At 36.0% G+C, this 520,710-nt stretch overlaps 33 protein-coding genes, 2 long non-coding RNA genes and 2 pseudogenes across 71 annotated transcripts; 13 read left to right on the top strand and 24 right to left on the bottom strand.

The window, feature by feature from the left end:
• Positions 1–24,526: 24,526 nt before the first annotated feature.
• Positions 24,527–32,594, bottom strand: Tre1 (Trapped in endoderm 1). 2 transcript variants are annotated; one of them, XM_076763173.1, is made up of 5 exons: positions 32,225–32,594; positions 30,149–30,399; positions 29,765–30,001; positions 28,418–28,664; positions 24,527–26,151 (listed from the first exon to the last, which is right to left on the bottom strand). In XM_076763173.1, the coding sequence occupies exons 3-5, from the start codon at positions 29,889–29,891 to the stop codon at positions 25,503–25,505; spliced, it is 1,023 nt and encodes a 340-aa protein (XP_076619288.1). In that variant the 5' UTR covers positions 29,892–30,001; positions 30,149–30,399; positions 32,225–32,594; the 3' UTR covers positions 24,527–25,502. The 2 variants fall into 2 exon arrangements, with proteins under 2 accessions (XP_076619288.1, XP_076619287.1); XM_076763172.1 differs by having other exon boundaries at positions 29,765–29,965; positions 32,225–32,593.
• A 5,946-nt stretch (positions 32,595–38,540) lies between these two features.
• Lanb1 (laminin subunit beta-1) lies at positions 38,541–52,658 on the bottom strand. 2 transcript variants are annotated; one of them, XM_076763443.1, is made up of 15 exons: positions 52,314–52,658; positions 50,428–50,557; positions 49,302–49,346; positions 48,758–48,844; positions 47,648–47,873; positions 47,259–47,555; positions 46,434–46,996; positions 46,127–46,306; positions 45,725–46,050; positions 45,158–45,568; positions 44,302–44,497; positions 43,771–44,217; positions 43,137–43,647; positions 41,983–43,066; positions 38,541–41,416 (listed from the first exon to the last, which is right to left on the bottom strand). In XM_076763443.1, the coding sequence occupies exons 2-15, from the start codon at positions 50,492–50,494 to the stop codon at positions 40,445–40,447; spliced, it is 5,412 nt and encodes a 1,803-aa protein (XP_076619558.1). In that variant the 5' UTR covers positions 50,495–50,557; positions 52,314–52,658; the 3' UTR covers positions 38,541–40,444. The 2 variants fall into 2 exon arrangements, with proteins under 2 accessions (XP_076619558.1, XP_076619559.1); XM_076763444.1 differs by lacking the exon at positions 48,758–48,844 and having other exon boundaries at positions 52,314–52,656.
• A 1,843-nt stretch (positions 52,659–54,501) lies between these two features.
• Positions 54,502–56,018, bottom strand: LOC143340903 (uncharacterized). Its single transcript, XM_076763299.1, has 3 exons — positions 55,466–56,018; positions 54,792–55,025; positions 54,502–54,666 (listed from the first exon to the last, which is right to left on the bottom strand). The coding sequence occupies exons 1-3, from the start codon at positions 55,619–55,621 to the stop codon at positions 54,532–54,534; spliced, it is 525 nt and encodes a 174-aa protein (XP_076619414.1). The 5' UTR covers positions 55,622–56,018; the 3' UTR covers positions 54,502–54,531.
• A 3,659-nt stretch (positions 56,019–59,677) lies between these two features.
• Srp9 (signal recognition particle 9) lies at positions 59,678–61,730 on the top strand. Its single transcript, XM_076763456.1, has 3 exons — positions 59,678–59,982; positions 60,367–60,435; positions 60,515–61,730. The coding sequence occupies exons 1-3, from the start codon at positions 59,911–59,913 to the stop codon at positions 60,608–60,610; spliced, it is 237 nt and encodes a 78-aa protein (XP_076619571.1). The 5' UTR covers positions 59,678–59,910; the 3' UTR covers positions 60,611–61,730.
• On the bottom strand, positions 60,711–162,964 carry LOC143340971 (band 4.1-like protein 4). Of its 2 annotated transcripts, XM_076763447.1 has the most exons (18): positions 162,954–162,964; positions 162,741–162,819; positions 162,542–162,613; positions 144,151–144,344; positions 99,041–99,145; positions 97,775–97,914; positions 82,058–82,155; positions 68,852–68,972; positions 68,679–68,766; positions 68,483–68,599; positions 67,145–67,657; positions 65,198–65,412; positions 63,818–63,893; positions 63,589–63,674; positions 63,198–63,353; positions 62,131–62,404; positions 61,330–61,436; positions 60,711–60,851 (listed from the first exon to the last, which is right to left on the bottom strand). In XM_076763447.1, exons 4-18 carry the CDS (start codon positions 144,262–144,264, stop codon positions 60,815–60,817), a joined length of 2,247 nt encoding a protein of 748 aa, XP_076619562.1. In that variant the 5' UTR covers positions 144,265–144,344; positions 162,542–162,613; positions 162,741–162,819; positions 162,954–162,964; the 3' UTR covers positions 60,711–60,814. The 2 variants fall into 2 exon arrangements, with proteins under 2 accessions (XP_076619562.1, XP_076619561.1); XM_076763446.1 differs by lacking the exons at positions 162,542–162,613; positions 162,741–162,819; positions 162,954–162,964 and adding an exon at positions 161,655–162,492.
• Positions 162,965–162,971: 7 nt separating this feature from the next.
• LOC143341358 (uncharacterized) lies at positions 162,972–165,077 on the bottom strand. Its single transcript, XR_013079585.1, has 3 exons — positions 165,019–165,077; positions 164,650–164,774; positions 162,972–163,032 (listed from the first exon to the last, which is right to left on the bottom strand). It is a non-coding gene; the product is annotated as an uncharacterized LOC143341358 (long non-coding RNA).
• A 1,273-nt stretch (positions 165,078–166,350) lies between these two features.
• LOC143341073 (uncharacterized) lies at positions 166,351–167,195 on the top strand. The gene is made up of 3 exons (XR_013079558.1): positions 166,351–166,743; positions 166,912–167,012; positions 167,091–167,195. It is a non-coding gene; the product is annotated as an uncharacterized LOC143341073 (long non-coding RNA).
• A 1,321-nt stretch (positions 167,196–168,516) lies between these two features.
• On the top strand, positions 168,517–222,627 carry LOC143341307 (uncharacterized). Of its 3 annotated transcripts, XM_076764150.1 has the most exons (13): positions 168,517–168,783; positions 169,877–169,956; positions 174,203–174,277; positions 212,195–212,362; positions 213,554–213,640; positions 213,969–214,275; positions 214,340–217,198; positions 217,441–217,544; positions 217,630–217,729; positions 220,656–220,737; positions 220,805–220,994; positions 221,297–221,392; positions 221,485–222,627. In XM_076764150.1, the coding sequence occupies exons 1-13, from the start codon at positions 168,681–168,683 to the stop codon at positions 221,635–221,637; spliced, it is 4,404 nt and encodes a 1,467-aa protein (XP_076620265.1). In that variant the 5' UTR covers positions 168,517–168,680; the 3' UTR covers positions 221,638–222,627. The 3 variants fall into 3 exon arrangements, with proteins under 3 accessions (XP_076620265.1, XP_076620267.1, XP_076620266.1); XM_076764152.1 differs by lacking the exons at positions 168,517–168,783; positions 169,877–169,956; positions 174,203–174,277 and adding an exon at positions 183,060–183,389; XM_076764151.1 differs by lacking the exons at positions 168,517–168,783; positions 169,877–169,956; positions 174,203–174,277 and adding an exon at positions 207,530–207,774.
• Positions 222,628–223,017: 390 nt separating this feature from the next.
• Positions 223,018–223,910, bottom strand: LOC143341309 (protein lethal(2)essential for life pseudogene; annotated as a pseudogene).
• A 2,734-nt stretch (positions 223,911–226,644) lies between these two features.
• Positions 226,645–228,798, bottom strand: LOC143341308 (protein lethal(2)essential for life). The gene has a single exon (XM_076764154.1). The coding sequence runs from the start codon at positions 227,658–227,660 to the stop codon at positions 226,992–226,994; it is 669 nt and encodes a 222-aa protein (XP_076620269.1). The 5' UTR covers positions 227,661–228,798; the 3' UTR covers positions 226,645–226,991.
• Positions 228,799–230,733: 1,935 nt separating this feature from the next.
• LOC143340807 (protein lethal(2)essential for life pseudogene) lies at positions 230,734–232,239 on the bottom strand (annotated as a pseudogene).
• Positions 232,240–234,438: 2,199 nt separating this feature from the next.
• Positions 234,439–240,533, top strand: LOC143341357 (uncharacterized). The gene is made up of 3 exons (XM_076764244.1): positions 234,439–234,875; positions 235,215–235,455; positions 239,575–240,533. The coding sequence occupies exons 1-3, from the start codon at positions 234,551–234,553 to the stop codon at positions 240,236–240,238; spliced, it is 1,230 nt and encodes a 409-aa protein (XP_076620359.1). The 5' UTR covers positions 234,439–234,550; the 3' UTR covers positions 240,239–240,533.
• On the bottom strand, positions 236,695–237,844 carry LOC143341315 (protein lethal(2)essential for life). Its single transcript, XM_076764166.1, has one exon. It carries the CDS (start codon positions 237,705–237,707, stop codon positions 237,117–237,119), a length of 591 nt encoding a protein of 196 aa, XP_076620281.1. The 5' UTR covers positions 237,708–237,844; the 3' UTR covers positions 236,695–237,116.
• Positions 240,534–240,741: 208 nt separating the features above from the next.
• On the bottom strand, positions 240,742–242,647 carry Crim (QVR superfamily protein crim). The gene is made up of 3 exons (XM_076764167.1): positions 242,467–242,647; positions 242,244–242,378; positions 240,742–242,153 (listed from the first exon to the last, which is right to left on the bottom strand). The coding sequence occupies exons 1-3, from the start codon at positions 242,522–242,524 to the stop codon at positions 241,876–241,878; spliced, it is 471 nt and encodes a 156-aa protein (XP_076620282.1). The 5' UTR covers positions 242,525–242,647; the 3' UTR covers positions 240,742–241,875.
• A 1,693-nt stretch (positions 242,648–244,340) lies between these two features.
• Positions 244,341–255,146, bottom strand: Ort (glycine receptor ora transientless). Of its 2 annotated transcripts, none has more exons than XM_076764163.1 (9): positions 254,723–255,146; positions 252,661–252,805; positions 252,059–252,141; positions 251,763–251,906; positions 251,457–251,539; positions 250,155–250,289; positions 249,305–249,405; positions 248,397–248,717; positions 244,341–247,537 (listed from the first exon to the last, which is right to left on the bottom strand). In XM_076764163.1, exons 1-9 carry the CDS (start codon positions 254,815–254,817, stop codon positions 247,352–247,354), a joined length of 1,293 nt encoding a protein of 430 aa, XP_076620278.1. In that variant the 5' UTR covers positions 254,818–255,146; the 3' UTR covers positions 244,341–247,351. The 2 variants fall into 2 exon arrangements, with proteins under 2 accessions (XP_076620278.1, XP_076620279.1); XM_076764164.1 differs by having other exon boundaries at positions 244,341–247,504.
• A 10,726-nt stretch (positions 255,147–265,872) lies between these two features.
• On the bottom strand, positions 265,873–301,462 carry LOC143340968 (uncharacterized). 9 transcript variants are annotated; one of them, XR_013079534.1, is made up of 13 exons: positions 299,028–299,371; positions 297,845–297,995; positions 297,614–297,772; positions 296,481–296,893; positions 295,908–296,385; positions 295,435–295,775; positions 294,960–295,168; positions 294,588–294,873; positions 294,263–294,402; positions 293,821–293,970; positions 289,459–292,797; positions 271,620–274,255; positions 265,873–271,374 (listed from the first exon to the last, which is right to left on the bottom strand). XR_013079534.1 is itself a non-coding variant. In XM_076763440.1 (12 exons), exons 2-12 carry the CDS (start codon positions 297,965–297,967, stop codon positions 274,101–274,103), a joined length of 5,793 nt encoding a protein of 1,930 aa, XP_076619555.1. In that variant the 5' UTR covers positions 297,968–297,995; positions 299,028–299,371; the 3' UTR covers positions 265,873–274,100. The 9 variants fall into 9 exon arrangements, 6 of the variants coding, with proteins under 6 accessions (XP_076619555.1, XP_076619554.1, XP_076619553.1 ...); XR_013079535.1 differs by having other exon boundaries at positions 265,873–271,235; XR_013079536.1 differs by having other exon boundaries at positions 265,873–270,264.
• A 12-nt stretch (positions 301,463–301,474) lies between these two features.
• Positions 301,475–304,559, top strand: LOC143340974 (uncharacterized). 2 transcript variants are annotated; one of them, XM_076763451.1, is made up of 11 exons: positions 301,475–301,592; positions 301,793–301,905; positions 302,006–302,111; positions 302,195–302,266; positions 302,428–302,528; positions 302,682–302,785; positions 303,121–303,362; positions 303,468–303,643; positions 303,731–303,869; positions 303,929–304,128; positions 304,213–304,559. In XM_076763451.1, exons 1-11 carry the CDS (start codon positions 301,575–301,577, stop codon positions 304,454–304,456), a joined length of 1,515 nt encoding a protein of 504 aa, XP_076619566.1. In that variant the 5' UTR covers positions 301,475–301,574; the 3' UTR covers positions 304,457–304,559. The 2 variants fall into 2 exon arrangements, with proteins under 2 accessions (XP_076619566.1, XP_076619565.1); XM_076763450.1 differs by lacking the exons at positions 301,475–301,592; positions 301,793–301,905 and having other exon boundaries at positions 301,977–302,111; positions 304,001–304,128.
• A 21-nt stretch (positions 304,560–304,580) lies between these two features.
• Positions 304,581–307,580, bottom strand: Rpl18 (ribosomal protein L18). The gene is made up of 4 exons (XM_076763453.1): positions 307,520–307,580; positions 307,295–307,381; positions 306,452–306,658; positions 304,581–304,986 (listed from the first exon to the last, which is right to left on the bottom strand). Exons 1-4 carry the CDS (start codon positions 307,520–307,522, stop codon positions 304,717–304,719), a joined length of 567 nt encoding a protein of 188 aa, XP_076619568.1. The 5' UTR covers positions 307,523–307,580; the 3' UTR covers positions 304,581–304,716.
• A 1,419-nt stretch (positions 307,581–308,999) lies between these two features.
• Positions 309,000–339,569, top strand: Sk2 (Sphingosine kinase 2). 2 transcript variants are annotated; one of them, XM_076763449.1, is made up of 8 exons: positions 309,000–309,636; positions 309,725–310,084; positions 326,885–327,236; positions 332,726–333,094; positions 333,738–333,988; positions 334,446–334,541; positions 336,095–336,234; positions 337,432–339,569. In XM_076763449.1, exons 1-8 carry the CDS (start codon positions 309,480–309,482, stop codon positions 337,618–337,620), a joined length of 1,914 nt encoding a protein of 637 aa, XP_076619564.1. In that variant the 5' UTR covers positions 309,000–309,479; the 3' UTR covers positions 337,621–339,569. The 2 variants fall into 2 exon arrangements, with proteins under 2 accessions (XP_076619564.1, XP_076619563.1); XM_076763448.1 differs by having other exon boundaries at positions 309,001–310,084.
• Positions 339,570–341,183: 1,614 nt separating this feature from the next.
• On the bottom strand, positions 341,184–345,265 carry LOC143340975 (ankyrin repeat domain-containing protein 54). Its single transcript, XM_076763452.1, has 3 exons — positions 344,827–345,265; positions 344,477–344,696; positions 341,184–343,939 (listed from the first exon to the last, which is right to left on the bottom strand). Exons 1-3 carry the CDS (start codon positions 344,981–344,983, stop codon positions 343,516–343,518), a joined length of 801 nt encoding a protein of 266 aa, XP_076619567.1. The 5' UTR covers positions 344,984–345,265; the 3' UTR covers positions 341,184–343,515.
• Positions 345,266–345,369: 104 nt separating this feature from the next.
• Mrpl52 (mitochondrial ribosomal protein L52) lies at positions 345,370–346,245 on the top strand. The gene is made up of 4 exons (XM_076763455.1): positions 345,370–345,536; positions 345,687–345,756; positions 345,829–345,961; positions 346,038–346,245. The coding sequence occupies exons 1-4, from the start codon at positions 345,488–345,490 to the stop codon at positions 346,179–346,181; spliced, it is 396 nt and encodes a 131-aa protein (XP_076619570.1). The 5' UTR covers positions 345,370–345,487; the 3' UTR covers positions 346,182–346,245.
• Mrpl13 (mitochondrial ribosomal protein L13) lies at positions 346,161–347,634 on the bottom strand. The gene is made up of 4 exons (XM_076763454.1): positions 347,487–347,634; positions 347,043–347,166; positions 346,662–346,816; positions 346,161–346,597 (listed from the first exon to the last, which is right to left on the bottom strand). Exons 1-4 carry the CDS (start codon positions 347,508–347,510, stop codon positions 346,364–346,366), a joined length of 537 nt encoding a protein of 178 aa, XP_076619569.1. The 5' UTR covers positions 347,511–347,634; the 3' UTR covers positions 346,161–346,363.
• Positions 347,635–352,234: 4,600 nt separating this feature from the next.
• On the bottom strand, positions 352,235–388,927 carry Rhogef2 (Rho guanine nucleotide exchange factor 2). 9 transcript variants are annotated; one of them, XM_076764461.1, is made up of 26 exons: positions 388,743–388,927; positions 387,679–387,728; positions 387,371–387,428; positions 380,905–381,146; positions 380,310–380,531; positions 379,308–379,553; positions 378,434–378,715; positions 378,267–378,356; positions 378,074–378,187; positions 377,900–377,998; positions 377,713–377,805; positions 377,449–377,642; positions 377,066–377,355; positions 376,778–376,957; positions 376,636–376,692; positions 367,327–367,462; positions 366,873–366,954; positions 366,583–366,635; positions 358,431–358,702; positions 356,466–357,794; positions 356,227–356,346; positions 355,886–356,062; positions 355,553–355,773; positions 355,149–355,296; positions 354,986–355,032; positions 352,235–354,799 (listed from the first exon to the last, which is right to left on the bottom strand). In XM_076764461.1, exons 1-26 carry the CDS (start codon positions 388,912–388,914, stop codon positions 354,701–354,703), a joined length of 5,073 nt encoding a protein of 1,690 aa, XP_076620576.1. In that variant the 5' UTR covers positions 388,915–388,927; the 3' UTR covers positions 352,235–354,700. The 9 variants fall into 9 exon arrangements, with proteins under 9 accessions (XP_076620576.1, XP_076620577.1, XP_076620578.1 ...); XM_076764462.1 differs by having other exon boundaries at positions 356,227–356,343; XM_076764463.1 differs by having other exon boundaries at positions 358,431–358,690.
• Positions 388,928–394,936: 6,009 nt separating this feature from the next.
• LOC143341356 (tectonic-3) lies at positions 394,937–398,820 on the bottom strand. The gene is made up of 9 exons (XM_076764243.1): positions 398,714–398,820; positions 398,316–398,487; positions 397,971–398,231; positions 397,711–397,887; positions 397,310–397,665; positions 396,873–397,106; positions 396,604–396,763; positions 396,321–396,517; positions 394,937–396,190 (listed from the first exon to the last, which is right to left on the bottom strand). The coding sequence occupies exons 1-9, from the start codon at positions 398,732–398,734 to the stop codon at positions 395,108–395,110; spliced, it is 2,661 nt and encodes an 886-aa protein (XP_076620358.1). The 5' UTR covers positions 398,735–398,820; the 3' UTR covers positions 394,937–395,107.
• A 176-nt stretch (positions 398,821–398,996) lies between these two features.
• LOC143341061 (trafficking protein particle complex subunit 13) lies at positions 398,997–401,464 on the top strand. The gene is made up of 10 exons (XM_076763599.1): positions 398,997–399,288; positions 399,401–399,569; positions 399,698–399,782; positions 399,998–400,125; positions 400,195–400,318; positions 400,440–400,536; positions 400,608–400,834; positions 400,908–401,008; positions 401,123–401,270; positions 401,335–401,464. The coding sequence occupies exons 1-10, from the start codon at positions 399,246–399,248 to the stop codon at positions 401,425–401,427; spliced, it is 1,215 nt and encodes a 404-aa protein (XP_076619714.1). The 5' UTR covers positions 398,997–399,245; the 3' UTR covers positions 401,428–401,464.
• Positions 401,264–403,686, bottom strand: LOC143341062 (GPN-loop GTPase 2). Of its 4 annotated transcripts, none has more exons than XM_076763601.1 (8): positions 403,509–403,686; positions 403,296–403,424; positions 403,107–403,214; positions 402,705–403,014; positions 402,414–402,619; positions 402,233–402,347; positions 401,957–402,152; positions 401,264–401,809 (listed from the first exon to the last, which is right to left on the bottom strand). In XM_076763601.1, exons 4-8 carry the CDS (start codon positions 402,823–402,825, stop codon positions 401,572–401,574), a joined length of 876 nt encoding a protein of 291 aa, XP_076619716.1. In that variant the 5' UTR covers positions 402,826–403,014; positions 403,107–403,214; positions 403,296–403,424; positions 403,509–403,686; the 3' UTR covers positions 401,264–401,571. The 4 variants fall into 4 exon arrangements, with proteins under 4 accessions (XP_076619716.1, XP_076619715.1, XP_076619717.1 ...); XM_076763600.1 differs by having other exon boundaries at positions 403,342–403,424; XM_076763602.1 differs by lacking the exon at positions 403,296–403,424.
• Positions 403,687–413,048: 9,362 nt separating this feature from the next.
• LOC143341087 (PAX3- and PAX7-binding protein 1) lies at positions 413,049–420,329 on the top strand. The gene is made up of 16 exons (XM_076763697.1): positions 413,049–413,445; positions 414,376–414,554; positions 415,290–415,449; positions 415,577–415,676; positions 415,794–415,951; positions 416,034–416,116; positions 416,253–416,452; positions 416,614–416,803; positions 417,996–418,119; positions 418,249–418,437; positions 418,571–418,770; positions 418,875–419,025; positions 419,120–419,315; positions 419,400–419,598; positions 419,680–419,798; positions 420,018–420,329. The coding sequence occupies exons 1-16, from the start codon at positions 413,259–413,261 to the stop codon at positions 420,067–420,069; spliced, it is 2,487 nt and encodes an 828-aa protein (XP_076619812.1). The 5' UTR covers positions 413,049–413,258; the 3' UTR covers positions 420,070–420,329.
• A 193-nt stretch (positions 420,330–420,522) lies between these two features.
• On the top strand, positions 420,523–427,765 carry LOC143341086 (vitellogenin-2). Of its 3 annotated transcripts, XM_076763695.1 has the most exons (22): positions 420,825–420,915; positions 421,280–421,515; positions 421,661–421,906; positions 422,044–422,202; positions 422,355–422,497; positions 422,623–422,770; positions 422,951–423,135; positions 423,223–423,542; positions 423,651–423,826; positions 423,895–424,112; positions 424,217–424,436; positions 424,517–424,718; positions 424,880–425,096; positions 425,168–425,325; positions 425,405–425,547; positions 425,616–425,749; positions 425,839–425,965; positions 426,037–426,219; positions 426,282–426,611; positions 426,729–426,984; positions 427,107–427,386; positions 427,454–427,765. In XM_076763695.1, the coding sequence occupies exons 1-22, from the start codon at positions 420,894–420,896 to the stop codon at positions 427,623–427,625; spliced, it is 4,275 nt and encodes a 1,424-aa protein (XP_076619810.1). In that variant the 5' UTR covers positions 420,825–420,893; the 3' UTR covers positions 427,626–427,765. The 3 variants fall into 3 exon arrangements, with proteins under 3 accessions (XP_076619811.1, XP_076619810.1, XP_076619809.1); XM_076763694.1 differs by lacking the exon at positions 420,825–420,915 and having other exon boundaries at positions 421,195–421,515; XM_076763696.1 differs by lacking the exon at positions 427,454–427,765 and having other exon boundaries at positions 420,523–421,515; positions 427,074–427,250.
• A 234-nt stretch (positions 427,766–427,999) lies between these two features.
• Positions 428,000–431,257, bottom strand: Mh (DNA-dependent metalloprotease SPRTN). 2 transcript variants are annotated; one of them, XM_076763698.1, is made up of 6 exons: positions 431,047–431,257; positions 430,636–430,833; positions 430,285–430,445; positions 430,088–430,196; positions 429,768–429,887; positions 428,006–429,690 (listed from the first exon to the last, which is right to left on the bottom strand). In XM_076763698.1, the coding sequence occupies exons 2-6, from the start codon at positions 430,735–430,737 to the stop codon at positions 428,119–428,121; spliced, it is 2,064 nt and encodes a 687-aa protein (XP_076619813.1). In that variant the 5' UTR covers positions 430,738–430,833; positions 431,047–431,257; the 3' UTR covers positions 428,006–428,118. The 2 variants fall into 2 exon arrangements, with proteins under 2 accessions (XP_076619814.1, XP_076619813.1); XM_076763699.1 differs by lacking the exons at positions 430,088–430,196; positions 430,636–430,833; positions 431,047–431,257 and having other exon boundaries at positions 428,000–429,690; positions 430,285–430,398.
• A 173-nt stretch (positions 431,258–431,430) lies between these two features.
• On the top strand, positions 431,431–435,336 carry Deltacop (coatomer subunit delta). Its single transcript, XM_076763712.1, has 8 exons — positions 431,431–431,541; positions 431,723–431,762; positions 432,410–432,633; positions 432,750–433,138; positions 433,208–433,378; positions 433,444–433,757; positions 433,845–434,161; positions 434,390–435,336. The coding sequence occupies exons 1-8, from the start codon at positions 431,539–431,541 to the stop codon at positions 434,477–434,479; spliced, it is 1,548 nt and encodes a 515-aa protein (XP_076619827.1). The 5' UTR covers positions 431,431–431,538; the 3' UTR covers positions 434,480–435,336.
• A 197-nt stretch (positions 435,337–435,533) lies between these two features.
• Positions 435,534–438,220, bottom strand: LOC143341095 (uncharacterized). Of its 3 annotated transcripts, none has more exons than XM_076763716.1 (7): positions 438,118–438,220; positions 437,237–437,263; positions 436,795–437,068; positions 436,601–436,733; positions 435,922–436,142; positions 435,712–435,859; positions 435,534–435,628 (listed from the first exon to the last, which is right to left on the bottom strand). In XM_076763716.1, the coding sequence occupies exons 3-7, from the start codon at positions 437,059–437,061 to the stop codon at positions 435,561–435,563; spliced, it is 837 nt and encodes a 278-aa protein (XP_076619831.1). In that variant the 5' UTR covers positions 437,062–437,068; positions 437,237–437,263; positions 438,118–438,220; the 3' UTR covers positions 435,534–435,560. The 3 variants fall into 3 exon arrangements, with proteins under 3 accessions (XP_076619831.1, XP_076619830.1, XP_076619832.1); XM_076763715.1 differs by lacking the exon at positions 438,118–438,220 and adding an exon at positions 437,599–437,657; XM_076763717.1 differs by lacking the exon at positions 438,118–438,220 and having other exon boundaries at positions 436,631–436,733; positions 437,237–437,381.
• Positions 437,671–440,162, top strand: Argrs-m (arginyl-tRNA synthetase, mitochondrial). The gene is made up of 5 exons (XM_076763700.1): positions 437,671–437,804; positions 438,146–439,304; positions 439,468–439,595; positions 439,686–439,909; positions 440,004–440,162. The coding sequence occupies exons 1-5, from the start codon at positions 437,769–437,771 to the stop codon at positions 440,152–440,154; spliced, it is 1,698 nt and encodes a 565-aa protein (XP_076619815.1). The 5' UTR covers positions 437,671–437,768; the 3' UTR covers positions 440,155–440,162.
• A 174-nt stretch (positions 440,163–440,336) lies between these two features.
• LOC143341097 (small ribosomal subunit protein uS9m) lies at positions 440,337–441,143 on the bottom strand. The gene is made up of 2 exons (XM_076763718.1): positions 440,981–441,143; positions 440,337–440,611 (listed from the first exon to the last, which is right to left on the bottom strand). The coding sequence occupies exons 1-2, from the start codon at positions 441,114–441,116 to the stop codon at positions 440,520–440,522; spliced, it is 228 nt and encodes a 75-aa protein (XP_076619833.1). The 5' UTR covers positions 441,117–441,143; the 3' UTR covers positions 440,337–440,519.
• Wtrw (ankyrin repeat domain 61 water witch) lies at positions 441,014–453,954 on the bottom strand. Its single transcript, XM_076763800.1, has 3 exons — positions 448,543–453,954; positions 441,959–445,067; positions 441,014–441,143 (listed from the first exon to the last, which is right to left on the bottom strand). The coding sequence occupies exons 1-2, from the start codon at positions 451,453–451,455 to the stop codon at positions 441,969–441,971; spliced, it is 6,012 nt and encodes a 2,003-aa protein (XP_076619915.1). The 5' UTR covers positions 451,456–453,954; the 3' UTR covers positions 441,014–441,143; positions 441,959–441,968.
• A 4,867-nt stretch (positions 453,955–458,821) lies between these two features.
• Positions 458,822–462,276, bottom strand: LOC143340845 (putative inactive tyrosine-protein kinase Wsck). Its single transcript, XM_076763197.1, has 4 exons — positions 461,773–462,276; positions 461,534–461,688; positions 459,498–461,236; positions 458,822–459,414 (listed from the first exon to the last, which is right to left on the bottom strand). Exons 1-4 carry the CDS (start codon positions 461,937–461,939, stop codon positions 459,346–459,348), a joined length of 2,130 nt encoding a protein of 709 aa, XP_076619312.1. The 5' UTR covers positions 461,940–462,276; the 3' UTR covers positions 458,822–459,345.
• A 747-nt stretch (positions 462,277–463,023) lies between these two features.
• LOC143341092 (serine/threonine-protein kinase VRK1) lies at positions 463,024–468,370 on the bottom strand. 3 transcript variants are annotated; one of them, XM_076763710.1, is made up of 11 exons: positions 468,212–468,370; positions 467,810–467,847; positions 467,165–467,335; positions 466,589–466,714; positions 466,324–466,520; positions 466,005–466,248; positions 465,743–465,937; positions 465,374–465,597; positions 465,007–465,275; positions 464,786–464,916; positions 463,024–464,690 (listed from the first exon to the last, which is right to left on the bottom strand). In XM_076763710.1, exons 3-11 carry the CDS (start codon positions 467,328–467,330, stop codon positions 464,623–464,625), a joined length of 1,620 nt encoding a protein of 539 aa, XP_076619825.1. In that variant the 5' UTR covers positions 467,331–467,335; positions 467,810–467,847; positions 468,212–468,370; the 3' UTR covers positions 463,024–464,622. The 3 variants fall into 3 exon arrangements, with proteins under 3 accessions (XP_076619825.1, XP_076619826.1, XP_076619824.1); XM_076763711.1 differs by having other exon boundaries at positions 467,810–467,844; XM_076763709.1 differs by lacking the exon at positions 467,810–467,847 and having other exon boundaries at positions 468,212–468,369.
• A 1,480-nt stretch (positions 468,371–469,850) lies between these two features.
• Positions 469,851–480,751, top strand: LOC143340990 (RNA-binding protein 25). 3 transcript variants are annotated; one of them, XM_076763481.1, is made up of 12 exons: positions 469,851–470,046; positions 471,083–471,225; positions 472,147–472,471; positions 472,550–472,744; positions 472,824–472,939; positions 477,100–477,311; positions 477,726–478,356; positions 478,605–479,022; positions 479,099–479,320; positions 479,390–479,565; positions 479,650–479,796; positions 479,870–480,751. In XM_076763481.1, the coding sequence occupies exons 2-12, from the start codon at positions 471,118–471,120 to the stop codon at positions 479,960–479,962; spliced, it is 2,643 nt and encodes an 880-aa protein (XP_076619596.1). In that variant the 5' UTR covers positions 469,851–470,046; positions 471,083–471,117; the 3' UTR covers positions 479,963–480,751. The 3 variants fall into 3 exon arrangements, with proteins under 3 accessions (XP_076619596.1, XP_076619594.1, XP_076619595.1); XM_076763479.1 differs by having other exon boundaries at positions 472,117–472,471; XM_076763480.1 differs by lacking the exon at positions 469,851–470,046 and adding an exon at positions 470,102–470,204 and having other exon boundaries at positions 472,117–472,471.
• Positions 480,752–520,710: the final 39,959 nt, after the last annotated feature.

Below are 520,710 nucleotides of genomic sequence, written 5' to 3'. Positions count from 1 at the left end.
AATAAATTTATTAATAGATTCTACTGTTATTCATAGATTACCTTTTTCTAGATTCCTTTAAGGAAGAGTAGTTTAAATATTTTTCTAAATTCAGTATTAAGGATACACTATGTCGATATCACGCCTGAACTACAATCTAAAATAATAACTACGTTATTGTCAATATTAATGAATTTAAACTTAGTAATCGTATCGACGAAATAAATGAAAATTGTCGATGTTAAAATCAAGTGCACTTATTTAATATAATTAACACTGTCGATTTGTTGAGTCCCGAGGAAAGTAAATAGAAATCGTGTGCAAAGGGTGAATAACGCGACGCCACGTGGCCGTTCTTCCGCTGAATTTACGATAATCCATTGTGTACCAGGCTTCGCGGCGTTTCGTAGCTTTAGTGGTAGCCGGTACTTCCGTCAAGCAATAAGGTATAGCGAGTTCCAAAGTACACGTTGTACCTCGTGGTTCTACGATGGCCGCGTTTATATACGAGAAACTATTCGCTCTGGAGCAGCCCGCGTAGAGACAAAGCACATCTCGGTTGCTCGTCGGCGATCGTATTAGAGATCGCGGCTGATCCAGCTACGAAAACCAGCTCACACGTGATAGAAAACAGTGCCTTACCAACGAAACGCATCCAAAAATTGCGCTATTCTCTCACGCTCGTCGAGAACCTCAACAATTCAAATCCTTGATCGCTAAAAAATTCTCAAAGGTATTCCTTTTTATATAGAAATACTCAAGTGCATGGATTTCTTTCGCTAGAAGTAAATTAAAATTCTCAAGGGTAGAAATTTCTTTGAATTAAACATTCTCAAGGGTACGAATCTCTTTTTTATGTAAAAATTCTCAAGAGTGTGATTTCTTCCCCCAAACAATTGTCAAGTGCACTTTGTTTCATCTAGAAATTCTCAAGGATATGAATTTCTTTCACTAGAAATAAATTAAAATTCTCAAGGATATAAATTTCTTTGAATTAAATATTCTCAAGAATATGAATTTCTTTTTCATGTAAGAATTCTCAAGAGTATGATTTATTCCCCCAAACAATTGTCAAGTGCACTTTGTTTCATCTAGAAATTCTCAAGGATATGAATATCTTTCTCACCCAAAAATTCTCAAAAATATAATTTCTTCCCCCCCTAAAATTATCAATTGCGTAAATTTATGTTGCCCAGAAATATCCAAGGATATGAATCTTTATTAAAAGTTCATTTTTCCCCACCAACAAAAAACGCAAATACACTTTGCAATAAATAATTTTTCCAATTCTATCGTCGCATATAAGTGAATAAAATAAAATTCTACCCAAAGGTGAGGGTTAAAAGTATCATAAAAAAGGTTTCACAAAGTGCTCATCGTGTCTTTAAAAATAGAAATGTTAAATAACGAAGCTATTGTGTCTGCATTCGACTCGATAATAATGTGATTGAAGAAAAAGAAAGAATTACAATGGCGGGGTAAACGCCATAGAAAACTTAAAATTTTTTTAAGCGTGATAATAGCTTCGTTATTGCGTTACAAACGACGTATTGTCACCGACGACAGCGACAGACAGGGAAAACGGTGTCTGAATTATTCTCAGAGACTAGATTAAAGGAATCGCAGGTAGCTGTTTGCGGTCGAACGAGCGCTTTTCTGTGCAGCTGCAGCTGCCTGGGTCCGAGATTTCGTCGAGATCGACGACTAAACAGTTCGAACGAATAGGAACGCGGAGAACAATGCCGATAACATAATTAATTAGGGCGCAATTGCACGAGATCTAATCCAGGGCGTGGCGATTACAAAATTCGAACAACGAATAAATAGATCGAACGTTAGACAATAGCGTGGACCAGCCAGATTTTTGGATACTATTTTTCAAACCTTTTACTCCGAGGAGACTGTGATGATATTACTGAAATGCAAAGACAGCGTTGGTCCGCGTGATACGCGTAATCAGTATGCCTTATTATCGTGTGCCGGCAAACGATCGTGAATATTGTTAAATCGTTGAAATCGTAGGGCTCGAGTATCGCGGAACGAATCTAATCGCGAGACAGAATTCTCTTAGTTACTCTTACCTGAAAGCAATACTCATTTTGTCGATGTGAGCTCGAAAGCTAGGAGGTAAAACACTCAGAAAACATACGTCCACAGGCTTTTTATAAACTTCTATTTAAAGTAAAATTTTAAAAAAAGAAAAAAAAAAGAAAATGACGGAATGGAACTAATTTGAAGTTTCGCGTAAATTATTTTACCCAATGTTTTGATGCACGCGTTCGAGACGCGTACGCGAGAGCAAAAATGATCTCAGTTCAAATTAGTACCATTTCCGGAACGAGTACAATTTAACAGAAAAAAAAAAATAAAGAAAAGACAAAAAAAAGAGAAGAATAACGGAAAACGTGCTTCCATTTCTCAGCGATTCGTTCGCCCCCTGAACTTGTACATAATTGCGAAACGGTAAGCGAACGCATTATTTATCCGACGGTGTTGTGACCGTCGTTAATTATTATGTTAATCAACGTTTAACGAGTTTATTTAATTAGGTTTAAGAGTTGATTCTTTCTTGATACGCGATCGGTCTTGACGCGCGAGACACTTTGTTACGAGATTTCTGAATTTGTACATCACACACACACACACCTGTTTCGACTGTTCACTGATGAGATTCAGTTGGCCGTACGAGTCGCGTACATCGAATCATATCGATAATAACAATAACGACGCACGTCGACGGTAATATACATGTAAGACCGGACACCACATATATACATATATTTTATTTGTATGCCGACGTTCTTGCTGTCAGGATTTGGAGCGAGATACTAACACGAAGCAAAGATAACAAAAAAAATTAAAAAAAAATACGTTGCAAAACCACCAAAAGGAGCATTTCATTCAGAACCATCTCTACCATTTACCTTCGTCCCTATTCTAGAGAAAACTTGTCGAATTAAAGGTACAATCTTATTAAAGAATAATGCGAAATTTGGAAAAAAATGATAAAACAAATTACGGAATATTAAACAGAATTATCTGAGATAACAACTGACTTGATAGAAGAAACAATGATCTTTCACATGTTTTGTTATTGAAAAAAATGTTATTCGTTGATGCATAGAAACAAAATTCATTAGGAAATTGTTGTAGTGTGACTTGGGTAGCTTTATGAAATAATCGAGACCCAAGTTTTATTCAAGAATAGAATTTTAAAACGATGATATTATATTTTATTTTAACAAATGAATCAGCAAATTATAACCTCTTATTTGAGATGTTTGGTCGTTAATTAAAACCTTGCCAATCGAAACAGATAAATTGTACAATTCAGGCAACTCCTTCCTATTACGTAATTTTATAAGGTTGCGTATTTTACTATGCAAATGTTTGACGCAGTGTAAACTCGCCTGGGCAAATTTTGTTTGAAATGAAAACATCGAACAACTATTTGAAATAACATTTCGATCCTTTACTACCTCCCACGTTGTTTGGAACTGACCAAAATATTGATTTATTTGAAATAATATTTGTTTAATATATTTCAAATGAACGGTTATTTCGAGTAAACTTGGAACAAGTTTCGAAATAACGATGTTTTTCTTTGCACAATGAATGAATGTTCATTCTCGCGTCTATGCTTTCGACGTTTACGAATGGAAAGTTAATGATTTTTCAATGAAACGCGTACCCTTTTTGCCTTACTTTGGGGCCAGTTATGTTTACTTATTTAGTTCTCTACGCAGATTTTTAACGGTACTCGAAGTCCTACTTATTTTTATAGCCAAATGTCGATGGCACAAAAGAAGCGAAAGCAATACAAGCTTGTGGGCGAGTGAAAGTCCTCGAATTATGCGAATCTAATCGACGATAAATTCGAGTGACTCATCTCGGTTAAATTTTCTACGGTTACGACGACGAGGCGTGATTCGCGTACGAATCAATTCGCTGAGGTATTTGTGTCCAATACCAGATGAAAACAAACGATACTGGCTAAAATCATACCAGCAATTATCAAAGAGAAAATACAGACTGTTTACCTCTAATTAAAATTTTTACAAACTTTCCTGAAAATGAAAATATCGCCAGCCTAGATTTACAGAAAGATTTGCGAAAGAAAAATTGCACAAAAAAAGAATAAAATAAGTAAATCAAATAAATAGGAGAAATACATTCCTGTAACTGCTTTTCTCGTAAAAAGTATTACGATATAAATCCTATAAATTAAAGAACAGCTTGTTAAACTAAATAAAATAAATCGTAGAAATAAGAAAAATATTTATGTCTATTATCGCTCGATCGCGAAACGAAATCAGTTCAATAAGAAACATTTTCCGTTAAATTTTCACGCTATAATTTATGTGTTTATATTACGTATAGGAACTGTATCGTTCTCGAATCAATTAAACTGTGAACACCGTACGTAAGAAGTTCGAAACAAGCGTGGTTTCTTTAGCGGAATTAAAATGAACAGAAACAAATATGGCAATAACGTGTCGCTTTAATGGCGGCACGGTCTAGCAATTTCAATTACACCGTTTTAATTGGCCCTTGGTACATCGGAGTAATTACGCTGATTAACGGGAAGACGCGGCGGCAACTGGAGCGCGAATTTTATACACTGGCAGGATTTATTGGCTAGCGGAAATTTTCGAAAGAAGCGCAAACAGGTAGCATTTACCAGTTGCACGGCTAAACGGATAAAACGAAACGAGTAAAATGTACGAATGTACCGTTGACAGACGCTAAACGAATATTCATAAATGAAATGCAGTTTCGTACGCGTTCGTTCGTTACAGCATCGCGAGGAAACAACCTCGAAAATTTACTCTACGGGACATCGCGAAATTATTTTACGAAAGAAACGATATTAAGATCGTTAGACGTACCGAGCAAATCTTTATTTAACGCTTTCTACCTCTCAATTCGGGTTATCTTCAGAAATGTGCAGAACGAGGTATTTAAGGCGAACCGTTCTGAGTAACTCATTAACTTTGGTGATACGCAAAAATACTTCAAACGAATGTTGGTTTCAAGGAGACCATAACCTGATGTCAGTTGCTTTTTTTTTGCGAACGGAGGCCTACGGAAGATACACGAAGGTCAACTTCTTTTTTCATCTTTTTTTAATGAGATTCACAGTTTTTTTTATTACGGAATACGATAGAGTAATTCATTCTGTGTATAAAAGTATTAAGATATACCTATGATAGAATTAATATTTTCTGAGATATGCGACTGTTAAGCTACTTGACCTTGATTGACCTTGGGGTAACCTTGAATCATAGTTAAACTCGTTGTTCGAATAGAATATTAAAATAATAATAGATATCAAGACTAAAAACATTATAAGTGTAGAATTAAAATGTGTTAATTGTGAATTTATGTCAATAAATATTTGTTAGACATGGCTGTTTTCTATGATAGGAATTGTAAGACATTCGATCATAAAATGTACGATATCTCTTTCATCGTTGCTCGTACAACGAAAGTCTATACAACAAAAGTTGTTGGAAATTATATTTGGAAATTTGTTTGTCCTATAGAAATTTTTGATAAAATCGATAGTAACAGAGATATTGACCCGACTCTTCCTGCTTTTAATATTCCGCACAAACAAGTAGTATCAAAGACCTGTTTACTCGCAATCTAGAAAATAAAACAAAAAACGTTGTATGCAGGATGAGCCAGTAGCAATCAGCCACTCGAATAACTTTTTTACTTTTGTTGATAGTAGAAGAAACCTTCGCATAAATCTTGCTTCTTTTCAAGGGTGACATAATCTGATGTCAGTGATATTTTTGTTGGTTCTGGTGTAAAGATGATGTAAAGACCGACTTCATGTTTCTAAATAGGATAATAATAATTTAAAAAACAAATTAACAGACTTTTCTTTGTTCCTGATACGTATCTGTTATTTATGAAAATGCTAAACGTTTTAAATATATTTTAAGGAAAATTAATAAACATTTTTTATATCCTCCTTAATAAAAGAAAAAGTAAATAAATAGAATTTTAGTTTTCTTCGTGTATTTTTAATTTTTGTTCTATTTCTGACTATGTAAGGTAAAAATTTATTATGGCACATTTATAGTTAAACATTGTACGTCGAAGTCGATCAAATCTCTGGCTCATACCTTCCACAAACGTACCAGTAAATAGAGTGGATACAACTTTATTGCGCCCGGTAATTAGCGGTAATTTAAAGCACACTCGAATAGCCGTATCTCTCGAAGCGGCAAGTAGAGACAGGCGTTCATAGTCGGACATAATCAAGATTGAACGGAGTATCGTGGAACGTAGAAAATGCAAAGGAAGTAAGATAAGGGTATATTTAAATACGCCAACGCCTACATTATATATAGGGTGAATCGTCCAAACGTGAACAACTATATGTGAATAAATAAAATTAAAAATCATACAAGAACACATGAAAAATACAAATATCTCTTTTAATTAAAAAAAGAAACTAAGACTTCTACATTCAAGGAATATTCAAGCTACCCAAAAGATGGCAAAAGGTACAAAAAACTGGAGAATATATGGTTAGATAAATTCCATGAAAAATTGACAGTATTTTCTTGCAAGAAAATGCTAACCTAATACGTACAGTTTAAATACAGTTTTTTTCTATAAATCTAAAACTGAGATTATACTTGGAACAAAGACTATATTAATGCAGAGTAGAGGTAAAATGAAATTTGTCTCGATGCTTAACCCCTTGCCATAAAATGACGAGTTTGACTCGTTATAAGTTCTTGATGTCAAGTTTCACAATCATGAGGCTACTCGCTCGTCATCGAAGTCTTGTGTATTAAAATCAACACATTATTATATTTACGAATTATTCATAAAACGAATGAGCGAATACGCCAAGGGGTTAAGTAACAGTTTGCTTAATTTTGGAACGGTAAACGTCGAAAAATGGATCGATCATCGTTCGACTCGAGCGTTCCAATTTGCAGAGGACCGTGCAATCGACGGGACAGCGAAGAGGAAGCCGCTCGTCTGGCAAACAAACGAAAACGAGATCGAGCAAAGGAGCAACGGCAACAACAAACAAGACCAAAAGAGTCGAACTCCGGAGGATGGCGAGAATCTTTCTGCCATAAAGATTCGTATCGCTCTGGAAACGTCGAGCTTCCCTCTTCTCTGTCCCGCGTACCGTTCCTCTTCCTCTTCGTCCTCGATCATCCCTGCGCGGAGCAAAGAGGGCGGGCACGAAGCCAGTGGGCGTCCCTTTTTCGAGATTTACGACGATTTAATCGTACAATTAATCTAACACCTTGTTGCAACAACACCTCGTACCGCGTATCTCCGTTACCTCCGACTCTCCACGATTTCCAGGGGGAAAAAAAGAGTCGACGCCGATGCTCCTCCAGGAAGGAAGGAACGAAAGAGGGAGCGGCAGATAGAGGAAGAACAAGAGGGAATGGTGGCCGGATGGATCGACAGTGGAGCCGGGCCTCTTCCCTTCGATCTATCGTGCTGAATCGCTGGCAGAAAAGGAGTACCGCGGCGTTAAAGAGGAGTAACTAACCAAAGTGATGGAGGGTAGGGTGCAAAAAGAGAAAGACAGGGAGATAAAGAGGGAGGAAGCTGTTTTATATTGCTGGTCGAACCAGTGGTGCGCAAAATTCATTTTTACTCCCTTGTTCCATTCATCGAGGAAAAATAACATTTCGTTTCTTAAAGGGGTTGGTCATTTTATAAAAGACAAATTCAAGATTTCCGTTTGATGCTTTGCACAATTAAAATACGTAAGTTTCGATAATATGTAAGAAAGTAGCCCCGAGAATTACATGATCCTTGCATCGCCGCAGTAGATCGAATCTGAAGAAACGAAAGAAATTATTAAACAATATGAAAGGTTCTAAACTGGCTATTAAATGTTCTAATATTTCTTGAAGTATTTTGTATCCGTCAACGAGCAAATTTTTCCACTTTTAATTCACTATTTAGAAGTGCTTGGAACATGTGGGGTTGCAGGAACAACCAGAATGGCGTCAGTTTGTAATACTTGAAATGTTTTCTAAATGGTCTTTTAGATACGTGTCACAAGTAAACCATTACAATTCAAATCGCCTAGTGACTTTACTCCAAATTTCATTTTAAAATCAATTATTTATTATAATAATTTAAATAGTTAACAAATCGAAAACTACGTATGTAACAAAGTATTTAAGGGTACAAATTTAAATTAAAATTGTCGACAACTATTTTCAAATAAATATACCCTATAGAGATGGAGTGGAAAAAGTTTCTCGAGTTATTTTCGAAACCGAAGAAGCAGTTCAAAAACTTATACGCATCATACAGAGGCCAATGATTGCGCATCACTGATCCATAGGTTAGTCCGTATTCTTATGATAGCGCGGGCACGAATAGTTACGTAGAACAAATGAATCCTCCAGTTATTTTATCGGGCCGCCATTGTTTTGCAATCTGAGAGCGGTCCCGTGGCCGACACTCTTAAGCAGATGTAATTTAAACGTGGATGCGTTTCGCTCGGGATCAGAAAAAATCGGTATCGTACCTGTTTTAACGCTCCTCGAGATAACAGTTCGATACCAAGCAACGTAAAAGTGATTGGGTAAAGATATCATTCGAACCATCGAGTACATCTTCCCCCCATTAAACCTATAATATATTTGTAGATATTGTTCCTCCTTTAATAAATGGAAATTTATCACTTTCCACGTCCATACATTTCCCTTTTCATTTTTCATTATTTCTTTGTACACATTATTTAACGAATTTGAAAACCTGATCATCCCAAACAAAGTTTTGTTTATTTTTTTTTTAAAAAACTCAGATGTGTCTCCCTAATGTTTCTAGTATATGTACTTCCTTTCCATTCGTAATATGTATTTTAAATAGTATCTGGATCAGAAACCAAAGATAAAACATATCGTTGGTATCAGTTTGTTTACAAACTATTGTTTACAATCATTTGGTCTGGCAGACTGTGTTACCTTGGTTTATATGCAATATAAATTTTTAGAACAGTTTTATTTGCTGAACCTCGCCCTTTCACCCTGCTCAGTATACTTCTTATATATAGTGCATCCATTAAATAAAATAAATAGGTGAACGTGTTGATTTATAGTCGTGTGTGCCTCTGGAAGTATTCATACAGAGAAATTACCTTCTCTCTCAATGATTTACTCATCAACGAACTTTAGAAACGACCCAAGAATTCGAAGGCGCCATTTTTTCTTGTGGGTTCATATTAACCCTCTATGGGCCCGTGTAACTTTGAAATCACATGCTAATACATCGACATTTTACCAAATAATTTTAGTTTTTTTCACAAGATGACTTCTCTTAGGTAACCAATAACAATATCGATGACGTTCGTCAGCACCATCAACCTGAAATATGAAAGTAATTACCTTGCAAGAGGGTTTATATAAAGGGTTAAGTCTCCTGTTTATTCCAACAAACCACAAACTATTGACAAACAAATTTACCTGCTAGGCTCATCGAAAACTAAGCTTCCCCCATTCACTCCACCAAACAACAATCATACTCATAAAAATCAAACGACAATCTTCAATTAAAAAGTTCTCATTACAGAACCCCTATACAAATACGAAAAATTAAATCGATCCCGTCTCTGTAATCAGCAGAAACGCTTCCCATTACAAAATCACAGATTACCATATCCCTTCTCAGCCCTTTAAAAATATTCAGAGGGGGCTGGTGCACCCGGAAGCATCCATCGACAGGACGTCGACAGCGAGCACCGTCGTCGAGGCCTGAATTCATCCATTAACGAGACTTCTTCTGAACAGGGTCGTCGTCAGCGTGGATTCGCGCGTAACGGGTTCGAACGGGCGCAAAATTCCAGGCACGTAGAAGCGTGGAACCCGTGGGCTGCACCTGCGCCCGTTTTGCACCTCCCGGAGAAGCCGCGAGGTAGAAGCCATCCGGCGTTGTTCCACCGCGATATAGAGACTGCTGGGTGCAGGGGACACCCCCGCAAACGAGCGGACCGCGCGTGCGTCCGTACGACCAAGGACAACAACATTCTCCGCAAAACTAATTGCCAGGTAAGTATATACGAGCGACGAGTCCGCTCGAGCGCGGCCGAACACGCGCCGATACACCTTCACGTGGACCGCGTGCACGTAGAACCGACGCCGCGAACGAGAGGAACGAGGACGAACAATGAGATGCTCATGCAGATAGCGAGGCGCGGGAGGGAAGCCGAGGGAAACGAGGAAAAACTCCCGCGGAGAGAGGAATTCGAGGAACAAAGAGGGAATATTGAACCGCGAACCGAGGAAAGACCGATTATAGATCGAGAGTTTGCCAGGGTTTATATCTCGGGGACAAACGCGATAAGAAGCGTGGAACGGTTGGGCATTTTCAACTGTTCGGGTGGAAAAGTTTAGCGAACTCTCAACGTGGGTGGCACGAGGTATAAAAAGAAAAAGATACGTAGGAATCTACTGTGCGTACGTGAGATGTTGGCTAGCGAGAGGAATGCGGGTCTGATTGGCGCGTGGATCCCCCCACTCTAGTGCAGAGTATGACTATTGGTCAAGACTATTGGCTCCTCCCACTGGTCAACTTCTCAAGAATGCACAGTACATACTCTGAGAAATGTGCTACTTTTAATTTGTTAGGATGTGATTATGATATCCTCAACAATTCTTTATTATATTAACAGTGAAGTGAAGTGAATAAACTCGAAGTCTAGAAACTGGACTGTGAAACAAATTAATAATTTCAGCTTCCTGTCCATTGAACATAATAATAAAATTGTGTACAGAATAATATGAAGAAAGCCTACATATAAAGTCGAAACGTATATGTAATATATATTATTATGCTAGGTGGGACTATCGTTGTTAGAATAATAAAGAAATACGTGCAAATGCAATGGAGGTTAAACGCAAGAAAGTAGTACGCATCGTAGCAACGAAATAAAGAAAAAAACATTTAAGAAAGGCGTCGAGCAAACCTGATTATAATACTAAAGCTTAGTTTATTTTTAGACGAAAAAAACAGGGAGACACTTTTCTATCTTCCTACTTCCATAATTATTGGACTTTCGTTCTTTACTATGTCAAGTGGTACCTGGATCAGAAATCGAAAACAACATTATCGATCAGTCGAAAACGTCAAATTTTTTTATTAATTCTTCGAAACACACCATAGTTATTCTTCGATTTTTTTTAGAAGATAATTATCAAACTGTAGAAACAGGGTTCGATGATATTAACAGAAAATAGAAAACATTTTCGTTGGTCGATTTCTTAAATAGCTTGAAATCTTCATTTCAAAGCACAGGTAATAATACAAAAATGTATCGATGAAGAATAATGCAAACATTGCCTCCAATATACTTCTTCAAAATCTTCAATAGTTTTATCAGAAGAGTTCTATTGAACAATCGCATTATAACTGTACTGTACGTAGAAAAAGTGTAATTCCCCAAAGAGAACAAACAAGTTGCAACCATTTATTCCGAATTACGAAAGCTCCATTCATCAAATATAGAAAAAAGTTTCCAAACCAAAAACCCTCGCAGTATTTAATTCGTGCACAAAGTATTCTCATAATTTTCTTCATCGTTTCGCTAAAAATGAATACTTCCACCTCGAAGAAACAGGAAACGGGAACCGAAGAAAGTCGAGACGAAGAAGCGCCTGTCGAGGTGTTAACGACGCGTAGAACACTGGCGGAACAGGAAACCCGTGGAACCGAACAATGCAAACTCCGAGCAAATTTCTCGAAGCGAAAGCAAAACGGACAGAGGAGGACGAGGAAAACGGAGCCTCGAGACGAGAGGCGAGGAGGCACGGAAAAATCGAGAGGGAAAGGTGGAAAGAAATGGAGTCAGGTAGGGAGACAAAGAAGAGAAGGCAGAAATGGCGAAGAGTAAAGAGAGAGGCGACCGTAGGTACCAGGTCTCTATGGCATAGAATTTATTGCGGGGACCATGGTTGGACCACGTTGAAGAAAGAGAGAGGTGCTCGTACGAGAGCGCATAATTTATGCTCTCATTATGCGACAACCAAGATTCATTACGGGCAACAAGCATTGTCGCGCCGATTCGGAGATCGATCGTGGCTCGGTAAGTAAATGCACGGAACGATGATCGGATACCCCGTGAGGGAGAAGAGGAGGAAATAAAAAAAAAAAAGTATATATGAACGCGGCTCGCTCTTATTACCGTCTCGAAAGGGAACGGAATATATTACGAGAATGAAGGACCCGACGATAAGTTGCAAACGGTGATTAAACGTCTCGCTATGGTTCTTTTGTCCCTTTCGCGGGCGTAATGATACGTTCGTGGCGCGCACCACCGTCGTCAGCGTATTAAAACGACGTTTTTCACTTCCCCGCGCATTCCTCGTGCGCGTGTCTGATTTATTTCTCGCGTCCCGGTTGTCCCCGTCGGCTGCGAAACAGAGATATTTAATTTATTCGACGTGGAAGTAAGAAGTATTCAATTATCGACTCGGCATTATTCCCCCGTGTTTTACGTTTTATCGCGATGGCCGTCCGTGACCTCGGAAATGCGGGTATTTTAATATCGCGTCGCGGACATTCCCGTAAATCGATTGTACGAACAGGCATTCGTGTTTAATCTGAGAAAGAGGGAGAAAAAAGAATCGTGAAATTACGCGCGTCCAATTTGTACATACGTTACCCAGTGGCGCGTTATCCCTTCGAATAGTGATTTTTATTATCGACTCGAGACTCCCTTGAACTTACAGCAACCAGAGAAACTCAACATCCGTTCGATGTTTTAACAAAAATTATTTTTATTCGATATTTACGTGTGTAATACAGGAGAATAAATATATATAAGTAACAATAGCAATAGAACTTTAAATCGTCATGGCCGCTATATTTGTTTCTCACTTGTTCACATTTATATTCAATAGCATTTTACAAGTCACTGTAGAGAGATACAAAATTGCTCAACAGATTGAAATTATTAAAATTCATCATCTAAATTCTTGTTATATAACATACTATTGTTATTTTATTTTATACAATTTTTCCGAAACAAAAAATAGCATCAAAATGATATGCTAAACTTTTAAAAATCTTAGAAGATGGTTTCACTATTCCTATTTAAACATTTATAATGAAATAATATCCTATTGCTATTATAAAAGAAAAAAGGCAGTCGTATTGTTAGAAAAATTGCACGATCCAGAATCTTTCTCAAGATTTAACGTCGAAATCGAACACGTATAAAATGGCGTAACGAATTCTGAGTAATCTTGGGTGTCCCGAACGTATGTAAATCGCCATTAACGCTGTCCTTCGACGATCATTTTTTCGTCGGTGTTTAATAATCACCTGAACGATCGAATTTGTTGCCGCGCCTTGGCAAATCGTTGTCCCACTTGTTGGCGTTTGTTATTAATCCTTTGATACCGTGATTGAGCAGGTTTCTCGATTGTAATGTCAACCGTAATTACGATTACGGTATCAAAAAATATTCATAAAGACATAAGCGTGCGTGATTATAGGATAGAATTTTAAACGGTGTAATGTATGTGCAGGTAGAGTAAAATATTCCAACGTTTTCAATGCCGGCAAAAATACGTAAAAACCGAATAAAAACAATTACTAAAACGAAATGATAGCACTCGTAATACTTTTCGTATTCTGTGAAATCTAAGTCCAGCGATGCTGCTGTACCCACGCGTTGAAATCACTACAAAATGCGTTCGTTTCAATGTCGTGTTCAGTGTTTTGTTATACCTAAGCCAACCACGTAATTGATTTTAATTTTTTGTTATTTAAATTATAGACCATTTTCTTGTAAATTTCAAATATTGAGACTTTGTAACTTCAAAATTTACAGAGGTAAACACTATCACTCTAATAACTATTCTTCTTAAAGAAGCCATGTATTGTTTGTTCATATCAAACAACACATTAATTATTTATTACCACTGCACATAAGCAACTTTTTTCACAGTTTATGTTGATTTAAATATTCAATTTGACTGCTCGATAAAACCAAAAAAATACTTAAGGCTACTATCTATCGAAGTATGTATAATTGTGATTGCATGGATAAAAACTGATGATTGAGCAATCGTTATCGGAATGCATTATCAGAGGATTCCAGTGATAATATTGCACGGTTGATAATTTTCCGTACAAGTTTATACTTTCAAGCACCGGTATTACCGATAATCGTTATCGTCGACGATTAGGTAGAACGGGGGTGTTAAGCGGAGTCGTTTATATTCATTCAAGATAGAAGGTAACCTCGCGTGTTTGATACCTGCCGATTGCAAAGCCATCCGAGACGATTAATCTCTTTCGTCTTTATCCGTCTCGCGATGCCGAGTATCTCATCTTTCCATCGAAAGAAGGTTAGTCCCTTCTCCGTTCGAAGATTCCCACTTATCGTCTTAACCCTTTAACCTCGCGGTTAATTCCCTCTTGTCGATACTGTAGGTTTACTTTCCCTGAACAGTCGCTCGATTTTGTCGATATCGTAGAAAAACTATTCAGCAAACATTCCAGAAATGTGCCATAAAATAACAGGATTCTAAATTCTACCAAAGAAGAAATACCTTCTTTACAAACATACGTAATAAGCGTGTTTATACTAATTTTACGAAACGTCAAATCAAAGGTAACATTAGAAACATTATACAAGAATTAATTTTTGAAAGATATGTACATTTAAAATCACTTATATTACTAACCTTACATAAATTCTTTTAGTTCCTTTCTTGTGATTTTCATTTGAAAAAAATAGTAATTTACAAATTATTTCATTGAGAGAAATATTTTTCTCTCAAAGAATTGTTCTTTAAGTTTCTGAATTTTCGGATATTTTATCATGGATTCTTTTAATGATAAAATTAAAATTTCACGAATATTTATAGTGCAAATAGCTTGGGAGGTAAAGTTTGTTTATTCTGTTTTCCCGAGCTTCCTTTTACACCTTATTACCTCGCCATAGACACGTTCACTGGTCTTTCTCCCTGCCCTTTCTAACAACCTTGTCCTGCAAGAATGTAATCGGTCCCAAGGATGCGGTGAGGCTGAAGAGGAAGAGGTCGATAGGTTAAAAAGGTTAAGAAAGATAGAACTAATTGCTCGGCAAGTAATATCTCATAGAAATACACACAGTGCGCCGACCGGAGACGAATAAAAATCGCGGATGCTCGTTTATCCAAAGCCGTTTAATTAAGCGCTCGGGAGGTATTAATTAATTCAATATCGTTTTTTGTCGTTTAGTCGGTGATTCTGTACACGTCACATTATCAATTACTCTCTACGATGTTCGTCGAACGGAATAAACATTCCTCGTTGCGTAATATTTTGCATCAAATCATGAGAAATGAAACTGGAAAAGTCGAAAGTAATTAACTAAATTTTTTTAGACGTATAAATACAGTTTAATCTCGTTGCATCGAATAATATTATTAAAAATATGGTCTCTGGTGAATGGTTTCTCAATCGAATGTTAGTTGATTTGTTCGATTGTTTGAAAATCAGTGAGGTGTTGCGCCGTTATCAGAAAAACCTACGCGTATCCTAACCCAGAACCATAGTTGGGAAAAAAAAGAAGTTAGCGTCTTATCGTCGAGCGAAATTTACGGTACGGTTTGTAGGTCGTGAAACCAGCTTTTACGCTAATTAGTTAAACCCCTGAATTAGAATTGTAGATTAAGCAGCTACCGGAATCGATACGCCGTTTTCAGAAGCGGCAATCGCATTACGCCCGATATTTACGATACTTTCAATGTATTTCGCGGCGTCTTACAATATATTACAAGATTTCGTAACAATATTCGACTACTCGACAGTCACGCACGAACGATTAATTTCACTCCGCTCTTCCAACCCTTCTTGACCCGATGGAAATACGATTATACACGATATTTTAAAGTCAATAAATTTCTGAGGACTAATATACGAGATTCCAGCAAAAAAAAAATATAATTTATCGCACCCAAAATATGCATCCATGCTCGAGACTTAATTTCAAATATAGGATGATGCATACTTTCGGATGTGCAGACGAAAAGATATCGTATAAATATAATGCTCAATACATTTTACTTAAAAAACATATGTTAAAAATTGATCAAAAACTGTAGAAATTCCAGGTCCGAGATTACAACGAATAAAAATCGAAATGTTATTCCTTAACGAACGTAACTGTAATAATTCTAAAATAAAATTCGATTCTCGTTAACTCTTTTCAGTGGTCGATTTCGTTTGTTTCGAATCTGGATCACATTGTTTTAGTCGTTAAATTGACACGAGTATGGAAAAACGATGAGACGATGCTCCACGCTTTGTTTGATATATCCTCGCGCGTAAACTACGATTCGCGAGGCAATTAGTTTTTGCTTTCTTATTCCATTTAACCTTTCGACCTCCTCTTCTTCGGCATCGCGGCATAGTTGCAGGAATGAGCTGAGACGAAAGGTCAGTACGCGCGCAACGGTGAACCTGTTTCGAGCGCAACAATGCTTAACTGCATTCTGCTTCACTTCGCTACGCTAATTAAACTAAGAAGCTTGAGAAAGTGGGAAAAATTACTACTATCGGCCATATTTAACTCCTCTGAATTTTTCTTCAATTATTATGGAACAGTAACTATGCAATTTATTTCCACTCGTGGAATTTATACGCGGTTGGTCTCAATCTTTTATAAGTTTAACAGTATTCTTAAATTTACAACTTAAAAAAATATGAATCAATTTTATCTCGTGTGTTTTATACTATATTTTAAATAATTCATTCTATACATACCAAAGAGGGCTTATTAAATTTAATGAACCTTTATTGTTAGGACTGTATATCGGCCATTTTATTTCTTTCAAGCACTTTAGAAGAAATTGCACACCCAGTGAGTAAATATAATACGAAATACATTCTTTTAGCTTCTGAATCTTATGTATTATACATCACAAAATTATTGCAAATTCTTGTACCATCGATAGAGAGGCATACGAGAAAATATTTAGAACGTAATGGTGGCACAAACACCTTAATTCATAACTCACGACGAAATACATAAGGAGTATCATAAACATCGGTGTTGTACGGCGCCATTCCCTAAAACAGCGTATCGATTCCAGTAGCTGGTGAATCTACAATTCTAATTCAGAGGCTTTACTAACTCGCGTTGAAGCTGGTTTCACGAATTACAAACCGTACCATAAATTTCACTTAACGATAACACAGCAACATTTTTTTCACATAGTCCTAAATTAAAAAATGCGTAGGCTTTTTCTAGTAACAACGAAACACGCCATTTGGGGGGATTTCAAACGACCATATAAATCGCAAAATTGAAATTCAATTTAAATTATGCGTCAAGCTGTTTCGAAAATCTTTACGAAATTTGTTTTTTGAGTAAACTGTAAAGAAAAATATGTACATACAAAATTAATACCGATGAACGAAAATAATTTTGTTAACGAAGATCAAGAAAAGTATTATTGTCTTTTATTTTATATATCAATATTAAATATAGTAGATAACAAGAGTATTGGGACAGTAGAGTAGAATGGGATTCATTGTTTAATGATTTAATTATTTATATACAAACTGTGCTAGATCTATTTCCTTTAAATAAATTTAATTTTTAAAAAGAAATCAAGTATATTAAATCCTGTCACTCGTAGTTTAAATTGGAAAAAAATTATAAACGATGATTTTAAATGCAGGTGACTTGAAGATACATCATTTTGAAGTGATTGAATGATATAAAAGACCACGCTAAGTAAGGGTTTATAACTTTAGAAATTTGTTAAACATCGAAACTACCTTCTAATTTGAAAAAATCGAAAACTAAGAAGTGGATATCAAGCAGATGTTTCGAAGATACGCCATTTTGAAGCGCGTATAATCGCATAAAAAATGATCGAGTGATATAAAAGACCACTCTAATGACACGTTTATAACTTTAGAGATTTGTCAAACATGGAAACTTACTTTTAATTTGACAAAATCAGAAATTAAGAGGTGGATATCGAGTACGTTGGAGTGAAACTTATTTATGCAACGTTTGATCGCGAACGTCGGCTCGTAAACTCTGGTTGACGGCTTGCGACATCGCGGAAAAGGTTCGAGATAGGAAGGGTGGAAGGTGCAAACCGCCGAGTACACCCGAGGTAACTTCTATCGCGGAAACTATCGGTCGTCGTCCACCAACGCCTGTAATCTAGGGCCGTAACCACTCGGTCGATGGGGGTGGAGGGATCCGGAGGGACAAAAAACCGGCAGAAAATGAAATACGGATTACAGTGGTTGGCCGAGCCATGATAATGACGGGTAATGACGACCTCGACCGGTACCCTCGCTACCACGGTGCCGTCCGGATCGGATTTTGGATTTTTTCGCGCCGCCCTCGCCTGCGTGCCATCTTCTTGTCGTCGATGGAGCGCAATTTATCGCGCAAAGTTACCCCTTTGCCTTACCAGCGCTACACTTTTCGTGTAAAGTTACCCCGCTGATGACAGCAGGAACTTGAACAACTTTGTATTTATCTAATTTTATTCAAACTTTATTATATAGCAAAACAAAGAGAAGAAGAAATACACAACATTGTTTTGAATTTTTTATAAAATACACCAGTGTGTCGAAAATTCCATCCAATCGATGATATCGTTGAAGCTGTAGTCAACACTGGCAGAGTACAAACTAGAATACGTTTCAATTCTTCGTCTACATAGTGCATACGTTTCATTCGTCTTTAGCTACGTTTCAAAATTGAATAGTCACGTTCGAGCCACCGATAGGTCTTGCGCTAGCAACAGTTATGCTTTCAATATCTACATATGAATAATGTAAAGGTGGGTATTCGAGTTCTAAAGATGCACGTGCAACTTCGAACGCTAGGAAACCAGCGATAGTCACACGAGCCATGCACGATTCAAAAGCGTGGTGGCCTGTTGAAAAATTGTCAGAGATCCTCTGAGAATATACAAAGGTTGACATGCTAGAAAGTTCGCTGGAAACAGAGGAACGATGACTATAACTCATATCGCTATTTAAGTTTCGCGTAGTGTGTGCACATAAACAGTAAGCGGTGTAAATGTATTTTCTTCTGTTGTTTAATCGTTCTTGATACCAGAAAAGTTCACGGATATCTTAAAGACGTCTCGTGCTCAGCCTCCGTGTCTCCTTCGTTCTTACAATAAACGACAATTTGTTACAGATGAAATCACATGGTAATTGCAGCTGCTTGTCCATCGTGTTTCCAAATACAGCAATGGCCTCAAGCTCGTAGCTAAACTCTAAATGTAGAACAGCGGATAGTCGTCGTGATCTACTTTCGTGGCAATAAAAAATTAAAAGTTGCACCAAAATGCTTTCAAATGTTTAAAATCAATTTTTAAATTGAATGAAGATCAATTTTTGTAATAGAGTATCGTTCATTTACACGTTCTAGAAAAGACTTTAGTTGGATTTAATGCACTTTTATTATTAGGACTATATGTTGGCCATTTTATTTCTTCTGAACCCTTTCAAAGAAATTGTACATCCACATAAAATAGGTTAGGTGCGAATTATAAATATGATACGAGCCACATTCTTTTAGCTACACTTCGGTATTTCAAATCAAATATGTTTAAGTTCTATCACAATAATATTCTTACAATTAATTTAGCAAAAACTTTGAGGGTGAAGGTCCATTTACACAGTTTAAAGAGGACTCTCGTTAAATTTAAGATTCTTTTAAGATTTTTCTGAGCCCTTTCGAAGAAATCATACGTCCACGATGTAAAATATGTTAGATCAAGTTATAAATACAATTTGGACCCCATCTTTTTAGCGTCCCTCCTACATTTTAAATCAAGTATGTATAAATTCTATTGCAATAATAATCTTGCAATTAATTTGACAAAAGCTTGAAGATGAAAGGTTCCCTAATAATAATAGGCTAACGTCCACAAGGTGTCGTGTTGCCGTTCCCCAACGTGTGCAGTTGGAATTGCAGGATTCTCGCGGCGAAACCGGCAACGGGCCGCTAAATTTTCTGCAAAACGTGGAAAAAGGGGGGCGGCCGATCTCCGATCGGTCGGTGTCGGAGGCGGCGCGAGGTGTCGAGAGACGGGGCACGACGTGCGAATGCGAACATAAATCCAAATTAGCGGCAACATAACGCAACCGTGCCTCTATCGGTGCTACGATTCAGAGGGTTTCTATCTCGCTGCTGTTCACGCCGTGGCGATCCGCGAATGACGGTAAATCGTAAGCCCGGATTATCGGGACGCTCGATCGGCCGAAGACGAACGCTCGTTTCGCGGATGCTGGCGTCGGCGTTCGCCAAGCGAGAAAACCGCCGCGATCTCGCCGTGTTTCTTTCGATTTCGCGAGATCCTTCCTGGTTCCCGACCGCCAGATACATATTACATTTTTTCCCCGCCCCCTCTGCGGTGATATCGCGGATCGAGGGAAGTTTCGGACCCCGAGCATGCACCAGCTCGAGGAGAAGATACTGCTACCGTTGATAAACGTTTCGATCGACTTCCGGTCAACGTTTCGTTGGAAAACTTCGAGGATCGGAGGATAGGTTCTTCGAAAGTATGAGATCGTTGGAGGGTTTCGAGTAAATGGCAAACGTAGGAGATAGGACGATAGAGGATCATCAGCCACTTCGAAGTGGAGTGAAATATACGACAGGAAATGCTAGATAAGAAAATCGAGAGAATGGAACAGGCTTCATAAAGTGGGAATATTAGCATAGTACCTGCGAGGGGATCGAAAGCATAGAACGGAAGTGAATAGGTAAAGCAACGTGTGAAAGTTTCGAGAAAGGGAAGAGATATTGGTTGAGTGAAACTGAGAAGAGTATGGAGGGTAATAATTAAATAAATCCAAGGACAGGTATTTTAAAGAAGCAAGTAACTGAAAATTGTATCGTCGTAGGTGCGCCATTGGAATGCAAAAGGTAAATGGTGGAGTTTAACCGCGACATCTAACAGAAGTACAGCGTACTCAATGCGCTTGCACTTCTAGTTTTCCAACAGACGGGAATTGCACGTGAATGCATACAGAAAGTTTAGACACAGACGAGGTATACGAGTAGACCTTTCACACAATGTATTTTTTCGGCCCATTTTTCTGGGACTCTAGAGCCCCATTACCATTTTCGTGTCACTCGCAACATTACCAACAGATTTAGAAATGAATTTCAATCCTTTCCCCATAGTCAACTCGTATGTATTTACGCACACGTTACAGTGAGTCTTCCTTTCTTGCTTTCGAAATAGCTGAAATCCGATTTGTGTCAACCTGCATACGGTTTTGAGTCTCAACTGCCCAGGCATTTTTATTTTCCAACCCATGTATACCTATTACACATAAACGAGGTAAAGAATAGACCTCTCGCTAGTGGGATGAACGCTATCGCTGTACCATGAGTGTTTTACATGAGATACACTCTTCCAAAGTGGAACAAAATGTTAAAAAGAACATCCATCAAATTGTAAGGGGATCCTCGTAAGAAGGCTCTAATCTTCGTAATGGTTTTAATGGGTCGATGAGCAATGACTAACTTATGGTCACTGGTGGTCAACAGTGAGGTTGACATCAAGGTCAGCGGTTCAGTGAAGATCCAGAAATGGTCAAGAGGTGGGATCAATCGAAATAGCGTTGTTCTCTAGACCAAGCGGTTCTTAACTCTTCACGTTGACACTGTCTCCCCACTCTTCGACTTCCCCACTCGAAGACTACCGCTGGACAAATTCTTCAGTACCCCTGGAGCATCCAGGGGAACCGGGTCTCGCGGGCCTAAGTCAGGCTATTCGTGGAGCGCTGACCTCTGGGGACCAGGACTGACCAGGACTGACCAGGGCTGACCACTACTGACCAGTGCTGACCAGTGGAGATTCGACTACTGACCACTGCTGACCAGTGCCGGACCGTGATGACCACTGGTAAGAACTATTTAAAATTGCTCTCCCCACTTCTATTTTGTCGTTTGATACCAATTGAACGTTATGGAATTGTCTGTCGCTTTTGCTAAATTACGAATTGTTTCCTATGTTACAGCTGGAACTTTGGTGCTGCTTCCTTGGTAATGGTAACTAATGCTCAACAAGTAGTAAGTTCACTTTACTTGTTTATGTTATTATCACAGAATTGGCCAGTTTATTTTATTTGTTTGGTCATAATTCAGTGTTGTTTGACTGTCTGGTTTTATCTGGTTATTATGTTTTCCTCCTCTATTTCTACTTCTGCCTTATTTTTTGAATTGATTGTGGCAAATCATATACCATTTTTGTTTGCATGTTATTTTATGAATTTTGTTAACCCATGTACAATTTTCTTTCCTTACTATTTTATGGATTTTAATGTCGCTAATTAGAATAAGGTTTTTATTCTTGTACTATTTCGCTTAGATATTTTGTTTAATTCTTGGGTATTTTCACTCTTTGATTTCATCATTGGATTTTCAATTCTGCGTTGGATTTTCGATCTTTGTTTCTGTTCGTCTTTGAAATTTGTATGGTTCTTCGGATAATTCTGGAATCATTTGCTATTTTACTTCGATATTATACTCTCGTTACGCAAGTATAGGTAGAATACTTTGTTTGTATCATGTGTAAATTTTGTACATTTCCTTAGGTAGGTCTAACATCGAGAATCTTATAGATATTTAATTCTTGGATATTTTCACTCTTTGATTTCATCGTTGGATTTTCAATTCTGCGTTGGATTTTCGATCTTTGTTTCTGTTCGTCTTTGAAATTTGTATGGTTCTTCGGATAATTCTGGAATCATTTACTATTTTACTTCGATATTATACTCTCGTTACGCAAGTATAGGTAGAATACTTTGTTCGTAACATGTGTAAATTTTGTACATTTCCTTAGGTAGGTCTAACATCGAGAATCTTATAGATTCTCACTCTTAGGTACGTCAACACGACAAATTATTCCATCACTTTGTCTAGTTTGCATGGTGTTTATTAAATTCCCTTTCGTATGTCACTAATATGGGTATCAATTTTAGTTTCAGATTATTCGCAGGGACATCGAAGTAAGACGCCACAACCGCCGAGGGACATTTAATTCTAAGTCGATTAGATTTAAGCTTCGTCGCGAATCTTAAAATTAACGTCGAAGATTTCTTTATTGTACATATTTTCGCATCGTACCAAGCAATTATTCAATAAGTAGCTTCTCGTTCTCTCGTTCCCTCGTTCCTAGCTTCGGTCACCGCTGTTTCATCGATTGAAACATGTGATCGGCCGTGTATCTGATCCGAAAGATCTAATCGCCTTCCCTTGGTAAGCTTGATTGAGGGAAAACGGCACTTCGCTGGAAGGTGTGGAGTTTCCGTATTCTGCGGAAACGCATACCTTCCAGCGGAAGTCGACACCGTCTCAGGTACTCTCTCTTTGTCAGACAGCCTAAGTCGGGTCCTTCGGGCTCCCGGCGGGTTGCGTTGGAGAAATGGAGACCTCGATTCGGAGTTGCAGTTCTCTGTTTTCTTGTTGAGATCGAGTTAGCAAGGGCAGTAGGTTCGATCCTCGGATCCGCTGCACGGTTCAGCGTCGCGTCGCGTCGCGTCGCGTCGCGTATCCCACGATTTAGCTTCATCCCTCTTTTTAACCATATAATTGCTTGGTACAACATCCAAGGAACTTTGTTTCCTTCTATCGTCCGAATTTTAGCTTCAACTTGACTAGACTTGAGCTTCGACGTTAATTTTAAGTCCCTATTGTATGCGTCTCCCAATATTGCCGAGTAATTATTTAACAAGTAGCTTCTCTCGACTCGTTCTCTCGTTTCTTGCTTCGGTCACCACTGTTTCGTCGAACGAAATATGTGATCGACCGTCCAGTTTGTCCGAAAGATCTAGTCGCCTGCCAATGATAGGTCGATTTCTAGAAATAGAAATCAATCTACCAAGGGCAGTGTCGATTCGATCCGAAGATCTGCTGCACGGTTCTGCATCGCGTCGCGTCGCGTCTCCCATAATTTAGCTTCATCCCTTTTTAAACGAAATAATTACTTGGCACGACTAAACTAGAAGATCGAAGGAACATTGCTTCCTTCTATCTCTCTAGTTTAGTAATCTAGTTTGTAAGAATGTAAAAGGGAGATCGATGGAACTTTGATTCCATCTATCTCCCTTCGGGTCTCCACTCGCAGCAACCTCCACGTGGTGAGACCTGGTAATCGGTGTTACCCACGATAAAAAAGCTTTTCTATCGTGGGTAACACCGAGCTAATGGCTGCGAATATAGAATTGTTTCTTGATATAATAAACGAATTTAGATTTATAGTTAGGCAGGTTATTTTTCGTTGGTAAAAGTAACCAATCGATTAAGATTATTTAAAAATTTCAAGATTATTGAAATACCTGAGGATGTACCTCATTGATAAGTACACCGCAAATCCTCTACTTCTTATTTTAAATTGTAATACAACATTTATTTAAAAAATAACTCGGCAAAAACGTATTTGCAACTCGAAATCAGTGTTATCAGACTGCGTATCGGGGGCTCCAGGAACTCCTCATCCCTCTTTCGCACACTATGCCCAATTGCATGTAGCAGTAGATGTAGCTTTAATAGACACACGACCTATAAAAGTGAAGAAACCTAGATAGAATCTTATTTATTTATCATAATTTATTTTCTATTATATATTTACATCGATCATATCTGCAAATTGTATTCTCTGTACACTTATTTGTCAGACAATTGATTATCCAAAGATCATTTCTGATCTTGATGGCCGTATACATGATTGGGTCATATATTGTTGATCTCTCCCTTTTCTTTTAATCTAACAAAACATCAACATAATGATAGCACGCGAAAGCTATTGCCTGCCGCTAGATCGAAAGTTTACACACTGTTTTACGACGCGAAACTGTTCAATTAAAAATTTTACATTCGAATATCATCTCTACATAGTTTAATGTAATTTCATTAACTCCCATACCTCGTCAGGCATAAATGTCAGAGATCTGCATACACTTCGCTATCTTCCAAAAGTTTAATTACAAACTAACTGATGGATTTGTTTGAATTAAAAATTGCAATTGACTTGTGTGAACTTAAATCAATAAACCAGCCGTCTTTGACTGGCAGAAATACGTAGAATGAAGTGTGGCACACGAGGATGCAAAGAATATTATTTCAAGGAACTGTGAGTGTAAAAAGACCATATTAAACGTACGATATAAGACTCGTAGATCCTCGTCAGCGGGAATAAATTCACAAAATCGATTAACCCATCGCATTTCGCAATAAAGTGTTTTGTACCAAAATACAATATTACGTCTAAGCCACGCGCCTAGTTTCCATACTGTTCGAAACACCATACAACAAGCCTGAACTGTACACCAAATATAAAATAGCTATGATGATAGCAAGATCGTGCACAATATGGCGTCTCGAAGTACCTCAAAATATTCACAATCACATTAATCTTGCGCGGTCGTAACAAAATGCTAAAGCACGGTGACATTATTGTTGTCATACCGTATTAATTCAATATTATCGATAGCGTAGAAGCTCGTTTAGATATTATAACAGCCTTTCAAGTCGCCTGCGGCGACGATACTTTGCTCGAGTGCGAATGGGTGGGTTTCGGTCCGATGGTCTGCGTTTTGCTAGAAATCGGGCATAAAATTTGCTTGTAGGCCTCTCTGTAGAGTTTATTGGTGCCAGCGTAGATAAAAGGATTGACCACGGACGAGGCCCACGCCAACACCGACCCTATCACGTGCAGAATCGGGATCTTCATCTTGTCGTCGGCCACGTTGGTCAGCATCAAAGGCATGAAGCACAATAGGAAACAGAGGAAGATGGTCAGCATCAGTCTGGTGACTCTGGAATCCTCTCTGCGTTGGAAGCCGCTGGATTTTCTCCTCAAAACGCCCGCGTGGGCCTCCAGGTTCTTCCTGCTCGTCCTAACGCGCCAGTAAATGCACAAATAGGAGACACTGATGACCACGCAGGGCACGATGAACCCCAACACGAAGAGGAACTTCTTGGGGCTGGCGCCATTTTTCTTCAGAATCGTGCACGAGAAGGTAGACGGTTCCAAACCCAAAGTTCCCCAAAAACCGAGCAACGGTGGCAACAATATGGAGAAGCTCAGCGTCCAAATGGCGATCAGCATCAGGATGATTCGTCGAGTAGTGTACAGTTGGGCGTATATCTCCGATCTTGAGATCAGTATGTATCTGAAAATTTATGTCAGACTCGATGAAACGTCGTTTTTTTCCTCTTCGAGCATTTGCAAGCCCAATGGCGAACACGAAGAGAATTATAAGGGACTTTTGCTTGTATTATTTGAATTTTAAACTTTGGGTTGTGATCACACGATTTTCATTTTTTTACTTAACTTTGTAACCATCTGTGATATAAAGAAATAGTTCCAAGTGACGAAAGAATGACACCGTCATTTAATTTAAAAAAGGAATTTGATTGGTTTCTGAGGAAACAGCTTGTGATTAATTTATTTGGATCACGCATCGTAGGAATATACAGGGTGTTCGGCCACCCCTGGGAAAAATTTTAATACAGGATTCTAGAGGCCAAAATAAGACGAAAATCAAGAATATCAATTTCTTGATTGAGGCTTCGTTAAAAAGTTATTAAAAAATTTCAAATCATTCTGAAAAAATTATGTTTGGCTGCGGGGGTCAATTATAAGCATTTTTGGTGAATAGACATACCTTCGAAATCCTACGCACTTTCGAGAAAAAAATTTGGATAGGTGCCCAAATTTTTCAACGAACAAAAAGTCTTTCAAATCGTCTTGGAAAAATTATTTTTAGTTGCAGGGGTCAATTATAAGCATTTTTGGTCAACAGACATACCCCCAAAATCCTACTCAGTTTCGAGAAAAAAATTCCTAAACAAAAATCTAATGTGAGGCCAGAAATGCTTCCCTGAAATTCCATGCAAATCTTTAAAACATCATAACTTCTGAACGGATTGGCCGATTTTAATGTTTAAAAAAGCAAACTACACGTATTTTGATGTAGAATATGTACAAATCACAAAAATATTCGAAAAGTTGGTCCCTGACCTCGCAAAATGAGAAAAACCCCATAAAAATGGTCCAATTTTCAAACAGCTATAACTCCTACAATAGTGAATATATTTCAATGAAACTTTTTTCTGAAGTAGAGCTTATGGGTACCTATAAAAAAGTACCAGACAACTTTTCTGTAGGGCGTCAAACAAAATTATTAAAAATCGAAAACGAGTTTTTAAAAAAAATCGACATCGTAGGTGCCTAAATTTTTCGGCGAAAAAAAAAATTTCAATTCGTTCTGGAAAAATTATTTTTGATTGCAGGGGTCAATAACAATCATTTTTGGTCAATAGACATACCTCCGAAATCCTACGCAGTTTCAAGAAAAAAATTCAGGAATGCAGTCAAATTTTTCAGCGAAATTAAAACATTTCAAATCGTTTTAAAAAAATTATTTTTATTTGCAGGAGTCGATTACAAGTATTTTTGGTGAATAGACATACCCCCGAAATCCTGCGCATTTTCGAGAAAAAAATTCAATACGGGCGGAACTTCAAACGTTAATAACTTTTTAACGAAGCCTCTATCAACAAATTACTATTCTTGATTTTCGTCTTATATTGGTCTCTAGAAGCTGCCATTAAAATTTTTCCCAGGGGTGGCCGAACACCCTGTATAGAGTTATGAATGAGAAATCAATCTTAAAATGCACGTCTCGAAACTCTATTAAGAAATGTAAATGAATTAAATGAATTTGGAAATGTCAATGGCCAATTTTATAGCATTTTATATGAACTAAATATTGACTTTAAATTGAAGATAGATGCGCTGTTGTATTTATCGAGCATACATTTGATACTATTGGGATGAGTATTAGCTGATCAAGTTCCACAGAGGAGTGCTGAGTTCGTGTAATTGATCGTACATTTCGTCAGCGTATTTGAAAGTAAACAAAGTTGCAAACAACGAATACGAATGACAGACTTCGTCGAAACTGCTGTCTCGTTTGACTGCCACACCTGTTGTTTCCTATTATTAGCGTCAAAGACATTTTACAACGTACCTAATAACACTAATACTCTTCAAAAATTTACAAGTATTATAGTTCACTTGACTTAATTATTTGAAAGAAACGATGCAAGCTCTGAGGAAGTCAACAATTTAAAAATTAAATCTGAAGACTATACAAAATTAATAAACATGATTTGAATCTCCGAAGATGGAAAATTTTAAAAGATTGCGAGTGATTGCAAGATTTAAACTTCGATTTAACCACTGACATCATTCAAAAATTGATAAATATTACAGTTCACCCACTTTAAATATTTGAAAGAAGCAAGTTCGAGGGCAGTCAACAATTTGATAATTAAAGCTGAAGACTCGAAGAAATTAATAGACATGATTTGGATCTCAGAGAATGGAAAGTTTTAAACGATCGTGTGTGACGATTGGTGTGAATTACGTACCGATTTATGGTGATCGCGACCATGCTCAGCAAAGACACAGCAACGTTTCCGTAGAAGAAGAGAGGGAATATTTTGCATAGAGTTTCGCCCAGCACCCACGCCTCGTGTAAATATCTGCTCGCGGTTAGCGGCATATTTACCGCGGAAAAAATCAAGTCGGAAATGCTGAGACTTATCACGAACGCAGTTGTTGCATGTCGTCTCAATCTTGTATATTTCAACAGCGCGATCACTGTCACTAAATTCCCTGCAATTTATAGAAACGACAGAAAAATTATAAGTACGCGTTGCTTTTCTCGAATACCACTCGTTGTTGAATATTAAAAACGAGCGACACGAACTTTGGATACTAAAAACGTCGAGAACGTATCGAACGAACTTTAAATCCTGAAATTATATACAATTAGATCTATTTAATTGAAAAGGATTGTTCGTTCGTGACTTTTTTTTTAACAAATAATTCGTTTATCTGTTGTTTCCAAACACTTTCTCGCGTAAAATTCAAAGTATGCGAGGAACTAGAACGAGACTGCGATTAAACATGCACAGGGAGTAACAGTAATTTAATGAAAATTTCGTAACTGTACGTGGAATGATCGCGTGCCTGTGCTCCGAAGGAAACCTAAGTGGTTGATTAAAAAAGAGGAGATTAATAATCCTAATTCCTGACACCCTCTCGCATAAATTAAAGACGTTAATCGCCATAACTCGTGAAATGGTACCCATAGGTCAACAAGAACTTAACACGACCGTAGAATTTAAACGTCTAATTAAGGATTCAACTATCATGTACGCGTGTATAATTCGTCTCGAAACGACCGAATCTTTGGGAAATATGCATCTCCTGCGTGTTTTATTTCGCACGCGATAAACGCGATTCTGCGAAAACAACTTTCTTGCATTCTAACTTTGATCGTTTACTCGCGTTTCCGTTCTGATTTAATTTCAAACTTAACTGAACACTTTCTAATTCGATTCTCGAAAGCAGATTAATTTAGATTTCCTGGAATAATATATTTAATGAATTAATCAAGGTAGTAATTCGTTTGAAATATCATTGTGTTCACTTTAATCCCATTTTCGTTCCAATCTAATAATTGCATTCAGACACGTCTTTGATTTTGTAATTTTGTAATTTAATAACTCGGTTCGAACTTATACTTTATCTTTAAAAGATCTTTAAGAATTAACACGAGTGAATTCTCTTTACGTTTATTCTCAGAGTAGGCAGTTCTTTATTTTTCTAGGCTGAATTTAATTTTTTGAGTTGCTCGAGACAAGATTGAATGAAAAAATAGGGAAAATGTTTGGAAAAAAATAATTATGTAAATAAAAGCAATATGTTACCCGCGACTCCAACGACGCAGAAAATAATCGCGCAAACAGCTGCTGTGATAGTCACTGGCCGAGGAAAGTGCTTCATACTCTCACCTTCCAATCCGAAAATTGTGCCATTTGTCACAGAACCATTCATTTTTTTATCGTGTTTATGCGCTCTTCCGTCGTGGTACGTTTCCAGAAAGTGAAATGCAAAACGGAGTAAATACACTTTCGGGAAAAAGAAAGAACGCCATTATGAAACACCTGCTTTCAATATCATCAACAGAGTAAAATATTACAATGAAACGAACTTTTTAACGATTTATTAAATGAAAATAGTAAGTTAGTAAATCATATAAGTATCATTAAGAAATTATTTCTGCATCCGTGACTGTACAATATTTTACTTACGTTCTTTCTTTGGTATCGGTCATCGTGTCCAATCGAGATCAGAACTTATTTGTAACTTCATTATCATCCTCGTTCTTAAGTCTTATTACACCAGGTACTGTTTAAACTTAATAATAAAACTGGCCTTCTTAGGGAATATTTTTCTCGTCGTACTTCAATCTTTGTATCGTAGTCACAACGGATTTATAGAGCTCATGTTTGTTTAAGCAACTTCCTACGAACCTCGTCAACTCCATGAAAAGTACCGATATCTGCAAGGAAACACAAGTCACTTAGAAATTAAACTCCAATATTTAGGCGACAACGTGTTCTTTATTTAATTTCCTTTTAAAATTAATAGTTTCCAGATCATCAAATAATTCATTCATACAAGATTCAATAAAGAATAAGTATCGAAGACTAGAAAATAAACTAAAACTAGAATGGAACTTTTAAAACTGACTACGTATAATAGTTTGAAATTTTGTACTTGTTTATGCATAATAAATAATTTATTGATGCAATGTTCGATAAAGAATAAGTTTTAAAAACTAGAAAATAAATTAAACTCGAATGGAACTTTTAAAACTGACTACGTATAATAGTTTGAAATTTTATATTTATTTAAACATAAATATAAAATAATAGACAAAGGATAATAGGAGTCAAAAGAATACCAAGAAAATAAATAACTACATAAATATGGTAAAGAATATTGTATATTACAAATATATTAACTATTTCTTTAATGATCTATTAATGAAGTATAGGTCGCAGATGCAAATGGTCGATTTACATGCTTTTGAATGGTTTGTTCGACGAGGCCCAAACGTTCGGCCCAATTAAATACGCAATTGCATCTTAGCGAGCCACTTGAATTCGCTCTTCTCGCATCTTCTTTTTGTTCGTTCGTTAGCGGCAGTTAGCTCCACTCGTGTCTTTCTCCGATTTTCTTGCCGACGATCCCGCGACGTCGAAAAAATGGAACTGGAATCCCTTTCCTCTGCACCGAAGAGGCCTTCTGACCCCTCCGAATCAAAGAAACCACCGGGAAGATGGGCCACGAACTTCTTGCGATAGCGGCGTCTGAGAACTATCTTCGTGACCTTCGACCTCCTATTATAGAAAGTAATTGATTTTCACTGCTTTCCTCGAAACTCATTTTTCTTCAGCGCCGTGGCCCTTCCTTCAGTCTCTCTCGAAACGTCTTAAAAACGTGAATTTTTGCAATATTCTTGTCGGAAGAAAAATTACACATTGACTCTTCCCTGTTAAAAAAGTTAATCAAAATGTTTGTAAATTTCGAACACATCTTGTCGACAATTATTGGTTCTGTTTCCTTTCAGATGATGAACTGTAACCTTTACACTTCTTCCAATGACTCTGAAAATATCACGATGCACGTGAACTTCTCGTATTATTGAAATTTATTAATTTTGACTTTTCCTGAATTGAATTTTTCCCGACAAGATGGTAGTTCGTGATTAAAATTTGTTTCGTCTTGGCGAGCAAGATAATTCGCTGTTTCTTCTTCTTCCTCGAATAAGAATGTTCCCTTTAAAGAAATCACCGAAGCCTTTGAACTTCTTGCGACAGCCGAGAAATATCGTGATCTCGGTGAACTTCGACCTCGTCTTATTGATATTAATTAATTTCCACCGCTTTCTCCGCGGTTTTCTGGATTTCTTCGTCTCCTCGAGGCGAAACGGATCCGCGCGGAACGTCCTGAAACCGCTGCGCTATTTTACCAACCGAATCCATAAATCAATTTCACTTATCGTTTCGATTGTTGACGCCGAACGCATTATCGTGTTTCTTATTTTCTTCCGTCCGCGAGCATTCGTCGAGCAGTCTCGTGCGGATTTCCACGCTGATCGAATAAATTTCCTATCGTCGTTGACAGCACGAAGTTTCGAAAAGACGTTTCACGATAACACTGACTCGATTCGAGCTAATTTGTCCAGTTTTCGTTTCACGAATCGTCGAATTTCCCATCGATAACAGTTCGTGGCGCCGCTTCTCCCAAATTTTTATTTCACTTTCTCTTGTATACACAAAAAATAAATGGAACTTCTACAATATATTTATTATAATTACCTTCGTCGAAGTTTCGATTCAACCGTTCGACGCGTCAAACTTCCTCAAACCCGTTCGAGAATAATTCCCTAAAGACTTCATCTCTTCTCCAGACTCTTCGAAGCAGACCGTCGATGATATTTCGATAAAGTAAATTTTACGGTATGCGAATAATTATTGTTTTTTCATTGATTTGTCTTTAAAAATGTTTCGTTTCGTATTATTCGCGATTTCTGTGGAGGAAGCACGCGCGCGAAGACGAGAGTCGCGAACTCTTTTCTACTAGCTTCCGCGACGAGCGCTCTTCTGGGACTGACGAACTCCGACGATCTTTAACTCCCCTTTTACAACGAGTACACGAGGCCTCCTTATCTGGCACTTGCACCGCTCCCGCGTTTGATCTGGTTTGCTCAAGCACCACTGCCGCCAAGGAATCGTAATTAATTAATCTCTTTGGGGATCATTGTTAGGCTGACGAGCATCGTTCGAGCGCAATCGAGCGAAATGATACTCTCTCCGTATCACGGCTTGGCCACAGTGAGAATTTTCACATCCTTTGATACTCCTTGGTAGCAGGCTTGAAACCAAAGGGAAGGCTACAAGGATCTACAGGACTCCATCCATTCAAGTAACTTTTTCCAAACGCTAAAATCAACTTTTGCTAAACGCTTGATTGAATTATTCTTGCTAATGTTTTTCAAATTGTTCTCTTCTGCAATTTTTTATTACTTTACTATGGTAGAAGGACCTAATTATTATCAATTATGACTTCATTGCATTGCTTTTATTATTCATTTATCAAAAACACAAGTTTTTTGTATCTGTTATTATTCGGACATTTTTATTTATAAATTCGATGGTTAAGGATGCATTGTGGGACTCAGTACTGGCCTAATTATTGACCACTGAGTAAAAATTGAATTCTAGAATCAATGAACAATATTTGATAATACTTTTATATCGTTTATAGAATCAGCGTATATATTTATTGAAAATCTTTAATTAATTATTATTATGGGTTATGTACTTTCATATTATGGTGGTAGCATTTGTGGATCGATATTTCTTCCCTTGATATTAATACTAATACGTTGACTGTCATGGTGGTCACCGGTGACCGGTACTATAAACTTGCAACTTGTTCCAAAAATTATTTTCTTATCGCTATTTCTTGACTCAATTTACCCAACTAATTTAATATTATTTGTAGCTTATATTAGAAACTGTACAACATTATACTTTTATAATAACAAATATTAGAAATTGAGAAATGGGTTTCGTGTGAAAATATAATTTCTTTTTTTCGCATGTCAGAGGTTCGTTCGAATAATTGAGAATCGTACTATACCTACAAGATGCATATTTAACATTGCAAAGTGTAATTTTATAAGAAGCTTCTAAAGTGTCTACTTTTTCGAAGAAATTAGAAAATTCTTCCGTAATCTAAACTATACCGTCGATGAACATCAAATACACACATCATAGCAGCTATTTAGATCAAATGTTCCACAGTTTGAACAACTTTCTTCATTATTTGTCGAACAAGGAGGGTATAATCGTAATATTGATACGACACTCAGAGAAAAGAGCACTGCCTGAGAACATATTCAAGTACAATCATTACACAAACTCGGAAAAACAATTTACTATCACATTATTACGTTCTCTAAAATTACATCAAATTACGTATTTAATAATCGTCATAAAAATAAATAATTTTAAAAGTCACGCTATGAGTTCACAATTTTAATCCATACGTAATTCAATTTAAAAAACACAACAGTTGCACAATTAATGCTACTTGTAATGCTAATTACACTTTTCACTCACCGCGAGAAATCGTATTGCACTAAGATCTTCAACCCTTCCAGAAATCACGACTTAGAATTCTCAATTTTCATCGATATATAAATTAAAAAAAAAATTGTAAGTTTTTTTTCGTGGAAGCACACGGGTAATCCTAAATAATCGTGCACGATGTCGACAGTTTCACCGTATATTTTTAGCGTGAATTGGTCATAGAATGCACTTTACGATTACTTTGTGGTCGCATTGACGGTTAGATGGTTCCGCGTGGCGCGCGTTTCTCAGACTGCCGGCTGTTCACGATGGTACGATCGGACCAATGCCGAAAATGGGCGATGGCCCGATGGTCGAAACACGATTGGCACGTGCTCGAATTAATACTGTCAACAGGACGAAATGGAGTAACGACAAATAGCAACGCGTTCGACCACTTCGTCCTTTCCACGGACCATTGATTTATCGATTAGTTTGGTCAATCGAACCCTTCCGCGACTATTGATTATCAATTTATGGTCACCGAAACATAACTTACCAAATGGAAAATTTATTTAAATTTGATTAAATTGTTTGGACGTAATTTTTATTGTTTAAATTATTCCACGTTCTGAAATTGATTGATTCCAATATTTACATATCACATTTCTATAAAAATTCGTATGATTTTCTTGTTTCAATGAAATGTGCCTGTATAGTATGGTAGAATGTATAGTACGTTACTTTTATTTCTTAATTTTTTTAAAATGCCTACACCTTGCATTAAATGGGGAATAAGAAATATTATGAAATCAGTAAAAATGTGTCACGTGTTTCATCGAATCTTCATTCTTTCATGCACATTTACTTTGGAATGAATTTGTACGCAATGAGTGTCGTTGCAGGGCGACTTTTTTCATAAATAATTTCAATGAAAGTTAACCCCCCCATTGGCGTTAAATTGTAAAGATGGCTGCAGAGGCGACTTGGAACCGCGTAGGCCAGCTGTCGGTAGACGGCACAAAGCCGGATCCTAACAATCGAAAGGAGCGGTCCCTCAAACAAAACTCACTCCCTGCACCCCCTTTCATCCCCTCGATACGTCTCACCTGGCTTTCCACCCTGCGATTAAAAGTAATCTCGAGAAAACGAGTCCTGGCCTCGCTCTACGGGATAAGAGACTTCTTTATTTACACTCGTTTTCACGGAAATAATCACGTATGTCTCTGCGTATTAATTTATTCGATAATTTCAATTATTTTTAATAACGATCTGAAAGAAAAATTCTCTTTCTCTCAACAAAGTAACGTAATGGTACTTCGATTGTCTACTTTGTTCGCGTTTAACTTTATTATTCCTAGCAAAATCCTGGAACGAAAAGTGTTTCGAAAACGGGGGTCTATTTTGCATAACCAACCCCGATTAGACCGGTTCGAGTAACCTGCCTGGAATGCACCGTGAGAAGAAGCATAATTCTTTTGGCCGTTTTCAGGACAACGGAGCCCAAACATAACCTGGGACGAATGGTTCGCGTAATCAGACTGTGCACACAGAGGACCTTTTACCTCGAACCCTCGCTATCGGTACGGCAATATTTCATCTTTGTGAGAAAGTATTCATCTCATTATCTACGCTGTCCCTACGAAAACAATATTCGATTTACATAGCACTCTACGACGTTGCAGGCCATTTTTGCCAATCATGTTTTAAAAACTAAGAAACACTCATAAACGTTCCTCTTGCTTACCCAGATATTAAATTGAAATTTAAGAAAATAATTTAATTTGAAAATTTGAATTTGTTGACCTTTTAAAATAATAGTAATTTATATTCAATGCCATTTGTGGCAAACTTTCGCGCTATTTTTCTGGCCAACGTCAATTTCAAGAAGTAAAATATTATAGCTTTCGTTATTTTTCTTGAACCAAATAAATACTTTAGATAATTTCTTTTTTACTATTGTTTTGAAACCAAAATTGTTACAAATTGATAATAGAATTAAATCAGACATTATTGAAATATTGGAATGTACGTTAGTGATTTACGATTACGATAATCATTGATCGGATTACATTTTGCTCCGCCGCTAACATAGTTCCCACGTGTTAATTTATTTGTTCGTAATTGTTTAGAACACCCACCGCAGCTATTGGCGATGAAACGATCGACAATGAAACCGAGACCGACGCACGCAATGTCGCGATAGAGAAAAGATGTTTGCTGTCACAGGGTTAATGAGCAATTTCCTTTATGGCGGCGATTGCACTTTTACATTTCAGCCGGAAAGGCCAGGAATCTGACCGCGCATAAAGTCGACTAATACGCGCCCATAGATAGCCATAATCTTCGTCCAATAAAAATGATCGTCTGCAATAAATCTCTGATGGCAGGTCAGACGACGATAAGGGCCGTGAATTATGCATTGAAAAACCATACTCTTTGTCGACGACCAACAACCACGAGGGTGAGACTCGAGCTTATCCCTTTCCATTCCAGAAAACAATTATCTGATTAGGAAATTTAATTATGGAACGTATATATTCACACGTACACAAAATCTTATAATTCCTAATTTATTAGGACCTTCTTCGATCTTAGAACTTTTCCTTCAAATACAGTTAAAATAGTTACTCCTACTAAAATCAAAAATATAAAAAATATATATGATAGTACCCTCGAAGTGGATACTTATATTCTTAATTTTATTTGTTTTGTATAGCAATAAATATTTTTATTTTACCCAGGTACATTTTTCAAATAATCCTTCTAGATAAAGAATGTCTATTGAATTTTTGACTCCTCGAATGCAAAAGACTAATCAAAGAACGAAGAGCTCTTGTACTGTTAGAGAAATGATATTTAATTATATTAACTCGTGTCCTTTTACATTTTCAGTAATAAAAACCTATTATTATTTTTACCTGTTCGAAATTGCAATTTATTTTCGAGCTTGAATTCCCTATTTTTTCCAAAATTTGGATCGTTCCAGAGTTTTATTTTTACGTAGCGTATCGTTGCACAGCTATTTCGTCGAATTTTTATTTCTAATGGTAATCTCGAGCGTTGGGCAACCACTGCTGCCTGTTCTGAATGAACTCATTATGCATAGACTCGCGAGCCCATACTCCATTTCGATTCAACAGTGCTATCTATTCACGAAATACTACGGCGTCTGAGCTGGAGTTCTAAAAGCCAAAAGGGCGACTTTAGGGAGAGGTACATGCATACGTCGAAATAATAAATAAAAGAATTCTATGTGCTGGAACAGGGATCTTCAACCCACGTTCCTCTATTCAAACTTCTATCAATTTTATTATTATATCATTAAACTCAATCTCCCTCAACATGTACCAGTTTAACAAATGCTCTTTTATCTCGTATTTAACTAAAAAAAAAAAACTAATGAAATTGTAATATTCAGAGCAACGAACACAATAGAGAATATCAATTTCGCTTGTGATTGAATTCAGTTTTAGAAGAACTTCTTCTCCGACGATCTTTTGAAATTTTTTTATTTAAATTTACCATAATTGTTTAGAGAGTAAAAATTAAAATAAATGTACTTCGAGTACGACTGTTCGAGAACAGGAAACTTTTACTTTTAGGTTTCAGAACGCATCTGGAGGTTACTTCGATCGTCGACCCTTTATAAAATTATTCAAGTAGCTCGTAGATTGATCTGTTGAAGATCTCTGTCGAATCTAGCCGTGGCTACTGATTCAGAAAGTTCAAACGCTGATGGACAGGACACGCTGTCAAGACGTTTGACGAGGGCAGAGACCGGAGGGGCGCACATGTAGATCGAAACCAGACTCTACGATAATAAACTATAAATACTATTTTTATAAAGAAGCGCGTTACAGACGGCGTTCCGACTGAAACAGAATTTACTACGACCGGAGAAGCTTCTTGTTTCATTGATAAAAGTCACCCCTGACGAAGTATTACACGACAAATGTTCCCACGCTACTAATTTATGACAGAATAATTAAATTTTTTCAAAGTTACAATTGCTACAGAAAAATGTTAAATACTACAATTTTGAAAAATAACATTAAAAACAATTTAAATATTTAAAATAAATGTTCTCTCTTTGATATTTGTAATTTTAGAATTTTAGATCCTTTTCAATTCTTGAAATTTGAAATTAAATTCCTTTTAAATTTTCTATTCCACGATGAAGTTTCTAATGACTGGAAAATTTTATCATGCACGCTTTTCATATTTCCGGTTTGTCCTTTTCGTCTTTTTACCAACGATAAAAAAGCAAGCTAAGGAAATACTGTTATCGTACTTAAACCTACAAAGTTTTACATTTATCCATTATCAAAATTTTATCGTTTCTACTTGGATAAGGACTTTCTTCGACGATGTTTTACGGAATACGAAGCGAGTTTAAATTTTTTGTCAAAGATTGATACCACAAACTATTATTATATTCTTCGTTATAGAATTCATTGAAATTTTTTCATTTCAAAATTTCGATTGTTTTATACATAGAGTTTTATCTTTTAATATTTCAATCTTGCTATTAATGAAGTATTTAAAACTGAATCGAATGGAATGATAAATTCTGATTGCCCGGATTATTAATTTTTCAATTTTATTTATTTCTCTAATATATAATTCTCTATCGTCGCATAAACGTAACTACTTATTAAATACAATTAAAAACTTTTGGTTTAATAATAGCGTTGTTCCATTTTTTGCCCGTGTAAGAGCGCATATTCGATAATGGCCACCGCTGACAATATCAATACGTCGATTATAACTAAAATATCGATCTATAAATATCTATAATCATTCTCCATTACAGAATTCTTTCTTATATATTTCCAACGCTTCTCTGAATCTCTTCGATTGTTAACTCCAGACTTTGTTCACCTTCAAAAACCGCATATTATTTCAAATTTTCAACATACATTACAATTCCCTCTGAAATTCTCCCATACTGAACACGAAATGTATGCACGTGCGTGCAATTGTTCATACGCGTATATATGTATTAAAAATATATGAAATTCATATTACAAAAGTTTTTATTTAAACGTAAACCTTCCATTTTCCGAAAACACGTACTTCGTTTATAATACGACGATCGTATAACACGATTATTATTTATTATTAAAAGAATATGTATTAAAAAAAAATGCAGTTTGGCGGAAAGACATATTGTATATTTACAGGCTATCGAAATTAGAAAATTCTATCTACCTCGCGTTAACTATTGCACAGTGTCTCGTATATATTATTTATAAATGAAACGTAAATATACCGTATAAGTACAGAAACTTATTTTGTAACGATCGAATCTATTGTGCGTGAAATGTTGATGTGGATGTCTTAACTCTGCGTTACAACTAGTTCAGTCATTTTTCTTTTCTTGAGTAATATTCGGCTTTTGCAGTGCTAAGTTGCAATGAAAATGATTCAGTTGCTATTTATTAATTTCCGAATCGTCGACTAGTGATCAAACTGCACTGTCAAGAACTTAAACGCCCGTTTGAAATAAATAATCATTAATAAAATAACGTTAGTAATCGTTCGAATTTTAATTCGTCGATTCACCGATTTAATCGACCGAAACGCTAATAAATAATCGCTGACACTGAAATCGATTACTAGTACCGAATTATTTCTGAGCACAATTCGTGACAAAAGTTCGACAAATTTTTAATAACAAGCCAGTTTAATAACGTGCTGTCTATTGAATCAAGCGACGCCCAGGACGCGGGATGGAATGGCATTTATGCTCTTATCAATTCGTTTTAAACACACATCTCTGACTCATCCGATCAATGATACTCTCTGCAAATTTCTCCCTGCCTTTTCGTGAGTGGTTCTCAAAGTAAGCATCGTTATCGCAAATTTATTTCTTGTCATGGCATAAAAAATATAAATACAAGTATGGCGATATTAAAAAAAATCTTGCATAGTTTTGGATCATTTTCACGCTGTAATAAATTCGGAAAAGAGAATTAAAAAATACGATCCGTTAAACTTTCGAAAATTTTTGTATAAATATATATATATATATATGTATTTGTTGTAGACATACGATATATGTCTCTAACGATTAAATGGCCCCTTCGTTTGCAATTATGGCACTGGAAAAGTAACTCCAAATTCGAAGCTAAATTCGCGATACGTTTGGTAGGGCTTTGCTCTCGTTTAAAAATTTATTTTATTCGTCTATACCCTACGTTTCATCTTCTCCGTAATTTGTATGGCGATATTCATACTTTCTCTTTAAAAAAAAACTGTTTATCGAAGCACCGACCTCGTTGATATTTTCAAAGGCGTTCGAGACCGACGCTTCGCGAAAGATTCGGATCCAAAGAGTATAAAAAATTTTACTTGTTAAAACAAAAGAATACGAAGGTTCGAAAAGAACATTCGTCGAACTTCGATTTCGTAAAGAGCAATCGAAAGTTTCGATCAACGTTTCATCATTACATGCCCTCAAGATGTGCACTGCCTGTACTGCTGAGCCTTCTGCTCGATCTCCTTGAGATGCTTCTCCATCTCGTCGGTCAACGTGTCGACCTCGATCATCAGATCGCTCAGCATCTTCTCGTTGTCCCTGTAGACGCTCTCCATGCCGTCTAGATCCTTCAGCTTCGTCGACGTGTCGGCTGTCAGCTTGGAGGCCCTCTGGAGGAACTCCTTCGCCCTCAATATATTACCCTTGCTCTTGTTCACCCTCAGATCCAGCGACTCGTCCACCCGTTTGTAATCCTCCCCGAGTTTCCTCGTCTTTACGTCGACGGCCTCTGCCTCCTCGCCCACGTTTCTAGCCTGATCACCGATCACCTCAGTGAGCGTGTAGTTGTTCTTCACGGACTGCGTCTGCAGCTGCCTCAAACGGGTCTCCAAACCATCGACGGTCTGCGTGGTGCTATTAGCTTGCATCTGCGCGCCTTTGGTCACCTCAGAGATCTCCTCCAGGTCCTTCTCCGACCTCTTCACGTCGCGTTCCGCCTGATTGATCGCCGCCTGCGCCAAACCCTGAGCTTTCTCAGCCTCGTTCAATAACACCACCACCTTGTTGGCCAGAGTCTGTTTCTCGATGGCGTCCTTCTTGGCCTCGTTCGCCTCCTCCTGCAGACTCGTGGCCAGAATAAGATCGTCCTTGGTGTCAGCGAGGATCTTCTCCGAATCGGTCAGAGAGCCCACGATGCTCTTTATGCGGCTCGCCAGGTCCTTGATCTCATCGGGCTTCAACTGAATGTTCTTGGTCAGCACCTCGTTCGCCAGGTCTCTGATCATCGCTGGCGTCGGTTGATCTTCTTCCAGCAAGTCTCGTATCCGTTTGTTCACGTCGGAGAGGTCCGTCGTCACCCTGTCGGACAGATTGCGCGTGTTCCTGGCGAAGTTGAAGGCGTTTTGGGCGTTCGACCTAGCCACCATCGCGTCTCGCTTCACTTGAATCATCTGAAGAAGAAAAGGATAGTAACAAGGATTTAGTTCTCAGTTTTGTGATGTAACTGGGTTAACCAATGCATTAGTAAATTGGTAAATTTAACCCTTAAGTGGACTCTCAATCTCAACTGAATTATTTTATTTAATGTTGATTTTTACCAAATTGATAAATGGAAATCAGCTTTCCTCCTTTCCTTTATTTGACATATATTATACAATATTAGTTTAAACTTGGAGAGAACCCCAGTTGCCCCAATAATCCACTTAAGGGTTAATGACCTTTGGAAGTTCTTTCTCATGATTTACAGTGGTTAACCCGGTTACGGTTAGAGATAGGTCTGGGTTAGAGTAGACTCGTCAATAAAATCCCCACAGACTTTTTGATAAAGATAAACCTAAAAGAAGCATTCAACCTGCCCCCTTCTATTATGTGTAAAATGTTAAGTATCATTACACATAATAACAGACCTGCATACTACTAGTAATTTCTTTTTAGATTTTCGTTCTAGATCAACTTTTTATCTTGAAAAGTATTGGTAATTTAAATCCGTAACTTCTAAAGAAGTCTAGGCACGTACGTTACGCAACAGCTGTTCAGCCTCTTCCTTGTGAGTCTTGATCTTATCCGCCTGTTTCTTGGCCACGTCCAAAGCTTGGCTGGCCTTCGTGAGAGCGCCAGCGTCACAGGACCATCCTCCGCAGAAACCGCAATCCGCTCCGCCGCAGACGCTGCTACAGTCCGTGACATTGTCCCCGCACATCTTGAGATTCAAGACCGGCATAATCTCGTCGAACGTCTTCAGTTTCCGGGCGATCGCGTCCAGGGACTCTTTGTTCTTGGCCCCTGCGTTCCTCATAGAGTCGAGATTCTTGGAAAGCAGAGTCTCCGTGTGCTTGCTGAACCTCTCCGCGTCCGCTAGCACGTTCCCGGTGTCGTTCGCCATTTTCTCCGCCTGCCTCGACTGCTCCGCCATTTGTTGCGTGACGTTCAGAGCGCCTTGCACGTTACCCTCCTGCAGCCTGGTCGCGTTTTCTTTGAGATCGGCGGCGGTCTGGTGCAGATTGTTCGTCCTGTTCTTGAGATTCTTCAGCGCCGCGTCGCCTAGGTTCACTCTCTGGCTGACGTTCTCCAGAAGACTGTTCGCTTCCTCCAGTTTCTTGCTAGACTTCGACACGTTCTTGTTCAACTCTATGGTCAGGTCGTTCAGCTCGTCCAGATCCTGGCTCCTGATGGAGGCGTTGCTGATCAACGCCCTCACCTGAACCAAAGACTCCTCCATGTCGTCGAATTCCTCGCTGTAGACGCCGGTGGTCCCCACCTTCTGGATCCTGGACGCCTCCTCGATCACGAGGTCCGTCTTGTTCTTCAGCTCCGTCAGCGTGACGTTCCAATTGTCGAAACACTCGCCGCAGGGTATGCACTGGGGCGCGTTCCCGTAGTAACCTCGGTAACACTTGTCACATTTCTCGCCCCCGATTCCTGTTCTGCAAACGCACATCCCGGATTCCCTGTCGCATTGTTGGCTGGACGAGCCGGACAGATCGCAGTCGCAAGCGTAACATTCGACGTTCGGGTTGCCCCAGTAGTTCGTCTGGCATTCGTTGCACTGCCTTCCGCCGAAACCGGATCTGCACTCGCAGGTGCCGTCGAACGGATTGCATCTGATTAAAAAAAGACCGTTGTCAGAGCTTGTAAACAAATTTCCGTAGCTATTGAGATTAAAATGCAAACCTATCGGAAACGCTTCCAACGGCGTCGCACTCGCAAGGGTCGCAACCTTGGCCGCTGGCGATCCTCCAATGGTTTTCCTCGCAGGAATCGCACAGTTGACCGATAACGTGAGGCAGACAAGGACACTGACCGGTTCGATGGTTGCAAGGACCACCAGCGTTGCTGTCGGTCCCCAGAGGATCGCAACCGCATACTTGGCAATCCTGTTCGAGCGCATTGCCGTAGAAACCAGCCTTGCAAATCTGACAATTCGCTCCGTCTGTGTTGTGTAGACATTGCAGGCAACGACCAGTATTGGGATCGCAGTTCCCAGGTCGACGGAGGTCTGTATTGTTGTTGCAATTGCAGGGTTCGCAGCTGCCGCCGGGAACCTCGGGATTCCCGAAGTAGTTCTCCGCGCAAGCTTCGCAACGGGGACCGGTGTAACCGTCGTAACACTCGCAGATCACGTCGTGGGTCATCGAGTCCAGGGAACAACTCTCGGCGTACGAATGGCCGGAATCCAAAGTTCCTGAGTTAGAAAAGATTTAGAAAAGAACTTTAAACGTTAATAACTTTTTATTTTTTTATATTTTTATTAATTTTCGTCTTATTTTGGGCTCTAGAATCTCCTGTTAAAATTTTTCCCATTTACCTGGACAAGGACAGGCTCTACAAGGTATGTCCACCCCGAGTCTAGGATCACCGTAGTACGTGTCGATGCATCGGTCGCAGTTGTGGCCGGTCGTATAATCGCGACAGTTGATGCACGCTCCGGTTTTCGAGTCGCAGCTTTCGGCGTGGCCGTTGCACTCGCACCGTTGACAATGCGGGAAATTCCAGAATCCAGGCTCACATTGGCCGCAAGTTCTCCCGTAGGTATTCGGTCGACACTTGCACCGACCGGTCTCCACGTCACAAAAATTGTCCAGAGCCCCTACGCCATCGCAGTCGCACGGAATGCAACCTTCCGGATCGAAACCGTAAGTTCCCGGCGCGCAGCGATCGCATCGTCTACCTACGACGTTCGGTTTGCAGGGACACGTGCCCCCATAGTTCTCGCAAAGCAAACTGTGAGATCCGGTTTCGTTGCACTCGCAAGCTGAAATCGAGCAACACGACGTATTTTTACCACCTTCTAACTGAAATCATTAACACGACTAAAGAAGATAGCACGGTTGCTTACAATGGGCGCCGTCGTACACGAAATAACCAATGCTATTCTGGTACTTTTTGCAGACCTCGGGAACGTTGGTCCACACGGTAGCGATGTCGTTGAAGAATTCACTGCAGTGATACGCTTCGTATTCTTGACGACGGAGTTCGCCGATACCGGACGACTTAAAGAATGGTATGTCGTCTATCCTCGGTCTTAAAACGATCTAAACCATCGACAGAAAAATTAAATGTATCAAATTATATCAAACTGTTCGTTGTTAATTCGCTATAAAATGTAACTTGTATCGAGTAAATGAGTGTTTAGGGAGTTTACCCCTGGGAAAAATTTTAATGGGAGATTCTAGAGGTCAAAATAACACGAAAATCAAGAATACTAATTTGTTGATGGAGGATTCGTTAAAAAGTTATTAACCTTTAAAGTTACGCTCGTAATGAATTTTTTCTGGAAAGTGGGTAGGATTTCGAGGGTATGTGTATTCATCAAATATTATTGTAATTGACCCCTGCAACCGAAAATAATTTTTTTAGAACGATTTGAAATTTTTTTTTTCGTCGAAAAATTTAGGCATCTATCCAAATTTTTTTCTCGAAAGTGCGTAGGATTTCGAAGGTATGTCTATTCACCAAAAATGCTTATAATTGATCCCCGCAACCAAACATAATTTTTTCAGAATGATTTGAAATTTTTTAATAACTTTTTAACGAAGCCTTATTTTTGCCTCTAGAATCCCCCATTAAAATTTTTCCCAGAGGTGACCGAACACCCTATATATGCAGGTGGAATGTCAATCGGGCGCTTGCGAGAGAAATGGTCCCTCAAGTATTACATACGATTCAATAAAAATGATTAGAATGTTTCTTACGGAGTCGACTAAAATGGAAGCCGAAGGTGTTTCCGTGTGGCCTTGGAATTTACGGAATTGCAACAGGAGATTGTATCGTTTCCCTGCTTCCAGGCAAATGGAGGGTTGCGCGACAACGCTCCTGGATCGTACTGGTAACTGTGCCCACAACGTGTCGTATTCCGGTCTCCAGTCGCCGCAAGGGCCGTCAGGATCCACTGGTTCGTCCCTCTCGATAACTATTTGAACGTTTTCCCAGACCCCAGGCTGAACGGGCTCGTAACGTATGATCACATCGTAAAATAAAGTTTTACGTATATCGTCGATCGTGAAATTCAGCACCGAACCCTCCAACGCCTTCATGAATCCTGTTCCGGTCCAAGTGCTGTTTCTGCCATCGCGGTATGGTTCTCTGATTACCACTTGGCAGTTCTGTCGAAGCACCAAATATATAAATATATAAACAATTGTGCAGGCTATGCATTTATTATTCGTCATTTCGAATTTAAGAAATAGTATACTAATCTCTTCCATTTTCATCGAAAACTAAGAAATAAATGAATATATTTTAAATAGAAAACTGATTACGTCTGTAGCCCTTGATAACTCGCCCTCGTAGATCAGGAAGTCCAGAGACCCGGTATAGTAACTCTGCTCGGGTTGATTGCAGGTTCTGCCGCTGATGTGGGGCCTGCAGCGACATTGGCCACTTATGACGTCGCAAGAATTCTCGTAAGAACCGCCTGGATCGCAGTCGCACGGCTTGCAACCGTCTGGATCCTCCGACAAGCCCCAATATTCCGGAATACATTGGTTGCAGTCGCGAGCAGTAACGTAACGTTTGCATGTGCACTCGCCAGTGACCATGTTGCATCCGCGATTGTCGACGGTGCCCAAGATATTGCAGGTACAAGCTAAGTGGATAGTAATCTCTTGCTATATATTTTTCTAACTGATTTTGCGATAAACTTTTACGCGGAACGCACAAACCTTGACAACCCTCCGGATTTTCTGGGTCAAAGTTCCAGTAGCCATTTTTGCAACGATCGCAGCGACGACCTTCCACGTTCGTTTTGCAGTGACAGCGACCAGACTCGTCTCCACTGAGGAGATCGGTTCTGGAGTCGCAGATCCCGTCGTCCAACGAGCCAGAGAGATCACAATCGCAGGCTACAAAGCAGAATAGTAAATAAAGTTAATATTAAAAACATAGCACGATAGCTTAGACAATCTTCGATTCCATTTTTATACAAAGTTCTAAACGAAGGAGAATGATATATGGAATCCTAGAACTCACGTAGGCAAGCCTCGAAGTGCGATATGTCCTTCGTGACGTCGTGATAATAAAACGGTTTGCATTGTTCGCAGTTCTGACCGCGAGTGTTGTGACGACAATCGTCGCAGACTCCGCCTGAGACTCTTCCTGATCTCTCGTAAACGGTTTCATCGAAGTGACACGAGGTGGAATGATTATTGCAGTTGCATGGCCTGCAAGCGTTCGTCTGTTTGCCAACGGCTGGCTTCCACGGTAGATCGTTATAGAAATCCTGACATTTCTCACAGTTGAGCCCCGTGGTGTTGTGGGTGCACTCGCACCTACCATGCACCATGTCCTCCTCGTTCTGGACACCAGGTAAAGGAAGACACTTGGAGGCGTGACCATAACAAGAGCACGATCCACGAATAACCATGTTCGAAATAGCGTAATAGTATTTCTCGCGAATTTCCGCTCGATCGTCGAGAAGATCGTCGCCCAAAGTGTGCAATCTGGTCATGTTGAGACGAAGATTCGTAATTTTCAACAGGTTTTGTACTTCCTTTGAATAGGGATTATCGATCTCCAAGTTTCGAGGCAGCACTCTGAAAATACGAAATTAATTTATGACGATGTTCTACAACTTTTTATTGAAATCTGCATAAGTTTGCATAAAGTATCAATTAATTCGCTGGCGTTGACGTTTTGGGGTCCATTGGATTGCGTAATTGCCGCCAGAGGGTTCCTCTCGCAAGCGCTCTTCGGCCATCTTCTTTTCTTTTTCGTCTCTCATGGGCAGGACCCCATAACGTTATCAACGTCCACGTGCTTGGGTTATGCGTTGTTTATGTTAGATGTTTTGCTTACCTGAAGATAACGTCACCTTCTGTCGATGGCGCCACGCCAGAGTATCGCGTCTCGCAGATAACGTCGGTGAGTCTCTGGGGTGGATTGATGGAGACGCCAGGGAAGTACTGGTCGCAATTATGGGCGAAGTATCGATACACTTTCCAGGTCTTTCCGAAATCGTAAGATCTCTCGATTAGCATCGCCGCGGGTCGGAACGTTTTGAAGCGGATGATGATGTGGGTGAAGTGAAACTCCGCTTCGAGATCGAAACGTATCGAGACGTTCTCGACGCCATTTTCCGCTTGCCACCAGCCCCTAAAGATAAAAATAATATAAATTGAACCACCATTTATTTAAATACAAATTAAAATTTGGTAGCAGTTAAAAATTGTTGATTTCTTTCTTACGTGCTGCCGATGTTCTCGATATTGTGTCGTTGTTTCGGTAACGATGCATCGCAGAAGAAGCACTTCTTTCGATCTTTCAGATGCGAAACGATGCAGTATCTTTCGGGACCGTGAAGGCCGCAAGTGGACGACGCTTCCAATCGATGTTTCCGACCGATCAACAGGTTCCCCGTTGCGGGATAACAGGAACTCTGCTCGCAGGGATGCTTCTTCTTCGCGTGCGAGCCTAGGAACAACGAAGACAGTCAGAGAAGTCGTGGTACTCGAGGAAGGATCGAGTTAGCTACGATATTTGGTTATCTCCGATCCCTTCAGCCAGTTCGAGTAACGTTACATCACCAGCTACGGAGGCAACATTTGTTATTCACACCGGTAAACAACGGTTAACAGAACTCCCAGAGACCGTGTGTTAGTCGTCCACGCGACACCACCTCAACCAAAATTACACAAGGCAAGGGAAACGAATTTCGCGTGTCTCGAATCGTCTTTGACCGTTTCGCCGCATTATTGTATTAAAAAGAGATCTTTGTTAACAATTATTATTCGAATTAATGGAAGTATAATCGTCACTACACACTTTGTACAAAGTCTTCGTCGTAACCACGATTTTTTAACACTTTGATGGGTAATTTTATCGCTGATAAAATCGCCGTAAATATCATTAGACAGCTTTCTATAGAAATTACAAATATAGAGATATAATGATAAGTGTACAAGATAAAACTAGAACCTGAACAAACGCGATAAGTTGAATAAATGGCGACTGGAGCAGTGAAGTCACGTACACATGACAGCGGCTGTGTCTCTTCTAGTCATCGTTCAATCAACAAGTGTAATATTAAAGATCGACAAATCATGTATTTCATCAATTTTTGCACTTTGTTCTTATTGTTAAAAGTTTGTCAAAAAATCGTGGCGACCATTGAAAAGAAACAGTCACAAAATTATTGACACGTCTAACTGTTGCTGAAAATTTGGTGACACGCCTGTATACCGTTCCTCGCGTAAAATAACGCGCGTAGCAGAAACAAAAAAAGAGAAAGATTAATTTTTGTATGCAACGTTATCATGCTGGTTTTAATTGTTCTGTGGAACCAGCGAGAATGCTACCTCTTGGACTAGGAACAGTCTGCCTTGGCCAATTATGGCGCTCTGCCGCCACCTCCGTGGGTGACATATCTCCTCTCTGGACCGATCCTATAACACCCCGTTTTTATCGCGGATGCTTAATCTAGTACTACGTATTCTTACGTCGATGTTTCAAAAGAAATTGTACCAGAATCTGTTCTTTCAAGGTTTCACACAGCCTTAAATATTTTCAGTCTTTGGGGATCAAAGTTTTTTAATTCACTTTCATTTTTTTTCTGTTATATCCAAAAAGGAAATACTTGTACCAGTTTCTCAAATTACCCTAGATACATGAGAGAATAAGCTTAAAAATTTGAAAACAATTGGTGCAATCTCGGAGTAATTATAAAGCATAATTTTCAGCACTGAAAACTTGTTTTATTCAGACGTACATTGTTTTGTAATACAATTGATATTAAATGTCTCAGTAACGTTGATTCTTTAAATATATATTTATAGGGTAAAATATTAATGACTGAATCACATGTTTTCTCTTTTTCGATTTAAATAAAGAAATACAACTCACCTCTGACAGGAAGTCTTTGTCTGGGATATTGCGGATCCGCAGCATCTAAGGAGAAAAGTAATGTCGTTAGCAGTGGACGAATTCCTGCTTTTTTCATCTGATTTGAAACCGTTTTGAAAAACTTAAAAGGGAACTGGATAGTATAATTTCTTGGAGAAAATTTTAAACGAATTTAGAATGTGTAGTTATCATGTAGCATTCTACTACCGGTAGAGTTTATCGCAAGGGACAACCGGATGTTTATGATGTAGCGTCTCTGGAAATTATTACAACAAATGAAAACCCTTGAATCGAAGAAAAACTACCAAAAAACCTCATTTTGTTCATTTACAATTGCTCATAATTCATCTTTATTACTTTATTATTCTTTGTTGCTCGTACATTCATAGTTGATCATTTATCAATATTACAAAATAATAAATTACCAACCTAAGTATTTTTTTTTTTTATAAACACTCATACATCTTTTAATAAACTTTTGTAATCTTACTTAATTCATGAATTTTTAATATGCCATTTAATGTCTTCATGCTTTAGATTTTTAGATCGAAATATATTCGAGTTCTGATTTACCATACAATATGCCGCTCTTCGACTGTTCATTTTTGTTTAAGTAAGAAATTTCACCGTGATTTATTAGTGAGTTTCGAATATGCCATTTAATATCTTCTGGTCTGCGTGTTTTAGATTTCTAGGGCGCTTAGATTTTGGAGACCGAAATAAACTTGAGAAGTTCCGAAGAAAGGCGGGTCGAGGGGTCGAATCGCTATCTAATCGTAATGGATAAAGTGTCTTCTCGTAAGAGCAATGAATGGAAAGCCCGTTGTGATCATGAATAGACGATTTCCAACCATGTATTTCGTTCTGAAAGTCGTTTACAATCGACGGAATCATTAACCAGGAAATTTCGTTTTCCTGCCAAAAAGAATTCTAGACGATCCGTGGTCGCGTAAAATTAATTTCCAAACCGATGCAAACATTTTCGTTGCGATCCATTTATAGTTAATCTTATCTGCAACTTCTTTCTCGTGTACAACAAAATTTTATTAACATCGTATAGATATACGTGATGTAATATATTCGATAAACAAAAAGAAAGGACCGCGCGTTGCTAAATATTACTTACTTGAAACAATAGTTAATACGAATAACAATACTGCAAGGATCGTCTGACAAGAATTTATTTGAGCCATTTTTTCTCCTTCCCTCGTTTAAACTTTGTCAACCGAGCCTAAGCCATGTGCGTTATGTTCCATCTGAAAGCAAAAAGAAAAAAAAATGACAACAGCCCGTAGATTTATTTTTTATGTATAAAAAATAATACAAAAACAACGTCACGCTTATTTATATTCGCGTAATTTTCTTTAACGATAACTCAACAAACTCTATATAGTCAACAGATAAACCTAACGCCAGGAAAGATTAGAAGTCTCTTTCCTTTCAATTCTGCTATATTTTTACTTTGCGCATATCGTATTTGTGTCATAGTCATAAAAGCAACCTAATCGTCTACCGACGCGATTGTTCGTTTCCTGAGCCCATCTGAATGAAGTCTCGAGTTTACGACTTCACTGGAAACTAAAGACCCTTCGATTCACTCTCGAATTATCAATTATTTCGTTACACGCGTTTAAAAATCTACCGTTAATAATTATAGTGATATTAGTGCTTGAAACATAAACTGGTGTCAAGTATTCTAATCTAACAAAAAATAAATGCATCGCTGATTAAGAAATGCACGAGGACATTCGAGATAAATATAAATAAAAACACGTTCTTTCATTTCGATCACTCCATTTTCGCGCTCAGTAAAATTCAGCAATTAACGAACTCTAATTTCGCAAATATTTATCGTCTACAGTTCAACGACCGTACAAAACCGGTGCTATTCGCGTATTCGGAACGTTAGATATTTATCAACAAATAGCTGGATCTTCGTTTTAAACAGATATTTGCGAGAAACTTCTGGAAAGCATAAATTTGATCGATAAAACTACCTAGAATGAATTTGTAATTATAGTTTTCGTTGATCTGAGTAAACATGACTTTTATTAAAGTTGAAAACATCTACTTGAATATAACTAAAAATTATTTTGTCGTAATATCATTAGTTACATCTTTATTCTTCATCGTAGAGAATTATTACGATAGAAAACTTTGATAAAGACATGCTTGTTTAGACTAACGAAGAACTCAATAAACAAACAATTGCTGGAATATAAATATATTTCTATAGAACGTGTTAAGATAAAAGAAATCCTCCTTTGTATAAGAATACTTCGTTTAATGGTACCTGTCTATAAATAAGTTAAAAAATTTCGCGCTATCTCGAATGCTAGATAATCAAATATTTGTTGTACCTTATCTTTTCAGCACACACAAACTCATATTTTCATGATCTGCTCGTAAATTTGTATATTTCTTTCTAAACGACAAAATAATGCTTTCTCTCAACCGCCATGACATAACTTAATAATCTTCGGCCAGAAGTTCAAATAATAAAAAATAATACAGAATGAAATATTTCATAAGGAACAAATAAAAATTTAACTGTTCGAACGAATGAATGTCGTGAATTAATTGCTATACGTTAGCTTTATATTCTAAGACTGGTACTTTTTACCGAAAAATTGTATTTCCGCTTGTGGAGCATGTGTTTATTTATACTACATTTTACACACAAAGATAAAAGTAAATTGTCTAATTTATAGGCTTTCCAAAATACACATGTTTATTCGCTTACTCTACAAAATTCTCATTTTTTATTTTAATTCATATACATAAATTATATTTTAAATTCTAATTCCTGTTGAACAAAGAGCGCGTAAAAAGTTTTTTATTTTCAATTCGTTACAATAATGCACCAGATAAGAGTCCATCTCGGCTAATACCATACCAAATCAGCCTTCGATCGCGCAGTTCTGCGTCTGAACGTCAAACATCGTGCAAACAAACGCACCGAGCAACGTGCATACAAAGAATACTAATAACAGCTCGCAAGAATCGTCTTACCTAACTCGGTGTATCTCCCAGGCACAGAGTGTCTAGTTTTCTCGAACGCTTCTGGCTCCGGAATCCGTCAGATCTCGGCGATCCACCACGACGGGGCGATCAACACTCGAAAAAACTGATCGATCGAACGATCCTACGGGCACGGTCGATCCCCGCGGACAACGATACACCGAAGCCGATCACTGGATCAAGAATGAACGAGAGCAACGCCGTGGACGCCTGGTGACGCGTCTCTCGCACCGTTTCTCTGTTAAGGAGAACCTCCGACAGCCACCAGTGCCGTACGTAGAATGAGGCTCCTTTCTCGATTGTCGGGACGAGGGTGGTGATACAGGTCGAGGGGAAACGGCGGGTGGCTCTAGAGAAAGAATGACAGACGCAGAGAGAGAGCGAGTAGGGGAACGATGCGGGGGCGTTACGCAGAAAAAAGGTTTTCGGTGGATTAGCCCCTTACAATTTCGTTGTTATACGCGTCCGTTCCTTTTTCGTTACTGTTAATTCACAGGCCTTTTCTGGAACAATTAATTTTATTGTTACTTATTTTGTTAGTAATCGTCTATATCGTATAAGTATACAGTAAATGAATAAATAATTTTATATCTTTTTAACTTGTATACATGTAAATAATAGATTTTCTTCTTTTTTAATTTTATAGGAACATACATTGGTTCTGATTGTTTTGTAATTTCTACATATTTGTTTTTTTATCCGTTGCATGAATTAAACGTGTAAGTTTACGAAAGTGTAAGCAGAGATGTAATTAGCATGGAGTCTGGAGTATCGTATTACGGATGCAGTACAATAAACCACTGTTCGCAAATGTTATACTTCGCGCGGTCTTCTATACGGCTCGATCGTCTTCGAGTACTGATACTGAAATATTTACTATCGTGCTGAAGAAAAATAGTTCAAAGTCAAAGAACAGAACCGAATTGAAATAATTCTCTTCTGAAGAAACATCCTGTATAAGTAATTATTATAGTATAATTTATGAAATTTACATTAATGAAATGTGTAACAAGCATACAGGAGAATGAGGAGGAGGAGGATATGGATCTATAAATATTAAATTAATTATAATCGATATGTAACAATAAGAATTGTTTATAATGTGAAGAATATTTAGAAATTAAAGGATCTTCCATGTGACGTTAACAGGCCATGCCAATGTACCATAATGTCCCTTGCGTCAACCGGTCGGCTGCTGTTCACACGTGCAGCACACTTGTATTCGTTTCCCTTCAGTTCTCTGCAGAATGGTTTATGGTAGGCATGCCAAACCATTGAGACTGGCCAGTACCTCGGTCGTTAACTATAATCGTAGGTCCTTCTATGGTGGCAATTCAACGCCATCGCTCGGGAAAGCACGTCTTGCCTTTTAAATCTGAAAATATGTTGCTCGAATAGTAAAATCTTTCATTACTTTCTTCATTATTAACACCCGTTCTAAATAAGAAATTGAAATTCATGAAATTTTCATAATTTTGATCAGTGAACCGAAATATCTATTTTATTATTTTATTATTTAGTTTTTATTTAAATGTCTTAGACTTTTAAATATTTTCCATCTGCTCTTTCGTTCCATAAATAGCAGCAAATTTATTTTATACGATAACGAAACAAAGAGAACACAGTACAGTGCCCTTAAAAACGAACAGGCAGTATTGAATTAGATCGCGTACGCGCGAAATGTGACGAGCGAATGTGATCATCGAAGAGGAAGGAAGAGAAGCGTGGGCGGCGTTATCACTATAGCGTATCCCGGTTATGATAGTAAAGTACCATCGCCTTTTCGTTCTCGCCTTTCCTCTTTTGCACGTCTACATTTTTCTTCTCTTTCAATCGAGGAGACAACATAACACCGCCGATTAACGCCATTAGAATCTCAGTAAATAACTCGTACATTTAATAACCAATTCTGGAGAAATTTTTCATTATCGCTATAGAATTCTGCGAAGAAATATACTTTGACTTGTTAAATGGTCAAAATAATCGTCTTCTCACTCATCTAGAGTAGATACAGCAATAACTACATAAATGTATTTGTTAATGACTTATACAATTACAGAACTACGAAGATTAGTTAATATTTTTTACTATGATTATTTTTATTTCAATATTACCATACAAAAAAAAAAACAATTTTTGGTCATATGTTGGTCTTGTACACAAAATAATGCCACAGAGGTACAGTGAGAAATATTATGTATTATTACAATTATACATTAGATTTATTAAGTAAATCTACATAAGCTTCTGCTATTAAATCTTCACTTTTTATATTAAACTTAGCCATTAAATCTTCAGCAATCTTCTCTCCAACTTCCAAATCCTGTTCATTTGTTAAAACTACCTGAAATAATAATACTAATGATACATCCCTATCGAATAGCCAATGTTGGAATTATTTAATTCATTCTAGGTACTGAGAAAGTTCTGTAACATGTTTAGTGATGGTTTTGTTGTTCTACTACAAACCTCTAACTCCATAAAATTTCCTAAACCTTCAACTTCATCGATATGAACACGAGTTTGATCAATCATATATAATTTCCTAGTCTTTTTTACAGTGCCTATGATACCATTTGATGCAGTTAAAATGTTTTTAATTCCAACACAGGCATCAGCATTCAAAACTGTCTTTTCATAAGTGCAAAGTTTTGGACCCAATGTATTGGATCTTATATAATAAAGTAATTCCCCTGAACCATCCTATATGGAAAAAAGACAGTTCCTGTATTATACGGCTAATGTCCATTCATATCTCAATTAGTAACTAATAACTGTTATCGAGCTATCACATTCTAATAGATTATTAATCAAACACCAACACTGCTTAAAACCTCTTATTCATAAGTTTAGTTCACCCACACATCTATTTTATTACCTTTGCAATTAACAAACAATATACATAATCTATATACCTATTCTTTAATAAAGATAACAAACCTGCTTTAAAATACGTCATACATACAGAAAACAGAAAAAATATATTAGATGAGACTAAAGTAACTAATAAATAGAAAATTCATTTCATTAGTCGCCTTTATATAATGGATTATTTAAAAGTGACATTATTATTTTATCAGAATTAAATTGTACGAAGTTGAAGAAAATTACTAATAATACTTTGAAATTAAAACAACTTTTACTTCGAATATGCGTAATTTTAATCTTCCTTCTTTTACTTTAAAAAATGTATCATGTTGTTTTATAATAATGCTATCTGCATTAGTTAATTGTTTTACTCGAGAAACTAAAAATTCTGGATCATCAATTTTTGCTTTTATCTCAATATTCCGCATCATTAAATGTTGATCTTAAGACGAAGCTTCCTAAAAATAACGACGAAGAAAAGGAAAGACTAAAATAACTATACAGTCAGGTTAGGATTTTAGGAACGCATTTTCGACCATTCTAAATTACACATTAGGAAATTCCTTTTAGAAATTTGTTTTTCTCCCTAGTATTCCTTCTCACTCCTACATTTCGAAGGAGAGAAGCAAGAAAGAAACGTGCGTTTTTAATGAACTTTTATCGTATTCATATTTAACGGTAATTTATTATAATTTTGTAAAAAATATGTGATATATGATGCCATCACACATGTCCAACAATGAGATTGATAAAAACTAGCATTCAATCGAAATTCTCCATTAGGAGATTAAAAGTCTGTTAGAAGAGTCACTCTACAATCAAACATTTGTAGTTTCGCTCCTGCAGTCTACGTGCAAATAATTTGTTGATTAATCTGAAGAATATAACTTTTTCTGTCTAGGGGGATAAGGAGGTGGGTTGGTGCCCATGAAGCACTGACCGCTCTGCTCGACGAGCGCGCAAAATAAAACCAGAGATGCCAGATTCAGCACCCGGTGCCCTACTCACACATGGAAGATCACGCGTACGTGAGCTCGTGGAGTTTCGGAAAGTCGACAAAGGCAAACTGACACATGTCCTCTTCCTCGATTATTCCGAAGACGCCCGAAGTAATTTCGGACCACCTCGTGGGAGTCGAGAGAGAAAGGCTCACATTTGCCTTCTCGCTCTTAACAACTGAAATCCGACCTCCCGTCTACGGCATACGATTTGGAATCTCGACTGCCCAGGTATTTTTACTTGCCTTTCCTAGAGTTCATTACTGAACTCTACAAATTACTCCTGGTTTCTATTTGCCTCAGATGACCTCTGATGACCAGTGCCGACAAAAGTACAGAACTCCCGACAACTTTTGACACCATACAGCGACTGTTACTGACTGCTCCTGATTACTGCTTGCCTCTGCTGGACTCTGCTGACCATCGCTTATATTTCTGACAACCTATAACGATTACTACTGACTTCTGCTAACCTCTGTTGGTCTTTGCTGATCTCTGTCAGTATGTGCTTGTCTCTGCTGAACTTTCCTGGCCTCTGTCGAACGCTACTGACCACTGCAGGTATTTCTGATAATGTATAACGATTAATATTTACTACTGCATGCCCCTACAAGTCTCTGCTTGCCTTTGCAGGTTTCTGCTTGCCTGTGCATGCCTTTGCTGGCCTCTGCTGAGCACTGCTGACCACCCCTGATGCTTCTGACATCATATAACAATTACTACATGCTACTGTTCGCCCCTGCTGATCTCTGCTTGCCACTGCATGCCTCTGCTCGTCTCTGATGACCGCTGCTGACCATCTCTGATGCTTCTGACAACATATAACGCATACTACTTGCTACTATTCGCCCCTGGTGATCTCTGCTTGTCACTGCTGGCCTCTGCTGACCACCGCTTATATTTCTGGCAACGTATAACGATTACTACGACTCCTGCCTTCCTCTGTTAACCTCTGCCAGCGTCCCCTGGCTTGAGCTGGCCTCTGCAGACCGCTGCTGACCACTGCTGACCACCGTTTATGTTTCTGGCAACGTACAACGATTACTACTGACAACTGCCACCCTCTGCTGACCTCTGCCAACATCTCTCGACGTCAGCTGACCATCGCTGACCACTGCTGACCGTTGCGGACAAATTGTGACACGATGTAATATAATATAATATGTTTATATGTATTAAAGTGTTGTATAATGTAAATCTATGGCAATAAATGATATAATTTCAAAGAATTCTATGTGTTCTCGTCACTTTTACCTTTCTTTTCTTCTCCCCATTATTCCCTTAGTTATAAGAAACCGTTTCTCTACTTAAAACTGGAATTCCAAAGTGCCCGGAGCGTTTTCTGAAATGCCGGTGGCCTTGACCTACTTTCGAAATTGGGTCAAGGCCATCCGCATTTTCAAAGCGCCCGGAATTTTTCTAAGATTCGAATGGCCTTGACCCACTTTCGAAATTGGGTCAAGGCCAAATCCGGATTTCCAAAATGTTCGAAATTTTTCTAAGATTCGATGGCCTTGACCTACTTTCGAAATTGGGTCAAGGCCATCCGGATTTCCAAAGCGCCCGGAATTTTTCTAAGATTCGAATGGCCTTGACCCAATTTCGAAAGTGGGTCAAGGCCATCCGGATTTCCAAGGCGCCCGGAATTTTTCTAAGATTCGAATGGCCTTGACCCACTTTCGAAATTGGGTCAAGGCCATCCGGATTTTCAAAGAGCCCGGAATTTTTCTAAGATTCGAATGGCCTTGACCCAATTTCGAAAGTGGGTCAAGGCCATCCGGATTTCCAAAGCGCCCGGAATTTATCTAAGATTCGAATGGCCTTGACCCACTTTCGAAATTGGGTCAAGGCCATCCGGATTTCCAAACCGCCCGGAACATTTCTAAAATGCTGGTGAACTTGCGAAGAAGGTGGTACGCATCTTATAGGTAGGAGAATGATTTGGAGAGGAAAAGGACGGTAAAAAATGATGAGAACACATAGAATACTTTGAAATTATATCATTTATTGTCATAGATTTACATTATACAAAACTTTAATACATATAAACATATTATATTGTATTACATCATGTCACAAGTTGTCAGCAACGGTCAGCAGTGGTCAGCGATGGTCAGCTGACGTCGGGAGATGTTGGCAGAGGCCAGCTTAGGTCGGGAGATGCTGGGAGAGGTCAGCAGAGGCTGGCAGTAGCCAGTAGTAATCGTTGTACGTTGCCAGAAATATAAGCGGTGGTCAGCAGTGGTCAGCAGTGGTCAGCAGCGGTCAGCAGAGGCCAACGGAGGCCAGCAGAGGCATGCAGAGGCAAGTGGAGTCCAGCAGGGGCAGGCAGTAGCAAGTTGTAATCGTTATACGTTGTCAAAAGTAACAGGAGTGGTCAGTAGCGGTTAGCAGAGTCCAGCGGAGGCAGGCAGAAGTCAGGAGTAATCGTTATACGTGGTCAGAAATATAAGCGGTGGTCAGCAGAGGCCAGCAGAGGCTGGGAGAGGCTAACAGTAGCCAGTCGTAATCGTTATACGTTGTCAGATGTAACAGGAGTGATCAGCAGCGGTCAGTAGAGGCCAGCAGAGGCTGGCAGACGTCAGTAGTAATCGTTATACGTGGTCAAAAATTCCAGGAGTGGTCAGCAGCGGTCAGCAGAGGCTAGTGGAAACCTGTTGATGGGAGGTCGGATATTAATTGCTCAATAGCGAGAAGGGAAGTGTGAGCCTTTCTCTCTCGACTCCCACGAGAAAGAGGGCATATGTCATTTTGTGTTTGTCGACCCTCCGAGGTTTTGCATAGATGTCAGATTCAGCACCCGGTGCCTTACTCACACATGGAAGATCACGCGTACGTGAGCTTGTAGTGTTTCGGAAAGTCGACAAAGGTAAACTGACTGCTCTTCTTCAACAGTCTCTCAGAGATGCCAGAAAGGCACCGAAGGTGCTCTCTCACACTATGCTAGATCACGCGTTCGTGAGCTCGTAGAGTTTCGGAGAGCCGACAAAGGCAAACTGACACATACTCTCTTTGTCGATTATTCTGAAGCTGCCCAAAGTAGTTTCGAACCGCCGCGTGAGAGTCGAGAGAGCCGCCCAAGTTTGCAGCGGAATAGTTCATTATTTTCAACAATAGATGGCGCTTATTTTCGACCTCGAACCCTCTGGTGCTAAAACGCCCAAGTTTGTCGTCGAATAGTTCGTTACCCTCAACGCTAGATGGCACTTATTTCTCGACCTCAGGCCCCCTGGTGCTAAAACGCCCAAGTTTGTCGTGGAATAGTTCGTATCATCCACGCTAGATGGATTTTTTGACAAACTTGGCCGTTTTAGCACCAGAGGTCCTGAGGTTGATAAATGAACGCCATCTAGCGTTGAAGGTAACGAACTATCCCACGACAAACTTGGGCGTTTTAGCACCAGAGGGTTCGAGGTCGAAAATAAGCGCCATCTATTGTTGAAAATAACAAACTATTTACAGTTTGCCTTTGTCAACTTTCCGAAACTGTACGAGCTTACGTACGCGTGATCTGGCATAGTGTGAGTAGTACACCCAGTGCTCAATCTGGCATCTCTGCTTCCCTACTGGTCTTTACTCCGAAATTGAAGATCAAACACGTTTTGTGTTGTGATAACTATTATCATTTTTACAATATGTCGAACTGAATTTGTTATTATTAATAGAAATATCGGTGTGGTGCATCATCTTCCACGTTGTGTATTCTTTTCTTAGTATTAGAAATGACATATTTAAGTTCGTGGGAAGAGTTCGAGAAAGGCGCCGAGAGGTTATATCTTCAAAATCCGATGAAGGTAAATTTTAATTAAATTCACGCATGTTGTTTTATATTTTTCATCTCTGTAGATTGAAAATCTTACGTATTTTTTAACAGTGGTGTTCGGAAAACATATTTCAGTCAGTAATTTAAAACAATTTCATAGGTTATGAAAGGTGAATGACATTGCGATATGACACGTCATTCATTCGGAGTTGAGACAAAATTTTATTTCGACAACTTTTCTAAACAACATTTAATTCTTAGTTAGGATAAAAGGTATTGAAAATTAGCATTGTGTGAGGTTTTATTTTAGCAATAGGCTACAGGTGTAATCTTAAACATTTACATCTGCACAGGCATTATATTTGTAAACAGTTTTACAATTGTTGGTTTATAATTTATTATTTTCTTCTTTCAGACTCGGTATACAATGAAATATTGCCATAATAAAGGTATTCTATGTCTTAAACTTACAGACAATCGAACAGTAAGTATATTAACCTTACGTAACTTACCTTATAATTTTTAGGCTTATTTAAATAATACAATTGTAACGTTTGTTGCAGTGCTTACAATACAAAACAGAGATAGCACAGGACTTAAAGAAGATGGAAAAGTTTATAGGAAACTTGATGAGGCACATGGCATCTAAAGAGAGCTAAGTAAAGGACTAGATAAGATTAGGGACACTCTTTTTAAGTAAGGAATAAAAGTGCTGCTCGTGTAATTCATTGTTTATGTTTCATTTCATAAGATTCAGTGACTGATGGGATTATAGATATTTAATTTGAATGAGGTATAAAAACTTCCTTAAATATACAATATGTGCATAAATGTCTATTTTTTATTTATTTAAAGCTTCATGCTCATTTTGGGTGGTACCGTTGCCTCCTTGTTAAAGTTCTGAAACAGTGCAAAACAGAGTGTATCGACACGCGATTAAACGTTTATCCGAAAATACAAGTTTGTCAAGAAATGAGAACGGAAGTGTAGTTTGTTGTAATTTATGTGAAAAATACTAGTACTATTCGGAAAGTGTAATTGTATTGTTTCAATGATAAGAAGAATACTCAATGGCATATACAGTAGTGCCCACATAACTGACCGCATTTTTGTCCACTTAAGTGTTATCGATATACGTATATGTGGTTTCGGGTGCCAGGTATTGTATGTCACTCGCACTTATCCTCTTTCCTTATCTCCGCCGAATTCTGAGAAGTAACCATGCCCACTTAAACAATCGCGGACACTTAAGTGGGCACTACTGTACTGTATTAGGTATTAATAAAGCGATACTTAATTGTTGCCCTTAAGTTTAATCAATTTCTTACTCGATATTATTACAAGAGAGAAGCACAAAGCAATGAAAAGAAGCACTTACGATATAATGGGCTGCAGAACAGCATCCAGAGTAGTATCAACAGGATGGTAGATTTCTTGGTTTGAAGACAGTTCATAGCGTACCTCTCCCCCTAATTGCAATTGCGTCTATACCAAACAAAACTATTTTACTAATATACTATGCAGAAGATTGTACGATACAACGGACTACATTCTAGGAACAGCATTTCGTTATATCGATCTTGCATTTATTACTTCTTAACGGGGAAAAATAATTTAACACCGAAGGATAACAAAAAATAACGTAACAAAATGCTGTAACTACCGGAGAAAGAAATAGTATACCTTAACCACATGTATTTGTAAAAAGCGTTTTAGTATTTCTAAAAGACTTCCACATTGTAAGTGCATCATTTAATAAAGACAATTTCATCTGGGATACATTGTTGTAAGAATCCTTTATTGCCATAAAAAAAAAACCCTACGTTACTTCCAAGGATAGGTCGCGCCCGTGTGTTCGTCGATTTTACCCAAACTTTTCCCGGTGATTCCACGTGTTTTCTTTCGCTTTGGAGTTACCAGAAAAATATTCGAATGGAATCTCTCTCGTACGACCTCTCCTTGTTAGTTGATCCTTCGTCGTCTTTTAAAAGCGAAAAGCTTGAACTACTTGAAGCAAAAGTGTTACCCATTACTCTCTGGTGGTACTGTTTTACTTTTTGCAAAAATGATCGTCCACCAAAGTCTCGTATGCGCGCAGAAAGTATCGAATCACGCTTGAAACCAAATTGACTGAACGGCTAAGTGACGTTGTAAAAGAGCAAGCGAAAAGAATACGTACTACTCGGGTAGGTTTAGCGCTGTCGGCAGAGCTTGAGCAGCAGCTTGAAAATTCCTGCGGTGTGCTTTCCCCGAGGCCACTGTCCACGTTACTGCCTATCAATATTCTGTTGTTTCGTGTATAATAAAAGTCCTTCCTCATATTGCACTCAGTCCTACTACCGTCGTAGTACTTTGTCTCGACTTGGCTTGGCCTCGTCGGCGGCAAATTATAACTTCCGTCGCGACAATGCTGTATCATTCTTCTGTTTCTTTTGCCAACGGATCCGATCGTTCTGAAAGTGAGTCCTTGACAGTCTTCGATATCACTCCAAACTTAACGATCATCCCAGATCGGGCACCATTCCGACATCGATGCATGTACATATATATATTTTAGTTTACCAAAACGAACAAATGCGGTTAATACATACTACGAGCTATGTTGCATTCCTTAGCGATACACATATCTTTTATTCGTAACGATATAACATTAATAATCACGCCAACAACTGTATCATCCGTCGATTAATTTCACGTACGCCAATATATTTAAAAGTTTACGGTATCCTAACGATACACCGAACACCTAAAGGGGGATTCGAGAGCGTTCGTGAGAATTTTAAACGATCTTTTTAACAACGACAATACACCAGTAATCTCGACACTCCCAAATACCGACATATGTTCGACGAGTACACGATGCAAAAAAAACACACAATACACAAAGAAAACTGTTCAACGAGACACACAACGAACAAATACTACAATTCCGAGGATGGTAATTCCACGGAACAACAACGCACTTCCATGGAGTAGCAGAAAGCGATCAGTAGGTGCCAGCCAGGACATAAATAAACAGGTGCGACAAGCTGTTAATCTCATCGATTTATTAAGGATCTGTCATGCTTCGAAATAAATAATAGGGGGCATGCTTATAGTAGATAATGTACATGCTCTGAATAAATAAAAAAAAAAAAAAAAAAACACATGCAAAGGGGATTTTAAACAATGACTACGGATCCCGTCTCATCCTCCAGTTGCGGAGGATGGTTGTGGATGTTGCAGGCCGCCTTGAGATCATCGTACCTAGGCAGGGACGACGAGTCTGCGTCATCCAATCGGGAATTGCTAGACTGTAGGGGACATTGCTGTACAGTTTGCGACTGAACCACCGTATATGGTATCTCTCGTCGTTGCTGCTCGCTCATTCCCGTTGTGTCGATTAATCCAAACTCCAAATGTCTGGAAAATTAACCGTTACCTTAATCCTTACGTTGCTATGCACGAGACATGATCTTTACAGGGACCGTGCCAAATAAATTCTTTTCAATTTGGTAATTAAATCATTTTTTATATCTTGGTCCCAATTTTTCCTCGATCGATCAGACAATGTTTAAATGTTTTTCTCTTTAAAACTAACTACAATTTTCTTATCAAGGTCTCGAGTCCTCAAAAGATATTGTTCAATGAAACGTACTTCCTAAGCTCGTCTGGCAGTGGTTGTTTCTGAGAAGGACTCCGGTGCCTGCTCCTATGCCTCCGTCTAGGTTCTGTGTGGCTCACCTATCACAGTATCGTATTCACTTTAATTACGTGTTACGAAAAAAAAAACAAGAAAAGAGTATAAAGCGAGGAAGATTTCTGAATGTGCCGGGAGTCCTTATAAAAATTGAATGCACGAAATCACGTTGTTTATTCGAACTTACGACAGCTCGTTGGACTCCTTCGCCCTTCCGCTTCTGCGCTTCCCTCCATTGCGGTTCGGAGTCCACCAATTCGTGTCTGAAAAGGTTTACGTACAAACGTAGTAACGAGCATTACGGTCTAGAGTGTAGTTTAATTCGGGGAACACCGGCGAGCATTATACGCGTCACAGTGATAAATTAGATTTGAATCGTACGCGTTTGTCAAGCCGTGATTACGGGACCGGTCCTCACGCATTCATTTTTCATTGAATAATGCGAAAGCATCATCAGGAGATTTCGTTGCCAGCGGTTGATACTTCCCGAGCGCGTCGTCATTAAAATAATTATCACCTTTACGCAGTTTATGTACCCTACCGTGAGAGTATAATGAGTACGAGGGCTTCTTTCCCGTCCTCACGGTCGATGAACCCAGCCAAGACATTCTAGCGAGTTGTTTCGTTTTCACATGACCGTCTAAGGAGCCTTTATTACTCCAATTAATTACCAATTAAGCCGGAACGCGCATCTAAGACGGTCAATCGACTTGATGCACGGCGGAAGATGCAACGAGGTCGATTAAATCGAATGGTATTGTTTAAACTCCCTCCGCGATGAGGATATATTTATTGTTTGGAAGAACAATGCCCCAAAATTACCACCACTGGTGCTCGTCGAGAGAGAAATAGTTTTAAATAATCGTGACAAACTCTAAATATCAGAGTACGATGAGTGTAACTTAATCATCGAATTAACGCATGTTATTTTCTAAGTAACAGCAATTTTGTGATTTCTCCGTTTTGCTAGATTTCCTACTTTCTGAATGATTTCCCGAATAATTGCTTCGGAAATAGACCGTTGTACAAAGAAACGAGGATTGAACATGTGAATCAGGCGATTGTTAAAACACTCCGACCTTTAGGCATACTTATTATAATTTTCCCATCACAGTTGCTATATATAATATTTCTATAAAGATTAATCAAAGTAGATCGTACAAGCAAAGTTTGATATATTTATTAAACGTTACATTTCATTCTTTGGGATTATTTTCAATATACAAGAGATTTAATTAACTTACATAATTAAATAGATAAAAAAAAGTAGCATATTCGTGTGAGAACAATCGATATAATAGAATATTCTTATTCATTTAATCATGTAGGTTAATTGAATTTTTTCTATAACAAAGAGAACCAGAACATCGAAACATTTAATAAATATATTAGACTCTGCTTCTATCGCTATGATCTTCTTGAATTAATTTTCCATCGCGTGTCAATTAAATGTTTCCCGATTTCTTACGATTTACAGATGCTATGAAAAATTTTATTTTTCCGACGAGTACCAAAAATGGTAATTGTTAAATATTGTCCTTTAAAGGATGATTATTGGTAACTGTACCTAGAAGACCGGGAACTTCTGTGCTTCCTGCGGTGCTTGCGGTGGCCTGACCTGGTGTCCGAGCCTCTCGAAAGCTCGGATTCGCAATCAGAGTGGCGACTATGTCTTCGATGACTATGACTATGACTTCTTCTACGATGACCACCGCGGCTGTGACTGTCCCCTGAACTTTGGCTCTCCACGGAGCTGCTCCTTCGCTGGAGCCTGCTTAAGAGCTAAAAATCGAACGAGTAATCACTTAACTATAACTATCTAATAAATATCAACAAAACCAAAGTATAGCCTCGCGATAAATATTATTACTAGGTCTACGCAAAAGTTTTCTTTCATATAGATCCTCCGAACCGACAATCATGTAAAATAACAATTTAGCTCAGTGGGTTACAAAATTTGCGTGACAATTAGCAGTTAATTGGACAACATAAGCATAGCATGAGAAAGATTCAGAAGGACGGAAGTCTAGTTTCACATATACTCTTCGAACGCAACGTTGTGTAGTGATTAACCCTAGGATGACTCGAGTCTGACTCTCGGGGTCGTTTAGGGTCCTTGGGAACTTAAATTTTATTAGCGTGCAATTAACTTATAGTGTCTCTAGAGCAACCGGATAAGATTAGTTAAAAATGCATCTTTACATCGTACAGTATTTTTATATAATATGCTAAATTTCTAAGATATATAGAATAATTAGAAGCAATGTTAAGGTAGCGAAGAAGCCAAAAGGACTAAAGTTAACGCAGACGAAGAAGAACTTTTTGCGAAAGGCCGTAACGCATGGTGGAGAGTAGTTGAATTACGACAATCCATGCACAAAAAATCATGGCTGGAATCCAGTTAACCGACTACGCAGACGGTTATGCGAAATATAACCAGATGGCGAACACCTGGTTTGGTCGAATGAGTATCCTGTTTAACTAATATCTGCAGCCCGGAGAAACTATAATTAATATGAGAAAGTAATTTCTACCGCGAAAGAAAATATCCTCGCGCGGCTCGAATGACTTAAAAGAAAATGTTAATAGAGTTTAAATGGGAAGTTAAAGTTTATGGGTAGATGATTGACTTGTTCAGAAGAGATAAACTGTTTCGTTCGAGATGTTTTACTCAATTTACAGTTTACTACGAACATTCAGATACTTTATCGGTACGCGAAAATTCGTATTAACAACCCTGGCGTGAAGAAGCTCGGATATAAAATACGAAGACCTGTGCAGAGTTCTAAATAAAATAGTATATCAACCCATTCACTGTCAGGTAAATTTAAAGCGTGGAATTTCACAAAATCTAACGATCCTCAATTATAGATATACAACTGAAATGGAATAAGAGATTCTGGAGGCCAAAATAAGACGAAAATCAAGAATACCAATCTCTTGATTGAAGCTTCGTTAAAAAGTTACTAACAAAATTATTAATAAAATTTGTCTCCCTACGCGAATTTTTTTCTCGAAAGTACGTAGCATTTCGGGGGTATGTCTGTTCACTAAAAATAATTGTAATGGACCCCCACAACTGAAAATAATTTTTTCAGAACGATTTGAAATTTTTTAATTTCATCGAAAAATTAAGAACTCGAATTTTTTTTTCGAAAGTGAGTAGAAATTCGGGGGTACGTGTAACGACCAAAAGTGATTGTAATTAACCCCCTTAGCTAAAAATAATTTTTTTTAGAACGATTTGAAATTTTTTTTTCCGTCGAAAAATTTTCCGTTTGATATGGAACTTTAAACGTCAATAACTTTTAAACGAAGTCTCAATCAACAAATTGGTATTCTTGATAATATTTTCGTTCATCCTTTCTAACGATTCCTAACTCGAATGGTTATAAAGTTATTCCGTGACCAATTGCAACCAATCTGAACTCGTAACGAAGAGTACGTAATTAACTGTGAATGGGTTAAATATATAGAGATGTATTCTAATTAATTAGAAGTTTGGGAAACGTACTGCCGGTGCCGTTCCCGCGGAGCGGACGGACCGAGGACTAGACGAAGTATAAAGGCCCCGCGGTTGGCTCTGGGTCCAAGGCGCGCTCCTGGTGCTCCTAGGGCTCGAGCTGTTCACCTGCCTCGCGTTCTGCGTGCTGCACAAAACGTTCCCGCTCGTTGGATTGTTGCACGGATTCGGATTCACGGCGGCAGGTGTTTCCACGAAAGGCCCAACCATTTCCTGGCCCTCCACCACACGTCGTTGCGCTCTACGGCTGGGAGTTCTCTGGAAAATCGGCGGCGGATTCCGTCTGATCACCGTGTGCTTCTCCGAGCCGGACGGAGGGCTGTACGACCGGAAACGAGAGTAAGGACTCAGAGGCGGCGGCCCGGTGGCCATCAGACGGAAGAACGCCTGGTGCTCCAGACAACATTTCCAGAGGTGTCTGCACGCTCCTTTCGACGGCGTCTCGAAACCGTGCGTCCTTTCCTCGGAGTTCTTCTCGCTGACCCTCAGCATGAAGTATCTACCCTGGAAAATAGCGTAAGAATATTTTAATATACGTTGCTTGCTATTAAGGAGGCATTTTTGGGTAATACATTCTCGAAAATTACGTCGAGGATTACCAGACTGCGAGTGTTTATGCATTTACGGGGAATTTTGATTCCCAAAAGACTACAGAATGCACTTAACGCTGGAACAATTATTGTGTATTTATTTGTACTCAAGATATTGTAACGATAGATAGTTGGAGAAATATACAGGGTATTCTGCCACCTCTGGGAAAAATTTTAATGGGGAATTCTAGAAGCTAAAATAAGACGAAAATCAAGAATAGCAATTTGTTGATTGAGGCTTCGTTAAATAGTTATTAACGTTTAAAGTTCCGCTTGTAGAACGGCGATCTGCCCACGCTGAATGAGAACCACTATTGCATGCACGCAGCTGTGCGCAGATTCCCGTTTTACAGACGGAACTTTAAACGTTAATAACTTTTTAACGAAGCCTCAATTAACAAATTAGTATTCTTGATTTTCGTCTTATTTTGGCCTCTAGAATCTCCCATTAAAATTTTTCCCAGGGTTGGCCGAACACCCTGTATAATGCAGTGGAAATAAATGTTTATTCATTACCATATAGAAAACTATCAAGAGTTTTGTAGCAATTTTTATTAGAAATTACGAATGAGTCAATTCGTTAGTTCTAGCGTGAATATGTCAAAATATAAGAAATACTTAAAGTAAGATACGAATTATTATTTTTAGGGGTCGAGGCAACTACGAAGCATCCATTTCATTAATTTTATTAATAAAAGTATGAATTTGTATAAAGGTCAGCAGTCTGATGATTACCTACCTTATAATAGATTTTGTTGATCCGAGGCCAGTAGTAATTTCCCACTTTGGTCTTGTTGCGCAACAATATTATCCCGCTGGGCGTCAAACCCAAAAAGTACTCCACGCTATCTTCGCCCTGCGAACCAAGATTACAGGGTTTTCACGAATTATCCGAAATAGATTCTTTTTTTTAAGTACGAAAAGTGGATAGTTACCAAGACAGGGTGCAAATCGACCCCATACATTTCGAGCCATTTCACCTTGTCCAGGTAATTCAGCTCCGCCGCGGAGGGTAATTGTCCTCTGAAAAGGGTGTCATTTGTTATTTTTTAAATTACTACGATCGATACGAATATAGACAACAAAATAGTTTGTACGAAATACTTACACGAGAGTTTTGTGAAGTTCCACTATGCGGTTCTCCAGTTCCGTAGTTTGATTGGCTAAGAATCGAAATTCAGTCACATAGCCCAAGGAATGCCGCCTTGGATCGTAATCCCCGAGTTCCGCTGGAAAAAATTACAAATTACGATAAATTTACATTAGAAAATTCATCGTTCCTATATTCTGCAATAATTATCCTGTTTAATGTTTTTCTATCGTTATTCGTTCCGTGTAGAAAATTCGTAATCGCATGCAAACTGTTTGTGCACGAAAGTTCTTGCAGTTACATATTCGTCAACACGGGGGTTACAAATTCTGTAAATTCAATTCGTAATGTAATTCACATCCTTTACACGCGGCGCGACGCGAGTAATCGTCGTTCTCCCCGTGTATAACATCTCCTTTTTATGAAGTTATGCGCGTATAAGGAATACATTCACAATTTATTCGCAACGTATTAAGTAAATCGTTCCATAACACGCATTCCGTCAGCCGGATGCTCGCACGCACGAAGCTACTCCCATCCTGCAATCTTCGAATACATAAGTCGCGCGTCCCTTTTTTGTGCAACTCCTTCTCCACGCCCCGCCCTTATTTACTATTACGTTGTTGCATAGGTTTTGTGCATCGATCCATTACCCTATACAAAGCAACAATCTCGATACACGCTGCAAAGAACGCATCGAGTCCTAACAAACGAAGAGTTTATCGGAAAAAGGAAGAAACTTCAAGTTTTTTCTCAGGATACAAAAATTTACTTTTTAATATAATGTCACAACTTCCTATGGTCTCGTATGGTGTAAAGGACTGAAATTAGTTAAATTACCTTGCAAAGTTATGCAGAAAAAAAACCTTTTTTTTTCTTAACCTAGGGTTAAACCTGTTGAGAAGTGCAAATTTAAAGAAAGTAAATATGCTGAGATATCTTCAGTAACTTTAAAATATACAGGGTGTTTGGCCACCCCTGACTTTAGTGCGAGATTCTAGAGGCCAAAATAAGACGAAAATCAAGAATACCAATTTATTGATGGAGGCTACGTTAAAAAGTTATTAACGTTTAAAGTTCCGACCGTACTGAATTTTTTTCTCGAAAATGAGCAGGATTTCTGTGGTATATCCATTCACCAAAAATGATTGTATTTGACCCCGGAAAACGAAAATTATTTTTCTAGAACGATTTGAGATTTTTTAATTTTGTCGAAAAATTTCACATCTTCTCGAATTTTTTTCTAGAAAGTGGGTAAGATTTCGGGGTTATGTCTATTGACCAAAAATGATTGTAATTGACCCCTGTAGCCAAAAATATTTTTTTTAGCACGATTTGAAATTTTTTTTTTTCGTCGAAAAATTTAGGCACCTACCCCCTGTCGATTTTTCTTAAAAATTCGTTTTTGATTTTTAATAATTTTGTTTGACGCCCTACAGAAAAGTTGTCTTGTACTTTCTTATAGGTACCCATGAGATCTACTTCAGAAAAAAGTTTCATTGAAATATATTCACTATTGTAGGAGTTATGGCTGTTTGAAAATTGGACCATTTTTATGGGGTTTTTCTCATTTTGCGAGGTCGTGGACCAACTTTTCGAATATTTTTGCGATTTGTACATATACTTCACCAAAATACGCGTAGTTTGCTTTTTTAAACATTAAAATCGGCCAATCCGTTCAGAAGTTATGATGTTTTAAAGATTTGCATGGAATTTCGGGGAACCATTTCAGGCCTCAGATTATATTTTCGGTAAGGAATTTTTTTCTCGAAACTGAGTAGGATTTCGGGGGTATATCTGTTGACCAAAAATGCTTACAATTGATCCCTGCAACTAAAAATAATTTTTCCAAGACGATTCGAAAGTCTTTTTTTTCACCTAAAATTTTCAGCACTTACTCGAATTTTTTTCTAGAAAGTGGGTAGGATTTTGACGGCATGTCTATTCACCAAAAATGAATGTAATCGGCCCCTGCAATCGAAAATAATTTTTCCAGAATGATTTGAAACTTTTTGAAATTTCAGGAGAATCGGAATGTCAAGGTCAGACATTATAGTTTCGGTAAAGAATTTTTTTCTCGAAAGTGCGTAGGATTTCGGGGGTATGTCTGTTGACCAAAAATGCTTGCAATTGACCCCCGAAACCAAAAATAATTTTTCCAGAATGATTTGAAATTTTCGAATTTAATTTTTTAATAACTTTTTAACGAAGCGTTTATCAAGAAATTGATATTATTGATTGTCGTCTTACTTTGGTCTCTAGAATCTCCTCTTAAAATTTTCCCTAGACCACCCTGTATATTCATATAGCTACTCCTGAGTCGAGTAGTGTGTTCTGAGCTTAGGTGACATCGTGTCCAAATAAATTCTGGTTTATAAGTCATATATTTTCAAAAATATGATATCAAACTTCGTAACAAATTAAAATATTATCTAAGGGATCAAACTTCCTACCAAAAATCCCTTTAAAAAAAAAGCTGAAAGGGTCCAAATAATGAACTACAAAGAGACGTAAAATCAAAGTCCCCAGCGGACAATTACTCGTATCTGATTCGCGTGGAAGATTTTCCGCCGATCGAGGCGGATATATTCTTTCACCCTGTCCCCGAGGTTTCCCTTCTATCGATGTCTCCCATCTCCCGTAGGGTGCACCGACGGAAATGCCCTCCAGAAATCATCCTAGTCGGTTAATTGAATCACCGACTTTGATGAATATCGACTCCGACCGGCGGCAGGGGCACTTTATTTTCTCGCTGGTTTCTCGTTCCCGTTTCGTCCACGGCAAGAAAGAACCCTACACCTTGTCGTCGCCGGCTTCTTGCATGTTCATTCGGTCGTGTAATTACGAGACCGCCGGTCGTAGACCGCGGACCGATCGGTCGCGCCGCGTTATGCACGAAACGCGCATAGTTATCGGTCCCGGGGGGCTCTCGCTTCGATGAAGTAGACGGAAAGGGATCGTTATGGATTGGAAAATGTCCACGTACGCGGGACCGGATCGTTCAAAGAACTGTCTAGAGTCGAAGAAAGGGTACGGCGGAATGTAACTCGATCGATAAATGCCAATCGATACGCGGTGCGTAATCGGAATCTCGATTCCTGTTTTAATGAGTCGTCATTCTGATTCTTGATTGATGGAGATTACGAACCCGACGCACGGTTAGACAAATCTAATTGAGCGATAAGTAATCTCGACAACGTAAGAATTCTGCGAATGCTCGGAGGGCCCGTAAATTTCTTCGAACGCATAAACATGTCGCAGGCAATCATAGTTTACGGTGTGCAACAAAAATAATAGGGCGATCCAGTTGATAGTACCACCGTAAATAATTTACGAATCGATCGTTGGACGTTAAATGTTTTTGTACAAATATTGCATTCTATTAAGGATAGTTTGTTCAAGAAATTACTAAGTAACTATATAACTTGATTTAAACCTTGCGTAACCGATCCCACTCAGCTATCGAATTTACTATCAAAGTCTCGTGTTTCAAGCACAATCTTGGCTATTATTAAGGGAAAATAGTTTCCTCGCGCAGGCAGCTATACCGATTAATTAATATTCGAGGAATGCGGTTTATATCGATCACTTCCGACATCGAATCGCGCCTAAGGCAGTTAGTTGCTCCGTTGAGCAAGCTTTATTGCCAAGTTTACCAGCAAACTTAGAAAAAAATGTCACTTTCTGTCAATTTTCAATCGATAGAAAATATTAAAAATAGTCTTCGTCGAATTTGAATATATCCGACGATATTACAGTGGCATAGTAATAGATCTCGTTGTAAAAACAAGTTACTGTCACGTACATATCGCAAACGTAAAACAGATACTGGATACATCTCCAGTGGTTCGAAGAACACGAAGAATGCACCGTAAATCATTTCGGTTCTCCAGTAAAAATGGAAGTTGTTCCCAAGATCCAAAGAGAACTTTGAAGTGAATAAATTGTAGCAATTATATCGGCAATTACACCAGCAAACTTAGAAAGAAACGTCAATTTCTGTCAATTTTACACCGAAATTGAATATTTTCAATCAGTAGAAAATATTAAAAATGGTCTCCGTCGAATTTGAATATATCCGACGATATTACAGTGGCATGGTAATAGATCTCGTTGTAAAAACAAGTTACTGCCACGTACATATCGCAAACGTAAAACAGATACTGGATACATCTCCAGTGGTTCGAAGAACACGAAGAATGCACCGTAAATCATTTCGGTTCTGCAGTAAAAATGGAAGTTGTTCCCAAGATTCGAAGAGAACTTTGAAGTGCATAAATCGTAGCAATTATATCGACGATAGGAGCTCGAAAACGTACGGTAATTTAAAATTTCGATTCTCAATGGGAATTCTAACGTGGAACCACCGGTACCACTCGTTCATAAACTTTGCCAGTGTATCGAGTAGCCATTCCTATATGCCGAGTGCGACAATACGGCATACAATTAAGGAACACCGGCGTAAGAATGACAGACAACGGGGCAACAATAAACGTGGAAAACAATGGATCTTCGAGATACGATTCCATTGTCCGCGAGTCAATGAAGCGTCCTCGAGTTACTTCCGCGCGCTTCCGGTAAAGTATAGGGCGAAAAGTCTCGAGGAATTATGAAACTAAATTAATTCGCGAAACGAAACAGCGCCCTAAAAATGAGGCCCCGACGGTGAAAGAGCCCCGGCAAGGAAATGCGCAGAAATAATGGGATCCGCTCGAGAGATTTCCGAGAAGAATGGCCAAAGGTGTTTTCGTCGCCGTTAGTAATGGCGTTGCGCTCAAAGCTTTCGGTGATATCTTGTTTGAGATCTCCGGGAAAGGCTGGACAACTGCTTTCACCGACGAGGGTCCATTTCCATTCGTAAAATAGAGCGTAGAAACTGGCCGTTCTACTTATTTCCGGGGATAACTTCAATATTTGCGAACGTCGGGGGCAAAGGGCTCGCGACTCGAAAGGAAAACGCGTTACCGTGCGATGGCGACATGTCCCGGAGACACTGAAATCATTCTCGTTTACCATTTGATTAATACTCGCCCGTTAAACCCTCTCATAGTGAAATTACTTTCCGTCTCCGAACAAGAATGCAATTACGCTCGCAGCCGTAACGAAACTTTTTCCTGTCGTAGAAAAATACAAGTCTCGCTGCTTTGCTCTGAAAGTCCAGAGAAATTATGCGCCATTTTTTTGTTTAAATTATAGTAACGTTAATGACTTGGATCACTTTTTCTCAATTTCTTGATTTTTGTCTGTTTTATTTAACAGCTTAGTTCTTGTTCGTTCGAAGTATATATTAGGTTGGCGGAAAAGATATCCATTATTTTCACGATTGTTTAATATGGTTCGGATCATGCGACTTGGGTCGAATATGTACCGTTTTGTTTGGCTAAGGCTTCGCAGATGGAAATTCGATTTATCAATTCGCGTGGCACCCAAGCATAGAGCTTCTTTTTGAATCCAGCTTTATGCAAATGGTTTAAAACAGTTTTATGGTCGATCTTTAGCCCCATCGATCTACTTCGATCATCTCCATGATTTTATCGACTTTTCGACGTTGGCTGTGACAGTATCGGAACATTTACAAGTTACACAAAAACATTGAAAAGTTACAGAACAGAATTCAGTGACAAGTTACAATAGAACAGAGAACAGTCACAGATGCATAGTATACAAGAGTGTAATAGAACAAAATTTATACAGATTAAATATCAAGAAATTTACGAACCATTTACATGTATAATTGTTAACACGTGTATATATATTTGTTAATAAATTTAAGGTGTTTGTAAATAGTTCTTGTACTTATCTATTTACTAAATAGCTCGACTTCACGAATCTTGTAGAAGCCAATAACATTTCCTAACGATATTTAGTCGAAGAGAAATGGCTCCGTCGTAAGATGCGATACAAAATAATTTTCCGAGTTCCCAAGAGTGTGGAATAAAATATTTATCGCCCGAACGTTTCCACGTACCGTTGTTCGGGGAACGCGCGTTGAATAATTTGAAAAAAGCGCACGTCACTGAAAAGAAAACGCAATATCGTACAGTTACGAGTTTCCCTTCCATTCCAATTTCTCGTTCAACGAGCATTATAACGACGCGTCTAAATATCGGTCAAGATCCCGATGCTTGTTTGCGTTTCCCACATCCCGCGAGCGGTTTATTCACGATATCCATTCGGACGTCGCTAAATTATGCGCGCGCTACGATCCACCGCGAAGCGCCTCGCAAGATCTATTATGCCCGGGAATAAAGATTTATATGCCTGAACCGTATCAGGAGAAAGAGCGTGACGCCGTGGATTCGTTTGCACGGCGACGGGGTTGGAAAAGAAACGCGAACAGGAAAGTCGAACACGCGAAATTATGTTGCTTAAGATGTTGCAATCCATCCTCCCGCGGTGATCTCATCCGCGGCGGACCGCACGCGCATTCAGCAAAGTTTATCTCCATTTCGCGAAGCAAAACGCGTGCCGTGTCCCTTTCTCCTGTCTCTCTCTCTCGTTTTTTCCACTTTCTCTCCATCTCTCTCTCTCTCTCTCTGTCTCTGCACCGCGTCCCGTTGTCAACGGTCTCCCGGACTGAACAAGAAGAAAGGGCATTCATTTCGTCTCTTTTGACGGCGATGAGACGCAAACACGACCGTATCTTTCTCTCCCCGCCCTTTCTCTATTTGCATGACTTTGAATCTCAGCAGCAGATAACTAACGCGTGGACCTGCAGCCTCCTTCCGCCCAGCTCGCGCGTCTTTCCCTCGTCGTTCGCCAAACCGTCGAACACGCGGACGACGCGTTCTCCAGATTTTTAACTATTAGATTCGTCCCATAAATTCCGTGGCGTTCGATATTTTGAAATCGATGAGAATAAAGTTTGTAATTTAATAGAAAACCGATAAAATTTGCCAGTTTGGAGAATTCATAGAAAAATAGATATTTTTTCAAAGCTCGAAGCTTGGAATCCATACATTGGCTTACGAAACAAAATATTCGTGCTTGAGTCTGATTGCACAAATATTTTGGTTTGCATATAACGAAACTGAACTTTGTAAGAAAGGATCTCCAGGCTTATTAGCTACATTTTAGTACAAAATTAAACAAGTTTTGCAACGAAGATACAACAGCTTTGCCAAACGAAAGGGAGTTGTCGAATGAGAAGAGTTTTACTGTTTTTCATAAAATTCCATTATATGTTTAAAATATTCCTTCAGGTTGTAGTACAAAACGAACGTATGGGAGGACCTAATATTAACCCCTGGACGTTCATAACCATAACCAGTACTTTGAAGATCAACATCAACTTCAATATGGCAATCGCCTGTGGATCGAAGATTACCTATTTTATTATAAATCGAAATCCCACCCACTGAGGGTTGTAGGGGGGTGGGTGTTCGCAGTCCCAAGGGGTAGGTAAATGGGCCCAAAGTACGGTGAAACTAATTAAGTATGGCTTAATGGCTTTAGGATATGTCAATTCCTTTTGTAAAATAAGGTACATTGCCAGATGACCAAATCAAGTAATATTGAATGATGTGTCCTATAATATAAATTGTTGGAATTCCCAACATATGTATGTTAATACGAAAAAGTAAAATTGTGAGTGAAACAAGTGCATGCTTAGAAAAATTTCCATCAAAGGAAACTCTAAATTTTTGTGTAGCAATATAGATAGAATTTGAATCGTTGAAGGTAAACCCTTGGATTTAAAGGTACAAGCGGAAAGTATAATACATAAACGCGAGGAGATTCTTTATCCCAGGTTGGTTACCTTCGTCGATTCCATCGGTGCTCCGAGGTATTTCGAAATAGAAATAACTGTCTGAAAGGGAGAAGAAGTCGAAAGTACCTTGGAAAAGTTTAACGCGTTACCGTGCATGCGAGCGTCTCTTTTCGCCGGTGAAATTGAAGTCACGTGCCGCGCAAAGCTTCCACGAATCTTTTTAAATCGCTTTTCTCTGATCGTACCTTTGTTGAAAACTTTAACCCTACTCGTAACGCTAGACTTTCCCCGGTACTCTTCCCTTCGGAGATCCGTTTTCTCTCTCACGGATGCACCAGGATCAAAGACACGAAAGTGTTATTACTTTTATGCGACTATCGACGTTAGATTTTCGCGATCAATAATGGAACTGAGATGTATATTAAAATCGAATCCCACCAAACCACAGAAACATCTCTAGTACAAAAATGAGTACTAAAAATTACCAACTTTTGTGAAATAATTAACGTACGCTGCAAGTTTATGCATTTAATTTCCAAGAAACTACATAATGCACTTAATATACAAATATATCAAAAATAACCCTCTAAAAAGCTTCTATTTCATTGCTCCACAAGTTTAAACTAATATTTTATAATATATGTCAACGTAATAATTTGAAAATTTATGTAATCCTCCATCGAGTCATTATTTTTTAAACCCTTTAAAGGAAAGTTGATTTCCATTTACCAATTTGAAAAATTAATTCAGTTGACATTGAGAGCCCATTTAAGTATAAATTTGCCTAAAGATCCACAGTCTACTTATACCTGTTGTTAATTGCGAATAACCCACGATAAGTTTCTTGAACGATCTACGATCTTGAAATATTATTTGGTTGCCCCTTGTGTATAATAATTTTAATATAAACGCATAGAAGCGTAAGAAAGTCTTTCAAGTCTATAATTAATGTATAATTGCTGGAGAACAGAGAACAAAATGTCACCGTGGACGTTTCCATTAGAAATTTCGATGGAACGGCGGGGTCGTTGGGCGCGCGTTCGCCAGGAAAGGCGACGAGAAAGAAATTATCGCGAAGTGTAATTTCGTCGTGACGGTTCGTAGAGAGCGTGGGCGCATAATGTGGCACCCAGCATGCAATTTTGTTTAGACTCCCTCGAGTCGGAAATAAGCGTACGCGAGCGTTAGGCGTTGCCCCGTGGAAACGTTCCAGGCGTAGCGGCGTTGTTTCGCCGCGGAGGAGGCGAAATAAAACGCGGCATTATCGCGATAAAGATGAACAAACAGCCCCGACGCGGCGCTCTGTGTTTTGTCTACATCGATGCACAGCCACGGGGCACTGTGGACTCGCCGATTCTCGCTGCGTAAAACCTTATCGGGCGTTACGACTTCGGCTCGTCGTAGACACGTGTATTCGCGGTAACGCGTCAGTCCGCTCGTTGAAAAACCGAGCAACTTTTAACGACCGCCGTGCAATGACCTTCCGTTCCGACGGATAGCAGCTGCGAGTTCCGGAGAAAATTTAAATCGTGACTTTTCTTCGCTCGTGCGGGCCGTGTCGAACTCGTTTTCAACATACGAACAATTTGCACTTTGCCACCACGCGCGTAATTCGTACGCTTTACCACGATCTTTTTAGTCGTACCAACGTTGGTTATTATGTTATTAGGAGTAAACGTATGTGTAAAATATGCTTTTCTTAATAATGACATTGTTTTTTTTTTATCTTAAAGACACCACTTCGAAGCTTCGTTTTCGAGAAAATCGAGTTTGGAAATGTACGTATAGACTAGCGTGAAGTGTCAAGTGTAAGTAGAAACAGTGAGTGATGAACAGACGCGTCAGCCAAATCGTATTCAATCGCACACAAAGCATTATGAAACAAATTCTACGTTTCCCACTTATTGTAAAAATTCTAAAAAAAATTTTAAACAAACGTTTTCTGTACTGTTAAAAAGAAAAAATTAAATGTAATTTTATTAATGGTATATTTAAACCACGTTAATAGTATCTTAAACGATGAAATAATTATCTTCAATCGATATACTATTAAAATATTGCATCAGAATGTATTATAAGGTATTTCACTATGTTCATTTGTATAAAACGTCACAGCATTGATGTACGTATTGGTTTTGCAAATGATAATTCGTCTCTTTCTATCTATTTAATGTATGTACTTGGCTGTATAATATGAACGTATACTTTCAACGTTGATACATAAAAGCATCTAGCGCAATGTAGTCGATATGAAAAGGTATAAAATTCTCGAGTGATACTCGGCTGCTGTGACAACCAGCGCTGTAGAGTCTCACTCGACACGGATCGCAAAAGGTTAAGGGACTGAGAGTGCGTGAGGAGACAAGAGGTGTAGTGACCCGATGCAACCTCCCGTCATAACTCTGGAAAGTTTATGAGAGAATGTAACAAAGTGGTAGAATCCAAATGACATGGTGGGGGTAGCTCTTCGACGTCCTTGAGTGGCCAATTTAATCGCGAAATTCCTTCAACGCCGACTCTGTTGCAGTTGCAACTGTTAAAAATTCTGAACAACCCACTTCCAGATACGTACTTTCTCAAAAATCAAATATCCAAATAGCAATACATTTTCTCTTTCTACATTTATAAAACACTTAAAAAATACCTCAAAATAGGCTAAAATTCAAACTGATTTGTATCGTCTCAACAAAACATTGTCGCATTATCGAATTTATTGCAATGTTGTTATAGAGCAAAGAGAATAACAAAATAAGAATAATACGGTGCAACGACTCATAGTTGCATACTTTTTTTATCCAAAAATTATATCATTAGGAAATTTAATTATAAAGAATTCACGCTGATGGCAGTTACCACCGTGTACATTTAAAATAAGTGAAAAAAACTAAATGCAACGTATGTGAAAGTGTCTCGAAAGAGGTTAAGGAGTCGCGAGAACCACTCGGGAACCAAGTCCTCTCGAAAAGAAATTCTACGTGTAGTTTAAACCGTGAAAGACTGTTGACATTTTTAAATATAGCCCGTACTGACAATTTTTCCTAGTAATTACTGTAAGTTGGCGATTCGTTAAATATAAATTCGCTGGATGCATAAATAGATCAGTATTGAAATACTCATTCCAGATATCTATTAAACCGGATGTATACATTAGTCTGAGTAATTGGTCGGTTCGAACTTCAAAGGAGCGCTTTGATTACTGTCTGGAAACGTTGTTCTTGAAGCTGATTTGCGTGGACAGATCAAAACGTAAATATTTGTGGGATAAATCTGCACGTAGCACTTGGTCGGATCTAATTTTAATTTTAAACAGTCGAATACGTTTGAATACGAACGTAAATGAATTACGTTTCTACTTTATTATAAATCACAGAGCTATCCGAACGTAGATCGTTGAATTACCGTGATATATTCAATATACAATTCTCTGAGTACGCGCCACTCGAAACAGATCATTGACACGAGCAAAATTAAAACGACCATGACATTGGCGTTACTCGTACCAGAGGAATCTCGTTATTAATTAATAGGTACTTATCGTCGATAATTATGCAGAACCAGTTTCGCGAGTTTCGTATAATTTTGTAAGTATTATACAACGCGATCCGGTCTATTTTTCGCGTAATGCGTTCGCCGAAGTGAAAACCAGAACGACTTCTTTGCATGCAGACGTTCAAGGACACTCACGGGCAAGAATTGTACCGGAAGACGCGAGCGCGAGCAAATTGTTGGCAGTGAAACAAAAGGAGTTACGGCTCATTTTCAGAATTGTAGTGGCGCGTTTAATGAGGGATGAGCACTCGGAGGTCATTTGAGGTTTATGCTCGCAATTGTCTCGCCGAGATTACTTGCTTAAGCGATTTTCCCTTACGCCGCGTCGCCGTATCTCCTATTTGCCCGTTCTTCTCACAGGCGCGACCGTTTCTTCCGATTCTCCTCTCCTTCCGGCTATTATTTCTTTTTCTCGCGGCAACATTCGCGGGACACGAGTCAGCACACATTTATTTTCAAAGCTTCCTTTACGAGAAAATCGAGTCATCAGCGATGGTGTAAAATTTTATACATTTTCAAAAATATGTGATTTTTTTTTGGTCCCTTCTCACTTTTCGTATCCAGGATTTTGCAAGATAAGTTTCGATACATCCACTGTAATGTTTGATAAATAAGAGCAAGCTTGCATCGTTGAAACAGAAAGTTATGGTCGCGGAGGATGAGTCATGCGATCGGGACGAGTATCTCCGGTGAAATATCTCTTCGAAATTTTTACCGTACTACTTTCGTACGCAGAATATTCTGAAGTCATTTACTTGGAAAAAATATACGTTATTAAGCACCAAATTATGGCCTTTTAAATACCTTGTCGACTCTTTGCTTTAAGGTTATGTATAGTAACGCAAACTAACAAAACAAATGAAGAAATTAAAAATAACAATCATTTATTTTCTCCGGAGAAAAAGGACAATTTTAATACGCCTTAAAATTCGAGTAGCCAGTTACATTCATTAAAATGAATTTTTAAAGTGCAAAAGGTTAAACAGGAAAAATAATTTTACCTACAAATCATAATTGCCAATTACACGTTCGCCTTCGGGCACTCATTATCGTAATTACCATGTTCTCAACGCCATTCGTGGCTGTTTTGGAGTTATCAAACCAGTATGTCGATTACTGGTCCAGTGATCTGAGAAAGCGCGTCGATTAACATACAGGAAACAGGGAAACGAAAGCGTAAGTATAATTCTAAAAAACAAAGAATTCATAAGACGACTGGTACAAGGATGACTTGTTCTAAGCCGGGCGATCGAGGCTTTAAATAATGTATGAGCTCGTTTAAGAAACGCCAACAACCTTAAAAGCAAAAAGCTATTGTGTATTCAATAACAACCGGGAAAGTAAAAAATTAATCCAAGCTTACAGACGGACGCTTTCGAGAACATTAGTATCGCCGTGTCTCGTCCTTCCGTGTCTAGCTTTCTTTGACCTTGAGATGATTAATATCGTCGGATTTAATTAAAGACACCTATTTTAATCATAACGTTCATTAGAAACAGTAATAATCTTCCCGTCAAGGTGGCTGAAGGAAGCTTCGTTGCGAAAAGAAATCGGGCGAACATTAACAGTCTGATTGATTGCGCCTCGCTACGTTCGTTTCCGTAGCACGGTGCACGATGCATTTGTTCAGAAAATTATACGTTTCCCATTCGAGCAACGCATAATGACGCAAGCTAGAATTTCTATCTTTGAAGAAATAATATAATTAAGTGATGCAATTTAAGCGCACCTGCATCCTTTCAACGAACGAAATACCGTAAATCATTCGCAGCTATTCGACGTCCATCTTGAAAGAGACAATGTGCATACACGATTATATTTCACGTTTAAAGAACAACTGTTTCCAAAATTATAGAAAACCTGCTACTTTTGTACTCCGAGTTTATTCACCTGTGTCATATTTTGTGTTGTTAATAAATGATTTATTCGACTACATTAAATATTATTTCGAATGAAATACTTACATTGAACGACGTAGGCCCCAAGTTCCGCGGCCAGGTCGAACGAGACAGGCAGTCTTCCTTGCAGAATGTCTTGTTTGACCTGCAGGAAAAACTGGTACCTGCGAAGCAGAAAAGTCACACTTTTAACCGGAAGCACAGTCTTCGAACGATACATTTCGCGCGGTTGGGTTAATGACGTGTGACAAGGACGTCATATAAGACGAGCAAAGGGAAACGACGAGGAAGGACAAAAAGGGAAAGAAGCGTAAGTCACGATGGGGTCAGCCTTGCGGGCTCGTCCTACCGCGAACTTCGGTTTTACCATCGTTGCCCTCGCGGTTTCTCTTCTTGTAAAGTCATCGTTAAAGGACTTGTCAGTTTTTTTTTTTCACCTCCTCTTCCTGCACCATCCGTTGCCAGCCTTTCTTTCCCGGTGTCATATTCCGTCTCTTTTCATCGCGGAACGTTCCCTCGCGTAAATTCCTTTTCGTTCGAACGCTTCTCCGCGCTTTTTCTTTCGTTTTCTGCCTGCCAATCTCTCCCGCCGTCTCTTTCTTTGCTCGTCCGCCACGCTCGCTTTCATTTTTCCTAGCAGTTACATCGCGTTCGTTCGCTTTTCCGTCCGCGGAACGCGATCAATCAGCGGCGAACCGGAGACAATACACTCTCGTCTTGGCTTCGAGATATTTCTTCGCGCGTTCGCGGAACGGAACTAGTTTTATTCCAGGTATGTCGACTTTGCGCGAACGTTCACACTTTTTAAGTTTGATATTATGTTAAATACGAATTTAATCCGAAGGACCTTTTATTCGATTTGGCGCGGTAACGAGAAAGTCATACCAGCGGTCTAACTCGTTATTTTAATGCATCTTGAAGTCTTACGACGTCGTTAACCCGGAACATGGTACTGAGTTATTACTAGGCGGCGGATTTTTGTGCAATTATAACAAATAGCAAAAAAAAACAGTGGAAAATACGCGCGAAACGGAGGGCGGTGCAAAGGTTTGGAAAAGGAATTTATTTTGAACAACCACTGTGGAATAGTAATGATAAACAGTAATAAAACAAGCAGTTAGTGTTAACTCTTCTTGCAATTTTGCAAATCAGTAAATTTGCACTTTTTTAAATACCATTGCTCGCCAGATACGATCGAGTTAAAAATCCAATGAAATATTGTCCGGGAATAAACGAAAAAATCTCTCGCCTGCAAAATGGCTTTCTCCCCTGACTTCCGGTGCTCGGTGTGCGTTTCAAAAATAAAATAAAAAAAAAAGTCTATCCACGCTCGAAGCATTCTCGGTCGCTTCCTTCCTCGCTCGGCGAGGTCTCTCTTCCTATTTCACTTTGCTGATACACGATCTCCAAACGCAGTTTATTAACGCATGAATAATTTCCCGACCGACCGTAAATTCACCGGCGTCGCGCGGCGGAATCCCCTCGAGGGACTTTTCCCCTTTTCGAATTCTGTTTCTTCGAAAGCCTTATCTCCTTTCTCCCTCCCCTGGCGGCCCGACGATGCAAGGATTACCCGCGAAATTCCTTTTAGGGTAATTCGGTAAGATTTACCGCCGTTCTCTCGTTTTTCCGAGCGTCTCGATGCCGCCCACGCGCCGGGAAACACACTCGCGCTTTGTCCTCCTCGCCACCCCCTCCGACACCAGAAGAAATTCGATATATTATCGTCGAATCATTAAAATCTCATTTGTTAAGCTCGTCTTTTCTTCCTTTTCCAGTCATCACCTTAATCAGCCCGCTTTCTTGTTCCCCCGTCTTCCTCGTATTCCTCCGTCGTTTAACCTCGTCCTTCTCCCCTCATTTTCTCTTTTTCTCCCCTCTTCCACCGTACGGTCTTGTTCTTCTCGTAAGCCTTCGTCTTGCTTTCTTTTACCGTGTTACATGATCGCGGAGTACCACTTATTAACGGGCCATCGACGGTATACAGTGTTCCAAAAGATGGCTTTTGGCACTCGTCAGGGGGGACAAAAAATGTGAATCAACATGCAAGGTTTTACGAAATATGGAACGGTGCAGAATCTCGATAAATAAGTAACAGATTGCACCTACGACCGTGGAAATTACTTTCTTTTCTTTCTTAACCCTTTATTTAACCCTCATTTTAACAAATAATTTTAGTTTCTTCGCAAGATGACGTATACGTCTTAATCATATAATATCTCTGAGATAATCAATAACAATATCGATGAAAGTGAATGCCTTACAAGTTTATATTAACCCTCGCCATATAGTCACCATCCTACATATTTGCATTACTATTTCATTCTAGAGACCCCTGTTACAATAGTTTCTTTTAGTTTCTGCTTAAATGTGTGTGTATATATAAAACAAAATAAATAAATAAAAGGTAAGAGATTTTTCCTCTTTTGTCCTTGTTAATTGGGGTTGTTCCCGAGATTATTTGTTTATTGAAAAAATCATCAAAGAAAAATAAAAGATTGTGTTTTCGAGAGGAATATTGAAACTATATTTCATACATTCATAAAGGCTAGTAATAAAAAATATACCAAAGTCTCATATTTTATGTAGTACCTCACCATGTGTTCCTTCCAATTTAAAAGTTAGTTTTATTTATTTTTTAAACAGATTTTCAATGTTCAAGAGGGGATGAGATACAAAAAATGTTAAATTCATTTTCTCCTTACATTTTTATATTACTGTAATTCCCATTGTAGCAGTCTTGCGATTCACGCGAGAAAAAGACTCGAGAATATGGAACTTTGGCGTAGTCGATATGTCTGTTCATTACTAACTACCTCCACTTGTGTCTGTGTTCTGCAACACTCCAGGTACGTTATTATCCATTTTTCGTCGATTTCGCCGTTCCCCGACTAGTTAGAACCAGTTTTCGCGTATAATGTCGTGCCAACGCTTGCGTCGATACAAACACCCAACACAAGTAGAAATAACGAGTAATGGACAGACACGTTAGACAAGGCATACTCAATCTCGCGCGAACCTAATGAATTCCCAACGTCAGCTATCTCAAAAGCAAAGGCTCTAACGAAAGAATATCATTCTACGTTCTCTATTCGTTTTCTGTCGCGGAATGACAGTTATCGGTACATTCCAGGTAACAGTTGATTTATCGTTAACTGGCAGACTTTACCAACATCGTCCTTTGAACGGGTTACGAAGGGATTGTCTACTCGGGTTTTTATCTCTTTCGATTCTTCTTCCTATCTCCATTTTCAAGTCCAGATAAAGACGTCCTCCGCGTTTCCTCGGTTCGTTCAGTTTCGTCCGGTTTCTTGCGCCGTTTTTATCGTCCCGGTGTGTCTCTCTTTCTCTCTCCCTATCTCTCTCTCCCGCGAACTCCGAAGGAATTGCTATCGCTGAAGCTGATCCCACTACGCTTCGCGTGCTGCCTCCATTTACATCGCGTTTCCAGCATTCCTCGTTTCCCCCGGGTTTTTGCGGTCTCGCGCAACTTATGCAAAGTAAATACCACTCGCGTGCGATACCAAAAGGAGGCGCAGCTTCAAAGTGTTTCGGAACGATGGTTAACGTACTTTTTACCCGTTCTTCCCGCTTTTTATTTCGCTCTCTCCGCGCTCTATGAACTTCACTCTCGTTTCTGGGTCCCTTCGTTACGCGTCGCGAACGCGTTAATCTTTCGTTTCGTTTTCGAGGCCAGTGAGCAGATTTTTTGTTCCCCAGCTACTTTACTACACGTGGTCCGCCACGTAATTGTTCTACGAAGTAACTCTTTGGTATTCTAGACGGAATTTAATTTTTGGACGACACCGAAATTTATAAGTTGGGTACTTTGGTACGAAGAGTAAAATGCAACAAATTTGCATCATCCTCTTTTGCTCTCAGCATTTTCTTCGACGCCCGAGGTCCTTTCGTTTTCATCGTTTTTCCCTTGGTTTCCCCAACTTTCAGACCCGTTCCTCCAGTTCGTTCGCGCGTAGAAGCGACACTTGCCGAGGCAACGATAACGCGACAATCGGAAGGAACGTACGCACGAACGAACGCAGAAACGAACAATTTCGACGCACTCGGAATTCTCAAGTGCTACCGGACAAGTCTGGAATTCCCTGGAATTTCGAGACTCGCGAGCAACGATCGCTCCCAAGCGAGCGCCGACGCCTCCCCCGAAAAATCCTCCGCGTTATGCTAAATTTCGCGACAACGGCGTGTTTTCGCGTACATAAAATTTGAAAATCGACGACCGTTTATCCCCGCCGAGAAAGATGCAGTTTTGTCCAACGCCTACCCCTCCCCCCACCCATCCGGGGTCATCGAAAATTTATTTAGGTGTTTTACAAAGCACGTATACTTCGCGTGAATTTTACTGCACGTTATTGTAAAATTTTTGGGAAGAACACCTGTGATTATTTTATCATTTTTGTAAGGACAGGTCAATTTGTCATTTTAATAAAAAATACCTTCAGAAATATTGTTAACAGAACCCATAAAAATCTTGAGTTTGTTAAAGGTTAATTCCTCACATTTACATATCACGTTTCATTCTACGAAGGACGACGCTTCGCTAATTTTCTTTTCTCTTATTCCAACTTCGAGACATCATAAATTTTGACGTATTTTGCGTTTAATATTAGTTTCATTATTAACGACTAACAATTTATCAACTTTATACGCCGCGCTCAACGGCAAGCTTGAAATTTTATAACCTTTTGCTACGCGAGGGGTTCGTAAACTCATTTTATCCGTATCGCGTTTCATCGTCGACTCGAAACACACTCGCGAGAGCAATCAGGGTTTTTTTTCGTTAGAGTTAAACGTACGCGCGATCTTCGATTTCTCAATTTACTTCTGACACTGAATTGCACTACTTGCGCTGGTCAAACTGACTTCTCGGTCCCCGGTATACGAGATAATAAACTGACGTTCAACGATTACATTTAAGAACCTTTGCGAAACCAGTTTGAATATTTATGCAATTTTAAATTATATTTCAGTCTGAATAAGTTCTCGATATAACGAAGTATTAAAAAAGCGGTTTCTTCGTCGGTACTAAATGTGTACGAAGATTCAAGTGCTGTGCAAACGCAACCCAAGGAGATGGTATAAACTTTATTAAAATTATAAATTCTGATATCGATCAGTTTAAACATTTCTTCTGTTTTTTGACAAATGTCATGGACATCGCTCCAGAAACATAAATCTTGCAATACTTCTTTTCTCGAGAATTTTCGAGAACCAAGACGCGATTTCTCGAACGAAACGCGACCGGAAGTCGGCGTAAGGACGAACGAAAAATTTTCACTGGTTCGAAAATAAAATTTCCCCGACTCTGGCGACGATCTCGAAGAAGGTTCGAATGCAAAAAAGCTCCTTCTCTCTCTCTCTGTCTGGTTTCGTATCGTATATCCTATATTCCGCGCGTTATGGGCGCGCTGCGGCGTGACGTGACGTATCTTTTTGCATTTGCACGACAGCAACGGCCGTGGAACCACGTGCAGGCAAAAGTGGAGAACCATCGGCGACAGCGCCTTATCCCTTGGTCCCCCTTTCGTCCGCGCCGACCCACGAACCACGGTTTTATGTCTCGCGATCCAGTCGTACTGTCTGCATCTCGTATCCTGTTATATTGTGCCGCGGAACAGCCGGGGATTTCTACCGCGTTAAGGGGGTATTCTCATCGGCAAGCGGGAAAACAAGGCGTTCTTCGAGAATTTCTCGCGAGAAAAATATGGCCACTAATAATCACAGACCTTCGTTGCTACCGAATTAATCGATGGCCAGAAGATCCTCGGTGCTCGATTAATTTCACGCTTTGAGTTTCACGAAAGAAACGCAAAATCTTAAAAAATAGGAAATTTTATTACACTCGAAGCATTCTTTGATTTAGAATCGGGAATGGAACACTAGTTAGTTGAAATGAAAATTAGTCGAACACATTAAGATTAACATATAGATTAAAATCTTAAAAAATTGTGAAACTAGGGAATTTTATTAGAATTTGTCGCGAGAAAAATATGGCCGCCAATAATCCCAGACCTTCGTTGCTCCTGAATTAATCGATGGCCAGAAGATCCTCTTTGCTTGATTAATTTCACGGTTTGAGTTTCACGAAAGAAACGCAAAATCTTAACAAATGGGAAATTTACTACACTCGAAGCATTCTTCGATTTAGAATCGGGAATGGAATACTAGTTCGAAAATTAGTCGAACACATTCTTTGCAAGCGAATCTACGGTCTGGCAAGATTCGTGTTTTCCAAAGACTGTGTTTATAATTCAAAGTAAAAGCTTAATTTTATTCATGCAAAATATGCATAGCTTGAGCAGAACCTTTCCTGTCAAAGCATTCGCTCTACACTCGTAAGTAGAAGGTTTTACTTCAACTTTCATTCATACCGCTAAGAGTATTTGCTTTGAATTTTTCAAAGATAAGGCTACGCTTATTTGTATTCATACGACCCGTAGACTAGTTCACTCGTAACGAGAAACCATTTTTTGGCGGCGCTGAATCCCTTCAAAGAAGTATTTTGCTTTCTTGTACAATGTTTTCAAAACAATAAAAGACGTAGAAAAGTTGCATAATTATAAAAGAAATCTATGCTTTTCATATTGTTATTCTTTTGTTAGCATGTCCGAATGAATGAAGCTACAGTCTGACCGAAAATGTAAAGAGCAGTATACAATCCCACCGATAAATGTTACACTCACTCATGTGCAACTATTTAAAAGAGTCGTACGAGTCGTTTTAACCAGATTCTATCAGATAAAGGTTGAAATATGGCCGTGGTCTGAACGTGAAACGCGTATATGTGGGACAATTCGCAGCATTATATCGAGCATGAATACTGTTATGTGTTGAGAAATTTACTGTCGAAGGTGTATCGTTGTCATCGATTTACCAACTCGGTTTTGTAGGTTGAAGTACTCGAATAACGGAAGTGGCTCTGGAGAACGATGCGGACGCGAGGAATTGATCTGAGATGATTTAGATGCAAATCGAGATCAAAGAAACAAAAAATAAAACACGCGAGAACAGAAGTGTGCGTCTGGCACGTTGTTGTCAAGAAAAAGATAAATTAAGACGAATTGCAATTAATTTAATTCATACAATTTTAATCTCTATCTTCCAACTTTGTTGCTAAATAGAAATAAAAATAGAGGATAAAACGGATGAAGAGCAAAAATAAAGGATGTTGATAAGTTGAAATCAGTCGCAGGGTAAACGCAAATAAAAGAGGAATTCGACAAGCTCCATTTCTCGAATATTAGATGATATTTATCGATTTTTGTTTACCTTACGCGTTTAGTAAAAAGTTACTATCGAATTCAATTACTTTCGCGCGTATGATGGTCCATCGAGTCGCGACGCTACTCCGCCAAGTTTCGCGTTATCAATTTCCATATCGCGTTACCAATTACGAGAGATTACACGGGCGAATATCGAAATACACCTAACTGTGCCGGGTATGTGCACTGCACGCGGGAATAAACAGGGTTCTGTATGTGTATCGCGTCGGTGGGAAGCTAGATACGATATTGCAACGTCAATGAAACGTCGTCGAGAGCCCCTGGAAGTCGGAGAAGAAGGAAGTTACGAGTCTTCTCGAGGCTCGTGGGCGGACATTAGTAACGATAGCCAAGACCACGGAGCCCCCTAACGTTCGCTACGCTACCGTGATGAAAAAAAGACCAACGAATGTGATTTCGCGAGCTTATGCGATCGTAAACAGACACGGAAATATTCTCAATTAAAATTGCACGCTGCCGTTGGTAGAAACAATAAAATCCAAACACGATGCACCGTGGCCATAAAATAAATACAATGTATTCTTCATTTTGTTCTGTAATGTTTCTCAATTTTAAGTTCATTTTGGATCACTAATTTCGTTAAGATAAATACGAGAGCACTCCTCGAGCTTAATTCGATCCTATTTTTAAAAAGTTAGCATCTACCAATATGTGAAATGAGAAAATATTCTTGCGAAAGAAATTAAACTAACACGATCGTTTGGATTCCTTTTTTTTTATTTTGGAAATCCAGAATTTAAATAACCAACATTTAAGACACGAAAGTGAAAAGTTCGAGAAATGGCCTGCCGAGAGGCCGTACAATGCTCTCTATAATTTTCATTTTTGGTAGATAATTGCATGCTCGAGCCTTAATTGCCACGGTTCACGCTAATCTATACCGGAGAGTCCAATCTTTGCTCGTCGGAAGCGCACGAGAGGTGTTTCCTTATGATCACAGGAAATCGATACTCTTGTCTGCTACACCAGACACGTTTATTAGACATTTTGCGAACCCCGCACAGTTTTCGAAAATTGGAGCCTCACGAATCCACTAACCGATTATTAGCACTCCCGATGGTTCAAGGAAGCTCTTTTAGACATCTCTCGACACTTATTAGGATTCATAAAAATTTCTATAAATTTCTATAACAGATGTAACTGTTCACGAATCACGTCGGAGGTTCATTAAATGTAAAGTTTGAAAAGATGGATAACCGAGTGCCCCGTGAGCTTTTTAAGAGAAACCAGTTGCATCTATCGAATGTGTGTCCTTTCTATTTGACAAGAAACAGTGGTGTTTTTGTAAATTCTAATACGGGATGAAGAATGAACACTTTAACGATTGTAAGAAAGCTTCTATCTCGTTCATAGAAAATTCTTATGAGAATTCGGAGTATATAGGGTGTTCGACCACCCCTGAGAAAAATTTTAATGGGGGATTCTAGAGATCAAAATAAGATGAAAATGAAGAATACCAATTTGTTGATGGAGGCTTCGTGAAAAAGTTATTAACAATTGAATTAAAAAATTTCAAATCGTTCTGGAAAAATTATTTTCGATTGCGGGGGTCAATTACAATCATTTTTGGTCATTAAACATATCCTCGAAATCCTACCCACTTTCGAGAAAAAAATTCGAGAAGGTGTGAAATTTTTCGATGGAAAAAAAAATTTCAAATCGTTCTAAAAAAATTATTTTCGGTTGCGCAGATCAATTACAATCATTTTTGGTTAATATGCATACCTTCGAAATCCTAACCATTTTCGAGAAAAAAATTCTTCACTGAAATTACATTGTTTGACCATAAATGTCACTTCAAAATTTCATGCGTATCTTTAAAACGTCATAAGTTCTGAACGGATTGGAGGATTTTAATGTTTAAAAAAGCAAACAACGCGTACTTTCATGGGCAATATGTAGAAATTCCGAAAATATTGAAAAAGTTGTTCCTTGACCCCGTAAAATTAGAAAAACCCCATAAAAATGGTCCAATTTTCAAACGGCTATAACTCCTACAATAGTGAATATATTTCAATGAAACTTTTTTCTAAAGTAGAGCTCATGGGTATCTACAAAAAAGTATTAGACAACTTTTCTGTAGGGCGTCAAACAAAATTACTAAAAATCGAAAACGAATTTTTAAGAAAAATCGACAGGAGGTAGGTGCCTAAATTTTTCGGCGAAAAAAAAAAATTTGAAATCTGTCTAAAAAAATTATTTTCGGTTCCGGGGGGCAATTGCAATCATTTTTGGTGAATAGATATACCCCCAAAATCCTACTCAGTTTCGAGAAAAAAATTCCTTACCGAAAATATAATTTCTGGCTAGAAATGTCTGCCCGAATTTTCATGCGAATCTTTAAAACGTCATAACTTCTGAACGGATTAGACAATTTTAATGTTTAAAAAAGCAAACTACGCGTATTTTGATGGAGAATATGTACAAATCGCAAAAATATTCGAAAAGTTGGTCCTTGACCCCGCAAAATGAGAAAAATCTCATAAAATTAGTCCAATTTTCAAACAGCCATAACTCCTACGATAGTGAATATATTTCAATGAAACTTTTTCCTGAAGTAGAGCCCATGGATACCTACGAAAAAGTATTAGACAACTTTTCCGTAGGGCGTCAAACAAAATTACTAAAAATGAAAAACGAATTTTTAAGAAAAATCGACCAGGGGTAGGTGCCTAAATTTTTCGGCGAAAAAAAAAAATTTCAAATCGTTCTAAAAAAATTATTTTCGGTTGCAGGGGTCAATTGCAATCATTTTCTGTGAATAGACATACCCCCGAAATCCTATCCAGTTTCGAGAAAAAAATTCATTACGAGCGTAACTTTAAAGGTTAATAACTTTTTAACGAAGCCTCCATCAATAAATTAGTATTCTTGATTTTTGTCTTATTTTGGCCTCAAGAATCTCTCATTACAATTTTTCCCAGGGTTGGCCGAACACCCTGTATAATTTGTTAGTTCTCCAGACTGGATTTTTACGCGCAGTGCCACCAATCTCGACGCTTTGCGTTTCGCGCCAAGCTCCGAGCATATTTAGCGAGATATAAAGCTAATTTGCTTTTATCTGGCGACCCGTTTTATTCCGGCTGCTATTACCGCGAGCACAGCCACGCTTCACTTTCCGCGAAAGCCAATAATAACGCGGGAATATGCGCATCTCATTACCGAGACGTTACATCGGCGTCGCTTTCGGTGCTTAGATCCGATATCCCGCGGTTCGTTCATTGTGCAATGGACTCGAAGCTGCAACCACGGGGCCCGACAACCGTCCGTCGATTGCTCATACTCAAGATAAAAGATGAACGCATTTGCATATAGATTGAGTTCGTCCGTTTCCCCGAGACGTCGTCGTTTTTTCTTTCTTGTTCCGGATGATGCGGCTCTACTACTGAATCAGCCGAACCTGACGCGGCCTCTCGACTCTACGTCGAGATCTTGGACCACGAGTGACAAATTTCGATGATCGACCTACGTCTATTAGACCAGCCCCCCAAGAAACAAAAACTAGACTTAAAAATGCCGAAGTAAACGGTTTATTGTACTTAGATGCAAATTTAACGCGTTCACTGTTTATTTCGTGTGTCTAAGGATGTTCATATTTTTTCAAATTTTAGCGTGTACTTATTATTTTAAACTATTCCAAATGACACTAACATTGTTCGAAAGTTTATTTGTATTAGGATTCATTTATAGCGAGCGTTTGAGGAAAAGGCGACCAACATGGCGGTCAATGTTTTGAATCTGTTTGTGAAAAATAACACACGTTAAATTTACATGTAAATACACTTATTAATAATGAAATATGTACTTCTAGTTGGTGCATTTTTTTTTAATCTCTGGGAACCGGCCTATGTGCCCGCGAGATAGATGAGTTTTTAATCTTTCCGGTGCTGAATTAATTAATGGCAGGAAGAGCCTCTGTGCTCATTTAATCTCACGCTTTATTTTTTGATAATTATACTCTCAAATATATGTAAATATTACGTGCGAAGGTAACAAAAGTTTACGGACTTGTTCGCGAAACTCTTTTTCGAGTAACTCCTCGACTCAGTTAATTTAAGAAATTTACTTACTTTATAGAAGCGAGTTACTATAAAGGTTTGAATTTATTTCAGATAAAATAAAAATTTTCAAGACTTCCTCTGTTTTGAATTAAAGTATATCTCAATAGGGGAAGCTGTTTCTGTGTATTTGAATTTACTAGACATTGTATGAAAATTTAATCAAATTCCATTGACACCCAATAGAATTGCAATGGTCTCTCGTGATAGTTGACTAAATTTATCCGTCATCTTCCGAGCGAAATTGCGTTATTCCCGATGCTTCGCGAAATGTTATCGGTCTTATCTGTTTCCTAGGAACGTAAATTCATTATGCTTATACGCAATGAAAACGCACAGGCGATCCTCTCGCCGTATAAAACCGCGCTGTCTCGTTTGATTGCTTCTTCGGTGGAAATATGCACGTGGAACCGAGTGCAATTTTGTTATTATATATTTGGATGCAAAGTGTCGCCTTCTCGCGGGGATACCGAAGTCGCGTATTCAGATTATGATAATCGCCGGCGAAAGATTTTTATTTTTATATTTTTTATTTTCTTCCTTCGAACTGGCTGCGTTACTGAATAAAATATTTCCAGATCGTTGATTCTAGGGTCTTGCGGCTTTAATAACAGTAATCCTAAGGGAAACCTGCTTTCTTAAACAACTTTTTTGTTTTACCAACGCCGCGGGTTCTTGTTAGAAGCACCACCTATTTCTAGCTTCCCGTCGCTCTATTTATAGAAAATTGCTAATGCGTTTATGGTCGTAAAAGATGCAAATGAGCGGTTAGAAATAGATTTCGAAAATATAGGTTCGCAAGAATATACCATTCTGTTAAATTCGTTGTTCTTAATTAATTAATTCCCGGTCCATATTCTGTTCTACTTTGATCTATTATATTATCATAATGTTGTCAAACTATGTTGGAACGGATCTAGAATCAGATTATATCCCAGTTTCTACATAATATTCTTATCTCACACAGGGTGTTCGACCAAAATAGAACGAAAATCAAGAATACCAATTTATTGAGGGAGGCTTCGTTAAAAAGTTATTAACGTTTGAAGTTACGCCCGTACTGAATTTTTTTCTCGAAAATGCGCAGGATTTCTGGGGTATATCTATTCACCAAAATTGATTTTAATTGATTCCTGCAGCCAAAAATATTTTTTTTAGTACGATATGAAATTTTTTTTTTCGTTGAAAAATTTCATACCTTCTCGAATTTTTTTCTCGAAAGTGGGTAGGATTTCGGGGGTATGTGTAATGATAAAAAATGATTGCAATCGGCCCCTGCAACCGAAAATAATTTTTTCAGAATGATTTGAATTTTTTTGGAATTTCAGGAAAATCGGAATGTCAGGGTCAGACATTGTAGTTTCGGTAAAGAATTTTTTTCTCGAAAGTGCGTAGGATTTCGAGGGTATGTGTAATGACCAAAAATGATTGTAATCGGCTCCTGCAACCGAAAATAATTTTTTCAGAACACCCTGTATAGTTTTTTTGTTTTAATAATTCTTATACGATGTATGTTATTAATTTTTTATACCGAAGAAGTCTTCCTCTTCTCCATAATAATTTAAATTCTTATGGGAGATATTTTGAGTAAATAATTCGCGCGATTAATCCTTCGTTTCATGTCGGCCCTTACAGGGCTTAGAGCGTTTCTGCCGCGAAAAATAAACGATCCACGGGGGCCGTGCCGATCACGCGGAAGCGGAACTTCAATATTTCAGATAGAACGAAGAGATATCTCTTCTCTGACTTTGCATGCAGCCGTCTGCCAAGGGAAGCGACGCCACGGATGATCGATACCGACGGTACAGTCGATAGTCTTGAAAAAATCGCGCTTTATCTTGCCAACTGAAAGTTAAAGGGAACTTGCACGGGCCGGGCAAAAAAATGGGCAATCGCCGAGGGCGAATGCAGGCATCGTAGGGGTTTGAGGAACTCCCTGGAGCGAACAAGGAATCAATCGAGCCGGTTTATCGGTGGCAGAACCCTCAATTTTTCCTCTAGGTTTCCATTAAAAGGACTGCCACGCACCGGCGCTCGTTTATACTCCATCGACCTCGACGATAAATCGAGACGACCTTTTGATATAAGTTGCTTAGCCGTCTGATAAGAAGTCGCGAAAAACGAGTAATTTGCTTGGGAACACGTAATCTCAATAAAACTCCGTCTACTTTTCTAAAATATTTTGCAAACAGAATTTAACAGGAAGGACCAATCTCTCCGACATAAGTCGAATATAATAAACAGAAAAATTGAATTATTTTTTTATAAAACTTATGAATATCTCGACTATTTGAATTAATGGAATCTAACAGGGAGGACCAATCGCTCTGATAGATACGAAATATCGAATATAATAAACAAAAGGACGAATAATAAAATGAATAATAAATTCATTTCTTTGTTTCTCCACAGTTAGAAACGAGTTTTAAAACGTTTCGAGATTACAAACAATTTTCTATCCGCTCCGATAAATCGATAGTCGATCCATTGAAGCATAGATTCGCGATAATGAACTGAATGAGGATGATATCGGTTGAATCTGAGACAGACGTCCGTGCAGTATTATGGCTTCTCCATAGAGGTTCAGAGACCCCTCTGACAGTTAACAATAGGATGCATTATGGCCCAGGTGCACCAGGGTCTGTGCACTACTCCACGGGATAGGAACTGAACTTAGCTGAATACAATGACAATTGTCACTTAATGAGGTTCAATTAGGTAATCAACGTTACGAATTTCATGCAACCGGTTATCGCTCGTCCATTACGCAATTGCTATCCCCGTTACTTTACTAAAACACTTCATAATTTCCCGGGAAAATGAATTAAAAAATTCGTTGTTGGATCTTTCGACCTTGAAATACAAATAATCTCTCAACGTTCGTTTAAATGCACGTTCGATACCCTCGTGAAACCCTCGCGTTTCCCAGCACCGTCGTCGGAAACAGCAATTTCGTTTCCCCTCGCAAAATTTCTCACAATAAATCCGTGGCAGCGATCGAGAAAAAAGATTACGGAAGAACGATGAACCGGGCGCGAGCTGCATCGCGAAAACAACGTTTTGTGTATCAAAAGAAGCGCGCTGACATTTCCGGAACGGGTGCAATGTCGAGGGGAAAGGAGCGTTTTAAATTCCCGTAACTTCGTCGTCGCGCTGGAACGGCGCTCGAGTGAAAAGATTTTGAAGCGTGCTTTGAGAATTTTAAGCCCAACTCATTAGGATAACGAGACAGGCATCCAGGGACCTGTGACACAACACTCATACACGCGCTCGCAAACGTGCCTGTTTCGTATTCACGGGGCAGAAGAACCGTGTCTTTCACGTGTCTGTGTACGAGAGACTCCCGGTAACGCGTACGGCTCCGTTATCGTTGTCGGGAACCGATCGAAAAGATTGCGAAACTTATTTCGTTCGTTAATTCGAAAGTCACCGGAGAACAATACGTAACGATATAATTTTCGTTGGCGCGAGACAGAAAATCCGATTTTCTCACTGGTCGTTATGCCGGGGAGGACGGAGAGGTACTGTTAGATTCTCGCAATAAAACTGATAGCGATCGCTGTCCACCGTTTGCATTGTTCCGCGCGCAATTAATCGTTTAGCGGATCGCGAAAGGCGAGAAATTGTAAAGGGAAACGTTAAGTGACTGGAGCGTCTTTTCACGGGGAAGAAATTACGATTTGTCCATAATTTTCCAGTGGGAAGCGTTTATCGAAACGGCTGAATGCAATTATTTTTTCGTAATTTGATGCTATAATAGTAATTTGACATATCAGGTATTTAACTTTAAGATTCTTTAATTACTTACGATAGTTGGTGGAAAGTTACGTATGAAATTAATGAGTTAAAATAATTCAAGTTTTGAAAGAAATTCTTTTTCAATGAAAGGGCAAATATGAATTTTTTAAACTTTTAAGTAATATTAAAACGATAAATAGATCGTTGAACTAGTAAATATTGTAGACATTATGATATAACTGGTGGAAAGTTATGTATAAAATAATTCAATTTTCGAAGAAAAATTCTTTTTCAATGGAAGAGTAAATATGAATCTGTTGAACTTGTGACTAATGTTGAAATCGCGAGTAGATCGTTGAACTATTAAATATTGTAAACATTCCAATACAGATATGGGAAAGAGGAGTTGACTAACGAAATTACTAAATTATTTTTTCAAGATTGATACATATTTATCATCTGTGGGAGTCGTGTAGTACTTGTTTAACAATCGAAAAATGAAGTTAATGTAAATTGTAGAAGCAAACCCTATTTATGGCACGAAATTTCGCACATTCCCGCTTATAGTGGAAACGACAAGCGTCATGGTGGGTAATTCTCTTGGAAACGGCTAAATTATTTGCAACTGCGTGCATCGGGTCGTGTTAGGAACTAGTTACGAGACAGGACAAATTCAATCTGCTCACCTCGTGATCTCTTCGATGAGTTTGCAAGGGTCGGCCGCGTAGAATTTCACACCGAAGTAGAGGGTGTGGACATCCGAGCTCGGGTCTCCTTTTTGGACTTTTAGCTGCTTTCCAATCTTCTTGCTCGGGTCGAGCCATTGCTAAAAAAGAATTCGAATAACTGTCGTGAATCGTTCCTAAATAATTAAACCTCCGGACGATCGAGCCCCGAGCCCTGAGACTGTTGATCAAGCGAACCGGAAATTGCAGGCAGCTCGACATTTCCCGTAGATAATAATCCTATCCTCTTATGACCCGGGGGCGATGCAATCGGCTCCCTTCGGGGCATCTTCGTGTGAATTTTTAATCGTAGAAATCTAATTAACGGTAAACTGCTCGAACTTGCCGTTCCATCGATCGCGAAACGTGAACTCGATGTGAAACGATTTACATCGAGTGGCACAATATATTATACCAGGGAGCACGCCATCTTTCTTACGTTTCAACTTCGATCGAACTACTACTCAAACGATTTCTAAAAATTTTATTAACGACGCTGTCTAATCTTATATGTACTTTGACAGAGTGTACCAAATTTTAAAACTATCTCATCATTAAGAAAATGGCGAATACGTTTTGTAAACAGCCCCAAGAGTCGATCGTATTCAAGCGCCAAACTGTGTGAAACACACCCCTGGGAAAAATTTTAATGGGAGATTCTAGAATACCAATTTGTTGATCGAGGCATCGTTAACAAGTTATTAACAAAATTATTAATAAAATTTGTCCACCTACACAAATTTTTCTCTCAAAAGTGCGTAGGATTTCGGAGGTATGTCTCTTCACCAAAAATGATTGTAATTGACCCTCGCAACCGAAAATAATTTTTCCAGAATGAGTTGAAACTTTTTGAAATTTCAGGAGAATCGGAATGTCAGGGTCAGACATTGTAGTGTTAAAGAATTTTTTTCTCGAAAGTGCGTAGGATTTCATGGGTATGTGTAATGACAGAAAATGATTATAATTAACCCCCCTAGTTAAAAATAATATTTTAGAACAATTTGAATTTTTTTTTTCTCGTCGAACAGCACCTACTTTTCAAGTAATTTCTAAAAATTTTATTAACGTCTCTGTCTAATTTTATACGTTTTTGACAACGGTTTCACGATAAGAAAATGACGAATTTTGTAAACAATCCCAAGAATCGATCGTTAAAGTTCGAGAATATGTTTTACGATCCAGGTTTGTTAATTAACCGTAAGATATTAATAGAAACGATGTACGTACCGTCTGATTCCCGTGATCCAGATAACGCAGCCCGAAGTAAGCAGTCTCCAATAAATTCAGGTGCCTGAACACTCTGTCCAGCAGCTCCTGGCCGAGGTTCGAGCTCTGTAAATGAAAAAAAAAAACGAACGTTTGACTTACTGCGTCGATACCGATGCCGTAGCGGCGACACGAATGAAATTACTTCCTGAACCGACCTACATTAGAATCATCGCGGAGGACTTTCGATCGGCGTTCGATCGAGCGTGTCGATGTAAATCGTGATGCGCACGCGTCATTGAGCACGTCGCAGGAACTGCATTAGAACGCGTTCGTTCGTCCGCGTTTCGCCGCCATCCATCGATATGATTCAGGGGTGCGTGACACGTTTCGTAACGGTACACGTGGCCGCGAACAGATTTCCATCTGGCGACTCGAGAACTCGCGTAATATGTCATTACGCACGGTGGACTTTTCCCTTTTTCGCGTGTATAATTATCCGCCCGGCAGTTAAAGAACGATTATATCGAGCGGCAGATTATTATGCGGATCCGTAGATCGGCGTTACACGAGTATCCTCCCCGAGTATCGCGATAACGCGTACTCGGTTCTTACGAGTCACGGAAAAAGAAGTGGATTGGAACGATCCTCTCCCGGCAATAAATTTCAGCTTCTCCTTGGTCGTTTTACAAAACGCGTGATGTTCCGCAATGAGTCATACCGCCGTGGAGATTCTACGTGCAACAATAAATTGAAAGAAATAACTTTTTTTTTATGGACCTTGGTTCTCGAGAATATCAATTCGCGAATCGCCATACGCGTTCCTACACGCAAAGCGCATATAAACGAGACTCGATAAATCGAACTCTAGTTGACCAGCCTTTTCAACAGCCATTTTCACGATAACGCGGAAAACTGTCGTTCGGCGTTTTTTATTTATTTATGGATAGTTGTATGATACATAAAATTGCAAGCAGTATTCGAAGCATCTAAGTAAAATTTTTGTTATAATAACTTTGTTTTGATATCTGTTAAGTGATAAATATAGTGTTCCTGAAAATTTACGAGGATGCACGAAGACTTGAAGCACCCAAGTAAAATTTGTATTAATTTTGTCTCGATATCTGTTCAATGATAGGTAAATATAGTGTTACTGAAAGTTTACAAAGATGTATGAAGAATTGAATGATTTCACAACTGTGATGAAACAAGTCAAAAGTAAATACCCAAAAAGTTATGGCTCCCTTTCTCAGCCAAACTACATAACTCATAAGTTTATACAATGTGCGCTGTATTTGGAAATTAGAACATACAGAAACGTGCCTTATAAGGCTGCTGATGTTTCGGACCGCCATATGGGGTCCTCTACAGAGCAACTTTTTTGACCACCTTAAATGTCTCACTTTTTGTCACCGTGTGGTTAAAACCAATCCAACGATCTATGGTACTATTATATCGCCCATGGGACCTCGAGCACAAAAGAACACAGAAACGCGTGCGATAAACTGGCAACTCGAGTAAAATACTAATGAGATCGGAACGTTACAAACTAGCGCAATTACGTCGTGATCGATAAGAGAACATACTTCGTTCCTTCGAAGAATTTAATCCTGGTTTCTTGACGTGCTGGAAGATAACAGTAATCGAACGCACAGCACCGGTAATTATTAATTGCTCGACTCGGAATTCGACGCTCGATCTTGCAACCACGTGCGTCCAGCTGCGCCCCAGGAGCGGCGACTTAGTCAAAACATTAGCATTCCAACTCCCAGAAGGCCACCAAGTAACAATAAAAAATATTCGTACGCCACACGATAATAAAAATTTGTTATAATATGTACCCTTCGATATTTTATAGTATCGATGGATCGGTGGGGTTCTCGCGATGAAAATGAGCCCAAACGCGATATAAATCGGTCAAGTTTCACTAGTAACGATTTTGATTGGACTCATTTTAATTTTCCTAATTATTCATAAATAAATAAATATTAATAGACTCTTCAACGATTATCTTTCATCTGCTATGGAAAATGGCTGTAGAATGATGTCCCCCTCGATTGCATCACTCATCGATGGGACCCACTGTCTAGAAACTCTGACCTTCAAAATAGCGAAGTATGAGAAAACCGATGGATACCATTAATCCTGCAAAGAACTATTCGCGACGAGTCGATGATCGGTTTCCTAGCTAGTGTGGCTTCGACCACGGGACATTCAGGCGGTGAATCGAGATTGAAATCGGCGGTTTCCGGTTCCCAGTGCTCCCCAGCGAGCCGTGACGCTCGTTTGTTTCCCTTCGCGATGCGTGTTTTCGTGCCCGATCGTTTGTTCCTTCGAGAATACGGGCCGCTTACGTTCCTCTACACGCGAATATACGAAGGAGGAAGAATATCCTCGAGTTTGCTCGTAATTAGCGTAGCCGCGTTACCGCCTCTCGTCCTTTACCCCCAACAGTCCCTTGTTTCGTCCTTACGTTTCTCCCTCTTGCACACGCGTGCCCTTTTTCCTCGTCCCCCTCGCTTCCACGCGGCGGTCTTCGCGGCTCCCTTTCCTCCTCGATCTCTCATTACGCACGGACCCTTTCCCGTGTGTACACAGCCCTGGAATTCGAGGATAATAATTGAGGCTGTTGCCGATGTCTCCGACGATCTTGCGGTGGCTCGACTTTGACAAGTTGCGCGCGACGTGTATCGATCGTTACGGTGCACCGCCCGGTTCTCCAGACGATTGTTAGTTTGTACGGAATAATACTCGTTGTGGACGAGGATCCCACGGAGGTTTATACACCCGTGAATAATTTTCTGGGAAATTGACTTCGTTTTACGGCACGGAATAATCTACGAGGCGGGGGTGGCGAGAAAACGTGGAAACTGGGATTCAGGCGCTGGAATTGTCTTCGTTGTTTAGTAATATAGCGAATTTTTTTAGGTATAACTCGTCGTATACGTTAGGTACACTACAGTATTCCGGTATAATCGCAGGTTTATGTAAAATTATGAACCGATCGAAGGGGTACAATATGCCTTCCATTTCTAAAGCACATGCAACCCTCTTATATGTCAACTGGGATCCAGTAATTAGCTCAGAAAGATAAAATGACGCTTTTTAATTTAAAAATATTATTAGTTGTGCTCCTATTCTTCTTAATGCTAGAACCACCAAAATGGCCCATTTATAATTTCAAATAGTAAAAAATTGAACATTTGTTTCCACTGCATTATATATTTCTCCAACTATTTATCGTTTTAATTTCTTTAGCATAACTAAATACACCATAATTGTTGGTAGTTCTAGCGTTAAATGCTTGTAGTTTTAATTTTATATTGTACAGGTTGGACCAGAGGTTTTCGACCCTCTCTTTTCACGGACTTCTTTTGGCAGTTTAATTGGGGCTCGTGGACCCTTCCTACGTTATGTTCCAAGGGGCAAAAACTTGCACAAATCGCTCTACGAGACCAGGATAAGCTTGCAAGGAAGATTAGAATTCTCCGAGACTCTGTACAAATTAAATAGAATAAGACACCGAGCACAATAATTATAATAAAGTGTCTGAAGGATCATTTACTTTAGAAGAAACTGGTTCATCGAACAATGAAGATATTAATGGATATCCTCGGCAGTTAGAACTGTTCGAAAATTACTGTTTCTATATTTTTAATCGATGACAATGTTGCCACTGTAATTTAAGCATATAAGCATGCATGATCTACGTTTAGCGAACATTGTACCCCGTCCATAAACTGCGTCCATTACCGAGTAAACAGTTTGGCGAAACATTTAATAAACAACTAGCCCGTAATAAATAATAATACAGCAAACACGAAGAAAATATTACCCCGCCGGAAGCTTCGTACCGACATAATTAACGAGTCCCTGTCAGGCATTGACGACGAGGCAAATAAATAATACGCCACCTTGAGGAATCAACGTTGTTCCGAAGTTCGGAAAATACCACCCTGCCAAGAATTCTGCCGCGACGTAATTGATGACGCGCGACCCTCCTCCCGGACATAATTTCAACTCTTCAAATTGGGAACATGATGTTTCTTCCGCGGTTACGACCGTGAAACCTTCGCGTGAAATTAAAATTCATATTAAGAAACCGTAATGATACATCAAGGTGTTGTTAAAAAATAAAAAAATACGCGGGAAACTCCCCCTTCGAAATTCTGAAACACGTTACGACCAATAAATCTTTTTCCAACTGCGTATTATTATAATAATAGCACAATGTCGTTGCACTTGCGTTGCTGCTTGATTAATAGCTTCTGCATTTCATAATGCGTTTCATTATTGCTGTTATTATATAAAAACTCTGCGCTGCTATATATTTACTGTAGACTTTGTAAGAACATTAAACCGATGTTAAGAGTATCGATTAACAAATAAGTGGATTAAATAGAGGGATTAGAGGAACTGGGGTAAGCTGTAGATCCAGGTTGAATCCCAATATACACTTGCACTTATTTTTTAAACGGATGTATATATTTGTGTTTGAGTGAATCAATTTTTTAATTCTGTTCAAATCAAACATCAAACTAAAACAAATTTTTGTATCGATGAAAATGAATCCTCATCAGAAGCAAGTAACATCGACGAGTATCAGACGAGACCAGTAACAGTTCCGATAGAGTAATCGCTAATCGATGTCGATATTTGACGAATTCATTAAGAAAAAAGGAACGTGATGATTTTCGATCCTAGGCCTTTCGTTTCACCGTGGTGGAGGCTCAGCGATATTCGAAGTAAGAGATCGACCCCAATATAAGAGAGTAGGCCCTTTGACCCTTCTTTTCCTGGTCCCAGAACGTTCTGGTATGTGGTTCGCGGCATCGCGAAAATTTATCGTGGGTGCCGCGAACCCATCCGCGGCTGGCATCTATTCCGCCTCGCTGCACCTGCACTTTTGCCGCGGTGACGAGGTGGTTTGCACCTTCCACGGATCGGGCCAGTTCTTCTTCGCGATCCCCCGCCAGGGACAGGTATAATGACATTGGAATCGGAGCAACGAACGAACGCGAAGTGCGGCGGCAATTTGTTGAACGAAGGGGGAGGGGAATCGCGTTTTCCGCGGCCGTCGTCGTTTCCCCGCGACGGAATGAATTTATTACGAAACGTCCGACGATTAAATTTTATTAGGAACGAGTTCATAACCGTTACAGTTACGGCGAAATGCGCGCTCGACGACGAAGATTATTTTATCGGGCAGCGAATCGCAACGTTCAATTTTCCACTCGCGGTTTCGTTTCGCTGAATCGCTCGATTTAATTCGAGACACGCGGCGCTCGAGGATATTTTATTTACCGAACGTTTCGTTTTTCGACTGAAACATTCTAATGTCCCTTCTTTTGCACGGTGAAAGCGTCATGCGTGAAACAAGAATTGTGTGAGAATCGATGCGAATTATGGTCGATGGAAATACAGATACCCCCACTTGTATTTGTTCGATGTATTGGATAAATTAATAATAGAACATGTGGTGCGTTGAAAACGTTTTCAACCTCCCTCTCTGTATGTAACGTGATTTAATTATGCTTTGTATAGATTTTTTGGTGCCATTTTTCTATACAAAATATTAAATCTTACTCCTAGGATAAGTAACTATTCTTAAAACTATCTTGTACGCGAGCTCTATGTTGAGCCATTAATTTAAATCGTAATTCTAGTTATAAGATAGCTGTTTGTATGTTTACGTTTATTGTACCCCTTTGTATATGTACAAACTATAGAAAATATGGGTTCTCGTTCAATCACCAACGTTAAATTGCATTGGTCGCGGTCAGTACTGGGATGGGTGATCGCTTGAGGGTGCATTGAATGGTTTTATATTTGTAAAAAAATTACTCAATGATAGAAGGTACTATTTGCCATTATTATATATTGTTTATATTATTATTATACATCTATACTTGTTAATATCAAAAATAAAGAAAACAATGACCGCTTGGGGAACATCCCCCCAGTCAAATTAATTATTAAATAGGTTTTTACATTAGTAAAAATGTTACTAAATAATAGAGAATATTGTATCTCTATCAGTTTTGCAATTAAAAAAAGATTAATTCGTAAATGAAAGTAACACAGTCTAAGAAGAAACATAAAAATAAAGAATTCAATAAAAGTTTAAGTTTCGTTTCACCTATAGCGAATCACGAATGCGAACAGTGTACAAAAGATAATTTGAAACGTAGCTGGCACGTTCGTTAAAGCATTTTATTTAATTATAACGGTAAACATGGACAGAGAGAGGTTAAAGAGTCCCGGTGCCTTCCGTTCTTAACGAGTTTAAACTTGGAAATATAGCAGCAAGACGTATTTGTAACCTGCGAGGGGAGAAGATGGCTATTAGCGAAAGGACAGCACAAAAATGGTCCAAGCGGTTCAAGAAAGGAAATGAATCGTTAGATGACGAACCGCGTTCAGGAGCGTCCATTTGTCATGGAAGATGAGAAAATAGTTGAATATGTGCGTTGAAACTCGCGGGGAAATAATGTTTGGATCTCGCTGAAGTATTCTAATGCGGTGGATCTCGAGCAAGAAAACGACTTCGCTCCGCTTGGTTTCCATAAAGTGTAATTGCAATTTATACTGAGATATATACAATTACACTGATTAATCGTACGCGATAACTTGCTCTCCCGGTTTGAAATTTTAACCCGCGATGAAAAATAGGTCTACAATAATATATAATGATCTTCCAGTTTCGATCCATTCAACATACCCTTATAGGTTCACGTTTTAAAATAGTCGAAGGGGATCATTTCTGGTACCAAAATATATAGAAATATTTACGTAATAAAACGTTCGAATTTAAAAGAAGAATTAATTCGTTGAAAATATCCCAAAGAACGGAACGTAAGTTCAGATCAAAGACAGAGATTGGACGATTGTTGATGCAGCGAGGTACGTAGTTCGCGAAGAGATAATAAATACCTTCCCTCTTCCACCGACTCTACATCACAATCGGGAGTAATTTCCTTCACAATACAGTGCCCTTCATGAATAGTACGAACGATTTTATTAAAGCGTTCCCTTATCTTTCGCCGCTCTCGTTGAATCTTCAGCAACGCGTACGAACACGATCCAGATGAAATATAGCGTTCGCAGGCCAGCCAAGTATATCGCGATGTTATCAGGCGAACGAGAAATAAAAACTCCGCGATCGAGACAATGTTATCATAGGAACAACCAAAAGAGAGACGTTCAAACCTCGATAAGTCGAAATGTAAAGGAAAAGAGAGGTGTCTCGCGTTTGCAGAAGCTCGCCAAGTAATTTCAACTTACGAAAAAACACCTTTTGCTCGCGCCAGCGTTAAGGGTTAAACAGGTTCGAAGTTATAGCGGCTGAACTGTACTTGGAAAAAAAGAAAACGAGCGGAAAAGAAACGTTCGACGGTCCCAAGGTTTACCGGCCCATCTCGACCGGTTGCTCTCGCGAGTCCTTTTAAATCACGAGTAATCTATGTGGCCGGGGATCGAAGAGCTTTTCGAAAACAGAAACCAGCTCGCGAACGAGGAACACGCCGGACAATGCCGTGGATCGCCTCTGAAAGCCAACCTGTTTGTCCCGGCTACGTGATCCGGGGAGCTCGCGTGGCTTCTGGATACATCGGATTTCGTGAATCGGCCGGTGTCTCTGTTGAATCGCAAACAGGGGAAACGGAAGGAGAGGACGGGGAGGGAGGGACTGCATTTTTCAGCGAGATTTATGCCACGCTGCTGGAAACCGCGCAGAAAAGCGGTGAAATCAAATCACGTTATTAAGCAAATTGCTACTTTGAACTTTCGAGACTCTGGGACTTCTAGCGACGGGGAAGTTTGTCTTTGATTGCTGTAGATAGCGACGAGACATATATTATATAAAGATTGTTCGTGAAAAATAATATTTTCTTAAGATTTTCTGTTGTACGATGTCAAAGATTAAAATTATTTTGTGAGTGAGAGATTTAATCATTGGTTTTTCGACTTAAAATAAGGTCGAACTGGACGTATGTTTACGTGAACTTTTTCTTATTGCTTTCACGTGTAGAATCTAGTCCTGAAGTATATGTAAAAATCCAAAAACGAAGTGTTAAATATCTTTGTAAATAACGACCATCGGCAAATATGTGTCTGGTTATTTAATCGCCAGAAAAAGTTTGAACAAAGTCTATAACGGAAGCGTTAACGCGCCGAGCATTGATCCCAGAGTTTTAATGACCGTCGAAACCGTGTAACGACGTAAGGATTCAGGAGCAGAGGGAACCGCGAGGAAACATTGGCAATCTGGCGATGTCTCCCGAAAAAGTGCCCTCGAAGAGCACCCGGAGCCCCCGACCTCCCTGTCCACTCCGGAGCAAAGCAAAGGTCCTAATCGGTGAATCGTAAGATCGAAGGGGTATCGCTTCAACGTCCGCAAGAAGAATCGAGCGTGGATCCAGCCGACTGTTCGATCCCTTTCCCGCTTCGTTCTCCGTCCCTCCTCGCGGCGGAGGAGTTCGTCCGGCCACTTCCAGGATGCATTGTTTTCACCTTTTTTTTTTCCATCCCTTCTTCCCTCAGCTTTCGAACGGCCAGCGGCTCGGTTTCGTGTATATACGACGGCGGTCTCGGTATCGCCGGATACGTACGTATACGTATAACAGAGCGAAGGTCTATGCCCTGATGCTCCCGGCCCGATGTTCGGGGTCGGGGGTACAGGAACACGCGGGAGGCAGCAGAGTAGGAGTCGCTGGAAGGGAGTAGTACGCCGTGGACGACTCGATAGAATCTGGTGGGGGTTATTCCAGGGGCCTTTTTTCACCTTTTGCTTACATAATGTATTCTCAAACGTACATACGGCTCTGGGTACTCTGCTACCAGCGAGACCCTTTACGTATGGCATCCGTATGGGCACTCCGGTTGGTGTTGGTACGTGCGTCCGCAGGTACGCGTCCACGTACGTGCCCGTCGACCGTCGCTGTGTAGGTGTACGTGTACGTTTGTACCAAACCGGGGGACACTCTTATCGTTGTCCACCTATACCTCCGTGTGGTCGTTGCACCGTGGCCGGCGTTGTCGTCGTCGTTGTACGCCCGCAAACGTGACGGAGGCGTGTCACATCGGAATACAAAAGGTATAATACCCACATACCGATGCCGCTAACTCGGACCTACCGGGGAATACCAATTTTCGAGGTACGAGCTGGTCACCGGGCGGCGCCGCGGGCTTACAGCCTGCTGGACACGGGATTTGCACGCGTTCGACGCACGTATGTGGAGCCACAGGTGAATATCACCCTTATAATTAACCCCTTAACTCCGGGGATATTCTTCACTGGTAACCTTTCGAAATATCCATTCCTTTCTTTTACGGTTTTTTCAAGAATTATATGTGCGATATCCTTGTGTAGCTACAGGTGAATATCACCCTTGTAATTAACCCTTTGAGGATATTCTTTACTGTTAACCTTTCAAAAGATTGGTTCCTTTTGTTACATTTTTTTGAAGAATTATATGTGCAGTGTCCTTGTAAAGCTATAGATGAATGTCACCCTTATAATTAACTCCCCTTAATTCCAGGGTATTCTTTACTGCGAACCTTTCAAACAATCTATTTGCATTTTTTACATTTTTTTAAAAGAATTGTATCGTGAATATCACCCTTATAATTAACCCCTTAACTTTTAAAAAATTGGTTCCCTTTCTAACATTTTTTTGAAGAATTATAAGTGCAAAATCTTTGTAGAGCCACAAGTGAATATCATACCTATAAATAACCCCTTAATTCGAGGACATTCTTCACTGTAAACCTTCCAGAAAATCGATTCCTTTTATTCACATTTTTCGTGAAGAATTATTACACATATGTGCAATATTCTCTCCCCAAATATTCATATTTTGTTAATCCAGGAAAATGATAGAAATACGAATGTAAACACATCTTTCTCAAAACTATACTATTGGCCATTCACGTTTCGATCGTACAAAGCATAGTCTTCTTCGGAATGAATCATAATAATACACAATACCAAAGAAATTAAAAATAATTCTGAGCATAAATATAAAGAAATAAACCCAAACAATATTAACTAGAATAATACGTATATCGATGGAATTCTTTTATAAAAAAAAAAATCTAAAATCTCTTAACGAAGTCGATATGAAAGTCGGTGTGACGCAAACGAATGATGATCGATGGGACGGACAAATGTGGACGAACATCCATAACACGGAACGCTACTCCTATTGATAATAGGTTAATTAAGCACAGTCTCTTCTACGGTTCCTCCCGTGTCGATTAATCACACTGTTTTAAACAATACCGATTGTTAGAGATTTTACTGTTTGAAATTATAAAAAAATTAAATTGTTTTAATCTAGAAAATAGTACTCGACTCAATTGTATTGTATTATGTTCGTTCGCTATTACTGTATCTTAACGTTGCACGAGCTTTTCAATCCCTTCTTTACAGAAATTTCGTTGCTCGGACCATCCGTGAATATCGCTATTTACCTTTTCAAGGCATTCAAATCTTTCCTCATTTAGACGATTCTGCTCAAATCTGAATGAATAGTAACCGTATATGGTGCTAAATAGTGTAAATCTAAAGGAAGATCTAGAATTTCCCAGTTTAACTCCTTAATAAACAATCTTAGGAATACGCAATTTCTTTTCTGGGTTTTTAAAGTGGGTATTTTATACTACTCTAATATACTAATGATGGAGGGCAACTGGGCAATTATCATGGGTGTATCATCTTCGTGTTATGCTTTTAATAATTCATCGTCTAAATGAAGAAAAGTCACCTTCTCCATACACTTTCCAACTGTACTTGACTACCTTGTATAACTGTAGTGCCTCTCCCAAACTCAGAAAATAGTACGCGTCGAAAATGCATTTTACTAAATGACAAAATGCATAAAATATAATTGGAAGTAGTAAAGTATCAGAATTAAACGAACTAGGATCGTTCCATAATTAGATGCTGCATATCGTTGCTAATAATTTTAAGAAAAATGTACTAAATACAATCACTGATGTTCAGAATTTTTGTCCCACTGTTTCTCTATCCTTTCCAATTTCTTTTTATGATACATTCAAAATAAAATAGATTCGATCCAACACCTGATCGCTCCTTTCTTCGAATTAATATTTCACCCGTTGGGAGGGGTTCAAAACGAAACAAATTTCAAGGATAAGCATCTCTAAATCCGTAAGCAGCGTTCGATCGACAAGCAACCCGTACAGAAGCGTTCGAAATCAATTAGTCGCGACGATCGATCACAATTAACACCCCGTAATCTTTCTTCCTCCACGGTGATCCCGCGAACCATAATCGACCAGACGAAATAAACACGGATCGGCTCGTTACGCGGGGAAAAATAAATTACAGCCTCGCGCGGCAGGAAAGGTAATCGTTAAGTAATTAAATAAATTAGTTAATTAAACGCACGCGAGAGGGAAACACGAGCGGTCGCGTATACTAATGCGCCTTTCGCTCGCCACGGCGAGGAGGTTTCGCGCGCGAGGACGATACCTCAAGTTGTTTGTCACTTTTTCCAAGCGTTTGCCGGTAAGCTTCGCCACGGCTTGGTTACGATCGACGAGCCGGAGTAACTTATCGCTGGAAAGAAGCAACGCTTCAGTAGTTCTCGGTACGCCGTGGTATCGCGTGTTCTCGCTGTGCTTCAGCGATTCCCTCGTCCAACCAGCCATTACCATTTTTCACGCGCAAATCTATGGATACATTAAACCCGATATTCCGCGAACCGCGCTAATTTGCTCCGAGCGCGTGCACGTTCGCGCCATAACGCGGGAGGACAGATCTTAAACGCGATCAAAACTCAAACGATTAATTTTCAATTCCTAATCGATGCCCACGACATCAGACCCATCGATATCGACGTCTCATTTGGTTTACAAAAACATTATGTAGACCATGTCATGGACACTATCCGAAATCTATACAAACAAAAATGTGCAATAATTGTTAATGATCTTATAATCGATGCAACGGTAAACCCAAAAGAAAAAAGAGAACGTAATTATGTAGTAAGAATAGTAATACGATATTCCAATGTTCTCCAAAATGGCGTCTAGGCATCATAGAGCATTTCACTGCTTAATAGTGGTACGAGCAATAGTTTGTTTCTTACGATCGAATTTTCAATGTTTCTTCTTAAATTAGACGTGCATACTCGCGCGAGCAAAAGACGGACGAAACGGCTCCGCTTAATTAATTTTACTTTCATTAGTGTTTTGCCTCAAGATAATTTGTTCCCCCTTTTTCATTAGTCATTTCTTCGTCTCTGGCTCTTTGAGGAGCAACATGATCTCCGTGGAAAAGCTTTCATAATGCACAAAGGGAAATGTACACTACTTACGATAGAGTCGTACAAAGTAAGGAGCTTATTTAACAAATCCTTGTTTGCGACTTCTTTTGAAGCTTCTCGGGTAAAAGTCCAGCGAAAACTTTTAAAGGTCTTTGTTTTCAGCATCTGGAGCCAACTCGAATATATCGGATGGTCAATAAGCAACGGAGGTTGCTGTACGAAGCTCATAATTGAATACTTTATAAACAGCAGGGGCCAGGAAAATCATGCATAATCTATTAGACACGGTAACGTCCCACGACAATACTTCCAAGGTCCTTTTACTGCAAGAACCCCAACGAGCTACCACTAGATTTTTCAGGATCTGAACTTACGCTACGAGACAATTTCTTGTTTAAGAAAATGGAGCCACATTTTGGGCAAAAAACATTTTCATTCAAAATTTTGTTTCAATGTCTAATTATATTAGTCTTCATTTTGAATAATTTTGTTATTTGGACTGTTATCTAAATGCAGGACTCTCTTAGCGGTGTGATCCGCGCTAGGATAGATAAAAATGGTTGCTCGTAGCAAGTAATAATCAATTTTGGCCACGTTTGGGGGTACCTTGTCCGACTGCGCGTAAATATGAAAGATTCATTCACCGCGGATCAAGCGGTTAACCGTATCCCGATTCACCCGTTCGTCGAGTCGTGTAAAAGAAAAAGGAAACAGGCATTCCTAGCGAAGGCATTTTCTATCACAGTCGGGCCCGTTGTCTATAAATAGTTCCATAGACGTCCCGTAGAATGCGTAGTCCATACTTAATATGCCCGTGGTACAAGAAGGTTTCGACGACCGCAAGGACAGTACTTCGTCAGGCCATTTGTCACTTTTTCTAAGCCGCGCCGCTAAGCTTGACGTGAAACGTCGTGTACCCTTACTATTTATGCTTCGTGGGATGGCCAGCGTCGGCGTACGAGGAGTCACTTAGGTGGAAGTAACGCTTCGATAGTTCTCGGTACCGCGTTATTATGTGTACGCGACGCGTCGGTAGTTCTTGTTTTCGCGACAGGCATTTCTGCCCGACCTGCGCGGGGCGTTTAGAGTCTTCACGGAGTAATCTTTAATGTATGGGAAACGCTGCGGATTCGTGGCACGAAAACGAAAAAAAAACCTCTGCTACACGTGTGTCCGATATGACCTCCTTTCCAAGTTACCAGCCATTATCGTGTTTCGTCGTTTCCGATCGACTGGCCCGAATCGTCGTTCACTTTCCAATGTATTACAAAAATAATTAACGAGACTTGACCATCAAATTTAGCAGATAGACGAATTATCTACATGTTTCTTTATATGGCCGAGTACTGTCCACATTGTGAGAAACTGTACACTCCTGGCGTATACTATGATGCATTTGCAAAAATTTGATTCATTATAAAGCTTAAAGAAAACTTTGGAACACTCATAAACCATATTTTGGGAGATGAAATCATCCCTCGAAAAAGACGCAGACTATTCTTTTTCTCAGAATACTAGTATTATAATGTTTCGAAATATGCTGTATTTCTAGGATCCTCAAATTCCCTTGTCAGCGATTTAAATTATTTTGAAGTAGTTTAATCTACTTGAAAAGAAAATGATTTAGTACGCAACATGAAAGCTTCCTCTGAGACGAACGCTTCTACCGATATTAATCGAGTCAACCATTATCGCGGAGTTATTGCAACGATGTTATAGTAGATCATTTGCAGAAATAAAAAATCCATGGTATGTTTTAATGGCGAGATTAAGGGGGGGAGACGGTAATCTGCTTATCATTGAGATGCTCGCGGGCGGAAATCAGGTCTTTATATTGGTGAGTGCTTCGAAAGATAGCCACCCGTCCCCCAACTTGGAATGTTGCTTCGAAAGATAGCATTCCATAAATAGCTATAAAACTTGATCCATACATTAAAATCAATGAAATTTCCTACGCTTTTTAACACAAAATAATAAAGTAATATTCCATCTACCAATAAATGTTATTTGTTAACAATTTACCTCACAGTTCGAAATACTTCGAGCACCTGTACAAGTTGTTCGGCCACCCCTGGGAAAAATTTTAATGGGAGATTCTAGAGGCCAAAATAAGACGAAAATCAAGAATACTAATTTGTTGATGGAGGCGTCGTTAAAAAGTTCCGCCTGTACTGAATTTTTTTCTAAAAAGTGGGTAGGATTTCGGGGGTAGGTCTATTCACCAAAAATTATTGTAATTGACCCCCACAACCGAAAATAATTTTTCCAGAATGATTTGAAATTTTTTAATTTTGCCGAAAAATTTCACACCTTCTTGAATTTTTTTCTCGAAAGTGAATAAGATTTCGGGGGTATGTGTAATGATCAAAACTGATTGTAATCCGCCCCTATAACCGAAAATAATTTTTTCAGAATGATTTGAAACTTTTTGAAATTTCAGGAGAATCGGAATGTCAGGATCAGACATTGTAGTTTCGGTAAAGAATTTTTTTCTCGAAAGTGCGTAAGATTTCGGGGGTATGTGTAATAACAAAAAATGATTGTAATTGATCCCTGCAACTGAAAATAATTTTTTTACAACGATTTGAAATTTTTTAATATTGTCGAAAAATTTGTTCAGCTTCCTGAATTTTTATCTCGAAAGCGCGTAGGATTTCAGGGGTATGTGTATTCACCAAAAATAATTGTAATTGATCCTCGCAACTAAAAATAATTTTTTCAAAATGATTTGGAATTCTTTAATTTAATTTTTTAATAACTCTTTAACAAAGCCTCAGTGAAGAAATTCATATTCTTGATTTTCGTCTTATTTTGGCCTCTAGAATCTCCCATGAAAATTTTCCCCAAAGGTGGCCGAATACCCTGTATAAAACCAGGGATTCAGCGTCGATGAAACATCCCTGGCACGAGGGTCTATTGAAAGAACGGGCACCTGGAACAACAAGATTTCAGCAACGGTGGCGATCAGGAATAAGGCTAGAGAGGCTTCGGGAACTTTCAGCACTATCTGCAACGAGCGCATCGGCTATTGTGCAACTTCGAAGGCTCGTAGCATTTCGGTAGGGGAGGGATCCGTTGGTAGAGGAAAGCTAATGGATGGAACGAAATGAGTAGCAGCGTCGGATCCCCGGGGCCGGGAAATCGAAACTCCCCGGGAAGAAAATTGTGCTCTTAGAAGGCAGTCGCAGCGCGACTAACTGAAGGCGAGCGAGCAACCGGGCGAACAACCAGCCAGCAACGACCATCCTCCGCACAAAAGATACGCGCGGCGCAGCATTTCACCTGCAACAGCCTCGCGCCACGGGCTTTCAACGGAAAATGCATCGTTCGCTGCACGAGAAGGAAGACCACGAGGCACCGGGGATGAGGTAAGGAATGGAAGAAAACAAACAACAACGCCGGGTCGCCCGCGATTCTCTACCGGCGACTCACCAGCTGCTCGATCCTTTTCTTTCACCTATTTTCTCTTCTTTCTTTCCACGGACGGCGATTTCCTTTTGCATACGATGCACCACTACCAACCGTGTCTCGCTCAGTTTCACGGGCATTGTGGTCAGCTGCACCGCGGACCGCAGCAATAACTATTGTCGCTCCGAGTAATTCGTTAACCGGTTGTCGTACGAGGAAAGCTGATCGGGATCGATACTTTAACGGGAGTTCGTTTTTTCGTTAGACGTTTCTTGTATCTTCGGTGTACGGTCCGTACAACGAGAGCGTGGATTTTTATCTCATGTAGACCAGAATGTCTTAATAGAGTGGTGTCCGGATATATGGCAACGAGTTTGTCCGCTTATATGATCGCGATCTGATACTGGTCGAGCCTCGATGTTATGTATAATCTCAATGATCGATAGTAGTCTATTCGACATTGTTATTTTGTGTTTGTCGTTGTGAATGATTTGTTTATATGAAATATTCTGTAGAGGGAAAGAAAGATCGTTTCTGCCAGGAGTAATTAACCGTATTGAGTCAGACGTTTTAGTCAGCCTCGTCCGATCTTGAAAGTCTGTGACTACTTGGAAGCAAAAATTGCTCGAAATAGTAGCAAAATGTTCTGAGAACATCCATTGCTTTACTAAATAACGTATGAGAAGTTTAAATAAAAAAAATGTAGGACCATCTAAATTAAATAATAGTTTTTCAAAGAAATTTTCTATTAAAACAGGTTCAAGTATACTAACAAAATTATAATTTAACTCTGTTAAAAAACCGATACAAATTCTCATTGAAACAAAAGGTATACATTGGAATAATATGCATATTCTGCATAATGGTTTATTATTATAAAATAATACCTGCTAGAAGCAAAAATATTATTTAAATTTCAAGAAGCCCTACGAATAATACAAGCGACAAAAGTAATGGAAATAATTCGAATTAATAATAAAAAAAAATGTTTTCAAGAAATTTACACTAAAATACTTTTTCTTACCCTTGTGACAAAATAATTCAATTCCTAATTTATGATTTAAATTTTAATATTGCAGAGTTGTAGAATACACAGAACTCTAAATGACCAAACAAAAACCTTCAAATTGGCTATTACACAGTAAGCAAACGCATGACAGTAAAAATCTTATTACTAATGGAAGTTATTTCGCTTATTGCAAGCTTCTTCAAACGAATGGAGCTATTCGCGAGTGCTTTGTGGATAAAGTAGAAGAAATACATGTGATATGGAAAAAGAAGCTGCAGGTTGGTTACAGAGAAGATGATTGAAAAGCATAGATAAGGTTGAGTTATAACGCAACGAAATGAAAAGGAATTCTTGATGTGTAAGAAAGCCTTTTCCCCCGTCTTCCGGCTCTTTGAAGTTACAGGAAGATATAAAACCTAATGGAAGTATCGTAGTAAAAAAGAAAAACGCTAAATGTAATGAAGGCTGCATAGGTAACGATCACGATTAATTCCACTTTGTTGATACACACCATTTTTTCCTTGTTATAACCATCAACGATTCTTTACGCAATATACCCCCAATTTGGATCAGAAAACCAGCTCTCTCGTATATATATAATAATCCTAGCATATTTAAAACCATCCCCATTATTTAACTTTGACTAGTTACCCCTGATGGACTCTATCTATCACTTGACGTTATATGTATACCATTTCTTACACTCTACACATACAGGGTGTTCAGCCACTCCTGGGAAAAACTTTAATGAGAGATTCTAGAGACCAGAATAAGACGAAAATCAAGAATATCAATTTCTTGACTGAGGCTTCGTTAAAAAGTTATTAAAAAATTAAATTAAAAAATTTTTCAAATCGTTCTAAAAAAATTATTTTCAGTTGCAGGGATTAATTACAATCATTTTTTGTCATTACACATACCCCCGAAATCTTACGCATTTTCGAAATAAAAATTCCTTACTGCAAATCTAATGTGAGGCCAGAAATGCTTCTCCGAAATTTCATGCGAATCTTTAAAACGTCATAACTTCTGAACGGATTGGACGATTTTAATGTTTAAAAAAGCAAACTACGCGTATTTTGGTGGAGAATATGTACAAATCGCAAAAATATTCAAAAAGTTGTTCCTTGACCACGTAAAATTAGAAAAACCCCATAAAAATGGTTCAATTTTCATACAGCCATAACTCCTACAATTGTGAATATATTTCAATGAAACTTTTTCTTGAAGTAGAGCCCATGGATACCTACGAAAAAGTATTAGACAACTTTTCTGTACGGCGTCAAACAAAATTATTAAAAATGAATAACACATTTTTAAGAAAAATCGTCAGGGGGTAGGTGCCTAAATTTTTCGACGAAAAAAAAAAATTTCAAATCGTTCTGAAAAAATTATTTTCGGTTGCGGGGGTCAATTACAATCATTTTTGGTGTATAGACATCCCCCGATATCCTGCGAATTTTCAAGAAAAAAAATTCAGTACAGACAGAACTTTAAAGGTTAATAACTTTTTAACGAAGCCTCCATCAACAAATTGGTATTCTTGATTTTCGTCCTATTTTGGCCTCTAGAATCTCCCATTACAATTTTTCCCAGGGGTGGTCGAACACTCTGTACATACTTAAATAATCTTAATACTTATAAAATTGTGAATAATGTTTCCTGTTTCTCCTAATGTCTCCTATCGTTACGAATGCTACAGAATAAGAAGTACCATTATTGTATCTATTTCTCGCGCTATAGTTTGAACCAAATAAAAAACCACAATGACTCCGAATACAAATGTCACTCGAACAAGCGAAACACAAGCATTGCAGCCACGAGAATCGAAAATTCCGTCTGATAGGAAACCCCCTGTGCGACAAAAGCGTTTCACCCGACATACATCGCAACATCGGCAAGTTTCGGTCACGCGAGTGAAACGGGAGGCAGATCGAGCCTCGGGGCGAAGAAAACTCCCGCGATCCTCCGTATTTTCCCCCAGCAACGACCACGAAGTCAGGCAACTTACCGCGATTAAAACGCGCAACCTAACATCGTCCATCGGGCTCGAGGACGACAGAGGGGATACATGATAAGCACTTAAAAGCGTGCTGCGTCACGGGGGCCTAGAAAAAGCGAAAGATCGAACGGAACGCGGCAAGAGTGGCAGAGACGGCGCAATAAAAGTGCAGAACGACCAACAGCGACGGAGAGAGAGGACGAGGAGGAAGCAGAAGACCAAGAAGAAGAAGAGGAAGGTCCACTTCCCTTCGCTGACTAGCCCGAGGCCGAATGGACTCGGGTATAGGTCCAGGAGGTAGGTAATCATCTTTAGGTTGCGTGCTCCGAACAACCTCTCTGTCTCGACCCATCCGTCTCTTTTTCTCCCGCACGACCGGTCACTCCGATCATTTCTTTCATTTTTTATACACAGTGCACGGCAAACCGTTTATTTAGGCATACCGCCCTCTCTTTCTGCTCTTCCCCCGACCGGTCTCTCTCGTACAGCGCTACTTTTCAGCCCCCGGGTAGGGTTTGTCGTGGGAATCGGAACACCGTAACACCGGATCGGCATCGGTCCGAATCCGGCCATTTCGCGGGAAGCCGCGGCGAAACGGACTGCAAAACGACGGGCCCCCGGGGCCCCGTGGGCACCAAACGCGATGATGGCGCGCCGCGCGGGCCTGACCCGGCCCCCGTCAGCGTCCGGAGAAGAAGACATTCATTATAGCGCCGGTAAACCGCTCGGGATAATTCTACCGCCGCGATAATTGACCTTACCTTACTGTTACAGTTCGTTCGGGATTACCGACAATAGCACCAGAAAAACCGCTGATCGTTGGGCTCCTTCTTCTTTGCACCGAGGAACCATCGAGAGAGAGAGAGAGGATCGGTCAAGATGGAAACAACGGATTGCAGGTTAACAGGCCATGACTATTATTACTGGATGTAATTGCACCCAGAGCTGACAATTAGGATCGCCATCGATCCGGCTCATTGTTTCGCGTCGATGAACGCGACTTGTGTACGTGCACTTGGCTGCTCATCGAACTCTCCGGGGTTTGGTATCTCTTCGTGTTTGGCTCGTACAATGTAAGGCCATTTTATTGGGTTGGATGAAAAGAAATTTTCGTTTTTTACCCAATAATTGACGATGTGCAATGTAATCAACTTCGTTTGAAACTCATAAAAAGTTAGGTCACGTGTATGGTGAAGATAAAATTATGCAAGGCTGTGGAAAAATAGTAAATAATATGGAAATAATGTTGTGACATAAGTATTTCATTATAATATAGGAGAATAATATTTCATCGAATAGTAATATTTCACAGTGTAGTATTTAGAATAATGGTATTCCAACTAATAGTATAAGAGGTTTTTATCCTTTAACTTTTTATAGTACCATGTGCTTTTATTTGCAAGAAATGTTTAGTACGTCTTATTTTCACTATTTTCTATATTTTAATCCGTATGTAACTAGTAAATAGTATCTCCTCGTGATTTAAACACTTAATGAAACAGTATTTCCAAATAATATTTACTTATGCTCATATTCCAATGTTTACTATTTTATATCAAATTATTTCAAATTTTCCCCAGCCCTGAAATTACGACAACGTCAGAATTGGTTTTTGAACATTTTGAAATTGATAAAACACTTCATCGACACAGTAAAAATATTCCAATATTTTTTGTAAGACAAATTAAAAAATTGTGATATTTGTTATATAAAATAAAGTTCGAGATTTTTTTACGTAGAAAGTAACGGTGAAATTTTTGGCAGAAGAGCCGAAAATATGCGGGAAAGTCCGACGTTGTGAAAACTACTTTTCGCGATTGTCATTTGGCACCTTTATGGAGCGGTGGTTTCAAAGGATCAAAGACCACAAGAGAACTATGACGAGTGACGCTGATAATACTTCAAGGTACGATTCTACTTTTCCTCTGCTTGGGTATTCGTTTTCATCTTGACGGCAATCTTTCATCCGACAGAACAAAAAGAACTATTCAAATGCACCATGTTCGCTTCATAGTGTCTCGCGTAGAAAGAATTTCCCTCTCGTCACCTGTTTATCAGACACAACGTGACTTTTACTATATTTTTTTTACATCTTGGAGAGTTTTAACTATAAACGATACTAAATTTCTTAACTCTGATAACTTCGATTGTCACACTTTCATAATTCAAGTTACATCCTAATAGATTAACTGTAGACAATTTTAATGTATTTATTTGTACCATAGAAATTAAAACGGTAGCTTCTCAAGAAAATGTACAATGCAATGGAAATAAATGTTTATTCGTTCTCTTATAGAAAATCACGGTTTTCCAAAAATCCAGTTCAGTATACGGTTTACAATTTTTATTAGAAATTACAAATAGGTCATTTCGACCACTTTAGCGTTAACACCACTGATATTGTAGACCAAAGTGAGATACACGAAGATGCTAGGAATATTATTACAAGGAATTATAAATGTAACCTCAACAAACGTAATAAGTTGAATGTATAATGAAATGGTGATCGATTCAGTAGATCACGCACACGTGACAGTGGCCAACGTCTGCTAGCTAGCAAAGTCACGTATACGTGACAGCGGCCGTCAAAGTGTTAAGAAATAATTAAAGTTTTGTTTGAATTTTTGATCTAAAAAAATGATAAAATCGAAGCAATACAAGAGAGTATTCACGATACATTGAATAGGCGAGCAATCTTAAACGTAGCCTCTAAATATTTTCTCCACGTCGAACGCAAGCGAGAAAGAGAATTTTCGTTAACGACGGAACTTCCTTCCAGCGAAGGCGGAAATAATAATCCGGAAACTTTTTAAAATACTCGAGTGGAAAGAGTTGTTCACTAAATTGCAGAGTTTACTTGAATGTGTTCTTTATTCATAACGAATCCGAATCTGAATAATCAATAAAGCGTGACTACAGAGGGGCGGTAGGGAAAGCTACGGACGAAAAGGAAAAGAAAACGAGACAACGAAAGGGGGTATTCTTCGAGCTTGTTATAAATATTATCCGAAGCGATTCGTGCAATGCCCTCGGTCCTTTAGCGGAAGAACCGGGAAAGCCCGAGGTAACAAAGCAGAAAATTTCAACCAGTTCTTCCCTTGTCTACCTTGCTGTTACTGTTTGCAAGCGGCACAGCCACGGCAAAACCTGATGCCGGACAATAGTCGTCAAGGAAAAAACAGATTACGCCTCTGGCGAATTATACAGAGTGTATTCTCAACGTCGAAGACTTGTTTGAAAATTCTAAAACAACGGGAACAATATTCGTACAAAGGTGTACCAAAATTCGACATTCTCCCCAAATTATATCGCGAAGCTATTATATATAATTGTACTAAATTTTGTATACACAATGCTCGATAGCTCCCTGTTACTTAAATGGAAGATCAACGAGTCGGTTGTACAAAGTATCAAAAAAAATTCCGTCCAGACGATTCTTGAAAGTAAAAAAAATTATCTAATTTTTCTGAAACCACTTCGAAACATTTGCATCCTGCTACGTAATTACACGCTACCTTTGTGTAAAAACGACTACAACTTGGAAACAAGGTCTAATAGGGCGTACGTTTACACGAATTCTTTTTATTGTTTCCGTGTCCCTGATTCATAGTGCCCCCGTTAATAAGTACGTTCTGTGTAATTGGCTGGAACGCAGGGGGGGCTCTAAAGATGGTACGAAACGAGAGATAAAAAAAAATGTCGAGAAACCGATCGTCTTTCGAAAGAATCCCTTTCAGAAACCTCCCTCGACCTTCTTTTCATCCGTTTCACCTCCAGAGGAACTGGCCGCGAAGTGGACGTAGCACGAGCTGTTCTAATCAGGTCTTGTTGAAGGCTTGCCTTCTACGGATGCCACAGCCTGGACGTAAATTGCGGGCAGATGTCCTAGGAGGTAATTGGACGAGAAGCCTTGGGAGGCTTGGAAATTGTTGTAACAAGCATACCAAATTTCTCGTTGCCAAACACATCTCGCGAGACCATGTTGCGTTTCCTTCGTGAAATATTCCCGTTTCCCAACGACCCAAAGTCTCGTTCCCTGCTTCAAATACTACTAGCAACAAAGCTAGAACCACGAATGCTGGTCAAATATTTCAAATGTCTTTCAATCTTTATAAAAATAAAGCTTTTTCTATAGAAAGATCCCTGAGTGATGTTCAAAATGTGTTTACACGATATTAGTTATTAATTTACGCGATACGAAACCCTAACTTACAGTGAAATCATCTTCAAAAATTTTGATACCTCGGTCATTGACAATTTTATTTTTTTTTATTCAATCGAATACTAATTGAAGCTGCATTTAATAATGAATTCAAGATGCGTTTGGTTTGAACAATAATAGAAATATTTTTAAATATAATTTTTTATAATAGCAAGATCAAATTAATTGATTTTTATATAAATGTGAAATATTTATATTAAATGTATATATTTTATGTATATTATTGAGAAAAAAATAAATTATAGATTAATATATATCTAATATATAATAAATATGTTATATTAAATACATAAATCTATTCAACAGAAAAATATCATTTACAAATGAATACAAATTGAAGCTGCATTTGATAATGAATTTAAGATGCGTTTGGTTTGAATAAAACTTGAATAATTGAATAATAGAAATTATTATCAACAGTTTCATATTAATAGTTTATGTAAGTATCAATGAAACGAAGCTTATTCGTTTCAGTAATTTTTTTTATACAAGCTAGATAATTCTACCTGGTTTTCCCAAATATGTAGCACAGTTTCTACTTACAACGAGTGCTAGAAAGTAAATATAACAACTATGCTTGAACAATCAAAACTACTGGAAAGAACCAAAGCAGACGTATCATGGAGTATTTGCAAAATATGTAGATCCTTGAAAATTCAGCAGAATAATTTAACAAGGGAATAATCTCGTGCAATGAATAAAATTTATACTGGCTACCTAAAAATATCGAGTGGGCAGTAAAATAGCTCGAAGAAATTTCTCTCGAGAAGTCTAAAAGACCCTTCAGAGTTAAGTATAACCTATCGACGAAATTACATTATAAAATATAATGAAGTTGTAGTAAAATGTTGTCGGTTACCCTGCGTCGCGCAATGTATTCTCTTAGAGAATTTATTTAAGCTCCTATCCGCCGTATGTGACATAAACCTAGATATACTGAGACAGGATTTGCGACCGGCTTTTCTTGCTTTCGCACAATGGCCTACCAATGTTATCCGCCGCGCAAAGAAATTTATATCTCGGATAAGAGTGAACCGAAACCGAAAGTAAATTGAATAGAAACGATAACGGTTAACTGTCCGCGACTCGCGTGCAAAGCTTACATCCTGTTTCCTTTTTCGCGCCATTCCTCGACTTTAAAAGAATCCGACTGTCAATATTCGCGGTGCAAACGAGCGAAAATTATACGATAAACTAACGCGTAGTTAACAAACACTGATCAAAAAAATAATATTATTATAAATGGATCGCAAAATGAGGACATACTTCTTCAAGCTTTTTTACTACCCTTACGCCGGTGAAAATTATTTTTGCAATTCGGAGTTAAAAATTAGCGATGGCAATTTCTGCATAAATTCGGGTGCACTTTTCGAACAGTTACGTAAATAAAAAAAATTTATACCCTCACTGCAGCGTATAACTTTTTCTGAATTTACCAAATTGCAAAATATGGAACTAAAAGTTTGGTACTAATTTTGGTGCACTTTTTGAGATAGAAAAATTGACAGAATATTTGTACCTTTGATACAAATTTATACAAAATACACGCTTTGTCTCTAAATAATTTCGAAGGTAACAAGTAAAAAAGAGCAACCGTGTCGATGGAATCGAGCGAGAAGAAGATGAAAATTCCTTTTCTTTCTTAATTGCCACAACAATAACGAAGACGCTGATAGTTTGTCCTACATTTATCGCCCGTATCATAATCCCAGGAATAATTCTCCATATTTATAGGAGATTGTAGGAGAATCTCGTGCGTAAACCGATTATTTTCCATAGGAATGGTCCGGGACTGGTGTTATCTGCGCGAGCATGAAAATCGCGAAACGGACGCCTCCGGTGTTGTTAATGCGAGTTGCTCGAACTTCTCGGTAAATAATATGCAAATAGCAGAAAAGCGAAACGTTGGACGGGGAATCGCAATCGCTTGAACGCGTATCGAAGGATATCTGGTTCTGCCGGAAAGGGTTACGTTTATCCAGTCGCATTATCTTGACGCATGGCCATTCTTCCAGGCTGTTCGGTTACGCAAGACTGGTTCTATGACCGGCGATATAAAACCGGGAAGATACTGGCCGTATACCGGTATATCGATGGCGAGAAATAGTGCCTATAAGTATCGTGGTTACTAACCGAACGACTCGACCGTTCCAAGCTCTAATAATCTGTGATATCGCGCTACCCTTTTCTCAGCCCCCTTCGATATCTCTTCCTTTTGCTCTCCGGATTCTTCTTGTTCTTCGTCTCCGGGCGCGGAATCGCGGCGTTCCAGGCGCACCACGCGAACAGAAACCGACCGGTCGTCGACGTCGCCGATAATTGAAATTGATGAAATCACGGTGACGCTCAAAGGCACGGGACTTCGTAATAAGTCTCCGCTGAACTCTATTAATAATCGATGGTACCGTCGTCGCGCGACAAGGGAAGATGAAGATAAAGCCAGGACGCGTCCGTCGCTTTTTTCACCATTCATCGAACAGTGGGTTGCTGTTTCAGCGAATAGGTTCGCGAATCGATCGAAAAATCGAAACTGATCGCTCGATCTTCTCTATCGACAGACATTGCGGTCTCGACGATGAATTTCTGAAAATATTTGCCTCGATTTTCGAGCCTGTGTCGATACTGAACGTATCGGTGCCAGTCATCTGCTTATACTCTGCAAACGTTTTATTATGACTTGTTTTTTACACAGTGTCGCGTTTGTCAAGTCTTATCAATTTCAATGTCTGCCCTGAGGTAGTTTCTTTATGTATTAATGTAGGAATTGTACAAGTGGTTTAATAAATTCTTGACATCTCTGATAGATGTTCTATCACGCTGGAATTATTAACGTTTTCTAGTGAAGCAAGTTTAATCGTTGAATAGGAAACGCAAATGCAGTGATTTAGCTGCCGATTATCCGACTATAAGTTCAAGCTCCACCTTTCTTGAAAGTAAACACGAACGGAAGTAGCAACGGCTAGCAAGATTGTGTGAACCAAGCAGACTGTAACTAATTAAATATACGCGTACATAACGAATACTCAGATTTTCAGCTTGTATACTGCAAATAATGTGAATACGAAACAAAGAAAATCACCGAAATTCAAGCAATATATTTGTACAATTTTCATTAAATAAAATTTAGAAATAGGGGAGAATAGCAATTATAAAATGAAAATACTATGATATATAAGTAACCACTACGAACTGTGAATAAATACCCAGAATTAAATATGCAAAAAAAAATAAATACACTACTACAGTTGTTAACGTATTTGTACAATTTTCTTTAAATAAAATTTAGAAACAGGGGAGAATAACAATTATAAAATGAAAATACTAAGACATATAAGTAACCACTACGAACTGTGAATAAATAGAACAGAAAAACGAACAGAATTAAATATGTAAAAAAAAAAAAAATGAATACACTACTATAGTTGTTAAATTTCGATGGCCAACGAATTAAGACGAATAAATATTTAATTTGTCCATACATTGTAGCACAGAAAATGTCCCGTGGCCCGTAAAGAAGCAATAAATCTACTATCTGCGTAATATCTAATTGGTAAACCACGCGAAAGCACACGAGCGACAATGGAGGTCACCGCGAACCTTCGTGAGTGTAAAAACTACATGCACTACGTGACACGCTTATCAACGAAACAAAGATCGGCCGAGGAAACGTCAATCAATCTTTTTTCGCGCTGAAACCGTAGATTGCTGAACGAACGATTCTCTTTTTCGACGAATGCTTGAGCACATCGTTATACAGGTTGAATCGCCTAACTCGACTGCCTTAAATTACTCATAAACTCTTTGTTGTACGAAAACAAGTTATAACAAACGTCGCGTGGTATTTAAGAAAAACGTACGCTACGCTAATTACTTTTTATTTTTATCTTTTACCGTGATACGAAGATCGCATTCCAAGTGACTTTTAATAAAAAAAAAATTAATTATTATACGTCCCCTTCGATACCACACGACTTTCGTTTCAAACGTTTTTCCCATACAACAGTTTATAAGTAATTTAAGAAGTCGAGTGACTCACCCTGGCAGACAAAGGGTCGCTCATCGGACGGACCAATAATCGCGTTACACTCGAAATATTCGCCCCCCTCGAAAAAATGCCATACCGATCCCCTTGAAAAAGGAAAATAAAAACGGTAACTCGATTTCCCGAATATCTCTCAATCGAGTAATTCGACTTTAAACTTCGTCCGGCATGTATAATATAATAGTCTGGGACGACAAAGGGGTAACGAGGAAATTTTTAATGACTTCTCGTGGGACAAATTCGTTGGAAAACAGTGAATTTAATATAGTGAAAGAGGAGGGGGGGGGGGGGACGAGAACACTGAACGACGGGGAAGGTGGTGAGAGTCGAGGGGGACGGGGTTGGGACGCAGATTGAAAGGGAGACGAGAGCGAGCGATCTACGGTATAATTAGACTGGTTTCAATTTCACCGTAGAGAGAAACTTTTATCGGGATCGTCGCTCCAGACGTCACCCGGAAACAGGAAAAGGATGGACGAAAATCGCTTCCAAAGTTCGTCGGAGCGCCGTCGCGATTCCTGGCAAACGACATTTCTATTGTCCCTGATTCGCGCTTCGTATCCCTCGGCTGGGGCAACTCGCGTCGTCGCTCCAACTTCCGTTTCTGCTGAAACACGATTCCTCGATGACTTTCGACCGTGAGGATTAACGCAACCGAATTGGACGCGAATCGCGACTGATTAAATTATGCCGATGAAAGTCTACGACGAACTTCCGCCTCCCAAACTAAACAGTCGAAACCTTATCCGAAATCGACCATATCACCCTCCAGCGAATTTGCATTAAATTCGCGATCGTCCTTTTGTCAATTTATCGCTTGGAGCAATTCCCTGAATTAATTGTAACCAGCAGAGTACGGATCTCTATGCAAATTTATATTCTTATTAATAGAACTAATGAAATGGAAGCTTTGTTGTTTCTTATATTTTTGCGTGTTAAATCCATTCTATAGTTTTTTGATCGAAATTAAAGTAATGTAAAGTAAAGTGAAAACAGACAGCTTCGAGTTGGATACTCGAGAGACGTTTAAGCCGAATTTTAAACAGAAACGAGCAAATACCTGGTCTCTCGTTGTCTCGAAGCGTTCATACTACTTCGATACTTGCGCACGGGACGTGCAATTATCGTCGTAAACTTCCCTGAACGTTTTAAGCGTTCCGGGTGGCCGTTTTCCGACATTTAAAACAGAATGTAATTTTTGCTCTCTTCGCTCGGGCGTGTTTTCGTAACGAGGTCCGTCAAAATGCTACTATTAAATTATCGATAACTTTCGAACGCGCCTTTGATAAATTTCCAACGTCGTAGGAATTTTAACAAGCAGCTCGAACGCAAAACTAACGAAAAAATTACCAACTTTATCAAATGGACTGCGAGCTGAACGTCGTTTTTCAGCCGCGGATGAAATTTTCTCGATAAACGTGCCTAGGCGGTGGATCCAAAACGTACAAAAATAATTTCTGCAAAGTATGATCTCGATTGGATAACGGGAAACGTCCTCTTCTGGCTTCCAAGTTATGTTATACTATATACCTGTAGCTACGTATGCGCGGCTGCGTTGCTATTTCAAATAATACAACAAAATTATCCGACTACCCAGTGGCGTAGGTAGTTTGCGTCGCTCGGGGCGGTCCTTTAATTTACCATCGACTCCTCTCCGAGAATACTACACAATGTATAGGGAACATTCTTGAACGGAAAGAGAAAATAAAAGAAAAGTAACGAAATTGGGATGCCGTGTTTACTTCTGAAAGGAAGGAATTTACTATGATATTTTGCAAAGCTACTTTTCTCGCAAGATTTCTCAAGTGGAGGACCTTTGGAACTTAATACACGAGATTATATTTTTGAATAATTTTCTTCCTTATCGATACTTACTAATTGAAATATAAAATATTTCTTGAAATGTTCAGGGAAGAGAACGTGCCTTTTCAATGTTGTTCTCAACTATTATATTTTTGTTTTTAATCTATTGATATATAGACGATCCTTTAATAACCCTTAGGAAGTAGAGCACATTCTGTTCCAATAGCTTTAGCAACCGTTTTGCCCAAGGCTACCTAATCATGCTCGATCATGCATGCAGCCCCCACTTCGGTTTCCAAGAGTTAATATAATAAAATCGAATTCTATTATCTAAACATCCATTGTTATTCTTGGAAGAAATCAACTATTTTAATTAGTTATTCATTTATTGGTTATTATTGACTGCTAAACTGTACTTTAAGTATATTTTTTGTACTATTTTAAGTCTACCATTTATCTTTATCTCTTGACGTCTTCCAAAAAGTTCAGAAATTTTATGGAGACAATCGTACAACCACAAATCATTCTGTGAGGTCACGCAAAAAATAATATCGACCATTCATGACTGAAAACTACCCTAACACGTCCAGTCTCGGAATAAACAATTGCAAAAGACTGCCCACATACCGATAGATTAAACAGATATATGTAAACTATTTTTTCATTGGAACCATTCAAAAGAAGGGGAGTTGCGACAATTATTTTATTACGTATATTATACGATCATTGACTTAAAAAGCGTCACAAAATCCTATAATGGAATTAGCCAAATATTTTTACTCGTCGTCCGTAAATAAAATTCGCAGAGGGTGGCTGAGGGTGAAGAGATGACAATCGACAAACGGTGCAAATAACGCAGGCGTTTGTTCGACGGTGGTTCCCGTTTATTCCGACGCGTTTGAAGATCGACCGAGAACTTGATTTTCTTCGCTCGCAGCAACTGTTTGCGGAAACTCCGTAAATTAGTGTAAACAATGCCACGAAACAGGGAGCCCGGCATAGACTGTTCCTGGTACTTCGCCTGCAAACTTCGCTTTCCATAATTTGCCGTTATCTCGTTGCGAAAACGTCGACTGTGCTCGAACGACGTCCGCGCAGTTCACAACAGTAGTAATTAGACGACGCTTTGTATGTAAAACTCTCGATGAATGCACAACCCCTCTTAGAAGAACGTTAGAAAATCGTCAAGATTTCAATCTCGAAAGGAACAAGTTGCACTGTATTTTCTTGGAGGGTCTTTTATTTATCAAAACGATTTTATAATAAAAACTTTCGCGATCTCGCCAGGGGTAATTTAAAAAATTTGTGTACCATGTAGTGGAGATAGAAAAAATTACGTTGAATCTAATAAAACAAACGTGTCGATTAAATAACGTGTAATGTTTAACCGATTGCTGTACAATGAGAAGTCTAAGTGATTATAAGTTGTTGATGTCAAGTTTCACAGTCATAAGGCTACTCACTCGACATCAAGTATTCATAAAACAAATCTATTCTCTTCCGTGGCCATTCCTTTTACGAACAAAAAACAAAATTAAACGGTATAGGTTCGACAAATTATTTGAAATTAAATCGTACGTCGTTCGATAGAAAAATTTTCTTACCCCTGATCTACAGATAATGCTCCAACACTTTTCACTGGGTAAGAGATTCGAAGATACCAAAAAACAGTATTGTTTGTCAAGCTTTGTAGCGACGTTGTAATGGCTCTGTCGAAAAAGTAGATGATCTAATATCGTTAAAATGACCGATTTAAAAAATCTCTGACGAGGAATGAAATCCGAGTCGCGGCGTTTCCGTGGAAACGTCCAACTGTTCGCGGGATTGGCAAATTACAATGTCAAAGGGTAGAACGGTTCCCTTTTGAAAGCTTAACTACGAAAACGCCGGACGAGACACCGCGTTATAATTTAAACGGATTAACAATATTTTGTTTCCCAGCGGGTCTCGTTCTCCGGCGCTGGTCATCCCGTGCCCGGAGGCTGTGTCGGTGGTGGGTTATGGGTGGCGGTGCACGAATAAGGGGCGTACGTACCCGGTGCACCTTCCGCCTGGTCTGTTATTAGGCGATATACCAAAATTGGTGGGCCACTTCCCCACGGGGCAACTCCCCCATCCACCCTGCACACTAATTCACGCGGCTTTTAACTTCGTCTTCTTTCTCGTTCGTTCGTTCCTGGCGTTCCTCGTTCCAGGACCCATTCCGGGCGTATCCACCACGGAACAACCACGGTGGAATCCTTCAGCGAGCGCGTGTGCATCCGTGCGTGCGCCACAACCCGAGCGACCAGTCCACCGCCAAACATTAAGAACGAGGAAATTATTGCCTAGAGAGGGAATCGCCGTCTACGGGGGCCCGTACCGATTAACGGCGACCGTGAAAAGTTTCGGAATGTTCCACGAAGGAGACCCCTCGGAATGCCTCCCCTCGGGCTGTTAGAATGAAACGTTCCACCGATCCCCCGATTCGAAAGGGTAATCTTGTCTTTTGTAACAGCGAATTTTTCGAGGATAAAGTCCGCGCCTGGGCACGAAACTCCCGGAGTAATAGGGCAGAGAGACGGTTTTCGTGCGTCGTTTTGCTTTTCTTTATTTCGTCTCTTGAGGGTGAAACGATTCTCGAAGGAGCTAATGACGGGATATCCCACCGAAGGAATTTCGATCGATCGGGAAAATGTCGGGAGCAGCGTTTTAACACTTTGCGCTGACATTTCGCGTCTTTCTAAATTACTTTAGGAGGGACAATTTGGCAAATTGAATTTACACTTTATTGCAAGGATGTACGATTACGGTACTCTTTCGATCGTTTCGAGGGTTTCCAGTAGAGGGTTGAAAAGTAAGATCATTTAAGAAAGTGATCGTGTCTTTTTAGCCTTATTAATTCCATTGCTATGGTGTGCTATTGACTATATTAAAAAATACAAACTGTAAAATGTAAATAACGCGTAAGAACCGTACGCGGATACCGGATAAATACGGCTAATGTATTCGCGAGTTATAATTTATACGATTCGTTGGAACTTTGCTCTTGGGTGGGAAATACGACTAATTTGAGCGATACGGGGGATAAATACGTTATATTATGCGTTACATCGAGTTTCATGAATATTTCATTACTCGCGTGTAACTGCGTTCGCTGGCTACTCCGAACGTAAAGTATATGTATAAGTGAACATCCATTGTTCTTCTTATACCGCTTCACGAGGATATTATTATTTATTTTCTCACATTCCCTTGCTAATATCACGGACGCTTATTAACCTTAAAGGGCAATAACATCTAGCGTCGCGTGATAATAAATAATACGTCCTGGTTGAAATTAGGCGTTTAAAAATAGCGCGATTGTCACTAATAAGCTTTTCATTATAGTCTTTTACGAAGAAAAACTACAGCTAAATTTTTACCCTTGCCTCATACTGCAAAACAACGAATTCAAGTACAGCGTATCTTATAAAAGTAAGTCTGGGAATGAGTCTCATAAAAATTATATACAAGAAAGAAAAAGGAGAAGAAACAAGATCTCAGTCTTTGGAAGACAAAGATTCTGACGAACGACGAAACGATCGTTTTGCTTGCAATTAACCCCTTGTCGTACAATGACGAGTTTGACTCGTTATAAGTTATATACTCACTTGTTATCAAGTCTTATATATTAAAATTAACACATTTTTACATTTACGAGGTATTCATAACACAAATCTACTCTTCTTCGTGGTCATTCCTTGTACGAACAAATTTAAACAAAATTAAACAGTGTACGTTTGACAAATTATTTGAAATTAAATCGTACGTCAAGGGTCTAATAAAGCCTGTGCTGATATTCTTTAAAACTTTGAGCAATAGACGTTAGAGCAAACAAGTTTGCCCGTTTGAAAGTAATTTCAGATTAAGATCGCAGAAGGTGCCTTTTGATTGATACCTTTCGACTGCCAGTAACGAAGATTTCTGATTACGTAACGGTGCAATCAATTTGGCAAAAACCTTAAGCGTCCCGGAACTCCGGCTGTTCGCGATTCCCGACATCCTCCCCTTGGTCTCTGCATTAGTAAAGTCGCGTCTTTTCCGCCTCGCGTGAGACAGCGCGCGAAACGAATTTCATTCCGCTAATGTACCGTTCCCTGTTCCCGCGATCGTTCGTTCGTTCCCGGTATCATCGAAATGATCATCATCGATCCGCTATTTCCCCAAGTCGCTCGCACGATCGCTTATCGCCGCGGCGGTAATCATCGGGACGCCATTAAAATATTTCCCCGTCCGCGAACAAAAGTAATCGACCGCGAAACGCGTCTGGTCTCATCCGGTCGTGCCGCATTACGCAACATTTTAAATATCCGCGGGAACGGTAGAAGAAGAGGAGTACGGAGGCCCCGGAGGCGGCATCGCCGAGGGAACGTAGCGGCCGCCGCGTTTTGCTTTCCTCCCCTCGTTAACTCGGCCCAGGAATCGCGCCGCGAGTTCAATGAAACCGAGCGTCCGTGGTCGCGCTTCGCGGACGACAAATGGAAACGTTCCAGTTTGATTATCGCGCCGCGTAGATCGCTAATTCGTTACTACGCGATCGCGTTCCTAATTGACTGCAAAAAGTCACTGCGATTTTCGTCATTAACCGTCGAGCAATCGTTGGCAATTTCAGGTACCTGTCTTTTGAAGTAAAAGAATATTTGCAAGGTAATTTTCACTGATATCAACAACTTCTTCCCATCTTGATGGCAAAGAAATACTTTTCATATTAGAAAACGCGCAAGAAGTATTATAAAATGCGTTCTTTTCGAGATATTTAAATATAAGATAGCCAGACGAACGCTCTCTGTAGAGAAATTTAAAATAGTCTTGAATTCTGCTGTAGATCGAGTCAGACGCGTGGATCCCAGCCGCCATGACAGTTTGGTCCGCGTTACGCGTCAGCGTTGATGGCTCAATTTTGTTAGAACGATGTATTATAATGATTTCAAACAGCACACTCCCTACGGTTTCACGAGTATTTAAGAATATTCTATTTACAGACGGTGATAAACATTAATCTGTAGTCATATTGCAACGCGAGTAGATTGCATGTGGCGCCAATACCGCGAGTTTTAAAAACTCTGTCCATCGTTAACGACTCGCGCGACAGTCGAAGCGTTAAATAATAAATAATCCAATCGAATATCGGGAATAATAAGCGCGTGGTTTCCGTTTCTTTGGTTTCAGCCAAACGGATCCTAGAAATAATCAAGCTACGCGGATCGCAGGGCGCCGACGATCCACCGCAAGAAAGGACGACTCTGTAATAGATAGCGAACGCGGCCCTGGGCCCCGGAGCGCTCGTAATTGGAATTAATTAGAGGCATTTCGCGATCCGCGGTCTGCGGAACCTTTAGCCGGGCGATCGGAATCCTTCCCCAACGAGCTCGTTGAATATCGATCTTCCAGCAAACAATTTAACGCGGCCCGATGCCTGCGCGATACCAAACGCGGTCCGTGTCCCTCGTGCACGAGCTGGGGGAAACCATCGCGACAACAAAGCATCACTTAAACACGGGATTTCCAACCAGCCAGTCCCTTCTGCGGGCTGATTCTACAAACTGGGACAAACTGTAGTTCTTTTTTAATCTAGTAAAGGGGTTCTTTAAACCCACATACCTGCGAAACTGCAAACGAAGGCTAATTTGCGAATGAATTACAAATTTTTATTTGTTATTTACGATACAAATTTGCTCGACTCGATCTGCAAATACGAATGGATATTATATACCGATCATGTAATTTTCTTTTCTAGTACAACGGTGCAAGTGCAATATGCACTTGTTCTTTAAATCGAGACATGAACTCTTCCTCCTTATCAGTCTGCATATACAATTAAAAATCTCATAATTACAAGATATTTCATATTTTGTACTAGAAATATACGGTTCTTATAAATATAATTTTACTTGCTGGTATAAGATTTTAACGATCTTTTGTAGGATTCTTATTATAATAGAATACATATTTCTCATGAATATGTGAAATATTTATTCCATATAATTAATTAGACTTGCATACCTAGCGATGTACTAAGAATACAAGCATCTAATAATAAAATAAAACTATTAATACATATTCCCACGATAAAATTCCTTCATCGTTCATTCCTTTTACCAGATTCGACTTCTCATCGACACGACCTTTTGAAATACGCGTATAAATTTTTCTACATCCAGAGAAGTATCGATGATCACCCGTGACCTTACGCCCTGAACATCGCGCAAAAAGCAGTTAATTAACTTCGGACTTTATACGATGTGTATCTCCCGCGTAACGAAAAACGGACAGTCAGAAGTCAGTCTTTAGGCAAGTGAATGATGAAGCGCGTAGGCAGACACATTTCTTTTTTTCTTTTCTCCTAATTGCGTCGTAATGCTCAGCGGCGGAATATACTACTTCCGGCTCGTGAGCAACACTTTGTTCTAACCACATCCGCGGCTGCATTAGCAGCGCGCCCCGTCTTTCTCGTTCAGTCGTTAACGAACACAGCCATATAAAATCCTCGATTAGCATTGATCGATTGCACGAACGTTCGTTTGTGTTTTAATCGTGTTGTTCGTTTACGATATAACCCACGAGCTTTGAAGAATGTCGATGCAACCACGTTAAATTACTGGATATCAATTTCAGGGATGATGCGGCTGTACGCGGCGTGAGGAATGGGCAATTAGTCGACATTAATGACGACAAATTTCAATTCATGTTTTATTAAAGGTATGACGTTTATAAAATACCGCTCTTCGCGCAAAACGTCCAACATCCTAATGACACACTTTCCCACTGTAACGTTGATACCACTGGATGGATACCCGCGGTGACTGATCAATGATTTATTTTGTCGAAAGAACCGATTAATAAACGTTCCCATTATCTACGGTATTCAACGAGTGTCAGAAACTTTAAGACGTAATTCTATAATGATTATTAATGAGAAAATGGATAATTTATCGACACTCTTAATAATAATTTTATTCGCGAATAACTCGTATAAATTTCAAATTGATACGTAACCTTTTACGTACGTTGTTTCGTTCGTAGATTAGCGATGATGTTCGTACCAGCAAATCTAACCTCTTATTCGTTATCGGGGAATAAAATTCTCCCCAACTCTGACCGTGTACTCTGTATTTGGAAGACCACGCGATCGCCACGAGAGTATTAAACTTTGTTGTTTCGCTCATAGATCAACGATGAATTTCTCGAACCGATACTCAAAAGCTACCAGGCAAATCTAATCTTTTATACGTTATTGGGAAATAAAATTCTCCCCAACTCTGACCGTGTACTCTGTATTTGGAAGACCACGCGATCGCCACGAGAGTATTAAACTTTGTTGTTTCGTTCGTAGATCAGCGATGAATTTCTCGAACCGATACTCAAAAGCTACCAGGCAAATCTAATCTCTTATTCGTTATTGAGGAATAAAATTTTCCCCAACTCTGACCGTGTACTCTCTATTTGGAAGACCACGCGATCGCCACGAGAGTATCGAACTTTCGCAAGCGAGCCCGAAGTAACAGATAAATCTCGACGGTCGAGTACCCGGGCTGTTATTACAAATTGTTCAGACAGCGATCACGAGCCGTTGAGTGATGCCTAATACCCTACTTCGCAATGTTTCCAGTTTTAATGGTACATTCACGACATCTAGTTAAAGGGAGTCGCCAGCGCGGGATAATTTACAAGCTACGAAGTTCCTTAGGCAAACCGACTGATAGACAGGTCTAGCTAGGATGAATAATAGGGTATTTACGCGTGTAAAGTGTCCCGGACTTAATGACCTCGGATGTATGGTCGTGCAGGAGCCGTGAGCTACACCGTGTTTTACATTTCACGAAGGATGTGCTCCGGAGATCGGAATTAAGGTCGATTCGCGTTTAACGACGCGACAACTATCGACGATGACAGTACCGACGAAAACCTGTTCCGGACACATTAAGCGAAAACGCTAAACAGCCGGGAAACCAACGAGGATCAGCGTTAACGTAACAGCGTTGTAACTTGTTACTCTTATGGGACTTTTAATTCGAGTAGACGTTACAGCTTCGAAAGTGACACGAAAAAGTAGACTTTAAAGAGACTTTTTTTTACCTTATTTCCCGGCGCATAAACAAATTGAGACCTGGCGCTGTTCGTTCGATGCGGTGAAAAATGTAATCTGATTGATGATTACCGCGTAATTAAGTCGGTGATTAATGGGTACGACTACCGAGTGGTCCGGTAATAACGATTAATGAGTTACACAAATAATTAAAGCAGATAGAATCAGGAGATATGATTATCAAATTCATCACGGAATGGGTACGTTTTTTTATATTACGATCCAAGCAATAAATCAACGATTGGAAAATGGAGAACAGCTGACGGAATCTTTCATCCAACTATTACTAATTACTGTCTTGTCCGTGTCTGTTAAATTTCTATGAAACCAGACGGTTCTTAAATTTAATTCACAACTTCACAGTATTTCGAAACCAGAACGTCGCGTCGTAATGCTCTCGAGAACGATTATTCAAAAGTTTCACGCAAAAGAAGAATTATTATTATTATTCATTTATTAACGGGATTAAACCCTTTAGTACAAAGATTTATTTATAATCATTTTTGGTGAATACACATACCCCAGAAATCCTACTCATTTTCGAGAAAAGAATTTGAGTAGGTACTGAAATTTTTATACGAAATTAAAAAATTTCAAATCATAATAAAAAAATTATATTTAGTTACAGAGGTTAATTACAAGCATTTTTGGTGAATAGACATACCCCCGAATTCCTACCCACTTTCGAGAAAAAAATTCGAGTAGGTACTGAAATTTTTATACGAAATTAAAAAATTTCAAATCATACTAAAAAAATTATATTTTGTTTCAGGGGTCAATTACAAGCATTTTTGGTGAATAGACATATCCTCGAAATCCTACACACTTTCGAGAAAAAAATTCTTTACCAAAAATCTAATATAGGGCCAACAATGCTTCCCTGAAATTTCATGCGAATTTTTAAAATGTCATAACTCTTGAACGGATTGGCCGATTTTGAAGTTTAAAAAAGCAAACTACGCGTATTTTGGTGGAGAATATGTACAAATCGCAAAAATATTCGAAAAGTTGGTCCTTGACCTCGCAAAATGAGAAAAACCCCATAAAAATGGTCCAATTATCATTCAGCCATAACTCCTACAATTGTGAATATATTTATATGAAACTTTTTCCTGAAGTAGAGCCCATGGATACCTACGAAAAAGTATTAGACAACTTTTCTGTACGGCGTCAAACAAAATTATTAAAAATGAATAACGCATTTTTAAGAAAAATCGTCAGGGGGTAGGTGCCTAAATTTTTCGACGAAAAAAAAAATTTCAAATCGTTCTGAAAAAATTATTTTCGGTTGCGGGGGTCAATTACAATCATTTTTGGTGAATAGACATACCTCCGAAATCCTGCGCATTTTCAAGAAAAAAATTCAGTACGGGCGGAACTTTAAACGTTAATAACTTTTTAACGAAGCCTCCATCAACAAATTGGTATTCTTGATTTTCGTCTTATTTTGGCCACTAAAATCTCCCATTAACATTTTTCCCAGGGTTAGCCGATCACCCTATACATGCAATGAAAATTTGAAGTGTCGGAATACCTTAGAAATCTCATTAATATGTATTATAAGTAGAAGAGGTCCCGAATGTGAACCTTGTGGAACACCAGGTGTAACATTAATTTCTCTTGAGTAGTTATTGAATGAGAATTCTCGAGTTTTGAACGAAGAGAAATGTGTGTGGCGATTCTTCCTCAGCGTCAATCGGTAGCAATCTAGTAGTCGGCTCTAATTTCCGATCAAAACGAGCCGCGAATGTTTTGCGTGAACGTAATAATAGACGAGACGAGAAACGCGATCGGATGACTATGAAACGATTCGAAAAGATTCCGTACCGCGTAAGTTGGCAGGCTGGCTACCATCGCGTGATACCATCGTCGAAAATATGCCGGTAGCAAGAACCATCTCCAATGGTTTACGAGGAAACGCGGGTGAAAGGGTGTCCTTTTGAATGTAAATCGACCGGCATATATCTGATATAGATTGGAGCATATGAATGAGTTTCGCAAGAGCAATATCTTCGGGCAACGAAGCCTACCTCTTATTATTGGGGTAAACCTTTGTTCCGTTACGTGCAGCAATATCTACGTCGTATTATACCCTGGTGGGCTCTAAATCATCCGAAGGACAAATAACGATTCAGCTTTCGATTCTGTAACGGCGAGCATCGTTGCAAAAGGCGCAACTCGCCTTTTATCGTGCGAAAAAGTCACGGGGATATTTCCCGATATTATTCTTGCCCTAAAATTAACCTTCGAACGCGATTTAGGAAAGCCATCTCCAGAATTAAACTTCTTTGTTAATTTTATCGTACTATTTTCCTAACGCGCGCTCCTCTGGCGAGACAATCAACTCGATAACAGTGAACGGAGTACGAGTCGAACGGAAACGATGCCAAGTAGTAAAAATAATCCCTCGAATGGAGTTTCCCTCGTTCGTGCGGTGTCTTTTTCCTCCGCGCTCGTGTTTTCACTTCCTGAACGACCCTCGTGAAACGCGTTCCCTTTTGCGTCGCGAGCACGCAGCAGACTCCTTTATCTCGCGATGCACTCGTATCCAGATTCGAAATCAATGTCAGACACGAAATTTCCCGCCACGCGGAACCGAACGAGCCGCGTCGTTAATTTGAATTACAAAAACCCACCCCCCGCAAAGGGACACTTGTTCCGCGGGATTGACCATGAATATTTATCCGGGAATCGGGAAATAAACGGTTGAAAAAAGAAAAAAATGGCACTTGCGTCCCGGATTCAGGAACGCAGACATCAATGAATTCGAAATCGTTCGATAACAGACGTCCGCCGCCGCGATCTTGACTGCAATTAAGCCGCGTCTCGATGCGTCGTTAAATCATAAACGTTCGTCGGCCAGTTTACCCGAAGGATTTCGCCTCTCCCACGCGCCAAACGGCCGTTAATTTGCCACCGAATAAAACAGCCCGACGGCCCCGTTCGAGCTTCGCTCTCGATCGATCGGCACTGTTCGCCCGAGCGGTTTCTACACGAAAGAAAGAACGGCCCTAACTGCCCACCGGGCTTTCATTTAATGCCCACGTCGGTGGGCAATTACGATCGGTAATTTCAGATTTTCTGTAGCTCCAGACGCCCGGTGGTTGCCGACAACACGAACGCGGTTGCGATCCTTCCTCGACACTGATCGCCGCTCTGCGACGATAATCTTGCTTGCCAAGAATCTCAGTCGTAATCGAATCCATCCAATTCCTTTCGAAAATGTTTAGGTAGAGTAAAATTTACTAAAATTACAGAAACATTTATTTCAATCGTTGTTAACTCTTTGAAAAGTCTATAAACGTAGATTATGGACGTGCAATAAAATAATTGATTGAAAGAATTATATTTAAAAGCTGAGTTTGCATATAGTGGACGATGGTGGAAGTGGCTCTTCAAACTGTGCTGTTCATTGGGATAATGTGGGAAAAGCAAATCGAAAATGAAGAATGAAATTTTCTCATTCGAGAATTCCCTCTCTCAAAAAATCGACTTTAAAAATCCTGCATGGCTACAATAGAGCATACCTGAACGTCAGCGTAAGTAGAAACAGCGAATAGTGGACAGCCACGCCAGAGTACACCCGCCACACTTTAAAATTCAATTATCTCGAAACCGAAGCTTCGAACGAGCAAATTTAATTCTTCATTTTCAGCTTGTTTTTTCACGCAGGATGTAGGTGTTTCGTTAAAAGAAAATAAATATTTCGCCAACGAACGGATAAAAACGAATAAACGTTGGGAATAAATTGCGATACGTTTGGTTTTATGAGTTTGCTGTTATTCGAATAAATTTTTGCGCATTTACGACTCGGCATAATATGGAAATGTTATTTACATTAAATATGTCGTGGAATGGATCGAGGGCCATTAATGCAGGCGCGCGCCACGCACGATCGAGCCGGGTCCGAAACGTTTTTAGCGCGTCGCGACGTCGATGCACGCAACAAGCGACGCGTTCTTGCCCCCGGACCCGTTATAGTAGGTCGCGACATTAAATTTCGGACGATGATTTGTGCGCGAAATTGGCTGCGGTGCGGGCGTGTTTCGCGCGCGATCGCGTCGCGACGATGAAATATGTAATCCGTAAAGGGAAGTGTTTTATGGCCGAATCGTGGCCCACTCGCGTCCGAGAACCCGTACAAGTTTTTGCAATAGTTGGAACTCCCCGTCGTTTGGCTTTGAAACCTATACCCTTCGAGGGCTGATACCGAACGTTTCTTTCTTTTATTTCGAACTTCGAGTGGTCTACACCGACGGTTCTCAAACATTTTGTAATTCGAAGCTCTTCTATCGATATTCATCATGACAAAATTTTAAATTTCGAGATATTCTACATTTGGGATTGCCACCTCTTTTTTTAAGAAGACCTAAAAAATTATTTGATACGTTTTAAGGAATTAAATTCTACATGGTGTTCAGCCACCTCTGGGAAAAGTTTTAATGGGAGATTCTAGAGGCCAAAATAAGACGAAAATGAAGAATATCAATTTCTTGATTGAGGCTTCGTTAAAATGTTATTAACAAAATTAAATTAAAAAATATGAAATCGTTCTAAAAAAATTATTTTTAACTAGGGGGGTTAATTGCAATTATTTTTTGTCATTACACATACCCACGAAATTCTACGCACTTTCGAGAAAAAAATTCTTTACCAAAACTACGATGTCTGACCCTGACATTCCAATTCTCCTGAAATTTCAAAAAATTTCAAATCATTCTGGAAAAATTATTTTTGATTACGGGGGTTAATTACAATCATTTTTGGTGAATACACATACCCCCGAAATCCTACGTACTTTCGAGAAAAAAATTCTTTATCAAAAATATACTGTGTGGCCGGAAATGTTTCTATAATTTTTTAACGAAGCCTCAATCAAGAAATTTATTTTGGCCTCTAGAACACCCTGTATATAAGAGAGTTAAGCTCTAGTATAATGCAACAAAAATTCAATGAAATTCTAGTTTGTATTTTTAATAATTTAATTCGCATATGGAATTTCTGAAAAAGGGGGTACTGTGAGTACAAAAATAGCTTTGGCCTCTGCAAAGCTGCTGGAAATTTCAGATTTCACTTTGAAAAACCCATGTGTATGCAATCGTCAGTGTAATTATTAGTTTACTAACTTTGGAGCTTTGCTCGAGACTTTTCTAAAAGGACTTCCTTCTACGTTTGAACTTTTATAAACTGCGACGCAACGGATGTAACTACGCTTGTGTTAAAAACTAGAATTTTGATTTACAGCCCAATGCCATCACCGGTGCTTCGTTAACCGGTAATTTTCTAGTTTTTCTTCGCGTTTTTCATATTCGCGTGTTTTATGAGTGCACAACTGGCGAGACCAATAGGGACCGGTACAGTAATTCCTCTCGTAAAAATAAATAGACAAAAACGCGGAATAACATTTTTTTCTGTTTTGAAAATATTGGAGGTTTTAATGGGTTGGAATGCCGCTGAAAATTTTCAATGGAAACGTATCTGTGCAACAGTTTCATTGATACTAGTAATTCAAACCGAAATAAGCAAGATGAGAGATACAGAAAAATAATAATCTGTAGCAAATTTTACAATAGTATAGAATTATACATAGAAAGTAAATAAAGTTTGCAAACCAATCATCATGTCACGAATAAAATAAACTGTTGATTTATGGGACAAATTTGAACTTTTTCTAGGAGCACTACGTACATACTTTTATTAAATATTTCAACATATTTTACGAACCGTCCTGTATAATTTAAAGAATTGGGTTTACGGCGTCTCGAACGAGCCTCAATTATATGTATTGTGTAATAATATAGTTAGCGCGTTTTTTACATTAATTATAAACGTGTTTTATTTTTAAATACAGCGTTCTTTATGGGGACCAATGAATAAGAGTGAGCGGTAGACGATTTTCAGTGCAGGCGACTGTTTTTAATTATACGTTATTCTCGCGGTATGCTATTATTAAAGCGAACTTGCTGATACACGCCACGTTAACAATCACCACAATATTAAATTAAATTGACGCGCGACGAGGGGAAACAGAAGGCTTTTACCGGCGCGCAATGGCGCTCTATTTCAATTATTTCCTTCAAACATCGAGAACGCGTGAATTTTCAAACAATTTTCACGATATAGTTGGCGTTTCTTCCGAAACAATTTTCATTTGCGCATTACGTCGTTCCACAAAAATAAAGAATTTCGTTAACGAGGCTATCAAACATTTCGACTGAAATATTTTGACAACGGATATTTCTAGCAGATAGACAATTACGAAGACAAGAATATAATATCCGCAGGCGAAAGCAATTAACAGTATGCTCATTACGCGACGCGTCTGCTCGAAATTACATCGTGAACTGATAATTATTCTGAAATAGACGAGCATAGGTCACTTTTGGTAATGGAAATTTTAAGCGCTGCATAAGGCAAGCTCGCGAAAATGATCTACCATTCTTGCAAAATCTATTGTACGTTACCACGTGTACGCAACTATGAAATAAAAAACATACAAGGTTTAAAATTCCTTCTTCTCTTAGCTTTCAACAAACCATTCGATCATTATATTGCAAACATATAGAGAACAAATCTATAATTATTAAGAAATAAAGTTAATTCTTTTTTCTTCGGGAATTTAAAATGAGGCTCGGATACTAAAATCAGTAGCACAGCTTAATTTTATGGATCTTTACCTTTGAAGACTTAATATTAAATTGGTAATGGAGATTTTAAGTGCTGCATAAGGTAAGCTCGCGAAAATGATCTACCATTCTTGCGAAATCTATTGTACGTTACCACGTGTACGCAACTATGAAATAAAAAACACGCAAAGTTTAAAATTCATTCTTCTCTTAGCGTTTAACGAACTATTCGATCATAACATTGCAAACATATAGAAATCTATAATTATTAAGAAATAAAGTTAATTCTTTTTCATTCGGGAATTTAAAATGAGGCTCGGATACTAAAATCAGTAGCACAGCTTAATTTTATGGACCTTTACGCTTGAAGACTTAATATCGAATAAAATCGTGTTCAACAATTTTGTTTTTTATAGGAAGAGTTTGGCCAGAGTGGATAAATAACTCGGAGGAATTGTTATCCGCCATAAAATGATTGTTAAGAATATACACGAAGGTACGCGCTCGCGACACGAGTTCGCCCACATTCCCTACCCACCTTTTAAATCCTTGATTTCTATTGCCAGAAAAGGCCTAAGCGTGGGCGTACGAAATTTCTGCCGGCTGTTACTAGGTCGCGCGCAAGAAGACGAAATCAATTTCACGTAAGGATATCTTTACAACGTTGTTCCAACCGTGGCGTAACAACGAAACGGAAAACGTTTACCACCATAAGCAGATTTACGGGAATTTATACTTTTGAAAGCGAAAGCTCGATAAAAGTCAAACAAGTTACAGTACAAATCGATAGAATTCCTTCGACACGAAAATAATGCAGAATAACCTGACTAATTTACTAGGGAAAATATAATTCCATTTTATGGAAGTATAAAAATTCTCAGAGATACGTAAACTTTATATGGTATGTACGATACACTGTACTGAGTAAAAAAGCTTTAGTAAACATATGTCGAAAGGTCAACCATTTCTGAGATATAAATATTTTTGTTTGCTAGTATCATGATTGACCTGCTTATTTCAACTTCTTGGTGAATACCTTAGTTTACCTTGAAATTAGCTTAGTACTTGGATGATATGCCTTTGACAGAAAGATTATCGATGTGGTACATGCATGATGGGACACCTCATTTTGTGCGTAATCTGAGAGACCATTTAAACATGATGTTCGGTCAAAGGTGGATTGGACGTGAACTAGTTGCATGGCCTTCTCGATCCCTCGATTTAAACCCTTTGGATTTCTTTTTGTGAGAATATTTAAAATATTCTCAGTGTATTCCTCGCGAATAAATGACTTAGAATTACGTAACCGAATCCACCATGCTTGTCAAACAATTCGACAGAAATGTGGAATTTTTGAGAGAATTCGCGACTCTATAAAAAGAGATGTCAAGCTTGTGTAGAAATGGAAGGTGGACACATGGAAAATCTTCCGTAAACATCGGAAATTCAGTAGTAAGTAAATTATGATAGTAACAAAGAAAAATGTTTATATCTCAGAAACGGTTGATCTTTCGACCTATATTTACTAAAGCTTTTCTATTCAGTATAATTATCCTATATACCTTATAAATATTGGTTTTTTTTTAACAACCTGTATGGTTAACGAGCTGAAAACTTACCAAGACATCTTGCAACAGCTCATGCTCGTCGAGAAGTATCACCTTGCAGTGAAGAAGACGGGGCCTGCGGCTTCCGGCCGGCCTAAGTCCAGGACACAGCCACTCTACCACCATCTCTTCCTTCGACAGCCCTCGTTTCCCTTGTGATTCCTTCCTAGTTTTACTCGTTCATCCGCCCATCGATTTCGGTTATCCTGAAACACGAGGAACGGCGTTGTAACCCGATCGAAATCGCCAAACGTGCAAACCTGTACACACTTATACGCAAACACGTTCTAAATTCGCTGTCGAGAGACTAAATGGCTTGCAATGTTTGCCCCTAAACGTATTCGTAGAATTCGGTTTCAATTTTTCGTGGTAATAAAAAAAATGTTCCTCAGTTTGACAAAGAAATAATATTAGGTTGGGAAAAAAGAAATCCATTATTTTCACGTTTATTTCAAGACTTTATTTAACATGCTTCGGATTGTCCAACTTGGGTCAAAAACCGTTTTGTTTTATAATTTGTTTTCGTTCCGTTTGGCTAAGACTACACACATGGAAATTCGATCCATCAATTCGTGTGGCACCCAAGCATCGAGCTTCTGTTTTGCGGTCGATCATTTCCATGATTTTATCGACGTTGGCTGTGACAGTATCGGGACTATAAACACCATTCACAATTTCAGCCTTCTGGCTTGCAGTTTCGCCTTCATCAAAGCAAAATTGTAAAATTATCTTTTTGTTAACTTCCATGTAACTCACAATTGAATAGACTAACCAAAAAATTGTAAAAGAATTTTTGTTTTAGTATGGAATGCCACTTTTCCAACGACCACAAGTCTCAATTTATTTGGCCAATACTTTACAAGATATACAATCACTACAACCACTTAAGTGAAAAATAATGGATTTCTTTTTCCCCAACCTAATATTTTCGCCAGTTTCCGAGGAAACCGGTTATGAAAGATTCGAGGAACGCGATTATATTTTTATTAAACAACCACGTTGCATTAGAGGAGCTTTCAAGCGTAGTTTTAGCTTTTGCCAAGGAAACAAATGTCGATTCCAGCGTCGTTTTCTAAATGGCTTCTTTCATAAAAGTTTAACAAGCGAGATAAGCTGTCGACAGAAATCCATTGTACCACGGACGATTAATTCGCGGAGTGAATGGAACGCAACGAAAAAAATCTCCCGACGTTCCTGGAACGCGGGGGTTCTCAATGGTCATAGGTTTAACGAAACTAATTAAAACTGTCCCGCACAATGACCGAGCAAATGACCGAATTAACCAATGCCATTCAGCGGAAATTACGCGTCCATACAACGACGGAATAATGAAACGGTAACGAATTGCGAAACGAGACGCGCTTCGACCCTCCTACCACCCACCCATCTTTCGATCGTCTAACGATTCCGACCATGACACGCCGGGTCGAAAAGAAAACCGGCTCGTTAATCAGTCAGCAGGAGGATACCGCTTGATCTGATCGTTAATCAGACGGATATCTATCGTGTCTTCCACGAGATTCGCCAACGGGGCACGCTTGTGCGACTAATAGAGTCGACTCTGTGCAAGAAGAAGAACAAGAAAACAAGGGATGGGGGGAGAAAAGAGGGACACGAAACGAAGGTGAATTATCTAGATCTCGTCGACGACAGTCGACGAAGACGCGTATAAGACTAGGACGATTGGCTTCGGCAGCGCAATTGATTTCGTGATTTATGATATCTTGGTCTAGCCGACCGGATCGACCGTTCTTACGAAAGTCGCTTTTTAATCGTCGCCGTACGAAGTCCAGAAATAATAATTGACGTTCCAATCTATATTCGTCGTGTGCGTAACTTCTTTCTCGATAATTTTCTTCGATCGTTTACGAGGAGAGAACTTATAATGAAAAGAACTCTCCGTCAATCGGGATTTTAATTTTCCAAATTTAATTGAAATTTGTATTCCTCGTTTACGAGCAAAATTTTCCCAACTCCGGAATGCACTGCACTTTTATGCGTTTATGTTCAAAAGATAGCAGAAAAAGAACATATGAAATTGTAAGTATCCTTGGAGTAAAACTCGAAGGATACGGAAAGCGAAGCAAGCTAGTATAATATACGATAAGCAAAGTCAAAGATATACAGGGTATTCGGCCACCACTGGGAAAAATTTTAATGGGAGATTCTAGAGGCCAAAATAAGACGAAAATCAAGAATATCAATTTCTTGACAGGTTTCGTTAAAAAGTTGTAATAAATTAAACTAAAAAGCTTCAGATCATTCTGAAAAAATTATTTTCAGTTGTGGGGGTCAATTACAAACATTTTTGGTGAATAGACACACCCCCAAAATCCTACTCAGTTTCAAGAAAAAAATTAGAGTAGGTGGATAAAGTCGATAAAATTAAAAAATTTCAAATCGTTCTAAAAAAATTATTTTTAACTAGAGGGGTTAATTACGATTATTTTTGGTCATTACGCATACCCGCGAAATCCTAAGCACTTTCGAGAGAAAAATTCTTTACCGAAACTACGATGTCTGACCCTGACATTCCGATTCCCCTGAAATTTCAAAAAATTTCAAATCATTCTGGAAAAATTATTTTTGATTACGGGGGTTAATTACAATCTTTTTTGTTGAATAGACATACCCCAAAAATCCTGCGCGTTTTCGAGAAAAAAATTCAATACAGGCGGAACTTTAAACGTTAATAACTTCGTAACGAAGCCTTCATCAACAAATTGGTATTCTTGATTTTCGTCTTATTTTGGCCACTAGAATCTGCCATTATAAGCTCTATGTAATAAGGTAAGTACAAAGTAATATAAATGTAAATTTGCAAATTGACGGTCTTAACTTGTCGTAATAAAATGTATCAAAAACTCTAAAAAGTGTATGGATGGAGAAATAAAATATATGTATTTATATAATAGTGTCCTTTATCGGAGCAGTTATAAATTATCCTGTGGAAAATGATCCGAAGATACAAAGAAAACACGCGAGAACCGCTTCCTGTCTATTAAGTTGTATGCACACGCTAGACCCGATTACCCGCGTAAATTTATACCGTACGCCAGCACCGAAATATCTCGGTCCATCGACGCGTTTATTCTGAGCGTATTCGAGCAAATTTATGCACGCCCCGTTCCCCATATAATTACCGTACTATGAACATTATTTACATAACGAGTTTAAGTAGCAAACACAATCGACACCGTAGAATCTGCGCGAGGCGTTCGCTTAATTTCCCGCCGAAGACACGATCGAATAAACGAGGAGAGCAAAACACGGTCTGGTTACGCGCACGTAACGGGAATAAACGCGCCGCAATCGTCACGACATTCGAACGCTTAGGCTTGTTACATTTAACGAAACGAACGTGCAACCGACACGGTCGGAAATCCTGAAAAGCTGACCAAAAGGATCGTATGTAACTTCGAGCCTCCGCGTGTTAAACGTGAATTTCATTTGACTTTGCAAAGTACGAAACGTCATTTTTGAATTATTCGATTTGTTTCGAATCATTTTTCTTCCTGACATTGCTGGCGAAACGTGCACGATCGAAAGAAATAGCGTCGATGCTTAGAATCGAGACACTCGGTTACTTCCGCCATTATTTAACCTTCTATTCTTAGAATTAAAGAGTTGCACGAGACACTTAATTCCGCCAACTTTCTTAATCCTTTCCCCGTGTGTCTACCGTTGAAACAAAAAGTATCAACTGTTGTCACTTTCTGGTAATGAGTTAATTATTGAAATATTTTTTAGACAATAAAATAGAATACTTGAACTTGTAATAGCCTGTCAGAACCGTTGGATGGCATTTCATTGACGATAACAAGGACACTGTCGATTACAACGCGAGTTCCTGTACATTTTACTATTGCAGATACTGGTTGCACGCCCATTACCCACATCAATGGATAGAACGTAGAAACAACGCTCCTGTAAAATGGCCTCCTCGATCACCGGATATTATACCATTAGACTATAATTTCTAGGGTGCAGCGAAGCAATCAGTCTACAGAAACGCTTTCGAAAATCGGGATGAATTGTGGAATTCCGTGGTAGCTGCAGGTAACAATATTACTCAGCATATGCTAGTAGAGAACACGAAAGGCGCTTTAAAAGCAATTGCAAGTAAATTAACACGAACAAAGAAAGGAATAATTTGGTCGAATTTCCAGCCACTGAAATGCAACTTTAAGGTATGTATGACGATAAAAGCATCGAAAAGATATACATAAAAGATGAACGTCCAGGCAGACGTTATACCGACATTATATACTCTTTTTAAACGATGTTCAGAGTCGAATATCTCAAACATTAACCGCAAGCCGTGCAACGTCCGTCGAAGAAAATGTGCACGAACGACTCAAGAAAATGACCACACACTTTGCAGAAAATTTTTACGAGCACCGATCCTAACGAGTATTTAATTTCGACGCGACTGCCTTCTTTTTATCGCCTCGGGAAAATCGAGGATCGTTCGAGAAGAAATCGAAATCGATGTACTGTTTCTTCCGGGGGAAAAGGAATGCCTAACTACCTTAATTGGTGGAAATGCGGAAGGAATGCTTAACGCCTCGAATGGTAGCGTTTAATTTGAGGAGGATGAAAAGCGTTCTAATCAACCCTAACTAAAGTACTCGTATGCAAACAAAGAATGAATTTTTTTTAAGAGAAACACCTTTCATCGATCTTGTATGTTACAGAACACTAAAACACGTACGCTATAAATGAAAAAAATTTGTTTCTTATGAATCTGTTGTTTTTGAAACTAGAACAAGTCCATTTCATCGTACATTGAAATATTTCGAAATTTTTATGTGAATAAATTAGAAACAAAATTTGTCAACGGTCGTGCTCGATCGATCATCAACGTTAAGGATGGGTGATTTGGAAAAACACTCACGTATTGTCGATTTGTGTTACTTTACATTACTATTTATATTACCATACTTCTGTATTGGTTTTGTAATTGGACATTACTCGCCAAAAGAAAAAAGATTGCTTCGTAAATAGAAGTACCACAGTGTGATAAATAAAATTTGGTAAAGAATCCCTGAAGAACAAGTTTCAGTGTACGAATATAAAATATAAGTAAATTGGTAGTATTTAAAAAAAAGTTGAGCGTGTGCCCCCGCTGTAAATTGTTGGAGAGTACTTGGAGGTATTTTGATCAGCTTTTTAGGATGTCCAGCCACTGTGACGGCCGATTACAGAGCGTAACGGGAATAAACGATCGTCGATCGTCACGGCAGTCGACCCGTTCGGGCTTGTTACATTTAACGAAACGAACAGGCCAATCGACGAGGGTACGCGCGGTAAGGAAAACGAAAGGCAGCGCGAATCGCCGTCGAGAGGATGCGATGATTTTTACGATCCGTGCATCCGGACAGGTTTCGCGTCGTTTTGGACGATTTGCTAATCGGCCGCGTGCGCGCGGTCACAAATTTATTTCCAACGCCTCGAGCCACCGTCGAACGCTTCCTGCTGTCGGCTAAAAAATCGTAAACAGCTCCTCCGCTGGCCGTGGTATTACCGTTAGCTCATAGTTCCGACGTAACATCTCGAATACGATTGCCTCGGCTGTTCGACGTACGCTCGTCCGTGGTAACGTACGTGCGCGTGCACGATCGTAGCTGCCACTTAAAATGCCTTCATCGGGACCTGCTGGCATGCATCTCGCCAGCCAGCGGGAAAAACTGATTAAAGAAGAACCGCTTCTCCACGGGTAATCGATATGTAGGTATTAGAAGTTGAATAGCGAGCTGATGCGAAGAAGCGCGTGTCTCCGTGTCCTCGGGCAGTGGTCGCCAACCGATCGTTCGCGATCCAAACCGATCACGCGCACCAATAAATTCAATTCCCCGGTATACCGACACGCAAACGTGACCAAATTAATTAAATCGCCTCTCGCTTGACAAAATTGCTCCCCGTTTCGCGTACATTGTAATAAATATTAAACGATTTTATCCTTCAACGACGAAACAGAGATCTTTCGTTCGAGAAAATTCTGTTGGAATGTTTGTTAAGTACCGATTTGATGCAATCTTAAGTTACAGTTTTAATAATCTACAAAATGCTAAAAGTGTCTTTGATGTCACGGACAAGATTCTTACTCGGCGAAATAATGAAACGTGAAAGGACTAATAAATCTATTTCGTTTGCAATCGTGAACTTTAATATTGAAAATGTATCCCATCCGTGTTGAACGATGCTTTGAAGAAAATGGACCATTCTTGGGAATAGAACTGTTGGTCCTTTAAAGCGATCTTACGTTCAAGTGTGTTGTTACGGGAACTGTATCTCCTAAAAGCAACATTTACCCTCTTGTCTCTAAAGATAAATATCCCATCCTGGTTCGTGTTGTCCTACGTGTAAAGGCATTCTTCTGCTCTACCCACCCGCGTGAGTCATCATTTTCAACTGCGAAAATGGCGAAACACGACTGTAGAAGCGGACTTACAAAAGGCCATGACTATTGCATCGAGACGAAACTCTCAAACTATGCGAGTAATCACCAAATTCCAGTAAGATTATACATGGAAACTTCTCGTTAAATAAGTTTCTTTTAAATACTTTATAAAACATTTTTTTTCGTTTCAAAGGAATACCTTTCTTTGTTGTTATGTGTCACGAAGATTGCAACAAGTACCTCACCGAAAATGTTTACATTTATAGAATAGTTACTTGTTCGACTCCTTAAAGTTGATAATCACTGCTCTAGAGCCTAGAAGCACGGACTTGAAAGGTTCGCGTTCGGAAGTTGATTTCAATGAGTAGACGAAGTGACAGATGTTTGAAAGAAGGAACTTCGCGCAGCATGTCAGCTGTCTAATTTGAAACAGAAAAGTTACGTTCGAGTAAAGTTAAGTTTTCGTTATTTAATAACAACGATGATTACAGTTTAACCATCAGTTAAAGATTAAATCAGTGGTTTGAGAATACAATTTCATACATTGTTTCCTCCTTGAAAACGATAGTCAAACTCTTACTCTTTCATTAAAACTACATCTAACAAGCAATCAAACACATTTCAACAGTATGCGTTGCATATGCACGTTGATTCGTATCATTCCTTCATTTTTCTTATGTTAAAATAGATGTTCAAGTGTCTGTGTCGAGCAACGAAACCAAACGCGGTGAGCTTGGTTCGGAAAAGGCATAAGCGATGTAAAAGCTAATTAGGAATGATGCACAACACACGAGTTATTACTGAGATATCAAACGCTCCGTAGAAATCAAGGCATTTCTAATCTAAATTCAAAACGGTCAATTATGTCTAAACATAATAACATACACATAACATAATAAACAGACTTGTAAATAACAGACACACCTGCTTAAAATTTAGTCAAAAGAGGCAGTTGAAAAACTGGATGTATCACTTCATAATTTCGAAACAGTAATATTTTTGGCATAAGATATAATATTACCGGATCTAAGACAAATCTAAGAGTCCTATCCATCAAACTAATCAACTATCGACTAATTGGAGACTGTTTAAACGATTAATAGCGTCAGGTTCAAGGAACGATGCGCTAGATCTGCCAGATCTCTTTGTTTCAAAACGATTCCTCGTTAGTAGACTGAAGATCCTTATACAAATTTTTATTAATAGAATCAATGAAATGGAAGCTTTCTAGATGGTTGTCTCAACCCTTAAAAATAACAATTCGTATCTTACTGTAACTAATTCTTATATTTTCACATATAAGTAGTAGTTTCTTGAGAATTAAAATTTCCCATAAATGCATAAACATCCGCAGTCTACTTATTATGCAAGAAACAGTTACTATCAATATACTGTGGACTTTCAACTCTTTGGGGCACATTATCTTTTCAGATAATAAAGTAGACCTATGTTGCATAGAAATTTTGTTACGTTTTAAATTAAACAAAGTTGGTATATTTTTATTAATAAAGGTATCACATAATGTAAAAACATAAAAAAATAGTAACAGTTCAATTAAATTCGCAATAAACCTTCAGCTTGCAACAATCGATGAACCTGTATTGGCATGTTGAACGTTGCCAACAGAAGTGAATACAATTTGTAACATTTGTTGAAGATATTACCAATTACTTTACGTAAATAAGACGAAATATAAACCTATGCGTATGCAACTATTGCAATATTTCGAGGTGGTACTAAAAATGTCCCACCATGAATTACAATGCATCAAAAAGATGGGACACTTTTAATCCCAGCGTGCCCCAAAGAGTTAAACCGACATGGAAGCTTTTAAATGGGGGGGAGGGGGGGAAGAGGGTCGAAAGAAATGTAAGATAATACGCGAACAATCCCTAACGTATCGAAAATTTAAAAACTCGTACAAGTAGGAAAACGAAGAGAAATCTTGAATCGACAAGGAGCGTTCGAAGGGCCCAAAAGGTTCTCCATCCCTGTAAGCAAAGGCCAGGCACCATAGTCGCCGGTAAATTGTAAATTATTATTACTACTCCATTATCACATAATGTAAAAACATAAAATAAGTGGGACACTTTTAATCCCAGCGTGCCCCAAAGAGTTAAACCGATATGAAAGCTTCTAAATGGGGGGGGGGGGGGAGAGAGGGTGGAAAGAAATATAAAATAATACGTGAACAATCCCTAACGTATCGAAAATCTAAAAAATCTTACAAATAGAAAAACGAGGAGAAATCTTGAACCGACAAGGAGCGTTCGAAAGGCCCAAAAGGTTCTCCATCCCTGTAAGCAAAGGCCAGGCACCATAGTCGCCGGTAAATTGTAAATTATTATTGCGGCTCGATTATTTCCACGGTACGGTATCGCGTTTCGCACTATCACGGGCTATTTATAACGCGTCGCTATTTGTGTACCGGCCGCGGTGATACACGGTCGAACGGAGGACTGATTAAAAAGCGAAGGTAGCAAACGCGTGCGCGCTCGCGAGAGAGGACTCAAGGGTGTACTGATAAATGCACCGGTATATAGGCGAGAGTAAATCATCGAGGGGGCTTCTTTTCCGTGGGGCCCGGTTCGTTGCAATTTAAATATTTAAACTCATTAGCCGGCGCAAAATTACGGAGCGCCGCGAGGCGGACGCATTCGCGGATGGCGCACGGGCGACCGAGGCTTATTTCAATCGGCCGCGATCCGCGATTGAATATTCGCCTCCGTTGGCCTCTTCATTTTACAATGTTCGAGCGTTTCGACTAGAAGCCGAAGCCGGTAGGAGGGCTTTTCCCCCCCATCGGAGCCGGACTCAAATAAAAATCGCGTATAAACGTTGGCCGCCGCGTCGCGCAATATATCAACCCTGAAAAGAATGTCCCTACGCTCGACGAATCGCTAAGAAAATTAATGGCTCGTGCTTTGCATTCCCGAGAGAAGCTTTGAATACCGAAGGTATTCGAGTAGCCTTCCAGGTTCTGGCAGCGAACGAGTCGCCAGGCGGCTTCTGGTGCTCCTCAATGTCTCCTCACGGGTTCGCCACGATCGTCGCGGGTTTTGTGAACGTGTTCACGTTTTATTCATTAGCCGACGCGCTCGCCGCTGTCACCGGGGCCCTGATGAATTATTTTATTCGTTTGCACGCGGTACGTGTACGCGACTGGATATCGAATCCCAATCAGAGACGGACTTGGCCGAGACTTTGGTCTCCATCCGGAGAGAAATAAATCGTTGCCCGCTTTCTCAAACGCCTCGCGAAACGGCCACGTTTCCCCACCCGATCGTACAACGGAATCGAAATTTCACGCGGTTACCACGAGAATCGAATATACAGTGGCGGACATATACAGTGACTCACGTCCACCACATTCGCTTTCTTGATTTTGGCCGAAATATGCATTATGTGAACATGAGATTATTATAATTGACGTAATAATGTTTCATCTCTATTGTTATTTGCTTCCATATAAAAAGAAACTCAAATATTAGCAAATACATGAAGCAAAATGAATATATGTAATGACATCTATGAAATTTGACTCGCACTAATGATCGTCCATCTATAGTATTCGGGGATTCCCCTAACATATATGTGTTCAACAGTTTTTCACATTTTTTCGTTTAGTAAACATCAGATGAGCATAGTTTTATCGCACTATTTCATTAATTTATCGATTTGGAAAAATATATCGATAATATATTGTTCGTAAGTATATGGTCCGTAAGACGAAATGCAAGAAAGACTCTAATTATTGTTACCTTGTTTAAAATTTAAGTTAATTAATGTATTTTTTAAATGAAAAAGTACATTCAGAAAACGTAGTACTAATTTATACCTTTCCTATGTTTTATTACTAACAACAGAATCTACCCTTAACAAGTGTTCGTGAATTGCAAAACTATCGACCAACATTTTTATTCTGAATACCCAATCTCTTGATGCACAGACGCTTGAAACGATCGGTTACATATTAAAAGGTATACAAAGGATCCAAAGTTAATATAACCGTACATTTTTCACCGCCTCTCATCCCCTCGTCCCACCTTTAATAAAGGGTTAATGGAAGGAATTCTTCTTTTTCGAGCCGATGAAGCCATCAATGGCTCTTGGAACTCTCGAGCAATTTGAAATCGCGTGCCAGAAAGTTTGCGTTACGAGGAACGGAAGAAGTGGAAATCTGATGACGTCGCGACGGCTAATGAGTATGCAGGATGTGATAAGACTTCTCATTCCAGCTCCATTAACGTTTCGCGAATCGCCGATGCAACGCGTGCACCGAGATACCCCCGTTTCGTCGAGAATTTCGATCGTTTTTGCACTCGATTTTTAATTTCCAAACTTGCCTACACGGAGCTGCTTTCACTTTGAGGGGAAGAAGCGCAAGGTATGATTAAATTTCAATACTTTGCGACTCATGGCTCTTTGGAACAGTCGCTGATCTACGCCTTCGAGGCATTGACCCGTTAAGACGTTAATTTATTGAACCGGAATTTTTTTCCATTCATCTTTTAACGACTGTAACAGCTTGCCTTTCTTGCCGTGCTTTATGTTTCTGATACCAGTTCCTAGTTCCTCCGATACGTGGTTCAATGGGATTTAGGTCAGCTGATTGAGCTGGCAACGATAAAAGTTCTGCGTGTCTAGCACGTAACCAGTTTTACCACTTTTGCGGTATGTTTCGGGTCAATGTCGCGTTGAAAAACTTAATTACGTAGAGTATTTTTTTTTTAGTATTTAAAAACATATTTTTACTAAGCACTGAAGATCTAAGTTATCTAAAAATTCGGTACAATAGTTTACTCACGATGTTTACTGAAATTCCTCAAAGTACATAATTTGGAAAGTGCACGATCTAGATACATCTTGTTGTAGATGAAATAAAACCAAGTATTCTAATTTTGTAGTAACAGAAAACGAACGCAGAGCCAATTTGTTAAATAGATAGATCAACAAAAGATCACGACAAATGTATCCCGATTCAGAAAATACTGCATTTGAATAAACTACAAGCATAGTAGTATCGTAACAGACAATTATCGAAACGAACGGTAGCGACAATGTTAATTAAACGATGTTCCCGATACGCTAAACACTCGCCATAACTGTATTTCTTTCGCATAAAATAGCACCAATTTTTCTAACAATTTACGACCACGAGATAAGCACAGCTCGTGATTTGTTCTCTGTTCAATGCCAGCGTGATCACCCACGACCATCAGTTATTAGCCCGAGGCAATCGTTACTGGTGGATTCTTTTACACTTCTTTATCCTACCCGCGAAGCGTCTACAGTTATGATACTCAGCCTGAAATAGTAAGAGAACGTCAAAATAAAATTTATGCCACTTTGCGTTCCCTTCGGATTTATTTCAACTCTAAAAATACCGATACGCCGCTGTTATTGGCCGCTCGAACGATAAAACGAGCAAAAGTAAAATGCTTTCGTACAAGACAAAATTGTTAATAACTTTGTCAGGAATTTTGTTCGACACTGATTCGAAATGAGAGATACACGCGGATGGGCAAATATTTGTGAACGACAATCCATCAGGTTCTGAGATTTATTCGATCTGAAATAATTCGAGTCCACTCGTGTATCCATTTTTTACTTCAAGTACAAGCATACACATATCTTCGTAACAAATATATTGTCAATTATAGTGTATATATTTGTAAATGTTTATTCGTTCCCTCGTAGAAAGCTACTGTAAATTTTCAAAAATCTACTCGAGTGAATTTTTTACAATTTTTATTAGAAATTACGAACGGGCCATTTTGGCCATTTCTAAAGTTACAAATCTCTATTCGTCGAAATGAGAGATACACGCGGATGGGCAAATATTTGCGAGCGACAGTCTACCAGGTTGCGAGATTTATTCGATCCAAAATAATTCGAGTCCACTCGTGTATCCATTTTTTACTTCAAATACAAACATACACATATCTTCGTAACAAATATATCGAGAACTATGGTGTATTCATTTGTAAATGTTTATTCGTTCCCTCCTAGAAAGATACTGTAAATTTTCAAAAATCTACTCGAATGAATTTCTTATAATTTTTATTAGAAATTACGAACGGGCCATTTTGGCCATTTCTAGAGTTAAAAATCTCTAGGACGAAGAAGCAATATTCGTAACGAAATAACGCGTTTCTTCGAACGATCGTCGACAGCACGAACAAACCGGCAGAAGAAGCTGCTTCTTCGGATTACCATTCTTTTGTCTGACTTATCCCAACGGCTATAGAAAAATCATGGTCACGTGTCCGTCGTCTATCGTTTTCTCGTAGTCACAGGCGTAATTGTTTCCCGTCACGTACAGATACGTTTTCAAGGGATAGTCACCCGTCGCTGGCCGCCGGCAGAAGGTCAAGAGTCCAAGTACGCCTTTTGTCCTCGTGTCGTTTTAAAAATGTCTGTTCAATGTGCCGAACTGACGAGTGCCATTGAACTCGAAGCGAGCGCTCGCTGGCCTGATGCATCCGTGGAACAGGTTTCAAATCCAGAATCCCTGAATCTGTCTCGGGTTAATAGAAACTGACGGAGCTTAGCTTATTGCCATGGTTAAACCATATCGCGGAATTAATTGCAGAGAAGTCTGCCTTTACCGATTAGCGTGTCCATTTCCTATTCGACCGTGACTTGAAACGACCCGTACACCCGAACAAAGTTCCCAATTCGACGAACAGTTCGCTCCGAGCGTTCCTACAACGAACAGCGATCGTTATCGTTAACGTGCGACTACACCGATCGCATCGTCGGAATCGTTAAGGAGCCTCACGCCTTCGAAAATACTAAAAAAGTCGTTTTTCCTTCTCTCTACTTTATATTAACGTGAAGTCTTTGAAACGTGTTCTGGAAATGTTACGTCGAGATCTTAAAAATGATCGTCACTGACAAAAATTTAATAGTAATAATGGGAGATTCTAGAGGCCAAAATAAGACGAAAATCAAGAATATCAATTTCTTGACTGAGGCTTCGTTAAAAAGGTATTAAAAAATTTTAAATCATACTAAAAAAATTATATTTAGTTACAGAGGTCAACTACAAACATTTTTGGTGAATAGACATACCCCCAAAATCCTACCCACTTTCGAGAAAAAAATTCGAGGTGTGAAATTTTTAGACGAAATTAAAAAATTTCAAATCATACTAAAAAAATTATATTTAGTTACAGGGGTCAATTACAAGCATTTTTGTTGAATAGACATATCCTCGAAATCCTACGCATTTTCGAGAAAAAAATTCTGTAAGGTCAAAACTTTAAACGTTAATAACTTTTTAATAAAGCCTCCATCAACAAATTGATATTCTTGATTTTCGTCTTATTTTGGCTTCTAGAATCTGCCATTAAAATTTTTCCTAGGGATGGCCGAACACCCTGTATATTTATAAAATAATAAAAGGGCTGTGATTTATTTTTATTGAGAAATAAATAGTTTAAAATTTCAATTACCAATACCATACTTTTCAACACTCTTCGAACTGTTTCGTTAGATTTTTGGATAAAAACAATTAATTCTAGAAGCACTTGTACAATACTGGAATTATTAAACTAATAATTGTTAACCTAATATGTTATATTGGCTTCGAATATCGAGAGTTCACTGTTACGAAAGTTGTATATCTTGGAAAATATTCTGTTCGTGGAAGGACCAGTTCAACGACCTATAATTCAAGGTCATTCAAGGCCAATCAAGGTGAAATATATTAGAAGCTGCATATATCGGAAAATATTAATTTTACTATAGTTGCACCTTAATACTTTTGCACTCAGGATTAATTGCTTCATCGAAATCTGCTATAAAGCATTGATAATACCGTTTAAAGAAAAAAACAAATTGATATTATGTTCTCTTCGAAAGCAAACAAGATTTGTTTCCAGCATTTTTTTCTACCACCAAAAGTAAACGAGTTATTCAAGTGGTCTGTCCGAAGTACCTCACCCTGTATACTACCGTGTCGAAGGACATAAAAATAAAGTTATACGATGGTGTGCATAATTCAAGCAATTGTGGTCAACCGAACCAAGACAAACCAGAGAAATTCTTGTTCCGAACGATTTGTGGTTATCGTGTGAATTATAATTTTTAAAAAATAAACAGAATCGCGGAATTACCGCCTTTCGAGACAAACAAATTCGACTGCTAACAAATTTACGTCTGTAACATTGTCTGTTGTTTGAATTTTTACAATCCATTTATCAACACATATTCTACATACTAACTTCAAAGAAATATTTTTTTTCTTACGGTGTATTTTAATTCACATCTATAATACTATATTAGTTGTAAGATATTAATAATTTTTTCTAAAGAGAGTCATTTTCAAAAAAGTATACCGATTCACCAAGACGACGTTTTGCGTACTAATTTAAGTAGCAAAAAAAATATTTATTTTTTCGAATTTGTACATTAATATAGTCGAGTACCGGGACTTTGATGACTTGTCCTTTAAAACTGTAGAAGATATTGCGTTGTACCCTATTTATATTTTTGTACAGATAGAAACTGATACCCAGAGCTTTCTGCTATCGATCAAAGCCACGATTGTGAGAAAACTGTGTCGATAATTGGAGGACATTTACCTCGCCTTATTTTTCAGTCTCCCTGTCGTAACCCGAAAAACGAAAACAACCTCGAACAACCGATACGATTAACCAGCCGCGAAGCTGCAATTTCCCCGTGTAAATATCAACGACGGTTATGGTGTCCTCGATTCCCTCTCTCGGTCGCTTTTACCTTCGGAATCTGCGGTTACGATAAGGAGGGCCGTCCATCGACGCGTTCGTATGCAGATTCGCCACTGGCGATAACCAACGTTACGATAAAGATTCGAACTTGACCAACATCACCGCGCCAATACATCGTTTTCTCAAAATTTACGCCAAACCAAACTCCGATACCACGTACAGATAGTACAGCCTTATAAATTGGAACCTTGAATACATTTCTAATTACTAAATTTACTATATTGGTTATAAAAAAATTAATTTTTAGGATTATAGAGATATTCGACGAATTGGCTATTCACTCTAATATGTATTGAGTGACAAATTTTATTTTGTTTTTTTTTCTGGAGAGACTGGTATACATTCAAATACGAGGGGATCAATCTTAGAAAAGTCCTTAGAAAATTCAAGACCTGGCCCTCGTAGTATCGAAAATGATTTGTTTTTAGTAAGCATCATGACTCACTAGACAACTCTCAAAGTTTCAGTTATATCCACCACATGGTTCCATTTTTATTGTCGATCGAAGCAAGGTACTTCCTTTTGCGTCAAGACAAAATCATGGGATTAAAGTTCGAATTATTACAACGTCCACCTTATTCACTGGATTTGGCCCCCAGTGACTTTTTCTTTATTTACAAACTTAAAAAAATGGCTCAACGGACAACGGTACACGTCGACGAGGAGATCACCGTCCAATCAGATGCTTATTTTGAAGATCTTCCGAAATCTTACTTTCTAGATGGCTTAAAAAAGTTGGAGAAACACTTGGAAAAGTGTATAGAGCTAAAAGGAGATTATGTTGCAAAATAACAAAAAAAACCTACCTAAAATAATTTGTTTTTCTATCTTTTTCTAAGGACTTATTAAACGATCCTCGTAATTCAGCGTAATTCCATCTTTCTAGCTTTTTACCAGAACAAACAATTGCACTTTGATTTAGAAGATCTCGCAGGAAAACCATGAAATATTAGCTACAATATTGAATTGAAGTACAGGTAACCCTCCTACAACACGGTAAGAAAATTTCGAAAACCTTCGTAAAACACTGGATAACATGATTTTTGCTTGACATATTTAAAAACTAAATTACCTTAAAATAGTGACGCGAAGGAATAATGAGCTATAGTGTCTTTACATGAAAATATATAAACAAATTATAATTTACTAAATTAAGCATTAAATTAAAATAATATTTTTTGTTTTGTGTTTTACATACATTTATATTTTTCACAAAAATTAAGTTGCTTATGTAGAATTTAAAAAAAATATTTGTTTTCAATAAGTTTTCGGAACGTAACTCCCCTTTTTATACTGGCTCTGAGTCTCATATAACACGATTTCACACAACACGGCATTTTCTAGGAACCTATCTACCGTGTTATAGGGTTACCTGTACTTGTAACAGTAAAAATAAAATGAAATATCTTCTAAAGATTGCGATAACTCTATACCCTGTATCTTTCAAGCACAGAATGGTCCAAGGAATCGATTTATTATTAATAAAGCACCTTTACAGAAGCTGTCCCTATCGTTCCTATCGCGCGAAAGAAGCAAGAAACGATCGATAATTTCTAGAAAATAGTTTGTCCGGTCAATTACCAGCAAAACGACCCGCGTATTCCGAAGTCAGAGGGCATCGAAGGCAACGTTCCGACGACATCGTCCAATTAGTTCGAGTTTACGCGTGCTGGAGCTTTCGCTGTAAACGAGCGACTACCTTTTGGGCTTCTTTGATTTTTCTCTGTCCGGTTTCGTCTATCTCGCGTCCCCAGCGAGCGTCGCGACGGAAAAGACGCGACCGACCGCTTACTTTACTCGCGCATACAACTTATCCGAGGAAAGAAGCGCGCTGTACAGCTCCGTAATTGGTGCTCGCGGCTAATAGCCCATTGTCTGCCATAAAGAAGCGGGAAAAATGTTTCATTTATCCGTGACGTTTTCAGAGCCACCATCGGTAGAAAACACGACGTCGACGACGCGTTTCGGAATACAATACGAGTCCTCGCTCCCGTCCCACATTAAGCATTCGTCGATCGACTTTTAAGGGGGCATCAAATTATACTCGACGATAAATTTTTCCCCGTTTGCGCCGCGCGTCTATCCGCGCCGAGACAAAGAGACACCGTGAGCCAATAAAATGAAGAATAATATCGCCTTCGTGAATAAAACAATTCTCCTCGGTATCGTCTTCGATAGAGACCGAGACTCGAGAATCGGGAAACCGTATCGAACGCTTGAAAAGAAGAGACACAGAGGTAAATAAAAAGAAACATCGAGCTACGAAGATTGCCCCCGAACGGTGTTCCATCGAGACAAAAACGTTCAAAAAGTGTCTAAGTTCAGGGGCATTCCAACGGAGCTTCGTACGTACGCACCTTGACCGCGAAACTCAGATCGCAGATCGAAGGCACGCTGTCCCCGCGTTGATCGATGCAGCCGGTCCCGCTGGAAGGGTCATCACACTTCCGGTGTCGGGGCTGCGAAGGGATCCCACAGAAATTCTTCGTTTTCCAACGAACGCGCGCACCAGAGTCACGGGGTACGAAAGGATTCGAAACGCGGGTAGAGCGAGGACCGATCAAGGTCCGCTTCCGTTTCTCACTGAACGCGCGTGAACCAGCGACGGTCGGCGCGTTGCTGGTGCGCGCACTGTGACATGTCAGGTGGCGATTTTCGTCTGTCGGGCGAACGCGCGACGGCCACGGTTAACCGAACAGCGACTTGAACCGACCGCGCAGGAAGGAAGTCGGATCGTCGATCGATGACACCGGTTGGATTAGACACCGTGGAACGTGTCAGGAGCAGCCAGAGAGAGAAAGAGAGAGATAGAGAGAGGAGGATCCAACCGCGGCGAGCGGGAGGCACACGCTCGCGGAGATCAGGGCAGTGGCTTGGCTCGGATCAGACTGAGCCGAGTCAACCGAAGGATCCAAGATATGCCTTTACCTTGCGCGCCTTCCTTTCCTTCACCTTTCCTTCGCCGCGCGCGCCCTCTCCCTTCCGCCTACCAACGTACCCCGCTCGCTCGCTCTGTTAATCGTGATAGCGCGGACAGTGACGTACCCAGACCAGGGCCTTCGCGCTCTCGAGCGTGCCACGGCGAAATTGCGCCGCGTCACGCGACCCGAGCCGCCGAAACATTTTCGACGCGATCCTCGTCTCGCTCGACTCGTTGCGATTAGCCAGCCCCGACAATTTTTTACTACATTTCTCCGCGAATTTCTACGGCACGTTTTGCCCGAGAAGCTTTCGCTAGTCTTACCGTGATCTGCTACTTTCCGATACAAAGGTTTCCGGACTCACGTGCGAGAATCTTCGACTGCTAATAGCAATTCTGTAAACGAAAATAATAAAACACGTTATTAAGAAAGGTGATCAAAATTCAAATTCTAAATTCTAAATGGTTGCAGAAACCCTTTTACTAATTTATTATTATTAGTGATTGATTTGTAGGTACATACTGTTCGATCCATTGTAGATCACTCAAAACTGCATCCTTGATAACATGGGTCAAGATTAAGGTTACCGAAACTTTCTGCCCTATAATAAATAATTACAATTATTAATTAAAAAGGTATATGAATAAAAATTCAAATTCTAAACAGGAGCCCTATTAATGGTTGCAGAAACCCTTCTACTAGTTTATTATTAGTGATTGATTTGTAGATACATACTGTTCGATCCGTTGTAGATCACTCAAAACGGTGTCCTTGATAACACGGATCAAGATTAAGGTCACCGAAACTTTCTGCCCTATAATAAATAATTACATTCATAATAATATTTATATTTAAATATATGGTCAAAACTAAAATCAACGGTTACATGTATAAAGATAAATATCCTTGAATTTTAATATCAGAAATGTAGAAAGAAGGAAGAAGTATTATATGTGTAACGTAACCATAATTTTACCGAAGCATCTAGACAAATTTTTGGTCTGCTACAATGAGAAAAAGAACGATGGAAAGAAATATTTTTCTCAGCTAAACAGAATGATTTAAAAGATAACTTTAAATTTTAACTTTCTACCCTATAATAAATAATTACATTAATAATAATATTTATATTTAAATATATGTGATCTAAACTAAAATCAACAGTTACATGTATAAAGATAAATATCCCTGAATTTCAATGTCAGAAATGCAGAAAGAAGGAAGAAGTATTATATGTGTAACGTAACCATAATTTTACCGAAGCATCTAGACAAATTTTTGGTCTACTAAAATGGGAAAAAAGGTTTCATTTATTTTCGTCGAAGCAACGGTGAAGAGAAATATTTTTCTCGGCTAGACAGAATGATTTAAAAGATAACTTTAAATTTTCATCAGCTTCGCGAACTCGCCGAGAATATGCCTCCCTTACCCCGGTTGAATCTTTTGCATGATAAGTGACGAGTGTCAACTAGATCACGATCACGATGACATTGATAAAGAAGAGTTCCTCGTCGAGAAAAGAAACCTTCAAAGTTTTATTACACTTGCTGCTACGCGAGATGAAACAAAGGTGTGGAAGGAAGGGACTCTTGAACTCTAGCAATTTATTCGAAAGTATTATCACGGAGACTTCAAATATCATAGTACTGCAGTGAATTTTTCTCATGGTTGCTCTAATCTTACTAACTATGGAGAATATTTTTCTAGACTAAAACTAATAAAGAATTACTTAAGATCCATTATGAACACCTTACGGTTCAGAAACCTTACTGTTTATTATTAACAGACAAAATAAAGGGGCTGTAACTGCTACTTTTATGTGAAAAATAACCCAAGGAATCGAATTATGTAAGAACAATTCCATACTTAGCAATTCTATCAAAAATACATACAAGTGATACAAAAATATAGAACACAGTGCATATCATTTAAATGTGCATTATACAATTAATAAAGAATTACTTAAGATCCATTATGAACACTTTACAATTCAGAAACCTTACTGTCTATTATTAACAGACAAAATAAAGGGGCTGTAACTGCTACCTTTACGTGAAAAATAACCCAAGGAATCGAATTATGTAAGAACAATTCCATACTTAGCAATCCTATCAAAAATACATAGAAGTGATACAAAAACATAGAACACAGTGCATATCATTTAAATGTGCATTATATAATTTTTGTCTACCCCCAAGCGCTCCAAAGATGCAACACTTTGTATTTAAAAGTATGAATATTAAAAAATAAATCTAAAAATTAATTCAACGCAAAGTGTTCACCTTTTCATACTGCTAATTAATAAAGGGGGATGAAGAGGTTAAATCGAATCGCGCGCCTTTTTAACAGCGAATAGCCCAAAGTAGCGATACGGCACTGCGCGTAAGCACAGCATAGCAAAGCGTCTGTCCCTCTTTCAACCGCTACTCACCTTCCTCCGTTGAGGACTTCGGCCTCGTGCCCACCATTCTTCCTAATACTTTGGTACACGCCACGGAGAAAGAAGCCTCGTAAAAACGTGCTGTCCCATAATGTCCATGCAATCAACTTGACTTCCTAAAAATAAAGGGAACGCGCGACAGGATTAAAAGAAGAATAAAGGAATTCCTTCTGAATCGTCATTCGCTGAACGCACGAAGCCACTTTTCTGAATGATACGGCTGCCGGGGGCCCGTCTCAAAGGGGTTTTTATTCCCGAATTACAAGTCACGGGAGAGAGGATAGGGAAACCGAGCAATTTATTTCCGACGAGAAAAGAAGTAAATTGACACGAGAGTGTCCTATTTAAAACAGGTGTTACTGGTGTGCATTTCGGCGAATAATCGTGATGCATTTAAACGGCACCGACGATCTTTTACGCTCCTACCAATTCAGGATTTTAAAAGAGAACTTTTATCAAAATGTCCCCGCGTGTTTGCTCATATTGCGTGCGAAATGTTTTTCTAAACGAACAAGTAGGTAGATAGATGAGTATTATTGATTGTAAAGAACGTCTTTTGTTCGTATAACCTTAACGAAAATGTTATTGCGATTGTAACATGCGAAATTTGTATACCGAGATACATGAAAAAGTACCAACAGATCTCAAAAAAAAACCTAGCATCAAAAACTCTTTTAGGTTATATACAATAAATAAATAAAGGTTTTACTTACCGTTCGCTTCCTATGTTCCACGCTGGAATAGATAATTCGTGGACATTTATCGCGCGGGAACTGTTATGAGCAATCGTATGGCGCCAAAACTCTACTGAAAGATGTAACACAGTGCCCTCTTTAAATTTATTGGGCAATTAGAAACGACTATGTTGATCATCGAGTCTGAAAGAAAGACAAACGAAAACAATATTACGTTAGATAAAACAATAAAATCCCAAGGAATCTAGTACTTTTTTATGTAGCATTGACGAACAATGCTCGATTAAATCTATTTACTTTGCAAAGGTTACTGGATGCTTTTGTTTCTTCGTGCAACGTATCTAGTTTTGTAAAACTATGCAGTATTTATATCGTCCTATTGTCGCGAAGCATAAGAGGTTACTGACGACTGTCAATGTAAGGATTAGTTTTACCGATTGTTTATTTTAAACATGGCGTGGGAGGACGATCCTCTAATGATCCCCAGAGCCTCCTCACAGCGCCTGAGGGAGGTCACCGTGTAGTTTTTCGTCGGTAAAAGTCCGACACTACCCTGTGCCACCCCCAAACCCGAGTACTTATAAGCATTTTCCAAAAATAAAAGAAAAACCTAAAGTAAATGACTCATTTACTGCCACCTATCCAATTACTGTCACCCTAAACTGTTTTACTTGAAATATCGAATAAACCTTACAAAGCTGTACACAAAATATGTAACATTAATTTTTTCCATCATTTATTTTGTATGAAATGATAAGAAATTTGAAATCGACTAGGAAAATAAACATGATACCCTTACTGACGAAAGAATACTAAAGAAAATGCTATTATTATAGTAGTTGAGTTATAAACATAATAAAATATGGTTTTCTTATTTTAACATTATAGAAAATAATAACAATCGTAATACAACGATTGGCCACAAAGAATTACTGTCATTATAGTAGTTGTTTAAAGAAACAAAACTGTATGCTATTCTGTCACCCATGTTGTAACTGTGTGCACCTAACCTAACTTTTCATTTGTATATTACATGCACGATATTTGTAGTATTATAATATATAGTATGTATGTTTTCATTGATACTAACATGCAACACAAAAATGTCGTCAAACTTCATCGATACATGAATTTGATTTTTGGTTAAGAGGATAGCAATTTGATCTTCCAGCTTGTCAATGTTTGGTCAGCTGACAGTAATTGAAATGTCAATAACGCGATCAAACGCATTCGACGGGTGACAGTAATAGTTTCCAAAGTATTCTTCTTGAATTATCGATAATAGTGTCAATAATTTCGAAAGTTACGTCTCGAAATTTTTACAGGAAATTGACGACAAATCAAACTTTCAATAACAAAAGGATAAAAGTCAATAGACTGGATCATACAAGTAGGAATTAGAAATATTTTTATATTATGGTCCTTGTTCAAAATTAACAAAAATCAGTTCCTTCTACATTTAGTTGCTCGAATAGTAAGACTTTTGGCTTGAATCGCAAGGTCTTATGCAGTGTCACAGGCCCTGCTAATTTATTAATAACTTTTCATTTATTTCTAGCATCTGGATGGCTAATCAAAAGCATTAAACCAAGCAAATGAAAAGTATGCTATGCTGCAAAAGAATTACTGGACTCAAAGGATGATAAACCAAGTATCATTGTAAGGAATGCTAAAGCATAATATTAACGGTTCATTATCAGTTTTATTTCTGTATTAACATATTTTTGTTAAATTTAGGGAATGTATATGATAGCAATTATAAAATACTAATTGTTTTTTATTGTAACTAATTGGAAAATAAGGTCGAAAAGGAGAGGGAAAACAGAGAGGAACAACATAGTGGCAGAAGGCTCTTTGTGCATTGTGTATCTCAAATATTTGAATAAACAAGTAAATGAGTAATAAATAAACGTATATTCTACATTATATGAAAAGTCTTCGATTTATTCAACCTTGTTAACGAAAACACTATTTCTACGATTTTAATATCTCTTAATAGATTCCAAAAATAAATTTTATGTCCAATACTATACAGGGTGTTCGGCCACCCCTGGGAAAAATTTTAATGGGAGATTCTAGAGGCCAAAATAAGACGAAAATCAAGAATACCAATTTGTTGATGGAGGCTTCATTAAAAAGTTATTAACAATTAAATTCAACAATTTCAAATTGTTCTGGAAAAATTATTTTCAATTGCGGGAGTCAATTACAATCATTTTTGGTCATTATACATACCTTCGAAATCCTACCCACTTTCGAGAAAAAAATTCGAGTAGGTACTGAAATTTTTAGACGAAATTAAAAAATTTCAAATCATTACTAAAAAAATTATATTTAGTTACAGGGGTCAATTACAATCATTTTTGGTCATTACACATACCCCCGAAATCCCAGGCACTTTCGAGAAAAAAATTCCTTACCGAAAATCTAATTAGGCGCCAAAATTTTTCGACGAAAAAAAAAAATTTTATATCGCTCTGGAAAAATTATTTTCGTTTGCGGGGGTCAATTACAATCATTTTTGGTGAATAGACATAACCCTGAAATCTTGCGCATTTTCGAGAAAAAAATTCAGTATGGGCGGAACTTTAAACGTTAATAACTTTTTAACGAAGCCTCCATCAACAAATTGGTATTCTTGATTTTCGTCTTAGTTTGGCCTCTAGAATCCTTCATTAAAATTTTTTCCAGGTGTGGTCGAACACCCTGTATAAGTTAAATACACAGAAGAAATAAAGATTCCAATTACCGTTTACAATTTTGCATCATGTGCTGTAAGCTATAACGGATGATGCATTTCATGATTCGCATATTTTCGTGCACGATCAGGTTTAAATTAACGTACTTCTCTAATAGAGTATATATGTACATATTAAATTTAGTTATATTTAATAATGCTGCCCTCTTCCAACCTATCAGATAATTAGAATCGTCTCTGTTGGTAATAAAATTTTTCCAATAAATTAATGTCCTATATAATTGTATAGCAGTCGAGTTTTAAAAAAACACATGGAGAAGCGATACGTTGCAAATATCATTGAAAATAATACAAGATTTAACCACTTTGCTACCATATCCATTCCGTTATGCAAAGCAGGAAAATTCCAAGAAATCTAGTAATTTTTTTCATGACGGTGTCAACCATGCTGGACTAAACTTGTGTGTATTTTGCGAAGGTTACTACGTGTTCTTGTTACTTCATGTTTTGATAGTTTTATGCCGTTGACGTGTGTAGTTTTGTCAGAATATGCAGTGTTTATAACGTCCAGAAAGAGTGTTCAAATACATTTTCCAAAATACCTATAACGACGAGTGTCGACGTGTAAAATGGCGTGGTTCGGTGACGGACTACCTAGCTTGTCGAATTTAAAAGGACAGTTAAAAAATTTTACGGAGGAAGTTTTAACTGAGTGCATTGTAGAAGAAATAGGTGTGTACTATTTCCTCTGAATTATAATATAATCAACGGGAATCGTTATTTGTTGTTCCGGAACGTGGTACACTCCAGTCGAACTAGACCTACTGGAAAAAGTTCCCAACTCGAATTTCATTGCATAATGTCGTCGAAAACAATTTTAAAGAAAAAAAAAACAATACCTCCAAATCTGTTCGTCGTGGAATGAAGATCGTTGTTTTCAAAATTCGTAACAAATAAGTACAATCGAATGGCCCTTGCCCGGTTACGATACGATGTAAAATAATAAAGTTATTTCAATTTTTTGCAAAATTGAAAATGTTGTCTTTCTTTAAAAAATCATAGTGTCACCAAATCCAAAAAATAAGTCTTACCAACCGTTTGATATCGTAAAGTAAGTATTTGAGAATATAAAAAAAATTTAATCAATGCCATTGTCATGCTTCTAAGACCACAACTTTTATTGTTTACAAAAATCGTCACGCTTTGAAAGATCATTTTTCTTAGAACACAAGCGAGATATTGAATTGACACTTGGCAAATGTGTTTACTGTCAGAAGGCCAATATTTCACCCAATTTTCAAGGTTTAATGTCAATTTTTTTAGAAGTTATTAACGATTTTCAAATTTTCATATGTTAAAGACTTTTATTTTTCCCCAACTTAACTATCGATCCAATAATAACGTAACGAATCTCACTTCATAGATCATTTCAATAAGTATAACTGGCTATTTTTATATTTTATGTAGGATCGCTAATTTTCGAGATATAAAGGATTTTACGAAAGAAAGTATCAATTTTGCCACTTGACGTTACTGTTATCACGTTGAAGTGGATCGATGACTTATATCATTTATGATAATCTTTTCGACAATATTATGCAATCAAATTTGAGATAGGAGGTTTTTTCCAATTTTACATATTTCCGTGTCTGCTGTGGCTGATCTGGCAGGTTACTGGCGACTGTCAATATAAGGATCTGCTGTACCGATTGCGTTCGCGGTAAAAATGGCGGGAAATTTAAGACGCGCGTATATAAACTTCGTAACTATGCTTTCGTTGCTTAAATAATTTCTTAATAACTCTTCGTTTATTTGTTGTAAATAGATGCACGGTCTAAAGCATTAAACGAAGCGAACGAGAAGTGTGTCGAACTGCAAGAGTTACTGAACTCGAAAGACGCTGAAGTAAGTATAATATTAATTCTTAAACGCAGTATTAATAGTTTATTAATATTACATTTTATCTGTATTGACTTTTTTTTATTAAAAACATCGATACAGAAATAATTGATAAAATATCGAAATTATTGTTTCTTATTATAGCACATTTAGTGTAAAATTACATTACACAGTTTCGATTACATATATCTTTTAGCCTGTAACAGCTACTCTGTAATATGGATCTAACTTTATTACAAATTCTTGACACCAACGCAGATGTCGATTACTTTGATAAGGACACAGTAACCCAACGGTTAGAAATTATTTTAACAGATGTTGCTTTCCATAATAAACGGGTTTGAGTGTAATGTAAACACGTTTAACTTATCTCTCGTGACACCAACCCCGAATCCTTTCAACCCTCAGCAAGGAGCGATAGGAGGCTATCCTTCGATGCACGAAACATCGGTCGTCAGTTTCGTAAAACGTAACTGTATCATTTTCGATATATCGTTCACCTTATCGTTTCGCTATAAATTTAATAAAAAAAGAAAGTATCGACAAAGTTTCCAGGCCAAGAAACCACCATATTTAATTTTATACAGTCGTTCCATCCTTTATTAAAACATCGTTTAAAAAATGCTTCGAGTATTTTGTTTTGTCCCCGATCGGCGTATTTCTTTCATAAAATATTACTCGTCGGAACGACCTTCGAATGTGCAATCGTTCCACCGTGCAAAAATAGTTCTAGTGGTGGGGCTGGGGAGGTGGGAGGGTGGGTCATTGAAGTCTGCACGGTCACGTCGTTCCGGTTTGTTATCGCGGACAATTTGTGGAAGCATAAGAGACCAAAAGCGTGCACCACGTTTGTTCGTGCTTTTGTGGTTAACCTCAGGACCATGCACCTCCGTTGTTCTAGGAACCGATAGATAGCGATATCAAAGCCTTTGGTCTACATTAACAATGCTTATGTGCCCGGCCCTGTCTCCCTTAGAAACGCATATAACGTTACAGTGTTAATGCACTCGATCCTCATTGACTTTTACCGAAGGAAGGTGTGCCCGTTGAAACCATGAGCATTCGTAAATTGATCGAGGGATTACATCGAAACTGTTTCAAACAGTCTGGAATTTATGCAGCGAAATAGATTACTGTTGAACCTGTACCTTACGAACGTAGGTTCAAACTTCTTGAATATACCGCTTCACGAGACGTGCTTGTATTTTTATTAAAATAAATTATAACTTCGTGCAATATTTAGTAGTAGTATTTCTTAGTAAAAACTAAAACATAGAGGCCCTTCGAAATAATTAAAAAACTGTGACTGTAGAAACAAACATGGAAGTACCAACACCACGATTTTGGTTAATAAATTGAACGAATATGATCAGTTTGTGTAGTATAACTTTCAACACATTAATTAACTTATGAGTGTTATACAGGGTGTTCGGCCAACCCTGGGAAAAATTTTAATGAGAGATTCTAGAGGCCAAAATAAGACGAAAATCAAGAATACTAATTTGTTGATGGAGGCTTCGTTAAAAAGTTATTAACGTTTAAAGCTCCGCCCGTAACTGAATTTTTTTGTAGAAAGTGGGTAGGATTTCGGGGGTAGGTCCATTCACCAAAAATTATTGTAATTGATCCCTCCAACAGAAAATAATTTTTCCAGAACGATTTGAAATTTTTTAAATTTGTCGAAAAATTTCAAATTTTCTCGAATTTTTTTCTCGAAAATGCATAGGATTTGGAAGGTATATTTAATGACCAAAAATGATTGTAATTGACCCCTACAACCAAAAATAATTTTTCTAGAACGATTTGAAATTTGTTTTTTTCGCCGAAAAATTTCAGCACCTACCCTGTCGATTTTTCTTAAGAATTCGTTTTTTATTTTTAGTAATTTTGTTTGACGCCCTACAGAAAAGTTGTCTAATACTTTTCTGCAGGTACCCATGAGCTCTACTTCAGAAGAAAGTTTCATTGAAATATATTCACAATTGTAGAAGTTATGGCTGTTTGAAAATTGGACCATTTTTATTGGGTTTTTCTCAGTTTACGGGGTCAAGGATCAACTTTTCAAATATTTTTATCATTTATACATATTCTCGATTAAAATACGCGTCGTTTGCATTTTGAAACTTCAAAATCGGCCAATCCGTTCAGGAGTTATGAGATTTTAAACATTCACATGAAATTTCAGGGAAGCATTGTTGGCCCCATATTAGATTCTTGGTAAAGATTTTTTTTTCTCGAAAGTGCGTAGGATTTCGAGGGTATGTCTATTGACCAAAAATGCTTGTAATTGACCCCTGTAACTAAAAATAATTTTTTCAGAATGATTTGAAATTTTTTAATTTAATTTTTAATAACGTTTTAACGAAGCTTCAATCAAGAAATAGATATTCTTGATTTTCGTTTTATTTTGGCCTCTAAAATCTCCCATTAAAATTTTTCCCAGGAGTGGCCGAACACCCTGTATAATATAAAATTATATTTGCAACATAACGACACGTATGTATGTACCTATCCTAGCAGTCCAGTCAAATAAAGTCGATCAAAGTTTGAAGTATCCGCTAATTGTGTTATCAAGTTGCACAAATTGTAATATCGTTTTCCAATATTAACGTTCAATATCCACGCCCGTGTTCCGGGAATATAAATCACGGGTATAGTAAAAACGCCTTCGATCAGATACAGATAATCACGATCACGTGTATCTGGGATATTCCACTAATTTTGAAATATATTTGTTGTTTTCGAGTGCTCGAATATTCTTTAGTACCCGGGTTACGAAATAATTCAAAATTTATTTCGAACAATAATGGAATCAATGCATAGTAATTCACTCGATCGAACAGTTAAACTTTTATTTCTTGTATCGCGAAATATTCCGTTCTATAATTCTTTTTTTTCAACGTGTAAAGGATAAACGGTCGTTTATCTCGTATTCGTTACTCGAAAATGTGCGGATAAGAATTTTGTCACCTGATCGAAACGTGCCGTGGCGTCCGTGCTTTCGCGAGCTCCGAAAGGGATAAAATATCAGAAACTATCGGGCGTAGATTTAAAACGATTCGAATCGTTTCGCTTTCATTGCTTCCAGCGGCTGTGTAAGATGATGTGGTATAGGTGGTATAACGTTTAGGGAAGGGGACGGGCGGTTATCGCAGCGCAAACCTGAGATAAGAAAGGCAAACAGAAACGCGCATCGTACGGTCCCTATGCCCACAGCGTACCACCGGACTTCCTTCTGATTATGGTTACCAATATTTAAGTCCGTAGCATGATTACTGCGATCCCCGTGTCAACGTGCTTTTTTCGGTTTTTTTTTCCTTTTTTTTTTCTTTCTTCTTCGCCTTACGAGATACCGATTTTTCGTAGCTGTTTCAACACGATCGCCGAGTTCCAGGAATTTTACCAACTCCACCTAACTGCCGAACTCGGTTTAAAATCGAACTTTCCGCTCCTCCATCAACGCGACGACTCGTCTGCGATGGGATTTCATTTTTTTAATTAACTGTTTCCCCAAAGCAGAGGATGTTTTACGATATTAAGGGGTGCAAAAGAAAATTTTTTTAAATTAAGTTTGGAATTACATAGTTTTTTATTTTGTTGCATATCGTATAATTAGAAAATTTAATTACGAAGAGATTATATACTGAGTGATTCTACAAACTGGGACAGTTGTAGATCATTTGTAAGCGAAGATAAAAAAGATTTATGCAGGAAAAAGTTGAATGCCCCGTGCGTAGCCATCTTTGAGTATTTGTAATTTTCTTTGTCCTATTATTTACATAATATAGCGTAATATGTACGAGTAAAGAAATTCAGGTTATCGAAATCAACATAAACAACTTAATTCTAAATTAATTAGAAGAAACCACTGGCTTGCTAATTTAATGTGCTTTCAAAAAGACTTGAAAAGTTGCAACGAAAATACCAGTTATAGTAGACAGAAAATATGCAGTACAGACAATTCGAGTGATAATTCTGAATGGGATTGTACGATGTTCTAATTGGCTCCCATTTTCTACTTGAGCAATTGACTGGAGAATCTTTCTTAACGTTCTTAGCAAATGATTTATTGATTTTCTTGGAAGATATACTCTTGTTCATTTAACAAAACGGATCTAGCACAGAATGTACAACTAACAAATTAATTAAACGAAATCTATCTCCAAGTTCCTTGACCTTCCATGACACCAAACTTTAAACCATTAGATTTTTATGCAAAACTGTAATATCATTAACGAATTTTATTTAATAGATTTCGCTTCTGCGGCGACATATCTGCGAGCTTCAAAAAACTGTTGCTGAACTCAACGAGAAACCAAAGGACTCGGTAAGTTATTTCGACAATTTAATTTTATATCGACAATGTTCGACGAGCAAAATAAAAACCACTGTAAAAGTACAAGTAGCGTGAAAGATACCTGTTTTTTTTTTTTATCCTACGCTATATATTTTGTGGTCGGACAGTGGTCGAAATTTATCTATGTTCATGACTCATAAATCAACAGTATCACGTTTTCGGGTTAATGAGGAAAAGTGGCACACGATAAGACACAGTACCGCTATTCGAGGATTAGAAAAGTTAATTTACAATAAATTTTAGAAACAATTTAAAAATTATTATTACCAAGTCACTAAAAATTAATACCCATTAAATTGGTTTCCTCTAAAAGTAATCGATGGATTATAGAAACGTCTCAACGTTTATTTTACACCGTCTGTTCTCCGCATAATGACGAATATAAATACTCATGTTTTTATAATGTTACAGGAAAATTATTCGTAGCTGAAACGTAAAGTCTCATCAAGCATACGCATACGCGAAAGTTTCTTTTAATTATTTTCATGTTTGGTAACAATTTATTGCAGGTGTAAAATATGTGTTTGATCAAGAACGGATAACTCGAATGATTTCAATCGACTCGTAATTAATACCGTAACGATGCTCGATGTAAAAGAATCGTGTATTCGTAACTCTTCTCCCAATGTAATTAACCGTTCACAATTAGTTCACTTTCGTACCCTGCACAATGCATGTGCTGAGTAGCAGCTGATGAGGCAGATACAAATCTGCTAAACACTTTCTCCCCCTTGTGTCTCCTTCATGACGTTCTAATATTTCCACTGTGTATTGTCAATAATGTACTACTAATATACACCACATTGCCAAGAGATGCGTAAAACTTTGAGAGACAAACAATTCCTCTAAAATAATAGATTAAAATATTTCACAATGGCTAACTTAACTTTAAAAGAATTCTTTTTAATTCATAGATCAACAAAAGAAAATTAATAAAATCGACCCTTCCCCTAAAATTCCAAATCCTTTTCCATGCGCAGCTTCCAAACTTTCTATGTATTTAAGGGTCCTTAACACTTTGACTGCCACGTCACCCATATATGGGTGACAGAATTTTTAACAGTGGAACTAACACAATTAATTCTCAGATTAAAATGTTAAAGAAAATAAATTTTAAGGAGGTTACAAAGGTAACTACTACGACAACTTTTAAGTTGTGTAGTTTACGATTGTCTAAAACCAAAGTTTTGGTCTCGTAAATAATTTTAGGATTTTAGACTGGTAATTAACGTGTTAAAACGCATAAAATAATTATTCGTCTTACTTAATTTTCAATCAAATACAAATTCTCAGATTCCTGTTCCATTGTTTTCGTGCCTCGGTTGAAAATGTTGGTGCCACGATAGTTCCTTGCTAGTAACATTCATTGTTTCCTCGGCGCGGCGTTCCTCAAAACATTGTGCAGGAATAAAAATGGCGTCGCAACGGCGCACCGATTTCACGTGGTTTTCGCGCGACTGTTACGCCGCGCGTACGTTTCATTCCGAGTTCACGGCGAATGGGGGTTCCCTGAACTTTATGGCGACCACGTATGCAGAAACAGCGAGCGCAACGCGTCGCGCACGCTTCGCAAAGGCGAGAAAAAAGAAAAGATCCAACAATAAGCGCGCCTTAAGAATCGGTTGCGGTTGCACGATCCATAAACCATGTACCCTCGCTCGCCGCACAACTTTTACTCCGTTAACATTCGAAAGACGATAACTCATTGTTAGGTCATCGCAATAATAATCCACGATCGAGTGTCATTAAATTGCTTGCCGCGCCGCGTTATTAAGTTTCGAAAGTGACGCAAGCGTTTATACACAAATAGCGACTGCAGTCTGAATGAAGAGCAGCTTTACTAGCTACTGTTTTCTCGACAGTTTAGAATCATCCAACGTCTCTTTGGACCGTCTTAAATGTCGAAACTCCGAGCTCCCTATAGCTTTCTGCGATTAAAGAGTAATCGAGAATACGGATAGTATGTATTCAGGTTTCTCCGTAACAATGTACACAAATGGAACGTGATGGATGTTAGACGCTGTTCATACAAAACGAACCCAATATCGGTACATTAAATTCATATTATTTCGATTAGAATCTTGTTGGTGTGCAAACTTGAGCATAATATTGTTCTATGCCAACGCTGTCGCGTAATTACGCAGGATGAAGAGGTAATTCATATGATATCGTGCGACTACCAGCGAATAATACAGAAATTGTTTCGATCGAGTTTGCAAGAGCTCTGTATACAGGGTGTACAGCCACTCTTGGGTAGAAATTTTAATAGGAGATTTTAGAGGCCAAAATATGACGAAAATCAAAAATATCAATTTTTTGATTTGAAAAAAAATTTCAAATCGTTCTGGAAAAATTATTTTTAGCTGTGGGGGTCAATTACAATCATTTTTGGTCAATACACATACCCCCGAATTCCTACTCACTTTCGAGAAAAAAATTCGAGTAGGTAGACAAAATCGACAAAATTAAAAAATTTCAAATCGTTCTGGAAAAATTATTTTCAATTGTAGACGTCAATTAGAATCATTTTTGGTCAATATACCTACCTCCGAATTCCTACTCACTTTCGAGAAAAAAATTGGAGTAGATGGACAAATCGCCGTTCTACAGGCAGGATTTTAAGTATTAATAACTTTTTAACGAAGTCACCATCAACAAATTGATATTCTTGATTTTCGTCTTATTTTGGCCTCCAGAATCGCCCATTAAAATTTTTCCCAGGGATGGCCGAACACTCTGTATAAATAGAAGATAATCTAAAAGTTCATTTGTGGATCGGAGTCGTATAAAAAGTGTGTATGAGTTCCCGTGCGAATCGACAGTATCGATGGAAAAAAAAAATAGTTGAAAAGGCCGGGTCGACGTTGCATCGTGTGCCATGATAGAAACTACGTTCGCTAAGAATGCGAGATAAGCCGATAACCAAAGCCTCGCACTTTAGTTCATATCTTGGGCTAACAAAGGATCGGTCCAACCTCCCATCACCGTCATCGTGAGTACTGTTAGAGGAGGAACCTCCCTTTTGCCTTTTCCTCGCTTCTCGCTACACCGGAACACTCGATTATCCAAACTAACAGAGAGACACGTTTCCAAGTGTATAATTTACGAATCGATAATATTCACTTGGTACCGTTTCCCATCGCTAATCACATTCCCCTTAGCGCCATCGGTTTAATTGTCCCCAACGTTCAAAAATGTTCCCATAAATAATTCAGCAGTTACGAGAAAGTCACGGATGCAGTCTCCGGAATATTTTCATTTATTAAACGCGGACCTTTATGCAAATGAGACTAGCAAAAGGTGCTTAGGAAGTAGCAAACAGTTCTGGGTGACAATGGTCGATGTCGTACTTTTTTCGAACAGCTGCACACTGTCTCTATCTAAGCTGCAAGCTGGATCTATTGAACGCGAGACGACTAATTGCTTGGAGAATTAACAAGTATCTGAATATAAGTAACAAGTTGATAAATTGTATTACGCCGTGAGAATAGGATCAATGTTCCTAAAGATTTCTAACAAGACTATATCTTTTTCTTTCGCTGTCATTTTCCCCCTATTAATAATGAAACCTACACGGCATTATCGTGGCTTTATAAAAGAAGGAAAAATTCAATTTTGAACATTTTTACCTGTACCAAATTGTACATAAGTCCGTTACGATATCATAGTTTGAACGAGAGCATTTTTCCAAAGTCTTCGTCAATATCGTGGATTTATGAACGAAAGGATTCTGCTTGGAACATTTTCACGATCGAAGAACCGTACCAGGTCGCACGTAAGCCTGTTACGACATCGTAGCTTGAACGAAAGTATTTTTCTAACGCGAGAACGTACTAACGTTTGGATAACGAGGGTTCTACAGTAATTTCAGAATTCGTTTCGGCGCTGGCTCGAATTAAAACACACCTTGTGTCTCGCGGCACGGAACACGTGTCGCTTCGACACGGCTGATCAGAAGACATTGTGCTATTCACGGGGCTTTGCACCGGATGTAGTCGGTGACCTCCAACACCTCGGCTTTTAATAACTAATCAGGTGCTGGGACTCGGTGCCGTTTCCACCGGCGATCGTGGAAACGAACACGAGCAAGATAAAAATTCGTCGTAATGACTCATCCCCTCGTCGCCGATGGCCACCGCCTAAGTGGCGTCGTTTTCAATTTCGAGTCCTTGAAGTTGATCGCTGTTAATGCATCGAAAATTACCTAACGCGACGCTTATCGCCCACCACTTGGAAATTGACCGCGATTCTACGAGAAAATTCGAAACGCGTCGAGCAACGCAATTTTTTCGCGAATTCCTCTTCGCCTCGAATGTTTATTTCTTTCTATATCGATCCGTGATCGTTAATACGGTCGCCGTTTTAATTTGTTGACCGTGATATACTTTATCGCGATCAAATATTAACTCAATAAGTGCACGTTAATTGCTACTCTACAATCTCATTTAATCTTACACTTAGACCCACCTCGACTTAACCTCGACCCACAATGCTTTTGCAAAATAGAACCGCGGACTGTGCTGCTGGTCGTGAAAAAAAGAGTTATGTTCGACGGAAAACAGAATTATTGATTTATACGTCCCCATGAAAGATTTAGTTTCGTATCGTAGATATGGTCCCCACCTGCTTCGGCGAAAGTAAATCTGATGTGATTATCGTTACAAAAGAGCGAAACCGCGATTACGAAAAATAATTTTAGACATAATTTTTTTGTTGTATTAGATATTTTTGCCTTGTATCGCATATTATGGGATCGCAAACAATTTAAAAGACGTACATGCGTTATTGAACGTGTTGTTACCGATAATTTCTAATTATAACAATTTTGTTTTTTCCGGTTGCTTCGCCGAAAGTAATTTCCATAAATTTTTATTACTAGAGTCGGTAATTGTTCCGCGGATACAGTTACGCGCTCCTAAAAATGTAGAACGCATCATTGCACGTTGTTCAGAAATTAATAACAAACTCTCTTTAATCGATGATAATTTATTCGTAGAAACTTTTATCGCCGCGACGCGACGCACCGAACCCATCGATTTGATTTAACTGGCGCGTGTAATTATTAATCTTTCGTTTTCGACGATAACGCATCGAAATACGATAGGCTGAATATCAGGGGTGCTTAGTAGCCAGGGGTGATAGTGACTATGACTACCCTCCGCGAATGGCTATAAATGTAGGTCGATCGAGCTTCCACTCTGCGTACGTGTCTGCTGTCACACTGATCGTCTGACAATTTTGCCGAAAGGTCAGTACATAAATATTATTTCAATTCGGTAATGTTAAACCTACTTCTGCACTGTCTCGTTAAACCAACCGTTTCATTAACATCTCGATCGTTGTCGCGTTGTCTTTCCGTAACCTGCAGCTAGAAACCTCCACGATAATACTTCATCTTCCGTAACACATTCTATCTTAGAACCAATCTTTTAAACGACTAATATAATATAAAGTAAACCAGTATTGGAGATATACGTTTTGGAGCAAAACATTTTTAAATATATTTTCGTAATTATCTTTGAATATTTGAAAAGTGAAATGCGAGAAAGTTGCATTTCTTGAGTCGACTAATGAGAACATGTACGAGGATACAAATTGTTAATTACTCCTAATAACTCCTATTAAGTCTAAAGTTTCAGACGCTATAACGACCTAAACAGTTTTCATTCGCAATTAGTGCAACTCTCTTTGAGTTTGATAAGGAGAACGGGGCAACAGTGAACAAATCTACGATACGGACTTAATTAATTACTTCAACCCTCTGCTGCACGAATATTATTTCTCGAAAAATATAACGCGAAACTACGATAATATCTCGCATCTTTCGCGAGCCATTTGGCGCTATTTTGATTGCTGGAACGACAGCGGAAAAGGCATATTCTACCAATTAGGAGTCACCAATGTCGTTCCACTAACCGGAAGACTTGACGCCTTGGGACAGATTCAATGCCTCCGTGTATACATTATGGTAACGTAAAATACGACGCTGCTCGAGGTAATTCGAGTGTGCACGTTTCTGCGACTGTTGTCTGTTCGAGTTAATTCGAGTGTGCTCGTTAAGGGGTTAAAGAAAATGTTCGAAGCGTCCCCTTTGTGCTTCAACGGACGCCACTGTACGCTATATTACCGAGCTAACTCGAAAATAGCAGGTGTTCTTCGAATGGCCACAAATCCATTTTCCGCCCCTTATCGAGAATCGTGCACGTTGTTCGTTCTCATTGAACGGAATTTTTAAATCCGCATAAACTTGATAAGATAAATTTCGACAAGTCCAGGCACAGAGGATCATTTCTTCCGTAAATATTAATCACCGGAAACATTCGAGCCAGTGGATCCTTATTTTCATCGTAAATTCACCGGATGCTAATTGATTGAAGTCTCTCTGTTCTCTGCTCGCTAGCGCGCGGCTTGCAATCAACGCAGACAAACGTTTAACGAGAACCGTCTAGGCACAAAAATCACGGGATCGACCGTCGACATCGCCGAATACCGTTTATTGCGAATGGCGCGCCAGGTTGGTTTCCGGTCCACTCGTCGAACACAGCCTCCTTCCGTCGAAACGATTCCTCGTAGGTGAGCTCCGGGGCCCACGAAAAATAGGAAGACGGGTCAGAGAAGAACCAGAAGGGGGCGATCCTGCGATTACCATAATGTCACCGGTAATGTGCTTTTTCCACTCTGGTTTCCTTCAGCTGCGCCCGCAGCGCGCGTTCGCATGGGGGCCGATAAAAATGTCCTGTCGTTAACAGCGACGCGTTGTACATTCGTACGGAAACATGTCCCAACGGAAAAGGCAGCAGCTAGCCTAATTACATTATTCATGACCGTGTCTGTGGTGTTCCTCGTCCGAACGACGTGTTTTGCTCGAGAGACGTTGCTCGAAATGAATCTGTACCGCTCCGGAAATTTTCGATTCTGAGTCCTGCTAATTCGATACGTGCAATTATATTGGGCGGTGAACTTGGACCGCGTAAAACTGGAGGGAAGTCCAAATGGAGGGTTTCTTTTTTTAAGGAAGCTTTGTGATTGTAATTGAATGCACAGTGATTATCGGGAATAAAGACGCTTGTAGCAGCGAGTAAAGAATAGAACGGTTCAGGAACCATTAGCGAACAAAATAGGCGTATGTCAGCGTCGGAAATTACAGTAGAAGGGAGCAAGGCCACGACAATTTTCCACGTTTAGAAAATACCACAAAATTTGTTTATATTACAGTGTGGAAAAATAGAAATATTCAAAAAGTCGATGATAGCCCAGTGAAAAATAATTATAATATTCTTATCTTCACCGGTATCAATCCTAGTGCGATTATGATGGTGGTCACCGAGTCAGTTTACCGCGAGATTTGAATAGTAAGTGTGACACAGCAGTTTGAGGTCCGCACGTTAGCAGTATGGTCGTTAAGCGATCTGATGCGTAGTTCGCGATAGTTACTTTCTGTGTACAGAATTATTAGATCCATTCCGTACATAACTCGGTTTATGTACAGGAGGAACGCTCAAACTTTGGATCAGTATTTCCTGATCTCTGACGCCAACGTTAACTGAATTTACAGTCACCAACAATCTTTTAGTTTTCCTTTAAGTCATCCGTTAAGATCTCGGTGCAATCTCGAATTTCATCGAGCAACGTTTGAAAATCAAACATCCCCGATCGAGAACAAGTACAAGTCGGTTGCAGTTCGTTGGCCAACAAATCTCCCATTCAATTTTAATAAATATCCAACTGTAGCTGCTATTAGAGTTTCGTAGGAGAGCTTAGGGATCCTTTGAGAGATATGTTAGTTTTCCGTTATTTGCAACAAACTCGACAACTATGACCCGTTAAGATCTCGGTGCAATCTCGAATTTCATCGAGCAACGTTTGAAAATCAAACATCCCCGATCGAGAACAAGTACAAGTCGGTTGCAGTTCGTTGGCCAACAAATTTCCCATTCAATTTTAATAAATATCCAACTGTAGCTGCTATTAGAGTTTCGTAGAAGAGCTTAGGGATCCTTTGAGGGATATGTTAGTTTTCCGTTATTTGCAACAAACTCGACAACTATGACCCGTTAAGATCTCGGTGCAATCTCGAATTTCATCGAGCAACGTTTGAAAATCAAACATCCCCGATCGAGAACAAGTACAAGTCGGTTGCAGTTCGTTGGCCAACAAATTTCCCATTCAATTTTAATAAATATCCAACTGTAGCTGCTATTAGAGTTTCGTAGGAGAGCTTAGGGATCCTTTGAGGGATATTTCATACGTTACAACCAAATGGGACGTGCCATTCCACGGGTTATTGCGTATGCGAGTCTCCGCGACCGTCGTGCACAGAGGTTCGCGATGCGCGGCTCTCGAGGCCCTCCTGTACCCATCGACCATTACTCGGATGCACTTGCGTTTGTCATCGGTAACCCAGCCAATAGAACATCGTGCAACGTGCTCTGTACGCGCGGCCAAATATCCTGCTGAATGCATTAACTCGTCGGGTGTCCGTGCATGCGCATCCATCGTTCGAAAACGGAGTTACCCGAATGTGGCGAGTGCTCCAAAGTTTGCCAGCGCGCGCACGTGTGTGACCGTGCGTTTTGTACACTATGTTCTCTCTCTCTTTCTTGCCGTTGCGCGGTTTTCATTTACACACGACCGCCTGTCGTGCACCGCTCCGCCCGGTGTCCGTGCCACCAGTCCCACACAAACGCGAACGCACACGCACGGGCAGGAAATCTACCTACTTATAGAATATCTACGCGGAGCAACGTGCATACGTATCTTTGATATCTGCGTTCGTTCGACCGGTGTGCGAGCCGTTTGTGTGTCAGCGGTAGAACGTGGTCTCTTGGTGCGTGCGTGTGCCTTCCTCTCCTCGGGGGAGGGTTGCTAGGTGGTAGGAGGTGGAGTTGCCGCGAACGCACAGTCGCTTCTCGACGGTCGGACGGTGAACGTGGCCCCCGGGCGTCCAGCACGCGAACGACCGCCTGTTCCTTCTGGGCGCAACCACCGTAGGGTGTTCTCTAAGGTTTCTTGTGTTTTCCCGACGAGGATCCTCTCGGAGGAACCTGCACTGGCCGATAGGAACCAAATATCGCGAGCACAAGTAAGAGAATTCACTTTTACGCTATTCGTGCGCGCCTCCTTGGGCCTCGAGTCCCTTTTCCGAAACCATCGTTTGAATTAAATTCCCGCTTTAGAGAGCGCGTTAGTCAAATTATGATCGTTCGATTACTCGAGAGAATCATATAGAGATTGCCGCTAGTTTCTTTTTGGGAACCATCGTTTGAATAAAATACATCAGAATTAAATTATAACGCGATCGACGAGGAGAATAGTGTTTTAATATCTATAAAGATGGCCGCTAGTTTCTTTATTCTCGAGTCCCTTTTCCGACCCCATCGATTGAATAAAATGCATCAGAATCAAATTATGACGCGATCCTTCCTCGAAGCATGTAATTACTCGATCGACCAAGACTTTAGTCTCTAGATTCCTGTATTAGCGATCGTTTGAATCTAATTCCCGCTTCGACATCGATAAATTTTAATACGATCGTTGGACGAAAAAGATTTCGAGTCGTGACGCATCTATTTGACGACGGATTTGCAACTAATGCGTGGATTAGCGCTGTCCCGTGCGCCATCGAACGTGCACGCACGTAGGAAACAGAGATATCTGATAGGCGATACTGTTTGCGCCTATTACAGAACGAATCGAAACACATCGACGATTATCGCGGTCGTGTAATATTTGTAATGTTCGACGAGCTTCGAATTACAATGTCGTTGATATCGGGGCGATACACAGGATAGAAACGTTGTCTACGGCCGGAGCGATAATAAATTCTCCAATTTGAGACTCGAGGGACATTTAGACGCAGCCGAACGCGCCGCGATGTTAATAATTATTCCTCCGCTGTTCGAAACTAAGTTATCCCGATAATATAAATTAACTGCATAGGAAACTTCGTCACAGTCCACGGGGGAGCGCAACAAGTTCCCGGCGGGACATTAGTTAGCGTAGCGCCATTCAAATTGGAAAATATTGTATTAGGCCATTTCGCGAGTCTTTGCGCACTTAATTGCTCGAACTTTTGTCCTAATGTAAGCATACGCAGCCCTATTAGTTCGGAGCATTCGACGTCCATTATGCACGATCCTCCACCAATGGAAATAAACACCATCGAAATGCTTGCTATTTTTCACTTGAAAATAAACACACGGAAAATTCGTATTGCGTATAAATGTCCCAATTATTATAATACGAGAAGATACAACATTTCATGGATTATAATCTTTGATTCTTTTAACTAATTCATTTTATATTTAAATTATTATAGAACAAGACGTCCCATAACAAGAAACAATAATAACTGTCTTTTAACATTCGTTCGTAAAGTGAAAACAAAAGTGTTTATAAATTAAAGTGCATAGTTTACTAAAAATAGAGAACGAGCTCTTAATAATCATATTAAATAAATTACACGCATCGACGATCGAGTCAGTGTTTTAAATAACAACCTAGATACATCGAAGTTGACAAGTGAACAAGTTTCTAAAAGTGACCTACCTCTGTGCGCATCGATATTAATTTTCACGCGAAACAATCGACTCGGTCGAATTTAAATACGCAAAGACTTACGAAGACGACCCGATACAAAATGGTCGCCGGAGCTAATTGCGACTCCTCGAGATCCCCGCTTCGATTTAAACTATCGCGGCGAATTTGAAATTTTTACGGTCGAATCGAACGTTTTTAAAGGCGATTTCGAGCCGGGAACACGGTCGTTGGAATTTTGCGGAGAAAAAGAGAGTCGTTCGTGGAACGAGAACCGCGGCCTGAAAGGACACGCTGCGGAGCGACGAAGTTATTTACACGAATGCAAATTGTCTCCTGTCCCCAGCAGAGACATTTTTCACGGGACTCATTGTCGGGCTCGCGCGATGGACATTCTGAAAATCGCTCTCGCAGACGATTCGCGGGCCATTTGTCGCGTTAAACGACGATCCTCGACGAGAATGGCACCGGTGGAACGGCTCTACGCAATCTCCGCGCGGAGACGTGACGCACACACAGCGTTGCACAGGGCAAACATTACGAACGGGATTAACATTCCCAGTGTACACACAGTCCCGCGAAATGATTTTCCGTAAACGCGTTTCGAAACGCGAAACGTTTGCCCGGGAAAAACAGAAAGATTCGAGCGCACGCGTCCGAGCGACGACGGACCCGCGTCGTTTTCGAGTCCGTTAACCCTCGGAAGGACGAGCTTGTGATTTATGCAGTAGGCGAGAGGCTCGTTTTGTCCCTTGGCGAAAACTTGGTTCTATGCAGTGAATATTTGTAATACTTAGGTACAATTGGTACACGAGCTAAATATTATTTTTACCTCGATGACGTTAAAATTGACCGTAGATCCACGATCAATAAAAAAATACGGACCTAGATTGGGATAAAATCGTTAATCTTAGAACCAAAAGTTGGCTAGGATTGATACTAAATTGGTGCATTATATCTGCGCAAATCAGGAGTTTCAACATTGAGAAACACTCGTCTAAGTAATATTTAAGAACGTTATTCTGAAGAATATTGCATAGAAAGATTCATAAGCTTCGTTAGACTGTTGAAAAAGAGCCGTAGAAAAAACAGATTAAGAACCACCCGTTTTGTTAAATTTATGTTTTTATAAGCTACGAATAGGTCTTGAGAGTTTCTTTATGCTATATGTATAAATATCGTATCAAATTTACAATTGTTTCTTCAGCACGTGGATTCGCAAATTGACTAACAAGAAGGGAGAATACGCGAACAGCAAATAATTATGATAAATTTCAATAGGAGCAACACAGTTGTAGTAATTCGTAATTACAGTCATGAATATACTGTTACTCGAAATTAAACATAATCTTATACATTACAAACAGTTATTTATATACGATAGGAGCGATCAGATGATTCGTTAATTATACTGTAATTATTATATCGAATATATGCACTCATTGGCTATTAATATAGACCATATTTATTATTATTGACGATACGAAGGCATGATCTGGAATTTTTTTTTTTAATAATTCGTTGGTTAATAGTTTGAAGAATTTTTCTTATATCCTTTACAGAATTTCAAAACTCTATAACTTTGCACTGTAGAACTAAATTTTTTAATTAAATCTCAGAACTCGAGCCCTAATATAAGATAATTTTTAAAGGATGATCGGAAGAACAACAACAAGTTTTTTAAAATTACATAGAGATACACAATAAGAGTAACTTTAAAAAAAAGAATACAAAAATAAATACAATAAATTAAAATAAAAATTAGAAAAGAGTTTGAAAGTTCTAAGAACATGTACAAGATGTTCGACCACCCCTAGGAAAAATTTTAATCGGAAATTCTAGAGGCCAAAATATGACGAAAATCAAAGATACTAATTTGTTGATTGAGGCTTTGTTAAAAAGTTATAGAAACATTTTCGGCTACACAGTATATTTTCGGTAAAGAATTTTTTTTCTCGAAAGTGGGTAGGATTTCGAGGGTATGTCTATTCACAAAAAATGCTTGCAATAAACCCCTGTAACTAAATATAATTTTTTTAGTATGATTTGAAATTTTTTAATTTAATTTTTTAATAACTTTGTAACGAAGCCTCAATCAACAAATTGATATTCTTGATTTTCGTCTAATTTTAGCCTCTAGAATTTCAAGGGTGGTCGAACACCCTGTTTAATATGTATAATAGTACTAGAATAAATGAATAGAATTATTAATTTCATTTTTAAGTTAAAGAAAGCAAAAAGAAACGTCGTCTCTTTTATTAATAACAGAAATACTCTGACAGATATCGTTATAATTCTAGCACGTACCGCAAGTGGACGGATATGGTTTCCACGAGCGATTAAAATTCCAAACTGGAAGTTTCGTTAGTCTTCGCGATATCGTTTCCATAAACTCGGGGCAAACCCGTGTTTATCAATCCGTTTTTGTTTGTTTGGCGAGTATGCCAGATGCCACGAAAGTTTGGTAAGCGTTTCTTTCCGTTTATACGTCCTTGTAAAAGATGGAAGACGAAATGAAACGATGTACAGCGTTTCGTAATATGTGGAGATAACTTCAGGGCGAAATTCACCACGGAAAATTAATGAAAAAAGTTCGTACGAACATCTGTTCCATCTGACCCCGTTTTCAGGTTACTGCCTTATTTATGTTCTAACAATATCCTCGTCCTATTGTTCATTCAAGGCAACAGCTGCAATTTGATACATGCACGGGAATTATTTCTAACAATTTAATAGCGCCTTTCATCCTGTCTGCGAGATTAACAAGAGCACATCATTGAATTATTTATCTTTTTTTATATAATTGCGAGAGTTATTGGATCAAGTTCTATAGATACTATAAGTGTAGGACAAAGATGAGTCTTCCCCAAAATTTATGCATTAATTTTGTGTATTAAATTCACTGTCGAAAGCAAGCTTGCATTCTGAAATACCGAATACTCTAAAATACTACAGATCCTTGAGAATTACCGCAGCAAGTAAATATTATCCAGAGAAACCGAAAAGTCTAGAAAGGAAAAAAACTAGCGCGCATTTGTTCCACGATAAAATGTAACCGCGCTATCGACAGATAATAAACGAAGGACGAAGTTACTTACGATTACTTAACAAACGCGTCAAACGATTAGCCGCATTGGTATTCACGACGTTCGTTAACGTCATTTTCGTTGTAAAAGTCACCGTGATAAAATTCGCGTTGCAACCTTATCTGACCACAGCAATGCCCAAGCGCGCCGATAACTCGAAATTTTTGCATTCTTCGTTGCAACGCAGACTATTCGCCTTCGAGATTCGAACTATCGATCTATGAAAACAAACTTTAGATTATCGAGGCATCGTACTAATGTCTTCTTACTCATTGACATACGATTTCTTCAGTTCCACGTTTTTCAAACTAACGATATTTCTTGACATTCAAAAACGCCAAAAAGTAGTCAATAATCAAGGGAGATATAAACATGTAATGTCGAATAATATTCTCTCGCTAAAACGTTTGACCCGCTGCTGCCAAGATTTTTCCTTTTCCGTACAATACACTTAGCATTTCGTTGCACGAATGAAATGAAACTGATCCATACTCGAATTCTGTCGCGATAAGAAAAGTCGAAGGAGGAAAATTTTATTCTCGCGCGCGAATAGGTACTTTTATGGAGCATAATCGCGCCGAGCTCGTTCGAGAAACTGTGACCAACGATCGCGTATCTTTCGATCGATAGATTAGCGCGCCGGTCAATTTATCGAAAGTTTGTATAGGCATAACGTTATTTTGATCGAAACGATACAGCCGGGGCTTTTTATCGCGCGACACCTGTAGCAGTTCTTTGTTATCGCTCGCAATAAAAAAAGGGAATGGAAAATTCATAGTTGCCGGACGAGGAAGTCGATGGAAACGTCGCGATTCCACCTTAAATCTCGCCGCGAAAGCAAAACGATCTCGAATTGTGCCGTGATTCACGAACGAATCGCGATTCTTGCTCCTTGAGCAGAACAGAAGGGTACTAATTATAGACGACGCCAGTTGCACGGAACACTCGTGCGTTACTTGTAACTAATTAAATCGATCCTTGTACTTCAACCTTACGGTCAGTATGGTTCTGAATCCTTGGCAGTATGCAGTTTTAACGCGACGCGTTTCAAACATATTTTACGAAATGGTAAAACGAGTAATTAACGAATACTTTTCTCGATATCCGGGAACGTGATATTTATTGATCTTTGTCGAGCAATTCTCGTCTCGAAGACAACATAAAGGCAACCTAGATTTCGTGTTAATATTGAGCTCCCTGATCGATACTATTACCGAGCAGATGTTTTTTTAACAAATAGAAACGCTTTCGGAGAAACGTTTATCAATCCATCTGCGCGATAGTTTCCAAAATTATGATATTTATCTATCATTCGTCGGGAAAATCCACAAGGTTTGTGGAACTGTGTACGTTATTAGAACCGTAGATAAGCGAACAAAGTTCTGCGTTGCTATTGACGACGCTGATTAAAACGTTTCCTGTCAAAAGTTACTAGTTGCGTCGAGTCGAAGAAAGATACGAGTTTCTGTTAAAGATACGCGTCTCGGACAATTTCATCTTGGAAAAGTAAAAATATTTGCAAAGGCGTAATCAAGGTTGCTGTTCGCAGACCTAGTTACTCAATAAGAGTTTCCAGTTCCAGGCGTTCACTTTTTATTCCTTATTGGAAAAGCCTTCGAAATCTATAAACTCATTTACTTCGATCACGTTGATCCGGCGTGAAATAATTTTTAATTTATGCAACCATACAACAACGTTTCCCAATATTTTTAGAGCTGTGCAATATTCTTTTACCTATAAATAAGTGAGATTTATTTTATGTTTTTAAAAAAATATTTCAACGATACAAATGCAATCTTCTTCGATAGAAATGTCTGAGATCTATAGACTTTCTTTATCCGCATTGCTCTGGCTCAGGTTTGTTTGATCTGACATCATACTCGTTTACTTAAGACAGAAATTTTACCAAGGAACCGTGTTCCGACAGATTATAACTTCATGAAACTATGACTCGACAGTTTTCAAAAATTTGTCTCAACATTCCGGTGCTCTTTTATCGATAGACGAGCAAAAATCGACTGTAAACAGAAGAAATCGTCGCGCGTGACAGAACGGAGCAAGATTGTTGACAAAACTGGGCGTTACTAGTCAAAAACAATTGTAAAATTAAGTTAACTCTCTGAAACTGTTCTATCAAGGAATCTTCGATCTTCGAAAGTGATTGAACAAGTTCTGATCAAATGTATTTCCAAACTGAGTAACGGACGACCGTTGTTTCTGAATGAAAGCGAGTTTCAGGCTATATTGCATTAGAAAGAAATACAAAATACAGGTATCCGCGAACGTGCAAGTGTAATCAAGGTCTCCGTCCAGCGATCCAGTTGCGCAATAGATACATCACGTAATTGTCGTGCCACGCCATCGTCGTTGCGGACCGTGGCAACGTAACGACGATTCAGGATTCTCAGATTTGGAGTAACGATAGGTAAGAGCAGGATTCAGCGTTATCTTTTCTGTTCTTTAATTCAAGAAGCCACGATGCAACGACGTGTCCCGGGCTTTACATAAGCAACCGGTGATGCTCCGTTAAAAGATGCGCGCAAAGTTCAGACGGTACACGACGAGCAAAAAGTCGGAGCAAAGAAATCTCTGGGCCCTCTAGAGATTTGCAACAATCTCGACAACGATGGATAAAAAATACCCGATATCGTGAAACGGATTTAAACAAAGCATTGTGCAATAGCGAGTCGTTAAAAATATTGTTGCACCTTCTAGGAAACTAGCGGGCGAACAAATGTGACAAAGAAATCACGATGGTTGAATCGTATTTTGATAAATGAAAATTAATTTCAGTAGGGCTAGAAACGGAGCAAAGGAAATTTATAGAACGCTTTAACGTTCCATCTCGAGAGATTTCAAAGGCGATTCGATCGACAGAATTTAGTTAATTGAAGATTTTCACCGAAACATGTGTAACGCTCGAGGAAAGCAAATGTACACACGGGGAACGTGTTCTGCGGTTTTCGACGTCCGTTAGGTGCCGGGAACGCAGGGGAGAAACTTAGGCGTGAATTGAAACGTACAACATGTGGAATGCTGTAAACGCGAGTAAATTAACACTGGAGATATTTTCACTGAAAAAAAGAAGCGGAAAAAGATTGTTCCATTATTTGTTTCGAGGTGCTGACGACTGTTCCATCAACGTCGACCCGGCTTAATGAGAAGTGGCGGGATGCATGATTTTTCAGTTGTTTTTATACCTTCGGACAACGCTAATGTGCCATTATGCGCACGTAATCTCGAGGAAGGATCAAACGAGTCGTACATTTAACAGCAATGTAGAACAAAGGGCAGAACGACCGATTAAAACGTAAAATTTGGAGTAAACGCGACCGTATCTAAAACGATCGTACGCGAACGTTGAAAACTAAAAGCGTTTAAGTTTGTTTCATCTTGATAAAAATAGAAACAAGTTATCTGTTATTTCCTATGAAACAATTTGTTTTCGATAATTGTAGAAACTATAAATGTTACTTATCGTTAACGCGGCTTAAAATTATCCACGACCATCAATGAATACATACAAGAATAAGCAAAATACTAATCCGGGGAATAATCTTAGATAAGGAGTAAAAGATAAGATAAGTTTACTCCTCGAACAATGATGAGAGTGCTAATTATAAAATAAAGTGGTATCATTTTGAATATGTTAAAATCTGACCCGGAACAACTGTTAAATCGAATAAACATAAAACTTGGCAGCTTCTAAAATAAATACCTCCGATTGTTTATGTAGAAAAAATTGCTCGAACCACTCTAAAAAAAAGAAATTAACAATCAAAAGAGGAAGATTTCACAGGAAAAAAAAATTGGCAATGCTTCGTTTACTTTTTCGACGATAATAGATTCTTCCACGACGATTACGCGTCTTCTTCGCTGCGTGGAACGAACGACGCGCGTTCAAAACCCCGGGCGCATAAGAAATTACAATTAGCCGTTTGTTCGGACCGGCGAATTAATTGGATCGATCGTAGCCAACGGGGAGAACCAGGAATTCCTCGTCGACGTGGAAATTGCCAGCGTCGGAAATCGGAACGGCGAAATGTTGCGGCAATTATTTCAGATTTTCCGGGGCGCGGCGAGCGAGCGGATCGTTAACGCGACGGTGGCTGAAAAGTTGAAACCGACACCCGACAAGACTATCGAGAAACGCGCCGTTGTTTGATCAACGGGTGCATTAAACTTTCGTTTTCACGGGAATCCGGGCGACCGGGGGACTCAACGCGGAAACATTTGTCCCGGCAATCGCGAATCAAATCGTACTAGGCAGTCACGTTACAATTTCACGGTAGCGAAACAGAGAATGAAATTACCAGTGCACCACGAACCGCAATGCGGCCTCATCTGCACGGGGCGCTCGTGTGCGAGACATTTTTACCGCCTACGTTCCATAATGCGCGGCCTGATTCCTGGCAAAAGGTAAACATCGATCGATTGCTACTGTGCATCCGCGAAAAGCTGACTAGTGAGAGGAATGCGGTTCCGATTGGTTCAGAGTTTCGCCAGCCCGCGGTCCCATTGGACGAAACGACGAAAGTGGGGGGGATGGGCGGAGCAAGCGAAGTTCCACTAGCCAACTTCTGGCGAACGCGCGATACATAATAGATACAGGAGAAAGTATCGCAGCCAGCATATATTTTGACAACGGTGGGTTGTCTGTTTGCCTTTAATTTACAAATTGGACGAATCGCAATCGCGTTGGACTAATAAATAGAACGTTTTCTGTGACTTGGACATCATCATGGAAACACTGGATTTAATAACGAAAGATAACAGAGGTGTAAATTACACGGTAGCAATCATGGTACTGTTGTTGTACTCGACCAAATTAAACTGCAGTTGTTCACACTCGAGCACACGGTAGTATGTAGTCTCTGATCGGATGAGGAACACTATAGTGACAATTCGAGAGGTATGACAGGGTACACCGATCGTGATCTTGCAATAATTTTTATTAAGATTTCTTACTATACTTCTTTGGCTGGTACCAAACAAATTTTCAGTTCCGCATAATTTTACATTCTAACGAATGTTAAAGTACTATCCAATGACTTGTACATTGTCCACCGATAGTTTCGTGCTGATACATTATACATATTGATATTACGTAAAAACGGTCTGTCACGTGATTGTAACATACAATTACCAACTTCTTACTCACGATACTTCAGAAATATTGTCTGTAACCTTGTCTTACGTGTATTGAAATTGAAATAAATAAAAAAAAAAAACAAAACTCTCGTGCGGCAGAGGGTTGCTTTAAAGATTCTGTAAGAAACTCGAAGTTTACGATCGTTCAAAGGGATTTTGTAATAAATTAGAATTTCCAGGGGATTTTGTAAGACGAAAGCGAGGACGTCGACGAAATAATTCGCATGAAAGTCTGCGGAGTTGTAGGATAAGATTTTTCCCGGGAGTTCCCGTTAACGACTTTTGCTTTTCCATAACTAGATTCTCACGTTAGAAAGTTTTCAAACTGCAACTAAAACTTTCCCGAAGTTTAAAAGTTTTCGACGGTAAATACGAGTCCCGGACGTTCGTAACGTTCCGCGTGCACGCAAACAATCGTTCACGCTGTTAAGAGCGGCCGGGGAAAACGCATTATTTTCCAATAATGAGGACGATTGCAAAGCTCGTCAGCAACGGGTGACACATATTCGCGTATGCACATTTATTAGCGTATGCGGTTACGCGATCTACGATACATCGCTATCTAAGCGGTACGAAAAAATAAAAATTCACTCGCAGGCGATAATCGTTATCTGCGAAACCTTTAGATATATTCTAGAATTTTCGGCCTTGAAAAGTGTTATTCATTCTGTACACAAGAGTGCATGAAATCGATAATACTAACGTCGAAACTGCCGGCGTTTACGTTAAACATCGAGTACACCTTGACGATGATTAATGTTTAAGGCCCTCGGAGAGTTTGCGTATTTCATTATAGGACTCTATCGATCGCATTGAATTCTTTATTTCCGTCGTTTTAAATATTAAACTGCTAGTGTCAGCCGTCAAAGGAGGGCTGTATTCACGACAAAGAATATCTTACTAATGGTAATAAAAAAAGAAAAGAAAAAACCATAGAAAAATCTGTCTCGAAGAACATATTTCTCTTGTGAAATTATCTTTCATTATTCTTCCGATACTTATCGAATCATAAATTAGCTGTAATGAATTAATTCACAGCTTTTATCTTTCAAATTTTCACCCTCTGTAATTTCTCACGAATTAGGTAATAACTTGTTATTATTCGTTATTAAATAAACCTGACGTATTAATTGAATCCAATAAATTAATTTTTTTTTCTCTTTCGTTGTGTTCGGACTATAAAGAAAACGCCCAAACAAACGCAACGCACATTTCGTTTCCAACACGAATCTCATTACGAGATTTCAACCAATTTCAGACCGTGTTTAATTACACGTCATCGCGACGACGTAATAATGAGTTTATTCCCTTCCCGCAAGGTGCAACGGCAAATCCACCGTGCAGGTTGGCAACTTCAGGTACAACTCAATTGTAATGCCGACCCTTTGCAAAGGAGCTGATCGAGGATATTGCACGATAGACTTTAAAATACTCGACGATGTTAAAATAGCTGCTCAAGATCGACTCGTTAACCAGATGGCTCTAATTAATATTATCACCTCTATTGGAATTAAAAATTATTAGCTATAATCGAACCCTCGAATCGATAATCACTATGACTATTTTAAAACGTGTTAATTATATCGCTCGAAAGTATTTCAGATCGTACGTTGTAAAAATATAGAACTATTTTCGGACCACGCGAACAAAAATAAAGCTTACAGGTTTAAAGTCTATCCAAACGTCACGAGTCTTCGATGGTAATATAAATACTATTAATTATTAATGTACTCGTAATCAATAGCATACGCGGAATATTACGTCGTCCTTAGAACCATTTGGAAACATGCACGTAATCGAATAGAGAATATTGAATAGTTACTCTGAAAATATAACACGATCAGTTGATCTGACCACTGCTAATAATAATTTTAAATTCGTCGATTGCAGAAGGAATAATTATTAAGAGACCAGGAGAACGTTGGTGTTGTATTCAATTAGCTGATACAAGATGAAATGCGCTAGTGTAGCACGATGAATTAAACATTTTTCGGTTTTGTTTTTTTGTAATTGTATCTTTGACGAAACAAATTGGTTTCTGGTTTTATTTTTTTTTAATGATTATGCCTTTATATTACGTACTCGACTCAAAATTATTACGACTAAAAATTCAAAACTACCATTAAATATTATATTTTCGATTCGATATTGTAACCTATCTATCTAGTTTTTAATTATTATTCCCAACATTGCACTCTCTGAGAACGAATACAGATTTTGTATTGGAAATTCGAGAAATAGGATGGTATTTTTTAAACAGAAAACTAGTGTCAATTTTTTCGTTTGTTAGCAACAATCGCTGCTTCTAACGCCAATATTTCCAGTCTGTACTTTCACAGCGTCACCTTGTACCATTTACTTTTCCATTCATAGGAAGAGTGCTTGACTTTTTTTGGCACAGTGACGTAGACCAAAGATCAAGAGCAACCGGTGAGACGTTCGTAACAGTAATGCAAGTCATGAAACGGCTGTTGCATCGATAACGTGCATTCAGATGCATTTTTTTTTTTTTCATTCGCGGGAAGTTGAGAAACCTACTATTCTTCAATTTACGAGTAGAGTGTAGCACGACAGACATTACGAAAGTGAAAATGCCGTTTTTATTTCGCGATTATGCATTCATCGCGTTCGAAATAAACAAGCATTACATTTTATACAGATAAATATGTGCATAGAAATAAAACGGGTAAAATTTCTGTTTAGAGCACGGGGATTAATATTCAAGTCGGTCGTCCGTGAATTTTTATGAGAAATTCGATCGCCGAGCAGCAATTATTTATAAGACACGCTGATGGAAATGCTGTCAAGGATAGTCGAAGACCTATTTTTGCGTTACATATTAATTTGTCTTGAATAACGCTTAGAATTATGTATTCAAGCATTTGTTAAAAATAGTCCAACCATTCTTATCGCGAGATAACTCTGTTTTTAGTACTTCGAATTTTAATGCTATTGTTGAATCGAAATCCAAAAGCGTGTACCGAACCAAACAAAACCACTTAAAATAGAAAATATTAAACGATTTGAAATGTTTTTGAGAAAGCAACGAGCACGAATTGTAAAAAACTGTAGTTTAGCGTATTTTATCGTATTGGAAAACTAAAAAACGATATTTCGTATGCAATATTCTAATATCTATAAATCATTTATAAAGGAATCAAAGTTTTTGCGAAGTGAATAACGTAAGCAAGTTAAAGCGTATATTCACAAAAAAAAAAAAAATAGAATATGAAACTAAATTGGTTTTGCGTTGAATTTTTTTCGCAAAAGTAACAAGCAATGTTACGCAAATATTCAGTCTCGGTATAAACAGTTAAATATGAAAGTTATGTAATTATTTATTCATCGCAAATGAAATTACGCACGAATAAGGATAAGAAAATTAACAATTTCAATAATAATGTGTTTCTTCTTTTGTTCGATAATTCTCAAATGATTGAAACTAATAAACCTATTTTGAGAGCTCGAAAGAGGCGAACTATTGTCAAAAATAAAATCTTCCCTAATTAGAATTTTACCTCGGTACAAATAATTCACATTTTTATTACCCGAAATGTACTAACAATAATACCGAAATGTTTGACGTAGGTGCTCTCGTTCTCGTCGAGTACCATTTTGTTGCCTTTTATCGAGTCCGACCGAACCTCGGTGTGAATTTCCATGGCATCCTGTTCATTGTTTAAGGTTTTAAGAATTCCATGAAATGGAAGCAAAGTTTCGTTAAGGTCTTTCACACATGCCAGTGTGTATTTTCGGCGGTATTATTTGCCCAGGAATTACGAAAGAAGAAGGGACACTCGCCACGAGACGAGAGGAGATCGCTTTCCGGTATCTCCGGGGCTCGTGCAGGCAACTCGTCAGAGTTTCAGGTTGTCCGGGCGTCTTTTTAAACATCTATGCAACGCTACGCGATATGTGATATTTTTCCGTTCACTTTACGTGACGTGGAACACAATTCCCCCTGTCGAATCAGTAGTACGCTCTCGGAAAGTATGGAATCTTTTTTTCTCGATTTCTGGATGCGTCACCGAGCCACTTTGTCAAGTGAAAATCGAATTGCAACGAACGACGCTGAAACTCATCCAACGATAGTTCAAAATACCGACCATTTGACGTTGCTATCATACATTTTCAAACTACCGTTCGATATTTGTTATTGAAACGTAATATTTTTCATTGAAAAATAATCTTAAAGTTCACGCGCGCCACAGTGTACCAGATCTGAAGAAGTTGACCTTTCAAATATGGGGGAAAAAAGGAATATACAAGAAACTGTATACGCAGTGGCTGTCGAAGATCACACAATAACAAGCCAGGAAACGATTGTCCTTTGGACAAATAATTTAAACAATTAGAGAATTAGCGAGACTGTAATTACGCGCGTAGTAGGAAACGATGAAACTAATAAAAAGCTGTTGCTCGACACGACACTACGCGGGCATCGAAGTTCCCAATTTAGTTTGGAGCGTCCACGAATGGCGGCTAGTTTATCAATCCGAAAGCTCGGTTTTATCGTAGCGGAAGCGATTTTCACTCTTGGATTTCGCGAATAGAGCATAGAGGAGTCAGGGGACGGGGGACGATTAGTCAGCAAAGCGACAAGTGTGTTTGCGACGAGACTCGTCGTTCCCATCGTCGCATTTTTCCTGTTCTTCGTTTTCTACCACCTCCGGTCTTTCCGAGTAGTCGACCAGTGTCTTCGTTCCCTTCTCGCGATACCGGAGGATATTACCGACGAGGACAGAAAAGGTACACCGTGTCTCGTGTTAGATACTCAGAAGTTAACATTCAGCGCGTTCCTGCTGAAGATAAGGGAATAGGACTCGCGAGCGCAAGATTCGACGACGCCTCAGCGAGCTCTGTTAATGCGTGAATTTAATTTCAACCCATTGAATCCGCGACGCTCGTCGTTCGCGCCTGTTGATGAGATTTAACCGTGCACCTTCTAGAAAATTCCGAGAGAGAAGGAATCGGAAGGATTTGAAGCTGTAAGAGGACAGAATCAGCCCAACGTTTGCTCTATTTCCTTTTGTATATTCTAATTGGAAAAAAGAATGTATTAGAGTAATGACTATGCACAGTGATCTCAGCCTCGCTAGAGTTAAATTGAAACTTACTGTACAAGATTTCTCTTTGAAAAGATATGCTGAGTAATACGAGAAACATTTTCCTTTAAGCAAACCGGAAAAACACGTGGATTCTTTAGCATTCTGTTTTCCACGTTATAACGGACCTAATTTGGTAATTTCTTGATCCTTATATGTCGACTCCTGCCTAACATATTATATTTCCGCGCTTACGTGGCTCGTTTGTCTCACAACGATTATTATTATCGCATTAATGTTATCTCAACGCGAACTGAAGAGAATATTCTTAACATTTAATTCTTCTATAATAATTCGTTCGATTATATAATTTATGGAGAACGTACTCGCGTACAAATCGGCGCCGACTTAATTTCGAAAGATCAATTTCATGGCTAGCTAGCTCCGTACGAATGGTATGAAATATAATTGACAGCGCTAGTAATTAAGGAATAATATCCTTGTGTTTTCCGTCGCGTACATAATTCTCCTTGACCCGTTTACCTGGTGACGGTTGTTAACGAACGTTTAATAATTCTCGAAAAGATAAACAATACAACTACGCTAAAAAATTTAACACATTAAAATTCGTCCACCTTGTACGTAATGGCCACCGTTCGGGTTACGTCATCGGCATCGCGCGACATTATTACGGCCGTGCCGGTACAAGTACAATATACCTGTCAAGGTGTTACAGCTGTCCATGTCCAACTGGAACACTGTGTAGATGCACACGCACACGACAACCACGGGTGCTAAGTTTGTTTCATAACATTGCAAAACATGATAATTGGCGAAATGGCTGCATCGCTGTGTCCTCGGAAATTAGTCCTGCAGGGATCGCCGAGAATTCTCACTTTCATTCAGAACGTTTAACAATTTTATCACAGTCACCGGGACAAATAATAATAACGCGAGGTTTTCCGAAACTACGAGCTAATCGTACCGTTTCCCAATTCTTTTATTTTATTCGAAAGTTAACACGCTGACTGTTTAGATTTATCTCTGACCATTGTTCAAAGGATATTTAAAAGGAATATTAGTAAATATTTGCGTTAATTCGTTTCATTCCCGTTATCGTACGAGTACAAACGAGCTTTTATCGGTATGAAAGTGGCAACCCGCATCGCACGCGTATAAATTCTTTTCGTTTCGCAATGTGTTTCACGCGTATCCTTTCAATTTCGATTTCACGGTCCTGTATTAATACTTAAACTGTGCGGTCGTCTCCGAAATAGACAAAACACTTTCCGCGAGCCCACGCCGGTAAAGCGTATTTTTACATAAATTTATATTCAGGTTAAGGATAATATCTGCAATTTTCACAAAGTTACTACTCCCGGTTTGAATAATGCATCAAATACTCAAACTTTCTATTCTCTTTCGTCATATCCCCGCGATGCAAAAGAAAATTTTTCACGAACCCGGAATAGTAAATATCCGAGTATTCGTGAAATTAGAGTTGCCTGGTCTGCCTGCGTAAACTTTGAATTAACTTCCTCTTGCTTACCCTCTTATTGCACTTTACGCCCGTAATCTTATCAATGATTTAACTCTTCTCGGTTTAGTTAAATTTGTATGAACTCACGTATTCGTTCCAGAAGCATTAATTTCCAACTGAGGTCTCTATAAACAAGCATACGTTCAAAGGCCAAAAATTTAAACTCTAACGTAGAATAGTTTCCAATTCAATTTCTGCCATTCGATTGCTTTTTTCGATCCATTTATATTTTTTAGAGAATAGTGAGTTTAAGAAATTGCACGAAATGTACTCTTCGTTACAAAGTAGCGAGACAAATTTTTGTATGCTTAAATTGATACTATTTTTTTTATTTCTTTTTATACAGGGTGTTCGGCCACCCCTGGGAAAAATTTTAATAGAGGATTCTAGAGGCCAAAATAAGACGAAAATCAAAAAGTTATTAACAATTAAATTCAAAAATTTCAAATCGTTCTGGAAAAATTATTTTCGGTTGCGGAGATCAATTACAATCATTTTTGGTGAATACACATACTTCCGAAATTCTACCCCCTTTCGAGAAAAAAATTCGAGTAAGTGCTGAAAGTTTTGGGTGAAAAAAAAGACTTTCGAATCGTCTTGGAAAAATTATGTTTAGTTGCAGGGGTTAATTGCAAGCATTTTTGGTCAACAGACATACCCCCGAAATCCTACTCAGTTTCGAGAAAAAAATTCCTTACCGAAAATACCATTTCTGGCCAGAAATGTCTGCCCGAATTTTCATGCGAATCTTTAAAACGTCATAACTTCTGAACGGATGGGACGATTTTAATGTTTAAAAAAGCAAACTACGCGTATTTTGATGGAGAATATGTACAAATCGCAAAAATATTCGAAAAATTGGTCCTTGACCCCGCAAAATGAGAAAACCCTCATAGAAATGGTCCAATTTTCAAACAGCCATAACTCCTACAATAGTGAATATATTTCAATGAAACTTTTTTCTGAAGTGGAGCTCATGAGTACCTACAAAAAAGGATTACACAACTTTTCTGTAGGGCGTCAAATAAAATTACTAAAAATCAAAATCTAATTTTTAAGAGAAATCGACAGGGGGTAGGTGCCTAAATTTTTCGACGAAAAAAAAAAATTTCAAATCGTTCTGAAAAAAATATTGTTAGCTGTGGGGGTCAATTACAATCATTTTTGGTGAATAGACATACCCTCGAAATCTTGCGCGTTTTCGAGAAAAAAATTCAGTACGGTCGGAACTTTAAACGTTAATAACTGTTTAACAAAGCCTTCATCAACAAATTGATATTCTTGATTTTCGTCTTATTTTGGTCTCTAGAATCCCCCATTAAAATTTTTCCCAGGGGTGGCCGAACACCCTGTATATTATAAAAAGCCTTTGATTTTGAGATTTGCGGATAATGGTCTATGAGATGTTGCTTTAAATTCTAATACAAAATTCGGCACGAACTCATGGGAAGACTTACGTATGTATAGATTAGACAAGTTACACAGTAGGGGAGTTTACTCATGAATTATTGAAATGATTCAGGCCGTTGCGTGTCAAGGCTTTGATAAGTTTTAATAGACGTCTATTCTGCAGAGTGACTTTATTAATGCTATGAACGAGATCGTCAGAAAATGTTGAAAATCAGAAGTATATTTGTGATAAGTATTACGACATTACGAAACAAACAAAAGAGTCTGTTATTAGATGTATGAAATACATCATAATTGAAGCGTTGTTCAGTAAATAATAAAAAATCAGAAAAATAATATTTTATAGAGTTGTTGAGAAACAAATGTTGCATGAAGATTACTAACTATTGCGAGTTGATATTTGAGGGTAGTAATTGCAGAATAACTAGAAAAATATATCTCAGACGAATCGTTAAAAATTTATGTAAAATAAGTTGCAACTCTGGTATATGGTAAGAGAGGACGAAAAGGATATTTTGTAACTTTAGAAATCTCTTTCCTATCAATATTCAAAGTTTTGAACAGCAGTGTAGCCCCTTGGAGCTGGTTGGAAACAAAAAAAGGGGGGTTTTTACAGTTTGCGCGAGGACGTGCTCACCGCCAGATAGAAATATCCGAGGTGCACTCGAGACTGCAGCTAATATTTGCAGTGTGAACAATGCACCGAGTGCCTGAATGCTCGAACGTTCGTTATTCCTGATACCTGGAGTGACGTATCTAGGTGGAGGGAATGGAGAACCTTTGGTTGCCCGCTTCTTATCGTGACCTCCTTCGTTGCTTGTCCGACCGTTCGTTGGCAATTCCCTTTCTTTTTTTTCTTTTTTTATTTGACACAATTGTCAACGACAAAGTGTCGCACCATTTAACGCTCGCGCTCGAACCTCTAAGCTAAACGGGAAATCCAAGACTGTGTACCGTTCCTACGAAATTAAAGTTTAACCCTCCACGCTCCTGCTTGTCGAGTTTTCATCGATGTTTAATCAACGTATATATTCGTGAATCTTATTTAAATGCAAACAAAACACGTTTGTTCGAATTAATTTAGATCGAACAAACTGAAACAGGAAGACTAAATAATATTTCTTTCGTTCAAATTCCTGATCAAATCGTTAAATAATTAATAGAAAACATACTGTATAAATCTGCCCTAATTTAATTTCTAAGGATCGATTGTATAACTTGCTAGTTTCGTACGAACGGTATGAAATATAATTGACAGCACCAGCAATTAAGGAACAACTTCTTCGCATTCTACATTGTATATATAAATCCTTGACACGTTTACTCCCTGCCAATTATTGGCAAACATTTAATAAATCTTAAACGATAACAAATTTACGCTCGTAAATTCTTTTCTAGTTAATCCATCATGTCTAACCATCCGCGCATATAACCGAATTAATGTAATTAACATTCGCGTAACGTCAATCTTACGCTCGAGACGATTGCCCTTCGACATTAATCAATGAATGCAATTTCTAACCCCGACCTGCCTTTTACTCCAATCACGCCAAGCAACGGATAATCATTAATGGATTGCATGATTTGATTTTCAATCAATTTCGTATATAAATAGTGAGTTTCAGAAACGACAAACATTTCTATACGGACAACGTTGAGCTCATAAAATCGAAATTTTTCGAAAAATGCAAAATCGATCGTGTAGATTTAGAATTTAGCAATTTCTATCCCCGACCTGCCTTTTATTCTAATCACGCCAAGCAACGGATAATCATCATTAATGGATTTCATGATTTGATTTTCAATCAATTTCGTATATAAATAGTGAGTTTCAGAAACGACAAACATTTCGACGCGGACAACGTTGAGCTCGTAAAACCGAAATGTTTCGAAAAATGCAAAATCGATCGTGTGGATTTAGACGTTGAATTTATGAAATTGAAACGTTTCGATCGAGACAACGTTTATTGTCTCGATTTATCGAACTTCGATAAGTGCAACCTTTGAAAATCGCATTAAAGACGACGTTGAACTGGCGAAATTGAAATGCTTCGATAAAAGCGACAGTAAAGCCGCGAAGTCGGAAGATTTCAATAGAAACAACTGGTGAGGTAGACAGGGGGCTGTAAATTAAAATCATGCGGGAAATGAAACGAGGTTCACGGGGGTTACGCATATTGAAACGCGCGACGTTGAAACGGCCATTTTAGAAAGGTAGACGCGCTGGGGACGGCCATTCGAGGAATCGAACTATGATCTCTGACAGCTCGCGATTTTTATTTGTCAACCAGGTGAGGAATAGTCCGTGACGTAACAGAGCCAGTGTAAACCAGCGACGCACGTAGCTCGTCGGTTTGGTAGACGAACGAAAACAAAATTTGACTAATTCACTAATTTATAACAAATACTATTAATGCATAGCCTTCTACACTTCCTCTACTTACGTCTGACTCATCATAAAATAGAATTACTAAATAAGACGTCTTTTGTATGAAAATTGAACGATCGAAACTCGCGTGAATTTTAATGGTTATTATTTTGTATCAGCGACTCCCGGGCAGCGCAAGTTTTTATTGCAATTAAAATTAGTAGCCACAAACTCTGTATACCACGTTGCCCTTTGCGTGTCTGCTGTTAATTAAAAAATATTTTTATACGGAATTTAATGTTGTAATTACGCGAAGTACGCAACGCTTAATTTAAGCATCGTTTAACCCCGCATAATCGTGCATTTAGAAAGTAATATCAGGATACATCACCGTGCATGATAAATATAATAAGTTTCTAACTCCCACTCGTTCTGTGCGTACTTACATCGAAGTTTCCATAATTGTCGATCCTTATCTACTCTCAGTTGTCGGGGTGTAATATCGAAACGAATTTCATACGTGCAGGCGCTATAGAGTTCCGTATGATTGAAACAAAGCACGTGGACACGTACAGACGGTGTAATAGAAGTTTTATTACAGTCTGTGTTGACATAGCTCGCGTTGGAATATCGAGTAGCATCTGCGTGCTTTTGACGTCAGTTCAGTCTCCTCGGGACATCGTGTTACTGCTCGACTTAAGAACCTGGAAATGAAAATATTGCATGAAAATCTAATCGACAGGATTAACTTTCGTCCATCCGCCACCTGGAGCTTTCGTTCTTATTTCCATAATATCATTGTTAAATTAAACAGACGCAACGGACTTCTGTTAAATTGAGACGTATCAGAATCTTTCCATAATCAATTTGATCTTTGTATCAGAATTTATTCGAATACAAGCTTATTTATATTGCAAATGGACGAAGCAAACTTTATTCTTAAACCTTATCCTATCTCATAACTAACTTTCGTTCTGTACCATGTTTCCATATCTGGAGCTTGCAAACAACTGACTCCATTTTAGTTGTATTTACATCTACTGCTATCACAACTCGGAACGAGTAACTGCGTACTAGGCAAACTAATCGTATAGAAAGACATAGTCCAAAAGTAAACAAATTGTATATTTCCATAGAGACACGTACGAAAATACATTAGAGCTACTGAATTAGCGAAAACAATTATTCTATTATTATCTGAATTCCTAGAAATCCTATTGGTCTCCGTGCTACCAAAATATTACAGATGCAAATACGATATTAAAGTATTCTCATAGGATAGTTGCATGTTGAGATTAGGATAAACTACATTTACACTACTATTGATAAGAGCTTCCTTTCCCACAGTTGCTATCAGTACCGTATTACCTGTAGCGTACAATTCCAACGTGTCGCTTCGATAACATGGCAGGCAATCGTCTTCTTGTTGCGCTTGGATGTTCTGTAAACGGCCAGAAAACATGGGGCCTTCGTAAATACTGTTAGGAGACGAGATGATGGCACACTACCTGCGAACTAAACGACACGAGAGGCAAAGGGAATGGTAATCCCCTCTACTTCTTAGGCTCTTGGTTATTATCGGGTAAGTCGATCAGGAACCAAGACCCTAAACAAGCTGAGAACGAAGGTCGAGCCAAGAACCTAAACATTGGAGCGTACGAATGATCCCCTTTGCCCCTTACGTCGTTTAGCTTGTCCATAGTATGCCAACATCTCATCTTTTAATACCATTTATCATTCCCCTGTATTCGTGAGAAAAATAAAATTATGTATGTTTTCCTCTTCAAAGAATCAAAAACAGGTAATTGATTTTAATAACTAGAATATTATTCCAACACAAAAATTTTCATAGGAGATTCTAGAGGCCAAAATATGACGAAAATCATGGATACTAATTTGTTGATTGAGGCTTCGTTAAAAAGTTATAGAAACATTTCCGGCCACACAGTATATTTTCGGTAAAGAATTTTTTTCTCGAAAGTGCGTACGATTTCAGGGGTATGTCTATTCACCAAAAATGATTGTAATTGACTCCTATAACTAAATATAATTTTTTTAGTACGATTTGAAATTTTTTAATTTCGTCTAAAAATTTCACATTTTCTCGAATTTTTTTCTCGAAAGTGAATAGGATTTCGAGGATATGTCTATTCACCAAAAATGATTGCAATTGATTCCCGCAACTAAAAATAATTTTTTCATGAATGATTTGAAATTTTTTAATTTAATTTTTTAATAACTTTTTAACGAAGTCTCCATGAACAAATTAGTATTCTTGATTTTTGTCTTATTTTGGCCTTTAGAATCTCCCATTAAAATTTTTCCCAGGGGTGGCCGAACACCCTGTATAATTCCTCGCGTATGCGTATAAACTCTAAAACTTCATTTCTTCCACGAGTATGCTACTTTGCTAGCATTTAAAAATTTAACACCAGCGTGCATTGTTACAGCGAGTTATCTTGGCAACTAAGCAGAATACATTGTCGACTAAACAAAAATGTTTGGATCAAAACGATGCTTGTGCGAAATATCCAACACAAACTTCGTCGAACTGCGAATTTGCTAAGTTCTTGCAACGTAACTTCCCTTCTTTGTATCTTAAATTAATTGTCTGTACCTGTTACGTTCGATATTATCGAAAAACTCAGCTTTTAATAACGAGTTAATATTAGAATATTTCGAATATGACAAGTAATTAGGGAATCGAAGGCAGCTCGTAGTATAAATATCACCTAACATCACCTATTATAATGGTGGTCGAATGACTCATCGCCAGGTTTGAAGTTTTGACATCATTTATCTACCGTGATACTATCACTAGCACTTTGAAACCTCCAAGTATATCTACGATCCGTATAAGACAAGGTTTCATTTTGCACGTTGGATACTTCTATATACACCCTTCCTTTTAAATATTTTTATGACCATAATACGCGACAGAAACGTATTTATTACGATAACTCGATACTCTTACAAAGAAAACAATTAATTGAAATATTTATACGCTCATTTTAAACTGAAATCTGAAAGCTCGATAATTCATTATCTCGAACGGAGATTTTCAGTGCATACAATATTTATTTAATTCGAATCGTAATCAGTTTGCAGATAATTAAATCGATCCTTTGCAGTTCAATTTTCGTTTCACGCCAAGGAAATCGAATTAATCCGAATTTCCACATTTCTTTAAATATTATTTCATAATCAATTTCTTTCTTATTCCTGTATCTAATTATTATATTACATTTTTCCTAAATTATAATAACGAAGACTTCTAGTATATAGGTTTAAGTAATATAAGTAGTTCGCGACGACTAATTGCACGTGCCTATCTCTGTTGATAAAGATAATTATATATTATATTTCTTCCGATAAAAATAAAAGAACCTCACATTGTTTGCTTCGCGAATAATTGGACCTTGTCGTTGAGACGTATTCTGTGTCACTATTAACCTAATTAAGTTAGTTCTTGGCTATTTTTGTTGCGTCGCTTTATTTCTACCGTTACCGGTGTCCTTATAAACATATGCATCTATAAATCTACATCACTATAGCTATACATTCTCGACCTGCATCAAAGACTGTCACGACATAGTGTCCATTTTTTTACTTCTTCGTAATATACAGAGTAAACAGATACCGGTTACCTTAGCACAACGATGAAAAACAAAGAAGTACTGTTATCGTTATTGCGTTCAATGTGTGCACAGTTTGCTGGAATCGAAAAATTATTACTCCCTTCTGCAACGATGAAACGAGAAACGCGGTTTCAAGTGTCGCGTAGACCAGCATTTTTCTCATAGTTCTTCGCGCGCATTTTACGACGAACCAACGAACGCGCGATACGATCCTCGTTTCGTTTACTCGAAAATTTATGGTCACCGTAGACAAATTTCAACGCGAGTTAAATCCGAATGTTCGTCGAACTTAATTCAAGTTTACCGTCGTCTATTAAAATTCAATCGTTTCATTGATTTTTTCTTTTACGATTATTTATCAACCGACGTTCCGCCATCCTGGCCCTTCATTTAATCTCTTTGGTCGCAGATTTTTTTCACACCGTACTCGTTCCGATCTGTTCTAGTCGATTTGACTCGATTGCAAACCGCTTAATGAAAACACGACGCAGAGCTTGAACAATGGTCGCGAGTCAATCAAATCGCAATCTCGATCACTGATACTCTTTCTGTGTACGTTGTAATTTCACGTGTAAAGCGTAGCAAGTGTCACGAGATCGTATCAGGATAACACATTCATTTTCTTCGCCTTCATTTCTGCAGCGATACACGCGAACGTTTTTAATGAATCGTGCACAACGTCTTTTCGCAACGGTAAGGTTTTTAAAGTTACACGAACGCTTCCGTATAATAAATTCAACCATCTAGGTGTCGTTTATCGATGCTTGGAAATTTATTCTTTGGGTGCAAAATAATACAATTTTATCGTACGTTGAAATACTCTGGCTCTTTTACTTTGTTACCATGATAAAAAAATGAGGATTAATCATCTGGTTCAGAAAGAACCGAAAGGACAAATCGTAGATCGATGTTGAGCCTCTTTCGCAGGACTATTACGTAAATTTCTTTTGCTATCGAAAGACCCTGAAATACCGAACATTTTATTATTTTACCATGATAAAAAAATGGGGATTAATCATCTGGTTCAGAAAAAATCAAAAGGACAAATCGTAGATCGATGTTGAGCCTCTTTTACAGGACTATTGCGTTTCTTTTGCTTTCGAAAGACCCTGGGATCCCGAACATTCCTTGTATCAGTCCTAAGACATCGAATACTCAAGGTGAAGTAAATGTATAAGCAGGCCCGTAATAGAGGAAAGAAGGAAACTTTAGTCGCGCGTCCGTATGCAAGTCAAACGATGCATTATTCCTTGACCTGACCTAACGGAGGCCCCTTTCATATTCATTAGAATTGTGCCCCTCCCCACCCCTCTCACCTTTCTTTGGACCACGAAAGCCGCCATGGCAGTGCGACTCGAACGAACTCTTTTTCTCGATCTCCGTGTTTGCGCGTCGTTTCGATATTGTTCCTCTCTTTTTCCGGATTTCTGATCAATTATCGAAAAAGCGAATCTCGAGAACGACGGGCAGCCGCCCGGAATTCATTCGTAACTAAAAATAATCGACTCCGGAAATCCTCCATTTTATATTCGATTCGATTGCTTAATTTGAAGATGCGATCTCGTAAGTTGTAATTATAGTTTACGAGTAAAGAGAGCAATTATGTACCAAAAAAATTGTTGAAATAAGTGTAGAATGTGGTACAGAGATATCTGAAATATGCAATTGAGATTGTAAAATATGTGGCGCGTACAATGGCGCGCAAGAGATTCCGGATAATTATACTACAGAGAGAGAATTATCCCTTGGTAATGAACTAAATATTTCTGTTAAATACTTCCGTCTTCTAGCTCATTATATTCTGTTCTGCTCCATTATGCTTTGTTTCCATGTTATTAAAAATTCATCTCTATATTCTGGAAACTTTAGACGACGCCACTGTATGTCTACATACACACTATATTTACCGATGTATTTTTATATACCAGAGATATATTATCTTTCAGTTCGATTAAGATTGAAAAAAATAGTTTCTCTAAACAGCAGGTATTTGTAAAAATCAATTTATAATCTTTATACAATTCTTAATTAATTAAAAAACACCATTTGTCAATGTAAATTTAAAAACATGTTTAGAATGTAACATTCGATTTTACTTTTTCTTTTTTATTATAAAAGCTAAACGCAAAGATATTTATAATAAAAGGAAATGTGTTTAAAAATGGCTCGCTCCATTTTACATGGTCTCACCAAATCTGGTGAACGCGGAGCCAAAAGGACTCTATCTCGACCAGGATCGATTCAAGGAAGTCGAATGCATACGGATGTGCATCGATTAGCATTTCGATAGTGCGCATCGATCGTCTCGAAAACTTTCCTGTATCGGTCGCATATCTGAAAGACTCGAGCGGAAAGAAAGAATCGAACGAAAGATGCATCGAGAAATTGACTCACTTTCAAAGTGGCATGATGAAAAACAACGAAAAATATATTTTATTCGCGTATACGTTTAACGTTATTTTTACAAAAAGAAGAAAAAAAATTTCGTAAGCTTTTCTGAAGATTTTAATCAGTTGCATAGAAAATAATTGAAATTTCAAAATCGAGTATTCGCTGAAACCTGTTGAAATCCTTTTAGAAAATTGTAAAGTTATTTTACGATGAACGACTTTATAATAGACTTTACAATAGATGACGTTAAATCAATTATCGTAGGTTGTAGATTTTAGAAACTTTTAAAAATAGTTCTGAACATTTCTTCCCCGAGATCAGTGATACGGTATATGGAATTTGAGTATGCATTAAGGAATGCACCTTTGTCAGAACACAGCCGTAAGTTTGGCGCGGCTTTTCACATTATGCAGGTCAAAAGGGAAACCTATGCTGTGAATTGACTTTTAGATGAAAGAACTTTGGACAACGTAAAACACGGTCGAAAGGTGAATCTCCCCTGGTGGTGGAGAACTTATGGTAGATTAAAAACCGTTTTGTAGTCTTTTGTCAGGGCAATACGTGACCACAATAACAGCTCATTGAATAATTTGTATAGAATTATGGTAATGCATGGCGAAGGACTTTAGAATCGATTGACGGACGGAAAGCTATTTCTCTATTGACTTCGGCACAATGCCTTTCCACGTTTTTGAAACAAATTCTTTTTCGAATGACTTTAACTTCGTATTTTTTAACACTGACCTGTTCGACGAGTTACGTTCATTAATATTTCATTCGTGCAGTATCGTAATCGAGAGGATCACTTTTTCGTGCTGACCCAGTAAATGAATGCACAATTTAAAATTACGAATTTTCTGCTGTTCCGTAAAAAACATTTTCTTACTATTAACACTTATTAGAAAAGCTTGAAAATACATGCAAATTTGTTTATTTACTATAAGAAACTTGAAACGTAAAATATTCCAATGTTTTTGTACGCACAATCTCGTTTAACTTGCCACACGTAGCCTTTGGCATGAAATATTAATAACGACAAACAAATACATACGTAAAACGCTGGAAAATATTTATCATGCAATCGGGGAAAAAAACGAATTAAACATCGTGAAATAAAAGTAACTCTTATTAATTCTTTACCTTATGGAGGAAGTGTAAATCATACGAAGGAAAAAGATCATAAAACTTATTATAATAAAGTCCTTGATCTAACATCCACAGCTTCATTGCAAGGAAAATCAACGGAGCCATTTAGAGTCATAGAAACGTGTAGCGGAACTTAATAACACCTTCCTGTCTGTCTCTACAAAAACTTATATTTGCAATATCGACGCAGTCTTATTTTTTAAAATTGACTTCACTCTGGAAAGTGCAATTTTTGTACGTTAACAACGCGTTAAATAGAAATGTCCTTCGATAAATAGCAGACTATTATGTGTTCGCTCGTTTAATACTCCCACTCCTACGATCGTCATTTCCCAGCCGCGTTCGTTCGACCGTCACGATTTTAATGTTCGATTTTATACAAATTCGAGCCAACGACTCGTCGTAATCTAGCCAAGCTTGCGTTTCAATGCAGATTCAATTTACCCCTGGATTCGACGCGCGCGTATCGCATTGAATTGAGTTGTCCCGGCTCGGCTCGTTGCAATTCGAGCGTCCTTTGCGCGGATGAAAAGAAAAAAAGAAAAAAAAATGAAACAACAGAAAAGTACGCATGAAACACGTGAGAGAGTCCGCGGGTTGCATAATCCAGGTAATTCCTATGAAATGACGAGGCTTTTATAAGGTCTCGCTGCACCGTAAAATCTTGACATCCTTTCCATCGAGCGCGAGCAATTTGAAAACCGAATACCGGCGCGCAGCGTGCCTTCGGTATGTATTCTTTCTCTTCCTCGAAGACTTGCGACCATTTGTAATTTGGATTGCATAAGTGTGTCTCTCCCCACCTGTCGTCCTTTTTTTTTTTTCCTTTTTGCGCGCTCGCGACCGAACACCGCCATGCTAGGTGCATTGCTCACAACGCGGGGCTCTTATGTAAACGTGCATAACAATACTAAGTTACTAATCATACGGTCGCTTGCTGGTCGCATCCTGCTTTGGCTCGCCTCGGAAGAACGACAACGTGGCACAATTCGCGTATACGTTCAAAGACAAACCGCTACCGGATCGATGTCGGCTGCGTTTAGTCGCGAGATCGTTCGCGAGTTCCTGTTAAAAAGATGCTGCTAACAATGGTCGATAAGATACGTCGACGGCTGCGGAATAAATTGCGATTTATATCGGCGATTTCGCCAAGATATCGACCGACTGCAGTGGGAACGAGCCTAACAAGATATAATGCACAACGCACTCTTAACAGGTCGACCCTCAAATTGTCCATGAAAACGGAACTCTGTTTTTAGACAATTGGATATTAGCATACCCACTGTTCGTCGTAGAACAAAAGCTTTAAAAAGAATTCTGCAGTTTAGAGAAGCTATAATTGTTGAAGTTGAAAACATATCAATTATCTCACCGTGTAATCAGCTGTTTCGAAAATCGTCTCACTGCTACGAAAGGTCTTCTTCTTCGTCGCCAACTTCCATGTTTCCTTTGGTACCTTGCAAAAAGAAAAATGAACCATTAGTGATCGATTTTATAAAAGTTATGGAAACGTAAAATCTACATTTTCATTAAAATTGCCAGTCGATGGTTTCCTACGATTATTTTTTTGTTGCAGAACGACACTCACCAAGACGACGATGGCGAAGTATTTTTTTGGGACCCGCTATCCTCGAAAAATCGAAACTCGAAGAATCAGAACCACGAGCGACAACTGCAAGAACAGTTGGCGCAAGCCACCATGAAGATACGCGACTTAGAAACCGAATTAAAATGTTTTCAAAAGGTGAGATAAAATTTCAAAATTTTAATTCGCTTCGATAGAAAAGTTTAATGTGAAATCGTTTCTAAACGTTCCAACCGTTGTCGAGCCTGAGAAATTCATTTCTTGAAACACTTTCGAATTCAGACTTTCAAAAATTTGAACGAACGTGAAATTGCACAATTGTACTTTGTTTACACCACGTTTCGCGCATGTATGTCAGTATAAATAAAAAAGTTTTAGAACGTTAACCGCTAATGAGTAGGAAGTAACTGAAATTGTTCTTCGATACTACCGTACACATGTTCCGATAATTCTATTACAGTAATTCGAAAGTTTATTTATTCATTTGAGAAGCAAATAATACTGACCAAACGATACGATAATTAACAGAATATTTACAATTAATTGAATAACAAGTAACGAACACGACACATCGAGTTGACATTCTTAATAGAATTATTCGCTTGGTGTTCTATAAAATGTTGCACATATTTATTCTATATAGTCATATTTAACATAATTATGTAATATATCAACGTAGTCGATTCTCTTGCAAACTGCAATGTACATTGAACATTTCTAATGCCCCGTTCAGTAAGATAAACGAACAACTGGTACAATATACAAGAGGCTATAACTTAGGAACAAGGACAGATAAGACAAATGTTTACATAGTCGTTTTTCCTTATCATTTTTGTGCTTTGAATTCGCCCCTGAAACGACGCCCACATATTATAGAACACCCTGTGTATTAAACTGTATGGGCCATAATTTTGTTGGTTACAGTTAAATAAACGTCGTTCAAAAATCATTAACGCTAGGTTTCCTGACAATTTCACGTAGCATTTTCGTTGCTACGCCTGCCTAATAATCGCATTGTTTCCTCTGACCCACTAAACATAAAGGACTTAATCACTGTCGCAATTGTTTCGCGATAATTGCGTTTAATTTTAACTGCCCGCCGTCGACCGTTTCACGCACACATACACGTGAGGACACATGTCATTACACGTTATCTTTAATCAATCGTATCACTGCCATTTCATTGATCGAAATAGACACGTACGTACGCAACGTGATGAACCTGTAACCACAATTTCTCTAAACCGAGCAACGATCGGTGTAAAATGAATTTCCATTACAACGAATCTGTAAAATAAAATTTTTACGAAGGTTTCTTATTAGCTATCGGTTAATAATTCTTCGTTAAAGGACGAGCCCACCGAAGGACATCAGAAAGTAGAATTCTTGAGGGCCAAGCAGGACATGGTGAATCGAATAATACAAATGGAAGAGAAGGTACAATAATGCTTTCTCCATAAGAAAAGAAAATGCAATTGAAGAACTTATTTACGGAACGAATAAAAGTCCAAGTAATCCGAGAAAATCACAATTTTCTTTCAATTATTTCAACTTTTAAATAGTGAAATAAGATGTTTCGATTCTATCGTTTAAATTTTCAAACGTGCCTATTAAATATTTTTATTTTGTAATGGAAATCAATCTGTTCGAGTAACTGGAATTTCGAAACGCTCGAGACATTTACTTTAAGTCGTTCTTGGAAATCAGCTCTTCGGTTAGGCTTGTTGCAAATAATGTACAAAAACACTATTCGATATCTGATTAGAACCGAGAGGCGGAAAGGAACACGAAACGCATGCAATTGGATGAAATGGCCTTGATCAACGATTTCCGTACTGTGCTATCCAAATTAAATTCCCTCGAGAAGCTAGACCTGGTCCGGAACGCGTTGAAAGCATTGGAAACCGAAAACGAGAAGTACGGCGACCTCCACAAGCGACACGATGGCTTTATCGAGGCTTCGAACAACAGAGAATCGGAATTATACAAGAAAATCGATGAGCTACAGGAAGAAAATAAAAGACTGTTCTCGAGCGTCGAGCAATTGGATCAGCAGCACGAGGAGTCGATAGGTAAGTCCGTAAAGTTGTTTGCAAGTATCTTGCAGACTCGTTAACCGTTGGTTTAAACTTCTAGAAAAGCTACTGTCTCTGAAGGAGGAGATCGAGAAAAAGCACCAGTGCCTTCAGAACGCGTACGAGCAGCTTTACGTGGACTACAACCAGGCTCAGGATAAGGTCGTCCAGTTGGAAGATAGGCTTACGAACACCGTGAAACGTGTCCAGGTCGAGACAGTGTCTCTTCCTGTGCAAACTGCACGCGTGGAGATCGAGGACAGACTCGTTCAAACGGACATTCCTGAAACGAACGAAGAGAAGAACGATATAACCGATATCGGCGAGCTGACCGTGAGAGTACAGGATATTTTGAAAAACACTTTTGTAGAAACGGAGCCCGGTGTGTCGATCTTCGAGACTGTCGCGAAGCAATACGTCGACGCGAAATGGAAGAGGGACGTTTTGGAGAAAACGGCGATGGAGCTGAACCGAAAACTGAAGGAGGCCGTGGAGGCGAAAGACTATTTGCAAGACGCGTGCTACGATATGCAGATACACAACGACTCGCTATTACTGGAGATTCAGGATTTAAAATTAAATTTACCGTCCATACCGGAGGCGAGCGAGGAACGCGTCGCCTGGCTGGAATCGGAAACTGAATCATTGCACGAGCAGGTGAAGCGGCTTCAAACGAAGAACACCGCGCTAAGGAGAGAAAATGCAAAGCTGGGTGGAGGCGGTATGAACGAAATACGATTAGAGAATCAAGGGCATCCAGGAACTGGGTCTAAAAATAGAAAGCTAACTAGATTAGAAGACATCCCAGAAGGTGTCGAGGAGACCGACAGCGCGGTGGAGAATCTGAATAACAGGTTGCACACAACGTTGGATGAGAATGACGAATTACGAAGGAAGATCGATGTGCTGGAGAATACGGAGAAAGAAACGCAAGAGCAGCTTCGAATGTCGTTGGAGAAGTGTAAAGGTTTGGACGAGAACATCGAGTTCATCGAGGAACTGAAACTCGAACTCGAAAACGTGAAACGGGAACTAAAGACGTCGATATCCAATAAGAAACAATTGGAAAATAATTTGGCGCTTTTACAGGAAACGAAAGATGGAATCCACAAGGAGAACGAAGAATTGTATCAGAAAATCAAACAGCTGGAGATGGGAGCCTCGAGGTGGTCTGAAATAAATTTGGAAAAGGAAAATAACGTGTTACAGGAGCTGCAAGAACAGCTCGGCAGAGTCAGTCGCGAGAAAGACGATTTGGAATATGATATATTGAATATGCGAAAAGAATTAGACGAGGCGTTTAATCAGATAGATACGAAGGAAAGTCATATAACGAAATTAAATCAAGATAATGAAAATTTAATGAAGGAAAAGAATTCGTTGTTGGAGCAATTAACTGCTATTCAGGATGAGTCCAATGATAAAATAGACTTGGTAAATACAGAGAAATCTTTGCTTGAACAAGAACAGATAGAATTGAAAGAAATAGAAGCAAACAAGGAGAAAGAATTAAATGAACTCAAGGAACAATTACGCGAATCGGAGGGAAGGTACACAAAATTAGAGAACGAGTTTTCGTCTGTAAATGTGAAAGCTGAGCAACTTCGGTTGCAGAATGAAAATCTTCAAAATGAAGTCATAAAACAGGAAGAACTTAAGAATGAATTGGATCGTACAAAATCAACTATTGAAAGGCTAAATTCTATAGAGAACGATTATAGTAAATTAGTAAAAGAAGTGGAAACATTACGTGAGAAGGAGAAAGCACTAATAGCTTTACAGGAACATTTCACAAAATTAATGGAGGAAAATAAAAATTTAATTAGTCTAAACGAATCGACTCAAGATGAGCTTATGCAAATGCAGAACAGGGAACTGGTAAATCATCCAAACGAAAATAACTGTGATAATGAAAAACAACAGATTATAGACCTATTAGAAGAAAAGACGCGAGAAAACGATGCCTTGAAAATTAATAACGACAAACTAATGGCGGAAATCATAGAATCGCAAAAGAAATTACAAAATATCATTGAGAGTAACAAAGAATCGACCGATATGGCGAAGCAAACGATAGAAAGCTTATCCCATCTTATCAGTAAGAAGGATGAAGAAATTGATAGTTTAAAAGCAACGCTGGACCTTGCCAAAAATAATACGGAAATGTCAGATAATTTCGCGACTATAAAGAACGAAAGGGACGAACTCGTCAAACTTGTTACTGTCAAGCACAACGAAAGCTTACAGTATCATGGTGAAATTCAAAGGTTGACGCATCTATTGACCGAGCAAGCGTCGAAAATCCAAAATTTGGTATCAGAGAAAGAAAAAGATTTATCTCAATTGACGGAAACGAACGCGGAACTTTTGTGGGCAAAGAACGAATTACAGGTAGCTCAACAGCGTTTGAAACACACCGAAAATAGCATCGCCAATGAAACTTGCGGAATCGTCGAACATTCCAAGCAAATAGCAGAAATTGCGCTCCTTAACGAAAAGTGTGATGCGTTGGAGGCAAGTCTAATACAGGAGCAATCTAATAACAGGATGCTGCAGCATCAGTTTAGCGAAAGCCAAAATAAAGAGGCGAATGCTGCAAAAGAATTGGAAAGGCTACGAACGCATTTGGTTGAAATAGAGTCCACTTACACGGAAGAAGCTCTGATCGCCGAAGAGACACGGAACGAATTAGAAGCAAAATTGCTGCAAGCTGAAGAGAAAGTAAAATCTAGTTCTACCGCGTATACGTCAGCTAATATTAGAGCGAATCAACAAGTGGAAACTTTGCAACAGCAAATAACACTGATAATTCAACAAAGAGATGAAATACAAAACAAGTTGTCCACTGCTGAAGATACAATATTATCGCAAGCTGCATCTCTAACTAATCTGCAGTTCGTTTTAGAACAGTTTCAACGAGGTAAATATACAGGGTGTTCGGCCACCCCTGGGAAAAATTTTAATGGGAGATTCTAGAGGCGAAAATAAGACGGAAATCAAGAATATCAATTTGTTGATTGAGGCTTCGTTAAAAAGTAGAATGATTCTTCTGTATACATATTTGCAAATTTTATCGTTTCGATTGCTTCATCGGAATCAAGCTATATATTTTAGACTTATTGTAAATAATTAAACTTATAATGTACATGACTCTTATTTCAGATAAGGAAAGAGACATAAAAGCAGCAATGGAAAGACTTCAAGCTAAGCTAAACGATTCGTATAAGAAACAAGAAGAGCTAGTCAATGATGCTACCAATCTGAAGGTAGATTTACATACTTGTTCATAAATATATAAATATTAAATTACATAAGAAATAATTCTACATTATATTTCATATCTATTTACAGGAGCAATTAGCTGAAGCTAAAGAATGCTTACAAGCGGCATCCAGATTAAGCGAACAACTTGATAAAAAGACAGAACGAATCGAGCAACTGAACCAAGAAGGTACCCGATTTAATAATTATTATAGAATTTTATTTTTGCCTGCATCTTGCTCCTTTTTACCTTTCGCATGATTAGCATTTTTTCGCAATTAAAACATTTCGTAAATCATTATATTTTACCAAAAACAACGTCATAGAGTCTTAATATGTTTATGAAATAAATCAATACTTTTTAATTCACAAACAATTGTTATACAGGTTTTACATGTTTGAATACGTTATATTAGGTCATTTGCGAGAACTTTTGCTAAACGTAAGTAAATAATATGTCTATGTGCTTATTTGGTGTGGTTATATATATATATACATATATATTCGGGGTTTGTGTGTTATTTTTAATGCGACTTATACCATATATAAAGTTAAAAAAGCCAATAAGCCAGAAATATTTAAAATAATTTAACTTCTCAGCTAGATTGCTTAATTATTGAACTTTACAACGTAAATTGCTGAATGACAATAGATATTGAATGCTATCATGTTGAGAATAATTCACTATTTTACTGTATTACAATTTTTGTTGCACATGCACTTATTATTTTTATATTTTATAATACAATTAAATTTTCCTTGTAAGTGAATTATTCTTACGTGAAAAATATTTTTTAAGAAAATTCTTAAAAACATTTATATTTTATTCAATTTGATCATGTAAAGCGTATTGTATTTAGACTAAATTAAAAACACTTTGTGATCTTTTGTAATCATTGGTGAATATATTAACCCTCTATTGCATAGTGTAGCCGATCAGGAACACAAAAAAAATAATTCCCGTAAAATTCGTAGAGAGAATTTTTAGAAAATTTTTTCTACGAATTTTATAGGATTCACGCATATTTTCTGTAGGTTCAGCTGCTTATTGTTTAATTCGAACGGCAATTACTTTATGCATATATAAACAGCCAAAAAGTAATTTCTTTTTCAAAAGATAAAATAAAATTCATGCAATAGTGGGTTATCTTGTATGTATAATCACACAAACATTGCATCATTACTATTACTGGTATGGTGTTATGAATAATGCAAGAAAATGTAGATATTAATATTAATTATTCCTAAAAATACTGCTAATTCCTTTTTATGTATAAAGTAGGAAAGCACATTCAATTAAATGATGGAAAAGAATCTGGTGCTGTAATAGCTTGCTATGAATCAACATGCCAAATATCACACACTCTAATTATAATTTATCCACTGGTGAAATGGTTGAATCCCATTCTATAATTACTAGTTTGAGTGTGATCTGTGACTAATCTGCAAAAGCAAACATATAGAAACTCCGGTTACGTAGTCAAATATCAGCTGGTAATTCTGGGATTTTTGACAATAGCTCAGGATTCTTGCTGGTATCCGGCTACGAACTGGATCGTCGCCTTAGCACACTAAATCACATCTTCGTTGGCTCATGCATTGCCACTGGTGCTGGTACTATCTTTTTTCATATTTCTACATAAAAATTCTTGATCTTTTAAGTAAAGTACTATTAAAAGATAAGAAATAAACAAAAAACTTAACTGTATATATTTCTATATCTATGTAAGATTACTTTTTTCCAATTTGATATATCATAACTTTTTATTCGTATCATTATAAACATTGTCACTAATTCTTTTTATACTTCTTTTGCACTTGATGATTTGATTGATCTTGCAATTTATGCAATTGAGTTATTGGTGCACATACAATCTAAGAACAATATGGTAGGTAATATCATGACCAGTCCTTGAAACAAAATACTAATTACAATGAGTTGCAACATTACTATACCCTATAGTTAAACTATTAAATTATTTGTATGATCGCATGTGTACTCAATTGTATAATCACTTTAATTGTATCTACATCATGTGACTTATAAGTTTGTTATTCAGGTATAAAAGAGCTATGTATTTATATCATTTTTGCTATGGGTACTATAATATTGTGAATATAATAATTTTACTATTAAGTTTGTTAAGCATTTCACTAATAAAACAAGATTTTTAATTCAATATATATATATTAGGATAACACATAACACATTCTATAAGGAAAAGAAATATATAAAACCATACATACATAGAATTTGGTAACGCTAGCGTGGGTAATCTCATGCGGTAACTGTGAGCGTGAAAATTGTAAAAGCTCATATTACCTCGTGGGGTTTCCCACCCGTTGCCATTATCCTACAAGGATGAAAGCATGTAATTAAAAACTTTCATTTTGCTATCTACAATATAATGTATACTTTTATTTTATTTTATTCTATTTTGTATAACTAATTTTTAATTTATTTTATTTTTGTACCAATCTACTATCAAATTTAAAATGACCACTTCTTTTATTTTGCGTATCTAATGTCATATTTTATATAAATGAAAGTATTTTATGCTTTATTATATTTGACAAAAATTATTTTAATAGATGAAATAAAATATTATCTTGTTATGAAATTATAATAAAGCAACTATTGTATTCCAATGTAATGGTTTATATGATTATAACATACTAATTGTATTGTTATATTGTAACATACTAAAGTACTTATTACTATATTAATATAGCTTTCTTACTTCTAGTGGCATGTGTGAAAATTAGTTTGCTAGTATGGCATGATAAATGAAGAATGCAGCATGAGCAATCAAGACATGGGTGTGAGTATTACATCAGGTACTGGTGTGATATTCAGACAACCAGTACTTGTGTTATACTTACGCTCATGTCTTTTCAACCTTCGAGTCTGCCAACTTTACAACGCTGGAATGCACATGTACAAAAATGAAACATACAAAATACTAAACTTCCTTAAATAGTTAATAATTCTACTTAAATTCCATTTGCAAGCCCATTATCAAATTGACAATGTTATAAAACTTATCCTCTTACGATATTCATTATTCTTTGTATTTATAACTGTGTTTCTTATATCTTTTATTATTTATTTATAGTGGACCGATTGACGAATCTTGTAAATACTGCTGATCACAGAATAGAAGAAGCAAAACAAAGCGAAGAGGGACAAATCGATAAGTTAGTCGCCTTTTAATTCCATTATAGAAAATTGGCAGTAATTGTGAAAAAGCGTTTAATTTTTCAGAACTCTCGTTAAAAATCTTTTCTTGAGTTACCTGTTGTCATCGGCAGCGGACAAATCTTCGGTGCTCAGAGTATTCTCTACCATTTTGGAGTTCAGTGATGTAGAAAAAGAAAAAGTTGGTTTGAGCAACGCGACAACGCAAAATAGTTGGTTCTCGCGTTTAAGTAGCGGGTCTACCGTAGTTAATAAGGTAAACAAATTTTTATTGATAACTCGTTTTTCCTGGACCGTTTACTATATAATTAAATACATCTGACTCAAAAAGAATTCGTGAAATCACTGTCCGTTAAACACGTTCGCGAATTTTAAACCGAATGCAGTAGCATTCGAGATATCGAATTGATAGCATTATGGCGCGGAGTCGATATTATCTCGATACTGTTAATTTTTTTTTTTAAATTTAAATTGTAAATATTTTATACTTCTTACATATCTTATAAACATATTCTTTTTTTGTCACTATATTATTATATATATAATTGTATTTTTCAGGATCAAGATACATCTCTATCAGCCGCGTTCGTAAGATTCCTAGAAAGCGAATCAAAACCTAAACCGCAATTACCTGCACTACCAATTCAAACATCGGTAAGAATATTCGTGTCATATACATATATGCATATATTTTACAAAATCCTATGTTCTAATATTTATTTTTTTTTTCATTCATCTATATGCAGCCTTTACCAAGACCTGGCCACAGTAGACAACATTCAACATCATCAACCCAATCTACTTTACTGCTTTCTAATGTAAATCTTCCAACATTCCCGGACTTTGTTCCAGCCAGAAATACGGGTTCTATTTTAAAAGAAGTGCTGAAGGATAGCTGATATTAAAACTTCCAATATAATTTGTGCTTTGTAAATCTCCAGACTATAATGAAAAGGAACGTTTAAAGAATAATTTAAATACCGAATTTTATTGAATGAGAACGTAAAAACACGGTTGCAAAATAAAACCAAGCACGTTGTGTTTCTCTAGAAAAAAAAAAATATAATATATACCGACAAATTATTGGCAGTAACAATTGTTCCCAAAATTATAATGACACGTTATTTTTTTAAAATTGAATTTTGTGTATAAGACGGTAACCTGAATTCTTTCAAAAATCTTATTTTAATATGTTGTGATGATTACAATACAAATATTTAATCTTTATTTAAAAACTCAATTTTTCTTGCTGACAATAATCTTGTAATATAGTAGTCTTCGTATAAAATTTCTGTCAATTTGAAAAATAATCTACAACTATACCGGTTTAATCAGAAAGATTAACATCAAATATGTTACCTAAAATTACAACGAATGAAATAGTAAATATGTGGGGTCCATCGCTTTCCATACTCGCTTTTCCTCTCGCAAGCACTCGATCGACTCCCAATATTCCGGCGTCTAAGACAGGGTCTGCTAGAACTAGGATGCCTTACCGACGAGTCCGCTAGCAGACCCGGGACAAAACGCTTCCCTACCCTTTCTTTTCCATCTCTTTGACAGGACCCCCCCCCCCCCTCCAAAATAACGTGTATTTACAGTATTAAATATTTGTATCTATATTTTGTGCTACACATTCAAGTATCTTTCAGTTTACTTATGAAATTAAAATGTCACAGATTTAATATAATCTAACTTTAAATTTATACACAGTAAAATGCAGGCTCTATTTATATTCTTGTAGTCTTAAATGTTATAATACTCTGTAAGGTAACATTGTTAAGCTAGGTCTTTTAGTTTTGCATCAAATGTATATAAAATAAATAATGTAACTGAAAATAGACACGAAATGGTGGGCTAGCAATAAATATGTAACAAATTTACAATTACATGCTGTAAGTGCTTCCATTGTATAAACTATAATTTTTCATGTGAATTTCAAATACATGCAGTCTTTTCACCTATAAATTTATAAATTTATGGATACGGACATTCACTAAAATATATAATATTTAATAATATAATGTATAAATACAGGTCTCTTACTGTAAAATTTTGCTTTCTTTTTATAGAATTTCCATTAAGGTGACAATCTTTGTTATATGTACATAACATTACTAAAAATTACTAAATATCATAGCTCTCGATATTTGTTCTCTAAACTTATTTTTGGACAAAATTTAACAGTTTCGAATCAAAAAATTACAATTCCTACATATATGTTTTAAACCTGGTACACATTACCTAAGGGAAAGATGAGGAGTGTAATTAAGTCAACATTTAAATTTATGAGTTTTATTTAAAACAAAATTCTTAAACTACAATTTACAAAAATCAAAATATGACATATTGATAAAAGGATTTGGAAAGTACATGAGTATGGAAACAGGAACACGAAATATAATAGAGTATAAATTTTGCATTTTTGTAGTCTATTTTTCTTCCTCCTTCTTCTCTTCTTTCTTCTCCTCCAGAGATTCCTTCAATGCTGGCTTGCCGGTCTTTTCAATAGAGATAACTCTCTCGCCTTCAACTTGTGGTTTTTCTTTTCTAGGTGCACTAATACTAAGTACACCGTCGGACGATAAACTAGACGATACCTGATCAATATCGCATTGTTCAGGAATCAAATATTTCCTGACAAATTGTCGCGAAATCCACCCATGTTCGTCTTGCTTTTCTTCGTGTTTACCCTCGACGATAACACATTTGTCGACGACCTTGACGTTAATTTCGTCCGGTTTGAATTGCTGAACATCCAAGACCACCTGGAATTTATCTTTATCTGCCTTGACGGTGGATGTGCCTCCGCCCTCGCCTTTTCGCAGGAGTTCGCCCCAAGGTCTGTAGTATCTCAACGGATCTCTCATCATTAATCTTCTATCCGCTTGTCTAGGCACCATATATTGATCGAGAATGTTCGCGTTCAGCAATTGTTCAGGGTATAATCCCAAACCAAAATTCTGGTCAAAAAGACGATGCGGCCGGTCTAAATCTTCCCACCAGTCAGAGAACAGCAGTGGAATCAAAGCCATTTTTTCACTGAATTACTTGATATACTTTTACGTTAAACAACGGATTCCTTGCGAATCTCTTATAAATAATTTGCTTTCAGCACTTGTACTTCAGATGTTTCTCTCACGATCGTTTTCGGTATACTGTTGCTACGCATCGCAGCTCGCCTATTTATACCGGCACCAGTTGGCGATAGGTAGTGTCCAGAACGTTCTGTCTTACGTACGTTTATTTTCGAGAATATTCACAATTTTATTAATCACGAATTATTTTTAGCATATAAACCATTTTAAAATTGTTATTAACGTAAATATTCGTATAATAAACGAGTATTTATATTATAAATATGCGATTGAACGAAATTTCTTACTACGCAAACGCAATGTACTCGGCGTATTAATATCGTACATTGCCGAAAATGATTACTTTTATTTACAATGACACATACTTTATTTTGAGATATAGTTTTGTACTGAAAAGAGATCATTTATTATTCTTATTTTTTTTTTAAGTAAAGAAATATTGACATTATTTATTTGTCGGCATTTCGTATTTCACTTTTCAAATTACAATTTATCGAATTATATCGTTTCACAAACATATTTTTAAAGATACCCAATAATATTATTTCCTATTTTGTCTTGGATTAACATTTATTGCGTTAACAAAAAGAAAGTCAAATTTAATGTAACCAATATCTTGTATTTCTGAAGGTAACCTAATCTGTAGCATCATTGTAAAAAACGCGATATATATTCTGGAAATTTAGTACATACGTGCGTATGTATACATATGTCAGAATAGTATGTAAGTACGTCATTGGGTGTGGTTCGATTCAAATTTCCAGTGATTATACGCTTCTAAAATCACATATCTATGCACTAATTAATTAAATGGACAATCGTGTTTCAATCTATTATTATATATATATAGAAATACAAATACAATCTTAAGCTTTCATTATCTTCAAAATTAAAAGAGCAATTTTTTTATTACTCGTTTATCTTATCATTAAAACATCGAGACTGATATGTTATTATAAGAATATTCTCGAATAGCCGACTAACAATATTACTGTTCTGTTTTGACTTTTAATTATTAATTATTGTACATTATGAAAAATAATTTCGTAATTATTTATTATTGTGGCATACGTACATTAGTGTTACGTCAATGTATGTACAATTGTAGAAAATTGTTTGTTGTTAGCGTTTATCTATTAATAGTCTATGATTTTGCAGCACTTCCACAAAATTCTACACTTTTCTATATTGTTCCATTGAGCAGAATGAATCATGAGAAGTATCTTTTTATAATAGTAACGTAATATTTGGAAAGATCAAATTCTATGAATTCATTTGAATATAAATATATAATTTGTTGAAAATAAATCATCGTTAGTAATTGTTTATTAATAGGCCAATGATTTGACAGCGTTTCGGGAAAATTCTACACTTCTCTGCATTATTCCAATGAGTAAAATAAATCAATAGGTGGATCTTTTTATAATAATAACGTAATATATAAAAAGTTCAAATTATGAGAATATTCGAAAAAGAATTATTAAAAAAAAAAGTTACTAGACATTCAATATAAAAATAAACGTTTTTAAATCGTTTCAAGTTGTACAGTGAACAGTGTAACTTGTAAATTTAAAAACAAGCATGAAGATAAAATAACTATGGAATTGATTTTATTCAAAATAATTGAAATACTTCATAAATATATAAATATATATTTATAAATTTTCAAAAATTTATATAGTACTTTGTTATTTAATACTGTTAAAAGTATACATTGACAAATATATGGAAATTATATATTAAATAATTGTGCAGTTAAAATTTCAAAATACTCGTACGATCTTGAAATAATAGATATATTTTCTTGGCATACGACGTAGAAATATTCGTGACCTTAGTCACATCCAACGGACGGTTATCCGTTACCTCTCAAGACGCACATATGTACATATTTATGTGTATGTACATTCTACGTATTTTATTACGTTCTCAAACAAAAGGTAGTGCTACAATAAAACAGCAGATATGACCAACATGTTTTTGTTTCCATTAGGTTTCACGGATTCAGTCTAATTAATATAAATAATATAATACTATTGTTATCTACTTTTACGTAATCGTGTGTTAACGAAAAATTACGTTTTGTTCTATATTTTTGTCAATTCTAAATATACATTACAATTTATTGAAATCATAAATTAAATTAGCCAATCATGTACATATATAGTCTATTCCAGTTAATATCTACTTTACTTTAACCTTGCCAGACGAAAACAGTATTTCAGCAGTATTGATTTGCCATTTCCCAAGCCAAACAACTTCACTTCAAATAAAACCTGTTTCACAAAGATCGATAACTGGCAAAAATTTACATATCTTGAGTTAGTAATATTAATGAAACACGTTTATGTTATGAATGTCTGTCCAAAGGTACAACTTTGTTCACTATTACATTAATCTACTCTATCTAGATAATTTCTATTTTTACACCACAGTGTAAAATCGATCTTTCTGGGGGCTTCTAAGCTGCCAACTTACTCATGTTGGCTGCAAGCCCACATACTGAATTTATGTTTATCCTACAAGTCATTGCACTCGCGATAATTCTAGATATGCCTATTTACAGTTTGAAGTATTTTTAACAAGATAACAAAATTTATTAATTTCTAGTTTTACTTTATTCTACGATTAAAAAATGTTTTAAAACATATACTAACATCGTGTTAATAAAAGGCGCGAATTAGAAATTTTCCATTTAATTTTAGCAAATTAAATATTCGTCGAGTAATATAATCATAGCAGACTATTTAAAAATTAATTTTTGTAGGAAAAAGAAGAGATACATGAATAGTAAATACATTGTTTGAATCAGAAAAACAATTTATTTCTTATAGAATGAATTATACAAAATTCTATGACATTTGTACTTTTATGCAATACGAAACACTATCTATCATAAATAATATATTGCATATTTTACATCGATTATACGTATTACATTATAACAAATAATTTTAAAAAGAACAAATTTGAAAAAGCAATTAGGAACATGTTTTACACGTCTAAGGATAAGTTATAATGTTCTAGGTTATGTTGTAAGTATTAATAAATGTTATTAGAACATTTATAATGCTGTAATCTGTGTTTACAGTATAAAAAAGAATGAAACAGTAGTAATAAAAAATGAAATTAATGACGAGGATGATAGATACAATTTATGCATTTTTAGGAGTTCCCTTTCGCCCGCGCTGATGTTGTGATTGTGGCTGCTGTTGTATTCGTTGAGGTTGTTGTTCCTTTTGCGGTTCTGGCGTGCCATTAACTTTATCATCGCAATTAGGCAAAGCAGGTTTTCCAGTATATTGTATCTTTAGTACTCTTTCATTTGATTCGGTCCTTGACGGACTTTTTCTGGGCACAGTGATGGACAAGATACCATCAGACGACAAATGTGATTCTACTTGATCGATATCACACTGCGATGGTACAATGTATTTTCTGAGAAACTTTCTCGAAATCCAGCCTTGATCATCCTGTCTTTCTTCATGTTCTGCTTGAACAACAACGTTATGGTCTACCACTTTAACATTAACCTCTTCCGGTGTGAAATGTGACACATCTAAAGTAACTTCGAACTTATCCTTGTCAGGCTTTACAGTGGATACACCTCGTTTATTTTTAAGCGTATTCTTTGAAAATGGATGATAGCGACGATTTCTAGTGAGTTTATGAGGTCGATAGAGCAGAAGTTCGGAAGTATATGGTTCCGAATCGTACAACAAATCACTTAGATTTATCGTTGAGCCAAAATCCTGATCCCAAAGATGATGAGGCCGATCTAAACGTTCCCACCAATCGGAATACAATATCGGTAATAGCGACATTGCGTAATTACTTTAACAATTAAAGTGCCCTGTTTGATAATAGGTTACTAAACGTTTACTTTCAAAATTAATGTTATGTAAAATTTATTAATCGCTGATTTATTCGCAGCTGAACCGTTCTATCGTTCTCACGTGAATCAGCCGTTGGCTACCACGCAGTTCTCTTTATACGTATTCGTTGCGCATGAGACAACGTAGTGGGGGCAATAGCACCGTGTATTCGAGAAGAGTCTGGAAAACGCGAAAGCTGTCCTTGAATACAGCTGTCTTTTTCGTATCGACGAGCGCTTCTTTGCGCAGGCTCGTACAATACCACGTAACACAGACTCTGGCTATATTGCATGATGTCACTGCTGCGAGAACTGTTATTAAACATTGAAAACAGGTTTCCCAACGACTGGTGGTCATGGAACGTCTAGAGCACGTCTAGGTCTAAACTTAATCACGCATAGCTATCTACATATCAAATGAAATGTAGTTTGAAGATACGCTAATTTTTCAGTAGTTGACATTGTGATAATAGTAACACACTATTTAAAAAAAAGAACTATTTATTTAATATTAACATTTCAATGTTCGTACATATCTGTAGTCAGCTTAAAAATAAAAAATTAATTGTTAACATTTTGCTCAATACATACGGTTACATATTGACTTCATATTCATTTGGAATGAAGAATATCTACAGATTAGATATTGTTAAACTGACACACAAACATACATGTTACACATTTTTTATGGTAATCGATTTATTAATTACATAAAATGTATTGAGGGATGAACAAATAAAACTATGCATAGGTAATGCAATATTATACAAATATTCTTAAATAGAGAATGATTCAGTCAGTATTAACGTCGAATTAAATTCGACAAATAAAAATACCATAGGTATCAAAGAAAATAAACATCTTAAAGGTGCATTCGAATATAAATAAAATGCATAAATGTAGCTATATTGTAATTTACCGATTTACCGACGACAACGAAAGATACTAACGTGTTCGTCTTGAGATTTCGAAATTGGAATTGGCTTTGTTGGTAAGATTACTTATTATGGAAGTTACTTCTTCACTTCCTTCTGTTTCTTTGAAACAGTTCAGCGAAGCTGATAAGAAAACACCAGTACAGTTAATGCGACTGCCCTCAACAGACTGATATACTTCCCAACATGACCGCAGTATTTAAAGGAAGGCGCTTGAATCGAATATGGCTGCAGATTCAGAAAATTTTCAGGCAGGCGCAAAACGAAAGTTCTTGAACCATTGAGAAATGAGAATGCGTTTTCATTACGCTACAATAAATTTTCTCGCGAGCATTATACAATTTGACATTTGCTGTAGACATTCGTCAGTGTTCCAGATAACTCTAGTGAAAGATAATTTAGAGTAATTTAGAGTAACTTTACGAATGGATATACTTATACAACACGAAATATTACAAGAATATTGGTGGAATGTTGCAAACATTTCTGCAATGTATAAGAAAACCGAGATTAAATAATTAAAATATTAAAAGTCGTGACCATTACTCACACTTTACCTACAGGGTGTTCGGCCACCCCTGAGAAAAATTAAAATGGGAGATTCTAAAGGCCAAAATAAGACGAAAATCAAGAATACCAATTTGTTCATGGAGGCTTCGTTAAAAAGTTATTAAAAAATTAAATTAAAAAATTTCAAATCATTCATGAAAAAATTATTTTTAGTTGCGGGAATCAATTGCAATCATTTTTGATGAATAGACATATTCTCGAAATCCTACCCACTTTCGAGAAAAAAATTCGAGAAGATGTGAAATTTTTAGACGAAATTAAAAAATTTCAAATCGTACTAAAAAAATTATATTTAGTTACAGGGGTCAATTACAAGCATTTTTGGTGAATAGACATACCCCCGAAATTCTACGCACTTTCGAGAAAAAAATTCGAGAAGATGTGAAATTTTTAGACGAAATTAAAAAATTTCAAATCGTACTAAAAAAATTATATTTAGTTATAGGGGTCAATTACAAGCATTTTTGGTGAATAGACATATCCTCGAAATCCTACGCACTTTCGAGAAAAAAATTCTTTACCAAAAATCTAATATGAGGCCAGAAATGCTTCCCTGAAATTTCATGCGAATCTTTAAAATGTCATAACTCCTGAACGGATTGGACGATTTTAATGTTTAAAAAAGCAAACAACGCGTATTTTGATGGACAATATGTAGAAATTCCAAAAATATTCGAAAAGTTGATCCTTGACCCCGTAAACTGAGAAAAACCCAATAAAAATGGTCTAATTTTCAAACAACCATAACTCCTGTAGTAGTGAATATATTTCAATGAAACTTTTTTCTGAAGTGGAGCTCATGAGTACCTACAAAAAAGTATTACACAACTTTTCTGTAGGGCGTCAAATAAAATTACTAAAAATCAAAATCTAATTTTTAAGAGAAATCGACAGGGGGTAGGTGCCTAAATTTTTCGGCGAAAAAAACAAATTTCAAATCGTTCTAGAAAAATTATTTTTAGCTGCGGGGGTCAATTACAATCATTTTTCGTGAATAGACATACCCCCGAAATTCTGCCCACTTTCGAGAAAAAAATTCAAATAGGTAGTGAAATTTTTCGACGGAAAAAAAAAATTTCAAATTGTTTTGGAAAAATTATTTTCGGTTCCTGGAGCCGATTACAATCATTTTTGGTAAATAGACATATCCCCGAAATCCTAAGCACTTTCGAGAAAAAAATTCAAATAGGTGCCGAAATCTTTCGGCGAAATTAAAAAATTTCAAATCATTCAAAAAAAATTATTTTTGGTTGCAAGGGTCAATTATAATCATTTTTGGTCATTAGACATACCCTCGAAATTCTACCCACTTTCGAAAAAAAAATTCTTTACTGAAAATATACTGCGTGGCCGGACATGTTTCTATAACTTTTTAACGAAGCCTCAATCAACAAATTAGAATCCTTGATTTTCGTCTTATTTTGGCCTCTAGAATCTCTCATTAAAATTTTTCCCAGGTACGGCGGAACACCCTGTATGTGAATATGAATAACGTTCGGTCATGGAATAGAAGTACAATTATGTTAATGAAAATATTGATGTTTTATCTGCCGGAGTTATGCTCGAACAATTCAGTTATGTATTATACTATTAAGTTAAATATAAACCACGTAATCATATAGCACATATAATAATAGTACAAGATAACATTATCACAAAGGTACTGTTGTTCAAGTTAAACTATAGCGAAAAAGTGATTCATTAGTTGCATTTATACTTTTAAGCATTATAGAAAATATAAATGGAACAAAAAATTTGCATCATCTATACAAAATTTCCTATCTACTTACAACTAGACATTGGCGCAGGACAGAGGAAGAATTACATTTGGTTAATTTAGTCTTTTTATTAAAAGTCGTAAAAAAAAAACACACTAACGCTTCATTATTAGACTTGACAAGCGTTTCACATCATACATATAAAACATAAAAATTCTTAATGTGTAACAAAAATAACAAGATATAAATTATAATGGAAATATGGAAGATTAAGTCTTATTTCTCAGGTGTCTGTTGATCTGTGGCTTCTGTCGTTTCTTCACGGTTACTGGATTCCTGGGAGGTGGTGGTCGGATTTGCAGCGTTAGAAGAGGTTGTTGATGATTCCGTGGTGTCCATGCGAATAGCAGGTTTACCCGTTTGCACGATCTTGATTGTTCGTTCATTTGCTTTTTCTTCGGATGGTTTCAACGGAGCTGTGATCGTCAAAATTCCATCGGACGAGATGTTCGATGACAGCTGGTCTGTGATCGCTTCTTCGGGTAGCAAATATCTTCTCGAAAACTGTCTCGAGATCAGGCCGTGTTCGTCTCTCTTCTCTTCGTGCTTCGCCTCCACCACGACGAATTTACCAACAAGTTTCACGGATATTTCATCCGGTTTAAATTGTTGCACATCGAGAATCACCTTAAAAGTGTCTTTATCCGCCGTGACAGACGCAGTACCAGTATCGCCATATTGCATCATATCGGACAATTGTTTGTAGTACAAGTTAAGGGCTGATCTGCTCACTGGGTAGAATCTGTCTATCGTACTAGGAAACATCACTTGGCCAGGGTGAAGGCCCAATCCAAAATTTTGATCCATGATACGGTGCGGATGATCCATTTCCGCCCACCAAGCGGAGAGTAACAACGGTAACATTGGCGACATTTTGCGGTTCACTTGAGATTCGATGGTGTACGAAATTTTGCTCGACAGCTAGATATACGTTTCCTTTCTTTTCTTGTACTCGAAAATTTCACTCGTGTGCTTGGGTATGAAATACTCGGTTAATACGCACTTCTTCGATGCCTTCGATGTCTGAAATGTAACTGGAGTTTCGCTCTCCGCGCCGGGTATTTATGTGGAACGGCTTCAAAGTGGTAGTACGTCGACTGTATAGTGTAGACTTTCGAGAAGTTTCTGGGCTATGAACGAAAATAAAGCCGACGTGTTTGTCTCATTGGTTGATAACTAATCGAACGTACTTCGATAACTAATTAACGTGTTTGTTTTTTCTTGATGTATCTTGCGCAAAATTCCGACCAATTGCAAAGCGAGCGAATTGTTTACCTTTTCACGCTTTTCTCGCAGCATGTTAGATTACTCGCTGTAGAGCAAGATTTCGTACACTATCGTTGTCTTCTTTTTATGATGAAATGTTCGTCTTCATTTTAAATTTTAACTGCAATGTTTATTTGACGTTTTTCATTTAACTTGAAAACGTATCAACTATGATTTCTTTATTTACTATCATTCTTCGTTTCACTTTGAAATTGTTAATGTTTTTCCGGCTTAAATTGACGTGTATATTTTTCTGACGTTCAGAATCGAAAATATGTTGTTTTATGTATTTTTGGTAAGCGTATCATGACGTAAATTTAATATTTCAATTGACATTCTAAAACAATCTTTTTAGAAACGTGGAAAATGTTGCAATTAAGTTTCTATTTTGAAAAATTACTTTGTACGATATAACAAATTACAGGGTTTTTAACAAAAGTAGTTATTATACCATGCCACTACTTATCATTAGTCTAAATTAGTACTAATGCATTTTAAAAGCCCTCTAAAAATAATAAACAATATCACCGTATATTTATAATTGAAAATTTGAATTATAAGACATATGTAATATGTTTCTTATAACTTTCGAGTACTTTCGATTTTTTGCAACCTATTGCATCAACCTATTGCTTCTAGAAATATTTCGATAATTCTAGATACTCTTCGGAACACGTCAGAATATTCTTTATCTCGCGTCTGCGCCTAATTGATCATTATTAAAATGAATCCCTCACATATACATTACTTATCATACAAATGCTTATACGTGGCCGTATCACTTTCACCGTGATTTTTTTATAATTCTAGTGAAATACTAAAACCAGAGCCTCAGGCCTCGAAGATGCAAACTGTAACGTTTATGAAACGTCGACAAATTGTTGAACCTTAACAAAAACCTTGGATGACCTTGGATTAACCTTGGATAAATTATACCTTAATTAGCAAGGCAGACTGTTAAATGTTTAAATATTCTGTAATCGTAAAAAATTAACTTATATATAATAACCTTGAGATATCAATAATATAATAAAAACTGTTTAATATAAACTGTCCACGTAAATGTACAAAACAATTTTTACCAGTGTAACATATTTCTGGTGATGAGCTATAATTAGTGATAAGTTTATTTTCTTTGGCGTCCGTCTGCGAATATCGTTTTAATGATAATTATGTGGAGCTTATTTACGGACAACGTGTTGTTTCATTTTAAACTGGTAGGCAGATATATATTACGTGTAAATTTCACAATGAAACACCAGTTTTTATTAGTATACATTCTATATCTCGATAACTCAAGTATGTATACATATATTGTTCTCAAAATGAGAACAATCACATTTTTACACGATATATTACACAAAGGACTGCTAATGATTACAGATGTATACTAAGGTTAGAGAGAGGAAAAGAATATTGAAGAATGAATTGAATCCCATGCTCAAGACACTTTTGAGTAATTGTTACGCGACGTTAGGCTAGGACGTGATTTCACGTACACGCCACATCAATATGTGTTGTATATGTACGTGTACGAAATAGTAGCAAACGTATCCCTAACGTTTTGAAGTATAAACTGGTAAAATTTTAACGAGATGTTAAAGTATTATTTATTAAATGATTATTAAATGTGCTATAATAAGCATAAGGAAAGTGTGATACAACAATGTCGATACTGTCGTCTAATCGTAATACTATATAAAATACTGCTAACGCGATGTCATTGGAGTATATCTAATGACCAAGTGATGCAATTTCATTGAATCTTTTAGTAAGATAAGGTATAATTGATTCATTAATTCCTAAAGAACCTATCTTACGCAATAGATATAGACATTATACATTGCAGTGTGTATAATTTGAATGTATCCTTAACGTAATCATCGTTTCATTGAAGGTATTTAAAATAAAATACAATAGTATCGTATCAATTGAATTCAAACTTTAAATTATATGACTTATATTGCTGTTAATTGCAGCCTATAATTTAAGGAATTTAAGATGCCAAATTTTGCACAATAATTACATTTTTATCCAAGGTTTTATTAAAAAGTTCTAGAAAATAATCAAAGAATCATCGAGAATCTTCGTGAAATGTTCGACCGGCACTCGAACCTTCTGCGCATCTATAAGTAACTATGGTCATGGTTATGTAGATATATATAAGACTGCGCAGAAAGCGTCTCCCATCAGTATAGAACAGACGAGCGAGACGTTTGCATCGTTGACGCGCTATTAGCAAAGTTAACAAATTTTCGCGAACTTGTATTAACATAAACAAAAACTAAAAAATGAGATCACGAATGACAGTGATTCCAAAATTATTTTCTCATTGGTGGGAGACATTAGAGCGACCACACCGGTTGATTGATCAACATTTCGGTAGATCGCTACGACCGGATCAACTTTTTTCCTCAGTTTTTGACAGACCATTATTCAAAAGATTTCCGTACAGTTATTACCAACCATGGATGGAAGAATACATGAAAGAAGATGAAAGTGGTATGTCCATAGTGAAAAATAACAAAGATAAATTTCACATAGCGCTTGATGTGAAACAGTTTAAACCTGAGGAAATAAACGTAAAAGTCGTTGACGATTACATTGTTGTCGAGGGTAAGTATCATATTTGTCAAGAAAAACATATGTAATAAGCTCGATTGAAAAAAACATAGAGTTGTATCGCAACTACGTTTCTCATATGACGCCATATTATGATTCTCGAGACGCTTTCACTTTTAACGATCATTAATTCTTATAATAACACAAATTACTTGAATATTAATCATTTTTAACCATTTACAATATATAAAAGTATTGGAAACAACAAAAACAATATTCTTTCGACGAAAATTTATTTTTCTTTAAACTGGGAAAATGTTAATTTTACACTCTACCGTATCGAATGCTTCACGTGTTGCAGTTTAATTTATTGATAAATAATAATTTTTGCAGGAAAACATGAAGAAAAGGAAGATGACCATGGAATCATCTCCAGACATTTTGTCAGAAAATATTTAGTACCCGAACAATGCGACCCTGAAAAAACGACGAGTACTCTGACACCAGACGGCGTTTTAACGGTAACAGCACCAAGGAGACCAGAATCGATCGAAAACAAAAAAGAAAGAGTAATTCAAATTGAACACGTAGAAAACCAAGAGGCAGAAGGCGAACCTTGCAAAATAAAACAGAGGCAATAGAAAAATCCTCTGTATTTCTTAAAATATTTAGTGTTTTCATCGTTTTCATATCGTTCATTCTATTTCATAGAATACATACATATGCATGTAAATATTTATACTTTGTTCATATATTGCAAAAATATTTGTAACCAAACCTTTATTAAATAAAATAATTATAAAAACCGTATGTTTTCTTGTGTATTACCTTTTTTTAATTTTATTCGATTATTTCGTATATACAATGCTTTTCTTTTCAATTGAACTGCTATTCCGTTAAGGTTATGTTCCGTTTTATGATTTTTGTTCACATAATTAAAATTAACCATAGGTGACACTTTTTTACTTGTACAGAATATCAAAATCATTAGAAATGAACGGTTAATGCAAATTGTTTTGTATGCATCTGTATGACAAAATAAAAGTATACACATGTATAACTGTAACGAATGATTGTATGGATTATTGAACATTTTATGTATCAGGACGGACAAAATTTTACAAGTCACCTTGGATTTGCAAATATTACAATATCACTTTGTATAAATATCCAACAATTTTGAAATAATTCATAGGATTTGCTGGAAATGGTCTTAACCCTTTGCACTTGATATAATTTTATAGTAAACATAATGCTAGCTCGAAGTAATAGATATAACAATGAAAATCAGCGATGTATGTTCTCAAAATTTATTTTGTTCTATCTTATATTAGTTTGTATTACATTTATAAGAAATTTTTAATGTCTTTTGAATGCAAAGGATTAAAGAAACGTACATAACCTACATGATTCTTAATACGTTGACTGCCTTGGATATTTGTTCAAATTATTTTACAGCATTTCGAATAATAATCACATTATTTACAATTTGACAAGTGTTAAGGTTCTTTCATTGTAAATGATTTTACAACACGATACGAGTTCAAAATGTCGGTTATCAGTGACCACCATGGAGAGTCACGTATTAAGCTATCGGTCTATATGATTACGAAGTTTATGTAAGAAATTAGTCATGCAATACTGCGACTTTTATTTAAAGAAATAATTATTGTGCAATTTAATGTTTAAATAATTTGAAAATCTGCAGTAGTTATTGCTACTTTTGGAAAAGTCCCAGTGTGCTAAAGGTATGATTATAAATGGTTAATGGCAAAATAAAATAAGAAATAAATACTTAATAACATCAAAAATCAAAAAAATTTGTATCTTATAGTTACAAAAAGCATTCAGGATACAATTCAATGAAAGGTAATTAACTACATATGCGTATAGTTTATTTACTTATTTATACATTCTTTAAAATAAAAAAAAGTACACAAGTCTTAAATACTGGCAGATAGTGAGCGTACACATATTCACAATTTTATTGAAATAAATGCATAAAATAAAAACACTACCATTTAGTTTTACGATCTATCATCTATCGCTCCCCTCCTTCTCCTACCCTTTATGTTACAAGCATAAAATTAATGATGACTATACTCCGCTTGACACACGAATGTGTTTACTTAAGGTTCATGGTTTTAACATAAAGGGGATGACTTGCAATCTTCAAGCCTAAATTCGATAGATTTTGATAATGAGAAATGCTGACAGGAAATGAACACTAACAATGAACAGTAATTATATTTATATAGGAATAGAATGAATGGTAGAAATATTCATGGAACTTCTTCATTTCTTTTCTTCTTCCTCCATGTTTTGTGTCTGCTGCTGTTGCTTCGCCGGCTTTGCCTGCCGAAGCGCCGGTTTACGTGTGTGCTCGATTTTAATTACTCTCTCATTTTCTATTTTTGGCTGATCCTTCCTCGGAGCAATGATAGTAAGTACACCATCAGAGGATAGCTTCGATGAAACTTGATCAATGTCGCATTGTTCAGGAATCGTATATTTCCTAACAAATTTACGCGAGATCCAGCCATGTTCATCGCGTTTCTCTTCGTGATTTGCCGTAACGACGACAAAATTGTCAACGACTTTGACGTCAATTTCCTCTGGCTCGAACTGCTGGACATCAAGCACAACCTGGAACTTGTCTTTGTCCGCCTGGACGGTCGAAGCTCCTGCTTCACTTGTGCGAAGCCAATCAGCCCATGGTCTGTAGTACGAAGAAGGTTTTCTTCGTGGTTGCACGTATAATTCCAGCCGGTTTGGCGCTAACAATTGTTCAGGGTGAAGACCCAAACCAAAATTCTGATCCATAAGACGATGCGGACGATCCAGATCCTCCCACCAGTCAGAGAACAGCAACGGTCCCAAAGACATTTTGCAGTTATTTAATTTGATAACGTTATCGAGATATTAACACAATTTTGCTTGATAACGCACTGAAGCTTTGCACGAATTCACGATGTTCACTGCTCTGTTGCTATGGCAAACTATCGCCGCCCGGCGTCTACCGGCTGCTTTTATACGTGGTTCGCGCATGTCACGACGTTTCTCGAGGCTTCTAGAACCGAGCGATTATTGAGTGGATTTTGTATGTAGATGTACGTATATGTACAGGTACCCTAAACGCAACTAACACATCGAAATTTGTAAATTTACAAAAATTGTATATTTTGACAAGCAGTTTCAGGATATTTATTGCAAAAATTTATTTGTATTTGTAAAATTTTACATTTTTCAATGTATCCTCCTGTACTGTTAGTATTGTTTTGTCGAAATTTTGGCCTTTTATTGACTTTCTGAAATTTTCGCTAAATATTTTTCTTTCAGTAATGTTAGAAAGACTGACATTACTTTCTATGATTCTATGATTTTCATAATTTGTGAAATTACAATTGTGATTGTAAAAGCTTGATTTGCAGTAACTAACCTTTATTCTATTCTTTATTATCAAAAATAAGTTTAGTACCACCAATAAAATACTTAATAAAAATATTAAAATTAAATATTGTTAGATATTTCATTTTTGTATTGTGTAAAAATAAAAATATATATGCAATAATTAATACACAATATCTATTACAACATTTCATACAAACTGATATACGTATAATAAAATTATCGACGAATTTTCTAGTATGGAAAGTATGGCAAATGTTATTATGAAATATAACAAGGTCGACCATTTTATATACATACATAAAAAAATATCGTATAATTGCTAGGTTAAGTGGTTTACGACAACACAAATGTTTTTTGGCAGGACCTACATACATATGATATATGTTGACACATATTGTATGTATTCATTCTCTTTGTAATACGTTTTTAATCAATTCTATTTCGAACATATAAAAGAAACCATAATTTGTGTTTTAATAACATATAGTGTTTACATTATTGTATATATAATTTTACTTAAAAAAACGACTATGAACAATTTAAAAGCTATTCTTTTTTAGTTTAATCGTTTGCATGCTTTTATTTTTAAACATTAATTGTTGAAATGTATATTTTCTGTACTGAAATCTTTGAAGTATGCATATAATGTACTTACATACATACGTTTCCAGCAAATTCTGCATAACGAAATTTCTAGCACTGTATCTGTTTTGTTTAATCTTTGAAAGCTTTAGAAAACATACAGAATTACAAAACTTCTTTTTCGAGAAAGAATATTTTTCATTTATCAAAACAAAATAATTTTAAGAAAGTGGATTAAAGGTTAAATTAACTTTGTTCAGAAAGGGCGCGAAATTCGAGTCGTATGATTCCTTGCAACTATACATGCCATTGTTTAGTCATTGATCCGAAAAAACATGTTTGAAAGCACTTTTTATGTAATATTTACACTGAAGTCAAACATTGTGAATTCTAAATATTCGAAATTGCTTACTAGTTACTTTTAGTATTTACTGTTTCTCGAAAGTTCGATTCCTGGATAGTTCTAGACGCCTGTTCGATCACTAGTACCCCCTCTACATTCTCGAGGCGTGATGAATATATATACTTTGCAAAGCGGCCATTGCAGATAAATTCAAAGAAGCAGTTGACGAAAGCGTTCGTTAGCGTGAAACTTTTGCCGCGTTTAAAGTGCAAAACTATAATAGTATTTGAGAAATTAAGAAGAAAGCAAAAGTTCCAGGAGAGAGAGAGAAAGATAGAGAAAAAATTCGAACATTTTAAGCAAGTTCGTCATACACCTATTTTAACAGAAGCTACATTTTGACGCCGACGGTTGAACAAGTACAAGAAGAACGATGTCTCTGCTACCTATGTTATTCTCCAGTTGGTGGGAGGATTTGCAAAGGCCTCATCATCTCTTTGATCAAAATTTTGGATTGTCTTTGAGACCCGAGGATTTACCGTCTTCCGCATTGACACCTTACGAAAATGATATTTTGATTCTCAAACCTCGTCGTCGTGGTTTTCAAAGATACCATCCCTATGATAGAAGCCTAAATCGTAGATCCAATGGAACATCTACGCTCGAAGCTGATAAGGATAAATTCCAAGTAACTTTGGATGTTCAACAGTTTGCTCCAGAAGAAGTAACTGTAAAAGTCTCGGGGAAAAATGTAATTGTTGAAGGCAAGCACGAAGAGAAACAGGATGAGCATGGTTGGATCTCGAGGCAATTTGTACGAAAGTACCACATACCAGAACAATGTGACATTGATCAATTAGAATCAAAATTATCTTCTGATGGAGTCTTAACCATCACATCTCCAAGGAAACAACTTGAATCAGATGCAAAGAATGAAAGAATCATTAAAATTCAAGCTACAGGACAGCCTGCTTTAAGAGATGACTCAAAACCAATAGAAAAACAAAAAGAAGAAAAGCAAGTACAAAGGAATCTTACACCACAAAGAGGACAACAAGAGAAGACTGTGAAAGCAGCTTAAGACTTACTTAAATTAAATAAGTGTCTCCTTTCTTTTTACAGTATTCTATCATTTTATTTTTCATTGATATAATTACCACTTTTCATTTTATATTGATACAAGGAATAGTTAAATACATTATTCCTATGTCATTCACATTGTTCCTTTATAATTATAAGCTTAAAAATAATGCTTTAAGTATTATAAAAGTATGTACTTTACTGTTTTAAGGGAACTGCTTTTTTTTGTACTATGTCATACTCAATAAGATTAGTTTGTCCTATAATTTTGTGTAATAAATAATGTTTTTGTATAATTGTCTGTACTTCATTTCTCATCCATTTCCTTCATATATAAATTGTATTTATTTTGAAACCTCAAAGAAATGAAGGGGAAGGGAGGATTGAATTCATTCGTAAGAGAATCTTGAAGATATGTTATTTTTAAACGAAATAAAACGTATATATAATAAATTTTCTACAAGATGGAACTGGGCAAATTAGGGTATAAATAATCTGAACAAATTGCAAAAGACAATCGTTTATAAACATTCATATAACAAATTGCAATTACAAATTTTTAATAAAAAATATAAAAGTTAACGTTTAGCATTTAGTATAAATTTAAAAAATCATTTTATTTGTCGAACAATGGACGGCAGTTCGGTATGTTAGGTTATTTACCAATTGTTTAAGTAAAATAATACAAAGTAGGTAGAAATTGTTACTGCAATTCATCATGTAACTATGGTCGTAATGTTTGGCAATAATGTTTTTGTCTACTCTATATAAACAATACATTACACATACATATATAGGGTTAGGTATTTAGAACAGTCTATTTCAAATGCCCCAACCTATATTAATATGTAGTAGACTCAAATATTTTAATAGAGTTTATGACATTATTTGTTAATGTAAAAATAGCAATATTTTATATTTATAATTAGATCTTCTGGACGGAATATATATTTTATACAGTCATATAGAATCTAGTGTTATTTGATCTTAATATTTTTTAAATATTCTTTTTGGTACTTAAATATCAAGAGTGTATGGGATTCTGAAAATATCCTGGCTTTTCGAAGATATTCGGGAGGCAGATCCAAAGAATTCACGAAAATTTGAAATAATGGATTTTATACTTGTTACTTCCTCGATCTATTATTTTCATAACACATTTTATAATTTAGAAAATTTGTAATAATTTTTTTGAGGATTCTACGGATTCTCGAATATCATCGAGAATTGTAAGCATTTTCGAGATTTCGTTTCGATCTCGAGAAAATTTCCTGATCTAGAATTTTCGGTAACCTAGACACCTCTGTTAAATACTGTTTCTATGAAATGATCATATTACACTCAGATTACAAATTATGAAAAAGCATATTATTATTAGTTTTATTGTAATTTTTATGAAAATTTTATTAGTATTCTATATTTATTTTTTGTCTTGTATTTTTTATTCAAAGTGCTTATTTACACTATATACAAGTGTAACAAATATTAAGAGAAAAAGTAGAATCAGAAGTACCACTTCAATTCCATTGTGCTTCAGTTATAGATAATTAATGAAACTGAATTTGATAAAAATGTAAACCTGAGTTAACTAAGAATATGAACATTTCAAAGATCATATTATGATGTTCTGTGAATTTTTTAAATAGTAATTTGTATTGCAATACCTATGAGCAATAATAAAGCTGAAACAGTTATAGTAGTAGAACTGTTACATCTATGATCAAAGTAACAAAAACACCATGTTACTTCGTCATAATAATCTCTATGAACATCTAATTGTGGAATGGAATTATTTACGTAATGTCCTAATCGAATATCCTTAGTAGCAGGTCTACAACCCTCATATCTATCAGCTGGAATGTCTGTTCTAAAACTACGAACAGAGCTCAAACACTCTCTTGTTATGATAGTCTCAGCTGAAAAATATTTAGTAATGTAGTTGTATCAACTACCAAGGTATATGTACTGTTATTTAATATTTAAATATACTATAACATGACATATACCTCCTTTTCTTTCAATTATTTTTACACACTTGTCATCATATTCTGGACAAGTTTCACCCCAATACCATAACCAATTTAAAGGTGTGCCACACCCAGGATGATTACTGTTACATCTGTAACAGTATAAGCTTTCTCCTGCAAATATGATACACGTTACGATGTAAACATGTAAACTAATATTAACCACACCCTTTTGTACAATGTTAACTTAAATGTTGTTTACCTTTGGCAATAAGTAAACTTAAGAAGAAAACAATAAAAATTGATTTATTCATTCTCATTTACGAAAATAATAGTATTTTTCAATTTATTTAACACTAAATTAGGTTGATAAGTATATTACTGTAACAACAAAATAATTCTATACACTTTCCGTATCATGTGAATGACGCAAACCCGCGAAACCAAATATTCATGTAGGTACGTAGTGTAGGTACTTTTACATGGTATTGGTATATTCTGTTTATTTACAGCATATAGTGACCCTGTAGTATACAGTAATAACCAGAGGCGACACATCGCTGTTTTTGTAATAAAACGGTGGACAAATTATTGTTTTAGAATATGGGCAGTAAGGCAGAGTGTAGACGGGATTTAGAATAGACCTATCATTTAATGGGATTTTATTCCTTTATGTTTCAATTCGCATTCTGTAATTTTGAAAACATTTCTTGTCTATTTGTATTACGCAGAAGACAATATTATAGAACATAATTTAAGTCCTATAGGGAATGAAACACTCATGCAATGTTACTAAGCAGCAATATAGTTACCATTCTCGTGGTCCTCAGCGTTCGTCTTTTCTCTAGTTAAATAATATCTTGTGAGAATAGTAAAACAATAGAAAAGAAAGTTCTGACTTTTTAAGTTACATTAACATAAATAATAATCACTTGTAGTTCCTTTTATAGTTACAAAAATTTCTGTAATTCTACACTAGTATGCGCTACAGTGTGACTTCAGCCATTTTGTTACTGGACGTATCTAGGTAGCTGTTCGTGCTGCCATCTAACATTTAAATAGCACGTCTCGGAAGTCGAAGTCCTAAAATTTAAAAATTTATATTTCAAAAACAAAATTCCGCATTGTTGAATGGTTTCTAAACAATGGCAGTGATTTGATTATAACGATAAAAACAAGGGGAGAAAATATTCAGATGGACGAACAAATATAATAAACACAAGGACAATAGAATTATCATCAATTTAATATGTAGTCGATGATGTTTTTGTTATTAAATACAATGTAATGTACAATGTTGTGCTTGAAAATGATTTCTTCTAATAAAGAACCGACAATAATGTAACCTTTTATATTCGCTAATTTATCTTATAATTTCTTTTATTTTCAATTAAATTGCTTGAATAATTTCATTTTAATGCGCGCGCGTTTATCATTAGTGTAGTTTTTACATAAAATTAGCGACGATTGATTTATCCGAGGATTAAATGGGCCTCTATTCTATAATAGATTTTCTCACCTTTGGCTAAAATTTTATTTTACTTCAAATCCGAAAGCAATAATATTAACGTTCTCAATTGTTATTTGAAAGTGATGCAATTGATCATTAATAAGTAGCCACAAAAATTAATGTTACGTTAGGAAAAGTACGATCATCGTATTGAACAGCCTGTTTCAAAACAACGATATTAATTCTTTCTTGCATTAACAATAATCAATCGGTTACGAAGGAAGGGCAGTTCAATATGTATTTTTCAATACTTCAAACGAAAGGAACAATTTCGAAGCGTCAGTAAGATATTAAGAGAATCCAATAGGGGAACTATAAATCCAGTTTTTACAAATTACTTTAATAGTAAACAGGAATATCATTGACTTTTTGATTTATAAGTATGAAACGAATAAAATATTTTTCGAACGTAACGAATACGACAAGGAAATTAAAGATAGCGCATTGGACATAGTCAAACTGTAGGATGGGGGTATTGGGTTGGCCAATAAATAATCTTGGATTTCTGTAGTAAGATATGAGAAGTGTTTGTACTTCAAATTTTTATTTTTGAAACACAAATCAAAGAGAAAAGATCAAGAATTTTTTAACAAAATACAGAAAAGTATACTTGTTTTTCTTGGATTAAAAAAAAAAATGGCTACTTTCTCTTACTGGAAAATTTCAAGATTACTTTTTGGCCAACCCAGTGTGATCTTCGATCGTAACCGATTGAAAGCTTCCTTTCTCCGATCGCGCTGAAATCCCTGCTCGAATTATGATACATAAATACACACATACACGTACATAAAACGACGTAAGTTTGATGTACAATCGCAGAACGTTAAATGGCATTCGACTCGTCGAGTTCGACAATCGCATTGTCTTACCCTTTCCTGTTTCCTTCAATCGTTCGATCGATCGTTCGCACATTGTTTCACTTTAAGTGTAGGGCAGGGGTGCCCATTTACACGCCACCCGTTAACTCTTTGAGGCGCGCGTTTTAGCGAGAGATAAAAGGCGACGGAAATGCGTCCCGATGTCAGCGGGCGACATCGGGTTTAAAAACGGCACGCTAAATAGTGCAGTCAAACAGGAACACGATTTTTAACAAGTGTCACACCTTTCAAAGTGTCTTTACAATATTCAACTAACAAACCCACAGATTTATAAGACTAACGTATTCGTTTTTTCAGATTACAACAACTTCGATATCTCGATGAATACTTTAACAAAATGAACTATTCGAATCTGGCATTTATCACCGATGACTTTCAATATTTCCAGAATATCGAAATGCTTTTATCGATGAGCGAATGAAATTTTATTGCTCCCTCTTATCGCTTAGGATAGAGAACAAAATAAAGTCAAAAGAATTTTATGGTGCCACGAAACGATGAAAGTGTTACCCTACTCGTAGATAAATGGCAACCGTAGTGTCTCTAAGCAATCTTTCTATTCATTTTTTTTTATCATACCTCACGGTACGTTGATTCTTTGGTTTTTTAAATTTAGAAGCGTCTGTCTTCGTTTAAAAATTTCAATCTTGTTCGCCCCCAAATGAACGACGAAGCTGGATTATTTAATTTCGATTTAAAAATACTATTTTTCTACACGCAGATAGGTGTGATTACTTACAGCAAAATGGCGACCGTAGGATCTGTTTGCTATATTTTCGAATGTAACAGTGAAGGTTTGGAACTAATGACACATGGTATATACACATTACTGGTCACATATCTGACACTATCTTTATAAATTTTAAATTCAAAATTTAGAAAATATACTAATGCTTGTCTTGATTATTAACATGACTGTCATGGTGGTCACCGGTGACCGGCATTTCAACTTGTTTTGCCAAGGAATCGTCCCTGTATGCATATGTGGCCAGTAATATACACATTCAGCTATGTTCTACGATCCAAAAATTCTGTTTCAAGCCCCAAATAGAATAGATTCACGAAAATGTTTCACAAGAACATGAAACTGAATTTAGGAACGAACGAGGACACCCCCGCAGTAGGGAAAAGAAAGTGAAAAACAAATAATATTATAGTCTTCTAGTTCTCTAAACGAAACGAGTGACTATTGCTGCTATTAGCTGTACACGTTAAACGAATCGTTTAATTCGAGCCCTTTGCTTCGAGCTTCTTCGATATATTCTCTACATTTTTCTGTGCTCTTTCGACGCACCATTTCTTTTTTTTTTTTACTTTTTTTGGCGCGACTACGTTATACGCAGTCTACGCTCTTTCTTTAACGATTAACATTTCGATAAAATTTCACGTTCGTGCTCGAAATCGTCACTACAAAAATCTGCAGGTTTAAAATTTCAAATCGTAACAAACTTAATCGATAACGTGACGTATACGTAATACGTGTACATATTATATATATATTTTTTTTGGTTTTAATTCTGACGACGAACGCGTTTTATCGTCCATTTCGTTCGACGTATTGCTTTGGCATTTAAAAGAGATTTCATACGTCTTAAATGTTTTCCTTTTGCATGTTCGAAAGTTCGATATCGACATTTTTAATGTATATTTCTTCACTTGGATTGATAATCAAAGGAATTTAATTTTTAAATAAACACTTGGTAACTCGTTTCAATTCACTTCGTCGATTAGTAATTACTTCGCCAATTTATAGCTTGCAAACAATAATACTGCAAGTAGTATACTGTTGCAAACAAATTTCTGAATGGGAATGCGATAAAAAATTTTAAATAGTTTGATAGTAAAATGTTTTAAAATATTTTTCATGTAATTTCTTGCGAACGAAACAATCGGTTTTAAATTACTGGTTGATAGGATTAAACCAGGTGATCAGACGTTTCGATACTCCACTTGTCATGCTTCAATAGTGACACAAACTTTTAATATAGTCGTATAACTTTGATTACTCATCCAGCTACATCAATCGGAATTAATTGCTCCTGTCTGGGTTTCTTCTTTCGGAAACAAGAGGGTTCAATCACAATTATAATACACGACTAACAATCTTATTAAGTACTTTGTTCTTTTTAAGCTTTGCAATCTGATAAACGAACTTGAAATTTGAAAATAAGGTTGAAAATAATGGCACAATCGAGGAGAAATTTACACTTTCAGGGAAAACAAAAAATCACGTCTTCTTCTGATGCAACAAGACTCTTAAAAATCGAGAGAATATAATTTGCACTATTTTACTTTTTCACACTGTACATACGTGTACTATATTAAACTCAAAAATGTAGTCTACGGAGACTCGGTATACAATTTATAATTTTACAAGTGTTCACCAAAAAATATTATCAAAGTTTTCCCAAATTGCTGTGGTAAACTAATTATATCATGACCAGATATCGATTCCACAATAAAAATTACTCCCCTTTGCGCCAAAATTTGTCACCCATCCTGTGTATATGATCTTCAATATTCCACGAGTTACGATGGTCTGAAAAAACAATTTCATTGATCAAAATCATACGAATCGACGATCCAAGAGACACCGTATCTTATTTCCACGTGTCGAAAATGGCTTTCGTGTTTTTTTCTTGTTAATGTCTCTCCCGTGTTTCGTTTTTTTTCTTTCTTCGAGCTCGCTGAGAGAGAAATGGAGATAAAGATAGAGAGAGAGAGAGTAAAGGGAGACGCGTTCAGTTTCCAACGGCTCCTTAAATGTACTCGGCAAACATTATCCAATAAGTTACGTTTAATACGGCGAATAGGAAAGGGAAGAAGACCCGCGAGACTCGATCGATGTTCAGGGCGCGCATCCGCGCCCTTTGGGCCGGTGTTGGGCCTGGCGGAGGGCCTGCTGGCGATTTCTGCGATCGGCCGGACAACAACATTGCGTTTTCCTGCGTGACAACGATCACAACTTGAACCGTCGCTGTGCAGACATCGCTTCTGTGCCTCGGAGATTCGGAGAGATCAACGCGTGGGAGAAACGATCGAACTATCGAATCGCCGCGACAACCACTCTGGGATTCTTTCATCAAACTAAAACACCGCCCATAATCTTTGGTAAAACCATCTACGTGAAAGCAAATGGGTCGTACCAATAATAATCAATTTTAAAAAGATTTACGTTCAGGCTAATTATTACCTTCTACATTTTATTGTGTTAGAAGTGTATTTTAAGCGATTCAGTTTCGGTTTTCAGATTGTTATCCGTTAAAAATTACTACTGATAAGATACTTATTCGTCATGTATCGTTTTTCGAAGAGGAATTATAGTCTATAGAAACAGTAAAGAATATTTGTGAGATATATGGAGAAGATTCTGAAAATTCTGATTTAGAAATTTTCGTTTAGAAGATGTACCATATTCTGGGCGACCAAAAGCAATAGACGGAAATAATTTGCAAGCTCACACTTGCTATAACTCGTCAAATTTCATCGAGGTATTCGAAAGATTCAATCTTGACTCCAAGTAAAATTGCAAATAAGAATGTTTTCTCTCAGGGTCTTATAAATTAATAATAACACATTCAAGACACAAGATACGAGTAAAAATAGCTGCATCACGCGTGAATCGACTGAAATGAAGTATAAAAACCTGAACTGCAAAGGGTTAAGATCGAAACTCACTCGAATGAGCACGATTTGGACAACAAATCGAAATGGTGGAATCGAAGCAATGGCGAAAACCGTCGTTCTCTTGACTCCGAGGCACAGAAGCTGTCTGAGATGCTTGGATCTTCATCCAGGCGTTACCTTAGTGGCGATGTCGAAGATTTTGTCGAGCTTCGCGGCGGTGTCCGTGCCGCTGGAGGATGGCGGCGGCGGCGGAGGCGTCGGTTTCGCGGCTGGCGCGTCCGAATCGCCGAGCACGATGTTCACCAGACAGTATTCCATCAACGCCATGAACACGAAGATCGTGCATACCGACATGAACGCGTCCACCGCCTTCAGGTACGAAACCGGAGGCAGGGACGCTTGACTCTTCGCGTGCTGCGTCGAGAGGGTCAGCAAGGAAGTCACGCCCAATGTCACTCTGGCTGGAGCCGCTTCCGGTTTTATCCAGAACGAGACCCACTACGCACGATGCAACACATTCCGTATTCAGGTAAACTTAGTAAAATAAAAGTAACAATTTAGGTAAACAGGAAGATAGAGAATCAAAGAAATAGAAAATTTTGACAAATACAGTGGTGGAAAAACGTACCAGTGGGTTTTTTGTTAACGAGAAATAATAATATTTTACTGTAGTTTTAATAGTGTCGTTAATCTACAATCAAATAAAATAAATAGTATTACTACAAAGGTGGCACTGCCTTTCATTTTTTAATAGTAAGTTTGAAAAGGAGTGCTGAAGTACCTTAGGTCAGGTGTTTAAGAAGTTCACTATGAAATAGTTCTATAACAAAATTGATATTAAATAAGAATGACAAGTTATTAAAAAAAAAATGAATAGAATTAACTACTTAGCTGGTTGCTAGTAAAAATAATATTATTAAGGACGAATCTGACGAGTGCTCCTAGATCGAGTTTTGCTGGAACAGAGGTTTCTAATGGATCATTATAAACCACGACAAATAAGGGAATATTGTATTAACAAATTACGAGGATACTTTTAAAAAGTATCTGTACGTAAAGAGCAAAGGTTAAGCTCTCAAACTCACCGACATGATGACGATCAGACAAGTAGGAACGTAAGTGTGAAACAAGTAATAGCCGAGCCTACGTTTCAGGACGAAGACTACCTCGAGGCAAGTGAAATTACCTAAACAATAAGAAAAGTTGCATAGCAAATGTGGCTCATTAAGAAAACCTGAATATTAGTCTACAGAATAATAATTTCATTTTAAAACTTTACCAAACTGGGGGGCTCAATAATTCAGTCAATTTTCATCCGATTTATTCAAAATTTTGTAGGGTCATTCCTAACACAATTCTCTTCAGTTGCATGCACGGAATTTTCGATCGAATAATTAGTTCCTACGTAGCGTTAAAAGAAATACTGACTTTTTCACAGGTATTTGGGATCTTCTCTTCAAAGTTCCACCATGTTATAATAAATTATTATTGTTCTAAATCTCTACGTACAACCGAAGTTACAACAAATTGGAGGCCTCTCATGCCGGTTCCTATCAATATTTTTATACGAAATTCTTGCAAGAAGTAGTTGAAGAAATGTACTTTCGAAAGAATTAAACATTCGTTAGAAAAAGTTTCAAAACCCCCCAAAAATTCGTGAGAATTGATTTTATTTTCATCAGTCACAGTGGTTTCTCCCCTTAATTTCAATATTTAGACCCGCACAATTTCTACTGCGATTGACTGTACGTCGAACACCGCCATTGTCTTTGCAATATTGTTTCTTTAAGAGCGATCGTTCGCGCGGGAAACGCGACTCGAGCGATTTTTCGGGACGATTTCGTTCCGTCAATCGTTAATTAGGTCGAAGGAAAGGCTCTCGACGGGTTCGCGGAACAAAAAGCGCCTGTCGGGAATAGAAAAACCGTCACTCACCGGTAGAATAGACCTGCGTGCAATCGGCCGTGTAATTCTTAACCAGTTGCAACTGCGGCAGCTCGATGTTCTCGTCGACGACGAGTGGCACGTCGGGATCCCACTGGAAGATCATTTCATCCGTGGTGTGCGACACTGTTGACCGAGTTGTTTTGTCCTTGTCAAATCGTACACGGGATTCGTAGCGCAATTGCTAAAAGATAGTTCTTCACCGATCGGTCCTACCACGAGATACATCGCGCGAAACGCTGGTCGCTCGAAACCAAGAAACCCTTAACGATTCCCTTTCAACCGGGACAATGTTACTTAGCCAGCGGAAGTCAGCCAGGAACACCGTTTTCGCGTTTTCAACGAGACAATCGCGCTTTCGAAGCGTCCGGAACTTAAAGTCTGGCTCAGTCCAGTAATTTGTTCGTGCTTACTATCAAACTTCGCGTATAGAAAAGTGTCCTGATCAGTCGAGCTTTTAGAAGCACTAAACTTGTCGAAAATATTGTTACTGGAAAATGGAGAAGTAAAAGAAAGTCTGAACCAGCCTTTACAGCAACTGATGAGAGAGAGTTGCCAAAATTCGTGGTACAAGTGGGATTAGGTACATAGCATGGCTCAAGATAAACGAAAATCAAAAACAACAAAGTTTTTTTTACTGTTCATACTTACTAATAAATGTAATGAACGAAATTGATGAATTAAACGTTTTCGTTTTAATCAGATTTGGTTTACTTGTTCAGTTTATTGTAATGGAAATATTGTTCGAAATAAAGTTCTATTTTATGCTTAAAATGAATATCAATATTCTAAAATGACTTTCATGAACACATGGAATAAAATAAAAAAGAAGAATAACACTGCACTATATTTTAATAAATATAATTGTTTCTCTTTATTTAAAATGTTTCTAGCATCTGTCAATGTTTTATTTATATTTTCGTGATTCGATTTTTTTGTTCTAGGTGATCTAATAAGGTGTAAACGTAGAATAATGGTTTTAGAAGTAGAAAAGTCAGCGCATAGTCAGACGGTTGCAGCGACTGGCCTGGCGCGTCTGACTATATCTCGATATTTCTACTTGCATCGATGTCCAAGTTTCACGCGTATTATTCATTTCCTATCTTATTTTTTCACGTAAAATCGAACTAATTAAGCAACTCTCCCACATGTAAAATCGTACCCCCTGACAATAAGTGGAAATAGAAAATAAAAAACCAGGAAACAAATCGTCGCGTTAATTTATATTTAGTTAAACGCGAGCAAAGAAGTTTGAGGTTTTGAAAAGTATTTCGTTGGAAAAGGAATACTCACAGCTTTCCATTTGCAGCTTGCATTCCTGCGTGTCGTGGGGGTAGATCAGGAAATTCATGGCGCAGGAAAGTTTTAGTGTTAATCTGAAACAACGATGCTCTTTTGTCACGTAAAATTAGAGTCATAGAGATTTCGTGTAAGAAACTATTTCGGGAAATAATTTGAAAGATATTATAAAACACAATTGAGTGAGGAATATTTAAAAGAACATCAAGCAAAGAATTTGGAAGAAAAATGAATACAGAAAAATAGTGGAAAGTGATTGTTAATTATATTTAGTGATTGGAAAGGCATTTCGACTCTTACTTGACCATGTACAGAATAGTCTTGTCTTTGTACAGCCACAGATAGTGATTAGGAATGGTCATTGTCTGGAACGTAACGGATTTGGCGTTCTTGAAGAACGAATCCGGCCTCCACATGTTCTTCAACCAGTCCACTTCTAGTAATCTTAAATTATACAAATTAAAACGATACTCCACTCTACTGTCGCGACAGAAACTCCTCGTTCGTGCATTTCTCAGATTTAATCTGTTAGTTCATTATTTGTTAAATAATACATTAATCCATTTTATAAAATAATATTTTTATAAATCACATACCTATATTCAGACGTCATATTTTCTGGTAGTCGCAGCCTGTTATCTTTCCAGGTTTGAGCGAAAAATATATCGGCTGCATAAGTCTAGAAAAGTGAATCACGATAATCAATAATTCCATGTTTATCGGTTATTTGATTAAATCTACAATATCCTCGTTAAATCAGATTCTATACATTCATCATCGAAATATTTTTCCCAACATACGAAGTACAGAAAAATCCAAAGACGTTAATATTACGATAAAAACATTCGTATAATAGAGATCCCACTGTACTTCTAAATTCGACCTCAAAAAATGTTTTTATCGTAATATTAACGTCTTTGGATTTTTCTGTACTTCGTATGTTGGGAAAAATATTTCGATGATGAATGTGTAGAATCTGATTTAACGAGGATATCATTTATTTGATCATTTAATTATTCAAATAGATATTTGGCAGCTTTGGAGACCCGAGAAGAAATTCTTGTAAACTGTACAATTATTATTTTAAAGCCACAATGGCGTAGAGTAGTCAATTCCTCGAACATCCTCGATTAAGTCAGATAATTTAGATCGTAATGTACTTGAAAATTGGAAGTTTAATTTTTATTATACACGGTACCATTGAATTCTCGTCGATGGAGTCGAGACCCATAACGGTGACGTGAAAATAGACTACAGTAGCTTGTCCATCTTTCTTGGGCGGTCGCATTTTATCATAAAGTTTCGGGTCCTCTGGCAATAGATCGTAGAACTCCAAGCTCCTCCTGAAATTGCAAATCTCGCGCTGAATTTTAACTTTAATAATCAAATGAAATATACGTCGATCGTTGGAACAGCTTAAAACCATTTATTAAATCTTCGCATATTATAAAAATCAATTTAAACACGTGATCATAATAATTGACAAATTTATCAGTACATTGTGTTTTCAATGTTTGCATATATTTGTAATTTAGTCGACCCTAAGATGGATCTTCTTCAAGTATATAAATAATCTAAAATAAATAAACCACATTATAAACAGAAATTAAAACGAAACCCATTAACTGAATATTAATTTTCACAACCAAATATATTTAATCCATTTCGTCGTTTCTGGCTATTTCCTTTTTTTAATACATTTAACAATCAATTGTACCGCAAACAAAATTATAAATACTTAGATTTAATAAATATCCCTAAACTGTTCTGACGGTCAATAAATCTTTCATTCAATTATCGATTGGAACAAATCATTGTTATTAGCTTCATTAATCGTTTATTTATTCATTCTTGTATTTTTCACGATCAACTAAACGATGAATTGTAAAATATAAAAAGGATTTAATCTTCGAAAAAAAAAGGTTTTTTTCCGTGTCAACTGTCCCTCGGAAAGCGTTCTGCGAGCACTTCATCTCCCGTTTCAATATCTCTCTTTCGCGGAAGAAGAACAACGCCGTGGTTTCACTGCGCGGTTTCATTGTTCGCGAACACATCGCGCACGAGTCACACACAACCCAGAGAGTCACGATTTAAATCACAAAAACCCGGAACCGCTTTTCGACACACCGTCGCGTCCGTTTCTTACACTTCGTTGATTTTTCTTTCAACACATTAGCACGGATGCCTCGTTTCACGCGCGTAACCGCAACTTATTACTTTCGCGCGAGAAATCTCGAATCGAAACCGTTTTCATTAATTGGCCTACACTTTCGAGCACCACACGCAACGCGCACTGCACTTTGGAACCATACTTTGCACGAACATTCACGAATCTCGACAAATAATGGTCGATTTAATTTGAAACTCTCGTTGAAATTCTTATTTGAGTAGAAACGAAGGCACGAGAAGCTTGAAATTGATTGAAATTTTGGATGGAAATTAAAATTACGAAGGAGAATTAAATTAAATTGCTATGTGCATCTTGAGATGTCTGTTTTGGGCGTTTGAAGCAGGAATTTATTGGAAAAAAACATAGGAATGGTACGAGAAGCTTGAAATTGGTTAAAATTGTATGTGAAAATTAGAAAGATTAATTTAAATTGCCGTATGTATCTTGAGATGTCTGTTTTTGTGATTAAAAATGGGCTTCTTCTTGAAAAGGTTTCAAGAATTCAAGATGAAATCTTGTCGAAGAAATTCTACATTAAATTGTTGCAGCAACAGCAAACGTGATGGAGCAAATAGCAGAAAAATACTACTTAATAAGAGACAGTATTATTATCCATACTTAAAATTTTCTGCAAATAAATAATTTCAGGAAACATAGATACTTTCCAAGCTCCTCGTACGTAAAGAAATTTGCTACTGCTAAAAACTAGCAACAAATCAGAAATACTCAATCTTGCAAGTAAACTAAAATAAAGAATAGTAAAATCTATTAAGGTGCATTTGAGGTACAAAAATAGTACATTTAAGGTACTATTAAGGTACAAGAGGACTGACATTTTAGTGCAGTTTCGTGGTAAAAGAGAGGCCCAAGTTCAAAGACTCTTCAAAGGAAAGTTACATCGAAAAACTATTTGCAAATAAAATGAAAAACAGAACCATACGGCCCTAAAGATATAAACGGGGGTAAAAGTTCCATTCGTCGAAGCACGACACAGGATAAACCGTAGATCCAAAGAAGAGGAGCTCGTTGGCGCGCCAAGATGGCCGACGTGTCGGCTACCAAGGCGCAAAGAGGCCATCGCGATTCTTACTGGGCGTCCGCGGCGCGTCCGAGCAGAAGAAGAAGCACAACCGAGGAAAGGATTGCGGAAACCATGCCGCCTCCATGTGCCTCGTCCATCGACATCCTTCGTCGGTTCCTCCTCAGCGCATCTTCCTCGTACCAGAAGCGGAAGGGAACCGAGAAGCAGCGAGAAACGGAAGTGATGCGCGTAGGATGGCAAAAAAACGGAGAAGTTAAAGGATGGAAATGAAAAATAATTCGGAGTCCTTCGACGACGAGAGACGCGGGGCTCTGGCTGTCGGCCCCTTTAGCCTTTTCTCTCCCCCTGATACGTTTTATTCCCCGATTCGCGAGGACGTGCAACCGTCGACTGACTTCTTCAAACGACTTTGCCGAAGCTGCAGAATCCTCATCGTCGGCCGTAGAGAGGCAGAGGTGGAGGTGGCTCGTTGGTAGCGGTGGTGGTGGCGACTGAGGTGGTGGACCAGCATCGATATACCTCGCTGCCACCCCGCTTCTTCCTCTTAACTCGATACAGAGGGAAGAAGAATGGGAAGGAGGGGCAACTCACGCTCGTGACGTACACGAAGACAGGTTGGAAAGGGTCGAGAGTATCGCGGAGGACCGCCGTGGAAAAAGAAGTGGTGGTAATCCCTCTGGGGTTTCGTACCGTCGCGATGCCGCCACGACACGAATTTACCCCAATGCGGCATGTCCGCGGGCATCCTCCGCTGATGCCGTAATCGCGCACTTCGAACACACACGCCCCGGCGCTAATTGCGACGATGAATGCTAAAGGAAGAATAACGCAGGGAACGAGGGACGCGTCGTGGCTCCACGGGATCGCTGGTGACGTCTTCGTTCGAAGTTCTTGCGAACGCCACCGGTTCGATGGATCGCCAATCTACGACAATTTGGACGAAAGTCAGTTTTGGGGATTCACAGAATTTAATTTTGAATATTGGAAGAGGCTTGCAACTGTAGGAAAGAAATTTCTAAATTGATCTTTGTGAAGCCTAATGATCGCGATACTTGTTCAAAGTACATTAGAGTTCCGGTTATTAGTACATTCCGGATAACGGGAATATTTATCTCGACTATTATTTGGTAAATGTTATGGATTATATTTCACACAAACAAAGAAGTCAAAGCAGTGACATCGATACTAAGCAGTTGACGAATAAAGCGTAGGAATTTTATATATTTTATTTTTTAGTAATTGGTCGTATTATTACATTGTCCATGGTTGTGATTATTAAAAGTCAAAAAAGAATTTTTAAGAAAAATCGACCGCAGGTCGGTAGAGAAATTTTTCGACGAAAAAAAAAATTTCAAATCATTTTAAAAAAATTATTTTTAGCTAGGGGGGTTAATTACTATCATTTTTGGTGAATAGACATACCCCCGAAATCCTACGCACTTTCGAGAAAAAAATTCCTGACCGAAAATATAATGTCTGACCAGACGTTGATTCGTTCCCCTGAAATTTCATGCATATGTTTAAAACAGCATAACTCCTGAGCAGATTGGAGGATTTTAATGTTTGAAAAGGCAAACTAAGCGTATTTTGATGGAGAATATGTGGAAACTCCAAAAATATTGTAAAAGTTGCTCCTTAACCCCGTAAAGTGAGAAAAACCCCATAAAAATGGTCCAATTTTCAAAGAGCCATAACTGCTACAATAATAAACGTATCTCGTTGAAATTTAATAGGGAAGTAGAGCTTATAGATATCTACAAAAAAGTATTACACAACTTTTCTATAGAGCGTCAAACAAAATTACTAAAAATGAAAAACGAATTTTTAAGAAAAATTGACAGGGGGTAGGTGCCGAAATTTTTCGGCGAAATTGAAAAATTTCAAATCATTCTGAAAAAATTATTTCTGGTTCCGGGGGTCAATTGCAATCATTTTTGGTGAATACACATACCCCCTAAATGCTACGCACTTTCGAGACAAAAATTCTTTTCCAAAAATGTAATTTGTGGCCAGAAATGTTTCTGTAATTTAATTTTCTGTCTCACTTCCTGTTGTGTTAATTTTTCATTTATTTCGATATTGCATTCTCTATACAAAAATAAAGATGCCTACAGAAAATATAAAAATACGTGTCCTTTTACAGCCACATGAAGACTAACGTGTTTATGAGGAAGCATGAACGAAGGGATAGCACAAATTAATTCAAATCGTTTTCAAAAAAGTAATGAAATGCAAAAAGGTTCAATCATCGGTGTCTAACATACCCAAATTTAATTTTTTCAAAATTGAATCAAGCTTAAAAAATTGTTTCTTTCTCTGAATCGACGAGACTTTAACGATCAAGCAACGCAAGAATTTAATTTATTTCTGAATTTAAAGTTCTAAAATCTAGAGACAGTGGGATTATTCGAAAGTGGGGGCCACCGTACCCTTTTCCACCTAACACTTTTTCCACTACACTTTAAATCCGAATTATTATTTTCCACTCGTAAGAAACCCGATTAAAGTATCGGGCGGAGTAGCTGAATTGTTTCTATCGCCAGAGACTCATCATTAGAATTCCGTGGCCACGAAGACATGTCTACTCGTTACGATCCTCAACGGGGGCGCACGTAACGAGTAACGAAGAACAGAATATCAAGGCGAGCTATTTTTCGTTCCTTTGATCTTTCCGCGACTGAACACGTCAGGAGAAGACCTGGATATGTAATTAATTCGCGTGTCACCTAAGGTCTTTCGAGAAAATAAAAAGAATACGATAGTTCGCGACTGTGTCAAAATTGGGTTGCGTGGCTATTCAGTCGCTTTGATGTAATCAACGAAAACTGTAGCTTGTTCGGGGCTGAATTTATTTGCATTTATTATAGATTTATGTAAGAACACCGGTGATAATATATTCAAGTATTGTGCTAAGCGGAGGGTAAGTGAACGACGCCAATGAAAGTAATTTGTGATAAAAAAGAAAATAAAACGTTCGATTCTGTTCGATTCTAGAAGCCATTTTGTAAAATCTTATTTTATTTATTCAATGGTGGTCTTTACATTTGTGATTATAAATAACAGGGTCAAGTCTGGATGAATTTTCAGTGAAAAAACCTCGTCAATTAATTATATTTAGTTAGGGACACCTAAATAAAATATAATTAATAACGTGTTGCTTTCTCTTCTCTCACGAATTACTTCTTCCTAATAACGTGGTGTCGACTGTATTAATAAACAACACTCCATTAGAATAGAAGATCCCCAAATGTGTTCCCACAGGTCAACAGCCATTTTCTATTCGCTCCTGTATTATAAACCGTGTTATTCGAGGCACCCTCGAAGAAAAAATCCACCACGTCCATCTTTCACCGAAATTCTCAAAACTCGAAACAGAAATATATAATTCCAATATTAATTTTTCAACCCCCTTCCGTTTACCAGGACTCTTTCTCCCATTTGGTGGAGTCCTGAACCCTGAACCCTGAACCCTGTTTTCACCCTGTATACCTAGTTTTACCCCCATCTTTGGGGTGCTTCTGACAAAATTTCGTGCAACACAATAGGGGCAATGAAAAGGGATTCGAAACACGAGCGGTGGTGTGCATCGTTTGGTATTTACGCCCTTCGGTGTCAATAGCTGCGCAATCATCGAACGTCAGGATGGCAAAACAGAGAAAACGGGGGATGATTACCGCAGGATGACGAGGGAGGGCGAGGGGGGGAGGAAACGTCACCGATGACGAGGAAGAGGAAGCGAAAGAAGCGAGAAGAAGAAAGGGTCCTGCGGGTCTCTCTTCTCCTCTGGCTCTCGCCTCCCTTCTCGAGGGTGACTCTCAGAGACGTTAACTACCGTGCTATTTGAAGACATCGTCGTCGACCGACGGGACACGCCGCTCGATATATCGATCCTCGAAAATTGTGCCGCGAATAGAATGCTACGTGTCGCGGCGCTCGTGCATCTCGTCGAGTGGCCGCTCTTCGAGAGGGTATACATATATGCACGCATGGGCGCGCGCGCCAATCACACACACAGACACACGCACGAGACACACGTAGATGACAACGGTTCCCCAAATTGCATACACGTGCACACGAACACGAGGAAAAGCGTTCGAGAGTGTGCCCACACAACGGACACTACGAGCTAAGAGGATGCTTTCCGACATCGTCCAACAATGGCGCTATTAGGCGCGAAGGAATCTATTTAAAATAATAATTATCGGTTAATTGGTTCGGGGTGTAATTTGGTTGGTTCCTTCGGGGCAGGGGGAAAAATTAAATCGTTTGTTTCGACGTTTCGGGCTCGAGTCGAGGGCCTTCTTCAGGGACAAAAGAGGTTTCTTACTTTGGAGAAGTTATCGTCGACGAGATATAGCTAATTCGGGTTTGTGGAATGTTGCGTGGAGTTGAGGATAGTTAAAGTTAATTGGGGGAATGGAAGGTAATTTTCAAACTGACAGAGTTAATGATCGATACAAAGATTCGATAGTAATGTGCAAAGAGATCGTTTGGAAGCGTTAAACTATTGGTACGAATGAAAGGAACTTTGTTTATAGGATTAAGAAACATAGTAGTAACGATTATGAAAGCAGAGATAGTTTGTCAGAAGATATAAGAAGACTACAAATAATAAAATTCCTCTAAGTGAACCTGGGTTTATTTGTAAAAAATTGAGAGATTTTAAGGACTCGAAAATCCCACCCCTAGAGATGGACCATGAAAAGTTTGGATATTTTATAAATTTTCAAGCTAAAATTTTTAATTTGTTTAATTAACTTAATCACGCTATTAAATTTTACTTTTTGGTAGTCGAAATACGTAACAAACATTGTCATTAAAATGGTGTCACCGATAAATGCCATTATCAGTCGAAGAAAACTGGAACCAATGTTCCACTTCGAAGCCTCGCTTCTTCACTACACGGCGCGTGAAAAAGAAGTCTCCGGGCATTCTCATTAGTAGCGTCATAATTAATAATATTAGTGTCCTCGAACAACTTGATATTTCACGTAGAATATTTGTTCGAAAGGAGATATAATAATAATTTTAGAGAAATATGTATAAGTAGAATGACGCAATCTAGAACTTCAAATGTGGATCAAAGAAAAATTCCACATTAAATGGGTTTTCCACTACAGTAGTGCAAACTATAAAATGAACCAATTAATCATGAAGACACGAAGCTATGTGTGATATATAATTTTTTTTGCAGTGAACATCCCCCAAAGTTTGAAACCAATTTACTTGCAATTTATTCAAAATTATAGCTACAAACATTGATTAATAAGACTTGCAAAAGGGTTAATGTTGAGTGTTAAAAACGACAATTTCGATAACGAAAGACCAGAAAATTAATTACACTGGAGTCGATACTGACTTTGTGCAATTTAAAACGTTTTTGCAGTTCCAATAAAAATCTTTCTAAATAAGTACTTTGATTTTCAAAGTTGAAAATAGTACACGAGACAAAGTTTGAGACAATTTTTCTACAACCGTTAATTACATTTTAAACGCTCCTCAGGGAGAAGTTACGAGGTTAATGTAATAATACTTTCTCAGGGTGAATGTATTTACTTTTACCTTGACCTCGTGACATTACCTTGAGAATGATAAGAACGAATTCCTTTTCCCTTCACTGATTCTAAGTCGTAGTATCGACCAGTCTCTTTGAAAAGCACGTTTCCACAATGCCTTTCTAATTGTCAAGTACTGGATGCGATATGGCAACACATTGGCGTAGACGTCACGTGAGGATTCCGACGACAGAAAAATCATCAAGAAAATGATAAATAATATCCGTATCTATTCAATATTGCTCACGTTACTAATCTTTTTATTTACGACATTACTATAAGTTATTTTATTCTTAAGCAGACTGCAATTTTCTGCCATAATACTTGCTCTTTTCATTTTAAACTCTTCGATGGAAGTGGGTGCAAGTCGAGGGTAGTTCCAGCGTTACCTAGCCTTGAAATCTCCAATTTAAAATATTTATTCGTTATTTATAGATAAGATTTGACTAGCTCTGTTACGGGTGAAATGTTTAACAGTTTGTTTCGAGGGAACGCGAGCAACCGATAGGGGTGGTTCGATGGCGTCCGAATAGACAACCGAATATTATCCAAAGAGCCGTGATAGGCACTTCTCACTTCTGGAAATACCGCAGACATCATCCTCGCGTGGGGGCTCGTGGTAACGAACCATCGAGAGCAGCTTCTTTTTACCTCGACAATCAGGTCATTGGGCCTGCAACACCACTGGGAATAGCAGAATGCCGTGAACCACTCGAACCGCTCCTTCAGCAATCCATTTCTCGGCTCTTTCCTTTCTAGCGGCAGCCAGCCGCAGTATCGACGTCAGTACTACGAAAAATGACGTCACGAGACGCATCGAAATATATCAGATCATCCTTGTAAGCATGTAACGCGAAATTCTTACACTTTTCGTCGATCTAACCATCCAATTACGAATAATCCGTACGCCATTTTGTTTTATTTCCACAAAGTCGTCCGGCTGCTTCGTCCTCTTGTTATAAAAATCCCTTTCCTTTGCTCGTGGATGACCACACTTCTCTTCAAATTACTAAGTCTTCATTGGTATTTTTTTATTTTAACAAATGTAAACACTGTTCTCAGATGTCCTCGACATTTGTTCAAATTACAATATGAAAGGTGTAATATGAAATATTCCTGGTAACTCGTATTTTACAGCATTTTTAAGTTGTTCACAATTTTTCAAATATTAGGGCTCATCCAGTAGTAAACAATAAGTTCAAAGTACCACCATGACGTCCAACGTGTTAATTCTTTTCAAATTTTGAGGGGTTCTTTGAGAATTTTCTTAGAGAATTTTAAACAATAAGTTCAAAGTACCACCATGGCGTCCAACGTGTTAATTATTTTCAAATTTGTATTGTATTGATTGTAAATCTTTCTTTGTTTACATCTTCTCGAAGAACAGTTATACTTGCATCCAATATCCTGTGTCCAAACTTTCTGCCCTAATTTTTTAGTTCTCGAAAACGATAAGAAAAAACTTTAAACGCAAATAATTAAATCGAGTTACTCGATGTCGTTTTTCACAATCTGTTGCGTTAGTTTTGTACCCCGTTTTGACGCGAACGATTTTAAAATTGTTAATTCTCATTTTCTGCCTCAGCGGACAATTGTGCTGTAGATTGTCACCTTTTTTTTCGTACTGGGTTAAGGTCCCAGATAACAAAAAGAAATTATCGCGACAAGATCATCGTATTATCGAATTTAAAGATCTATATTTGACGCGCTGGAGGGGGGAAGGAGCGCGGGGAGGAACGTTTAAAAAATCGAACTCGTCTCAAGTGCCCGGAGTGTTGTCAGCTTCTCTTCGATCACCAGCAACGAAGCATTTACGTCAAAGACTCTGTGACGTCACTCGACCACCAAGAATCTCTGTTAATCGTTAAATATTACCAAGTTTTTGTTTTTAAGGGGACGTTCGTTCACGAAATTAAAAATTACCACAAACAACACCATTCTATGCGTTAGAATGTTAAACCTGCCCTTCGAATCTGCACTTTTGACGTCCTTGCTTGCTATTTTTACTAGTTTTGTGATTATCGAGTTGCTACCATAGATGATCCAAATCTAAAATCGAAGCATTTGACATTAGTAAAATCAAGGAATTTAATATTTTTCATATTTTTAAAATCACTCAACCGAATTATCGAAATAATATTTCGTTCTCCTGCGTCACGGTTTAAGAAGCGCGTATCTAACGTCATAAAAATTAACGAAGGCCCACTTTGGCACGACGATCCAAAATTAATTCTTCTCGGTCCGTGTACGCCATTAACTATCAATTAAGCAGCCGGAAAAGCACTTCAATTATCAATTAGAATCCCAGTCGGCGCTGAAGGGGTGCATAATTAAAAGAAAGAAGAGTCACGAACGTCAAAACAGAATGAATTGCATAAGAGATCAATATGTCGAGCTCGCAACACGATGCTTCGCTCATTGAGTGCCCCGCGGTCTCTATTTATAGGACAAGACACATTTTATATTTCAAAAGATAATAGACACGACGGCATTATTGCTGAAAGAAGTCACGTTATAATTAGAAACGACGTCAGAACGTCAAAACTGTTACCGCCTCTCAAACGTATCGCGATAAAAAGTATTCAAACAAACCGTCGACGTAGAACTTTTCTTCAAACTTAACCTACCCTTAAACAATCACCAACCCATTCTCGAATCCACCTACGAAGATTATTCGACATTCCCGTTAAACTATAGTAATGAATAATTTAGGGTGATACTTCTCAAACTTTGAGTTTTCCGATTAGATTTTGATGAAAAATTATTGGCCCCTATTTTTTTTAAACGAAGAACGTGTGACTGTGACTGTTTGATGATACTTTTGGTTTGACGCGAATTGCGTAGATTTGAGTTGTCTGAGATATGGTTTCAATGAAATGGTAACTCAATGATCAGAAAATGTAATTTGACCTCCTCAAACCATCTCAAACCATCTCAACAATTCTCGTTAAACTATAGTAATGAATAATTCAGGGTGATACTTCTCAAACTTCGAGTTTTCTGATTAGATCTTGGTGAAAAATTATTAGCCCTTATTTTTTTTTTAACGATTAACGTGTGAATGTGACTGTTTGATGATGTTACTTTTGGTTTGACTCGAATTGCGTGGATTTGAGTTGTCTGAGGTGTGGTTTCAATGAAATGGTGACTCAATGATCAGAAAATGTAATTTGACCACTTCAAACCACCTCAAACCATCTCAACAATTCTCGTTAATCTATAATATAGATTCTCAAACTTCGAGTTTTCTGATTAAACTTTGATATCAAATTATTAGCTATTTTTTTCTAACGAAGAACGTGTGACTCTGACTGTTTGACGCGAATTGCGTGGATTTGAGTTGTCTGAGATGTGGTTTCAATAAAATGATAATTCAATGATCGATCAGAAAATGTAACTTGACCAATTCAAACCATCTCAAACCATCTCAAACGTGATTTAACCAATATTATAATTCGCGCGTAATGGCATCGAATGTTATATCGCGATAGAAAACCGTTTCAACCCTTCGATCGTCTTTTAGTTTCCTAGTATTACTGTCAAACGTGGTTCGGTGACGAAACCGATCGATGGGGGATGGCAATCTGGCGATCAATCTCGCGGCGTGGCCAAACGAAATTAGGGAAAACGGCCGGTGGAAGATCCTGTGGGAAGGGTGGTATGTACACGATGACACACGCCGCGGTGGTGTTTTTGCGAACGTCAGCTGAGGTACTCCTGGGCCGAGGCACGTCGAGAAGTACGGGCTGGCGTGGAGGGACACGGCTACCGACTTAGCTTGCCGTGTAGAAGCGTTTCGAGGTAGCTGGAGACGATGCACGATAAGCACGCCCGTTCCTCTTTCTTCTGACCTCACGCCGTTTTCATCCCCGTTGCGGCCCGACCGAGCCAAACCCCACCCCCCACCGGCCGCCTGCCTATTATTTTCGACCGATTGCCAATTGTCGTGCAACTGCCGACGTAGGTGCTACTCCTCGACGAATTCCGGTTCGTCGCGACCGGGAAACAGGACCCTTGGAACCGTCGCCAGGATCGTCATTCGACCTTGTGATTTTCGACTCTGACATACACCCTTTTCTCTTTCTTTTTTTTTAAATTCGTCGTTGCATCGATATCGCTGGTGTTCGTTCTACGTTGTGTGAGTTTCGCGAACGATATTATCAATTTGGAGTACAGTAGTCCTCCGTACGCTTAGAGCATACGGAAATGGCGACGAAGAATATTCTATCAGGTTGTGTTAAGTTTTATGACGTTAGAAGTTCAATAAAATACTTGTTATTTTGTCAAATTTAGGAGTATTAGGGTTCATCTATTGTAAGTGTTTTAACCACAGCAGTAAATGTGTTAACTGATCTTAAACATTTCCCGGAGCGTTCATATTAGAATGATTCTCTGACGCAAGAACGGATATCGTGTCGAAGAAATTGTAAAAAATTATGTAACGATTAAACGCCTCTTTTCTTCGGTTAAAATTATACCAAAACAGGTTTCGTTCGCTGTTTTCTTTGCATGTTGTATTTTTTGGAATCTCGTTAACCTTATATTTTCGTTTTTTAATATATGAAGCCACTCCTCTGTACAATGTAGAAAATGAGTTATAAAATATACAGTAATTGTATAAAATCAACATTCTTATTGCTGTAGAATGCCAAGAAGCTAAAACATAGCTTACCTCCTCTTCGTCCTACATTTATCGAATGAAGAACAAACGATTATATAATTTTAATTTCCGTATTTAATTAAATTATAATTGAATAGTCTTCCATTGTGATTCAAACGATACAAAATGCATAGATTCGAAAGTATTGAAATATACAGGTTACATATACATATGAAACGAGCAACGCAAGATTGGAAATATTTACGAAATTAATAAAAACAGATTTGATGAAAAGAAAGATCGATTCCACGATCGAACAAATAGTCTCTACTCACCGATGACGCGCAAGATCACCCCGTTACCTCGAGATTTCGAGGTCGATCACGTCCTCGTCCCAGAAATCCAGGGATGAGGATGCACTCTCCGTTTATTCCCCGGAAAATGGCATACTCGGCTACTTGAATTAATTATTTCGTTGCGTCAAACATTTGACATTTTTTTAACACAGTAACTACTAACCGACGCGTTTACGTTCCACATTACGAAGACGGTTTAAACAATTACTCGCCTAATTAATCCTTTCCGTAAAGGGTCCGTCAAAGTATCGTGCAAAATAATCTCTGTGTCATTTGAAGCTTGCACCATAATGGAAATATAAAATGGTGTGCAATTTTGCATTAAATCTTGAAACGTAAGGGGATACTGAAAAAGAAATAAAGGTAATTTATTCGTATGAAATCAAGAAATAAAAAACATATTAAAATTATTTTATCTTCGATCAATTTTATGATATGAAATTGTACGATAAATGGTTCTTGGTTTGCAAAGCAATTTTGAAGAAACATCAAATTCGAAAAGTAATATTGACAATTCGATTAATATATATCAATTTTCAGAAAAAATTAACTAACAAAACCTGTGGAGATTTCAGCAAAAATAACAACGATTAGATATGTATTTTAACTGATTTATGTTCGAGGATGAACGAGTTTACCAAATCGGGTGAAACCTGAAAAAGTGAGAGGAAACGAACAGACAATAAATTCAAGCACACAACAACCCTGTTCAGCCTTAAGATTTTATAAAACAATCATTTGCGCGCAATACAATCAGTTCGTTTAATTAAACTCATCGCAAATTCGACACCCTTAAAATTTAGAACGAAACCAAATACAATGCTTCCAGATTTGATCATCCGTATGTGCTCTTACAATTATTAAATTATACGTAAACAATGAAAATTGCCCCCGTACAAATAGTATCGTGTTTGATTAAACTGCTTCTGTATTTTAGAACGAAATTACGAATGGTTGTCGGAGTTGTCGCTCAAATTCTGCTCCTCCATCGCTCGTTATTTTTTTCATTTTTTTTTTTTTTTTCTTTATAACAATATCAAGCGATTTCAGTTTGCAAACGTTGAAAGCTGGACATCTCCACAAACATCGAGCGTGATTGTGTCTTACGCATTGTACTGTTACAAAATATACACAATCCTTCCAGACGCTGTACACGATATTGTTTTTGACGATCATTAGTCGAAGAAAAATTTTCTTACGACACGAATCGGTTGAATTAAAATTTTTTTGTTAATTCCAGGGTGTAATTAGGGTCTGAAAGGATTAATAGGTAAACCATGAAATACAGCAATAGTGCTAATAAATGAGTATGATACAAAGAAATGCGTGTAACGTCTTCGATGATCGTTCCCGACCACATAAACTGAAAAATTAACTGTACAAACGGAAACCCCGTACTTTTTTCAGCACTTTTTCACTCTGCTAATTTGTTTATCGTGTATCCAATATCGAACAGAGTAAATTTTAATTGGGATCCAGAGTTATTTCGGTTTTGATTCTTATCGTTTGCGCACTTTATTGTTTTTCGTTTAACCCATTTGCATAGCAAATGTTGAACAGTGGTGAGAAGAAATCGCTAAAACATTAAGTTCGTAACGTTTTTCAAAATGCTCGTACTTGGATTCGATAAAAATAAATTTCAGGATATATTTTATACTTTTTCGTATTATGCAAATGGGTTAAGAACGCTGTCGATCGTTATTCGATACAACGAAAGGCAACATTTGTGGGTAACGAGAAGGCTCAAATTACGCTCGATACCGTTTCGTAATGATTAACTTCGAAGCATTTTTTAATGTTGTTAGTATGAATCCACTTTCTGGCAACGCAAAAATTTATATTAGTTACTTTATTTTCGTACAGAGTGGACTGAATATCATGATACACTTTGACAAGAGGATGACGCTTCGCGTTATAAAATAAATCAAAATGGCGGAATACAATTTATTGCGTCATCTAGATGAACCAACTTTGAAAATAAAAACGCAAAACTTGAACTGTGATTAAGAACGAATGTTGTCAAAGCATTATAAAACTTTCGTAGCAATGGGAATTTTCAACTGGATAAATTAGGAGCTACATAATAGTCACTCTATATAATTCTAAGTAGAATTAACGTAACATTAAGCAATCATTGTAGTAACACTTTGTGAATATAAACGTATGAATTAATACAAATTACATAGTATAAATGTCTTTAAAATATACGTTACTTAAACTATACGTATACGAAAAGAAAGTAATTTATTTATTTCAACACATTTCTTTTTAAAGTAATCGACCTATCCTCCTCAGTTGTGCCCACAATTTTCAGTCCAGAAGAATTTTACGAACCCTCCAGTAAGTTTCTGTAAAACGAAACTGTTGCAATTTTTAGCACCTTTTTGTGGGGGTGTCGGGATAAAGAAACGAGAAAGGTGTTAGACCAAAAATAACATTCGTTCCATCCGCGCCATCTTGTACGTGAAACGCAATCGATCGATCAGAATAATAACAAATGTCGAGCAATTATTCGCAGATAATTTTACTGCAAAAAGAAAATTTCGTAACGTTCCTGATTCTCTTTTACCCCAACATAATTGTATCGCATAGAACACGCATTTATACCGAAGTCAAAAGAGTAATCAACAATTTAAAGATCGACCCTTTACGCTTGTACGTACCTTAACTCTAAAACAGAAAAATTCATATTACGACATTGATAACATTCGAAATAATTATTACGAAGTAAAATCAAAATAATATGGTTCCTCGAGATTATTAGGAATCTCCGCCATATTGGAAAGTATCGTTTGATTTCGATCCAACAAATTCGACGCTATCTTTCAAATCTAAAAGGCATCGTTCGATATATAGTTTCTGGTCGATATATTTCATGGAATAGGAAATGCCAAGCGCAAAGGATCCAAAATGGTGGCGCGTAATCAGTCACGGAATACTCTGAGCGGGAACTTATCTGAGAAACGTTTGTATAAGACTCCTTAAAGTTTCTACGATAATTAGGTATAGACTTCGATCGATTTTCGACAGCATGTTTATGCGATCTGGATTAATACACGCCTCGCGATATAATAAAGTAATTATCCATAAGATGATTATCGTGTGACTAATGTGCATCGCGTATCGGAGCTTGCGAACTCGCTTTATCCCTATAAAAATGAATCCTTAACGGTGACGTTAGAAAATAAAAGGTAGAAAAATATATGCATACACCGCTTTACCGTTTCTCTGATCCTGCGCCGCGTGGAGATCCAACGGAAATCTTCTCGATCACGCACGCTTGGCCACACGGATACAACTCGTACAGTAAAATTCATCGAAACCGTGGTAAAAGGGGAATGCGAATTTAAAATCTCTACAAACGCTTTCTTTTTTTTTTTTTTTATAATATTCTACGCGATCCTCTTTAATCTTCAAATTTCCATCCTTCTATGCTCCTTCTCCACGTAGCACTGGCCTCGATGCAAGATGGACTCCCGATTATCTGTTTTTTTAGACTCTACGTTCTGTTTGTACTTTACGTTATCTACTATTCCTAATAATTGAACCGTCCTTGGTAATATTGCTCTCAAATATTCATAAATAAAAAAAAAAATACAAAAATTGATTGAAAACGTTAATTCCGTTTACACTGATAGTAGAAGCTCTTAGGCGCTTCACTAACGTTACTGTGCACTTCCGAGAATGCTTTAGTACTAGATCAGTACTCTGATGCAAGATACAATGGTACAAAATACTTTAATATCGATACAACATCCTAGTATCTATAGAATGATTATTATTCGTTGGAAGAAATATAATGAAGCAACTTAATTTGTCACTATAGTTCGATTCAAGCAAATTGAGACTTCAAGGTCACCGAGGTAACCTAACCTCGTGTCAGAGTTGGACAAAATTTTATTCGAACGAATACTTTTAAAACTATTAATGTTTAGGAATTCCAAGGTTGTAGATAATAAATTTCTTCGTAAATCTCAGATGTTCACTATATCTCTTCCATGCTCAGACCTTTGACACTAAAACCACAACCAAGCGTTAAAATTCTTAATCGAAAGAACACTACTCATACCTGGAACGGCTCAAACAGCACAAACATGAAAAACTACGATTTGTATTACACGAAGAGAATCGAAACGATCCCACGATTTAATTCGTCCATCAAAGCGGATAACGCGGAGTCTATCGTATTAAAACATTGCACAGATTCTTCCCAAACGGAGAGCACCACTTTCGTTCGCGATTCTCAGGTAATAACGTCTACGCAGCTACGTTCGAATAAAAAATTTCGCTCGTTAATTGGCCCGATCGAGCGCTGCTCACCCGCAAACAGTCGACGGTTCGCGTCTCTACGACTCCCAAGCGAAAATTAAACAAATTCGTATTAACATTTTCGGAGCCAGCACTCGAAGGTCACGCGCAATTTAGTACTTCGTGCTACTTTTGCTTTCTCGAGTCCGGAAGACGCAGATCGCGAGCACGATTACTGAATTTTCTTTTTCTACTACTTACGACTCTGGAAATAAGCTGCCGCCGGAGAACGCCCACGTCGACCAATCGAGTCTCCGGCCCAGGTAAATTTGCGCAGCTACGTCCTTAGTTCAGGGAGGCCATCTTTAAATTTCCACCTTACCCCGACACTTCAATTGTCCTTGTTCTGCGTCGATAGTCATTCGAACGATTCTACTCCGACGATCAGAATGTTCAACTGAGTCCCGAAGGAGTGGGGAGAAGCCAGCGTGACGTAGAGGGCCTGGTACCGCGTTGGAGTAGTGGGAGAAGCAACGGGCCAATAGAAACAGCTACGTCGTGGTCCCCGCGTTACGGAGCCTTCCCCCACTCCTCGACAATGGGACTTTTTCTGGCTACACTGATCGACTGCTTGATACTGAATGGGTACAGGTGCGAATTTCTGGCCTCCCTGGTTCCTACCCTGTGTACACCTGCGCATGAACGTACACGAGATTATGTCACTTTTCGTCGTCCTCGTTTTCGTACAATTGATTTCGTCCTTTTGGGATCTGGGGGACTCGAGCGCCTCGTCGAGATTAACTCTGGAGCAGGGATTATGGCTTCGTAAACCTTAAAGAAATACAAAAACGCAAGTATGAACTCTATACAAAAATACCGATACATCTATTTACCATTTTTTATATTTTATGTACGATTCTCGAGATTTGTTTTAAACGGAGACCTAAAACCAGGACTATTTTCTCATTTGTAATCTCTATTTTTATGATATATTAAGTCCCTGCTCTGAGGAAATCTGACGCGCCTCACGTCGGATTAAAATCAAGATGGCCGCCCAGAATTACTGGCTGGGTAATATAAAACAGGAGAAATAGGAATAGTAAGTGTAAGAGTAGCAAGAATGGAACTAGTAAAATTAGGCAAATTTTTATTCAAATAACTATTCAACTTTTGAAAAGGATTGTTCTGATAATGTTCAACCACGACTGGAAGTATTACGCATAGAAATAGGAACAAAGTTAGGCATTATTCGAATTGTTTCGAATAAATTTTCAGTCAGATGCTTACAAAACGTTTATTCTTGATATTTATCCGTTAACTGATTAAAATTTTGCCCAACTCCGAATAGAAACGGTAGGATAAAGTAGTATGAGCGAGAATAGAGAAACTGGGAGTAGAAAGGGAGTGACTTTGAGCGGCCAGTTGAGTTCGATCCGACTGTATTCGCCCTAATAGCACGTTTCCAAGTGTTACCCGTGCATTCTCGATGCACATGTTCTCGCTATCGTGTATTTGGCTCGATTGTACAAAAGTGTGGTCACAAAAGGACCGAGGAATCGGCACACAGAGAAAGACTCGTCGATCTTTCGCCCTCGTGGCGTCTCGTACCACGCATTCTCCGCGATCTATCGCACAGCAACTCGTTTCATTCGTATAAACTGATTTCCCTCGTACAAACGTGCGACTGCGCTTTGCCCTTTTCGTTTCTCTTTATTATAAAACGTCATGATTTCCTTCCTCAGACACAGGAAATTGGTCGTCAAACTGATACGAGAGGCAGTCATTAAGCGAGTCCTTTCCTTCTTTGTTAGAAAATCATCGATTAGAATCGAAATATACGTGTTACGTTAGAAAGCGAATATATTTAAATAAAGGAAAAATAAACCGTGTTAAGATTTATACAGAACGTTGCGAAAGTATTCGAATGCTCGAAGTGAAAATCTGTAACAAACAAAATACGTAAGGTGCTTTGAAATTATGAAAATTGTTTCACAACTGTCAGATATTGGTAAAAAAAAAAGTTTGAAGAAATTTTATAACTCCTGCAATACTCGGATTAATAATACGTTCTTCTGACCAAACTGTATCTGAATTTAGCGAATAGAGAAAAGTATTTCGAAATTTTCGACAAGATTTCGAATGCTTTCGCGACACGCTGTACGTAGAAGTTTTTAGCGTAGACTTACGTGAAAGATTTTCGGTGGAAAATATTTATACGAATGCGATCCCGTACACTGCGTGCGGCAAACGCACATTGGCGTCCGACGAACCTGGCAAATTTGTTATAACGGTAGGTGCTCCGCACGCGGCGTATGGCCAATGTCCTTAGTGCCACAGAAGTAAAACTTGTTTATAAAAAAGAGGTGTTATGACTGCAACTCGTACTATGGCATGAAATTAGAATCAAACAATAATCATAGTACTAATTGTCTTCCTCGTATAAAGACCAAGATAAAAAAAAAGAAGAAAGAAGAAATGCATCGATTAAAAGATTAAAGAACGTTAAGCTTCGTAATAAGCAGCAAGTCTCGCTATAGTAATATAACAATCGAAATCTCGCGCTTACGCTTAAAGAGTATAAAATGCAATTTTTTTTTTTTTTTTACCATGGAAGTAGAATATTTTACATTCGTCACTCGGTGATTACCAAAAAACTACGTAAATACGAAGATACGATTAAAAACGATCGGTTATCATGCGTAATTACCCTTACAATATAAAATTTTCCAAAAAGGAAAGAAAAATATTCAGCAATCTTATCACCTCGCGTGTAGGTATTCTAGTACAGCGTACCATTTGAGACAGAAAGATAGTTCAATGCCACTGACTTTGTACAATCCCAAAGCGTCGCGACGCCACGTCGTAACATCCGTCGCCGTTAGAGAAAAAACTGGAAAAATCATTCGACCGTGTTCTCCCTATGCTCCATTTACCGGGATTACCGTACAAGAATAGAACATGTTGCACATAGAAAAGTTCAATTGCGTTAAAAAAAGTTAAATTACAAAGATAGTAACTTCTCTTTTTCGATCTTTCGAACGTCCCATTACGCTCTTATTCGAACGTCCTCTAGAATCAAATTCGTTTCGACACTTTAAAGAAATCAGTAGACTCGCTAAATCAGTACAAAATTTATATCAAAATTTCTGGAATAAGTTCTTTCCGTGTTTCGTAAATAAAAATCGATCCACCCACACCGTCCCCTAATATGTTTCTTTCGTTAATAACTTTTAACGCTGATCGTTTTTAAAAGTTACGACTATAAATTACAGCCAGCAAAATTGACAGAATGTCAGACGTTATGTTTCTTAGGAAGCTTTGCAAACACTAAACGAACGAACATTAAATGTCTGGATTAGGATCCTTTATTCTAACAAGGGACTTATAACGAAACATTAAACTTTGTTTACGTATGCATACGTATTGATGAGATTGCACATTATTAAAGTATTCCAGAAAATATTGCTCAGTTTACTTCCTGCCATTTTTAAATTCACAACTCATTTGAAAGCTTGTTTTTGTGTTGGTTATAAAAATATATATTGCATTTTCATTGTTCGTTTCGTTCATTCTTAAAATAAGTTGCGATAATATCAAAATTTTGGTGCTTTTCCACTATTATTAGAATCAAAACTATAACTCTGTGGTTAAAACTATTATTCATCTATATTTTTGAACAGGAGATGATTTAACAATGTTGACGACGTAGAAAATCAAAGTTTTTCATATTCTCACGCACTTTTAAGGTGCAACAAAGTAATCAAGAAGAACAGCTTGCAGTTTTAAGAAAGATTAGCTTGGAAAAAGGAGAGAAACAATACTGTATTGTCAAAATTGTAATGTTGAACTATTATTATTGAATTATTGAAATAATTGTTGAAACTTTCATTGAAATAAACCCTGTCTTTACTCGTTTTATCCTGGAATGATATAGTCAATTAATTCGTGGGACACTTAATGGGTTAATAAATTAATATTTTCTGGAACACACCGACGCGTATACACTTTAAGATGTCACGTAAACATCGTCGTATTGACTTAGTTTTCGATATTTTTTCGGCTTCACATACGATATGGATCATTCAGCCGAAAAACGACCGATAAATAATTTCGATTTTAAGTCCCTCGATTCAATTCAACTTCCCTTAAAAGTTACGGCTCCCGAAATCGAAAAGAACTTATTCCGACGACGTAATATTTTCACAGCAGTCGGTCAACACCGTACAAATCCTTACTAGAAAAAAAGAGAAAAAAAAGAGAAGAGAAAATTTAGTAAGTAAACATTACTTTCTCCTAACCGTAAGGCAATCGTTCGTGAAACGGAACCTGGAACAAATAACAGCTTTTCTATCCGACGCTAACGACAGAAACAGTCTTCCAAAACAGAAAATATAATTTCCAAGCGTTTTCGTCGTCTATCCCCATCCGGAAAAATGTTTTTGTCATCTTGCGTTCCCCGTCGTGATCCCCATCGAAATGGTCGAGATAAAAAAGAATTTTCTCGTGAGAAACAAGCTCAGGAAATGGCACAGTGATTTCTCGCGAGTCCTTTGCCGATTGAGCATCAAGTCGGAATTGCGTGCAGCGGCACAGAGCCTGGCGGGTGTCCTGATTTACCTGAGACAGCGCAGCCATTTTGGTAACAGGGCCGCGCATCTCAAGTAATCTCAAATGGAGCCGCTACTATCACCAGGAAAAACCATCATGTTTTCAGCACCATATGAGGGCGTCGGTGAGCTTCTTGCGTCGAGAGAAGCCCTGCTCGCCGAGCTAAAGCTACTGGAACTCAGATCCTCGTAACTGGCGACCGATTGACTGCCACCTGCAACAAACAAAACGATTTTTACGTCTTTACGTCACGCGTGGTTGTCAAACTTCTGTAGGTAGTCTGGTCTAAAAATCGCAAACTCACACTTTTCCATTGAATATCGATTTAAACAAAATTACTATTACTGTTACTATTTATTGTTAATATTGTGTCGGAATATGTGGAAAAAATAGCTGTTTCAAGGGATTTTATTGACAGAAATCTGAGACTTTACTAGGCAATAACAATGAAAGTTCTTAACACTAAACCTACCACGACCGGGTTTGACCGGTTTTTTGTAAAAAACTGAACAAAATTTGGCGTCAAATTTTGGTTAGGTTCCTATGTAAATAGGAAATATATAGCAAAGATGAAAGTAGAGAATCTTCAGTTTCCACTGTCTAACAACGCGTATTAAAAATTGTTAAACTTTAGACGCGTGCAGTTCCGAAACTACTAGTGTTTTATTAATAATTAAGCCACTGTTAGCAGCGGCAAGGCCTCCCCTTTAAAGTGGTTTTTGGTTTTTGTCGATCCGACTTTTCGTTTCGGAGATATCGCAATTTTAATGAAAGCGTAATTTCTTTAAAATTCCGCTATGGCTCTTCCCGTGTTAAAACAGCCTACTAACGCGTATTGAAATTACTAAAACTTTAATTACGTGCAGTTTCGAAACTACTAGTGTTTTATTAATTATTAAACCACTGTTAGCAGCGGCAAGGCCTCCCCTTTAAAGTGGTTTTTGGTTTTTGACGATCCGACTTTCCGTTTCGGAGATATCGCAATTTATGTAAAAGGTAATTTTTTCAATTCGACTATCTCTGTCTTCGTCTAGCCGAGTCGGACCTCCTTGTCGCACGTGCGTGGTGCTGACCTACCCCGCGTACGTGACTCTCGTGACCCAGTTTCGAGCGTAGTATTTCCAAGAATTTACTACGCACTGTTTACTACTGTCACGCGCGCGTGATGAATGAACTCGCGCGAACGCAACAAAAACGTAAACAAACTTCAGACCCTCGTATCTCCGTAACTAGCCACCGCATCGACTTGAAACTAAAATCGCTATATCTCCGGAACTAATTGAGCTATCGACTCGTACAAACGCTCATTTTAAAGGGCATTTCATCCTCTATCCAATGGCTATACCTGTTACTATAATTTTTGCTATCTTCTATGTTTATTTTCACATTTACTTTGACGCTACATACCCAAAGAAGTTTTAGCAATTCCTATTGATCATAAGACTGTTTTATGCGATAAAAATGGATTATAAATTGTTTATTTAATTAAAAATGAATTTAAATTTGTATACAGGACGTTAGCGTAATTACTGTGCCATTTTTTCAGAATTAACTACAGTATCGACTTCAAACAAAATTCGTTTTCATGGATGCTTTTATCTTCTATTCAATGAAAATTAAAGAATTTCTACGTGGTTTGTAAATTTTCTGTATGAAGTTAAAGTATTAAATATGCACGTTTAGAGTAAAATTATTAAATATTTTTATGTAGACTTTTAAAATGCACACTTTAAGGAAAAATATGCGTAAAAGTGAAAGATATTTTACGAATGAATTTCAAAACAACTTTCTATACATATAATGCTAAAATTAGAAGTACGTCAGGAATGAGTATATACGAAGTGTCGGTAGGTTTAGTGTTAATATGCAAAGTTAATTCTAGGTCATACGCACTGTAGAGAATCATACGTATTTTAAACGCGTACAAAGTTTCAATCGATGAACTACGTCTTGAGAACAAGTATGTCAATATGTAAATCGGCTAATTTAATAACAAAATGTCGATTGTTTTCCGAAGTTTTAAACCAGATTACCCGGTCAATTACTGCCAACGCTGAGGAATAATTTGAAATAGATTCGATAGAAACTATAATTTCGAATCGTTGGTCGGTAACTTGTAATAATAAAATAAAATGTTACTCTATTGTTTCCTGAAACCAACGATATACACACAGAATAATAATAATGGGGCACAAGATTGCAGATGGAAGATGCTTTAGCACTAAGCCCGCAGCTTTTGGCGTAATTCAATATCGCAAGAGCCAATCGATTGGTTAACATTTACAAACTAGAATAAATAACTTAATACAATACAGAACAGTTAATACATTGTTTCAATAATTTGTTAATGTACGAAGCGACAAATGCAGAAGCATCGTGGTGTCAAACAGTTAATATATTTTAATGCGTTTGAAAAAAAATAAAATTGTTTTTCTTCTATGTACTACAGATAACGAATTTCGTGGATTCAGTTCATGAAAGTGATTACAGACAAGGAATTCGTAATTAAAACTGTAATAAAGCTGCTTTCATTTTACGATTTATTTTCCACGGCTTCGCTAATATTTGTATTTCACTGTTTGTTAACAGATTTTTACTCGCTAGAATTAAAATTGTACCTCGGCTTCGAATGTATCACGATTACTGTAAACTGTTTTGTACATACATTGTCTTCAATAACCAGTACAATAACACAAGCAATGACGCTATCGAGTGACGATGCTAGATAAATGATATGAATTTATTTGATCCTCGAATTTTCCAATAACTATCGACTTGTTACTGAAATTCGTGCATCGTCACACAAAAGTTAAGCGATGATATGTAATTACGCCGAAATGTAATTGCGTGGTAAAACGTGTACTTAAAATGGCAGATACTCGTGTGTGAACGCTTTCGAGAGAACCAGAAAGAAATTGAATCGCAGAAGTCGTAAAGTTTACAGAAAAATAACCAAACTTCCACCGTGTGGCTCTGTTTTTTTTTTCTTTTCGCATCTTCTTTGATTCTCTTATAAACTTTTTAATATCAGATTACTGCTCCCCGTGAATATAGATTCTGCGTGTCGTGTAACTTAGATATACTTCTCTTTTTCACAATTATTGTTAGAAATAATTACATACATATACATATATGTCGTGCAATTTACATTACATTCCAGGCATTCGACTCGCTTGAACCGGCTATGAACAGCAATTAGAAGGTAACGTAAAATTTCGTAATTCTATTCGTATTCTTCATTCGCATTCTCGCATACGATCCGTGCATTTCAAACGATCAATGAGAAACACAAAATTCCGATAGATGCGTTAAAAATATCGCTACAATTCAACAGCCAGATTCGCTTACGATATTAACGTGTCGCCTAAATACACAATTTACAAGTTCGAATATTTCTTCGATTTACCTAAATAACTAGAGAAAACTTGGTACAATCAAATGTACAATTTACGAGCGGGAATCGATAATTACCTAACGAATTATCAAACTTTGTGTTCGTTTATAATAGCGTTACAGAATCACAGGATGCCAAAGATAGGATGAAATATTAATCACTGCCTCTTAGAATTTATTTTTGTGCGCTATTGTATCCAAAAATAACTTTAAGCGAGATCGATTCTATAGAAGATAGATCTTAAAATAAGCTTGTGATAATTATTACTCGTTTCGAGTCGTAATTCTAGGCGTTGCGTAATCGTATCGTGCTTTGACAATGATTAATGTCTCATTCTGCTTATCTGTCGTCACGGAAAACTTTCCACGATTTACGATTTCCCTGACGCAAAATATACATATGTTCATAACGCGAATTTACAAATTCCTAAACATTTACGATCGCGTTAGCCTCTCGACTGTTGTTCACAAAATATTCTCGATCGTTTTATTCGTATTCGAAAAGAAAAACAGTGGTTCCGTCGATTGAACGACGCACACGTGATCGTAATGCAAGAACATGGCGCGTAAGCGTGTTATAATACTTCGTTCGAAGCTGTTTTAACCTTCCAACAACCGGGAGGGGGGAATTATTACGACTCGTACCTCGATCATCCTTGAACGATGAACTAATAGTGTCATTAATTTTGCTGGATGGCAGTTAATATTATAGCACGTTTCCTGTCAGCCACCTTCTAAAATCAGCGAAAACGGTCGCTGGAATTTACCACTCGACGCAAGATATTACAATATGTACGCACACACAGAATATAATTGTACGCCGCGTATCCGCATAATAAACAAAACTACGTGGGAACAGTACTTCGCTAAAACAATTGCTAAATGACGGTATATCGTTATTTGTAGATTGTCGAGGTAATCACATTTCGGGACAAACGGAGCACTGCCTCTATTCTTGCGATCGAATCTTGAAACTGGTCGAACTCAAAGTTTTTATAACATCAACACCATCTGAATGGAAACTAGACATTGTAAAGTTTGTACAAACAAAATAGTGAAGAGAATTGGCGAAATTTTTTTACATTAACCCCTAGAAAAAGTTTTAATGGGAGATTCTAAAGGTTCAGGAGATTCAAGAGATTCTACAAAATTTCAAATCAATTCGAAAAAATTATTTTTAGTTGCAGGGGTCAATTACAATCATTTTTGGTCAATAGACACACCCCCGAAATCCTATCCAGTTTCGAGAAAAAAATTCAGTAAGTGGACAAATTTGTCGACAAAATTAAAAAATTTCAAATCGTTCTAAAAAAATTATTTTTAACTAGGGGGGTTAATTACAATTCTTTTTTGTCGTTACACATACCCACGAATTCCTACGCACTTTCGAGAAAAAAATTCATTACCGAAATTACGATGTCTGACTCTGACATTGCAATTCTCCTGAAATTTCAAAAAGTTTCAAATCATTCTGGAAAAATTATTTTCGGTCGCAGGGGTCAATTACAATCATTTTTGGTCATTAGACATACCCTCGAAATTCTACCCGCTTTCGAAAAAAAAATTCTTTACTGAAAATATACTGCGTGGCCGGAAATGTTTCTATAACTTTTTAATGAAGCCCCAAACAACAAATTAGTATTCTTGATTTTCGTCCTATTTTGGCCTCTAGAATCTCCCATTAAAATTTTTCCCATGTGTGGCCGAACACCCTGTATAAATAGTGGTGGGAAAGTTGCAAGTATGCGTAACGCAGAATCGTGCAAGAAGCGAGGCAGTACTGCGTAAGGGTGAGCGGGTCTGGGGGAGTTTTAACCCTTTCAAACAGAATGTACTGTTATACTATATTTAATTTAGCTTTCTCTTTGCGATCCTAATTGAACAACCAACCGGGAATTTATTTTATCTCGTGATTGAAAGGTGTAGAGAATCTAACTGAAAGTGGCAGTTGAAGATACCAAGTTTCTTATGAATTCGTGTGTGGTTGAAAGGGTTAGATTGGGCGGAAATTGAGCGGGATACAACAGCCAGTCGAGAAAAGAGTGAGAACTGTTGCTTCTCTTCCCTAAAAAAGAGGCACGACTGATCCGGTCAACAGAATACTGAGAAAGGTAAACATCGAAACAGCTTTCACGAGACAAGCAATGATTGGAGAAGTACTCACCTTCTCCAAGGATCCACATCCGCGGCTATCCTCATCGGGAGTCTATAAGACACCCTGCTCATGCGGAAAGATACACTGGAGAAACTGAGCACACGCTTCAAAGGACATCGGAGGCTCATCGTGTTAGGCTATACAGAAAGCTTCGAAAGGGTTGGCCAAAACTTTGGTTACAAACGAAATAATGTGAGGTTACATTCACAATAAAGAACGAAGATTAAGATTAATATTGCTACATTGCCCACGAAAATTATTATCGTCTTTCTCCCCATACGAATTACACAACAACATTTCACAATTTCTTTTTAATTAAATCTCTGAAAGTTTAGAAGTTTCTCGAGGCGTACAGTAGCGCCTCGATTATTGCACGAGAGTCTCCCTCGTCGTATGGCGTTGACGAGTGGAGGGGGAAATAATACATTTTCTACGGAGTTTCAGACACACATTGATTATCGAATATTAAACTTTGTTTCGTACGAAAGATATTTTTGACCAACTCTTTCGAAACGCCTGATAACCAAACACCAAAAGAGGAATATAAGATTCCATTCGACGAAATTAAAGCGACAGGACAAAAGTATGCTTTCCCACAAAGTACTGGGGCACAGCAGACATTGAAACACCCTATAATTACTCTCCATTTCTCGTTTAAAATACTGATTGATGATTCGTATTACGAGCATGGGTGCTTTGAATAGAAGAACACGAAGCTCTACCAGTCGGATGAAACTCAATTGGTCGCTCAAGGCCACTTTTGTCCTTTTGCTTCGACACAGTTTTAAGAGAAAAGGTGGTCAAGAACGAATCGTCGATGGTCATTAATGGCCAATTGATTTTGCAACCCCGAAGGTACACGCTTCTCTAAACAGTATTATCAGTAAAAGCCTCGAATGCTTTATCCAGGTACTGTCCGACTCGAAGTTTCGTATCACCCACGCACTCCTAACAAATATATTACACACACAGATATCATGTAAAATACACGAGGTCAGGCTGTCTACCATGCACACGATTCTCACCAGTATTTAGACGATTAAATCGCTAAGAGAGCTACATTATTTTTTTTTTTTTTTTCATTTTTTAAACCTTTTTATAGAAGATCGACGAAGAATACATAAATGGTAAGAAGACGAATTCTTACGACAGACAACTACCCGAAACATTCGATCGTGGATTCGTTATAAAAATTGCGAACGACTATCGCAACGTTAGACTGTAGGTTTCTTTATTTCGAAAATATTTATTCTCTTCCTACAAGCATTGTCTTGTCTGCTATATATCCTATGCACAAGAATCGCGCGTTATCTATCGGGGAATACGATGTGTATTTTTTTTTTTGTTCTTTTTTTTTAAGTACTAATTAATTCTGTAATTCGTCGGTTATCGTATGAACCCATGCGTAGAGTATTTTTTTAATGCATTCGAGGTCGTCTCGATGCAGTCTTTGTAAGAGTTTCTAGCCCTTTCGTCCGCTACGAAGGATTTTGTGATATCGAGTTTTGCGTGAATCGAAGAAGAAAGAACGAAACGGACAGCAACAGCTATACATTGTTATCCAAGCGATTCGAGATCTAGCAAAATCCTTGTAATGGGAAATGAGAATATTCTGGTGTACAGGATAAGAACCAGTTTCAAAATCTATGTGTTTTCTATATCAACGAATGCCCTCCGTGACACTGCATTTGCTACGTCGAGAAAAACATTATAAATTAAATTAATTATTTTCCCTGTGCCAAAAGATCAACCTGGCAATGAATATATTTCAGTGTTTCTCCGTCACGAATTCTTGGACAAATTTTTATATCATTCGTGACACTTTTCATTTACGATTAATTGTTAAACGAACGTCGAAGGAGAAATGCACTGTAAAATAATCAGGCATACGTTTATAAATAAAATAAAATACGAAAAGAGCAGTAACATTCTGTTTATAAAATAGATCTTTTGATTTATAATATATTTAAGTAACCATATACAATAATTTGTCTAGTTTCCATGTACAATCGATTCTGTTATCAAGTCGTCAAATTGCATTACACATACACAAAGCAACGATCTATAGGATATACATCGACTACTGAGATCTTGCGTAACAAGTGCTTAAACGCAAACTTGAATTAATTCCATCTTACATTACACACAATTGAGAACATGATTTCTGTTATACGTGTCTATAGAATAAAATGTTCGAAATAAATTACTGTTAAATCGTTATCGAAGTAACAAATACAATAATGCACTCCTTCCAACAAGCTACGAGTGTACAAATAAAAAAAAAAACTGCCAAGAAAAATAAAGAAACAGTTTTTATTTCAACATTTCGATAGAACAAGCTTATCGAATAGATTCGCCAGAATTTTTAAGATTTTCACTCAGAATCTGTTGCATTTATCATTCATCTTATTTACGCTAACAATTTTCTTTTATGTTTCTTAACATTGAACACTATTTAAAAATTCTTTGAATCACGTGAATTCGTATAAAATAATCTCTTTCTTTTAATACAACTATAATCTTCTGTATGCATATTTTATCTATGTATTTAAGAACATAAATTATTATTAAAATATATACAAGGCGTGGCAAAAATTTCACGATCGAAATGTAAACTTAATATTAGTTACGAAGACATTGAAAAGCACAAGCAATTAAATTAATTAATTGAAACTCCACACACGAGAAGCATTACAGTTCTGTAAGTATAGTCACGTTCGGGAAATACTATAAAATATAGTGATCTTTGATCGGATACAAATGTATCTATTATGTTATTATTTTTATACGATTCTTCTGTTGTAATACTCGCAATGAAATAATGCATCAATCTCAAACTATCGTAGAAATAAATCCGAGTCAACTTGAAGTGTTTATGAACATAAAAATACTGATTATCTGAATTGAAAGTCTAATTGTATCGTAGCAATAAGTACCTTTGATCTTCAAATTAATGTTAAAACAATACTTATTCGCACGTCAGCAACGGTATACTATTAACGTTCGACGATAAAAAAGAAACTACTTACATTAGGAAAACAAATATTTTACTCCGTACAAAGTAAATATACTTTGAAAGTTAAAATCCTGTTAATTACAAACTATTATTTTTTTGTTTAATACCATTACGGTAATTTGTCATTCCCCTTTGATGGAATTAATTCGTCATCGAAGTGAAAATCTTAAAAATTCAGACGTAACTCGAAGATCCCCCATTGTTGCCTAAAATTATTCTAAAATATATACTACGTATTCGGAACGAAACAAAATCAACGAGAATTTAATCGAAAAGAGAGACCGTAGAAAATAATGCGGAAGAAACAATAATAACGGAAAATATAAATTAAAAGCAATAATTTCAATACTCGCTTTAATGCATACGGAACTATCCAATAGTAATTGCAATAGTTTCGTTAAAATTCTTTCGACGCAACTGCACGCTATTGACAGTTCCACGTCGAATAATCTAATGTCAGAAAATTTGATTCGTTTCGTTATTCGTCACTATCACCCGAGATAATATGAATTCTCTCAATAAAAACGAAACCAGTCGTGTCGGCACTAACGACAATAAATAGCATTGCCGTAGAAAAATTCGAATTTTCGAACCGAAAAGGTCTGCTGGGGGGCCATGGTTCGAACATCGAATACCCTCTTTCTTGGGGGAATCGTTTCAGCGTGTTAAAATTGTCATTTGAACTCCGTTCGAAGTGTCTATAGGAAACTACGTTTCACACCTCCTATTATTTGGTTAGAGTTTCGGCTTAAAAAAATAACGATCACTCGAGACCGTTTTCCTCGACGTAGCAGCGATACAGCGAATTTTACGAACATAATCACAGCGCTCGTTTCGAGGACGAAAGTGACGGTGAAAAGCTTTGTACTAAAATCTCACGCTAAATCGTCGAAAAAAGACCTCTTCTCGCTTCACCGAAAAGATCTCGTCGTTCCATTTGTACTAGCAACAAACTCTAACGAGTTGGATCGTGTATACAGTATACACGTGTAAACGAGCAAACGAACGTGTTCTGCTCGAATACAGTGATTTCTCTATTTAAACCGCGGGAGATTCGTATCGACGGGCGATCGAACGTGTTGATCAATGATTTCCGGTCGTTCTGTTCGCGAAGAAATAAATAGATCGCAACGATTACAAACTAAGGTAAGAAAGAAACGTACGGGATAAATTGGACTAAACAGGAGTCGAAGGATTTTCGTCCAAGCTTCTATCGATCGTCTCGCGAAAATCTCGTCCTACGCGGAAGCATTAAATAAGTAGAAATTATATGGATGCTTCGCGACAATAAAACTGTACAGCGTCTAAATCGTCTAGATCAATGTTTCTCAAACTTTACATTCGAGAACTTGTGTTCCAAACCTATTTTATATTTATTTCAGATATTTTTATTATAGTGCACAAAATCAAATATAGAAAATAACTCGCAGGATCTCGTGATTCAATGGTATTTCATTATAAATTCTTTCGTTGAATAGTTTCAAAAAATTCTACGTACTTGTAGGTGAAAATATCTCACTAAAAATAAAGTATCTAATAAAATTTGCTATTTTCCACTAATAGTATTTAATAATGAATTCTTTCATTGATAATTTCAAAAAATTCTACCTACTTGTAGGTGAAAATATCTCACTAAAAATAAAGAATCTAATAAAATTTGCTATTTTTTTTACTCCTTTTAACAAAAGCAAAAAATGAATATATTGAAAGTTTAACTTGTATTACTCAGAATGAAAGTTTTGAAGAAAACTCTGAGAAACACTGGTCTAGATTTCTTTTCTGAGGAACCACGTTATTATAACCAACGTGTTTGAAAAGCTAAGCGGATAACTCTGCGGTACAAGGTGTTCCATGGAATATTCAACTATTATATCGTATATTACATATTCGTATCGATGAAACCGTAGCCCGACCGTTCATCGTTAATCGTCTTTGGTTTTTTCTTTTACAAATAGTCGAACAATCGTTAACAAGTATTTTCTTTTGTAGAAACCGAAAGTTAGGTCGATTATGTACACAGGGTGGTAGTTGGTGGTACACCCGGGAAGGGGATGATTTTTTTAGATGATTCTAAAGTAGTCGAAGACGAATATTAAATTTTCCCTTTTTCTTGCTCATCGGTTCCCAGAGAAATATCTTTAAAAATTGTTGAATGCACCTATTGTAGGTAAACTTTCGATTATTTAAAGTAATATCATGCTCGTAAAAATAGCTGAACATGTTTTTGTGCACCGAAGACTATCCATCGAGGACTATCGTCGTGAAAGAAAATAAAAATCGTCGAATTTTGTGAGCTAGTACACCCGACAGACTCTTAAATAAATTTATCTAAGAAACGAAAGCTCTGGCGATGAAATTAATATCGTCGACTCATTTAAAAACGTGGGAATACCTTTCGATTTACTTTGTACGCAGAGTGTTATAGTTCCTAAAAATATCTTACGTCCGTGAAGAACTTCTTTTATCGAGGAAATTTGGAATTTCTGAACACATTCAGCGGAGAAGAATTCGTAAGCTCGGAGCTTGGCTCGGAAGCTTAGAGCCAGAGGAATCTAACACGCGTCTAAGGGCTAAAATTCGAGCGAATCGAAACTAAATAGTATATCGAACGAGCTAAAAATTTTTAAACAGCGTCCAGAAGAGACAGGTACCTGGTCGAGTGCGAAAAATTAAAAAATTATCTAGTACATCGAAACGAGATCTCGCTGTAACGTGGTCGGAGCAAAAACTTGGCCGCTCAAGGCCGTTCCCCCAAATCAGTCGATCATAAATCGATATCGAACACGCTCCCAAGTACGTATTAATTTTTTCGTTCCGCGAAAAATATTCCTTAAGAGATAGAGAGCGTCACGAATCCTCGAAAGTAATATAATACTCGTCGAACGTTATAAAATTATTTTTTGGAATACTTATATATCCCAAAATAAATAACTACTCGAACATCGAGTGTTTGAACCTGCAGAGCTCTCGAATGTTTCTGTAAAAATTTCCCTGGTTACCTTTACGAACGATTGATAATTAGTTCCCGACCAGTCATATCGAAGAAGGTTGAGAGAAGACGAAAAACAGAATATGGTGGGGGTAGATATGGTGGGGATGGCACACCAGTGGCCTTGAGCGGCCAATGAATTCTGTTCGGACTACGGTACATCCCGATCCCGCTCTAAATCGTGTCCTTGCTCACATACAATGCAAGAAAATGCTCTTTACGCATATCAATGTTACATAGCACACGTCCAATTATCATATGCATTACGAATTCATATGATCGAAGATTACGATAAATATATATGCGGTGAATTGTCACCACTTTTACCTGATTTGCATCACAAATCAACTAAAATCCTTTGGATTTAAAACAGTTACCCATGTAAGACACTTAATCGCTATTTCGTGATACTCCCCTAAACGCAAATACGCGATCACGGTGTAATCTCGATACACCTTATTCACTTTTTTTTTTTTATCCCCCCCAATCGTGGCGATATCGATAAAATTCGCACTAACTAGTTGTTTTTGTTTTTCTCTTGGTATAAGAAAAAGGATCTACGAAACCTACTGGCGACCGGTTTTCACGGTCAACGACAATTATGAACAAGTTCAAACATTCACGAAGAAGAAACACGTTTTTTTCTTTTTTTCTTTTTTTGTTTGCTGCGCGTGCCTGGCTACGTTTTGCAAAAGTATATCGTTTACTCTCGACTAACAACGTTAACGCTAAGCCTCGCGGGTGAATAGAACTAACAAAGCTCGATCGTGATTATTCATTTTCCAACTGCGTCCGCTAAAAATGCCCGGGAGAACTCGGAACGGGGCTGACGAATGTTTCCGTTCGTTTACACACAGTGTGATCCTAGAATGACGACCCGAGAATTCTTTTAATGAATTTCTAACCCGTTCGAAATTTTACAGATGGCTTTCATGGAAAGCATTTCGGTGTCTTTGGTGGCATACAAAAGAGGCGAACGACTCCGATCGGACTGTTCGTACGGCAGAGGCGTTTGTTTGTGCAAAAACCGAAACAATAACTCGCGAACAGGAACGGCTAGTTTTTCGTTAAAATACATCTAAAATACTGAACGTATTCAGTGCTTTAAACGAGCTACGAACGACCTTACGTATTATATTCTGTGTAAATAATAATTTTGTATTCGCGTATGCTGTCGAATCTTACAAATTTAATTAACACGTAGACAGCCATACCAATTTTTCAAATTATAACTAATAGAGATATTCAATAATTCAATGGAGTACTTTGGTAGCATTCCTAATGTAGATAAAATTATTTTAAAATTTACAAGTATTCAGGCCCATTCATTGTATAGTAGTCAACGTGTTAAAGAATTCCTTATTTAATTAATCACAAGTACTTATGTTCAATTTCGTTATCGAATAAAAAATACATAGTCTGAGGCCAAGTGTATACAGGGTGTTCGGCCAACCCTGGAAAAAATTTTAATGGGAGACTCTAGAGGCTAAAATAAGACGAAAATCAAGAATATCAATTTGTTGATTGAGGCTTCGTTAAAAAGTTATTAAAAAATTAAATTACAAAATTTTAAATCAATTTGAAAAAATTATTTTCGATTGCAGGGGTCAATTACAATCATTTTTGTTCATTAGACATATCCTCGAATTCCTAACCATTTTCGAGAAAAAAATTCTTTACTGAAAATATACTGCGTGGCTGGAAATGTTGCCCGAAAATTTCATGCGAATCTTTAAAATGTCATAACTTCTGAACGGATTGGACGATTTTAATGTTTCAAACGGCAAACAACGCGTATTTTGATGAAGAATGTGTAGAAAATCTAAAAATATTCGAAAAGTTGTTCCACAAGCCCATAAAGTGAGAAAACCCCCATAAAGATGGCCCAATCTTCATACGTCATTAACTTCTACAATAGTGAACGTATCTCATTGAAATTTAGTATGGAAGTAGAGCTCATGGATACCTACAAAAAAGTGCTAAACAAAATTTTCGTAAGACGTCAAACAAATTTATTAAAAATGAAAAACGAATTTTTAAGAAAAATCGACAAGGGGTAAATGCCTAAATTTTTAGCAAATTAGTATCCTTGATTTTCGTCTTATTTTTGTCTCTAGAATCTCCCATTAAAATTTTCCCCAGGGGTGGCCGAACACTCTGTACGAAACTAATGTATCCTCTTCAAATTTTATGTACAAATAAAGAAATTAAAATGGATGTACCCAATTATTTAGAAATTGATTTCTATCTTGATTTCAACGTACCTGTATAAATGATTTTTTAAAACGCTTTCCCTTCTAAAAATATCTACAAATTTCGCTTATCAAAAGCCATAATCCAACCTCGCAGATAGTTGCATAATACCTGTGTATTCTGTATTCGACGACGAACACAAACAAAGGTATTCTAGTGTTGCACAGCCACCAAACGCGAACGTGCAAATACTTTTAAGCGCTCGATTGCAAACAGAATATAAATTAGCAAGGTATTCGTGATTCGCTACACTCGTTGAGACACATTTTTGCCCATCCCTGCTCGCTACCGTATTCTAGTAGAAACGAAAGGCAGTCGAATAAGGTTTGAATCGCCAATTGTCAGTGTCGTATAAACGATCTATCGTGTTCGTTATCGGATTCGTCGACCGGTAACGGTAAAGCTAAAACACTTTTCGTATGCACCGCACGGATAACAGTAGATTCGATTTACTCGACGATGTAAGGCAGTCGAAACAGAAATCGCTATGATAATTCTTCGAACCACAGACGGAGTTTTTCTTTTTATTATATAGAAGTTTCGTTTCGAAAAATTCTACGTGACAATTCTTTTTTCTTTTTTTTTTTTTTGTTCCTTTTTAATCTTTTTTTTTTGCGTTCGATCGAACGTCGACGGACGCACGTCCGAGGGTACAGCCTTGCCCTTAGAATATCTTAGAACATTTTCGTCCGAGCGTCTTGTGCGGTATCTTTTCGAATCGTTTTCTAACGTGTAATAATACTGTAACAGTTTCTTCTCTTTTTACGGTGCGGTAAAACGCGGCGACTTTGCCCGATTCACCAAGGTTTCTTTCATACTAGAGCGTCGAACACTGGTTGCAGCAAAATTACAAATTGAACATTGATGGACTGTATAAAGAAATGTAGACGTTCCAGCAAAGAAATTGAAATAGCTTGGTACTTGGACTAACGATTGAAATTAGTTGAAGACGAGAAGAAGGCAATGTCGCAACGTTTCACGGTCGATCTATCGAATGTCGTTTTAGAAAATATTCTGAGGACGCTCGTCGCTCGTTTTGAGCGCGCAAAATGTTCGTATGTTTCTAAGATACATCTTACATTTAAAAACGACCGGAACAGAGAGGTCAGAGGGTCGAGAACGCAGAGATTCTCGGTCCGCGTTCTCGCTAATCGGCTCCCGCGACTTGCATCAGGAGAATGTAAAGGGCAAGGCTGGCCCCGGGCACATCCATGCAATCCTCTACTCATCTGCGTTTCTTTTTCTTCGATCTGTTGCCTTTCTTGGAGGTGGCGCAGACCGAGGCGGTCGCGCCAACGGCGGCGTTTCTGTCGATCGCCGCTTGTACCGAGTAATCTCCATCCGTATCCGCGTACACCACGTTAGCGTTTAACTCGTCCGAGGAACTCGAACGTTCGGGCACGACCTCGTGCTCGGAGTCGCTCCTCTTCCCGGGATCTCTTTCAGGCTCTGACGAGTCCTCCTTCAGGAACCCTAGATCCACGGGGAGCTGTTCGATCTTTGACACGCCATCGTCATCGGATTCTTTCTCGTCGCTCGAACGTTTCACGGAGCTTTTAAATTGCGAGCTCGATAGCTTCAGAAAACTGGAATTCCCCTCAGCGAATTCACCTTCCGGATCCTCCGTGACTTTGACACTCGACTCCTTCGCCTCGCGATCTGCGGCTGGCTCTTCCACGCGCAACGATTCCTTTCCCTCGAGTTCCGGAGCACTTTTCTTGACGATCGAACTCCAAGACCACTCTCGATCACCGAGAAACTCTGTCTCCACTTCCTCCGTGTCCACCATCACGGGTAACACGGTCAGACTCGGCTGTTCCTCGACCTCAGGCGGTTGGATGACGAACTCTTTCGCGTCCATTTCCGTGACAGCAGCCTCCAACTCGTCGATCATCGTCGATTGCAACGAAGATTTCTTTTCGTCAAGAGCGTCAGACTCTTCCGCGATCGACTCGAAATCGGACTCTTTCTTAGATTCCTGTTCGCCAGAGTTCTTCTTCCTCACGATGGAGCTCCACGAAACGCCCATTGCACGAGCCGCGAGCTCTTCAGAATCCAATTCAGCGACAGCCTCTCGAAGCTTGTCGATGCCAGAGTTCTTCTTCCTCACGGTGGAGCTCAACGAAGCGCCCATTGCACGAGCCGCGAGCTCTTCAGAGTCCAATTCAGCAGCAGCCTCTCGAAGCTTGTCGATGCCAGAGTTCTTCTTCCTCACGATGGAGCTCAACGAAACGCCCATTGCACGAGCCGCGAGCTCTTCAGAGTCCAATTCAGCGACAGCCTCTCGAAGCTTGTCAATGCCAGAGTTCTTCTTCCTCACGATGGAGCTCAACGAAGCGCCCATTGCACGAGCCGCGAGCTCTTCAGAGTCCAATTCAGCGACAGCCTCCCGAAGCTTGTCGATCATCGTCGACTGGAACGAAGATTTCTTTTCGTCAAGAGCGTCAGACTCTTCCGCGATCGACTCGAAATCGGACTCTTTCTTAGATTCCTGTTCGCCAGAGTTCTTCTTCCTCGCGATGGAGCTCAACGAAACGCCCATTGCACGAGCCACGAGCTCTTCGGAGTCCAATTCAGCGACAGCCTCTCGAAGCTTGTCGATCATCGTTGGGGATTGAAACGAGGATTCGTGCTTTCGACGAAGCTTCCTCTCTTCGTTCCGTTCCTCTGCGATCGTCTCGACGTCGTCCTTTTTCTCCTCATCGTCCGTTTTCCTCACGACCAAGCTCCAGGACACTTCAGTTGCGTCGACGGGAACCTCTCCAGGGTCCAATTCGACGACTGGATTCTTCTTCGACAAAGAATCCTGGGACTTCTTCTTCCTTGGATCCGACTTCTCCAGGCTAGATTTAGCAACGTCCGTAGATTCGATCGTTTCCTCGATCTCGACGAGTTTATCGTCGTCTTTTGGAATTTCTCGCTCCACGGAGATGCTCTTCTTCTTGACGATGGCGCTCCAAGAGATCTCAGTTGCTGGTTTTTGGGTGCTCGATTCCTTCGAGGACTCTTCGACAGTTTTCGAGGATTCAGACGAATGATCAGTTTGAGGATTGTTATCGACGTATGATTTTTTATTTTTCCGAGATTTCTTGGTGCGAGTTCCACTAACTTCCGGTCCAGACAGAATCTTACACTCAGGAGTTGATACTGTATCAGTCAACACTTCCATCTCAGCCTTTTGCATCGCGTCGATGTCGATGATCTCGATCGTGCCTGGAGATCGTTTGGAGGGGACGTTGGATGGCGACGTCTTCGTTTGGCGAGATTTGATCTTCTTCAAGGGACTGACAGTCTCGACGATCACCGTTTCTTTGGTGCATTCCTCCAGGTCCTCTTTCTTCTCCACGCTCTTGGTCTTCCAGCTCTCCTTGATGATCACGGTGACGTCAGCAGCGGAGGAGTCGCTCTCGATCACCACGATGTCCTTCGTTTTCTTGCCTTTGGACTTCGTCGTCTGTTCCGTGGGAGTCTCCTGGGACTTTCTTTCGCAATCGTCTTTCAGAATCACGGGGCAGACGTCAGAGATCTGCACGTGCTCCAAATCATCGTCTGAGAGCGTACGTTTGCTAGCAGAGGAGTCGTAACCACTACCTTTGTCAGCTTCCAGCTGAAGATCCTCTTTGGACTTCTTGTCAGGTGTTTCGACCAACTCAGAAGTGTGTATATACTCCAGATCATCATCGGATATCGTGTTTTTGCTGTTCTTTCTTTGCATAACGGGAGAACCAGTGCATTTCTCGACGTCGATGCACTCAGCCTGCTGCAACTGAGTGATCTCGGACCTCTGTATGTGCTCGATGTCCTCGTCGGACTGTACCAACGTACCCTCTTTACTGCAACAAGGCGTCTCGATCATGTGATACTCGATAGAGCTGAAATCGTCCACGGATTCCAACGTTGGCGACTTGCATTTCTCAACGTCCGCGGACTTCGATTCCTCCGTCTTCTCAGCGCCCTCGACGACGTATCCCAATTCCACGATCGGATCCTCCAGCTTCCCAGAACATTTACCTTCGCTCTCGACCGCTGGTTTCGCGTATCTGCTATCCTGAGTCGCGGAAGACTTTGATTTGCTTTTCGACTTCGTCGCTGTCTCCTTCGAAGACTCCGCTTTGCTCTTCGCCTCTTCCACCTTCTTCTTGCAATTGTTCTTGGACTCCTCCCTGGTATCCTCGATGACGATACTGTCCTCGTGTTCCTTCAGTACGTACCTCTTCATCGGAGCCTTAGATTCCCGCTTTCCAGAATTACCACCAGCTCCGTTCTTCCCCGACTTCTTCGACGGTTTTTCTTTCTCCGGCTCGGAAGCTTTCTTGTTCTCCGACTTGCAATGCGCGGGAGCGTTCCTCCGTCCGTGTGCAGGCTTGTTCTCCATCAGTACGACGCTGTCGTCGCTGCAATTCACCACGTACTGAGCCTCTGGCAGAGCTATCTCGTGCGATTTCTCGCCTCGTTTGTCGAGTCTCTTGCCCCAGGTGGTCTCTTTGGCTTGCGTCATCGGGCTGCTCGGTATCTCGCCCTGTTCCACGCACAGGCTCAGGCTGGTGGGCATGTCGCGGAACGCCTCCTCCTTCTCGAAGTCGATGGAACAGCTGCCCGGGTTCGCGAGCGGCGCGATCTCCACGCAGAGCAGCTTCTTCTGTTTCACCTCGCAGATGTTCTCGTCGGGCACGCTGTCGATCGCGGGCTCGCTGGCTGAACGCATTTCCGCGCAGATCTCGGTGAGGTCGCGCAACGTTTGGCTCTCCGGCTCGAAATCGCCCAGAGACGCTGGACCCTCCTCAGCGCACACGCTTCTAGGTGGCTCCGGCACGTGGCACTCCTCCGCGGAATCGAACTCCTGACCGGAGTTAACGTCCTCCTCGTCGGCGGATACGGTAATCACGGTGCCAAGAGGGTTGACGACTTTAGTTACCGGTTGACCCACCCTCTCAAATACCGATCGCCTCCCTAGTAACAGAAAAAGCCGTTGGCAGGTATCAATATCGAATTACAATCTCCCTCGTTTATTTTTTGGTCTTTGCGAGATAACAGTTTGCTCGCCTGAGGTGTGTGAAATGATTACGACGGAGCAACGACTGATCTACCGGGTTCAACGCTGTACAAAAGTGAGGGGGTACGTGAAATTGGAAGATCAAGAATACGGTGAAAGAAATTAAACGACGACCTCTAAAAACAAGTAACTTATGACGAGTTTCTTCACACTGCACACCACAAAGACACAAATTTCATCGCAATCGTTTTCGGGGCCCATTTGAATGGTACGAGAAAAGAACGAATTACCCCGTCGAAACTCAGAAATGACAAAAAAAATACTCTTACGGGGGTTAGTAGACTCTCGTTTTACCTTGACTCGAAGAGTAGATGTTGATAAAAGAAAAAGTACATTGCTGTTAGTAATTAGAATGCCATTAAGGGCGGACGGGGGGAACGGAGATACCTGCCTCTGGCCAGTTCTGTATCCACGCAAACTTACAATCTAACAATCATCCGTCACCAAATGCAGAAAGCAGAAGCACCGCGTCTGTGTCTGGGCGCGTGCTTGTGAAAGTTTTATTCTAACGAGCTTCGCTAAATAAAGAATCTTGGATGTCGCCATATGTTTCCAACAGGAGTATGACCACGATCGGAATTTTTGCATTCAGCAACTGTCGTGATATCGATCGTATGTTGCTTTCTTGAACAATGTAAATGGTACTGATCGTCGACCGAAAGAAACATCTTGGTAAAATTATTTTCGTTTCTATCGTCTTTTAAACTTTACTGCGTTTGACTCGTAAGAATTGCAATCTTGAAAGATGTATCGAAGCTATACGATCCGGGTATTCGAAAGTATAAATTGTACTGTCTTGATTCATCGGTACCAATTACTTTAAACGTGTAAGAAATATCGACAAAAGGAATATGTCGGGATATTCGAAAATTTGCTGTTTCAAAGCAAAGCACCACACGTTTCATTGAATGATTACTTACCTGGGGCACGGTGAGGCGCAATAGACGTCTCCAGCATCGCTTCGGCAAGGTCTTCTCTCAGTTGATTCTCGCCGTTACCAACACCCGTGTTTTCGCTATCTAAGGAATCACCATAAGCTTCCATGAATCTTGGGGACTGCTCGTAACTGCCTGGAAAATATGTCGTTCGTATTGGTACATATTATCTAAAATGATGAATGAATTTAAGCATGGAAACGACAAAGTATTGTGCCTGCAAATCGGGCGATACAAGTTCCAAAACAAAATACATTGCACATTGACTTTAATCTTACCAAACAGTACACGTATCTAGATTTAATTTGGTATATTGTTCGCGAGCCTAATAAAATTAATTCTAACCTTAGCACAGATTTTCAAGGTACTTGTACGCCTCTAGTTACTTACGTAGGAAATTCTGCGTATGACTTATTTGTAAACTTACTTCCTGATCCATCGATAACGACAGGTACCAATGCCCTAGATGCAGCACGCGGCATATTGACAGGATTTGATCTCGCGGGTCGAGACACGCCAGTAACTCCGATTTCAATAGCCTCAGTTTCGACGAGATTCACTGGACCTCTAACGATAATAAACGTCTGTTAATATAGAAATATATAACAGTAATTTCACATGCTGCAAAGAGCTATAAAGAACGCCACCAAGTGATATTTGTTATGCGAGAGAAATCCGTCTTTTCCAAAAATTCTAGGGGCATTCTCTCCAACTCTCCAGTACAGCGTGAAACATTTTAAAAAAAAACTAACCCGCTGGTCGCATTATACGTTTTGAAGACAAATTGAGGTCCCATCCAAAGCCGTCTATGTGGACCAGCGTGTGTTACAATTTCTACTTGACTTAACCAACGATCCTCCGCTAAATCAACGTCTTGCATGTCTTTATGTATAGTGACAACACTCAGCAAAGGGCTAGACATTGGCAAAGGTGACAATATCTCGAAGGAATTCGGGCATCTTAAAAGAGGCCATTGGCCTTTAGCTTCGACTTCTAATTCAAGCATCGTGTCGTCGCACACTTTTTCTTTTGGTACGCCTGTAATGTATTATTCGCTAATGAAACTCGAGAAATACTAAAGTGCACGCTTTCAACGAGACTTTCCAAACGTATGTCTTATTCACCTGAAACTGGTTTCGGTTCTAAATCGTATTGTATCATATTCCCGTGACATGCCATAATAAATAGAGAATCGACTGCCCTCTTCACAACTTTGGCGGTGGATTCTCTTTGTGCATACATCCAAGCCCTTGGGGGTGCGAAGCAAGCACATATTTTTAATGGTAAAATTCCGATATCGTCGGAGTGCAATCGTTGTCTCTGCTGTGGCCTACTGCACAACATAAAGAACGAAGGTTCAAAAGATCTTATTCAAAAAAAAATAAGAAACGAAATACCTCTTTTCTTTCTACGAATTTACAAACGATAAAATGAATCCATAGAGGGAAAAGGGGATAATTCGTTGTTTTGGAATAATATCTTTTACAAAATACAGTGATGGTTTAGATATTGCCAGGCCCATGAACTGAGAGCAACCGGCCAATTTCTAAAGCACCACTGTATAAAAATTAATATACGTGTTATGTAAAGATGAATTACCTTTGTTGAGCTTGACTGTTTACGTAATTTAACGAATATGGTTGTCGTATCTGCGCTAAAGGGTGTAGAACAGTTGGATGAGGATACGGAGGAAGTCTTGGATTAGAATACGAATATATTGACAAAGGCAACTCTGTATGAGATACAGGAGAATGGGATCTGGTGCTGTCATCCATTAAACCTGCACTTCTATGAAATCTTGAAAGTCTATTTACAACATGAGGTGTGGAATGAGTTCGCACTCCTACCGGTCCACCGTACGGTGCGACCGGAAACACGTGAGTAGTACCCCGTACAGTCGATATTGCCGCCCAACGAGTATCGCTCGAAAATACCATATCCTGTCGTGACAGAGAAGCATGAAACACATACCACATTAGAATATGAAAATAACAAAACATTAAAAATGATGATGATTGATGGTTCACAGAAATATTTTCCACTAATTTATTTAAAAATAAAAAAACAAATACCTGCACTTTCGCAGTGGTATCTCCACGATGTAAAATATACAAATGATGCACTGCTGCCAAAGCGGGCCCTCCTGGATGCGGCTGAATTCTAAATACATGAAAATCATGCCCCCGTTTGTCAGCGGTCATTAGCAACGCGCCGCTTAAATCAAAAGTCATGGCAACGATTGCATCACTATGGGCAGTAAAATGAGCAATTACAGTTTCTATATTTGCATCATCTAATTCTTTCTCCTCTTTAGCTGCTTGGAGATCTAATATCGTAACCACGCCTGGTTGGGTCGCATCACTGCTCGTATTATTGATGACCATGGGCGTCACCAAGTTTCCGGTCAAACTTGACGCAACGGTCTCTCCCAAGCCACGTAAACCTTTCCCCAAAGATTTTGCAGCATAAAGAACAGTCGCAGTGTAACTTTGAACTCCCTCCCCCTCGCAACCACCGCTGCTTCTTTTCGCTGGTAATAATTTCTTTTCACTGGAAGTAATATAAAATTATTTATTACAGACGCGATCGTCTAAAGATCAAGTAATTTAATATCCGAGAATTCATCATAGAAACAAGATCCTCACCTGTAAGCAAGCCACCTTGTCCCTAATGCGACAGGATTTGGATTTGCAACTGGACTGGCATAGCAGGTAGTAACTGTTAACACATCTTCCAATGTTCGAGCATCAAACACCGCGATTTTTTCAGTGAATGTCACTACTATGGATCGCTTATTTGCCAAAATGTCGCAAACAGGATTTTTGAACTTTATGCTTTTAGCTTGTTCCCCAGTTTTTAGCGAAATGAAACTAATGTTGCAAAACTGTGGTCCAGGTCCAGCTGAATCACATACTGCTACCATCGGCCGTTTCAAATCAAACAGATCGACATGATCATCGTCAGTCTTTGGATTTGGTAAAATTCTCAGAGTGCGTACCACTTCTTGCCGCCATGATAACACTTCAGTTGCTTCTCCCGTTGCTGCTATCAGCCATACCTATATTCGGTAAAATGTATTATATGTCAGTTTTTATTGACCTCCTTCCGCGAAAAACTGATGTTGTAGGAGGCCGTGATGCGGGAAAGAAAGGACCTATACGCGAGATCAGTATCTGCAAGACTATTTGTACACGCATAAGAGCGTGTAGAGAGACCTGAGCGTGTAGTGATGACCTGAAACCGACGTAACAAAGACGTCGTCAGATCACCACCGGGCCACCGATAGTTAAGGTGAGGGCCCAGCCATCCTAGCAAAGCAGTTAGGGACAATGGCAATGTGCTATGATTCTTGGCCCTCATATATATCCTTCGTTAAAAAGATTCTAAGTATCATATTATTATCATTACTAGCCATATATGTCCCCTTATTTTAATAATGAATGAGCCTGTTTACGTATTGCAGCTGTTAGATAAAATAAGATTTATCTATATGTACAGAACAATATAGCTTTAAAATTTGTACTACTACAAAAACAATGTTCTATAATTAGAAATCATGCAAGTTTATACAAATCCCTTGCACTTAATTTGTAATCAAATTAAACATTTGAATTGAATCATGCATATAAAACTTTATTCTTGGAATATTTCAAGTAATGGAAATCATGGCCATTTCTTTATCATTGTATTACTTTTTCATGGCATTTTGGCATGTGTGTCCTTTTACCATCCAATACCTCTATTACATACAGAAAAGCCAAACAAAGAAAAAACAAACCTGAACTCCAGTTGTATAACCAAGCACCAGTAATAGAGGTGGTGTATTAGAGCCTTCATTGTAGTCTGGATATAAGGCAGGATCATTAATGTCTGCATACTCAAATCTTGCCCATGATATAGACTCTTTGTTATCTGAATTTAGTGTGCCAGCATAAGCCTGTACATAAACAAGATAATAAATATCTCTTAATAAAAAGTGAGGAGAAGGATGATGCCCAAATGTACCAACCTGTGGGACAATATCATTAATAATCCCTGCAACACTATCTACAATTGTTCTGTCCACGATTGGTTGAGGTGTTACGACTTGAGCTCCTTTATGCACACCACGCCTTGGAGAGTCTGCAGACATTTTTTCTTCCCAAACTGAATGTGTTTACCTGCAAATAAATATTACATCTGTTATATTTATGTAAAGTATTACAATTGTATTATAAATTTATTACAAACAATATATTATCAAAGATTATAGGTATGTAATTATAATTTGAATGCAATAGAAGAAAGTTACGATTTTAATATAAATATTTAAAAACAATACTACAACATGTCTACATATTTGACATAATTAATATATCATTGATTTAAAAAATTTGCAAGATATTGTTTCTATAGTTTTCTTAAAGAAATAATTTTAAATAAATAACATGATATTTCCAATGTTAATAAAAAATTATTCCACAATAGTATTATCAACGCTAATGATAAATAAAATAATTTATTATTAATTATGTGTAATTTCGTAAACGAATATTAATTTGAACAAACAAAATTTTTATTAATTAATAAACAAATTGTTTTAAACGCGATAGCATAAAAGAAATTGTTTATTGCGCGTTAAGGATTTATTTTATTGTATTCGGATTAAATACATACAGTTTATAGACTTCTATTAATAACAATATCATGCATAGTCAATAAGAATCGTACGAAATGGAAATCACTAATCAACAAAATAAAAAGCTGCTACAAAAGCATTACCATTCGTGCTCGGAAATGTACAAAACATTATCTGTACACGGATAATGAATAAATGAGTGACAGGAAAGTAGTGGGAGAATCTATTTTGCCTGTTAAAGAATATTACACAATCCAGTACAGCTGTTCGTCGTGTACGCTCAGGGACGATTTATAAAAGGCAAACGCAAATGTCAAAACAACGACGAAGAGAAAGTCCGAATGTTTATCGGTCCGAAAAAAAAGTATACAAATACATGTCAGATTCCAGAACAAAAAATTCATACACTGGCGTTAGAAGGGCGACCCTGACATTAAGTCGAACAAAGGGGTAGAAGGTAGTTTAGTCACAACAAAACAATCGCTTCACACGACGTCGTTATTACTTGTTTTACGGAAAAATGTCTGCACTTCGATCGTTTTCGAATGAACGGAAAACAGAATCTTGGATTTACCTCGCCATAAAACTGTATTTTCATACTGGGAAGCTCGCCATCTCTGAAACGACCTTCTACTGCGTCATTCTGCGAGTGACTGACACAACACAACCAGGAAACGATAGTGATGTCACCCCGCCCGCGAAACGTCAATCTTTTTGTTCGAAATATGAAGCGCGTCGGTAAGATTCTTGGTCGGAGCGATGCTCGTCGGGTTCGTTGTGTGTTTCGACGCGTTGATGAGAAAATTGAAAAAAGACACCCGTTAAAACGTATCGCGTATCATAACTTCAGCAACGGTCTGTTCCGTTGAAAATACGAAAACAATAATCAGCTGATTCAGATAAGGAAATGGTGGGAAAGGAGGGGATAGCAAGAGAAAAGCGAACACGAACCCTTGGTATTCATGAGATCTAAAATTTATCTAGATGGCATAATCAACGTTAAAATTACGTTAACTAAATTCCATGTTTGGGGAAAAGAAAGGAATAAGAAGAGAAAACATTTTTGTTTCATTAGATCTGCCAATGAAGTCATTAATAAGGCTTATCTAGCAATCTTTATCTTAGACACGAAGATATTTAAATGCGAAAGGATTCTACTATCCAAGAAATTTCATGCTCTTGAGATTTATTAGCGACATTTCTCTAATTTACCACTAGAGGGCTTCGAATAGTGACTAGTTCTCGCAAGTTTTGAATAATGGATTCCTTTCACAACCAAATGTCCCTATACTTAAAGAAGAATTTGTTAGGTAAGCGTTACTGTTGTAATAATGGATATTAAAAGGGTTATGAATGTTAGACAATTGTTTAATTATAATTAAACAGAGTTAATAAGGCTCTTATAATAAATTAATGAAGCTATAACGTTTCTTATAATATTAGTATATTAATATTAGGTTATCTTTTAACCTCGAATGCCTAATATGCTACTACAATATTACAATATTTAAAATTTTAATACACTCGACACATGTTATGGTTTTGATTAAATATTACATAATAGAATAAGGTTTAACAATGTCATTAAAGAGGAACACAACACGAAAATCTAGAATTATAACCAGTAAAGCAAGAATTAGGAAAGTAGTAGCACCAAGTGGCACTAATCAATATTATATTTTTATCCCCAAATGTGATCGTAAGAAATGACTCATCTGATAGTAGCTCCATCTACAAATACACAATTATTTAAATCGAATCACTATATACAATAAGAATTATTTTTTATCCTATAAATAAATGTAAATCCTACGTTTTCAACAAAAATTTATTGGCATTGAGTGTACAATACAATAGATGACAATAAACATTTCGAAAACAATATCTTCTCATAGTTTAGAAATCTTTCTACGTTTTCTTAATATCTCAAACAATATAGTCTGAAATGTTACACAAATGTTTCTGAAACTTGCACAGAGGCGTATGTAATGTTAATTAAAAGAAATTTTAATTACGTCAGAGGTAAGAAGGGGAAGCTAATCGGCGTCACCCGTACCTCGACAGCAGGTCAGCCTAATGACGTGTATATTTGGCTTAGTAGTTGTGTTTTAGGAATGAATAAAAATAAATAGATGCGTGTCTGTGGCAAAACGGTCATCGGCCAAGAGGTGATACCGTTTATGATTACTGTCGATGCAAGAAAATCGGTATTAAATATTCAGGCGAATAAACTCGACGTAGACTATTCGTCTGATAAACATTTTTATTAAAATTATTTTCAATCTCTATACAATAGACACTATGCACTAACACTGCAGCAACAGCTAAAAAACATTTCATAAAATATTTTGAATCCTACACAACAGTATTTCTGCAATACTTTGAACTGTATGGAGTTGAAAGTCTTATTTAAAATTGAAATTAATGCAAATACTCTGTATACCTGAGTAAATATTATCGATACTTTGCACTTGGTACTCCACGCACGGGAGCATCGACACTTTTTTCTCTAAGTCGAAATAAATGGCAATTATTAATCAAAATAATTAAACGAAGATTTAATTAGACTTGATCGTGCTATAGATCCATCATCCAAACAAAGAAAAATGAAATTATGTACTTCCTACCTATCTCATAATCGATTTAATACGAACCACGATTAAATTTATGTCTTTTCACTGGAACCACGTAATTTAAGGGGGACATCACGTAACCATTCATGCAGCTCGATAAATCGTGCTGCCTTGTAAAGCACAGTACCAGTACAAGCTACTGTAATTACGCGAAATTCGGCGTAAGATTAATGTTTCATGTCGGAAGCAATGCATAGGAAATTCTTATCGTGGTATCCTCGATCCTCTGGTTCGGTATAATTACCTGTGCGTGTATTTGTGCAGCCCGAGCTCGACTTAATCGGTGGAGTTTGCGTGTCCTCCATGTCACCGATGTCCCCGTACAGTAAGTCGAAAGACATGGTCCCCCCGACTTAGAAATACACGGCTTCTACAGTCTTTCGCTACATTTCGCGCAAGATAGATCAAAAGGATTGCGATACAAACTCTATTCCACTGAAAAAAAAATAAAATAGTTGGATTAAAAGTAAACTCAACATTCTTTAAAAATGATGCGTCGAAAGAGGGTACCTAAATATTCGTAATTTTATCAGGGCCTGTCCGCGCTGTTATTCAAATATGCAAAGAAAATTTTGTTCATCCGAACATTCTTTTCTCATAGCTTTTGTAAACAAAAATTTTACGATGCAATAATAAAATTATTAATAAGATTTTTATATTTTAATTTTTTATAACAAAAAAGAAAGTTATTAATCGTTTCGTACAGGGCGGTTTAAAGTCTTCGCGAAAAATGGCAAAGAAAGCAGTACCGGCGGCACTGCAGACTGAAATTTCTAACAACGACGAGTGGGAGAAGCTTCTCAAAAAGACTGGTTTAATAGGAAAGTATATAAATTATGTAAACGTCTTATTATAAAAGATAAATATTATTTTTAAATAATGTATATATGTGTACATACATTTTTAATTAATCTTTTCCAGTGGTCGATGTCTATTCAGAATGGAGTGGACCATGTACAGGAATGGTAAGCATCTTAAAGAAAATCAAAATGGAGATCGGAGGAGACGCGTTAAGTTACGCCACGGTAATTTCTGCTTTTATTGTATAATAAATTCACCTACGGAATGCGTAAATATTATAAGTGTTAATTAAATTATATGAATTTAGGCAAAGTGCGATAAAATCACAGATTTAGAACGTTTTCAAGGGAAAAGTGAACCAACATGGATGTTCATTCACGTAAGTAAATCAAATAAAAACTATCGAGCGAATACAAAAAATGCCCATATTTTCTGTATTTACTGTGTATTAAAATTGTTTTTAAAATGTCATATTTTAATTATGCATTAAACTCATATTATTAGTTCACTGAATTAGAATAAGTTACTACTTTTATTTAGAATGGCCGAATGGTGAATCTTATGTTCGGCGCGCAATGCCCACAATTGTTGCAAATGTTAACAACAGAATTACACCGAGTACAAAATGGCGAAGAACACGAGTACGTAAAATATGCATAAGAAAGAAAAAAATAACAGAACGGAAAGAAAAGTAGTTTCAGAGAAAAATGATTTTACTTTATCAAAAATTATTGTATGGTAGAAAACTTGTACATATGTAGTTGTTAATCCCTTAACTTTCTACAAATGTATAGGTTTTGTATAGATGTATCTGAAAGAAGTCCGGAAGAAATAACGCAATTAAAAATCATCGAAGAATCTAGAATAGCTAAAGAAGCGGCAAAAAAGGCTCGAAAAGGTTTTGCATACAACGTACTATAGAGATGTTTGACTCATATTAGCACATAAATTCATATATCCATCATATTGCACAACTTTAAGATACGGTTGATAAGCACTTCGTTATTTCATAATACGATTTTCTTATTTTATCCCAATCTCTATAGATTTACACAGATAAAAACAAAACGTTTTATATATGTATAGCAAAATTTCACAATGTTTCGTCGCACTCGCTTTGTCGAAGTAGTAAATCCTACGTATTGATTTAACGCGTAGAAATTTTAATGAATAAAAAAATATAATAAATACTTTCACCGTAATACTTATTTGTTTGACATTAATTTAATGCAGAAGCTGAGGCTATAGCACGATATGAAGCGGAAATGTTGCACCTGACCACTTCATTGAACAACGAAAATTGTCTTTTACTTTACCCATGGATTTTCAAAGATGAAGAAGGTCATAAAAGAGATAAAAAATCGAGCCCACCGTACGTAGAATTAGTTGAAGAAATTTTACCAGGGAATTTCATTGTCGAACAAGAAATACGGAAACGACTTAATGAGGATATTCTCACCACACTCTTCAATGAAGTAACATTAATCAAATATTATAAAATGCTAATATCTTTAGAGATGATTAAGGATCGAATTCTTATTTGAAAATTTAAAACGTTTCAAGTGAATTTATCATTACAGTCCGATTACGTATTGCCAGCGAGTTTTAAACAACACCTTTTGGATGGTAAATGTATGTTCATGAGATTGAAAGTGAACGAAGAAAAACCCGATGTTGATATCCATAAGTACTTGTTGAGTCTTTTATTTGGAGAACCGGAACTTCCTGACGCGGAAAAGTCTCTCAGTGAAGAATGGTGCGTAAAATTACAAATTAGAAATTTTGCATTTTACTATGTTTCTTTTAAATATAATGCAAGTTAGTCAAATTTTATTTTTCTTAGTTTTGCTGGACGTCATCGGCCTGCCTACGTAACACCCGAAAACGAAGTTTTTCCTGTTACGTGGTCACCCCCGAACTCTAGAAACAAGGCAATTGTTTTTCGCACGATTTTCCCCGTACACACACACAAGACATATCCGGTAAGTGTGTTATACTTTAAAGTACCTAGGACTACCATTTCAACTTTTTTAATTTATAGTATGAAGATAAAACTGCAAAATTGCCTATAGTAGTGTTTAAATATGATTACACGAAGAAAAACGATTTAAAGGTTGTTTTAGAAGAATTTGAGGACGAAATAATTAATTTCGGTATTTTTGAATCCGATAAACCACCGGAAGCAAAAATCATAGCGAAGAGTATTGACGAGTTCGAATTAAACACGCGAGAAAGAACGGGGTATATATACAATAACATATATCTGGTCAATACTAGTCGATTCCTTTATGAAAGATTAAAATGTAACATAACTCACGTTGACAGGTACGAAACATTTGTATGCGTTGTAAAAAAGGTAGGATGTGAAACATTTTTAGGATTTGCCGGTATCGGGCCATATCATGTAAGTGAAAATCCAGAAAAAGGTATAGAGGAATCGAACTTATATTTTCCGGATGTTACTGCTTCAGAAGAAACGCAATCAGATGATGAGGAAAAGCCGAAAGAGATAATAGAAAATCCTGATGAAAGCCAAAATGCGGCAACATCAACAACAAATACAAACTAGTACCTCAATTCGTTTCCAACCTATAACATAAAATTATTTTAAAGAAATTGCTGCAACTTTTAATTTTATATTAATAAATATACAATTAATTACCAAAAATGAAGGAATTAATAACGTGTAAAAATGTTACGAAGCCAACATTTATTTTCCAACCGCCTCGACTTTCTATATAAAAGAATGTGGAGATAGACAAAAAATGCCTAGATTTCGTAAGTTAACATAAGGCTATGGTACAATAAATGATGGCAAATAAACAAAATTTATTTCTTATAACCACAGCTTCGCCTGCGGCCTCTTGCTCTCTCAAACTTTCGACCCTTAGACCGTACTAATGGTTTTGTGTGAGAATGTGGTACACCAGGTGCAGGTCCAAAGTGTTTCACGGCTTCACGGGCATTACGACGACCTTGCATTAAGACTGTTCGTTTTCCAGTTGGCGCACATAATGCTAACTGATCGAATGTGATCAGCTTACCTCCAGCTTTCAAGATACGAGCCCTAGCTTTTTCAGTAACGCGTAAAGCACAGACCTGTAATATAAAATCGATAAATGAAATAAATGCATTGACTATTCTTGAGCCAGTACAATTATCTGATTAACGGCTGTTCTTCCAAATGACGATGGACCGCTTGCGGCCCGGAACGAGAGCGACACTATATAGGGTGTTCGGCCACTCCTGGGAAAAATTTTAATAGAGGATTCTAGAGGGCAAAATAAGACAAAAATCAAGAATACCAATTTGTTGATGGAGGCTTCGTTAAAAAGTTATTAACAATTAAATTCAAAAATTTCAAATCGTTCTGGAAAAATTATTTTCGGTTGCGGGAATCAATTACAATCATTTTTGGTGAATACACATACTTCCGAAATCCTACCCAGTTTTGAGAAAAAAATTCCTTACCGAAAGTACAATTTCTGGCCAGAAATGTCGGCCCGAATTTTTATGGGAATCTTTAAAACGTCATAACTTCTGAACGGATTGGTCGATTTTAATGTTTAAAAAAGCAAACTACGCGTATTTTGATGGGGAATATATATAAGTCGCAAAAATATTTGAAAAGTTGGTCCTTGACCCCGCAAAATGAGAAAAACCCCATAAAAATGCTCCAATTTTCAAACGTCCATATCTCCTACAATAGTGAATATATTTCAATGAAACTTTTTTCTGAAGTAGAGCTCATGGGTACCTACAAAAAAGTATTAGACAACTTTTCTGTAGGGCGTCAAACAAAATTACTAAAAATGAAAAAGGAATTTTTAAGAAAAATCGACAGGGGGTAGGTGCCTAAATTTTTCGGCGAAAATGAAAAGTTTCGAATCGTTCTGAAAAAATTATTTTCGGTTGCGGGGGTCAATTACAATCATTTTTGGTCAATAGACATACCCCCGAAATCCTACTCAGTTTCGAGAAAAAAATTCGAGAAGGCGTGAAATTTTTCGACGGAAAAAAAAAAATTTCAAATCGTTTTGGAAAAATTATTTTCGGTTGCGGGAGTCAATTACAATCATTTTTGGTCAATAGACATACCCCCGAAATCTTGCGCATTTTTGAGAAAAAAATTTGGTACGGTCGGAACTTTAAACGTTAATAACTGTTTAACGAAGCCTTCATCAACAAATTGGTATTCTTGATTTTCGTCTTATTTTGGCCTCTAGAATCCCCCATTAAAATGTTTCCCAGGGGTGGCCGAACACCCTGTATATTTAAGTTTAATTAGGATAGTATATTACAAACTAACATTTTCTGGTCAATAAAACTAAAATTTTACATTTAGTACTCATTTACCCTCCCTCTTCAACCCTCTAAATTTCATGTCGATCGGCCGCGGGTACCATTCGGAAGAATATCCCGATTAATTAATAGCAAACATAGAATTAGTAAACTATGTAAATTATTATTATCAGTTTAAATGAGAAAATTAAAAGATAAATGTACAAATATAAATGCTACAAAATTATTTGTTAAAACAATATGCTGTGGATAGTTTATTTACCGTAAGCTTTGGAACCTCAAAAATCCTCGAGTCATCTGTTACTGTGCCAACAATTACTGCAATAGCATTTTCTCTTCCAGGTTTCTTCATAAATCTGACAACACGTGCAAGAGATATTGGAGGACGATGTATCTTGCTCATAAAAAGTCTCTTGAGGATAATCTTATTAAACTTAGCATTTGTACGTCTAGCCAGGAAACGGTAAAGCTACAATAAAAACATGAAGCACACACTTGTATAAGATAGTTTAGAATAAAATAATGTTGATAAATGTTTGCATTGAAATATTAATAAACTGTCCATAACATTATAAGAAGTAAATGATTATAAATCAATTCATGTTGCAACTACAGATGTTGCCATGATATAATCTGTAAGTTGACTGTAATTTCATTTTACACAATATGTTCTAATACATCATTTCAAATACAAAAATTTAAATGTCTATTAGTTAAACAAAATTATCTTATAAGCATTAATATTGAATGCAAACTTCTATCAATTTTGTATTGCATTGTGTCAACTGGAATAAGATCTTTAGCCTACTGCTACAAGACTGAATAGTAAAGTTGACCAAATTTCCTTTAGCGAATGTTCAAATTGGATTAGTCCATGAAAGAACTAACACAGAGTGCAGTTCGCAAAATAAATTTATAAGTATCACGTGTATATAATACTAACAATACGATGATATATCAACAAAAACATAGACTACAAGTACTGTGTTAATTAGATTCTAACAAAGTTCACGTCAAACAAACTATATAATATAATTATTAACGAATTAAATAAATTATATTCATCTTAAAAACAGAAATTGAAAATACACGTGGATGTACTCACTTTGACGAGGAGTCGCAAATAGACATCTTGCGATTTAGGTTCTGTACGCCGAACCTTCCTATCGTGTTTGTGGTTAATATCGATACCCTACAAACGAAATAATTATCATTAACTCTCTTTAACACCTCTGAAACCTTATTAAAATCTCCACTCATTGCGATCGGCATAGATGAATCAATTGTCTATTGATTTTATAAATACAACAAATCCACCGCATCGCCTTACCATTTCGATAAACCGGAAAAGAAGCGGACGATCTCGTTCTCGAAGTCGATAGGGATTCGTGAAAACGGATGTTTAAGAGGGCGTTGTTTACTGTGTTGTAAAGTTGCCGTCGAAAAAATACTAAGTCGAAAAATTAATTATAAACTATAAACTGAATACATATATTTTCTACAATTCTTATTAGGAATGTCGATATACATAATAAAGAAAAGATTCATTCAAATAAAAATAATTTTAACTATTTACCTGTTGCTCTTCAGAACCAGAATTGCCAAGCTAAAGAAGAAAAAACTCTATACAAATTTATATAGTAAGAAATATTTGTTTTGTAAAATATTATTTTCCAGTAGTATTTTTACATAATACATCGCAAAAAAAGGGATGTTATAATTCATTGTAAACAATTTATTACAAAAAAGTATTTTTTTCGCTCGTGATACTCGATAGTAATTAAAATGTAACTTGTCATTATTTCATGTTATCAAATTGTATAAACAAATTAAATTGATATAGGATAATGATAATTAATATTATAACCTCTTTTGATTTCGTTTTCAGACTATTCAAATGTTTAAAATTATTTTTGTAAAAAAAAGTAGTGAAACAGAAAATGTTCGATTTTATGTATACGCGACATTTACAATAATTTTTAAACAACCTTGCCTTTAGTGTTTATGTAATATTGTTTTAATTATTATATTAAACGGTTTTTCTTAATTGGAAAAATCAATAACACGGAGATAATAACAATATATCTTTAAAGCTTTGAAATAACAATCAATGAAATGTGTAATTCTTTCATTAAGAAACAAATTATTGTTCATTTACATTTACAATATATAATTTCATGTTATTAATATGTACTATTAACTATGCAATCGAATTCTTAAACATTTTGTAATCATTTTTACGCTAAAAATGTAACATACTACATACACTTTTCGTTGTAAAAAGAATTACAAAATATTCAAGAATAATACTCGAGTTTTTGGAGGGAAAGTGTCTGACAGCCATAGAAAAACAGAATAAGTCAACATATTTAACTTTGATCGAAATTATACATATATAGTTTAATATGTCTATACAGGGTGTTTCATGTTTGAATAGTCAAACTTTGTCAGTATAATTCATAGGTCTAAACAGCATAAAAATTATATATAAACATAGGTCTACCTACATTTTTTGGTTATTTAGTTCTATAAAACATACTGACAAAATTTGGCTCCTAAAACTTGGAACACCCTGTTTATAAAAATAATTCACACGAAATTCCTAATTTGCGCAATGCAGTTTGTTGGAATTATCTAAAAGAAATATTTTTATTTATGATGAAGTACATCTTTTTAACGAGAGATAGCGTTAAGGGTACTTCAACATAGCATTTGAAACGAACTTGTGAGAATTATCTGTAATTTGTGGCCCCCTGGTGACGAGCTCCGTAAGTGCCGGCAGTAATTGGTCCTTCAGGTTTCATATAGACAGTATATGCCGTAGACTTCAGTGTGTTCGAGGCAGTTCAATGCTCGAATGCGCGTAAGTACGGGAGTAGCCGAGGTAATGGTGAGATAATTTTTTTTCAATCGCAATTCGGGATCGCACATTCTCGTGACTACGAATATTCAATTGAAAGAAAAACTTGAACAGTGTTGCACGAGCAGGATACAGAAACCGTCCATTCGTAAAATACTTTAACCAGACAATGTTGTAAAAGCGTTGCCCGAGAAATGCACGTGTTTTGATAGATTCATAAAGGTACAAAGAAAATCCATCACAGTACATTTCAGAAAATGCTTAACGAAACAAAGGAACGTGTAAACGAAAATTGAATTGTTAAGTGACCGACGTTGATACTCTTTCTTAATGGAATCTTTTGAAACGACAACATCCCGCAAAGACCAGACGAGGAAATCTATCAGTGGAATGAGATGTCTGTGCATCGCGTGCCTTAAAGATCACGATAATGGCCTGTCCATGGTACGAATATCAGTGTGATTTATGTTTCTTATCGAATGAAAGACGGTCATCAGCGTGTCATGGAGGACGGTGGTCAAGTGCATTCTGGCATTCTTCTCGAGGAAACCTTTTATGTCACGTCCAAGAAAAACACCTACTACAAGGTAAGGTTGACGGAGAAGAACCTCAGCTTAGAGAAAGACAATAGCGAAACGACGAAGGTTGAAACGATCGTTCTGAACGACATAATAGGATGCAGATGTATGCGTTCGAAACGTAAAAGCGCGGGAAGCTGTGTCTGTGGGCCAGGCACCTCGAGATCGCAGGTGAAGCTCGTCGAGTCCGTGGAAGCTTTTCAGTGCTACGATGAATTCGATACGTCGGCCTATCTTTATATTTATGCATACACTCTACGGAAGGCGCGCATGAAAGGCGTCAAGAGACGCGTGAGAACGACGGTCACTCTACGATTTCTCAGCTTTGACAAGTACGAGGATAATCTACGAGAGGCTAGCAGGTGGCGATTAGCCATCAAATGTCTCATTGCTGGCGTGCCCGTGCCTAAAAGTTTTATGAGCCCTACTCACGAGAACCTTGAATCATTGATCAATGGTAAGTCGAAGTTTTTAATGTTACGCGAGTCGCATAATAATTTCGTAAATTGCTCGACGATTCCTCCTTCTGATAATTAGATACTTGACGGAGATAATTTAGATGATAATCTTAAATAATCGATGCTTGGTATTGTGGAATAATAATACGAGACAAAAGTTTGATGCAATCGAAATATCTGTGATATTCCTGTGAAAATAAACATGATATTGCATAAATACGAAGGTATAGAAATATTTTTTTTTATTTTATCGAAAGATTCGTAAGTTTTGATAGGAAGAATTTAAGTTGCAAAAATATAATTAATTTTATAATATTAATAATAATACGAAACAAAAGTTAAATGCATAGTGTCTAATGCAATCGAAATATTTGTGGTTTTATTGTGAAAATAAATATTATATTGCATAAATATGAAGGTATTCAAATAGTTTTTTATTTTATCAAAAGATTCGTAAGTTTTGATGGGAAGAATTTAAGTTGCAAAAATTTAATTAATGTTATAATATTAATTGCATACATTTGAACAATTTTAATTTATAATTATATTTTATAAACAAACAAGAAACATTTAATCCAAATGGTTAGGTGAATTTCCATTAAAATTGTAACACACAGTTACATTGCTATCTACCTTGATATGTAAATAGAGGGTGAAATATACATTAGGATGTGAAATACTTTCTATTAGATACTTTGCATATGCAGGCCAGGTGCCAACATATCTTTGCTTGGATAAATTTAAATAAGTGTATACAGTATGCCTGTGTTTAATACAACAAGTGTCTCTCAGGCACAATGTTTTTCTTTTTCATTGAATACTAATGTAATAAGTTAAATTCAAATAAAACAATGCATAAAATCATGCATTGAATTAATTTCAGAAGCTATGTTATCTACATATTTTAATTCTTTCTTGTGTTCTTTAAATAAATACTTTATGCAATATTTGATTTCATCGATGGACTAAGACAAATTGTATAATTATATAGATGCTACTAAATAATGGATTCCATAATCCAGTTTTATACTCAGAAGAAAACACAGGAAAAAATTGCAATGTACTTTAAATAATCTTGATATTATATTCAAGAGTAATGATTGTATAATACATGCAATAAAATTGCAGGAAGAGTTGGCCATGACATTGTGCATAATTTTCTCAATGATTTATGGGAATATTAAAACATAATTAAAATATACATACAGAGTGTTCAGCCACCCTTGGGAAAAATTGTAATGGGAGATTCTAGAGGCCAAAATAAGACGAAAATTAAGAATACTAATTTGTTGACTGAGGCTTCATTAAAAACTTATTAAAAAATTTCAAATCATTCTGGAAAAATTATTTTCGGTTGCGGGGGTCAATTACAAGCATTTTTGGTGAATAGACATACCCCCGAAATTCTTCCCAGTTTCGAGAAAAAAATTCGAGAAGGTGTGAAATTTTTCGGTAAAATTAAAAAATTTCAAATCGTTCTAGAAAAATTGTTTTCGGTTGCAGAGGTCAATTACAATCACTTTTGGTGAATAGACATACCTCAAAATCCTGCGCATTTTCGAGAAAAAAAATTCAGTATGAACGGAACTTTAAATGTTAATAACTTTTTAACGAAGCCTCCATCAACAAATTAGTATTCTTGATTTTAGTCTTATTTTGGCCTCTAGAATCTCCCATTAAAATTTTTCCCAGGGGTGGCTGAACACCCTGTATATGACCATTTTTGTGTTCAAATTATTTGTAAAATTTGTTGGGGTACTGAATGATACTTTTAAAAAAATGATTACTATAAAAAGTTGCAATGATATTACACATAAAGAAAAATAATATACTTTGTTTAAACTCTAACTCGTAATTTTCCGTTGCTTTTCTGTTCGACGTCGATAAGAATTTGTCCATTATCATATTTTTACTTGGAAAATATTCAGGGTCGTCAGAGACCGTTGTATATTCATGAATTTCAATGAACAAAATTCAGTTTTATGAATTACTTTACATTTTTAAACATCCAACAGAAAATACATATTTTCTGAAAATATTGAAAATGACCGAAAAAAATGTGTAAAAAAGAATTGATTTATTCAAACAGCATGAAAAACAGCATTTTTGAAAAGTATGCGTGTTTGAAGAAATTTTAATTTAAATAGGTATGGAATATTTTTTCATGTTTGGTATTTTATGCATTCTACAGATGCATGGTTCGTTAATTATTTGGTGTAGCATAAATCTAAATTGGGCCAGCCTCTATTGGAACGAACTTTTTTTCCAATCGAGTTCCTTTTTTTATTAGCGCGTTTTCTGCAGCGTAACATCCGCGTTCGAGAGAAGCAGAAAAATCATTATTCACCGGTAGCAGAATTCTTGTGAAATTTATGTGCATTCGCTTCCTGCTTCAGACTTTTTGAACATTATTTTTTTTCCTCTTTATTTAGTAACAAATTTATACCACGTATTTCTTATTTCCCATTATAGTCAGAAAACGTTATCTTCGTACTTGAGCCATTCTTTCGTGAAATCTCGAGAATTATTATAAGATTTTCTGTTCAATATAATTTATATTTAACAGTATACAATTCGATCGAAATAGAGCCGAATCGTCGACAGAGTAATACAACCTAAAAAATATAAATTTTCCAGACAATCACTGTGGACATTTTCTCCTTGCTAAATTGTACACAAGCATTGCGTAACTTGTTCAAATAGAATCCGGTTATGCACGTTTCCTGCTTCAAGCTTGTGAATTGCATATCCACGAGAAAGTCGCTAAAATCCTAAAGTTAAAGAATCTTTAGAATCTTAACTTGTTCTTAATAACTCAAAAGAAACTTCTTGTATTTTTACAATTAGTCGCAAACGAGCGATACTTATCGTTGAACAAAGCATTTATTCAACACGAATGGTGGTGTGATTTTTTCAGTTTGCAAAGAGTACTTATATCCACAAGCCTGGAAGCGAGAGCTCTTTACAATTAAAAACGTCGCTGCTTGTGATTTTTCACTCGCGAATACAAAAATATAGGTATTTAAACGTTTCATTAGCTCTATACAGGTTGTTCAGCCATCTCTGGGGAAAATTTTAATGGGAGATTCTAGAGACCAAAATAAGACGAAAAGCAAGAATACCAATTTGTCGATGGAGACTTTGTTAAAAAGTTATTAACGTTTAAAGTTCCGCTTGTAGAACGGCGATCTGCGAACAGTAGAGCTTCTCATGCTGAATGAGAATCACTATCACGCGCACGCAGCTGTTTGTAGATCACCGTTCTACAGGCGGAACTTTAAACATTAATAACTTTTTAACAAAGTCTCCATCAACAAATTGGCATTCTTCATTTTCGTCTCATTTTGGCCTCCAGAATCTCCCATTAAAATTTTTTCCAGATGTGGTCGAACACCCTGTATAAGAGATGCTTTAGGATTAAAATTTTACATAACTACTGCAATAATTAAATGTATCGTTTCAATCTCTGAGAGAGAGGAATGTGTAGCCGTAGGAACAAAACGCGTTTCATGTGTTATTAAGTTTTCATCTGATATAATCACTATTTGTAATGCAAAATTATAGTTTGGCGATAATTCCTATGTCCGTGATACGATATTAGATTAGATCACTTTTTATCACGCCTTTAATAACAACAAACCTTTCCTGGCAAATTATTCCTGCTTTTCTGTTTATGATTAATTAATGGCAAAAGTTTTTAGAGGTACTTAGAGAAGAAAAACTATTTTACATAATTCTATATTTTGCATTTTATTTTTATGAGGTTGTATGATAAATGTGTTCGATTCTCTGTAAGAATATTAAATACTGCCAATTTTATGTAGAACTTACTTGATAAACTTACGTGTAATTTTGATCTATGATCTTCTGCCATTTTAATAATAGTTTAAATATTTTTTTACAATTGAACTCATTACTTTGTTAAAAAATCCAGATACATATATGTAATTTATTTCACAATTCGTTAATCTTGATCTTTGCAATTGCGTGATTGGACGCGATATCTGATTTCTTTGTTTAATACTGCAAGAAATTGCGAAATATTTCGACTTTCCGTGACTGGATACGAAGAAATTTTATTTGTCACAATATTTATTGCTTGGGTTCGTTAATTGCTAATATCGTGATAATGCCTGTTCTTTCATTTTTATTGCAACATAGAACATTTATTTTAAATTTAAATATTTATCAAATATTTGTATTACTTCGAACTATATGACTATTTTTATGCTGATTCAATATGATTGGCATTGAAACATGCTAAACATTTTTCTCTTCGTATTGTTCTAAAAATTATTATACAAGTAGAAAGTCGAAATAAAACATTGAAAAATTGAATTTCAAACATAGAACTATCAAGCATATTCTTACTTGTTTGATCGTATTATCGATGTATTTATTAACGTTAAAAAAAATATACGCGGGTTTTGTTCGTTGATTTCAAAAGTTTAGATTCTAGAAGTAGATAAAATGAAACATATTTCATTGTGTAACTTGATATTTATCCTCTTATCTCTTTCTCAGTTACGGTGTTGTCTGAACTATTTAAAATAATTACAATTTAGGGATAATTACACCTGCGTTTCTCATGCACCATTATGGCAACAATGGTATTATTTTTTGATGCGTGACGTAGCCATTTTCAATTGTATAACACGACCAACGAATCGTATAATCATAGCTGCTGTAATGCAGTTCAATACTGACGATTATTTTTTGTATACTTTCCAGAAGATTTAAAATCTAGAAAAATATCTAAGTTTTTGCAATCTAGTAACCACAATAAAAAATCACAATGATCTTTTAGTTTTGAACGATTATTAAGCAGGACTTATTAATCTGTCTTAAGATCTTCATTACTCGGTATTTCGAAGGTAACCGATTCCAAGATTTCGTTGCATCGGTGCCAAATCTTTGTCTCTTTAATAACACCGACAACCTGTGGCATAGTGGGAATGATGTGACTCATAAAGCGTTTCCTTTGTCGTCGAAATAGTTAGAAAATAATGTCTCGTATGTCGTATTACCATTGTCTATTATCTAATAAACAGTCCTTTAATAAGGTAGAAAACTACGTTTAATTGGTTGGAATACGTTTCCAATGCTTCTAATTATTTTCTGCCAAGCATTTTTTCCGAAGAAGCGCCCATCTATTTACGAAGGAGTTATGTAATGAGGAAATAAAATAATTCCATAGAAAAATGTGCAGTTTATTTCAGTCAATGGCTGTAGTAATATTAACATCTACGATCGATGCTAATTAAGTTCTCAGAAAAGTATAATTAATGCAATATAAAAACTATATTAGTAGGAAGTGTGTCAGAGGAAAAACCATGCGTCTGCGTACATGAAACTGTACTGGTTCAGTCAGATATGAGAATGAATAATAAAATTACCTATTTATTGTAAAAATATTTTTCTGATTTGTAGGATGTCTTAATAATTTTTGATATATGTATATTCTTCAATTATTTCGAACAGTATATTAATATTTTGTACTTAATATCGCAAAAGTATTTTATACTACTACCAAACAAAAAAACTAGTGTCTAAACATTGAATATTTCTGTTAAAAGGTATGCCATTTTATTAATTTTTATTTCATGGTGGTTTTAGTCTATCAGACTAATGGTTTATTTTTTTTCTAATTATATTTTGAATTAAGAAAAACAATAATTTTCCACTTACGTAATACTCTGTAGAACAATAATATTTAACCGAAGAAGAACTTGAATGTATTAGCTAAATCTAGTTTGACGTCAGCTTTGATGTTTGGTACGATAAAAAGAACTAAATATGGAAATCGATACGTGCAAATCCGCTCTTTATAAAAAAAAATAATCGAACGTAGTCGATGATTTGTAAAATTCTAATGAAGACGGTTTAGTTTTCCACGTGTCAGTTTAGAAGGAAATAAAACATTTTTATCATGCATGCAATCTATTTAAAATAATTTGAGTTCATGATAGTTCACTTTTGCAGTAATTTTATTCGGTAGTAGCTTAACATATTTTTTTATTACTGTACAATAGTAGTAGTATCTAATTATATCTGTATGTAACTATAGAAATAAAACAATAATACACTGCCAAAAATAATTGAGGATTGAGATTTGTCAACAATTTTTGAGACTGATAAGGTATCAAAATAATCCATATTGTTCGTTTTCTTTTTAATTTATAATCATCGACGTTTTCCACTTGATCTTTAACTGGTCTAAAATGAGTTTGCAATACCTGAAGTTTTGCAAAGGTCATTTTGCCATTATATCCCGAGAACTCCCACGTATGCAAATGAAACGAAAGGGAATCGATTTTACCATACAGAAAATGTTTACGTTGGCCTTGTTATTGAGACTATTAACATTCTCACACAGTGAGTAACATACGTGTTCGAACGGTAGTGTAGACAAAGCTTCAGTGAATAAAAGTCGTGCAATACATTTTGAACTGATAATGGTTCGTTCTTTATATAAATATTTTTTGTATAATATATTTAAACACAAATTAACACACTTTGTGTTATGAATTCAAGTGTTTTTTTTTATAATTTACGAAACATATGTTTCAAAATAAAAATATTATTTTACATTCTCCCAGCTGCAATCTATTGTGTTATATTAAAGTTGGACTTTTATTTTTGAGTAACGAATAAAATTGTTAAATTCATTCCTAAATTAAAACCTGTAAATAGATTTTTTAAACCAATATCCAGGCAAAACTAACTTACGAATGAATCTAACATTTTCATTCGTTATTCGTAAATAAAATTTGCCCAACTCTGTATCGTACCACCTCTCAGCTACAATATACTGTATTATATTAAATTTGGACAAATTTTATTTTTGAGTAACGAATAAAATTGTTAAATTCATTCGTAAGTTGGAACCCGTAAATAAATATCCAGGCAAAACTAGCTTACGAATGAATCTAACATTTTTATTCGTTATTCGAAAATAAAATTTGCTCAACTCCGTATCGTAACAGTGTTAAACTACTTGTAATGTTTTTCTAGTGGTCTTTGTGGGCGTTTTTCACTCGCTTAGTAGAATATGTTGCTATAGCAGCGAACTTGTTAAACGTGTAACGCGATGACTATGAATATAAATCGCATTCATTGCGTTCTTTTTTATTATTCAGATCCAAAGTCTAAAAATATTTATTTGCTCTTACGAATGCCAGGTTCAATGTCAGATTCTGACCAGGCACGATTAAAAGCCTCGCGATAAAGATTAATCGGCGAATTCAATATTTGTTTCGACTGGAATCACGATTTCATTTCAAATCGCATTAATTCAGTACCAATAAGCAATAATTTTATCGCCTGAACAGCTTATCGCAGAAACGAGACGAACTAAAATATTTAAACGCGTTAAACAAAGTTTCGCGTAAGTTTCGTAAATGTGTAACGAAGTTACAACACAGCTAAAAATAAGCGTATCTTTTTATAGTTGCGTTAGGATGTTTAAACGATGCATGTTAATGAAACAATTCATTGACACGCAGACTTTGGTCGAACGAATAAAAAAGGTTAAACGGCGTTGTAAGCTATGTATTTTGTTGCGTTATACAGGGTGAGTCGATAAGAACTATTATCTAATATAACCCGTTGCCTATCAGTTGTATCTCACATGATGTTATTTAATTTTTTTTATATTTCGTATTTTCTCAGACATTAACGTGATATTTTCAGCTGTGAACATTGCTTTTTCGAAGAATATACACAAGCAAATATTTTAATTAAATATGGAACATAGATTATTCAGAAGTTTGCCAATTATAACGTTTGAATTTATATTTATTGTTACTGTTAGAGCATATTAATGTATCTTGCATTCTTTGTAGCTGTGGTTGAAGCAATTACCTCTTGTGTACCAAGTACACACGTCTCACAATGTTTATGTATCAATAATGAATATCCTCTTTCCACAAGAACTGCAAAACATACATCTTAATGATTTCATTATTTACCTCTGACTCACACCTAATTAGTTTTCGAACATCTACCTTTTGTCAGATCTACTTCTGTAATCACTTCGATACAACAAAGTTCAAACATTTTTCCATACAACATTAACGAGTCATTTTAAGCAATAATTTGTGGAGATGTCTCCTATGCTCACCACCAGAGGGATCGCGCTCTCACAAGCGCTCGACCGACTTCCTAATATCCTAGTCATCTAAAACAGGGCCTGCTAGAAAGTCTTACTGATCAGTCCTCTCGAAACCTTTGCCCCAAAAATAAAGAACTTAAGAAAAAGTGAACTTCGTCAAGTTCTTATTGGCTCACCTTGTACGTTACACATGATCACTTTCTCATCCAGCGTGATCAATTCTCAGCATTAACATATCGAATAATCTTTCGGTCGGTAATTTACGAACACAAGCAATACCAGTGTATCATTTAATCTTTCGTGTCGGATATTGGGTTGCAACGTGTGAAATATGTACGAGCAGATACGACAGTTCGCGTGTACGGATGAAGATATCATTTACTAGCAGCGTTTCGCTTTTAGTAGACGGGAACAAACGTACCGATCTCGTGAGAACTTTAGGTAACGAAGGTGATCGTAGTATCCTTGGGTGTAGGATGTCAACAGTTCAAGGTTCACCCGAAATAATCTCTTTTGGACGCTAAAATCTCTAACTCGTTCATAATTCAGTCCGTACAAGTATCTCGGAACTCTGTAGCCTACCATAGATATAGGATGGTTTGTTTAAAATTAGACAAATTGCTCGATGAAAATTCATATTCGATGAATTAAATTTACATTTATTGCGCTTGGTATAACAATCTCTGCGATCCTTGTAGCTTCATAAGTACGTTGTTGCACGCGAAACAGCTGATAACTAAAAAGTGTTACCAGATGGCGTTTATCCTTTTAGTACAAAATTGCAAATCAGTGTATTAACACTAATTGATGTAATCACCATACAACATTTACAAACATTAGAGATTAAATACTCGAGAACGTTGTAACGAGTCTACGAGTCTTGCAGAGATTATTTAATACAACGATGAATATGAATTATTTACCGTGTGCTATTTTCGTTTGTTCGATGCCCCTAATAGAAGGCTGAATGCTTTTGATATCAATATTCGATCAGGAATGGATGTTATCGGCAATATTTGGCCATACTTTCGCGATCAATACTGCATGCATCTGTTAAACGTGTACCCAGAAAAGTTTTACATTGAAACTTCTGTAAGGAAACGAACTTTACGCGAGTCACAATCATCGCGGATGCTGAATTTTTAAATATAAAAGTCCTGTCGACGGAAATTTGCACTCTTCGTCCGCGAGTACAACTTTTGAAACAAGAATGAGAGCGATTTAGAAGGATTACGTAATTTTTAGAGAATGTAAATAAAGATCTGGGTCGATGAGGATTCGTTAAAAAGATGTTGTATTCGATGGAAGATACGTCTCAAACGAACCATTTTCTGACGAGTTGTTGTTCAAGTTTTAACCAATTAGACGCGAGATGATTCCTCCAATTTGTCTCACGTTACTGAAAACCATGACAAATATTTTTCTACGCCAATTCGAGATGTGAATTAGACTGGAAGAGTTAAATGGCAAAGGATCGAAAATAAGCTGGAGTCGTGGAGGAACGTTCAAGGAAATGGCTACTTCAACCCTTTCAATGCCACGAACGTTTGCAAGCGTTTCATCGATCACTTCCTGCGATGAACACTCATAGGCGTTGGACAAACATGATTAATAAATACAGTTGCTCATAACAATCTGTCCACCCCGTAGTAGGACATACTTTATTCTTATTCACTTTAATGTAACCCTTAATTAATATAGTTAGTATTTTAGAACATTTTTGTTTACAAACTTGTAAAGATTCATGATTGTCAGGGTAGAACGTTTCACAAATATTTCATTATACAGGGTGTTCAGCCCCTGGGGAAAATTGTAATGGAAGATTCTAGAGGCCAAAATAGGACGAAAGTCAAGAATACCAATTTGATGATGGAGGCTTCGTTAAAAAGTTATTAACGTTTAAAGTTCCACCTGCACCGAATTTTTTTCTAGAAAGTGGGTAGAATTTCGGGGGTAGGGCTATTCACCAAAAATTATTGTAATTGACCCCTGTAACCGAAAATAATTTTTTTAGAACGATTTGAAATTTTTTAATTTTGTCGAATAATTTCACACCTTCTCGAATTTTTTTCTAGAAAGTGGGTAGGATTTCGAGGGTATGTCTAATGACCAAAAATGATTGTAATTGACCCCTGCAGAAGAAAATATTTTTTCCAGACGATTTGAAATTTTTTTTTTGACGCCGAAAAATTTAGGCACCTACCCCCTGTCGATTTTTCTTACAAATTCATTTTTCATTTTTAGTATTTTTGTTTGACGCCCTACAGAAAAGTTGTCTAATACTTTTTTGTAGGTACCCATGAGCTCTACTTCAGAAAAAAGTTTCATTGAAATATATTCACAATTGTAGGAGTTATGGCTGTTTGAAAATTGGATCATTTTTATGGGGTTTTTCTCATTTTGCGGGGTCAAGGACCAACTTTTCGAATATTTTTGCGACTTATATATATTCTCCATCAAAATACGCGTAGTTTGCTTTTTTAAACATTAAAATCGTCCAATCCGTTCAGAAGTTATGACGTTTTAAAGATACGCATGAAAATTCTGGCAGACATTTCTGGCCAGAAATTATATTTTCGGTAAGGAATTTTTTTCTCGAAACTGAGTAGGATTTCGGGGGTATGTGTAATGACCAAAAATGATTGTAATTGACTCCCGCAACCGAAAATAATTTTTCTAAAACGATTTGAAATTTTTTTTTTCCGTCGAAAAATTTCACACCTTCTCGAATTTTTTTCTAGAAAGTGGGTAGGATTTCGAGGGTATGTCTAATAACCAAAAATGATTGTAATCGACCTCTGCAACCAAAAATAATTTTTTCAGAATGATTTGAAATTTTCTAATTTAATTTTTTAATAACTTTTTAACGAAGCCTCGGTCAAGAAATTGATATTCTTGATTTTCGTTTTATTTTGGCCCCTAGAATCTCCCATTGAAATTTTTCCCAGGTGTAGCCGAACATCCTGTATACTCGGTTTGAACGCGTGTGAATAAATTTGAAGAACACTGAATGAATATTGAAATAGGATGTAGAATCGGAGTGTAGCTACAAGTGCTTGGTATCGATTAACTAAACTTTGAGGGTTACCGAACCGCTCCTTCGGTTTGGACGCGATTGAAATAACAAGAACTGCAACCAAGGATTGATTAGTTAAGGTGGCGCGAAGTTTACTCAATAGATGAGATTTGCATACGCCACTCCATACTGAGAGACGTGTCTACATGGAAATATTAATAACATTTTATCTAGTCCACGTTGGACTTCCAAACAGTGATCGTGTTTTCGAGAATTCTTAAACAGAACGAACATTTCTATTTGATTAGATTTGTTGACGTTGTCACAACAAAATCACAGAAACAATCGTATTAGATGAGCATGGAAAAGAGATAAAGAAATGATTAAGCGATTAAAATTATCTTCTAACTTAAAATCACTTAAAAAGTTAAGATTAAATGTTTTCCTCGAAGCGACCTTTTAAAACATAAACTATCGATGCGATTTCGTGATGAATATTCCAAAAATACAGGCATTTGTTTTACTTTACGTTGATGTCGGTCTTACGTAAAAAAATGCATTTTTAAATTTGAAATTGTTTTACCCGTTGCCTGATAAATATTTATTTCCTTAGTTGACGATTAAAAGACATTAGAGTCATGATTATAATGTATAATGCTTTTTAAAATTCTCGAGATTCCAAACAATTTTTTTCGTAAATGGAATGTTACGACAATTTGTAAAAAATAATCGATAGTCCATATATCTTTTACTCCAAAAAAATTTGTACTGAAAAAACACATTCGACGGTTCGAAACGTATGTTACGAAAGTCGAGAAAATAATAGCTATTTGGCAATAACAGTGCTCGTTCAAAAATAAAAACCCTCTATTTCAAATTTTTATATAACAAAATGTTTTCAACTTCGTCTCACTCGGTTTTATTTTCTATAAATTAATGAGTTTTTTTTTATCCAGTTAAAATTTTTGTGATATTATAAGATGCACACAGCAGAGAACGAAGGAAACAAATATGGCGTCAGGAAGGCACGCGTAGGCATGATAAATCGTGCATGTACGAACAGACTTGGAAGGTTGACGCTTGGTGTGTGGATGTGGGAAACGGTAATCCAAGAACGGTCCGTGTCATAATAATTAGAACACCGGCAAGAAACGACCGGGACAAAGAGTTAACGAGGGACGCACAGCGGAGGAAGCTAACGAACAAAACTGCGATGAATAAAGTTTCTGGTCGTTTAAACCAGTGGTTCTTATCTTTCATTTTCCACGAACTCTTTGTGACACTTTAATAGAGCTCATGAACCCTTTCTATGCAATATTCCTCGGACTAACGTTCTTATATATTAGGTAAATCTTGATTTCACCGTATCGTTCCAAAACTTCCATGTGCATTGATACATCATTGCAATTATCGAACTATCGATGAGTGCAGACTTATCATTACCGGTTCGTGTATCTTATGACGCAAGAATCGTTGTTAGATCCTTTCGTATCTTATCGACTAGCCTTCTGTTATTATAGCCGGAAAGAAAGATTAGTCGTGGAAGAAATTGCGAGCCGTATTGGATCGAACATACAGTGACTCTGCAGGAATCGATCAGATATAACGCGACTCTATACAGGGTGTTCGGCCAATCCTCAGAAAAATTCTAATGGGAGATTCTAGAGGCCAAAATAAGATGAAAATCAAAAATATCAATTTCTTGATTGAGGCTTCGTTAGAAAGTTATTAAAAATTGAATTAAAAAATTTCAAATCGTTCTGGAAAAATTATTTTCGATTACAGGGGTCAATTACAATCATATTTGGTCATTAGACATATCCTCGAAATCCTACCCACTTACGAGAAAAAAATTCGAGAAGGTGTGAAATTTTTCGACAAAATTAAAAAATATCAAATCATTCTAAAAAAATTATTTTAGGTTGCAGGGGTCAATTACAATCATTTTTGGTCAATAGACATACCCCCGAAATCCTACCCAGTTTCGAGAAAAAAATTCAGTACGAACGGAACTTTAAACGTTAATAACTTTTTAACGAAGCCTCCATCAACAAATTGGTATTCTTGATGTTCGTCCTATTTTGTCGTCTAGAATCTCCCATTAAAATTTTTCCTAGGGGTGGCCGAACACCCTGTATAGGGTGACCCGTGTAACTGAAAAAAGATGTATCTCTAAACCGGGTAGAGATATTAATTTTTTCGTGAATAACTTTGTGCATCACCATGGAATACGAGCAACGAGAGAATAGATATATTTATTTTGTTTGCTATTTTGACGCGTTGAACTCCATTTTGGTACCTCTAACAGTATCAAATTAAAAAAAAATAATACAAATTTTACTTCAGAACCTCGTGATTTTTCCACTCGACATTAAAACAGTAGTTCGTACATAACTTAAACTTGACCAGCATCCTCGCGATTAATCGAATACGTTAAAATTTAATGGAAACGCCCGAGATCGTGTTCCTAAATCATCTCCGTAACGTACGTTTATAGCCATACGTGGTTTCCATCTGAATGAATCCGGGGCCAGATTCCCGGGCTGAATGAAACTTTTATTTACGACCTTATTAACGATATCGATACGAATCGAATGACGTACCCGGAGCGTACGTAAGTCGCGAGACAGAAGAACAATTGGGTCGCAAGTGTCTCGTCTCAGCGTCGCCCGAAAGTGTTTCGACATTTTTCTAAAGTATCGGCTACGTGGCCGGGGGCCAAATTAATCTGGAAATGACCTACATAAAATTGCTGATTACGTCGCGTTACTCGTTACATCCTCAGCATCGCGGCCATGTGAACGTTTTAGGCAAGAACTCGATTTATTGGGCCCCAGATTCGACAATTTCGAGTTTAATCGTTAAAAAAAAAAAATTCAATATCGGCTCCTCAGAGTCTGACACAACGTTTAACGTGTTGATCTTCGTGAAATCAGTGAAATGGGAATGCGCGATAATTAGCTGAGAAATGTGGTAGGTCAATGACGCAAGACGCATGATTTCTGCCCATTGTGTGCAAGATTTACGAGGGGGGTAAGGTCGGAAGAGTATTAAAATTAATGTGCGTCTCCACCAGAACACCAACATTGAACCCAACATCCGCGCCAATAAACCGTGCCATAGATCTCTTGTAGGAGTAAAGGTCCGTTTTAACGCGACGTAAAGTCACGACTTTTATCATCGTGAAAATTTAAATGTCGTCTTGTCACGACATTCCAATTGCAGATGTCGTTTATTCTATTACTTTGTATACGAATAATTTCTTTCGAAACGTTAAGAGCCACTAAAATCGCGTGTCTGCTTATCAATTGCATTATAAGAGATTTTTTAATGTCACGTAAAAACGGACTCTTGCTCCTGTATTACTTCGACACAGTTCGTTGAATCACTTTCGTATCGCGCTGGAGCTTTTGTTCTACAACCTTTTTACTTTTCGTTCCTGAAAGGTCTTTGAAAAAAATATCTACATTGTTTCCCAATAAGAGCGACGGGAACTTTGAATCGAAATAAAATGAAAGCTACAAAAGCTACAAAAGCTACTCTTCTGGCGCTCGATGTTTTATTTTAACGTATGTTCATTCGAGTGATCGAGAAAATAATAGACTACTGCATACTGTGTCGAATCGATGAAATAAATGAAAATTTAGCCAACATCCTCTGCCCACTAGAATTTCCACGGATAACCGTCTTTAAAAACTGCGTTCGAAAAGCGAAAACGAACTTAGAATACACAGTCACGTAATCAGCGAGTATAAATCAAAGTAATGTACGTTAATGTAGGCAGTAATCATCATTTTGTATTGCCGACGCTGGAAATAGCTACCTTCGTGTCGCATATATGGGTATCGAAAGGCAATCAACGACGCAGAGAAGATGAACGATTATCAAACGATTGAGTAAGATTTTTCCTTAGATTTTCATCGAGACTTCGTTCTCAGTCTCGCTTTATCTGTACTTTCACTGGTTACGTTTAACGACTCATGACTGCAACGTTTACGTAAATCCAACCGGAGCCTGTACAAATTGTTCAATGGAAAACAGTTTTGCTCGAAAGTTACGACTTTCCTCGTTGCAATTCCGGCAACCTATTTTCTCTTATGAATCCAGTCGGCATTTGCACGGACCAGGAAATTGGTCTTATATCATACAAATTGAAACGAAAGTGAACATTTTTTACAATTGATCGACCGTATACGAAATGCAAATGAGTTTTGAGCGTCGAAATAAAATCGCGAATCAGCGATCGAGATATTCTATTGTAAAACGCGTAGTTTTAGGTCTTTCTATGGTCGATTTTTCCGTGGAACGTTTTGGTTCGAACATTACAAAGTGGTACTAGCTATTTGCGCCGACGTTTTCCGAGTATCGAGACACAAACTATTGCGTCGGATATCCGGTGTTACCCAGAATTCACGAGATGGACGTGCAATACATTTAACTGAGTGTAACCCATTTCCACAAGAATCTCCTTGACATACAATCTTTTACAAGTTTCAAGCTACATTTTCAGCTGTGCAGCACGTTGCAATCGTATACACGGTGCAAAAGTATAAAAATTGCCATTTTTAACAAAGTTAATAAGTAAGAATCGTTGTTAAACATTTATTTTATGCTTTTTATTTAACGATTTCATTCTCAAAATGGAAAGGAAAGCAAAAGGTACTTAAACAAAGTATACGAGACTGTTTCACGACACAACCTGTGCGATAGGTTTCACGTTAGCGCTGAAAATAAACTATAAAGGGAGTATAAAGGCTTGAAATCAGAAACTTTCGAGTATTTATTTCGAGTGTTCGGTAGTACAGCAATGCTCAGAGTCATTTTTAATTAGATAAATGAACCTGATCAGGATGTTCCGCCACCCCTGGAAAAAATTTTAATGGGAGTTTCTAGAAGCCAAAATAAGATGAAAATTAAGAATATCAATTTCTTGATTGAGGCTTCCTTTAAAAGTTATTAAAAAATTTCAAATCGTTCTAAAAAAATTATTTTAGGTTGCAGGGATCAATTACAATAATTTTTGGTCAATAGACATACCCCCGAAATCCTACGCGCTTTCGAGAAAAAAATTCCTTACCGAAAATATACATATACTGTGTGGTTAGAAATGTTTCCCCGAAATTTCATGCGTATGTTTAAAAAGTCATAATTTCTGGACGAATTGGAGGATTTTAGTGATTCAAAATTTAAACAATGCGTCTTATTTTGGCCTCTAGAATCTCCCATTAAAATTTTTCATGGTGAGTAGCTGAACACCCTGTATATAACTGACAGAAATTCTGACAATAAAACAACACAAATTCTCAAGTCGAAATGTCGAAGGAAATAAATTTGAATAAGATTCACGAATTTCAGCGAGCTCGCGAATACAAGTACCAAGAAAAATATTAAGTTACTGTAGTTTACAATTACTTTGGCGGTCGACGTGTTGTAAGGAAAACAAAAGAGACGATTCGGTCTCCATAATCAGACGCGTCCGAGAGGGATACTGCGGAGAAATCTCCGCAAGGGATTTGGTGCAGCGACTGCGGCGCCGGGGTTCTAAAGATTAAACACGCCCGTTGCATTACGTGTCACGTAATCGTCGAGAGATTCTCAAGTAGCAACGAACCGTCCGAGGCATCCGAGGCGACTTCCCACTTTCACACGTGTCTTTTAAAACTGTTCCAGCTTGCCCTAGCGAGCAGCGAAAGCTCCTTGTCTTGCTCAATCCGAAGTCGGGGCCCGGAAGGGGCCGTGAAACGTTCCAGAAGAGGATCCATCCGATTCTGTCGGAAGCGGAGAGGCCTTACGAGGTGCACATCACCAAGTGTCCCAATTACGCTCGCGAGTTCGTGCGTACGAGGGACATTTATCAATGGAGTGGGCTGTTGATGGTCGGGGGCGACGGTATCGTGTTCGAGGTAGTGAATGGCCTTTTCCAAAGGCCCGATTGGGAAAAGGCCCTCAGGGAATTGCCCCTCGGCGTGATACCGTGCGGCTCCGGGAACGGGTTGGCGAAATCCATCGCGTACGCCAAACAGTAAGTTCTTCTTTTTATGGTTCAATCCAAATCAACGATTTATACCGCGTCTTGGCTCACGGTAGTCCCGAGGAAGTCGTTACTTTACTCTTTAACTGTTCTGTTCAACTTATCCGCGCTCGAATTCGCGATCGTAAAACTCGAACAACTAGCTCCGCGGTTTACATTATTTAATTCGCGTTCACTGCCACGCCAAAAACCCTCAAATTGTCCGCGAAAACGATACATTATTTTCACAGAGAATCGAAATTATTTTTACAGCCTCGTTATAGTTCGAGAGCATCTAGATTTTTTTTTTCTTTGACGTCCAATCTTGGGGAATTAATTTTTTTAACTCGTCCATACGTGTTTATTTGCTTCTTTTGCGAGGGGTGTATATAACCCTTTGCATTATGAATTTATATTTTTTAGGCTACGAGTGATTTTTCTTTATTTTGTTGAGAATATAATCTATTAGCTATAGAATTTGCGTTAACAAAGTCTCGAATTACGAATAGAAAAAGACAGCTGCGTTCGAAAATATTGACCCTCCCCCGTTTGTATCAAAGTCTAAAGAATATTGGTTCGTTGTGCCGAATACCATCGCAGTGCAAAAGGTTAATTACTCAAATGCGCGCAACAAAACATCGTTTAAGACTCATCAATATTGTCAATTCATCATATAGATTGGTATAAATTTCGTGATTGGTAACTCATTGCGATCTACACGCGTGGCTTCGTTCCAAATCATTCGTTCGTCGCTTGTTTCAATTTTACACGACGGGTAACGTTACGATGCGGTCTGGAATCAAATCTGAAGAACGATTACATACCATGAATTAAACACAGTGAAACATTGTCTAAACAGCGTTGAGTCTAATATTTAATTATCTAAACAGCATTTCCTTCGTGAATTTTGTACCTATATACAATTATACAACAATGGTGAAATGTACTCAATACTTTCTCACAATGCTACATGTTTTAGAAATTTAGACGACAATGATCTAAGAAAATAGACGAGAATAACGTGAAATCGTCGAATAAATTACTAGAAGTTGTAATAAAAATGTAGAAGTCGATGTCGAAGGAAATAATTCACATGTTTTTACATACTTCTGAAAATACCTATTCCATCTTTTTTTTTTAATAATGTTCTATACTTCACGGCCTTCCTGCTAGCGATAATGTAATTACTCGATTATCTTAGTGTCCTCCAATTATCCCGGAAGTTCTAGCGCACACGCAAAATAGTTTTCGCGTGAGCGTTCCCCAGCACTTAAATTTCATTGTATACCTACGATACGTCGGATAACTGCACGCGTTGTAAATTTTCCAGTCAACAAACTCACAGTTTGTCGGCGACTAGTTCAACAACAGTGTGCCCGCGCCGTCATTTCATATTCCTAACGAGTTACCGCTAACTCGGTCGACCGCCACAAACAGACGATAAATCGACCCAATCGACCTAATAGCAAAGCTGTCCGATTAGTCGAAATTCGAGCCAAGCCAAGCTCGCTTTATCGACATCGACGCCGAGCACTCTCGATCGTTCGAGTTAATATTTCGAGTAACTTGATTGTCCGTTCCATTTCTTTAACTCTTTTTATCTGAAATCGTTAGTATATTATTTCCACCTGGACTGCTCGAATACTTCAACCGTTTCTAGTAAAACTATTCACGTAAAGAATTACATTACTCGACCATTAGACAAATTTACTCGGGGCTTTGTCACTTTTATTTCTTCAATATAAATTCGTTCGTATTTTTAAGGAATTTCGAAACTATTGAAACTATTTATTTTTTTACGATGGAACTTGCATCGTTACGACTCAAAACTACAATATACAGAATGTAATAGATGATATTAAGTCAAGCATGTATGAAATATATTAATTTACTTTACATTTATTCGTAAATATGAATATTTTTCTTCTATTATTTTTTATACGTACTTTGCAAATCTTCGATATCGACGCGAGTTAAATTATTCGTGATTACGTATGTACGTTTGTGTAAATATAGCGGTAGGAGACAACAGGAAGGCTCATAATTCCATCTCCTATCCACTCCTAATATTCCTCATCACCATTAATTTGTCGATGAAGGCGTAACAAGCACGCACATGAGCATGGGTACGCGCTGTAAAAATCAAAGCGTCGAACAACGCTAAAAACACTTGTACATTTCCATGCACTTCGACGGCATTATGCAATTATTTCAAACAACAATCACATTTACGCGTTGTTTCTGCAAAATATATACGATCTTTTATACAGGGCGTTTACAAATAGATATCAGAAACTTTAGGGAGTAATTCTGCAGCTATGACGGACATTGGAACAACAATCAACGTTTTAGAAGTATAATAAATTATAAATAAAAGTTTTCGATCATCGAAATAGATCGCGAAAAATTTTGATTACTCATTCAGACTGTTCGTCGTAACATATCGAACCGAGATTATCGTTTTCTGCGAGTTAAGATGTTTTCGATTAGTCGGCTTCAAATTGCTGTGAAACTTCCGCGTTCGTAACCGTATTCACAAGCATCCATTACTCATGTACATTCAAATAATCATATGTATTTTCCGCTTGTTGGCTGCCTTCCGTTTATCTCGTAAAGTCACGAAAAATTTCGCTGTTTTAAAAAGTTTCGCAATAAAAATAGCAGCTCCATAAAATATACATAACCACCCCGAAAAGAGTATAGTTTTTATCCCGATAGTTTCTTGAGGCTATAAAACGTACATCGATGTTGCATTTTATTTCACGAAATTATGTAACAGTATTTACTCCAACATTGGTCACTGCACAATTTTACTTATCGAAGTATATTTATTTATTCATTATTATTAGTGCTGATAAATGATTTGATTCAACCTGACAATTCTCGATGATTCTGACCAACCTTAAATTGTTCGTACGAGTCATAGGCTTGTGTACAAGATAATAAATTATCACAATACGTGTGTATTTTTAAGACAAAACTTGATGTTAGCTTTTTGTTCAAGGCTTAAATTTTCAAACTGCGAACAAATATTACTTTCATTTTTAGTACCATTATTTGACTTCTAATGATCTGTACGTCATAAAATTTGGACAGCTATAATTCTTATTTAAATGGATATAGCAAACAATGAATGAAAGATAAACAACCCTATATCCGTTCCTCGTTTAACGGAAGTTGAAGTTAAATTATAGAATAAAATTGTATTTCTCAACGAGTAGGTAATAAATAAATAATTATGCCATTAATATGTTGTACAATATAAGTACAAGTTGCCATTTTTATTATCGTAAGTCATTACAGCATATCTAATCTTGCAAATACGAGTGTATTAAATTTAGATAGATAACAAAAACAATTATCCTTTCAATATTGTTTGGAACGTTACATGGGTGCATCTTGATTTCGAGTATAATTTATCATATCAAACAAGTTTATTACGAGATTGAACGTAGCAAAACAATCCTAAGCTTAATTATCTATAATCTCTAGAAAGGCATTAAAATCAAGTACGTATGCACTCAATTTGTACACACTATGTATCTCGCGTAAATAGAATACACATAAGTAGACAAAACGAATGTGAAAAGGAAAGATGAATTAACATATGCTCTATGCATTTAAAAAATTTCATTATTTTCTAAATTTTCGTGTGATTTTGTGTTATACTATTTGCTCCGTTCAGTGAGTATCAAAAGACAAATAAAGATTTAGAGATTGAATATTTCTCTTCCGTAGAAATTGTTTCTATTTGTAAAGAATTTTCTAGCCGGATCGAGGGCGATAAAATGGGGTAGGATTTAGGAAATTGTGTTTCGAAGCGTGGTACAGGTTCGATGATACAGGGACGTAGGATGACACAGTGTTTGGATAACATCGGAGGTTTGGGAATGCAAATACCTGCCTCGAGGAATAAATATATGTCAGCGTAACCCCCGAAGGAGATGCAGCATTTTGATCCTCAAGAGCTGTTTTCTCAAAATGCTAAACTCCGTAACAAATTTTACGAATTGTAACACCAGTTTAAACTTGACCAGTCGATCCACTCATTATTTTATTGCAACGCACAACACTGACAACACAACACTACGTAGCACGAGTTTTTCGTGTATACTTTTTTTCAGAACTGAGCAAAATGTGATTGGACTATATTTGCCATAATACTATCTAATTATTGTGTGTAATGGAATATGGTTGCACGTAATTTTATCGTGGCAAATGTAGTATCACGTTTTGCCAAATTCTGGCGTCTTTGAACTTTAACACGACCGATCCGTCCTCGCTAGCGTTTGGTGTACTACTAGTTTGTGGAATGCGTGTTGCCCGTTCATTTCGCGATCGGTGATCAGCTACCTGCTAACGAGGGTACATGCCCCTGTTTGATGACTTTGAAAACGATAATACTCGAACGGTCGTTAATCCCGACCGTGCGCCACGAAAGTATTCCAACGTTTGCTATTCAAACTTCGAGCAATAAAAATATGCATGATAGATTCGAGTATAAAGATTATACGGTGGACAAAATTTGTATATAAGAACACTTTTTTTATGTCGAGAGATTCGATAAATTCAAGCTTTATTTCTCTTTGTAAATTCTTGGTGATTTAAAAAATAAAGAGAAGTTAACTAGAAACTTTACGGTACAGCCACTTGATCTCGAATTTATATAAATTGATCGTTATAACTAGAAACGGTTCGTGGAATTTTAATTGTTCACACATCAATCGACTATAATTTGTTTCTTCTTTATATAACATTACATCATACTGTAACTTGTTTCCTTGATTCTTGTTGTAACGTTCAATCTCTCATCGTGTTACTGTCGAAATGAATTCTAGTAAGAACGAAGACAGATACTGCTTTAAAGTTCCACTAAAATTACCGAAACTATTATTCTTGGTAACATTAAAATATAAACAGTACTAATCTATAAGTCTATTTAAAAGTGTCTTAAAGTACGTAATTGATTCTAGGTTTGAAACTTCAAAATAAGAGCAGGGACTAATTACAAACGATTAACACGATCGTACTCCTAGAATTAAAATTCTGGAGACGTAGTGCGATAAAAACTATGCCTTCTGATCGTTAATTAATTAAGAAATAGCTAACCTACATCAGGCTGCAGCGCGTAATGAACTCCAATGGGAATCGACCAGACGAGATCGCAAATTTTATAACGAAGCGATCTTGAATATACGTGTCAACATCTAACTTATCTTGTCTGTCTGTAAAAAGTATGAAATTCTATCTCGAAAACTTAAAATTCCATCTAAAAATTAATTGTTTGTATCACGCAACATCATCTTTTGAAAAATAAAGTTCAAAGCAAATTCGAAGAGTGATACTTTCTGTATCGAAATAATTAAAATAGGTTCGCGATGGCCTCCAAAATTTAAAAATTGTTCTTTGAGGATGAAATGGTCCCGCAAATTTTCTTTCTAATTTTTATAATATTTAGAAGGTATTTAAGTATTATAGAGACCAACGAATTGTTGTTTCAGGGAGCCGTACGATTACAACCCTCTTTTGGTCAGCGCCCTGTCCGTGGTGAAGTCCAAGAAAGCGCAAATGGACTTGGTGCGCGTTGAGACCAGGAACCAAATTCTATTTTCGTTTCTGTCTGTTGGCTGGGGATTACTCGCTGACATTGATATTGAAAGCGAACGTTTGCGTGCCATCGGTGGCCAAAGGTTCACCGTATGGAGCGTCGCGCGTCTCATAGGGTTAAGAACATACAAAGGCAAAGTGTCGTATTTGCCCTGCGATAGAGTACCGTCCGTTGAAAATTTAGGCAATGGCAAGACCTATAACGAATACACCAAGGAGACACAAATATCGCACTCCAGGAGCTACGGGGACGACTTGGACCGGTAAATTCTGCGTTACTCCGAGTACCGTGTCGTGCAAGAGTTTCCAACAATTATATTTTTAGTCATCCTGTGAAAAGAGAGAATCTACATTAATTCTATACAATTCAAAATTCATTTTAGTCTTCCCTATCCGAAGCAAATCTAGAAATGCAATTGCTCGAAATTGTCTGCACTTCACTATAGCTATAATGTATTTTTTGTTAATTGTTGTATGCGTAAAGACTGTACAAAAGCGATGGTCATCTATCGTTTCCATCTTAAACGAGCAAAAGTTATATTATAGCTATAAATAATATTTAATGAGAAACGTGAAGTAATAGTAAGCGAAGCTAAACGCATGAAGATAACGTATATACTTTAGCAAATGAGACTTATCTAAATCTACATTCAATGGAAGGCCATCTACGTTTATACAGGCTTTACACATTTCATATTTTTTTACCTATTTAATAATGTATTTATAGATCTATGTTTACATAACACCTTCGTCCAACGTTTAATAGCAACGCGTATTTAAACAAAAAAAAATCACTAGATACAAAAATTTTGTTATTGGAACGTAGATAAAACGCTTATAATTACAGGTTATTTGAAAACAAGCGCTATGGAAAGACGTGTAATTATAGTTATATTTTCTGTTTAGATGTAGCAAGATTAGCGAATCGAAAAGTTTCCACGACGCACTCGACGGGGACGCTGCCATTTTGGATGCATCTTTCGATGGCTGTGAAGATAGCGAAATCATAAGTGAAAGTATTACTCTAGAAACAGAAACGGAGAGAAGACACAGGCTAGATAGCTTTTATTCAGCGACCTCCGCGAGGTCGACTTACTATAGTACGGGTTCAATTTCTAGTTACCATAGCGTCGACGAGCCCGATAACGGGGAAGTTGGTAAGTTTCTAGCTTACGTAGTAAAAATTTCTTATCTCGATGAACTGATTCAGTTCTTTTCATAGATTCAATTCAACGTTGCAAACAAACGTATCTGGCGTTATGACTTATCTGTTTTAAAAGCATTGTTTACATAACTCCCGTGTATGACTAATAAGTAGTAATTACCGACACGCTATTGTTGACCTTGGTTTCAATTCATCGGGATAGCGAAACTAGAGCATAATATTATCCATTAAACGCCAAAATTTATTTTGCTAAATATACTTTCATTGGTAAATTCGCGTCTTACACTACATGCGCGTTCAAATATGCTTCTGCTTATAAAAATATTGGATTTATTACTATAGACTAGTGAGATCAGTATGATTAAGGCGTAAAACTACAAAATTTTAAATAACGTTAAGATTATTACTATTTCTTATGTGCTTAAGATAATAATCCATATATGATTCAGATGCAGAAAACAACGTTAACCAAATTATGTATGGTCCGTCGTCGAGGTTGCCTGCTTTGACCACAGATTTATCAAGTTCCTGGACACAAATTCAGGGTAAGAAACAGATTATATAATAAACACTACACGACTCAAAATAAGTAAAGAATCCACAACTCGAATGGTTTAAATTACATGTACAAAATACTGCTCTGATAGAGGACGTGGCTCTCGCGTATATCTAATAGGTCATATATGGTCCGTACCATAAAAAGGTTTGGCCACTACTGACACGTGCATTGCAATACAGGTGTTCAGAATGTTGACCTTAAGCGTCGATGCATGCTCTAAAGTGATTCGATACGAACAGCACTGCACATTGTTTGTCTCGCGAAATCTTGCACGATCAGGAAACCTTTAAGCATACAAATGCCTTGCTTATCTGATACTTTGACGACATTTATCATAAATGACACTTATATCAACTATCTCGGTTTCCACACAACGTATTATAAAGGCCTGAATAATTTTATAAAACCGTACTTTGATCAGTATAGACTAGTATTGAATATATCAGAATCTATACAGATAAATTGTACTAAATGTCTGAACTCATTTTGACCTAAATGCTAATTTGTATTTTGCTACCTCGTCGAAGGACACATATGTACTCTTATTTTGCGATTTATCTGTACAATAAATCAACGGCTATTTATCAAGTATCTTCGAAATAAACATAGTTATATAATCTATACGTATGAAATCAAAATTATAATTGTAAACATTTGAGAAAACCGGCAATAGCTACTGAAACAGCCGTTGTAATCACATAACGAATTACTTACTACAGGATAGATAAGAAAGTCTCACATACACACACGCACACGCATATACGTGATCGAATAGAAAGAATGTCTTTATCGAGATCAATACTCCATAGGAACTAGAACTCTTACGTCGCGATGATCACTTGGTACGAATGCTAACGAGACTGCTGTAGAAACAAGGAAGGGAAACAGGAGAAAAGATACCGTTAGGTGTATCACAGGGAAATAGAAGGGAGAGGGATTGGTCACTAGTGGGAGAAAACTCGTCTTATTCGTTAATTTCGACAGGTATTAAAGTGGGAAGGTTGAACAACATGACAGGAACATGAAAAATCAAGGGCCCGTTGCCTCTTTAATTCTTATATCGAGTTGGACTTAACATAAAATTTGTTAACTAGTATTATATTTATCTTCTCTTAATATTATGATTCTCTTCTAAACAAGTACATTGTATATACTTATGTATTAAGTTTATCTGTCCACGACAGTGGATGTGATATCACGGCTATATTTGTTTCATGCTAAAAACCGTGCAAACGACAAGGACAAACACTATTGCAAGTAACTTTGCTTACCATGACCTGTATTTAAACATGATATACAGGCTGTAAGAAAAGTTAGCATACATAACACTTTCAATATTTGAATACTATATAATTTGAGATATATATAGTTACTTTTATGATATTTATTACGCACAGAAAGTGCATTTTATAACAATTCTTTGAAAAATTATAGTTTACAAAATTTATTGTACATTAATAGAAATAATATTTTAGTCTATAATTTGATATGTTTGCCCGATCTAAAGAATGAAACGAATATTGATATTTTGAATTTCAGGAGAGTTTGTGATGGTCCACGCGGCATATCAGTCACATTTGGGCCAGGATTATTTCTTCGCGCCTCGTGCCAAATTGGCGGATGGTCTTATTTGGCTCATAATAGTTAAAGCCGGAATCACTCGAGCCAGTTTACTCCAGGTAAATAGCCCATTTAAAAACAATATTTCCGACTCTTGAATTTATTATCAACGAAAACGTGATGTTAAATGTATACAGGGTGGTCGGCCACCCCTGAGAAAAATTTTAATGGGAGATTCTAGAGGCCAAAATAAGACGAAAATCAAGAATATCAATTTCTTGACTGAGGCTTCGTTAAAAAGTTATTAAAAAATTAAATTAAATTTTAAATCAGTCTGAAAAAATTATTTTAGGTTGCAGAGGTCAGTTACAATCATTTTTGGTCATTAGACATATCTTCGAAATCCTAACCATTTTCGAGAAAAAAATTCCTTATCGAAAATAATTTCAGGCCAGAAATGTCTGTCCGAATTTTCATGCGAATCTTTAAAACGTCATAACTTCTGAACGGATTGGACGATTTTAATGTTTAAAAAAGCAAACTACGCGTATTTTGGTGGAGAATATGTAGAAATTCTAACAATATTGAAAAAGGTATTCCTTGACACCGTAAAGTGAGAAAAACCCCCTAAAACTTGTCCAATTTTCAAACAGCCATAACTCCTGCAGTAGTGAATATATTTCAATGAAACTTTTTTCTGAAGTAGAACTCATGGATACCTACAAAAAAGTATTAAACAACTTTTCTGTACAGCGCCAACCAAATTTATTAAAAATGAAAAACGAATTTTTAAGAAAAATCGACAGGGGGTAGGTGCCAATTTTTCGGCGTCAAAAAAAAAATTTCAAATCGTTCTAGAAAAAATATTTTCGTCTGCAGGGGTCAATTACAATCATTTTTGGTCATTAGACATATCCCCGAAATCCTACCCACTTTCTAGAAAAAAATTCGGTACGGGCGGAACTTTAAACGTTACTAACTTTTTAACAAAGCCTCCATCAACAAATTAGTATTCTTGATTTTCGTCTTATTTTGGCCTCTAGAATCTCTCGTTAAAATTTTTTCCAGAGGTGACCGAACAGCCTGTATAATTATTCCACGAAATTCTTTAAAAACCAAAAAAAATATGTAATAGTAGTGACGTAAACAATTTCATTATTGGCGTAGATACTGTAAAAAGTTCGAGTTAGTTTCAATAATACTATGAATATTATGACTGATAACGCTATATGGTTTAGCTAGATCACGTTAGAAGTAAAGAGATTTGTTGTAGCCATAATTACAGTATCTTAAAGATTATTTATTGTGCCTGTTAGTTCCTGTTGGGTTTAAGTAGTGGTACACATCTGACACGTTCTGGCATCGACATGATACCCGTAAAGGCATTTCGAATAGAACCGGAGGAAGGCGTAAATGGTCACATAACTGTGGATGGAGAAAGAGTAGACTATGGACCCTTACAAGCCGAGATATATCCGTCTTTAGCATCAGTAATGTCTCCCTGATACAAATGGCAGTCAACTTTGTAAAGAACTAGCAATGGAATCAAATGGTACAATCCTAGAAGTTCAATTATATGGTAGCAGCATGGTCCAGGCGACAATACTGTATTAATACATTAATGTACATTCGGTGTTGGTACTTTAGTCCAAAATCGTGATAGGTGTATATTTATAGACTGTGAAATTTGAAAAATACCATTCCATACGATGTATTCGAGTATCTTTTATTTAACGAAGTCGAGAGCGTAACATAGTTTGTATAAACTCAATTGTTATTTCATAGAGTTTTAATATTTATATAATATTGTTCAATAGTGCTCGTTAACTAGTGATTTTCAATTACATTCGTTAGCCTAAGATGTACGTTTTGGACAGTTTCCTGTATAACGCACAATAGTCTATCTTTAAATATTCCACAGGCTTCGTGCTAGTTAGCAAGTACTATTGTTAAGCTTATAGCAAAGGCTCGAATTGTATATTTTCCTTCCTGTTATTTACCAAAAAGAAACCTTGGAATTTGTCAAGTTAATAATAAATTTTTTATTCATTTTTTGGTGCATTGTATTTCTGAAACAATTTTATAGTGTTAATATGTTGTCGCTTCCAATATTAGCACATCGCAAGGACTAAAATGTATAACTCGGAAACATTTAACTTTATACAAATATTCTGATTTTGTAGCTCGAATGCGTTTTATCGACCAGTGGATTGTATTTGTCGTGTACGTCGCGACAACGTTAGAATTGTTGGCTCACGATGAAGTATAAATTGCTGGTTGTAAAATAGTTTATTTGTGAAGCGTGTTGGTCTAGTCCACGGCGAGGACCTTTACAATAAACTGGTTCGGATTTGTACAATATTCTCGTTCGGATTTTTACAATATTCTGTACGTATCGGTGCTCAAAGTAAACTGAATGATCTCCTTATGATGCAGGGAGTGGTGGGCAATCGATAAAATGGACATGTCCTCTCATTGGTTGAAGGTATGACTAATTTCTGGTATTGACTTGATAGGGTTCTCTTTGGCCCGAACACTTGGGCCTACCCTAAATCTTATATTGCGTCGCGACGGGACGCTCGAGGGTTTGCGACGCAACAGTATTGTTACACTTGGTCTAATGTCAGAGATACAGTATTGATTTCACAGCAATAGCGCTCAAATTTTATACATTGGTCGAAGCGCATTTAAGTACTATTAAAACGGCAGTCTTTCCGTACAAGTTAGAGTTTACTAGCTTCTCGTCTTATGCTCATATTTGAAGTATTTTTTCAGAATACCGCGAACTACTTTATCTGATATAAGAACATATCAAGTTTGTTAAAGTAGTATGCGAAACGTTAAAGATGTCATACCTAATCATAAGCGCATGGTTATTACCTTGAAGAAAATTTTGTAAATAAAAGAACGATTAAACACAAAACACTGTTTGATATTGTATTACAGAAATATAGAAATAATATTATAGTAAGATAATTGCAAAGTTATCTTATATTGTTATTGAATTGCGCTTTCATATTGAGAGGAAGAACTTGTGAAGTAAACTCGTCGGTGTTCTTTTCTTGACAAATACTTTTAATAAAGAATCGATAAATTTTCGTTCAATATGTGCATATGTAATAATTATAATTTGTACAAATTAGATTGTTTATAGTTACGGCGTTGTAAATCTGTGCCAAGGGATATATGTATGTAAAGATTATTATGTATTACTAAGATGATTTTCTAATTTTTATTTCTTTCATGCCAAATCTTATATTTATACCTACCTTAAATATCTCAAGCACCGTCATATATGCTCGTATATTTTTTACATTTGAAAGATTATAGTTTTAACAAGTTACAGAATCCAATTACGTATATTTATGGTTTTAATTTGTATGCAGTACATCATAAATCGAAGTGTTTTATACAAATCTATTTGTAAATAAGTACTGGTTTTTTTTTTTAAACACACGAAAATTGCAATAATATCATTAATAAGAATTGTAAAAAAAAAAATATTCGGGCAGCCCTATTTATTGTTCTCAAACAATCACAGAAAGTGCAACTAATAAGTCTTCTTTAATACTTGTAAAGAAAGCTAAGTTGAATTATTCATAAGGAAGTATTGTACATTCAATCTGTATACGAGTTTATGTGATATGTATTTAATTTACGGCACTGTAGAATTATTTAATTAAAAAAAATGTTTAATGGCACACTTGTTTAAAAAATACTATAGTGCCGCTTAATGTGAAACTTATTTATCATCCTTGGAATCCAAATGTACATACATATATAGCATAAACTTTTATTATTCTGCTCTTTTCAGCAGAAATAACTGTTAATGTTTTTGAGAACAATTCTTCCGTTAATGTTGACTTTAATAAAACTTATTTAGAATGATACTGATTATAGATGATAATAAATTTGTTTACGTAAAGAGATTATTATTCCGTAATATTAGGGTGCCCTAGAAAATATTGCGCAATTTTAATCGCTTTATATATCCTGTTATTTTGAAACCGTCTATCAAAATAAAATATATGTATTAATACATTGTTGAAAAGCTCTTTTTGTGCTGATTACAAAAATATATATTCCATTTGTTAGCATTTTCATTGTTTGTTTTATTTGTTTTTAGAATTAGTTGAAAAAATTAAATTTGCGATACTTATGTTATTATTGGAAACAAATAAAGTATAATTTAGCCAGTCTATAGTCCTGACTATATTCCGTTCGTCTACAATTTATTTTGAGTTAGGGTATATTTTTTGAGCAAGAAGAATGGAGTTACATTCTGAACTATAGCAGGTAACTATTCTCATACTCCCCCCTCTCCCTAGTGAGGTATCAAAAGTAAGTAGATCATGTATAATAATACTACAAATAAATAAATATACAGTACTACATTAAAAGAATAAAAACTACAATTGTTTGTTTTATTAAAATAAAATAAAGTATAAATCGTGATGGTCATAATAAATAATGTTTTTAGTTCGAATGTTTCGACGTTGCATTTTAGGTAAATAAATTTAAACTATTCTGATAATAACCTAAAATGCAAGTTCAAAAACGTTTCGATTACAAACATACTGTATATCTTATGAAAATTATGATTTATTTTATATTGAAGTTAGATTGATAAATGCAAACAAAAGTTTCTGAACCAGTAATGGAATTGACAAATTTGTCATGTCTGGGGAAAAAGCACAATTATTTTTGTCGCATTTTCCACTTGTTATCTAACAAATAAAAAGTGTTTATAAATAGAAATTTACTTTATCAAGTCAACTCACTGTTCTCTATTTATAATTCAATCTTGATATTATAAATAGAGACGAACTTCGATTATTTGTAACAAGATAATAACAAAATATTAAAAAGCTTGTTGAATAGCATAAATTTGTCAAAAAGACTTGATAATCAATGGCAATATATTTGTTACATTACTATATTTTACATTATTATATGTTTTCTACAACTGTATTTTATCATACATTTCGAATTAGAATAGTTTATTGTATATTACATCTTATAAATAAACAACAGAGGTCTATAGAAAGAAATAGACGAACAAAAAAGATTAAGAAACACTGCCATATGATTTAATAAAATAAAGTTTTGGAAATCGCAATATTTTCTGAGATATCCTAAAATACCCTAATTGTAAATTGCATTTATGTTAATTTCGTACCTGGCAATTGCTCAGAAAAATATAGATAGTAAACTACTGTTTACATAACGAAAGATATTACCGTGTATCTATATAAAAATAAATGAAAATAACAAAAAACATTTACACTTTATTCGTAAGAATTGTTGTCTCTGTAAAAATGTATTACGTATACATATATGTATTACATGTGAGTTCGTATGAAACAAAATATATTTTCTTTCAGATTATGCAATTACTGCTAACAGAGCAAAACTTACGTAAAGAATGTATAAATTAATTACACGTAGTATTTACTGGTGTAATTAATTTATGTTTTAATTAGGCGTCTTTAATGGGGTACATTATCCATATATGTATAAACCATATGATAATGAATGGATACCGTTATTAAACTGTACGAAGGTATTAAAAATAACGCGTTCTTCAATTATGTAATTATATAGCAAAAAATCGTAATTTATTTAATTGATCTTTCATTCGTAAGTGTACATCAAAACATTCAATCGATTCAAACTTATTTTCTTTAATATAATACATGCCCAATCACATTGGCTCATACATATTTGAAACGTTACACTGGTTTACACGGGTTTCATACCTATCAAACATAGAACAATAAAAAAATTGTACCATTTACATATTTAAGTTTAATTTTATTCGTTTAATTCCCTTTGGGAATTAAGTATTCCGCAAATAACCATGCAAATCTCTGGTAATGTCTGGTACTATACTCTGATAGATTATACTTTCCTTCATTTTGAAATTATGTTTAACATACTATACAGTAAATGACAAGTTTTACGAAGTAAACGTCGGCTGTTTTAACTTTATATTTCAAATAGGATTCGTCATTCAGACAGAATAAAACGTACAATGCTCGTAAGTTATTTAACTGTTTATCGTTTATCATATAATATTAAAGTTGCACTTGTAAACAAAGCGGAAAAGAGTATATACGATAACGCAAAAATGGTATCTAATAAAAAATTGTTGAATTATCAAAATAAATCTGCGCGCAATAAAATCTATATAAACTTTAATAGCAGTGTTAATATAAAATTTACTTCTACTACAGTTTCTAAGTTACTTTGTTCGATGGTAATAATCGCATTTTGAATTAAGGACTAAAAATATAAACTCCATTTCTCACTTTTTCTCGAATCTAGAGTGTTCGAATCATCTTCAGTTCGAAAATTGTTCGCAAAAAATAACAGTATAAAAAAATTAAAAAAATTAAAATAATAAAATTGCAAATGTATATCATTGCAATAGAAATAGGTTAATACAAACTGTTCACCTTTTTTCAAAACTTTCAAAATTTATAAAAATAATCGTAAGTAGCGATTTGCTGTTATACGTATCCGTGAACTAAAAAATTTATTTTTTTATTTTGTAAAATTTATTTTTGTCTTTTTTTTTTATCATACTACTTGTACAAAAGATGATGTTAGTTTAAATAAATTCACTTGCAATACCATTATTCTGTGTAGCGTAATTTACGATCGTATTCTAAAATGACACATTACAGTTCGTTTAAATTCCAAAAAATTAAAGAAATTTTTAATTATATATTATCTTGTTTTAAAAATTACTATGATGGGATTCTTATATTCGGAAAGAACTGTACTTTTTCTTATACCCAGTTAAGAACAATGACTGTCAAAAAAATACAGAGAATAACGTTCTTTAGAGGCCGTACAAACTTGTAATTCTTTTTTATAAATATACTGTATGTAGTATTTAAGGCTTACTGTTATTCTAAAATTGAGCTGATTTCTTAAATCGTCGGGATATTATGTTTAAACGTGTCTTTCAAAATTAAAGACGCCTAATTAAAATTATCTTGGACACTCGTGCCAGGCCATATGAAGAAAATATAATATTTAAGTTCAGAAATAAAGAAAATGATCCAAATCGAAATAATAAAGGCTATAAATGACTCCCGATAAAATTGAAGTTATTCCTAGATTCTCGATTCTCGATACCTCAACGTATCGATTATAACATACGCATAACTGACTTCCCTACGTTTCTAATATTTTGTACATTAAAACTTTTAACATTACCTCACGTGCAAATATAAGTTAAACGAAAATCTTCCTTGCAACGCATTAAATAACTAAAACAAAGAACTTATTAAAGTATAGTAAGAAACTTAATATATGCTGTTGATCTCTTCTTCAATTCCGTGTTCTGATTTAATTTGTCAATAAAACTGACAATCTGTTAATGTAATTGATTAACTCTTTATACTAAGGGCATCTAAATTGGCGAGCAAATCTTTGACATCATCCTGGACCTGATCAGATGTGTTAGACAGGGATAAACGCGAATAAAAACTACTCAGGCATTCTACTTTTTCGTGGGCATCTTTCTGCTTTTGCAAATACGCTAATAACATATTAACTATGTTATGGATTTCTTCTTTGACCCTAAGCATATCCTCCTCCTTACAATGTTGTAATAATTTTAATTCCGTTTGCGCTAATTGTAATGGACTATAGCCATGGGTTAATATATCCGCCCCTGCTTTTACAAGCAATGTAACCATCGATATTTGACACGCTACAGCTGCAAAGTGTAATGGAGTATTGCCTAAGTAATCGTGCTGATTGGGATCTGCACCATATTCTAATAATAACTTAGCCATTTCTGTGTAACCCCTGTAAAAAAAAAAATCCGTATCCGGTACACGTTTATATTTACATATACAGGGTGTTCGGCCATTCCTGGGAAAAATTTTAATGAGAGATTCTGGAGGCCAAAACAAGACGAAAATCAAGAATACCAATTTGTTGATTGAGGCTTCGTTAAAAAGATATTAACGTTTAAAGTTCCGCCTGTAGAACGGCAATCTGCAAACAGCTGCGTGCGCATGACAGTGGTTCTCATTCAGCATGAGAAACTCTACTTACTGACGTATCGACAGTCTTACAGTTTTGTGAGTGAGAACCACTATCACGCGTACGCAGCTGTTCGTAGATTGCCGTTCCACAAGCTGAATTTTAAACGTTAATAACTTTTTAACGAAGCTTCAATCAACAAATTCGTATTCTTGATTTTCGTCTTATTTTGGCCTCTAGAATCTCCCATTAAAATTTTTTCCATCAGTGGCCGAACACCCTGTATATAAATTACACAAATTGCAAATTTAATCGAAAGAGAGAAATTTCATTTCGTTTAAATTTTGTCAAATTCACCTGCAGGAAACAACGTGTAGAGCAGTTCTTCCTTTTTCATCGTGATTGTTAGGTGATACACCACTACATAAAAGCCTTCTCATCATACTAGTATTATTTGTGGCTGCTGCTAGTCGCATTTTATGCTCTAGGAAAGGATCTCTGATATTAGTGCAAGTGACATAATGACGACTTCTGAACGATGCACAAAATGATTTCATTTTTCTGTGGTACATAGATCCTTGAAAAAAACATAAATCATTATAAACTTTAAATAATAACTGGTATAACATTATATAAATTACGCATATTGCATAAGGATGAAATCGGTGAACGTAAACCAAGAGGCCCAAATTCAATATGGAAAGTACCTGATTCGTTTTCGTGTACTTTTTTCTGGGTGCTGTTTGTAGTCGCAACAGTCGAACTGACATTGTCAATTTGGTTTGACGATAGATTTTCATACTGAACGATCGAACTATCGTTTGAATCGTTACCCGTTTCAACGCCGGAGTCCACGGACGTCATTTTAAATTCAACGTTTTAGAAATACACAACGTTCCACCTTCTAAATTCGACATGCACTACGTGCATCCATACCACGACAGTCCGTACGAAAATAATAACAGATTTGAAGTTGGTCGCTGACCAGAGAATAACGAAGTTTCTTGAACTTTCTACCAGAGGGATGAAAAGTGTAACCGATCCGAGTAATGCCAACGCTTCTGCAACTAAATGTTCCTATATCTGTAACACAAATGCTACACTACGCGGATTATACCTCGTTCAATGATAAAAAATTATTTAACCCTTTAACGATCTAATCAATTTACGAAATGAGACAAAAATAATGCCACAAAGTTGAGTAATGAAAGGTTGATTTCATTGCTCAAGTGTTCCGTCCACTGGAATGTATAATACGCATATCTATGTCGTGATGCGTATTTTATGATTGTAGTATTTGCAGAGACGATATTATAAATGTACTATTCGATTACTTTAAATATTCATTAAATATTTTAATCAAATGAAATGTCGTTAACTAGGATATTGATGATGTTGCGTGCTTCTCGTTGTACAAGTTAGTAAATAAAAAATCATTGAATTCATACCTGTTTTACAATATTTTGAATCAGAAATGTAGAGTATTTTCATTTGTTTATAATATGAAATGTGTTTAGATTTGAAATACATGAATAGACAATACAATTACAATTCTTCTTATTTGCAGATTTGGCTACTACAGTTGGTGAATTTCATACATCTTCTATAACATATTTAAATCAAGTTTGGAGGAAAAAGTAAGATTATACTTTACGGAAATGTGCAATTTTATATGTATACAAAAATTTAAGGTTATGAAATGATTGTAGGAAGGGATTATTGGCCAATCCTAATGTTCGTGGTCCATTGACTGATTTACCAGATTATTCATTCAAAGATAATAGACCTGTACCATATGGCTCAAACCAATTAATACGTATTAAAAGGCACCAAGAATATGCGGTACATTTTCCAATTAAATAATCATCTTTCGTTTTTAAAAGATGATAGTAATATTAACAAATTACCTTATTTGCAGAGGAGAGTCATACAACTAGTTGGTGAAATTGATCATGCGGTAGAAAAACATGCTAGATTAGAAAGAGAGGAAAATGAAAGAAAACAAAAGATTCTAGAAAGTAAATTGAAACAAAAAGGACAATTATTAGTAGATAGTGAATAATGTTTTTTAATCAATATGGTATATCTGTATTTACATGTAAATAATAAAATGTATTGAATAACAATGCTATGTTGCTTATTACTCTTCTGAAAATGGATTTGCTGCTTGTAATATTCGTATGAAAAAAAAAGTGATACTTTTAAAATGCTTAATTAGTTTACATATTTAATCATTATATCATTTTATTTCAGCACGTGATCGATTGGATAGTGTAGTAGACGCGGGAAGTTATCTTTTTCTATTTCTGGAATATGATCCAATCTGACTGGAACAGGTCGTAAATGCCTGATTTGGTTAGTAACGTTTTCTAACATTTCTTCGGGTATATTTTCATCAGGAAAAATGTGCAATCTTTGCATAGTATAACGCCGTTGTAAATTTCCATCCATTGACGAATAAACTGCTTTCTTCACGATCTATGCATGTACATAAATATATTAATTGTATTGTTATTACAAGAAACTTAAAAGTATCATTTACCATTGTTGGATCTATGCTATGTAATTCCCAAGCAAGTGTCCAACTTTGACCTCCGTGGTAGCCAGTATGATGAAAATATACACGTTTTTGCCATTCATCCCCAGCTAATGCAATTTCTTTGCTATTTATTACTATAACATGGTCACCGCAATCATCTATACAGAAATAACTAAATTAAATATAATCATATTAATAATACAAATGTATTATAATGTTTATAAAATACATTTTAACTTAAGGTATATTAATAATGATACATTTTATTTTTACAAATACTAGAACTTTTATATATTAGTTACTCATAACTTTTATAAGGATAATATTTTTAAATATAAGTAAATGTTATGATAATTATACATTTATATAATTAATTATACTTACTCAGTGGATGATATATGGGTTTATATAAACCCATGAGGTAATGTTTTATCAAAGGTGCACTTTTATAAGGATCTTGCCATTTTGCGTCATAAATATGCCACATGCGTGTAAATGTAGCCCATTGCTAAAAATAAAATATGCAATTAAGAATATTAATGACATATACAGGACTTTTTCTAAATGTTCAATATATCGTTTCCAAACTAATTCAATAAATCAATATAAATATTACTTGTAAATATAACATTTACAGTATAAGTAACGAAAATGTTTTTCATATATACATTGTAATCATGTTCAAACAAGAGTTATTGAAAAAGATAGATCATTAAACTCGATAAAATATATGTGTAGTAAATAAAGAGGAACCATTGGTATGGAATAAATATAAACTGTAAAATATCATAATAACAAATGATTTAAAATTACATAATCGAATCTAACCTGTGCTCTACGAAGAAGAGACATAATGACCTATATTAAAACATTAATTTCAATGCGAAAGTAACAGTGCAAAAGATTTTAAATAATGCTAGCGATTATATTATTAAGGTTAAGTTCTGAAGTTGTATATGGTTAGGCAATCATTGATATTAGTTTACTAGCTGGCCGCTAGATGACACTTATTTTCGACCTCAAACCCTCTGGTGTTAAAACGCCCAAGTTTGTCGTGGAATAGTTCGTTACCATCAACGCTAGATGGCTCTTATTTTTCGACCTCAAACCCTCTGGTGCTAAAACGCCCAAGTTTGTCGTGGAATAGTTCGTTACCATCAACGCTAGATGGCGCTTATTTACCGACCTCAGGCCCTCTGGTGCTAAAACGCCCAAGTTTGTCGTGGAATAGTTTGTCTCGTCTACGCTAGATGGATATCTCGACAAGCTTGGGCGTTTTAACACCAGAGGGTTTGAGGTCGAGAAATAGGCGCCATCTAGCGTTGATGGTAACGAACTATTCCGTGACAAATTTGGGCGTTTTGCCATCTGAATTTCCAAAGTGCCCGGAATATTTCAAACATGCAGGCGGCCTTGCGAAGAGGTGGCATGTATCTTATAGCTAAGGGAATAATGGGGAGAGGAAAAGAAAGGTAAAAATGATGAGAACACATAGAATTCTTTGAAATTATATCATTTATTGCCATAAATTTACATTATACAAAGTTTTAATATATATATGCATATATCATGTCAGTAGTTGTCAACGAAGATCAGCAGTGGTCAGCAGAAATCATCAGAGGCCAGCAGAGACCAGCAGAGGCCAACGGAGGCTGGCAGAAGTCAGTAGTAGTCGTTATACCGCAGACAAGGAGTAGACCTTTCACCTAATGTATTTTTTCGGCCCGTTTCTCTGGGGCTCTAGAGGGGCTCTAGAAATGAACACAAGAGAAAGTGAGATAGAAAATGAAATTACAGAAATTTTATTAATCGATTAATTTCATTGGAGTAATTAATCGATTAAGATTATTTAAAAATTTCAAGATTATTAAAATACCTAAGGATGTATCTCATTAATACGTACACCGCAACTCACATGTATTTACGCACACACTACAGCTGCTGCCCATCAATACTAATTCAGTGAATAGTTTCTCATCTGACGAGGACGCTAAAATCGTATCCGAATTTTTCGCTCGGTATGACAATTGTTCGAACTGATCTACAAAAAGACACGTATTGATAAAAATTAAGGAATAGAAAATGAGTAATACTACAGATACGGAGGTTATACATATGTGTCTTGAGAAATCTAAAAATATACCCCTCCAATTACGCACACCAAGCCACAGCCATATGTGCATGAGCTTAGGTGCTTTGGACAGCTTCGGGAATTCAAGAAAGAAGGCGAATGTGAGTCTTTCTTTTTTGCTTTCGAAACAGTTGAAATTCGATTTGTGTCAACCTGCATACGATTTTGAGTCTCAACTGCCCATGCATTTTTATTTTCTAACCCATGTATACCTATTACATATAAACGAGGTAAAGAATAGGCCTATCACTAGTGGGATGAACGCTATCGCTGTACCACGAGTGTTTTATAACATGAGATACACTCTTTCAAAGTGGAACAAAATGTTAAAAAGATCATGCATCAAATTGTAAGGGGATCCTCGTAAGAAGACTTTAATCTTCGTAATAGTTTTAATGGGTCGATGATCAACAATAACTAGCTTATGGTCACTGGTGGTCAACAGTGAGGTTGACATCAAGCTCAGCGGTCCAGTTAAGATCCAGAAATGGTCAAGAGATGGGACTAATCGAAATAGTATTGTTCTTTAGACCAAGCGGTTCTTAACTCTTGACGTTGACACTGTCTCCCCACTCTTCGACTTCCCCACTCGAAGACTACCGCTGGACAAATTCTTCAGTACCCCTGGAGCATCCAGGGGAACCGGGTCTCGCGGGCCTAAGTCAGGCCATTCGTGGAGCGCTGACCACTGGGGGGACCAGGAGTGATCAGGACTGACCAGGACTGACCAGGACTGACTAGAACTGACCAGAACTGACCACTACTGACCAGTGCAGATTCGACTACTGACCACTACTGACCATTACTGACCAGTGCCGGACGGTGATGACCAACGGTAAGAACTGTTTAAAAATTCTCTCCCCTCTTCTATTCTATCATTTGATACCAATTTCTCTTCAATAAACTGATTTTGCCTTGCTTGTCTAACTGATGTTGCTATAATGTGAATATTTTCTTATTTTACAGTTGGCCCAGTGGTAACCATCCTATGTGGTAACTATCCTATCCTACTGACAACAAGTAGTAAGTCTACTCCACCTACTATTTTATTATTTTCATTTGTTTATTTATCTATCTGATTTTATTTGGTTATTATGAATGTTCCTTTTCTCTGTTTCTACTTTTATCTTATTTTTCGAATTTATGTGATTGCTTTGATATGTATAATATTGCAGGGTGTAATAATGTAATATTGTTTTTAATCATATACTATATTTGTTTCTATAGAATTTCATGAATTTCTATTTTTACGTTCTTGCTCGAATTCTCGTAATGATCTGCGGAGGTACTTTGTTAGATTCTTCCATTTCGTTTGATTGTTTGGGGTTGATACAACTTGATGTCTCAATCCAAATTTCTTTCATTATTGTATTTATTATTTTGATTCTTCCATTTCGTTTGATTGTTTGGGGTTGATTCAATCTGGTGTCTCGATCCAAGTTTCTTCCATTATTAATATAATTATTGATAATTAATTATTGATATAATTCTATATTTGTTTCGATGACACTGATTAATATAAGATTTTTATTTTTATGTTTCAACTTAAATTCTTGTAACATTTTGTTTAATTTCTTTCCATATCTCACTAATATAAATATTAGTTTTGATTTCAGTCTTTTAGATTAATCGCAAGGACATCGAGGGAGTACGCCACAACCGCCGGGGGACTTCTAATTCCAAGTTGATTAGTCTTAAGCTTCGTCGCGAATCTTAAAATTAACGTCGAAGATTTCTTTATTGTACATATTTTCGCGTTTTACCAAGCAATTATTCAATAAGTAGCTTCTCGTTTTTTCGTTCTCTCGTTCCTAGCTTCGGTCACCGCTGTTTCATCGATTGAAACATGTGATCGGCCGTGTATCTGGTCCGAAAGATCTAATCGCCTTCCCTTGGTAAGCTTGATTGAGGGAAAACGGCACTTCGCTGGAAGGTATGGAGTTTCCGTATTCTGCGGAAACGCATACCTTCCAGCGGAAGTCGACACCGTTTCAGGTACTCTCTCTTTGTCAGACAGCCTAAGTCGGGTCCTTCGGGCTCCCGGCGGGTTGCGTTGGAGAAATGGAGACCTCGATTCGGAGTTGCAGTTCTCTGTTTTCTTGTTGAGATCGAGTTAGCAAGGGCAGTAGGTTCGATCCTCGGATCCGCTGCACGGTACAGCATCGCGTCGCGTATCCCACGATTTAGCTTCATCCCTCTTTTTAACCACATAATTGCTTGGTACAACTAAATCAAGGAACTTTGTTTCCTTCTATCGTCCGAATTTTAGCTTCAACTTGACTAGACTTGAGCTTCGACGTTAATTTTAAGTCCCTATTGTATGCGTCTCCCAATGTTGCCAAGTAATTATTTAACAAGTAGCTTCTCTCGACTCGTTCTCTCGTTTCTTGCTTCGGTCACCGCTGTTTTGTCGAACGAAACATGTGATCGGCCGTCCAGTTTGTCCGAAAGATCTAGTCACCTGCCAATGATAGATCGATTTCTAGAAATAGAAATCAATCTACCAAGGGTAGTGTTGATTCGATCCGAAGATCTGCTGCACGGTTCAGCATCGCGTCGCGTCGCGTCTCCAATAATTTAGCTTCATCCCTTTTTAAACAAAATAATTACTTGGCATGACTAATCTAGTTTCTAAGGATGTGAAAGGGAGATCGATGGAACTTGGATTCCATCTATCTCTCTTTGGGTCTCCACTCGCAGCAACCTCCTCGTGGTGAGACCTGGGTAATATTATTTAGAGTTTAATTAATAATCGTATCGCTCTTAGCTGGGTAATGCAATTATTAATTAAAAACTAAATAATATTAGCGAATTGGCTGCGATCCGCCTTGCATAGGTTATCATAAATATACATATATAGCAACCGAGGGGTCGATCGAGCGCTTGTGAGAGCGCGACCCCTTTGGTGGCGAGCATGGGAGGCGACGCCACAAGCAATTAATAAAATTTTATGTGAAATGTATAGACTACTATAGTCCCTTGCTAATTTTTATTTGAATACATAGTGCGAAAATGAAATGAAACTGTTATTTTGTTCTTATATTTTAAAAATTATACGATATATTTCTATGTAATTTTATAGAGATAACATTGGATGATGATGGTGCAATATATTTAAAAAAATGCTGAATATGTTATGTATATTCTTAAAATTGCTGAACAGTTAAATTTTATAATGTAATATAATTTTCGAACATGCTAAATTTGTTTGTTAACGCTGGTCGAACGTGAGGTGCAAAGTGTCAGTTATCTAAAATAAAATAAAAAAGTTATATGCGTAATAACAATTTAAATATTTTAAGATTCTTGTATCATCATACTTCTGCAGGTATACAATTAAGATAATAGACATCAAAAACTCTGCAATTTGTAACAAAGTTAAATACGTTAGAATCTGATTATACAGGTATACTTAAAAAGAGCGCTAAAAAAAATTACAGGGTAATTTACAATTTAATAAGTATTTTAATGCAATAATATAATAATAATAATTATTATTATAATTAATAATATCAACTAATAATGTTATTAAATATTTTATACATGTACATAGTAATGTATTTATAATAATTCGTATTTTATCATTAAGGAATTATTAGTGTTTAAAAGTAGCAAAGATTTTATGTAAACAGGTAAGTCTTTTTTGCACTATCAGTCCTTTGTTACAAAGAGTAGTAGATTTCTTTATTCCAACTGTGTGTTTAAAGTGGAGATTTAACAAAACAGCATTGGCATTAATTAAACAGCAATAGAATATTTCTTACATTATATTGTTTGTATGTACGATTATAAATATTTGTATTCTTGCAAATATTACTTGTGAGAGTATCTTATATTGGCTATTGGTTTTATTATCTATGAATATTGATAATTTTTAAGTTACCAGGCATGTTCAGGATTCGATAATATAGAAATTTTCGTTTCATTTACTTGCGTTTCTATTTATATATTCCATTATACTCGAAAAAAGGAACTTCATTGTTCATGTAGGCAAGTATAGCACCAAGAGGCAAATATTTCTCAGAGCAAATGCCGTTTGTAAAAAATATGCAACAGATTGTAGGATGAAAATAAATTTATTTCTTTACGCAGTTTAATTTATAAACTTCGTTAGAATATTTTTTATTCCAGTTTTCTTTAAACTTTATATAACATTAAAATATTGTTACTGACTATACCTGCGAAACTTAGATTTGACCAATGTGACGTATATTCATATTTTTGTTTTTGCAATCAATCAAATTTTATAAATTGAATAAAGAAATATTAAACGGACCAATAAAAATATTAACTAATACGGTATATTAATTAGTGCAAAATATTAATGCAATGTATCGATTATACAAGTTTCAAATTATTTATCTGTATTCATACTTTAAAAACTAACCATGTTTCTGTAATAAAAATGATTAAATTTGTATATTATAAATTCTCATCTTTTTTAATTGATTTTCATTGAATAGATCACTGATTTGAGTTATTTTATATCGATTGTAATTTCTGAGTTAATAATAGTATTTAACGAAGACGATAGAAATAGTGTTTACAAACAGTATTTAATTTAACAATAATAAAAAAGAACAACTTAAATAAGATGGACTACTAGAATTGATTCTTATATTTCTCATTCTTCCATTTTATGTCAGTTCTGTTTAACGTAAACTTATAATAATGAAGAAATAACGTAAGAAGTATATTATACTAGATTCAAAAATACAAAAGACTGTACTGAGATTTTCTTTCTTTTTTAAAATTATTTTAAATAATTTGGAAACCAATCGACATTTGCCGCCTCTGGATTTAATATCCTGAACATTCGGTTACTGGATTGACGAAAGTATACATGATAAACGCACTAAAAGCGCATTACGTAATAATACTGCGTTGAAAATTGTTACTTTGCAGTATTTACGCGCAAAGCATATTTTTACAAAAAAAAAAAAAAAAAATAAAGCTTAAACTTTATATAGTATTAATATAACGTGCTTTGCATTTTTTTTTTAACAACTGTTGAGTGTCGAGACATTTCGCGGTTATGTTCTCTGTATAAATGCAATTTATGTTTCACAATTGTCGAACCATTATAGTGACAACACAGTTGGTTCCGAATACACGATGTACCGTGGTAAATCACAAAATGTATATTTCTTTAGATGAACAACTAAATCGTTCTAAACGCGTTATGACGTATTATTCGTGTAAATGTTTTTGTATAAAATGAGCTAACAATTAAATGTTCCGAAGTAACATGTAGAGCATTGACCACATTTTCCTGAAAACATCTCAAGGAAAGAATGTAGGCATACAAATTGATGTTATGTATAAAATAATATGTTATAGAAATCGATGTCGTTCGAGACACGGTGTAACAACTTCTATACAATAGGTACCGTTAGAGCAGTATAGCAGTATAAATTCTAAAACAATGCATAACGAGGAAAACTCTCTTTAGGCAGTGAGAAGGTCCTCGCTCAAATTGCTAATATAGAGGGATTAGAGTCTTCGATGGATTTAGCAATCTATTTGGGGATTCCTTTCAACTCTCCAAAGAAGACACCTCTTGCCTATCACTTCAGAACATCTGCATTGCTATACTATTCTTTATCTAAAATTTATGTATAATTTTTAGTTATTGACGTGATATGACGGCACGAAACGTTACGTCAGGTAAATCCAGTTACATAAAATCTTTGGCAAAGGCATGATTAATCATTGACCCATGATTCTGTAAATATATATATATAATATTATTGTATTCCATAAACAGCTACTCGCCATTTGTCGTGTTTTTTTTTCTTTTTTTTTCTTTTTTTTTTTACATAATTTTGATTCTTCCAGTATGAGCATTCGGAAACGATCTTGCTCGTGAAATGCACCAGGTCGACATTTAATATAACACATTAGTGTCGTGTCAACCGACACTATCCCCCATTACTTCCGTTTCTGTCTCGTGTTTTGTGTGTTCTGATTCTTCGTGCATTTCGGATTCACCGTGTGCATCTAAAAATTCCTGTCACCATAAAAACAAAATTGAATCTATAATGTGAAATACAGAAAAAGGTAAAAATATGTTTATTGACAAAAAGAGATTATAATTAAACTGCCGGCGATAGAAGAAAGATATATATATAAACAGTTCAGAAATTAGAAACCACAGATTAAACCGATAACATATTAATTAAATAGGGTTTCTTACATCTCGAGTGGGATCGTCAATACTGCTTTCCTTATTTAAAGTGTCATCTGCGAACGAAAAAGAAGTTAACTTAGTACTATTTTCGTTCATCGAATAATGTACAAAGTATGCAACGAATATTATCAACCTACGTTCTGAAAAATTGAAAAAATGGGGAACTAACCGGGTTCCGTTTGCGTTTCGCTTGATGTGCATGTTTCAGAGAATTCACGACGTTGTATATCTGCATCAAGAGCGTGGAGACGTTCTCTGCTCCTACGTAATTCTTTTCTTAACCTTTCCCGCTCCTCTTCTCTCTCTTTTATAATTTCCTATCATTCATAAAATAGTTTTTGGTAAAACTTGGTAAAAATTGAGCATTGATTATATAATTATAAGAGATGAAATAAACAAACGACGGAAACGATTTAAATTGAATAAAAATGTTTAGACCACAAATATACATTATTTTAAATTAACAATTAAAATAATTTTAATTAAAAATATTCCTTTACTGAAGCGATACGATGCAGGTAGATAAAGAAACAGCGGTGCAAAAAATATATTTTTTTGGTAAACAATCCTCACCAGTAATTGTGATAATTGAGATGTTAGAGAGTGACACACTGGCTGCAGGTTTGCGACCGGCACCGTTGGCTGCTGAGGATGAGGATGTATTCGCGGCGATGGACAACCAGTCGCCTCGCAGCTTGGTGTCGTTGTTAACGCCGATGTTCCACGCGATGCAAGAACAGTTTCCGTTTCGCTTACATTTAACGCGGAATTTAGCATCCCTACTAATTGATTCGCTGAACATATACAACAATGTATCGTGTTGAAAATAGTTGTGACAAAACATATTTCAAATCACCATGTAATACTTAATCTTCTATGATAATTTAGAGTACAAAACAATAATACCTTGACTAATAGCAGCGAGTATAAGTTCAGCAGGTTCTTTTTCTATGCTCGATGGCTCCGACGCCATATCTGCTACATGTTCGAAATCTTCTTTTGGGATATTCAAGATATCTGCTACCAACGATTGTTTTTCTACCAAAGCTTGCTTAATTATTTCATCCTTTCTCCTTAGACACTCTGAAAATTAACGCGAAATAAATATAATTACGAAAATCATTCTTTACTGTGAATTCTGATATTTTTTCTGTAAATAATAACACAATGGTTAAAGTAGGATCGAAGCGTTACGAAACTTTCTTCTAGAAATATGTGCTGCATTGTACAATAAATGAGTAATATACCTATGGGTGTAAGTACCGGTTCCGCAATATGTACAGGTGGTACTTCTACGTGAACTTCAAGCGGATCTATTAATGATACTTGTGTACAAGTAACCATTCGTAGCGGTTCTCCTATACCTGCTACAGAAACATTACGTAAATAAATTTTGAATTTCGTGAAAAAGAGCATCGAATTAATTTGCATACCTAATATATTTTAATTTAAATAATTATCGTGTAACGTAGTAAAATAGTAAAACCTGTTGAAGAGGATTCAGATGGATGCTGTTGCTGCGGTTGTTGTTGCGGTTGTTGCTGCTGTTGCGGTTGTTGCTGCTTCGTTTGCTCAGTCGTTGAAGGATCAGACACTGGAGTATTAGTTGTTTCTCCCTCTTGTTCTACGTTAGTGTCTTGCACAGGATCCTTCGGTTCCAATTCTGGTTCTTGTTCCTGATCCGTTTTATCGGGAATATTATCCTGTTCCATTAAGGAAGGATCTTCGATCGTAGGTCCAGGTTCTTCCGGCAGTGTAGTGGGTGGAGTAGGTTTTCTACCTTGTTTATCACGAGCCTTGTACGCTTCAGCCGCCTCGGATATATGTTTACACCATAGTTTACGCTCCGCGGGCGAGGCTGCCACTAAATCGTAAATCTGTGCTCCGTTCTGCGACGTGTTGACAAGGTAAAGGGAGTTCTTGTCTACGGCGTTGTGCCTGACGAGAACGGTAGACACCTTGACGATAGGGCTTAACACGGAATTCGCTTGATTCGTGTTGATGAACTTTAGCAGGTACTTTTCATCTTGTCGATGCAATAGGAATATCGTGTCGTCGAGCAGTACGACGTGCAAATCGACGGGCTTTGCTCGATTTTGCTCGGTTCTGCGCCATTGTAACGGGCCCTCGTAAATCAATTTACGCTTCGTGATGTCCAGATTCTTGAATTCCTGAACGGTCGGATGGTCGAACTTGTCGAAAGCAGATCTATCGATGGTACGCTGGATCTCTGTGAGCCTCTGATAATCATCGGCCTCGCGCACCGCCTGGTCGACGCGATTCAGGATTTCCTTGCTTCGATCGAGGCTACGCAGAACCGCGCTTCTCTCTTTCTCGTTACTCTCTGGCGTGTACTTGGCCAAATTCTCGAACAGCAGGGGATATTTGGTCAGTCTGAACATTCCCGTCAGTATATGATCGTTGAGCTGTAGCCTCCGACAGAGGGGTTTCGATTCAATGTTGTTCAAGAAGGAATTCAATTTCGGATCTTTACGGCGAAGATCTCGCAGCGCCTCGAGAGCTATCTGCTGTTTCGCGCAGTAAATCGACGCTGCCCGCTCGAAAGCCTCCCCATTGTCGCCGTCGAACATGTCCAAAAGCAGGTCACCGACGTCGCCTATGCAAGGATTCTCCTTTTTCTTTCTTTTCATTGCTTGATTGAAGCGCGAATGAATCATTACCATTTCGTCTAAATTGGAAAACAGTAATTGTATTTGGTCTAATGGAAGTACTTGAGATTCCAGAAGTGGCTTGTGGAAGACATGCGACAGAACGTTCAACGCCCGTACATGTGATCGCTCGGTGTGAAATAGTTCTGGAAAAAAAAAAGAAAATACAAATTAATTTCGTTGGCATTTCGGTTTTGTTAGAAGTACGTGGTAAAACATTTAGACGAAATAGACGACTTTTATTTTTATTCACAGTTGATACAACCGAACCTTTTCTACAGCATTTAACAGCTGGAGAAAACGGATTTTATACGACAATTTTCAAGGGAAAAGAAGCTACGAAGAAGAACCACTACAACGATGTCCCATGACAGGTTTACATCCTCGTTAAGTTCTTCTATGCGTTTCCTGGGACCGTGAAGATATTTTGTGTTTTGTATTTTGGATTCCAGCCAAGTAAACTATTGCGTCTGATATACACATGCGATAGTCAATTGAAAAAGCTAGCAGAATAGGTATAAAATGTACACGGATCTTAGACTATGATTGAAAGCCTACGGAATTAGGATTTCTAGAGTACAATGTCGAGTTCGATAACTGTGGTGAAGTAGAATTATTGCGTCTGATATACACATACGGTGGTCAATTGAACAAACTAGCAGAATAGGTATAAAATGTACACGGATCTTAGACTATGATTGAAAGCTTGCGAAATTAGGGATTTCCAGAGATTCTATAGTACAATGTCGAGTTCGATGACTGTGGTGAAGGTGAACACCAACCATTAATGACTTCCTGTCGCTTTTTCTCGGCATTACTGAGACGCGCGAGTAGATCCTCGGCGACTCCTTGACTCCAGTCCGGTGGATCCGGCTCGACGTCAACATCGCTGTCCCACGAAGCCGATGTGTTCGTCGCCGAGGTAGAGGGGTGCACCTGCTCCAGGCTGGTACTTGGACTGTCCAGACTTCTCGTCGACAAGCTGCTGTTCGACGAACTGCCCGCGGAGTTTCCGGGAAACGTCCCGGAATGTTCGCAGTCACTGAAACCAGCCCTATAGTCAATTGTTAGCGAATTATGCGTTCTACGTTTAAGGTATACCGGCCAGATCAGCCACTTGAAACCTTTTCAACGCTTCTAACTGCATTCCCGACACGGTTAACGCGATATTCATAATGTCATTGTTGATTAAATTATGATTGTAACAGCCTTACTCAAACTGCCCTCCAAGCTTTTGAAACACTCGCACTCGTTATCAATATACTTTAGGTAAAAAATGATATATCAATATAATTAAATATAAGAATACATATCTCTTGCATAAGTAGCAAGAATTGTTTGTTGCTGGCAGAACTTTTAGAGACATTGTTCATTTTTAATTACTAAAAATTGTATTTTCTAAGGGTTGTAAAACTACTTAAGAAATTGCACGTGATTTCGAATGAATGGTGACTAAAAGAAAACAAAAGACAATAGGGGAAACGTTAATATTGGGGTTTTTAGGGTATGGTGATTGTGTACCTCTCGGATCTCGTACGGCGTTCATTAACACCGAGTTTTTCGTGATTGGAGACGTCGTTCGGGACTTCGGGGAGTCGTTCTTCGATGTTCGAGCACCCTGGCAAGATATCGTTGGACTGATCGAAGGGAGAAGACGGTTCCGTGCACGATATTGGACTAGTTAGGTTTTCGTTGCCGCGAGAATTGGGTCGAGGGCGGACGCGTCGAGAACCACGTTGTCTCATCTCTTATATCTCCTTAGCCCTAAAGGGCTTCCGCGATGGGATAAAGTTGACTAGCATGAGCTGCCTCTACTGCAAACGCGATATCTACCGTCATAACGAGAATACCTGCGCTGAATCTCTTTGTTCATCCTCGAGGTCGCTCGTTATTCGATCGTGTCACGAAAATTTCGTTCATCCATTTCGTTAACGCGTTCACTGTCCGGTCTCTCAGCGGCGTATCTAATAGCGTAGTGATATGACCCATATACGGGCCACAGACAGTGAACATGTTGAAGTTTTATGGGAAGAGAATATCGTATTAAAATGATTTTTCGAAATTCATATCAGATTGACAGGCCTGATCTACCGTTTTTAACCCTTATTTTAATAACTGTGTCTAGTAATAAGATTGAAGGATTCAATTACAATGCAAAACAAAATTATTAACGATACTTGTTATGTGTTCGTAATGTAATCAATAAAAGAAATTCTTTTCCAAATATTAACGCTGCTCCGTTTAATATGGCTTCTTTTGTGTTCGTTTTTTATACGTAACTTTGTTCCAAGAATTTTTCTGGTAATTTCTAAGCAAGCTATCCGAAGCTTGCTTAGAAAATTAAAAGAATTATGCCCGTTTAAAGGTCACGTGTTCTTTTCGCGTTAAAAGTCGGCTAGCAGTGCATTGACATTTTGGCTGACTTGTCGCTGTTATTATACCATTACACGCACCCCTTTACGATGATACAACGCGACCGGTAAAAGGGCGACAAAATCTTACAAAAATTTTACTGTTGTAACTTTTATACAAGACGATCGAAGCACAAAAAATTAAATGTAACGCAAACTAACAAAGATACACAGTCACGAGGGTGAGATTACTTTGTAAATACTTTAACAAGATTGTTGACGTACACTTGAGTATTACAATTCAAGAGATTCGATCATAGTTTTAAGAATTTCAGTGGTGCATCGAAAAAGGAAAATATTTGTACATTGTACTTGGATTTTTTTCATTATATTGTCGTCACAATTTAACAGAATCGGTGTCACTCCTGTATCAACCGATTATTATTCACTTTAGCAAGTGCTTTTTTATCCCTCATTCAGATTTCTTATCAGAAACAATTCATAACAATTTTCTGCTAATATATTAAATCGTAATCGTCAGTTAAAATTCATTTTTACATGGTATTTTACAGTCGTCGATCCCTCCCCATCGTTTCGCGTTCTACTTTCGTTTCTACAGCGTAACGATTGGGAAAATTTCAACTGGATTTCCAGGCTTTTCATTTACCCGGAGTAATCGAATAGTGGCTGGCAAGGTGTACCGAGTATAAACGAGAACTTAATCGACGTCGATCAAGCTAAGCCTTATCGAAGCCGCTCCTTCATCACTTTAATCAACCCCCTAGATATAGAAGCGACATCGAGTGCGGGTGATACGCAGCCTTGTGCATATAGTCGTACGTAGGCATCAATGGCATCTGTATTCTTCCGAAGAGTAAAATCGACGTAGCTTTCAGTCTCGTACGCTGACACCTCCTTTAACAAACGTTTGCTCAATGAATGTTTCTAGTAACAGGTGCAAAAAGAATTGACGTTTTCGTCAACCAGAAACATTTTGTCTGCATTAATCACGTTTGGTTCACCATCGCTTTCTCAACCCACGGACTCAACTAATTACTATCAACCTTCGATTGGTGACGCGTGTCTAAGACGACTGTATATTTTATGGCACATAGTAATTGGTCACGGTTTAGAAAAATATATAAAACATCTATAATATATACTCTCTATACAAATTCATATTTTTATTAATAGAATCAATGAAATGGGAACTTTGTGAAGAGTTGTACCCCTAAATATAATAACTCTTAATTGCTTATATTTTTGCATATTAATTTATAGTTTGTTTTAGAATTAAAATTTCCCATAAATGCATGAACATCTACAGTTTCGTAATATAAGTCCAATAAATTTTTGAAATCGATTTTCTGGAAGACTTTTTTCTATATAAAGTACAACAATTGACCTAATATTTACATGTAACTGGTAATTAGGAGTCTAAGAAAATCGGAGAACGTCGATCGTACGTATCTACAAAATCATATCCAATCTTAACTTGGAATATTTGGAATTCTACGAGTAACCCAAGGGTCTGGAATCGAATTACGAAATTGTTGGAAACTCGTGTGCAAAATCGGGGTCCGCGTTAAGGAGTCTGCAAGAAGCTGAGCCTACGGGCGATGTATTGATTCGAAAGTATCGATTGCTTCAAAAATAAAGGCCAAGACATGTATCTCTGGCCTGATATCACTTTGGCCCCCGTTTACAGGCGTGCACACATACTATGACCGGATCGATAGAAACGGATCACTTTCTTTTTCCTCCCCATTATACGCGCATCGATCTTTTTTAAAACCAGATGCATTAGCCAGCCAATTTACGCGAATCGTACTAATAGCCGTGAGATATTAACGAAAATCTGTAAAAAGAGCTCTTAACATTACAAATAAATCCTCTGCTATTTGGTCAGCTGTGGGTGTGATTCTGAAATATCATATTTCCTTTGTGCGTTACAATACTGAACGGAAAATCTAGAATTATATTAAATGTTTCGCGAAATAATACTGATATTAAGTTAACTAATACCGACAACAGTTTCTTTTTATAATGTCGAGTTTACAATAAAAAACTTTCCTTTTCCTTGCTATTTACACCATCGATCTTTTTAAAAGCGGATACATTAGCGAAACGCACTAATAACAGCGAGATATTAACGGAGCTGTACTAAAAATATCCGCACGATTAAGAAATAAATCCTCTACTGCGTTGCATTATAATTCGAATCCTTCGGAGTCGTAAATCTTTTTTACGAACGTCACCTTTTTACTGAAAACATTCGATGAAAATGCAGAATTACGTTAAGTGCCTCCAGTGATATTTTCAGAAAATTAACGGATACTTCGTAGTGAAAGTTTTCGTAATGAAAGTGTGGAAAATAATGTTTCGAACAGCACAATGTTTGTTGTATACATTTTCTAATTGCTGTCAATTGATTTTAATTACGTCGGAGGTGACCCGTATATACCGCGTTGCTCTTCGCAGAAACCTATCCTGCCATTATATGGAACGCGTTTCTTCCGAGTTAATTTTCAATGAACTAATTGTTCTCGAATCGATCCTATGTGTCACTGGGACAACTACCTCGCGAGGCTTTCGTTTAACAATTTTTCTACGAATATCAAACGAATGATCAATCGTTTAATAAAAAGATATCGATTAAATATATAATTATTCCAGCGTTTGGTTAATCAAGTATTACGACGAAGAACGATAAAGAAAACAAGAGAACGCAGCGATAAAAAAGAGAGAGGTATTGTACCGCTGTTTACGGAAGAGAAAGCCATAAAAAAGTAATTAACCATAATGTACTTCGCTTAAATTACGATCCAGAATGTGTCGTCTGCATGTTGTATCGAATAACCATAAAAAGTTCTTTCTCAATTTATCGTTTAAACGATATTCGCGACAATTTCATACCATGAAATTATATTGAAAATACTGATTCATGAAACTAGAATTTTAATTAAATCAGACAGTGTTTATACTTGTGTAACGTTTACATACAAAATTGAGCGTATACTAATTATACCAGTGCTTTTCAGTAAAACTTTAATCGTATTTATTTGTTTTAATGTTAGAAAATAATATCAATTTTGATCACTTCTGCCTCGAAATGATTTATATTCTTATTTTCGATGCACGCCATGTTTCAATTATTTCGTAAAATTTACGTCATCTTATTAATTACAAACCTGCTGTATTTTTAAAACGCAAACGAATCTATTTAGTTCGATAGGAACGATATCACGAATTACTGTTTGTTTCGTTCTATCCAGAAATAAACGCACGACAATGACGAAGACACCACCACCACGGGTTATTTATTTATCGAACCCCAACTCAAAGGCACGATGTAGTTTCATGCTCCATCAAGTAAAAGTGAACTTTGTAGTTGCTGGACGAGGTCAATAATCCCATGTATCTTTTTTTTTCGAAAAGAATCCGAATGCACAAACGATTTTTACGACACTCGAAAAAGTCAACGGCCAATAAGCACCGGCGTTCAATTTTTAGGTAACACCCATTTCAACCCTTCACAGTAAACCATTGTCGCGACGCTAACTGGTTTCACACGCGAATTCACGAACTCGTTGATGAACTACTCGTTGGTATATCCTCTGTTACGGATATTCTAAAAAAACACATTTCGAGGTCACGATGAGAAATTTAAAGAGTAAAACGATCACCCAAAGTACGCCACGGAAAATAAAAATCGAACGTTTCAACAGGTGAAATCAAGCAAGTACATTTTTGTGTAATTGTTTACGATGAGCGTGAAAAACTCTAAAAACTAAAATTTTTTAGTATAAATACTGATTTTTAGATTATCTGGAAAATATCGTTTTATTGTATTTTCTTTTAAAGCAACGTAGATGCAACCTATATTTTTATGACGTCGATAATTTGATAACTCGACGTCGACATCCTTATAGTTTTTTCAATGTTACTTCTACAACGTATGATCGAGTAGTATTACGATGACGTTTGACGCACATAGGGTTGGCTAGTACTGACTGCGACTTGTAATCTTTTTAATTTTGACAAGTAGATTTATCGATCCGAATGCTGCCTTCGAAATAGACCTCGTGTTCGTTTATAAATATCAAAAAGGTTCTACGCTTTTCATCTCGTATTACTAAACGTTCCCAGAAAGAATCATTTAAATTGCGTTTAAGCAAATTAAAACGCAACGAGGTGGATTGTCATCATGTAATCAAGTAGATTTGGTTAAAACTTGCGATATCCAGATGTCTGGTTCAGACTTCTCGAGTTATCTTGTATTTTGGCATACGTAATTACATCCAACGGATCGTTAAGATTATATCTAGATTCAGATATTTCAAATATCCGAATTATCGTTCTCTTCGTATATTCCAAGCGTCTAACACGAATTTATCAAACCCACGTTCCGCGTATAGACATCGCTCTACATATTTTCCCAAATCGCATATTCCGAAAATAAATGTTATTTCTGAATTCGACATTCCGTACACTTCCTTTTCAACGATACGATAAATACGCGATCGGCTCGCACAAAAGCCGACTTTAGAATGGGATTGATGGGCACGCTGATTTTCGAGCGTTTCGAACATTTATTACCGACGTGCGAAAGCATTAAAGTCACCACTTCTAAAATGACACGAACATTCCGGTCGACTCGATACCTTCATCTATCATCGCGACACATATTTCCTTTCCTATAAAATCGCCGTTTTTACCACTCATCGTCAATTAGCTCCGATTCCCCGTTGAAACGCTCTGTCATGTGCTGAACACCCGTCACGATCGTTCAACGATCCTACGGAGGGTGTGATACGATCGAGTTCGATCCATAGATAGAAATCAAACAGTTCTACTCTTTTAATTTTGATAATCTTGCAATGTCAAAGAAATTATGAAAAAAATAATCTTACGATGTTAAAGATATTATGAGAAAATTACATAAGTTTACTAAAGGTTGCTCGTCATAGCGAATGTCACTTCTCCCAAGTATGTGTTTGAGATCCGTTCGATCGAAAGACCGCGCGTACAAAAGGTGTTGCACGTTTCAAAGGTGAGTCCGCGAGGGGATGGATTGATCGATATCCCAACGAGTCGAGATCGTCTTCGATGGACGATAAGAACGACGGGCACGTACAAAGACGCCAGACAAGAGGAAATCGAGTCGCGTGACAGCCGATCGAGATTTCAAACATTTAGGGGAAACGGAACGGGCGGACGCGTGGGTGTTTCGTACTGTCGAAGCGGCGCAATAGCCATCCGCGGAATTGAACGTTTAACGTCAGACTGAAGGCCTTCTGGCTGGCAAACACACCTTCGCCAGAGGAACAGAACGAGTCGAGTCTGCGCCGTTTGCACGTGGACGCGGATCTAGAGCGTCAAGAAACGAAAAGTCGCTGGGAAGAAGAAGCGGAGGACTCTGCCAAAAATCTATACACGGTGTGCCTGAAAAATTCCAGGGCCGGATAAAACCCGGGAATAAACAGTCTGATTGATTCTGGAATCGAAACAGAACCGCGGAACCGCCGGAGCGTCGATTCCGTGTACAAATAAAACAACGAAAGGCGCTGAAGAATTTTGTTATTCTAGACAGTCTTAGAAACCTGTAGTGTTTCACTGGTCGGCTGAATTGACTTTACTTTGGCTGTAACTGATATAGGAGTAAACGATATTTCTAAAAAATTAACGAATCTTTATAGTTGCAGTGCCTTGCGAGTGAAGTTTTAAAACATCTGAATTTACGAAGCTTTTACAGGCTTTGCAAGCTGAAACAATCAATTGTAACGCCTGATTTAAAGTTCGTTTTCATATGTGGCTCTAGAATCGTTTAGAATTTAGACACATTTCGTGTTTATTCGTTCCAGTCAGCCGCAGAAATGCGAAAAGCCAATGGTGATTCAAGGTTGCTGAAATGCAACGTACACGTGCAATCTCTGTGATGTTTTAAACTGCAAAAACTCACGAACCATCGTTAGTAGATTTCTTCAAATCGATTTGATTCTATCGAAAAAAAAAAATTTAATTTAATACAGAATTTTAGAATTAGTATTAATATTCTATTATAATTTCGAGTATCAGAAGTCTCTGCACAATGACCCGTATCGCTTTAGAGAAGAATTCTCGTTCGTTGCGCTACATAAACATCCGTTCGAAATTCAATTTCACTCGAAATCCAAATTCGTTCGAAATAGCGGCGATCTTCGTAACGTTTCTATTTTGGCAATTATACAATTGCGTAAGAAAGTAACAGTGACAGTTTGACGGAACGGTTGGAATACTTTGATAAATGATTCGTTCCCCGTATCGATATAAGAGTGCGAGTGTTCTGTTAAAAAAAAAATTTATCCAGCTCTTCGGAATAAATTACGAGCTTTCGAAGAGCATACGTGTCGATATTAACCCAAACAGCGTATCCGAACGTACCACGAAACTTACTAAAGAGTAAACATTTAATATAAACTGTTTAAACCGCATTTAAGTCAAGTATATAATTTTTAGTTTATCCATTTGACAATTCTATATAGGAACACGCTTGTTGGATGAGTTACTATTGCGATTGAAAACGTACGAAAATATTACTCACTTTGTTTTGGAGAGATTTGGATCGCTGGTCTTCCTCTTTTCTCGTAACTGTCGCTGCAATGAAAACAGTTACAGCGATACTTAGAAACACGTAATGGTCTAAGATTCTAAATTAAATCGTTATTAAGCCGAAAATTCGTTTCGTCGGAATTACCGTGAAAATAATTTTCGCTAAACTTGACTGACACGCGCTTTATATTTTACGATTTCGACTGGTCGATCGAGTAAACTATTTTTACGCGATGGAATAATTTAACAAAAATAGTCGCGATAGGAATACTGGACTCTCACCTTGTGATGTATCCGTTCCTTGTAACTTTCAGACCTGTTTATGTTTGACGTCTTTGGCTTACTGGAAATATTTTGCTGCACCCTAAGTAACCGTAATTAATTAAGCGTAAATTAATATCTATAACAGAAACGAGCTAAGCGACTGCGTTTAAACGTAAAAAGCGAAGAAAATGAAAAGCTATAACGCTAAGTACATTTACAAAGCAAAAAGTAATATAAATTGTGTGGCACAGGACTTTGCAAATCTAAATGAATATATAAATGGAATATAACGATAAAATTGTGCAATTCTCTTGTAAAATTCTAACGACGATCAAAGAATTTGATAAAATTAATCAACTATTTGTGCCTGTATTATTATTATTTTTCTGTTAAAGAAATACTGATACCGAGGCAGTTAAAAATAAAGAAACAAAATTGGTTTAGCGACGTCGTGCCAATGCGAAAAACATACATTTCAGAAATATCTTCTCGCGAGGAAGGATTCTCCATGCTATAGGCGTGATCGGAGGCTCCGCTGTAAACGGAAATGCGTCCTCTTTCGCTACTACTACGCGCGTTTCCGGCTACGCCGCCCCCGCGAAGTTCTCCTGAAAAACACAAAACAAACGAATGCATTCATTAATTGTTTCCATACCCGCGTCACTCTAATACTCATTCGAGTAATTAGCTAGTACACGCTCGAGTTGGCCACTATTTCGATGAAATTTTTACGTAGATTATCGTGTATTATGAGAGTCGTTTATTTATGTTTATACAGGATGAAAAACTGTATCTTTCGAACGATCGAAGATCAGTAAAGACATTGTGAGACAAAATTAAAGAATATCGAACGGGGTGCATAATGTAGAAATAAAATTGCACATTTTTTCTTATCCCCAAACATTTCTACAATGGAGGCTTCGTAGTTCCACGAGACACCCCGAATATTTAGTATATAATATTATATTTTACAGTTGCTGCAGCGTGATACTAAAATTGATCCGTATGCACAAATCGAATGCCACTTTCAGTCAGGGAATAGAAGAATCTAACAGGAAAAACAATAATAGCGCAATAGAGTCTGTGACATAGCGCAGTTAAATTATTTTTATTCGCACCGATGCACTACAAAAAGGCCATCGCAGATACGTTTTAAGCGAAGCCATCGATTTTCAATACTATACAGGGTGTCGATACTATACAGCGTGTAGAAAAAAAATATTTTATTCTACGTTTTTCATTTGTCTTTACACATAGGATCGCTTCCCTCGTATATGGGTTTCGAAATGAAGTATTGAATCGACCAAAAAGTAATATCAGAATCTTAAGCGAGAAACAACGTATTAAACATTTTGATTCGCGATCTTTTGCCATCCCAAAGGGAATCTCGTAGTTCTTAGACTAGATTAAAATCTCAATTACGAAATATTGTGAACCGTGTTTGAATCGTTCTTTTTCTGTTAAAAATACGGGTCAAATATTTTTGGTTGCTCCGCCAATGTGCCAAATTTCATCAAAATCGGCGACTGACACTTTGGTATGTTCCCTTGTCAATAAAAGACTTAACAGCTGACGTCTCACAAAACGAAAACAAAGTAGGATAATATAAAATGTGAAATTACCTATTTAAGGAATGCAACTGCGGTAGAGATTAAAGAATGAGACAGTAAATGAGTTAGGGGTAAAAGATGAAATCACCAAAGGAATTTGGCATGTTTTGCAGTTCTTGTAGAAAGAGGATATTTAATATTGAAACATAAACATGGCGAGGCATATACTTGGCATGCAACAGTCAAGGAACGACACCGAGTGATTCGTGATATGAAAATGCGATACACTTACTCCCGGTACTGATTTATTCTTAGCAAATTGTTCCTCGAAACTCTCCTTTCGTTTTAGAATTTGTATCGAAGTACGAACTCAATTACCAATTTTAGGCGATCGAAAAGCAACTCGAAAGGTACAAAGAAGCTTTTACGACTTATTAAATTGATGTTTAAACGTACGAACATGAGATTTTATGGAATGCACGTGACTCCACGCTACGAAAATTGAAAACTTCCGTCGAAACGTTTCCTATGGCAAAACCGAAAATAAAAATAAGACTTGAAATAGATATCCGCTTTTATCTCACCTTATCATTATCATGGTTGACTTTCGAACCTATGTTAATAAATTATATTCGTTCTATCTATTCTTGTTGGTGCCATGCATAGCTAATCTTTAGAAACGCGCAAAATTTATAAATTACACATACAGAGTTTCGTTCGGTATCTTTGAAATAACGAGAGTCCAATGAATATTTCAATTTAACTTGTCTATTTAATGCGCACGAGCATCGAATTAACACGAACCACGGTGTCTGGCATTTCTCCAAGTATCCAGTCTTATGTGGAGGCTTATCAGGTAAGGAATGTGGCTCAGGGTAAAAGCAGATCGTGAGAGTGTGTGCGGATAGGGTTGCTACATTAATCTTCTGCTAAACAAACATTCAAATCAGACTCGATTTATTACGTCAATATCGTTTTAAATCAATAACGACGTATGAATCAAACGAAATTAATAAAGGTCCTATTTTCGTCCAAAAAGTGCGAATAAGTACGGCTTAATCGATGTATTCGTATCTAAAAATATTTTGTTGGTATCTTTTATGTCCAAATAAATTAATTTTTGTTTCATCGGTTAGTGTAACGTTTAAACAAAAACACTCGTTACAACTACTGTATGCTCTAACAATTTCCAAACGTTTCTGTGTACTTGCTAGAGGCTCTCCCATGCAAGCATTCCTTTTCAGAGTTCGACGAACTGTCTCCATTAATATTTGTTTCTCGATTCGTGAACGAAATTTGGCACACGTGTCTTGGAATTTACTTTAACTCGTTACGAATCGTTCATCTGTTTACGATTATATTTATTTTCATTGTTTTTATATCAAATTATCTATTATTTCTTGTTAAGCAATTCTTCGTATAAAATCAAACTAATACTATAGAATAATATTTGTCTGCGTGATCTCTCGTTACGGATAAAGAAACTTTGAAAGTCTATGAGTTATGCATGCACTTGATTAATTATGAATTTAACAACTTCGAACATAACAGTTTAAGTAGCGTTTCAAACGATTTCTTAAATAAAATTAAGCTTACGTCGAAATCTGTTAGAGATTTACAATTAATCAACACAGTTCTTTTTCCTTTACATTATTAATTGTTTTTAACGATGAAGTATCACCTTATTTTTTATAAACCCCACAACTATACTGATTGCTATAAAATAAGATTCGTGAATTTGCTGGAAAACAATGCGTCAGCATTTTCTCGACTAGGGACTGCTTTAAATGACTGAATAAATAAATCCAATGAAGTTTCCTACCACCTAAAAATACCATAAAAAAAAAAATGTTGGCGCTTTTGAACCCCGTAAGCAGACAGATAGTTATAGATCAGCAGGGGTAGGTATGCTGAGGGGGTGCTGCGAAGGAAAAGCTTAAGTCTCGTGTATTTTTAGATGGGGCGACGTAGGCGCGTGTCGCAGAGGCCGGAAACCGTTTTGTGGGCCCCTCCTTCCCGGTTTCTTCTTCGTTGTTGTTGCCGTCTGTGCTCGTACAAGATTTCTCTTATTTTCCTTACTCCCATTCCGAGACATACTTGGCGGATACTTTCGGCAACGACAACGATCGTTCGTCAAATACGATCGACTAATAGTAGAACTTCGAATCGCTACAATTCTTATTGAGCATTGCAACCGGGGCTTGAAAGCTGTCCCAATATAGACTTAAGTCTTGAAATTTAAGTTATGGAGAACTATAAAATATCCTATAAATTCAAAACTCACTACTATCGACAAATCATAACACAGTGGTTCTTAACTTCTAATAAACTTACAACAATAATCTTATTGACACGCTGAATATTATTAATTTAATAAATTTTAAAATGGGAGTAAAACAGTTGTTACTCCCCAGTGACAATAGATTCTACGATTTTTCTATTTTGCTAAAAATATCCATGCCCAAACATTGTCCTTTAAAGCTTCTCGCAATATTCCAGAGTTCATCTTTAAATACTCGAGTATTTGAACTCTACGTACATGATTACAAGAGTTATTCCTGTAGTACACAGGTCCAGGAAACTTACATCGCTTCGGGGGGGAGCATTCGAAGATACAGAAAAGGTAAATTTAAATTTAAATACTTTTTAACATTCTACAATCTATATTTAAATGCGCGAATATCCTCCTCCTATGGATTTAATCCTTCTCGATCTGAAATTTAGTGACTATTTATAGCCAGATTTTTTATAAACAGTTTTCAACAGATTTTAACGATGTAAACACATTGGGTAAGATCATTGCGTGTCTTCGTAACTGTAAAATATATCTACGAATTCTATTATACATAACAAAGTGATTGACTCTAAAATATCGTTCTCTAGATACGTATGTTATCACCGGGAGTTCATCCTTGACTAGCTTTGTATCTTCGACAGAATTTATATTAGACAGAACATATTGCGTATTCAATTTTAACGTTAAGAACCACTGGTTTAGATTACAAGAGTTATCTATGCATTGTACCCAATACAAGATCAAGAAGCTTGTGTTTCTCTTGGAGAAGAGAACTGACAGTAATGATGTAGATATACTCGTATGGAGTTCGACTTCGTCTACGTAGTTGCCTAGGATTTCTAGTGAATTCTGGTCTAATCTTGTCTAGACACGCAGTATTTGTATAGTCGCAAGGTTGTGCGTGTATGAAACATGGAAGTAACATAGAACGACGCGCAGAACATCGTCTATAAGCGAAGAGATGTTGTTCGTTCGACTTTATAGGTGTACGAAAATTTATGAACACGTCTGGTAAACGCGCGGCAAGAAATATCCGTCGGGCGGCTTGTTAAAACTTCTCCGGATCTCATTCCGAACTTCTGTAGCGTCGAGACTTCTCTTCGTACGTGAGACATATTCGTTCTCGAAAGTTTTGGTCTCCTCGAATCATTGGTATACACATTTAGGTACGTTCAGTTATACAAAACTAGTACAGTTATCGGATAAGTAACATAAAACTCTCGGTAATTGAAATTTGTAAGAGAACAAATAATGCAGTCGAACTCGGTTATGACGAGCACGGATGTAGTGAGATCATCGCTATGACGAGCAAAAAAACCACAATGTGTTTCAATCCACAGTATTTTATACAATTTTACGAATATCAAAGTGATATCTTTAAAATATAATAAGAACTCTGAATTGTGTGTTAATATTGTAGTTTATACGAGCATATCGATACAAATAATATTTAGTTAAGAGGATTATTCTTTTGTTCTTCGAACGCATCTTTTTATCGTGTTACTGGGAATTAAAAAAGATAGGCATAATTAACTCCGTACTAATATAGAGAGTAATAGCAATAACTTGTACACTTTGTCGATGCCCTCGTGCTCGTTATAACGGAGTTTGATTGTATTAAGAAACGTAAATTATCTCACTGTTTACGTAGAAATTATTCCGCTGGAGTTAATCGCCCAAATATGTAAGCTTTTCCTTGCAAAATCGGTTTACAGTTTCCTTTTATAATTATTTACATCGTTTCGCGTTTAATTATAAGTGAATCGAGTACGGTTGGAACGAACCTGACTCTTTCTCTAGGGCAATGATCTTCTTCACGACGGTGTCGTAAAACTCGTTCAAAGAATCGGTTTCATCGTAGAAAGCACTGTCGTTTAAATTCTCACAACACGGCGACACCTTCAGATGATCCAAACCGACGATCGAGGCTGTCTCTATGATGACGCGCGGTTCGCGCGTTTTCCTCACAGCGGCGAACGTTTCCCATACTTTTCCGGCGATCGAGCCTTTACTCATGTGAGGCACGGTCCTCTGTTTGATCGTCTTCAGCTTCGTTTTCTTCGCGACCTTGTCTTTGCTAACTTTCTCAAGCACCACTGTCGAACCTATTCCGATCGATATATCTTTTCTAGCTTCCGACCATTCAAAGTCCCACTGGAAATTCGAAGAACCTCCGACTCTTACCAAATTTTCTATTAATTACACCGAAGCAAAATATCGTTAAGCTACAATTAAATCAGCGATTATCTATGATAACAAACTATGCAAAAAGAGCAAATATAAATCGGTCTTAACGACTCTCGATCTATATTTACTTTCACGTAAACGATGAACGTCACATTATGTGGATTACACGATTATTAAAACATCGAGAGCAACGCAACGAAGAGAAAATAATATATCGGAGCTACTTCGTTCCAACTGGACTGTGTAGTTGTTCGCTCGATCTTTACCGTCGCCCTTCAGCTTCCGATTGAATCTGTTCCTGCATCTCTCCGACGAAAGCCTGAAGCTAGCAAAGCTAGCGATCAGGGGCGAGGGGTTGGTGGTCGTTGGGTAAGGGTTGCAGTCCGGTTCCCCCTCCAAGGGATCGCGCAACTGTTGCACCTCGACCATGTGCACGCCTCGTAGTTCCACGCCGTCGAGAAAATAATCGTGGCGGTTTCTCTACTTCTCGCGACAACAACCGAGCTGACACTAATTTTCCTCGAAGCCGCGCTCGCTTCTTTTCCGCGGAGACTGCCGTTGGTTTCCGGTTATACCCCACCAGATCGCTCCCCCGCTCGTTTTACAACCACGTTTACGTCTGTGTACGCGTCTCTATCTCTCTATGCGTGTGCACGTATCTACAGGGTGTGCACGATCCCGATCTTCGAAACCCTCGGGGGACATCCAGGGGCAATCTTCGCGTTCGAGATATTGATGTTCTCAGGGTCGCTCTTAACCCTCTCTTGCGCCAATTTTATTTCAACTTTCGAACAGGAAATCATTTTTCGTTTTTTTACAGAAATTTTAGTACGTTCTTCGTCTTTACTATCTATTACAAAGAAAAGTATGCAATATCATACACAGGGTAGTTTATAAAATCCATAGAAAATAAATTTACTAAATCAATTCTACTTTGATAAATATTTACGGCAATTCTATATACATAGAAATTTTTAATTTGAAACAATATAGTACAATAGTCCCTAATTTATACAGGGTGTTCGGCCATACCTGGGAAAAATTTTAATGAGGGATTCTAGAGGCCAAAATAAGACGAAAATCAAGAATACCAATTTGTTGATGAAGGCTTCGTTAAAAAATTATTAACAATTAAATTAAAAAATTGCAAATCGTTTTGGAAAAATTATTTTCGGCTGTGGGGGTCAATTACAATCACTTTTGGTCATTACACATACCTCCGAAATCCTATCCACTTTCGAGAAAAAAAATCGAGAAAGTACTGAAATTTTTAGACGAAATTAAAAAATTTCAAATCATACTAAAAAAATTATTTTCGGTTGCGGGGGTCAATTACAATCATTTTTGGTCATTACACATACCCCCGTAATACTACGCATTTTCGAGAAAAAAATTCCTTACCGAAAATATAATTTCTGGCCAGAAATGTCAGCCCAAAGTTTCATGCGAATCTTTAAAACGTCATAACTCCTGAACGGATTGGACGATTTTAATGTTTAAAAAAGCAATCAATGCGTATTTTAGTGAGGAATATGTAGAAATTGTAAAAATATTGGAAAAGTTGCTCCTTGACCCCGTAAAATGAGAAAAACCCTATAAAAGTGGTCCAATTTTCAAACGGCCATAACTCCTACAATAGTGAACGTATCTCATCGAAATTTTTTTCTGAAGTAGAGCTCATGGATACCTACAAAAAAGTACTAAACAACTTTTCTGTAGGGCGTCAAATGGAATTACTAAAAATCAAAAACGAATTTTTAAGAAAAATCGACAGGGGGTAGGTGCCTAAATTTTTCGACGAAAAAAAAATTTTTTAAATCGTTCTAAAAAAATTATTTTCAGTTGTGGGGGTCAATTACAATAATTTTTGGTGAATAGACCTACCCCCGAAATCCTACCCACTTTCTAGAAAAAAATTCAGTACGGGCGGAAATTTAAACGTTAATAACTTTTCAACGAAGCCTGCATCAACAAATTGGTATTCTTGATTTTCGTCTTATTTTGGCCTCTAAAATCCCCCATTAAAATTTTTCCCAGGGGTGGCCGAACATTAAAGCAGTTTAAGAACAATATTCACAGAATTCTAATGAAATGTTTGAAAATATCTATTGTATTCCTAAAAGATGTCTTTTAATTACTGTTCCTTTCTTCCAGAATTATACAAAATATTCCACTGCAAAGGAACAAAATTTATTTGATGAAAAATTATTACCACACCCTGTGTATGAATACATATATGCAGTACTAAAGTTCTAGGCCTCTTTTCGCGATTTCCTCTCCTCTTGCTCGCTTGCTTCCTTCCTTCCTTCCTTTCTCTCCTCTATATTTTAATAGGAAGCGTAGCACACAATCAACACAATACGTTTTGCACAACTTCTTTATCAGGAAGTATGATTATTATAACAGCATTGCTCGATAAAATCCACCTACACGCTGTTCTGAATTTCAGCGTGAACAATCGATTGCACTGTATCTTAATACTGACTTTTTTAAAATTTTCAACCGCAATCAATTGTTTAAAAATTATGAAACACGAAAATATACGCCAAAAATAAATATAGTATATGTAATATTCTAGAAATTATTCTGTTTTTAATTTATTCTTCGTTATTATTTTCTTCGTGAATACGTGTATGTTTTCAAAGATCTACGTGCTCCCACGAAAAAGCTTTATCGAGGCGGCACATTATCAGTTCAAAAGAATGAAAAGAGGATGTCGATAAAGAACCATTCAACACCGTGGCAAACAATCTCTCTATGAGAGACTGTCATGGAATATTTTTCACAACCTTAGACAATGATTTTGCCACCGACGCGCACTTTTAAGTATGTATTTCACGAGAAAATAAATTTCACCGATGATTTATAATGAATACAAACGCTGCTAATGAGACGAAAACTCTGAATAATGGCTGACGTGACCCACGTTCATCAAGAAACGCCTCGTTCGAGATGAAGACAGTACTCTTCGCGATAACGGATAACATTAACAAAAAACAAAGAACAAACGTATGTAAGTGTAAGCTTTTAAGATAATGCAACGCATAATTAAAATTTGCAGATTGACAACAATGTAGTTATAATTCAAAAATTACACTTAATTATTTTGCCAATTAATTAATAATTTAATTTTCTCAGTACCGAATAAAGTAACTTGCTAGACAGTTTTGTTACATCTGTCGTGACATTGTAACGAACTTGTGTCTGATGTCAGAATACTTAATAACGACTAAATGCAATAAAGTAAAAGTATTGGGGTTGGTTGTATGTGCACCGTACATAAAATGTAACTTTTATTCTTAGCATTGTGGTGAAATTAATGGCACTTGAGTTATCTTGCTGCTTGAATTGTGAACTGATTAATGTGCATAAGCGTATTGTTATCGCAAATAAAAAATAAAAAAAAGGAAAGTTGTTTGTTGCCTTCCAATCGTACTAAGTAATAGATTCGCCCGTTACCATGAAGATTAGAAATCGTAAGTCGTAAAACTGTCATAGAAAAATGTAGATGTCCTATTGTATTTCACAATATGCGAAATGTCAAGGTTTATTGATATGTATAAAATATAACTGTTGCAAAACAAATTAATTCATGCAATATTAGGGAGTATTAAAACGGCATCAACCACGCATTGTATCATACCAATATCATATTGTAGAAGAAAAGACAAATATCTAATAACTTTTACTTGAAATATTATTATAAATTTTATTCGATTGAATGATTTAACGTAAGTAATAGACTTACCATTTTCTCCATCAGTCAATGCACCAGCATCTTCTTCACTCTTTTTCAGTTTATCAACTGTAACATTGAGAAATTTTACATTAAGTAATTATTGATTTATTTCCAGATTTTATGATGTCATTGAAATATTCATATTACTTACCATGAAGCATATGATTCTGAGAATGATGATGATGATGCGACGACGGAGGTTTCCTTTCAGGAATAATGCGTTCCATGAGTTTGCTTATACGTTCGTTCACCCTTTCCTTCTTAACCAATGGTCCTAGACAATTTTCTTCTACTACGCGAACACATTGACGATGTACACTTAGAGAACAATCTATAATTAAAAATATATCGAGTTTTCATTAAATTTTAACCATAATTTTCATCTAAAATTTATTGTGTAAAAAATGTATAAATAATGTGTGAAGATAATTTTACGTACCATTACATAAATATCCTTGAGGTCCAATTCCACCGATGATAAGTTGACAATGATTGCAGTAAGTAATAGTAAAGTACTGATGAGCTACAAAATGATGACCTCTGATTGTCATTTTTCTTGCCTTTCCTGTAAGCAAGCGCGCTTTAATATTCGATTTATCTTTTGCAACAAAGGTAGGTACTCGGTCAAGTGATACTGGTCGGACTTGGAAAATTTTTGTCAATATTGTTGCCAGACCCGCTGCTGTTGTAAATTGTCGCAAATCTACGTGTTCTTTTTCTATATCTTCTCTGAAACATTTCATAAATAAATAATAATGTAATATCACGCACAAACATCAAAGAACAAACATCTACTATATGAATCTAAATTAACAATCTTACAGATAAGGCTCCATCTTGGGTAAGAGGTATGTTTCTATAATTTTTGTTTCTCGTGCCTTATCAGATGCACTTTCATCCAATTGAGCATCGCTTGGACCAAATAACATCCCCAATCCGGCCGTTCTTTTTTGTTGAAAGTCTGCAAGTTGCTCGTTCAGTTCTTCTTTCGCGCGCGTACGTGCTTTTAAGAAGATCTGTCGAAAGCATAACATTTTACAGAACTATACCAAGCGATTATTAGTGTAGGTACAATGGAATACATACTTTTCGCAGAATCTCTTCTTTATCAGATTCTTTTAAAAGAACATCGTCTATTTCATGTGCTACATTTTCGTCTACATTATGCAGACGGAGAGGCTGAATAAAGAAGTTTATATTAAATACATTAATATAAATTGCAAAAATACATTACTTGAATTGTAAAAAATGTATAATTTTTTTAACTACTTACTGCACCAGGTACTAAAAAACTAGAATGAATTTCATATGCCCACTTCCTCATTTCCTTTGCATTGCCTTCTTTGTACAGATCCGTTACTAAATAGAACAACTACAATAATATGAATACTTTTAGATAATGAAAGTCACAATCGATACTGCAAAAAAGCATTAACATAGTACTCACCAGACTGGAGGGATCACTGTTTGATAAAACATAATTAATAAATACAGCAAGATGTGCGTGATGTCCCCATAATCGAGATAAAGATTTAAATGGGCCGTGATCTTCTAGTTGCCCCTAAAATAGTATTTAATCATAATTGAATAATGACATAAATTATTTTATTGTAAATAAAAATATGCTGTCAAAAACTTACAACTTCTTGGTCACTCATATCATCATCTTCCATTGACATGATTGGTTGTTGTAATGTTGGTAATCCAGGAATGCTTTCGTTTAAAATAGCCTGTGAAACAAAAAAAAATACTTGCTTAATAACTATCACGTACAATTCGAAAAATTTAGCTTTAAAAAAAGACTTACATCGTTTATAGTAGAATTAGCGGTATCGTTTCCTGGACTAGCGATTGGATATGGTGGAGGTGGAGTTCCCGGTGGAGTGATATGAGGTAATTCATCTATATCAATGTCACTATGCCTCACGTGTCTAGGAGGAGAAAGATCATTCATTGATTCTGACGCTATTAAACGTCTACTAGCTTCTGACGGAGAAATGGTTGTAGTTCCTAGTTGTTCTGGACTGGATTTCGTTCGTTGGTGTTTATTTAGTGAATTTGAAGAGCCCAAATTTGCACCCTGTGAAAGCTATAAGAAAGTTCAATAATAATTAAAAGATTATCGATAACGGTAGGGTTAAGTATAGAAAATAAAAACATTAAACAATTAATTATGTAAAACTGTAATAAAATACATAATATGCATGTAACCACTAAATCGATCTTACAAAATAAACAATGCAATCATAAAAATTACTGCAATGAAAGACATGTTTTTAAAGAGACACCATAAATTTCTAGTAAATCACAGAAACCATACTCCAATGCATTTCACAACCATACTTGAAGACATTACTTAATACAGTTTCGTAATATTCAAGCAACACAATATCAATGAACAATGAACATAGTTTATATTAAATATAAGGCTCGTTTAATATAGTTGCACATAAACCTATTTGCGTAACAAATACTGTGGATAAAGTGTGTGGACTGAAACAAATTTGGAGTTAAACATTGTAAAATGTTTTAAAGGATGTAGAAATTTTAAACTATATAATTGTTCAATGGATAAATATGAGTTACTTGTCCGAAGTATGCACACTATTGTGTGATACGTTTTCTTTACCATGCATTTGTATAAATTACTTATTTAATGACTTAGTGATTAGACTACTTACAGAGTTAGGTATGCCATGACTGATGGTTGAGGGCGTTAAATGAGTCAACAGATGACACTCCAGCTCCAACTGGGCTACGTTGTGTGTATTTGTAGGAGGAGGTCTAGGAGGCAATGGTGGTGGAGATAGGCTTTGCATGGACAAGGACTTACGAGATGGTAGAGGCGGTGGTACGTCACCACTGCTACTACATAAGGGTGGATAATAGCCCGGGGAACACGAGGTGTTTGTTACCAACGAGCAAAGCTGTAAGACACAACAAAAGCTGGTTAGATAAAGTTAGCAAAAGCTTAAATACATCCCTACATGACCGAATTTGAAAATCTCAATTGCAATGCAAGCACACCTTATATAAAAATTACATATCTATAGCTCAAACAGAAACACGTACAGAAGCATAACATAAGTTTTATCATTTCTTGCTGTTTACCATCATACACTATAAGTAGAAGTATGCGGAGCCTCGATGTTTGAGACAAGGCGGGATCTCGAAAGTATGTTTCTGATCGAGAATATCTATATTCTCAATGAAATTCTCGTCTCGACTCGATATTTTCGAGGCCTTGCACATTTCTAACTATAAGCTAGTAATATACCGATAAAAAATTAATGAACTACTACAAAATCAGTGATAAAAAAAAATATTATAATCATACTTTAATCATCAATGCCTTCTATTGAGAAACATAAACACCTTAATAACATCATGCCGAGCAACTATTTGGTACACTGAATAGCATCAACTTCAGCTGTCAAACACTTATATAAAAGCAAGGCAAGAACAAATGTAAGAGTATAATAAATGTTAATGAATTAAGCGTTAAAACGAATTCATATTTTACGAATAAGATTATGAGTTATAACGTGATATTTATATTATGTGTATATAAATGACTAATTTACTAATATAAAATTTACGCACTACATTAGTAGAATGAACAGAAATCTTAAATATTATTTGGATGACGCGTCAAAGCACACCAAGTAGAAAAAAAATCAGACCTGTTCATTGGTAGTAATCGCTGCTAGCTGATCCTGCATGGTGTGCAACCTCCTTTCAGCACCTGCCAATTCTGCTTGCAGTGTTACAATGTTAACATTTCCACTACCAGTGCCAGCTTTTGCGAGTTCACTACGAAGCTTGTCAACATAACTTTGTTCCTTCTCCAACATAAGTTGTAACGTATGAACGCGCTGTGTTTCAAGCTGCCGTTTCTTCTCATGCTGAAACACAAAAGAACATACAAAATTATTACTTTTTTGTTTATTTTTCTAGGACCTACATCACTAAAAATAAAATTTAAGCTTTCATGGAGTAGAAACGTACAACAGAGATTAATGGAAACAATGTAATTAATTAAATCAAATTTATTTAGAATAAAAACGCACTTTCCGTTCAAACCAATATTTTCTTTAACATCTCTTGGAAATTAACTTTGTTGGTTGCTTAATGAAACTAATTTTAAAGAAAACTATATGTGGATAACGTGGCAGTCAATGTGTTAAGTAGAGCTAATCGTGTGAGAGGAAACAATGTTGAATACCTAATTATAGAAACGAAATCTACGTTTTCTTTTTACAAGGAATTTTGACTTACATCGACCGGTTGAGGTCCCGTGATACGTGCGTTACATGGTTGTCCGGTTGCTGGTATAGTCGACGCCCTGTGCAGAGAAGTTGCTGGCTGCGAGGGTGATACCATCGTTGTACCGGCTGACAGACTGACTGGTCTTTGATGCTGTCCACCCGCCAGACCAACCTGTAGCCCCGTGGCCGTCGTCGCCGCGCTGCTCGTCGCAACTGGCTTCTGCTGTACCGTCAGTACCACCTGCGTCGAAGCTGCAACAAGAGTTCAAGGACGATGATTAGTCACCTTTCGCATACCTCTGCCGGTCCTTCCCCCGCGTTTGACCCTCCACCTTTCTTTTGAGAACTACTCGCGAACAATCACCACACATGCTGTTTGTTTTAAACGGTTCAGAATCTTTTTACCGATTTTTTTACCACACGTTTAGTCAAACTATCTTCACAGTTAATTTCAATTCATATTTCCAGCATTAATTCCGAAAGCATCTAAAATTTTTGGAAGATTTTTAAAATTCTAACCCAGACCTAGCCCAATATATTTAAATGTAATGTGTAAATCGAATAAAAATTTGTCAGCAAATTCTTTAATGACTTTTTTTTCATATGAATATAATATTACGTTATTTGAAATTATCGATAGCGAATCTCTCATATTGGGTTGGCCAAAAAGGAATGTTCTTTCCAATCTTATTTAAAATCGTACTTAAAAACCATGTTAGTATAAATAATTTTCAACGCTATTACTTCAATATTTTTAATTTCCCAGCAATTCCTAATGTTGTGAAACCTCGATAAGCCTATTAAAGCGATTATCACCGACTGCACTAAGACCAACACGAAACTTTAAACCATCTTTGAATCATTCTTTCGTTCGCAACACTTTCGTAGAAAATATCTTTTGTTATTTGTATCGCGTCTTTCCCTTTGTTCGAAAATACACCTTCTCGTCACTAATTTTCAAAACAAAGTCCATTTAAAAATAAGTCACAAAATATAATAAATTCTTTTTTAAACTACGGCGTATATATTTTATAAGTTAAGAACAATACTTTTCACAGAAAAAAGAAACAAAACAAAACACGTCATCCACTTTAAAAATTCGAAATTAGCCAACCTAACAGATTTTGGAGTACACTTTTAGAAGTAACACAGTCTACGCTGAATTCTTTATCGTACAAAAACGTATCGTAAAATATGCCTGAGTTTATTAGATCGATACTGAACAGAAGCACCGACGGAATACTGAGATACGATCACTCCAAATGAGTGAACTGTACTCTTTTCTTTTCCTTACTATTCACATATATGCAAATATTTAATAGTCGTCACGATTCTATGATAAACATTTGCCCGAAAAAAAAGCTGTAAACCAAATTTACTCTTTACACTAACGCAACGATTTCGAAAGCTCGTCGAGCATGTCGTGGTATTCATCTTCGAAGTTGTTATCTAAACAAACACTCTGCGACCGTGCAAGAATTCCATACGCAACGTATTTGCATTTTTAAAAAATCAACGTATACAAACATTGCAATTTGTAATAAATACGAAATTAATTAAATAAAAATTATACAACACGTCGAAATCAAACGCTTAACTCGGAACGACTGGATTTAAACGAAACGATTAAGGAACCGATTCACGGCAAAATTATGTAATTTCGAGGATCGCAAACATTTTAAATGGAACTTAAAATACCGGAATACGGTTTTGCGCGAGCTTTCTTCCAAGCCTGCCTCAGGTCGTACGTGGTTGGCGTCTTCATATAGACACAAATTAAAATAGCCACGTTCGAAATGGATCGATTTTCAGATAATTTCGTATCGTCGATTAAAGCTAAGATTCGTCGGTTTGATACGCGCATCGAGAACCGTGTCGACTACGAAACTGCGTAAAATGATGCCGACCCGAGACGATCCGAGAGCAAAGGCATTCATACCGAGAAACTTGGCCCCAGGTGTGTGTATTAATATGAATGACGAGATTCTTATGTTTACACGCGCGTACGACTAATCTTTCAATATATGACCAGGCCTCGTCATTTTACTATACTGCAACACCTTGATCAACCTATCTCTCTAATATTATCGTCCACTTTTGGATCGAACATTTCAAGTCGAAGGCATCGTCGAGAAAGCCTATGATGGTTTAAAACTTACTGTGTACTTCTCGCGAACTTTTTTCTTCTTCTAATGTCAAAAAACAGGTTATCGTTAATGGTGGCTTTATCAACGCGACGAACGGTGCATGGATCGCTGATGTTTACCAGAAACGAAGCTTTCGGTAACTTTTTAATTGCTGATTATACGTGTTTACGAATTTAACGTGTCTTATTGCAGAGATACAAAGCGATTTGCGAAGATTACGCTTTGAAGTTTGTACTAACTGTTAATCTGTAAAGATTAGTTTAATGTCTCGTTCATATTATTATTTACTGGCATCGGTCGATGTGATTAGCCGCGATGACTTGTTAATTTTTTTATGATACGAAATATGTGCATAAATTAAATAAATTGATAAAACTGCTTGATAACATTAGCGATTAAGGGCTAACGATTTAATCTAAATGTCTATTTAATTATTGTTTATGGTTAACATAGTTCTATATCGTTTTTATTTATCTGTACATATTTAAATAAATGTTTTTAAAGTAAAAGATTATCTACACAATGAGAGTTCGTGCTAGAAACTAGAAATTATTAACATTTAATACCAATTGTTCATTTAAGTAAATAATCGACAGAAAAGCAGAATTATTGCATTGGTAATTAAAGTTTAAGAGAGCACGTACATTCTTATGTTCAATATTCAAGTAAAATGTGGATAACAAACGATGAGTTTACAAATGTTTACAATGTAACTTGGTAACTGGTTTTACTAGAATCCCCGTGTTGATGTAATCTTTAAATTAACAATTGGAAATGCGTCTGTGTGGAAAACCCCGAATGAACGATTGAGTCAGCTGTAAACGGCACTGACTTGGCGGTCAGCTGCAAACCTACTCGTATTTTGCAGGCGCCTTTCCTCGTAAAACTATATTTATTTCAACAAGATTGTGGTTCTAACATGATTAATTCCCGTCGGAGAGCCCACGTTAATCCGTTCGGAACTGCATTATACATAGTACATTATATGCATAATACATCCTTTGCAATATACTAAATTGATAACGAAATTTCAACTTATCCAATGACGAAATAATTTAAAAATATAAGAATTTTCTACCGAACGTGTCTCGAGGAAAACGTACCACGTCCTTGAATCATAATATCGCAAATAAGGTCTGGTTTTCATTTGTTGAAAAATCTCCATGTACATCTGGTTTAAATATTCATGGATCTAGGGAAATCTGGACTCGCGTGTAAGAGCTACCGCGTTATGAAATGATTAAGTAGGCCAGCTACCGTACTTTAGAATATTATCAGAGTTAGACGCGTGAAAGCGTCTTTTTAAAGACCCTGAAACACACAACGAAGATTTTTTTCTTGAAAATTTATCTGAGAAAATAAAATTCAATGTACACACGTAATTTAAAAATTGATACATGATGGTTAGTCAACGTGTATTTTTTAATACCTCGCTCTCGATAAAGTATAATTGTTCTTCTTTGAGACGCGACTTCGTTCCTTCCTTGGCGTGTTAATTAAAGCCAGAGGACTCAAAGTGCCCGGATAAACATTCGCGTTCGACTTCGTTCACACAGAACTTACACACGTTACACAATTTTGCGAAATAACCAGAGTTGAGGCGACGCGGAGGACTGAGCCTGCATCCATTGTGTTCTACCTGAACTGTTAGAAAGAGGAAGACAGAATTCTATGAACGGTCACCGCTATAAACTCACATGCTTACATCACTGGTAACGTCGCCGCAAAAACTCCGTTTCTGTCGGTGTGCCCGACGTAAAGTCACCAACAGTCCCTCGCGATCTTTCTAAATGATCCTCTTTTTCCGCATTTTACGTAAGCACGACGCGTAAATGTAAATGGTGGCCGTTTAACGTATCGATATAGTTCCAAGCAAACATTGGAGAGGGAGGAAAATCGGTACAAATATAACCGATAAAACTCAAAATTACACAAGCGATTGTTATCTTCGATTACCGAGTCTCGACTGCCTTTTCCAAACATTTGCGCTGCCTCGGTTTTACGCAATGTTTACGATACACTGCAAAAATTACATTGCACCGTCTATTCGAATTGACGAAGCTTGGTCAAGAGTTCAATTTTGATGAAAGCTTTGCCAGACACAGGATGTACCTGGATAGCTCAAACACAAGCTTCCGCAGGAAACTGAGAAAAAAATGTAAACCAATATGAGATTTGATTATCACGATCGGGGTGATTGATTCTTTTTAAACAGAAAAGTTTCGTATAGAAACGAGTGCATCACTACTGTATCTGTTTGTTGAATTAATAAAATGCATCTGCGCGACGAATTCATTAATTTGTTTTTCATTAATTAAAACGACCTGTAATTTGGATAATAGTTCAATGTTTTAAAAGCTATTCGTACTATACAGAGGGTTCGACCAACCCTGGGAAAAATTTTAATGAGGGATTCTAGAGGCCAAAATAAAACAAAAATCAAGAATACCAATTTCTTGATTGAGGCTTCGTTAAAAAGTTATTAACGTTTAAAGTTCCGCTCGTACTGAATTTTTTTCTCGAAAATGCGCAAGATTTCGGGGGTACGTCTATTCACCAAAAATGATTGTAATTGATCCCCGCAACCGAAAATAATTTTTTTAGAACGATTTGAAATTTTTTTTTTCCGTCGAAAAATTTCACATCTCGAATTTTTTTCTAGAAAGTGGGTAGGATTTCGGGGGTATGTCTATTCACCAAAAATGATTGTAATTGACCCCCACAACCGAAAATAATTTTTTTAGAACGATTTGAAAAAATTGTTTTTCGCCGAAAAATTTAGGCACCCCCTTGTCGATTTTTCTTAAAAATTCGTTTTTGATTTTTAGTAATTTCATTTGACGCCCTACAGAAAAGTTGTTTAGTACTTTTTTGTAGGTACCCATGAGCTCTACTTCAGAAAAAAGTTTCATTGAAATATTTTCACAATTGTGGGAATTATAGCTGTTTGAAAATTGGACCATTTTTATGGGGTTTTTCTCATTTTGCGGGGTCAAGGACCAACTTTTCAAATATTTTTGCAATTTGTACATGTTCTCCACCAAAATACGCGTAGTTTGCTTTTTTAAACATTAAAATCGTCCAATCCGTTCAAAAGTTATGACGTTTTAAAGATTCGCATGAAAATCTGGGCAGACATTTCTGACCAGAAATTATATTTTCGGTAAGGAATTTTTTTCTAGAAAGTGGGTAGGATTTCTGGGGTATGTCTATTCACCAAAAATGATTGAAATTGACCCCTGTAACCGAAAATAATTTTTTCAGAACGATTTGAAATTTTTTTCCGTCGAAAAATTTCACTCCTTCTCGAATTTTTTTCTAGAAAGTGGGTAGGATTTCGGGGGTATGTCTATTCACCAAAAATGATTATAATTGACCCCTGCAATCGAAAATAATTTTTTCAGAACGATTTGAAATTTTTGAATTTAATTGTTAATAACTTTTTAACGAAACCTCAAACGAAAAATTGATATTCTTGATTTTCGTCTTATTTTGGCCTCTAGAATCCCCCATTAAAATTTTTTCCAGGGGTGGCCGAACAGCCTGTATAATTATACTTTAAGTAAATATTCTGTTATCAAATAGATGATACTTTTCTCATGCTCCAAACACAAGTTGCTTTCTTTACTTTAAGCGCTATAGATTTATCTATTTTTCAAGTGACTTATAAATAACTTTTGTAACGCGTTTATAATAACATCTTTAAGATCTATTTTAACAAAAATACAGGTTAACGACCTATAGTACGGTACATTAGAGCACACCTACCCCATACTATTAACAATCAATAACACATAAGAATAACTTGCAAAGTATGAGTTACCCTCTGTAAACGTATAAGCTTGCCAGGCGGAATACGTAAAAATGCGCAATCGACGGGAAAATCCTATCGTGGTGAAAAAAAAAGTGTTCACCCTTTGTATTCTTTTACGAGCATGCAGACGATGAAATCTATCGAGGAAAAATTCGAGTAAAAATCTTAAAACTAAGAAAGAGAAAGCATTTGCTAACCAACAATATTTGGATCAATATTTGTAACATGAAAAGAAAGTTTATATACTTTGAATTGCAAAATATCTAAATACTAATTAATATATATTACATAGGAATAAATTATGTAAAATAAAACCATTGGTACTTTTATCAGCAGCGAAAAACTATCGTTTTGCAACGTTTCTACAGTATTCCATACTATATATGTGGGTAAGTTTTGCGCAACAACATTCACGCTGTCTCGCTGTTAAAATAATGCGCCCAAGTCCTTGGAAATAACAGAGTGAAGAGGAAAAAAAACAGGTCGTAGAAAAGAAAGAAAGTATGTAAACTTACACTTTATGAGCTGTACAACATCTGTATGCGTGGACTGCATTACATTCACGCCGTTAACCTGGAAATACCGATCGTGGTTATAAATAGTGTAAATGTATGATTGTAAATACACACTTCGCAAATACAAATAATCCGAATTCGCGTGTATCGTGAGCCATTAATTATTCAAATTCGCAAACTCAACGATCCGTTCGTTGAAACACCGCGAATTGTAAAATTTACCGTTGGCTTACACTATTTTTGTGGAATATATGATTTTTTTTCTTTTACCGTTACTTTGCAATAATATCAATTCGAAATAAGCTCACCTTGATTATTTTGTCGCCCGCATGAAGGCCAGCTCTCGCGGCTGCACCGCCTACAATGCATCATCATTGGTCGTTTACATTTTTCACAAGACAATCGATCATTAGCAAAAGTTTTCTAATAATACATTAATAAGTACTGCTTACACCGAGCCAAATTACGTCTCCGTTTGTTACTCGTTTCCAATGTATTATTGTTATTAAACTCGTATAACTTCTACTAATTTTTCTAATAGTTACGAACGAAAAATTTCGCGTGAGATCACTGGAGTGTTTTACACGGATGTTGCAAATGAAGTTATTAGAGATTCTCGTGTGTAAATCGTGTCTTGTTTGTAAATTAATTCCAACGTTTCTTGGATGGTGTATCTTCGTAACGTGGCCGTATTAAAACTGCTTATTTTCCGAAAGAATACTTCTGAAAAATATTTTTGGCCTATCTGTCGCACGTAATTGTTGAATTATAAGAAAATTCGTGCTTGTACCTATTGAACGATAAATGTATTCATCATCTTCCGAGTCCACTAACGTTTCGACACATTTTGTTTCTTATTTTTAAGATTAGGTACACAGAGAAATACAGAACCACTATCGTAACAATTATTAAATGTTAAAGTACAATCTTATTAAAATTTTAGAAATATTATTGTATTCTAACATTGATAGCGTTATTATTACGATTTAAATTAATAAATTACAACGGTAATGCTAAGAAATTAACAATCACAGCGTTAATTATACACGGTATCGTAACATTTCAAAAATTTTCTACACTCACGTTTGCATCGACACGAACAAACAAAAATGGACAAATTTTTGAAACGTATAGGGCGTAAATAACGGCACAATGTCCGAAATTATTAGAGAATCACGTGACTGCGTAGTTTACGAAAGTCAACTCGATACACCGGGATGGAAAAAATGCCGTTGGTTCGTGCGTGTTGGGGGAGTTTTTAAAATAAATTTGGTGTCTTACCGGGGTCGATACGGTCGTTCGATAGTCCTCTAATTAGTTTGTTCGAACAACAGAATTGATTTCTTGGTATTGTGATTATACAGTAACGCACCTTCTTTCACAGATTGAACATAAACGGGGTTATCGCCAGAGACTTTCATCCCGTATCCAGCCTCGTCCTTGTAGACAACGAGGGTGGCGACGGGTGCTGGTTCGACGGTTCCACCCCCGGCGGCGCCCCCGCCGCCACCGACGCTGCGTCGCAACGCCGCCGTTCCATTCATCCCTTCTTCGATCTCCGCCTGGCCTCCCCTCACCTCTGCCCCGGCTGCAGCACGACTGTATGACCTGTAAACGAAATAAAATCAACATCAACCATACAGACACCGACGACAATATCGCTCGTAATTAACCCTTCAAGCACCACGTTGCTTTGAGAAAGAACGTGTTGTCCAAGTTTCACTGTTTTTTAAAAGAAACGTACCGTAGAAAAGACACGACCTTAGAAAGAGCAATTTCGAAGATCATCCTTATCGTTGAAAAATTTAATAAGACTTAATGGAGCTCTTTGCCTATACGTATAAATATGTCCTGACAAACCTTGTCCTATGAAAACTATTCGCGAATCAAACCCGTTTTATCGAACCTAATTAAGGGGTAAGACCTCTGTAAAAACCTGAAATAAAGCGTTCTTTTGCGTGTTTTTTTTTATGGATGTAGGAGGATAATAATATTCAAGAATGTTATTAACTATGTCGTTAAGTGTTAAAAAAAAAAATATTTGTTAAAAAATAGTGCTAACTGACGACGCTGGAGCCATTGTCGTGAGGCACGCAGTGTAACTGATAAAACAAAAAATTTTCTCTTAATCTGCATGAGTATAGCTAGAGAAATACATAAGGGATCTTCGATAAGTTAATTTTAACTTTATTTATTGGCAAATGATTGCCCCCTTTTTGGACAAAATTGGACTTTCTACTTCAAATGCTCGCCAATCACACAGAAATTAATGTTTCAAAAATCCCCTACGTATTTCTTTAGCTATACTCATGCAGATTAAGAGAAAATTTTTTGTTTTTTTCCAGATTCGAAGCATCAGTTACACTGTGTGCCGCAGAGAGCCTCAAATTCGAAACACGCCTCGCGAAAATGGCTCCAGCGTCGTCATTTTGCACTATTTTTGAGTAAATATTTTTTTTTTAACTCTTAACGACATGGTTAATAATATTCTTGAGTATTATTACACTCTTACGTTTCCATCCATCCAAAAGAAATAGCAAAAAAAACGCTTTATTTCAGATTTTTACAGTGATCTTACCTCTTAAAGTATTAAAACTGTTTAAGTTACTCGACATTGTTCAAAGTATCCAAGTACTCGGCTAAATTCAGTTTCTTCGAGTACTCAAAGTTCTAGTTCTCATATTTGTAACAATTATATTCGTAAAAAAGTATCGTATATTTCATACGATAGATAGAATAATAATAACAATCTGTTCCTTTGATTTTTAAGAAAGAAACCTCAATCATCGAATGATTATTTAAAGTAATGAAAAAAACCATTATTGAAATTTTCAATGAGTAATGGATACGTTTCGAAATCTGTATCAGGAATTAATCATCCGCAAATAAATTAACAATCTTAAAAATTGATTTATGTGACAATATTGAATCGTAAAATAATTGCAAAACTATGTTTAGAAATTTTTGAATAATTATGAAAAGTACTGCAGACATTGAATTTGCTTTTGGGGAGTTAAATGATTATTTTGTTTTCAACTTAACGAAGAATTTAAATTTTAATGTTTCAGGCAAAACTTTTTTATTGCTTTGTGGGTATAGTGCTGCGGCATTTTTGCACGGAAACATATAAGAGGAAGAATATACGTATAGCTGACGACAGACATTGATTTTGTAGGGCTTTTGAAGACTATTGGCTGCATCATTGCTTCTTCAGGCATGAGAAACCGAGAAACCTGGCAGTATATAAAATAGACAAGTTCTGGCGAGTTATTGAATACATACTACGTTGATGAAACATGTTTAATAGAAATTAATATCTTTTAATGGGTATTTTATGTTCATGGTGCAATTTCTCTAGTTAGATAAAATCTAATAGCATAATATCTAAACTTATTACAAAGTGATGTTGCAATATGCGGACTGACACACGAGAAATTATTTTTGCTCTTTTTAAGACACTTTTAAAGAAACCAAGAAGGTTGGATACAATTTTTAAATTAATTAAAAGAAAAGTATACTAGTTGAAATAATTGTAATACTTTGAAATTCAAGTACTTTTTAATTAATTCAGGATGTTCGATCGTTTACCGCGTACGATGCTAATAAATAATAATTTCCCCTCATCAACGAGATTGTCTCTGTCGTTTGCTGTTTACTATCATAAGCTCGTAGTCACGCAGAATTTACATTGATGCTTAATTATTATTTACTGTCGCGACATCCAATATTTCAAAGACCTACGTGTATTGTACACTATTTTAGAACTATTGCTCGTCGTTATAAACAAAATTAGCACAATTCTTCGTCTGAAATAACTTAATTGATAAAATGAAACGGAGTAAGAGAGATTTGTTGTCTCAAACATCAAGATTATTATTTACCAAGATAATATTTGAATTTCGTTATTAAACAGGATTAATTTGTTAAGAAAGGAGCAAGACATAACTTTTGAAAAGATTTATTATCTGCGTAGAAAATAGTTATAGTTCAACCACCGGTGGGAAAAATTTTAATGGGAGATTCTGGAGGCTAAAATAAGACGAAAATCAAGAATACCAATTTGTTGATCGAGGCTTCATTAAAAAGTTATTAACGTTTAAAGTAACGCCTGTAGAGCGGCAATTTGCGAACAGCTGCGCGCGCATGATAGTGGTTCTCATTCAGCACGAGAAACTCTACTTACTGACGTATCGACAGTCTTACAGTTTTTGTAAGTGAGAACCACTACCGCGTGTACGCAGCTGTTCGCAGATTGCCGTTCTACAGGCGTTACTTTAAACGTTAATAACTTTTCAACGAAGCTTTAATCAACAAATTAGCATTCTTGATTTTCGTCTTATTTTGACCTCCAGAGTTTCCCATTAAAATTTTTCCCAGGGGTGGATGAACACCCTCTATATTTGGTGCATTGTAAATAATCTGAGTAAATTATTATTTTCGTTATATGTCGATAACGAAAACTCATTGGTACATCAGCGAGATATGATTAGTTCGTGTTAACAGTTTACATTCTACGACTATACTCCTTCGAGTACGAGTTTAATACGTCGAAACGTTTATCATGCTCGCACAATTACAATTAGGAGATCAAAATGAAACTTTTTTCCTTATCCTTGTTTTGTGTATATGTTTGTAACTAAAATGATCCACCCTTTCAGCTATTAAATGAATAAATTAATAATAATTAATTTTTCGATAAGTTAGGAATTTTACAATTCTGTACATTCTAAAATACAAATACAACCAATTTTTAATAACTTAAATAGAAAATTGTTTTTGTCGCTATAAAAAATATCCTCATTTCCCGTTGTAAATTCGAAATTGTACGCGTCAATTCTCGTTAATCATTAATATGTTAAGCAATGTATGATATTAATTATTTAAAATATATTCGACGTATGAAATTTCTTTATATATAAACACAAAATAGTGAAACGTTATTTAAAATTAATTATACGATAATTAATTCTGTATAAATGGTACACTAACATCAATGCGTTGAAAGGAGTTAATGCACTCGATGTATAACACTCGGATGCCCAGTTTCATCAAGGACGAGCAAATTTACACGCAATTAAATTTCTGTTATGCGAGTGTACTCCAAAACATCTAAATATAGCCATTGATGGATCAATGGATTTAGATTTAAGATAAAATATAACTCGAACCATGATTTATCTTACTGTATAAGAAATAATTTGTATCTTTTTTTAATAAAAATATCATCGTATCTAGGAAATAGAAACTGTTTACATTTTCGTATACATCGAACGTGGTTACGTTCAGTTTGTTAAGACTGTCATATATTCACAATTTCGGCCAACAAGACAATCGCGAAGCGATTTTTACACAGACATTTGAATGTGTTAAATGTCAAGATTTTAGTAGGTAGATCGCGACATATTTTTAAGAAAAAAAAGTCGATCATATACATACACATATACGGAAGTTGATCACCCCTGCTATAAAGGACTCCTCGTAATTATAACGTAATGTAAAGAAAATTTTTATTTTACTTAAAATGTATTGGCAAGGACAGGTCGATGTAAGTTCGGTCAATATTTTAGTCGTAACTTGAATATCACATTTGTGATTTACATACTTCGTGTCAGACGTGAGTCGAATGCCTCTCACGGCCAATTTTAAAAGAATCGTACACAGTAATGATATTCCGACCAATTTTCTTGATTATTATTACATTAAAATAATACCGAGATTACCGATTTATCGCCTCATTTTTTATAACCATCTTGTAATTGATATACAGGTACTACAAATGATAAATTTTTATCTTACGAACAACGAAAACAGTGTATAAAGAAATAATAAAAAGCTGTTTATCGTTGACCCAATTTGTTAGAATAATTTTACCATTTCAATTCATATTTTATAATATTTCCAGTACAACGCTCAATATATTATTAATAAAAGAAATTGTATTTTTATGTATCATATAAACTATTTTTCTATGAAAAACCAAATTTAAAACGATAATAATAAATCGTTTAATAATCCTTATATATTATCGAATTTATAAAAACCAATACTTAAGTACAATGGTATAATTATTTACCTCAAACGTACTTTACGAAAAAATAATGTTTTAAGGGCAAATCAGATTAAGATGGAGTAACCTCCATCTAATAGCGCATTATGATTAAATTTAATTACCAATGTTACTGCCATGTTTAGTTTGCTCATTCTCGTTTCAGAATCGCAACTTTGTTCATGTTAAATATCGCAAACTATCGAATTGTTAATAAGAGTAAGAATTATTTTAAACCGATATTAGAAATCAATGCTTCGTTTCAATTACCCGTCATGTCTTAACGACGGCTATTGCAGAACGTGCGATTAGAAACTGTCCAATTCCAAGAAAATGTAAAACAGTATGTGACAGCGACCAAAATTTAAAGAATATGTCAGAGAGAAACTAAGAAACCGTACATGACATCATGTTAATCGATATAACAGGTTAATAGGTCAGTCGGTTCTCATGTATTGTAAGCATGAAGAAACGAAAAAAAGACAATCGAAAAAAAAAGAAATTACACGGATATAAGGTTTCAAGAATGACTCGCGGATAGGCGTACCAAAGACGATAGAGTAAATACATACCTTTCATTTAATTTATTTCGTAGTGAAACGAATCTTGTGAGAAACACCAGAGACAGAGTAGAAGCGCAACAAAGCGAGATATCACTTCACCTTGGCACTATATTCCACGAGAATTATATCACAATTGTCATAACAAAAGAACACATATGAACATGGCTGATGACGGGTAATTATTCTGCCTCTAGCACTTTCACGGCACATTTTGATGTCTCCTGATAATACATGATAAGGCAACTATTCGGTAAAAAAGGAAGATCTCTCTTGTATTAATTATACAAACGTGCGTGCACCATACGCGGGTACGAAGGCACTAATTTTTTTTATAAAAATGTACATTCGACCAAACGAAAATACACTACTAACAAGTGTCAGCCATCTTGTATTGGAGCGAAGCACAACCCAACGTCCCATAGTGCATCACGACGGTTGCAGGAGTTAGTACCAAGTTTACACTGCGAGATTTTAGAGAAGAATGGAAGCACACGCGATTGGCAAACGATTTAAACAAATTTTTCTCATTGGCTGAAATTTTATTAGTAAATTTTCGTCTGTGTCGGAACAATTTTTTTCAAATATATTCAATACTGAGTTAAGTACAATTTGAAATACCATTTTAATTAATATAACGTGAAGGTCTAATAAAGAAAATGGTTATCTTCTCTTTTATTTGTTATTGATTAAAATTGTAATAACGATTAGTATGTAATATAGAAACTATAGATAATTGAACGAATTAAATATAAATACGAAATTTATACTCTCAGACTATTTGAAATTAAACTTCATTTTCTGTAATTCAATAGTAATGGCAAACATAAATTATGAAAGTAACTTAAATAATTACATAGCACTTTTTAATAACTATGTTAAACAAAATAATTTAAAATGGATGACATTAAAAGTAAAAAAAATATAAATGACATTATTTATTTTAAATATATATTTTGCATTATTGAAATATTGTTATAAAATAGCAGTTGTACTTTATTAAACTTTTCATCCCATCATATACAGACATAAAATTATTTTTGATATACTGTCAGTATATATTTTAATTTACATTGTTATACATATTTTGACTACTTTCTCAAAAATGTACACCGATGTAATTACAGGAGATCAATAAAAGGAACTGTGTAAAATTACTATGGGCACCACACTGCTTATTAAAAATATACTTGATGTAATACATTTTGAACTACTTAGAAAAGGATAAAAAAAGTCATACGGTAAGGTGAGATCCAAATTAGGACCTCCTACAAAGTAATATTTGGACGGCCTCGACACATCATGAAATGTAACGTAACTAACAATATCTACTTTAAGTATGTTTGTACAATTTTTAGTTGAACATGTTGACCATGATACGTTAGATTCGTTAGAAAAATTAATACCTACTCCTAATATATTATAATTAGTCAAACTCTCAGGTTTCTTTAAGGCAGAATACAAAACATTTAAGTGTATTGAAGTTATTAATCCTAAACACTGTAAACGGTCATTAATTAATTTTCCTGTCACAATATTTTGAGGTACTCTATCAAGTAAAATTTGTGCCCAATCAGCTGTATTATTTTTAGTAAAATTGCCTGACTTTGAAACATAAATACTATATTGATTAGTTTGAGTAACATTAAACAAAGAATCCTTCATCAAGATATGCATAGTGCGATTTTGTAATTCTATACAAGACGATGTATTAAAGTTACTGACAGGTAAAGATACAGAACATCTTAATTTAACATCTTCTCCAAAGCCAAGAGTGTATCTATTTATTTCATTACATTCACCACCTTTTCTGGCTATAGGCAATGTTAAAAAGCTATCAGTTTTATTAAAAGTGATAGTCTTCGCGTTATTAGTCTTATTTATCTTTAAAGTACCAATAATAAGTGGCTTCCCCAAAATATAACCAGGATTACCACTAAGAGAAAAACTTTTTTCTTTATCCAGTTCAACCCATTCATAAACTACCTCAAATTGTTGATAAAAACTTCGAGAAACGTTATCTATATTGAAATATACATTAATGCTGTCAATTCCCATAGTGCCATTGTGAACAATCAAATATTTTACACCTGTTACAATGTTGTAACATGTTCCATTGAGACAAGATCCTGATATGATGGTTGTGTTACATGCTTGCCAAGAATGCTTGCAATAGTAATTAGTTAATGTTAAACACACATTCTTGGGACAAACCTGTAAGTGGAAAATTTCAATGTTATGAGTTCTTAAAATACAAAAAACATGCATTGATGAATATTAAATTTCTTAATTGTATCTAAACAAATCTTTTATACTGATTAAAATATCTCTATTGTATTAGTACCTGATCTGACATGTCAATATAGGTTGCATTTAACAAATGAGGAGAAGTAATAATAGTAAAATTATTAAATGCCATTGGAAAAAGATACTGATTAGTATTAATCAAATCAGTTTGTAAACATTGTTCTTTCCACTCACGAAGATATTTTAAGGTTTTCTTGAATGCACACAACTCAGTGAAGCCAGACTGTAGAAGTTCTAAATTGTATCATAATAAAGTACTTTTCAAGGAAATCTTGATATAATATTTATAATGATAATGTTATATAGATAATAATATATACCAAAAGGTTGAATATAATTGTTATATATTCTCCATATAATGTCACCATCTTGATAAGGACTAGAAGTAGTATATTCAGGTACATGTAATTGGTCTTCCCACTTCCATTTCAATCTATTTGGGTTCATTGCTTCTCTTAAATCTTTTTCAGTCTGTATATCCTATACGAAATAAAACATTTATAATATAATTATAATCTAAAGGAATTTATTTTATAACATATTAAGTATCATCTAATATCATTTAGTTTTTCATAATTTAAAGTCTTACCAAATTATTATTATTATTGTATGTAGGTGGAAGATTGTCATATAAAATACAAAAAAGATTGTTTGCCAATTTTTCAAGTATAAATGGTGTATTATTTCGTTCTATAAAATTGTTAGTATAACAGTAACGTTTATCATATAATTCTGCCTGGTGATTTTCACAATGTGAAAAAACTGTTAAATGAAAATCATTACAATCCATGTCACAACAGCAATTGATGTCACAAGATGATGTCTGTTGTATAAAGAGATTAAAATGAAATTAATACTATTAATAGCATACAATATTTTAACTCCTTACAACATAACATGTCATATATGGGACTACCAGTCTCTTAACTTTGTACTATAGCATACATATTAATACATTTTTAAGAAAAGATTCTTGCTGTGAGGAGTTAAATTAAATATAAATTACCACAAAACATATAAACTCACTGTTAAATCACATTCACATACATCAGACTGTATTCTATTTACAGTGAAATTTCTTGTTCCATTATTATATTCAACTTTATGAGGTGTTTCCATAGTTGGTAATGTTTGGATTTTTGTAATTTGTGTTGAATATGCAAAATTACTAGTGTCAGTACTAGTTGAATTACGAAGACTTTCAACTGTAGTACTAAGTGATTCTTCTAATGTATCTTTTTCTACTAGCTCATCGCATTCTGTTTCATTCGCACATGTAAATATTTCTTCAATTTTCTTTGTGAATATGATTTCATTACACATTAAATAAAAAAACATTAATACAAATCTTGTTATAAACATTTTGTTAGTTTTAAATACTACTCAATATTCTTTGGCAATAAAGCAAATTATCATAATATATATTCACAAATGACATCCATATTTTTCAAAATTTTGAGCAAGTATGTGCAACTCGATCTTCACTGTACCCATACTTTGTGTAAGTAACTCAAACCTATCTAAAGAGTTAACTAAAACACTTGGTGACTTTAACTGTAAAGTTATTCCCAAAAATTTATCCCTGAGCCTATCTTTCCAATTACCTGAATAAATGATCATATAGAAATATAATATATACAAAGTATAGAAACATATAAAATAGTTTCTTAGAAAATACTTTACTTACCAATAGGTTTCCATGTGTGACACTCTATAGAATGAAATCCAGGAGATAATGGAATATTACAAACACCATAAGATGTAAATAATGTTCTTTCATGGGTGTCTCTACAAAATATTTGCAATAAAAGTTTTGGTGAATTTTGCAGTGTTTGTGTTGTATAATGTAAATCTATAGGATGATCCCAAATTGGTTCATTAGTATATAAATCACAACTTTCTTGTGTTTGTCCTTCTTCATAACCGTTTAAAACTTTCCAACCATTCCCTGTAATAGAAACAAAAATATTAGTGCTTCTAGAGTAATGAATATATTGTTGATCATATATACAATTATAAATAATTACAGTACCAGCATGAAAACTCCACTTGCACAAAAGACGTGGTTGTTTAAAATCTTTTGCAGACGAAATTTGCCCAATTACATGCAATTCCGCCATTCCATAAAAACATATCGTTTTATTTGTTGATTGAATGCGTACATATGCAGAGTGCAAATTCTTATATTCGTACGAGGTTTGTAACTGTATTTGATAACACAATATATCATAATAATGATCACATATCTACTATTGCTTAGTAAAGGAGTACTTAAGTTTATAAAATATAATTCTGTGATTATGAACTATTTTCAATGAGTTAAATATTAACCTAACTAAAAATATTTAAAAAGGAACACTAAAAATAAACCAAACTTTTAGTTCAAATATCGTTATAATTTTAAAACATAAGCGACAATCTTTAACTTACAAATATATTAGATACGTTCATTTAATACTGCGAGTTGACATATTCTTTAATACGCCCTCTTTTGACATTTTAAACCAATCATACATTCTAAATTAAATAACATTTTTAATGTTATTTTCCTTTCATTGTTTTTTAATAATGTTTGAACTTCCTCTGTCATACAAAATTCGATGTATTATTCATATATTTTTTTAAGAACTTATAATAGTGTATTATTCTTTCTATTTGCGTCATAATTTTTTCAAATTTATATTTATTTGATGACTGTTATTAAATTTATTGAGACCATATTACGAATAGTACAAGAAGAATTTAATTGTTTTAAAAAGTAATCTGTTAATTGATTTATTGATTTAATTGGTAATTCTTTGGTTAAACTATCGACTTGATAAATCGAATCGAATCGAATGGTATATATGTAAATACATCACAGGTTATATTTCTCGAGTGACATTTGACAGCTACTGTTATTTCACATCGGCGGAGATTTATTTTTTCACCTTGTTTGTCACTTATATCATTTATAATCCAAATGGAAACTAAACCAGAAGGAGAACATATGCTAGCATTGAAAGGTAACAAAAACAATTTCTTTGTAATATCATATTTATTTAGAAAAGTGTATTTTTTCTTTCAAATATCAAAAACACAGATACCAATAATCATGCTTTAATATATTGTTTTCAGTAATGAGATTGACACGACCTACACTTGCAAATCCAGTAGTTGTTACTTGTGATTCAACAGACCTCCCTGGCAATACATTAAATAATGAACTTAAAAATGATTGTAGTGCTTTCCAAGGAATGGAAACTCTTGCAGTAGGGCAATTTATGGTATTACCACAAAGTTTTGGGTATGTTTATACTTGTATAGCAATTACTGTTATTAAAATTAAATTTTAGATTTATCAATGCTTTAAAACATATTTCAGTTTAACCATAGGAATAATTTAATGTTAATGTTATACATATATATTTTCAGGAATATTTATTTAGGTGAAATATTTTCAATCTATCTTTGTGTACATAATGGCAGTAGTCAATTAGTCAAGGATATTACAGTCAAAGTAAGTAATGTGTTCTTATATTTCAAATATCAAATAAGCCTTATTTAAATTTTAATTAATGTTAATAGGTTGGCTTAGCTATTATAATGTATCTATATGTATATATAAGAAATATAAGATAATAAATAATAAAAATAAATTATAATATTATATAATAATTATACACATATATATATATATAATTTATGAATTGTTCTTAATATTTCATACTATAGGCAGATTTACAAACAAGTACTCAAATTATTTCTCTTTCTGGTAATAGTGGAAGGATGAAAGATATAGCACCTGACAGTACAATTGATGAAGTAATACATCATGAAGTAAAAGAAATAGGCACTCATATGTAAGAATATATAATTCAAAAATGTTCCAGCATATAATCAAGTAAATGACCAATACAAATATATTTCAGATTAGTATGTGATATAACTTATACACCTACATATTCAGGTGCCACTCCACAATCATTTAGGAAATATTATAGGCTTCAAGTGGTAAAGCCATTAGATGTGAAAACAAAGTTTTATAATGCAGAGGTAATATTTTTGCAATTATCAGATTTACATAATAAAGAAACTTTACTAGCTGTGACATGTTTATTTGATTATTTGAAATAATAGTTATTTAATAAAATTTAACGAAAACATTTTTTTGAAGTCAGATGAAGTGTACCTTGAAGCACAAATACAGAATCTTACAGCAGGTCCAATATGTTTAGAAAAAGTTTCACTTGAGTCATCTAATTTATTCAGTGGTGAGTTTGCCATATATTATTTTCATTAATCTAATTGTAAATTTTCATGATGAATATTTTAATTTCTTCAGTATCAACACTAAATACAAATGAAAATGGAGACTCTATTTATGGATCCGTAAATGTGTTAGATACTGATTGTAGCAGACAGTATTTATATTGTTTAAAACCACAATTGACATTATTAAAAGATCCAAAAATGATGCACAATGCAACAAACATCGGAAAATTAGATATTGTTTGGAGAAGTAATTTAGGAGAAAGGGGAAGGTTACAAACAAGTCAGTTACAAAGAATGGTTTGTTATCTCGTTTCTTAATTAATTTGTAATTGAATTACTTTAGTATTTCATTTACATTTTAATTTTCTAGGCACCCGAATATGGTGATTTAAGAGTTACTATAAAGGATATTCCTCTAGAAGTATATCTTGAACAAACTGTTAATTTTAAATGTCATATAATAAATACATCGTAAGTAATTAATCTATATGAAAGAATAGAAATAAAAAAAAATATAATTTTGAACTCGAACTAAACAGTGTTATATTGAAATAAAGGAAATAATTAAACGGTTTTTTTTACTAGAGAAAGAAGTATGGATTTGATGTTAAGTCTGGAATCAAGTAGCTCTATAGCATGGTGTGGAATATCAAATATAAAGATAGGAACATTAAAATCTGGAACATCAATAGATATTCCTTTATGTCTGGTTCCACTACATAGTGGTATTATTGTAAGTATTTTTATATAAACATTACTGAAATATTAATATAATATTTAACATTATAATGTTGTAGACCATTTCTGGATTAAAGTTGGAGGATACATTCTTGAAGAGGACATACGATTATGATGATTTAGCACAAATATTTGTCAATCAAATAGACTAGTCAAGAATTCAATAAATTAATAAAAATATGTTTATTAACTTGCTGTATTTATTTAAAAAATTTACCTGATATACCCACAACTACATCGAAGCAATTTAATATGGAAAGAAGTACCGTCATTTACACAAAAAATAAATTTTTTTATTAGAGATATGAATCTATTGTGGACATTTTTTCAGTTTCACTTACTGCTCCTACAGCACATGCAAGTAAAGTTTGAACATTTTGAGGTTCATTTCCACCAAAAATGTAACCATTAGCTTTGTCCACTGCATTTTTTACTTGCAGTAACAATGCTTGATTAGAAATATCTAATGGTATAAAACTGACAAGACTGTAATCTTCTATCAGAGACACAAAAGCTGCATTTAATTTTTTACACCTACACACAAAACGATGAAATTTTATATTTAAATACTTTTGAATATTTATAGAAAATTTTTTGTTTATAACTTAAAGTTCATTAAACATTGTAAAATTTGAAGCCTTGTAACAATTTTATATAAAACTATTCAATGAGAAAACTTACTTTGATGTAAACGGATCTTCGTCGAGTTTATCCAATAAATACTTTAAATCGAGTACTTCGGTATAAAAATCTATGTTAAAATCTAGACAATGACTAAATTTTTTCATTTCATCAAATTTTGTCATAACATTAACATGAGGTAAGCCTAGTTTCAACATGGTTGTTGTGCAAAGAATTAAGGAGGATAAATATTTACCTATAACCCAAAGGATTAATGTTAAATACAGCTACATTTTCATAGAAATATATTTAGAAATCCAATATGAATATAATTACCAGCATCACTACAATGGTGAGAATCTACAAGATGCACACTGCATAGTCTTACCAAATTTTGTTCTAATTTTTCAGCAATTGTGCTAATTGATGTATGATGAGTATATAATTCAACCTGTTAATAAATATTAAATTTAAGCTAAAAGACATATGAAGTTGTACAGTGATAATATGTACATACCTGTCCTGGACAATCAAAAATGAGATAGTAATCCTTCAAATTTAAAACTTTTGTAATTAACCATTTTATATTAGCTTCTAAAAATTCCATACAGTAAAGTAAAGCTCCATTTGGTCCAAGTCTGTAATGTGACATTACTTCTTCGTGTTTTATTAATTCAGATATATCTATTGTTGGTGTATACTCCATGTTTTCATTTGCAGGATCTAAAAATATAAACATAACAACTACAAAAAATAAACAATTTTAAATTTCATTACTACCAATTAATTAAATACTGTTTGTTTTTACCAATATTAATGACAGCTACTTTTCTGCCAAGTTTCTCTAAAAACTTGGACATAACATTACAATATGTAGTTTTCCCACTTCCTGGTGGGCCAATAACTAATTGACCAAATATTAAACTCATACTTATATTTTTATTTTATAATATCACCAAGGTTTTATTTTATTTATAGCTGCAACAATAGCTTTTAAAGTGTCTGAATCATAGTCTTTTAAACATATTGAAATTAATAATGGTTTCTCTGCATTAATTTGTTCTGCTATATATCTGACAGCTGCCAGAATATCAATGTCATCCTTTCCAAACAATACCCTAAAATAAATATTTATAAGTTACCCCTTGCATTAGATGACTTTGTTAATCTAAGAGATAAAAAATTTTATAATAGTCATAAAATTACTTACTTTATAGAAAATGAGCCATTATTAAATTGTTGTAATGCAGAACCTCGATTAACTGTTATCAATGATCCAAACTTTTTAAAATGTGTTATAATCAATAATATACGATTACTAAAAACAAATATAAATATTTTATGATTATGAAGAGTTTTAATGAGCATTTACTATAAACCATTAACTTACTCAACATACTTTTATAATTGGAAGTAGAAAATACATATTTTAATTATTTTATTACCTATAAATCTTCAGAGCAATATCAGTATGATGGCCGTGAGTTAGAATAGCGCAAGCATAATTTTTCATATTTTCTGTATTTGTCTATAGTTTACATTATAAATATTTGTTTATAGTAAAATTAATGTTATGAATATCGACATAAATTATTAAATGAAACATACTTACAGCACATTAAAAATTGATTTAGCGATTTTTGCTTATATCATGTAAAATGAACATTTAATTTACACGCTATTGTTTTTGGATTTCTGATAATGCTAAACATCGAGAAGTTATCACTAAGAACGTTACTATAGGAATTCTATTATGGGACTTTTATTATCCTAGGACCAGTGTGGCCAGATCTGGCATAATTGAGTGCATCGACGTCGACATTAGTAACGACGAACATATCTTACCGCACAAGCCACATGTTATGCTAGGTCAGCACCTCATGCAACTTCGGGAATTCGATAAAGAACGACAATGGGAGCCTGTCCTTCTTGCTCTTGAACAGCCGAAGTCCGTCTTCACGGCATACAATTTCGAATCTCGACGACACGCATTTTTACGTTTCAAGCTATACAGGGTGTTCGGCCACCCCTGGGAAAAATTTTAATGGGAGATTCTAGAGGCCAAAATAAGATGAAAATCAAGAATACTAATTTGTTGATGGAGATTTCGTTAAAAAGTTATTAACGTTTAAAGTTCCGACCGTATTCGATTTTTTTCTGGAAAGTGGGTAGGATTTCCGGGGTAGATCTATTCATAAAAAATGATTGTAATTGGCCCCTGCAACTGAAAATAATTTTTCCAGGACGAATTGAAATTTTTTTTGTCGCCGAAAAATTTAGGCACCTAACCCCTTGTCGATTTTTCTCAAAAATTCGTTTTTGATTTATGATAATTTTGTTTGACGCTCTACAAAAAAGTTATCTAACGCTTTTTTGTAGGTACCCATGGGCTCTACTTCAGAAAAAAGTTTCATTGAAATATATTCGCTATTGTAAGAATTATGGCTGTGTGAAAATTGGACCATTTTTATGGGGTTTTTCTAACTTTACGGGGTCCAGGAACAACTTTTTCGATATTATTAGAATTCCTACATATTCTACATTAAAATACGCGTAGTTTGCTTTTTTAAATATTAAAATCGCCCAAACCGTTCAGAAGTTATGACATTTTAAAGATTCGCATGAAATTTCAGGGAAGCATTTCTGACCTCACATTAGATTTTCGGTAAGGAATTTTTTCTTCGAAATTGGGTAGGATTTTGAAAGTATGTCTATTCACCAAAAATGATCGTACTTGACCCCCGCAGCCGAAAATAATTTTTTTAGAACGATTTGAAATTTTTTAATTTCGCCGAAAAATTTAGGCACCTACCCCCTGTCGATTTTTCTTAAAAATTCGTTTTTGATTTTTAGTAATTTTATTTGACGCCCTACAGAAAAGTTGTGTAATACTTTTTTGTAGGTACCCATGAGCTCTACTTCAGAAAAAAGTTTCATTGAAATATATTCATAATTGTAGGAGTTATGGCTGTTTAAAAATTGGACCATTTTTATGGGGTTTTTCTCATTTTGCGTTGTCAAGGACCAACTTTTCGAATATTTTTGCGATTTGTATATATTCTCCACCAAAATACGCGTAGTTTGCTTTTTTAAACATTAAAATCGTCCAATCTGTTCAGAAGTTATGACGTTTTAAAGATTCGCATGAAAATTGGGGCAGACATTTCTGGCCAGAAATTATATTTTCGGTAAGGAATTTTTTTCTCGAAACTGACTAGGATTTCGGGGGTATGTCTGTTGACCAAAAATGCTTGCAATTGACCCCTGCAACTAAAAATAATTTTTCCAAGACGATTCGGAAGTCTTTTTTTCACCCAAAACTTTGAACACTTACTCGAATTTTTTTCTCGAAAGTGGGTAGGATTTCGAAAGTATGTGTATTCACCAAAAATGATTGTAATTGACCCCCGCAACCGAAAATAATTTTTCCAGAACGATTTGAAATTTTTTAATTTAATTGTTAATAACTTTTTAACGAAGCCTCCATCAACAAATTGGTATTCTTGATTTTCGTCTTATTTTGGCCTCTAGAATCCCCCATTTAAATTTTTCCCAGGGGTGGCCAAACACCCTGTATAAGCAAAGTCCATAATAAAAGAAAAATTTACACGTTAATACACGTTTCAAGTCCCCTTGACCATGTTTTAACTATTGAAAAAAAAGAAATTATTTGTATGAATATTATTCCTATGAATGAGCATATGTATATAATGTTTTAAACATACGCATGAAATTTCAAGCGAACATCTCATTGAAATTTTTTCTGGAAGTAGAGCTCATCGATACCTATAAAAAAAAGTATCAGACAACATTTCCATACAGCGTCAAACAAATTTATTAAAAATCAAATTTATATTGTTTTAAATTCGCAGCCATTAGCTCGGTATTATCCACGAAGAAGAACTTCTTCATTGTGAATAACTCCGATTACCAGGTCTCACCACGAGGAGGTTGCTGCGAATGGAGACCCGAAGGGAGATAGATGGAATCTATCGAATCTATCAAATCAAAGTTTCATCGATCTCCCCTTTACAGACCTAGAAACTAATATAGGAAAGAGAGAGAGAAATAGAAGAGAAAGAAATAGAATCATGCCAAATAATTATTTTGTTTAAATATGGATTTTAAAAGAGGGATGAATCTAAATTGTGGGAGACGCGACAAGACACGATGCTGAACCGTGCAACCGATCTTGGGATCGAATTGACTCCGCTTGATGATTCGATTTCTACAGGAGAACGGATACACGCCCCTGAAACTGGTCTCCATTTCTCCACTGCAACCCGTCGGGAGCCAAAGGACCCGACTCAGGCTGTCTAACATAGAGAGAGTACCTGTGACAAGGACTTTCAACCGGAAAGTATGCGTTTCCGCAGGCGACCTTCAAGTTGAGTACAATTCTCCATGAATCCAGCCAACAAGAGAAGACGATTTGATCTTTCGGATTAGCCACACGGCCGATCACATGTTTCCTCCAATGAAACAACTGTGACCGAAGCCAGGAACGAGGGAATGACTGAAAACGAGAATCTAGTAAAATGAATAATTAATTGGCAATTCGCGCATAAAATAAGAGGCCGAAAATTAACGTCGAGGCTCGAACTAATGAAGTTAAAAAGGAAATTTAGAATTAATTTAAATTAATTCAATCAAAGAAATTAGAAAAAAGAAATGTTCGACGTTAATCTTAATATCTTAAATCTAACCGCACTTACATATTATTACGCCTATGGTGAACCCCTCGGTCGGCGGATGAATCTGGCGTTTTCCAGTAGAACCCTTGGAACTGATCTAAACAAAAACTCAAGTAACAATTAATATTTATACAAGAAAATATCCATATACCAAATACCTAGGAAAACAAAAAAACAAATATGAAAAATAATGGATCGAACAACCCAACGAAGAAAGAATAGAACATCCCAACGAAGAAAGAACAAAACATCCCAACGAAGTAATCTGAAATTAAATTGGACAAAGAACCCAAAGGAAAGTTCTTTGAAACCAATAACACGCGTCAGAGTACCCCTGGCGGCTCCAGGGGTACTGAGGAGTTGGTCAGCAGTGGCCAACTTTATACCGGGAGGGGATCATGGGTTGCAGCCATTCAGCCAATCAGCAGTCAGTTAGGCTCCGCTTGATCGAAAGTTTAACAAAGTTGCAAGAATACCGAGCCCCTTCGCGCGCACCAATTTTCTGAATATTCTTACAATTTCCACATATTCTCCATTAAAATACGCGTTATTTGTCTCTGGAAACATTAAAATCCTCCAATCCGTTCAAAAGTTATAATGTTTTAAACATACACAAATGTTCGTTTGAAATTTCATGCAAATGTTTAAAATATTGTAACTTTTGAACGGATTGGAGGATTTTAATGTTTCGACAGACAAACAACGCGTATTTTAGTGGAGAATATGTAGAAATTCTATTATATATCTATAAGTATTCCATTATTTCAAATAATGATTCTTTAATTTCTTTTGATGGACAATTCGTCTATCAAAGTTGCACAAATGACATCTGAGTCCCTCGTCATGGTCCGTCCTTTTTGGTCACTACGGGAGCCCCCTGGGGCGCGCGCGGGAATTATCCCTCAACCACAAAGCAAGATGGACTGTGAAGCGAGATGAAGAATTTAATTCAAAATTTACATTCAATCAAGATTTCCGAAGATGGTCAAGAAGATGTTTCACGAGCAGCGGCCAAGGGACAATCCTAGTTTCTTTGAAGACGAAGAAAATCCCAACTTTGGGAAGAACTCCTAAACTGAACAATTAAACTTGAACAACTATTCAACTGAACAAATAAACTGAACAACTCCTATATTGAACAACTCAGAGACTGAACACCTCTGTTACGAAATAACTCCGGCATAAAACTTGAACATCCTATATTTTCAATCCTTTATAAAAATATAATTGATACAAATTTAATTAAATATTGAATGAACATTCGTTGTTATGAAATTAAAGAATTATTATTTGAAATAATAGAATACTTAGGAAATGAATCGTTTGAAGATAGTTTATCAAATAAGTCAGTGAAAACTATTTTCAAACGATTTATTTGCTAAGTATTCCATTATTTTAAATAATAATTCTTTAATGTTATTTTGTATTATTCATCATATCCATCAATTAACGCCCCCTCAGTCAATCAGTTGCATAGAAACTGAAACCCCTGGCGCACTCGCGGGAGACATCCCTCAACTACCCTAACAAGCAGGCATATTCGAATTTTTTTCTCGAAAATGCGTAGGATTTCGGGGATATGTCTATTCACCAAAAATGATTGTAATTGATCCCCGCAATCGAAAATGATTTTTCCAGAATGATTTGAAGTTTTTTAATTTTTTTTTTGCCCACCTACCGATTTCGTGAAGAATTTTTTTCTCGAAACAGCGCAGGATTTCGGGGATGTGTTTATTCATAAAAAATGATTGTAATTGAACGATTATCGTACCTGTGAGTCGAAATCCTGGCGAGTAAGAGAATTGATGCTCCTTAGAGTGCTGGTAATATTCTTCAAAGCCTTGATGAAATACACTAACACATTATTAACGACAAGTTGTCCATTCTTGTCATCTTTGGACTTTTCAAGAAACAATCGACCAAAATTTTCACCAATGTAACAAATATATGCAACCCATTACAACCCTGAGATATAAACGAGGAAATATTCATCCATCTAACCTCAAATTAACAATTACGACGAGAATATCTTTTTTACAGTGATTAGACATGAACTGCAGGCTTTAAAGTCGAAACAACTGCCAAAATAAATTCTTTTTTCACTTTGTTTAAACTTTCCTCAACGTATATACGTGTACACGACCCGTACTTCACCTAACGAGTTATGGTTCTTTTGAATATGGACATGTGCGAAATGCAATTATCATGTATTGAGTATAAATTCAATCAGGACTTTATACTCAATCGTATTAATAATATACATAATATGGAATAAAATAGACACGTAAATTCAATAGATATATTAATAATTTGATAATATAATATTATTCCTACTTGTCGACAAGTGAATGCAAAATAAAAGTTATTAGTTAAGACTCTGCAAATTAATCGAAAAAAGCATATTAATAAAATATTGCTGTCCAAATAAAAATCATGACATGAAAGAAACGATATTTTATTATTATTTTCATGCAATGTTACAAATATCAACACAATTAAACAGATTAGAGAAATAATGCTGAAATAGAAAAAGGAGTTATACATAAAGTTTAATGAAAACCTAGAAATGAAACAAAATAGCCATGTAAATTCAATACATATATTAATAATTTAATAATAAAATATTATTGCTACTTGTCGACAAGTAGCTACCAGTTAGCAGCACTCGTCAGCAGCGTTCTGCTGTTCTCTGAAACAAAAAAATTAATACTTGTGGCAGATAATACGATCTCTAGCGAAGAGATGCAAAATCAAAGTTAAGACTTGGTTTACGAAAGGACTAGAAATAAAAATTTTTTGTTATAAAATAAAGGAATTATTATTTGAAATAAAACAATACTTTGGAAATAAATCGTTTGAATGTAGTTTATCAAAAAAGACGTTGGAAATGATTTTTAAACCATTTATTTTCCAAGTATTCTATTATTTCAAATAATAATTCCTTAATTTCATAACAAGGAATGTTTATTTAATATTTGATTAAATTTGTGTCAATTATATTTTTATAAAGGATTGGAAATATAGGATGTTCAAGTTTTATTCCGGAGTTATTCCGAAACAGAGGTGTTCAGTCTCTGAGTCGTACAATATAAGAGCTGTTCAGTTTTTAGGTGTTGTTCCCAAAGATGGGATTTTCTTCATCTTCACAGAAACTCGGGTTGTCTCGTTTTGCAGCATCTTGACCACTTAGCATCTTCTTGGACATCTCCGATCTTGATTGAATAGAAATTTTCAATGAAATTCTTCGTCTCTCTCATCCGTCCGTCTCGCTGGGGTAGTTGAAGGATGTCTCCCACGAGTGCGCCAGGGGTCTCAGTTTTTAGGCAACTGATTGGGTTGACTGTCGGACACTAACTGGCTGCTGATTAGCTGAAGGGATCGCTAGCTGATGGATATGATGAATAATTTAAAATAACATTAAAGAATTATTATTTAAAATAATGGAATACTTAGCAAATAAATCGTTTGAAAATAGTTTTCATAGTCTTATTTGATAAACTATCTTCAAACGATTCATTTCCTAAGTATTCTATTATTTCAAATAATAATTCTTTAATTTCATAACAACGAATGTTCATTCAATATTTAATTAAATTTGTATCAATTATATTTTAATAAAGGATTGGAAATATAGGATGTTCAAGTTTTATTCCGGAGTTATTTTGTAACAGAGGTGTTCAGTCTCTGAATCGATCAATATAGGAGTTGTTCAAGTTTAATTGTTCAGTTTAGGAGTTCTTCCCAAAGTTGGGATTTTCTTCGTCTTCAAAGAAACCAGGGTTGTCCCTTGGCCGCTGCTCGTGAAGCATCTTCTTGACCATCTTCGGAAATCTCGATTGAATGGAAATCTTCAATTAAATTCTTCATCTGGCATCACGGTCCGTCTTGCTTTGTGGATAAGGGATAACTCCCGCGAGCGCGCCAGGGGGCTCGGTTTTTATGCAACTGACTGGACGACTGTCGGTGCCTAACTGGCTGCTGATTGGCTGAGGGGGCGCTAGTTGATGGATATGATCAAAAATTCAAAATAACATTAAAGAATTATTATTTGAAATAATGGAATACTCATAGATATATATATAGAGTTTCTACACATTCTTCACCAAAATACGCGTTGTTTGCATTTTGAAACATTAAAATCCTCCAATCCGTTCAGAAGTTATAATGTTTTAAACATACGCATGAAATTCCAAGCGAACATTTCTGTATGTTTAAAATATTATAACTTTTGAACGGATTGGGGGATTTTAATGTTTCCAGAGGCAAATAACGCGTATTTTAGTGGAGAATATGTAGAAATTCTATTATATATCTATAAGTATTCCATTATATCAAATAATAATATTTTAATTTCATGCAGGTGGACAATTCGTTTATCAAAGTTGACAAATGTTGTCTGAGTCACTCTCCATGGTCCGTCCTTTTTAGTCACTAGAGGAGCCCCCTGGGCCGCTCGCGGGAGTTATCCCTTATCCACAAAGCAAGACGGACCGTGATGCCAGATGAAGAATTTAATTGAAGATTTCCATTCAATCGAGATTTCCGAAGATGGTCAAGAAGATGCTTCACGAGCAGCGGCCAAGGGACAACCCTGGTTTCTTTGAAGACGAAGAAAATCCCAACTTTGGGAAGAACTCCTAAACTGAACAATTAAACTTGAACAACTATTCAACTGAACAAATAAACTGAACGATTCTGAGACTGAACACCTCTGATACAAAATAACTCCGGAATAAAACTTGAACATCCTATATTTTCAATCCTTTATAAAAGTATAATTGATACAAATTTAATTAAATATTGAATGAACATTCGTTGTTATGAAATTAAAGAATTATTATTTGAAATAATAGAATACTTAGGAAATGAATCGTTTGAAGATAGTTTATCAAATAAGACTATGAAAACTATTTTCAAACGATTTATTTGCTAAGTATTCCATTATTTCAAATAATAATTCTTTAATGTTATTTTGAATTATTCATCATATCCATCAACTAGCGATCCCCTCAGCTAATCAGCAGCCAGTTAGTGTCCGACAGTCGACCCAATCAGTTGCCTAAAAACTGAGACCCCTGGCGCACTCGTGGGAGACATCCTTTAACTACCCCAGCGAGACGGACGGATGAGAGAGACGAAGAATTTCATTGAATATTTCTATTCAATCAAGATCGGAGATGGCCAAGAAGATGCTAAGTGGTCAAGATGCTGCAAAAAGAGACAACCCGGGTTTCTTTAAAGATGAAGAAAATCCCATCTTTGAGAACAACACCTAAAAACTGAACAGCTCTTATATTGTACGACTCAGAGACTGAACACCTCTGTTTCGGAATAACTCTGGAATAAAACTGAACATGTAAGATTTTCCTATACAGAGTGTTCGGCCACCTCTGGGAAAAATTTTAATAGCGGATTCTAGAGGCCAAAATAAAACGAAAATCAAGAATACCAATTTGTTGATGAAGGCTTCGTTAAAAAGTTATTAACAATTAAATTCAAAAATTTCAAATCGTTCTGGAAAAATTAGTTTCTGTTGTGAGGGACAATTACAATCATTTTTGGTGAATAGACATACTCCCGAAATCTTGCGTATTTTCGAAAAAAAAATTCAGTATTGCCGGAATTTTAAACGTTAATAATTTTTTAACGAAGCCTCCATCAACAAATTGGTATTCTTGATTTTCGTCTTATTTTGGCCTCTAGAATTTCCCATTAAAATTTTTCCCAGGGGTGGCTGAACACCCTGTGTGTGTGGCTATATGTATAGCTCGAAACGTAAAAGTGTCTAGGCCGTCGAGATTCGAAATTATATGCCGCGAAGACGGACTTTGGCTGTTCAAGAGCAAGAAGTAAAGACTCCCATTCACGTTCTTTATTGAATTCCCGAAGTTGCATGAGGTGCTGACCTAGCGTAACATGTGGCTCGTGTGGTAAGATATGTCGGCTTTCCCTACCACTCCGTTAAATGCTAAGGAAATTCGTCGTTACTAATGTCGACGTCGATGCTCTGAATTATGCCAGATCTGGCCTAGGACCATAGAACTGGCATTTCCTACAGTTAAGAAACATAGCGACGCGCTGACAATTCCTTAGCTCGACTACGCCATCAGTGCTATTAACAGTAACCTTTTGTCACCATAAAATAAATAATATATCCACGTGAATAAACAATTTTACTTGAAACCGAAACTCATTCTTATTTATTCTCATGTACTTTTTTTGTTGTAGAATTTTAACTATCATACATAAATAATAGTTTATATAACTTTTATTAAATTTGTGCGTATCTATTCTAAACACATCATCCCATGATTTCTGTTCTCTCACTAGACAAAATATAGTAGAGACTTTGTAAAAATTAACTGTCGATAACCATCTATCGGTGAATGCGTAAATTTTCATGTATCCGGACAACGGCGATTCTATAGTGATTCTTATTCGATGGACAATCCATATTACAATTTCATGAACTGTCGCGTTTTTCTGGTTCCTGTCGCGTATTTAATAGTAAAATATATCGTACAAAAGACACGGATGTACTTTTTCAGAAAACTTTTCTTCTATTTGTTTATGTGCTATGAAATTTCGTATTAATTATTTTGCCAATAATTCTTTGAGAAGTTAATATGGAAAACGTGTATGTATGAATTTTCTAAACGGACTGGTTGATGTTAAGGACAATGTCATTATTCAATAAACCGAAGAGGAATATTCGTCGTCGGCCTTTCAACGACGATGACGAAGATAATGAAAATAGGATGGAAGTGGAGGACACTCAGCCTATAAAATCTAAAGCAAAGAAGAAGGATAAACCGAAGCAGACGCTCCTTAGTTTTGGAGAGGAGCTGGAAGAAGGTGATTTGTAGATATATGTGTGCACGCATGCATACATACGTTTGTTGCAAAATGTTTTAAAATTCTATTTTTTTATTATGACGATCGTATAACTCTGGTACCGACTTCCAGCAATCTTACCACATTCTAATTATTTTAAAAACATTTTTATACAATACTAAAAATCAAATATTTATTATGGAACAATTTATCTTATAAATAATCATGTAGATACTGAAAAAAATGCAAATCGATCTGTAAAAGATTAAGATGATTAGGGGATATGATCAAATTTTACATTCTTATACCAAGTGTTTAAATTCTTATCTTTAATATATAATATTGTAATTTATTGTGTAATAATAATGTTATTAAAAATAACAATATAACATATATGTTAAAAGACCACTTTGTTCCTTTAGTATGATATATAATAATTAACAATGAAATATTATACAGTTTATGTTATTATACAGCAAAATTTTAATTTCAGAAATACAACGATTTGTGCATATCAACCTAATAATTTATGGTTCCTGGTATAACTTTTTTGTTGGTGAATGATTGTATTATATTATTTTTTAAATATAAAATCCTAGAGTATCATTGTTTCAGTTTTATTTTTATTTTTAAACTGTAACATCTAACTATGGGGCAAAGGTGTTTCATAGGTCAGTTTTATAGGTCTGATTTGTATAGCATTCAAATATTTTTGACATCAAAATTTAATAGTTCTCTCATTCTCTCTTATTATTTAAAGAACCATATGTAATGAATAAAAAGTTTTTGCAATTTGATAATTAAAAATTATATTATAACATAACTTACTATATTTCTTTTGTTCATTATATATTTATTTCAATTATAAATTATAAATAACAGATAAATAACAAATTTTATTTGTTAGTTTGAGCCATCTGGTACAAAATCTAACAGTTTGTTATTTTACAGCGGATGATGGCGAAGTCTTTAAAGTGAAGAAATCATCAAGGAGCAAAAAATTGATGAAACAACTAGATCACGAAAGGAGGAAAAAGAAAGGTGAAGAGAAAATGCAACTGGACTCTGAGCAAGCGAACATGTCCATTAAACAGGAAAAAGATTTAGAAATAAAGACAGATGATCTAGTAGTAAGCTATCTCTATGATGTTTTATTATTATTAGAATTTCTTCAATTTCAATAATTTAGAACTCTCAAATCAGGATTTCATTTTTTTTCACTACATTCACTCCATACAATATTTGGTATGCATTGAAGAATGTGACAAAGATACATGTCAGTATATACATCTTATGCATTTATTTTTGTAAGCTATATTGTTTCTTAAATATAAAAACTTTTACTGTATCAAATGTGGAATATAATTGCATTAATATAATGGATATAAAACAATACACTAAATACTTTAAATATATTAAATGTACAGAATTATTAAAATATGAACATGCATCGTAAGTTAACATTTTTTAGTACAAAACTCAACGTTTTACAGTATTATTTAATAATTTGTTATTTTCATAAGATGCAAAATTTCTTAAAAAAATTTATATTGCTATAATATAAACAGAATTATGCAAAAGCTTTTGGACAATTATTTTTCCATTTATTCTGTAAATAGAGAAGTATTCCTTAAAAATGAAACAAATGCTTCTGTTGTTTATTTCTGTTTTGTGGATCATTGACTTTGTTTTCCCTTCTCAAAATACAGTTAGAAAGACAATTGTCCAGAAGCTTTTACATCCACTGTGTCTTTTTTTGCAGTATAATGTAATGTCAATTATATTATAAATAATTATTAATTACTTAAAGTATTAATATTGTCCACCCAAGATTTTATTAAGCAACAATTAATTTTTATTACTAGGTTAAAATAAAGAATACAGGACCTTTAATCTTAAATGGACGAGCTGCACTGGCAGCTGGAAAGGATGATTATACTTCTGATGAAGAGGACGATGAACCACGTAATCATAAATTTAGAAGAAACACAGATAAAGCTGATACAATGAAGATCCTCCTTGAAAGTATGTAACGTTTTTATCAGTGCGCACTACAATCATATTAATACAATATTTTCAGTTTGTTGCATTTGATGGATTAATTTCTTAAGTATACACTACAACAGATATTATGTTATTGCTATATCTATAGGTGGATGTATACCAGATGCAGCAATGATCCACGCAGCTAGAAAATGCAGACAAAAAGCACGAGAATTAGGAACTGATTATATTCCTATAGAAGAACAAAGGTAATATTTTTTAATAACTGTATCAAAATGGCATTAGAGGTTGACAGGTTTCATTAATTATTATTAATTTTTGTATTTAATTTGCAAAAGGAATGATAGGAATATTTTTATTTACAGCGATGATAAGGGCAAATCGAGACTTATTAGGGAAGAAGACCATGATAGAAGTGATGATGATGATTCTCAAGATCGAATTGATATGACTGTTAATACTGAAGCGCGTGATAAAGAAAAAAGAAGAGAAGCATTTCTTGCCTCACAAGTTTCATTGAAACGTTGGTTTCTTATTACTGTTATTATTATTATTTTATATATAACTGTAATTCTGTAAATGAATACATTTTATGCTTTCTTCAGTTTCGGACGATGAAAGTGAACATGAAAATGAAGAAGAAGAATGGGAAGCTCAACAAATTAGGAAAGGTGTAACAGGCGCACAAGTAATATATTTTTTCTTTACATATTAGAATAATTAATTATGCATTTTCGTATATTAGCTCGTGTCCACTTTGATGTCATTAAGCATTTGTTATAGTCATATATATTATTTTACATGTAATATAAAAAAATATTTAGATCGCAGCAGCACAACAAGATTCTATGATGCAACAACAATATTCAATCGGTATGAATGTGAATCAAGTGATGGGAACTGGAGTACCTTTAGAAATGGTAATGATGCCGGCTCCGCCACCTCCACCAGCAATTCAACCACCAGATCCAACAAAAATAGTACCAGTAACTCCCCAGGAAGTTGTCAATAAGATGCGTGCAAGGTGGTAAATTATTGAAAATTAAATACGCGTATTTAATAATATAATTTTAGTAATGATAAAAGCAATTATAATCTGTACTTACAGTGTTACTAATTTTTGTCCTCGAGATACGTTTTATTTTTACAATAATATAAAACTGGAATGAAAAATGTAATTTGCAGATTGGACAGTCTAAAGGAAGTACACCGACGTCATCAGTTAGATCAGGATCGTTTAGAACAAGAATTAGGACAAACTCTGAAAGAACTGGATGACGGCGAAATTCGTGCACCGCAGCTTGCACAGCGCTTCAGATATTACCAAGAGTTGCGTGGGTATGTCACTGACTTGGTAGAGTGTCTTGATGAGAAGGTGGGTTTATACGCTGTCACGTTTTTTTATGTGCACTGGGGTTTTCCATGCAATTTTTGGCTGTATAAATTATTCAGCTATATTAGAAACAATGCATTTTTCTTACTAAAATAAAATTATGTAAGAAAACACGTGTAGTATTGTTATCTTAAAAAAGAATATTTTTAAAAACGTGTTATTTTGACCTATTTTAAAGATGTTTTTCTTTGTAGTATTTTTTACGACCAAGGTTAACGCTTTTCTTTTGTTAGCGTAACTTGCAGTAATAAGCATAAATTTATTAAATAAAAAACAATATAATAGTAAAACATCTTTCTTTTCAACAAGTTCTTTTATAAATATTAATTAAATTTGCAATATTGATTTAACTTGGAAAATAATGTATTCTACAAATTTTTAATCCAAAAAACTTTTAATATAATCTATTATTTCTTTCTTTTATGTACTGCGCATAGGAAAAAATATAGTAACCTACTTTCCCTGGAGTTTAAGTATTATCAAGATCAATAAGTTAAAATATCACAAAGGATTTCAGGATATATTTCTTATTTGTAACTAATTATGTTTATATCACAAAATATAAAAACTATTTAAAACGGTAACAAACATTGACATTTGTTTTAAAAGTTTCGGTCGTTTCATTTTCAAGCGTCATAAGCAATTTTACTATTTTATTATTTTTATTTTTAATGTATTTGTGTTAAAACTATTTTTACAAAACAAAAAGGAAAAAGAAAAATGCATATTAAAGATTAAAATATTCGAAACAATTATAAAACATGCAAAATGTATATTTGTATTGCCGGGGGTCTGTATCTTCTCTGTATAAAAAAAAATTATTTATAATATAGTAAAATTTACTTTTAAGTACTTATAAAAAATGACAAAATAAATTAATATGGGTGGTAAGTAAATTGATTTTTAACTTTTTCCTAAACGAAAGATATCCAATGGCCATGGAATCTTATTTGAAGTTCCAGCAAATGTTAAACATGAATGTCATTTTAGCATTTATATACTATTTGTATGCAGCAAATTGTATATTTAATTTCTTTTAACTATGAAACAACTGTTATAATTTAACACGAACATTTTTGTGAGGTAGAAATATTCATTTGCTGGAGAAAAAATAATTCTCAAAGTCATTGAATTAATTTACTGTGTGAATGTTAACGTGTAACTTTTTTGTTAGCTGCCTCTGGTTGTGGGATTGGAGCAACGCTGGTTAGATCTTTATAGTGAACGCGCAACTGAACTAATGGAAAGAAGACGGCAAGATACAAGAGATCAAGCAGAAGAAATTACAACAGCTGCAAGTCAGTTATTTTAGTATATTTGTATCTGATAAATCTAAGTAACCGTTTTATACGTTACGCCCGTTAAAATTAAGAAAAAATATATTTTAAATCATTATATTTCAACAAAAACTATTTTTTAAATTATAGGAGGTCAACCTATACGGAGAGGTCCAGAAATTGAAGCTCGTATTCGTCGAGCTACAGAAAGAGAGGGAAGAAGAGCTCGTCGAAGAAGAGCTAGAGAATTAGCTCCTACTCTACCAAAACACATTGACGGAATGTCTAGCGACGATGAAGTTACTGAACAACAAAATCTTGCATTTAAACAATCAAAAGGTTGTATTTTATTACATTTAATTATATTTATACAACAAAAACAAAAGAGAACAGAACTGTATGATTTTTTTATGCATTTATATTTTAATTTATATTTCTGTTTTTCTAAATTTTGTTCACATGTCTATTTCAGATGAGATTGATAATGAAAGTAAAGAAATATTCTCTGACGTCATAGACGAGTATTGTACACTAAGAGGAATACTTTCAAAGTTCGAATCTTGGAGAGAAACTGACAGAGATGCCTACTTGGAGGCTTACGTCTCTTTATGTATACCCAAAATCATTTCACCTATTATTAGATTACAGTTGTTGACATGGAACCCTATTATGGTACTTTTATCATTATTTATTGTTTTTATTGTATTATTATTTTAATATAACAATACAATATTTATAAGTGTATAAAATTAAATTTGAATGTATTTTTTTCTTAGGAAAGTGCTGATATAGAAAGAACAAAATGGTACAATACATTGCTTCTATATGCATTAGATAATAAAGAAACAGAAGAATCACTTAAGAGAGATCCCGATGTTAGATTGGTTCCGTCTACAGTGGAAAAGATTGTCGTACCTAAATTAACATGTAAGATTATTCAGTACAATACAATTCAAATTATATTTTTCCTTATACACTAAACATAAAAACATTGTAATATTTTGCTAATTTTTATTTATAGCTATAGTGGAGAAAATATGGGATCCAATGTCTACATCGCAAACATTACGGCTTGTAGGCACAGTAAACCGTCTTATTAGAGAGTATCCAAATTTAAACGATTCTAGTAAATCATTAGAAACATTATTTAATACCATACTAGAGAAAATTAAAGCAGCGGTGGAAAATGATGTTTTCATACCAATTTTTCCTAAACAGTTCGTATATATTGTACATTTCATTCGAAAATATCAATAATAATTCATTCGTTGATACTGACAACTTCTAATTCTATTTTTCAGAGTTTTGGATACCAAACATCAATTTTTTCAAAGACAGTTCTCTATGGCTGTAAAGCTTTTGAGAAATTTGTTAAGTTGGCAGGGTCTTCTTGGAGACACACAATTAAAAAATTTGGCACTTGGTTCACTATTAAATAGATATCTTTTAGCGGGTTTGAGAGTCTCTGTTTCTACCGATGCTTTATTTAAAGCAAATATGGTATGTTGATAATTTCAAATATCGATTTTGTTTCTAAAATTTATAATCATTTATTATTATTCTGGTATATTTATGTGATAGGTAATGAGTACTCTACCTCGTGCATGGTTACAAGGCGAAACAATAGAACATCTGAGAATGTTTGCTATACTTATTCAGCAACTTAGTGAACAGTTAGACCAAGCAAATCCAGCGCATAAGTAAGTATATATTTTTATTTTGAAATTCTAATCCTTTTTATATTCTATATAATTTTTTACGAAAATTTCATAATGATTGAATATAATATCTTGATTTTGTATACATATCGAGAATAAGTAATTTAATCGGTTTCTTTAATACTAAGAATATATATGAAATATAAATAAAATATAATTCTAGATTTGCATGTAATTTAAACTAATTATTCACTTTTACAGTGAAGCCTGGGAATATTCGAAGTCCATTCTGAAAATAATCAAGCCTTTGTAATGTATTAATTATGTATGCATTTCTTAATAATATTTTATGGTACTTTTATTTTATGGTATTCATTAATATGCCTATCTATAGTTTTGTACGCATCTGGAAGGATCTTGTACATGGCGAATTACAGTACAATTAGATGTGTAATATATAAAAATGTAATTTTGTATAGAAATAAATTAAACAAGATTCTGATAATATAGTGCACTTTCCAATAACGGTTGTAAATAATAAACAGTATGTCAAAATAAATTGTGTAAATATCAGATTGTGTTTAGCTTTCCTATTATAACTAGAGAAAAAAATTGATAATACTTTTAAAATAATAGTTACTTTTCACTTCATTTATCAAATTACAAATTATTTTTATATCGTGTAAATTAGTAGTTCTACTATGTATTATATTTCTTTCCACCATAGCTTCTAAATAACAAGTCATCACCATGCAAATTTTATGAAGGAGAAAATATATGAATCTAGACATGAAGTAAAATAAATTGTATTATATTTCTCAGCTCGTTTTATCTTTACACCATGTTTTTAGAAATGAATTTTAGTGTACAATTTTGTCTCAAGTTATTACTACAAAATAATTAATTTTCGCAAGTGATCATTTTGAAGAAAAAATAAACTTTTCTATGATTCATACATTACATAAAAATATACAGAGGAAACGTAACATACTGATTTATACGATTGAAGATAATTTAGGAAGGAGATAAGTTTTACTCACACAGATGGTGAAGACGTATTCATGGGTCACAGAGATAGAGACAGTAAGGGTCATCTCTTGACTCTTATGAACTCAGTTCACTTTTGTTAAGCTACCAATGCACACCATGAAATTAACAGGTATAGAGCCAACATACTTATTTAAAATTATACATCATTTTTTAATTAAGGCACATTAGTAAACACTGGTTGTTAATATACCAGTAATAAATTACTTTGACTTCAATAATACATTATTATTTAATGATATTCAGTATTGGAGAAAATAAATATTTACAATTTCGTTTAAATACTTATTGATTAAAATTTGTAGTATAATTTGGTATTAATTTTAATGATATTAATTATACAATTGTAAATTTGCTTAAAGATTATATTATTGAAACAAACTGACTTCATAACTATAATAAGATAATGAGATTAAATTGGGAAATTAATAAATATTCTATTTACATATTAATTAAAAACAAACATTCTCTTACAGATACCACTTATTTGTTACAAATATTGGCACACCAATTTGGGAAAAGTGTGTTTCTATTTCTTCTGTTGTGTAACAATTGTACTGCATACAATATATTTGAATCAGGAAAAGAATATACATATTCCTACAATGCACTTTCAAATTCTGGTGTTTTGTTACCATCTAGTGCATCATCTTCATGGGGGTTCCATGGAAAACTTGTAATTCAAGCAAAACAAAATGTAGTTGTAATGCAGGTATGCTTCACAATCATATTAAAATTGGTATTATGGTGTGAAAAATAATAAAGTTGAAACAAGACATTAATGGTACATTATCAATGATACTATATAATAAGGAAACATTTATTCAATTCAATTTTCAATCAATACTTTTATATAGTTGGAATCATTGAAGTTAACTACATGGAATGGTAACATACAAGAAAAAGGAGAAGATCATGACATTACAGATGAGGTAGCAGAACTTCTGAAACCATTTCAAATTACATACAGGAATGGTCTTGTTGAAAATTTTAGCACTGAAGCTATATCTCCTTGGTCCACAAATATAAAAAGAAGTATAGCCGGAATTTTACAATTAGATCTCTTTAATTTAGAAAAGGAAGCAGCCTTTCATTCAACTGAAGTAAGTGATTGTATCTGTACACTTACAATTTTTGCATTGTAAAAAACTTCATTCTTCCAAAAGAAGTTCTAACTCCATTACTGGTAAAAAACAATATTTTCATTTTTAGTGTCACTATAAATATGTTTATATTATAGAGAAATCACTATGGACAATGTAACATTGAATACATTGTTAATCCTGAAGAAGAAAATGAATTGGTGATAAGGAAATTTTTAGATCCTCGAATATGCATTGGTCATCCTCATTATACATGGTCAAATGTTCCCAAAATGTTGTGTCCAAATGGAGATCAAGTGAGTATATAATTTTGTACATACAATTATATGACATAAATAAAATTAATATACGTCTTAAAATTATTAGAAAGTCTTCTCTTATTGTATATGAACATTTTACAAGATAATTTTGTGTTTAATATAATAAAACAGCCTTTATGTGTGCTTAGAATCCAGTATTAAAATCTAGTGAAAGGTTGTATAAAGTTAAAATAAAAGGATTTTTGAATGAAATTTTGTTTGTTAATGCTACTGGAGGCATATATATACAACCTTTTCAAAGTTTTGGAGATGTTCAGTTTCATTTCACAAGGTATGTTCAATCAAATAAAATGTTTTTATACCAAAAAATTCGATTACAGTAACAAAGAAATTGTATTGTTTGTTATATGCTTATTTGACTTATAACTTATTTTATATTTATTTTCCTTAATACAGGCAAGTTTTTAAATTAATTTCGGTGAAAGACATCATAAATAAGATACCTACTAAAGATTTACACCCTAAAGTTTTACAACACGAACTCCCAGAACTTGACCTTACACAAGGTAGAGGTACTCCTGATAAAAGTACTGTTTTTAAATCTGTAAGTTACATTTAAATTTACTCATAATTGTAACATACGTTATTTGATTTTTATCCTTAACGATAAATAATTTTATATGCTATTAATAAAAATTTAATAGTACATGATTTATAAATTACAGTTAATAAAACTAAAACATATTTCCTCTGCAATTTATAATAATATATCTACGTGTTGCAGATAGGAACTTTATTAGATAAATTAAGTCAGAGACTTGAAACTCCTGGTTTGGATACAGAGACTGATAATTTACATAATACAACGATTTCTGTTTTACTTTATTATCTTGGGATGTTAGATGTTGCTGATTTACGTACTGCATATACAACAATTTCAGGAACAAGTTACAAAGAAGAAACGATACGGTGCTCGAAAACATAGTTAATTTGTACAGCTTTAATATATAGTTTATAAAATAGAATATATAATTTTATTCTTTTATATTATTATAGGAATATGTTTTTGGAAGCTCTGCCGCAAGTAGGTACAAAAGAAGCCGCACTGTTCATATTGGAATTAATTCAAGATAAAAAAGTATCGGACATGTCCGCAATTCAACTTCTTACTCAGTTACCATTCCATGTACGAAAGCCTGATGTCCAACTGTTAGTAAATCTACAAACATTTTTAAATTTGCCAGAAAAAATATCTGCTGAAGTTCAAAATACAGCAATTCTTACATATGGTACATTGATCTATAAAACATGTTTACTATATTGTCCATATGAAATGTTAGATGATTATGTGCGTCTATATCTTGATAAGTTTACAGGTATATAATAATTATTATTTAAATGCATGTATTAATATATAAGACATAAATTTTCAACATTTCTTACATTGTTATTATATTATTATAATAATAATAAATAATTCGTAGAGACGAAGGAATACGAAAAGAAAATGATTTGGCTAGAAGGATTAGCAAATATACAATTGGGAAGAGTAGTAGAATTTTTAGAACCTATTGCAAGTAGTAATAATGCAGAATCTCGTCATTTTCGTGTCCTTGCTGCTTGGGCATCGCTTCCAACAGCTCCTTTGAGACCCGATGTTGTAAGTATTTAATTCTTTTTTGTGATGTAATAAATTATTAGATATGATTCTCTTATTTCTTGTTGTAGATATATCCAGTTTATTGGCCAATTTTAATAAATAGAACTGAACATTTAGAAATGAGAGTAGCTGCATTGACATTACTTATTGTTTCAAGCCCTACACCAAGCAGACTGATATCATTATATTGGTACATGCAAAGTGAACCCAATCAACATTTGTACAACTATTTTTATACCACTTTAAAGTCTTTGGAACACACTACATACCCTTGTTACGTTCATATGTATGTAAAGATGTAATACAACACTTTTTCTTCAGTGGAATTTTTAAACGCTGTGGTTCTGTATTTTTAAATTACAATTTTCTGTATTATAATTGTCATTACAGAGGTGCTATAGCTGCACAATTTACACGAGTACTTCATCGATCGTCAAATCATGAATATCTAATTACTGGTAATTATATATTCGATTATCAAGACAAATATAGAAAATTCGGTTCTATGATAGGTGGTATCGTCATCGCTAATTCTATGACAAATATGCCAGAGGTTTTATATGTAACTTTGAATACTTATGGAAGTGGAGTAAATATAAATCATGTATCTGTAAGTATTAGTTTAGAACTACCTTTTTAATGAAAATACTATATATTAATAATATTATTTAAAAAATCATGAATGTACAGTTATATATAAAAGCTGAAGGCCTCATGCAATCATTATCAACATATCTTGAGGGGCCAACACAAGTAAAGGATATACTGAAGCAATTTAAATTAGACCAAAAACAAAATGGACCTGTACATTTAGAAATAATTGCACGTATTCAAGAAAAAACAGTTCTGTGCCTCCACTTAAATGAAACAAATATTATTGCAGGATTTAAATGTAAGTTAATAAATTACGTAATTTTTATTTTTATAGACAGAATTACGTAGAAAAGAAAACAACTTTCTTGTTTTATTTATTTTACTTATAAGAACTGTTGTGTTTTAACCATTCTGTTAAAATAATGAGCATATAATTCTAATGTCGTTTAATTTCATTAGATCTTTCATCTTTATCTAACAAAATATACCATATATATCAAAATGTGGAATTTCATGTTAATCAACAACGTATTAATGTGCCACTAACATTAGAATCTGTACAAGTCACAGATCTAGGAGCAAATGTCCGATTTGCAGTTACCACTACATCATTATTCTCAATGAGAGGAAATTTTACACATGTTTCAAATGGCAGAAATAATCATGTCATATTACGGTATGAAATAACTGTTTCTTTTTTAATCATTTTTTTAATACAATTTAATACTATAAATATATCATTTTTAGTACATCTATTCATGGATCACAAGTAATTGAAAATTATAATCCTCTAATTGATGTATGGCATAGTGCAGAAAGAGAACATTCTGTACATGGATATCTTCCAGTCAACATTACAATTGGATTGGAAGAACGACCTTTTATTTCATACAATACTCCAGGAGGTACTAACAATTTTAATCATTACCTTTCAGAAGCAGAATTTATTATGCTTTATATTAAAAATCAAACGTGTTTATATAGAGCATCTTAAAATGGGTCTCACATTTCATGCACGAACATCCACCAACATAAAAGGTGCAAATATTAAAGCAAAATTAAATAAAATTTGTCCTAATTGCACTCGATTATTCGTAGTCACAAAGTCTCCAACATATAAACCACATGTAAGTAGTATTTAAATATTTTTTCTAATAACTTTAAAGGTGAAAGACATTAATTGTTTTTACCGTAGGATACAGATTTATTTCAAACTGACTTAGCAGAATTAGGAGGTCAAATATGTGTAAAACTTTTCGATTGCGAAAATGCAATATCACGAGAGAAATTAATCCGTGACGTGTTCTCTTCGCATCAAGCTAATTATCCGTAAGTTAAATGATTCTCATATTTTCTCTTATAAAAGATAAAAAAATGATAAGTATCAATAACTGTATCTTAATTCTGAATTGTTGTAGTATTTGGCCAATTTTGCAGTTTGCTTTAACGGCACTTCATTTCTTAGATTACTACACATATGTACCACCAAAAGGTAGCTGTGGATTAGCTGCTTATATTAGTACAATTGATACAAAACGAACTCAGGTTAATAGATTAAGACTTTTCGTACATTAAACACATAGATTGTAAATTTTACATTAGGTATGTTTTGTTAGGTCAGATTTGAATATATCAAAAATCCAAACCATCATATAGTGTCTTTGACACGTACAAACACCGAATCATCACAAATTCTTCAACAATGGAATTTAGCTGCACTTTATGAAATTACTAGTTGGATCTCTGACACGTTAAAAATTAAAGCAACTAAAATTGTACCAGGTCAACAAGTTTTAAAAGTAAGTTGTTTGTTTACATTACAAATAGAAAAAAAAGGTAACTTACATGCTTTGTTGTTTAGTTTTGTTTAGAAGTAGAAAAAGAGATACCTTGGGAATGGGATTTTCTTAGTACTAAACCAAGTGATTCTGCTAGGATCATTTTAAATGCTATTTGGGGATTTTCTAATACAGCAAAAGGTAAATGTAGTGGATCCTCAGTCACATTAAATTTAATTGGTGAAATTAGTGAAGGTCAATTGAAAGAAGTTAAAGAAGCAAAATGGCCCTATGAAGAATGTCGGGAACAATCTAAAGGAAAACAATTTATTCCATTTTCTGATGCATGCTATGAAGCTTCAAGGGAGCTATCAACTCTAAGAAAATATCAAATAATTGTACAACATGAAAATGTAAGTTTAAGTTTATAAGTAAGTATTGTTACTTATAAAGATAAGATATTTTTCTACAATGGTCTACTAAAATAAAGAGAAATCTATTACAATGTTAACTATAATAATCACAATTAGGTACCAGCAAATTTAATGCGATTAGCTTGGAAATTCCGTGCCTTTTATGATTTTATCGGCGGCAACAGTAGTTCTGATTCTATTTCCAATGAATTTGTTGTGACTGCGACATTTCCGAAAGAGTCAGATATTGGCGAATTATCGCTTAACAACGATAAAGTAGCTATTGAATATAATTACAATTTTATAGATTACTTTTTAACGAGAACTAGAATTCACAAGTATATGGACTGGTCAGTTTTGAAAACATTTTTTGGTAAGTCGGTGTGCCTCTGTTTAGGTTATATTTTTGTAGAAAGCTAGTTAATTGTTTGTACCTGCAGAATTGATTCTATTTGATTACAGTACCTTACCTGTCTTAATCACTTCCAAATTTAGGCACATGTGTTGTGACACCAGACTTTATAAAATCGATTCACAACGTAAATTACACGTTCGGTAACGAATGCGAAGTTTTGTTACTTGGTCAGTGTTACAATGAAAATCCAAAATACGCGCTATCTGCGCGAAATGACCTATATGGTGTTAAGGTCAATATATATGATGAAATAGATACTGTACGAATTATACCAAACTCAACCGGAGGAACGCTATACAATAATACGTTACATATTTCACTACCAAAAACCTACATGTTTCACACCCTGGGCTCTAAAAAGTGATTATTAATATTAAAAAAAATAATAAGATAACACATGATATTTCAATAAAATGTTATGTTTCAGGGTGAGATTGGATGGTAATACTATTGACATGATAGTTCCAAATCTCTATTTATATATGCATTGGACTCAAGAACAAATTCTTCTGTTCTTTCCAACATATTTACTAGAATTTAGTTGTGGTATATGTACACTAAGGTCTTTCAATACTAATAATTTGTATGAAAAATTATAAAACTTTATATTTATGCACAAAATTAATTTAACATGGAAAAGATAGTTAACATAAATTAACATTTATTTTGTTATTCGATTTGTGTTAATATACTGCCACAATTAAAGCATTTTATAGTGTGGTCTATTCAGGAATAGTATTTAGCTTTATAATTGTAATTTGAAAGAATTTTGTAAATGCTATAAAAAAGTGGAGTGTTAATTATTTATAAATATACTGATTTTATGTACAAAATTATAATTTGAATTTAATGTTTATTTTTTACGAAATATAATTAAAATATAAATTTAAATATTTTATATTTCGTATAAAATAATGATATTAATTTGCAAAATAATATAAATTTATTTCAAAAATAAATACAAAATGGCAGTATATAATTGGAAGAAAACGAACGAAATTTATAAATATTTAAATAAAAACTATACAATTCATATCTCCTTATTTTACATCTACAATGTGTATCACATTATCAACAAATGTTTTACTGCAGTCATGTGTCTTTAAGACATACATCTAAATGTTGATTCATGAAAGATTCTGATATTAATTGCATACAAACAGGGCAAGGATATTTATTATGCTGGTCAATTGATACTTTTACACTAGTTTCTGGTATTTCTGCGTCATTACAATTTGTTGATAATACTGATTCATCATTAAAAAGATTTCCAATACAGTCTTCTAAGTGATCATTTAACGATATCTCGGGAGGAATAAATATATTACAGACTAAACATTTTTGTGATGTATGACTTACATTATTTTCCTCTGACACTAAATTAGGGCAAAGATCTTTTAAGTCCTCGGTAATTGAAGTGAAGGATGAATTACCACTGGAACTACTTATGGAAATTATACTATCATCTTTAGTTTCATTTGCATCATTTTTGTCATCTAATTTAATAGTCGAATCATTTTGTTTACTCGTATCTAACAGACATTTATCAAGATGTACATTTATATCCTTAAGCTCGAAACTTTCATCACATACAGGACAATTTGTTATTTTTAAATTTTCTGATTTTTCTAATTTTGGTTGCTTGTTTAAAAATGTAATCATATCGCTTTTTCTTTTTCGCATGGTTGAAGTATTATCTATTTTTACTTGCGATTTGGCAGAATTGACATCATCAGTTATCTTTAAGCAAGAATCTATATGTTTATTTATATCATCGTTTGACACAAAATTACTGCATATTGGACACTCTGCAAGTTTTACCGCATTTGACGGCTGATTACTATTATTATTAATAGTCGGTTCTTTGGTCTTTGCGGTAATGAATGTACCTATTGCTTTTTTTGATACTTTAATATCTATGTTTGATTCAGGATGCCTTTTACTAGTATCAAATTTACTTAACAAATTACTTCGTCCAGTATTAGAACCACCAAGAGTCTCAGAAGAAGAAAATTTAGGTTTATCCAAAATTGAATTGCTAGATTTCTGTGAATTATTTAAGGTGCTTGGACCACCTATTCCCCAACCATAAACATTATTCGTATTATTTCCAAGTTTTTTAAATCTATTTAGTAAGTCTGTTGCATTCGACTGTGATTTGATGTTCTTCACAGGGGTCGTGGTTGTTGATGTAGTGTTACGCTTCTGCGAACTATTTGAATTAGTTGGACTCTTTGTACTCCAATCATGAACATTATTTGTTTTAGTCCCAAAATTTTTGAATCCGTTCAATAAATTCGAAGTATTTGAGAATGATTTGATATTTTTAAGAGTGGATGTAGGTGATGATGTAGCAGTAGAAGAATTAGGTTTTGTAAACCAGTTCAACATATTATTTGTTGAATTTTTACTTTTTGAAACAGGCTTTGTTTTTTCTTTATTCTTCGAATTTTTTACTTTAAAATTCTCAGGTTCCTTAATTTTAATAAACTGACCGTCACAATTTTGCTGATGTTCTTTCCACCAAAAATCATTTGGACCTGGTGCACGATTCATAGCTCTACGTACTGTTCCGAAATATGGAGCCCTTTTTTGACAAGGACCATTACATCTCCACCAATGTTGTTTATACAATTTAACTTCATCATGAAAGCTGTGGTATATCTGTAGAAAAAAAACATATTTATTACAAAATATTGAAATCAACATATTAGATTAGTTATTTTATTATGGATACATACAGTAATTTTTGTTCCAGCTGATTTATTTATTCTGTCCATATGTTTACAAAACTCTGGACCATGCCCATCTCTATCACGATTATTGTTGGTAATAAACAAATATCCATGAATCATTTCATGCTACAATGCAAAGCATGGATATTATAAAATAATTTGTGCATAAAATTAAATTAACTCTTTAACTGTAGACGAATTTTATTTTAATTAAAATATTATATTTTTAATTCATATAAAAGATTTAAAACAAACTTTCTGAACAACCTAATAATTTTATATAGTATCAAATATAACTTAAATGATTTATAATAATAAAAACTTACCAATAAAGTTTCCACAAGATCCTTTCTTGGTCTAAGTTTTAACAAAGGTTCACTAAGTGAAATTATACATTGTCGATTTCGAGGATGAAAAGAACATATGCCAGCACAACTACATTTTATAAATAATGAAATTAATTTATAAATATTATCTAAATAATGTGTATATACATGTACATTAAGATCCATAGATTGTTTACCTTGTCATTCTACGACTCCATTTAACTTCTACAGGCAATAAAACATTCCAAAAGAAACGTTCATTAAATTGCACAAACAATGTATAAATATTGGGAGTTGGATCAATTAGTTCTAATGTTTGATCAATTAATGTCCTTGGCTTATAATTTTCTTTATCCTTCTGGAAGTATTTTTGATAATATTAAAAATCAATTTATAACAAGTATTTAATATCAGAAAATTATGCATGAACCGTTTTGAAAAACTGTTAAAGTATACATTATTACAATGTAATAAAAAATATAATTACGTAATGTTGTTTAAAACAAACATTCGTTTTAATGATTTTAATTTAAGAAAAAAGAACCTACTTTTTTTGGTAAAATTGCATTTTCCGTCAATCCGAAGCAATGATCTTGTTGATATAACTCACATGCCAATTCAAAATCACGCGATTCTTGTGACTTCATCATAATTTACAAATTAATAATTCTTGATGAAATAGACACAAGCATATAAAAAAAAGTAATTATACTATATAATATAGCAATTTCCAATTATTTATTTACCTATAATGTAAAACATATTATTAATAAAACCAATAATTCTACATTACATCCTGTGCTATATCCATTATATTTAAAACTGACATGTGCAAACAAGTTCTTTGCATATAAAATGTAAGGCTATTATAGACGAGGTGTGTATCCTCGAGCTAACCTAACCCATACCTCGTCTGTGATGTTACATTGTTGGACTACAGTAACGTGTGCCTAACTTACCATTAGAGTACAGAGTAACAACTCTTGTTATCTATTGTTGTCTGTTATTGTCTGTTGTTGTCTATTGTTACTCTGTGACCAGAATGTTACAAATAGTAACTGATTCTCGCAAGTTCTCCCTTAAGCGTCTAATTTCTCTAAAGAATCAAACATTCAAACGATTGTTTCTAAAGTAAGATTTGCTAAGTGAACTTTACTGAATAAAGCTCTCGAAGAAAATATCAATATTTTTTTTAACATTTCTTGTTCCAAAAATACTAATTTTTGTCGCTACACATCGTTCGTGGTATCAGAAAATTCCAAAACGATATCCGTACTTTTGAATCATCTAACTCGTGGCTTATATCTTTCGTCATGCCACACGTCAGCTACAGTGCGCCCTCTGCTCGTGCCCTCGTATTTGTATATATGATGTGGATGGAAGATTGGCTTATATAAAAATTGTATTAGGTTAATCGTACAACACGTAACGTATTAAAATAATTCGTAAAAATGGTGAGCATTTACATATTACTGAATTTAAGTCATTGTCACTATATGCGAACCTTAAAAGATATTTACAGCGAAGCTATGCCAATGCACTTAACACAGATGTCAATTACCGTTCACGGTTATTGCCGAAATGAATAATAAATTAAATCTTAGTGTACGATAAAACAGGTTGTTTTTGTTTCAGGTACTTATTGCTGCGGCGGTTTGCACTAAAGCAGGCAAAAGTAAGTAATGCTTCGCTTTGACCGCACCTGTTGTGTGTGTGTATGCGTGTGTGCGCGCGCTGTGTGTGTGATGTTATACTATATTTCTTAATATTCACATGATTATACTTTTAATTGTCAATCCATTTCGTTTTTAGCTATTATAAACACTTCTTCACATGAATTACTTTTGTATGTATGAAATGTTTCCTAGAAACTTGATACTTGCAATATAATAGTATAAATTAAATGATATTTAATTGTCAAATTTTGTACTTTATTTCACAGGAAAAATCTTTCTATCAACGTGTGGGCATTAATTTTCAATTTATCTAGATATGTTTAAATTTGGTGCTGTAAAAACAATGGAAAAGAACTTCAGTAGTTACAAACAATTACATTAATATGAGAATTAGCGAATAGATCAAAAAATCATCAAGTAGTATCAAGTTTCAGGATGTTTATATATTTTTTATATTTTATTGAGAAAACATACAGCACTAATAATTACATTTAATAATCATAAATCATTTTCTTGTGACCATTTTTTGTACAATATTACTTAAAATAGTTACTACATTTGTCATGAATTATTTAAGTTGTTTTTGTTTAAGAAAAGTTTGATCTATTGATTAAAACTAATAAGTAGAATTTTATAAAAATTTCAGCTATTATTTCTCGTCAATTCGTTGAAATGACAAAAGCCAGAATAGAAGGTTTACTTGCTGCATTTCCAAAGTTAATGAGTTCTGGAAAACAACATACATTTGTAGAAACAGAATCTGTGAGATATGTTTATCAACCTTTGGAAAAAGTATACATGCTATTGATTACAACAAAAGCTAGTAATATATTAGAAGATTTAGAAACATTAAGACTCTTTGCAAGAGTTGTAAGTATTCCTTAAATATAAAATGTATAATTATTCTTCAATTATTCAGCACATATCTAATTCTTAATAATAATAAATTAAGTTTAATTAATAATTTTATATAATACAATTTCTAGATTCCAGAATATTGTAATTCAATAGATGAACTTGAAATAGCTGAAAATGCATTCAATTTGATATTTGCATTTGATGAAATAGTTGCACTGGGATATAGGGAAAGTGTCAACTTAGCACAAATTAGAACATTTGTGGAAATGGATTCACATGAAGAAAAAGTCTATCAAGCAGTGAGAATGACTCAAGAAAGAGAAGCTAGGAATAAAATGCGTGAGAAGGCAAAGGAATTACAAAGGCAACGAATGGAAGCAAATAAAAAGAGTAGTCTCAAAAGTCCTGGATTTGGTAATGCTTTTGGAAGTGGTAGTAACTTTACAGTAATTCTCAATGTAGGAGATACTGCAAATTTCATACCAGAACCAGTTAGACCTTCGTATACACCAACACAGTAAGGAATAATATAATGCTTTACAACATTAAGAATTGTGTTATAAACACATTTTTATTCTTTACAAAGGAAACCGGTTAATACTGGACCAGGCGCAATGAAATTAGGAGGGAAATCTCGTGATGTTGATTCTTTTGTTGATCAATTAAAAGAAGAAGGAGAAAACGTTGTAACAACACCTTTACCCGCATCGGGTGCAAAACCCACATCAATCGCACCACAGACAATCAATACAGAATCGTAAGAATTTGTTACATTTAATAATATGTCATTTATCGTTAGCATATAAATCTTTTTATTTGAAGAGTTCACCTGCGACAGGAAGAACGACTTAACGTACGAATTGGTCGAGATGGTGGTTTGCAACACTTTGAATTACATGGTTTGGTGACATTACATATCTCAGATGAAAAATGGGGCCGAATTCGTGTACAATTAGAAAATAAAGATTCGCGAGGGATCCAGTTACAAACACATCCTAATGTAGATAAGGAATTATTTAGATCTCGCGGTCAAATAGGTTTAAAAATTCCTACAAAACCATTCCCACTAAATACTGATGTTGGTGTATTAAAGTGGCGTTTACAAGCTCAAGATGAAACAGCATTACCTATCTCAAGTAGGAATTGTTTATTAAATTGCATAAAATTCGATGTATTGTTCGATATGTAATAAAGAATAATTTTTCTTTTATTTTTTAAAACAGTAAATTGTTGGCCTTCCGAAAATGGAGAAGGTGGATGCGATGTCAACATAGAATATGAATTAGAACAACTTAATCTCGAGTTAAATGACATTCAAATAAACATTCCATTGCCCATGGGTTGTACTCCCATTGTAAGTGAATTTGACGGGCAATACACACACGAAGCACGACGAAATATGCTTGTATGGTCTCTACCAATAGTTGATGAAACAACAAACTCAGGTTCAATGGAGTTCTCAGCACCTTCTTCTACACCTGCTGATTTCTTTCCCCTTCGCGTCTCATTTTCATCAAAGACATCATATGTCGATATTAAGGTATGTTATACATAAAATTGATTAAAGTTAACAAAAATGGTATTAATGTAAAAATTTTTGTGAAGCTTGTGTGCTATTTGTCTGATATCTTGATAAGTGAATATATTTTTTTTAGCGATAGAGCAATAAACTGATAAGAATAAAATTCTATGTCTTAGTATTAATGAAAAGTAGAATTTTACTATTTAATGCTCCATAAAATTACGAAAATATGTATTTTTTTTACAGGTAACCGAAGTTTTTCTCGTAGAAGATGAAAGTCCTGTTAAGTATTCTGTAGAAACAGTTTTCTTTACTGATAATTACGAAGTGGTATAAGTACCCAAAAAATGATCAGTTAACCACTTATGCTAATGTGTCCAAGGATACTAACTTAGGCGTTGTCTATTGGAACAAAAGTGATAAATATTTTCAGCTTAATAATTTCATTTCACATGACCACTATTTTTAACAAAAGTTAAAATAATAATGCATTAGAAGTGGTACGCTAATACGTGTCCTATGAATAATTTGTTCTATTTAGTACATGCCTAATGTCAAACTATTAAAGAAAACTGTACAAAGGTGTTTTATAATTGGTTAAGAAAGAACATTAAAAATTATTTTCACATTTTACGAGTTACACATATTATATACAAATAAATTAAATTATATTAGTTTCATTACACATTTTCGAAATTAGTTCCTTATAAATTTTGTACCGTTATGGAACCAGTATAATAGAAAATGAGATATTACTGTATGAAGAAACATAGCGATATTTTTTTGTATGTTACGTACATATGTATAACCATAAAGCCATAATAATTGCAGAAAATGATATATAATCATGTTTTAACAAAAGAATTTATTAAAGCATATAAGTGTATTAACTCGGTTCATTTTATTTTTTTAATAGTATTATTAGAAGCATTTAATGTTTTATATATTTCATTTTTAAGAAAAAAAAAAATATTACTTTATCTTTTTGCAAATATTAATAAAGAAACTAATGATATATGGAACCAAAAAAAAAGAAGAAGAAATGCACATAATTTAAACACATTTGTGTTATATAGTCGCTTGCTTGTTCTTAAAACAACGTTAATATAAAATACTATAAATGTTTGTATATATACATACAAAACATTATATTAATATTTTCAATTATTATGTTATTAAATGTAATAACATTACATGTTGTTTTTTTTTTACCTTTATGTTTATAAGTAAAAAGTTATTTACTACTTATTACTAAGTAAATGTGTATAAATAATCAACGAATTGTCTGTAAAATGTTTGTTCATAAAGATTTGAGAATATAAATTTCATTATTACATTCTCTGATAATGCATTCATTAAAAAATATCTATTATAAATAATTATACAGAAATGAAAATAAAACATGTTTATTGAAATGTTATTGTAATATGTCAGGTGGTACATTTATCACTTGTTGTAATAGATAATTTTCAATAACTGCTTTCGCTGAAAAAAATTAGTTGATGATTTCTTTGAAGTAACGAGTATAATGTGTTATTAATAATATATTCGGTGTAAATATTGTTTACCAGTTAATGAATTATTTAATACTGCTGCATGATAAGCACTTATATCATACATGTTACGACGCGTAACATCAGCTCCTCTTGATAATAATTCATAGCAAACATGGGGATGATCACCATGTGCTCCATATATCAATGGCGTATTACCTTCCTAAATTATTTAAAAAATACAATTATTAAACAATTTTAATTTTATAAATACTAATCCAGTACCTCGTCACTTGCATTTGAATCTGCACCATGGTTTAATAACAATTTTACAACATCATGATGTCCATAAGCAGCTGCCAAATGCAAAGGTGTTTCTCCATTAAGACCACGGTAATTTTTATTAGCACCAGCTTTAAGTAATTGCCTTGCACTGCCCAACTGGCCATATCCGGCAGCCCACATGAGACCAGTTAAACCCTTCTCATCAGGTGTATCTACAGTATCTTTATCACAATTCATCAATACATTTACAAATTATACAAAAAACAAATAAGTTACACTACTTAGTGCAATTCCAACAAGTCATCTATTGTTGAACATTCTCGACTATGTATTTCTGATAATCTTCGGAATAATAAACTTATAATACTCTATGATAAAAGAAAGAAAAAAATGTATTTCAACAAAAAGAAGTTACAAATATAAAATTAAACGGTAAAATTACTTACGTAGAATCAACATAAAGTACAAAATAAATATGGAACTATTAAGTAATTGTACATTTTAATTTAATATTTATGACTAACTTTTATATATTTTTTATTTAAAAAATGACTATAAATAGATAATCAAAAATGTTTAACAGAAATAATTTGTTATGTCTATATTAAATACTGCAGATTTTAATACTGTAAGCCTTACACCTAATAAGTAAGTTATTCACTTCTTTAAAGTAACATACTTGGATGTATGTGATCAGGAGTAAATTCACCTTGACCAGCTAATGTGTGAAATGTAATATCACTACCACCATAAAGTTGAGGTATTTCTGTTTGTGTGTTACCTCGTTGTAAATTTGTGAGCAAAGTGGGAGGCTAGAAAATTTTGAATAAAACAATGATGTCTTTAAAATACCTCAAACATTATAAAATCTACCTTATATGGTTGAAATGCACTCATTCTTGTAGCATCTTGCCATGCTCCTGGAGCCCATTGCCATTTATTTTCTATAGGCTCAGATTTACACCCTATATTAACATTTTCTGGCTTACAAATTAAAGGCCTTGGTCTGATACCAATTGTTGATTCTACTCCATCGCGTCCAATATTCTTAGTTTCAGTTGTACTATTGTTAGATTCTTGTTCTCCTTCTTCATCTTCCTCTTCTTTCATAATTAATTCAGAATGGATTTGATTCTCCATGTCTTTGCTAATTATCAGTAAAGAATAACACTAATCAATCATCACATAGTACACAAATATAATTAATAAAACATAAAACTATATGCACTTGTTTGACTTTTCGATTTTTTTAAACAACTTATTTAAAAGATGAACATTATAGATCATATGGCATATAAGAAAATTGAAAATTTACCTCACAAGTTGTTTGTTGTTTTATAACCTAGGAAACGTAATTCATTATTTTCTTCTCATTTTTTTACGTATAACCATTTTTACGAGCAAGTTTCCAGAATCTTTAAAAAGATTGCGATCACATTCAAACAAAGAATATACTTTCATTATTCCGCGAATGCTTTATCATCATTTTCTTAAGTTTTGTTTATCATACATTGAAATTGACTGTACGTTTTTGATGTTCAAACAGACAATTTTTACATGAACTTGAATTTAAGTACTTAAGAATCACATAAGTAATTGGCAATATTTTTCTTATTAAATATGAATTAAATTAAATGAAAACATAATAAATGTTAACTTATATAAAATGTTATTTACGAATCAGTAACAAGATTAACAAGAACTAGCCTGGAATGCTAGAGCTTCTAATAAGAAACGATGAAACGCTACATGATATAAACCATCCAAAGTATACTGCAAAAGATTAAATATAAAAGATTGAAATAATAATTGAAATATTCATTTCAAAATCATTGTATTTCTTTAACATGAGCAACAGTTTAAGGTCTATAATATTTAAAAAGGTGTGGTATTTTGGTTTCACTATTTCTAAATTCTTAACATTATAGTCATTACAGTTTCTTTATAGATAATTTTAAATTTGTAATTCCAAAGTTTATAATTATCGAATATCTATAGTAAATTTCTTATTTAACTATTTTATTAGCAATATGCAAAGAATGATTTATAGGTTATAAAAATGCCATTATTTGCCGGTTATTTGAACTGTTGAAAAGTCCTTTAAGTACGAATTATTATATTTTAGTAATCTGCAGTTAAATATTGTTTATATATATTAGAAACATATGCTAGTTTGTTAAAGAAATACTATATTACATGTAATTAAAATGATTATTTCTTGTAGGTTGTGAAACCACTACAACATTTAGACAATGTGCATCAAAATCAGATAATGACTAAGTTACATGTAAATTTAAATAAAGCAAATAACATGTATTGTTTTACACTTCCTTTAAAATCAAATTATTATAATGTAACAAATGAAGTTCAAAACATTGTAAAGAATGGTTCAGATGATACTTTTGATAATATAATAATAGAAGGTAGTACTATATACTTCAATATGCAAAGAGATAAATATATAAAGACAATTATAGAAAGTAATCTGTCTGGTTTAACACCGCCATTACTTGTAAACAAGAATAAAAATATTATAGTGGAATTTAGTTCACCAAACATTGCTAAACCATTTCATTTGGGACATTTACGTTCTACAGTTATAGGAAATTACATTGCTAATATAAATAATTTCTTACACAATAAAGTTAAAAAAATAAATTACTTAGGAGACTGGGGCACACAATTTGGTTTTATTTATTTGGGACTTGAAATGTCACATATTAATAATATTGAAATGCAAAACAATCCTATTGAGACTTTGTACAAAGCATATGTTACTGCTAATAAATTTGCTGAGACTGATTCAACAATAAACGAGCGTGCTAGAAAAATATTTAAACTATTGGAATTTGGAGACAATATTATTTCTGAGAAATGGGAAACATTTAAAGATTACACTGTTCAAGAATTAGAAAAAACTTATAAAAGACTAGGTGTATCTTTTGATGAGTATCATTGGGAGTCTATGTATACTGCTAAAAATATAAATAAAATTATTAGTCTGATGGAAGAACTGCAATTATTAACATTAGATATTAGGAACAGAAAGGTGATACCTTTAACTCAAAAAAGAAATATTCCAATTATTAAAAGTGATGGTTCAACATTATATATAACTAGAGATATTGCTGCTGCTGTAGATAGATTTGAAAAACATAAATTTGATAATATGTACTATGTTGTGGATAATGGTCAAACTGATCATTTTTCAAATTTGTTTCAAATTTTGGAAAAAATGGAAATGCCTTGGACAGATAAATTAATGCATGTTAAGTTTGGAAGAGTTCGTGGTATGAGTACAAGGAAAGGTACAGCAATATTTTTAAATGATATATTGAACAAAGCACAGGAAATTATGAGAAACAATCAAGAAAAAAGAAAAAGTAAGTAAACTATATTTATGATCATAATTTATTGCAACTAACATAAATTACTTGATTCACGAAATTTTGTAACTTTTATGTATTTAGAAGATTACTCAGTGATATTTTAATATAATAAATTCAAATTAAATGTAAATGTTTATGTGATATTATTTTATTTCAGCAACTAAAGTTAGTTTAAATGAATCTGATAACAGTTCTGATATTTTGGGCATGTCTGGTATTATTTTTCATGACTTAAAACAAAGAAGAATGAAAGATTATGAATTCGATTGGAATTTAATATTTAATGTGAGTTTGTTATAATAAACTATTACTCTCATTAAATATTATTTTAAGATATATTATTCATTAATCGTGGATAATATGTTTTGATATTAGATGAAAGGTGATACTGGAATAAAACTGCAATACACTCATTGTCGTTTAAACAATTTAGAACATACCAGTGGCGCTACTTTAATGACAGAGTGTAATCCAAATCTGTTACAAGAAGTAGAAATTGATGATTTAATTATATTAATTAGTAAATTTGATGAAGTAGTTCTTAAATCTTACGAAGAATTAGAACCGTGTATATTAGCGGTATATCTTTTATCTCTATGGTCAGTGTGATTATAATAAATTAAATATAATATTAGAATTTTGAACATATTAATTTTATACAAATCTTTCAACTGTAACAAATTTTTTTTATAGTAATGCTGTCAGTAAAACATTCAGCAACCTAAAAATAAAAGGTGAACCATCAGATTTAGGAAATCAAAGATTATTGTTATTTCATACAGTCAAAATTATACTTGCTGAAGGTATGAAATTACTTGGTTTAACACCTTTGGAAAAAATGTAAAGGCAGCATTGTATGCGATTATAGACAATTTCATTTGTCTGCTATTTAAAAAATATATAGTTTAAACAAATATCCTGAAGGATAAATAATGTTGTTAATTTTAAGAATAAGTCATAAGTTTTAATATTTTTTTAATGCTTATTCTTTTTCTAAAATAATAAATCGTATTTATTGCAATTATTATGACTACTGTGTTACCCTGTATTTATAATTAATCAGTTATTTTTTATCATTCGGTTTCCATAATTAAAACAAAGACCTTATAATGTGTAAGGTGATTATATCTTAGTTAAAAAATATTTTACAAGAATTTACTAAAATCTATTTATATAATTTTGAAAATACAGAGGATTGAAAAAGAAATATTAACGTTTTTTCCACGTAAATTTCCTTCGAGCTCCTTCCTGCCCAGGCTTCTTTCTTTCACGTTTTCTCCAGTCCCTTGTTAGAAGGCCAGCTAAATACAAATAATTAATTTTATCGAAATTATTATCAATAAATGTTTTGTATTTACAAAAAAAAAAAATTTTAACATTTCAGTTAGTATGACGAGTAACGAGTGACCTCATTACCACTTTGCGAATTACATTTAGAAATTAATATCTTCAAAAGAGAGCGCGCAGTAATAATTACATTCCAGTTTCTATGATAAATTAACAATACAAAATTCGAAAATTACGTTCATCTTTTGCGATAAGTTGACTTACAATCGTTGTTGAAATAAATTGAATTTAAAATCTATCATCGAATTTATTCAGGATGTATTAGGAAAAATAACTTATTTACTAACTATGTACTAATAATTAGATACCATTGTTGCCCTTACCAATTCTCATTTTTTCTATCATTTCAATATCGACAAAGTTTCGAAGCCCTTGTGAAATACCCCAACGAATAGCACCTGATTGTCCAGTTCGCCCCCCACCAGTAACGGTTGCTTCGATATCAACTTTATCACTCATATTCGAAAAAATTAATGGAAATATAACCTGTAATTTAAAACAGACTATGTTAATCATACTCTGGATCTACTTTAAAATGTGCAAAGTGAATATTCAACGCTTAGTTCGTAAATTAATAATTTTATTTAATATAAAACAAAAACACTTGTCTTTCCAAATCGATTAACTTGTATCTGCACTACTTGAAATAAACGTTAGGTATATTTGTTTCGTTAAATATCAGTATCATGCATCTTAAAATTTTATTTTGTAGAAATCATAATAAAATGGAGAAGATATCAATTTAATTACCTAATTAAAATATTTTATAGAGAAATGTGTCTTTTAGTAAAATGAGTCTTGGCAATTTTGTATTGCTAACACATTTTTTTCAGCTAAAGCGATGCGAATGATTGTAACATTTGATGGGCTTAATATTATATAAATATTGTCATTTAGAGAATAACTTTTAACAAAATTCTAAATACTAATTACTAAATTAGGCGGCTAGTTATCAATGTTTATCAAACATTATTAATTGTTCTTAATAGTAGAATTGCTATTCGTTCGTTACAATAATAATAATTACAACATACACTGCGGGTACAAACAATTTTAATAAATTCTAGCAGCCGTAAAACAAGCAGTCTGTGAAACAGTCGATAAAAACATAAAATATTAATGTCATTACTATCAATGTTAATTGATACCCCCATGAGTCACATCTTACGATATTTAAATTTATGACATTTACATAGAAAGTTAATTTATCGATCTTTGTTACGTTCGAAAGAGTATAGTGCACTTTCAATAATTTTCGTAGTTAAATTTTAGATAGAGACTTTAATTGTCAATGATAGTACCTAGGAAATGTCAATTTTTCTTTTCCTTCGCCAGATTCTGTATAACATTCTCCAGCGTTTTATTAGTGTTTAAGAGCTGCTCCTTTAGTAACTTGATAGTATCCTCGTAGGACTGTAGCTTATTAGTTAGATTTTCAATGACTAGTTGTAAATTAGAGTCAGAATTCTCCTCGCTCTGTTGTCTCATCCACATCACGTGATCGCTCAGACTGATGTTATCATCGTTCATAAACGGTATGTTCTTCTGGGCCACCTCGTAAGCCGCTTTTAGGATATCTTTTGGCAATCTCTTCTCCAAAGGGTTCAACGGTTTCACCACCAGAACCCTTTTTCTGTTCTCCACGTTGATCTTATGGTCCGACATCCATTTCCGGAAAGCGTAAGGGATCGAACTGTTGTGCAGAACCATCTCGGTGAAAAGGATTAATTTTGTCTGACGTACGAGTTTCGTGAGCCCGGCGTGATTTCTTAATCCTTGGATATCGTGGACAGCGATACCGACGAGCAGATTCATCAGGATCACGGTAACGAACACGATGAACAAAGTAAAGAGGATTTGAGAGCACACCGATAGCGGATGATAAATAACGAACGGTCCTTTGGTTTTATCGTCGATCTGGGTGATGAGTCCCTCGAAGTCTAGCTCGCCGGCCATCATCGCCAGCACTTTGATGAGACCGGTGAAAGGATTGCCGAAAGACGGTTCCCCGACGAATATAACACAAAAACTGACGGTAAATCCTATCAGCAGACCGGAGTAAGCCAGCAGCAATTTCGCAAACTCGAACTGTATATGAGTAAACATCGCCACGTAGGTGCCGAATGCTGGCAACTGACCGACCATCAGCATCAAGTTCGTCCACGCGCATAGTATCGCGAACGCTCCAACGTAATTTTGCCAATCGTACGTGCGACCCGTGTACACGAATGACGTGACGAACACGCTAATTATCACGACGCCATCCAGTACGTTGTCGATGTTGGAGAAATACTGTTTCGCCGACGTGTAGACCATGAAGCCGAATATCTTCCTGGGAATGGAGATACACGTGAAGATTAACAACAGGTACCATTGGATCTCGATCACCGGCCGCCTGAAGAGAAATCCAGAGAGACGCTTGCTGCTGCAGATCTTCAAGCTGTTCGCCTCGTCGTAATTGTAACATTTGTACGCTAACGCGGTGAGGACGTACGTGGTCATGCAGATCACGGTCATGGCGTACAGCATGATCCTGAGCAGATAGAATTTTCGAATCTTCTCCCATTTCAGGTGCAGGAAAGCCATCACCAAGGGGTGCGACAGCAAGTCTTTGCGGCGTTCCTGAACGAAGGTGTTGATGAAGCTGGTCTCGCACTGGTTGTCGCTGGGAAAGAGCAGGTCGAAGTGCAGCCTCATCTCGAACTCTCTGTTGTGAGGCACGGGTCTGCTGAGCGTTATGGAGGCGTCGAGCCTCTGTCGAAAGACTTGCAGAGATTCGGGTATCTTTCGGAGTATAATGTTCAGAGCGGACAACCCTGCGCTGGTTGTTGCGCTTACATCCGCGCCTGCCCAAATTAAAACGTCGACACAGTGGGATTGTTCGTTCAACGCGGCCACGTGAAGAGGAGTGAAGCCCGTTTTGTCCGCGGCGTTCATCAACGCTCCGTGCTTCAGCAACACTTCTACGAGCTTCGCGGACGAATGCGTGGTCATCACAGCGAAGTGAAGAGGAGTTCTGTGGGCTCTGTCCACCGCGTTTATGTTGGTGCCAGGGGACTTCAGCAGCAATTCGACGCACTCCATCGACTGGACGAAGCAAGCCACGTGCAACGGCGTCTCGCCCATGTGATTTTTCTCCACGACGCTCGTACCGCGGTCCAGCAATAATTTCACGATTTCTATCGCTCCTGCTCTGATAGCGGAATGCAACACGGGCTCGAGAATCTCCTGATAGAGATACGTGCTCGGTTTCGCGCCGTTATCAAGTAGCACTTGCGCCGCATCCAGAGATTTTCCAAGAACAGCGAAATGAAGGGCGGTATAGTGATTGATCGGGTTTCTGCAGTTTACATCGGCGCCCTTCTTTATCAGGTGTTTGATGCACGCTACGTTCCCGCTCAGAGAAGCTGCGAGAATGGCGTTCATGCCTGTACGGGACTCTGTGTATTCGAGATTCGCGCCTAATTGTTCCAATTTCGGTAACAAATGGATCAGGCCACGGTAACAGCACCACACGTAAATGATATTTCTTATTCTCTCTCCTGTGGGTAGCTCCGGTAACGCGTTGCATTTCTCCAATTCGAGCAGCAGCTTCATTTCCGCGGGCGTAACGATCGACCACATTATCGATCGAAGATCGTTACCGTTTACCTGTGCTTGCCTGAACACGTCGAGATTGTCGTAGAAGAGGGACTCGTCGGCTGGCGGAGGTGTACCAGCGTCAATTTCTATATGGTCGTTCGCAGAATCCACGACAGGGGTGTCGTTGATCACAATCTTCTGCGAGTTGCTCGTGTGTCGATACCTGACCGATCTGAACGTCGAGGCCAATCTCGTGGAAAGATGATCGTTGGATCGGTCGTTTAAGTTCGACATGGAACAATGCCTCGTTTTCCCGTCGCGAGTAGAAGGCATTCTCAACGTTTGCGTCGTTTTATTATTGACAATTTCATTAATGGAGCCATTATCCGTCCCCGCCGAATCGTGTTTCTCTTCGTCGAAGTAGATGCAGGAACGACGGTTCTTTAATCTTGTCAACGAATAATGTCTTGTCCTCTTCTCGTGGCTCGCCAACGATTTCATCCTTGTCGTGATCGTTTTATCGACATTTTCTTGAGCTTCTTTATCCCCTGCCTCTATCGTTCTCCGGCAATCCTTCTCGTCGAACGAAAGACGGCGATCTCTTAAACTCGTTAACGAATAACGCCGCGATCTTTCCTCGTCTACCATCGACGATGGCCTTTGTACGTTAATTTTCGGCACTTTGCTCGTGCTCTCGTGCGTTCGTTTGTCTTCCATTTCGTCGGTGGAATTTTTTTTCTCGCCGTCGGACGAGACGATGAAGGAACTGCGACGTAACACAAGGCACTCTCTACTATCGTGGATCTCCTCGGATGAACGTTCCAATCGTCATACCTCTGCCTCGCTCTTTTCTTCGTTTATCACGTCACGTCCCAAAGTCATTTGGATCACTTTAAGAGAATGCTCTCGTCATTGCAGTACACGCGACTGCTGGTGTCACTCGCCCGGCTGACTTATATCGGTCGCCTCTTATGGATTCATTCTATATATAAGTTGGATAGGAAAATACATACTTCCGTTCTGCAGGCTGTCCTCCTTCAAACGGGGACCTTGAACTTAAAAATTAACGGGATAGAGGTCACATCTACCAGCCGCTCGTTACGATAAACAAACTTTCTCCTGCGCGAATTCAACGAGATTTTCTTTTTCATCGGATATGCGCTTCTTCGAGTTCCTTCGACAGGTTGTCCGCGTTTCGATTTCTCTTCGGGGTAAAAGTAGTTGTTCAAAAACATCTCTTGCTTCTTGTTTCTTCGATTCCTTACGCGTGAAACTTTCGTTTCATCTTGTCACGATGCACGTCTATTAATGTTTCTCCAGTCTGCGAGTAACTTTTAAAAACAAATGTCGCGATTAAAAAGAATTCGACAACTGGCATGCTGTTCTGCGATAAATACAGATAAAACAGACGCAAGTTAATTTATTGCCTTATAGAGTTATACTGGCTGATTAATCACGTGCGAGGTGTATTTATAATTAATTTTATAAAGTTTGGTTACGCAACGAGTACGGTCATTAGGATCTGATTACTACAGTTGCTAATCAACCAACTATTGATGTTTTAATGTCACGGATATAAAATGTCACTGTGTGTAGACTATCGACTATCCACGTAACTTATTTTTAATGCACATGAAATTACTGTACCAATGGGAACGAGACTCTAAAATCTAGAGTGTTTAATTCTATAATAGTGTTCCATGTTAATTTCTTATTGTCATTTTTCTTAATTGCTATCAGCTTTCTATATTTTATATCAACTTCAATGATTTCGATTTATTTCGCGAATCGATTATGTCCATTCATGCTCTACAAAAAAGGTTCACCGACACACTTTAATAAAATTAATTACACTGGTTACTCCGCGTTATTTCGACGATTATAAAAACAGAGTTCACCAACATGGCACCTTTCCATTAACACGGAGAAAGCTACGATCGTAGATCCCCGAAACGCGACACGATCGCTCGATCGTGAATTTTTCACGGACCCTCGGAGCTGAAACTCCAACCGTTACAAGAGTTCGCGCGGTTATGAGCCTTTTTACGGATTCGTCGGGCTTTAAGATGTTCCGCAAAATCTAGATGGACTCACGGACCTGAAACTCAGTGACCTTGTTCACTTCCATCGTGGTCAGTAATTCTAAACTATATAGATATCTATCACTGTATATACTGTACCAAGCGTTCCTATTACGATTCCTTACGAATTGGAACCGGTTTCTTTTTAAATAATTCTAAACTACCTTATGAATGCCAAAGGCCATATTTGAATACGCTGCTGGCGAACCTGAAGTAGGTTTATTGTCTCCGTCGAAATTTACCAAAAATCGTCGTAACTTACATTGAACTTACGTCGAACCGATTGATCGTATAAAACTCGATGTTTTCCAAACACTTAGTCATTTATTAAATTAACAACTAAACGTTTGGAAACCACATGAAAAATCTTCAACGAACGGACAATATTTTTTATCTATCGAATATTTTAACATGGAAATATCGAGTGACTAAGCACATTTGCTGACTCAACAACTTGAAATATCCTTTAAATTATAATTCATGTGAACTAAAAAAAAAAGGGAATATTTTTTGGAGAAATATAGTCGTAATTATAATCGTGTTGGTGAAATGAAAAAATATTTCCTACAAATTATTAATCGAAGAAATGCAATTTTTTGTCTGTAGTTTGGGAGCACTAGTTTTTTCGCATTATAAAAACATAAATTGTAACATTAGCTATGTTCAAAGCCTCTCACGCGATAATATCGTATGCACGCGTAATCAGACGCTTTCACATTACACGAAATTTATGATTGATTCACGGTGATTTATTACACAAATTTTTGTGACCAAACTTCCTATAGTGAAGTTTGTAAATAAACTGTGAGTGCCGATTAACATATCGATTCGCATTCCGATTCCGTTTGACATCTTTTACGTTTGGTACTTAAACAGCTTGCAACACGTGTTTAGAATTACTGAAATTCCGTCTCCTCGAGCACGTACAAGATTATTGAGCAATAAAACGTTTTTTGAAACTGATGTGCAAATAACACAGGATCGCAGCATGTATTTAAAACAGGAACATTTATTTTTTCACAAAGTACTTTAAATGACTGCTGTCATTTCGATCGTGCTGTGTTTAATAAGAACTGGCGTAATTTTATTTCGATACAAATTTAAAATTTCTCCAATTGCTTGTTCAAATATTTTAACACCTTTTATTTCTTACCCAATTCCGCAAATAATATTTTCTGATAACATCATTATAACAAAATTTTTTTGTATGTATATATGAAATATCCATAGTACAAATTCATCGTAAAATGAACGAATGTATGAAAATTTCTTTAACGTTTCACGCGATTAAAAAATGATTTATTTATATTTATTCGTACAATTAAATAAAAAATTGAAATATATCAGAGATTATTCTTTACAATTAAATTATTATTTAATCGCATCTTATTTACAATCTTTTTATACAATTATTTACATAGCAATATGCGTATGATTTATAAAATTAAATATTAGTATTCCATATTGTACTCTGTTTGTTGTATTAATATTTGTTTTCTACACACTTCTCTTGTCTTTATGATATTCGTATTCTGGACGGACTTCAATTTCTTATTATACTGTACTACAATATTTCACAAATATTGAATAATATCTATACATAAAGAGTAAAAAGTCTATACGTATATCAAAATATATCAGGTATCTTTTTTCAATCTTTGTCATCGATAATTGTAATCCTAAATAATCTATATCTCTGTCATTTTGACATGAAAACAGTTAAATGTCATTTACCATGGAACTTATTTAAAATTAAAGAAAGGAAATTGGAATGATTTTAAGATTACATAATAACGTTCCTATTACATTATGTATGTATCGCTATCTTATAGATATCCGTTTCTCCGAATTTTATTTAGAAAAATATTCATACTGGGGTTTTCACGTTCAATTTTATTCATTCCTTTCTAAGTGGCTACGGCGCCTCGTGGGTTGTTTTTGTAGAAGAATGACGTCAAATCTTAAAACGGAACTTACAGAAACACTCAAACTATCGATACAGAAATTCCAGAGTCGAAAAAAATAAAATTATCATCTTTAATAGACTCTTTCGAATTTAAAAATAGAGTGACGAAATGATGTAAGTCTTCACGTACAATTTCGTTTGTGTGCAGTTGTTGTTCTGCGTTTAAAAAAACCACGTTTCTCATCCAAAGCTCTTCAGATCATTCGCACGATATTTCTCAGTCGTCGAGATTCCATGAATTAAGACATTGAATTTAATTAGTTTCATCCTCTTCTTTGCTCGTACTGTGCTGTTTGTCCGATACCAGGGCCATTATAAGGTCCTGGAGAAGCGTTTGATTTCTTTCGCAGATCCTCTTGAGCTCCTCTAATTCTCCTTTGATCGTGCTATCCTCGATAAAGGCGTCTTCCTCGGGTAAACGACGATGAATCGTCGAATATGGCTCGCTCTTGAGATACGTGTACGTCGTGCTGTTGCTCTTTCGGCTGCATAATGTTCCGGACGCGTTTTTACGTTCTTTGGCGACCTTGTGAGCGGCGGAAAGCAAATCGCGAGGCAATCTAGTCTCTCTCGGATTAAGTGGTCGAACTGTCAAAACTGCTCTCAGAGGTGACGGTAACAGCAGAGCTGTCCATCGCAAAAACTTCGTTAGCCGTTTTGGCATTAGGCCTAAAAAAAGAGCAGTCTCAACGTCGTAGATGAGTTTCGTTTGGCGAACGAGTTTGGCTAATCCTGCTGTTTTTTGCAGGCCTTTTATATCATGAACAGCTATTCCCACCAGCAGGTTCATCAGTACAATGGTGACGAACAAGAGGAACAGTACGAATGACAATTGAGCGGATAACTGAAGTAGAATCCAAGATGTGCCGCCAGCATCTGTAGGCTTACCATCTTCCTCTATGGGGAAGAATAGATCCTCGAAATTCAGTTCTCCAGTCATCATTACAAGGACCTTAATTAGGCCGATGTGCGGACTGCTGAACGATTTCGAGCGTGGGAAGATTACGCAGAAACTCGCGGTAAAGCCTACCAATAGACATGCATACGCCAAAAGAAGCTTGAACACTTGTGCTTGAACGCTAGTGAACATCGCTACGTACGCACCGAATATCGGTAGTTGGCCAATCATTAGCATAAGGTTGCTCCAGCCGCAGAGCACTGCGAATGCTCCCACGTGGCTCTGCCACGCGTACGTTCTACCTGTGTAGATAAACGAAGTGGCGAATACACTCAATATGACGCACCACTCCACCATGTTTTCGGCCTGAGCGAAAAACTGGCGGACCGACAGGTATGTCGGAATGCTGGTCAGCTTACGGATCGCTTCGAGAATAGTCAACACCATTAATGCGTACCATTCCATCTCCAGGAGAGCGGGATGTCGATAAAGAAAACCGTTTATACCGGTGGTATTTGCACATAATGGCGGCTGAGTATTGTCTAATTGGCCGTGCGACTCGTTGTAACAGTTATGCGCTAAAGCAGTCATTACCCAACCAGTGAGTATTAGAACGTAAAACAAGTAAAAGACCAGCCTGCCCACGTAATACTTCCGGATCTTCTGCCATTTCAAATGTAGGAATGCCTGGCAGAGCGGATGTTCCAGAATCTCTTTGTATCCTTCCTTCACGAAAGTGCCAAGGTATCTGATCTCACCTTGTTGCTGGTGCATCAACAGAGGATGAAAGTCCAGACGAAGCTCTATTTCTCCCGTGGCGGATCCATGTTGATGCAGCGTTATAGAGGTGTTCAGTCTCTGCTTAAAGACGTTCAATGACGTTGGGGTTTTGCGCAAGATGATAGACAACGCGCTCGTTCCACCCTTCGTTCTGGCGCTCAAGTCTGCTCCGCGTTGTATCAGTATGTCCACGCATTGCGACAATTCGTTCAAAGCTGCGATATGAAGTGGCGTATAGCCATATTTATCAGTTTTGTTCACGTTCGCCTTCCAAGTGACGAGGAATTCGGTAACCTCGTAAGCCAATAAAGATCTTCCTAAAGCGAGGTGCAGAGACGTTCTGCCGTCGTTGTCTTCGACGTTAGGATCGCAGCCACCTTTTTTCAGCAGTATCTCCACGCATTCCAAGCAATGAGAACGAGAGGCTATGTGCAAGGCCGTCTGACCTCTGTGATTTTTCAAATGAACGTTCGCGCCATGTTCCACCAACAAATCGACGATTTCCACGCAGCTAGCCTCCGCCGCTAAATGCAGAGCAGTGTCGCCCTTCTTGGTCATTAGGTCTAGATGACAACCGGCGTCTAAAAGCATCGTCAAGCAAGCAGGATCCCCTTTATCCGCCACATGGTGTATAGCAGCGTAACCGTTGCAATCCAAGTCGTTCAGAGTCGGATTATTCGGTGCTAATAATTTTAACACGTTCGAAGCGTTCGATCTGGCCGCAGCATGCAAAACAGTCTCTTCCCCCAATGGAGATTCCTGACTGATACCCAGCTGAAGAAAATGCTGAACTACTCTAGAAGCATTCCCAAAAGCGGCATAATGAAACGGAGTGTGAGTTTGTTCCAAGTACATATTAGCGCCATTGGTTAATAGGTATTGCACGCCTTCCAAAGAATTGCTGAACGCGCACAGGTGCAGCGGAGCGAGACCTTGTCCCTGCTCCGAATAATTTAAATCTGCTCCGCACTTATGCAGAGCAGCGATAAGGTCCACTTGACCGACAAAGCTGGCGTAAAGTAAGAGAGTGTTTATTTCCTCTCGTTTGTATACGGTCGCGACACGCTTCGGATCGTCTAAGTCTAGTTTGTTCATCTCTAGGTCGTCTAACAGCTGCAACCGACCACCCACGTATCTCATGTGCTCTATCAGACGATTCCTGATTATATCTTTGTTGACCTGCAACGTGCAATTAAACTCTTCGGTACAGGAGCTTTCGCTGGCGCACACTGAATAACAATGAGGCTCTTCTATCGGAGGCGGTGTACCATAGTTCAGACTCCGTTCGTCTGTCGACCAGCCCGTTTCCGCTTCCGTGCGCGGCGGCGTGCTCTTCGACGCTAGCCATCGAGCCAGAATCAGAGAAGACACGGTCGTACGCTTTGGAACGCGTGGAATGGACACCGCTACGTTCTCAATGTCGACGATCTGTTCCACTTGTACCTTCTTCTTTGGCAGCGACGAAGCTGCGATCTGCGAATGGTTCGCCATCCTCCTCGTTCAGTACTTTACGTGATTACATCATCAATCTACAAAGATATTGTTATAAGTACTAATTGCGAAAGAGACTTCACTCGGGAAGTAATAATTTATTACGCCCATTAATATTTTCATTGAAATTTATATTTTGCAATTTTAATTTGAGCCAAGAGTCATCCCATGATTTCATACATAACTAACAGCTTCGTCTGATAAAACTTTCTCGAATGTAATTTCAAATCTCTTCTTAAGAAGGTATTCTAGTACACACGTCAATTTTGTATGTTTTTGAAATTTAAAGAAAAAAGCATTTTTACATACAAATGTATATAATGATAACAAACTGAATTGGACTTTTATTATTTTTTTTATTCAAAACCTCATTCGAACAAGCGTAATAAATTTTTCCAACTGCTTTAACGTGTTTAACTTTGTTGCAGAAATAATAAAATTTTATACGTTTCGATAATGTTTAATGATTCCAACGATGCCAATTTTGAATCGTTTTCATTAAAAAAATGACTTTCAAGATTGAATCAATTAAGACTTCATCCTGTTATTAAATATAGATCTTGATAAGAGGTATTCAAAAGTCTTATGTAATAACGTTCCAGCATTAACAGTTCAGCCAAAAAGTTAAATTTATTAGCACAATATACGTATCAAATTATAACTATACTTAATTCAACACTCAATGACCTGGTACGTTTAAATTCTACGTAATTTTTAATGAATTCGAGTAATCAAACGTTTGATTATGATAATGATTGCAACGAAGTGTAAGAAATATAGGCGAAGATCTTTGATGACGTCTGAATCTGGTCCGAGACGCATCGTGTGAGGCGGGAATGTCAATTGGAAAATCGGACACATACATTGATAACTATAAACTGCCACTCCGTTACCTTTAACACATTGGCGACCGGTAACGAGAATTCTCGTTTTCATAAGATCCACGTTGGCGATCCAAAAACAAGATTTCTCGTTTGCGAGCACTAGCATGATTTCTTGATTATTTTCAAACTAATGATTTTTTTTTTTTTTTTTTTTTTGCTTTTAAACGTTAGCAATTTTGTTGGAGTCACTAACAAAATTACGTCCAAATAAAAAAAAGTTTTATTTAAATATATATTCGTTTAAAAAAATAATCGCAGTTTTATCGTATGTCCTTCAAATAACTGTATATGATCAACAAAACCTGTTCCACGGAAAATTTGAGGAAAACATTAGCGGTCGACAATGTATTAAACTGATATTATTTATATACAGTTCGAGTCCTTCGTATGTCGAAGACTGGAACATTCTCGACATTCCATTTCGACCCCAAAAACACAACAAAGATACGCAAGATGACGTTCGCACATATTTTGCATTCTTAGAACATTAAGATCGACGATGTAACTCTTGCAGCGAAAAGGAAATATTCATAAAACTTCATATTTCATTTACACACAGATTATTGAAACATAGAAATTCGTCACAAATGAAATAGAACATTTTAATTAATTTTAAATAGAAATTTAAAACTACATTCGAGAAATTTATATATCGATCGCGCGTATCGAAAATACTTCACAGGCGTGACATTTATAATTTAGGTAATTTACCAAAACCGTCCAAAACCATTAACGACCGTAAACGAATTTTAAACACTAGTCCAATTTATTTTTCATTTTGTTCACTGTAAGATCTGCAAGACTGGTTTTAAATAGTATAATCTTATGTTTAGATTACAGAAACTAGTTCACTACAAAATTTATGGGATTGACTCTTTAGCTTTTCTTGTAATCAAGAATTTCTCTGACTTTCTAAAGTAATCACGTTTTGATGATCGATGCAACGTGGAGATTTTTATTATGGCTCTTTACCGGATAGCTTGGAAAATGTCGCAATAAGAACCAACAGCGATGCCTTTCACGCGCAAACTTTATCGGTTGGCTCAAACGAACGATTTGAAACACTCAAAGTGCCGGTACCATTCCAAACACCGTGGATCTGTCGTACTATCGGACGGCTCGATTAATACTGCGCTCGGATCGAGCTTCTTGCACGCACCGTCTGTTCTGAGATCGCGGAATTCGCATAATCTCGTCTCCTTTGCGCTCGTATAAACTTCAGTTCTCTTGCATCCGAAATTCATTAATAATTTCTTTACAATTTGAATATGTTGCGTGACCGTAAAGATCACGATAAATTTCGTGCACAGAAACGATACCAATTCCCATGGTATAGTTTATATCTTTAACATTAAAAACTTTCGAAATTCGCGAATTTCATTAAAAATTTCTGTTAGATGTAGTCATCGTTATGTGATCGTAGAGACTCTGATAAATCGTACACATGAGAACTTCTAATTCTCATTGTCTCGTCTTCTTCTCGTCTCTGTTTCTCTTTAATTTCAAATTCAGAAATATAGAAACAGTAAAACCTCTGTTATGTAAACTAATTGAAAGATAGAAGTATTTATATAAGAGAATTTTCACGTAATAAAATATTCGTAAGTGTTCTGTTTGGATGATTTTATCATGTATTGATTAATTACTAAATTAATTAATTATACATTTTGAATTAAATACCCAGACTATGAAAAATGAGATAAGGCTAACTAATAATTACGTTTTTTAAAAGGAAATTTGAATCTTTGTAGATGAATCTTTAGGCGATGAATATTAATTATCGACCACGATTTCTCCAAAGCCATATTTAAAGAAAATGATGAGAAACCACTTGTATATACACTTAAAAGAATGTACATAGAATGTTAAAGATCAACCAGGGCAAAAAACTACATGCCTCTTCAACTTTGTCATTGAAAAACTATTTATCCTTGAAGTAGTGATTGTAACAAGTTCCGTATTCTAGCAAGTATAAGTAAGTTAAGTATACATAAGCAATTAATGTATTTAAATAATTAAAATATTAATAAATAAATTATATAAACATTTCAAATCGTTTAAAAAAATGGATCAAAAAATATTCTTCTACATATTTCGCTTCGCGCCCCAAGCAAGCCTTCTAAATCTGCGCCTATTTTATAATCACACTTAAATAAATCTGTATCAAAATCTGGTGTAATTAGAAAAAACAGATCTTAAAATGAAATTAATATTAATATTTAAATACATTATTTAATATAAATTGGATATTTTCATGAAATGATTAATTCTTAGAAAGTAATTTTTACAGTTTAAGTTGTTATACATATTAATACAAGTTTAAACAACTTTATATAATCCAATACTTAAACTGAACTAAATGAACAATGCATTCTTTTACTTTAATATAAGATACATATCTATACCAATATAGTAGTGAATTTAGTACTTACCATACGTTTTTCCTATTGTTTCACATATTATTTTATATTTTATGTTGTGATACACAATTGTACAATTATTAAATTAGAAACGTAATAAAATACAAATTACATGCAACCCTAAACATGTAAATTCCTCATACCAATAGAAATTAAAGTCCTTTACCATTTTGCAATCTGATATTTCATTCTTGAAATATAAACAGATTGTGAAATGGTAAATTATTTTCCGATTTCTATTAGTTCTAAGAATTTGTATGTTTTGATTCATCTCATAATATTAGAATATATTACATATGTTAGTATCAAAACCAAAATTTGAATACTAACAAGTTATCATCCAGTAATTGTTCGATAAATAATAACAACTAGTAGTATAAATTCATTTACAATAATTATTTAAATTGTTTTCTAAGAACTTACTTGTTCACGGCATTGTATGTCCTGAAAGTACGAAATACTCTTCCCATTAATAGTAATATTTCCAGATCCATTACCTAACACTTTAACCGTTCCTCTGGAATTTTTTCTCATACAGCCTATAAAAATGCAACAATTTAATAAAATATATTAAACAATAAATAAAGAACAAAAATCAAGGAAGAAATTTATATACTAAACATTATGGATTATATTAAATATAATAAAACTATAATGTAATAATGATACTAATTTTAATACATTATATTATATACTTACATTCAACTAAAACAAAAGGTCTATCATTGCTATCATATTGCAACTGTAAAAGAAAAACATGTTAACTTTTTTAATCTAAAAAAAATAAATACAGCGATAAAGGGTATTCAAAATATACTTACAGGTGGGAGATCGGTATTTTGAGTAATTATTTTTAATATATTTCTGTATTGCATAACAAAATCAGATTTATGATTTGACAGAGGATGTTGTATTAGTTTATCAAAACATTTAATAAGGTATTCATACTAAAATAAATCAAGATATTTAATACATTTTTCAAGAAATATGTTACTATAAAATAATCGAAATATATAAATTGTACATACTTCTTCTGTTTTAATTGTTTCCATTATTTTAGATTGTATTTGTTTATGTGAACACCATTCTGATCCCAATGGATCACTAAAATAATAAAAATTAAAATATGAATAGAACAATATATAAAAAAATAATCATTTATAAATTATTTTAATAGTATAATGAAATAAGCATAATAAACAAATTTAAACTTACAATTTATCCTCAGTGGAAGGTAACTGTTTTCTAGAAATTTTTTCATCTTCCATTTTATTCAAAAGTTTTATTGAGTCTGCAATATTCTGCATATAAAAATATTCTTCATGTACATAAAATTTGCTACAATAAAGTACAATATATAAAAAAAATAACTATACATTACAAAATGACTTACATAAAGTATTTCATAATAAACAGGTTTACAAGTATAAAACAAGAAACTATATGGTCTACCAGTTTCAGAAAATTCTGCTTCCTTCTTCTCTGGAAATAATTTCTCTGGAGGAGCCATCATAGGACGTGCTCTCCAGTCATATAAACCAGAAGGTAACAAATATTCTATTGCATTCTATAAAGATAAGTAATGTTTATACAATTTGAAGAAACATATTGCCCAAAGGTAATACAAATTGTATATAATAATATATTATATAAAATATAATTTTCATTAAAAGTACATTAATTCCTTATCTCAGTTTTATTTTATTTATATTACAAGTTATATGATGATCTAAGCATCATAGAATTTCAAATATTACTGTTCAATTTTATTAATATCAAAGGTTATAAAACAAGGTATTATGTATATCTGAAGAAAATCATATTTTATATGAAATGAATATAATTACTTCAATGTAGGCATCCGTCAAAGCGTCAAGCTCTACACCCATCATATTAGCTAAATGTCGTTTTCCTAAATCATAAGACATTGCTTCTTTCTTCAGAAATTCCTCTAAAATTAATAATTAGTTGTTATAGATTATTCTTATATTTAACTCAATGGTAATATTAAATCTTATGTCAAATTTGTACAATATTAATATGGTCTGTTTAAAACTTACTATAATTTCTAGCTTGTTGTAAATATACTTTCATAGCTTTACTTAGTTTTTTATTCGATGTATTTGGAAAACTATCTTCTATCATATAATCAATTTCATTATTGATGGTACTATACGACTTCGACGTTACATTCTAAAATAATAAAAATTGTATCTTTATTGAATTGCGAATTATGTTAAGGTTATCACATTGACTTAGTACTTGATAAACACTTTTTAAATAAAGAATTAAGTAATATAAAAGTTTAAATTTACCAAAAGTCGCTTGATATTTATAGTGCCTCTAACTTCTCTAATATTATTAACATTTATTACATTTCTAACATTTAATAAACGTATAAACTTTGTCAGAGCCATGTTCACACGAGGTAAACAACATCTGACCATGCCCGATCTGGCCACACTGCTTATGATCGTTGATTCTGTGCAAAGTTACGGGACACCATATAGTGCCCTATATTAATGTATATACCTACGTATGCACGCCTAAAACGTTTTTTGAAATACATTTGACAACAAAATAAGATTGCATAATATCCTAAACAAGGAAAATAGCATTACAAGAAAAATAGTAAACAATAACACGTGAATATTATGAAAATATAAAATCAATGCCTCGACAACCAAAGTGCGTTGAAAATGCATTGGGTTTCGTTATAATAATAGTAGTATCAGTAATTTACGTTACATATTATTCTATAAATGTATCTAATTTCTTTTGTACGATTTTCATTGATAGCTAGGTTTTATACATAGACAATGCCTAATTTAATTCATTGAATATTACTGTAATTTTTAGTATATTTTTTTTTTTATTAAAGTTTATAGTCGCATTAACAACTTAGGTCATGTGCAACTTGGTACATTTACATTCTATTCTTCTAGCATTTTTCAATCGCGTTGCACAGTGGGAATACAATGTGTTTGTGCGTGAGTACAAGCTTGCTTTTTTTTTTACAGTTTGATGTAGATTTTGATTTCATTGAGGAAGGCAATTATGTTATTAGTATTTTCACGTGAGTTTATTATTTCATTTATATTGTTTTGGATTTTATGTTTTCTCCTAATCTTGTTGAGATGATGGCAGTCAAATAGTATATGCTTAATGCTGAGAATTTTTGTTACACATCAAATAAAGAAACATTATATTGCATATCTGTATACAAGTTTCAATCATTTAATGTGATTTTTATGTTTTAAAGAAAAAAACCTATCAAACCATTAAGTGTAAAATTTCAAGTCACAGTCACTGTAGGTATAAAATAGTAAACATTTCAGCTGTTACATGCAAAAATATTTGGATTTAATGAGCTCTATATTAGGTTACTACTCTTTGACACTAGATACAAATGTTTTAGAGTGTGTGTGTATGTATGTATATATAAGTATAATAAAATGACTAAATTTTAGAATAAATACTGATACAAATATTAAATTTGAGATCATTCTTTTGTTTTAAAAAAAATCCCTCCTAAATATAAATGCAATTATTATCACATAAATATTGCAATTATATAAAATCTGTAAATCATAAAGTGTATACATATGATTTCCACCACATTATACAGGGTGTTTGACCATTCCTGTGAAAAATTTTAATTGCGAATTCTAGAGGCCAAAATAAGATGAAAATCTACGATACTAATTTGTTGATTGAGGCTTTGTTAAAAAGTTATAAAAGAAAAAGAATTTTTTTCTCGAAAGTACATAGGATTTCGGGGGTATGTGTATTCACCAAAAATGATTGTAGTTGACCCCCGCAATCAAAAATAATTTTTCCAGATCGATTTGAAATTTTTTAATTTAATTTTTTAATAATTTTTTAAGGAAGCCTCAATTAACAAATTAGTATCTTTGATTTTCGTCTTATTTTGGCCTCTAGAATTTCCCATTAAAATTTTTCCCAGTGGTGGTCAAACACCCTGTATATCAAAATAATAATGTGTATGAAAAAACATGTAATTAAAAATATGTGGAATAATAGTTTGGTATCGCTTTATTTATTCAAAATACTATAATCATCTAAAATTTTTAGAAATGAAACACTAAATAAGTACTTTTTTTTGTAATACAATCATTTTACAAAACAACAAAACATATTTGAGATTTTTTATTCAGTTATCATTAGCGTAATTTGAAAATCTAAATAAAAGTGTCTCTTATTGTTTTATAGTATTTATAATAAATCCATTGTCATTGTTATAATGTTGTTTTCTAAATGGAAAGTTATACTTTGCAAAAACTGTACCTGTTTTCAACCTTATCCTAAAAATCGTGGACGGAAAGTGTTATCAGTTATAAGTGTATATATTGTTTTATAAAAAAAATAAAAAAATATAAAATAAAGATCTAAAGTACTGTGAAAAAAATATAAAATGTTACATATAATAAGTTGTAGCAATGGTAACTATATAAGTATATAAAGATAGTGTTTAAGAATACTTAAAGAATATAAGATTACTATGTACAATACAATAAATATCATGTAAATACAATAAAAATATGAACACCTGTGTATTAATGACATTAATTTAATTCTAATTCTGGGATGCATGGTTCTGTAATTGTTGTAATAGGACAGATGCTTAAAGTATCCTAAAAATATAAAATTCAATAAAGAATATATGAATGAAGGAATATTTTATTTTCAATGTTTTAAGAATAAAAAGAATAGTTACCAATCTTGTAAGTTCTGAAAATGTTGGTCTTTCTTCACTTTCGACATGCCAACAAGACGACATAACTTCGTAAAGCGGGTCAGGAGTATCTAATAATTGCGGTAATCTAACTCCTCGCTCAACTGCTTCTTCTACTTCGCTTTCAAGTACAAGATTAGAATATGGTGTACCACCCATACTGAGCATTTCCCATAAAAGTACACCAAACGCCCAAATTACTGCTGGCAATTGCTTTTTTTTATTACCAAAACATTCAATGGCAGTCCATCGAGTGTATTTTATATCTTCTATAGCATACTTAGCAATACCGTAACCCATTAATTTAGGTGTCCAATCGTTGCATAGACCTACGCTACGCGCGCACAGATAATCATGTACAATTTTGCAATTTTCAAGATGTTGTAAAGCAGATGCTATCATAGATCCCATAGGTAGAATCTGATTAACTGGAAATGTATTTCCGGATCTTGCAGCCAACAATCGATTTTTTAATGTTTGAAGTGGCAACTCTAGTACAACATACAATGTATTATCCGTTTCGCAAGTTCCTACTAGATCTGCAAGATATTTCATAGGGCATGCTCTAATACAAACATCCAATTCTCGTAACATATTCCTTTTCTCTGATGCTTTTAATACTCTGTCAGCTATAATATGAATTGCTACAGTACAAGATTTCCCATCTTTCTCCACTGTACCTGTGTGAGTAGCACCAAATCGTCCTCTACGTATTATAGTGTCACTAATTGTTAATACGTTTTGTGGTATGGTCCATACCTTGTTTTTTAATTCTTGGTAATGATTTGTTCTTTCCGGTACATCTTCTGGAATGTACGCCATATTGTCAATTTCGTATAGTGGTCCTTGTAACGTAAGTTCTTGTTGTTCTGGAAGCTTTTGCATACGAAATTTTTCATGACGTTGTCGCAATACAAAATACAATACTATTAAAGCTACAAGCAATGCCCCTAAAAGACCAATTGCAACACAAAGTATGATCGTTGTTGTATCCATTTTGGTATTCTCATTTTTACCATAACTTTTTAAGTTGCTAATCAAGTCTGAATAAGCAAATTGCACTTCTCTTTGAAATCTAGATATCACTGCTAAACCTATCTGAGGATTTGTTTGAGTATTCAGAGGTGCATTGTAATATCTTCCAATCATTTTTCCATCACCGACTGTAAACCTTTTATATTTATAAAATTCAGAAGATTCAAATTCTCCTGTAATATAATATGCTAAACCTTCTTGCTTTGATTTTTCATAATTATAGTACATAATATTAGGACTTGATGGAGGTATTACACCAGACTGAACAACAAATACTTGATATGAGCTAACAGGTCCATATTCGCTATTTCCTTCTGATAATAAGACAGTTATGGTAGTACTTGTTTGTTCTATTACTTTTGGCATAATTGGTTTATTAGGTGGGGCAATTAGTGTCCATCCTGAAATATACGCGGGCTCGCTATTTCCTTGAGTGTTAGTTGCTATGATAGATATATTATATTTTGTGCCTGGTTGTAGATCTCGTAAAGTAATATTGTTTATAGTTCCCCCTTGCACTTGACTTTCTACAACTGGTAATAGATCAGAAGCATGTGTTTCAATAACTGCTGCTTTCAAAGTATAAGATGTAATATTTCCATTAGATATGTTGGGTGGTTCCCATGTAATTTGTAAACTATCTAGACCATTGTGAATTATTTCTATTCTTCTTGGTGGGCTAGGACCTATAAAAAATATGCAATTAATTAACAGATATAAGAAATTTTTATATTATATTAACATATTGATTGCCATGCCAGTTTCCCATTTATTCAAATTGTAGAGTGATAAATAAAAATATTCAACAATTCAATGGTGTATTTGTTGTTTTATAGCATTTCTAATAACAGTAACATTGTATACAATTTTACAAGTATTCTTTCCTTATAAACAATTTTGCAACATTGTGTTTGAAATGCTAGTCACCATAGTAAGAAATGTATTAAATATTAATTATACATAGCAATATTTAATAGATGTACCTTTTTGTCCAGTTGAATAAATACTCATTGCTTCCTGACTGCCGCAATAATTATTTGGATCAGCAGTGCAAGGATAAGTACAAGAAGTAGATATACCTTTTCTACCATAATTACTACCGCAAAAACAGTCTTGACCATTCATTAATCCAGCAAACCTATGGATCATTTATAGAAGACATGAATTGTTAGTTCCTTTATTGTTAATGTTAATAAATACAGACGATAATTCTATAACTTACATGTAATAACGAGAACGACACTTTTTGATACATTCTGCTGGTATACTATCACGATTTGATATCGGGGTTGGTAAATCCGGATCTAACACAGAACTCCGAAAACAACCCTCGTATTTTTGACTAAGTACATGACTGCAGAAATAAAAAACTAACGATAATACTATCATTATAAATTATATTAGTTTCCAATATGATTTTTATAACGTGATCTTTATCGGCGTCGCTAAGTACAAAATACAGAAGAAAACATTCTTTAAGAATAGTTTACATCTGAGTCAATGAATAAATGATGTCACTATACTGTCGATGAAAGAACAAGGTTAACTGTATGTCATATTTCATTGCTTTTTAGTGTAAACCGATAGAATACTTCATTGTTTTTTGTCATTTTTACTTATTTTGGAAATTTTTTATGAATTTTTATAATGCATTAACAAATGTTAAAATGCAAACTTCACGGGCGTGGTTGCATTTATTTACTTCGCTATACTTAGTGTGGCATAGTATCACTACTATCGCTACTATTAAACAAGTACTGCATACTGCATGCATTATATTAAATGGTGCTAATATTATTTTAAACATTAATTTCCTAATTCTTTACCTTGAAACATTTTTGTTTCAAAAAGTTGTTAGATACCTTCTTTGTTAAAGAAAAATGTGTTTTTGAGTTTTTTCTTTAAATGTTATTTCTAATGCATTGCAATAATTTTTTATTATATTTCGTTATAATTTTTGTTATACTCAATATTATATACTAATGTTATAGATGTTAAATAAAAAATTGTACAAAAACACTATACTTTAAATTTGTAAAATTGATAATAAATATACATTACATTTCATCTTGTAGAATAATAAAAGGCATTAAAATAATTAAAGTCTTTTATTATCATATTTTTCAAATATACAATAATATACAAATTTATTGTTATATATTGACACAATTATATTCTATGTAGAGTAAATACACATAATTTTTGTCATTTTTTTTACTGTTCATTTAAACTTGTATTATGTATTTGATTATAATATGGTACAAAGCAGTAAATAAACTGTATAACGACCTTTTCTTCGTAATTTTGTTAACAATACTTAAATGGTTTTAAATCTCTTTATGTTGCAGTGCTGTTAATCAAAATTTATACGTTTTTGTTTATTTTAATGTAATAAAATAACTAAACGTCAGCCTTGTAATATTAATATTTATGGTTAGTATAACTAACGTAATAGTATGTAAAGAAAGAAATATTCACTATTTCAATTATTGTATATTCATGAAATTTGGTAAATACAAGAATATTATACAAAGAATTACAAATGCTAGTGTATTTATTTAATTACAATACATTTTTAAGTCTTTAACAACACTGCTTTGTGGCACAGGTACGTGTAACTTAAGAAAATACAAATACATTATCACAAACTTACTGCAAATAAATCGTCGCTTTCATCTATACATGTTCTTTGTTATATAAATATATACAATGATCGATTGAGTCTGATATAACAATGTTTTGTAAATGTAAGATCTCAAATTAATACAAATTAAATTAAATCATACTGAAACGAGATGGGCTAATGTGTGATAATTTTTTATGTATTCTAAGCGTAAACGATAGACTTTCAAAGGCGTGTGTTTTTAAATTACTTTTAATACAAAATCTTGCCATGAATTAAAATAGCATTCTTTTTATTTATACTATACACTCATTCTTGCTAACATATTGTAAATATAATGACAAACGTAAGCTACTGCAATTTAATATTCAGAGGATAGGTCGGGCAAACGGGACGTGTTTAAATTCAGTAAGAGATAGAAAAAAGACTGTAGGACAACTTTTCTTTTTACAATTTGTTCTATCTCTTACCTAAATTCGAGATAAAACTCGTTTCATTTACGTGACTGACCCTATATAATATATATGTTATTAGTTCAATTAATAGCTCAATACTGGTTTGTTGAGAGTAAAACAACAGCTTACGATTGCAAATTATTTTTACACATATTTCACTGTTTGTAATTATATCCTACTAAAATATACTACTGAATTCATACTGAAATTTCAAATTTCATATTTTCTATGATAATTACAAGTCCTCACTTATATTATCGTTAAATCAAATTATTGTTATTAACATTCAAGTATAATATATTTGATCTGTAATCACGAGAATTGCAACACAATTTTAACAATAAAATGTACTTGAACATGTTTTGGATAGTTTTAGAATATTATTTACATTATTTTAATATAGGAATAAAATTTTAATATAACTTGTATAAACATTGGAAACTCGTTTATGTGCTTTTAATATTAAAATTCAGTTTGCAAACTAAACTAAAACTTGATTAAACGAATCTCTAATTTAATATTCAGATCGTATGTTTACTACAATAATTAATTATGAGATGCTTACATATTTCATGTTTGCGGAAGTAGTAATTTTTCGTTACTGTGTCTATGAACAAGTCTTAATCCAATTATACTGAAATCATATTGCTAAAAGGAAGCAGTGTAATTTCTATAACTATTATTTCAACTACTTGTAATTATTTGTTCGTTATTCAATTATTTAAAAAAAATCTTATATTAATCATATCATTTGTTCAATAACAAATCATGATAAAGCAGTCTTACAAAAAGTAGTGCACTAAGCACTTGAGGCATTACTAATGAATGAAATTTTGTCCTTTTAACAGGAACATCAAGAGTATATTCTTATAAAATCTAAATAAACTAATTGAGAATAATACTTAATCATACATCCATTATTTAGATAACTTGCTCAAAATTCCATTATCCAAGGAATGAAAATTGGAACAATAGTCAGAAAAATCGATCCTGTTTATGATGATGGACATTTCCTTCTTTTATTACTGTGTATTTTCTTGTGTGATTTCTTATTCCCAAGTCCTAATATGCATATGATTTGATTATGTAACTGTTACATTATCGCGTATTCGTCAAATAAATATAATTTCAATCAACATATATTAAATTTAACTTACGCTTTAATTTAGCCACTCGGGAACGAGTCAAACGCGGTGAAACTTTAGATAAAGAAAGCGGTGATGGAATCTTCTTTCTCATTTGAACAATTTGTTCCATGGCTGGTGTCATCCACTTCGCCTTAAGATCGCTATTTGCAGAAAATATAATTTCCGTCTTATATTTGTATTATATGTAATATACTAAAATATAATTCTGAAAATTAAATTAGAATATTTACTCTGTGGATTTTGGTAGTGATCTGTATCGCAATGCCCCAGATTGTCTTTCTTTCATTCTTTGAATTACACTTAACATAGCATATGTAGGTAAGGATGGAGGTGGTGGAGATGGTGGTGGAGTAAGCGGTGTTGGGGGAGTGAGTGACGAAGGCAGAGTTTGTACAGTAATTTTTGCAAGTTTATCAGGATGTAATGCTAATACTGCTTCCCAACAAAACTCTTTTCTTTCAATTGGAGGTTTAGGTTGCGTATTTCGTGTTATACGTATCTAGAAACAATGTTTGTTATTTTTTCTTTACAATAACATGGAACTTAATGATAATAATAAATATAAAAAAAAGATAAGCAATTATTCATAATATATACCTCGCCGTTAACAGGTTTACATGGCTTTCTTTCTCTTAAATACGGTCGTTTGAAAGAGATGGGACAAGAAATATTTTCATTAGATTCTCTTACACGATATAAACATGTAGGAACGTCATTTTTTTGGTTCGAACCAGTTTGAAATAGACTACGTAGATAGGAATAGTTAGGTTTAGTTTCGAATCCCAATTCAGTAATATAAGTCATGTATTCCACAATGGCAGCTGGTAAGAAAGTATTATTAGTAATATCTTGCTTTAAAGAATACTCTATTTATTTAGTAAAGGTAATAGCTCATATTATAATTATTTAGAAATTTTTGTAAACTATAACAATTTTCATTTTCTTACAAAAAATTTGGCAACTTACCAGGTGGTTTTTTCTTATAAGGAAAACATTTATGCATAAACAATGGTATATTTGAGAGTAAAATTTCTTTTTGCGCATGGACTTCTTCTGGATCCATTGTCAAACTGCCATCTTCTTTCTCCCAGGGTAATTTACCAGATAACCATTGCAATACATTATATCCTAAAGTTTCTAAATCTCCTCTTCTTGAATGTGCTAAAATAATACACACGTTCGCGATGAAATAGAATACAATGCAAGGTTGCAAGTTTATAAAACTTACTTCCATGGTGTGCATCTCTTGATGTAAATTCTAATGTTCCTTCGTGTGCTCTTCTTTCATCGTGAACAAATGGTTTATGTATACCTAATCCTGTACGAAAACGATAGGCCAACCCATAATCAACTAAATGTGCCTGTGATCTTTTTGCATTGATGTCTTCCTTGCTCAATGATAATAAAATATTTGATCCCTTAATATCTGCATGAGCATATCCTCGACTATGAATATATTCAAGAGCATCTAACTATAGAAATATAAAAGAATGAATAAAATTGCTTTTGGTATCTCAATTTCATCATAAATTACATTGATTAAGTACCATTTGAATAGTTAGCCTATTAACAAATTTCATAGGTAACTTTCCTCCATTCGATATAAACAATTTTCCAATATCTATACCAAATCTTGGAATTACTAAAAATCTATATTTTTGACCTTGATATATATGAGAGCCAGATCCTTCATATGTTGGAACACCTATTCGTCTTTTTCCTTGTGATTTACACCAATTCTCAACTGTAATTTACAATAATGAAATATATACAAAACATAAATTACATGTTTCATGTAAACATGTTACTTACTCATATCTTTACGAGCTGCTCTTATGTAAAAGTTCATTTCAACAAATAATGGACCATTATTATGTGGTTCAATTTTTATAACATATTTTGCATCCTCTCTTACAGGTGCATAAATATCATTTGATGCTATAACATAAAATGTTCAATTTATAAAATTAGTAAAAGAAGATTTAGAAATACCCACAGCATTAAAAAATAGAAGTATGAATCAAATATTTAAAATAAGTTCACAATAAACTTCTTTGAAATAAAAATTATTTTTAAATAACATTATATATGGAAAATGTATTAATTGATAAAATCATTATTTATACAGTAATTTACCTATCTTCAACTTTAAAATATGCAAAGTATAAAAGATTTAAAGATATTTATTTAAATACTAAATATAGAATAATTATTTAGAAAATTAGATATAAATATTCAATTAAGACTTAAAAATTCACATTTTAAAAGCAACTTATAAGAAATATATATAGAAGAAAATCGAATGCATGAATATGTTGTTTTTTTATCTTTATAAAGATTCATAACTGATTTACAAGTAAAAAATTATTCACAAAAAAAAAACATTACCTAAATATATGTCACCAAATCCACCATATCCTATTGTATGTCCTAATTTCCATTTGTTTTGAGTAATATCTGTAAGTATTTCTCCTGCTGGTAATTGTTCAGGTAACTTGCAACCTAAAGCTGCCACTCTTTTAACATGAATGTCTTCAGCTCGTCTCGGTGCCATTATCGCTACATAGTTATTTACATGAAATATAATATTCTATTAACTTGTACATAACGTTATAATCTACATAGCTATTATTTATTGAACACAAGGTAAATATTATACAGAGTTCATAAAATTATTGCATATATTATATACCATATAATAGTTCTTTAAAAGGTAGAGATAATTTTATGGTTATACAACAAATAAAAATATGCTGAAATTAAGATACAAAATTTCATAAACAATTCAAAGGTTTATAAACTTTTACAAAAAATGTCCATTTCATCTTGTATAGTAACATTTAAGAATAGTATGTATATTTTAAACAATATAGTTTTACATTTTGTACATATAAGTTTATAGTTTTCTTATCTTTCTAATCAAATGTTGCTGTAATCTAATCCATGCACTACTACATACATAATTAAATATCTTCACTACAATGCAATACTAGTAATAAAATATGAAAACATAAATCATAATACTGTACTTACATGATATGTAACTTCAACAAATAATCTATATTTTCCTACTTAAAGAGTAAATAAAAATTCATTTCGTGCATTTTTGTTCAATAGCTTGTAAACATTAACTTTCGCGTATCAACAACCGCTATTAATTACAATAAATGTATAATTTAAATTTTACTTAATAAGGTTATCTAATGAACATGAATTATGCAAACATTATTGTAAAAATCATTAAGATTACTTTTTATATTTTTACATAAGTTCACGCATAATTCATAACTACGCTTCCTAAATCTCTAACATAATTTCATTTCTCTTGCAAGCAAACTGTCCTAAAAAATCTAATTTTCAGGATTCCATTTACCACTGTCAACCGAAAGCTAGTAATAAAAAGTACAAAATATTATTTTATTCTAAGTCTTATACCTCAAAAGACGGATTAGAGGACATTGCATACAGTCACATTAATTGCTTTGCACAACGGGATTTTTGATAATTTATAGTATTTCTTTTTTATATTTTGAAACTTTAGTCACCCATGAAATTCACTTCACCCAGCTTAAAGAATGCATCACACTGCCATTTCATGAATTAAAGAGTTCAACGGAACACCGATCAACTGAAGAGGGCGTTGATGAATTTTAAATTTTCTTATATTTTTAACATTTTACTAAATCAGTACGATAAAATTATTTATTATTTTCTGAACAACAATTAACTTTTGTAAACTTATATTATCGAATAATAAAAGTGATAATCAACAATCTTTGTGAACTCTTTTAAACGATCACCTCTTTCTAGTGGAACCATACTGTTATTAGTGACGTATAATAAACTCAAAGAAATTGTCACCTTACCCGACATACAAATAGCCGTTTGTATAATTAAACTTTCACTAAATAAATATATTAATATATACTTTTATAAAAAAAAGTGATATTTATATCTATGAATGTAATTTTGGTAGAGTTAATAAATAATTTAATACTGTTATTTATTTCATGATTTTCGTATCCTTGCAATATTTTTATTGCCTTTAAACAAAGAAAAGAATTACATTAAAAGAGAAAAAAAATATGATTCCAATATATTTTAAAAAATTGTCGAAATATAGCGACAATTTGACTTGGCATATATTAAAAATAATCGATCAAACATAAATTTATCTCCAAACATCTCCAAGGTTTTTATTTTTCCGATAATGGGAATTTAAATTAAAATAAAATATGTTGTTATCGTTGAACCAATAAATTATAATTTAAAGTAATTACTATTGATGTATTTGTGTTGATATATATTTGTGTCTAGCATATGTTCTACCAGAAATAAATACAAGCACAGTCGGTTTCAATACGAGCAATGCTGAGTGAGAGATAGTAAAAGTATGAGATTCTGATTTTGCACTGGACAAACAGAGATGCACAAATATTACGTATTCTTTCTATCAAGTGCAAAATCAGACTCTCGTGGTTTTACTGTTTCTCGTTCAGCATGGCTAGTAATACTGGAGTCTCTGTCGCGGCGACAGTGTCGCCCCCCCATATTTTGTTTCTGGATCAGTCCGCCTGTGGTGCTGCAAAGAGACCCACGAAAACCCTAAAGTTGTATAGGGAATAAATGTTTTATATTGTAGAATGAACTAAATGTTTATTCTTGTTACATACATTACATTTACAAATATTAATATAACTCTTCCAATGTTTTAAAATGGCAATAGCTATTAGATTGTAATAAATCTGTCAATGTCTTGAAGTCTCTATTATGCTTGTACCGAAGAATTATTTGCAAATGCGTTCCAAAATGACAGATTTCAGATTTCTAGAGACATGTACCGATGGAGTGTACACAGAATTGTTAATTAAAATTTGTAAAAAGTTTGAAGCTTCTAAATTGTACATGTATTTCTTCAATCCATTATCAATCGTCTCTTGAGTAAAAAATTTCTTCAAGGTTATTTTTATTCATTAAAATAAATAGGGATTTTTGGAACATTTTGTGTAATGTGTGCGAACTATGGTACATTTACGATGTATTGACAAACGCATGGGAAATATACCATCAACCATAGCCTTCTAGAAGCGAACAGCGCGTAAAACCGTAATGGAGGAAAAGAAGTGATTACTAGATGAAGGATCGTGAAAGTGGAAGTTTTAGTTCGTGTATTTAGAGAAACGTCTCTTCAACTCTATAGTTTCAACAAAATGACATAAACATTTTCAAAACGATGATCGATGCATTGCTTCTATTTTCAAATATATTATGTAAGTATAGAATCAGTTCTTTGTTAAAATCATTTAATGGTTAGAATACCAAAGCATCCATTAATGTCTTGTCTGGCATCTGTAACTGTTACCACGAAAAACATGTTCTTATACAGTAAACTTAGAAAATGAATAGTTTTTATATCAAAATGCAAAACGTAGGTATTCATTTCTAAATATTAATTCATGTAATGTTAAATTGGTCTTTGTATCTGATTATTTGCCAGTAGGTTTTGCTTAAAAAGTTTGTTATTTATAAAAGGTTATTATCTTGTAAAAATTTTCAAAAAATTTTACGTAATATTTTTAGTTTAAATTTATATTTTGTAATGTTCGATTAATTCCTCTATGTTTGAACACTAATATTTTGCAGATATAACTGAATTATTACTTGTTGCAATATTTGCACGTTTCTTCTAATCGTTTAAAATAACTGTCAATCTATAATAGTTTTGAATAAGCATTATTTTTAGATGTTAGTTTTTAATTGATATTATATCTGTGATGTAAGCAAAAATTTAGAAATTATTTAGCCTCGTTATTTATGACCAATGAGTAAGTTTTTCATAAATTTAGTAAAGATTGTTTATCATTATTTATTTAATTTATAATTTTAAAAGTCATTTTAACTAAACAAGTTTTGTGTTAGTAAGTATTATAAATGATATAACAAAGAAGGTGAGACAGATATAAAATTAATTATTTTTCTTTATTTTTGTTATAAAATTGTATAACATTAAACAAATTAAGATAAAATATGTTCTTTTCATTTTAGATACATATTAATGAAAGTACTTTCAATCTAAAATAATAATTTTCAATCTTATTTAATATTGTACATTAAACCTTTTTGGATAACATAGGTGATTTTATATTTATTATTGTATACACATTTTAAACAAAATTAGAAGATTTAAATCAGTAGTAGAAGACAACCTTATTTTTAAATATCTGTAATGGAGTAATATGTATCTACATAAATATATATTATATTATAGTTTTATAGGTGTAATATTTTATGTTTTATGTTTTTTAGTGAGAGCATTGCCATAGTACTAATTAAAATAAGAAATGTCTTATCCTGGCCAACCTCCAATGGGAATACCAGGCATGCCACCTATGCCTTACATGGTTGGTGCACCTCCGCCAATAATAGGTGGTGTAATGCCTATGGCACATGTAAGTACATACAAAATTCATTGTTTTAATGTTTTTAGCATGTATGTTTTCATATGCTACAAAGTAATTTGTGGATGTTTTCCTCAAATATCTTTTGCACTTGCTACATGTTGCTGTATTTACAATAAAATACCAATTAATGCTTCTTATTAGTTTCATTAAAATTTTAGGGTAAAATTATAGTTACAAAAGTTTTTGTGTTTATTTTTATTTTCATAACATAAATAAACATTTGATATTACATGTTAAACATTGTTAATGTTCTCAAATTTATGGATTTAATTTCTTGATTTCTCTTTACTTACATTTATTTAAGTCTATAATTAATTCAAAATCTTTGCATGTTATTGTTATTTAATGCATTGTTTTGTTTTGTAAATACAAAAAGTTATAATCAGTGTGTATTGAACTATAGGCAATTTTTTTTTTGTAAACAATAAAGGGAAACAGCATGTATTGATACAAACACTTACTTGTGGACTAATTAATGTGTTAAGTAGCACAGGATGCAGACTTCATATAGCTTTATATTAATAAATACTACTAATATGTCATAGTTGTAAATCTTCTTGTCTGTTAAAACAGTTATATAGTGTATTGCGTTAACTTGTATTTAGATTGTCAATGTGAGGTGTGATATATATTACTTAAAATATTTACATTGTTAGAAGTATTGCATATGAATGAAATGAAAATTTTCTAAAAGTTTTATTATGGATACGAATGTCTCTTTTAATTTCTTTAAGTTAATATTTGCATGATGCCATGTTTGTAATAAACAGTAACAAAAGGAGAAGAAATACATTAATATGCTATTAGGGGGAGGGGAGACACTGGACTGCATGAGTAGAGATGTGCATTATTAAGAAACCTACCATTTATAAAACATAGATGATTCCAACACCCGTATCTGCGATGCAGACCTCAGCTCCAGCTGTTCGGTATGCACGTAACCAGAATCGTCATGATAATAATCGACGCCGCGAGAGAGAATCTGGTCCACCAGTTACTGTGTTCATTGGTAACATTATGGACAGAGCACCTGATGTGATGATACGACATATTCTGGGTGCATGTGGCCATGTACTTTCTTGGAAGAGAGTCCAAGCGTTTGGATTTTGTGAATATGCAGGTCCTGATGCAGGTCTTAGAGCAGTTAGATTGCTTCATGATATGGAAATAGGCACAAAGAAACTCGTTGTGAAAGTTGATGCAAAAGCCAAAGTTGTTCTTGATCAGTTTAAAGGTAAAATAAAGAATTGCATAAAAATTATGATGTTTAAAAAATTCTATATAATACATGTATATGTTTGGTTTACTATAGCGGAAAGAAGGAAAAAGTTGAGAGGAGGTCAGTCACCTTTACAGGATGAAACATGTACCGATGGAGGTGAAGGAGAAGAAGGCGAAGATTACATGGATGAGGGTATGAGGGTAGTGGATGCAGATGCATTAACTCGCATTAATCAAATTGTAGCTGAACATGCTGCTGATTTGGAAATGGCTCAAGTTGCTCCTGGTAAAATCTTAATTTTTTTATGATAATTTATGCAATGAAATTTGAACATTAATAGAAAATTTATTATAATGTGTTGTAGAGGAACATCAAACAAAAATGGTTGCAAAATCTTTGAACTTGGATGATGCGGAAATTGAAGAAAGTAAAAGAGACTTGATTACGCGAGAAATTGGAAAATTCAGAGAGGTTATGAAGGTAATTATTTTTACACTTTCTTTATTATTCTTCTTATGTCACTCTTACTTTTCTGCCCTTCTTTTTGGTCATATTGTCGGATGTGATATACCAAAATCTTAGAAGGTATTATAGATTGTGGTCTGATAGGTTTGGGTTTAAAATTTGCAAAGATATAGGTTAACAGATGATAATTATTATAAAACTGTTGTCACCAATCATGTGAATTTTTTACGAAGCATTATAAACATTATTCTGTATTATAATAAGTACAATTTTCTCTGAAATTTTTGTTTAGATACTAATGTTTATTATGTTTTTCCATATATGAGCAATGCATTTCATTATTCATTTCCAACTTTTCTCTGAGAAGATGGTATTTTGCTCAACATGTTCGTATCATGCATCGATTTTTGGAAATCAGAAACATCAACAACATATTTATGGTAGCAATGATTTTTTTTTGATATCTGCATAAAGCATAAATAAATGTATGAACTATAATACCAATGTTGTATATGCACGACACTGAGTTGATATTAATACATTTTACTTGTACATAGTTATAAGAATATACTACATTTAATAAAATTAATGTAATGTAGTATGGTTTCTGTTGCACATTTTTTTACCTGAATAGTGGTAACGAACATGTTAAAGTAAAATATTAATTCTGATGTTTTAGTTCTGTTCTATATATTTTTGGATTATATTTAACTGCTTAATAAATAAATAATATATCTTTTAATTCTCAAAATTAATTAAGAATATGTTTGTAATACTTTGTAGTACTTATTTTGTTACATTCATAAAATATTATATCAAATTTTTTGTTTGATTTGTTTTTTTAACAAAAGAATTTGATCATTCTACAAAGTCAAAGGAAATGTCAATATATTATAGAATAACCGTTTTTAGATTCTATATACTGGTTCGAAAAAGTAATCATATACTTGCTATGTTCTTAAATATTTGTATAATATTTACATATTAAATTTAAAAAGTTTGATGTCTTTTGTTTTTGTTGAAAGCTAGTAAATTCGTTAGTTCTATTTGACTTATTACGAATGATTTTAATTTTATTCGAGCATAATTGGTAAAATTTACACATGACACAAATGTTCAAACGTTTCTACAATCTAAGCAGTGTAATAAAATGTATTGTGATTATATCTGCAATTCGTGTTAAACAATTGTTGATTAAACTCACAGCATATATGTAGAAAATTGAACTATGTATTTGGGCAGGCAAAAGAGGATTACAAGAGTGTAGTTATAAAATATAGTTTTTAAGTATTTTGTGATAAAGTGCGTGTGTGCTATGTTAGCTCTAAATAATTGGAGCCGTGACTCGTTGCTATAATTATAATAACAGGCAGCGTGCGTCGCACACAGCAAACGCACACGCCTAGGAATGCTGTGTGTGGGGACCACTCTTTCACTCACTCATTGGCTCTGAAGGGAGTCAATCACAGCACAACCCTCGTATTTTCGCAGGCAGCTGCAGCCTCGTCGGTAAGTCAGAGTATATCCAACCAACAAAACATGAAAAACAAGAAAAGTGCAATCTTAAGACGGGAGAATCTCGTAACTCTACAACATGCTGACATCATGTAGCCAATAAATTTGTCTCTATTGGAACTCCATTTTCTTGACTCGTCGCAAATAATTCTTCGTTAATAATAGCATTATTGCTATTGTATATTGAATACAATTTATTCCATACAATCAAATTTCTTTACCCGCTTCTATACTTATTGTGCTAAACTGCTAGCACTAGTATTTTTATAAAGATACAATGTATTTATCATATATTATTAGATATTGAATAAAAAAACGTCAGGTAATTCATTTTTGATAATTGTCTAGAACAGTATACTATATTATCTATTCAATATTAAAGTAGGACGTAAGAGGATTAAAGTAAAAATAGTTGGAATGCTTGGAACTTATTATTTTTCAGTTTAATAAAAATATATTTTCAAAGTATTATTGAGAAAAATGATAATAAAACATCTGTTGGATGTTATACTTGTATTTACTACCAAATTGCAAATGTTTATTTTTATTACTCTAAACAGTTTAAAAAAATTAATTAGTTATTTTATTCTGTGTTATTATTTCTTCTATTATGGAAAATTATTATGTCAATATTCTTATTTTATTGTTTCTAATTAATTTATATGATTATACTGAAGTCTAGCAGTCTAGTACTTGTATATAGAAGGTCAGAAAATTGCCATTCCAGTGGTTTTTACGCACTTCCTAGGATTGGTAAAAGATATTATTTTAAACAAAAGAAATTTGACGCTGACATACTTTATAATATATTTTTAGATAGATTATTAATAGGATCGAGACTTTCTGAATCCTATACACAATGAAATGATTTTGTCATCACAATGGCGACTGTTCAGTTGTTGTCTTTATTTTGTGTAAACAGCTTCTGTCAGCGTCTCGATCAGACATGTAGTACCTAGGTGCGCGCTCCTCCATTCTCCGGTACCACCACACTGACTGACCAAGTCAACTTCACACCGTGAGTAAACTCCACAACCATGAGCCAACACAACCATTCGGTTCTTGTAGTTTTGTTAGTGAACTGCCCATCTGAATACCTATGACCACTGATATTTCATGTTTCAACAGTCTGTTTTCTCCTCATAAGTGCATCTATTTTTATGCACTCAGTTACTCTGTCCTTATTAGTTTAAAAGAGTATGGGTTACTGTATGGATATTCGGTTATGAGAATTTAAGAAAAAGCAATTTATAGGTCAAGAAACGCTTTTTCTTATTAATTGCAGTTATACTTTTATTATCATTTTGACATAGAGCATGCACCATTATATAAAATGACAATGCATACATAAATATATTATTGCTTTTATACGTTGCTTAATTTTCAATAATATTCTTTTTTAAAGAGATTTACATAGAAGTATTTTTTGAGGCGATATTCATCAGAGTCTGTGGTACTTGGACTCTCCAAGCAGTAACCCATTATCGATACCATTATATCAAATAAGGATGAACCATATTAATTTATTTCTAAGACGTTACGTTGATAATACGGGACGATAAGGGTGGGCAAACTATTGTGCATTTGATATCCAACAGTTTGCTGCATCAGCTGTGCATAGCCAGAAGAAAACAAAGTTGACAGACGTGTGACAGTTTCTTGGCAAAAGTGAAAGATGTTTTGGTGGAATCCCTTCTTCGTGATGACTCCGCTTCTGATTGGTATAATACTTTCTAATAATTATTGAGTATTGACAAGAAATCTAAATATTCACCCCTTTCGACTCTTAGACTTATATAGTTTTAGACACTTGATTTACAGGCACATTTGCAATGTTGTAAGTACATTGGGTGGCCTCTACGATGCGTCTGTTAGTATTAAGGTATTTTTAGTTTAAGTAGAGCTTAAGAAATTTTTTATGCTTGTTTCCAAAATTTATACCTGCACTTAGGTAATTGATATATAAACAAGATTTCGTGTAAGATGCTGCTGACTGAGCATGCTCCAGTGGAGTGAGTATACCTCATTGAGATGAACAGAATTATGATATTTGACATGTGATTAATTTTTGTGCAACTAGTAATCGTTAAATATTGTAATATTTGTAACATTAAATACTAAAACTGTTTACGCAAAATTGAAATAATTAATTTTATACGATAAGTTCTTCGATTTTTTTTACGAGGAATTAAAACTTTTTTGCAAAGCATTCGTTACCGAGCAATAAAAGTTCGTCATTTTGCGGGTGCTACGGGGATATTGAACATAAAACTGTTAATATATTTTCCATATGTTTTAGCATACATTGATCAAATTTGTTTAACATTATTTTTTAAACAACGTGTACTACCTTTGCAGATATTAAATGTGAAGTATTCTATATTTTATTAATATGTATATAAATATACATATACGTACGTATGAGGGCATTTGTTTTGACTTTAAAGGAAAGGATAATACTGCACTGTTATAGTGTAGATATTACCATTACTTTTTATATACATTAACTAACTTTACACTTACAGTAACGTTTTCTCTATCCTTTAATTTTTATAACTCAGGAGAATACGATTGCTAGTTTTTGCGTTTTATTATCACAGCCTGATAAGTTTGTTTCGATTATTTGGTCTCACCTATTTTTTTATTTTTGTGTTTTATAGAAGCAGGAGGAGGAGAAGGCCCAAGTAAAACGGAAAAAAGAAGCAGTCGAGAAAGAAGAGCGCGAAAAGCGCGAAAAGGAGCGACGGGATAGGCGAGATGGTAGCAGTACTAAAGATGAACAGGATGGTGATCCTGGTAGTCCTACATCTCACAAAGGCCGTAGTAGTAGTACTGGAAGTAGTAGAAGGGATAAAAGGCGGTCTAAATCCAGGTATTAACAATGTATCATGACGATCGAAAGATTAATTTTGATTTTGAAATTATACTCTTTATCAATTACTAAATAATTTAATTATGTATGATTGATTTACGTAATATTAAAAACAGTAGATTTGTAATATATTTGGGAGAAGAGAAGCAAAGACGAACTTTAAACAATATTAAAATTATTGATAATGATTTGTAAACATTGAATAAAACATACAATAATGCCTTGGATATTGGCTAACGTTTAGGACCAAAGTTGAAGGAATGACAGAGTAGATTTGAAAATATAAACATATTTGGCCGTCGGACAAGCGGAAAGTCAGTTCCAAGAATTGGCGGGGATAGCGATCGGTCAATTTTCAAAGCATCACTATAATTCGATATACTAGAATGTCAACAATTATTTTTTTCTTTCAAGGTCTAAAGAACGAGATAGGGATCGTCAGAGGAGCGATAGAGATCGTGATAGAGACAGAGATCGGGATAGAGATCGAGAACGAGAAAGAGATCGAGATCGTGAAAGGGAACGTGAGCGAGAACGTGAGAGGGATAGAGAACGAGAAAGGGAGAGGGAAAGGGAACGTGACAGAGAACGTGAAAGGGAACGTGAAAGGGAGGAAGCGAGAAAGACTGAAAGGGAAATTATGCGCGAAAGGGAAGAAGAGGAAGAGGCGAAAGAAAGGAAGAAGAACGAGAGAAGAGCACGCGAGAAAGAAGCCGCGTATCAAGAGCGTTTGAGGGCATGGGAGACGCGAGAACGACGTAAACAAAAGGAATATGAAAAAGAGGCGGAGAAACGTAGAGCGAAACGGGAAGCAAGAGAAAGGGAGGCAAAACGCTTGAAAGAATTCCTTGAAGATTACGATGATGATCGAGACGATGCCAAATATTACAAAGGCAAAGAATTGTCGCGTCGTCTAGAAGAGAGAGCACTCGAAGCGGAAGCCGATTCACGGGATCGTTGTGCAGAGCGACAGGAGCTTCAACGTCTTCGTGATAAACTTTATGCTGATGCTTCTCATCCAGATCCAGCGGCGGAGTTCGAAAGGGTAAAATACATTTTAAGTATCATATAGGGTGATCCGTTTAACAGTAGGACATCCAAGGACATTAAACGAGACTGTGTTTTTTTTTCTCTTCCCGCGGATGTTAATTGTTATTTAATGTTTAAAATTTCGAATAGAAAATTCATTTTTCTATCAGATCTACTAATAATATTTCTATTTTATTATAATACATGTAAAATTAATTATTTATCAAAATTTACTGAGTAATATAAATCGGTACTATATTCTAGTTAAAAGCGGAAAGGGAGGAACAGTATAAGCCTAAACCAGTGATTACAATAATTGACGAAGAAGACGAGAAGGTAGTGAAAAAGGAAAAGGAAGTTATGCCACCTATAGAGACTGAGCCTATCGAAAGTGACAGTGATGAATGTGTGCAATTTGACGAAGCTTCGCAACCGGAAGTGCCATCTAGGACACCTCCACGACATCATCATCATCACAGAAGACATCATCGTCATCATCAGAATCATCATCATGATGGCGAAGAGAACGAAGAAGTCGTGGAAACTGATAGAGAGAGTGTAAAGGGTACGAGATCGTCGCCTTCCCATCAAACAGCCACACCATCAGCACAATCCATTCCACCCACATTAGATGAAGATTCACGTATGTCTCTTGTTAGTGAACCAGAAAAAACAAGCAGTAGTGAGTACAGAGTAATTCTTTTTCATCGGTACAATAGTAAATTCTTTATTTATATGACACAGTCATGTTACTTTAGGTAACTTTGTACCATTTGCTATGGGAAGTGGCGGTAATCGAGGCGGCGACCATGGTGTTGGTAATAAAACCCCAGCTAGTCCGAGTACAGCTGTTACAGTTAATTCGCAACCGACAAATCAAACTAGAAAGAAAGGTCGAATCGACGTCAAGGATGTATTTAATAATGATGACGACGACGATAGTGCTAATAACGCGAAGAAGCGTAAACTAGTTCCTTTAGGTAAATTTCATCACGCGGCTGACTCTGCTCATGTAAAGTGCAATTTTTTTTATACGATTTGTATTTCAGATTATGGCGAAGAGAAAAAGAAAAAGTCTACCGAGGAAGCCCCGAAAGCCGGGAAAGAAGAAAGTACAAAAAGTCAAGAAGAAAAACGAAAACACATAAAATCCCTTATTGACAAGATACCTACAGATAAAAACGCTTTATTCGGATATCAACTAGATTGGGCTGTAATAGATAATGTAAACTATGTTTTTTAGTTATGTTTTTGTATTACGTTTATAGTTAGTAAAGCCTACTTTTAACTTATTCGTTGACTTTTACAGACGTTAATGGAAAAGAGGATAAGGCCGTGGATTAACAAAAAGATTATTGAATATATTGGAGAACCTGAACCTACATTAGTAGATTTTATTTGTAGCAAAGTAATGGCCGGTAGCTCTCCTCAGGGTATACTTGACGATGTACAGATGGTAACTGATTTTCATTTGATTAATTCAGTGTGGGAAATTGATTAATCTTATAACGTAACTAAATATATTTTAGGTATTGGATGAAGAAGCAGAAGTGTTTGTAGTCAAAATGTGGAGGTTATTAATTTACGAAGTGGAAGCTAAAAAAATGGGCTTAGTTAAATAAATGGATATCAATTAAAGTACTAATCGACATTAAAATTTATACTACACATCAAATTCCTTTGATTAAGATGTAACATTAGGTTATATACCAATATACAATTACCTATGTATAATTTGTAGGATTCTTCGCTAGACGAAAAACATGATGTTGCTCGATTGATAGGTAACCTAAGTGTGTAGTAATTAAAATGTTAAATACAAATTGTAATTACGATTTATAATATTTGGGTTGTGCGTTTCAAAATTTACTTGTCCATAATAGATGAAAAAATACTCTTTTGTTCTTGTATTAGTGTTTTTTTTTTTTTTTTTTGACAATTTTACATACATGTAAGGTTTATTTGCGCAAATCAAATTTTCAATAAGAAATTTTGAACAGTAAATTTAGTCCTTTTAGATAGAATTTTATAAATTGGTGAACGTATTATTATAATGTCACTAATAGTCCACTCTGTAAATACGTACATCTTACCATAAAGCATGGGTTATTTGGTTACAGTGAAAATAATTATTCAATTAAAGTATTTGTAATTTTTAAATTTGAAATTTATTTTTACTTCGTTCTGTGCTATATTAAACTAGTTTACTAATAAACAATTTAATTGTTACTAAAAGTGTATTTATGCGTCGTATGTATCTATTTTGTACTTACTTCCGATGTGTATTATATTTAAAAATGTTTTTTTTTTACAATCGAACATGCAAGAAATAATGTGGAATAAAATTTAACAGTATAGATAAGCGTTGATATGACGAATTCAGTCGTTTTGAAAAAGAGGTAAGTAGCAACGAATAAGAGTAACACGAGCAAAATAAAAAAACTGTACTACGAATAAAACGATTTTTTATGTACCTAGATGCATTTATTAAATTACTAATACAATTATTAAGTTCAACTGTTTTTCGTATGAGAACAAACTTTATAAATGCTAGTGGCACAGTTTTCATTTGAAGTACGATAACTCTAACAAAAGATCGTATATCAACTTTTAAAAGGTTATTGTGAAGTAGAGGTTTTCCTTTTTAAATTCATTGTAAAGTAACGGTAAAAATGATTTATACGCGGTAAATAGGTCCAATTGGGTCCATCAAGTTGGTGTGATCTCTTAAGTTAAATAGATCACGTTACGATCGCAACGATAAAAATCTTTGACATGCATTTTTTATTAGGAAAGTTATTTTAAATCTATTATGTGTAATATTTTACTGTACGGACTTACTATTCACAGTAGTTGAGAACGTTTCTATTTCGTGATGCTGATATTGTACTTCCGGTTATACAAGACGAACGATGGTCGTAGTTCCGGGAAGGACGGTAATTCCGGGCAAACACTTTAACAGAAAACAAACTTCTCGAAACTTGTCGAAGCCGGGCACACTACGCCGATTGTGTTTAAATCAGGAGAACCTCCTCGATCTATTGGTAATATTCTCATAATACTTATATTATAACTTGCATTATAAAGTATTTCGAACGATAGAATCAGTTATGAATCGTATGATAGATCGAGATATATCGAGAAACGGATGCTTCGTATAATGACAGGGTATAATAACAGGGGGAAAGTGTGATAATAATAAATTATTTGGTAATTAAATTTTAGTTTCAAAATTATTTATATTTATAATCAACAATATTATTTGAAATTAGAGGCTTAATTTTTCTTTAAAAAAAACATCGAAAATCGAAAGCATGCAACCTTCTACCATCTACCGCCTAGTTTGTGATGTCGCTGCTAATGGAACTACGTCATCATTCGTACCCTGAAAAATGGCGCGATAAGACGTGTTCGTAAGACGGCAGTTTCACAGATAATAAGGTACGTACATTTTACCTATCGACATCTAATCGCTTTTCATTTAATTACTATTACTCTTTGCCACTCTCTAACAATATCTTCGTTTAATATTAATACATTTCTATTACGAATTGAATCGAAATCGTGAAGAAAGTTGAATCGGTTTCGCGCGTTTTTTCCAACATCTAACCAAGGTTGTTCGTCGTTATATTCCTCTAAATATAACTATATACAATTTCGTACAACATATTTCAAGTTCAATTGTTATTTAATTGTGACATAGGCACATCTACATTGACGCATTTAATCGAAATGTGTATTTTATTTCTGTTACAGTTTCTCATTTCATCTCGAGGATGCCACCGACCATTGGCGCCATGATACAAACAGATTATTGATACAGTCTATTTAATTCATTGTTGGTAAAATCAAATTCTATAACTTGTAATAAAGATGATAATTTTTTTTATTTGAAATTTAAACACGTTTGCGGTATTAGAGTCAGTGCATCACTGAAGAGGACTATTGGACGATGCTCCACGAGCGAACAATGTAAGTATAAATTTATACATATAAAAATATTTATAAAAATCTCTATAATTTTAACAATAGATTATAATTGTTACCAGCAGGACCATGCTGACTACTGGATGATTTCTTTGATGACTTCTAGAGGGCAGCATCGACGTCATGCAGTTATCGCAGAGGACTACTTCATCATTGGTGAGTCGCATGTTATTTGTGTTCCTCTGGTCCCCAATCATGTTGTAGGATGAAAAATCCGAATCAACACGAGTGACCAGTTGTATACTTACTATTTTTGACGAGTTTAGTGACCGCGGGTATGAAAAATACCCGTGAGTAGTAACACCAATTGTTATATTTTTTTAGTGCAGGCTAGGGTCTTCTTGCACTCGCGTTTTTTAATGTAACAAATAAATGTTTCTCAATGCGATAAATAATTTTTATAAAATATGTAAAATGTTTTCATTGACTTTACATAAATTATACGATTGAATAGAATATAAATTGATATAATGTGAAAACATTAATATGAATGACAATTAATACAGCATTATACAATAATTTTCACATTAATATAATTATTAAGTATCGATCGTTTCTTTAATTAATACATCATATGATGTATTTTACGTGCAAGAAGACGTTTCGCGACTGGTCGATTTTCAACTCGAAAGTAACATGCATATTAGTTTCATCTTTTAAAAAATTTACTTTGACGACAGAATCGACCGAGGGTAATCGAATATTTTGAATAATAATTTAATAAAATTTCAATAATGTATTTAACTTTTCAAAGTAGATTATTTTATCATGATATCTTAATTAAAGTCTTTCGTTCCAAATAATTAAATTTCAATTATAATAATTTTCTTGAATAATAATATTTTTCAATATTAAAGTATTTTGTTCTTGATATATTTGATATAAAAAGTCGAGTCATTTTAACTAAAAATTAAACACGAAATACCGTTTAGCTATTAACCAGTTTTTCTAGTCAGGATTTTCAGATTAATCATTCCGTGTTCGTTGCCTAAGCTCATGCACATGCCCAGGTGTTATTTGCACGAGTGAAGGTAACGGGGCACGATGACTTAGTTCATAACAATTTATAATAATATTTACTTGGCGACTGACATTGGTTAGTGAATCGTGCACGACGCACTTTCCACATGTGTGTGTGTGTGGTTAGGCTGTGGCAGTGCGTCGCTTCAGAAGATTTTATAATTATAATTTACATACAGAATTTTCCAATATTAGATTTTTATCAGTTATAATAATAATATCATCGACAATTGTCGATATTGCATTCACGAAAGTAGTATTATAAAATGCTTAATAGATTACAATCTTAATACTTTTCAATCTTATACAGGGTGTTCGGCCACCCCTGGGGAAAATTGTAATGGGGGATTCTAGAGACCAAAATAAGACGAAAATCAAGAATACCAATTTGTTGATGGAGGTTTAGTTAAAAAGTTATTAACGTTTAAAGTTCCGCCCGTACTGAATTTTTTCTCGAAAATGTGCAAGATTTCGGGGGTAGGTCTATTTACCAAAAGTGATTGCAATTGACTCCTGCAACCGAAAATAATTTTTTTAGAATTAATTAAAAATTTTTTTTTCGTCGAAAAATTTAGGCACCTACCCCCCTGTCGATTTTTCTTAAAAATTCGTTTTTGATTTTTAGTAATTTTATTTGACGCCCTACAGAAAAGTTGTGTAATACTTTTTTGTAAGTACCCATGAGCTCTACTTCAGAAAAAAGTTTCATTGAAATATATTCACAATTGTAGGAGTTATGGCTGTTTGAAAATTGGACCATTTTTATGGGGTTTTTCTAATTTTGCGGGGTCAAGGACCAACTTTTCGAATATTTTTGCAATTTGTACATATTCTCCACCAAAATATGCGTAGTTTGCTTTTTTAAACATTAAAATCGTCCAATCCGTTCAGAAGTTATGACGTTTTAAAGATTCGCATGAAAATTCGGGCAGACATTTCTGGCCAGAAATTATATTTTCAGTAAGGAATTTTTTTCTCGAAACTGAGTAGGATTTCGGGGGTATGTCTGTTGACGAAAAATGCTTGCAATTGACCCCTGTAACTGAAAATAATTTTTTCAGAACGATTTGAAATTTTTTTTTCGCCGAAAAATTTCAGGGAAACACGTCAATGTATGGTCAGACATTATATTTTCAGTAAGGAATTTTTTTCTCGAAAATGGTTAGGATTTCGGGGGTATGTGTATTCACCAAAAATGATTCTAATTGACCCCCGTAACCGAAAATAATTTTTCCAGAACGATTTGAAACTTTTGAATTTAATTGTTAATAACTTTTTAACAAAGCCTCCATCAACAAATTGGTATTCTTGATTTTCGTCTTATTTTGGCCTCTAGAATCCCCCATTAAAATTTTTCCCAGCTGTGACCGAATACCCTGTATAATTTATACATGCATACAATATATTTTATTAAAGACGCAATGGTCACTAGCCTTTGTCAGTCGATTTCAGATACTGGTACGTATATTTAGAGCGTGAATGTTTGCAATGTCCGGGTGTCGGAGGAACCCCGGGGAATCCTCTCTAGTTTAGGTCGCGCCCAGACATTATGAATGAGAACCGTGGAGTGTATGTTTGCGAGAATGAGTTTTGCAATTTTTTAAATATAGCGTTAGGTAGGTAGGTAACTTACTTTTTGGTGTGTATGTGCTAAATCTAAGTAGGCAGGGTCAGGGCTGGACTGTCCACATTAGCTATTCGGGCAGGCGCGTTTTCGCGTGGCAGTCTTGCACCTGTAGTTACGATTTCGAGAGTAGAAATCTTGTTGATTCAAACGGTGTATGCTGTTTGTTTCGGCTTTATTTTCGACTCTTTGAATCGCGCGACTCTTCAAGTCGCTTTCTCGCGTTCGCGGTCGTGATTAGGTCCCTTACGAAACGCTCGTCCCCCTCGAGATTCACCACGTATGCTCTTCCAACAATTCGTATATTGTTGAAAGACTGCGTATTGCACAAAATCTCGAGTCTTACGTAAGTTTCAGGCTGTGGCAGGACCGCCGAAGAAAGAAAAGACTCAATAAGTCGAAGAGGCCCTGACAAACTGTTGCAAGAGTGGGCTGCAACAAATGGCTTTTCATCTTCATCTTTGGATGAGGATGGAAAATCATTCCTGTTACTACTTTGTCACTTAACTCGTCTGTAGTTGTATTTAGTTTGTTTTCTTGGCTGGTTCAGTACGTATGCATGTACCTTTGTACATGATTGCACCATACATATTAGCCATCAGGGCAACTCGCGGTTTCAGTATACATAGAGTTGCGAATATGCAATAATCGTGTTTGCTTTTGTGAATTGTTGTTTTTCGCGTTTCCTTTTCAGGGGTAGTGTTGCGAATAATTATCATTCGCGATTGCTTTTATTGTTGTAACTCACGTTTGTAATTCTTCTATTATAAATTAGCGTCGCGATTGTTGATTTATCGCGTTGTTTGCCCTCTTAGTGTTGCGATATTTAAAATGTCTAACTTCATCCCAGCACGTGCCACTCTACTGTAGTTAATAGTAGTTCGCAGTAGTTAGTTTAGTTCTTGCATGTGTATTTGCATCAACTACGGACGCCGCTAGCACCTGATTCAGTATTTTTGGGCAAAACGCGATTTGCATTAGCGTTACGACACATATAAATATAATGCCATTAAAGTTAGAGTCGTGAGAATTGTAAATAACAATTGGTAAAAGTCACTTCAAGATACGAGGTTCAAACTTAATCGAACTTAATCGTACCTATCTCATACAATTTTATTTATTGTCTGAATTTCAGGAAGACATCGTGGGATTAACAAAGACAAGAAAGAGAAAATATTTTTTAATATTTCCTTGTTTTATGCGAGTTATATTTATTGCATATGGGTGTATGTTTTTAAGAAAACATCGTGGGATTAGCAAAGACATCAAGAAGAAAATATCTTCTCATATTTCTTCATGTTTCTTCAGATTGCGTTAGAATATAAATGTATAGTTCAGTTATTATCAGTGGTCACTATAAGTATCTAGATTATAGAATAAACAAGCGAGCGTAACAGCGTTTTATTAGATACTAACGAACCACAAACGTACGTTTAAGTAGGAACAATCAATATTAAGGTACATATCGATATTCTATTAAACAGGATTCATACGTGCAGTCGCATATTTCTGCACAAGCGTCCATTTAATTAGGAACAATTAGTATGAAGGTACATATTGGTATTCTAATAGTCAGGGTTCGTACGTGCAGTTGTACATTCCTATTTCGTCTCTAAAAACCATGGGTCATCTCACATGTATCGTCATTTTGTTAGATTTTTGGTCTCTTGGCCTGGGAATCATTATTATTTACTGTGTAATTAATTGTATCGCTCGTAACTATACAGGGTGTTCGGCCACCCCTGGGAAAAACTTTAATGGGGGATTCTAGAGGCCAAAATAAGACGAAAATCAAGAATAGTAATTTGTTGATGGAGGCTTCGTTAAAAAGTTATTCACAATTACATTCAAAAATTTCAAATCGTTCTGGAAAAATTATTTTTTGTTACAGGGGTCAATTATAAGCATTTTTGGTGAATAGACATATCCCTGAAATCCTACCCACTTTCGAGAAAAAAAATCGGGTAGGTGCTGAAATTTTTCGACGAAAAAAAAAATTTCAAATCGTTCTGGAAAAATTATTTTCGGTTTCGAGGGTCAATTACAATTATGTTTGGTCATTAGACATACCTTCGAAATCCTACGCATTTTCGAGAAAAAAATTCCTTACCGAAAATCTAATTTCAGGCCAAAAATGATTCCCCGAAATTTCATGCAAATCTTTAAAACGTCATAACTTCTGAACGGATTGGACGATTTTAATGTTTAAAAAAGCAAACTACGCGTATTTTGGTGGAGAATATGTACAAATTGCAAAAATATTCGAAAAGTTGGCCCTTGACCCCGCAAAATGAGAAAAACCCCATAAAAATGGTCCAATTTTCAAACAGCCATAACTCCTACAATATTGAATATATTGAAATGAAACTTTTTTCTGAAGTAGAGCTCATGGGTACCTACAAAAAAGTATTAGACAACTTTTCTGTAGGGTGTCAAACAAAATTACTAAAAATGAAAAAGGAATTTTTAAGAAAAATCGACAGGGGGGGGGTAGGTGTTGAAATTTTTCGGCGAAAAACAATTTTTTCAAAGCGTTCTAAAAAAGTTATTTTCGGTTGCGGGGATCAATTATAATCATTTTTGGTCAATAGACATACCCTTGAAATCCTACCCACTTGTCAGAAAAAAATTCGAGAAGGTGTGAAATTTTTCAATAAAATTAAAAAATTTCAAATCGTTTTGAAAAAATTATTTTCGGTTGCGGGGGTTAATTACAATCATTTTTGGTTATTAGACATACCCTCGAATTCCTACGCATTTTAGAGAAAAAAATTCCTTACCGAAAATATAATGTCTGACCATCATTGACATGTTTCCCTGAAATTCGGCGGAATTTGAAAAGTTTTAAATCATTCTAAAAAAATTATTTTTGGCTGCAGGGGTCAATTGCAATCATTTTTGGTCAATACACATATCCCCGAAATCCTACGTACTTTCGAGATAAAAATTCTTTACCGAAGATATACTGTGTGGCCAGAAATGTTTCTATAACATTTTAACGAAGCTTTCATCAACAAATTGGTATTCTTGATTTTCGTCTTGTTTTGACCTCTAGAATCCCCCATTAAAATTTTTTTCAAGGGTGGCCGAACACTGTATAATATAATTATTAATTGTATAGTAAATAATATAAGTCAATGGCTGCGATCTTCGTTTCTATTTCTTGTAAAAATCGACAAAAATATTTCATTGTTTGCCAAGTTTCCACAAAAATTCAGATCGATTCGGGTTTGAGTTACTTTCAAATATGTAATTCTCGGCATACTTGGTTCCATTTGAAACCGTGGACGGCGTTGAATTCTTATTCCATATTCAATCAATAACGTTGGAATGGCAAGGAGGTTCTCTGCAGTCTCCGGAGTCTTTTAGTAGAAGGTTCCATCGAACACATCCAGTCTGCCCTATTCCAGTACGTTTCTCTTCGTAGCTTTTGTGTACATTTAATAAAAAACTTGAGCACCTGCATTTCTATAAAAAAGAAGTTGCAACTATTTGCACCCAGAGTTTGAACATTACATGTTATGTGCAACTATGAGTCCAGAATAGAATGTGTCCATACTAATGCAATAAAGTAGTGTACTATCGTCCAGTTAAATAAATTTACAGAATATGATCAGAGTCGTATTAGTTTTTCTTCTAGCTTTTAATAAAATGCACAAGGGATTGAAGTATGATTTTAATAAAAACCAGTGCGTTTATAGTTGGTGAATGCATATCATTTGATACATGAGATTGTACCTATTCCAAATAATTCACTCTAACAATAGCCACTAAGGCGAGGATCGAGTTGAAGGGAACAAGGGAACATACTGAAGCAAAAATCGTCAAATTTTATTAAATCGACGATCAACACTTCGGTATGTTCTCTTGCAAGAACAATCTACTAATTTCGTTTAAGTATTCAAGGCTTACACACTCTTAGATATAACAAAACTTTAAGACAGTATAATTGTCTCTTATATCCTAAGAGACAATTTTAAATTCGCAGCCATTAGCTCGGTGTTACCCACGATGAAGAACTTCTTCATCGTGGGTAACACCGATTACCAGATCTCACCACGAGGAGGTTGCTGCGAGCGGAGACCCGAAGGGAGATAGATGGAATCCCAGTTCCATCGATCTCCCTTTTATATTCTTAGAAACTAGATTACTAAACTAAAGAGATAGAAGGAAACAAAGTTCCTTCGATCTTTTAGTTTAGTTATGCCAAGCAATTATTTTCGTTTAAAAGGGGATGAAGTTAAATCGAGGGTGACGCGACGCGACGCGACGCTGAACCGTACAGCGAATCTTGGGATCGAACCTACTGCCGTTGCTAACTCGATCTCAATAGGAAAACGGATGCTGCAACCCCGAATCGAGGTCTCCATTTCTCCAACGCAACCCGCCGGGAGCCCGAAGGACCCGACTTAGGCTGTCTGACAAAGAGAGAGTACCTGAGACAAGGTCGACTTCCGCTGGAAGGTGTGCGTTTCCGCAGAATACGGAAACTCCACACCTTCCAGCGAAGAAACATTTCCCCTCGATCGAGCTACCAAGGGAAGGCGATTAGATCTTTCGTACCAACTGCACGACCGATCACATGTTTCTTCCAATGAAACAGTGGTGATCGAAGCAAGAAACGAGAGAACGAGTTTAGAGAAGCTACTTGTTTTATAATTGCTTGGCAATATTCGGGGAGACTTAAAATTAACGTCGAAGCTTAAGTCTAATCGCAAATACGATGTCTTCTGCGATGTCCTCTGCAAACCTGCACCTAACCTGCAACTAATTTAAGAACATAGAAAAGTAAAATTGATTTATCTGAAATAATATTAAACAAAGTATCACGTTTGAAATCTCCTAAAATCTCCTAACATTGCACATAACGAAAGTGACACCAGACAACACATCATAATACAAATTTCTTAATATTGCCCATATTGAAACTGGCACAAGAATTTCAGAAACAACGAGAAAATAATTACTGAATATGCCAGTGCAAGGAGAGATAAGAATTCGCATGATAATGTGACATTAAACGAAGCTGAAGGACCATACTTTCAGAGTAGCGAACCGAATAAAAATCTTATTCTAATTGATGTTAACCAAATTTATCAGATAATTTAGAAACCAATATGATGCATGAATGAACGCAAGATATCATTATGTTCAATGAAGCAACCATACCAAGTCGAAAAATAATACGAAAGTAAAAATGGAGAAACGAAACATTCATACCATACAAATTTCAGAGAAGCAAATCGAATAAAAATCTTATTCTAATTGATATCGACCAAATTCATGAGATAATATAGAAACCAATACGATGCATGAATGAACGCAAGATATCATTATGTTTAATGAAGCAACCATACCAAGTCGAAGAATAATATGAAAGTAAAAATGGAGAAACGAAACATTCATAGAAATCAAATAAAACCGGAAAGACAAAATTGAATCGACACCAAACAATAAAATGAACAAGTACATTTGTACTAATAATATAAATAAGTGGAATGGACTTACTACTTACTGTCAGTACATAGGGTAGTTACCAATGGGTCAGGTCAGCTGTAAAGAAAGAAAATATTCGTATTATAGCAACAGCAGTTAGACAAGCAAGGCAAAAACAATTTATTGAACCGAAATTGGTATCAAACGATAGAATAGAAGAGAGGAGAGAATTTTTGAACAGTTCTTACCGTTGGTCATCACCGTCCGGCACTGGTCAGTAGCGGTCAGTACTGGTCATCACTGGTCATCACTGGTCATCACTGGTCAGTAGTGGTCAGCAGTGGTCAGTAGAGGTCAGTAGAGGTCAGTAGAGGTCAGTAGAGGTCAGTAGAGGTCAGCAGTGTCCACCAGTGGTCAGCTCGGTTCACTAATGGCCAGTGGTAGGCCCCCGAAATCGCGAGACCCGATTCCCCTGGATGTCCCAGGGGTACTGAAAAAGTCCTCAGCATTGACTTCACGTATACCTCTTCCGAAATGATGAAAGAGTGGGGAGACACAACGCGAAGGTTAACCGTTAAGATTCTTTCGTCTACGAACAAACTATTTCCAGTGATCCTACTTCTTGGTCATCCCTGGATCTTCCCCAGACCACTGACCTTGATGTTAACCTCACTGTTGACCATCGATGATCATAAGCTGACCATTGAGTAACCACCGATCAATTAAAGCCACCGCAAAGTTGACGACTAAAGCCTTTTTAATATTTACGTAAACTGACAGGCCCTTTCATTATTAATATACCACATATTGTTAAGAATCGTTCAAACTATTATATTGTAATGTTAAACAATGCCAAGTTTTATTTATAATTCAGTCCTCACGTGTTTAATTCTGTTCCCCGATATAAATGAATCAAGATACTCACAAGTTAATAAATATCACTTTGAATATTTATTAATTCATTTATTACGTTTGAAGTTCTTAAATATATGTGAAAATGCATGCTACTATCATTTCCATAAAACTAAGAAAGAAAACCATAACTTATTTCGGTTCTGTATGCACATCTGTTTCAGTAAGAGTCAATATCGTATAACAATTCAGGAACAATTTAAATCTCTGCTTAGAAACGAAACTAACCGGACGAAAGAAACGCCACACTATTATTTATGTTAAAATTCGGTGTTCGGTTTTGCTCTGCTTTGTTCCAGTCGCTTGAATTCTGGAAAGGTTCGGCGATACGTATCGCGTCGGTCCTTGTAATCAAAGGGTTAAATGGCGGAAGGTCCGACAAGAGGAGGCGGCTGGAAATATCGTTCAAAAGAGCAACGCACAATCGCGAGATCCGTTTGCAGGTACACGGTTACGCATACATGGAGTCTCTAGTAGAAAGTCGGCGAGACGGGTGTCCCGGGCGCGTAGCACCACTTCTCATATTATTTGTCGTTAAGTGCATGAAAGCTTTTTTCGAGGGCTTAATACAAGCTCTCGGTTAATAGCGGAGCATTATTGTGTTCACGGGGACACGAGTGCGTCGCTGCTTAGAGTCTCGCTCTCTTCTTCGGCACTACACGAAAAACGCAGCAGCCCAACCTTTTACGGATTCTTTGTCGCGACGCGATTATGTACCAGCCAGCTTCTCGTCGCCACCTCTTTTTCCTACCTTTTCTTATGTATTTATACACACGAGGTTCGCTTGTACGCGCGGCCGTTTCCCTTTTCGACGGGCTGCAAGTCTTGCCGACGCAGGGGTGGCACGGAACCAATTTTCCCGCAGCAAAGTGACAACTTTTCTTTTTTCTCCCACCCCCACTTTTTTCGGTACAAAATGTACCGAAAACCGTTGCTGAACGTAATCGACGATTTAATGAGCAACGCACGCGTGGCGAATTCATCCGATTTTACGATTGGAGATGCACGTTGGAAACGAAAACCTATTATCCTGAGTGTTAGGTTGCGTTTAGCTTTCAACATGATCTCTGATAAGTGGTTTGTGCCGCTTTGGAAGTCCGTTTCTTGAAGGTGTTTAAAATAGCTATTTTCTTCGATCACCATTTTTTTTTCAATTTTGGGGACCTGTAAGTGTCAAATCTGATAAATAAGCAGGATATTTGCTTCGTGGTGCGTATTATAGTCGTATTCATTTTGTTTTATTGCTTGTTTTACATCTGTATACAAATCCAACAATCTAATTTGCTTTTCTAATATTGCAACAACAGTAAGGTACGCAGTAGTTATCCTCGCGCAATGTGTAATTGCTGTGCGCGTTGTAAAGTAATATATTTCCATCGACGTTAAAATAAACGTAAATCAGTGTGCGTACATAAATAATTCGTTCGAGCATTGGGAATTTCATCGCGTTTCAATTTCAAGGGAGGAAATGTTATTAAGTGTTTTAAATTACATTAAATGTATTATTAAAATTCTCTGTTCAATCGATTACTATCCGCTTGGATTCAATTTATCGTGAAAGATGTATCGAATTTATCATCGAAATACATTCTACAAATTATCGTTGATTAAAATGTATTCTATAATATATTTGACACTATATGAAATTAAATATTGATATATTTTGATAAAAGTAACAAAAAAACGTGTATTAAAAATGGATGAACATTATCAGAAACGAAGAAACAAGTTATTTTAACGTCTTTGGTAGATCTGTAGAAATAATATTTGATCGTAAACTCACAGTAGACTCGAAGACCTCTCATACCGATTGAAAATCGCTATTTTAAACGAATAAAACATAATTTTAAATAAATTGATATCGTCAGCGTATTTTGATAGAAAATATTATATTTTATTTCGATTAGCAATGAAAAATGTTGTGCACCACCGCTCCAGGCTTTTAATAAATGTTCGTCTCCGTTTATCGCGAACATCCGGTTGGATGTAAAGTCCAAATATTTAAGATGTGTCCAATTTTGGGCTTCCAGTATGGTTTATATTAATAATTCGTCGTTCCATATTTTCCAGTGTGCTGTAATATCTCGGTAAACAGCGTGAGCGCAGGGAAACGAGCAGAGCAAGCTCTCGGTTTACCACGGCCAATTCAATGACTATGGTATACTCTACCGAGCACATTACCCTCAACAATTGCATTATACGCGAGGCAGCTACTGCGTTGCGACCATATCCACATTAGATTTGAAGAAGTTTGATGTAATAAGTTGCGCCGGTGATTTTGGCGAAGGTTCTATTTAAATGTTCTACTTTGTCGACGACTTTGGGTGTACAATTTTCGAGGCACGATTCCATTCGTGTTTGGAAGTATATACAGGGTGTTCGGCCACAAAAAATTTTAATGGGAGATTTTAGAGGCCAAAATAAGACGAAAATCAAGAATATCAATTTGTTGGTTGAGGTTTCGTTAAAAAGTTATTAAAAAATTAAATTAAAAAATTTCAAATCGTCCTGCACAAAATTATTTTCGGTTGCAGGGGTCAATTACAAACATTTTTGGTCATTACACATACCCCTGAAATCCTACGCATTTTCGAGAAAAAAATTCCTTACCGAAAATATAATAATGTCTGACCATACCATTGATATGTTTCCCTGAAATTTCATGCGTATCTTTAAAACGTCATAACTTCTGAACGGATTGGACGATTTTAATTTTCAAAAAAGCAAACTACGCGTATTTTGGTGGAGAATATGTACAAATCGCAAAAATATTCGAAAAATTGGTTCTTGACCCCGCAAAATGAGAAAAACCCCATAAAAATGGTCCAATTTTCAAACAGCCATAACTCTTACAATAGTGAATATATTTCAATGAAACTTTTTTCTAAAGTAGAGCTTATGGGTACCTACAAAAAAGTATTAGACAACTTTTCTGTAGGGTGTCAAACAAAATTCCTAAAAATGAAAAATGAATTTTTAAGAAAAATCGACAGGGGGTAGGTGCCTAAAGACGAAAAACGATTTTTTCAAATCGTTCTAAAAAAATTATTTTCGGTTGCGGGGGCTAATTATAATCATTTTTGGTCATTACACATATCCCCGAAATTCTACGTACTTTCGAGATAAAAATTCTTTACCGAAAATATACTGTGTGGCCAGAAATGTTTCTATAACATTTTAATCAACCCCCAATCAACAAATTAGTATCCTTGATTTTCGTCTTATTTTGACCTCTAGAATCTCTCATTACAATTTTTCCCAGGGGTGGCCGAACCTTGTTTAGGCTGATTCTTAAGAAATAGGCTATTTTAATCTTTTTTATTACAATCTGACGCCATTAGACTTTTACATATGAGGTTATCTTGAGTCATTTCAACAAACCATCTTAAATTATTCCTGTTATCGGTGAGATACAGTTTATGTGCCAGGATCATCTGAAAATTGGGTTTATCGTATTCGCAACACCAAAAGCGATCGATGGTGGTCGTTTAAACGATATTGCAATTCAGATACAACGTGCATGGGATCGAAACAATGAGCACCAGGTCTCTTTCGTAGTCTTCGTTCTATTACAATTCAAACTCGTTACTTGAATTATTCTATTATTCGTCAGAAAATTCTGAAGCCACGGAAGTGATAATTGCGAAAGGTGAAGGGAAAAAAAGGGACGCTGGTGCACGGGACCGGGAGAACAGGAAATTATTCCTGTCGAAATTAATCGTCGTCACGTTAACGCGTAGCCGTGAATGATAAGGCGCGGGCGCAGGGTCGAAGGGAAACATAGAGGGATAGAGGAACACGACGCACAAGACGGCAGAGGGGTGCGTTTAGCATTTTACAGACGAGACGTGCCTGCCAGATCGACGATCGACGAGCAAAAAGCGAAGAAGGAACTGCTAGGGGACAAGGATGGCGAATGACGGGGGACTCGAAAAAGGACTCAAGGAATCGTCGCACGTATCTGCCAGGAGAAGATGAAACGGTAACGAGTGTAGTTCACGGTAACTAAATATTCGCAGTATCGCATCTCGAAGAGGCCGGGCAACGACGGGAAAAGAAGCTCGCAGGCGATGTTTTTTTCGCCCTGGTCGGTGTTCACGCGATCGTCGTTAGCTCGCCGGAGACAATTTATTCTCACGGTTTCGCGTGCAATTTGCCACGGGACACGCGTTACGCGGATAACGAGAATCATCGAATGAAAAGTCAACGTCGCGGTTGCAAATTACGTTTCACGCGACATTTCCCCTAACGCGGGAATATTTTCAACGCGTCGTGGCCGGGGCGGGTTGATTCCCGGATACCGTCAAGAAACCGTCAGACGTCGATATGCCATTTAATTCCCCGCTGCCCTGTTGCTTCTACCAGAGACGAGGTATACGAGTAGACCTTACACATTATTCCGTACTGCCATACCGATTTAAAAATTTGGAGGTGATACCACAGACGAGATATACATCCAATGTATTTTTTTGGCCCATTTTTATAGGGCTCTAGAGTCCCATTACCATTTTCGAGTCACACGCAACATTACCAACAGGTAATTTATTTTGTAGTCTTGAGATGCACTCCTTCAAAGTGGAACAAAATGTTAGAAAGATCGTGCATTAAATTTTAAGGGGATCCTTGTAAGAAGGCTTTAATCTTCGACGTTGTGGTGGTTTTAATGGGTCGTTATTCGCTTGTCAACAATGGTTAGGTAATGGTCATCGATGGTCAACAGTGAGGCTGTCATTAAGATCAAAGGCCCAGGAATGGTCAAAAGGTAGGATCAACCGAAATAGTTCTTCTATTTCGAATAGTGACTATTCGAGAAAACTTTCGAGAAAAAAATTCGAATAGGTGCAGAAATTTTCGACGAAATTAAAAAATTTAGATTAATCGATCGATGCCCAATTCTGAACCGTACACAGCTTCCATTCCGTTAAAAAATAATAAAATTTCTGTCTCACTTCCTCCCGTTTTCGTTTCTAAACCCGATAGTAACATTTCTAGACTAACTAGGGCTCTAGAGGCCCAGAAAAATAGGCCGAAAAGATACATTGAGTGAAAGGTCGACTCGTATACCTCGGCTGTGCTTCTACTTCGCATCCGTCGTATCGATTCGACGCGTTTTCGCGAACAATTTGTCGAGTAGCTCCCGCGAAACCCCGCGGCGTCGCGATTAACAATACCATTGTTGGCTGAACCGAGAAATTAGGGAGACTTTGGATCCGCTTCCCGGGCCTCGTGTCTTCGACGACACAATTATATGCTCGAGCTTTGGAAGCTAGTGTAAAGGCGAACTAAACTATGCTAAGTTTGAAAATATTTGTTTCGCTGCCAAATGCGCTTTGATTTTTATGAGATTCTTCGTACGCGGGTTTTTGAAGAGTCTCTCCAAATTTGAAGTCAATCGCTCTGCTTTAAATATTATAACTCCCACAATTTTTAATATTTTTTGACGAAAAAAATACAAATATCTGCAAAATCTCAGTATAAAACAGCCTGCCTATCACTAAAAAAAGAATCACAGAAAAGGCCGAAAAAATGATAGTCTAGACAGCAATAGACTTCTTAAGCAAAGCTATTCGATTACTACTTTTCCAGAGTTTCTAGGGCCACGCTGATAGAGTAAGGGAAAAAGCAATCTTAAATACAGGGTACACGCGAATCAGGCTTTCCATCGCGAGCGGATCATTCTTTAAAAAATCCACCGTTCGGCGAACGCGGGAGTCCGGATAAAAGGACTGGCTGCCGGTTCGTCGAAAAAATCCTGTTACCGAGAGATCGAGAGGGTCGAGGAGGTCCTCGAAGATCAGGAATGATTCCGACCGATGGAAATCCCGTTGAATCCGTACCGCCCGACCCCGACCTCTCGATCTTTGCTCCTCTTTCGACGTCTATCCGTCTTAGACCCACGCGAATGCCGACGTACACTCTCAATTAGCATCCGAAGGGTTCGACATGTCGAATCGGGGAACAAACGGCCGCGGTACGGAAAAATGGGATACCTAGAACAGGGGATCGGGCGCGTTATTCGAGATACTCAAAACGGGTATCCGGCGGCCTGGCTGGCATTTAAGGATTACCGGAGTTCAGCATAATATTAGGCGAGTAGAAGAAGGACAACAGGCAGACGACGTCGGGACGACGAGAAGAAGGGAGTAACGGGTTAGTCCATGGAGCGAGAACGGTGGAAGTGTGCAGGTATTATTCATGGATTACCTCACTTGTCCCGGCTACAATCCTCCCCAAAGCCTCCATTAGAATAATTGCTTCTTCATCTTCGCGCTTGTGTGGTTGTTGCGCCCGGCACCGCGTCATTCTCTTCCACCGCCGCGAACCGTTTCACCCTCATCTCTGCCTACCTTCTGCGCCCCTGCCACTTAGCCGCATACGTGCCGTCATGCGTCCTGCCTGTGCATCGGACTTTTCTCCTATCAGCTTTTCTTTTGCGTCGCGGGGGCTGAATTTTCACGAAACCGTCGGCAAACTTAATATTTTCTATCGAGAGGTAAATTACACTGGCCTTATAGAGGTATCGTTTGGTTCTTGAATCTTTTTGAGGTGTATCCCAATTCATTTTGCTACACTTTCAGGTACCAGAATTGATCATCTATCATTTTTGTGTAGGTATACATTGTTTTGATAGAATTATTTCAAAGAGAAACCGTCGACAAACTTAATATCTTCTATCGAGAGGTAAATTACACTGGCCTTATAGAGGTATCGTTTGGTTCTTGAATCTTTTTGAGGTGTATCCCAATTCATTTTGCTACACTTTCAGGCACCAGAATTGATCATCTATCATTTTTGTGTATGTATACATTGTTTTGGTAGTATTGTTCCAAAGAGAAACAAGTATTAAAAATATGGAACAAAGTCTTTATCGTATTTACCGGATGTCAGGATTTCTCGATAATTATTTACTGTGTTCCATGTATCGGATTCTGTGAACTGCATCCTATTTATCAGATACAATTCTACCTACATGTTAATTTTGAATTTCAAATCTAAATACCTATTATTGTTGTGAAATATTAAACAGGAAATATTAAACGTTTGATCGTATTTATATCGGAATTAGAAAGCAAATTGAAAATCAAGGGGAAGGAACGATTTATGTGAAATGCGCTAGAAAATGAGTTACTAGCTCGTCCAAGTTTCTGGAATCTCTTTGTGTGTTCCGAAAGTTTTTTCTTTGACAGTCTGGCAAATTACCGCGACTTTCAAGAAAGCTCAAAGAGCAGCGTCAGCGGTCTCTAAAGCGTTAATGCAGTAGAATCGACGTACATCAACATTCTACAGTCTATGTATAGGCTTCCACGTCGTCATAAATACAAAAAGCTTTTTTATACCTCCAATTTTTACCGTCGATAAAAATGCACAACTAAGCGAGAGGGCTCGAACATTGCCAACGGTTTGTCGTATTTTATAAGCGCGACTATACTTTCTCACGAACGCGATTAATTTGCACGATACTTTCGGAAGTATTGTTAAGTCATATGGGAATTTTATACGCGAGGCGCGGAACGTTTCATTTTGCTCGCTTTAACTCGCACCCTTTACGAGCGTTTTTATATTTACAGTCAGACGCGGTAATTTCGTCATAAACCTCTTCCACGGTTGGGGAAATTTCAGATACAGTCGGACCTCGGGGGTAAGTTGAAGGAAAATGAAAAATGTTTTGAGTTATCGAGGCCCCCACTGTTTTAACACTAAACCTACCACGATCGATCGAATGACTCTTTTTATTGTTTGTTCTCTGAGAAAAATATGATTGAACGATTTATATTTTTTATAACGATTTAAGAAGGATGAAGTGCTTGTTTTACAATGACGTTTGGGATCATCAATTAGATTAACCTGGATAAATGATAATTGCTCGCTAGAAGTCGATTAACCCAACGTATGAGTTTCCTAGGAAGATATCCCTGGGCTATAGTTTGGCACCTGAAACATACATAGAGGCTCTCAAAGAACTTCCTACGTTAATAATACATCTCCCTCTATCTCGATCTTAGTACTCTAAAGTCCTAAACGAGGTCAGAATAGGGAATCAATGTAATAGGAGGTATAGTTTGAACCGTTTCCTTTGTCAGGATATCTACTTTTTCATTAGGCAGAATACCAATGTGTTTTTAGAATAGAAAGAGCTTTTTCTCTGTCAGAAAAAAGGTGTCAATGGAATCCCTGATATCAAGAAGAAAAAGGTTATCGCTCGATGAATATTGTATCTTTCTTTTTCAGTTTTACATAACGCGATGGTCTTTTGATCGAAGCAGATCGCGCGTGTTTCCGTTGTCATTTTTTGGGGGAAATTGTTACCGCGTCGATTCATTTTCCACGCGCGTGTAATACGCCGCGAAATACTCGGAAAAATACCCGGTATATCGATCGCAGCTGATGACACTGTAAACACAAAATATACGAAGGGAAACGTGCCTCAAAAACATTGTCGACGTAAACATTAAAGCTTGCGTAAGAATGAACCTGTGCACAGTTCTCTGTCACGTTTATTTTCGAAATTGATTTACCGCGATAAAAACCTCGTACAAATATTAACTAGTTCGTATTAATCTGTACGATATTTTGTTTATGGTTAAATGTTATTTACTATCAATACTGCGTTGAATGTTACATGTAAATATAATGGGTGACAAGACTATTTTATTAAAATATAAAATATAAAGTATATAATATTTGAAATTTTTAATAAATTAACAAAAAGTTTTGTTAGGACATCCTACATTTGAAAGAAGGTTTAAAAATAAGATCCCAGATGATTTTTCTTTGCGGAACGTATAGTACCAGCCCAAATTAAATCAAATCGTGGGTTACAACATTACTTATTTCGTTATTTGACAGAGAAAGGGTTTGATAATTAAATAGTTGAAACAATTTAAATGGTATTAACCGTTTAATTTCGCGGTGTTACGCAGCCAGACGCGTAATATCGCAACGAACGATACCAAACTCGTTCCCCCAGCCGTGTAATAGTGCCGTGAAAATGCGAATTCACTTTCCTATTTCTACATTTAGAAAATAATACGGTACACGCTATTATGGAAATTTCGGGCGGTACTTTTATGGAAATATTACGGGCGGTTGCTGTTTCCCGGTGAGATGAAACGACATTTTGGCGCCTTATCGCGACGATATCGCGTTGTTAAGGAATTAACAGCTTTTAGCCAAAACGTGAAACGCGGTGTCTCGAAAAACGTGAAGTGAGAATAGAAATAACGAACGGGTAAGAGTTTCCGTGCTTTTTGTTCTACTTTTCGGGAGGCGCGACGACAGTTTTTTTCGAGGTGACGGAAAAAAGAGACCGCTATTAAGGGAGTTTTCACATTTGGACCCCGAAAGAACAAGGTACTTTAAAGTTTCTTTCACGTTATGAAAACTGTGATGCCGATTAGTTTTAAACTTTACACATGCATTCCTGATACTTGTACAAATATATAAAAAATGAATTATGGAAGTTACACTCTCTTTATCTTGCAACAAAGTAAAGGTCAAGGTCTTTGTTGGTCGAAAGACCGCACTAGACAATTGTGAGAATTAGCATCTCATCTAAATTTGACAATTTTGATTGCTGACAAAACTGACCATCGTCAACCATTGAATTACGAAGTTGAAGATTTTATTTTTCTACATGGATCCTTAGAATCTGACGCATGATTTTGGCCGACAGTTTGTTTCACTTCGAAGTGAATTCGAAAGTGGAACGTGTATTTAAATTAAGGCTAGGGAATAAAAGAATAAACGCGTTATTTTCTTTGATTTGTACGGGACCCTCGCCCCGCCGCTTCACTGTAATCGTACCCTTAACCGTCAGAAAGTCGCGAACGGGATTTTGCGCGGAGCCCTCGAGAACGAACGGACACGAGCGGGAACAGACATCACCGGGTGGGGGTAAAAACGAGGTAAGGTCGTGGTACAGGCGTCCAAGGCGTACTATTCGCCAACGTTTCGGTCCCCAATCTCTTTTTCTCTTTCTACACCCACGTTCGTTCGCCATTCCCATTCGCGTTTCTCTATTCTTCCGCGCGGCGCTCTTCGGCCGCCGCAGCTTTCCGCTCTTTTCTTTCCTCTCCGCGTCGGAGAAAACACAGGTGCACTACTTTATATTACCATTCTTTGGGAAACCGTGGGCACAACCACCACAATTTTCTGTGTCTAGGATAAAATCGGAAGTAATCATGAGAAGTGGGGATCTCGAGAGCGGCCACGCGAGCGTGGGAGCGAGCGCGCGCGCGCGCGTTCGCGCAATGCCACTAGAATTGAAGGGAGAGATACGAGACAGAGCGTGGGCGAGTTGAAAGGGAACGACAGAGACGGTCGGACGTATGAACCGGTGAAAAGAACGAGATGAGCGAGGGTAGAGGGAGAAGGACGGGAAAAAGTAAGTGAACCCCGGAGTGCAGCGTATCAGGGCTTGTGCAACACTGCATCAAGCGGCTGACGATGCACTTAGGGATATTAGTAAAGCCTGTAGAATGAGAGCCGGCGGCGGCGTGTCCTCGTCTATCGCTGTCCGAAATGGTGCTTTTAACGCGTTAATCGCCACGTCGTTAAGGACAAGGTTAATGCAGAAATGTTAGGCCGACGGGGTCGAATGGTACGAGTGGCCGTGGTTCAATTTTCACTCGTTCCCGCTAGAGTAAAGCGAGAGTAAAGCTATCCAAGGACCACCGCTTTGGTGAAAGAAAGGATTGCCAGCTTGGTTTTGTAGACGTTGAAACGCGATACGATAGCGAGTCTTTATACAACACCTCTGTGAGAGATAAATAATTATGTGAAGATTAGAAAATAGACAGTGTCAGTCAGCTTCAGAACTACCCACCTATTTCGTTTGTTCCACCACAAATCTATATTAGGGTACATGTGAAATTGGAAAAAATTAAGTTTGTCTATGTTAATCCATTGACAATCGATGATGGTACATTTAAAATTATTTATGGTGCTAGTTTTCTGTGGATCTTTTTCGTTTTTCGAATCTCAATCAAATATAGTAATTCATGGGGTGATCAAATTGTCTTATTTCACGATTTCACGATAAATATTTTAATAAGGATCTAGATTTATGAATCATGAATAGTACGAATGAATTCGTAAATAACCAGATCGTTTGAAAATAACACTCGATTGCAATGCTTGCCTGTTCGGTGAAAATGTATCTTTTCTTTGCGTTCTAAGCGCGTAAATTTATACGTGAAATAATATGCAATGGCCGTTCGCGTCGTGTCGTTCTCAGCGACAGCAGGACACCATAATTTATTTATGTTCTGATTACTCGTACGACTATAAATGAGAATTATTTTAGAGAACGATAAGTACAAAGCGCCTACAGGGACGAAATTATACTCACGGTGCTGCGAGGATTAAATATTTCATTTATGCCTGCAGGTCCGACTTAATCGGTTTACGTTCTTTGGGAGTTGGAAAAACCGCCTAGTCTGGGAAACCCGCAGAAAGATTTACTGCCGCTTGAAATTCTGCAGTTTTATATGCGTCATATCGATATAACTTTGTATTTAATTCTGTAAACGTAAGTGCCAGGAAAAAAATTGTTGTCACGATCTGTTCTTACGTTTCGTTAATTTAATGTCATTTCTCGATATTTCATTTAATAAGTCTGAGTCAAACCATTTTATATCCTCGTAGCAAGTATACTCGTAACATCTCAAAGCATATTTTTTAATACCCTGTACGCGTTAATTTAACGTTACTACGTGTCATATCACATTCGCTATAAGAAGTAGGTACTTTGATAATTTTATCATCCATGATAAAATTGATCATTATATAATCGTGGATGAATTTATGGAGCGGAATCAACGTTTCTGGCGAGCCGTACAAATTATCAGTTTATTTCACACGTGGATCATATAAATATTGGAATTGGGGATTTCACGGAATCACTGACGCGAGAGTGTAATCGATTCAATTTCCTGCAGTTGTTGAGCATCTTGATCATTTCGCGCTTTTATTTACAGGCAATAAATAAGCATTCTGCATCTGTAAAAAATAGTAAATATTATCTTTAACTAATCAAAGTTTATTTGCGCAATTACCAATGAAAGGTATGGTCAAAGTTTCCAAGGTTATTTTAACGTTCTCCAGGCTACCAAAATTTTTATAAAGAGTCCTTCAGCCCATGTTATCCAGCTCTGACTCAGACAATTTATAATCGAGGGTATACAAATCTAGGTTACCAGAGGGTCAGTCTTTAGCTGAAATGAACTCTGCAACAGTGTTCTGAAGTTACTCTTAAGTTGTTTCAGCTTTGTTAGCCGAGTTGAAGTCTTGTTGGAAAATCTACCTTCGCCTTTGGAAGAGAGTCGTATTCAAGGATTTTACAACTCCTTTCAGCACTTCATTTTGGTACGCTTTGGCTCGGGTCTTGACACCTTTTTCATAAAAATAAAGGCACATCGTGTCTCGATGGGATACACCCTACGAAACAATCACTGTCTCTCTGGTACACCATTTTTGAAACCACTCACAAACGATTACAAACTTGAAGCAAAAGACTATTACAAGTTCGCGTCGTTGCAAAAGGTGGCTATTTTAAGTAATATCGCCAACTTTCTTTCGGCTATTATTATTTCAAATAAATTCTGATCGCAACAGACGATAGTAAAACAGCTTCATTCTTTCTCTGTGCATATTTTATTAACTTCATAAAAGTCATGAATTCAGAACACGATTTATGTTAAATATATAAATGTTTTTATTTGGTGAGCAAAGTCGTAAAATGAAATATTTGATCGCTACAGAAAGTATTAAATAGTATTCAAATTATAGTCGCCCGATAGTTGAATATTCGAATAGAGAGAAATTTGGCAAGCAGTTCCAGTCTTAGTTTTAAAGGCTTCGCGTTCGATCGCGATCGTTTTGCCAGTCAAATCTTCGTACGAAATTCGAAAGTTTCTCGGGTCGAGAAAATCTCGCGGCGGAAGCGTGCCGTTGTGGGAGGGAGGGGGAGGATCAAAACGTTGCTCGAACTTCCGTTCGATTCCGTGAACGCTTTTATGCCTCCCTCTCTCGTATATTCGTTTCGCATGCTAAAATAGGTAATCGGAAATCTGCAAAATGAAGGAGCCAGAGGGGTTCCGACCACTACCTGTTGCTATCGTGGACAGTAAGTAACATGAGCCACTAGATAGGTTTCGTTTCGCCGGCTGCTTCGGATTTTAATGAAATTTCACTCACCGGCGAAAAGAGCTGAAGATGAAAGCAGCTCGAGATTATTTTGTTTTGATTTGAAATTTTACTCTTGGCGTCGTTTTAGCGTACAGGATTCACGTTCTTTTAATATCTTTCTCATGGAAATGAGTAATTAGTTCGAATACACGCGTCGGAGTTAATTTCCACGAACTTGATTCTAGCCTCTATTTAACGAAAGCACCAGTGGTTGTAGGACTTTAAAAAAAATTTAAAAACCAGGTGAGATCCTAATAAAATTTTTGGAATCTCTTTTTATAGTATATTATGACTAAAACAATATTGTTTTTAGTAATCATTCCGTTGACTCGTCTAATTTGGAGTAATCTCTGATTTTGGTTAATGAAAAATTATGATTTTTGACTGGAAAGAGTATGCAGAAGTTTGTTGTTTTATGCATAGAGTGTGCTCTTTTGCTCATTCTTCTCAGAGATATTTTGAAAGATATTAAACACGTATTTTTCAATTGGCTGATATTTGTGTTCAAGGAGCGTACGAAATACGTATTTAAATATTTTTAACGAAGAAATACCAGTGGATAATGCTATTGATTAACTTGACCATCGTGGTTCATGTTAACGCAATAAGAGTTTGACATTTCGCTGGGCGGACGAACCGATGCAACATAAACGTTTCGGTGTAATTTACAAATTACAGCTTCCGTGGTACGCAAAGTGTGTCCTGTGAGCACGATCCGGATTCCTCGAAACTTGGATTGACAGAGGTATCCTTAACTAAAGCTGAGGAGAAGCTTGGGCGTACCTTAACCAAACTTGGAGGAGCACAAAGACCTATAATCTTAGCTAATTGCAAGCAGCGCAAGAAAAGCGTGACGCAAATACCGAGAGAGAACCACGGGAAGGCTTTGAACTTGATCTGTTAGAAAACTACCAGATTCAGCGTGCAAAATTCTTGGTCGTTTTGCGGCGGGAGCCTTGTCATCACTTCTCGTTGAAGCCTAAAAAGGGAATGGTTCCAAAACTTTCCTACTTTATTCCCGGTTTAGGGCACAGCCGGATTCCCAAGTAACCGCGTTAGCTTTCCTGCTTACTTTATCCGTAATGAGAACTAACAGCATTCATATAACGACGCGTACGCCGAAGTTTCATAATTTTTATTTTTATCATTCCCGTTTAACATACCTTTTCGAGAAAGTTCGATTCGCTTGTATTCCTAATTCGTTGTTTTTAACGTTAAAATATCGACTTACACCACTATTATCACTGTCTGGGCAAGCAAATATCAGCAATTCAAAGAAAGTGAAATGGAAAAGCCTTCGTTGAAACTTCATAATAGAAGTTTAGATATCTTTGCCAGTTACTCGAGACAATATGCGCAATTTATAAATTAAAATATGACTCGTACGTAAATGACCGCCACTGTACGTAGATGCTTTCGACATAGATGATGGCTAAGACGAGGAAGTATGATCCAAGGATAATTAACGAATCCCGTTGGAGACTGAGGACGATAGGCTTCGCTCGTGGCGAGAGGAACCGGGCTAGAGAGTTTCAATCTTCCGTTCGCCAGCACGAGAGCAGAAAGTGCACGCTCTGCTACCCTGACATAAATACTGACCGTGGACCGAGCAAAACTTTCAGCCACAGTCCAGAGACTCCCGAGTTCACTGACCAAAAAGGTCTCCCTCCTTTCGGAAAAAGGAGCTCCGAGTGCCTCGGCTACCATTTCCCGTCGAGGGCCAAGAAAAGAGGCGAGGTCCGGAAATTTCCTCCTTCCTCTCCGGTTTCGGGCAATTGGACTTCCACGCGCACCGAGAACCGCAACTAAGCACGCTATCTCTTCTTTTACTCTCGAACATCTTTTCCCGGCTCATAGCCGTTGCACACGCACACGTTCGTACGCCGGTCGGATCAGAGTTTGATATCGAGTCGGAAGAAGTTGGTCGACAACCGAGGATGCGTTGATACGTAATATCTAGATCGTGGATCCTCGTGCAAACGTATATTTTTATACGAAACGAAGTTACGAGACTCGAATAGAAAGTTGTTGTATCATTAGGGGGTTCGTTATTTATTTAATCCTTGCTTAGTAAGCTTATAGGCTATTTAGTGAGCTGTAATTGCTCATGCTTTCTTATATTAGAGGATTTAAAAAATATAATTTTTTTCATATTTTGCGTTTGAAATACATTGATGATTACTGTTTTGAAATATCACGAGGATGTGCATCAAAATTACGTCCTGCGATGTTGGAAGAATATTTTCAGTAGACTTAATTAATTCCTAGTGGCAGAAGACATAAAATTACTGTCAACAATACCAACAAGGTTATTTTATATTATTTTTTATTTCACATAAAGTTTTAGACTACTAATAATTATGCAAATTTAAGTGCTAGTAGTGTAGAGTCGTATATGGTCAGACCTCCATGGAAAGAATTAAAGGTAGAATTGAAACGTTTGAAAAAATCATTTTACTAACATCAAATTACTATCGATTAAGTACTGAACAACACAAACAATTTTTCTTCTGATTATTCTATCCTCAGTCACATACTTGACTTGTTTTTTCTTCGTCCTGAAAAATTTACTTCTTGGCACTTTCCACAACTTCGATTATTTATCACATTGTTTCCGAAAAGTTCAAGATATAATGCTTAGAACGTTAAGAACGTATCGACCTTAATTTATAATAAATTATACGTTCGTCTGATATTTTTTGCTCTTGTTTTTTGGTACCGAACAAAACAAGGAGACACGCTGTACGTTTATTGCGAGAAAATGAAGGGAGTAAAATGAAGTTTCTTTAAAGTTATTTCGTATTCAAATGTCAATACGACGAGTGCGCATCGAATTGCAATATAGAGGGTCGAGTGGAGACCAAAAGACCTCTCCGTCTCGGATCTTAGGTAACGAGTTACTCGATTGGACTTCCTGATACTATTGCCAGTCTTTGCATCGGTATGAGTCTCTGAAAACTTCAACGGCTAGGGAAGTATTTGTCAATAAAGATGCATAGCCGGACACACACTTCAAGTCGCCAATAACCGACTGTTATTTGCGTTAATTCTCGATGCGAGTTTCGAAACTTTCCAGCTATTATTATCCCGGGGTATTCTATCGGAAGATACGGGAGGTTAAGCGTTTGCAGAGGTAAAACTTTTCCATTTTGACGTTACCGTTTCTTTCTTGGGACGAAAAATATCAGGGGTATGCAAAAGTTTCCAACGTTCGAATACAGGTGATTCTGTAGGTTACTATCTTCGTATAGCGCTAGTGTCATTTGTATAATCGCTTCTTTAAAGTTTCCAAGCAGTCAAAGCGAAACATCTATGATCGCAAAAAACTGTGTATTTAGTGGAACATCTATTGTATTCTATACTTATTATGTTGTTATATATAGACAACAATTTTAGAAATTAAAAGTCAAATGTCCAATAGTGTCGTTCTATCTAACACAAACATTCCGTCACACGCTTATCCTACAAAGATTTTAACTGCAATTGTACATAGACAGATTAAACAGAATAGAAAATTAAAACGTTTCGAACGAAACGTGTAAGAGGTTATTGGAATATCGGATTATCGATGTAAGCTTTAAGGTAAAAACATAAATCTTCAAGTCGTAGGATGGGTTCGAGAAGGAGGTATCGAAATTCCGATTTCCCGTTGCGATCGCGTTAAATAAAGTTACGTCGAATTTTTTGGATCCCAGTGAAAGTATCTGACCGAGATTGCGCGCGTCCGGAAGCAGCGTAACCGACGCGATCGATTAATATTCTTCGTTGAAATCTGGCTTCCGGAAATCTGCGTTTACGTCTCGCCCTTCGCGGAATTCCGTGAGCGCATGCCGTGAGATTAATATTGACGGCTTCGAGGGCGTACCGATATACACGATGAAGCAAATTTAATTTTTGCATCCCGAGGATATCGGTCGGTTGGGGGGTGAAACGGGGGGCGGTGGGTTCAGCCGGGAGAGGGCTGAGAAAGGGGATGATGTTGTATACCGGTCGTTCTGCACCGGACTGCGGACTTTCTTGGCTGCATTGGTTACGGCCGGTTGCGTATCCGCGGCCAAGAATATAATTAAAACTTTACCGCTGTATCCACAACAACGATCGAGATATAAATCAACAAGCTGGCCGAATCGATTAATCCTATCGAGTGCCGCGATACAGGACGCGAATACGATAGAAACAGTGGCCGACGAAAATATTCGAGTGATCGGATTTATGATTTTAAGGAAGTCGAAAACAATATCATACTTGTAGCAAGGGGAAAGTTTCAAGATTGTGTTTGTAAAATTAGAAAATAATTGAAGGTAGAGATAGAATTTCGAGGATTTTGTTCCATTACGAAGTTGTTAGGTGCCTAAATTTTTCAGCGAAATTGAAAAATTTCAAATCGTTCTCGAAAAATTATTTTCGGTTGCAGAGGTCAATTACAATAATTTTTGGTGAATAGACATACCCCCGTAATCTTAACCACTTTCGAGAAAAAAATTCGAGTATGTGGAGAAATTTTGCGGCAAAAAATTTTTTTAAATCGTTCTGAAAAAATTATTTTCGGTTTCGAGGGTCAATTACAATCATGTTTGGTCGATAGACATATCCTCGAAATCCTAACCATTTTCGAGAAAAAAATTCCTTACAGAAAATATAATGTCTGACCATACATTGACATGTTTCCCTGAAATTTGTCGGCGAAAAAAAAAAATTTCAAATCGTTCTAAAAAAATTATTTTTGGCTACAGGGATCAATTATAATCATTTTTGGTGAATAAACATACCCCCGAAATCCCACGCAATTTCGAGAAAAAAATTCTTTTCTGAAAATATAATGTGTGGTCAGATATGTTTCTGTAATTTCATTTTTCTGTCTCACTGTCTAACCTCTGGTAATGGTCTACAAGACTAAACTCTGTCTTCTGTAATGGTGTCTAGAGCCTCAGAAAAATGGGCCCAAGAAGTACAATTTTATTGTAACTTTCAAACGATTCACTCTGACAATAATCATTAAGGCGAGAAACGAGTTACGATTATTAGTGATGATCTTGAACTTTTCCTTCGTTTCTATGCTGTTACGTGATTCCCTTTATTAAAAAAGAGCGGAACGATCGCCTCGAACGATCTAATAACGCCTGCGATTAGCAGCGAGCGAATTGTGTTGGAAAGACGCTGGTGCTCGCGAAAAGGATCACATCCGAATTGAACGTTCGGAGCGGCGCGGAGCCGGGGCCGTTTGTCATGCAAATACGCTTTGCACGGCGTGGAAAAGCGAACCGTTGATCCCCGAAAAAAAGAGGCTAAGCCTGGAGTTTTCTAATTTATCCGAAACGCGGGTAGACGGGCTGCAAAGTCAGGTGGCTGAGGCAAGAGCAAGAGCAAGGGCAGCAGCAATATCCATTAGCGAGTGCTAGATATCCGCAACTGTGTTTCGGCAAGAGGGACAGGGAGAAAAGCGAGCCACGGCCGTTTTGGTTCCGCGATAGACAGAGGGGTTGCCAGAAGTGGGAGACGGAGAACCGACGAGGGATGAAGTGGAGGTTAAAAGGATAAAAAGGGGCCAAGGGTCCGGGAGGACGCGGCGGGGGACATCGAGGGGGGATTGTGTATTATAATCCGGGGGTTAAGATGTCGAGTATTCTTGGAGAAGTCTGGGGAGTAGCGTTCGACGGGAAGAAAATATTACGCGAACGATTGTTAAATTCATCCAAACGATCGATAATTTTGAAACCACTGGTTCATCAACGCATTCCAATGCGTCAACGTGGTGCAAGGAACCGAAGAGAATATTGATATTGCAAGGGAAAGTGTTGCTGAGAATCTAAACTAATAATTCATTATTCTTACAAGATCCAATTGACCCAAGAGTCGAAGCCTGTTGACCATTGTATGCGTGAGTTTGTGTGTTACACGAATGTATTGCTGTATTTTACATTTAACCCTTCACCAATCTTTACACTGATAAAAATATTCAGGGAATGAAAATGAATGAAACGTCAAGAATGGAAAACAATATTTTTCAATTTATATGGTAATATTTTCAGCGAATGCGTAAGGTGTACGATAAGCTAACATGTTTGAAGTCTCGAATGCTTTTTATACGCAAATTAATCTAATGAAGGGTCTTTGCTCCATCCTATCTCGGGTCACAGTATTGTCACCTGCAAGGCATTGTATCTCGAGATAACAGAAACCTAATTCTGAACTCAAGACATTTCAATAATTACTTTGTAGAAGGGAAAACCAGTGTCTTTCCCCTCCTTCGGTGCGCAGTGCCTAAACTTGTCACGGGCACGAAATAAACATAGCAACGGTATATAAAGACATTCGAGGTCGTCACGTAGCATCAATTGGGAAACTTGGAGATAGCACGCAGACAGTCAGAGACGGTTAGTCGAACAGTTAAGATCGCAATGTAGATATTCTATAAATATTTTTGTACTATCACACAGTGCGTGTTATACTTTGTTGTGTTGTGTAAAATATAGTGTATCACTAATCACGTCCATCCATCAAGATTCATTAATGTTCAATCATAAACGGACATTTACAACGAAAACAGAGTATGTATGTAGTTCGTCAAATATTTCTTACTATACTGAAGAATTTTGTGAAACGCGATATCACGATAGATTCCGTGAAAGGAAGAATCCAATCTTTGTTTCCGATTCTTTATTTTTCCTTTCCTTACACGCCGTGCGAGGAGCGAACTTTTCATTTTAGGTTGAAGATACTTTCACGTGATTTGCCAGTAACTTATGTACAAGTAATTTCTGTTCCGTGATTTTAAGTAGAAAACTTGATTTCGAAGCACGTTTCGCGGAAGATATAATGCCGCGTACGTAGGAGTCGTTTTTCCTTGAACCAACAGTAGTAGTTTCTTCGGAAATTCTTTCAACGAAATCAGACTTTAGAATATCGATGCTTCGGAACTTTAAATCATAGATCGCGCGTTTTGACAAACAATCTGTCTTTTCTATCGCGTCTAGTAAATTAAAAAGTATCAATTTTGTCTGTTTAACATATATTGTGAATTTGATACAACCCATGGGAAAAGATTTTTTAAATACATACGCTAACTGTACACAATAATATCGTAAAGGTATAATTAATTAAATGTACTAAAAATCGAAAAGATATTGTGTGTTTCTACGTACGTAATGTGTTCATTTATTTATTTATTTTATCATGTAAACATGTCCGTACGTAGTAAATGTAATACTATACGCAATATGGAACGCTAGGTTTTAAAAGCATGCCAAATGTACAGAAATGTTTTTATTGTTTTAATGGAACCAACGTCAAAACTCGACAAAATTGATAGATATTCGAACGTAAATGTTGAATTTTATTTAAAATCATAGCGAAAGTAATAATAAATATAATAGGGACATTGATGGAATTCGTAAAGAAAGCTAAACAAACTTTTTCCCATTTTCGATATTGCCTTGAATGCAATAAAGAAGAGTTCGAGTTTTTCGAAGCGTCTCAAAATGCTTCATAATTATTCTATTTTGTTTGAATTAGATTAATTGTGTACACTGACGGCTCTTTGTCAAAATATCGTAGTCACAATGTATTTTATTACGTAACGATCATAATACGACACCGTCGTAACAGACATCATAAGGATCACGGTGTAAAGTGGCATGCGTTGATTAATGAACGAACAGACTACACCATCGTTATCCCCTCGAAAGTAACCTTATAAGTAGTAAAAGACCGGTGAGTTCATGGATCGTATCCGTCCTCGTTAAATGGGCGCCTATACAAATTGAATCAACGTCAGTTACCGGCAATCATTTATCACCAGCGTTCTTAAGAACACTCGCTCATCCTGTTTGAATCCCTTTCCTTTCTGGGACACTGTGCAAACGCACAAACAATTCATAATAACCTAGACGGTATTAACAGAGCGTACAATGACACACCGACGAACGAGCTTTGCTCAAAGGGAATCTTCGCGTAAGGATATCATTGACACGCGTGGAAAAAATAATTTATGGTGACCCGCGTTATTGGCATAAAAGCGAAAAAATGTTTAATAAATGCAAAAGCTTTTCTTCGGAACTCCAATCTTACCGAAGAAGAGCTTTTCCATATAACGGATAGAGAAATGTTGTTATGCACGTTGTGCATAAAAAACTCATTAATTAACGAGTGAAATGGTCGCGTAAGTTACATGTAGTTTATTTGTTCAGCGTTTAGCTTGTAATGCTTTGTCAGGAATTATGACGTTAATGCAAATGTAATTAACCATCTTGGTACGCATTTGTATCCTCTTGACATTTTCGCTTGCCAATGATAGAGCAAACGTTGATGTATACTACGCGACAGATGTCTGACCGTCCGTGTCACGCGTTTAGTATGTACTATTTGCAGCGTCTGATCATACACTGACCTGCACTACTTGCATTACGCGTGACTAAATAGCTCCGACAAATTGTTTTGTTAATTTCATGTTGGATATGGTTGGTTTTTATTTTGCACTAAAAAGATAATCGTTTATTATGCTGAATTTCAATAATTCGATGAATGCAAGTATCAAAGACAAAATTTCTATTTCGAGTAAAAATTATATAATTTAAACGGTCAAAATTAAAGCACTTTTATTTAAGTGGATCTCCAAAAAACTCTTCTACGACGAGTGCTTTTGCTTTTGAATCTTCTGACTCTTACAATTTCACCTTGGAAATGAATTTAAAAATTTTTTCTCTTCCACACACATTTTCTACCGGAACTAGTCGTATATAAAAACGTTACGAATACCTCGAACGGCCGCAACAATAAACGTTTCGACCGATACCTAACGCGGGGCATTTGCAATTTAATTGACGAAGGAAAGAACATTGTTTCCAGCGGACGAATAATTTTCACCGAAGACCCAGTTCTTGGGTAAATAAATTCAACCGGTAGACTACGAGAGCATTATACGGTGTTCGTAACGTCTTCTTCGTGAAACGGCGCATGTAACCGTGTAAAAGGCAGCGTTCGACCGGACTCGTCGTTTTCTGATACGGTCAATGGAGTTCAATGCGATCGAGGACTAACACCATCCCCGACTTCGCTACGGTTCTGTTTTTTAAGACTTTTTAGCTACATCTCGGGGAACTTGTGGCGTTTCCCGTCGATTCAGCCGCGACGGTGGAAAGGGTTGGGAAAAGTCGTGGTCAGAATCGTAGTTGGATTCGGGTGTTGCAAGCCCCTAGGAGAATGCGAATGAATGGCGGGGGTAGGGCACAACACGAAAGGGGCGGTCGGTCTGAAGCTTCGGTCCAACGACCTAGACAGTAACGCTGCTAATATGCAAATCTTATCATCGGCGATTTATTCGCGGATCCTTCTGTTTCTGCTAAAATTGCTTGAATTTCTTCTCCCTCTGCCTAGACCCGTCTTCCAACCGGTTCGATGTAACACTCTGCTCCATCCATTTTTTATCTGATGAGATTTCGAGGTTGGTGAGGTTGCAAGAAACAGAGGGTTACCTTAAATTAGCGATATAAATAAGCTCAGCAAGATTCTGTGGCTCGATCGAGAATTGTACATTTGCATTCAAGGATTCGTTTCTGGAAAAAATATATTCGAAAATATTGGATATTTGTAACTCGTATTCTTGGGTGGTTGAAAATCCTTTTATGATATCAGAATTGCCTTGATCTAATTTTTAAATGAGCCTAGTCTTCTCTTTTACTTTAATTTTTTTTATATAAATAAAGAATTTTGTATACTTCCTTTTTAATAGATAAATTTAATAAGCAGCGTAAGAAATGTTTGTTCTCTATTCTAACCGAAGAAACAGTAAAAAGATATTCTTTACCTTGGTCGAAACGATGCTCAAAATGGCGTCCATTAACTGCAATCCATTGCTTAAATCTTTCTATGACATCTGCACTCGTAGCTAAGCGTGCATCTACAATTCTCTGTCGCATATCTTCCGGAGTCGTCGTGGCTTCTTCGTAGAATTTTTCTTCGAACAATGATTAACGATCAGAGTCGAATAAGAATTCGTGGAACGTATAATAATACAGTGATACAGACTCTCGATAGAGAACGATAATAATGCGATTCCAATACGTTGTGTTTCGTTTCCGCTGCTCGTATTTACTCCGGTTTTATTCAGCTTGAATCATTCAGGCAACGACGATAAACTCGAAATTTATCGAGTTATTCGAGTCGTTTAAGTTACACGGTTCGATTCCTGGCTCTGTCGAGGCTATAAAAGATAGTTAGAAACTAAAGAGTTATCGAGGCCTCGAAATGCTACGTGACAAAAGGTTCGCTCCACCGTAGGAGACTTTTCACGAAACAGACGTAAAGTGCTTTGCTTGGCCGTGACAAATAAGCCTGTACGAATTACGAACGATTTTCAGTTTCGAAGTTCAACATCGCGTACTACGGGGAACGTGCTCGGATATTGCCTAACCGAGCTTAACTTCGTGAAAAAGACACATCGACGTGTTCGAGGACATTATGACACTTCATTATCGGATATTGGAAATTAATGGCAATCAAAGTGGATAAGTGTGCTACGGCTTTCGTCGTCATCAAGAGCGACGACATAACGAGGTGCTAATTAAAGGTGAGCTATTACGACGCACACTAGACTTCCGTTGACGTGTAAATTAGACGTTATAGCGCAAATGAACGAGCGTTATCGAAACGTTTACGTCGCGAACACGATGAAAGATAATAAAATAAGTATCGTTGTCCATATCGGGAATAAAATTTCATTTGGAAAACGTTGCTCCTGGTAACGCTGTTTATCGGAGATACAGGCTTTTATTCGTAGTTGGAAATATGGAAATGTAAGTTTCGTGGTATTTATCGTGAAAAGCTTTGCATTTTTGCAATGATCCAGCGTTTACGGAATACGTTTCGTTCATGGTATATTGCAATTTTGATACGAGGTCACTGGAGCTTCGATATGTGGAACAAATGACAGTGGTTTTATAAGAATATTGAGAATATTTAAGTACCTTTCTTGTGAACATCATTTTTTTTAAAAAAGATGTATGCTTATTGTTCCATGTTATAAAACAAAAAGCATGGATAGTTCGCGAACAAGCTTAAGATTGAATTGGTCCTCGGAGACGATAGCATGATCCGAAAAAGATAAAAAAAAGGACAGGAAGCGAGGAAAAGAACAATAAAAGATCAAATAACTCTTACCTTTTATCCTCTGGAGAGTACCTAGTAGTAGATGAATATCGCTTTCGTCGATGACTTATCCCTAAACCTTACGTTTGGGACTACTGAATCCCAACGACGAATGAATTATATCGCCGCCCTAAAGAAGAATGTCGCCATTCGACTTTCTTCGAAATTTAGATATCTCACCCATGCAATACATCATAATGCGTTTACAATCTTTTATTTTCATAGAAACATTAATGATTCCCATTAATACAAATATTACCTTTACGTAAAGTATTAATATTTTCTTTACGAAAAAGACTATCGATTATCAGTGAAATTTTTGTTTAACAAAAACTGTTTCTCTATCGGAAATTTTTAAATCTAATATTTTATAAATATTCAAACATTAGTTCTGCATAGTTTTATTATTAAGTGAACGTATAAATATCAGTTTTATTAATTCTCATAGTTCTTCGGTATCGTTATAAATATTCAAAGAGAGCACCTTTATATATTTCGTCATCTTCAGAAAGTTTCGTTACAAATTGTTTTTGAATTATGAATTAATTGGAATTGAAATGTCTGTTTAACCTGTTCGAATTTAACTCAATGAACTATTAATTGCTTCTGTCGATTAATTTGATGTGGATAGTTTGAGAAAGCTTTCTATATTGAAATTGTGGATCAAAGTGAGGAACACGAGGATGCTTGGGATATTATTATAAGGAATTATAAATGTAGAGATACCATAGCGATCGCACGAGATAAAACTTGGACCTGAACAAACACAATAAGTTGCATAGATGATGATACGGTGGTCGTAACAGTAAAATCACGTGCACGTGACAGTGGTCCGTTAAAGTGTTAATACTGTTCGTTGTACGTGCCTGATGTCTGATTATGTAACATCACATACTACTGTGTGTCGCGTCATATTTTATTTCCTGCAAACTTTCGCGTCACGATTGCTTTGTAAACGTCTCGTTTGTATTTCTTATAAGTTCTAAACTTTTATCCTTCATACAAATTCGAGTTATCTCGTCCTTCGTTGTTTTATCGAGTTTCTGAATTTATCTTGCACTCCAGCTTCGCGAAGTATAACGAGACTGTTAGAATGAGTCATAGTTTTCGGCCGAATGTAACAAGTTAAAACTTTGTTTTTGTACCGCTGGAACAATTTTCAGATACCGCTATTTGTTCAACGTATTTACCAAGCTACTCAATTTTTGGTCGTACATCTTCAGGGAATGTACGACCTATTGATCCATGATCTATAAATATTCAGACGATTAGGATCATCTTTAAAATAATAAAAGATCAGCTACAGGAACAGAATATAATATAATCATTTCACGATTAATACCTTTTAAAATTTCAATTCGAGATCATTTTTCCTTGTATCTTCTTCCTTCTCGTCTTTTTTTTAAACAATTATTTTCACAGTTATCTGCATCGAAATGCAAAGGTGACAAAAAACGAAAAGAGAATTTGATAAACTGAATAAAAGACAAGGTGTTTAATTTGGACGAGAGTCACGGTCATGTAAACAAGATAAAACAGATAATTAACAAGATTTACCAAAACTGCGCGTTCGCCGGATCATATTTTTCTCTAATTTTACATAATTTTTCATTCTGAATTCCTGCGTTTAACACCGATAATACACCGCCGAAATAAATCCGTGTCGTTGGCCGACCACCGCGCGGAGCGAAAAGATTAATTGCTCGCCGCCGCGAATCATTAAGCAGCAATTATACACTAACAACAATAATCAGTAATGCTTTTCCATTTACATAATTGACACACCTTACTACGAGTCTGTGTATCGTTAAGATCTTAATTTACGTATGAATTTCCTTTCAAGCTGTTGAAACTTGATGGTACCACAATTGCCAGCTCTCATTAATTACTTAGTAATTAGTAAGGTATAAAGAAATATTAGAAATATTACTAATTTCAGTACTGTACGAAACATTTTTTAATACAACAGATAATTTATGAGTTACTTATTTATGAAATCCTACTCATTTTCGAGAAGAAAATTCGAGTAGATACTGAAATTTTTAGACGAAATTAAAAAGTTTCAAATCATACTAAAAAAATTATATTTAGTTACAGGGGTCAATTACAATCATTTTTGGTCATTATACATACCCCCGAAGTCCAACGCATTTTCGAGAAAAAAATTCCTTACCGAAAATCTGATGTGAGGCCAGAAATGCTTCCCTGAAATTTCATGCATATCTTTAAAACGTCATAACTTTTGAACGAATTGGACGATTTTAATGTTTAAAAAAGCAATCAACGCGTATTTTAGTGAGGAATATGTAGAAATTCTAAAAATATTGGAAAAGTTGCTCCTTGATCTCGTAAAATGAGAAAAACCCCATAAAATTGGTTCAATTTTCAAACAGCCATAACTCTTACAATAGTGAATATATTTCAATGAAACTTTTTTCTGAAGTAGAGCTCATGGGTGCCTACAAAAAAGTATTAGACAACTTTTCTGTGGGGCGTCAAACAAAATTACTAAAAATCAAAAACGAATTTTTAAGAAAAATCGACAGGGGGGTAGGTGTTGAAATTTTTCGGCGAAAAACAATTTTTTCAAAGCGTTCTAAAAAAGTTATTTTCGGTTGCGGGGATCAATTATAATCATTTTTGGTCAATAGACATACCCTTGAAATCCTACCCACTTTCGAGAAAAAAATTCGAAAATGTGTGAAATTTTTCGACAAAATTAAAAAATTTCAAATCATTATAAAAAAATTATTTTTGGCTACAAGGGTTAATTACAATCATTTTTGGTGAATACACATACCTCCGAAATCCTACGCATTTTCGAGAAAAAAATTCCTTACCGAAAATATGATGTCTGACCATACATTGATATGTTTCCCTGAAATTTTTCGGCGAAAAAAAAAATTTCAAATCGTTCTGAAAAAATTATTTTCGATTGCAGGGTTCAATTACAATCATTTTTGGTTAATACACATACCCCCGAAATCCTACGCATTTTCTAGAAAAAAATTTAGTACTGGCGAAACTTTAAACGTTAGTAACTTTTTAACGAAGCCTCTATCAACAAATTAGTATTCTTGATTTTCCTCTTATTTTTGCCTCTAGAATCTCTCATTAAAATATTTCTCAGGGGTGGCCGAACACCCTGTATTGTTTAATTAATAAATGAATAATTTTTTTATACCATTTTCTTTCTATCGATACGTTTCAATTGCACGAAAATCAAGCGTAGTTCGAAGCGTTAGTTTAAGTTTGATTAAGTTTTCAGAGAATTTTTCTATTGAATGGACAGAATAAAAAATTGTACGTCTACTTTAGGAACACCCTGTACGCGTTTCGAGTGTGTGGAAAGGATCTCAGATACTATCGTACATGCGCTCACAGCCGACGATCACACGTACGATCCTATATGAGACATACGCGAGAAGGATGCTAGGTCGGCCCGGAATTAGACCATGTAAGGAATGGTTGATGGGCGTCTCGGTAGCCGGTGAACTAGCCGGTTTTATGGGACGATGGTTTTACGAGCGTATCTGACCCATCCGCCACCCCCTAACATTCTTAGCTCGTAGGTTGGAGAGGAAAAGGTACATGGAACTCGGTGAGAATCTAGTGGAACGAACTTCGCCAAGTTACGTTCGAACCTCTCTCTTCAGTTTCGTCTTTCACAGAATCTTAAAGAATTTCTTTCGATCCCTGATCAACGGAGTTTTTAATACGATTTATCAGCCTCGCAAACGATCGAACACAGACCGACGAATAGCAAATAATAATTCAACACTCGATCCACGATTATTCATTTTGAAAATATAAAGAATTATACAGGTACTGATATAAAAAGTTATTTCATTTGGGGATCCTAAATATTGTAACTGAAAGAGGCAAGGCAACAGCACTTGCATGGATCCTATCGCATGTGGGCAATACCGGGAATGAAATAGCAGACAAAGCTGAAAAAATCTTTGGATCAATCCTGAAAAATATCTTCGATACAAGCTTCAGAATCAGTGGAATGATAAACGTAAAAATTCTGCGCTCTCGTTTGCTTCACAAAGAGACATGGTTTCAAACAGAGGAAACAATGTTAAATAAATTTTCACGGATTCTATATTTAATTTCCAAAGCAAAACTTCCAATAGAGAAATCGTTCTGAATTCCAAGAAAAATACAATATTTATCAATTAGAATAGAGACGTCTCGTCAAAAATGCACGATCTTTGCTCTAAAGTTTTGTAATTAGATCAAACATTCGTTTTTAATTTTACTGCGGGAAGCGAGAAAATTTGGTTCGTTTTAAAGTAATTTCTGCAACAACAGCTTTTTCCAGCGTTACACGATGCGTTCCAATTTTCGGTTCGTCTCATCCCGATTTCGTAAGAATCTCTTCGAGGGAAGGGTACCTCGGTAATTCGTTATTTTCTTACAATACAATGTGGTTCATGGGCGTGAAACGGTTCGGAGAAAAATTGAGGGAAACGTTCGGGTTTTCCGAGAGCAGTTCCGCTGGTCGGGGCAACTTTCACGCGGAAAGATCAGACGTAGGAAACGAACTACATGGGGTCAAGGTGTGTATGGTCAGAGGGACAAACGTATCGTGAAACGACGTGTACAGATATCGATTGACAAGGCAAAGCAGTTCGTGAAACTTGGAGGACATAAAGGAGATTGAACGAGGATACGCGAAAGGATACACATGTAAAAGTGATAGGTACATGTATGTACGTATCTACTTCGGTTTATTCTGCTATCGGCTGATCCTTCTTTGCGAGAGCGGACAGAATATATAAAACACTTACGCGTTTGTATTTGGCAGAAATATAGACGTTTCTATCGCAAGACGTACAAAGACGCACACTTCTCTGCTATTCACATTTTTCGTTTCGTATCTGCTATTTCGTTTAACTCTAAACCATGGAAAAATGCCTGTGCTTTTCATCGGATTGCATGGTCGTCGTACAAAAATTTGAAAAGTTCATTCGAATAAGAGATTATTTGGTTTCGATATCAAGTAAAATTCATATGTTATCTTCGACGTATTGTAAATAAGAAACTGATTGCAAT

Source organism: Colletes latitarsis, chromosome 4 (genome assembly GCF_051014445.1).
Source record: "Colletes latitarsis isolate SP2378_abdomen chromosome 4, iyColLati1, whole genome shotgun sequence".
NCBI lineage: Eukaryota > Metazoa > Arthropoda > Insecta > Hymenoptera > Colletidae > Colletes > Colletes latitarsis.
Note: the sequence above shows the minus strand (reverse complement) of the source record. Positions and strands in the feature narration are given on the sequence as shown.

Bases quoted from the DNA above. Each gene is read 5' to 3' on its own strand.
- Tre1 (XM_076763173.1), bottom strand. From the start codon at position 29,891: ATGAATGGTTCTGTGACAAATGGCACAATTTTCGGATTGGAAGGTGAG. The intron at 28,665-29,764 runs GTAACATATTGC...TATAAATTGCAG, and splicing joins CTGCGTCGTTGGAGTCGCGG to GGAATTTAGTGACAGTGATC. The intron at 26,152-28,417 runs GTACGTAATTCA...ATAAATTTTCAG, and splicing joins GTCGCGATCACCATAAATCG to ATACATACTGATCTCAAGAT.
- Lanb1 (XM_076763443.1), bottom strand. From the start codon at position 50,494: ATGGCTCAAATAAATTCTTGTCAGACGATCCTTGCAGTATTGTTATTC. The intron at 47,874-48,757 runs GTAGCATTCTCG...CGTTGTTCCTAG, and splicing joins GACTGTTCCTAGTCCAAGAG to GCTCGCACGCGAAGAAGAAG. The intron at 46,997-47,258 runs GTAAGCAAAACA...TCGTATTTTCAG, and splicing joins GAAGGTGACGTTATCTTCAG to AGTGCTGCCTCGAAACTTGG.
- LOC143340903 (XM_076763299.1), bottom strand. From the start codon at position 55,621: ATGATGCGGAATATTGAGATAAAAGCAAAAATTGATGATCCAGAATTT. The intron at 55,026-55,465 runs GTAAAAGTTGTT...TTTTCCATATAG, and splicing joins TAAAATTACGCATATTCGAA to GATGGTTCAGGGGAATTACT. The intron at 54,667-54,791 runs GTTTGTAGTAGA...TTATTATTTCAG, and splicing joins GAAATTTTATGGAGTTAGAG to GTAGTTTTAACAAATGAACA.
- Srp9 (XM_076763456.1), top strand. From the start codon at position 59,911: ATGACATATTTAAGTTCGTGGGAAGAGTTCGAGAAAGGCGCCGAGAGG. The intron at 59,983-60,366 runs GTAAATTTTAAT...TTCTTCTTTCAG, and splicing joins ATCTTCAAAATCCGATGAAG to ACTCGGTATACAATGAAATA. The intron at 60,436-60,514 runs GTAAGTATATTA...CGTTTGTTGCAG, and splicing joins AACTTACAGACAATCGAACA to TGCTTACAATACAAAACAGA.
- LOC143340971 (XM_076763447.1), bottom strand. From the start codon at position 144,264: ATGGTGGTAGAGTGGCTGTGTCCTGGACTTAGGCCGGCCGGAAGCCGC. The intron at 63,894-65,197 runs GTACAGTTACCA...AAACCTTTTCAG, and splicing joins AGAAGTTCCCGGTCTTCTAG to ACACGAATTGGTGGACTCCG. The intron at 63,675-63,817 runs GTAAGTTCGAAT...ATACTGTGATAG, and splicing joins AAGGAGTCCAACGAGCTGTC to GTGAGCCACACAGAACCTAG.
- LOC143341307 (XM_076764150.1), top strand. From the start codon at position 168,681: ATGGCGTGGTTCGGTGACGGACTACCTAGCTTGTCGAATTTAAAAGGA. The intron at 213,641-213,968 runs GTACAATAATGC...ATATCTGATTAG, and splicing joins TAATACAAATGGAAGAGAAG to AACCGAGAGGCGGAAAGGAA. The intron at 217,199-217,440 runs GTAAATATACAG...CTCTTATTTCAG, and splicing joins TTTAGAACAGTTTCAACGAG to ATAAGGAAAGAGACATAAAA.
- LOC143341308 (XM_076764154.1), bottom strand. From the start codon at position 227,660: ATGTCGCTATTACCGATATTGTATTCCGATTGGTGGGAACGTTTAGAT.
- LOC143341357 (XM_076764244.1), top strand. From the start codon at position 234,551: ATGAGATCACGAATGACAGTGATTCCAAAATTATTTTCTCATTGGTGG. The intron at 234,876-235,214 runs GTAAGTATCATA...TAATTTTTGCAG, and splicing joins CGATTACATTGTTGTCGAGG to GAAAACATGAAGAAAAGGAA. The intron at 235,456-239,574 runs GCAATAGAAAAA...CGACGGTTGAAC, and splicing joins CCTTGCAAAATAAAACAGAG to AAGTACAAGAAGAACGATGT.
- LOC143341315 (XM_076764166.1), bottom strand. From the start codon at position 237,707: ATGTCTTTGGGACCGTTGCTGTTCTCTGACTGGTGGGAGGATCTGGAT.
- Crim (XM_076764167.1), bottom strand. From the start codon at position 242,524: ATGAGAATGAATAAATCAATTTTTATTGTTTTCTTCTTAAGTTTACTT. The intron at 242,379-242,466 runs GTAAACAACATT...TCATATTTGCAG, and splicing joins AAGTTTACTTATTGCCAAAG to GAGAAAGCTTATACTGTTAC. The intron at 242,154-242,243 runs GTATATGTCATG...AATATTTTTCAG, and splicing joins AATAATTGAAAGAAAAGGAG to CTGAGACTATCATAACAAGA.
- Ort (XM_076764163.1), bottom strand. From the start codon at position 254,817: ATGTCGATGGACGAGGCACATGGAGGCGGCATGGTTTCCGCAATCCTT. The intron at 251,907-252,058 runs GTATGTGATTTA...GTATAATTTAAG, and splicing joins AATATGACGTCTGAATATAG to ATTACTAGAAGTGGACTGGT. The intron at 248,718-249,304 runs GTGAGTTTGAGA...CATCGTGCGTAG, and splicing joins GTCTGATCGTCATCATGTCG to TGGGTCTCGTTCTGGATAAA.
- LOC143340968 (XM_076763438.1), bottom strand. From the start codon at position 297,967: ATGTCTGCAGACTCTCCAAGGCGTGGTGTGCATAAAGGAGCTCAAGTC. The intron at 296,386-296,480 runs GTGAGGATCTTG...TATTACTTCCAG, and splicing joins ACAAGGTGGCTTGCTTACAG to TGAAAAGAAATTATTACCAG. The intron at 295,776-295,907 runs GTATTTGTTTTT...CTGTCACGACAG, and splicing joins ATACCACTGCGAAAGTGCAG to GATATGGTATTTTCGAGCGA.
- LOC143340974 (XM_076763451.1), top strand. The intron at 302,529-302,681 runs GTACGTAAAATA...ACAAATGTATAG, and splicing joins CAAAATGGCGAAGAACACGA to GTTTTGTATAGATGTATCTG. The intron at 303,363-303,467 runs GTAACATTAATC...TTATCATTACAG, and splicing joins TCACCACACTCTTCAATGAA to TCCGATTACGTATTGCCAGC.
- Rpl18 (XM_076763453.1), bottom strand. The intron at 306,659-307,294 runs GTGAGTACATCC...TTTTTATTGTAG, and splicing joins ATTTGCGACTCCTCGTCAAA to CTTTACCGTTTCCTGGCTAG. The intron at 304,987-306,451 runs GTAAATAAACTA...TTTATATTACAG, and splicing joins TTGAGGTTCCAAAGCTTACG to GTCTGTGCTTTACGCGTTAC.
- Sk2 (XM_076763448.1), top strand. From the start codon at position 309,529: ATGAAAGACGGTCATCAGCGTGTCATGGAGGACGGTGGTCAAGTGCAT. The intron at 333,095-333,737 runs GTAAATTCTGCG...TTTTCTGTTTAG, and splicing joins TACGGGGACGACTTGGACCG to ATGTAGCAAGATTAGCGAAT. The intron at 334,542-336,094 runs GTAAGAAACAGA...TTTGAATTTCAG, and splicing joins TTCCTGGACACAAATTCAGG to GAGAGTTTGTGATGGTCCAC.
- LOC143340975 (XM_076763452.1), bottom strand. From the start codon at position 344,983: ATGACGTCCGTGGACTCCGGCGTTGAAACGGGTAACGATTCAAACGAT. The intron at 344,697-344,826 runs GTACTTTCCATA...GTTTTTTTCAAG, and splicing joins AGTACACGAAAACGAATCAG to GATCTATGTACCACAGAAAA. The intron at 343,940-344,476 runs GTGAATTTGACA...TTTTTTTTACAG, and splicing joins CTACACGTTGTTTCCTGCAG to GGGTTACACAGAAATGGCTA.
- Mrpl52 (XM_076763455.1), top strand. From the start codon at position 345,488: ATGTCGTTAACTAGGATATTGATGATGTTGCGTGCTTCTCGTTGTACA. The intron at 345,537-345,686 runs GTTAGTAAATAA...TCTTATTTGCAG, and splicing joins GCGTGCTTCTCGTTGTACAA to ATTTGGCTACTACAGTTGGT. The intron at 345,962-346,037 runs GTACATTTTCCA...CCTTATTTGCAG, and splicing joins AAAGGCACCAAGAATATGCG to AGGAGAGTCATACAACTAGT.
- Mrpl13 (XM_076763454.1), bottom strand. From the start codon at position 347,510: ATGTCTCTTCTTCGTAGAGCACAG. The intron at 347,167-347,486 runs GTTAGATTCGAT...TTTTATTTTTAG, and splicing joins CTCTTCTTCGTAGAGCACAG to CAATGGGCTACATTTACACG. The intron at 346,598-346,661 runs GTAAATGATACT...GTACATGCATAG, and splicing joins ATAGCATAGATCCAACAATG to ATCGTGAAGAAAGCAGTTTA.
- Rhogef2 (XM_076764461.1), bottom strand. From the start codon at position 388,914: ATGAATGGAACGGCGGCGTTGCGACGCAGCGTCGGTGGCGGCGGGGGC. The intron at 380,532-380,904 runs GTAAGTCAAAAT...TTTGTGTTTCAG, and splicing joins CGGGACCTCAACCGGTCGAT to CATGAGAAGAAACGGCAGCT. The intron at 378,188-378,266 runs GTAAGTTTTTGA...ATACTATTTTAG, and splicing joins ATATGAGTGACCAAGAAGTT to GGGCAACTAGAAGATCACGG.
- LOC143341356 (XM_076764243.1), bottom strand. From the start codon at position 398,734: ATGAACGTATCTAATATATTT. The intron at 397,888-397,970 runs GTAAGTAAAGTA...TCATTTATTCAG, and splicing joins TCACACATGGAAACCTATTG to GTAATTGGAAAGATAGGCTC. The intron at 396,518-396,603 runs GTATATATTATT...GATACAATTTAG, and splicing joins CAATTATATTCAACCTTTTG to AACTTCTACAGTCTGGCTTC.
- LOC143341061 (XM_076763599.1), top strand. From the start codon at position 399,246: ATGGAAACTAAACCAGAAGGAGAACATATGCTAGCATTGAAAG. The intron at 399,289-399,400 runs GTAACAAAAACA...TATTGTTTTCAG, and splicing joins ACATATGCTAGCATTGAAAG to TAATGAGATTGACACGACCT. The intron at 400,835-400,907 runs GTTTGTTATCTC...TTAATTTTCTAG, and splicing joins CAAGTCAGTTACAAAGAATG to GCACCCGAATATGGTGATTT.
- LOC143341062 (XM_076763601.1), bottom strand. From the start codon at position 402,825: ATGAGTTTAATATTTGGTCAATTAGTTATTGGCCCACCAGGAAGTGGG. The intron at 402,153-402,232 runs GTAATTATATTC...TTTGGGTTATAG, and splicing joins TCACCATTGTAGTGATGCTG to GTAAATATTTATCCTCCTTA. The intron at 401,810-401,956 runs GTAAGTTTTCTC...TTTTGTGTGTAG, and splicing joins GAAGATCCGTTTACATCAAA to GTGTAAAAAATTAAATGCAG.
- LOC143341087 (XM_076763697.1), top strand. From the start codon at position 413,259: ATGTTAAGGACAATGTCATTATTCAATAAACCGAAGAGGAATATTCGT. The intron at 416,804-417,995 runs GTGGGTTTATAC...CTTTTTTGTTAG, and splicing joins TAGAGTGTCTTGATGAGAAG to CTGCCTCTGGTTGTGGGATT. The intron at 418,120-418,248 runs GTCAGTTATTTT...TTTAAATTATAG, and splicing joins AGAAATTACAACAGCTGCAA to GAGGTCAACCTATACGGAGA.
- LOC143341086 (XM_076763694.1), top strand. From the start codon at position 421,210: ATGAGATTAAATTGGGAAATTAATAAATATTCTATTTACATATTAATT. The intron at 424,113-424,216 runs GTATGTAAAGAT...TTGTCATTACAG, and splicing joins TACCCTTGTTACGTTCATAT to AGGTGCTATAGCTGCACAAT. The intron at 425,966-426,036 runs GTTAATAGATTA...ATGTTTTGTTAG, and splicing joins TTGATACAAAACGAACTCAG to GTCAGATTTGAATATATCAA.
- Mh (XM_076763698.1), bottom strand. From the start codon at position 430,737: ATGATGAAGTCACAAGAATCGCGTGATTTTGAATTGGCATGTGAGTTA. The intron at 430,446-430,635 runs GTAGGTTCTTTT...AAATACTTCCAG, and splicing joins ATGCAATTTTACCAAAAAAA to AAGGATAAAGAAAATTATAA. The intron at 429,888-430,087 runs GTAAGTTTTTAT...TTTGCATTGTAG, and splicing joins ATCTTGTGGAAACTTTATTG to CATGAAATGATTCATGGATA.
- Deltacop (XM_076763712.1), top strand. The intron at 433,139-433,207 runs GTAAGGAATAAT...TTCTTTACAAAG, and splicing joins CCTTCGTATACACCAACACA to GAAACCGGTTAATACTGGAC. The intron at 434,162-434,389 runs GTATGTTATACA...TTTTTTTTACAG, and splicing joins CATCATATGTCGATATTAAG to GTAACCGAAGTTTTTCTCGT.
- LOC143341095 (XM_076763716.1), bottom strand. From the start codon at position 437,061: ATGGAGAATCAAATCCATTCTGAATTAATTATGAAAGAAGAGGAAGAT. The intron at 435,860-435,921 runs GTACTGGATTAG...TAAATAATTTAG, and splicing joins ATTCAAATGCAAGTGACGAG to GAAGGTAATACGCCATTGAT. The intron at 435,629-435,711 runs GTAAACAATATT...AATTTTTTTCAG, and splicing joins ATTAAATAATTCATTAACTG to CGAAAGCAGTTATTGAAAAT.
- Argrs-m (XM_076763700.1), top strand. From the start codon at position 437,769: ATGAGCAACAGTTTAAGGTCTATAATATTTAAAAAG. The intron at 437,805-438,145 runs GTGTGGTATTTT...TATTTCTTGTAG, and splicing joins GGTCTATAATATTTAAAAAG to GTTGTGAAACCACTACAACA. The intron at 439,596-439,685 runs GTGAGTTTGTTA...TTTTGATATTAG, and splicing joins ATTGGAATTTAATATTTAAT to ATGAAAGGTGATACTGGAAT.
- LOC143341097 (XM_076763718.1), bottom strand. From the start codon at position 441,116: ATGAGTGATAAAGTTGATATCGAAGCAACCGTTACTGGTGGGGGGCGA. The intron at 440,612-440,980 runs GTAAGGGCAACA...ATTTGTATTTAG, and splicing joins GATAGAAAAAATGAGAATTG to CTGGCCTTCTAACAAGGGAC.
- Wtrw (XM_076763800.1), bottom strand. From the start codon at position 451,455: ATGGCGAACCATTCGCAGATCGCAGCTTCGTCGCTGCCAAAGAAGAAG. The intron at 445,068-448,542 runs TAAATTCAATGT...GCAGAGGTATGA, and splicing joins AAGAAGAGGATGAAACTAAT to CGATTGGAACGTTCATCCGA.
- LOC143340845 (XM_076763197.1), bottom strand. From the start codon at position 461,939: ATGATAGTATTATCGTTAGTTTTTTATTTCTGCAGTCATGTACTTAGT. The intron at 461,689-461,772 runs GTAAGTTATAGA...AATGATCCATAG, and splicing joins TGTCGTTCTCGTTATTACAT to GTTTGCTGGATTAATGAATG. The intron at 461,237-461,533 runs GTACATCTATTA...TATTTTTTATAG, and splicing joins TTATTCAACTGGACAAAAAG to GTCCTAGCCCACCAAGAAGA.
- LOC143341092 (XM_076763710.1), bottom strand. From the start codon at position 467,330: ATGGCACCGAGACGAGCTGAAGACATTCATGTTAAAAGAGTGGCAGCT. The intron at 466,715-467,164 runs GTAATGTTTTTT...TTTATGTTATAG, and splicing joins ATTTGGTGACATATATTTAG to CATCAAATGATATTTATGCA. The intron at 465,276-465,373 runs GTATATATTATG...CATTGTTTCTAG, and splicing joins GTAAACCTGTTAACGGCGAG to ATACGTATAACACGAAATAC.
- LOC143340990 (XM_076763479.1), top strand. From the start codon at position 471,118: ATGTCTTATCCTGGCCAACCTCCAATGGGAATACCAGGCATGCCACCT. The intron at 472,745-472,823 runs GTAAAATCTTAA...AATGTGTTGTAG, and splicing joins AATGGCTCAAGTTGCTCCTG to AGGAACATCAAACAAAAATG. The intron at 479,023-479,098 runs GTGAGTACAGAG...ATGTTACTTTAG, and splicing joins ACCAGAAAAAACAAGCAGTA to GTAACTTTGTACCATTTGCT.